Source organism: Pipistrellus hanaki, assembly GCF_964339955.1.
Source record: "Pipistrellus hanaki genome assembly, chromosome: 5".
In the NCBI taxonomy this organism is placed as follows: Eukaryota; Metazoa; Chordata; class Mammalia; order Chiroptera; family Vespertilionidae; genus Pipistrellus; species Pipistrellus hanaki.
Window position 1 is genome coordinate 25,048,068 of NC_140507.1, and position 525,998 is coordinate 25,574,065.

The 525,998-nt window shown below is 46.0% G+C and overlaps 14 protein-coding genes, 1 long non-coding RNA gene and 1 pseudogene across 44 annotated transcripts; 7 read left to right on the plus strand and 9 right to left on the minus strand.

Annotated features, from left to right (window-relative positions):
• The first annotated feature begins 113,172 nt into the window (after nucleotides 1–113,172).
• On the plus strand, nucleotides 113,173–136,479 carry ARAP3 (ArfGAP with RhoGAP domain, ankyrin repeat and PH domain 3). Its single transcript, XM_084884927.1, has 33 exons — nucleotides 113,173–113,258; nucleotides 114,842–115,394; nucleotides 115,504–115,565; nucleotides 115,669–115,780; nucleotides 119,165–119,368; nucleotides 119,502–119,571; nucleotides 119,799–119,919; nucleotides 120,008–120,192; nucleotides 120,271–120,377; nucleotides 120,623–120,822; nucleotides 120,914–120,999; nucleotides 121,394–121,576; nucleotides 121,736–121,871; nucleotides 122,433–122,549; nucleotides 122,957–123,104; nucleotides 123,203–123,305; nucleotides 126,211–126,430; nucleotides 127,099–127,162; nucleotides 127,370–127,533; nucleotides 129,395–129,607; nucleotides 129,875–129,980; nucleotides 130,878–131,025; nucleotides 131,302–131,370; nucleotides 131,900–131,974; nucleotides 132,072–132,186; nucleotides 133,663–133,791; nucleotides 133,871–134,004; nucleotides 134,234–134,316; nucleotides 134,412–134,447; nucleotides 134,552–134,615; nucleotides 134,716–134,853; nucleotides 135,051–135,089; nucleotides 135,585–136,479. Exons 2-33 carry the CDS (start codon nucleotides 114,859–114,861, stop codon nucleotides 136,059–136,061), a joined length of 4,644 nt encoding a protein of 1,547 aa, XP_084741053.1. The 5' UTR covers nucleotides 113,173–113,258; nucleotides 114,842–114,858; the 3' UTR covers nucleotides 136,062–136,479.
• A 1,556-nt stretch (nucleotides 136,480–138,035) lies between these two features.
• FCHSD1 (FCH and double SH3 domains 1) lies at nucleotides 138,036–147,928 on the plus strand. The gene is made up of 20 exons (XM_084884985.1): nucleotides 138,036–138,145; nucleotides 138,385–138,482; nucleotides 139,101–139,146; nucleotides 139,539–139,606; nucleotides 139,931–140,066; nucleotides 140,152–140,288; nucleotides 140,369–140,432; nucleotides 141,270–141,398; nucleotides 141,863–141,985; nucleotides 142,161–142,256; nucleotides 142,691–142,816; nucleotides 143,217–143,321; nucleotides 143,490–143,651; nucleotides 144,264–144,392; nucleotides 144,473–144,556; nucleotides 144,710–144,827; nucleotides 144,963–145,183; nucleotides 146,476–146,563; nucleotides 147,597–147,652; nucleotides 147,790–147,928. The coding sequence occupies exons 1-20, from the start codon at nucleotides 138,125–138,127 to the stop codon at nucleotides 147,853–147,855; spliced, it is 2,073 nt and encodes a 690-aa protein (XP_084741111.1). The 5' UTR covers nucleotides 138,036–138,124; the 3' UTR covers nucleotides 147,856–147,928.
• A 643-nt stretch (nucleotides 147,929–148,571) lies between these two features.
• On the minus strand, nucleotides 148,572–152,419 carry RELL2 (RELT like 2). Its single transcript, XM_084885015.1, has 8 exons — nucleotides 151,629–152,419; nucleotides 150,987–151,226; nucleotides 150,522–150,587; nucleotides 150,366–150,432; nucleotides 149,700–149,885; nucleotides 149,075–149,447; nucleotides 148,922–148,955; nucleotides 148,572–148,665 (listed from the first exon to the last, which is right to left on the minus strand). The coding sequence occupies exons 2-7, from the start codon at nucleotides 151,168–151,170 to the stop codon at nucleotides 148,923–148,925; spliced, it is 909 nt and encodes a 302-aa protein (XP_084741141.1). The 5' UTR covers nucleotides 151,171–151,226; nucleotides 151,629–152,419; the 3' UTR covers nucleotides 148,572–148,665; nucleotide 148,922.
• Nucleotides 152,420–152,515: 96 nt separating this feature from the next.
• Nucleotides 152,516–168,243, plus strand: HDAC3 (histone deacetylase 3). Its single transcript, XM_084885010.1, has 15 exons — nucleotides 152,516–152,665; nucleotides 152,767–152,849; nucleotides 154,090–154,232; nucleotides 159,752–159,833; nucleotides 159,959–160,015; nucleotides 160,133–160,188; nucleotides 160,586–160,719; nucleotides 161,179–161,259; nucleotides 161,650–161,723; nucleotides 161,879–161,943; nucleotides 163,380–163,469; nucleotides 163,596–163,654; nucleotides 163,898–163,977; nucleotides 164,267–164,424; nucleotides 167,589–168,243. The coding sequence occupies exons 1-15, from the start codon at nucleotides 152,611–152,613 to the stop codon at nucleotides 167,656–167,658; spliced, it is 1,287 nt and encodes a 428-aa protein (XP_084741136.1). The 5' UTR covers nucleotides 152,516–152,610; the 3' UTR covers nucleotides 167,659–168,243.
• Nucleotides 155,138–170,645, minus strand: LOC311623183. The gene is made up of 2 exons (XR_014795114.1): nucleotides 170,603–170,645; nucleotides 155,138–156,420 (listed from the first exon to the last, which is right to left on the minus strand). It is a non-coding gene; the product is annotated as an uncharacterized lncRNA (long non-coding RNA).
• On the plus strand, nucleotides 169,955–254,001 carry DIAPH1 (diaphanous related formin 1). Its single transcript, XM_084884928.1, has 27 exons — nucleotides 169,955–170,229; nucleotides 196,320–196,346; nucleotides 198,136–198,285; nucleotides 200,645–200,746; nucleotides 201,094–201,224; nucleotides 201,422–201,508; nucleotides 202,539–202,602; nucleotides 203,910–204,049; nucleotides 205,960–206,068; nucleotides 206,492–206,602; nucleotides 206,775–206,893; nucleotides 207,733–207,849; nucleotides 208,398–208,513; nucleotides 209,014–209,078; nucleotides 209,734–209,913; nucleotides 210,912–211,607; nucleotides 212,660–212,774; nucleotides 235,054–235,152; nucleotides 240,118–240,212; nucleotides 240,510–240,611; nucleotides 240,838–241,077; nucleotides 241,478–241,607; nucleotides 242,278–242,402; nucleotides 242,998–243,162; nucleotides 243,285–243,420; nucleotides 245,303–245,389; nucleotides 252,101–254,001. Exons 1-27 carry the CDS (start codon nucleotides 170,113–170,115, stop codon nucleotides 252,256–252,258), a joined length of 3,783 nt encoding a protein of 1,260 aa, XP_084741054.1. The 5' UTR covers nucleotides 169,955–170,112; the 3' UTR covers nucleotides 252,259–254,001.
• Nucleotides 254,002–256,031: 2,030 nt separating this feature from the next.
• On the minus strand, nucleotides 256,032–421,029 carry LOC311623141 (protocadherin gamma-C4). Of its 29 annotated transcripts, none has more exons than XM_084884949.1 (5): nucleotides 415,562–415,935; nucleotides 413,346–414,709; nucleotides 270,251–270,309; nucleotides 263,606–263,694; nucleotides 256,032–258,378 (listed from the first exon to the last, which is right to left on the minus strand). In XM_084884949.1, exons 1-5 carry the CDS (start codon nucleotides 415,764–415,766, stop codon nucleotides 258,152–258,154), a joined length of 1,944 nt encoding a protein of 647 aa, XP_084741075.1. In that variant the 5' UTR covers nucleotides 415,767–415,935; the 3' UTR covers nucleotides 256,032–258,151. The 29 variants fall into 29 exon arrangements, 28 of the variants coding, with proteins under 28 accessions (XP_084741075.1, XP_084741076.1, XP_084741064.1 ...); XM_084884950.1 differs by lacking the exons at nucleotides 413,346–414,709; nucleotides 415,562–415,935 and adding exons at nucleotides 355,987–357,531; nucleotides 358,203–358,281; XM_084884938.1 differs by lacking the exons at nucleotides 413,346–414,709; nucleotides 415,562–415,935 and adding an exon at nucleotides 418,463–421,029.
• On the plus strand, nucleotides 281,967–282,514 carry LOC311623173 (large ribosomal subunit protein uL23-like; annotated as a pseudogene). Its single transcript has one exon. The product of its transcript is annotated as a large ribosomal subunit protein uL23-like (transcript).
• LOC311622551 (protocadherin gamma-A8-like) lies at nucleotides 363,929–367,829 on the minus strand (the record flags this gene model as incomplete). Its single annotated transcript, XM_084883820.1, has 2 exons — nucleotides 363,929–364,223; nucleotides 364,461–367,829. One exon carries the CDS (start codon nucleotides 367,827–367,829, stop codon nucleotides 365,313–365,315), a length of 2,517 nt encoding a protein of 838 aa, XP_084739946.1. The 3' UTR covers nucleotides 363,929–364,223; nucleotides 364,461–365,312.
• Nucleotides 421,030–431,236: 10,207 nt separating the features above from the next.
• Nucleotides 431,237–434,303, minus strand: LOC311623148 (protocadherin gamma-A1-like). The gene has a single exon (XM_084884977.1). It carries the CDS (start codon nucleotides 434,130–434,132, stop codon nucleotides 431,697–431,699), a length of 2,436 nt encoding a protein of 811 aa, XP_084741103.1. The 5' UTR covers nucleotides 434,133–434,303; the 3' UTR covers nucleotides 431,237–431,696.
• Nucleotides 434,304–442,496: 8,193 nt separating this feature from the next.
• Nucleotides 442,497–445,077, plus strand: TAF7 (TATA-box binding protein associated factor 7). The gene has a single exon (XM_084885013.1). The coding sequence runs from the start codon at nucleotides 443,230–443,232 to the stop codon at nucleotides 444,301–444,303; it is 1,074 nt and encodes a 357-aa protein (XP_084741139.1). The 5' UTR covers nucleotides 442,497–443,229; the 3' UTR covers nucleotides 444,304–445,077.
• A 5,816-nt stretch (nucleotides 445,078–450,893) lies between these two features.
• Nucleotides 450,894–453,799, plus strand: LOC311623166 (mitochondrial ornithine transporter 2-like). Its single transcript, XM_084885016.1, has one exon. It carries the CDS (start codon nucleotides 451,400–451,402, stop codon nucleotides 452,303–452,305), a length of 906 nt encoding a protein of 301 aa, XP_084741142.1. The 5' UTR covers nucleotides 450,894–451,399; the 3' UTR covers nucleotides 452,306–453,799.
• Nucleotides 453,800–474,692: 20,893 nt separating this feature from the next.
• LOC311622645 (uncharacterized protein) lies at nucleotides 474,693–484,296 on the minus strand. Its single transcript, XM_084883888.1, is given in 6 exon segments — nucleotides 474,693–478,446; nucleotides 478,449–478,466; nucleotides 478,469–478,514; nucleotides 478,516–478,646; nucleotides 478,649–478,686; nucleotides 481,702–484,296. Coding segments are annotated over 6 exon segments (5,013 nt in total). The 5' UTR covers nucleotides 484,080–484,296; the 3' UTR covers nucleotides 474,693–476,044.
• A 1,442-nt stretch (nucleotides 484,297–485,738) lies between these two features.
• Nucleotides 485,739–498,217, minus strand: LOC311622646 (protocadherin beta-14-like). The gene is made up of 2 exons (XM_084883889.1): nucleotides 495,621–498,217; nucleotides 485,739–489,764 (listed from the first exon to the last, which is right to left on the minus strand). Exons 1-2 carry the CDS (start codon nucleotides 498,010–498,012, stop codon nucleotides 487,372–487,374), a joined length of 4,785 nt encoding a protein of 1,594 aa, XP_084740015.1. The 5' UTR covers nucleotides 498,013–498,217; the 3' UTR covers nucleotides 485,739–487,371.
• Nucleotides 498,218–501,011: 2,794 nt separating this feature from the next.
• Nucleotides 501,012–508,821, minus strand: LOC311622647 (uncharacterized protein). The gene is made up of 2 exons (XM_084883890.1): nucleotides 506,100–508,821; nucleotides 501,012–503,579 (listed from the first exon to the last, which is right to left on the minus strand). Exons 1-2 carry the CDS (start codon nucleotides 508,488–508,490, stop codon nucleotides 501,165–501,167), a joined length of 4,806 nt encoding a protein of 1,601 aa, XP_084740016.1. The 5' UTR covers nucleotides 508,491–508,821; the 3' UTR covers nucleotides 501,012–501,164.
• Nucleotides 508,822–512,444: 3,623 nt separating this feature from the next.
• LOC311622648 (uncharacterized protein) lies at nucleotides 512,445–522,316 on the minus strand. The gene is made up of 2 exons (XM_084883891.1): nucleotides 519,568–522,316; nucleotides 512,445–516,576 (listed from the first exon to the last, which is right to left on the minus strand). The coding sequence occupies exons 1-2, from the start codon at nucleotides 521,948–521,950 to the stop codon at nucleotides 514,097–514,099; spliced, it is 4,863 nt and encodes a 1,620-aa protein (XP_084740017.1). The 5' UTR covers nucleotides 521,951–522,316; the 3' UTR covers nucleotides 512,445–514,096.
• Nucleotides 522,317–525,998: the final 3,682 nt, after the last annotated feature.

The following is a 525,998-nucleotide window of genomic DNA, read 5'->3' on the forward strand; positions in this document are numbered from 1 at the left end:
CTGCCACCATCACGCGGATTTTATACATGGGGAACCTGAGGCTTGGAGAAGCCCAGTCCTCTGCCCAAAGTCACGGGGCTGGCTGGTGGTGACAGAGCCAGAGCCTAAACCCAGCCCTGCCTGACGCCAGAGCCCAGCCCTGCCTTTAGCCACTTTCCTGAAGAGAGAGAGACAGGCTGACTTGAAGTCAGCGACAGTGAGTCCAGCCAGGGTGAGTGGCCTGTCCGAGAACCTCATTAGGAGTGAAGTTGCCACACATGTCAAAAGCCCCGCCGCCCGCCAGCCCCACGCAGGCTTCAGCGCACAGTGTAAACATCCCCCCTAATTCACCAAACTCAATCACGCTACGGTGATGGATTTTCCCATCATTACTCCCGCGTGAGTGACAACCTGCTCAGACACTCGCCTTCCCTGCTGCCTTGAGAGAGTTCCAGAAATCAGGATGCTTTGCTCCCTAAGTTGATTTCAACTTGTCCTGAAGTCATTTTAATTGGTGAAGCATCAGAGGCAATTTGGGTAACTTTCTGAGAGCCCTTCTCACCGGCGCTGAGCCGGGGAAGGGGGTGGGAGGGTCTCACATGCCAGCCGGGCCCCCGGGTAGCACTTCCCCTCCTCTGATTGGCCGGGAGACCACACTCCGGCTCCTCGCTTTATTTTTGTGTTTCTTGCTGAGGTTCCTACTGCTGGTTCCCGAGGATAACAAGATTCATTTTCTCAATGGCTCTGACAGATAGGATTGTTATTGTTATTACACTCATATACCACCTTTCCTCTGAGGAGCTTAAGGCGCTTTACAAATTTGAAAATTATCTAATAATCTCCCAGCAACCCTGAGAGAGAGGGGGAGAAGCTGCAGCTACAGGCACTGCAGTGCAGCCGGGGCCCACATCCTCGCCCCCACCGCCAGGCTGGGTGGGCCAACGGCCACGGCTGGGCTGGGGACTCTGAGGGTGGGAGGGTGCGGGGGGTGGGGGGGCGCTGGAGGACTCAAGAGGGTCCTGCTCCCCTTGATCAATAAGGAAGAGGAAGATATCTGTGAGGGAGGAAGGAGAGAGGAAGAGAGGGAGGGAGACAGACTCAGCTCCAAAGGACAAAATCCAATGGGAGGAAACGCAGGCAAGAAGAGTTTTCTTTAAAGACTGAAGAAATGAGAGGAAGCAGAGACTCCCAGGGGCTTGCGGGGAAGAGAGCTGAAATTCAACATGGAAATCTACCAAAGCAGCAAGTAGGCCGCCAGCAAAGGACCTGGCACCAGAGCCTGGGCAGAAACATCCAGAGAGCCCACATTGCAAATCTGGTGGCTGCTTTTAGGTGGGTTCGGGAAGCCTTGGCAGACTTCTTCATTCCCCCCGCCCGCGAGCTGAGAGGTGTGGCGCTAGGCCTCTGCCAGCCTGACATCCTGTGATTCTGTCTGCCTTTAAATTTCCTCTTGCCAGAGGTGGCCACAGTAATTGCAGCACCTTTACTAAGCGTGAAGGGAAAGCTGCTATCAGAATGACGGGAGGGCTTAACTGCATTGCCATCATTTTCCTGAGACGAAGGCATGCAGATCCACCTTGTTTGAGGCTGCCCTTTGGGAATTAGAGATTTGTGACGGTTCTAGGTCTTTTGGAGACCAGCTATGGTGCTGTGGTTAGGAGCTGGGCTCTGAGATCGGACCGCGTGGTGACCTTGGCAAATGACCTAACCGCTCTGAGCCTCAGTTTCCCATCTGTCCCAGGACAAGGATAGAGACTCCTCTTTGGTGGATGCTTGAGGATGTGTGTAAAGTGCCTGGCACAGTCAGCCGTGAAAGGTGAGGATGATGAGGAGGGAATACAGATGCTGATGATATGGTGTGATATTGTGATTTATAGTAAGAAATGGATTCTCCCCCCCCCCCCCCCCCCCCCCGCCCCTTTTTGGCAAGAGCTTCGAAAACCCTTGGAATTTCGTGATTAGAACCATTAAAGTAGCTTTTTAGTTGCTGTTAATAAGGTGACTTTTAGAAAACCCTTAAGTCACCTAAGGGTGGGGGCTGGCTGCCAGGGAACTAATGGTGTGATTAGAGGGTTGGAACTTTCAGTTGTCTGCCCTCCCAGTCCCCCCTGGCTTTGGGGAGGGAAGAGGGGCTGGAGATTGATTTCAATCACCAATGGTCAATGATTTAATCAATCACACCTACGTGAGAAAACCTCCATAAAAACCTGAAAGGACAGGGTTTGGAGAGCTTCTGGGCGGGTTGCGGCGTGGAGGTGCTGGGAGAGGGGAGCCCCCTGAGAGGGCAGGAGGCGGCCCCCCCTTTTCCTTACACCCTGCCTCGGCATCGCTCCCGTCTGGCTATTCCCGAGTCATATCCTTTTATATCATACCGGCCATCTAGTAAGGAACATGTTTTTCTGAGTCCTGTGAACCTGTCTAGCAAATTAATTGAACCTGAAGAGGAGTCCCTGAGACCTCCGAAGGTGACAACCCAGACTTGCTACTGACTGGAGTGGTGGGTTGTATGTGGAGGGCAGGACAGTCTTGTAGGACTGAGCCCTTAGCCTGTGGAATCTGATGCCTCTGGGTAGGCAGTGTCAGGACGGATTTGCATCGTAGGACACTCAGCTGTGTCTGAAAACCCCCCTCCCCACATTGGAATTGGGTGATCAGAACCCTTTATATGGCTACCCTTCCTTTGAGCTTCTCCTCAAGGGCTGGGACAGCCTGGACAAGACTCAGGGGCAGTAGGCAGGTTGGGGTTTGGGTGGCGAGAGGCTAGAGACCCGGCATGATGATCTTTGAGGCATCTACTTTTCCTCCTGTCCCCCCGCCAGGCCCACCAGACCATGACTCTCCTTCTAATCCCCTTCACTGTCCTCTCCCCACGGCCCTTAGCTTCCCTGCAGCCTTAACGGATGCTGGAGGTGCCTGCCGGCTGCATGCTCCTGCTGCTCCCTGACCTGGCACCTCTCTCTGTTTCCATTGGGGCTTTTATTTTATGTTTTATCTTTTTAAAATTTTTATTGTTGGAAGTATTACGTATGTCCCCCACTGACCTCTTCTAGCCCACCCCACTCCCCCCTCCAGGCCTTCACCACCCTATTGTCTGTGTCCATGGGGTATGCATCTCTTCCCACCAACCCTTCCCCCACTTCCCTCTGAGATTCAACAGCTGTTCCATGCTTCCATGTCTTTGGATCTATTTTGTTCAACAGTTTATGTTGTTCATTAGATTCCACATTTGAGTGAGATCATGTGATATTTATCTTTCTCTGACTGGCTTATTTCACTTAGCATAATGCTCTCCAGGTCCATCCATGCTGCTGCAAATGGTAAGAGTTCTTTCTTTTTTACAGCTGTGTAGTATTCCATGGTGTAAATGTACCACAGCTTTTTTATCCACTCATCAGTTGATGGATACTTGGGCTGTTTCCAAATCTTAGCTATTATAAATTGTGCTGCTATGAACATAGGGATGCATATATTCTTTCTGATTGGTGTTTCTGATTTCTTAGTATTCACAGAAGTGGTATTACTGGGGTCAAATGGGAATTCCATTTTTTTTTTTTTTTTTTGAGGAAACTCCATACTGTTCTCCACAGAGGCTGCACCAGTCTGCATTCCCACCAGCAGTGTACTAGGCTTCTCCTTCTCCATATCCTCGCACTTGTCCTTTGTTGATTTGTTGATGACAGCCATTCTGACACGTGTGAGATGATACCCCATTGTCATTTAGATTTGATTCTCTCTGATGATCAGTGACTTTGAGCATTTTTTTAATTTGTCTCTTGGCCTTCTGTATGTACATTTTGGAGAAATATCTATTTAGGTCCTTTGCCTATTTTTAAACTGAATTGTGTGCCTTCCTTTTGTTAAGTTGTATGAGTTCCCTATATATTTCAGAGATTAACCTCCATTGGGGCTTTTATTTATTTATTTATTTATTTATTTATTTTAATTTCTTTATTGATTATGGCATCACATAATTGTCCTCATCCCCCCATTCCCATCCCAAACCCCTCCCCCCATTGGGGCTTTTAGAGAAGGCCCGGGCCCCCTCTACTTTGATCGGTGTGGGTTCTCTCCCCCAGCCCCCGAGGAACCCAAAGGAGGACATTAGGAGGTGGAAGTGATGCTGACCAGAGTCTGAAAGGCAGGATGGGAGGAAGGACAGTATAATCCAGGACAATGAGCCAGAGAGACGGCAGAGAGGCTTCTACAGGTGAAGACAAATATAAGAAGAGGAGGCCCTGTGGTTCTCTCCAAGGCTCTCCCACTGAAATGAGACATAGGACTCATACACCGGAGCTAGGATTTATGTATATGAGGGGCCTGAACCTCCGTGGGTTTGGTATCTGCAGGAACCAATCCCTCATAGATACAAAGGGACAACTCTAGGGTGGGGATGGGGTCAATGCCTCTAACCCCCTCACTGTTCAAAGGCAAACTGTCTACATGTATTTTAAATAATTAAAAAATTCCAAAACACCATGCCCTCTAAGATGTTGTGGAGTTGGTACCATCCATCCATCCATCCATTCATCCATCCATCCAATAAATACTTATTAAGCAATGACTCAGCAAAGCATGGGGGTACAAGATAAACAAAAACAGACATGGACCCTGCCCTCATGAGGCTCACTCTGAGTAGGCCCAGCACCATGAGGGCCCCCTCTGACATTCCTGGCCTCTGAGAGAGTCCCCAGTTGGAGTCCAGATTTTTTTTCTGGGTCTACCCTGCCCATCTCAGTAGAACAGAGCAGCTGTGAACACAAGCTCTGAAGTCAGACAAACTTAAATGTCAATCTCAGCCCTGCTCTTTGGAGCTGTAATGCCTTGGGTAAGTGAAACTTCTCCAAGCCTCAGTTTCCTCATCTGTAAAATGGGCATAAGTTAAATATAATGTAAATCAAATCAACTAAGATAAGACCTCAAGAATATTATTTGTTAAAACCAAAAATGCTGGCTCTGGCTAGGTGGCTCAGTTGATTGGAGCATTGTCCCAATCAAAAATTTCCAGTTAGACTGGAACATACCGGTCAGGGCACATACCTGGGTTGTGGGTTCAATCTCCAGGCAACCAATTGATGTTTCTCTTTCACACTGATGTTTCTTTCTCTCTATCTCAAATCAATAAAACATTTTCTCTGTGAGGATTTAAAAAAAAAATGCTGAACAGCAATCCTGAGAAAAAAGAACAAAGTGGGAGGGATCTCAATACCAGATATCAAGCTGTATTACAAAGCCACTGTTCTCAAAACTGCCTGGTTCTGGCACAAGAACAGACACAGAGACCAATGGAATAGAATAGAGAACCCAGAAATTGACCCAAACCACTATGCTCAATAAATATTTGGCAAAAAAGGCAAGAACATACAATGGAGTCAAGACAGTCTCTTCAATAAATGGTGTTGGGAAAATTGAACAGATACATGCAAAAAAATGCAACTAGAACACCAACTTACACCATACACAAAAATAAACTCAAAATGGATAAAGGACTTAAATATAAGACAGGGAACCATAAAAATATTAGAGGAATCCATGGGCAGCAAAATCCCAGACATATGCAGAAGCAAAATCTTCACTGATATAGCTCCTAGAGCAATGGAAACTAAAGGGAAAATAAACAAATGGGACTATATCAAAATAAAAAACTTCTGCACAGCTAAAGAAACCATCAACAAAACAACAAGAAAGCCTACTGCATGGAAGAACATATTTGCCAATGTTATCTCCGACATTTACAGGAAACTCATACAACTTAACAATAGGAAGATAAAATAAAAAAATGGGCAACGGACCTAAATAGATACTTTTTGAAAGAGGGCATAAGGAAGGCCAAGAGACATATGAAAACATGCTCAAAGTCACTGATAAGGCACCATCTCACACCTGTCAGAATGGCTATCATCAACAAATCAACAAATGACAAGTGCTAGTGAGGATATGGAGAAAAAGGAACCCTCATGCAGTGGTGGTGGGAATGCAGACTGGTGCAGCCACTGTGAAGAACAGTATGGAGTTTCCTCAAAAAACTAAAAAATGGAACTCCCATTTGACCCAGTGATCCAACTTCTAAGAATATATCCCAAGAAACTAGAAACACCAATCAGAAAGGATATATGCACCCCTATGTTCATAGCAGCACAATTTACCATAGCTAAGATTTAGAAATAGCCTAAGTGCCCATGATTTGGAATCAGTACATGAGTGGATTAAAAAATGATGGTATATATCTACATAATGGAATACTATGCTGTGGTAAAAAAAGATGGAACTCTTACCATTTGCAACAGCATGGATGGAACTGGAGAGCATTGTGCTAAGCGAAATAAACCAGTCAGAGAAAGATAAATGTCACACGATCTCACTCAAATGTGGAATCTAATGAACAACATAAATTGATGAACAAAAACAGATCCAGAGACAGAGCGACATCGTTCAGACTGTCAAACCTCAGAGGGAGCGTGGGGGTAAGGGAGAGAGATCAACCAAAGGATTTGTATGCATGCATATAAGCATAACCAATAGACACAGACACCAGGGGGATGAGGGCATGAGTGTGTGTGTGGGGAATGGGGGGATATTGACACATACGTAATACCTAATCAATAAAGAAAAAAATAAAATTTAATTTAAAAAATGCTGAACATTTAAAAATCTTTATTGTTGAATGTATTACATAGGTCCTCCTTTTGAACATTTTTAATATAGTGTTCACCAAGCTGAACTTTTAAAAAGGGCTATCGCATGGGTGAGCTCGTGTATATTCAGAGACGATACCAGAAAGCACACAAAACAACTGAGATGGTGCTTCCCTCTGGGGCGTAGGGCTGGGGCTGGAGTAGAAAGAAGAGTTAGTTTTCACTGAGTACAACTGGTGCTGCAGTTGACCCTTGAACTGCAAGGGTCCACTTCATACGCGGACATTTTTCATCTTGTAAACAGGGGGAGTAAACTTATGGTATCGATGGTGCAATACTGTAAGTGTATTTCATTGTCCTTATGATTTTAGTAATGACATTTTATTTTCTCCAGTTGACTGTATTGGCAGAATACAGTATACAATACATATACCATACAAAATATATTAACCGACTTTTAGGTTATCGATAAGGCTTCTGGTTAACAAGAGCGATTGTAACTTCTAATACAATAGAAGCGAACAGTAGGCTCTTGGTAGTTAAGTACTGGGGAGTCAACAGTTATATGTGGATTTCCAGCAGCACACGAATCAGCCCCCCCCCCAACCCCCACATTGTTCAAGGGTCAACTATACTTGAATTCTTTCCTTTATGCAGGTTCTTTCAGTTAAAAACATTTTAATGGGATTGCTAATACTTACAGGTCAACTAAATTAATACATGTAACACACTTAACACAATGCCTAACACAGAACACGTACATATTTATGGAGTATGTAGTAGTTTCAATTGGTCCCAATTTTTCACCCGCCTTACCATATCCACACCCTTGCCACAGCCACAGCACTGGCTTTGGCCAACTGGGTGCTCGCACGGTTAGATATGCTCTCTTGCATTCCCGCCTTTTGCAGAACGTGCCTCAGGTAGCAACTAGTCCAACAAGGGTAGGAGCGGGGCATGTGGAGCAGGTCAGCACCCAGTCCACAGTTCAGAACCAAGCCCAGCTGAGCCCGGTTCAGATCAACCAAAACCCAGCCAGCCTGCAGGAAGTACTTATTATTGTAGGACCCCGGTTTTTGGAGTCGTTGTTATCACAGTGTTATTATGACAAAAGCTGACTAAGACAGACTCTGTGGCAGGCCCTGTGCTAAGTACAGGGGTGAGCAAAAGCTGAGATGGTTCCTTCCCTCATGGAGCTTCTACTTCTAGTGCTGAAAGGGCCACTAGAGCATTGAATGGCAGGGAGGTGGGGAGGGCTGATCTAGGCAGAGGGTCAAAGAAGCTTCCTTGAGGAAGTGACACTTGAACTGAGAGCCTGAAGGATGAATAGTAACTAGGTAAACTGCAGACAAAGAAACAGAATGTGCAAAGGCCCTGAGGTTGCAGGGACCCGAGCTCCCACAAGGGGGTTGACAGAGGCTGGATAACAAGGGACAAATGTGAGATGATGTAGAGCACATGTGTCAAACACAAGGCCCGCGGGCCAAATCTAGCCCGCCAGGCCTTGCAATGTGGCCCGCACCGCGCTGTTATCACTGCACTCCGCTGTCAGTTTATGACATTGTCAGTTTATGACTGTTCAGTAAACCATTCGGCCCGCGATTTAGGCTGGATTTTAGATTTTGGCCCCTTCTCTGATTGAGTTCGACACCCCTAATGTAGAGGGTGCAGATCAGGCAAAGATTTTTTTTTAAAGCAATGGAAGGGTTTGGTGAAAGGAAGAGAAGGACATGATAAAATTCATTTTGGAAGAGGTCATTTGGACCGAGGTTGTATACATACTGGAAGTTATGTTCGTTGAGGCAGTATTAGCACTATTACAACATCTGTGCCTGTCTCTGTATCCTTGTGTCCTTATCCACACCGGTGTCCTTGCTCTTGTGTCCAGCCCCAGAAGCTCCAGGGCCCTGGCCCCTCCCCAGATTCCTGGGGTCCTTAAAACTGTACCGTGTGTACATACCTGGTGCATTTCCCAAACTCTTGCCCACTTTCTGGGCATCTTGGGTCTCTCCAGGCAGGACGGGGTATGCTGGCTCCAGGCTGGTATCTCTGCACCAGCAGAGGCTGAAGGCCACTCCCAGGGTTCCAGAGGCTGGGGCCGGGTGAGGAATCCTCCCAGACGGGGACAAGGAGCAGGAGGCTCTAAAGGCCTCAGCATCTACAAACCTCCCGTCAGTGCAAATCAATGCGAGATTAAAATTCATGATGGTTCCGGGGCACAACTGCAAACAATTTGTTCAGTAAACTTTGCTCTAATTGGCATTCGTAGAATTTGCTGTTAATCAGGCCCCTTGGGCTCTGTGGGGTTGGGATACTTTGTCTCCCCAAGACAGGACAGGGAGCATGTGTGGTGGGTATGAGAGGAACGGGGAGAGGTGAGGGTCACATGTGGGTATCTATAATTATGTGCCCGGGTATGTCTCGCTGTGGAGACCCAAGTGCCAGACTGGGGTGTCCACAGGTGACTTTGCACAGGGCGTCCTTCGGTTCTGTTCCAGGTAGGCCTCTGTGTGTTGGGGGCGCCAAGAAATAGTAATTGGTGATGATCAAGTTGGTTCCTAGACTCGGAGAGCCTCCTGCCTATGAGCTGTCTATCTATGCGAGCCGTCACCAAAGAGGGGCTGGGCCCAGTGGTGGCATCACACTTATACCTTCCACCAGGGCCCTCTTTCCCATCATACACCAAAGACCCAAGATCCAGGGCTGAATGGCTTTTGGAGATTCTGCTGAACAATATCAATGATCTCAAATATGAAGGGAACTCATGTGAAGAAATCGCAAGTAATGCAAGCTTAATTAGCTGTCTACGAAATATAACGTTGTGTCAACTGCAAAACTGCTCAACTCATATGGGTCTATACAAACCACATGGAACATGAGATCTGGCTGTGTTTCATTGTGTTTGATCTCATGGGCGGTGTAGCCTCCAGGGGTAAGAAGAACCAAAAAGTCTAGAGGTGGCCCTGGCCGGTCCCTGGAGCAGGAGTGCCCAGCTCTCTCCTCTCTGGTCCCCAGCTCTGCTCACTCTCACAGGGAAGCATCCTCTGGCCTTGGGCAGTGATGGGGTCACCTTGGCACATTGTCAGGTCTTGGCACACAGAGACCGGTCAGGGGGAGGGAAAGGGAGAGGTGGTGGTGGTGGTGGTGATGGTGGTGGTGTGTGTGTGTGTTTGCACGTGCTTGCCAGTTGTGGGCCTCTGAGTGCCAGGGCTGCCTGCAGCTCATTTCTCTGAATGGGTTTATACTCAAACACAGAGTAACTGCAGTGCTGGTATAATTGTGTGTAAGGGACTGTGTCTTATGCACAGATGGTTATGATGCTTCTGTGTGTATGTGTATGTGTTGGTGCATGCCCAAACAGATAACTTGCCTGAGCATGAGGGTGTTTGAGGGGGTGGGGGTGTGCTGGCTAGGGGAGGGGGCTGTGCGTGTGTCCCCCACCCCACCATCTCTCACAATCATTATCTCAGCAGGAGCAGCTCTTACCCTGGGGCCTGCCCTCACTGTTCCAAGCAGCTGCTGCTTTCCCCCGGATTAACTCCTCTGCTCCAGCTTCTCATGCTCCAGCTGGGGCTGGGCTAACGGGGAGGGGTCTCTGGAGGACAGTGCCCTCACCAGGCAAGCTGACCTTCCAAAGACCCCCACTCCCATCTCTTGTCCACAGGAGTTTCTTCTTTTTTGTTGTTGTTCATCCTCACCTGAGGATATTTTTTCATTGATTTTTTTTAGGGAGAGTTGAAGAGAGAGGGAAAGACAGAAACATCTATGTGAGAGGAGCACATCGATTGGTTGCCTCTTGCACACGCCCCGACTAGGGCCTGGGCTGGGGAGGAGCCTGCAACCGAGATATGTGCCCTTGTCTGGAATTGAACTCAGGACCCTTTGGTCCGAAGGCCGACATTCTATCCATTGAGCAAAACCAGTTAGGGCCACAAGGGTTCCTTCTTTTTGGGTCCCTGAGCTGTGGACAGTAGGGATTGTGTGACTGGTTATCAGTGTTGGCTGTATGGCTATGTTCGTGTGTGTGGGAGCAGCTGGGGCTGGTGTCTGAATGAGTCAGAAGCACTACACGGGGCCTGGCTGTGTGGGAGGGATGAGGCTGCTCTAGGTCCTAGCTTAGGGGTTAAGCTAGGACCTTTCTCAGACATGGGGAAGGGCCAGAAGAGCCTGGATCACAGGTGGCAGGGATGTGGCTTTGCCCAGTAGGGGAGTCCTGGGCCCACCCTAGGCTTATCCCAGGGAGGCTCAGTCCAGGCAGAAGGCATGTGGCCCCTCCACCTGCCAGGGGAGGCAGACCCAGGATCGCAGCAGAAGTTGCCAAGTAGAAGGGAAGCAGGGAGGCAGAGGAGAGGAGGGTAAGGAGGGAACTAATCCCAGAGCAACTCCCCGAGGCCTGGGAGGAAGGAGTGGGCTCCAGAGTCCAGGTGAGACCCAGGGAAGGTGCAGACAAGGGAACCCAGGCCTGGGGCAGCTGAATGGACAGCCCATCTCAGGATGGGTACTCCGAGCTCAAGCTTCCTGCGTGGAAGGACCCTGGGCCACAACACAAATCTGCAGACCAGGCCAGGTGGGCGCAGGGTGCTCCTCAGGTATAAGGAGCTGTGGCCACCAAAGGAGGCATGTGACCTAACCTAGGGAAGCCTGAGGGAAAGCTTTAAAGGAGGTGACATTTCAGTGCAGGCCTGACTATAATAATAATAATAACGTGAATTATTATTTGTAACAAAGTAATAAATAATAGTGATACTGAGCAACCTACCATATGACAGATACCAGCATAATACCCGTTCACCGTTTATAACTGTCCTGTGAGTTAGATACTGGAACATCCATTTGACAGATGAGGAAACTGAGGACCAGAAAGGGGAAATTCTTTGTCCAGGAACCAATAGCTAATGAGTGACAGAGCCAAGATTCCAAGCCCACCAAAACCTGAGTTCCAGGACCCTGGGCCACAGCACAAATCTGCAGACCAGGCCAGGTGGGTGCAGGGTCCCAAGCCACCTGTCCTAACTGCAGCAGCAGCAGCAGCCCCCCAGCACCCCCTCTGCCCTCGGAGGCTGGCCCGGGAGCCTGGCCCAGGCCCCAGTGGGCAGGATGCGGGCGAACCTGGGCAGGGCAGGTGCAGTCCTCCGGCCGTGTTTGCAGAGCCTGACATCCACCTGGCCCTGTTTTCATTTGCTTTTCGGTTGAGAAGGCAAGAGGCCCACGCTTTTATGACACCAGCTTGTGATTCTATTTTCCGTTTAAATTCTGGGTGAGGGAAAAAATAAGAGACATCAGAGAAACCTTCAGAATCTCATTTCGAGAGTCTGAGCTGCAGATAAATGAGCCTCCTGCAGAAACGCTACATCAAAGCGAATTTTCTCAGCTGTATTTTCTTTCTTTTAATAGGGCCATTTACCACATTAATATTCCAGGAAGTCATTTTAATTTTGTGTTTATCATCCATTGGGAAAGTTAAACGGGATCAATATGTAACCAGCGGTGGATTGGGGGATCTTGAGAGACGAGGGGCATGTTTGGAGGCTATGCGATCCCCCAGCTGGGAGTCTTTAGGAAGGAGGAGGCGGCCCGGGGAGGGAGGAGGGAGGAGGTGGGGTGGGGAAGGGACGCGTGGGGGAGTTGTAAGGTGGTAATTGTCTGAACATGGATTGAAAGAACAATTATTGAGCGTCTGCTAGCGTGGGGCACTGCTCACGCCTTACCGTTTCCATCCCCACAACAACGCAGGAGCTAGGTGTTCATAGTCCCATCCTCACACGTGGGGAAACTGAGGCCCGGGGAATCTGCCCCACGTCCGAGGTCTCATAGGAGAACTCTGACTCATGGCCTGACCCGTTCCTTCAATAAGTAAATGCCAAGCACCTGCGATGCGCCAGGCATTCTCCTAGCAGCTGGAGGCTTTAGGTCAATGAAAGTTAATTTACCAAAAGCCTCAGGCTTCTTGTCAGATCCACGGACTGTCTCCGGGTGGCTTGCCTGCTTCTCGGGAAGCAGGTGGGGCCTTGTCTTGCGGAGGTGACAGTCAGGTGGGGAGATGGGCTTTCACCAAACAATCACACGAGTCAGGATGCGCTTGCCTTTCCGATAGAGGCTAGGGCTGAAAGGGGGCTTCGGCTAGCTGGGCAGTCAGGGAGAGCTTCCTGGGGGTGGTGATGCTCCAGCAGAGATCCGAGGGGCGTGTGGGTGAGAGGGAAGGCAGGGCCAGCTTCGGGGAGCAAGGGATGGGAGCTTCAGAGGTGGAGGAGCCAGGGACCTTGAGGGGCTGCCAAGGTGAACAGCAGACGTGATGGGAACCCCTGAGCCAGGTAAGGGCTTGGGGAGCCCCAGAAGGCTGTGAGGGAGATATAGTCTCTGGGTCAGGTTTTACTAGTATGAACTGAGGGCCCACCACCCTGCCTGGCAGAACCCTGGGCAGTGGAAGATGGGAGTGGGGGGTGGAGGTGGGGGGAGGGTGAGCATAGATCTCAGGGAAAGCCCTGGGAGTGGGACAGTGTCTCGGGGGACTTGGGAGGAGGTCAGGGAGGATGGAGCTGGACCTTAAAAGGAGGGGGTGGGTGTTCAGGGACTTGAGAGACAACGAAGGCAACACCCTTGGGACCATCTGCGACTCACCTCTTTCTCTCACCCTCCCCACATTTGGTCTATCCTGTTGGCTTTACCTTTATGATACATCCAGAATCAGACCTCTTATCACCATCTTATCCCTACCTCCCCAAACTGAGCCACCGTCTACTCTCAACAGCCTCCGAACTCTTCCCTCTGCTTCTGTCCTTGACCCCCTACAGTATCCTCTCAACACCACAGTCAGAGGGATACTTTCAAAACGTACATCAGATCATGCCTGAAGCCCCTGGTGGATTCCGGTCTCGTTCAGATAAAAGCTAGTCTTTACAGAGGCCAACAAGGCCCTGGACGGTCTGCACCTCCCCCATTACTCTGTGACTCCCGTTCCACCTGGGCCCGTGCAGCTCCCCTGGCCGCGATTCCTGTAACAGGCCAGGTGTGGGCCCCCCTCAGAGCCTCTGTGCTCCACACTTACTGTTCCCGCTTCCTGGAATCCCCCAGATAGATACATGCTTGCTGCTTCTTTCACTTCTTTCAGGTCTTTTTTCTCTTTGAGGCCTCCTCTGTCCACCCTATTTTATTTATTTATTTATTTATTTATTTATTTATTTATTTATTTATGTATTTATTTATTTGTTTATTTATTTATTATATTTATTTAAAAATGTATTTTCATTGATTTCAGGCAGGAGGAGAGAGGGAGAGAGATAGAAACATCAACAATGAGAAAGAATCATTGATCGGCTGCCTCCTGCAGGCCCCACCCTGGGGATCGAGCCCACAACCCGGGCATGTGCCCTGACTGGAAATCAAACCAGGACCTCCTGGTTTATAGGTCGACACTCAACCACTGCACCACGCCAGCTGTGGGCGGTCCACCCTATGGTAATTGCGGAATATCCGTCAGCGCTCCCTCTCTTCCTTGGCTGCTTGGTTTTGTTCCAGCGCACGTCTCGTTTCTAACAGACGTTGTCATTGACTTGTTTATCTTGTTTGTGGCCGGCCTCCCCTCCCTAACGTCAGCTTCACCAGGGCAGGAGTTCTGTCCCCTTTGTTCACCGCGATGTCCCCTGTGCCTACGACAGTGCCTCCTGTCGCAGGTGCTCGGGACACCTCCTCGCTCTGGGAGGCAGGCAGCAAGGCTCCAAAGGGAACACAGTTTCGGCTTTGAGTCGTTTTTATTTATTTTTTTAATTTCCCTGACTCCTAACAACAGTGCTTCACAGTGACCAGTATTGTTGGCCCCATGTTACAGATGGGGTGACTGGGGCTCGGGGAGGGAGTGGATGCAAGCACATCTCAAGGACAGAGGCACCTGCACTGATCACCTCCAGGACCCTGGGCGAGCTTCTGTCCTCCCCGTGCCTTAGTGTCCTCATCCATAAAATGGGCACAATCATCGCACCTACCTCCGAGGGTTGTCGGGAGGCCTCCACAGTACCCTGTTTCCCCGAAAATAAGACAGTGTCTTATATTAATTTTTTCTCCCAAAGTTGTGCTAGGTCTTATTTTCAGGGGATGTCTTATCTTTCCATGCACTAGGTCTTATTTTCGGAGGATGTCTTATTTTCGGGGAAACGGTACAATACAGGCACACTCCTCAGGGTGGGCCCCGTGGAAGGCATTCGGCAACGTTAGCTATAATTACTCGTGGAGCCGTGCTCTGCTGCCTGGGGCAGGCCTCGGGGTCCTGCCCACCCCGGGGTCTCCATCCCATTTCCACGGGGAACCTCGGGTTCAGCCCAGGGCTCTGCCTCCAAATGGCGGCGGCCGGGCTTGTCCAGTCCCATTTGTTTAGGCGGAATTTAATTTCTCCCCAAGCTGAGCGCCTTCTGCCCCCGCCTGCCCTTTCTCCTGCTCTCATCAGCAGGAAAATGAGCTCCAGGAGCTTTCCTCCTGGTCCAGAAATCCAAGGTGAAGAATTTCATTAACAATCAAGAGGACATAATCAACATCCTAATAATTCCAGATCCGCGTTCCCCCTTTCCGCAGCCCCTCAGAGCGCCCCCACCCTCCCACGCCACCCATTCCCCACGCGCACAGACACGCTCACCTTGACAAAAAAAAAAATCTCATTTTCTCGCCAGCCAAATTTGCTTTGCTTTTCAATTCAGCTCCTTACCTTCTGCCCTGATGATGAGGCGATGTGCTCGGACTTCCTGGACGATTCCTGCTTCTGAAAGAGATGTGAGTGGGAACGAATGGCATCGTGAGAGGTTTGCTCCCCTTACACCTTCTGGAAGGTTCCAGGGTGCGTGGCACACTTTCACCCTAGGGACTCCAGAAGCCCTGCCCCATGGCCAGAGGAGACCTTCTCTTGGCTGGGAGAGAGAGTTCTGGCCATCTCTTCTTTAGGACGGATGAGGGCTACAGAGCTGAGAAGTAGCCTTTTCCAATTTCATTTGCATTTTACACCGAGAAAGGGCTAGCTCAAACGCCCTACTCAAGCCCTTGGGAGGATGTAGCCTGTACCACCTTCTGGCTCTATGACCTTGGCTAAATAAATCTTTGGCAATAATGCCACTCTCTCAAGGTCACGCGGGGAGGGGAATGAAATGAGATCATGCTTAGCACTGTGCCTGGTTGGAGTGGGCACACAATAAGGAGCGGAGCCGCTATGGTTATACGTGTAGAGGCAGTGACAGTATGTTTGGCATTTGAACCCCACAATGTGGTACGCACCATCCCGTCTCCCTCCTCACTCATCCTTCATCCGCTTGGGTGCACGGAGCTCGTATTGGCACAGTGGCATCTGGGCAATGAAGGACATGTCCAGCAGGAACTCACTGGCACAGTGCCGTGCGGTCCGAGCTGTGACAGGCCACGTTGTGGGGTTAGGGGAGCCCAGGCTCTGGCAGGAGCTGACTTGCGTGCTGAGACCTGAGGAATGAGGAAGGGTTTGCCCGGAGAGGAGGGGTCAGAGGGCGTGAGGGTGGGAATGGCCAGAGCAAAAGGCTTGGCGATGAGAACGCAGGAGGCAGGCAGGACAGCTCCTTCTGCGGTGGGGGGAGGAGCGGACATCGGGAGCCAGGCCAGAGAGGCTTCTCAGAGAAAGGCTGTCTGGCTGCAGGTGGGGAACAGATGGGAGAGGGGAAGGCGGGTGTGGAGAGGGGAAGGAGTGAGGAGGTAGATAGGCCTGGGCTGGGGAGGCTGAGGACCGGGAAAGTGGAATGTGCGTTCCCGGGGAGGGCCCGCACTGCCTGCGGTGAAGGGGCTGATGGCTGCTGGAGTCCGGCTTGAGCACCCAGCCCACTGGGCCTGGAAGAGGCACCGGGCGGAGGGGAGGATGGCACCCGTGTGTTTGGGCACTGAGGTGGGGCTGCATGTGGCCCAGGTCCCTGTCTGGGAAGGTGCCTTGGGTTTGGTGGAGACAGGGCGAGGAACTGGAGCCCAGGGCTCTGTGGTGAGCTCCAGGGGCAGGCGGCAGGGACCTTTAGAGACCAGAGTCAAGAAGAGGAAGGAGCCAAAACCGGTTTGGCTCAGTGGATAGAGCGTCGGTCTGCAGACTGAAAAGTCCCAGGTTCGATTCCGGTCAGAGGCATGTGCATCGGTTGCGGGCACATCCCCGGTAGGCAGCTGGTCGATGTTTCTCTCATCGATGTTTCTAGCTCTCTATCCTTCTTCCTTCCTCTCTGTAAAAAAAATCAATAAAAAATATATTTAAAAAAAAAGAAGAGGAAGGAGAAGAGATGAGGGAAGAGGGGAACTAAAGGTTGCTCTCGCTCTAGTGTCTGTGGCTCAGGCAGGGACCCCCGTAGGGGCGAGGGCAGGGCTGTTGCTGTGCTCCATGTGACCAGGAGCCGTTTCCTACAGGAGCTGCAGCCGGCAGTAAACCTCCCGACCCCCTTCCCTCCCTAGCACCCAAACCTCTGGTCACCTCCCCAACCTCTAACGTCCCCCGGGGCGATGTGTGTGTGTGTATACTATATATTATATGTGTATGTATATACTATTATATACGTGTGTGTATATATGTGTGTATATGTGTGTTTGTGTTTATACTATATATACGTGTGTGTATATATACACACTATTACATGCGCGTGTGTGTATATATATACTATATGTGTGTGTGTGTATATATATTATATAGATGTGTGTGTTTGTGTATATATATACTATATATGTGTGTATATGTATGTGTATATGTGTGTATATACTGTATATACACTATATGTGTGTGTATGTGTGTGTGTGTGTGTGTGTGTAAAAAGGAGGGGAAGAAGAAAAGTCTGGCAAAAGTCTGGCTTCCTTTTCCAGTGGGGACAGCGGGAGCTGTTCCCACACGTGGTGGAGGTGAGACAGATGGTTAGGAGCCTCCTGGAAGCTCTCCCGCCCTCACCCCTTTGGCTCCCAATCCTTCCTCCATATGGCAGCCACATTACCCTCCTGCCCCACATCTTTCTATAGCTCCTCATGCCCTCAGAATAAGTCACAACTCCCCAACAAGGCTGTCAGGCCTCCACCCGCTCCAGCCTCTACTGAGCACCCCTCCCCCCAGGCCTCTTCCTTCTGCTCTTTCCTTTACTAACCAACTGCCCCTCCCCCTGAGTCCCTTCCCCGCTCCCCCATCCCGCCTATCCTTCTTCCTCATTCTTTAGGTCTCAGAAACCCTGAGAAAGTCCTCAGACCTTTCCCTCCTTCCCCCACCCAAGCTAGAAAAGGTTTCTCCTTTGGGTACCCCAGGGCACCACTGGCCTTCCTGGCCCCACTGCAGCCTGGGAGCCCGCCCAGCTCTGATCACTCTGTCACCCTGCCTGGCCCTTTCCCTCTGGAGCCTGAGAACACCGTGAGGGCCTTTGTAGAGACCAGTGGAAGAACACCCAGGAATTACCATGGTGGTGTTATCTTTCAGACTGGAAGCTGGTCAGAGGTCCCCTCCTGTTTTTGAGGTCCAGAGAGTGGAAAGGACTTGCCCAAGGTCACAGGGAGGGAGTGGCTGAGCCGGAAAAAGAACTCAGAAGTCCAAACTCCCAGGGTCTGGTCCTTTCATGGAGGGACCCGGGGAGGAAGTGGGGGGGTGGGTAGCTGGAGGTGAAGCACATCACAAAGGATTAATGGGGTGCGGTCTTTTCCCAGAACCCCAGATGTAACAGTGAAAGAGCCAAGCTAAGGAAGCTTGAGTCCCAGCTTTTCTGCGTGGGTTTCGTTCCTCATGACGTAGAATAATAATGACGACGGGCTGTACCTGAGAGGGCTGCTGTGAAAGGTACGTGAGGAAAAGCATGCCTGGTGCTGACCCTGGCCTGACCCCCGGTCACCATGGGGAAGGTTAGGGAGGTGAGTCACACCCAAGCGCACAGGTAATCATGCTGATTGGAATCATGGAGACCGGCCAACCCCAGCGCCTCACTGTCCCGCCCCATGACCTTTAGGCGGACACTAAGCCCAGGTCTGTCCTCTGTAAGCAGACTGATAGCACCACTCAACCTTGGCCGGGGTGAGAGGAAGGGCAATAGGGAACATACACTGCCTGGAACGCAGGTTCTCCCTAAATGGCAGCTCCCCAGGATGAAGTGGGTTCACCCCCGGAGCCCCGGATCACAGCCCCAGATCTTCTGCCCCTGAGACAAGACAGCTCTGAGCTCAGGCTCTGACCTCAGTGGACCTGCCCCCTCAGTCTGAGACAAAGGTCAGCAGAGCTGGCTTCCTTCTGGGGCCTGGAGAGGGGCCACCAGGTACACCGCAGCTGGGATGAGCTGAGAACCTGCTGGGCAGGTTCCATCTTCCCAGAACTGCAGCCCCAGGCCCAGCCTCAGCCCCTGGGGTGGGGGAGGGGAGGGGAGGGGAGGGGAGGAGAGGGATAGGGCTGGGGAACCATGCTCATACTTACTGGCCTTTCCTGAGCACCTCATGTCCTCTGGTATCATCCTCACAACAACCCCCTGAGGAGGGTCCAGGGTCATTCCTACTTTACCAACGGGGAAACCGAGGTCAAAGAGAGGAAGTGCCTAGCCCAAGACTGCCTATCTCATCAGTGTTGTCGGCCCCAGGAGTCAACTCAGGATTGCCCCAGAGCCCAGGCCCTGAAGGGTCAGCCTGGCAGCTCTGAGCTTCAGGGGGAAGCTTGGTACCCGCCTGTCACACACACTCCTGCAGGACGCCTCCTGCCCCACCGGGAGGCCCGGCAGTGTTACCCGGCCCGGGACTCAGACACCGGGCACCTGGGGGAAGGCCCAGACTGAGCTCAGGCTGAGGTGGAGGTCAGTGTCCCCCCCACAAGGTCACCGGCTGGGGTGGAGGTGGCGCCTGGGGGCTGGGGAGGGCTCGGCCCCGGGCGGTGCATTGCAGCTCCTGGTCCTATCTACCTGCCCGGCCAGCCAGGTGTTTTGAGATCAGGACGTCCAGCCCCACGCCTGCTGAGGCGTGTGCTTTGGGGTAAATATAAACCTGGTTTCCCCAGGCCCTGGATGACTCAGCGCCACTGGGCCCAGGGTTTTCCTGTCCTTTTTTGGTGGAGAAGATAGACATCAGCGGCACCCAGCCCCCTGGCTTCCGGGAAGAGCTCTCCGCTCCCCAGCTCCAGCACAGGAAGGGGACGCCACCCTGCGTGTCCCCAAGGCCCAGCCGAGACGAAGACATAGCCTGATGTCAGAGCAAGTGTGTGAATGGGCAGCTGTGGGCCTGGGGTCAGACCCCAGAGCTGCTGCTTCCTGGCTGTGTGGCCTGGGTCCCCGTCTGAGAATGGAGATCATCACTTCTGCGTCTGCAAAGCTGAATAAGGAACCCCAGGGAGGAGAGCGCGGGCACGCTGCAAATGTTCGTGTCCTTTCCTCGCCGGCCCCCACGCCTCTCTGGCAAAACCCACCGCCAGCAGCAGAGCCGTCCCAGACTCTTCCCTAAAAACGCAGGGAGCGGGCGGGGAGGCAGGCCTCGTCCACCTGAGGCGAGGCACGTGGCAGCCCTGACCGCAGCTGCGGAGGGAAGCGGGATTGAGTTATAGCACCTGAGAGAGGCAGGGCTGGCGAGGACGCAGAGAGCGGCTCTGGCCTCGCTCCCTTATTTCAAAAAAGGGGGAAAGGCAGGGAGGGGAGCTTCTGGCTTCACGGCCACCCAGGGAGTCGGGGTCTGGCGGAGCCAGGCTCGAATCCAGTTTGCTTGTGGTTTTGTGTCTTTGGTGTCAGGAGAGACAGGTCCTGGGAGAGGGGCCCAGGTTACACGGAGAGGGGAGGGCCCCTGACAGAGAGGCCTGCTGCTCTTGGCCACTTTCCTAGCGCCTGGAACGGTGCCTGGCACATAGTGGGCACTTGAGTATTCATTAAATGACTGAGTAGATGAATGAATGAATGAATGAATGAGTAAATGGATGAGTGGGGTAGTAGGAAGACAAAGGGGGTGTTTCTGTGACATTACAGTCACCTTGAGAAGGAGCCCTCTTTGCCTCCTGCAGATGTCAGCTGTGGGAGGAGGGGCAGGGGGATGAGACGGGAGCAGCAGCCAGAGGGATGCGGTTAGACAGCAGGGAGTGATGTGAAGGAGACAGGGAGGCTGGTGGCTTCTCTATCAGAGCTCTGTGAGGGAGGGGTGCTCGGCCTGTGTCTGGGGCAGGAGGGGGCTTTGGGAGGGTGGGGGTCCTGGGGGAGCCCTGAGGCACGCTTGCTCAGAGCCTGGGCACCTGGGGCTCTGCAGGCAAAGCCCACTTCCGCTCCTCAGAAGCAGAGCAAGCTCAGCCTTGGCTGCTCAGGATCCTGTTGCCATGGAGATACGAAAGGCTCCTCTGAGAGCACTGGAGGCACGGGCCTGCCCTCAGCGTGGTTTGAAGCCGGTGGTGGAGATGGGGGCACAGCTGGGCAGCAGAGGGTTTTGCTAGGACCTTGTCAGGCACAACACCACAGACATAGGCAACATGGCAGCCACTGGCTTTAGAGTTCACAGACCTGGGCTCAATCCCGGTTATAAACTGATGGCCCTGGACAAGTGAGACCACATCTCCGAGCCTCAGTCCTGTCGTCTGTAAAATGGGGTGATAACACTCTTCATAGGGTTGCTGTGCCGTTCACTGGAGCCTGTACGTGGAAAGCACACAGCGCTGGGGCACAGTTACCTCCTCTGAAAGGTAACTGTTACTTCTGTCATTGCAGTTAGGATTGGGGCGCCATAGGAGTCTACCCCTCAGGCAGCAGCCCCTGCCCTCAGCCTGCTCCCTGGCACTCCGGGCGAGGCTGGAGAGAGGCCTGATTCTTTCTCCCCAGACCGGCGATCCAGAGCCGGAGTTATGTCATCCTTTGAACATGGGCCTGGAGGCTCTGCTGCAGGCACATCTGAAAAATAAATAATAACAACTTGAATAATTCACAGAATCCGTGTGAATAATTCACCATGGCTTCCCAAGCACCAGCCGATTAGTCACCACAGACCCAGACTCCTGTCCTGTCTGCCTCTAGCGGCCCCACCAGCCCTGGGGAGTGTGGCCTGGCCCCCCACCGGCCCTGGGAGTGTGGCCTGGCCGCAGGTGCGAGAGGTGGAGGTCACGTGGGAATTCTCAGAGGCACCCCGCTGAGGCTACAGGGACCGAGGGCAGCCAGGGACGTAGGTTCTACAGAGATCCAGGGCTGAGGAAGCCAAAGGGGCTGTCCTGGGCCCCTGAGCGAGGGGTCCTGCACAGGCCATCTCTGGGCTGCGGGCTGGAGACCGGGAGGAGGAGTGACCCTTGTTGTGATATTTCAGTAACTAGCACAGGCCAGTGTAGCCCATCTCCACAGGGACCCAGGCTGCCGGGTCTCTCAGCCCTGACGTCCATCCTGAGGGGCCCACGCAGGCCTCTCATGTTTCTCTGGGAGGCAGGATGAGGCGGGGTGTGGCGGGGTTAAACGCCTCTGCTCAGGACTCAGACAGACCTCGGTTCAAGCCCCCCGTTACTTACTGTGTGACTTGGCCAAATGGCTCCAGCATTTTTGGGTCTCCATGTCCTTGTCTGTAAAATGGGGATTAAAAGCACCTACTTCATAATGTTATTATTGTTCTGGAGATGAAATGATGTAATGACCATAAATTGCTTAGTGCAATGCCTGGCACAAAGTAAGTGTTAAAAAACAGGAGCTGTTATAGATACTCATTATCTTTCCAAAGATAGCATGCTGGGGACTTGGGCTAGGAACAGGGCTGCTCAGATGCTGCAGATGTTCATGTGAAACAGGATCTGCAGGCCCGAGAGATGGGCCCGGACTGCCGGCCAAGCCAGGGAGGCCTGCCCGTTAAGATCCTCCAAGTAGATGCTCCACTCAGAGCACCAGCATCCTGTTCCTTTTCTCCCCGGCACTTGCCACAGTGATTATTTTCTCAGGCACTTATTCTAGGGCCTGGGGAGAGACCGGTCCAGAACAAGGCGGGTGAGGTCTTTGTGGGACTCACTGTGTAGTGGGGAAGTGAAAGTGCCTCCCCCTCCTCCCCCTACACACACACACACACACACACACACACACACCCGCCCAGGCACCTTCACCCCCAGAAGCACTGCCACTTCCCCAACAGACAGTGAGCTCCGTGAGGACAGGGACTCATCTGCCTTGTTCTGGACCACATCTCCCCAGGCCCTAGAGTACCGCCTGGCACATAGTAGGTGATAAATTAACAGCTTCCTCAGCTGGGCAAGGCTTGAGAAGGCATGAGATTAGGAAGAGCTGCCAGAACACAGCCTCCATTGGGGGCCGGTCAGTAGGTGGGTGTGCAGTTCAGAGCAGGGAAGGTGGTTCTGGGGCTGGTCCCTGCCAGACTGGCTGCTGGGCGGGAGCAATGACCAACTCTCCCCGCCCCCCCCCCCTCCCCCCCCCCCCCCCCCCCCCCCCCCCCCCGTCCCCACCGCCTAGGTAAGCCGTCCCCAGACCAACAATACTAAGCAGGCTTAATGGTGGCCCAGGCTCGCTGTGCCTTCCCCAGTAATGATTTAATCGCTTGTTTAGAATTTCCTGTGGCATTAATGATCATTCCCCAGAACGAAGAATAATTGGCTGAGCTCTCCCTGCGAGCGAGCTCCCTGTTCGCGGGGAGCGGGGCACGTTCTTCTGTAATCTTCTCCTTTCACCTGCCTGCCACTCACTCACCGGGCGACAGAGACGGATGAGCTCATGTGTGCAGAGGGCTGGGAAGCCGCCTGGAGGCTGCAGGGCTGGCTGGGGCGAGGCGGCTGCAAGGGTGGCAGGAAGACTGAGGAAGAGAGGCACAGACTGGCGGAGACGGACAGAGAAACAGCCAGAGCCAAGGACAGTGTGAGAGAAGATGCTGCAATCTGTGTTCTCTCGGGCCGCGTATCCCTACCCTTAGCTTTTAGCTCTAGTCCTCCCCACCTGTCTCGCTCTTGCTGTTTTACAGAACCTTCCTGCATAGATGCCCACCCTCTTGTGTGTGTGCGTAGACATCGCTGGTGCTGTGGTTCTCCCAGAGTGGTGCCCGGACCAGTGTCTGGGCACTTCTTAAAATGCACATTCTCGGGCCCTGCCCCGGGCCCACCGAATCAGAAACCCGGCTGGAGGCGGAGCCTAGCACTCTAAGAAGCCTTTTAGGCAATTCTGATGCACCCAAAGGTGAGATGCCTCGCTCTAATGTGTAGCGTATGTGGAGATGTGTGGTGTGTGCATGTCTCTGTGAGCAGGGCCCCGTGTACACACACATACAGGGTGCCTGTGTGAGCATTCGGACCACTGTGCCCAGCCAGAAGCCAGAAAATGGCCAGGCAGAAATCAGGCCCCGTCAGAGGGCCCAGGCGGCTGATTGTGGAGAGGAGTTTCAGGTCCAGCTACCCACTGCCCCACCATAGCCACTGTGCTTGGGAGGCCCCAGGACCCCCCACCGGGGGAGTTTGGGGGTGTAAGAGGGACCCCCATCCCTGCCAGGGTCTCGATAAAGTAGACTTGGGTTCAGGATCAATGGAGAATTGCTGGCTCAGCCCTGACATCCCAGCATGGCTCAAAGAGGGACCATTTCCTGGCCTCCTGGGCCAGGGACTTGGAATCCTAGGGTCCTGGCCCTGCCCTGCCCCTCCAGGAGCCACTGCTGTGGGGCTTGGAGGGAGTGAGTTTTCAGAGATTAAGCTATTTATGGAGAACTATGCAGGGCGGTGAGGCGGGGTGGGGGGGGGTGGGGGGAATTACCAGCTGGGAGTTAAGAGCGCAGCACCCACCTGCAGGAGCAGCCACAGCGTGGGCCTGTGGGTGATGTTTGGGGAAGGGGGAGTGGAGGTTAGAGATGGGGTGGGGAGGGGGGGAAGGAGAATGGGTGAAGCAGAGAGCAGGAAGCTGTGGGAGGTGGCAGACTGAGAGGAGGAAGGGAGGAAGGTAAAGGGGAGGAGAAGGCAGAAGAGCAGAGGAGGGAGACACTCTGGGCGGACGAGGCAAGGGAAGAAGCTATGGGGAGGTCAACACGGCGAGTAATGAGCGTGGTACTCCCCAAGAGGAAGTCACTGGGCATGGGGATGCACCGTGGGGCAGGGGGACTCTTTGGCCCCAGGCTCACCTGAAGGAAAGGGCGTGGGCATGGAATTCACTCTGCATCTGAAACAAACGGGAATGAGCTGCTTGCTCAGGTTTATATTTAACAAGCCAGAAGAAATGGAAGGAATATGATTAATTAGAAAGTAATAAAGACCTTGCCAAAATAGCTTTTTCTCTAAAAATACAGGAGCAAAGAAAATACTCAGAAACCAGAACATATGCAAATGGCCCATCTTGGGCAGGTGCATGAGTCAGCAAGCCAAGACACCCAGCCCTTCACAGCCCAGCTGGGCCAGGGGATGCAGGGCTGGTGAGGGGAGGGGGGAGGGGAAGGCATTGGCCACCAGCCAAGTGTGTGCCAGGACATTGAGATCAGGTGCCTCCCCGTGCTTCTCTGCTAGAGCATCCGAAACCCATTTGGGGGGAGACGGTGGCCGTCCCCAGCAGTGACGCCAGCCTCCAGTGTCTGAGCCCAAAGCCCTGGCATCTCTCCCTTCCTTTAATTACCGTGGGGACCGTCATCCATTAATTTTGTGCAACCCTTTCTGAACTCCTTTCTATTTTCAGCGTGCGGGGACCCCTTGGGAGTAACAAATTCCAGAAGCTGGACAGCAGCTGTGTAGAGCAGGCCTTCCCTTCAGAAACCCTGAAGTAAGTAACTCCAGCTTCAGAGGGGACCTCCTCGCTCTGAGCTAATGTCTCCTTATCAGTAACAGGAGGTATGAGTCACCACTCTCTCCCCTCTCCCATCCCCCCACCCCAGGGCTCTAACCACTCCTTTGCTTCCACATTCCAAGTACTGTGGGTGTGGAGGTCACACAGCCTTGGGTGAGGAGTGGGCTCTGTGTCATGTCCCAGCTGTGTGACCTTTGAGCAAATCACTTACCTCTCTGTCCGCTTTGTTTCTACCTGGAAAAAAAAAAGAAAGAATTACGCTGCCTCTTGCAAAGATTGGGACGAGACGAAGTAACGTACGTAAGTCGCCTAAAACAGTTCCCAGCATGCATTGTGGCTCTGTGCCAGGTGGTGCTCCAGGCCCCGTGGGAAAAGGATGAGCCATGCAGGGAGACTGCTGCCCTCAGGGAGCTTACGTGGGGGGGCGGGGGGGGGGATGACCCCAGGCCCGGAAACAATCCTGGAGAGCGGAAGTATGAGGACAATGAAAAGGTGATCGGGAGGTGGGGGACAGAGGGCTGATCTGAGAAGACTTCTCTGTTGAAGTGAAATTTGCACGGAGAAGAAGCCAGCTACATGGACCTGGGGAGGGATGTTTGTAATTGATCTCAGGGTTTGAAAGTGATTCAGCCACCTTGGCTGTATCTTGTAGGTTTCCTAGAATTTGACCTCCAGCCTTCTTCCCACTTTCCTCCCTTCCTGGGTTTCGCCCTTCTCTGGGCTGAGAGTGGCCCTTTGTGTCAGTGGGTCCCAGGCCTGAGCAAGGTTTGGAGCAGCGGAGGGGCTCAGAGCGCTGCCTCCTCCCGCCCTCCCTGCCAAGCTGTTCCTCCCCTGGCTCTCTGCCTCACTGGTGCCCAGGGTGATGGATGCCTCCTTCCAGGCTGAGTCATGCGCTGAGTCCACGCTCCGGGTAAAGTCCCAGCCACTCCCTGCCCCTGAGGGGATGTGCACGCATTAGCGTCACTCTGGCTGAAGCTGCAGAAGGGTCACCACTCAGAGGCACTGTCTTCCATCGCAGGAGGGAACGGAGGGCTGGAGGGAGAAGGGGCTCCGAGGGTTGTGCCACCCCCTGGCTTGAGGCTGCCAGGCTCTGTCCAGGGCTCTTTTCCCGGGCACACTTGGCTGTTTGGCTACATTTAAGGCTTTGCCAGGGTCTCTCAGAGCTGGGTTTGCGCAGCCCCTTCTGAACAGCCTCCAGCTCGATGCTCTGGGCGATTAGCCGCGCGCGGGATCTGGAGCTGACCAGTAGCGACTCCTTAGAGTTCGTGGGGAGGATGTTTTGGTACATGCTGTTCCCACTGTCTGGAATATCACTCCAACCCCCGGCCTTGCTTATTGCCCAGTGAACCCCGACTTCTTTGTTAGACCTCAGGTTAGTCACCGTTTCCTCGGGGAAGCTGCCCCTGACCTCCCGGACCCGCTCAAACGCCCCGTCTGTGATCTCACAGCCCACCGAGCTTCCTCTTTGAAGTTGTTAGTACACGTGCAGTGATATATAAGTGACTATTTGGTTAACCCCTGGCTAGCCTTCCAGGCCATCAGCTCCAGGAAGGCAGGGGCCATGTATTCTGACCGAAGATTGATCTCTAAAGCCTAGCACAGTGCCTGTTATATAGTAGGGGCTCAGTGAGTATTTGTAGAAAGAGAGCAAGAAGGCAAGGTGTTCTGAATTCCCATTGGGTTTCTGTTTAAGGTTTTTCTGGAGGAGGAAGAAAGGACATGGTCAACCAGTAACCAACAATATTTATTTATTTGTTTGTTTGTTTGTTTATTTGTTTATTTATTTATTATTGATTTTTTTACAGAGAGGAAGGGATAGGGATAGGGATAGAGAGCTAGAAATATTGATGAGAGAGAAACATCGACCAGCTGCCACCTGCACACCTCCCACTGGGGATGTGCCCACAACCAAGGTATGTGCCCTTGACTGGAATGGAACCTGGGACCTTTGAGTCTGCAGGCCGATGCTCTATCCACTTAGCCAAACTGGTTTCGGGGCCCAACAATATTTATTGAGCATCTACTGCGTAGGCTCCTCTGCTGTGGATAAGAACAAGCTCTGAGGTGGCCAGTGAGAAGGGGGATTTACTGAACCCTCCCTTAGGGTTGGCACGTTGCTTTCACATACATTGCCTATCTCGTTATATTCTCACAATAGATCAGTGGTTCCTCCCAGGTGAAGAAACGGAGGCTCTGAGAGGCCAGTTGCGTTGTGTGTGAGGCCGGTGTGTGAACCCCCTTCTTCCTTCATACCTCAGAAGAGTCTGAGGGTGCCCGATGAGAGAGGGCACCGCTGTCAGGGTGGCTGACGGGAGGGACTCTGCGTGTGGGTCAGGTGATTCCAAACTGCTCATTCGCCCGTTCTACAGGCCCACAGCGGGAGGGGCTGCTTGTGCAGCAGGGAAAAGGCCACGTCCCGCCCTCGTGGAGCTTACCTTCTGCGACAGGAGACAGAGACCAAGTAAAGTATGAACCAGACATTGTCAGGCGGCTGTAAATTCTGTGGAGGAAATCCATCAGGGTAATGAGCCAGTGGGTGGCTATGGGGGATAGTTCAAGGGGAGTGTTCAAGGAAGGCCTTTCGGAGGAAGGGATGTTTGAGCAGAGGCTAAATTATGAGCAGCAGGCTCCAACCAGAACCAACTGCTCCATTAGCGACAGTAGCACCGTCTTGGGCCCATGAAGATGTTTCAGTTTCTTTTGAAGTCAGTCAAGACAATGAACTTTTAGGTTGAAGAAAATACTTTAATATATCACATTAGTATACTCATGCTCCTACCAAAGCAACCATAAAATGTAATTTGCAAAAAATATAAAACATATTTCTACGGATGAAGGAACTCACAAAAGAGGAAGTGCTTAGGGACCACGAAAATCATAATGTGGATCCAACGATGAGAACAGCCCCAGGAGAGGGAACAGCAGGTGCAAAGGCCCTGAGGTGGGAATGAGCTGGGCATGGTGGGGAAGTGGCAGGAAGGTCCCATGGCTACAGTGAGGTGGGTGGATTGAGAAGAGCAATGAGGGACAGGTTGCAGGCTCGGCTCTCCAAAGATTTGTGTGGACAGATGCAGGCCAAGGCAAGGAAGACTGATGCAAGGGGCTCACCAGTGACTGCTCTCGGCTGCTTCTCAGAGTCGGGCGGCTAGACTCAGACCTTGCCCCATGCTTCCCCTCAAGAGAGGGCAGAGTGAAACCCTGCCTGTTGCAATCACAGTCAAGATAACAGGCCCAGGCAGAGCCTGTCCCCTGGCAACTCCCAGGCCCTGAGAGAGTTCCTGGACACACACACACACACACACACACACACACACACAAGGAGAAAGTGGGCTGTGCCTCTGAGGCATAGTGATGAGCAGGTGTTGCTTGGCAGGCATTCCTGTGACTGGAGGGCGTTTCTGAGCTGGGGGAGCTAAGCCCCTCTGTCTTGGCCTCATTTCTGGGGCTCACGCAGCCCCTCCCTGGGGCAGCCAGACCTGGGGGTGGGGGTGGGGGTGGGGCTCCGGCAAGTGAGATACAGCGAGGAGCTATTTAAAGCTGCAGGCAGCTCGCCCCTTCTGTTCACGGCTCTGCCTGCCGGGTGGGAGCTGCCGTCATCACGCACCCACCGGCGCCACAGGAACACAGCAGCCCGGCACACCCACACAGAGCTGTGGGGGAGGGGCGTCTTCCGCAGCCCGCAGCCCGGCCGGGGTCCTGCGGCCTGTGGGGCAGGGCAGATGAGGCAGGAGGGGACTTTGGACAGCCTCTCACTCCACCCCCTTGTTCCCATCCACAGCCCAGGGAGACAGCCTACATTTAGGTCACCCCCACCCTGGCTACAAGTGTGACCAATTAGCGGCTTTCCGAGGGTGTGGGTGGAGGTGGGGGGATCTTCGGGCCCGTGAGGGACTGGGGGGCCATCCCAGGCCTTGGCCAGGAGCCTGGAGGACGAGGCCCCTCCTGCAGCTGGGGCTCTGGACTGAGCATGAGCACCCTCACCAGCACCACTCACGCCTCCGGGTCCCAGAGCAGCAGGAGCGTGTGGGGGCTTCGCAGGGCCTGCAGGGGTTCCAAGCACAAGCTGCGGAGGCAAAGGGGCCCAGGGATGCATCCAGGCAGCTGCCAAACCCTCCGAGCCCTTTTCTTTCAGATGAAAGTAACATCCACCTCAGAGTCGTGGTGAGGATGTGTCAATTCAGGTACGGGGCTTCCCCAGAGCCTTGCCCCCAGTAAGCTCCCGATGAGGGGTGGCTTTGCCAGCATTACTGTTATTGAGAAACTGGTCTTCTCTTCCCCAAAGCAGAGGCTGCAGTGTCCCTGTTTGGGCCTCTGCGGACACAGACACAGGCTGAAGATCCGAGGAGGGGGGTGGCGGGCAGGCTTGACCTTGAGTTGACTGTCCATGACACATGGGGGCTCCAGCAGGGCCGACGGGAATGTGCTGGAGACGCCAATGCCGGCGGAACCTGCGGCTCACAGACCCAGGCTCAGGCGTTCCCACGGGCTCCTCTGCAGGTGAGACCAGGGCTGTGGTGGGAATTGGGGCTCTCCTTTCAGGACCAGATAGATAGACAGGCAGACAGGCAGAGGGACAGATCTCTGCAGGGTCAGCCCTGAAATACAGTCTGTCACATGCAGGCCCCTTAATGGGAAGGGCTGTTCACAACCCACTCAACAGGCAGGGGGAGAAGAGGGCTGCGGAAGCCACACTCTGAGAGGCGGGAGCAGGGAGTCCTGGCCTGAGGTGCAAGTGGGGAGACAGGGGAAGGGCAAGCCAAGGGTAGGCCCCCAAGGAACCCCTTCTCATAGCCTCTCACCACACCGGTGTTTCATGGAATGCCTCCCTCTGCTCTCCCATACCCCCTTCTCCCCATTCACCATCCCTGGGACCCTCGCCCAATGTCCCGTCACTGCACTCCGAGTCTCCTCCATCCACCTCAGGTCCCCTTCATCACACCAATGCCCCTTCTCCCACCCAGCCCTTCTCTGAACCCCCTTCGTCCTACCCCCTTAGGTCCACACGGTCGCATCCTATGTGATGACCCCCACCCAACCCCTTCACTATCCCACCCAGAGTCCTCTCTGGGCAGCCCGGGTCCTCTGCCAAAGCCCAGGACTCCTCTCCAGCCCAGCTCCCTCTTCCGGGTCCCCATCACCCCATTCCATCTTCGTGTACCGAAGCCAGCCACCGGGAGCTGAATCAGAGCCACAGAGCTAACATTTTGCACACACGTCTCTCCAGATGACAGGCAAGATGGGCCTTCTGCCCTCAGCCCACACACACCCGTGCTCAGGAAGCACAGAGAGCCAGGGCCGCACCCCACATTCGGGGGTGGGGGTGGACTGGAGGAGCCTTCCCTTCTGGATAACTGGCCTGGCCCTGGCCCCTGGGACCTTGGCTCAAGGCTAGGACTCACCGTTTAAGGAGCAGAATAAATACCATGCGACACAGAGGCAGCCATGGAGCTCATACAGAGACAGGACAACTGGGAAGGACAGGCAGGGACGGGGACTGAATAGAGACGGACATGAAAGACAGGCGCAAGGAGAGACAGAAATAGGAAGAGAGACAGGGAGAAGGACCGGGGAGGGAACACAGCGCAAAGGAAGCAGAGATGAGTGAAAGGAAAGTGAGGCACTTGTGAGAGCGGGGGAGGGAGAGTGGAAGGGACGCCGAGAAGGAACAGGAGCTGTCGCCAGGAGTGAGAACTCAGGTGGGGAGAAGCTGTCAGAAGCCTGAGCAAACCCCGAGGGCAGGCCTCAGAGCCGCTCAGGGAAGAGGAACCCAGGGTTTCTGCGGAAGGACCCAGGGCTGCACCCGAGGGAGCAGGCCCCAGGGCCAGAGGGAGCTGCTGGCAGGTGAACCTGAAGAAACAGGGAGGACCACGGACCCCCGAGCTGGCAGAGCCCGGGTCCAGACTCTGGCTAGGAAGGGTTGGACTGGTCCCGGCAGAGGCCTTCTGGTGCCAGCCCGGTGCTGTTTTGCTGCAGGCATTGCTTCTGCCCAGTCGTATTCAAGCAGCCACCTTTCACTATATGCCAGGCACTTGCATCCATTCTCTCTTCCAATGCTTCACACCAGGGCCAGCCAACTTTGCAGCTGAGGAAACTGAGACTCAGAAACGTGAAGTCTAGATCTAACCTCACTGTATGAGCTATGAACTTCTGCTTTCCTTGTAGAACCAGGAAGTTTCATCTCTGCTCCAACACTGTGTGATTCTGCAGGTTCCCACACATACACACGTGTGGGCCCCAGGAGACACACACACACACACACACACACACACACACACACACGTGTTCCCAGGGGGGCTTGGTATCTGGCCTTCACCTGCCCCGTGGCTTCCCCACCCCCAGTCCCAGCCTTTCTTGCTTCCTCTCCGCAGTATCTCAGATCGCCTCCCTCCAGCTCAGCAGCTAGCTCGGGGGTGACGTCATCCCTTTTATTTAAAGAAAAGGGCTGAGCTGGAGCTTCAGGATGGGAGTCCATCTGGGAGCAGGAGGCAGGTGACTGGCCACCCCAGGTCCTGGGCCAGCCGCCCTGTGTCCCCCGCTGCCATGTGCTGAGTTGCTTCATGACCCCTGCCCCCTCTCCTGAGAGGCACCCCTGAGAGGGCTCTGCTCTGCAGGGGAGAGACCGAAGGAGGAAGCAAAGAAGGGGCCAGAGGCCTGCAGGGCTCTCTGCTTGCTAAGGGCTCTCAGGGGAGACTGAGACCCCAGGACACTCAGTCAGTCGTCCGAAGCGGTATCTATGTGTGGCATCTCAGGGAGAGGGGAGTGGGGAGGACTGAATGGGGAGCCTGCTCCCAGAATTGCTGAGTCTAAGTTCTTCCTCTTTCAGCCTCGAAGGGTCAGGGCCTAATCATGTTCCGCTCTAGAACACCTGAGGGGGCGGCGGTGAGGAAAGAGCCCCTGTCAGAAGTGGGACCCTGGGCTCCCGGGCAGCAAGACCCCTGCCCCGTTCAGGCCTCAGCCCACCCCCTTCAGGGAGGCCCCTTTTTTGAGGGGGTGGGGTATTTGTTATTACCTCATTTAAATCTAGCAACACGGCTAAGTGCTTGCTACAACTATTACCGTCCCCACGCTATAACCAAGCAACCGAGGCTTGGAAAGGGTGAGCAGCCCGCCCCAGTCACACAGCGGGGTGCGCATGCCCAGGGATGTCCATTCCGAAGCCACGATCCTCTGCTTCTCACTATTCTTCGGGGCTCTCCCTCTGCTCCCTGGAGACCCCGCACAGCCTCCCCGCATCCCCAGCCTCTAACAAGGCTGAGTCGGCGAGCTCCTCTTCTCTGCAGCCCTGTCCCCCGTCCTGTTCCCCCCCGTCTGTTCCCAGCCCCTTCCCCGGCCGTTCTCAGCGAGCCCCTGCCAGAAGCCGCGGAGATGCCTGCTCTGTGTTTTATTTAGCCACTAATTGCCTGCATTTAAAAGGCACCACAGTGCCACAGCCGTCCTCTGCTTCATGCCCTGATGCGTGTTTCTGCATGAAGGAACACTGGGGCAAGGGGAATAAGCGAGAGAGGGGCCATGGTCTCCCCGATGACAGCTTTAAAAGCCTGACCCCAGAGCTGAGTGCCCGAGGATGTCAGGCTGTCACCCTGGGAAGTGCGAGGGGGCACGCAGGGGCGGGGCCTCTGCAGAAAGGAGGAGAGAGGTCAGGGCCCTGGCAGGGGCCAGGGAGGAGTGGGAGGGGACGTTCCATGTCCCCGCTCACCCCTAGGATGAGGGTCCAGCTGATGGAGCCCTACCCAGAATGCCTTGGGTCAAACTCAGTTCTCCAGCCCAGAGGACTCGGCAGTAAAGCAGCCACTTGGCAAAGGGCACGGCGCAGGCCTCAGCCCCAGGTGCTGGGATCAGAAGGAGACGACATGGAAGGTGGTAAAGTGAGGTGGCAGGTGCAGGTGGGGGAAGCACGGGAAGGCGGAGGTAAGAGGGTGAGACAGGTGGTCGACGGCAGGTGACTGTGTGACAGCTCCAGCCGTCCTCCTTGGGTCTCCCACCTGCTCGGGAAGTGCACACGCTGCAAGGGGAAGAGAAAACTTGTTTCCCACCATTTCCCAATCACTTCCCGGTCTAACTCTGAGCCAAAGGGCAGCTCCCTCTGACCCCACCCCTCACACCAACAGCAAACCTGCACGTTAGCCACAACCCTGCTGACCCTCACCCCAACCAGAACTTTACCCCCAATCCTGTCACTGGCACCCCAAAGCCCAGCCTGAATTCTCACCCCAACAGCAATAACCTTAGTCCTATTTCAAACTCCAACCTCAACCTTACTCTCATCTCACTCTATCCCTCACTCCATCCTTATTCTCATGTCCGGGTCAGATGGACTTCCACCTCCGGCTCCCTTTCCAGTCCTTCGTTCTCGCCTGACCTGGCCCTTTCTCCAACCCAAGGTGACCTCCCAAAGGTGATCCCACAGAGCTCTTTCTTGGGGATCAGACCTGGCCCGATGCTTTCCCTTCTCTCCACACACAGCCTCAATAAGGGGACCCCTCCTGTCCTGAGCCCATGGCTGGTTTTGGGGGTGAGAACCAACTGCACCTGGTGCCAGTGCCTCGCCTGACACTGTGCCAGGCTGTGGCTTGATGCCATGACTCCTGGACTAGGCTGAAGGTGGCTCAGAGGGCTGCCACCTGAGCTAACCCACCTTGAGCTAAATCATGGGAACTTTGGCGCAGTGCCTCCCCGGTCTCAGAGCCTCACCTGCTGTGTGCAGCTCTGCAACCAGCCCAATGACCCAGGACACTGGGAGGGGTGACCGGCCCCGACCGAGGAGCCATGCTTCTCAATGGCAAGGAATGAGCGCTCTGCAGAGCAGCCCACCACTGCCACGCCTCCCACCTCGCGGGGTAATTTCTACACAGCGAGGGCTGAGCCTAATGGGCCGGGCCGCCTGCTTCCAGCCAGATGGACAATCAGGGGGAGCAGCCCCAGGGTCTCCCACAGACGGCGGGGCTCTGTGCTCCGCTGAAAGGCTGGCATTTACATCTGTGAGGAGAGAAGGGCTCTCTGAACGCGGGGACCCTGCAGCCCCCGGGAGAGAAGGGCGAGTTACAGCCGTCCTGAGCCCTGAGACGCAGGAAAACTTCCCCTCTGGGGATGGGCATAAAAGTCATCCCTGCGAGGGGCTGGAGTGCCAAGGAGCCGTCTGAGCTCAGCAAATGCCAAGTGATTAAGCCTCCATGTGCAGAGCTTTCCAAGCAGCCCCTCCAAGAGCAGCTCTTTGTACTCGCACCCTGTTCCCGGGGCCCACCGCCGTCCACCCTCCAGCCACCTGGCGATGAGCGCCAGCCGTTGCCACCGCATGGACTGGCACCCCGCCTCCCCCAGCCCCCTGTCATCACCCGCCCCTCTTCCCGGGGTCTGTCTGTCTGTCTGCTCAGATGGGGAGCTGGCTGGCCGGGCTGGCCGCCAGTTCTGCATTTCCTGCCGGGCCCACTGTGCTGTGGTTGCTCACAAAACTCTAGCTGAACATTTGCTCTAAACTTTCTCCAGCTTCATTTCCCAGCAACTTCCACTTCCTGGGAGGTGGGATGGTGACTTCCGCTCCATCCTGGGGGGGACACACGATGGCCAAGGGGTCCAGAGCTCCAGCTCTAGGGTCACACAGACATGCCTGGGCGCTAACAGCACTTCCGGCCCCACCATTTGCTAGCTGTGTGACCTCGGGCAAGGTGTCTGCGCGTCTCTGAACCTCACTGCTCTATTTTGTAAACGAAGATAATTATGGTACTTATCGCACAGAGTTGCTTTGAGAATTCAATGAAGGAGCACACAGTAAGTGTGTGTGTGTATGAAGTGTTGAGCATAGTAGCCAGCACACAGCAGGTCTGCAGTAAACACTAGCTATCCTAAGGATATGGCTACGGACACTGGTGGCCTAACTTTAAGAGATCACCTTGCATCCTTCTCTTTGATATATTTAGAGTGCTGTCTGAAGTACACTCTCTCTCTCTCTCTCTCTCTCTCTCTCTCTCTCTCTCTTAATGCTTTTATTGATTTTAGAGAGAGCGGAAGGGAGAGGGAGAGATAGACACGATGAGAGAGAAACATCAACCTCATCAACTGCCTCTTGCACGCACACAGACACATACACACACACACACACACACACCCTTTCTGGGAAATGAGCCTGCAACTTGGCATGTGCCCTGACCAGGAATTGAACCAGTGACCTGTTGGTGCATGGTGGGTGATCAACCACTGAACTACACTGGCCGGGCCCTACTCCCTTTTCTCTTCATCCCCCAAGACCTAGTCCTTTCCCCTTAAAGCTGAGGCCGGGAAATCCAATTATTCATTCAGTCAGTCACTCATTCCTAGCTTTATCTAACCAATGTTTACAGATTGACTGCTCTGGGTCAGGCTGGGAGATAAGGAAACAGGTCGAGGTCCCTCCCTCACAGAGCTCACAGCCTATGGGGAGGGAGCCCACTTGCTTGCCACACGAGGGGGCACACAGGAGGATCTCCTAGCTTAAGGGAAGGCTTCCTGAAGAGGAATTGGTCTCAGCTAACTTCTGGAGGACAGGCAGGAGTTAGCTAGGGAAAGAGGAGAAACAACGTTCCAGGCAGCAGAAACAGCTGGCCAGGAAAGAACACACAGATTTAGGATTTTAAGGGTGTTCAGCGTGGAAGGAGAGCCAAAGGCGACCACAGAGCTCTTTTTTCATGGATCGGACCTGGCCTGATGCTTTCCCTCCTCTCCACACACAGCCTCTGCCTCAACAAGGGGACCCGTCCTGTCCTGAGCCCCTGGCTGGTTGTTGGGGTGGGAACCAGGGAGAGGAGTTCACACCCTGCAAGGGCCTGAGATGGACAGAAACCAGGAGGAGGAACATTTGCAAGAGCCAGCATGACCAAAGCATGAACTTCACCTTCATGCTCCATCCTCCTAACATGACGAGAGCCTACTCTTCCTGGTTCCATTTTACAAATAAGGAAATGGAGGCACTGAGCTTCTCAGTAACACGAATGTGGCCCTGGGGTCAGTCCCCAGAGCCTGTGTTCTTCACCACCAGGCCACCTGGATGTAGGACAGTGCTGGGGGAGAGGCCAGGAACAGGAAGGCAGGGGGAATGGAGCCTTCTGGGGGGTGACGCCCCTTGGTCTCTTGACCAGCCAGTGTCCCAGACACAGACCCCCGAGCAAGTGCCTACCAGTCCCCTGGAGGACAAAGCCTCCCATTCAAGTCCTCCGATGATCTATGCTCCCAGCTGCTCAGCTCCTTGCAAAGCATTTTCTCTTAATAGCCTCCCATTCAGCAGGGCGGCTGCAGCCCACATCTGCGGAAACCAGGCCATGGCAACTCCTCCTACCAGGCCAGCAAGGCTGCCACAGACATGGTTGCCACGTCCCAAGTTACCCCTTCTCCCCAAGCTTCCCCTGTCCCTTAAGTCAGGAATCTTCCAACCTACTTCCTCCTCACCTGCAATCTCCAGGACTCGGCCTATCGTGGGGGCAGAGTTAAGAGACCCTTTCCCTCAGGCCAGTCTGTCCTAACTTTTCTCGACAAAATGTGTCTGAAAGGTGAGGCTGGGAAGCAGGAGGAAGAGAAGAGCTCCTGGGTTCTCATTTGCCTCCGATTTGCTGTGTGGCGTTGGGAAAGTCACTTCACTTCTCTGGGCCTCCTGTTTCCCCAACTGTCGAATGAGAAGGTGGCCCAACCATGGACTCAGACTGCCTAGCTCTGAACCCTGGATCCTCCACGAACAAGTCATGTGACCTTTGACATACCTCTCTGCACCCGTTTCCTCAGCTTTGTGAATGGGCTGGCTGCTCCAGCACCGATTGAGCGGTTTAAAGGAGACAATCCTTGGAAAGCACTTGCCTAGTCCCACGCTCACAGCAAACAACCAGTAAGCGCTAGCTATAATTGTTATTATTACCCTAATAGACATTTCCCAAACTTTTTAGCTGTAGATTTTTTTTTTTCCTTTTCAAACCTAGTTTTCAAATAGAAGCCGGATACTATATGTAAAAGGTAACGTGGTGGGCGAGGGTTTGTCCATCACTGCTCTGGGTTTGTCCTCCCAGCTCTGGCCCTTGGCTTTGACAAGGTAAGTCCCCTGCGTAGGTGACTGTAAGACCCTCCTGAGAGTGTTTAAAACCCATTTCCCAGGTCCCACCCCCAAGGCAGTAGGTCTTGTGAAAGATCCCGGGTGGTTCTAATGATCTCTAGGTTCGGGCTCCACGGAGGTCCTCTCTGGCCCTCAGTGACATCAATACTTTGAGCACAAAGGCTTCCTTCCCCGTCACCCTCTCTGAGACTGAAGGCCAACCCACACAGGCGCAGCAGGCTCCGATTGTTCCCATGGCCGCGCTCAGCTCCCAGCCTTCATCAGGGTTCCCTTCTGTGAGCTCTTTCTCTGCGAGCCTTGATCAAAAGGGGACGGGGAGAAAGGGCCTCGTTCCCTGCCCGGGCCCAGCCCTCAGTGACACGTTCTTGCTCCTCCGGTCCAGGCCTGCCTCTTTGGATAAAAGTGTCTAAATCGCTACTGACAGCTTACCACGTGCCAGGCCCCGTCCTAAGCTCCTTACATTTATCATTTTGCTAAATCCTCACAAAGCCCCATGCGCTATGACTTATCATCACCCCAACCTGACGGGTGAGAAAACCAAAAGCATAGAGAGGTTAGGCGACCTGATCAAAGTCACACAGCCCTAACCAGCAGAGATGAAACGCTAGCCTAGGTCTGCCTGGCCCCATCCCTCATGCGCTTAACCACTCTGCTGATGTCCTCCCTCTGGTGCCCCCACGCCTGACCTTACTCTATTAATCTCCACTCCCCGCTTCCCACATCCCCAGAGATCTGCTGGAGCCTCTCCCAGGAATGTGGCTCTGGCCACGGCTCAACGGCAGGCGAGACGCACCCCGGCGGGGCCTGCTCTGACTGGCTGGCGCCTGAGCATGCCCTGGGTTCAGAGTTGGGGGTGAGGACAGGCACTCCCTTGAGAGATCCCAGATGCACTGGTGAAGGCAGCCACCCTGCCATCCCCTCCTTAGGCAGACCCCCGTCAGATCTTCCATCTACCGTGTGACATCATCCATGCATCCGGCGATCAGGCCGGCTGCCTTTGCCAGCCCTGGTCATCTGTCAATCTTCTTTCTGACATCAGAGTCCACCAGATGGTCCTTACATGCTTCTTAGCTCAACCATCAGTCAGTCCCTCTCTACAGACCCAGGGCCTTGATATGTGAATCCCCAGGGTGGAGATCCATGACTCAGGGTCAGTAGGAACAGACCTAGCCATTGTCCCCACAGACCTTATAATTGGGCTGCCCCGCACCCGCTTCCCCCCCCCCGCCCCCCAGTCAGCATTCACCCAGCAGCCCCCCAGGTCATGATGCAGAACAGATCCCTCTTCCTGCCCCCATTACCACATCATCTCCCCTGATGCCAGCTGCCCTCATGGCTTAGGGACCTTCCCCTTTGTGACCTGTCTTGGTAATTTGGAAGGTGATTAACAGCAATCATGCTTGAGTTTGACATCCAGGCACGGCCACTAAATTGAGGCTCACAAAGCCTCCTTGACATCCAATATGTTATATGCTTTTCCCCTTAATTAGGAGCTAAAGTGGATAAATATGAAGTTGCCATGGCAACAGCCTCCCGGGTTGGTGGAGGGATGCAGCTCAGTTTCTGGTGGCTGGCTGGCTGACATGTTGGCTGACGGAGCAAGTCGGCTCCTGGGAAGGGGTGGGATAGAGCCCTCTCCCACTTTCCTGGACCCTGCCTCCCAAGCCCCAGTTCTCCTCATCCTCTCCGTCAGCTCTCACCAGATTTCACAGAGCCTGGGGATGCCCCACTGGGCCCCGAACCTCAGGTGGCCGTACCCCTCCCCGGAGCAGCTGGGGAAGGTTAGGAGGAAGCTGGCTGCCTGAGGCGTGAGCGGCAGGTGAAATCTAACGCCCAGACCCCCTGACTTTCGGACCGGAGTCCAGAGTGGTTCGTAACCAACTTGGGGTCTTAGATTCCTCGAAAAATGTGCTAACAAACAGCTCGGTCCTCTCTTGGAATACACGTTCCGGAGGTCCCTGGACCCCCTTGAGGTTTGTCTGTGTACCCCACCCAGCTGTTCCTCCAAAGTTTGACCGCCCACAGAAACTCGTGCTGAGTGTACTTGTGCAGTCAGCCTTCACGCTGTCATTTCTGCCCTCTCCCTTGATGCCCCTCAGCCTTCTCTCCCACAGCCTGTCCCTGATGGCTGAAGGGAACAACTTTCCCAGCTCTGCAGGCCCAGGGTGGCCTACATTTGCCTTTTGCCCGGGAGTCAGAGGCTTGCAGTGTTGAGGGGAGTGATGGGTGAGCAAAGTCAGTCAGATCCAAGAGGAAATCTCAGCAATGTGGGCCACAATGTTGGTTTCAGACACAAGTTAGGGCTGAGTCTGCTTTTTAAATGTCACCAACTAACAGTTTACTGGGTGCAGTTTCTCATGTTTATCTCATTTAATCCTCGGCAATCCTATGGGGCAGGAACTATCATATAATTATCCCTGCTCTACAGAGGAGGAGACAGATTCAGAGCGGGTTAGCCACGTCTTCAATGTCATGCAGCTGGCAGAGGAGTCGGGATTTGGACCCAGGTCCTTCTGACTGCAAAGTCCAAACTCTGAACTGCCACTTGAACTGCCTTTCTCTGACCTACAGCAATGACAGCAGCAGCAGCTGTGGAGTTTTAGCCTGGGCGTCTAAAAGCCTCCTGCTGGGGAGGTGGGGACACTGAAAAAGGCCTCCCTCTCTGCCCCCAGCTCTGCTGTGAGGGTGGGTGGAGGAGAGTCTGGGCTCAGGCCTCACAGGAACCTCCCACTGAGGAGGAGCCAGCCCCCAGCACCTTGGAACAGAGGGCAGGGTGTTTAAACCTTGAAAGAGGAAGCAGAGGTTCCACTCAAAGAGTTCACAGAGGAAAGCACCTCAGAGCTACCGAAGTTCTATTTTCAGGAGACCAAACTGGGTCTTTCTTCTTTTCCACCGTTTCCTTCTCTCCCGAGATCCGGTGCAGAGCTGTATGTTCAGGCAGGGAGAGGGGCAGCACCCACCCCACCCGACCGCCAACCCAGAGGATGTCCCCACATTGCCGCCATCAGGCCCACACCTGTGCGGCAGGCGGGCGGGAGGACTGTCCCGCCTTCCTGAGGAGCTGGGACCCGGGCTCCTCCTGCACCCCTGCACCATATGGTGTGGGTGCTGGCAGCAGGAGCTGGGGCTGGTGGCATGGCCCCCAAACTTCCTTTTCTTCCAGTTCTGACTAAAAATAGGCAGAGCCAGGACACAGCTTATGCTGTCAGACAGTGTGTGTGTGTGTGTGTGTGTGTGTGGTGTGGAGGGAGGGGGGAATGCCTGTGCAAACAACCTCCGCCTTTCGGCACTTGAGACCCAGCTCTCAGTTTCCCCCATATACACCCCTGCCTCCCTCAGCCTTCCTCTGCTGTAGCTGTCATTGGTCCAGGATGGGGGCAGGGGCGGGGTGGGGTGGGTGGGATTTGCTACTTTTCTCCAAAGTCTCAGGGGACATTCTCTCTCTCTCTCTCTCTCTCTCTCTCTCTCTCTCTCTCTCTCTCTCTCTCTCTCAAGTTTTTTTTTTAATATATTTTAAAAATTAAATGATTATTTTTGTACATATACCATTGCCCCCCCCTCAGGGGACATTCTCATTGGCCTCCTTCAGGAGGGTCCGGGCCAGGGCTGCCATCTAGAGGAGCCGAAGACCTGACTTCAGAGCTTTCCTCCCCTTCTTACCCCAAGTGATGAGGGAGGGGCAGGCTGCCAGCACTGGGCCCCTCATACCTTTCCATGTTGGAATAATGTCCGGAAGCCCGGGCAGCTAAGCAGAGCTGAGAAGGGTCGGGAGGGAGCATGTGCCCTCTAAGCCTGTGGTCAGCAAACTGCGGCTCGAGAGCCACATGCGGCTTTTTGGCCCCTTGAATGGGGCTCTTCCACAAAATACCACGGCCTGGGCGAGTCTATTTTGAAGAAGTGGCGTTAGAAGAAGTTTAAGTTTTTAAAAAAATTGGCTCTCAAAAGAAATTTCAATCGTTGTACTGTTGATATTTGGCTCTGTTGCCTAAGGAGTTTGCCGACCACTGTCTTACATTTCTGAGGATGACTTCAAGCCTCAGGGTCCCTCCTGCCTCAGCCTTCTTGCAGTCTCCGCCTTGGGTGATTGACAGCAACCACAGCCAACGTAGTCTCTGTTTGGTGCTTGTTTCCTGTGGGCAGCACCTCCTGGCACACCCTCAGCAGACAAGCCCAGCAGGGGGCTGTCATAGGGGTTCAGGGAAGAGCTTGGCATCCTCTACTGTGGCCTCTGCCTCCCACACCGCGCCCCCGCTGCCCAGTCTGAGCTCTGCTCAGGAAGACACACACACACACTTTTCCCGACAAGGCATGACCGTACAAGCACACACCAGGTCCTGAGGCACGAGGAGCTGGTGCTGGGCTGGAGACAGGCACACACAAAAATACTTCTACCCCAGTTCCCCGTCACCCAAGGAGATGCTTTTCACCTGAGGTCCCAGCCCAAGCCTGAGCCCTATTCTGATCCCCCACCCCCACCCCCACCGCAATCCCATCTAGGCACATGAACGGCCCCAGATCTCTGCTCAGTGGGAGAGAGGAAGCAGTTTGCTGTTGTATCCCAGTGCCTGGACAGTGTCTGGCACACAGTAGGTGCTTAGCAACATCTGTTGAATGAGAGTGCGTGAAAGAACGAATCACTGAATGAACCGGAGGCAGTCATGACTTAAGACAGGAAAGGAATCATTAAAGCCATCATTATGGCGTTCCTGCAACAGGGCTGGACTGAAACATGAGCGAGCCAGGGACAGGCTAATCATTCGGTGCCTCTTTAAACCAACACTCCTCTAATGTTTGTTCAGTGTTTATTTGGAAGAGGGGCTGCCCGGGGCCTGGGCAGGAAGGGGGGCTCCCCCGAGCCAGCTCTTAGCCTCTCCCCGTCAGCCAGAACAATTTGGCTCCGGCCCTGACCTGGCTAGTTAGTTCCACTGAGCTACACCTAAACCTTGTGGCTCCCAGGTGCCCCTCCTCCGCCAGGAGCTTAATGAACAGTTGCTGAAGCCTGAGCGCCCGTGGGGATCTCACCTCTGTGCCCAGCAGCTGATGGAAGTGTTCCCGCCACCCCCTCCCACCCGGAGGCCTGTGCCCGGTAAACACTCTTTTCTCCAACTCGTTAAGTGGCCAGTGAAGCCTTCGCGCCCTGTCCTCGGAGAGGGACGCCCCGGGCAGCTGCCTGGGGGGGCTGCCCTCCCTCAGGTCCCTTCTCTGGGGACTCTGGAGGGGAGCAGCGGGGAGGGGTCTCCTCCGTGCCCTCTCCGGCTCCTCACAACCTCCTGCCCCCTCACCCAGGAGGGACGCTCAGGGCAGGGCGGGTGGTGTGTGGAGGAGTCAGCCCCATTGTTTACAGCTCCGAGCAGCTGAGAGGAGACTGGCCGGCAGCTAGAAGGGACTCCCACTATGTCCGTGGGAGCTCCAGGGGCAGCCCCTGCTCTCTGCCCCGTTCTGCAGGCAGCGTCCCGAGCCCGGAGAGTGCCAGCAAGCCGGGGTGGGTGGCCTCAGAGCCGCGAAGTCATGCTGTCTGACTCCCCTTCCCCAGGGGCTGCCTGGGAAAACCAGATGTCTGGCCTCCGCTCTCCTTGTGCCCGCCTCCCCTGCTTTCCACATCCAGCACCCCTTCCCACCCAGCACACCTGCACCTGCACCACAGCCTCCCTGCAGCTGCCCTCCCCGCCCCCTCCCCACACCGGCTCCTCCATCTCTCAGCCCCCTGCTCCCTGAGCAGCACGAAATGAACACTGAGCACCTGTAGCAACAACATGAACACTCACTGTTTCTTGAGCTCGCGGTGTGCCAGGCACTGGGCTGGGCACTTCTGTAGGTGTATCACCCCTGTATTCCTCACAGAGACCCCGGGACATGTGCCATGCATCCCTCGGGGTGAGGCTCTGAGGTCAGAGTCCTCACGTGGTCCCTTGCCAGCTGTGTGATTGTAGGAACACCCCTTAACCTCTCGGAGCCCCTTTCCTCATCTGCAGAATGAGGTTGAGTTACTTACCACATAGGGCTGTGAGGCTATAACGGAATAAAGTGCTTAGCCGGTGCCTGGCGCACAGTCAGACTGGCTCACGCTGGTGTTACCTTTGTTATTATGCTCTTCTGAGATGAGGAAGCTAAGGGGGCTAAGTCATGTCACGTGTGGCTAGAACATGGCAGTCAGGCTTCTAACCAAGGCGTCCCAGTCTTGTCTGAGGGGCTGCCGTTTGGGGCCCGGTCAGATGTCTCTCTCTCCCCAACTCTGCCCACCCAGGATCACAGGCCCCTCTTTCACCTTGCCTGAGGGAAGGGAACTGGGACTGAAGGAGCTGGAGCCAGCCTCTGCGGCTCCCCAGTGACAGCCAGCATTCCACAATGCTCTGGGGATGTGTGCACACGCCCACCTGCGGGGCCTGGAGGAATCCAGGCTTTACACTTGAAAGGTAATTCGGTCCCCTGTGATTCCTCCCCTCCCCCACGGCGCTGGGTGTTCATGACGACACAGCCCCAGTTTCAGAGAGTGAGCCGGCAAGTGCACGAGTTCTGGCTCAGGAACCTTGCTGCATTATGGAGACAGCCCACCCAGGCTTCTCGTACCTCCTCCGGCCTTGACCATTTCCACCCTTTCTCCAGCTCGCCTGACCCAGGCTCCTTGTCCCAGGGCATGGGGAGCTGAAGAAAGGGTGACGTTCTGCCCCCCTGACTGTCCCTTTTCCTGCTCCCAGTCCCCAGGCCCAGGGTCACTTCTCACCAGAGTGGACAGGATGCCTGCTCCTGTGTATCCCCCTTCACCTGCCACCTCCCTCCCTCCTCTCCTCACCCCTGCTTCTCTCCACCCAGTGGCCTGACTCAGCCCAGGCTCAGAGCCTGGTGCCCAACGCTTGGGGCTGGGGCAGGAGGAAGCTCCTGTTTAATTAATAATGACTAATAAGTCAACATGTAATTAGAGGATGTGGCGCGTGGCTGTGCTCCGTGGACTCTGCCCTGGGGGAGTAGGCTGAGCTCCTTCCCACAAGCCCCTCCTGCCAGGTCCCCTGTCACCGCCCTCCTGGGTTCACAGGGTCCTGTGGCCAGCTCCCTGACAGGTGGTCCCCATTTATTCAGCTCTCAGGACCGTCCCCCCTCAATCCTGCGTTTTAAAAATATATACATATTTTTACTGATTTCAGAGAGGAAGGGAGAAGGAGGGATAGAAACATCAATGATGAGAGCGAATCATTGATTGGTTGCCTCCTGCACACCCCCTACTGGGGATCAAGGCTGCATGTGCCCTTGACAAGAATGGAACCCAGGACCCTTCAGTCCGTAGGCCGACGGTCTATCCAATGAGCCAAACTGGCCAGGGCATCAGTCCTGCAATTGTGGAAACCCCAAACTCTCCTAACATCAAAACTTCCTGAGGGGTCAGGCTGGTCCCCCATCTCCACCAAGGCCTGGAGTACTTGGAACAAGAAGCCCCCCAAAGGAGCCTCCTGCCTCCCCCATTGGCTCCTCCATTCTGTCTCCGCCATTGGCATTTCCCCCAGTCTGCCCACCTGCCAGGCAGGGGGCCAGCGATGCCACTACAAGGACTCTCCCCATCCCACCCACTTTCCTGTCTTCTTCCTCTCTAACACCTGAGGGGTGATAAGAAGGCAGCCTTGTCCCCTACCCCCACACCTCATTGTCCACGGAGAAGCACGCTCTCCCCCAGTGGCTGTGGCTAGCTGTGGCCTGGGAGGAAAGGGTGTCAGGCTCCTTGGAGTGTGTCAGGCCCAGTCTGTCTGGGGTGAGAGTTAGGGAGGCACTGAGAAAGGCCGGGAGCCACCAGCTTTCCCGGGAGCCTAGGTAGCGCTTAGCCCATCACTCTCATCCACCCTGTGGGCCTGCTTGATCAGGTTCATCCCTGACCCCTCCACTCTGGGCATTTTTGGTACCTTCACCTGCTCTTTAGATTTAACACACGCCCTACTCACACACTCCCACCCAGCACTGTCCAGCAAAGGGCCCGTCACAAAGTGTCAATTAACCACCAGTGACAACAAACCAGATCAGCCTTCCCGGGAGCGCGTCAGGTCCTGAGTGCTGGGCAAGGGCTTTGCAAACTTTGGCCTGCTCAGGCCTCACCGCAGCCCCGAGAGGTAAGGAAAACTGTCAACCCCATTTTACAGCCGAGGAAACAGAATCTCAGGGGAATGAGGTAATTTCCCGGCTCACCCAGCCAGCATGGCTGAGTTAGGAATCACTCTAGAGCCCAGCTCCCCATCAGGTGGCCATTGATGGAGAAGGGGGCTAGGGACCAGGGAGGGAAGTGGATCCTGCAGGTGCATGGGGAGTGAGGTGGGATGTGAGGGAGTGTCGGGAACAGGTTCCAGAAAGTGATGAGCGGAGGGGGTGTGCAGTGTGGACAAAGGGGTGAGAAGGGGAGGGGAGAAGTGTGTGAGGGGTGAAGGAGGTGAGCTGGGGAGGGGTGAGGTGTGAGGAGTGAAGCAGGGGGGGAGGGGAGTATCAGGCATGTGAGAGGGTTGATGGGGGAGTGGTATAGGACCAGAGGTATGAGTGGGATGAGGAGTGAGGACACAGTAGGAGGTGGAGGGTCAGGTGTGTGTATATGTGTGTGTGTGTGAGGTGGAGGGTGGAAGGTGTGAGGCTATAAAGAGTGAAAAAGCAGTGTGAGGACAAGTGTGGGGGTGTCAGGTGTGAAGGGGTGTAAGAGGCACAAAGTAGTTGAGGGAGAAAGTGGGGAGGCATAAAGGAGGGTGAGGATTGGGAAGGTCTCTGAGCATCCTGAGGTCCTGAGCAGAGCAGAGGAGTAGAGGAGGCGTGTGGGCAGCATTGGGAGGGGTGGGTAGATCCAAGGGACTTTGACAGTTCGGCTTTAGTCCCTGTCCACATCCCCGGCTGCCGCAGCCCCAATGAACCTGGCCTCACTGCCAGGCTCATTTCAGGGATGGGTGGAAATTTCCATTTCAGCAGAATCCATTTGTAAAGCCCTGGAGCTTTGAGCCTCACTCTGCTCTGCCTGCCTGGCTCTGCCCGCCTGGCTCTGCTTACCCAGAGCCCCATTCTCTACCCCAGGCCTCCCCTTACTCCCTCCCCAGCAGGCAGAGCCTGGGCTCGGGGCCTGGCCTCCCCCGGACCCACTACAACCCCACCCCAACAGCCTCCAGAGGGGCCACCCCTGCCGAGCACTTTGACTTCCTGGGATGCCCCAAGGGGCTCAGATGTGGAGGATTGGTCACTGTCTTGCCCTTGAGTTCCATCAGCACAGTCTGTGCCCGCTGCCCCCATGCCCAGCGCCGAGGGTGTGGTGACATCACAGGATAGCAGGAGGGGACAGGCTCTTCTCTATAATCCTAGTTAGGCCTTTTAATTTCTAGAAAAGGGACTTGCTTGTCCAGAGTGACATGACCAGCTGGTGTGCAGAGCCATCGTGACCACCCCACCTAGGGGAGGAATTGTGGGAAAACAGCTGTGCAGTCTTAGGTTCGAGTCCTGGCTCTGCTGAGGGGGCGTGCCTTCCACATGTGATTTTACTACTCCGCACCTCAGTTTGCTCCAATGGTGCTCATGACCATTGCCCCAGGCTGGTGTGAGAATAGAGATTGACCACAGCTGATGCAGCAAAGTGGGATGGGCCCTCCAGTCCATGGACAAGCAGAAGCAGACACCACCTCTAGATTCTGATCCTTCACCTTATTCCACACCTTCCCAGGAACCTCAGAAACTGCTGGAACCAGCAGGGATGACATGAGGCTCTGGAAGGTACGCTGTGGGGTTCTGGGGTAGAAGGTGAGGGGTCAGGAAGGGCCATTTCATTCAGGCCTCTGGGCAATGCCTTCCTCCCCCAGTAAGGAGGAGTGGTCCTCCAGACTCAGGGCAGGGGGTGAGTTCCTTGGGTCCAAGCCAAAGCTCTGCATGGGGAGGAAGATTGAACTCCCCACAGGGAGGGCCTGTCTTCCTCACTTCTGTATCCTGGCACAGCACGTAGCAGAGAGGGTACCCTGCCTGCCACAGTGAGAGGCAGCTCAGGACAGGTCTTAGTAGCCCATACAGGGAAAGCACCCAGGACCATCTGTCCTAGCCTGCTCCCTGCCCAAGTCCCTCATCCTGTAGCACATACCCCAACACACCCTCCTCCCTCTGCCCTCACAGGAATCCCAGGCCCCATCTGCTCCAATTCCCTGCATCTCCCCCGAACATCTGCACTGCTCCCGAAATCTGGCTTCAGGCTCCATCCAGAGGGAACAGCTGGAGGGAAGAGGAGTCTCCTGGGTCCAGTTAGACCTGAGCTGGGGCCAGGGAAGCCTCTGCCTGACCCGTCCCCCCCCCCTTCCCCCCCTGCAGCTGCCAGAATGAACAGGCCAAATAGGATCCTGGTCCCCATCTCCTACTCCCCCTGCCCTTGGGTACCCCCTCACCTGTAGAGGGTAACTGTTCCTTTCTCTCATGCACACATAACACAGCCTCCCCAACAACTGCCCAAGGGTCACTCCATTCTCTTGAAAAAAAAGGTAGAATCTGAATTTTATATCCCTGAATTGTACTCTGAAAAATGGTTCAGATGGTAAATTTTACGTTATGTGTACTTTACCACACAAAACAGCAAACCCAAACCATAATCTGCTTATGTATTTAGCTTTGAGCTCTATGTGCAAAGGTTCCCAGGGCTTCATAGCAAGAGCTGTGCTCCAGAACTACACTCCAGAGCACAGGCTGCCCCTCCGCCCCCCACTCTCCTTGGTGGCAGTAGTGGGATCCTTTGATCTAGGGAAGCAAAACTTCTGAGTCCCAGGTCAGAGTCTCAGCCTACGAGGGCTAGGGTGGAAATGACCTTTGCCTATATTTTCTTTCCCCATCACTTCTTCCCTACTACCCACTCCCTATGCTCTCCGGAGCATCCGAGTCTTCTGTTGTTTTGGGAGAGGGCCTCTCCTGGGCGGGGTGCTCTCCGTGGTCCTGAAACACCAGGTCTGGAGCAGAATCACTTCTCCCTAACCTTGAGGAATGGATCACTCACTCCTGGCCAACATCCCCAAGGCATACTGACCCAGGTAAGGAAGATGGTAGTGGGAGAGAAGTCAGTAGAGGGACAACAGAGTGTGAGACACAAAGGAATAGAGAGAAAGGGACCAACATAAGACTGCCAAGAGGAAAAAAAGTGATTTTTGTGTTTGTTCCTTCTAAGAAAAGTAATCTTCCCTCTGGGTTCTTGGGTGTGGGGTCAACGTCTCCTTCCCTACCTTATACAAATGAAACTCCATTTTATCTCTACAGCCAATTAGCAGTTCTTTCTCTCACCCTCAGTTTCTTGTCTGCCCCTCCTGTATGTTGGGGACCACTTCCAGTCCTGGCCCTAAAGACTCAGCTGTTGCTGCCTGATTCCTGAAAGCTGAGGAAGGAGAACCCTCTCTAGACTTCTCCCATCCAGTGCTTCTCCAAGAGTGGATGGGGAGAGGGGCACAGAGGCCTGTTCAGTCACCCTAAGAGCAGCATCCCCCACCCCAGCCCCTCCTGGGTGGATGGATACCTACATCTGGGGGCAGGGAGGGAGGGCACTTACAGACTGACCCAGCCTAGAATCTCCTGGGACAAACCCTGGAAGGAAGGAGCTGGGGAAACAGAAAAGAGAGGAAACCCGTTTCCCACTCAGTTATGGCTATTATTATTTATTTATTCATGTATTTTTTTATTAAGGAGGAGATGTCGGCCTAATGAGCGAGGAGCCCAGTGGCAGAGCTGGGGGTAATGAGGCCCTGTCCACACACACAGGGCCCCTCTCCAGCCACTGGGGACCCCCTCCCCAGCTCAAAGTCCTCTGCAGCCTGACCTTCCTCTGGGCCAGCTCCCCTCTCTCTTCACACTGCGTCTACGCCCAAGCCATAGGGTCTCTAGCACAGAGCCTTGCTCCCCACCACTGGGAGGGGACGGTTCTCTCTTCCCCTATCGGGTTCTGTGGACACAAAGCCAGAACTGGAGCCTCAAAGGCACCTCTCCTTATCCACGGAGAGCTCCCTTCTCACACCCTGCCTCTAACTATAGCTCCCAGCGTTGGCCAGGTAAGGGACTAGCTCAGTCCTTAACCCTTAGTCATGGGCCACTTCAGCTGTCATCAAGGACAAGATTTAGCTTCAGCTCTCAGTCAACAGCAGGCTTTAGATCTAGGACACCCCAAGTCTTAAACCCAACTCCCACAGAGGCTAGGCTTAATCTGGACTAAATCCTTGGGCCCTGGAAGTGGAGACAAGAGCCTAGTCCCAACATTAAGACTCTTCCTAGGAAGCTAGTCTCCGACCTAGATCCATACCCATCTCCTAAAGTAGGGTTAGCCCTAATCCCAGTTTGTATCTATGGAACAGCTCAGACTCAACTTCCAGCCCTGAGCCCAGCATCAGGGTTTTGGACAATGAAGAAGGTGAAATTTTTAATAAACTATGGCCAGTGAGGGTAGGGTGGTAGGGGAATGGATAAGAGGTGCAACTGGTTGTTCCCTTTGGCTGAGACACTGCAGCTTTATTCCAGTGGCAGAGGGTTGTTCCCTGCTTGTGGTAAGGACGCAACTGAAGGCACACCTCAGGGGTTCACGGAGAGAAGTGGGAGGCTCGGAGGGTCCTCTACTTATGTGAACTCAAGGCCACAAACTCCATCGTGTTTCTCTCCACATCCAACAAAAGCTGGACCAAGGGAAGCGATTTGTTCCGCAAACATCAGCAGAACCCTGCTCTGTGCCAGGAGTTGGGATAGGGAGAGCATCCCCAATAAGCCAGGTCTGTCTAAATGGAGTGGGTGAAGGTGGAACATCTCAGCAGAACCTAGCTATTGAGCATGTATCCATGCCAAGCCCTGTGCTGAACTGCATTATCTTACTGCATCATTACAGCCTCACACGGTACACACTGTTATTGTCCCCATTGTATTTATTAAGTAACACCTTATTATTACAGCAGCAATACTTGAGCATTGTGCAAAATTTTAAGAAGACAGAAAGCAAAAATATAGAAAGAGAATATCACATTCCTACCATTATTAACACCTTGATGTATATCCCTTCAGTTCTTAAGAATCTTTTTACGAAATGTGATCTCATTATACATAGGGCTTCATGATGTCCTTTTTGTCAGTTAACAATCTTGACCTTTCCATTTCAGTACATTCTCATCCCTTTTAATGCCCAGATCTTAATACACATCTCCTCAACTGACCCCCAAAACGTCCTCTATAGTTGGTTTGTCAGAACCAAATACAGGGTTACAATGGCATCTGACATCATATGCATTAAGTTGCTTAAGATAGTGCATTCCAACCCTGGCATGTGTCACTCAGTAGTTAGAGCATTGGCCCACACACCAGAGGGTCACAAGTTTGATCTCCAGGCGAGTGCAGTCAAGGGAACATATCTGAGTTGCAGGCTCAATCCCAGCCTCAGTTGGGATGCAAGCGGGAGGCAACCAACTCATGTTGTTTCTCTCTGTCTCCCTCTCTCCCTCCATCCCTTCCACTCTCTCTACAAACAAACAAACAAAAACAATGGGAAAATATCCTTGGGTGAGGATTAACTAAATAACTAAATATATAAAGATGGTGTATTCCCCCTCTCCCCCCCCCCCCCCCCCCCCGTTTTTGTTGGCCACTGACCCATGAAGCATCTACTTTTTCTACCCAATATCCCTCCTTCCAGATGCCTGGTGACTTCCTCGTGCTATTTTACTTCTTGTAAGCTAGAAGTAAGATCTAAAGACTCGAATGGTTCAAGTTAAATGTCTTTTTCCCAGAACACATGTGTGCTGATGGCATACAACTCACTTTGCTTTTACATCAGAAGACACAGAATACCAAATTCACCCACTGGGAGAAGTGCTCGGCCAGTGACAGTCCTGATTTCCTCCCCACCTTTTTCCTAGAAAACAATGTTTTGGGTTACCGAACAAATGTCGATTTCCCCTAATGGTGTGTAATGCTCATCCATAATCCTTGCCTGATTATTGATTGTTAAAGATAAGAAAACTTGAGTCCGGGGTTGAGGAAGAGAATCACTCAAGCTCACACAATCAGCAAATTAGGACTCTGACTGGGAATCAAGTTTTCTTCCTCTTCCCCACCATGCTGAGTGGGGTGCACGTTCGGTGCCTGATACACATGTACATGCACAAAAATCTGTGGGGACGGGTTTTCCCTTCTTCTGGACTAGCTGGCCGGAGGAGGAAAGGGACTGGGGAAGCCCAGTCTGCCTCCTGGGTCTGAGTGCCGATGCCACAAATCATGGCTCAGCACCTGTCAGGTGGCAGCCCATACTAAGTGTTTTACTACTTTAGCTTCTCTGATCCTCCCAACAAACCTACAAGATATGTATTATTATTACCCTTCCCTGCATTTTACAGCAGAGGAAAATGAGGCTCCGGAAGATAAAGTACTTGCCTAAGGCCACACAGCTAATGACCGACAGAGCCAAGATTAGTTCTTTTGACTCTGAATTCCAGGCTCTTTACCACCACCACCACCACCACCACCACCACCACCACCACCACCACACACACGTAGCCTCCCATGCTGGTCTCCCTCCCTGCCCTGAGGGCACAGAGTAAAACTAGCAAGAGGCTTTGGGTGCCTGCATGGGCTGGTTCGACACTGGTCCGTCAGCATCAACGGGGACATTAGAGAGTTCCCTGATCTCCTCTGCTGGCCTCTACAGTCTGAGAAATTGCCAGAATCTGACCTGGTTCCTCTGGCCTCTGTACCTAGTTAATCCCTCTAAGTTCCATCCTTCCCACCCCCACCTATCTTAGGGCTTAATGCCCCCCCCCCCCCCCATAACTAGGGCCTTTCACACTTGCACCACCACCCACAGTATATAAGGTACTTCCTTTTTCTCACATTCATGTAGTGGGAGCCCCACAACCATTCTTTGGAGGAGGCGGGGATTGTGGGCTCCATTTTACAGATGCAGACACTGGGCTTGGCCAGGAGAGCTCTGGGCCCAGAGCTGCCTCACTCTTCCCCTCGTCAGCATTGCCATGAGGGCCTGAGGGCCCTGGGCCAGGTCGGGAACAAGCCAGCACATGACACTTTGCTGCTGTTTGGAATGTGAGGCTCCTCCTGGGTGGGGCCTGTGGCCTGAGCCCGCCTGGGCCCAGAGCAGGGTCAGCCTTGCATCCTGCAGCCCTGCCTCTGAAATGTCACTAGCATGGAGGGCATCCTGGGAAATGTCAACACATGCTGATCTGGGTCCCCTGGCAGAGGGTGCAGCCAGCCTTTCTCTGCAGAGCCTCTCTCCATCTCCCTGTTCCCAGCACAGAAGGGATAGGAGCCAGAGAGCCTTAGAGCCAGCCAAGCCCAGCAGCGTTTTGATGAGGGAACTGGGACCCAGACACACAGAGTAAGCTGCTGCTGATTTTTCTCGGGAAACACTGAGGATTAGTGATGGGTTTCCCCATTCCTCACTCCTCGTACTTCCTATCTTCCTCGGAGCCCTGCAGCCTGCAGCCCCCTTGAATCAAGACGTGGATTTCCAGCGACCAAGGGGCAGGGGGGAGGGCTGAGCAAAGGCCAGGCAGGAGAGGCTACAGGAAGAACAGCTTGAGCTGGCGCCAGGTGGCCTCTGCCCTCCCCACCCCTTCACTGGGCTGACACCTGGGCCAGCTCTTCCTGCCGCCTCCACACAGAGAAGATAAAGGTCCCGGTGAGTGGCAGAACGTAGGCTGAGGCAGCAAGCAACCCAGTAGCCTCTGTGAGCTCTGGGAACCTGCTGCCCTCTCCAGGTCCTATGTGGCTGCCTCCCCACCGCCACCCCTGCCTCTCACCTTCTCTCTGTGGGAGCCCCTTGCTCCATCTTTCCTACACCCAAACCCGGGAAGGTTGCATCCTACGTCCATTCATTTTCACCTGTACTGGATGCAAAGGATCCCGACTCCGATTCCTGGACCCCCAGTTTTCAGCTGCAGAGTCTGCATCCTTCCCCCCTCAGCCTTCTCGCAGTTAGAGTATAGTGAGTGCTGAGTCCCCTCTGTGCTGTGTCTGTCTGTTTGCACTGAGAACAGGAGCCGAGTGAGGGGAGGGCCTAGCTGCCTGCTTATCCTCCATGCTGGTTGTATCGCAGGTGCACAGTGAACAGTCATCGAGGAAATAGACATTGAGCTCAGTCCTGTGCTGTACGGAATAGCCTGCCTTGACACACTTCCTGCTTGGCTTCCCCACAGACTGTGAGCTGCCTGAGGGCAGGAAGCGTGTCTTTCTGAGCAACTTCTACATCCTCAGTGATTAACCTGGTACCTGGCCCACACGAAGCCCCTAATAAATCTTCATGGAAGGGAATATGTAGATGGATGGATGGATGGATGGATGGATGGATGGATGGATGGATGATTGGGTGGATGGATGGATGGATGATTGGATGGATGGATGGATGGATGGATGGATGGATGGATGGATACATAACCAAACGAATGGTCTAGGCAGGCTATTTTTAGCCTCTTATTGAAATGGGGGAAGGATACAGAGAGGATGGGAACCTGGAAAAGGCATCCCTGGTGTTAAGTGGTGGACTTAATGCAGGGAACGTGGCCCGGGAGGCGTGGGCTTCTGGTAGGGAGCGATGACAGGGGTGGGATGGGAGTTGGATGGGGAAGTCTCTGGCTCAGGTCCAGGCGGATGGACCCTCTGCCCAAGAGGAAGGACTTTCCTGGAAACATCCCGCCTCCAGGTGGAAAAGCAGGAAAGCCTAATTGTTTTTTTCTGCTCCTGGAGCTGGGTCCATAAATCATGGCTCCCTTTAAGACACGGGTGCCCCTCTCTGGAGACCCAGGTGTGACTTGATACACATTCCCAGGGCCATGGGAGGCCTGGGCTTTCACATGCTGGTGCCGCCCTTGCCCAGAAGAGAAAGCGCCGCTCAATAGGGCCTGCCAGTCAGCGGCTGTGTGCCAGGTGTGCAGTCCCATGGGGGGGGGGGGGGACTGGGGAAGGGGCTCCAGAAAGACAGTGAGCACTGCTGGGGGGAAGTGGGGCGGAGAGGAGAGTGGGGAGTGCAGGAGGGGGGCTAAGGCCCATAGCCTTCCTTTTGTGAATGCAATCCCATTTACCATTTGTCAAGCGCCTCCCTTGTGCCAGACGCTGTGCTGGGCACTGGGGACCCTGAGATGGCTCAGAAGCAGGAGAGAGAGAGGGAGAGGCAGCTACGGAGACAATAATCACAACACGGGTGATAAGTGCTTGAGAGGGATATACAGAGTGCTCTGGGAGCTCAGAGCACCAGGCCATTAATTCTTTCCCTGGTGGAAAAGGATTTTGGAAGACTTCACTGAGGAGGAGGTGTTTCAGCTGGGTTTGGTCAGTTCGGAGGATGGAAGAGGGAGGGAAGGGCATTTCAGGCAGAGATGAGCAGTATAAAGGCTGGGGTATGAAAGCAAAACCAGAAAACCACTGCAGGGCTGGAGCAGAGGGGAGGCAGGAGGAGAACTGGACAGGGAGCCTCGGCCAGAATCTGCAGGGCCATGAATGGTCCTACTAGAGACTTTGGGCCTGATCCAGTCGTGGGCAAAGGGGAGCCATGGAAGAATTTTAAGCAGGGGTGTGACAGGACCAGATTTGTATTTTTGAAAGCCTTCTCTGGAGGAGAGGGAATGGGCCAGGACTATGGCCAAGGGGCAGAGAGAAGGGAATGGATTCTGGGGACATTTTGGAGGGAAAATGGACAGAACCTTTTCCTTCCAAAGTCATTATTCTGGACCTTCTTGCATTTCTACCCAGATTCTGAGATCCCCTGAGGATGGGGGGCTGCTCCCTCCTTTCTCTGTGTCTGGTGCACAGGCTTCTGCATTCACCGAACTGAATTACAGGATCTGATTGACTGACAAGAGCAGAGCAGCAGAACTGGATCCCCGTGGTGGGGGAACCCTGCTCTGAGAATGAGCTGGTAACTTCTCTTCAACTCAGTCCTCAGGCCCCAGAGCCAGGTGAGGCTTAGCCCAGGCCTCTGGGGACGACCCATGATGTCCTCCCCTCCCTCTTTTCCTCTCTCTCTCTCTCTCTCTCTCTCTCTCTCTCTCTCTCTCTCTCTCTCTCTCTCTCCCTCTCCCTCTCTCTCTCCTTCCCTCCTCCTCCTCCCTAGAGCCCAAGCTTTCTTGCTGGGAGGCTCTCAGAGCCAGCAGAGCTGTGGATGAAATGGTTCGGTGGCTCCAGCCCAGCTGCTGCCATGGCAACTAGGCTGCCTGCCAGACCCACAGTCAGAAGCAGATCAAGCTTTCCGCTCCAGAACTACGACTCCCAGCATGCAAAGCACTTAGGGCTCAGAGACTCATCTACCGAACTAAGGGGTGTCCAGCCAGAGCCTTCTAACTTGGAAGAGAACATATATGCCCGCCCCCTGCAGGGGAACACAGTTCAGAATGGGGGCCCACTAGACATCACAGCAGGAGGCCAACAGCTCCAGGAAGGTGCAAAGGCTGGGGATGATCACTAGTCCTGATTTTGCTGCTGGAAAACTTTCTCTTAAAAACTGTCCAATATCTCGACCTCCACCAGCCTTCATGGTCTGAGCCTGGATGGCTGCAACACCCCACTTACTGGCCTCCTCTCCTCCACTGGAGCCTCTCTCTCCCTTCTTCATGCTGGAGCCTGGGTGACCTCAGAATATAGTTCTGATTATATCACCACTGCCTCTGGCCTCCTCCCTTACCCTCCACCCCCACCGCCAGCTGTTTAAATTCTTCCGTGCATAAACCCTTTGGTCTTAGATAAATAAGTAACTCCTTACCTCACCTGATAAGGCCCTGCATGGTTTGGCTCCTGACTCCTTTCCAGCCTCCCATTTACCACCTATGGCCAGAAATTATGAACTTTTAGTTTCTTGTAGAAGCCATGCTTCCTTTCTGCCACAGGACCTTTGCACATGCTGTTCTCTCTCTCTCTCTCTCTCTCTCTCTCTCTCTCTCTCTCTCTCTCTCTCTCTCTCTCTCTCCTTTCCAGGAAACTCTTTCCTTCACTATTACTCTAAACAACCTCCTCTATCTCAGAGAAATATCATTCTCTCAGGAAACTTCCTTTCCTGACCTCCTTGGCCTGACCAAGTCCTCTTTTATGTGCTCTTGTTAACACCATGAACCCGTCACAGTTACAAATTTACAGGACTGGGCATGATTATTTGATTGCAGCCTCTGTGAGGTGGGAAGGGAAGGGGAAAAGAGTTAGTGCCATTTTGCCTGCCGCTGCATCCTCAGGGTCTAGCACCGTGCCTGACACACAGCAGATGCTCAGGAGCCAGTTACTGAAACAAATGACTCTGTCTAAGCTTCAGTCTTCCCGGCTGAGTGCCCACCTTGTGCCAGTTACTGCGGGTGGTGGTGCCAAGGATATGGCGGTGGACAAGACACACAGGTGTGGTCCCTCCTGCCGTGGAGCTCACAGCCAAGTGGGGAGATGGACACTGAATATGTAATGACAAGAGCAAGGAGTACTGCAGACAGTGAACCAAGAGCCAGAGTGTGTGGAAAGAACCACTGAGGGAGAGAGGTAGGAGTTACCAGATAAAAGGGACGGGAAAGGGTCAAAGAGCATGGCAGGCAGAGGGAACAGCATGAGCGAGGATGCTGCTGAGGCCAAAGAGAGCCTGGCATGTCGGAAGCATACAGTAAGGAGAGTTGCTGGAGCATAAAGTGGAAGGAATGCAGTGTTAGTTCCATCGGCATGCTTTGATTTGACTGGGCAGAAGTGGCATGGGTGAGGCGGTTGGCCCTTATCTTCCGTACTTCCTCCTGATCTCGGGCCTGGTGGATGCCCCACATGAATACACCAGGCTATGGCATTGCTCAGGGACACTGACCTTCACTGCTGAGCACCCACTGCTGTATTTCAGGTTTCAGGTACCCTGTGCAGCTCTGCCTGGCTGGTATGATGGGGGTGTGACATTTGGGATTTTGTGCGTGTGTGTGTGTGTGTGTGTGTGTGTGTTCGTGCGCACACGTGTGCGCGCACATGTGCGTGGTGGGGGCATGTGCTGGGATAGCAGTCAATCAATCTGGGAGCACACATGGATGACAAGCCTGTGAGAGGTCCCCTGAAGAGGCAGGGAGCTGGCCTGGGGCTTGGGGGTGGGTGCACAGCTTGCCTGGGAAATGAGGCATGACTTACCAGCTGCAGAGACTGCAATGGGTGGGGGAGCAGAGGCCCCTGGGCACTCGGCAGGGAGGGTTCCTTCTCCTCACATCTGTTGCTGTCCTCCTCTTCCTCTGGGGTCCTGGGTTGGGTGGGGGAACTACCAGTGAAGGCTGAGCCCTTCCTTGAATATGGGGGCTCTCCCATTGTATGTAGACTGAGGTGGCACCTAGTTGGAAATAATGGATTTTAGCTTCCTCATTCCATTGCACGTATTCCAACTACTACCCTTCCAACATACACACACACACACACACACACAGCTGCCTGGATCCCTGGTTCTCTTGAGATCTCCCTGGAGTAGGAATCCTCAGCTCACCCATTTCCCAGAACATTGTTCCTCAAAGTCTCAGACCCGCTGCCTCAGAATCACCCAGAATGCTTGTGGAAATGCAGGCTGCCAGGGGACTCCAATGGAGTGGTCTATGAAACACATTTTAAAAAGCTTTGTCCTGGACGCCACCCACAAACCACTGAAGCATTCCCTCCCCTAGAAAGGTCTCCCCAGCCAGTGATGTAGTCATTGACCAGCCAACCCCGGACCATGCAGCCTCCCCACACCACCAGGCCTCTGCAGAAGGGCAAGCCATTCCTGCCCCTTCAGACCTGCCAGGCCATGTGGTCAATAAGCATTTACCAAGGACCTACTAGGTGCTAGGTGCTGAAGTTCTGGGAAGAACATGGCAGCCCTAACCCCTGCCCTCACGGATCTTCTAATTTATGGGTGAGGACAAATTATAGAAGCAAATAAATAAATAAGACAATAATAGTGAATGCTATGAAGACAATAAAAAAAAAAAAAAAGTTGTCTGGCCCTAGACGATTTGGCTCAGTGGATAGAGCATCGGCCTGCAGACTGAAGGGTCCCAGGTTCGATTCTGGCCAAGGTCACATGCCTAGGTTATGGGCTTGATCCCCAGTAGGGGACGTGCAGGAGGCAGCCAATTGGTGATTCTCTCTCATCATTGATCTTTCTAGCTCTCTCTCCCTCTCCCTTCCTCACTAAAATCAATTTTTAAAAATTATATATATATTTTAAGAGTTGTCTGGTAAAATACCCAGAAGGGCCTGCTTGATTCAGGATTCAGTAAAGGAGGCTTTTTGGCCTTTGTGGAAAACAAGGTTCTGGAAATGAAAGAAAAAACCCTTCCTCTCTCTTTGCTACTGCTTTTGTCTCTCTTCCTTCTTTCTTCTCTTTGCCTTGGCTCCGCTCTCTGTTTCTCTTTATCTCATTTCTTCTCTGCTCCCCCCTTTTTCTCCCCTGCCTCCCTCTTCTCCCCACTCCAACCCCCCTCTCTGCTCCCTCCAGAGAAGTGGAAGAAACAAGATCCCTTTGGCTCTTGGGCTAGCCAGCAGTAATTGAGCCGTGGGCTTGCTCAGCAGCTGGACCTAAGAGCAGGGCTAGAGGAGGGAAGCATGGAGGTCAGAGGGGAGCAGGAGAGATGGAAGCAGGGAGGGGTCTGGGGAAGGAGAGGGCACTCAAGGGGCTAGAGGTGGTTGCTGAGCCAGGTAATCTAATCAGGGGGTGAGTCATAAAGATCACTCACTCCCATGCACAAGGCCGGCCTAGGAAATCACATTAATTTGAAGAGGGTGTAAAATCCACAGAGAATTCCCCCTCTCTCCACCATACACATGAAGATAAACTGTCTTCAGCTTCCAATATGATCTTACAACAGCTTGTCAGTGACAAAACAGCTTCAAATCCTCCCATTTATCAAATGGCCAATCCTGTTAGCAGCTTAAAAGAGACATAATTACCTGCGGCCTTTTGTGCGATTCTTTATACTAACGCCGCTTCCTTCTTCCTGGCAGCGTTCCAGAACGTGAGCTCAGAATTTGTTCCCGGTGACTGGGGAGATCATCAGAGATGTTAAAGTTGTGTGTGTGCGCACGCGTGCAGGGGGAGGGGGGCCTGGGGGTGCTGGTTGGGGTAAGAAGTTCTGCACTGTGGACCAGCCTCAGGCCAAGATGTGTGTTAGCACCATGGACAGGGACAGGGCTGGGAGCTGGGAGTGGCAGCTTGGACGGTGGGGAAAGAAGGAGGCAAGCCCAACTAGCGTAGGCAGTTGCCTGGCAGGCATCTCAAGGGCTAGGCTCCAGCTGCCTTTACCTTTTACCGAGAAAGCGGTGGAGCCCTGGCTCATGGGGCATCAGCACTGACAGTGGGAAGGGGGGGGGGGGGGCGGGAGGGCAGGGCATAGAACACAGCCTGGCCTGTAGACATGAAATTTGGGTAGAATAATCCACCTCAGGCAGAGCCAGGAGTCCCTTCTGTTGACTCCATAATGGCTGACACATTTTAGGTTTTCATGTCTTCAGACTCGGCCATGCTGCTACGAGAGAGAAGAATATTGTTCCCAGCTAACTTTTACTGAGCGCGTGTAGGGGCCAGGCCTTGTGCTAAGCACTTTATACACATGGTCTTGATTAATCTAAACCTCATGCAATCCTATGACATTATACCTCTTTATACATGAGGAACCAGAAGTGAGGCGAAGTCACATGTCACCCATGGCTGGTTCAGACTCATGGTCTGTGAGTTGGGCTGACTGCAAGGCAGGCTCTGGCCATGATGACAGATCAGGCTGTGGCTCTGGGTTGGTCTCTCTCCCTCTCTGCACTTCTTGCTATTCCCCTGGGAGCCCAATCAAGGCAGGTCTCTGCTCACACTGCTTTGGGGAGAGGGATAAGAGAACCATATGACGTGACCTTTCCTTCTATGAAAAATAGGCCATTCTGGAAACTGGCTTTTCTCTGGCCAGGGCTGCTCTACAAACTCTTACCTGTATTCCTCCAGTCCCTCCCTCTCTTTGCTGACCAGGTCCCTCTCCTCCACCCATTCCAAGAGGCCACTTCACCCCTCTCCTCCCACTTCCCACTGCCAAGGCCCTGCTTGCTGTTGGCCTTCCCCACATGCCTTCCCTTATTCCAGAAGGCCCGAAGAAATCCTCTGATGGGTGGGAACCATCAGAGTCCATTTGGAAACCGTATGAAGAGGAGACAGTGAGACAAACAGCAAGAGACAGACGAAAGACAGACTTAAAATGAATTTTGAAGCACTGCTGAGTTAATGATTGTGGTCAAATTCTGTTGAAAGAAGAGGCTAGGATTGGTTATCCAGGGCATCTCATAGAATTTCAGGAGCCCAGCTTTAACTCAGCTGACTTCCTCTGCCCACCAACCCTCCATCCTCACCCTTCTTTCCCGGGCTGCTGCCCAAATTAGTATTCTTTCCCCCCACCCCCAACCAGCCTCAGGGCATTCATCACTTGGATTAGTGATTTATCAAAGACTCCGACAGTCCCTCTTTGGCAAAAATCGATCAGTGAAGAATGGGACCAACCCAGGGCCCCCTGTTCTCCTGAGCCCCCACCATCAATCTGCCCCAAGGAATCCCATGACTCTTACATCAGCACGGCCCCACTGCCCCAGTGCCCCCCGCCCCGCCCCACCCCACCCCAGCCTTGGGTGGGTCTCTGGATTCCTACCTTTTCTTAGAAAGAAGAGTAAACAAGGAGGAGGAGGAGGAGGAGGAAATGGAAGAGGAGGAGAGAGAAGTGAGTTAGTGCCTTCTCTGAGATGTTTATTTTGTTGTTTTTAAGTGAGAAAGTCCCAGCTCTATTAAATGCAATCAATACTTGGCCCAAGAGAAGCTTCCCTTCTCTGAGACGTTTGAAATCTGGTCAAATCATTTTGCCCCAATGCAAAGTAATTTATCAATTTCAAAGCCTTTCTCATCAGCAGAGGCTGTAGAGTCCCCATTCCTGCCATCTTTTTTGCAGGGCGCTCTTTCACACACACACACACACACACACACACACACACACACACACACACAGCTGTGCACAAACTCCTCTATTCTCTCTGTAAACTCCCCTTCCTCCCTCCCACCTCCCAAGAACTGCAGGATGCCTTCCCCTCCAGGCCTGGTGCCATTCTCGGTGTCTACAGTCCATCCTACGTGCTCCTGGCCCAGAGAGGCTACAGGCCATGCAGGTCTGCAGTGCTCAGCCCAGGGGGAAGTGGAGACAGGCACCGGCCCAGCCACAGCGCACAGGGCTGGAAAGGGGCCCAAGGCCACTACAACCATCTCCTAGGACCTTGGCCCAAGTCTCCAAGGGGCAAGCAGGATCAGCTGGCTGGAGAGGAGTTTGCTGGCTGAACCTGGGGATGATGTTACAACACTCTGCCGCCTCTGAAGCTGCTATTTTTGCCCTCGAGGACAGCCTGGGCCTAAAGGGAGATTGCGACAGCAGTGAAATTACCTTGCAACTCACCCTCCTGCCCCCAGGAAGAGCAGCTAGCGCCTTCGCTGCTCCATTAGATTGTATTTTCAGCAGGTCTTTTGTGGCCGCCAGCTGCAGTGGCCAGATAGGCCACTGAACTTTGCGGGGGCACCACTCACTGAATGGCTGATTCAAACGCTCTCCCTACAATGGACTGTGCACAGTCCTCCCTCAGAGAATGACTGAGAAAAGTGACTCAGGGAGCCAGAGGCCTCCGCACGAGGGAACTCAGGAGCATGGAGAGCATAAAGCTTTCTGACACCTCCACCCACAGAACAGTCCATTTGGGGCCTTACCTTGACCTTCATGGCCCCTCCATCAGGCCTAACCTATAAACCTCCAATAGGCCTAGGAAAGCATGCCTAGTGTTCCGTAAACATGTGCTCAGCCAATGAATGGGTGGAGCTCTGCGTTGTCCTGCCCCCGCTTTGTGTCTTCTCTCCCCAAATCTACCACAGCTCCTCCAGAGCTGGGACCAAGAACTCCCCATAGTCCCTCACCCAGGGCTCTCCACGGTGTAATACTGAACTAGAGTGAGCACAGTACCCTACGGTTTGCAAGGCATTTTATTATTTACTTTCTATTCTGCAATGATGCTTGGGGCAGGTGTTATACTATTTTATACTGGGAGAACCCAAATTCAGAGAGGTGAAGGCACTTGTCCCCAATCACATAGAAACTAAGGCATAAACCTGGGAGGCCCATCCAAGTTTTCTGAATTCAAGTCCTAAAATCTTTCCACACCATTCATTCATTCATCATATAATATTGAGCATCCTTCTTATACTAAATGTTAAGCTTTCATCATAGTGATCCAAAACTAGGTGATATTATTCTCTTTCTAAAGATTAGGAAATAGAGACTTCATGGTAAAATGATTTGCCCAAGGTAACACAGTGAATAAGAGATAGAAGTAGATTCAAACCCTGGTCTTCTGATCTCAAATCTGGGGGCTTTGCCATTGTCTATGTCACACATGGTTTTTGTAGTGACATTCATGAAGGGCTTGCTATATGCTGAGCACTATCACATGTAATCTTCACAACATCCAACAAGGGTTCTATGACCACTCCCTTCTCACAGATGAAGAAACCAAAACTTTAAAAGTTCCGTGTCTAGTGGCCAAGCTCAGATTTGAACTGTTTGTATGACTCCAGAATCTGAGCTCTAGATTCTGCTGTCTTTCTGATGATAATAAAAAACACTCATTACACATCCAAATAATCAATGCGTATTGGTTGAGTGACTGATCACTGTGGATATAAGGGTCATCGCACAGCTGGGAAGAGCAGTTGTACATCCTGGGCTTCCGGGCCAGCATCTGGCCCTTGGTTCACACTGTGCCTCACAAAGCCTTCTGTACATTGTAATAACTGCCCACATTTCCTAAGTGCTCACTTCACGCCAAGTGCTTGCAGAGCCCCATATGCACTGTCTCTTTGTATCTTCACATAACCTTATGCCACAGGTATTATTTTCCTCATTTGAGGGATGTGGAAACCAAAGCTCAGAGAGATTCAGTCACTAGTCTCTAGCCACACAGCATATCAAAGAGGTATCCCTGTAAGGATGCTATCTCTCTTCTCAGTCCTGGAAACCATCTGGGGGCTCTAGTCCTCACTCCCCACCAGAATCACATGTGGGGATTGTGGACATTATTTCCCTGGACATTTGGAAAGAGCGTGGGAATATGGCACCAAGGGCCACACGGCAGCTGGAGGCGGTCCCCAGTGCTAAGTAGAGAGGCACATAGATCCTGGGTTAAAACCGCTGGGAGATAGGTGGGAACCAGGAAGAAGTTGTTGGGAGAACAGCTGCCTTCTGGGGGCAGTGCCCATTACTGGCTTGAATCCCCCAATCCCACCCCTCTAGAGTTGAGAACTGCTCAAGCCTCCTTCAGGTGCCCCCCCCAACCCCCCCCGCCCCCCCCCCCCCCCCCGCCGAAGAATGACTTCAGTATCAAGGGGCTCCAGACGTGTCCCTATTGCTTCTCATTGATGGATGAGTGTGCCTCCGCAAATTGGATAAATAACTAATGTGCTGCTCCCAGATCCTGCTGCCTGGGAGTGCAGGGGGCTCTTCTGGGTTAACCCAAGAACTGGGAGGAATCAATCCCCTGAATAACAACCCGAAGCTTCCAGCCTGGTGGGGGTGGAATTACATTTCCTACAGGGTATTCTCCGTGTCACCTCTCATCACCATAATATTTACATCAAATGCAAAAGGCCTCCTCGGAATAGAACCCTGAGGTTGTAAATGCCAAATCCAAGAATGTCAGTGAATGCAAAAGATCAGGTTCCTGGAGCAGCAGTCTCTCCCTCCCCACCACAGCGTCTGCCGTGTCTGCCACACCCCCGGTTCAGGCGGGGTGGGATCTCAGCAGCCCTGCACCTCTCCCAAGATGGGGAGTGGCTGGGGGCAGGCAGGGCGCCCATAGACACCTATCTCTGGTCCAAAGATGCCAGGAAGCCTGCCCCTTTCACCTGGCTTCACACAAAGTCCGAGGAAACGTGTCCACACACATTCCCTGTGTGGAAAGGGAGGCCAGGCCACCTCACAGACAGACGGACAGGTAGGCTCTCTTCTATGAACCCTCAATGATCAGGCCTCAATTTGGTCTGATACCCAGCAGCCACATTCTCTGCCCAGCGTGTCTCCCATGCTTTTAGCTGCCTCATTGGGGTCCTGGGAAGCTTTTCTGAGGTTGTTCATGCATTGAGCATTCAGTGAGCACTTACTTAGTGCCAGGCCCCGCAAAACCTGAAGAACTTATTCCAGAGGACAAAACACAATAAACAAGTTAACAAATAAACAACTTTGGGCACTGTTAAATGCTGAGAAGAAAAGAAATTGGGATGGAGGGAAAGAGATGGGCGGAGGAGGGTCACTGCGGCCTGGGCAGTCAAAGAAGGGCTCTGCATGGAGTTGGCATTTCACCTGAAGGATGAGAGGAGCCTCCCCATGAAGATGTTGGGGGAAGGCAGCCCAAATAGGGGGGACAGCAAATGCAAGAGCCTTGTGAAGAGAATGGGGTGTCTGCTAGAGGAGTAGAAAGGGGGACAGAGTGGGTGATGAGGAGTGGAGATGAGGTTAGAGGTGCAGGGTCTTGGAAAGGAAAAAGATTTCAAGCTGAAGACACTGGGAAGCCATGGGAGTGATTCAGGCAGGGGATGACACACTGGGGTTTGCATTTTTAAAATTTTTCTCAGATAGTAAAAGTCGTGGTCTAGGTCTGACTTTACAACTTACTCACTGTGTGATCTTGGGCCAAGTTCCTTCCTGAATTAATAAACCTTAGTTTCCTTAAGAACTTCTTGGGGAGTCGGAAGGATGACATGAGTTAACATGCATAGTGTGTCTAGTTCAGGGCTTGGTGTCAGCAGGTGCGCAATTAATGACCCACATTGTGTCTCTCCCACTCTGTCTTTCCATGGAGCCCACCTTTCCCCAGCCGTCACACACCAAGTGCACCCAGGGCCTAGCTGGGGTCCTGGCATCAGGACTAGCTGAGGTGGGCCCAGTGTTCCCTTCCACCAGTGTCCCAGCATTTATGGGCACCACCTCTTGGGATACAAGAGATCAGACTGTAGAGGGGACTCCCCAGGGGCTGGCTGTATGCTGCTCCTGGAGCGACCAGGATGCCTGGGCACATCTGCAATCAGACACTTGGCATTTCCATGCATTTGCATGTCCTTTGCTACACCAATAGGGCAGGCAGTGTCCAGGGGAAAGGTTATCATTGCCACCCAAGGCGGTGCACCTCTATGCTCATCTGCATTCCTCCCCAAGTCCTTTGTACCTGATCTTTGACCCCAGAAATTGTCTAGGGAGGATTAGAGAAAAGGGTGGAAGCAATTGGAGGGAGAAAATGATGAAGGCTTTTGTCAGACCATTTGGAAACTAAGCCAGGGATGAGAAGAGACAGGGTGACCCTCACTTCTTCCTGGGGCAGGGCTCACACTGCAGCAAGTTCAGAGTGGGGAGAGGGCGGCAGATCTGAGAGAGAACCCCCCAGCACTGCCTGAGTAGCCACATGTCCACTTGACTGTCCTCAAGGGACAAGGCACTTCTTCTCCCTCTCTCCCTCCCTGCACTGGGCTCCACAGGAGGCGATGAGGTTAATTAATTACTTGTAGAAAGTGCTTTGGCAGGAAGAGAAGGAGCAAGAGAGCCATCCGTCAGGAATCCAACGGTCCCAACACAGTGCCAGCAGTGAAGTCCTGCGGGCTCCAGAAGGGGGTGCAGAGGGCAGGGTGAGGGGCTCTGATGGCAGCAGGCAGGCTCAGGAAGGGGGTGGGAACCCACAGAAGGGAAAGTGTTGGTTGGGTAAGGGTGGCAAGGCCTAGTTGACACAGCCCAGTGCCTGAGGCAAGTGGGGGGGAAAACAACCCTAGCCACAGGCACTTCCTCCCCCTCCTCCCACTGGCTGAGTCTGAAGCCAAGAGCTCCCCCACCATGCCTCCACCCCACTCCCTGCCCCTAGTCCTTGGAGATCCTCCTCCCTCATTCTTTTGGGGGTCAGTGCACTTAGTTATTCATGAGTAGACTTCCTATGTCCATCCAGCTTCTCATAAGCTTCTGTAGTTCCAACAAGATCCCCAACTATAATCTGAACTTTTCAAGTAGGTCGGTTGTAATCCTCCACCAAACCCAGAGGATTGACATAGGCAGGCTGGGAACCCCAGAAAAAGCCCACGCACCAGGAACCCAGCGGGTACTGACCAAGGTGCTGAAGAGCACCAGTGCCTTCTGCAGAACCTTCACAATCCTCCCTGTGCACACTTCTCCCACCCCTACCCACATAGCCGCGTGGCTGCACCCCCAAGGCTTAAATGTGAACCACATAAGGGCTGATTAGTCAGGAAGCTGATCTCAAGGAGCTCCTCTAGGTTACAAGCCTCCTCCTGAAAGCCGCAGCCTCCACCCCTCCCCTCCTGTCCTTAACACTGGCTCCGTCTGTTCTACCAACCCCGTCAAGGACAGCCCCCTGCAATCTGACCAGGGCAGCAGCTGGCAGGGCCTGGGGCTGCACTTGACATCCTGATCCAACCATATTCTCAGAGAGGAAGCAGGTTAGGAGTTCCGCATGCTTGCACACACCTGCGCATACCACACACACACTCACCCTCAATGTCAGCCTAGACTGGAGAGATGGACCTTAGATCTCCTGAATCACAGACCCTCTGGCCTTGATGAAAACGAGGCCCTCTCTTTCCAGAAAAATGCACACAATTGTTTGCATGTTCTTCCAGAAAGCCCAGGGATAAGAAGGATCCTTGCCCTGATCCCTCAGCAGCAGCCCTTATTCCCTACAAAGATGTGTTCCAGAAAAGTGGAGATCCAGCCAAGTCACAGGACTGAGTTTGGGGGACTCCCCGGAGCAGTGCCAATGGGGCTGGCTAAGGGGCAAGAGGTCTCTGAACCATCTCTAAGGCTACCTTCAGCTCTCAAACTTTAAGGCTCAGCAATTCTGTCCCACACATGCCTCTGGCTAACCAATGCAGTCCATGAACAACATAATGAAACATTAAACTCCAAAAAGCTCATGAACACACAAACTATTCACATAAACACAACTACAGTTATGCATACGATATATACACACACTCTCTAACATGTAACTTCATTCCTAGGGAACATTCTGGCCCTACTGAACTTTCTGTTTCTCTCTGCTGTGTTCTCTCACTCCTCAATCTTCCCTCCTTTTCCTCACCTGACAGATACCTACACTGAGTGGCCAGATTATTATGACCTCTGAATGCATAATAATCTGGCCACTCAGTATATTCAGGCCCGGTGCATAAATTTGTGCATGGGTGGGGTCCGGCCAGCCTGGCCATGGGAAGGGGACATGGGTGTTGGCTGGCCTGCCTGCTGGTCGAACTTCTGGTCGAGGAGACAATTTGCATATTAGCCTTTTATTATATAGGATATATACTGAGTGGCCAGATTATTATGCATTCAGAGATCATAATAATCTGGCCACTCAGTGTAACTTGCCTAGTAAGCCTCTGTTTTAAGGCTGTCCTACAGCTGCCATAACAAAGTATCACAAGCTGGGTGGCTTATAACAACAGAAATATATTTTCTTAATTGTTCTGCAGGCCAGGTGCCCAAAATCAAGGTTTCAACAGGATTGGTTTCTTCTTGGGGGCTCAGAGAGAGAATCTGTTCCATAACTCTCACTTAGCTTTTGGTGGTTGCAATTCTTGGCATCCCTTGACTTGTAGACACATCACCCCAATCTCTGTCTCTGAAGTCACATGGCCTTCTTACTATGTCTCTGTCCAAATTTCCCTCTCTTATAAAGACACCAGCCTCACTGGCGTGGCTCAGAGGTTGAGCATCAACCTATGAACCAGGAGATCTCAGTTTGAGTCCTGGTCAGGGCACATACCCAAGGCTGTGGGCTTGATCCCCAGTGTGGAACATGCAGGAGGCAAGCTGATCAATGATTTTCTCTCATCATTGATGTTTCTATCTGTCCCTCTCCCTTCCTCTCTGAAATCAATAAAAATAAAGACACCAGTCGTTGAATTAGGTTCCATCCCTTATCCCATATGACCTCATTGTAACTTGATAACATCAACAAAGACTCTATTTCCAAATAAGGTCACATTCACAGGGAGTTAGGACTTGAGCATATTTTTTTTTTTGGTGGAGAGACACAATTCAACCTTCAACAGCCTCGAAGTCATAGCCAAATTTTACCTTTCTCTATGAATCCTTCCTTAGCCTGTCTCCCTAGACCGGCCAAAGTAAGTGCTCCCACCATGTGCTGCTCCATCATGACACTTAGCTCACATTATGGTTATTGCTTCTTTAATGGTCTATCTTCCCATCTCTGAGGGGCTAGAAAGTCTATTTCTTTACTCATCATTTGTAGGCCCAGCACTTGGCATAGTAGCCAGTAATGGGGTCTCAATAAATGCTTGTTGAATAAATTAAGCCATTTATATACAAGGTAAAATATGTGAATCATATTCACACACATAAACACATATATTTTACATGCATGTACAAACATGTAAATCAAACAGGCAACGAAAAGTGTACAGACATAGAAATGCCAGGCCTTGAACTCAGTCCAGCAGGTTCCAATTAGTGAACCATTAATGACTGAGTTCCAAAAAACTCAGCTCTTTCTAAGTCCCCTGGGAGAGGCATAAAGGGGTCAACTATGGTCTCCTGTCCTCAAGGGACTGACAGGCTAATTGGAAAAACAAGACTAATATATGATGAAATATACTACAGAATTTAGTTCTATTTTGTAAGCTGAGGGTTCAGTGGAAGGAGCTCTTATTTTGAACTGAGTAGTCAAAGAAGGCTCCCTGGGGAAGGTGAAAGTTGAGTTCGGCCCTTCTGTGTGGTCAGGATTTAGACAGAGGGAGAGGAGGGGAGGGGAGGTGAAGGGAGGGGGAGAAGAAGGGAGGAGAGGAGAGGGGACGGGACGGGACAGGAGGGGAGGGGAGATGACATGTGTAAAGGTTCAGGGGCCTGTTCATGGAACCAGTTTGAGGGGAGAAACCTATGATAATAGTTGGAATATGGAAAGGAGATCTAGATGCCGAGGCCTGCAATTCCAGGCTGAGGATCTACAGATTCAGGTAGTTCAAGCTCTTCCTGTCAGGTACAGGGAAAACTTTCCCCAGTCTTGTGACCCAGGCTTCATGGGGCTGGGGGTATGCTGTGGACCTCAAGCTGTGTTAACACGGGACATCCCATGGCAGGTCTCTTCTCCTCCCTCTGACTCTGGGAAGCTACATGTAGGAGGAGCAGCACCTGCTGGAAGGGCAGAGTCCAATGCAATGACTGGTCCCTCCACCCACTCCTTCCCTGGGAGAGGTAACTGACAAGCTAGCAGAAAGCTTCAAAACACCTTAGTTAGCAGCCCCTGTCAGCCCCTGACAGGGTGGGGGTGGGTGGCCAATGGGAAGAGAGGAAGCCTCTCAATGCTCCTTCCCAGCCCCCAGCCCTGACACCAAAGGTCCCCTAAAGGACCAGCCACACAGGAGTGAGTAAACACTCAGCAAGGAAGAGGGGCAGGAGTGCCTGTTCCCACCAGAGAGGATGGAGAGGTGGTAAGCTCCTTTGTTTGGAGCTTTGAGAAATGACAATTTGTCCTCTCATCCAGCAGGGACAGAGAAGGGCTGAATCTGGGGCTCCAGAAACACATCCAAGGTCTCTATCACCCTGCAGGCCCCCTCTCTAACCGTGAAATTGTCCATTTCCTAGGAATTCGGGGCAGGAAGTAGTGGTTGTCATAGGAGCTTGGAGAAGAAGAGAGTGGAGACCTCCAGGAAGAGGCGAGGGGCTGAGGATTCAAGCGTGGGAAATTTGGCCTGAGCACCTTCTTTCTGTAGACACCCCTTCCCTGTCCTATGTGGAGCTCAGAAAAGCCCCCAATGGGGAGTAGGAAAGAGTAGGACAAGCTCTGTGTATGAAAGGTTAAGTGATTTTCTTGAACCTGCAGTGATTGGGTTCTGGAAAACCATTCCCCTGGGGCAGCTGGGTGAGTCACCGAAGAGCAGCTGGGCAGGCAGGTGGAGCAGGAGACAGCCGCCAGGGAAGGGAGGAACATTCACTGACTCCAGGGCATCGTCAGCGGCTGCTCCCTCTGCAGTGACCCCGGAGGCAGCCCTCCTGCAGGAGCCCAGAGCATGGTAGGTGGTCCAGCCTGAGAGAGGGCAGGAAATGCGAGAAAAGATGCTGGAGAGAGAAGGACAAGAGGAAGGCCACAATTGGACAAAAAAAGGACAGATGGAGGGGACAATACAAAGGGGGGCAGAGGGTAGGGGAAAGGAGTTTGGGGGACAGGCAAACAGGAGGAAACTGGGACAAGCTGACAGGGGGCCATCTCTCAGGCCATGAGACTCAGCGATTGCTCAGCCATGTCCATCTGGGAGCCCAGTGACAGCCTCACAAAGGGGCCATCAGGTCTTTCTTGGCAGCCCCCCTGCCCAGCTCTTCACAGGATTCAGTCTAACTTGACAGCATTTACTCAAGTTCATCCCACCACCAGCCACTGGACATGAACAGCCAGGGAGCCTGAGGCCCATTTTCTGTGCTTTGAGGTGGAAGGGACTGCTGCACTGGACTCCCTGGATAACCCTTCTGGAGGACCTCTCCCCGTCCTCCACGAGCCCAGGGATGTCAGAGCCCACTCTGCCTTCTCCTCTCTCAAGAACCAGTCTCCTAAGCCACAGCCAAGACACTGTGAGGGTTGGGGGGTGAGAGGGAGGCAGTCCGAGATGTTGCCTTCTCTCTTCCGCCTCTGTCTGGCCCCAGAATGTCCTGCCCCTGCAGCTACTGGGCCCCATGAGTCTCTGTGAAGCCTCATTTCCTCCCCATTCAGTCCCTGCCTCAGACTCTCTGACTTCCGTCCCACATCCTGAGCCTTTCTGGGCCAGAACCTCTAGCCACCGAGATCACAGAAGCCTGCTGACCCCGCAGTTCCAAGGAGGCAGGAACGCTAATTGGCATTAACAGAAACCAGGCCAGCAGCTCACAAAAGATCCTCTCTTCCTGACCAGAGCCATGCCTGGGGCACAGCCAGCTCCTGGTGTCTGCTAGGGGGGAGGGGAAGAGAAGGGGGCCTCTCACTGGGATTTACTCTCTTCCTGGGCCTCAGATACACTCAGCAAGAGGCTGGCCCTCCTTGCAGTCTCTCAACACAACTCCTCAAGTAGCCCAGCTCACCCAGGGACTTTGTCCCCTAGAAGCCCACCACCCTCAATGCTCATTTTAACCTGATCTCACCTGGAATAGAAAGCTCTGAAGCCAGACGGCCTGCCTTGATATTTCAGCACCACACTTACCATGGATGACCTGGGACAAAAAAAAAAAAAATAGTGCCTCTGTTTTCTTATTTATGGAAAGGGTTGGCGTGAAGATTTTGGCATAGTCCCCAGCATGTGGTAAACACTCACTGAACGGTAGTTGCAGTTATATGATTATGATTGTTCTTTCCTGGACTCTGTGCTCTTTGCTGTAGGAAGTTCCCACCTCAGGACTTCACCACTGAGCATTGAGAATGGAATAGTGCAGGTACCCAGAGAAGGTTGTTGGACAGATGGGAGGAAGGGCGGGAAAGAAGGAAGGAGAAAGGAAAGTGGATATATTTGTCATGGGTAAAACCAGTTTTGTGCATTGCCCAGAAAGTTCCCATTCAATACTCCATCTAACAGATTTTCTGCCTAGAACTTCACCAATGGTCATTCATTCTTTTTAAAAAAAATTTAAAATTTACTTATTGATTTGAGAGAGATATATCAATTTATGTTCCACTTACTTATGCATTCATTGGTTGCTTCTTGTATGTGCCCTGACCAAGGATTGAACCAACAACCTTGGGATATCAGATGGATGCTCTAACCAACTGAGCTAATTTATTCCTTTCAGCAAAGCACCACCCTATTCCCATTGGTCCCAATTAAGATGCAAACAATCACACTTTAGTTTAAATAAGTTATAAGATTGACTGATGAAAAGGGGTGGTTTGAAAGCATGAGAGCCTCAGTGGGGAGGAAGGGAATTTTGACGTGGAAGGTGCCAAAGGGATCATACAATTTTGCAGGAGCTGGCTGTAAGAAAATTGAGTGCAGGATGCTGCCATTTCCCTTAGTAACAGTTCAGATGTGATTGAACCTCATATTCAAGAATGTCTTCCTTGTCTCTATCCTAAATCCTTCATGCTATGGATTATAGAACAAAACAATCATTTGATTTCTCCACGTTATGGGCCCAGCACAGAAGGTATGACTGTATTTGTTACTGAAGATTTTTTTTTTTTCTCGAGGTAGGAACTAGCCATATGCAATCGCAATCCTAAAGTGATTTTCATTTGCTGGGAAAATTTGAAGACTATCTCTTGCCAGTCTGAGGTTAAACACAGAGGAAAATCTAAATGCAATTTTCCTGTTTGAGAACAGTTACAATATTTTTAAGCAATTGAAGCTTCAACATTTCAAATTTAACATGCAGTTAGACCTCAGACACGAGAACTACAGATTTTGTGAAGTTTACAAAACTGAGGAATATCTCAGTGGCTTTCCCCCTGAGTGCTGAGCTTTTGAGTGTTTCATAAACAAAGAGGTTCTGAGAAGCTAGGTGCCGTTTCATTGTTGTGGACTCTAGATGGGGCCTTTAAAAGTATATGTTACATGGGGGGAAATAAGAGGAAAGATGTTATAACTAAGCGCCAGAGCCATGATACATTTTTAATAGCATTATTTATCAACATTTATTGGCGTTTGGAGTTAACAAACACTCCCGTCCATCCCCATTGGGCGTTAGCAGTAATTTAAAGGATTTGTCTTGCCTTTGGTACAGGGAAAATGACCCGACAAGGGTCCTCGTGCCATTTTGCAGAGGCAGACTGTTGGATGCTGGGGCAGAGCACCCAGATACAGAGACCATAGCTATTCCCGACCCTTCCCTAGTCTATCCCCCAGCCCTGGAGAACCCAGTCTGCTTTATGAGTTTCCCCCAACCTCTTTCTCACCTGCATCCTTCAGCAAGCAGACAGAGGGCTCCAAAACACTGGGATCATGCTGCCCAATCCATCAAGGCTACCAAAGGGGACCATCTTCGCAGCCAAAGCTGATCAGGTCTTTACCAGAAACCTGGTCGGGGTTCCACAGGCCAGAAACCTCTGCTGGGGGAGAACTATTGTTTGCCTGTGCAGCACTCATTTCCATTTTCCTGGTAATAGTATCTCCACATTCCTTGGAGAGCAACTCTTCCACCTGTTCCAGGCCCTGGAATTCAGGTGAGCTGATCCCAGCCCCAGATTCAGGGAGAGCCCCAATCCCAGGTCTGGCCAATCAGCAGATGTTATCCCCCGAACGCAATGATGGGTTCAGGATGGGGAATTACTGGTCTGGCTTATATAACAAAGAGACCCATATGGCAGTGACTTAAACAAGATGCAAGTTTGTTTCTGTCTCACATGAAAGCCCACGTGGCTGCAGTAGCTGTGTCCACGGAATCCTCAGGGGCCCAGGCCCTGAGAGGTGGGGTTGGTCAGCCAGCCAGGGGGCAGGGAAAAGGAAGGGGAATAGCCCAAAGTTGCACATATCACTTTTGCTTACATCCCATTAGCCAGAAATCAGTCCCAAACCATATCTACTTGCAAGGGAGGCCATATGGCCAGCCAGAAACGTCTACCATGTTGAAAGAGAGGGGAAGGGCTGTTTTGAGACAACCAGAGGCCCCTGCTATCCACCACCCTGTCGCCATGATTTCCATCTTATTTTCAAAGATGGAAATAACACAGAGGAAGGAAGAGAAGAGGGATGCAAGGACATCATTGAAGCCCACAGGTCCAGCCAGGCTGAAAGCTACTTCTACCTTTGATTTTTCAGTTATGTGAGCCAATAAATTCATTTCTGTTTTCTTTCTTCTTCCTTCCTTTATTTATTTATTTTTTTTACTTCCTCTTTCTTTTTAAAACTACATTGATTTGGATTTCTGGCACCTGAACCTCAAGAGTTTGGGCTAATTCATGGCAAGATCAGAAGGTAAAAGGCCATAAGGAACAAAGAGGGCAAAGGGACCACAAAGGGGAAGCCAACATCTTAAGGAAACAGGATCCTCAAGACCGTGAAAAGCAGAAGCCACAAGACATGGGAAAAGTCCTGCGAGTCAGCGGGTGGCGAGAGGGGAAGAGGTATACTCGAGGGGAAGCTAAGCTGCCTGAGCTACTTCGTTCTCCTACACAGGTCCCTCTAAACCTCTGAGGTTCAAATTGCCTTCTAGTTCAGTTACAACATATGGGAAGTTGTGTTATTGTTCAAAATAGTTGCTGTCCCTTCCTTGGGTGCCCTTTCTGAAGGAGGAATATAATTCCTTCCCACTGATGCCAGTCATGCTTCGGTCAATGAGATGTCAGGGGAGCCCTAGCCAGTTTGGCTCAGTGGATAGAGTGTTGGCCTGTGGACCGAAGGGCTTGTACCTTCGGTTGCAGGCTCCTCGGCCTGGGCCCTGGTCGTGGCTCGTGCAGGAGGCAACCATTGGATGTGTTTCTCTCACATCGATATTTCTCTCTGTCTTTCCCTCTCTCTTCTACTCTCTCTAAAAAGCAATGGAAAAATATCCTCAGGCGAGGATTTTTAAAAAAATGTCTGGGGAAGCTTCAAGATCCAGTGTGCTCCTCTGTTTGCCTGGGCACCAGAGTAAATAAAACATGGAGCAAATCTTCAGCTGGCCATGACAGGCATGTAACGTAAGGGAGAAATAAGTATTTGTCATAAGCCTCTGAGATCTGGGCATTGTTTGTTACTGCAGCATAACTTAAGCTGACTGCCACAGTGTCTGCACGACCCGTATTTACTATAGCTCCTGCTGAACTTGAAGTTTGATTGTTCATCTTTTCAGGCACATATTTCCTGATAGTACAATCTCTCCTGATAGCCCATAGGGAGTAGCCTTGAATAATCACCTTAATATATAGAAACTTTGGAAAGCAATATCCTCTAAGCCAGTAATGACAGGTCAACGTTTCATGACCAAGTACCCCTTATTAGCAAGTCCCTTTCCAATTCCTACTCCCCAGTACTTCCTGTAGCCCTAAGAGGATAGATCCATGTATTATAAAACCGAGTAGTTGCATACTTAAAGTACTTTCATATTTGTAAATTTTATAGAATTTCTGTAAAACAAAATCAGAAATAGGTCACTTTACAGGTGCTGACTTCTCAAACTTAAGGCAGTTTCAGGTTAGAGTACAGGCTGCACTCGTGAAGATAACGATGACGGTGACAGAAATTTGTGCAGCACGTTTATATTTCCAAAGCGTGTCACCTATTTGCTCCCTTTTAGTTCACAATAGACTGCAAACAACCCCACTTTACATACATACAGGGAGACTGAGAATGAGAAGGTGGGAGAGACTTTACCAATTACGGAGCTGGTTCTATATCTCCTGGCTCCTTGTCCTGCTTCTCCCCTTCCTGCTACATTAGTCATAGCAGGAGAACTCCTACCCCCATGACAGGAGCTGGGGAAGGGCAATCAGAGACAGCCGTGATTTGAATAAATAGCTGAATGAATGAATATATGACTCAATGAATTGATGGATGAATGATGGATAAATGGATGAGTAAATTGATGGACAGATAAATGGGTGGATGAGCACATGAAGGATGACTAGATGAATGGCTGGATGGATCTCTTTTGTATGAGTGGATGAATGAATGGGATTCATGTGGTCTGGGAAAGAGGCAGTAGTATTCTCCCAGAGTCTGGAAAGTGTTCACAGACACTCCTAATACTCTACCATCCAGAAGGCCCTAGACTAGTGGTGTCGAACTCAATCAGAGAAGGGGCCAAAATCTAAAATCCAGCCTAAATCGCGGGCCGAATGGTTTACTGAACAGTCATAAACTGACAATGTCATAAACTGACAGCGGAGTGCAGTGATAACAGCGCGGTGCGGGCCACATTGCAAGGCCTGGCGGGCTGGATTTGGCCCGCGGGCCTTGTGTTTGACACATGTGCCCTAGACAGTACTTGGCCAATGGAGGCTTAAAACACTTGACAGGATTTCACCCTGCCTGCCCAAGTATTTTAATTCTCCGTCACCCCCAGGAAGATAGAATATTTTACCCACAAGGTTGTCTAGTGCTGCTTTCCAACTTATTAGCCACGTTCACTCCACCTCTCCTTGCCTTAGTTTCCTTATTTGTAAAATGGACATGAAAACAACATCTCCACCCTAACCAGTTTGGCTCAGTGGATAGAGCGTCGGCCTGCAGACTCAAAGGTCCCAAGTTCAATTCTGGTCAAGGGTATGTACCTTGGATGCGGGCACATCCCCAGTGGGGGGGGGGGGGGGGTGCAGGAGGTAGCTGATGGATGTTTCTTTCTCATCGATGTTTCTGACTCTCTTTCCCTCTCCCATCCTCTCTGCAAAAAATCAATAAAATATATTTTTTAAAAGAAAAACAACAACATCTCCTTCATAGGGTTGTTGCAGGAATACATAACGTATAGCAATCATTTAGTAAAGTACTTAGCCCATTACAAATTCTCAATAAACAGTAACGACCAGAGTTATTATTCCCTAAAGTTCGGGCTGGTTGCCTGTGGAAATCAAGCTAAGTCCCCACTAAGCCTACCATATTGTGATTACGGTCCTCAGTCCTTTTTCATTAGTGGTTGAGTCTGCAATAATACAATAACCTTTATTTTATTACATAGCCCTTGGAAATTGAGGGTTTCATCCGTGTCAATTAATTCCTTCGCAGCCCACGTTGGCAGTGACAATCAGAATGTCAAAGTGTCTCCGAGGATGCCTGGGAAGTCGGAGGCACTTGGAGGAGCCTGCCCAGGTGAGAGACCAGCCAGAGTGAATCCTTAATGCACTCCACAGAAAGGGGGACTCTTTGGAAATGCTAATACAATCAACCTGAAAGGCAAACTTCAAGCTCCCTGCTCTGTGATCAGAGAGGTGCTCCCAGTGCAGGAGCGCTCTCCACTGAGGAGACCAGAGGCTGCTTCCTCACCACCCCGCCTGCCTGCCGGGCAGGAGCGGCCCATCCTCAGCACATTGCAGCATGCCAGCAGGGCTCACAGGTACTTCCTGTCCAAGCCAGGGTGGTGCCCAGACTATCTCTGGCCACAGGGACCCATGTCTGCTCCAAGGAGACAGCCCATTTCTGGAGGAGGCTTAGCCTAGAAATCACCCCACAGCGAGGAAGGAGATCAATGTCTGGAAGAATGAGGAAGTGTCCCCCCACCCACCCACCCATGCACCCCACCCACGTGTGCTCCTGGGACCCAGTTTGTAGCATCCGCCGATGCCTCAGTTCAAGCCCTGCTCCCCCTCTCCCTAGCTCCTAGCTGTGTGGCCTTGAGTACATTACTTAACCTTGCCTGCCTTACTTTTCTCATTTGTAGAATGCATATAATAACAATACTACCTCCTAGGATTGTGAGAGGATTTAATGATTTAATAAAGCACCGAGAACAATGCCTGCTGCATAGAAAGCACTGTATGTTCTGTTATGATTTATTCTTTCTTATATTCCTTCATTCATGCATGCATTAATTCTCCCACCCATTCATTTACTCCTGCACTCGCGCACAGATCTATCCAACATCCCCACTGAACCTCTGATGAGGTCAGGTGGAAAATGAATTATAAATATCAAGGTTAGGTCTGAGAGACAAAGAGCTACCCCAGAGAGCCTGGGAGAGGTATCCTAAACGTCCGCTTTGTGCAGGCAACATTCCACACAATCTCCAACAGCGAGCCTTTGCTCAAGTGGTTTTCTCTCTTCGGATGCTTCTGTCCCTCTTCTCCCCTCAGAAAACTCTTACTCATCCTTCAAGGCCCAGTTCAAGGATCACCTGGGTGAAACGTTCCTAACTCCCAGGTATAATTATTCTCCATCTCCTCAATGAATGTTTGCTTTAATGAGTAAATGATTGATTGGATGAATAAAGGCTCCCAGTGCTCTTTGTTCATATTAATATTATGGCCTGTATCACCTTGTATTATAATTTGTCACTTGTGCTCTTCCTTCTGCCTGGAGCATTCTTTCCTGTATAAGCAGGCCATGTTTATTTATCATTCAGGTCTTGGTTTAGAAGTCACTTCTCCCAGAAAGCTTTCTTTGACTTATCAAGTGTGGTCCTGGGACTTCTCCTGCAAGCTCTCACGGCTCCTCCCCTATCACCTCACTGGTCACACTGTGTGAGGTCATTCCGGGTTCATTGGACTGTCACTCTGATGGAACATCACCTTCCATGAGGTTAGGGACCAGATCAGTCATATATATATATATATATATATATATATATATATATATATATATATATATATATATATATATATATATATATATATATATATATATATAATATATATATATATATATATATATATATATATATATATATATTATATATATATATATATATATATATATATATATATATATATATATATATATATATATATATATATATATATATATATATATATATATATATATATATATATATATATATATATATATATAATACAGTTTCGGCCAGACCAGATCAGTCTTGCTTACTGTGGCATTCCCAGCACTCAGCACCAAGCACCCAGTAAAAGTGTCAGGTAAATGTGTCCATAGTATCATATGAGCAGTGCCCCAGAGGGTTGGGTGTTACATGACTGTGCATAGCAGCCATGCCCCAGAATGGTGCCCAACACGGAACATCTGGTGAATTCATAGACATGGCAAAGCTCATCAATCCCCAGGTGCCTGGGCCTGGTGTCTCCCATCGCTGCCCGAGGCCCCTCCTAGAGGGAACAAAGGTGTTGCTCCCTCCTCAATTGGGAGGCTCTATGTGTTTGGAAGCTGGAAGAGCACCTGGAGAGAACTGGATGGTGGAACGAAATGAATGGAGAAGGTGCCTCCTGAAGCCTAAAAAGAAGGAGGCAGCCACTCTCACCTTGGTAACTGGACACACTGAGTGCTTTCTGCAGACAATGGAGCCGACCCCACCTCCCTCCAGCTCTGACAAAGGGCCCCTAAGGCCCCTCCTTCTCCAAACATTTAGGAACCCCTGGACTGAACCCACAGAAGGCAGAATAGAGGGGTGGGTAAGAGCTGACCTCATTTCAAATTCCATCCCACCTCTTATTAGCTGTTTGGCTTTTGGCAGATTGCTCAACCTTTCTGAGCTCCACTCCCTCATCTGATTTGGAGTAGAGTTAAAGCACTTGACAGTAGGGAGTGTCTGAGGATCAAATGAAATACAAGGGAGGTCTGAGGATCAAATGAAATACACATGTCATATGCCTGCCACAGAGTAAACGCTACACAACGTTTGCTGATATTATTGTTGTTAATCATCATCTCAGAGTTGGATGGGGGCTCAGAGCTGATGTATAACATGGCGTTGATCCATCCTCACCTCAACCCAGCCCCTCACTGAGGCCCAGAGGAGAACGGGGATTTGTCAGGACCACAACCTGGCAGCAGAACCAGAACCTCCCGCTGCCCCACATCCATGTTCCCACCCTCGGTACCTGGAGGCTACATGTGGAGTGGAGGTGAGACTGGACCCTGGGCTGACATTCCGCATCTGCCTGGTCCTTCCCACCCATGTGAACTTGGTGTGCTGCTCAGCCTCTGCCAGCTTCACTTTCCTCCTCTAAAAGATGGGAGTAATAAGAATAGTTCCTGCCTTAATGTGAAGAATCAAAGAGATAATCAGGAAATGCAAGGAGAGCACTTAGTACACTCTTTGGCTCCAAGTAACAGAATAGTAACTGTTCATTATTATTTTATTTTATTAGCAAGTCTTAGGATAGATGGTTGTTGAGAGAGGCAGGATTTAAACTGTATCCTTGATGGAGGCTGTTATTCTTCCTGGAAGCCCAGGCTCTGGAGCAGATGTGGGAGCCCCCACCTCCAGGTGCCCAGAGGCCCGGGCATGGGCACGCCCTGCCCACTCCCTTCCGCACGGCACCACCCAGGCAAGCTGTGGCCTGCCTCTCCCTCCCTGATGACCCCACCAGGGGACACTCATCTCAGAGCCCTCTCTCCAGCATTCCAGGGTCTACGAATGCAGTTCTTACAATGCCTGAGGGGCCCAGGCTCTGCCTTCCACCGGCCAACAGAAACCTGCTCAGAACACAGTGAAGGCGACACGTGGCTAGATGACTTCTCTGTGCTTTGTTCTCTGTCTCTGCAGCCGGAGCCGGTGGCTGGTCCTTGGGGATGTCCAACTGACGTGGGTTTTGTTCCCAAGTTGACATCACCACCTTCAATCCAGTGTCATCTAAAGAACTGTCTGTCCCCTAGGTCCCAGAGCAGCCTGGCTCTGTGGGGGCCCCTCCAATCTGTCTTACCTGGGAGGTGGTATCCATCTGGGGGATTGGAGGGGAAGGAGGACCCTAGCCCCACCCCAGGCCCTCACATGGCCCACCAGCTTCTTTTCCAGGAGCGGATGTGGGGGACCCCCACCTCAAGGCACTCAGAGGCCTGAGGAATTGTCGGAACCGCTGAACCTGACATGCATAACTGCAGGAGACGCCAGTCGTCTCTTCCAGATGCAGGCTAAAAATACAAAGTAGCAAGGGCCCTCGGTAATGGAGACTTTAAGAGCCTGTGACATGCGGCAATGGCTGTGCGGCTGCTAATGAGCTCCAAGCCGGTCGATGCCGGAGCCCCGAGTGAGCATGTGGGCTGGGAGCAGGGACGGGGGTGTCACTCGGCATTTGTCCGTCCCCGCTCAGAAATCTGAAATGTCGGCACGGGCCAGGTGCTTGGGGACCAACTCGAGCAACCCCTTGATGTTTAGATGGGGAGATGGAGACCACGTGACAGGAGGTTGGAAGACATATCTGGGAGAAGCAGAGGCCTCCAGGGACCCTAGACAGACCCCTGTCTTGCCCCAGCCCTGTGCCCCAGAACCTGTCCTGGGAGACCCTGGCAAATGGGTGAGAAGTGACCAGCTGAATGAACAAATGAATAAGCGAATGAATCCATAGCTTCCTCGCTGCAGGGTGAGCTCCCCATGGATGGGGACTGGAGCTTAGCCACCCTGTGGCTCCAGGAGTGCCTGGCACAGGACAGGCCCTCACACCCACTTGCTGAACACATGAACCCCCGGCTTCTGGTTCCATCCCTTCCTGAGTGCGGAGACAGGGAGTCTATGAAAAGGGTGCCTGGGGTCTCTTTCCATTGGTCCCCCCACTCACAGAGCCAAGAAGGTGGTCCCACCAACCAGAGACAAACCACCACAACACTGCAGACATTTCTTAAACCCGAGGTAGGCACAGACCTAAGAATGTAGCACAGATTATCTCCTTAGTCCGCACATCAACCTTATGAATTAAGTTCAATGATTCTATCCACTGTACAGAGGAGATGGCTGAAGGGCCCAAGAGCCTGAGGAATTTGCCTGGGGTCATGCCTCTAGGAAGAGGTGGGACCAGGATTCAAGGAAGGAGAGGAGAGGAGAAGAGAGAAGAGGAGAGGAACTGTGGGCCAGCCACACATAATAGAGGCAAAAATACCTCCCGGGCCCATAAAGTGTTTGATAAATTCTAGGAGAAGAATAGGAAGAAATAATAAGCATTTGCCAGAGTCTTTTATAGCATAAGATGCTTTCCCCTGCATTCTCTCATTTGATCTTCACCACAGGCCTGGGAAGAAGGTATTATCATTACCCACATTTTATTGGTGAGGAAAGGAAGGCTGTCACACCACCCAGGCTGGCCCGGGGAAGGCTGCATCCCTGGGAGGTAAGGAGGTGGACGGTGATGCCACGACAAGAACTTGCTTCTCGTCTCCTGGAATAACCGCTCCCCACATTGTCATGGGCTACAGGGTAAATCTAGGCTTAGGTCCACCTGACATTTCTAAGCTCCCTCTCATCACAGGGGAAAGGCCAGCAGGGTGTGGAGGCCAGACCAAACGCCACTTCCTCCGAGGAGCCTGCCTGGACTCGCCGGTCTCAGGAATCTCGCTGTTCTGTGAGCTGTCCACCTCTCCCATTCCTTTGGCAGCCCCTCCCAAAGCAGGGCAGAGCTTGCTATCTCTGCATCAGCACAAAGGTATTAGCCAGCAACTGGCTGCGGGGAAGTCCACGCCGGTGCCTGTTCCGGAGCCCTGGTGGTTTGTGGTGGTGGGAAGCACAGGAAGTATGTGTGGAATGAAACCAGAGCCCCTCACCCTCTCCGGCCCCTCTGGCTTCCCAGCGTCTCTGTCAGCTCCGCGGCCATCAGAGCACGTGGCCAAGGTTGGACACAGCGTGGGTGTGGTGGCACCTTTCCTAATGCCTCCCCAGGAGGAATGTGAATTCAGACATACAGTGACAGAGGACTGGGTGGGGCTCTGGCCCAGGCCCAGGCCCAGGCCCAGTGAATAGGGGTGTCAGGAAGGGACTGCCCGTGATTCTCTGGAACTTCCTCCATTCAATGTGGGGTCTGTTGTGGACAGCGTGTCTTACCATCTTTACTTTTTGTACCAACTCAGGTGGAGGAAAAATATTGTGTGCTTTTTTCACTAACCCTGTAAAAATGAGAACCCAGACTTTATGTGATCAAAATTTGGGGTGCCCTGTTTAATGCGTACATTAAGGTCTTACAGTCCTGCAATTGCAAAGGGGGAGCCAGAGCAGGAATGGGCCCAAGTAGCATTTATGCAAGCACTCAGCAAACCCGGAGCCCCGGCTGTGTGCCAGGCACTGTGCTAGGCTTGGAGGACGCAGCGGCAAACTAGGCAAGCACTCCCTGCTGCCGAGAGTTTCCAGTCCAGCTCCAGCTGGTTTGGCTCAGTGGATAGAGTGTCCACAGGTAGGCTGAAGGGTCCTGGGTTCAATTCCTGTGAAGGACACATCATTGCAGGCTTGATCCCCAGTAGGGGGCGTGCAGGAGGCAACCAATCAATGATTTTCTCTCATCATTGATGTTTCCCTCTCTCCCTCTCTCTTCCTCTATGAAATCAATAAAACGATATATTTAAAAAAAAGAAAAGAAAGAAAGAAAGGAAGGAAGGAAGGAAGGAAGGAAGGAGGGAAGGAAGGAAGGAAAAGAAAATGAGAGTTTCCAGTCCAGCAGGGGACTGGCAAGCAAACCTCCAGGGTGGCCGGTGCTTCTAGGATGGGAGAAGGATGTTGTGCAGCACAAGGCGCCATGGAGCCCACGGGAGCTCCTGCCCAATCAAGGGAAGACGCAGCTTCCCGGAGGAGGTGGCACCTGGACTTGGTCCTAACGGATGTACAGGAAGCAGAGGGCACAGTGGTAATGACCTTCTGAGCTGGAACCTGGGTTTTGCCACTTCTGGCTGGTGACCCTTGGCAGGTCGCTTGACTGCTCTATGCCTCAGTTTCCCCATGTGCAAAAAAGGGGTAATCATGGTCACGTGCCCCAACTGGGCTTGTAAGGACTAAGCAGGTGATGCATAGAGAGCACTTAGAACAGTGCCTGGCAAATGGCGGGCATCTACCACACGTCAACTATGATTATCTTTACCTCGTACGTTGCTGTGAAGATTAAATAAGATAACATTTGGGAAGCACTTAGCACAGAGTGAGTGCTCAGTAAATGTAAGCTGCTATTATTTTTGTTTGCCAATACTAGCCAGGTGCACGGAGAGGTTTGGAGGAGAGGAATCCAAGGCAGAGACAACAGCATATGCAAAGGCCTACAGGCCAGAGAGAGCCTGGTGCAGTTGGCAAGGCTCAGAAGTTCAATTAGACTGGCGCACAGCCTGGGTCCCAGGAGTGATGCAGGATGGGGCTGCAGAGGGGGAGCCAGGGGCTGGATCTGAAGGCACTGGGAATAATGAGCCTCCTTTCCTTCACCAACAGCTCAGCGGAGCGTGCCCAGGCTGAGGAAGGCTTGCCTGGGGGCGGGGAGTAGGATGGAGGGCAGGGCAGTGTGAGGTGGGCTGCTCTGTCCCCCTCCCCCCTCCTGCCCAGTGCCACTCTGCACAGAGCCACTGGCTGTCAATTAGGCAGCCTCAGCGCAAGAGGCTCTCTTTCCTCATGTGATGCGTGTCACATCCGGGAACGATCAAAACAGCTTTTGCTTTGGCAAAACGTCTTGTGCTGCGTGTTTGTTCTTTGGTGTCTGAGTGTAACTCCTGTTGTTCCGGCGACACCTGTGATTTACTGGTCCCTGACAACCATTACCCGCTCAAAGTCTCTGCCCGCCACACAGCCCCCCTGGGGACACCCCCCGTGGCTTTCCCCGCCACCCCCAGAGCACTAACTGCCTCTCCGGACCCCAGGGGCTGAGGCTGGCGCTGAGACAGACGCAGTGGCAAGGTGGCCAATTTTAGTAATCAGCTCCACTGTTTGGCAATACCTATGACGTGCCAGGTGCTTCGGATGCCTTATTAATCTGCCCACCACCCCACAACGAGGCCTTATTATCTCTACTTAACTTAGGCACAGTAAGGCTAAGAAGTTGGCCCACGTCCACCGAGTTGATGAGAAGCCCAGGTAGGATTTGAACCCAGATCTCTTGGCTATCACCGCTTGCACACTTGCTCCCATACCAGGCTGCCTCTCTCCAGCTCACTCGCTCCACAAGCCGATGATTCTGAAGGAGGCGCTTGGGGACGGCTGTGAACACAGTCAGGGGGAAGCAGGTGAGAAGTCAGTTCACCTGACCCCAGGGGCCCCCTTGCCTGTTGCTTTCAGGTCCTGGACCCATCCTTTGGCCTCTACGACCCACCGACCAAACCTCCCTTTGAGTTCATACGTGTCAAGCTTTCAATTCAAGGTAACTGTTACTGTTTATTATTATTGTTGTAATCATAGCCCCTCATGTGAGGCTTGAGGTCCCATCCCTGTCCCTGGACCCCCCTTTCCTTCCTCTGGCACCGCTGAGAGAGTAGTAGCCGCAGAAGGTACGGCCCTCCATCCTGTGACCAGCTGCTTGAGGGCAGAGCCCTGTCTGTCTGCACCATGTCTTCCCAGCGCCTGGCGCTGCAGTAGGTTCCCACTGAGCTGCACTGAGCACTCCACTTGTGTGACCCCATTTAGTGGTGGTAGAGACCACATACTGGTAAAGGGGGTATTATTTTCCCCCAAGATGAGAAACAGAGGCTATGAAAGATGAAGTGATGTGCCATGGACCCCAGTTAGGACGTGTGGAGCGGGGAGTCAAAACTCTGGCCTGACTGGATCCAAGGTTATGTTCCTTACCACCTCCCCATACCTACACTTCCCCTTAATGTAATCAATGAATGAAGAATCAGTCAATCAATCAATGCCCTCTGCAGTCAGCTGCACCTGGCCTGACCCCTCCCACAACCATCCTGCCCCCTCCCCCGGCCACAGGCTGAGCAAGCCTCTCCTAACAGGCTTATTATCTCTAGCCTGCCTCCGTGTGAAGGCATTTCCATTCCATCTCAAGTCAAGGAAGGATTTTCACTTTGCCTCCCTGACCCCGACCACCCCCACCTACTCCTCCAACTGGCACCCATAACGCAAGATAAATCTTCTCTCAGAAATATAATAGTTGTTCTTCCTCTTCCCGCAGAAGCCTCTGCCAGGTAATTAGCATACTCTGACACCTTGATAGACGAAAAGAAAGGCATGAGATAATTCCCTTTTTCTTTAACCATTATAGTATGAAGCTGCCTTTCAATTTGCCAGTTACCCAATCCGGTATTCCTGAACGCAGCCCACCGTGTGACATGTTATTCTAGCTGATCCTACCATCTCTGGTATTCATCGCCAACCCCAGGTCACACTTGAAGGAGCAAATTCCCCCGCTTTTGCATTGACATTTCTCTGGCAGGAGGGGCCGTGGGGCTCAGATGCTCTGGAAACTGTGGGATGATGCAGTCATACTTGGTTGGGCGCCCCCAGTGGGCAGCCTGAGGCTTTGCGAAGGCCCGGGTGCCTACAGGGCTGCTTTCAAAATCCTTCCCACTTCTTTCCTCTTGAGACGACTGGCCCTCACATTTATATGATTTTTCTCCTTGTTTTTTTTTTTTGGGGGGGGGGGTGAGTGATAGGAGATTGCATCCCTCTATTTACTTTATTTCTTCATTTTACAAATAATTCATAGCGCATACATGGGCTCTGCCAGGCAGTATTCCAGGAATCGAAGAGACAGAGATGAGCAAGACAAACGAAGGTCCCAGCCTCATGGATCCAGGCCGAGGAAACATACAAGGAATGATTAACAAAGCAGTGAAAGACGTTATTTCTGTTGGTGACGTGTGCTTTTTAGGAAACAAAACAAGTGAGGTGAGAGGGAGGGGGTGGGAGGACTCTCTGAGACAGGGGGCCAGGGAGGATCTGAGATTCGAACTAATACATTGATGAAGGCAAATATGAATGAGCTGGGGGAGAAGTTCCTGAAAATAGGAACAAGTGCTCACAGCTCCTAAACCGGTTTGAGAACCTGTCCTCCTGCAGCTGGGCTGCCACTATGGAGGGGCCTGGCCCACCCTGACATAGCTTTGGCCTTCCCTAGCACGAGGGCAGGCGGGACAGGGTGGGACATGCAGCTGGCTCCTCCTTTTGGTGAAGGGGAGAAATAGCTGCCTGGCTTTCCAGTCAACCAGCCCTCCCACAGAGCTGGGAACCAGACCCCCACACCTGAGCAGAAACCAAACCCGGATAGACACCATCATCTTGCCAACAGCTGCTCTAGGAAATCTCCAGCCTCTTCTTTCCTCTCAGTTCAGCTAAGACAAGGCAAACAGGGAAGAATAAAACAGAAAGCGAAGGGGGGAAATGCAGGGGCTGGAAAAGGGGTGTGCTCAGATCTGGTACTCATGACTATAAACTAAAGGAATTCGAGCCTTGCCGTAGCTCACTCGGCCTCCACAGAACTTAAGCCACCACCACCACCACTGCCTTTGTAGCTCAAGGTGCAGAAGGCCTTGGGACATCACTCCGATTGCAAGGTGACTTGTTAGCTATTCTCACAAGTGGCCTGGGATTGGGGGTGAATGCCAGAGATGGCTGGGGGTGGGGAGGTGCATAGGCCCAGAGCTCACCTGAGCCACATGGAGACTCTCCTTTCCCTGCTTCTGTCTGCACTCCCAGCTGCCTCTGCCTTTGAGTCTGTCTCCCCACTTCACCCCGCCCCCCAATCTATTCTCTGTACATGAAAACCATTGATTTTTTAAAAATTATACATGAATCAGATTGGATTTTTATGATTTAAATCCTCCACTGAATAAATACTAAGAGAGGCCTGCAAACAGGGGTGAGCAACATGCACTGCCAAGCAGACCTCCCCAAGGGAATGGCTGGTGGCCCAGGTGCTGTGCTGTGGGCCGACAGCCACAGCGCGGAGCCCCTCCAGGGACTGGCTGGGCTGCAGAGATCTGCTTTGTCCGAGGCCCTGCTTCCTCCTGGGATCTCCACATCCAGACTGATGTGGGACATGAAGGACAAGCCATTGGCCAACCCTAAAGGGCCATTCTAGCCCCAGAGTGCCCCGTAGGGTCGGCCTTGTGCCTGTACCCAGTTCAACTTCTCCTGCCCCTGCCAACCTCCTTCCACAGGTGTTGATCCCAAGGGAACACCTTAATAAGGTCCTGCACTAAAGCAGAAACCAAAACAAAAGTTCCACTGGCTTCCCATAATATTTTCATTAAAAAAAATTTTTTTTTTTTTTTTAATGAGGGCCAACAAGGCCTTGCATGCATGCCTGCCTTTCTCTCCTTGTATTACTGAGGTCTTCCCTGGCTATCTTGTCTAAAATTTCTACTTCCCATAACCCTGAATATTTTTTCCTTGCCATATTATATATTTAAATCTATATATCTTATTTATTTTCTGTCTCCCCACTAGAATATAAGCTCTAAGAGGGCAGAGATTTTTGTCTGTCTTGTTCCTATTGTACCTCCACAGCTTAGCACAGCGTCTGGCACACAGTAGGTGCTCAATAGTTAGTTGTTCAGCCAAACAAAAAATAAATCTCTTACCCACTGCTACCGCACCCAGTGCCTGGAACATCGTAGGCCTGGAATAAATATTTATAGAACAATGAATGCAAGAAGGAAGCTGTGTCCCCCAGTGGGCCTCTCTCTAGAATCGTCTTTTTGCTCTAAGGGGGTCCTTCTGTTCCCCCAGTTTCTGAAGTTCTCTCTGGTAATGCCTCCAGGGGTCCAAGACCACAAGGGATCTGGTAACAGAACTGCGCATGCTTGTCCCTCACCACCTGTAAGCACTCGGGCACAGACTCTGACCACGGGGAGTGTGGTCTCTGGTTACAAACCAGGGCTCTGGAGCCAACCTCCCACATTCAAATCCTGGTTCCCCCACCTACCGAGTGGGTGACCTTAACATCTGTGAGCCTCTCACCTGCAAAATGCAGCGAGATGACTACTTACCTCCTGGGGTTCTGGAATGTACTTACCAAACACTTGTCTCCTACTAGACTCTGAAAGCATGGAGGGCAGAGACCAAATCCATAAGTTCACGTCTGGCTCCTCAGCATTTAGTAGGTGCTTGATAAATTGGAAAGTGAATTTCTGTGTTTCCCACTGTGAGTGGCACCCAATGGGTACATGAGCAAAACTGGTCAGGTGGCAGGCAAGGCAGAGGCAGACTCCAACTGGGCCAGTCACCCAGGATTTGCCTTCTTCTTCCTTCACCTGAGAATTCCCACTATTCTCTGTCGGTAGGTGGAGTGAGGAGGAAGAAGTCCAGTGGTGGCCATTGCCATCCATCCTAAGCCCAGGGCTCCCTGTGTACCCCCAGGTCTCCAAGTGTCCCTGTGGCCTCTCTGTTCATGGGCTTCTGCCCAAACCCCAATCTTTGCCCTTGCCCCCACCTCACTACAGAATTTAGCCAAGTGGCCCCTCCAAACAGCCTCCGTCAGTACAGGCCACAGTGTTCTCTCCCTTCCTGACCACCCACTGCCTATATTGACTGAATCGTGCTTCCTGGCATTTGCTTCCACCTGAGCTGGCATTTGATTAGGTTCTGGCACAGGACCTCATCTCACTTGCCTGTCAGATCTCTCCAAGTCAACTTTAATAATAATAATAATAATAATAATAATAATAATAATAATGCTCCCTAACATCTGAGAACCCACCGGGCACTCATACAAAGGGCTTCCATTTCTGTTATCTCTCTGTCTCCACAACCAGCTCAGCACGTAGAAAAGGGGGTGTAGAGTCCTCCCAATTCTACAAATAAGGCAACTGAGGCTCAGACAGGCTCACCACACAGACTCCTCACGCCAACCCACTCTAGTTCAGCCACGGGCACTGCTGTCCGAGACGCCCAGCTCAGAAACAAGGGCCACACCCCCATCCTTTACCTCATCCTTTCTCTCACACCCAATCAGTCCCCAAGTGCACAAGACCAAGTCTACCTGCCTCCCAGCTGTATCCACAGAGGGCAGTGCCCGGTACCTAGGCACTCAGTGATTATCTGTTGATAGGTGAATGGTACTGAGCTCAGACATTCTGCTCCTGAGAAGGATGCAATTTGTATCCACTCTCTAATAAATGCCCAGGTCTTTGCCTTCTCGTTGCCTTGCCTTCTCACAGCCTCTACACTGCTACCTTCGTAGATAATAATAATAACTAGCATTTATTGAGTACTTTTTTGTCCCCAAATTCTGCAGATGACACCTCAGTCTCTCTCCTGACCACTCACTGCCCTCCAGTTCTTCCGCGTTAGCCTCTGTGAACTGGCCACCCACTCTCCCCAGGAAGACTGCACAGATCTCCCTCCCCATTTTCACTATTCCCCATCCCACCCCATTTGATCTTGACATTGCATCAGAGTGGTCTTTCCCTGATGCATACTCATCCATTCGTTTATTCAACCAACAGTCACTGAGAGCCTACTTTGTACCATGCATTGTTCTTGATGCTGGTGGTACAGCCACGAACAAAGCAAAGTCCTTGCCCCAATGGAATTTATAGTTCAATGCGGAGATGGAGACCAGTAAGAAATATCAAATAAACATATCGTATTCAGAAAGCGATAACTATCCTGGAAAAAAAAAAAAGAGCAGAGGAGGGAAACAAGGAGTGCTCAAGCAGGAGAGGCTTGTTAGTTACAAGGTCGGGAGGGAAGCCATCCCTGAGCAGACCTCTGAAGGAAGTGAAGAGGTCCCCCTGACACCTGGGGCTGTTCCAGGCAGGTGGAACAGCAAGTGCAAAATCCTCAGGGGGGATTGTGCTTGGCGAGTTCGTGTCTGAGGAAGTGCACAGAGACCAGCCAGGCTAAGGAGCAGGAGAAGGGGAGAGATCTGGCAGGAGGCCTTGCCTCGCAGGGTGTGCAGGCCATTTTAAAGACTGGCTCTGCCTCTCGGGGGAGACGCGGAGTCAGTGGAGGGTTTGAGCAGAAGAGTGAAACGATTTGATTTACATTTTAAAAGGATCCCTCTAGCTGCTTCATGGAGAATAGGCTGTGGGGAGTGGGGGGACAAGGGTAGAATCAGAGAGACCAGTTAGGAGGCCACATCAGCAATGCTGATGGCTTGGGCCAAGATGGTGGCTGAGGAAATGATAAAAAGTGGTCAGGCGCTGGGTGATTTAGAAAGGTAGAGCTGACGATATTTGTTAATGAATTGGATGTGGAGTCAGGAATGATCTTGTCACTCCACTCGTTCCTCTTTGGTCTTACATTTGTGCCAGGCACAGTGCTAAGTACTTTACCTGCACTATTCCAGCTCATCCTTCCAAATGCATGTATGAGATAAACATGCTTAGTGCCTCCTTTTTGCAGGTGAGAAATCGGCTCTCCGAGGTTAAGTAAATTCCGCATGGTCAACATGCTTTCCTGGGATGCTACACAGATAATTGCTGAATTGGCACTGATGACATTGGCATTAACCTGTGTCTGCTGTCTCCGTGCCCGTGGCTTTCAGCACAGGCCGGGCACAGAGTGGGCACTGGCTCAACCAGTGAGCAGATCCCAATTCCAGGTTCCAATGGGAGAGGAAGGCTTCCCTCCCCCCACCCCCAGAGCTTCCCAGCCCCTTCACACCTTTAATGAAAGCCCTGAGAGTGACCGATGGCACGGTGATGGCACGGTGTGATTTCCTCGGGAGAGCAGCAGCATTTACATGGGAACATTCAAACAGGAACAGAATTCTTCCGCGAGGGCATAAGCTTCAGAAGACAGCTGTGGATGGAGAGTTGTTGGGAAGGCGGGGCGGGGGGGGGTGAGGGGGGAGGAACGATCCTTTATTTATTTATTTCCCCCTCGGAGCCTTCACCTTTCATTAAAACAGCCTCCGGATGTGGGTGCAATCAAACATTCATTAGACAAGCAAGGTACACTAAAAAAACCAACAACGCCCAGACACGCGCGCGCGCGCGCGCGCGCGCGCGTACACACACACACACACACACTCAGCAATAATCAATCCGCGAAATGAAAACGGTCCTTCAGGCGAGAAAAGCTGGCTGTGTTCCTGCACCCCGCGCTTCCCCGGCCCTGTGTCCGCCCCCTGGTGACAGCAGCTCTCTCTCCCCCTGGTTCCTGCGGGCCCCCTCGCCGGCCACCCTGAGCTCTGACTCCGGAATCTGGCAGGACCTGCACGGCCATCCATCTGCCCCGCACCCCCGCCCCCGCCCGCCAGCCTGGTGTGAGGGGTCCCTCCGTGCCCGCGGTCTCAAGCGCACAGGGTTCGAGCTGGCATCTGCTCGCACATCCTGCCTCAGGCTCAGAGCCTGGCCTGGCGGGGGGTCTGCACTGACATTTCCCCAAAGCCCGGCGGCTGCAGGGATGGGGAGGGTGGAAGACTGCGGTCTGGGATGTCCGCCCTCCTCCTCTCCTCTATCACGGCCGGCTTCCCGGAGGAGAGGACGGGGAATGGGGACGAGGAAGCGGCTCGGCAGATGGGGAGTGGGAGGTTCTTCCCGGCATATGGGGCCGCGTGGGTGGAAGGAGTCGGGCCGGGCGGGGGGGAGGGGACACAAAGGAAGCAGCCGGACCGGCGGCGGGAACGCGCGCGGAGGGAGGGTGGGCGTATGAACCGGTCTCAGAGGGGAGGAGGTAAGACCCCAAAGGCGGGGGCCGGGGAGCGGGGGCGGCCTCGGAGGCGCTCAGCCGCGAGCCTGCGGAGGGGGCAGCGCGGCACGCTGGGCGCCTTGCGCAAGGGCGCCCCCTGATGGCGCCTCCGGAGGCCGTCGCGGTTTCCATTTGCTTCTCCGTTCAATTTAATAAAATCCTTGATGGAGAGCTTCCTAGGAGCCAGGCGCTGGGCTGAGTCCTCCTTGGGAGGATAATATCGTGCCCATTTTTTAATTTTTTTCAGCAAGGGAGCGGGGACCCCCAGCGAGATCATACAGCTCGAACTGCATAGCAAGAGCCAGGACTCCAACCGATGCATTCATTCACTCAGCCGTTATTAAGAAGCCCCCGCTGTGCTGGGGACCCTGCAGTAGCAGCACCGACAAACCCCTGGCCTCCCGGGTCTTAGAATCTAGGTGAGGAGACAGCACACAAGTAAACAAATAAATGAGCAAAATCATTTCCGCGGAGGAAATAAACCGGGGTGTGCAGCTCGGCAGCGCTGTGCTCCCGGCTCCCCCCCAGCCTGCCTCCTCTTCACTGCTCCCCGGGGACTGGGGTTTGTCAGCCTTGGCTTCAAGGCAGGCAGAGAAAGAAGGTGGCTCTGGGGGTGAGGCTAAGGTGTGTGTGTGTGTGTGTGTGTGTGTGTGTGTGTGTGTGGCACAGATTCCCGAGGCCAGGAGCCGCTCCCACCCCTGGCACCCCCTCACATGTACCCACCACCAGCACCTGCAGCCCCAGGCTTTCCCTCTGTGGCCAACCGGCTGAATTATTTCCTCATCTCAGCCGGATGAGTTTTTAATCTGTCTTTATACAGAAGCCTGGCTGCCTGCGCAGGGATTATTACTGAGTTCTCTGCACATCGATCCTGACTCTCCCGGCTGCTCTGACCAGGCGAGGCTCTGAGATGGAGGCGGGAGAGGTCTGGGAAGTTTTAGGGGAGCACAGTGTGGGCTGGGGGCAGAGGGCTGCAGTATACAGGCATCAGAGGCTCAGGATTTCAGGGGCACGGCCCTGCAAGGTGGGGGTGCAGCCAGGGTGTGGGGGTGTGGGAGTGTGGGGGTGTGGGTAGGAAGGGGCAGAGCTCCCCGTGTGAGCTCAGGAGACAGGGCTGTTCCTCAGCTCCACGGGGAGAGCTGAAAGGAGGCGGGAGAGGCTGAGGGGTCTGGGACAGGGCCCAGAAGTCAGGCCGGGAGACCAGGAGAACAGGGTTCTGGTCCCAGCTCTGCTATTAGCGAGCTATGTGGCCGTGGGCAGCTGCTTCATCTCTCGCCTTCTGTACAATGGAGGTGTTTACCGAGGACAGTTAATGAGATGGTGTACCCACCGGTCTTCACGCAGCGAGCACTCGCTGTCAGCTATTGTTATTAATGTCATTATCTGTAAGAGGGAGTGGGAGTGCTGGCTTTGCTTCCTGGACAGATCTCTTGTGAAACTCAAGGGACAGAGGCACCAGGCCCATGAGAGGACTATTGTTGATCCACGGCCAGCTCACCGACGCTAATAAAGGTGTGAGGAGGAGAGAGGCGGGCACACATATTCAGTTACTCCTGCGCGGGTCAGTGACACACTGGCTGACGGCTGTTTGGACATGCAGCCCAGATACACCCTTCCCGGCCTGCATTCCTGGCCTAATAGCAACCACTGTGGGACAAAGGCGCCCACATGTGACTTTTCCTCTGTCCTGGTGCCAGTGGGTACCTGAGAGTGGCCTTTCAAATGCACAGGTCAGAGCAACTAGTTTATTGCCCTGGGTCAGGCCCCAAACGCCATTCATGGCCTGGGTGTGTCTTCGTTCCCACCTTGTCCCTCACCTCTCCTGCCTTTTGTAATCGGAGCTCCCTGTGGCTCCTTCGGAATACTGGGTCCCTCTTGCCTCTGCCTTAGCACATGCAGTTCCTTCTTACTGGGACACTTTTCCCTGGGGACAGGGACTTGGTCTACTGGTTCATCAAAAGTGGCTGATCAGTACATATTTGTTGAATCAAATCGAACCTACCCAGCCCTGGCTGGTTTGGCTCAGTGGATAGAGCATTGGCCTGCAGACTAAAGGGTCTCAGGTTTGATTCTGTTCAAAGGCACATGCCTGGGTGCGGGCTTGATCCCCTTCCCCGAGTAGGGGGTGTGCAGGAGACAGCCAATCAATGATTCTTTCTCATCATTGATGTTTCTATCTCTTTCTCCCTCTCCCTTCCTCTCTGAAATCAACAAAAAAAATGTATATTAAAAAAATAATGAACATAAAAAGAAATTGAACCCACCCACATCCCAGCTGACTAATTCCGGTCTCGGCTCAAACCTCACTTCTCAGGAAAAGCCCTCCCGCTGCGGAGGCTGGGAAGAGCCTTTAGTTTCAGCTCCTGAAGTCTGCTGCACTTCCCCTGGAAATGGGCGTGCTTGGTGTCTGCCTCCTGTGCTAGACCAAACTCCAAGGCCAGAGACAGCTCTCTCTTGTTTACTGCTCTATCTTCAGTTTCCTAGCATGGAGTCGGTGCTCAAGAAATATTGTGAACAAGTGAGTGAACACATGGATGGTACTGGGACTCCGTGTTCCTGCTTAAGTCCCTCCCACTACCCCTCCTCCCCATCTGTGGAGAAATGGCTTCTGGGATCTCCAACAGGTCTTTTCTCTGCAGCCCTCTTCCTTCTCACTCCTTCCCACATAGCCACTCACCCTCAGGCCACGCCCTGGCTCCTGGGGACCCCGCTGGCTGGGCCTTTTCAGCCTCCGTTACCCTTCCCTGATGGCAGAGTGGGGCCCCTCTGAGTTCCTGAGGGCAGGTCTGGCCCTGGGCACGCTGGATCCACCTCCTCTCCGCCTTCCAAAGAACACAGCCCTGGGCCTGCAGGCACTGAGGCCTGACACCTCTCTCCTCCGCAGTCAGCCAGGCCTAGCAAATGCCGAGTCATTGCTGGCTGCTGCTGCCTGTCTCCAGCTCCTCCAGCCTGAGGAGCTGCCAGGAGCAAACCCAGCAGAGCCGCCCCTGGCAGCATCGAAAGCACTTCACAACAGAACCCAAGGCGTTCCTGCTCCCTCTCTGCAGGCTCCCACCTCTGCAAGGACAAATGGAGGCCCTTAGCCGGGAGTAGGCCTGGGAGGAGCTACCGATGCTGTCCCATCTCCGTGCTCCCTTCCAAACTCCCTCCACTGCCCAGGGCCTCTGGACACGTGCTGACCACCCAGTCTGTTTCTCCATGGGACCCTTCCTATCCAAGGAGCTTCCAAGGGAATGTGTGCAGGGCTGCGCCAAGACCGTGGTGCCTAAAAAAGCTGACTAATAATTAAGCCCCTACAAACTGCCTGTAGATAAGCATAATCCCTTGCATTTATACAGCCCTGAACACATTCAAAAGCTTTTTCACGTATATTATCTCGTATGATCTCCCACAATAATCCGATTGGGTAGTTGCCGGGAAGGAAATGAATGTCCTTATTTTGTAGAGGAGAAAACCAAGACTCAGAGAGGGAATAATCTTGTCTGAGGCCACACAGCTTAGGGGGGCCAAAGATGGGCCTGGGACACAGGTTCCTGATAATCCACGGCTCTTAATCTTTCTCTTGCCCGGGATCCTGGGATTGGCTATACAGCATAAGCCCTGTCAGCTCTTCTGTCCAGCCCAGCAGCAACAACAAATAGTTGTGGAGCATATTTATGCAGCTTGAGTTACGTTCTCTCCTTCAGCTCCCAACACAGCCTTATGATGTTATTGGCCCCCAATTTACAGGTGAGGTGGCCACAGCTCAGAGATGTTAAGTAACTTGCCTAGAGTCACACAGGCTATTCCAGATCCAAGACAAAAGGCTGGTTTGTTTGGATCTATCTAACTTTAACCCCTATCCTCAGGGTCTCCTGGCTTCATTGAGGCTCCTTCTTAAAGTCTGAGATTATTAGACATTCTCTCTTTTCTGTGGCTAGCTGCACTGCCAAGTCACTCATTCATTTATTCATTCATTCATTCATTCATTTGACAAACATTCGCTGAAGCCTTCCTTCACACTTGGCATGTGCAATAGCCCAATCTCCTGCTCAAAAGTAGCTAGCCCAGGCTGGGGAAACCCAGGAGGTCTTCCTGGAGGAAGGAACACCCAAGGTAAATGTTGAGAGATGGATGGGGGGCAGACAGAGAAAGAAGGAGGAAAACGTTTCCAAGCACAAAGAGCCAGAGAGGGCAGTACCTGTTCAGGGGCCCTATAGGTGAGCAGTTTAGCTGGTGGAGAGAGTTGAGGTGAGGCTTGTCCTGTGTTGGAGAGGGGCGTGTGGCAGGGTAGGACCTGTCAGGTCAGTGTGAAGGGTGCTATGGAGGCTGTGTGGAGAATGGAGCTGGTACTGGGGACACTGTTCACTCCAGTGTAAGAGCTAGCCTTGCAGGCTGTGGGGATGGGGGAGGGCCGCTTTCCAGCACACTCTCCGCTGAGCTCGGGAGAGACTTTAGAGGCTGGGGGAGGGTGTGGGGAGTAGTTTACGGGTGGGGTAAGATATGAAAGCCAAAGCTTCCCTTCCGTGGTCCTCAATGAGGTACCCATCTGAGAGCAGAAGGAAGTGTATTCTAGACCAGCGTTTTTCAACCGCTGTTCCGCGGCACACTAGTGTGCCGCGAGATGTTGCCTGGTGTGCCGTAGGTGCAGACAGGACAAGAATTTTATAATTTTTCACTATTTTGTTTACTTAATATTTCATAATAAAGTAATTATAAAATACTTTCTTTGTGTTTATTTGATTCCTATTCAAGAGAATTACTTTATATATAGTCAATGTAGGCACAGAGTTAAATTTTTTAACATTTTCTAATGGTGGTGTGCCTCGTGATTTTTTTCATGAAACAAGTGTGCCTTTGCCCAAAAAAGGTTGAAAAACACTGTTCTAGACAATGGGAACAGCATCTGCAAAGGTGCAGAGGCAAAAGAGAGCAAGATCAGCTGTGGGGCTAGAGTTAAATATGGCTGAAGCCAGGGACTGAGCTGGGTGGAGCCCCTGCCATGCATGGCAATGAACTCGGGCCTTAATGGGTCAGAGTCCAGGAGCTGTGCAGATGGCCACCAAGGTTCAAATCCCAGCTCCTACTAGCTACGTGTCCTTGGGCAAATCACTTAACTTCTCTGCTTCTCAGCGTTCTCATCTGTAAAATGGGGTTATTGCAAGGATTATACAATACACTTAGCATATTACGAACCACAAATGCAACCTATATTATCATCACTAGCATTAATACTATCATTATTAACAGTTCCGCAAGGGGAGGTCTAAAGTGGAGTGCGACTTCTTAGGGAAGGAATCTCATTTTGAAAAGTAAAAACAAGTTGCAAGGTGTGCTTATCGGCAATCTCCAGATTCACAGATAGGTGTGAAATTCCATCTGCAGCTGTTTTCTCAGGGTGTCATCCCATCCCAAGCCGAATGACATCGTTGGGTGCTGGATGTTGTTAGGAGCATTACAGGAACTGACAGCAGACTCATGCGTGCGGGGGAGAGGGGGAGGGGGGGGCGCTCTCAGTCTCTGGAGGAGTGACAAGCCCCCTGAGCTGGGAGGGGGTGGGCACATCTTGTATTGGAGTGGCTCTACCTGCCCGGATAAGATGAGCGTTAGGATCAAGGTTTTCTGTGCGTAGAGTCTGGGACTAGCCCCTGCCTCCGGAAGTTTCCAATCTTCTAGAGAATTGATCTCTTAGGGTCTGAATTGTTTAGTCCTGGGGGTTAAGTTTGCAGGCGTTAACCATGAGACATGGCTCCAACAGGGTGAGACAAGTGAGCCAGCGCCCAGAGGGCGGTGCTCCAGGCAGAGGCCTGTTTGGGTGGGATCTCACCCCGGTCCTTGGCCCTGTGGGCCTCGGGCAAGCTGCTTCTCTGGGGCTTGGTTCCCTCACCTACACAACCGCACTGACATTAGACATACCCCAGAGGCTGTGTTAGGATTCAATGAAATAATGCATGTCGAGTGCTTGCCACAGAGCCTGGCACATGACCAGGGCTCAGTGGTCATTGCTGTAATGGGATGCTTCTCCTTCTGGGAAGCTTGACGACCAAGCTCACAGCTCTGGGTGGGCTGCCCATGGAGAGGGGCGGGAGGCAAGATGGGGGACAATACATGTCTCATCAACCAGCCTACTGTCCCCGTAGGTAGGGGTCCAGGCCCAGAAAGAGCCTCTTCCTGCAACAAGCTGGGCCTTGGCCTCAGGGGGAGAACAGGGAAGGAGCTCAAGCCTGCACAAGGCCCTCTGCCCAGCACTGGGGGTGGGAGCTCCCGGGAGGCTGAGGTTATACCGGGAGCAGCCGGTGCGATCTTGGTGGAGGCAGGAAGCAAGGCCAGTCATTTTCCCAGCCTTCTGAAATTCAGAAATGTGACGTTTTAAAAATCAGCACACACACAAAGAAATGTGTTTTGCAGCTGTTTGGGCATTTGGGGAGTCATTTACCAACTCCGAGTTCAACTTAATGAAGTTGGGGGTAGGCAGCTTCCATGGGAGTTCTGCTTCCCGGCAATCTGCAGCCGCCCAGCCGGCAAAGAGGGCTGAGCGGGCGCCCGGCGGGGAGCGCTCACAGTAGCACGTTGTGTATCTGTCATCGGAATGGAGCCCCCGGGCACAGGGGTAGTGCCCATTGCCGCTCAATGGTGTATTTGTCATGTGGCCACTGACACGATCAATTGACCCCCTTCCACACCGGTGTTTATTAGCCATTGTATAAATATTTCACCCCTCCCCAGCTGACACATAATCTCTTCTTTGCTGCCTCTGACAAATGAACATTTCTCTGTAGACTCTTAAATGAGTATGTGTCACAGCTATGTCACTGATTAATTTTTTTCACCACCGCGAACAACGATGCATAGAAATGTAACTTATATTCATTTCCCGGCTTGAGCCCAGCTGTCTAAAAAAAATTCCACCGGCAGCCACGACTGACAGACAGCTATCCCAGGGCTTGGGCGCGCTGACACGCGGCTGTGTGAGCGCCAGCGTGTTAATGACGGGCTTTCTCTTCCGGCCTGGCCGCGGAGTGACCGGCCACAGGGACTTTAATCACTGCTGGGGCGGGGAGGGCTCCAGGGGCCGCCTCCCCAGCCCAGCCTAACCACACACGCTTCCCCCTCCGCGTACCGGCCGCTTTGTCCTCTGGGCCTTGGTTTGGGAGTGCCCCTGAAGTCACCCCAGTCTTTTTTTTTTGTCTTTTTTTAATATATTTTATTGATATTTTACAGAGAGGAAGAGAGAGGGATAGAGAGTTAGAAACATCAGTGAGAGAGAATCATCTATCAGCTGCCTCCTGCACACTTCCTACTGGGAATGTGCCCACAACCAAGATACATGCCCTTGACCGGAATCGAATCCAGGACTTTTCAGTCAGCAGGCCGACGCTCTATCCACTGAGCCAAACCCATTTCGTCAGTCACCCCAGCCTCAGTGCCACCTTAAACTCTTCCCCCAGTGATCCGTGAGATCAGGAGGGCAGGAACTGGGTCTTATTCGTTAAGCGCAGGGTGAATGCTCCAGAAATATTTGCTGACTTTAAATCAGTGAAGGTGTAATTATTGAACAGGGCACCAGCCACTGGGCATGTGTTGTTTATTTCATTTTTTTTTTCCAGAGACTATTCTTGGAGCCCCTGCTGTGCAGGCCTGTGGACCCGTAGCCGGGGGAACGGTGAGCAGCCCTTAGACCGGGGTGGGGACTTGGCCCGTGGAGCCTGCTGAAGCCAGCGCTCCTGGGCCTCGCAGCACTGAAGGTGCTTGTGGCTGCTTACTTGGTTGCTGCTGCTGGTTGCTTGGCAGCTAGGCCAAAAGGAAGTTTAGATTCTAACGGTGGAGGACTAGAGGCTCATGGGTAGGCATTGTGTGTACCCTGGTTTGCAGCTGAGGAAACTAAAAGGTGGTTCTTGCCACTAAAGTTGGGGTTAGAATCTGTGTCATCTGACCCCAGAGCCTGCACGCCTAACCATTCTCTGTCAACTGCCCCAGCCCCACAGTCCTTTCCTTGAGCTGCCTCAGTTTCTCCTCCACTACAGCTCACCTCCCATCCTTTCCCTTCTTCTCCTTCACACTTCCCTCTTCCTGGCAGATTTTCGAGTCACCTTGGGCTTCATAGCCAACTCAGCATCCCTGCCCCCACTCCTGCCCCGACTCGTCCATATGCTGCTTCCCCCTCCCCACCCACCCACCGGCACAGGAATGAGTCTTCAGCAGGTGTCTAGGCTGCCTCCCCCACCCTCGACCTCCATGCACCTGTGTCCTGTGCACCTGTGTCCTTCGCTGATGTCATATAATCTCTGGCTGGAAGCCAAGTGCATGGCACCTGGGGACACTCTCAGTAGATTAACTAGTTCACAACAGCTCTGCCTTTGCCCTCAAGGCTCTCGAGGGACTGACCCAAGACCTAGAGACTCCTCCCCCTGCACATCCAGGGAACTGATATTCAAAACCACTGATGTGTGTGGTAAGGTAGAAAGCCTGGAATGGGACTTGGTCTGAATCCAGTTCCTCTATCTGCCCACTATGTGTCCTTGGGCACTCACTCACTTTCTTCTTGTCTTGTACATTGGGATGCTGGGACCTATTCCTCTGGACTTTCATGACTCTGTTCCATCTTGACCAATCATCTCCCAGAGAAGACAAGTCGGTTGAACCTGTCTCCCGAGACACGTGCAAGTGCCTGGTGATAGCCCAGCCCACACTGAGCCAGAGGATGGCCCTCTGTGACCCCATGAACCAGGTGGCTCTGCCTCTCTCCTTCCCTCCTGACCTGAGTGGTGTGAGGCAGCTCAGGGAATGAGATGAAACTGCTGGAGAGGGAGCTGCCCAGAGGATCTGCTCTCACCTCTAATGAGCATCATCCAAAACAATGACCACACGTGAGCCTTTGGTCCATGCACCACAGAATGAAGTGCATGTGTGTGTGCCTTGTCTCAATGGAAAGTCACAAAACCCTCTGAGTCAGGTATGACAGAGTTCAGGCTCCTGGTACAGAAATTGAAACCTGAAGAGGTTAAGGAAACTACAAAAGGTCACATAGAACCAGGACTTACTTGAACTCGGGTCTACCTCCTTCCCAATTAAGGGCTCTTAACTACCACCATATGTCACCTTCCTCAGACCTCCCTCCCAGGGGGTCCTCCAGGGAGCAGGTACCACCAGCTCTATGATGTCAGCGAGGGCCTGTGCTATGACGTCAAGGCTCCCATGGGCCTGCCCTGCCCCACCTGTGGGGATTTAGAGGCGCTGAGGGCGGGCAAGGTCGGTCGGGAGAAGGAAAAGCCCAGATGACACACAGCTGGGTGGGGACCAGTTTGACAGCAGGTGTAGGGGTGGGGGGCTGATGCAAGACAGGGGCCCGCACACTGGCCCTTCAGGTGGAGGCCTGGGCGTGCCATCCCCCATACATTTCCTTGTTGGAAACGGAGCACTGGAAATCAGGACAAAAGCACCACCCACAGCTCTGCTCTCGATGACTCAGATTCCACCTCCCACAGCCTCCTCCTGTGTGTGTTTCTGAATGCGTGTGTACCCAGGCACGCGCCCTGCCAGTCTGTGAAGGCTGTCAGCTGTGCACACATGTGTGCACATGCCTGCACAGGGATGAGTCCACATGCGTACATGCCTGAGCTATGATCATCTGCATACCTGTCTCCAAGCCTAAGCCCTCAGAATGTGATGACCATCGGGGTCAATGGTAATCATAATGCAAAGAGCCAACATGCTTCCTATGTCCAAAGGCACTGTGCTAGGCACTTCACATGTAGTATCTTTGGAAAGTTTATAAAGTAGGCCTTATGAGGGGAGCACTATCATTATTCTAATGATGAAACTGAGGCTCAGGTAAATTAAACTGTTTTTCCAAGGCCACACGCCCAGGAAATGGTGTCATTTTCAGAGGCCAACATCTGTGCCCAGTAAGACGTGCCTCAGTCCTGGCCTCCTCTAAGGAGTCTGGAGAGATGACAGGAAGCAGTCTTTGGAACCAGAAGCTAATCGGGGTCCCTGAAGGAAAAGGGGCCAGAAGTCAGAGTCTTGGGGGAAGAGGGCAAATAGCAAATAGATGCCCGAGCAGGAGGGGGTAGGGCAGTTGTCTCTCAGAACAGGTGTCAGAGAAGCTGTGACAGCCACTCAGAACCACGGTGGCAAGCTTCCTTTACATGGCTATTTGCATATATTTGCATACATTTGCATCACCAAATCTGTGGAATCGGCCTTAATGGTCCCTGCCTTTGAAGACTGGCAGGAGCTGAAAAGAGTGGGAGTGACAGGGAGGGCCCGGGGAATTCTGGAAGGGAACAGGGAGAAGGCAGTGGCAGCAATGCTGGGGAGGCAATGGGAGGTGCTGGGCCCTACTAAGAGGCAATTTCCAGGAGAAAGCAGAAAGATTCTTCTCCAGGTACCCATCCCTGAGGGCAGCAGGAAAGGGAGCCGGGAATTCGGGAATCAGGAGGGCGGAGGAGGAGGACTTGGGCCCTGGGTCAGGGGGCAGCGCTGGAGAGGAAGGCCCAGGCCCGGCCTGGTTCTGGAGCCCCCAGCGCCAGGTCCTGGGAAAGCTGGCTGGTGGAGAAGGGAGGGTCTGGCACTGCGTCTCCCGCTGGGGGGCCGCCCACTTGGTCTCCGGAGCTCAGTGGCTCGGTGTTGGTGCGCCATCTAGTGGACATACTCGGGAAAGCGATTCCTTCCTACCTGTTCTGGCGCAGCCCCTTCCTCTGTCAGCCTGCACAAAACTGGAGTCTACCTCGCCTCTGCGGAGGAAACGCGGGGGAGCCTGGTCCTGCCCCCAGCGGTCTGAATGGGTCTGGGGATTGCAGTTTTCCGGAAGATGGCCAGCAGGGAGCTGCCCACGGGGCTCAGGCCAGGCTAAGATGGGCTAAGACAGCCGAAAGATGAAGAACTTAGGCTTTCAAGTCAGAAACACATGGCTGTGCCAGTCACTGACCATGAGTCTGGCAGATTAACATCTGAATCAGTCTCCTCCTCTGTAAAATGGGAGTGGTAATATTTACTCGTGAGAATGAAAGAGCTTATTAACAGAGAAAAGCAAGTGAGGTGGCTGAGTTGCGAAATGTAAGGATTTGGGACTTGGCACAGCACTGAGTCCTCCTTAAAATTTGTGTCCTGGGTTCCTCATTCTTTTCACCCTCGTCCCGGCCCCCCTGCTTATTAGCACGTGGCCTGGCACATGAGGAGCACTGCTGATGTTATGATAGTGTTATCAGCAGGAGCTGCTGTGACGCTGTCATCCTGTTATTGCTGTGAGGATGCAATGGCCTCGGGAAGGTGGCACCCTACCCGCAAGGCCTAGAAGGAAATGGCAACCCAGCTCTCGTCTGGCCTGGGCTGGCAAGGGTGTGGAAGGAGACTGAAGGCCAAGGGGATGAGGTACCTCCTCACAGTGAGTCGGGGATAGAGAGGAAGTCACAGGCCGATGGGAGTGGAGGGGGACATTCGGTCACAAACCCTGTGTGGCTTCTCAGGTTCCCTGTGACCAACTGACAGACCAGGAAGAGATTCAGGCCTGGGCCACAGATGATCGGTGTGATAGCTGCTGAAATGGACTGTGGTCACATCACAGCCTCCGTGGGTGGCCCTAAGGGACAGCGGTGAGAGGAAGTCCAGTGTGCAAAGCTGTGAACAGTACACTTCGTTGTCAGCTTTGTGTAGAAGTAGAGGTGGCCTGAGGTGTGGACACGCCCTGATTTCTGGGAAGAGATGGATGGCATGGCTGGTCGGTCAGGAGCCTGAAGGAACAGGGGGCTAGGGGAAGGGATGTGGACAGACTCCTAGGAGCGGGCACCAAGGGTGCAAACCTCTGGGTCTCAAGTAAACACTGCAGAGCATCCACTGCCAGAAAGCTCTCAACCAGGCAGATAGGATGGTTCATTGGGTAGGCGAATCTCTTCTCTCTCCCCCCCTCCCCCCTTTTCAAATGCCTGCACAATAGCCCTTGAACAGAGAGTGGTCATGGGGCCAGGGATAGAGGTGCAAGGGCCCAACAGCATACCCCACCCCCAGTCAAGGCTGAGCTAGGTCTACCGCTCTGAGGGCTCACCTGCCTACAGCAAGACCTACGCCAAACCTCTAGTGCGACTCTCCTCCAGCCAGGCCCCTGGTGGCAGGTGGATTACACTGAACCCCTTCCTTCCACCCCCGAGGGAACCGTGTGCTTGGGATTTGGGCTTGTCTTCCTTGTCCCCTGTGCCTCCACAGAGGACCAAAATAGGGTCATCTGAGACTTTTACTTTCAGCGCTTACCTTTATGTCTTTGGTCTGTTTTGAGTTAATTTTTGTACATGGCATGAGGTAATCATGGGATGGTGGTCAACAGATTCTTTAGTCATATCAGCTGTACCTCATCGCCCAGGAGCAGTCGGCTGAGCAGTGGGCAGCCTGTTGAATTCTCAGAAGATGCCCACAGGAGCATGGCACCTATGGGCTTGGGCCCGGAACTCCTTGGCAGGATACTTATTTTGGGATTAGTACTGAGTCCCCTATACCAGTGGTCGGCAAACTGTGGCTTGCGAGCCACATGCAGCCGAGCCTCAGTTTGCCGCTCTGTTGACTAATGAGTGTGTCGACCACTGGGTAAAGCATTACCCTTACCCAGAAGTTTTAACTTCAGGTTAAAGACATTAGTACGTTATTAAAATGCTTTTTAAGTGTTTTTCCCTAAGGCAGTGGTCGGCCGTTTGCCGACCCACTGCCCTATACCTAAAAACTACAGGAATCATTGTGGAAGTAGAAGCAGCCCACCTCACTCTCTGATTTACACAGTTTTTGCTTCCTGTTCCTGAATCTTTAGGCTCTGCCAGGTAGAGTCCTAGGTCCCAGGGAGAGAGAACTTACACCAGGGCACACAGCAATGTTCCCACTGGCCTGGAAGCTGGCTGCCACCCAGCCACCTCCTCATGCCAGTGGACCAATAGCAAGAAAAGGGCATGGCTATACTGGTCAGGGTCCTTGGTCCTGATTGCCATGAACCAGGGCTGGAGAGAGAGGCATGCAGAGACAATGAAGCCGGGGAGGGAGAAGTCTGGTCCCGGCCAGAGAGTCCCTGAGCATCTCTTAGCACCTCCCGCCCAGGAGTGACTGACAGCAGATGACCTCAACAATGACAATCCCCTGACACAAGGTCATATCTCCGGGGATGAAAGTCATTCATGATCCCATCAAGCAAATGGCCAAGCGCTGCAAAGGGCCAGCTGAGGGTAAGAGTAGAGAGAGATGCTATCAACCACAGACTCAGGACCAGCTGCAGCGTGGGGACTGGGGCTTGTTTCATGAACCCTCTTGCCTTTATCTTTCCTTGACATCACATCTAACGGTATCTGGAAAAGGATTTGCTTACAGAGGACTGTCCCTCCCTTTTTGAGAGGAAAAAAAAAGGTGATGATAAGTTTGTTCTCATGGAAAAAAAAAAAAAAAAAAAAAAAAAGCAAGCAAGCAAGCAAACAAAAGGATAATAAAGGGGTCATCTGAGACTTACTTTCAGCTCTTACCTTTATGTCTTTGGTCTGTTTTGAGTTAATTTTTGTATATTGCATGGGGCAATATGTTGTGGTTTAGAAGTCAGATAAAATGGGAGGCTGTGAGTAGCACGAGGAGTGGACCAATCAAGCCTCTCTTCTCAAATGCCTTGACTACCGCCCTGCTCTCTTGGATGCTGACCCTCCACTTTCAGGCTTAGATGGGAGACCCCACACTGTGCAAAGTGGAATCTGGTTTCCCAGTGCCACAGACAAGCAACAGGAGCTTGGGGTGAACCCTGACCCTTGGGGGCAGGTTGTGGGTGGCAGCTGTGGGCTACTGCAGGTGCGCTTCCTCCTTGCAGACTTCCGGAGAAGTCCCTCCCTGAGCACACGCTGGCTGCACACGTGCAGCGTCTCGCTGTGGCCTGTGGACGTGCCGTCAGGACCCTAAGGCATTGCTCCACCTTGCCTCGCGTCTTCCCTGCCCACATTTCCCTTTCCTCACCCTCAGCCCGTGGGCTTTTCCCAGAACCCTGGCCACCAGGGCACCCAGGAAAATGGGTTTCTGAGAGCTGCCTCACCCTGCGTGGCCCACACCGTGGTCACTGCCAGAGCCTCTCTTACCATGCCAGCACTGCCAAAGAAACAGAGACCTCAGGGAGCAGGAACCAACCAAGCATTTTCCAGGCTAGGGATCAAGATGGGGGGTCGGGGGGGATGGGGAGGGTGGGAGAGACATCTGAGAGATGAAAGATGAGAGGGCAGACAGGGGCAGGGAGGGAGAGGAGTGCAGAGGGTAGAAAGTGAAGTCTCAGTGAAAGCTGTCTCCTGGAAATGGGTCGATATGGGAAATTTTCTGGGAAGGACTGGCTGTGTCTTGGAGGTCAGAGGGGAGGACGATAGTGCCTCCCCCCACTTGAGTGGACACGCCCATCAATGAAGGACTGGGGGAGAGTTCTTCTGAGTCCCCCTCCCCCCGCCCCCAGGCCTCCATATTCCTGGGTATATGGAGGTCTGGACAGTGAAGCATCAGGAGTGCTGGGGGCAGGAGGAGGCAGCACCAGGCAGAAGCTCAGAGCAGCAAACAGTAACTGCTCCCTTTTCCAGTGCAAAAAGCCCCGAGGGGCTGGGTGGGGCTGAGGGAACCCCCTCCTGGTCCAGGTCTCCCACTTCTGGCTACTGCTAACCCCCCAGCTCCTGAGCACAGCCTCACACTGCCGTGGAGATGCACGCCCCAGAGGGGACGGCCCAGGGGCAAGTTGGTGTTATGCACTGAGGCAGGGAAAGAGGAAGTTCAGCCGGAGACTGAGACCACATGTCCTTAATGTCACCCCTGCACCGCTCTGCCTTTCACCACCCCTTTCTTTAGATGTGGGGGAGTGCACGGCTGGGCAGAAGTCCGGCTTAAAACTGCTGTCTGCTAGTCTCTGGGGTCATCCCAGTCAGTCTTCTACTTTCAAGGCAGAGAGAGGGACAGAGGAGATGAAGTCCCCTCTGTGACAGAGTGAGTGGACATTTTTCTAAGTCATCAGATTCTCATCTTAAACATAAAAGTTTAAGATCTGCCTGTGCTGTTCAGTATGGGAGCCACTAGTTTTATATATATATAATATTTTATTAATTATATATATTTAAATTAATTCTAATAAAGTAAAATAAAGTAATTCGGCTCCTCTAGCTCACCAGCTGCATTTCAGTGTCTCAATGGCCACATGCTGGACAGCCCAGGTAGAGAGCATGTCCATCATTACAGGGAGTTCTCCTGGATAGCGCTTCCCATTAAGACTAAAAAAAACATTTCCAACTTTATCGAGGTATAATTGACAAGTAAAACTGTATGAATTTAAAGTATAGTGTAATGACTTGCTATACATATATATTGTGCAATGATGACCACAAATGAAATTAGGTAGCTGCACATCCGTCAGCTCACACAGTTACCATTGTGTGTATGTGTGTGTGTGGTAACATTTAAGATCTACTCTCTTAGCAAATTTCAAGTGCACAATACCACATTGTTAACTCTCGTCACCACGTGGGAATGAGATCCCCGCTCATTAACTTCAAGCCCAGGGAAACTGAGACCTAAGAGGGGTAACCTACCCCAGGCCCCAGGGGAGTCAGCGATAGCAGCAGGACTAGATAAATGCCCTTCATCAAATGCCTTGGAGTAAAAATGCATAAAAGTATCTTCTTGTAGATACAGACCACATCACCAGCCTCGGACGGAAGGAGACAGGGCTCTAGTTGTGGGGGTGGGGAGTGGGGGAAGGGAGGCCGACTGTGTTTGTCCTCCCCTCCCCCTTCCCGGGGCTACCCAGCGTCCCGGATAAAGGAGGCTTACAAGCCTCAGACTCCCTCCCCTCCCCCAAGATGACCTCATCCCCACGAAAAAATGTGAGAAGGGCCCTGGGGAGGGGCTGCAGGGAGGGCAGCAGGGGGTGGTGGGGTGTGGGTGGGGGAGATGGCACAGTCCTCTGGCCTGAGATATTGGGGGTGGGGAACGCCGGGCTGACCCGAACCAGACGCCATGCAGCCATCTTCCTAAAATCCAAGTCTTGCTCTGACTGGTTTGGCTCAGTGGATAGAGCATTGGCCTGTGGGCTGAAGGGTCCCAATTTGATTCCAATCAAAGGCACATGTCTGGGATGTTGGCATAATCCCCAGTGGGGGTCATGCAGGAGGCAGCTAATCAATGATTCTCTCTCATCATTGATATTTCTGACTCTCTCTCCTCCCTTCCTCTCTGAAATCAATCCTATATAATAAATGCCTAATATGCCAAGTGTCCAGTGGTCCAGTCAGCTGTTCAACCAATCAAAGCAGAATATGCTAATGATATGCTAAGGCCACTCAACCACTCGCTATGATGTGCACTGAGCACTAGGGGGCAGACACTCCAATTGGTAGGTTAGCTTACTGCTGCTGTCTGGCCGATCGGGACTGAGTGAGACTGGCTGGACATGCCCTAAAGCCCTCCCCGTCTGGCAAAACTCCTGCAACCCTCCACAGCCCCAATTGTGCACCAGTGGGGTTCCTCGGCCTGGCCTGCACTCTCTTGTAATCCAGGACCCCTTGGGGATATCAGAGAGCTGGTTTCAGCCCGACCCTACAGGCCAGGCTGAGGGACTCCACTGGTGCATGAATTCGTGCACCACACCTCTAGTAAATAAATAAATACACACATATATGCATAAATAAATAAATACATGCATACATACATATATAAATACATACATAAATAAACAAACAAACAATAATTAAAATTCAAGTCTTAGACTCTTTTTGGACTGGAGACAAAATCCCAATCAAGGACTACAAGGGTCTGAGTGGCCTGGCCCTGAGGGAGTCAGAGATGATTCTCCAAAACAGAAAAGGCGCTCAGCCCAGTTCACCAGCCAGGGCTGTCCCTGGAGTGAGCTCCCGGCCTGCCTGGCATGGCGTGCTTTGCTGTAGGTGGGTTCCATGAGGATGAAGGAGGTCTGAGTAAGGAGCAGGAACCCGAGATGGCCTCCGGGGGAAAAAGCGTCTCCAAGAGACCCTAGCCACCCACCCAGCCTCACCTCACTCCTATGACCTGGCTCCCCTCACACCCTGCCATTTCCCCTGCTCTCTCCTGAGATGCCGCTGCCTCTTTCAGGACATTCTGTGGCCACTCACTGTCCCAATTTCTCAGACGACAGCCCTCCCCTCATCCAAATCAGCTTAGGAAGCACACATCCTCCCAAGGAACAGTCCAAGGGAACCGTGGCTTGGTGCTTTACACCATTCTTTTCTTTTTCTTTCTTAAAATATATTTTTATTTATTTCAGAGAGGATGGAGAGGGAGGGAAAGAGATAGAAACCTCAATGATGAGAGAGAATTATCAATCGGCTACATGCCCCTCATTGGGGATCGGGCCCACAACCAGGGCATGTGCCCTTGACTGGAATCGAACCTGCAACCCTTCAGTCCGAAGGCTGATGCTCTATCCAATGAGTCAAACCAGCTAGGGCTCTATGCCATTCTTCTTCTTCTTCTTCTTTTTTTTTGGAAATTTCTTTATTGATTAAGGTGTTACATATGTATCGTTACCCCCCTCCCCCATTACCCCCTCCTCCCACTCATATCCTCACCCCCCTGTTGACGGTGTCCATTGGTTAGGCTTATATGCATGCATACAAGTCCTTTGGTTGATCAGAGAAAAGATCAACTGCAGAATGCCACCTCCCCTTCCTTGAGGCCCCTGGCCTCTCTCCTGCCCAACCATCGGGGAGCGGAGCTGACATGTGCTTCAGGTTTACTCTATGAGACCTGGTCAGTGCTCTCCCCTCATATTAGACCTGGTCAGTGCTCCCCCCTCATATTAGACCTGGTCAGTGCTCCCCCCTCATATTAGACCTGGTCAGTGCTCCCCCCCTCATATTAGACCTGGTCAGTGCTCTCCCCCTCATATTAGACCTGGTCAGTGCTCCCCCCCTCATATTAGACCTGGTCAGTGCTCCCCCCTCATATTAGACCTGGTCAGTGCTCCCCCCCTCATATTAGACCTGGTCAGTACTTCCCCCCTCATATTAGACCTGGTCAGTGCTCCCCCTCATATTAGACCTGGTCAGTGCTCCCCCCTCATATTAGACCTGGTCAGTGCTCCCCCCCTCATATTAGACCTGGTCAGTGCTCCCCCCCTCATACGAGACCTGGTCAGTGCTCTCTCCCCCTCCTCTCAGGCTTGGAGGAGGGCAAGGACAGCCTCAACACCTGATTCCTGACCTACAGCTCTGCAGAGTGAAGTGTGGGAAAGAGCCCCTAAACCCAAGTTCAGCGTCACAGGGGCTTCGGTCCTTGACTCCGGTAGACTGGGATGGCTCAACCCCTGCCTTGTGCTCACTTATCTCGGTCTTGACCGGCTTCTGCCCTTTAGGCTGCGAATGGAAAAGGGGGTGCGGGCGGAAAGACCTGTGCCTCCCTGGCCCTGGAATTGGGGAGTTCTTTTTGCTCCCCTGTGCACAGGCTCCCAGAATCCCCTGCCTCCTCAGTGACAGGTTATGGGGACACAGAGAGAGACACAGACGCAGACAGAGGTACAGAGAGACAGAGGCAGACAGAGGCAGACAGAGATAGCCAGACACTCAGAGAAAACCACAGAAAGCTTCAGTAAAGGGAAAGAAAGACAAAGAAGAAAAGAAACAGAAAGAAACACAGAAACAGAGATGGGGGTGAGGGGTGGACAGAGACAGGGACAGAGATAGAAATAAGAGAAACTGGGAAAGAGAGCCAGGCAGAGAGAGAAGGAAGATAAAAGCCCAGGACCAGAGGTTAAAGGTTAAGCAGGGAAGGTAGTATCTCAGAAATGGAGCTTGGCCCCTCTCCGCAGCTTTGCCCTGACTTTTTGGCTCAGATGTCCTCAACCCGGAGTCACTGAACTAGGACAGAGGGGGAAAATCACATTATTTTCACTAATCTCTAGCCATAAATTTAGCATTTCCTTCCATTATGACAATAGCAATAAACCAGTCATCCTAGCCACAGTTATCAAAAGAAATCACATACATTTTTTATATATTGCGGTATTACAGATATTTTGAAATAGCATTTATGCTCATCACGGCTTCAAAATTATGAGTTATCAACCTACTGCTAGATCTTATTTAAGGCTTTAATAAAGAAGCACATACATCACATTAAAACAGTTTTGTAAATGTGTTGCAATTTTGTCGGTTTCCTTTGTGATGCTACACATCCCGTTTGATGCATTCACAGACACTGTTCTGAGACCAGACCTTGGGTTTTATCAGATTGCCGAAGGGGAATGTGACAAACAAGGGTCAGAACTCTGGCCCCTGGTCCCTGACCAGGACCCCCAGCACCCATCCCCGCAGGCTCCCTGTGCCCTGCCCTGATTTCCCCAACTCCTCTCTCATGCTAAGCTACTCTGAGTGCTCCAAGAAGCAGGATAAAGCGTGCAGGGATTTGACTAAGGGAATGCCTGTGAAGAGAGGAAGGGAGCAGGGGCTGGGAGAGCTATGAAGGAGAGAGGGAAGGAGGGAAGGAGGGAAGGGGGTGAGGGGAAGAAAGCATCCTGGACCACCAACCAGGCAGTAAAGGAATGTTCAGAAGGCTATGGGGGGATTCTTGAGCCAATATCAGCAGTGGGAGGAGTCCCTGTCTCCCAGGAATGGGCCCGCCCTAGGATCTCTGCTGAGCCTGTCAGAGGCTGGGAGCAGCCCGGTGGGAAGCTGGCCTGAGAGCAGGGGCTGATGGAGCCAGAAGGAAGCAGCTGAGGCCTTTGGTCAGTGTTCACTCCTGGAGCTGGCGGTCTGTGAGGGACATTCTCCTGCCCCCACGGTTGCCCGTCCAGAGAAACGTCTCCTTTATGTGTAAAGTGGAGGTGACAGAATTCCCTATCGGAGGGGCTGTGGTGAGGATTCGCCGGAGTTTGTAAATCCATGTTTGCACGGAGCCCGGGATAACGGTCCGTTCCTAATCATGGGTAGCCATGACTATCAGCATTTTAATGATCGATTGTTGTGATCGTTGTCATCCTCAGAGGGAAGGGCCGCAGGAGATGGAAGGGGAAAGCTTCCGCTGGGAGAAGCGGGGACCACTTCCCCCCCTCCCCTCCCCACACTTCCCTGCCTCCCCCCTGATGCAGGGGTCTTCCCCTAGCTACTGACGGTTCCTGTGTCTGCTGACTCACAGCCAACTTCCTCTCCTACAAACAGGAAAACACAGACGGCCAGCCCGCCCCCCACCCCACCCCAACACCACACAACACTAAGGGCCAGCCCAGCTCTGAGGGGGAAGTGCCTCAGACTGCAGGGCAGGTTTCAAGGTTGGGGCTCCAGAATAGGTGGAGGAGGGGAGAGAAACCCTTTCTCCTCAGGCACCCCTCCCCGCCCCCGCCACCCCACAGCAACATTGGCAGCAGGAGAATGGGGGGCAAGGGGCATCTCCCGAGGATGAGAAGGCTGTCCGCTGGTAAAGGGGCTGACCCTCACATGGGTTCGGGCCAAGAAACGTGGCCCCGCTGGCCTTCATCCCTGGGGGGAAAATTGGGCCTCTGGGGAGGGAGGAGCAGACGTGGTCCCCACTCCCCCAGGTCAGATCTCTAGGCTGCTGATGGGCCCCCCAGCTTGGAAAGCTGCAACCATCCCTGACTTCTGGATGCCAGCTCCTGTACCCCCATCACTGGGTGCCAGGGTCCGGCCTCCGCACTGTGTACAGAGGTGCTCCTCTCCTCTCTCCCCTCTCCTGATAGGACAGGGCGGGGGTGCACAGCCAGCCGTCCCGCAGCAGCACTGCCCAGTTCTCTCCGGTTCTCTCCCGGTCCCCACTGTGCTGTGGTCTCTGCCCCTTTGTCCCGGCCTCCAGCGCGGTTCCGGCCCCTCTCTCGGCCCCCAGGAGGGCAGCGTGGGCCAGTCCCCAGATAAGCGCCTGGGTTGGGTAAGGAGCCCAACGCCGCAGAAGGCGGGCGCTTGCACAAGGAGCGGCCGGGGCGCCGCGGGGGGGACGGCGGGCGGCGGGCGGGGCGGGGCCGGGCCGTCGGGGGAGCGCGGGGGGAGGCGGGGCCGGCGCGGCGGGACCCTGAGCTCGGACAGCCCGCCGGGCACCGGGCAGCGGACGGCGGCCGCGCAGTGAGGTGAGCACCCCCGCGCCCCCGGCCCCCGCAGCCCAGACTCCTCCCCATCACCTCCTCGAGGGCCTTCGCGGGAATCCCAAGCCCCCGCCGCGCGGGCGGCCGTCCCCCCCCCCCCCCTCCGGGCCGCGACCCGCCCCTCCTCGCGGGCGCCCAGCTCTGCCCCCTCCCTCCCGGCCCCCTCCCTGGCCGCTGCCTGCGCAGCCCCAGCTGCCCGGCCCGCCCCCGGCGCTCCTGCCCCGCGCACCTCCTGGCTCCCCGTCCCGTGCCCTCCCGCCCGGCCTGAGTCACCGGGAAACTGGCTTCTGAGTCAGGGCCGAGGGGGCCCCCGCTTGAGGATGGGGCCCAGCCACTGAGAGGCAGACAGGGCAGCCAGAGCTGATGCTGGGGCGGAGGGAGTCCTGGTCAGGAGTCCTCTCGGTCAGGACTCCGCGTGAGAGAACCAGGGCGAGACAGAAACCTGGAGTCAGAGGTGGCCAGAGACACAGTTGCAACTAAATAGTTAACACTAGAGACTGAGGTAAGAAGAGGCTTAGAGAACAAAATGAGGAGAGGGACAGGGATTTGGAGGGAGGGTCGGAAGTGGGCCGGGTTAGAGACAGGGACAGGGCAGAGATAAAAGTCAGGGGAGTCAGAATCAGAGGTAGGTCCATAGACTAGGCCAGGGTCCAGGTGAGGCTGGAGACCTGAGCCGAGGCCACAGGCAGGGAAAAGGAAGGCTTGGAGAAAGCGGAGGTAAGGGGATGCCATCCCACACCGCGGTGCCGCCTGCAGGGTGAGTGCTGACTTGTGCGCACGCACTACGTGAACACGCTGCAGAGGAGTGGAGAGACAGAGCCTGGAGTACCCCTGGGCCCTGGCACCTCATCTCTCTGGCCCAGTTCTCCACCCCATCCCCACGCTGCCCAGGACCAGGATCCCACTTGCTGGGACTAGTTCAGGCTCTCTTGGCAGCCTGACCAAGGGAGACAGGATGTGTGGGTGGCCGGGGCTGGAGGGACAGGAAGGAAGTCTGAGCTGAGACAATAGGTGGAAGGGGAGGAACTGGGAATGACCAGGATCAGGATGGCTGAGCTGTACCTCAGCTCTGGAAACCGGTGGGACCGGGATCTGCGCTCCTGCTGGGCCCCAGCTGCCCCTGTCCCCACCTGATGCCACTGCCGGATCAGGCCACAACAGGCCCCACCCCCACCCACTCCACTCCATCCCTGCGGGTTCTAGCATCTCGTCCTGTTCTTACTCGGTTGGCTGTGCAGTCATGCAGGGGCAGAGCTTTGACCTAGCCCCGGGGTGGGCAGGAGCTTGGGGGCCAACACTTATTAACACGTACTAGTTGTGAGCCTGGGGCAAGTATCCTTCCCTCTCAGGGCCTCAGTTTCCTCACCTGCAAATGAAGGGATTCTCCTGTGATAAGAAGAAAGCCCCCTCTGACGGCCTGGGCTAGCTCTGCCTCCAGATGGCAGGCCTCTGGTTCGTTTTCTTTGGAGGAAGACTGGGGTCTGGTATCCCCATCCAGGCCTCAGCCTTTGAGAGAGGGAGGGGGAATCTCAGCCTGAGCCCTCCCTTCACCCTGCCCCTCCCCCCAGCAATGGCCTGAGCCCCCATGGCTGCCCCTCAGGACCTGGACATCGCTGTGTGGCTGGCCACGGTGCACCTGGAGCAGTATGCGGACACGTTCCGGAGGCATGGCATGGCCACGGCGGGTGCAGCCCGGGGCCTGGGCCACGAGGAGCTGAAGCAGCTGGGCATCAGCGCCACCGGGCACCGGAAACGCATCTTGCGCCTGCTGCAGACAGGCATTGCCGAGGGCTCCCAGGATCCCCAACCGGATCCCCAACCGGATAGAGCCATGGAGCCTTCCTCCAGCCCAGCTTCCGAAGCTCAGCCCTCCAAGCCTGTGCCTAAGCCCAGGACAGTATTTGGCGGGCTCAGTGGCCCCTCTACCACCCAGAGGCCTGGGTTGAGCCCAGCCCTCTTGAGACCAGAAGTGCCCAGGAGCCCAGAGTCCAGCCCAAGGTCCCTTCCTCTCCCCACCACCTCCTCTGAGCAGCCTTCAGCCGTAACTACTGTGGAGATGATGCCCAATGCCATCTACTTCGGCCTGGACTTACGAGGCGGGGCACAGACAGCTCAGGACACGTGAGTGGGTTTGGGTCCCTGTGCATTGGGTAGGGGCAGAGAGGAGCTGGGCATGAGGGCTTGTCCTTCCTTCTCTTTCCCTTAATGACCTTTAGACCTTTCCCCTCAGGGCCCCAGACAGCTCCCAGACAGCTGCCCCCACCCCTGCCCTCAGGCCCACCACAGGCACAGGTAGGTGGGTTATCATGGGCAGAGGGAGAGGGACAGTGTCCTGCAGGGCCTCAGACACCACCACCTGACCTCCTCTTTCTGCCTCCCCCTCCTCCCCTGCCAGTGCACATCATGGACCCGGGTTGCCTGTACTATGGTGTCCAGCCTGTGGGGGTTCCAGGGGCCCCCAACAGAAGAGAAGGCAGAGGTGTCTGTCAGGACAGGGCTGAACACAGGTGAGTCGTCCGCAGGGTGATGACGGCAGGAAGTGGGGAAGCTTGAGGAGCTGGTGTGGCGGCCATGTATGTGGTTATTCATGAGATGTGCATTGAATGTCCACTGTCCACAAGCCAGTGGGTCTGTGTCTGTCTCTCCAGCACAGATAGACTCCACTACAGGACGGATATAAGAGATGTAGTCCTCAATTTAGGCAGCTTGAGACTCAGTGGTGCAGACGGGAAATAAAACAAGTTGACAAATGGACATATCGTTTGAAATAGGGAGCAGTGCATGCCCTGTCTGGTGTGGCTCAGTTGGCTGGAGCATCATCCCATACACCTTCAGGACACGTGTGAGAGGCCACGTGCCCAGGGGCACGGGAGCTGAGGCCAGGCCGGCTGGGGCAGAACGGGCTAAGGAGGGAGGAGTGGGAGCAGAAGGTCTCAGAGAGGTGAAAGGGGACAGGTGGGGCAGGACCTCGTAGGGACTTTCCATTTTACTCCTAGTGAAATGGGAAGCCTCCGGAAGGGTTTGACTTTCAGAATCCCTCTGGTTGCTGTGATGGGAATGGTCTGTAGGGGGCAGGAGTGGCAATGCAGAGACCCCCTTAGGAGGTTACTGCAGTGGCCTAGTGAGATATCTCCGATGAGGCAGTGGAGGTGGAGAGAAGTGGCTGGGTTTTGGTTATAATTTGAAGGCCAACTGTCCTAGTAAACTAGGGGGTGAAAGAAAAACAGAGCTGTTAAGAATGACACGAAGGGACGAAACCGGTTTGACTCAGTGGATGGAGTATCAGCCTGCGGACTGAAGGGTCCCAGGTTCGATTCCGGTCAAGGGCATGTACCTTGGTTGCGGCCACATCCTCAGTAGGGGGTGTGCAAGAGGCAGCTGATCGATGATTCTCTCTCATTGATGTTTCTAACTCTCTATCCCTCTCTCTTCCTCTCTGTACAAAAATCAATAAAATATATTTTTTAAAAATAATAATAACTCGAAGGGTTTCAGTCTGAGCTGCACTGTCCAAGGCCACTAGCCACATGTGACTACTGACCAAATGTGGCCAGAATGGAGTGAGATGTTGTGATAGTAAATCTACTAAAATCAAAGACTTAGTACAAAAAATAAAAAAATAAATCAATAACAGACATAGGTATAAACTATTGTAATGATTTTTATACTGATGGCATACTAAAATGTTAATGTTTTGGGCATGTTGGGTTTAATAAAATGTATTATTAAAATTAATTTCACTGCAATTTTTTTTTTCAATTCTCACCCAAGAATATTTATTTCATTGATTTCTACAGAGAGAGTGAGTGGAAGGGAGGGGGGAAGACAGGGAGAGAAACATTAACATGAGAGAGACACATTGATTGGTTGCCTCCTGCGCACCCCTACTGGGCCTGGGGAACCTGCAACAGAGGTACATGCCCTTGACTAGGAATCGAACCCCAGACCCTTGGATCAGCAGACCAGTGCTCTAACCATTGAGAAAACTGGCCAGGGCTTGCCTGCTTACTTTTATTTATTTAATATGACCACTAGAAAATTTTAAATTATGTGCTTTGTGGCTTTTACATTGACTTCTGTTAGCGCTGTTCTGAGCAACCAAAAATTTTTGGAATTGCCCTGGTCTGAGATGGGGAGGACTGGAGGTTAGGTCAGGAGTTCAGCGATAGATGTGTTGAATTTGAGGTGTATATTATACACCCAAGAAAAGATGACAAACAGGTGACTGGATATGCAAGTCTGAAGTTTGAGGGAGAGGTCTGAGCTGGAGATCTGAATCTGTGAGCTGTTAGCGTTTAGATGTGTGTATGTAGCTGTACGCGAGTGTCTACAGAGCAAAGCACCGAACTCAGCATCCTGGCACACTTCAATGTCAAGAGGTTTGGGGAAAGAGGAAGAATCAGCAAAACTGAAAATAAATGGCTAGTGAAGGAGAAGAGAAAACTGGAGAGTGTGATGTAAGAGCCATGTGAAGGACATACGTGTAATGAGGAGGGAGAGAGCAGCTGTGTCAACTGCTGAGAGTCTAGTTAGTGAGATGAGGACTGAGAACTGACCTCTGGAATTGGCAACGTGGGGGTTGATCAGAGTGGACTCAAGAAAGAATGGAGGGAGTTGGAAAGGTATAGATAACATTCTTTAGGAGTTTTTCTGCAAGGAGCAGGGAGTGGGAGTGGTTGCTAACAGTGTTCTAAAGAAAGGTTTTTTTAGAGGCAGGAATGTTACGTGTGTTTTGGGTGAACAGGAACGGTCTGGTAGAGAGGGAAAATCAGTTGATGTAGGGGGAGAAAAGGGAGAAAATCTGGGGTCGTGTCCTTGTGTGGGTGAGAGGAGAAGAATCAAGGAGATAGAGGAGAGACTGGCGTTAGACGGGTTGTTTATTATGGTAACAGGAGGAAAGCTGAGTATGTGTGAAATTGGGTAGAGGAGGCCCTGAGAGTCTGGGAGTTCTTGTCTGATTGCTTCAGTTCCTCAGGAATGGAGGAAACAAATTGGTAGAGGAATGGTTTGCCACCTTAGTGGTGCGATAGCCTCGGGAACTTTGAAAACTACAGATGCCTGGGCCCCGATCTGGGGAGTTCAAGTTTAAGTGTCCGGTATAGGGCTCCTATTCCAGTATGTTTAAGTTTTCCAAGTGATTTTGTGCTGCTGAGCTTAAGAACCACTGAAAGGTGACAGAAAATAACAGAGGACTTTCTGAGAAGGTTGTATGAGCGAGGTCCTGAGGATGAGAAACGGCAGCCCAACGAAGCCCCCTCTGAGCAGAGGGAAGAACATGTGCAAAGGCTCGGAGAGAGGTGGGGGGAGGAGGGGGAGGCTTATCTGAAGTGAGCAGAGGGGAGGGTGATGCAAGATGAGGTCAGGGCAGTAGCCTTGGGTCTCAGTGTCTAAGATCTCACAGCCCAGGGTAAGGAATTTGTGCCAAATGGGAAGTGATGACAGGGTTTCATGCAGGGGAGTGAAATGATCTCATTTGTATCTTTAAAAGAGCTATCTGGTGGTGCTGGGAAAATGGATGTGGGAGGGAGGGCAGGAGTGGAAACAGGTGACCCGTTAAGCAATTACGTCACTCCGGGAGAACTGGTGGGAACTTGATTAGGGAGACAAAGTCAAGAACTTTTTGGAGAAAGAGCCTATACAATGTATTGATTAGATACAAGCAACCATGTCAGGGAGCCATCTACCAGTGGCAGAGGAGAGGGACTGAAATCTTCCCAAAGAAAAGTTCAGGTGTGCTCACGGGAGAAGGCCCATGCTAACTGGGTGCCCAGCCTCCCTATGTCCCCCTTTAAAAAGCAGATCTAGTACCTGCCAGGCGTTCTACTGGGTGCTGTGGGTGGGGGTGTCCAGGGAACGGGGCCTAATGTCCCTCTCTGTCTTGGCCCCACAAGGCTCAGCAGGCAGGATCTGGAAACACGGGAGGATGTTGGCTATGCCAGCCTTGAGCTGCCCGGGGATTCCGTCCTCTCGCTGCCCACCCTGAACACAGAGGAGACCAGCGATGACCTCATCTCACCCTATGCCAGCTTCTCCTCCACGGCAGACCGTCCCATGCCCCTGCTCAGTGGCTGGCTAGACAAGCTCTCCCCTCAGGGGTGGGACTGCTGGGAAGGGAAGGGGAGGGAGGCTGGGTGGTGGTGGGGTGGGGGTCAGGTCCCAAGTGCTCCTAGGAGCCCCGCCAGGATGCAGCTTCCACCACTCACTGATCTTGGCCCCTCCCTTCTCCAGAAACTACGTCTTCCAGAGGCGCTTCGTGCAGTTCAACGGGAGGAGTCTGATGTACTTTGGCAGTGACAAGGTGGGGCCCAGGAGATGCCGCATGGGGCCTGGGAGGTGGGAAGGGAGGGGCGGGGGGCTGAGGGAGGCTCAGGATCCGAAGGCAGTCACTACATGACCGATGCCGGCATCTAAAGGAGCCAGGTGAGCAGCTGTACTCTGCTGGTCTCATTGAAAGTTGGTGCTGGCCCCTGGCGTCAGCGCACGTGACCGAGCTCCTGCCTGTGTGTCCCTGGGCTCTCTCTCCAGGACCCCTTCCCCAAGGGCGTGATCCCTCTGTCCGCCATTGAGATGACCCGCAGCAGCAAAGACAACAAGTTCCAGGTCATCACCAGCCAGAGGGTATTTGTGTTCCGCACGGAGAGCGAGGGTGAGGGCCAGGCCCCCTGGGTCGGGGCAGGGGTGGGGAGGCCACGTGAGCACATGGCTCACCGGCCTGCTTCCCTGTCCCCCACCAGCTCAGCGGGATACCTGGTGCTCCACGCTGCAATCCTGCCTGAAAGAGCAGCGTCTGCTGGGCCACCCCCGGACCCCCCAGCTGCCCCGACCCCTCCGCACAGGCATGCTGGAGCTGCGAGGACACAAGGCCAAGGTGTTTGCGGCCTTGAGCCCCGGAGAGCTGGCGCTGTACAAGAGTGAGCAGGTGAGAAGGGCTGGCCTGGGCTGAGGGGCCTGGCTTACCCCAGAGGGAGCCTCACTGCACCTCCCTCTGACCCCCCAGGCCTTCTCCCTGGGCATCGGGATCTGCTTCATTGAACTGCAAGGGTGCAGCGTCCGGGAGACTAAGAGCCGCAGCTTCGACCTGCTCACGCCCCATCGCTGCTTCAGGTGGGGCCCAGACTGGCAGGAAGCGAGGCTGGGGGAGGGACTTTTGAGGGAGGCACCGGGGTGAAGAGGTCTGGAGGCCCCCTCGGTGGGATGTCGGTGGGGGTGCCCCGATGGGAGTCCAGAGAGCAGGGCCAAGGCTGTCGGGAGGGTCTGGGCTGACCTGTGTGGTTCCTGCAGGAATGGCCAGGGGGATGGGGCAAGTGGAGAGGGTGTCCATGCCCACAGACTGGCTGTCCACCCCTCAGCTTCACAGCCGAGTCTGGGGGGGCTCGGCAGAGCTGGGCAGCCGCTCTACAGGAAGCAGTAACCGAGACCCTGTCTGACTACGAGGTGGCCGAGAAGATCTGGTCCAATCGGGCAAACCTGCACTGTGCGGACTGTGGGGCCTCCCGCCCAGACTGGGCTGCTGTCAACCTGGGGGTCGTGATCTGCAAGCAGTGTGCAGGTGAGGCCCGGGCCTCCCGCTGAAATGGGAAGAGGCGGGGGCGGGGCGCGAGGGCTCAGGGTGCTCCTGCCACATCTCCTCACGCTAACAGGTCAGCACCGGGCTCTGGGTTCCGGGATCTCCAAGGTGCAGAGTTTGAAGCTGGACACAAGCGTCTGGAGTAATGAGATAGTGCAGGTGAGGAGTCTGAAGAGGGAGAAAATGGGGAAGGAAGGAGAGCATTTTATTTTAAAAATATATATATATTTTATTGATTTTTTACAGAGAGGAAGGGAGAGGGATAGAGAGCTAGAAACATCAATGAGAGAGAAACATTGACCAGCTGCCTCCTGCACACCCCCTACGGGGGATGTGCCCACAACCAATGCACATGCCCTTGACCGGAATTGAACCTGGGACCCCCTAACCCCCTCACCCAGTCTGCAGACCGAAGCTCTATCCACTGAGCCAAACCGGTTTCGGCAAAGGAGAATATTTTAAAAAGGCTTTGGACCCACCTTGGGGACAGGATTGGAATGTCTAGGGACCCTTGAATTCCCATCACTTGCCTCCGCCCCTTGTCGTCCTGCAGCTGTTCATTGTCTTGGGAAATGACCGTGCCAACCGCTTCTGGGCAGGGGCCCTACCCCCAGGCGAGAGGATAAACCCAGACACAGCCCCAGGCCCCCGGGGAGAGTTCATCTCCAAGAAGTACCGGCTGGGCCTCTTCCGGAAGCCCCACCCTCAGCACCCAGATCACAGCCAGCTTCTCCAGGTAGGAGGGGTGGCTTGGAGCTGATGGGGAGGGGGAAAGCAGTCTCTGAGTTGAAAGCCCTAGGCTTGGGGGGGAGGGGCTGCTCTTGGTGACCAGCAGACTGTCCCCATGGCTCTCAGATTGGGTCTTGGGGCTGACAGAACCCCTGCCCTCCTGCAGGCACTGTGTGTGGCCGTGGCAGGTCCCAACCTGCTGAAGACCATGACCCAGCTTCTCTGTGTTGAGGCCCCTGAGGGGGAGGAGCCCTGGTCTCCCTCAGCCCTTGATGGCAGCTTCCCTGGTCTCCTGTCCCCAGGTAATCCCCCCAACAATTCTCAGCCCCAACCTGTGTCTCGGTTCTTCTAGGGAGCTGCAGTGACCCCCCTCCCCCCAAGTCCATCACAACGGCCTAGCTAGAATCCTCCCGGGTCTGTTTCCTGATGTCATGAAAGGACCTCGGGTGTGGATCTGGATATTTGAAGTATTAGTGCTGCCTCCTCCTGACAGGGTTAGCCCACAGGCCAGGTCTCATCTCCCTGGGGGCAGTCCGCTCACAGAAATGGTCAGCTACAGCCGCTGGACTCCAGTGGGCAGGCCAGAGGGGCTGAGACCCTTGCCGATGATCCATGCTCTGAGGCCTCCACCAGGACTGACTGCCTGGTAGGCTGTTTAGTGAGGAGAAGGCTGATTAGCGTGCTGGGCTCATCCCACCCTCTTTTCTAATCTGAGTAGTGAGTGGTCCAGCCCAGCTGGGCTCTACTGAGCCGTCTGCCAGTGGAGTTCGGTTCCACTCTCCCTCAACTCAACCCCTTTCCTGAGGGGCTCAGACCATCCCATTGTACTGGTCTGTCCTGACCACCACTCCTTCCTCTGACAGATCCCTCCCTAGACGTGTACAACGAGGTGGTGGTGCCTGCCACTTACAGCAGCTTCCTGTACTGTGGTCCCATCAGCAACAAAGCTGGACCCCCACCCCTTCGCAGGGGCCGGGATGGTAAGCGGGGAGCCAAGGGATTGGAGGAGGAGAAACCAGGATGGGAGACAGGAAGAAGAAGGCTGGGATGGGAAAGCGGGGTCATGCCCAGGAGTGGGCTGGGTGCAGGGCGTAAGAGAGGAACTATGCCTGGTAGCAGCATTGTGCTTTGAAGTCAGATGGTCAGGTCAAATCTCAGCTCTGCTACTTCCTACCCGTGAGATGGGCCAGCTACTCAAACTCTGAGCCTCCGTTTCCCCAGCTATAAGCCAGGAGTGAATACAATACCCATCTCATAGAGTTGTTGTGAAGATTGCGTGAGAGCATACATCGCCAGAAGGCTTGGCATAGAATAAAGGTCTAGTAAAGGAATTCTGACAGTGGAGACAGGGCTCTTCTGCCTGCTGACCGTCAGCTTTCCCCCTCAGCTCCTTCCCGACTGTGGTGCGTGCTGGGAGCGGCTCTGGAAATGTTTGTGTCAGAAGGCAGCCCTGAGCCCCTCAGCCTCATCCAGCCCCAGGATGTTGTATGTTTGGGTGTGAGCCCTCCACCTGCTGACTCAGGTGACCTTGACAGGTAACAGCCCTCCATACTCACTGAGTTCCCCTTCTCCCTTCCTGATCCCATGCCTGAAGCCTCCTCCTTGGACCCCATTCTCTTCACCTTCTTTCCAGGTTCCTCTTTTCCTTTGAGCTCATCCTCACCGGGGGGAGGATCCAGCATTTTGGCACCGATGGAGCTGACAGTCTGGAGGCCTGGGTCAGCGCCGTGGGCAAGGTGAGACAGCGGAGACCCCTCCCTGACAGCTCATTGGTTTTCCTGGCCCCACTTGCCCCCATCCTGTCCTCTCTGTTCCTATAGCCACTCCTGCCTCTTCCTTTCCCAGTGAAGGTGACTGAGCACGTATTCTGTGCCAGGGCCTGGGGTGAGCACTACCCACTCAATATCTCATTTAATTTCTACAACAACCCTCGGAGGTAAGGGTTATTAATATTTCACACATAAAGGAACTGAGTCTCAGAGGTTATAGAGTCATGTGGTCGAGGTCACAGAACTAGAAGGCAGCAGAGCATCAGGCCTCTGTCCCAAAGCTCATGGCCCAAACCTCCCTGTGCTGGGTCTCTTCCCACAGAGCAGCTGCCCTTGCCTCCCACATCTTCCTGCCACTCTCCACATCTTCCTGAGGCTGCCTTCGCCTGGCTCAGCTTCTCCATTGCCAGGCAGGCCCATCAGTCTCCTTCCTGCACCCTCCCCCTGGAATTAAAAGTTCAGATTCTAGACAAATATGTGATATCTTAATCAATAAAGAAATTTAAATTAAAAAAAAAAAACACTGGGGAAAAAATATGATAGATCTATATTTTTTTCAAGTATAACCTAAATCTGCTCATTCTGATACAGTTGCTAATGGTAACTAATGTATTTTGTCTGTGTTTACCATTCTGTCATTTAAATGAAGAAAGCATACGCTTGCTGTCATTAGCCACGTTGGCAAGAATATCATTTTGATGGCTATACTGCAGGCTTTTTAATTGGAAAGAGTAACTGTCTTTAAGCAGTCTCTGAATTTATTTTTATTTTTTTAAATCAGTGGCTACAAATATTACAAAGCTGGATGGTAGCAAGGCGCTATTGACGAACTTTGGTTATGCTGGGCTTTTATTCTTGGCAAGAGGAGGAAGGCCATGCTGGGGTTCCCTTTTCTACTTCTTTTAGTTATTTATTTATTATCTTTTTCATGTAAAAATACAAACTGCAAGATTATAACAACCAAAGCCATTTCGAGTGAACACTGCTGTGATTTAATCATTGAGTTGGGGGGCTAAACATTATCAGATTGAACTACTTTTCCTATTTCCTCCATAAAATATGATGATGGAGCTTTCAGGCTTAACATTGACAGAACAAGTACATGAAACACAGTCCTGAGAATAAATTACAGGGCATGTGCACTTGGAATATTCTGTCCTATTTCCTACAAGTATTTTTCTGAGTGCCTGCTAAATAAAACAATGACGTTGAAAAAAAAAAAAAAAGAAAGAAAAAAGAAAGTTCAGATTCCGAACTGAGTCCTGGGAACAGAGCCCTCCACCTCTCAGCCCTGTGAGCTTCCCCATAAGGGTAGAGTGGGCATAAGAGGCCCACTCCCTAAGGCTAAGAATGAGAGACATGTGAGGCTCATTCTCTGTGCCCTGTTACCATTTCACCATCTATGGGTGCTGAAATAGTAATGGTGATAATGAAGATAGTCATTCCTGTCCTTATGCAGCTTTTCCCTCAGCCCTGTTCCACCTCAGCTTATCACCAACTCAAAAGCCCTGTGCCCTGTAGTTCCTCAACCCATCGCTGCCTTCCTCTTACATACTCTTCTTTTAAAAAAAACAAACAAACAAACAAACAAAAAAAACTTTTATTTTTTTTAGAGAGGAAGAGAGAGGGGTAGAGTGATGAGAAAGAATCAAAAATTGGCTGTCTCCTATCAAGCCTGCAACCCAGGCATGTGCCCTGACCAGGAATTGAACAGTGACCTCCTAGTTCATAGGTTGACACTGTACCACGTCCTGCAGGCTGGGCTGCCATTCTCTTCTAATCTGCTGCCCCCTGGGTGGCCAGTGACTTCCCTTTGTCAAGGTCCAAGGGCTTCCTCCTCGCCACCCCAGGTCCTATCTCCAGCATCTGACACTTCTCTGACCCCATTGTTCTCACACCAAGAAATTGTTCTCTGTGTCCTTTAAGGGTGCTGTCAAAGTCCTACCAGCTGAGTCCAACGCTCCTCTTATTAATATGCCACTTCCCACAAACCTAGCCCACCCCACAGGCAGTGGTACTGCCCAGCGTGTGGGCTGCAGACTGTCACTGCACCGGCCTGTGGACTCTTTGTTATGGCCCGTGACAGTACAACCACAGAACTTGAGAGTTCGCATTCATAACCATTTGACAGAGTGACTTTATGTGTGGAATTTCATTATAAAAATGGGCGGCTTATATTTTGTATGTACTTCTCTTTTCATTTCGTTTTTCCAGTAACCATTTTTATTGTTTTTTTATTCAAGTGCTTGTTAGTGACAGTTGGGAAATATTTTTTTGGTAAATTTTCTCTGCTGTTGAGAGTATTACAGATGTTCCCCTTTACCCTCCTCCACTGGGCTCGTGCCCCACCCCAGCCTTCACACTCTTGTCTGTGTCCATGGGTTATGCATCTATGGGAAATTAAAAGAAAAGAAAAGAAAAAGACTCCCTGTTCCCTCATCACAGGTCGTTTAAAAAGCACTACTTTCAGGTCCACCTCAGATAGTACTTTGTCCACAAAGCCCCTCCCAGCCCCTTTGTGCGATGGGACTTCCCAAGCCGCATGACTCTTTCCTTACAGCGTGTCGGCTCCCCATTCTTTCTTACCCTTCACCCCAGTTAAGGGCATAGGCTGTCACACAGGGATCTTCTCTGTGTTGGTTGGAACAAATTAAATTGAACTGAACTTCTTTCCTGTCTTTCTCCATCCATCTCTGCCTTCTCCTTGGGCCTTTCCTTCACTCCCTCCCCATCCCTTTTCATTACCCTCTTTCTTTTGCTTTCTCTTCATGTCTTTCTCTGTCTTTCCCTGGCCCTCTCTCTCTCACTCCCCCTCACTTCCTGTCTCTTCCCCCATCTTCCTCTCTCCCCGTGTCCTCCTCCTGCTTCACAGTGGTTCTCCCCGCTGAGCTGTCACCAGCTGCTGGGCCCGGGGCTGGTGCGGCTGGGCCGCCTGTGGCTGCGCTCCCCCTCCTACACGGCCCTGGCTCCTGGCCTCTGGCTGTCAGGGTTCGGACTTCTTCGTGGTGACCACCTCTTCCTGTGTCCAGCACCGGGCCCTGGCCCTGCAGTCCCTGAGGACATGGTGCATCTTCGGCGGCTACAGGAGATCAGTGAGCAGGGCTGGGGGCAGGGATGCATAGAGGGGGGAAGGAGTGGGCCTTTCTATGGGAAATAGCAGGACACAATGGATTCAGACACAAGCTCTGGAGTCAAACTGCCCAGAGTTAGACCCCTCACACTCTGTTAATTCCTAGCTGTGTCATCTTGGACAAGTTACTTAACTTCTCTACGACTTAGTTTCCTGATCCTTACAACAGGCACCAGAACAGCGTTGTAGTGAGTTTCAAATAAGGTGACACATGTAAAACACTAATCACAGAGCCTGGGAGGAGGCATCTCTCAAGAGTTCAATAAACGGTATATGTTATAAATGTTATTGTTATTATCATTATTTGGAGTCACTTGCTGGTTGGGGACTGGGTACTCTCACTTTCTCCTAAAAGAGGAACAGTGTCAGATAATGTTTTAAGGCTTTGGAGATAAGAGAAGTGAGTTCAGGCTTAGCTTTGCCATTTTATAGCAAGTAATCAGGGGCAGTTACTTAACCTCTCTGAGCTTTATGTGTCACCTGTAAAATGGGGATAATGTGTAACTCATAGGGTCTAATGCAACATCATTTGTAAGGCTCCTAGCCTGGCAGCTCCATGCCTTAAATGTTCCATAAATATTAGTCATGATGATGAAGACGATGATGATAATCTCCATGTTCTCCTCCCAGGTGTAGTCTCGGCAGCTGATACCCCAGACAAGAAGGAGCATTTGGTCCTGGTGGAGACAGGAAGGTAAGTGTTGCCCCTACCCTCTGCAGAGTTCAGCCCACACCCTTGGACCATCGCCCACTTCCTGAAAGTCCCTTCCCTAGTTCAGAGGCCCTGTCCGGGTCGGGGGTTGCTGCTGCTTCTGGTGACTCTAGGAAATCTGGTCCTTGTGATTCTGGGCCTCAGCGGATCCTCTGGAGATGGCACTGACCCAGGCCCCTGGGGTCTCAGGACCCTGTATCTGCAGGGAGAGGGCCGGCTGGACTTCTCAGCATGGAATGCGGCCATTGGGGGAGCAGCCGGCGGGGGCGGCACGGGGCTGCAGGAGCAGCAGATGAGCCGAGGTGACATCCCCATCATCGTGGATGCCTGCATCAGTTTTGTCACCCAGCACGGTGAGTGGGTACTGGTCAATGCTGAGCCAGCGGGGGATGGGGAACAAGGGCACAGCCAGGGGGTGGTGATCTGCCTACAAGCTTGGCCTCCAGAGCCTGACAGCCTCCGCTCACTGACCCTTGGCAAGCTGCTTTGCCTTTCTGAGCCTCCGTTCTCCATCTATAAAATGGGGTTACTAGCAGTCCTTATTTTCCAGAATTGTGGTGACAGTAAGAACACCTATAAAGCATTTAGTGCAGGACCCTGCAGGTAGTCAGTGTTCCATGGAAACTGTCTTTGGGACGTGGACATGGAGAGAGAGTGGCACTGAAGTGTGACTAGAGATGTAGAACCGTGGAGAACAAAGAGGGGGCAGCTACGGGACCAGAGCCAAGCTGCTGAGCCAAATCCTTGAAAGTCTGAACACAATTATTCTGTGTGGGAGGTTTTCCAGGCATAGAAGTTGAGCTATGCAAGTGGTTCCCAGAATTCTTTGTGAGTTTTTGGCCTCTGCTTTATTCTCCAGCCTAAGTAAGGACCTAGTAGAATCTATCTTCCGGGTGAATCCCCATTAGAAGAATGAACTCTTGAGAAGGAAAATTCGCAGAAAACAAAGTAGGGCGGTAAAAGGGGAAAAAGCACCATCCATGAACCTACAAATAGTTGTGCTTACAACCAGGACAGTGACCAGTCAGCGGCTAACGACATTCTCTATGCATTGGCCGTAGCCCCATGCAGTGACTTCCCCCACTCACAGACCCCTGTCCTCTCCTCAGCCTCCCTTCTGTTCAAAGGAGGAATTAAGTCAGAGGCCCACGAAAAAGCCCTGGGGACAGAGAGTGGGTGTTCATGCCCCCTCCTCCACAGTTCCTGCTCCGCCATTCTTTATTCAACAGACATTTGTTGAGCTTCTCCCACACGCCATGAAAATGAACAGGGAAGGCCCTATGAAGCTCAGAGTCTAGCAGGAGAGATGGGTAATGACTAAGAGAACAAATACAATCAGTTCTCATTATTCGAGGTAGTTATGTTCTATAACGTGACTGCTAACACCGAGTTAGTGCCCCAGGGGAAACACACGGCTAGGTTCCTGGGAACTTCTGGTCACATTTCCATCGACCAATCAACACATGACCTTATTATATGTGTGTTCCTGTTTAAAGACACTTAATTCCATACGTTTTGTTGATTTGTTAACATTGAACTCATGACCAACAAGCACTACAGCCCCTTCCTGAAGGAAGCTTATCTGACAAGTGTATTTTCTCCAGAAGGCACATCATAGCCTTCTTGCACTTAGGGACACTAGACAGCACATTAGCACAACAAATGGGGACCATTTTAAACAGGATTACCCCCCCATTCCCCACCCCAACACACACAAAAACAGAAGAATGCAAAAAATATGGCTCTAAATATGCCATGAGAAAGACACTTGTTTACTGTATGACACCTTAGCTGGGAATGTGTCCAACAGGCAGCTCAAATTTTTCTCTGCTCTGCGCATGTTCATAAATGACTAAAAAAGTGCCATCAGTATTGACTTGGGGGTTACACGTAACTTTTAGCAAGTAGATGAATTTGCAAATGCAGAATCTTCAAATAACTAAGACCTGTAATGTGATTGTAGGGAGTGCTGTTTAAAAATAAAAGTGATGAGGAGCTAGAGAGATGGGGCTGCTGTGTGTGATGCATGGTTAGTGAAGGACTTCCAGAGATGAGGACTGAGCAGGGCCCTGGAAAGCAAGACCACGGAGGCAGATTTCTTCCTCCGTGACCCCACCAATAGCCACTACCCACGGAGGGGGGCGCGGATGGGATGCTGGTGGATGGTGGTGGGTCTGTGGGGCAGTCGTGAGCAGAGATGCTGGCTGTTCTCAGGGCTCCGGCTGGAGGGCGTGTACCGGAAAGGGGGTGCCCGTGCCCGCAGCCTGCGGCTCCTGGCTGACTTCCGGCGGGATGCCCGGTCAGTGAAACTCCGGCCAGGGGAGCACTTCGTGGAGGACGTCACTGACACGCTCAAACGCTTCTTTCGAGAGCTCGACGACCCCGTGACCTCCGCACGGTTGTTGCCTCGATGGAGGGAGGCTGCTGGTACTTTCGAGATCCCTAAGAATTCCTCACAGGCAACCAAGGGGCAACCAGGAAGCCCACCTACCCCACCAGAATCCCTGAGGCTCTCTTGTGGGATCGAGCAGCCCACCCACCTAATCACTCCCCCCTCTGGAGGATCGCCCAGGGACTCAGCTCAGGGCAAGGTGGGAAGGGGGCGGAAACATATTGATCCTGGGTTTGCTTCTCTAAAAATACCTCCACTTTCCCTTCCCTGATCCTCTCCAACCCTCCCCTATCCCATCCCAGAGCTGCCCCAGAAGAATCAGCGCCTGGAGAAATACAAAGAAGTGATTGGCTGCCTTCCGAGGGTCAACCGCCGCACACTAGCCACCCTTATCGGGCATCTCTATCGGTCAGTATGGCAGACCCCCTGCCAGCCCCCTCACTGACCCTTTGTCACTTCTGCCCAACCCCCTAGTTTACATTCATTCATCCATCCCACAAACAATTGTTAAGCGAAGCTATTACAGCATAAAGTTTCAGTGTGAACTCTGGAGTCAGACAGACCTAAGCCTCAGTTTCCTCATTTGTAAAAGAAAGTGATGTAATGAATAATATCCACCTCGTTGGTGATTTGAGATTTAAGTAACACGATCCTTATAAAATTCTTAACTACAGCATCTGGCATGTGTGTAGTAAGTATTTGGAAATAGTAAGCAGTCAATATTATTTGGATCTATTATCCTATGCCAAGCAAAGGAATATTTGTAGGAGACAAAAAGAGTAAGATGCAGATCTATCTTTACCTGTCTATTGGGGTGACAGGTCTTTAAAATGATTCTAGGGTGAACCTCAGCTATATTGTACTAATTACATTATATCACAAGGACTGGCCAATTATGACCTGTGAGCCAAATCCAGTCCACTGCCTGTTTTGTAAACTAAGTTTTGTAAAGTGTAAGGTCATGCCCAACCATATTTTCAATGGTTCCCTTCACACAACAGCAGAGTTGAGGAGTTGTGACAGACTATATGGCCTTACAAGCCTAAAATATTTACTATTTGTTCCTTTACATGAAAAGTTTGCTGGCCCCTACTATTATATATTTATAATCATCTATTCCTTGTCTGTCTCTCCCCTAGACTGGGAGCTCCTTGAGGCCAGAATTGTATCTTACTGTTGCTCCCAAAGCTTAAACCAGGGCCTGCATACAATAGGAACTCAATAAATGTTTGCTGAATGAATAGATATGTTGGTAAATGGGTGAGCACCAACTGCATTCCTTGTGGCCCTCACGCCCCTCTGCAGGGTGCAGAAGTGTGCAGCTCTGAACCAGATGTGCACGCGGAACCTGGCCCTGCTCTTTGCACCCAGCGTGTTCCAGACGGATGGCCGTGGGGAACACGAGGTGCGGGTACTGCAGGAGCTCATCGACGGCTACGTCTCTGTCTTTGATGTAAGCTCCCTCAACCCCCGACCCACAGTCCCTCTTCCTGAACTCTGGATCCTCTCACTCCAACAAGCCCCCCGCCCTCTGAAGGTCCTCAGCATCGGAAACCATCTCCCAGAGCCCTGGGCCCCTTACACCCATAACCTTGCTCCTAACATCCTTGCCCGATTGGTTCTTACCTCTGATACAGGTTCTCTGGTCGTTCCCATCTCTCCCTGCTCCCCTCCTATCCCGGTACGTCCCCTACCCCCATCACACACACTCTCTCTGGCTCTTCCACAGATCGACTCTGACCAGGTAGCTCAGATTGACTTGGAGGTCAGTCTTATCACCGCCTGGAAGGATGTGCAGGTAACTTGTTCTGGCCTTGGCTCCCGAGTGGGCCAGGGAGGGACATCACAATAGGAAGCTGACCTTCTGCTTCTGACCACAGGGGAAGTGCAAGGAGGGGAATGTTTTGGGGAGAGGGGTTGGTTTAAGATTTGCTTCATTTATTCCTCTGTGAGGAGTCTCCATCACGAATAGTGGCAGAAGCACTCCAGTTCCACCTGTAAGAGATCCAAGAAACAATAGCTAAGTATTACTCTCACAGAAGTGAGAATAATAATAATAATAACAATAAAAAACACCATAGTAAATAGCTGAGGACTTATTCTATTCCAGGCTCATTAGCATCACAAAACTCCATGAAGTAGGTAATCCCATTTTTCGCCAAATAAAAAGGATGTGGTCCCGCCACACCTCGCCTGAGCCATGTTTGGGTGAGGGGTGGGAGGAGACTTTGGGGAGGGGGAATGTTTGTGAAGCAACATGAAGAGACCTCTGGCCTTCGTTCTTTACATCCTTTGTGTCCTCCTGACTCCTTTCCCCCTCTCCTCAGCTATCCCAGGCCGGAGACCTCATCATGGAGGTTTACATAGAACAACAGCTCCCAGACAGCTGTGTCACCCTTAAGGTCAGTCCTGAGGGAACAGGAGGGGAGATGAGAGGACGATGTGGGAGAGCGGCAATGGCCTGACCAGTAAGGGTCCTCTGCCTCTCCCTGACCCCAGGTGTCCCCAACGCTGACTGCTGAGGAGCTGACTAAGCAGGTACTGGAGATGCGGGGGACAGCAGCTGGGACTGACTTGTGGATGACATTTGAGGTTCTTGAGCATGGGGAGCTGGGTGAGTATGACCACGTGTGTGCATGTGTGTGTGGGGGTGGGGATCAAACACCAACGACTTCTATGTTCCAAATACAGGAGATACTTCTCATGCACGCGAGTGGACAATCTACACAGTTGGCCACTCCCCTTTCTCAATATTCTCTCCTCTTGGTTTCCCTGGACCCCACAAACCCTTGGTTTCCCTTCTACCTTGAAGGAGGCTTCTCTTCCTCCTTTGCCCAGATTCCAAATGTTGGAGCAACCCAGGGCTCAATCTTGGACCCTTTTCCTTTCTTTATATCGATATTTCTCTTTGGATGAGCTCATTCATCCCCTTGGCTTAAATGACATTAGTAATCTGCCCCTCCAGTTTTTTTTCTTCATACCAGACCCCTCTTCTGAGCTCCAGACTCACATGTCCAACTGTTTACTTGGCACCTCCCCTTGTACATCTCATAAGCCTCTCAAATTTAAAATGTCTTAGGACCAAACTCAATCCCCAGCTCCCTCCCCTAACAAAAAGTCTAGGCCATTTCCTAGTTTTCCCTAACCCAGTCCGTGGCACCACCATGCACTCAGTTATCAAGGCCAGACACTTGGGAGTCCTCTGGGACTCCTCCCTTTTCTTCATCTTCATACTCAACCCAACCAACTAGTTCAGTAGATTCTATTTGAATCTATCACTCCATCTCCACCATTGTCACCGCCCTGATCAAAGTCAGTATTATGTCTCTACCCAGCATTAACCACTAAAATGCACAGTCCCAGGAAGGAAATAGCTGGCTAGTATTCCATTCTTGCCTCCTGACTATCCATTTTCTGCATAGCCATCAAAGGGGCATTTCAAGCATAAGCCCATCGGATCATACCATTCCCACGGTTAAAACCTTCCAATGGGTTACCGTTGGACTTAAAAAATTCTATTGGACTTAAAATTCAAGTTCCTTATTGTGGTCCACAAGACCTCAGACCTCACCTTCCATAATTCTTCTTCTCGTCTATTCTCTTTGTCCCAGTTGCATTGGCTGTTTTGCTCCTCAGATATATCTTTCCTGACTCAGGGCTTTTGTTACTGCACTGTGTCATGTCTGAAATCTCCTTCCCTCTGATATTATTATAGCATGACTTCTTTCTGATCCTTCGGGCCTCTGAGTTTCATCTACAAATGCACCTCCAGAAAGGCCTTGCCTAATCACAGCATCTCAGTAGCTGTCCCATAACTCTCTCTTTCAGCTTCTTGTTGTTTCTTTCAAAATAATTATTTGCCTCTCATTGTTCTGTTTGCTTACCTATTTACTAGCTGTGGGTTTGTGAAGGCAGGCCATGTGTCTCATGCTCACCACTGCATCCCCAAGGCCAGCACTGTGCCTGGCATAGAGTCGGTGCTAACACAGATGTCTGTGGCTGGATGGCGGAATGGATGAATGAATGAGTTGGGGGCTCCAGGCTGTGGAGGGATATTCTGGCTGATACCCACTCCCACCTTGTCCCTTAGAACGGCCACTGCATCCCAAGGAAAGGGTCCTGGAGCAGGCCTTACAGTGGTGCCAGCTCCCAGAGCCCTGCTCAGCCTCCTTGCTCTTGAGGAAAGTCTCCCTGGCCCAGGCCAGCTGCCTCTTCACAGGTGAGCCTCCTTCTTCAGCCCAGAACCTCCAGGCTTCTCCCCCAGGACCTCCCACCTAGTACTGCCCGTTTGTACCCAGGTGTCCGGCGGGAGAGCCCAAGGGTGGGGCTCTTGCGGTGTCGAGAGGAACCACCCCGATTGCTGGGAAACCGCTTCCAGGAGAGGTTCTTTCTGGTTCGTGGTCGCTGCCTACTGCTGCTCAAGGAGAAGAAGGTGGGGCCCTGGGGCTATCGGGGAGGGGCACTGGCTGGCTGCTTGTGAGGAGCCATGACTGCACTGACCCTCTTACACCACAGCCCATAATCCCATCCATCTCACTGCGTCCCTGGCCCTTTGGCCCTGGGATCACATAACCACAGTGCTTCCGTGACTTTTCAGCCTCATGAACCGTGACCCTTCTCTCTCGCCTATCCACCTCATTGGACTCTGTTCATGTTCTCAGAGCTCTAAACCGGAACGGGAGTGGTCTTTGGAAGGTGCCAAGGTCTACCTGGGGATTCGCAAGAAGCTAAAGCCTCCAACACCGTGAGTTTTCTTCCCCAGTTTCCTTTCTAGGGCCTCCCTGCCGCCACCACCCTGGTCTTTCTGATTACCCCACACTGCTCTCCTTTGCCTCTCAGGTGGGGCTTCACATTGCTACTGGAGAAGATGCACCTGTGAGTACTGCCCAGCCTGGCTTCTCCTCTGGCCCAACCCTGTTCTCCATCCCCATAGCTGTGACCTCTTTCCTTCCCCTAAATTCCCCTCTTATCACCCTCAGCTACCTGTCCTGCACTGACGAGGATGAGATGTGGGACTGGACCACCAGCATCCTCAAAGCCCAGGTGAGGGGAAGGAGAGAGGGGAGGGCTAGGTCTGTGGCCCTAGCTCTACCCCTCTGTACTTCCCATGCCCACTTGTGCCAACCTCTCCCCCTCCCTCCAGCACGATGACCAGCAGCCAGTGGTCTTACGACGCCGTTCCTCCTCAGACCTTGCCCGTCAGAAGTTTGGCACCATGCCTTTGCTACCCATCCGTGGGGATGACAGCGGGGCCACCCTTCTCTCTGCCAATCAGACTCTGGTGAGGTCCCAGCCCCCCCTCAAGCCCTTCTTGATCCCTGCCTGTGCCCTATCCACACTGCAGGAGGGAGTGGTGCACCTGCCAGCCTGGGGTCCTCCCTTTGCCTTTCTGTGCCCCTACTCCCCACCTCCTGCTGCCAGGCCTCACTGTGTCTCCGTGTCTTTCTCTCCTCGAATCCCCACCCCACCTGTGCCCAGCGGCGACTTCACAATCGGAGGACCCTGTCCATGTTCTTTGTGAGTACTGTGCCTGCTCCAGCTGCACCTGTCAGCGCTGTGTTCCTCTGTGCTGCCTGAGCCGGTGTGCTCCCTGTATTTGTCTCTGCGGGCCATGTGTGTTTGTGTTTGTGTGTGTTTGTGTTTGTGTGTGTGTGCACGCGCGTGTGTGTAAGAGAGAAAAAGAGTAAGTGAGAGAGTGCTGGACCAGGAAAAGTAAAGAAAATGCGGGATGGTGAGGAAAGGGGGAGGTGGTTCAGGACTGAGAAACAGAAAGTTGAATGTATTTTGGAGTTAGACAGACCAGGGTTCAAGCCCCAGCTCTAACATTGGTCAGCTTAAGTCCTCTGAACCTCAGTTCATTCACCTTCAGTGTAACCCATCATACAGGGTTGTTTTGATACAATATCTGTGAAGTATTCTGCAGCATCTGGCTGAGAGCAAGAGCTCAATGAATGATAATGATAAATAACCAGTAACGCTAACTCTGCCTCCTGCCAACCCATTCCCATCTAGCCGATGAAGTCATCTCAGGGGTCTGTAGACGAGCAAGAGGAACTGGAGGAGCCTGTGTATGAGGAGCCAGTATATGAAGAAGTGGGGGACTTCCAGGAGCTGATCAAGGACACCTCCACCTCCTTCTACACCACGAGGGAGCAGACAGCCAAGTCAGAGACCCCCCTCACCAGCCAGAGACCCTCGGATCAACCCCTTCTCTCCAAGGCAGGCAGGGAGGAGAGGCCGCCGGAGCCCCCTCCCGGTCCCCCTTCAAGGAACAGCCCCCAGGCACATGCGTCCTTGGAGGAGCAGCTGCTCCAGGAGCTCAGCAGCCTCATCCTGAGGAAGGGAGAAACCACCACAGGCCTGGGCAGCCCCTCCCAGCCCTCCAGCCCCCAGCCCCCAAGCCCCAGCAACCATCCGACACAATCGCCTGGCTTCCCTACCCCACCTCCCTGCACTTCCAGTCTACCCTCCAGCCAGCCCCTCACATGACCAGCAGTCTGAGGGAGTGCCTATCCAAGAGACCCAAGCTCTCCCCTTGGCAGACTCTGTTGGGAGCTTCCTCTCAGCCTGGCTGGAAAGACTGGAATCCAGTGTGGTGCTGTGGAAATAGCACAGGAACTGAGGGCTTCAGAGGCTGTGTCCTGCCGAGAGAAGGGCAGGTCATGGCTTCCCGCTGGGCCTCTGCTCACCTGTCTGTACCATGAAGTCACTGAGAGAAGGAGAACAGCGGACATCAAACTGTTTCTCAGAGCTGTGGGCCCCACATATGTTTCCTCAACAAGGGCAACTCCTGCTTTGTATATTTGATATGTTGGGGTTCTGTGAGAGATTTGGGGTCTGAAAAGAATGGTTTTAATGCATTAAATTAAAAAAAAAAAAGATTTGGAAGCCAGAGATCTGAATGATCCTCTACGTCTGTCCTACTCCAACTTGATGTGCAACAAAATGCTGTTCTTGTGGAGGGAGCCTTTATGCCGGGTGGATGGGGAAGGCCTCTGTGAAGAGCAGAAACTTAAGGGTAAGAAGAAAGACACGTGGAGATCCGGGAGAAGCCACACTCCGGAAGGAGAGGGAAAACGGGAGGCATGAAGGCTTTTGGACTGCCGGTGGGAAAGGCCTGGGCTTGCTGGGGAACAGCAGGAAAGCTGGAGCACCCTGAGTGGGGAGTGGGGGAAGAGTACAGGCTGAAGAGGGGGAGCCGGGAAGGGGCCCAATCACACACCACCTGGTTCTGTTTCTCAGGTCCCTTTCCTCACCATCCCTCATTTTCTTTACATTTGGATTTTATGCTGAAGCAACTGAGGAGTTTTAAAGACGATAGTGATGAGACTTACTTCTTTTTTTTAAACCAATTACTATGTTTATGAACAGTGGATTGTATTATAGTTGGGGGGGGAGGGGTAGAGACTGGAAGCAAGGAGACCACATGTTAAACTAGGAGACTGATAATGAGGGCTAAGACTAGACTGGTGGTTATGAAAATTGAGGAAAGTGGATCAATAGGGAGATGTTTCTTACAAACAACCTATAGGACTTGCTGATGGATGTGGAGGCAGAAGAAAGGCACACTGACCCTGGGTTCCTGATTTTCCCAACTGGATGGAGAGTAGTGCCGTTTGCTATGTTACCTGAGGCAGGTGACTGGGGAAGACTCGGGTGGAAGGAGTAGTTACTGCCCTGGCCTATGGGGCTGAGTTGGTTGAAGCATCCCCTGTGTATCAAAAGGTTCCAGGTCAGGGCGAGCTTGAGCCCCAGCAGCCGAATCTATGATTCTCATCATTAATGTTTCTATCTCATCTCTCTATTTCCATTCCTCTCTAAAATCAATACAAATATATATATTTTAAATTTTTTTTAAAGAAAGGGTGTGTGGAGCCTCAGAAAGCTGTGTGGGGGCTGAAGGGCCGACCCTAAAGGTGACTGGGGCATTCTGGCCCATAAGGCCCCACGCTCACCTCTCAGCTCACACCCACTCCCGGGTGTCTTTTAGTTTCCCCTGGTCTTGGAGGCACCTGTCTTTTCTCCTGGGACTGGTTCCCTCCTGGCTCCGGGCATCTTTCTCACCTCAGCTCACTCTGGCTTTTCCAGTTCAGTGGGAAGTGAGAAAAGGCCTTGGGACCAGTCCTGTTTCCCTTGTCAGACAGACTTCACCCAGGCATCCAGTGACTCAGTTTCCCTGGTCGTCATCCTTCGCCCTTTAGGCCTGGGACTGGCCATCTGCCTATGTAAGTGGTTAATTAGAAATAATTACGAGCTGAGTCAGCGGCTCCACTAGAAATAGAACCCCGGCGTCTTGACTCAGAGACCTGGGGTTCCCCCTATCGCCCTGCGGACGCGGCGTCCACCCAGCGGCCCTGACGGACCCTTTTGGGGTATTGGAAGCTGCAACAGAGGTTTACTCCTCCGCGGCCCCCTAGCGTCTCGCCGCCCTACGCGCAGCCGGACCAGACGTGGGCGGGGCAGGCCGGGGCCTGTCGGGGGCGGGGCTTAGGAGTGGGCGGGGCCACCCGGAGTTCCGGAATCGAGTCGCTGCTGCCGGGGCTGGAACGGAGATGCAGCCGCCCTCCCGAAAAGTGAGCTCGGCCTGGGAACGGGGCTCGCGGCGGGCTGGGGTTGTGGTGGGGTCCAGGGGGCACCCGTCTCGCGGTGAGGGGCCAAGTAGTAGGAAGAAGGGGTCCGAGCCCGACCCAGAAGTAACCGAGGAAACAGCCGGGCCCCTCCCTCCCCGGCCCCGCCTCCTCCCCGCCACCGGCGCGGAGTGTTTTCCAGGCCCCCGCGCCAGGGGTCTGCATCTCTTTCTTACCCCCCGAAGGTGAAACCGGCCCAGGAGGTGAAACTTCGCTTCCTGGAGCAGCTGAACATCCTTCAGACTCGGCAGCAGCGGGAGGCAGATCTGCTGGAGGACATCAGGTAGCTCCTGTCCCCCCTCCGCGGAACCCCATCTTCGCGGTCGCGCTCTGGCTCTGCCTCTTCCCGGACGTACTCGGGGCTGGGGAGTGGGGTGGGGGAGAAACGGGGGGAGGGAGGGCGGGGAAAGAGCTCGCCAAACTTAGCCCATTCACAGCCCTCTCCCTAGGCCTGCCTCTCCAGATACCAGATTCCTCCCACCCCAATACATGAATAAACGCACTGGGACCCTCCCTCAACCCTCTTGATTTCACATCACTCCCCCCTCCTCCATCACTCTTAGGGCAGAAACCCCCTCCCTCTTCCAGACTTGTTGGGAGGCTGGCAGACCCAGGCCCTCCCCATCAGTCCTCACCTCCAAGTCCACAGATGGTTCTCCCAGGGTGGGGAGGACCCTGCTGAGGCGCTGAGCAATGAGATGGGTTTGACCTGTGTTCCAGCTGCCTGCGGTGATCTCAAGGACTCTCTGTAGTCTCATGGCCTCCTGGTGCACACTCTAGGCCTGGCTCCCCTCTTCCACCTGCCCTGGCTGAGCAAAGGATTGGGGGTAGAAGAAAAGGACCAAATAGTAACAATCCCTTCCCACCCTCTTCTAACCCCCCTCCCCCCAAATCTCCACAGATCCTACAGCAAGCAGAGGGCAGCCATTGAACGGGAGTATGGGCAGGTATGGGACTCCTTTCTCTAGACCCACCCGTTTGTTCTAGCCTCCTGTACACTCCACACATACTCCTGTTCTGGTCAAGAGCAAATGCCTAGAGTCCGGCAGATTTCTATCAAATCCCTTTTGTGCTATTTATTAGATGTGTGACCTTTAGACAAGTCACTTAACCTTTCTCGGCCTCGATTCCTTTCTCTGTAAAACGGGAATAACAATAATTGTTCCTTCATGTAGGGTTGTTGTAAGGGTGGACTAAGTTAGTGTCTGTAAAACACTTACAAAGTGAGAGGCACACGATACACATCTGGTGAGTGGCATTGTTCTCTTCTGACCCCATAGTCTCCCAGTTGGGGGGAGTGTTGGGAAGGGAGCTGGGTCTGTGATGACTTTTCCACCAGGCGCTCCAGAAGCTGGCTGGGCCGTTCCTGAAGAGGGAAGGGTGCCGGAGTGGGGAGATAGACAGCAGGTGGGTCCCATGGAGGGGGAGGGCAAGGGACCAAGGAGGGATGAGGGCTCGACCCCAGGAACCTGTGGGGATGAAGGCCCAGTGAGGGAGGAGGGCATGGGAGCTGACACAGCAGCGGGAGAGGAGCTGACCCAGCAAGGACACTGTAGGCGGGGGTGGAGGACATGAGTGATCCTTGTGGTGAGCTAATGGGCTGATCGATTGAGGGCTCCCAGACGAGGGGGATGGGAGAGCGCTCTGTCTCCCATGGTGCGGGGGGTGGGTGTCTTGTGAAGCTTTGTAGTGCTTCCCTCCCCAACATAGACTTTCTCTGGGGGGAGGCAGGATGGTGTTTGGTGCCTGGCGCTGTCTGCTGGATGCCACCGTGGCTGGGGGCCAAGCCCGGCTCCAGGCGTCCGACCGATACCGTGACCTGGCAGGGGGCACAGGGCGGAGTGCCAAGGAGCAGCTGCTGAGGAAGGTATGGCTCAGTAGATGGGGCGAAGGAAGGGCTGGCTCAGGGCTGTAGGTGGTCTGGGGCAGACTCTGTGTGTCCATCCCCCTAGGGGGCAGAGAACCTCCAGAGGGCGCAGGCCGAGGTGCTGCAGTCTGTCCGGGAGCTGAGCCGAAGTCAGAAGCTGTATGGGCAGCGGGAACGTGTGTGGGCATTGGCACAGGAGAAGGCGGCTGATGTCCAGAACAGGTGGGGTCATAGGGAGTTAGGAGCCTGGGGTGGGGGTGAAGGCGTGGCCTAATCTTGACTCCTCTCCCTTTTCTGCTTAGGCTGAACCGAAGTGACCATGGGCTCTTCCACACTCGGACCAGTCTCCAGAAACTCAGCGCCAAGGTTCGGAGATGCGGGCACATGTTGGGGCAGGGAAGGGGTGGGTAGAGTAGTCTAGTGGTTTGCAACCCAGGGGCATAAGTCTGAGAGCCTGGGATGCATTCAGGTTTCCCTAGTTCCTTGATGGGTGACCTTGGGTTAACTAGATTTCTTTGAGCCTCATTTTCTTCATCTGTAAAATGAAAATAGTGCCTTTCTCTTCCATTCTTTGAATATGCATTTATTGAGGACTTCTGGGTACTAAGCACCATTCTAAACACTGGGATTCAGTCGAGAACACTACCAATGGAGTTCCTGACCGCATAGCCTGGTCAGGAGAGACAGATAGTAAAAACAAAACAAAAGCCAACACAAAAAACAATCACGTTAGGTGAAAATAAAACGTGCTCTGATAAAGGATAAAAAGGGGCTGTCATTTAGAGGGATAGCCTCTCTGAACAGGTGGCCTGAATGTCAAGAAGGAGGCAGCCATGCAAAGATCACGGAAAGGTCAGAGGAGGAACATTCCAGGGAGAGCAAAGGCTCGGAGGCAGGAATAACTCTGTAGGCTCCAGGAACTCAGGGACGGCCAGTGTGGCCAGAGCACTGTGAGCGAGGGGACAGACACGGGGAGAGGTCAGGGAGGGTGCGGGGGCCAGCTCCTGCTGGACCTGGTAGACCACGATAAAGAGCGGCCAGGGTGTCATTTCAAATGTGCACAGATGCCCCTGGAGGATGTGTACATTTTTAAGAATGGTGTCCAGCATCTCAATAATGTTAGAGTCTATTCTGGAGTTGATTGGCCTTGGAAGGACCGTAAGGGTTCCTGGTTCATGTTGACACCCTGTTTTCCCCTCCTAGCTCTCCACACAATCGGCCCAGTACTCGCAGCAGCTGAAAGTGGCCCGCAATGAGTACCTGCTCAACTTGGTGTCCACCAATGCCCACCTTGAACACTACTACCGGGAGGAGCTGCCCACGCTGCTCAAGGCCAGTGCCAGCCTCGATCCCCCTGCCTCTCAGCGGGAAAGGAAGGGAGGACCTTCCCTGCTTCCTGCCAGCAGCAGGCTGGGCGGTGGTAGGGACTTAGCCTGCGCAAAGTCGGTAGAAAATATAGTATAGTTGGGTTCTGGTTCTGCTTCTGACTGGTGGCATGACATTGTGCAGGACGCTTCACCCCTCTGAACCCCAGTTTCTTCATCAGGAGTAAACCCTGCTCTGCCTCCTTTTAAGACTAATGGGGCCCAAGCGGGGAAATGGATGTGAAAATTGCTTTTTAAGTGGTTAAGTACTGGGCACACCAGGGCTTATTATTAGAAGCAATCCATAGTGTCTTATTCCTTTCCCCTTCCCCATACCTCATGTCCATCACCCATCCAAACCTGGACAGAGAGCCTGCTTTGTGGTAAAGGCCCGGGGGAAGGGTGGTGTCAGTATCTTGGGGTTCTTTCCAGGCCCTGGTCAGCGAGCTGTTGGAACACTTGAGGGACCCTCTGACCTTACTGAGCCGCACTGAGCTGGAAGCCGCAGAGATGGCGCTGGAGCACGCCCGTCGGGGAGCGCAGGCAACCTCCCAGGTGAGGGCAGTGCCCGATAGATACCCGCTCCCAGCGATGCTCTGTACTCGCTCCCGAAAGAGACCACCCACTGTGTGTCTCTCCCCCCTTCTTCTCACCTTGTCCTTTCTTCCAAGAGCGGACAGGCTTGGAGAGGGAGCCAGTTCATGGCTGACTGACTTCTTCCATTCCCCAGGTAAGCTGGGAGCAGGATCTGAGGCTCTTTCTTCAAGACCCCGAGGTGTTCTCCCCCATACCGCCGCAGAAGTTTCAGCCCGCAGGGAGTGACCAGGTGAGACCTCCCTGGCCGTTGGAACCAGGCCACATGTAAAGGGGACTGTAGTTTAGGCTCATCCCCGTTATCCTTCCGATGATATTAACTTAATAACCTAAACCGTGGAGAGGAGGTTTCAGACTCCAGTTCCCCTCTCTCCCACCAGGCACAAATGAACACACTTAATCCCACCGTTCGCTCTCTTCGCCGCGCTATCCTCCTCATTCTACATCTGTCCCTCAACTGGGATCCCATTTCTGGGACTCTCTCTGTGTCTGTGTTCACATGAACACATACCTGTGTCCACAGTCTTAGGTGTGTACCCCACCTCTGTCCCTGGAGGTCAGGACAAGAGACAAGTAAAAAGGAGAAAACGGAGGGGAGGGATGTAGAGAAGGAGCAGCATCAGGTCCTCCCCACAGCCCTCAGGCCTCCCTCCCCTCATGATTTAGGTATGTGCCTTGGAGCTGGAGGGGGTCGCTGGAGGTGTGGCTGGGGAGAGTGACCTGGAGAAAGAGGTTCAGCGCTGGACGAATCGAGCTGCCCGAGACTACAAGATCCAGAACCACGCGCTTCGGGTGAGGAGGGGGGTGCAGGTGTCACGGTGGACGAGAATATCTGAGAGGCGGAGATCCTGGGGTCACTGGGGATGTCCTAGTGCGGGCAGGAGGGGGGCGGGGGAAGGGGGTATTTTAAGCCAACTGTGTGGCAGTGTAGTCAAGAGCACAGCTTTTGGAGCGAGACCCACCTGGGTTCACATCCTGCTCTGTCGCTTCCAGGTTATGTAACCCTGACTAAGGGAGTGGCTTACTCTCTCTGGACCTGTTTCCTCATCAGTAGATCAGGACGAATACTAGCACCCACCCCACAGGGAAGATCAAATGATACAATGCATATGAAGGCACTAGCAAAGTGCCAGCTCCATAGAAGTTGTGCCCCATAGCATCTCCGTCACCCTGTCCTCTGCTCCCAATCCAGGTGCTGCAGCGGCTGGAGCAGAGGCGGCAGCAGGCTCCGGAGCGGGAGGCTCTGAGCATAGAGCAGCGGCTGCATGAAGTAAGGCAGAGCATCCTGCGGGCACAGGTGAGACACTCCGGGGTTAGGGGGCCTGAGATCCCGCCTCCTCAGCCAACACCCTCCTTCTCTCCTCCGTCTGATGGAGGAGATAAAGGGTGAACATATTTGGGGAGGCTCTGCTCACCTCCCCAACACAAGCCCAGCCATAAACCGGATCCCTCTTCCCCATGCCAGGTGAGCCAGGTGAAGGGGGCCGCCCGGCTGGCCCTGCTGCAGGAGGCTGGCCTGGATGTCCAGCACTGGCTGAAGCCAGCCATGACCCAGGCCCAGGACGAGGTGGAGCAGGAGCAGCGGCTCAGCGAGGCCCGGCTGTCCCAGAGGGACCTCTCTCCCACGGTGAGCTCCTTCCGCTCCCTGCCCGCACACACCCAGCAGGGCGAAAGTCCCTGGTGGGCGTCAGGCCCAGTAAAATGGGAATCACAGCAGTACCTACATCAAAGGGCTGTTCTGAGGCTTAAATGAAATCACTGAAGTCTAATTCTTCGCATGTTTATAGCATAGAGTCCCCAACAAACTTGTATGGAGTATAGGACTGTGGTGATGAGCCAAGGTTCTGGGGACGGACCGTAAGTGATTTGTCACTTATTACCTGTGTGATCTTGGAAAGTGACTTACCCTTTCTGAGCCTCAGTTTTCTCCTAAGTAAAATGAGGTTAATAGTTATACAAAATAGCAGTGGGTTATGATGAAGTTTAAGTAAGAGGACATACATAAGATCCTTCATTAGCTCTGTGCCTGGCACATGGTAAGCCCCCAGGACTCTAACTCTGCAGTCACCGTTAGTCTTATCCTGCCCTGTGGTGACTTTTCTTGTGATATCTGATGAACGGATGGGTGGTGCTGCCTTGGAGGAGGACCCACCGAGTTCTTCAAGGGTAGGATGGAGGAGAGGGAGATACAATGGGAACTTGACAGTGACAGTGACGTCTGTTCTCTGTTCCCCTCCAGGCGGAGGATGCTGAGCTCTCGGACTTTGAGGACTGTGAGGAGGCTGGAGAGCTCTTTGAGGAGCCCGGCCCCCCAGCCCTGGCGACCAGGCCCTTCCCCTGCCCCGCACATGTGGTGTTTGGTTATCAGGTGTGGATTCGGGGGTGGGGACCTCAGCTGGGCAGGGATGAGGGACAGCCAAGTCCTAAATCCTTCCTTGTGGGGCCCAGGCAGGACACGAGGATGAGCTGACTATCACAGAAGGCGAGTGGCTGGAGGTCATAGAGGAGGGAGATGCTGACGAATGGCTCAAGGTGGGTATGGACCCTGGGCTCTGACCTTGGGAGTTGGGGGCAGTGGAGGGACTTCCCTATGGCCCACAAGGACTCAGCCAAGCAAAGCTAGAAGCCTGAGTGGAGGAGGGTCAGGGCCATGGCTATTATCTGTTCTCATTCCTGGGTGAGCAGGCTCGGAACCAACACGGCGAAGTAGGCTTTGTTCCTGAGCGCTATCTCAACTTTCCCGACCTCTCCTTCCCTGAGAGTGGCTACGATAGCAACAATCCCTCAGGGGCAGAGCCCACAGGTAAGAAAGGAGAATTCTTGGTCAAAGGATGCTGGGTGTGGAGAAGAGTTACTGAGAAGCTGTGACCCTAAGGTGTCATGGTCCTGGGCACCACCACTCGCTCCACCCCTCACCATCTCTCCCGGGTTTCTGCAGCATTCCTGGCCCGTGCCCTGTACAGCTACATGGGACAGAGTGCAGAGGAGCTGAGCTTCCCTGAGGGGGCGCTCATCCGCCTGCTGCCCCGGGCCCAGGATGGAGTGGATGATGGCTTCTGGAGGGGAGAATTTGGGGGCCATGTTGGGGTCTTCCCTTCCCTGCTGGTGGAGGAGCTGCTTGGTCCCGTAGGGCTACCCGAGTCTTCAGACCCTGAACAGGTGAGGCACCCTGAGTTGACCTTCCCATCCCATTGAGGCCCCATATTCATCTTAACACTCCGTCCCCTCTCCAGGCTTACCTCCCATAGGGACTTGGGCCTCCCCATCTCCTACGGCTGGCTGAGAAAAAAGAAACCAAGGCAGTCTTCCTAAGAGTTTGGTGGTGCTACTTTAGTGCTAGATAGCTCTGAGTTCTGGTGCCCATTACAGTACCCAGGGCAGTTGTTTGACCTCACCGACCTCTTTCTTTATGAGTAAAAAGGCAATAATACCTATGGTAGCAAGCCCACTGTCCTGGCTGTGGATAATGGCGGTAAAGCCCTTAGCCCAGAGGCCTGCAGGAGGTGCTTTAAAATACAGTACTTGCCCTGGCTGGTTTGGCTCAATGGATAGAGCATCGGCCTGTGGATCAAAGAGTCCCAGGCTCAATTCCAGTCAAGGGCATGTACCTTGGTTGCAGGCTCCACCCCAGCCCGGGCCTTGGTCTGGGCGCATGCAGGAGGCAGCCAATCGATGTGCTTCTCTCACATCAGTCTTTCTGTATTTCCCTCCCTCTTTCACTCTTTCTAAAAGATCAATGGAGCCGAAACGGGTTTGGCTCAGTGGATAGAGCGTCGACCTGTGGACTGAAGGGTCCCAGGTTTGATTCTGGTCAAGGGCATGTACCTTAGTTGCTGGTACATCCCCAGTAGGGGGTGTACAAGAGGCAGCTGATTGATAATTCTCTCTCATCGATGTTTCTAACTCTCTATCCCTCCTTCTTCCTCTCTGTAAAAAAAAAAAAAATCAATAAAATATATTAAAATAAATAAATAAATAAATAAATAAATAAAGGATGGAAAAATATCCTCAGGTGAGGATTAACAAAAAATAAATTTAAAAAATTAAAATACAGTACTTATTATTATAATGCAGCGAGAAGAGCATAGGAGTAGAAGTCAGGAGACCCTGGCTCTAGCCAGGACTCTGCCACTAACTGGTTCTCTGATTTTGGCTAGATGGCTTAATCTGAGTCTTGCCCTTAATGCAGGATTCGTAAAGATCCCTACCTCATGGGGTGGTGGTGGGAAGTGAATGAATTGGTGCATGTGGAGTGCTAACAGAATGCCTGGGACATAGTGTCAGTACACACTGGCTGTGGAAATGAGTATCAGCTACAACCCTCATCCAGATACAAAAATTTGGCACTCTTGGTATTGGGGAGTGATAGGACAGGGACTGAAGATGGGATGAGAGAACAAGCTGGTGAGACCTTCCCACATGCCAGAACTAACTATGCCCCTCATCCTCAGATGCTGCCATCCCCTTCTCCTCCCAGCTTCTCCCCTCCTGCACCCACCTCTGCCTTGGATGGGGCCCCCGCACCTGTCCTGTCTGGGGGTAAGTAAAGGGAACTAGGGGTTTTGGGAGGGAAAGTGGCTGGAAGAAGGAGGAATCTTGGGATGCCTGGGTTATGCTTGGGAACCTCTGCCATCAGGCTCCTTGAGGCATGATGTGAGAAGAGCTTGGCTGTGGGGCCAGGCCCAGTGTTCCCACTCCACTCTATGACTGCCTAGTGTGTGATTTGGGGTGGAATGTTTAACCTGTCTGGGTCTTTACAGAGTGGAGTTGTTGCGAGTTAAAAAGATGTCTGTAGAGCCCTAGCTGGTTTGACTCAGTGGATAGAATGTCAGCCTGCGAAATGAAAGGTCCTGGGTTTGATTCTGGTCAAGGGCACATGCCCAGGTTGTGGGCTCGATCCCCAGTGGGGGGAGTGCAAGAGGCAGCTGATTAATGATTCTCTCTTATCATTGATGTTTCTATCTCCCTTTCCCTTCCTCTCTGAAATTAATAAAAATATATTTTTTAAAGATGTCTGTAAGAGTGTCCAGCATTGTGCCTGGCACATAGCAAGCATGCAAGCAATGCTGTGTTCTCATTCTTTTGAAAATTAGCCAGCTTCTTCTACAGTGCTTCCCTATACACATCCTCTGCTCTTAAGTCTTTTTTGAATGTTGCAAACACCTGGGTCTGTGTTATAATTTTCCTTCTTGGAGTGTTCACCTTTGCTAAAGTCTTCCGGTACTTACACTCTCTTCACAGAGCCTCCTTCCATAGCTCACTTGGAATGATTTAGCACGCAGTCATTCATTGTGCTTGTTGTGTTTCATTGTTAGGTTCCTGGCAACCACTGGAGGTGGGGGTGGGGGTGCTGTGGATGCCACCTCCCCTTCTCTGATACCGTGAGCAACGCTGATTGTACAGTAGATGCCCCCTAAGTGTTGAGGATGGATAGACTGATGGACTTTATGGCCAAGTTGGTGACTGTTTGTTAACTCAACAAGTATTTACAGAGTGCCACTGTCTTAAGTGCTGACGACGTAGCAATGAATAAAACAAAGTCTGAAGACTGACTTGTGATTCCTGTTCCCAGACCAAGACCTGAACTGCCCTGGACCCCTGGACATGATGGTGCCGCGACTCAGGCCGGTAAGAGCCTCTCCCTGGAGGAGACTGTGTAGGGAGGAGTCATTCCACCTTGTCCTGTTTTGTCTGTAGGGCTGAGGGAATGCCCAGGGACGTCCCCAACAGAGGCCTCTGGAGCACTGACTGTGTGTTCCCTACAGGTGCGTCCACCGCCTCCCCCGCCAGCGAAAGCCCCGGATCCTGGCCGTCCAGACCCCCTCACCTGAAGCCAGGAGTCTGCTGCCCCCGCCGAGATGCTGCTGCCGCCCTGTCTCCGTGCTGTCAGAGACCACCTTCAGTGATCCGGAGTGACACAGCCGGAAGCTGGAATCCCCCCGTTTCTGCTCTTATCTCCAGGGGTAGAAACTGCCCCTTTTCCGATTCTGAGTCTGGGACTCCTCCTTTCCCCCACATTGTCCGTCCTCTTACTGTCTCCAGGGCTTGAACTACCCCTTTCTTTTTTACCACCACTCCGGCTCTGGAGCGGTGAGATACCCTGAAACCTCTGGGGCTGGACCCCATCCCCCAAAGTCTTGAGAGGCTCTGGACAGTCTGTTTCCACCCTGCTCCGTCACCCACCCCGTTCCCGATGCCAGGGCCACGGGGGTTGGGGGCGGGCCTGTCAGAAGGAGTTGGAGCCATTATGTGAAACAACTGTAATGGTCTGAGCAGATTTATTGACAGTGAATAAAGGGCATGATGCTCAAGCCAGGGCTTGGGCCTTTTGTGCCAAGAGGGCGGGGGGGGGGGGGGGGGTCTAAGGTGCTATTGCTTTAAGGGGCCTGATCCCAGTTGCCACACTCTAGCACATGGAGCAAGGTGATGGGGAACGTGGGTCAGGCAGCCTGTTGGCAGGCAAGGAAAGGGGACTGAGGGATGGGGGTGGGTGGGTGCCTTCTCCCAGTGTCCTCCAGGCTGAGACTGATTAGGACTGGTCCCTCAGCTGGGGGCAGTGCTGTCCAGTGGAAAGTAGAGGTTTCATGGCCACCCAGCCCCTGGCTCTGCAACTGGTAGTTCTTCAGCAACAAAGAAGGAGGCTTGGGGGAGAGGAAGGGTAATAGTGTTGGCTCCTAGTCATGTTGTATTCCAGCTTTCCCCGGGGGCTGTGGTACCTTCCCTCTTCCCTGGAGGGCACGCCTGCTCCCCACCACCAAACCGAAGACTGTGTAGCAAAGGAAAAGCCTGCCGTTTACTGGGGGGGAGGGGGTGCAGGGAGCCAGCCAGTGGGCTTCAATAGTGTAAATAGGGGGTGCGAGGATGAGATTATCTGACTTGAAGCCCAGGCACACTTACCTCACACACCTTTTGCTCCCCGTGCTGGAGACACCTGAGTGAGAGGAGGGGTCAACAGTAGGAGAATAGGATCTGGGTCATATCCATGCACCCGTCCCCAGAGCAAAGGGCAGTAAGAGCTCAGCCCACCACAGCCGGGCCGTGTCTTCATACCTGGCGATCGGATGTGTCCGGTTTGCTCGGCTGTCCATTTGCCTCTTGTCTGGCCAGCCCTGGGCTGGGGCCCCTCCCTCCAGCCGCCAGCGGTGACTCTGCAGAGGCTCCAGGGCTCCCTCCAAGTGCACAAGGGTCTAGGTTGCTGTCCCTGAGTCCATTCTGCACTGCGGGGCTGGCAGGGGCCTGAGGCTGTGGCCCCTCAGGGGGCAGGCTCTCAATGGCTGGCATCCCTGTCCTGGACTGCCCTCCCCCAGACCCTTGACTGCCCCCTGGGTCCTGCCCTCCACCAGACCCCCAGCTCCTGTCTGTGGGGAAGCCATCGTGATGCTCATGCAGTCCATAGCGCCTCTCGATGTGTGTCACCCGGAACCTGGGAGGAAGGGAACACTGGTCTTAGGATCCCAACTCAGGACCTGCTTGGCCCTCCCCTCCAACCCGGGACATCTTTGGTTTGACGGCCACATCCCTGTAGCCTGGGGCAGCGGAGACCTCAGATTGCGGGGCACGTTGTATAACCTACTCCTGCTGTAGGTCACAATCCAGGAGTAGAGAGGTGGGACCCATCCTTGGAGTCAGGATCCCCCACCTCAACCTCCCTTGCCCCGCGGCACTGTGTCCCCACCTGCCCACAGAGAACACGGTGGTCTCCCCAGGCCGGGGGCGGCTCTTTCCTTCCTTGGAGCGTCCCTGACGGACCAGCGGGGGCCTCTTGTTGCGGCTGCAGTGGATGCAAGGGGCTGCAGAGCCCAGGTGCACTGTGTGGTGATGGGATGGGGCTCCATCCTGCAGGCTGGAGGTGGCCTCCACGCTGGACGGCAGAGAGGAGGGGAGCGGGGGTGACATTTCCATTCCTCGTCCTGTTCTGTTCGTTCCTGTTCTTTCAGCCTGCTCCTGAAGCCTCCAGGTGCCCACTCTCCCCAGGCCCCACCATTATTTTCTGTCTCTATCCAGTAAACTCAACATTAAGGTGGTAGTGATCACGTGTTCTCCTTCCCAGGGCTGTTTTCTAAAAAGAGGGCAGTGCTTAACCCAAAGGAGTGAACATAAAGCTTGAATGTAGTTCACAAAGGGTGAATGCAAAGCTTGATGGCATCCAGAAGGGAGGTGTGATGTGTAGGACGTGAGGTTCCTATAAAACTTCTTTCTTCCTACAGGTTAGCCAGCTTTGCCCTCCTCCCCCCTCCCCCCCCAACCCCAAACATGCAAGGAGACTGGGAGACGATTGTGCTGGAGGAGAGGGTACTCTCCAAGGCAAGCTAAGTCATGCTGGCCTTCGTCTCCAGCTCACCTGGACAGCTGCACTGTCCCTTCTCCTTCACTGTCCCCCAGCATCTCCTTCAAGGCCTCAGCATTGGCTGAGGGGAGAAGGAAAAGGAGTCAGTGGAGGTGGAGGTCAGGGCAAGAGAAAGTCAGGGGGTGGTTGCCGGGGGCAGCTTACACAAACCTTCATTTTGGATGATACAGCGAACGATCCTCTCTACTGTGTCCTCATTCATGTCATCGTCGTCAGCTAAAGGAAAAAAAAAAAAAAAAAGGTTGACAAGGAATTGGAAGCGAGTCAGCTTTGGGGGACACTATGGCTCCTGTGGCTGATGGCTCACGATAGAACCTTGTGCCTATGTGTCATCGTGCTGGGCATTAGCATTTCAGGGGCTAGGGCAGAAAAGATGAGAAAATCAATGGGAGCCCAAGGTTACCATCAGCGGGGCCCCACCCCCCCCATGCTGCCTTCTCTAGCCTTGCTTTCAGGGTGGTGTCACCCCACCTGCTGACCCAAGCAAGCATCACAAGGTCTTTTGAAGGCTTGGCTGGGACGTGGCTGGGTCTGTTGGCCAGGAAGGCAGACAGAGGTGTGGGGACAAGGGTAAGGAAAAAGGTGACTGAGACAGGTTCTAGGCTCCTCACTCACGGGGCTGGAGCTGGGTGTCATCGGGCTCCGAGCCCCTGGACGTGCGGCAGCGGTAACCTTTCTTCTTGAGCACGTGGCAGATCATGAAGCCCACGAGCCCCATGAGGAAGAAGACCAGCACAAGCAGGAAGAGCATGTACAGCCCATGTTGGGGTGGCTCCAGGTCAGGCTGTGGTTCCGCCATGAGGCCCTGGGGGGCGAGCGCGGGCCAGGACGCCTCCTGGGGTTTGGGGGCTGCGGCTAGGAAGGATTGGGGGAAGGGACAGAAATGCCATTCTCAGGATCTGAAACAGGCACGGCTCGGAGGTCCAGCCCCACCCACAAGGGAGCTGTCCGGGCCTGGAGTGCTGGTCAGGGCCAGGGGTGCTGGACCGCGGCTGTGCAAGCCCTCTCCCCCTGGTCCCGCTTTCCCGACGCCCACAGCGCTCCCCTTTCTAGTTTGTCCTGCGCTCCCGTCCCTTCCAAGGACACCACAGAGCGAGATGGGACGGAATTCTCAGGCGGTCAGCGCAAGAGTCGCGCCTGAGTCAGCGTCCGCACCGGCCTGAGCCAGGCCTCTGCATCCCCCTCACTAGTTTGTACTCCAGCATCCTCCCCGCTTTTCCGGTCCCCCCCATTCTGACCACCTGGCCCACCCAGTACCGGTGGTTTGGTTCCGGCTTCGGCTCCGACTCCTGCTCGGGTTCCGGCTCGGAGGGGGGTCCTAGTCCGGCTCAGGGCCCCCGACGCCCTCCCGGCTCTCATCCCTCGCTTCCTTCCCCTCCCCCCTTCGCCGCCTCACCGGCTCCGGGCTGCGGCTGCAGATACCGGTGCCGCGGCAGGCGGGGGGGAGGGAAGGATAGAGAGGGATGCAGCCCGGCTGGGAGCAGCGGTAGATTCCGGATAACTCCGGCCCGGAAAGGAGAAGAGAGATGGCAGATGGCGTGCGCCGCCGCCGCAGCCACCCTGGGTTCCCAATAGCCTTCGCCTGTCGCCGGCCCAGGACCAGGGGGCGGAGCGCAGGTGTGCGGGGCGGAGAGCGCGGGCCGTGCGCGCTGGTGAACGCAAATGTGGTGTGCGGCGCGTGACTGCGCCGGGCCCCCCCGGGAGTGTGCGGCGCCCAGCCTGGGTCCGGGTGGGGTGGCCAGCCAGGCAGGGGAGTGTGTCCTCTTGTCTATCCGGCACGCCTGGCGCGGCTCCCGCCCTTAGATACCCAGGCTGGGTGGACGGCCAGGAATCTCCCCAGGGGATCGGGGGGGGAGGCCGGCTTTCTGAACCGGAGACGGGGCGGCGTGGCCGGCTCTCCGGAGCCGTCTGGAGAGGTGGCCACGGCAGGCACCCGATGTAGGACAGGTGGCTGGACGGGAAGTCTCAGCTTCTCAAAGATCTGACCCCTCGCCTGGGAGGAAACGGCCCTCGCATCCTAAGACAGATGCTACCTGTCTTCTCGGCCCGAGCCCTGACGCTCACGCCCAGAACAGAGCCGCAGGGGGCGTGTCTTGGGCGTGGCCTAGAGAGGGCGGGGCCTGGGTTCCCGGTTCCGTCAGAGGCCGGCGACGTGCTGACGCAGCACGTACGTACGACGGGAGGCGGGGCCGGCGGCCGGGCGGGCGGCTGAGGCGCGGGGCCTGGTCCCGCGGGCACCATGGCCAAAACCGTGGCCTATTTCTACGACCCGGACGTGGGCAACTTCCACTACGGTGAGGGGACAAGGTGGTGGGACCCGACGGGTTCGGGGCGCGGAGGTTTCGAGACCAGGGGGTGGCCACCACCACTGACGGACTCTCTTCTCTACTCCCAGGGGCTGGGCACCCTATGAAGCCTCACCGCTTGGCACTGACCCATAGTCTGGTACTGCACTATGGCCTCTACAAGAAGATGATCGTGAGTTTCGCCGCCTCCACTGCGGGTTTGAGGGTGGGGGGCCGAGCTGCGGCCCTAAACTAGGTAGGCCGCACTGAATGCACCCAGGGAGACCCACCCGAGGGTGGGGGTGGGAGCAGGCTGGATGGAAGGAACCAGGGGCACCCCTCCCCCCATATGCAGAGTGCTGGTGAGTGCACGCACCGATTTAAGGGGAGTTACTCTTTCACCTTAGGTCAGCCACCCTTTGACCTCAGGTGGGCCAACTCTTGACGGATTAGGGTGGAGTGGGGCTGGTTTGAAGACTTGAAGATGTTTTTCTTCCTAGAATTTTAGGGTGTGGGCAGTGCTTTTAGCCTCAGAGAAGGGAAAGGGGATGTGAGGTTTACTCTCAGTTTCTATCCCTTCTCTGCAACCCGTCTCCACCAACAAGGAGCTGAAGGTCCAGGGAGGACCATAGCCCTGTGTGTAAACGTGTATGTGGAGGTATTACTTTTTAAAACTAGAATACCCCCACACAGGTAATCACTGCCCAACCCTTCATCTCCCAGGGAAACGTGCTGTCAAGTCCCTAGCTTGGAATTTGTAGCTGTGATATGCGGTTATAAACAGTTAAGCTCAGCCCTCATGCGTTGCAAGGGGAATTAGTTAACGTATGAATGAGTGTCCACGGCTTGTGCTGAGCCACAGACAGTAAATTGGTCTCAGAAGAGATTGAGGTGATGTTGGTGCATGAATCTATGAATTCCTGAAATCTTTCGCTGGCATGCACATTTTTTGGGGAGAGAAAGTCTTTTTGGTTTTGCCCAGTTTCTAAAGAAGTATGAGACACCCCCCTCCCCCACATCCCCACTCCCCGGGTACTTTGGGCTTTAGAAGATGTTCATACATCCCATATTATTTGATTCCAAAAGCACTCAGAGACAGAAAGAGGAGAACCAGAGCCCAGGGGAGGAGATGGGTATGGAGAGAATCAGGAGTAGGAGATCCAGGGAAGAGGGCAGTGGATCAAGGCTCGTAGTTGACAAGTAGGGAAGGCTAGGCTGGAGGTGGGAAGGAAAAAGGCAAGTCCGGTGGTCTTTAGGGGGCTTGATCCTAACAAACCACCCAGCCTATCAGAGCCTCTCTTCTGCCTCAGCATAACAAGGACTCGGGGTAAGGGTACTGCAGGTGTGGTTTTGGGTGATCCCCAGTGTGGGTGGTCTCAGCTCCATGACTGAGACTCACCCTGCCTGGATTCACCTTGTGTTTCTGTCCTGAGGTCTTCAAGCCATACCAGGCCTCCCAGCATGACATGTGCCGCTTCCACTCTGAGGACTACATTGACTTTCTGCAGAGAGTGAGCCCCACCAACATGCAAGGCTTCACCAAGAGCCTTAACGCCTTCAACGTGGGCGATGACTGGTGAGAAGATAGGACTTTTGGTGCCAGGCGTTTCAAGGAGAACACTTGAGTGAGGTCTTGGAGGCAGTAAGTGGGGAGATGCTGAGTCAGCGAGTCATCATGTACTCATTGGTTTATTCAACAAATATTTATTGGTCATTTATAGGCCAGGCCCTGTGCCAAATACTGGGGATGCAATGATCAACAATAGCAAAATTTTAATATTATAGTTGTGGTGAGTCCCATAAAGGAAGGGTACATGACAGCATATGAGGGTATATATGAGGGAGAATTACCCAGCTTTGGGAGTCTCGGCAGTGGAGGCTTCCTGGAGTAAGTAATAAAGATTGAGCTGAGATCTGAAAAGAAAGAGTAAGAGGTAATTAGGTAACAATGGTTGGGAGGAGAGAGGGTGAGGGGAGGAGTGTCATGGGCAGTAGGGATGACATGTGCCAGGATAGACTATGACTCATTTGAGGAACAAAAATGGCCGACCGCAGAATATGAAGAGAAGAGTGATCTGAATTGAGGCTGCAGTGATAGGCAGGGCCTTTAAAAAATAGACAGCCCTATGATGAATTGGAGTTTTTACCTCTAGAAGAGAGGCAAGCCTTCAAAGTGTTTGAAAAAGCAAGAGAGTGAGTAGTTGTAATCAGGTTTACATGATTGGACCAAGAAAATTTAGACCCTTTGGGAAAGGGAGTGGATAAGAAAAATAAGCCCTGATCCTTGCTTACATTCTAGTGTACACCCATGAAAAACAGTGACCATAAAAGCTACCATTTACTCAGTTTACTTTTAAACTTTTTATTAGGGAAAATTTCAAACATTTCTGAAAGAATAGTACAGCAAACTCCATACGTTCATCATGCAGCTGCAATACTTGTAAGCAAATTTTCATCTATATCCCCTCATCTTAGGTTATCTTTTTTTTTTTTTTTTTAAATATATTTTATTGATTTTTTACAGAGAGGAAGGGAGAGAGATAGAGAGCTAGAAACGTCAATGAGAGAGAAACATCGACCAGCTGCCTCTTGCACACCCCCTGCCGGGGATGGGCCCGCAACCAATGTACATGCCCTTGGCTGGAATCGAACCTGGGACCTTTCAGTCCGCAGACCGACGCTCTACCACTGAGCCAAACCGGTTTCGGCTGGTTATCATTTTTTTTTAAATTTATTTTTAATTGTCACCTGAGGATGTTATTTTTTACTGACTTAAGAGAGGAAGAGAGAGAGAGAAAGAGAAAGACATCGATATGATAGAGAAACATCTATCAGGAGGCAATGGCTGACCCCCTCACATGCCCTGACTGGGGATGGAACATGGGATGACACTCCAACCAACAAACACCCTGCAGGGATCACGTTAGATTTAAAACAATTCCCAGCCTGGCTGGTGTGGCTCAGTTGGGCGTCATCCTGTGCACCCAAAGGTTGCTGGTTCCATTCGAGGCAGCTGTTGGATGTTTTTCTCTCCCTCGGCCTTCCTTTCTAAGAATAAATTAAAAAGAAATTCTCAGATATCATATTCTTTTATCTGTGAATACTTTATGTATCTCTAAATGATCCTCTTTAAAAATGCACAATGTTACTACCACACCTAAAAAATTAGCAGTAATTCCTTAATATCATCAGAGTTGGCATGCAATCAGTATTCACATTTTTTCCTATTTCTTATAATTTTCCTATATTGCAATTGATTGATTTATATTAGGATTACATTTGGTTGATAATGTCTCTTAAAATTCTTAATCTATAACATTTCTTTCCCCTGAATTTAATTCTTGAAGAGACCAGGCTGTTGATCCTGTAGTATCCTACAATAGCACCATTTTTTTGAGTCCTTACTCTGCAATGCAGAGGATTGCTGCTACATCCACGTCTCACACTAACCCTGAAATGTGATAGTCCTTTTCCTGCTTTTGGGTATACTGAAGTTTGAGGAGATTTAGGTAACTTGCCTGAGTCACATAACTGGTCAGTGGAGGTGGCAGAATTCAGATCCAGAGCCCAGGTTTTAAAATAATACCGTAGGCCGAAACCGGTTTGGCTCAATGGATAGAGCTTCGGTCTGTGGACTGAAAGGTTCGGTTCCGGTCAAGGGAATGTACCTTGGTTGCAGGCACATCCCCAGTACGGGGTATGCAAGAGGCAGCTGGTCGATGATTCTCTCTCATCGATGTTTCTAGCTATCTCTCTTCCTTCCTCTGTAAAAAATCAATAAAATATATTATAAATAAATCAATAAAATACTACCCTAATCTGTTTCCCTAAAATATCCTATCAATAGAAGTAGCCTGGGCTGGAGAAACAGACACCAGCCTCTCCAAGGCCTTACCAGCCTTCACACCACCAGGGAGTTTCACACCACACAGCCTGTCTTGACCACTGCAGCCACAGAGGTCTGTCCTGCACACACCACACTGTCATTTGGTGTTCAGTCACATGTTGCCTTGGGTGGTTTCTTTTTTTTTTCTTATTGCTGCTGATGCTATTTCTGACTTCACTTTATAGGCCTGCGAATGCAGAGTCAGCCCTCAGGCCACCGCTGGGGCTGGGAAAGCCTTTGTGCGCTGAGGGAATGCTCCTGCGGGACCCTTTGTGCAGCATCCTACTGTCACACCTGTGCTTATCTGTATTTCAGATGAGAATTAGAGCTTTTCCTTTCAATTAACTTCTGACTGTTGTCAAAGCAATCTAATATAAAAGCCAAATTATACTACAAGGCTTTTAATGGGGGAGAAAAAAAACAAACAATAAACCAGTCCCAGAACCGTCCCTTCCACTTATAGATCCCTCTCTCCAATGGCAGCCACTTTTAGCTTCTTTAGCTATTTCTTCTGCCACTTATCTTTGCACTTCAAAATAATAATATTAATTTACTAGTCACTAATATGTAATATACTTAGGTAATGTCTATTGTTTGTCAGGTACTATTCTAAATGATTTGCAGTCATTAGCTCATTTAGTCTCAACTACCCCTAGGAATCAGGGTCTATGACTATCTCCTTTTTACAGATGAGAACACTTAGGCACAGAAAGCTTTATCTTGCCCAGACTCACAATCATTAGGTGTTAAACAGTCAAGGTTTGAACCTAGGTAGTTGCCTTAGAATCTAGGCTGTTAACCATGTTACTATCCTATACTGTTTCTTATAAGATGCTCATATTCATATTTCTTAATTTAGCAATGGTCTATTAAACTCTTATCATTGAAGATGAGCATTTAGTCTTATACATCACCTGGCTTCCCCTTCCCTCCTATCTTCAGAATATAGTTATATAACATTTTTTATCAAATAAGTATTCTATGTTTATATATATATATAATATTTTTTTAAAGATATATTTTATTGATTTTTTTTTACAGAGAGGAAGAGAGAGAGAGAGAGATTAGAAACATCGATGAGAGAGAGACATGGATCAGCTGCCTCTTGCACACCCCTACTGGAGATGTGCTCTCAACCAAGGTACATGCACTTGACCGGAATCGAACCCGGGACCTTTCAGTCCGCAGGCTGACTCTCTATCCACTGAGCCAAACTGGTCTTGGCCTATGTTTATATTTTTTTTAATTTTGAAAAATTAATTTACCATTGAGATAAATAGTATACTATGATTTAATAATTTTCTTATATAAGTTTTTGTTTTTCCTGGAGCTGATAATTTCCTTGTTTATTCATTTGCTTACTTGTCTAGGTGTCAATCACAAATTCTGCTCAAACTCTGAGAATCTATAAAAATCCCTATACCCAGTCGGTGTAGTTCAGTGGTTGAATGTCAACCTATGAGCCAGGAGGTCACGGTTCGATTCCTGGTCAGGGCACATGCCTAAATTGCAGGCTCAGTCCCAATAGGGAGTGTGCAGGAGGCTCTCTCATCATTGATGTTCCTTTCTCCAATCATCTCTGAAATCAATAAAAATATATATTTTAAAAAAAAACAAAACACTCCCGCCCTGGCTGGTTTGGCTCAATGGATAAAGTGTTGGCCTGTGGACAAGGTTTAATTCTAGTCAAGGGCACATGGTCGGATTGCAGGCTCAGTCCCCAGGAGGGGGTGTACAGAAGGCAGTCGATTAATGATTCACTCTCATTATTAATGTTTCTCTCTATCTCCCTCTTCTCTGAAATCAATAAAAATATATTTTAAAAAAACACTCTAGGAGAGGGTGGAGGTAAGGGGGAGAGATCAGCCAAAGGACACCTTAATCAATAAAGAAATAAAAACAAAACAAAACAATACTCCCTACAATTTTCTTTTTCACATAGTCCAATGTGTCAACTCCACTATTTCCTTGGAGACCTAAAGCGGGATATTTTTAAAGCATTTCTTTTGCTGAAGGTCAAGTTTATGAAGATATAATTTGCATACAGTAGAATTCATCCCTTTTAGGTGTACAGTTCTGAGAGTTTTGACAACAATGTCATTTATCCCCCAAAGGTTCCTCATGTTCTTTTGAAGTTAATCCCTTCTCTCTACATTAACTCTAGGCCTGTGGTCGGCAAACCGGCTCGCGAGCCACATGCGGCTCTTTTGCCCCTGGAGTGTGGCTCTTCCACAAAATACCATGTACGATTGAAACTTCGTAGCCCATTTGCAGAAGTCGGTTTTCAGCTCTCAAAAGAAATTTCAGTCGTTGTACTGTTGATATTTGGCTCGGTTGACTAATGAGTTTGCCGACCACTGCTCTAGACAACTACTGATCTGAGGTCTGTCCCTATATTTTGCCTTTTTCAGAGTGTCATTTAAATGGAGCTGCATAGTATGTAGCCATTTGTGTCTGGCTTCAAGCCTCTTTTTTTTTTTTTTTTTAATAAAAAATGAAGATGCTATTAATGATAGCTGACATTTATTAAAGGCTTACTAGGTTCCACACTGTTAAAGGCTGTGTGTTATTTCATCATTATTACTATTTTGTGTATACTATAGGAAGATAACTTTCTTTAAAATGTGATACAGAAAAGTCTTTTAAGAAAAATAGAGCTCAGTGTTCTCTTACAACTTGTTTCCTCTTTGTGTATGCTCAAGTACCTAGAAGCTGCCTGCTTCTCTCTCCAGCGAGGGTACAAACTTCCTGACAGAGTTAAATCCTTCTTTACTTCCCATCAGAGCTTGATACATGTTTTGGTCCAAAATATTTGTTGAATAGCCGAGACCGGTTTGGCTCAGTGGATAGAACGTCGGCCTGCAGACTGAAAGGTCCCGGGTTCGATTCCGGTCAAGGGCATGTACCTTGGTTGCGGGCACATCCCCAGTAGGGGGTGTGCAAGAGGCAACTGATCGATGATTCTCTCTCATCGATGTTTCTGACCCTCTATCCCTCTCTCTTCCTCTTTGTAAAAAATCAATAAAATATATATTTTTTAAAATTTATTTAAAAAAAATTGTTGAATACATTTGCAGGTAACTTGAGCATGTGGGAGCGGGAGAGCAGCTTACTAAAGAATGGAGGTTGGAGGGGTTTGGATTGGGGGAGAGGTGTGGGGAGGTCTGGACAGAGATAAAACGGCTTCAACTTTCTCCTCTTCCCCGCAGCCCAGTGTTTCCCGGACTCTTTGAGTTCTGTTCCCGTTACACGGGCGCATCTCTGCAAGGAGCAACCCAGCTGAACAACAAGGTGACCACAGCCCTGAGTCCCTTTCTCCCTTTCTGTGGCTGACGGGACTCAGGGCTTGACCCTGACCGTGAGCTCCCGTCTCTGGGGGTGGCAGGAGGACTGTGAGTTGGGTGTTTGTGTTTTAGATCTGTGACATTGCCATTAACTGGGCTGGAGGTTTGCACCACGCCAAGAAGTTTGAGGTGAGTGAGGAGGTGATGGGGAGACTATAGCTGCTCTAAGGTTGGTCAGGATGACAGTAGGGGACAGCTGGGTGGAGGAATTGTTCCGTCCTTTACAAGACCACTGTCTTGCCATAGGCTTCTGGCTTCTGCTATGTCAATGACATTGTGATTGGCATCCTGGAGCTGCTCAAGTGAGTAACCTGGGAGGCGATGGAGGGACTTAATGAGACTCTCGGCTGACGAGATCTCAGACTGTCCTGGCCCTGACCCAGATCTCCATCCCCATACTTGCTTCTCCCAATTCTTCATGCTTTGCCCAGGCTGCCTCTTCCAGTGCTCTGCTGCACATTCCCTGTTGCCTGTTTACATCTCATCCTCCTCTGCACACCCCTCTCCTGCCCCTGCATCTGGGCTGGAGCCCCAGGGTTGCCCTTAGGGAGCTGGTGGTGTTAGGTTTCAGGTGACTTTGGTGCATTTGGGCAGAAGCAGACTCTTGATAATCCCAGACCTTGTGTTTGGGAGGAGTGGCTGGGGGTTTCTTCCTGGAGTCCACCTCTGCCTCAGACCCTGTCTTTGCCCTCACCCCAGGTACCACCCTCGGGTGCTCTACATTGATATTGACATCCACCATGGTGACGGGGTCCAGGAAGCCTTCTACCTCACTGACCGGGTCATGACAGTGTCCTTCCACAAATATGGAAACTACTTCTTCCCCGGTACAGGTACGGAGTAGAAATGTCCGTCCCTTTCGCACCCCTCAGCTCTTTACCGTGACTGCTCCTTCTCAGCCTTCAGGTCTCAGCTCTGCTGCTCCTCCTCAGGGAAGCCTCTCCAACCACCCAGTTAACTACTCACCTCCTTGCCCACTACTCTCATCGAGCACTCACTGCTGTTTTGTTTTGTTTACTGTCTCCCTTACTATGTTTACTCACAAAAATATAAGCTTAGTGGTATTTCCTCCATTTCATTAATTCTCTTTATTGCTATATCCCCCATGCCTAGTAGGCCCTCAAAAAGTATTTGTTGAATGAATGCAAGTTGCAAGGGACTTAGCTCTCGGGAGTGTGTGGTGCAGTTATGCAGATGGAACGAGAGGCCCTCAGTGTTGGTTGGGTGGAAGCAGTTGTGTTGTGGATGCCTCCCATGTGTGGCTGCTAGCCCCCACCTCCCACTTCCTGTAGGTGACATGTATGAAGTTGGAGCAGAGAGTGGCCGCTACTACTGTCTCAATGTACCCCTGCGGGATGGCATTGATGACCAGAGTAAGTACTGAAGTCTTCTCCCTGCTCACTGGGCCCCTTCTTTCTCTCCTTGAGTTAACCTCTTCTGCCTGGTATTGCCTGCTGTTAGGCCAGGTATCCTTCAGGATGAATGGCCTTCAGAAGGACCATGAGCCGCCACCACCCTCCTCCCTCCTCCTGGGAACTATACAACACATTATGTGTATGTGCATTTTTCTGGGAAAAGGGTCATTCGCTTTCATCCATCACTCCCAGGGGTCTGGGACCCCTCCAGAAGTTCAGAGCCAAAGGTTTGTTTCCTTGGGTTGCCTCTTTCCTGGGCTATATGCTCTCTCAACCCCCTTTTTCCTTTTGTTCCCTGTCTCCCCATCCCCTTGGGGTGCCAGGTACCCATCTTTGGCCCTCTCCCAGGTTACAAGCACCTTTTCCAGCCGGTTATCAACCAGGTGGTGGACTTCTACCAACCCACATGCATTGTTCTTCAGGTAATACTGCCCGTGCCTGATTAGGAGGGCTCTTCCTAGGTTTGGGAGAAGCTAGCAGGAAAGAGTGGGTGGGGAAGGAGAGGGAAGAAGGGAAGCACACCTGGACATTCTGATCAGTTATCTCACCCAGCTGCCTGCGCATTTGCTTTATGCAGTGTGGAGCTGACTCCCTGGGCTGTGACCGATTGGGCTGCTTCAACCTCAGCATTCGAGGACACGGGTGAGACTTGCCCTCCTGTGACTCCCACGGGTTTTCAAGTGGCCTTGGACCTCAATACAAGAGAGGGGGTCGTGGAAAAACGGGTCTTACCTCTTCTTGAGAATCAAAAATAGTGCCAAATTGCACTTGAACCAGAAAGGTCCTTTTAAACAGGGTTTCCCCAGCTGGTTATTTATCCTCACTAGGTTTTTATTAAGCTCCTGTTATGTTCCAGACATTGTACAGGAGATGGGGACACAATGGGGAAACTCCCATGAACTTGACAGTTTAGTGTAGGAAACAGACAAACATGAGAAGCAAACCAGGTAGATTGTCATAAATCCTATGAAAGGAAAAGATAGGAAGCTGAAATACAGGATAGCAGTGGGGAACCTACTTTTGGATAGTACGATGTGGAAAGGATTTTCTGAGGAGTTGAAATTTGGATTGAGAAGCTGAAGGGTAACAGGAGCGAGCCCTAAGGAAGAGCAGAGAGAGTGCTGTCCCACGCGGTGGGCACGGCCCACGCAGAGGCTCTGAGGCCGGGAAGAGCTGGTGTGGAGAGGATGTGAAATAAAACTAGTGAGGCAAGAACACGGAGTAAGCTGGCGGTGATGTAGGCGAGGTCTGATAGGTGAGCAGTGGTGAGGCTGAATAGAGCATTTGGACCTGGTAAGGAGTCTAGATTATTATTACTGGAAAATCATTGAAATATATGAAGCAGGGAAGTGCCATGTTTTATTTTATTATTATTATTTTTTTTTTTAAATATATTTTATTGATTTTTTACAGAGAGGAAGGGAGAGAGATAGAGAGCTAGAAACATCAATGGGAGAGAAACATCAACCAGCTGCCTCTTGCACACCCCCCACCGGGGAGGCGCCCACAACCAATGTACATGCCCTTGACCGGAATCGAACCTGGTACCTTTCAGTCCACAGACTGACGCTCTACCACTGAGCCAAACCGGTTTCGGCAGAAGTGCCATGTTTTAAAGTGACTGCTGTGACTGCTGCTTGGAGAAAGGTTTGGGTTTAGGGAGACGGGAGTGGAAGGGGAAGATCAGTTAGGGAGCTATTGGTGTTGTCTAGGCTGGATATGTGGTGCTGGACTGAAGTAGAGGAGGTAGCGATGGAGAGAAGTGGATGATTTGAGTTATATTATGGCTTAGAAGTGATAGCCTTTGCTGGAGCATGGATGAGAATAGATGATTAACAGGTAGGGTGCCAGGATGGGTGTGTAGAACAGGAGTGCACTTTGTTTTAGATTTTTTTTTGAGACACAGAAATACAATAAAGTACACATATCTCAAGGATTTAACTCAATAAATTTCACTGCCTAGATCAAGATATAGAACCTATCTAGTTTCCTTGTGCCCCTTTCAGACAATACCAAGAGGTGTGTTCATTGGCTTTTCATAACTACCTTTACTTAATTCCTTTGGTTTCTTTTAATAGGGAGTGCGTCGAATATGTCAAGAGCTTCAATATTCCTCTCCTGGTGCTAGGTGGTGGTGGTTATACTGTCCGAAATGTTGCCCGGTGCTGGTAAGCACGGTCCCTCATTTTCCTTTTCCCCTTTGTCCAGTGTGAGCTGGGGGCTCCCTGAGGGACAGCAAGGTGGACCCTTGAGGCCACTTGCTCAGCCTGCCCCCGTTCTGCTGTTGGTTTCAGGACGTATGAGACATCGCTGCTGGTAGAAGAGGCTATTAGTGAGGAGCTCCCCTATAGTGGTAAGGACCACCCCATGTTACCCCGACACCAGAAAGGCTGTTCTCACAATGGCCTGGCTTGAAGGCAGAGAGGAAACTGACATTCTCAGAGCTCTATAGACTAACCCCTGAGCTCAGAACAGTGAAAAGATTAGGCAACTATAATGTAGGGATTTTGGATGGGAAGGAAAGAGATTGGGAAGTCTTGGGGCCTGATTGTCTGACTGAGCCATACTCTCTCCATCAAATCTTTTCCCTCCTAAGAATACTTTGAGTACTTTGCCCCAGATTTCACGCTCCATCCAGATGTCAGCACCCGCATCGAGAATCAGAACTCGCGCCAGGTCAGTAGCTTGGAGAAGCTGAGCACAAGGGTGGGGAGTGGTCCAGGATGTGGGAAATCAGAGAAACCATGGAAGAAAGTTATCAGCCATCACTCTCACTGATAATCAGCTAGAGGAGGATTCTAAACAGGTTACAGTAGAGGCAGTTGGGCGTGGAAGTAGGGACACTTCTCAGTTGGTGTACTCAAACTAGTACACCAACTAGGATGATGGGGTGAAAGGCAGCTGGAAGGGTGGATGCCCTCAATCACTGTGAGCTGCTCACTCTCTATTCCTTAACTCCAACCAGTATCTGGACCAGATCCGCCAGACAATCTTTGAAAACCTGAAGATGCTGAACCATGCACCTAGTGTCCAGATTCATGATGTGCCCGCAGACCTCCTGACCTATGACAGGACTGATGAGGCTGATGCAGAGGAGAGGGGTCCTGAGGAGAACTATAGCAGGTCTGGGGCAGCGATGAGAGAGGGGATTCTAGCGGGATTGTCAGGGAGGTGAAGAAGGGAAAAGTAAACTGAGACCTTAGCTTAATTTTCCCTGGCTTACTTCCTGTAGTATGCCTATTTTTCAGTCTGCTGCTATTTCACACTCTTTTATTTATTTATTTATTTTTTTAAATATATCTTATTGATTTTTTACAGAGAGGAAGGGAGAGAGAGAGAGAGAGCTAGAAACATCGATGAGAGGCACACCGGGGATGTGCCCGCAACCAACGTACATGCCCCTAACCGGAATCGAACCCGGTTAGTGGATAGAGCGTCCGCAGACCGACGCTCTATCCACTGAGCCAAACCGGTTTCGGCTCACACTTTTTTTTTTCTTTCTGTTTTTAATGACATTAGCAATATATATTATAAGTTTTAAACAGCACCAAAATATGTTAAGTTTGCATTTACAAAATCCAAACCCATTCCACAAAGTAACTGTTTGATTTGTATCTTTTCAGATAGATTTTTCTCTATAGATTAAGTATATGTACAGATAAACAAAAAATGCACATATACACTCATTCTCAAAGTTTTGTTTTTGTTTTTTTTTAATAGAAATTAGGTCATTCTTTATGGATTGCTCTACAACTTACATCTCTTACAACTGGTTCTTTCTGTTTTTTTACAAGGCAACATGTATCTTCCCATATCAATATATATATATATATATATATATATATATATATATATATCTGCTTCATTATTTTATCAGCTCTATACTATTCCATTGTGTGGATGTAGCCTCATTTAACCAAGTGCCATTGATGGACATTTACATATTTCCCATTTTTTTCATTATTTACAAAGAATGTGGCAATGGCTCCCTTTCCCCCCTTTCATGTACATCTTTGCTTGCTTATTTGAGCAGATTAGATTCCTAGAATTGTTGCTGCTCAGTCAAAGGCTATGTGTGCTAAATTGTTAAATATTTGCTGCCAAATTGCCTTCCAAAAAGTCTGTAACAGTTTATATTCTTGCCAGCATCTTAATTCCAGGTTTTGAGCTGGACAGGTCACTGCCCATATACTGCTCTCTAAGACCCTTTGATTTCTTTCCTTTATTAATTCTTTTAGGTATGATAATTGTATTGTGGTTTTTTAAAAAGCCGTTATCTTTCTGAGATAGATACTAAAACATTTACAGATGCAATGAATTAGGGGGGGGGGAAAGACTAGCATAGAATTTATTTTTAATCTCAAGTAGGCTTCTCTGAAAAATGAAGGGGAAAGACAATAGAAACCAGAAGTGCAGAAACAGATGGACTTAATGGAGAACAGATTTACTTATGTGACTGAAGGATAACCACAGCTGGACACTTGCAGGACATCTGGTCCTGGTCCATGCAGTGCTAGAGGTTTGAACTGGCTCTGCTGCAGAGTCTGATGGGCTTCTCAGTCCCTTCCAGAATCTGCTTCTCTTAGAGTTCATGCTTCCAGATGCATCCTCTGGAGCTGGGCTTCACTGCTTGGACCCTTGGGACTACTATAGCCTTCTTCCTCTGTGAATACTCCCATATTCCTGCTCTTGGTTGAGGAAGTATCTGAATCTCTGGCCTCAGGAATTCGTTTTTGACCCATCATCTCCTTCTCAACCTCTCCAGGTCATTGAGGCTTAAATTCTAGAAATTGACTTTCATTTTCTTTAAAAAAAGAACAAAACGGTAAACACCTTTGATTACGTTCTTCCTTTTGGCAAAGTGTGACCTTTTCATCTATAATTCTAGTCTGATATCTGAGCCTAGTCTCTGCATTATATCCTCCCCTCTCAACAGCTAGCAGAAGCCTCAGGCTTCTTCCTGTCGTTAAGTCCTACCTCTCTTTCAGACTGCCCACTGAGTTCCTGTTCTTTGATGTCTCCAGTTTGTGTATTATCTGCAGAATAGTGGTAATAAGAGTTACCACTTTTTGTGGTTTTGCTAAGCATCAAACTCAATACTAAGTGCTTATAGCAATTCGTATATATCATCATCCTGTTGCCATCAGACAATCCAGAGGAAGATTCTAAAGCTCAGAAAGGTTAAATAACTTTCTGAAGGTTCCACAGCTAGTTTATTATCAGGGCTGACATTCAAACCAGAGTGTCTGACTCCACAGGCTGAACCCTTGTGTGCTTAAAAGTAACTGAGACATTGCTTACTTGTCAGATAGGGCTTTTTCTGACTTAGTTGTCCAGCTTCTCTTTGATGACATTCTCCCTTTTTCCTTTTTTTTTTTTTTTTTTAATATATTTTTATTGATTTCAGAGAGGAAGGGAAAGGGAGAGAGAGAATCATCAATGATGAGAGAGAATCATTGATTGGCTGCCTCCTGCACACCCCACACTGGGGATTGGCCAACATCTGGGCATTTGCCCTGACCGGGAATTGAACCATGATCTCCTGGATCATAAGCCAATGATCAATCACTGAGTCATACCGGCTGGGCAAAAACTCCTTTTCATTGCACTTAGAGGGAAATCCAAATTTCTGACCATGCTTTTAAAAAGCCCTGCATGCTGGCCCTTTACTAACATCCTGGTCTCATCTTTTAACAGCTCTCCTTCATGCTCACTGTTCCCAGACACCCTGGTTTCCTTGCTCTTACTGGTCCTTTCACCTTTATAACTTTGGTACTTGGTGGGTATTTTTTGCAGCTCAGAATGGTCTTCCTGAGATCTTTAGCCAGTTCCTTCTCAAACTTCAGGTCTTACTTTCTTAGAACAGCCTTCCCTAATAATCCTTTGTGAAAATTTTGTTTCCTTCATCACTTTCTGTCATATCTCCCTTTATTTCATTTTATTCATGGTATTCTCCGTTATCTGGAATTATCACATTTACTTATTTACTTTGTTAGTGATTGTCAGTCTCATTTATTAGGTAAGTTTTTAGGGATTGTCAGAAATTTTGTCTGGCTTATTCTCTACTGTATTGCTAAGGCTCGTGGCAGTACTAGCACAGAGTAATCTCAATAAATGCTTACTGACTACATGAATGGAGGAATACTAGTGATCGTCTCTACTAATAGAAGGGGAGGAGTGCTTCCCTGACAAAGGGGTTTAAGACGTGGCTCCAGAGAGGGTGCCACTGTGGGAAAATACTGGAGCTTGAAGAGTGCAGCCCTCACCTCTCTCCCCTTGCTTTGCAGGCCAGAGGCACCCAATGAGTTCTATGACGGAGACCATGACAACGACAAGGAAAGCGATGTGGAGATATAAGAGCAGTTGGGCTTGCTGTGTCCCCAAGGAATTCCTTCTTACCTCTTAATTGGGTGGGAGGAAAGAGTGTGGGTCCCCTCGCTCTGTGGACCCGTTGCCTTCAGTGGTTTTACCAATGATGGGGGACTGTTCGGAGACCACATCTGGTTCTCAAACCAACTATCTCCTTTCTTCTCCCTCCTAAGACCTGACAATGGTACCTATTTGGGATTGGATGGGACAAGGATAGCTATCTGTAGAACATCTGGGGCAGTGGGCCCTGGATGCCAGTCCCAGCCCTTCTGGCCTCCTTATCCCTTCCCTGCTTCCCTCTAGCTCAGAGACTTCTAGGGATGAAGGAGTAATCAGGACTGAGGTTGCCTCTGGCTTCTTCCTCTCATGGGTTCTACTGCAAGCTTTCCTTCCAGTGCAGTGAAGAGTGAGGGGTTTTAGAGAGCCAGAGCTTATTTAACCCCTTAACCCCAGATGATGGCAAGTACAAATATGTTGCACAGGAGGATGTGAAAATGTCCTGTTCTAAGTTTTGGCTTTATGTTCATTTTACCACTGTTTTTATCCAATAAACCAAGTTGGTATTTTTTTGTACCTTTTGTCTTTCTGTGACTAGCTACCTATGTGTGAAGGCAGAGGAAGGGGGGTTATGAAGTATGTAATAAAAATCTTAGTTGACACTCACTCAGCACTTAGCTTATGTTAGGCCCTGTATATGTAATCTGCATGGACTATTTTGCTCATATATCGGGAGTTGATAGAGCCTTCTGGTTAAGAGTTAGACAAACATGGGCAGATTACTAAAGAGGGGATAGAAGAGGACTTCAGGTTTTTGAACCTGGGTGTTTGGAATGGTGATGTTAGCTGGTGAGGATGCACAGAGAGAAAAGTGCTTCCTTAGCACAGTGCCTGACAAATAGTTTCTCAGCATCCTCACTGTATGTGAAGAAACGATGCTAGTAGTCACAAACATGGACCCTTCTCTGGAGAAGTTTACAGTCCAGTAAGGAGTGAGATAAATGCAGATGTAGACAGCGTTACAAGAAAGAAGAGTATTTGCTCTTCCATGCTTTAATATTGTCTGTTTCTCAACTCTTTAACTTAGAAAGTAAAATAGCTTTTGAACTGTTTTGGACAAATTGAGTTTGAAGTGTGGGCTGGTCAGCTCTATGCAAATTTTCATCAGGCAATTAGAGAGTGGAATGTAAGAGATTTCTAAGATAGCCAGCTTTGCAGAGACCCTGTAATCTTAGTCTCTAGATTGAGCACTGGGGTCTGCAGAGTGAGAATCACTGAATCTGCTCTCAGGAACATACATTTGAAATCTTTTGCTGGCGCTGGGCAAGATAATTCAGCCCATACTTTGAGGGCCCACTGAGTGCCACATACTTTTAATTCAAGGAGCACTTGTAGCTGAGAGAATGAAACTACTGAGGAAATCAAACTAGTAGAGCAAATAACGTACTCCTGGAGAACACCTGTGATTTTCACTCTGTCAGTAGGGAATCCTGGTTAAACATAGGGCTTGGCAGTCCGACTAACATTTTTTATCAGTAATGTGTCCTTGGACAAGTCACTTTAGCTTTAAAGTCCAAATTTCCTGTTGGTATAGTGGTGAGGCTAAAGGAAACTATGACATAGCACTGTGAGGATTCAGTGAGAAGATACCTGTAGAATGTTTTATATAGTGCCTGGCATAGAGCAAGTGCAGGTAAAGGGTGACATTACTGTTCTGGCACACATTGGCTATAACTAGTTTATCTGTATTAGAAACAATTAGAAAGTAGCAAACTTTGGATTCAAAACTAGGTAGTGTAACTCCAGAGCTTGTCAAGTTCCATCTATCACTCTGTTTTTGGTACATAGCTTTTAATAAAGGGTTAACTGCCACTTTCCTCCCCCTTCTCCCCCCCCCCCCCCCATCCCCGTGCTTCATGGATATTGTGCACATGAAAACTATTATCTTGGCACTACATTTTTGCCAAGATAACAATCTCATTTGATTTCTGATTCACATAACGCCCGGGGGCTGAGGGATGAGAAGGTCCAGGCTTTACAGCCACGTGGTCTCTGCGTGGGAGTGAGTGGGGAGGCCTGCGCCGCTTCCGCCAGCAGAGGGCGACGTTCCCGGTTGCGGCCACCGAGAGGCTACACCGCCCCCTCGTCACCCCCCACGTGGGTGCGAATGGTTAGGCCCGCGGGGCAGGTAGCGAGCTTCCGCGGCTTCCCTCCACCCCCCTCCCTCCACTCATTGGTAGGGGCTGCGGGTCCGGGCGGAAGTGGGGCAGGCGGGCGGGAGCGAGGCGTCGCCGTTGTATATTCATGAGGCGCGCGCAGCCGGCATGCTAATGAGGCGGGGCGCGGCGGCCGGCTGAGCTGCTGGGCGGCGGCGGCGGCTGCGGGCTGGGCGCTGCCGGTGGGAGCGGTGTGGGCGCGGGGTGACCGGCCGGCGCGAACCTGGACATGGAGCCGCCCGGCGGGGGCCTGGGGCCCGGCCGCGGGACCCGGGACAAGAAGAAGGGCCGGAGCCCGGACGAGCTGCCCGCGGCGGGCGGCGACGGCGGCAAATCCAAGAAATTTGTGAGTGTCCTTCCCAGCCCGCTCCCTCAGCCCGGCCCGGCACCCGCCCTCCGGACCCCGAGCTTCCCCGCGGGGATCGCCGCCGGCCCGGGGACGCACGCCTGGCTTTCGGGAGCCGCCCCCGCGCCTCGCTGTCTCCTTTTCCTGGGTCCCGGGCTCCGCAGCCCGACCTCCTCCTACCCCTCCAGGACCTCGGGGAGCCCGGCGTGCCCCCCGGCCCCCGGCCCCGCGCCTCTGGCCCGGCCACCTCGGACCTCCCTCCGCCCCCGGCCCCCGCGCTCTGCCCTGCGCCCCCGGAGCCCAGGCGGAGCTCCCCATCTCTCTGCTCTCACCCCACTTCCTTTCTTCCTCCTCTGTTATTACCCCAACACACCTTCTCCGTCTGGGTCCTCGGTGCTTCTCTGAGTCCATTTTCTCCTGTTACCCTCCCCCCTGCGCCGTGTTTCTGGGTTTTATTTGCTTCTCCTAAAGGTCACTTCCTTCCCCCGGATTGGGCGCTCTCACCTGCTAACTTTCCTCCCGCCCAGCCCTCCCGCTGGGCCCTCGGCCCGGTGTCACCGAATAATCCTTCCTCTCGGGAGTGCTACCTGGCTGGGCCCCACCTGCCTTCCCTCCCCCCTGGCCGTGTGTCCCTGCGGGGGCCAGGCCCCGTGGTCCCTGGGCCCGGAGTTGGTTTTCTCGGCCGGCCTTTCTCCGGCCAGAGAGCCTGTCGCTCTACCCTGTTGCTTTATCACTTTCCAGGGAGTTGGGACTTCCCATGAGTATGCCCTTCTTGACCTTAGGCGGATGGCGATAAACTTTCCCTCCCGGGGAGGAAGTCAGGCTGCAAGTCCAAGAAGTTTGTGAGGAATGGAGTTGCTTTCCATAACGTTGCCCAGGACGACCATCTCCTCCACTCGGTGCCACCTCCTGTGCCCCCAGGCGGCTGGCGTCCCCTTTCCTACCTGTCCAAGGGGATAGCTTTCCCCAGGTGCCCATTGCTGCCAGCCGGGATCTCAGGGAATACCGATAGTCCTGGAATCCTATCTATTTCATTACCCTTGCTCCCACGGAGTCCTTTTCATTAATATCTCCAGGGAGCTAAGTGTTTGCTTTTTTTTTTTTTTTTTTTTTACTGTAAAAGCTTTGGAAATTATGGGAGACTGTCCAAGAGAGGGAAAGGGGCTTGGATCTTCGTCATTATTTGCTAGTTGTAGTTCTAGTTATTTATTCCTCTCTTCCGGGTAAATCACACCCCCTACCCCAGTATCTCTTTCTGCTAACCAGATGGGTTCTAAGTCTTTCCTCTTTCTCGTGTCTCTTACCCCAGTCCCTTAGCATTTTGACCCGGTTCCACACCTTTTTTTGGGGGGGGAGGGGTGGTGGTGGCGGTTGATAAAGTGATAGGATCAGGAAGAAAGCGTTGCTTTGGGACATGGAGGGTTGAGATGGGGAGAGTTCTAAACAGAAGTAAAATAGTGACTCAACTCTTCCTGCATATTTCTAGCAAGGCAGGTACCACTGAACTGCCCTTTCCAGTGCCTTACAGGCTGTGGGTGACTCTGGTTTTATCTGGTGAAACAGTCCCCCCCCCCCACGCCCCCTCCCAGAAATGGAGGGTTAATGGTAGTGACGACCTTCCCCTGTGGTAACTAAAGAATCATTTCTTTAGGGTAAGCATTGACCCTCTAGGGTGGAGAGCTTTCTTTCTGAGCCCATATCGCTCCTGTTTCAGTGTCTTTTTGTTTTGATTTTGTTTCCATGGCTACTGTTTGACCTTCCTCACCCAGTTTCAGCTATTCCTGCTGATTTATAAGTGACCTCTGTGGCTTGTAAATGTTTTTCAAGCCCTTAATAGAAGTTTATATGTTTTATCTAACACTGTGTTTCACAAACGTGTGGAGTCTGCTAAGTGTAAGTGGTGCTGAGAGGTGAGTCGCCTGAGGAAAGAACTTCTGTTCACCTGTTGTCGGAAGGTCCATGAGCTCTGTCTGTGCTGAGTGGATTTGGCACAAAGTTGTTGATATTTGCTTTAGAGAGGGTGGAGTTGAACCAAGTTCTCTTTTTCTTTCCGAGGTGCTGGTCTTAACCCTGAACTTGCTAAGTTTAAAATAATACGCCGCTCAGGTAGGGAGTAGAACTGCATTTACAGCTGGGGGATTGGAAAGTAGAGCCACTTAACCCCTTTATTGCCAACTGTAATATAGCTCAAGGCATCGGGATATTCTGTCTTCCTCATCGGTCGTTTTAGGAGAGCTCTGGGAGTGAGAAGCCAGAGGCATTCACTTCTCTTTGTGGCTGTGGCTGTGGGTGGGTGGAGTGGGCGAGACTGCTGGTGTGCTTTTGTTACCCATGGCTCAGTTTTCTCCAACTGCAGGCGGAAAGCAAACTCACAACTTTTGCCTCCTCCACTTTTTCTAGAGTGTGTATCCTCTGGAACTCCATTAAGAATGCACTTTATAAAACTGCACTGGTTTGTTCTTGGTGTGCCCAAAGGCTATTTGTTTGCATCCAAGGGGTTCCTAATCCCTTTAGCTCCTACATCTCTTTCCAGGCTTATGCAGGTTCTAAGTATAGATAACTGCTGAGAACACAGAGCTCCTAGATTGCCCAAGATCTGCTCTTACCCTCTGAGGCACCTTGTGTGGAAAGGACATGGAGTGTAAGTTGAAAGAGGGGTTGGGCATCTTTAAAAATGTGGTTGTGGGAGATGCTGATGTGTGGCTGAGGCCAGGCTGCCTGGTATTCCCCCTTGGTCCTTCAGGAGTCTCTCTTCTCCTGGGCCACGAAATATCCCTTCTCTGCAGTATTCTAGTTCCTCTCAGAAGTTCTTACGATGAAGGGGGAAAATTCCGCATGAACAGTTTTCTGACTTTTCAGCAGTGATGAAGGTGGGTGCTGAATAGACTGTGAAATATGAAAGGGGGGTTATAACCAGGATGTCAGGAGGCTGCGGAGTATTCCTGAATTTTATAGACTCCATGTCTTCTCACATAATCAAGAAATTGATACGTTCTAAGCAAGAGTATTGCTTCCTGATTTAGCCAGGAGCATAACTTTGTAAAAAATGAATTTCAGGGTGGGGTTAGAGAAAATAGAAGATACTTGTAAAAATCTTGTTTAATTTTGGATTCCTGTGTTGGGTTATTACCAGGTTGCAGTTTCATGCCCTTCTCAAAGTAAAGCAATAATGAAAGCATAAGTGTTTGGCTGTAGACCCCTGTCCAAAATGAGAGCAGTCAAAGCTGAAGGATGCCAGACAGGTTTTTAAGCAAACACTAGGAAAGGTAGAGAATATAAAAGAAGTGGAGTTGTTCATGCAGATTTCTGCTTTTCTTCTCTTCAAGGAGATTTTTTTTTTAATACATTTTTATTGATTTTTTTACAGAGAGGAAGAGAGAGGGATAGAGAGTTAGAAACATCGATGAGAGAGAAACATCCACCAGCTGCCTCCTGCACACCCCCTACCGACGCTCTATCCACTGAGCCAAACCAAACCGGTTTCAGCTCAAGGAGATCTTAACTAACACAAAAGGTCACAGAATACTAAGGAGTGTACATAGGGCTTTATACAAGTCATGTGGTTTTTGTGGTTTTTGAAAGATGACAAACACAGGGATTACTTTTGGAAAAAGGAAGGGGAGCCAACAGGAATGTTACTGAGCTGCTTGGGATGACAGGATGATATCTTAAATATGTCTGCCCTTCCTTCTGCCTCGTCCTTAAAGACAGCCCAAGGATCCACTTTGATAATGTCATGTGTACTTGTCTCAAAGGAAATCCTCCCTCAGGGAATGCCTCAAAATTAAAATCTCTGCCTTGGGAGACTTGGTAAATGGGATACTTTTCTAAAAAGAACTGAAAATGTTATTACCTATAAATTATGTTTATTATAAAAGCTGAGAGAATAGTAATAAGTGAGAAGTGATTTAACTTTGTTGATGGGCACATGGGTCAGAATAGAATAGACTCATTTTATTTCCTGTGTGATAGAATAACCTTTTGATATTCTCTGGGGCCCTAAGTGTATTTTATAAATGGATTACCAAGTTATCCTTGGAGAGTGTTATATTTTTATTGGAATGTAATAGAGGCTTAAAAGGTAAGGTTACGCCATCTGTGATTTAGAAGAACAGTTTAAAATCATGTTTATTAACAAGAAATAATAGGCATTATATGGCATTTCTATATGCAGGTGTGTTTCCTACCATTTTGTTTCAGTTAGCTGAAATCATTCAAGCTACAAAAGTTATCCCCATTTTGAAATAAACTTTGTAATACTTAAGTGTTTTTTATTTATTATCTTGAACCTCCTATTCCCACTCACTTTTATTTGAAAGCACTAGCAAAAACATTCACCTCTTGCCTAGCAGCAGAATGGGTGTTTGCTCCTAGTTAGGGCTAGGTGAGACGAAGCCCGCTCTCCCTCCTGGCCCAGCTGCCCACCCTTCCCTCCCTCTTTGTTTCTGTTCCCTCCCTGCTTCTGTATGGTCAGGTTTGAGTTTCATGAACAACTGGGCTTTTGAGAAATCAAGAACAGTAAAAGCTGTTGATACTAAAAATTTTTTTAAATGCCAAAGCTAAAATTGAGAAGTAGAGTATTTTAATCACTATGAACATTTTATTTTTTACCTTTTTTTTTTTTAAACAAAGTTTTTAGAATTGAGGGATTAAGGAAGTAAAAAAAATTACTGAAGGAAAAAAGAAATAATGAGACCAGTATTTTAACCAATTTTTACCACCAGTTACAGGATAACTGGGTGAGTCATTGTTCTTCCAACTCTGAGATTCTTACTTCCATTCATTATTAAAGCTTGCTATGAATGGCAATCTTAAATTTTAGAGTCCCCTAGCAGCAATCCTTACAGTTGTAGTTTGGAAACATCAGGGGGCTAAGGAATGGAAATTAGATAAATGAATGGAGGAAGAGAAGCAGAAATTTTGGATTTCCTTTAGTAAATTTCAGGATCTTGGAATAGCTAGAGTAGTAGAAAGGGATTATAGAGAAACAGCTGTGCAAGAAGCTGTGAAACTGAGACAGAAAAAATTGAAAAAAACTGGCTCTTTATGTGGAAGCATTCTTACATGGAAGATGGGAAATTCCATTCTTGGTGGTGGTTATGAGTGGTCCTTAGGCAGTAGCTACTTTGGCATTTTGTTAGGGTAGCAGATACAGCTAGAGTTCATGATGACCTGAATTATATTTCTGGATTTCTGATTATGTGACTTATTTCCTGTTCTAGACATAGGATTTGTAGTTTATTTTAAGAGTTAACATACTTTATGGATCCAACAGAGGGTGATTTATAAACCTTCTTTTATACTACATGTCACAGAAAGCCAAGGAGTATACTTTGATAGTGGGCTTACATCTCAGATATAGCTGCCTTTTGTTGTTGTTAGAACTTTAGGATCAAGTAAAAAAGGTAACTAACCCTCACTTCTTTTCTTTCTCTTTTAATTTTATTGATTTTTAGAGGAAGGGGGTGCCGAAACCGGTTTGGCTCAGTGGATAGAGCGTCGGCCTGCGGACTGAAAGGTCCCAGGTTCGATTCCGGTCAAGGGCATGTTACATTGGTTGTGGGCACATCCCCAGTAAGGGGTGTGCAGGAGGCAGCTGATCGATGTTTCTCTATCATCGATGTTTCTAACTCTCTATCCCTCTCTCTTCCTCTCTGTAAAAAAAATCAATAAAATATATATTTTTTAAAATAGAGGAAGGGGGTGAGGTGGAGAGAGAAAGAAATGTCGATTTGAGAGAAACATTGATGGACTGCCTTCCACACACGTCCTGACCAGGGATTTGAACCCATAACCTGGGTATGTGCCCTGACTGGAAACCGAACTCACCACCTTTTGGTGTACAGGATGATGTTCCAACCAACTGAGCCACACTGACCAGGGATCTCACACTTTATTCAGGGGTTTTCACCTTTTTTTGTGCCATAGAGCCTTTGCCAGCCCTTCCCCCTCCCCCCTTTTTTTCTTACAGCTTTATTGATATATAATTAACATAGAATTAGCTGCATATATTTAGTGCACAATTTGTGAAACCATTACCACAGTAAAGATAATGAATATATTCAGTACCCTCAAAAGCTTCCTCCTGCCCCTTTGTATCTTTCCTTCCCCCATTCCCCACACTGATTTGCTTTCTGTAACTATAGATTAGTTTGTATTTTTTAGAAGTTTATATAAATGGAATCATACAATATGAACCTTTTCTTCTGACTTCTTTTAGCATAATATATTGTTACACTTATGAATAGCTCATTCTTTTTATTTATTGCTGATTAATATTACATTGTATGGATTTACTATAATTTGTTTATTCATTTACCTTTCGTAGTCATGTGGGCTATTTCCAGCTTTTTTGTTTTGTTTTGTTTTTGCTGTGAACATTCATGTACAAGTTTTTATCTGGATACATGCCTTCATTTTTCTTTTGTAAATATGTATGAGTAGAATACTAAGTTATATAGTAGGACTATGTTTAACTTTTTAAAGAAATTGCATGTTTTCCAAAGTGGTTGTACTGTTTTACATTCTCACAAGCAGTATATGAGCTCCAGTTTCTTGCCTACTCTTGATCAGTCTTAAATTTTAGCCATCCAAGTGGATATACAGTTGGTATCTCAGTGTGGCTTTAAGTTGCATTCCCCTGATGATGTTGAGCCTCTTTTCATGTATTTATTTGCTATCTGTATATCTTCCTTGAAATGTCCAAAAATTTTCCCCATCCTATCCTTTCCTATCCTATATAATAAAACTCTAATATGCAAATAGACCAAACAGTAGAACAACTGGTTGCTATGATGTGCACTGACCACCAGGGGGCAGACACAACGCAGGAGCTGCCCCCTGGTGGTCAGTGAGCTCCCACGCGGGGAGCGCTGCTCTGCCAAAAGCCGGGCTTATGGCTGGCAAGCACAGTGGTGGTGGTGGGAGCCTCTCCCACCTCAGAGGCAGTCAGACATACCCCAAGGGCTCCCACACTGCAAGAGGGCGCAGGCCAGGCTGAGGAACCCCATCCCCAGTGCTCGAGACTTGTGCACCAGGCTTCTAGTTTAAAATATTTTTTATAATAAAAATACCAGTTCTTTGTTATAAATAGGTTTTGCAAATAGTCTTCCTGTGACTTGCCTTTTCATATTCATATTCTTTTTTTTCTTTTTTAAAAATTTTTTATTGCCAACACCGATTGGCTCAGTGCATAAAGTATCAGCCTGAGGACTGAGAGGTCCCAGGTTCGATTCTTTTTTTTTTTTTTTTTTTTAATATATTTTATTGATTTTTCACAGAGAGGAAGAGAGAGGGATAGAGAGTTAGAAACATCGATGAGAGAGAATCATCGATCAGCTGCCTCTTGCACACCCACTACTGGGGATGCGCCCGCAACCAAGGTACATGCCCTTGACCGGAATCGAACCCGGGACCTTTCAGTCCCCAGGCTGACGCTCTATCCACTGAGCCAAACCGGTCCCGGCCCAGGTTCGATTCTTGTCAAGGGCATGTACCTTGGTTGTGGGCACATCCCCAGTGGGGGGTGTGCAGGAGGTGGCTGATCGATGTTTCTAACTCTCCCTTCCTCTCTGTAAAAAATCAATAAAATATATTTTAAAAGAAAAGAAAAAAGTATTTCTTATTGATTTTTTTACAGACAGGAAGGGAGAGGGATAGAGAGTTAGAAACATTGATGAGAGAGAGACATCGACCAGCTGCCTCCTGCACACACCCCCTACCGGGAATGTGCCGGCAACCAAGGTACATGCTCTTGACCAGAATTGAACCTGGGATCTTTCAGTCCGCAGGCCAACGCTCTATCCACTGAGCCAAACCGGTTTTGGCGCCTTTTCATATTCTTAAGTGTATTTTAAAGATTGTAATTAAACACAAAAGTGCTTAATTTTGATGAAGTCCAATTTTTTCAGATTCTTCTGTGTTATATTTCAAAAATCTTTGCTGAAATTATGGTCACTATGATTTTCTTTTTTGCTTTTTTTCTAGATTTAGCTCTTAAATTCTATTTTCCACGGTGCAGATGTGAGTTATTTCACATATTCCTTTTGGGGTTTAATTTTCACTGTAGGCAAGACAGAACATTTCTGACACTCAGGATTGGGGACCTTTGAGATCCCATTTATTCTGGAAGCAATTTCATCTTATGTGGTATTAGAAAACTTCTGTTTTTGTTTACTCAGTGTGCTGAAGGTTGTATAATGCCTGCCTTCCTATGTATAAATATTAGTGAACAGCATTTTTATAGATTGATTCATTACAGACTAGAAGAACAGGGAGTAATAATAGCAATAACACTAACAGTAATAATAACAGTTCTTGCATATTACTGTAGCCTTAGCACTGTGCTAAAGAGCTTTAGATCCATCCCATTAATCTCTAGATCATCCTTATAAAATAGGGCACTGTTATTATTACCATTTTATAGGTGATTAAATTGAAACGCAGTGAGTTCAAGCAACTTGCTTTAGGTCATATACCTATGTCTAGCTGATTAAAAAAACCACCTATGTTCTTATTCACCACGTTGTACTGACAGTTTACACATGTCCAGTTTTTGTGCCTGTAGTATAAAAGAGTATTCACTGCTAAGAATTTCTTAGACAGTTTTGATTATCTCTTTGGAGTCCTTTGACAACTGCAGTCCATTAAAACTGGATTCTCTTCCAGTTCAACTTGTAGGAAAGAAATATTGGGTCTAGATGTACAAAGTGCAGTGGCTAATTGCCTAACCGCTTTTTGCATTAGTAATTTAGACTTTGAAACCATTGCAAGAATCTTAGTTAAACCTTTATTATCATAGTTATGAAAAAGTAGCTGTTGCAGTTCATGCAAAACCTATCTTCTGACTCATGAGTTAAGCAGTTGTCTAAACTACTGTATTTTAAAAGGTAACCTTATCTTTTTGTAAGTTAAACAGCCTGAACAGCATCACCTGCCAGGAATTTTAATTGTTTAAATTGCTGAGAGCAGCAAGTAGTGCTGACAAATAGAGTTGGGGAGGAGGAAGCTGTTGCTAGACTCTCTCTATAGGTGTCTTTTCTGTATTTTAGAATTAGCACATAGCTTTCCTAAAGACCTCTTTTTGTGGCCATGACACTTGCCTGTAAGGATTGCAAATGACCAATTTCAAGGTCTCTTCTGAGTCTGAAGACGGCAGAAGTTTGCTCTTTAGATCTTGCAGTTATTTGACTCAGGTTAATAATTAACATTACCACAGAGATCCAGGTACCTGGAACTAGGATTTTTCTGCATGACTGGCAAAGAGTAAAGAATCGTTTCTCTTTATCTGAATCTACATGGATCTATCTAGATCCAAAAGTTTCAAGATCCAGAAGTCATGTGTTTGTCTTATTAGGTTCAGACCTTGTTTTTTAAAAATTGTAATATCAGCCAGGTTTGTAGAAGAATGGGTGGGAGAAAGCTCTAAGGCCGTGAGCATAGACTTGAAAAGTTGTAGAGAAGTGAAGGTATTAAGTGGAAACATTACTGGACTGAGTCAGAGGACCTAGGCTTTAGAATCTTAGATTGCTAGAGGTGAAAAGGATGCTAAAAATTACTCAGCTTAAATCCTTAAATGTGGGCCTGGAGAAGTGATCTGCCTGAATTTACAACAAGACCTAGGACTAGCACCCCTGTCTCCCACTCCCACTGCCCTATGCTTTCCACATATTGTGCTTAGTTTGACTTTGCTACTGTTTGACCATATGAACTCTAGGCAAACTACTCCATTTTTCTTGGTCTTTTTCAGAAAAATTAGAGTTGTGGGCAAGACAACTTCATATGAGATGAGGGCTATGAAGGACATCAAAGGATTGGTAGAGAAGAGGGGGAGGGATTTCATGGGGTGGGGAGCAGTGTGAATAGAGGCTCAGAGGTATGAATGTGTGGCTATAGTAAAGTGAAATGGCCGAGTTATAGAAGTCAAGAGGATTAGTAGGAGAGAAATCATTTAAGAAAGGTGAAGTCACTTCGTCAAGATTATTTTAGTCCTAAGAAAGGCTTTTAAATTCTCTTTCTGTAGAAACCTGCAGAAAGCAGGACTGAAAATTAGCATTTTGTAGCACAGCATGATGAATGTTAGTGAAATTTTGGCCATGTGAATGTGTCATGGTGACAGTTTTCCACAAACATGAATTGATTAGTGTTAAACTTCCAACAAATCATTTTTGCTGCTTAGATGGAGTTTAGAGAGCTAAGTTTGTTTAATTTCCAGTCCTTATCAATTTTAATACCTCCCTATTTTCAGATTGTCAGAGATTAGATTTTAAAAGATGTGATTCTCTTCAGCTAGGCAAATAATGGGCTCAGGTAGGAAACCCCATTGTGCAAACAATCTGAGTCTATCTTTGGCCCTTTTTTTTCTTTAAACATTCTCTGGTACAGTGTAGTATAGGTTTTGAGTGCATGCTTACTTGAGGTGTTCTTTAGTCTTTCTTGAATGCAAAATAAGGGTCTGTTTTGGAGAGTCTAATTTATCTAGCTTGTAAAGTGTTTAAGATCAGTAGTAGTATTTAGCTCATGTTAGCAATATCCTTTATGTATTTTAGTTTTAGTTGGGAATTTTGAGATTATTTTCAAAGCTCTCTGTTTCTATGGTCTAATGTAGGAGATTGGCAGTTTTGAAAACATTAATCCTCTTACCAAGATAACTGTGAGGAAGAGAGAACCACTAATATAACCATATCCAACCAGAAGAACTCTTGAGAAAAAATTATTACCTGTCTCTGGAGATAGTATCTTGTAGTTTTGTCTTGAGTTTAATGAAGGAACATGTCTATAGGATTAAAAGTCTCTGCATTAATTTCCACAGTATAGGGCTGCCAACTTTTATCATTATAATTGACAGCAATATTTGACCCAGTGCTCTAGGAATTGCTAACATACATTTAAAGTGACTGGCTGCTAATTCTCCATATTATATGAATCTATTATTATCACAGTCTTTCATGGCTACAGAAAGGTTTACATAGAATCTATACTAATAATAGAGGAATATGCAAATTTTCCAGGATGTCATCACAGTAACAACCGAACAGCAGGCTGCATGGGGCAACCAGTCCAGCAGGGGGGTTAGTAAGGGATCACCAAACCACTGAACAGCAGGCTCTATGGGGCGACCAAGCCAGCAGGGGGAGCATTTGGGGATGACCAGGCTGGTGGGGGCAGTTAGGAGAAATCAGGTTGGCAGGCAGAAGTGGTTAGGGGTGATCAGGCTGGCAAGTGGAGGGGGGAGGGCAGTTAAAGATGATCAGGCAGGCAGGTAGGTGAGCAGTTAGGAGCTAGTGGTCCCAGATTGTGAGAGGGATATCTGACTGCCGGTTTAGGCCCGATCCCCAGGATTTGGCCTATACCAGCAGTCAGACATCCCCTGAGGAGTCCCAGATTAGAGAGGGTGCAAGATGGGCTGAGGGTACCCCCCCCCCCATGCACGAATTTTGTGCACTGGGCCTCTAGTGTGAAATAAAGAAGATAAGGATGAGTCTTTGCATTCTCAGGATTCGTCTGGATCTTCACAAAAACTTAGTGACAATAGGATAGGGGTGCCCTGTGTGTTGTTTTTTTTCTTAACCTCATATACAGCTACCCATAGCTATGGAGTTACTTCATTTGGCCATAGAAGCAAAAGTTTTGGACTGTTCCAAAATTATTTCATCATGCTTGCATAGGGACTCCAGTAATATTTTTAGTTGTGATAGTTTTTATGAAGTCTCCCCAGGCATAGAGGTTTCTAGTGATTTTATTATTATTGTATTTTAAAGAGATGGGAGTTGTCCTTAGTTGGCAGCTCTTCGCATCCGCCAGGGCTTGTTCGTTACTTCTAGGCCCATGGGTGACGTCTGTTTCCTGTGATTGAAACCACAAGAAGAAGTGGTGAGAAGCCACTGTAGGATATGCACTATCGGGCAAGCAGCAGGCATTGGGCTGCCCTAAAAAAGAGCAGCTAGTAACTAAGCACAGAGTTTTAGGGCCTTTGAAGAGACTCTGGAAATGATTTGACTAAGCCTCTTCATCTTAAAATGAGGAGGACATTGAGGCCTAGAGGTACTAAATTGCTCAAGATCATGTGAAGTAGCTTTTAGACTTCACTAACTATTCATTATTCTTTCTCACATTGCGTTGTCACCCCTAAATTTTGTAACTGTGTCCTCCCAGAATGTTTCTTAAAGCAAAGTACTGCTGGAAAAGAGTAGATGCTAGTGGGAATTTTTTAAATTATAATTTATTGGGGTGACATTGGCTGGTGTGCATTTCGAATATGAGAATTGGATGATGTTGCTTTTAGCTGCTGTACTAATAATTTATTTTTATTTTTATTGATATCAGAAAGGAAGGAAGAAGGAGAGAGAGAAACATCAATGATGAGGGAGAATCATTGATTGGCTGCCTCCTGGACGCCCCCCAGTGGAGACTGAGCCCACAAGCCAGGGCATGTGCCCTTGACTGAAATCGAACCTGGGACCCTTCAGTCCATAGGCTGACACTCTATCTATCCATTGAGCCAAACTGGTTTGGTAGTGGTTCTCAACCTTTCTAATGCTGCGATCCTTTAATACAGCTCCTCATGTTAGGCTCCACAGCAGCGGGTCTCAAGCTGTGGGTTGCGACAGGGTCGCCTAAGACCATCAGAAAACACAGATATTTACATTATGATTCATTAACAGTAGCAAAATTACAGTTATGAAGTAGCAACGAAAATGATTTTATGGTTGGGAATCGCCACAACATGAGGAGCTGTATTAAAGGGTCGCAGCATTAGAAAGGTTGAGAACCACTGGGCTAGGGTGTACTAATAATTTTTAATCCTTTTTTTTGAAAAGACACATATGTAGATTTTCAAAATAAGAGTATCTGATAATTCCCTATTTCTATTTTAATTTTACTTAGTATTTGAATATCCTAGTAATTATCTTTATGCACATATATTTTATAATATTGCAATTATAGTTTATACACTTTCTGTTTTTAAAATAATGTCATAAACATTTCCTAGCTTTCTAATCTTTGAAAATTGCTACTTTTATTTGAAATGGAAGTGTATTTTTATTATAAAAGTGATCACATTTTTTTCTAAGAAAATATAAATATGTACAAAAATATAGAAAAACAATCCCCTACCTTGTTTTCCAGAAACTATAGTTATTTTTAAATAGAACCAAAGAGAAAAATACATGAAACATGGAAATCTCTTTGGAGTCTAAGTACTTTGGCATTCTGTTCTGTATATGTTTATGTTAGACATAATTCCATACAACTATGTTTGCTAGAAGTATTAGAAGGAACTTATTTTCTTTTGTTAACATTACTGGTATTGACGGAGGAGTAATGATATTTCTCCCATGCTCTCCCACAACTGAAGATTTTCTCAAAATAAAATCTTCTAGATTTGAAAAGGTCAGAAAATGTTTACTATGGTTTCATAAGATCAAATCTGGCTTTTTGAGTAGTAATGTAATATTTGGATCAGTTAAGCTATTATCAGTAGGCTGTGACTATTTCTGTGTGTTCAGTCAGGAATAGTGTGAAGAGGTGGGGGGGGGGGGGGAGGTGTAACCATCATTTAGAAATGAAGAGCTTGAGAATGGGATTAAAACAAGGTGGCCTCCTATTTGGTTCCTGTAGGTAAAAACAGTGTCAGTGCAGGAACTTCCTGTCTACCAGGCCTTGGGTGTGTCAGACGGGTGGTCCACCCTTGAGGAAGAGTAGACGTCCTGCTACTGACATAACACCATGGGAGAAGCCAGTTGCTACAGAGATTGTGAAACAGCATTCCTGAGTCACTGTTTCCAAATGAATGGACAACACCCGTTTTTAAAGGAGCAATCACCATCTTCTCTAAACTCAGGCAGTAAAGAGAGAAGCTTAGTAAGAAAGTAAAGAACAAGTATCAGTATTTGGAGCTTGAGAAATAGCTTGAAATTTGGAAAAATAGATTACCATTAGTTATTGCTTTCTATATCTGTACTCTAAAGTTTCATCAGAACTTTAGAATGTTTGAAAGGAAGAAAGCTTTGCTTACTGTTCTTTCAACAGATGACAGATTATATATGTGCACCTCCTTCCTGGCAGCAAAGGAGATGGCATGTCTGCCACACTTTTGATTCTTGATAGGAAACTAGGACTTCCAGAATCTGAACACTTTCTCTACTGGCAGCTCGTTTGTCCAACGCATGAGTGCTTCATAGTACCAGGGGCTGGCAGCTTGTGTGGATGGGCTAGGAAGGATGCAATGTTCCCGGCCTGGTTTCCACCTGTTCTGCTGAGCTGGAATAGTGAAACCTGAGCGGACTTCCCTTCTCTAGGCTATCAGCTATCTAGGATGCAGGCTACGCCAGTCCCAGGGCGTCAAGATGAGCTAAGCCAGAGGCAAAACATTCCCGCAAGAGACTTGCCTTCTTAGACTATCAGAGGATTACTTACTATATTAAAACATTTTTTGGACCTCTCAGAGGATTGAATCCTAATAGTCAGATAGTTTTCCTCTCATTTGAATTATAGTCAGGAAATGTGGCTTATTGGAAAACAGACTCTCACAAGTAGTTTTAGACAGTTGTGTAGAAAACTGAGTTTGTTGTTTTTAATTTGTAAGGAAATTATTTCAAATCTCTAAGCAAATTATTGAAACAGGAAATGGATCAAAGTTACTTAATGCTTTTATATGGCCTTTCTAACTTGTGCTTGACATGTGTCACTGCTTGGGATTTTTCAGGGTTCCCTGGGTGTTATCAGGAAAAAGATACTGCTTCTGGAAGGCAGAGACAGACTGAACTCTTTAATAGAAGATCTTAGATTTCCCTCTGCTGTGTTCCCTTTGTTTTCTCTTGGGTGAATTCTAACCAGTTTAACGCTCCCATACTGAGTTTAGCCATGAGGATGCTGAGGCCAGGTGGAACTAAATGAATGAACGGCTAGAGTCTGACTTACTCCTTTAGCACATTGCCCTTTGTGATCATGGAGAATGTGAGTGTGCTCTCCCCATTCCTGGGGACTGCTGGGTAATCGTCAGTTTTCTTTCCCTTAAACACCCTTAACTTTATAATGTTAAGTTAGCTTTATAGGACAATATTTTAAAAAGCTTAATATAAATTAGCTTTATATTTCCTGTCATTTTGTGCTTCCCTTTTAGGCTTCCTTTCTTCCGACACACTCATTTCTTTTTTAAAGGGACTGCTTCAGTTCCACACAACTCCTATATAGGATGTTGGTACCAACAAGTAGTGATGTTAGAATTTACTTTGTTTCTCTGTGAATGGTAGATGAGATATTGACTCATTCTATGTCATTCTTGGGCTATTCCTTTAAAATGGAAGGGAATGTCTCTACATTTAAAGGTATCCACTACTTCTCTGTGGTTCTAATTGACTCCTGTACTAGTATAAGGTGTGGGAATTGAAGGGAGACTAGCAGGTTTCATTGGTTTCATCCTCATGTATTATTTGACTTTTATAAAGCACTTTGCACTACAAAGTGCTTTATATTCACTTTATTATTTATTCTCTAGTCCTAATTACACTAGTCCTATGAGACAGCATAGTCCTCAAGATAGGAAGACTAAAACTGTGGTAGATAAAAAGAAAAGCTTACCTTGCCTTTACTGTACTTTAGTAGAAATGTGGCATGCTTTGTGGCAAAGCTGGAAAAGGAATCATTGGAAACTGAATTCCAGTCCATGTTATAACCTTCTATTGCCTCCCTGCCCTAAGGGACTGAATGCCCTGTGATAGAATAAATAAATGAATCTATTTATGGGCCGAATAAACAATCTGCTCTCTGTTCTGTATGATTCTGAATGGCAGATACCTTACCTGGTGTTTCTTGGGTAGGTAGATTAGGATTTGAAGGAAAATTGTCATTGGCTGCAGTGACACTTTCCATTTTAACCATATGGAACCTATATCTTTACTAAGGATTTATTGCTCTTCAAAGGAGGTGGAAGACTCTATGTGATGTGTCTCCCCTGATTGGCTATTTTCCCCAACGACAACTAACCAATATGTCATGGGGGCTGAAACAACAACCAGGATCCCCTGCTCTCATTCATAGGGAAAGACATTACTTTTGAAGGTTTGGTCTGATAGTTTCCTGAGCTGTCTATGACAATCATACTGTACTGTCATAAACCTTGACTTGATACTTTTCCTCAATTTGAATGAAGTAATGAGTGAATGAATATATACTGTGCTTAAGATGATGCTCCTAAACGTACAGTGATGCTAATTTTAAAAATACTTATTAAATGTTGGGCATATCAAATGAACAAGACAGGGTTTTTGCCCCTGAACAACTTACAATATTGTTCACAGAAACAGTAACAATAAATGGTCTGAAGAAGGATCTGATATAAAATACTTAGAGCCTGGCTTGAGTAAGTGCTTCAGGTTTTTTTTTTTGCCAAATGATTGACTGTGGTTAAGTGTACAATTTATAGATGAGGAATAGCTTTTTTCCTAACATATTTTTGAAGTGCAGTGACAACTAGTTAAGTCACCAGGTGTGTATTTTACAAGTCTTTCTGTAGTAATAACAGCACAGCTGCCTTTACAGAATGAGATATCAACATTCCATTTTATGATCTCAAGAGGTGTGTCTGGTTTTGTTTTTTAATAAATGAATAATTAAAGTGACTAGCTCAAAATCATATCTGTAGTTTTGTAGGATGCCAGGAAAAAAACACACATACCCAAACAGGACTCATGGTCTTTTTCTGTTAGTCAGAGTTCTAGATAAATTCTAGATTTTGTCAGTTGGCTTAATGTATTAGTTTCCTCCTGTTATGTGACAAAACCAACAGCTTAAAACAAAATCCATTTATTAGTTTACAGTTCCGTTGGTCAGAGGTCCATCATGAACAGCGTGGCTGGGTTTGCAGTATCTCAGGGCTGAAATCCAGGTGTCAGCTGACCCAGTTCTCATCTGCAGGGGCTGGGGGGAAATTTGCTTCTAGGCTCATTCAGGTTGTAGGGAGGATGAAATTCCCAGAAGTCGTAAGGCTGAGGCCCCTGTTTTTTTGCTGGCTCTGAGCTCTTAGAAGCAGTCTTTGACATTTGGCCCCGTTCATACTCAAGCCAGAAGTGAGTGGAACACTGCTAATTCCTTGTGTCTCTTAACTTCTTCCCCCAAATTTAAAGGGTGCATATGATTGGGTCAGGCCACATAGATAATTTCCCCTTTCTTAAAAATCATTTGTGCCAAGTAATTACTCATAAGAGTAATATCCTATCATATTTTCAGTCTTGATAATTGTACAGGGTGAATACATCAGGCTAAGAATCTTGGGAGACATCTTAGAATTCTATTGTACCTACCACACTAAACATTTCCCTTACACTGAGTTAGCCCATGGAGCAAGGGTGGGTGTCAGAAGAGCAAGAGGTAGGAATTGAGTATTCTGAGGCAGTTACTGAATTGCATTGTGATTATCCTATATAATAAAAGCTGATATGCTAAGTGTCCTGCGTCCAGTCAGCTGTTCAACCAGTCAAAGCATAATATGCTAATGATATGCTAAGGCCGCTCAACCAACTAGGGCCATTCAGTTGACTGGTTGCCCAGTGGCTAAATGTGCACTGACCACCAGGGGGCAGATAGTACCAGTCGACCAATCACTATGATTGGCACTGACCACCAGGGGACAAATGCTCCAACCCGTAGGTTAGCTTGCTGCTGGGGTCCGGCTGATCGAGACTGAATGAGAGTTTCAGCCCAATGGCGGAACAACCGATAGCTATGATGTGCACTGACCACCAGGGGGAAGATGCTCAATACAGGATCTGCCCCCTGGTGGTCATTGTGCCCCCACAGGGGGAGTGCTGCTTAGCCAGAAGCTGGGCACAGGGCTGGTGAGCGCAGCAGCGGTGGTGGGAGCCTCTCCCGCCTCCATGGCAGCGCTAAGGATGTCTGACTGACAGCTTAGGCCCACTCTCCATGGGGATCAGCCTAAGCCGGCAGTCGGATATCCCCCGAGGGCTCCCAGACTGTGAGAAGGCGCAGGCATGAATTTCATGCACCAGGTCTCTAATAGGTATTATAAGGCACAGGGATCTGTGGACCTCCAGAATCATCAGAGTAAGGGCCAGGTGGCATTCATTCATGGTGTTCTCTTGATAAATCATCACTTAGCCAAGAGTTCAAAGTCCTGTATAAGGTCGCCTGAACATCTTAGAAATTGCTGAGATATAGGCTTATAGTTGTAGGTTTCTGTTACCCATGTGCCAGTCACATGGTTTGTGGGATTGTTGTCCACGATTAACTGTTCTTGTGGTAGGAGTTAGAAACACTTTTTTTTTTTTTTTTTTAAATTCTCCTACCAGTATTTTATTTTATTTTTTTAATATATTTTATTGATTTTGTACAGAGAGGAAGGGAAAGAGATAGAGAGTTAGAAACATCGATGAGAGAGAGTCATCGATCAGCTGCCTCTTGCACACCCCCTACTGGGGATTATGCCCGCAGCCAAGGTACATGCCCTTGACCGGAATCGAACCCGGGACCCTTCAGTCCCCAAGTCGACGCTCTATCCATTGAGCCAAACCAGTCTTGGCTAGAAACACTTTTTGCTATGTAATGTGTACTCTGTTCAGAATAATGTTTAATTATATTCTCTTATTAGATTCTTTCTAACCTCTTTGCTGCTAAGGATACTACCTAATTACCTTTGTTTGGTTACATAAATATCCTGTGCCAAGAGATCATCCTTAAATGTCTGATAATTCTGTGCCCTATTTCTGACTGGAGGGAAAAGTTAAAGATTCAGGGAATTGGGTAGAGATGAATCAGTACTGTATATTGGATGAATTTTCTTATATCCTTGAGTTTATAATAGGTCTAATTCTGTTACTTGGCAAACATAGGGAACCTCTGTTCAAAAGTCTAAGATTAGTTCCATTGGCCCACTTTTTAAATATATTTTTATTGATTTCAGAGAGGGAGAGGGAGAGAGAGATAGAAACATTAATGATAAGAGAGAATCATTGATTGGCTACCTCCTGCAGGCCCCCTAAGGCTGACTCTCTATCCACTGAACCAACTTTTTAAAAGTAGAAGTAGTAATAGATACACCACTGCAATAAATCCATTTATGGAAAGGATGATTTATAGTTCATTTGCATTTAATATGATAATTAATAAGAATGTGTTTAAAACTCATTAAGTCATTTACTTTAATTAGTTTGGCCTCATAGGGCATACCTTAGGACCTTTTGGGTTTTTAATTTTTATTTTCTTTAAGAAACCAAACTGTAAAGTATCTAGGAGGTTTCTTATTTCCTGAAGATTGGTAAGCAAAAGATTTATCTTGCCACATATTACATTAGGATGTGGTGACTGAATCAGAGCCTTGAATTACTCTAGAAGTCAAGTTAAGGGTACAGCTTTTTATTTTTATGTTGATTGATGGTCTTATTGCAGAGCAGACCCAGCCAAGTATATTTATTTTTGATGCTGTTACTTTGAGTAAATTGAAAAAATATGATTTGGTAATGCTGAGAATCTTTTGGAGAAGATGAAGCTCATTTTATTAAACTCAATTTTGTTCAGCTTTTTTCTTGTACCAGCTAATGATCTTTAGAAATTTATTTACTCATTAATTCTGTTGAATAAAAAATTTCTGTGGAATAAATCTTGCCCTACCCCTTCTATCAATATTTGTTTGCATAGAAATGAAAGATTATTATAAAAATTGAATAAATAAGCAAAAAAATCTAGACTTTTTATGTAAATGTCAATATTGGCACTATTAGATGGAGGTGCCCAGGAGAAGGTAAACTGAATACTGTCTTGGAGTCACAGTCTGACCTTAGATTTTCTGAGTGTGTTAAAAGGGTCTCTTCTGAGGATACCAGTGGGCCATATGGTTTGGACAGTCTAAGAATCTGGATCAGGCTCAGAAGGTATTGTCAGTTTCAAAAACCAGAACAAAAGTGATTGATGGTGATGACAGTCTTTGAGGGTGTGTCTGGCTCAGTCGGTACCATTTTAATTGTGTTCTTTGGCACAGAGTAGTCATCTGGAATCTTTGTCTTAGGGATTCCCTTTACTTCTTTCATGTGTTAGTTCTCCTATTTCCTCTATTTCAAGTCTTCGACTTTCTTGGGTTGATCCCTCATTTTGGTGGATCATATACCGTATTTTTCGGACCATAAGACGCACTTTTTCCCCCCCAGAAGTGGGGGGGAAAAGTCCCTGCGTCTTATGGTCCAAATATAGCCTACACATATACTGTAAAAAAAAAAGGTTTTTTACTTGCCCGGCTCTGTGTGGTCTCTGTGTGCTTGCCCGGCTCTAAAATGGTTCTAAATGCTGCTGTTTACTTTACAGGGTTGATTACATGTGTTTATGACTGTGATGTTGGGTTTTAATGCACATAAAATATTTTAGGACACTATTTGTTTCAGAATCTTTTTTTCTTCATTTCCCTTCTCTAAAAACTGGTGCGTCTTATGGTCCGGTGCGTCTTATGGTTCGAAAAATACGGTACTACAATAGCTTCCTGAGGTACATGGAGATAAATTTTTTGAAAGCTTAACTATCTAAAAATATCTGTTCTGAACTCACATTTGGTTGATAGTTTGGTTGGTTATATAGAATTCTAGGTTGGAAATTATTTTTCTTCAGATATTAAAGGCCTTGTTCCATTGCCATCTGCCTTTGGGTTTATTGTAAAAAAAATTCAAAGCTTGCCTGATTCCTTTGTATATGATTACTTTTCCTCTCTGTCGAATCTTGTAAATTTTCTTTATATTCCAAATGTTTTGAAATGTCACCGTGATATGCCTTCGTGTGATCTATTTTTGTCCTTTGTGTTAGATGCTCATCCTTCAGTACTGGGAACTATTCTTGTATTATTTCTTGATAATTTGCTCCTCTGTGTTTTTTTTTTCCTTCCTATTATTTGGATATTGTACCTCCTAAACTGATCTAATTTTCTTATCTTTTTTCTAATTTTTCCCCCCTCTACTTTTTAAGGAGATTCCTCAATTCTTTCTTCCTATCCTTTATTGAGCTGCCTCTTGAGTTTCTGTTCTCATATTTTCATCTTCTAAGGGTTCTTTTTCCTCTGAATGTTTCTTTTCTCTAATTTTTATTATTATTATTTTATTGTTTAAAGTATTACATATAGTAGTACATATATCTCCTTTTTACCCCCCCATTGTGAGTGTTTCTTTTTAAAATAGCATTGTGTTGCCCTAACCAGTTTGGCTCAGTGGATAGAGTCAGCCTGCAGACTCAAGGGTCCCAGGTTCGATTCTGGTCAAGGGCATGTACCTTGGTTGTGGGCAATATATCCGGTGGGGAGTGTGTGGGAGGCAGCTGATCGATGTTTCTCTCTCATCAATGTTTCTAACTCTATCCCTCTCCCTCTTTGTAAAAAAAAAAAAATATATATATATATATATATATATATATATTTAAAAATAAATAAACAAATAAATAAAATAGCATTGTGTTCTCTTGTGGATATTAATGCTTTTAAAGATTTTTTCTTCTTGTATAATACTTATATGATAAATTTTTTTTTTCTTTTCCCTCTTATATTAGTAGCTTTCCTCAAATGTCAGATAATCCTGAGTTTTGTCTGCTAATATTTAAAAATGAGGGACTAGCTGAAACCGGTTTGGCTCAATGGATAGAGCGTCGGCTTGGGGACTGAAGGGTACCAGGTTTGATTCCGGTCAAGGGCATGTACCTTGGTTGCGAGCATATCCCCAGTAGGGGGTGTGCAAGAGGCAGCTGATTGATGACTCTCTCTCATCGATGTTTCTAACTCTATCTCTCTCCCTTCCTTTCTGTACAAAATCAATAAAATATATTTAAAAAAATAAATAAATAAATAAATAAAATAAAAATGAGGGACTAAAGAACTGATTGGAAGATCTGGATGGCTAAGGCTTGTTTTCTTGGTGCTTTACTGTAAGACAACCTGGACCAATAGAAGTATAAAGTGAGTCACATATGTAATTACATATTTTCTAGTAGCCACAGGAAAAGGTAAAAAGAAAAAAGTGAAAAGAAACATGTGAGATTAATTTTAACAATATCATTTGTTTAATTTGATATATCTAATATATTACTTCAATATGTAGGAAATATATAAATTATTGAGATTTTTGGTTTTGTTATTCCTCACCCTAGGATATTTTCCCCTTGATTTTTAGGGTGAGTGGAAGAGAGGGAGGGAAGAATGGAAGAAGGGAGGAAGAGAGAGAAACATCAATTGGTTGCCTCCTGCATGTGCCCAGACCGGGGCCAGGGATTGAACCTCCAACCCAGATACCTGCCCTTGGCCAGGAATCAAACCAGCAACCCTTCCATGCATGGTACCTGGCTCTCTAACCACTTAGCAACACCAGCCAGGACTATTGAGATATTTTACATTCTATGTTTTATATTAAGTTATTGAATTTCAGTATTCATTTTACATTTATAGCACATCTCAATTTGGATGCTAAATTTTTGTAAAAAATACTTGATGGGCCTGGCCAGTGTGGCTCAGTGGTTCAGTGTTTACCTATGAAACTGGAGATCACGGTTTGATTCCCGATTAGGGCACATGCCTGGGTTACAGGCTCGATACTCAGAAGGAGAAGTGCAGGAAGCAGCCTATCGATGATTCTCTCTCATCGTTGATATTTCTCTCCCTCACCTTTCCTCTCTGAAATCAATTTAAAAAAATACTTGATGTGTATTTAGATTTCATAAAATTTACAAGTGAAAAGTAGATTCACATACTAAGGGTGTTCTGAATATATTAAATTTAACATTAACTTACTAGTTTTTTAATTTAAATTTTGTTTAAATCTTAAAAATTAAGAATTCCTTCCTCAGTCACACTCGCCACATTAGAAGTGCTCAGCAGTGACAGTGGCCCCTGGCTCCCCTATTGGACCGCAGAGCTCTACGGTGACTATTCAGACCATGTCAGTAGCTTTGGGTCATTTTTCAGTTCCCCAGAGAAGACTTTTCCAACCCTCTGCCTTGAGGGTAAGAGCTGGCTGTTGGGGGTTTGAGAAACTAGAAAGAGCAAAGTGCTGGGTGTCTTAGTATATAGTTTGCATAGATTAACTTATTGTTTTTTTTAAAATATAGGATCCTATCCACAACTAAGCCTGGCATCCCCCAATCTAGAGACCCTCTGTCTCTGTTTTAACCTCTTCTAAGAATAAACTTCCAGACTTCTGCTGAGGTATCATGTTGTGGAAGGGACAGGAAGATCTACAGATCTGCTTCTGAAACAGCTCTCAACCAATCTTATTTTTAACCTACTGTCCCCCCCTCCAACCCATATTTCTATAGATAACTGGTGCCGCTAATTCGTGAGCCTTTTGTGGTTTCTTAAGTATACTTTGGATTGGTTATTGGCTTTTCCTACTTCTGGTTAGGACTCATGTGGTTGTTTTTTTTTTGCTTTGTTTTTAATTCTCACCTGAAGATATATCTATTGATTTTTAGAGAGAGAGAGGAGTGGGGAAAGAGAGGGAAAAACATCAATGTAAGAGAGAAACATTGATCAGTTGCCTCCCACATGCACCGCAACTGGGGATTGAATCCACAACCTAGGTATGTGCCCTGACCAAGAATCGAGCCTGCAACCTTTTGGTGTATGGGATGATGCTTCAACTAGTCGAGTCGCTAAGCCAGGGCAGGATTCGGCTTTCTTAGGTGTAATGGGTTTACCACTAGTCCTTCCATTTATTCCCCTGCTTCAAAATTTTGTTACAATTAGGCTTTTCTTATTCTTTCCAACCTTGTAGCCTCCTTCCTTCCAGCATTGTTTTCTTTCTAAAATTTTGTATAGATTTTTAGAAGAGTTTCAAGAAGGGGAAAAATTAAATGTTTTAATTCAGTGTACCATCTTTTACCTGGAAGTTTCTATTAATCTGTTTTCATGAGCAGATTTTGATATTAAAAATTTTTATTCAGTATTTATATATCCTTTAGTCTCTATATTTGTAGTTAAAAGTTTTAGTGGAAAACTCAATAGGAGGGACAGGAAGATGAAGTATTTAGTGCAGACAGGCTAGGAGAGTTAAGGGGTTGGTTTGAAGGCAGAAGAGAATTGTTAGTCAACAAGGTCAGTTGTTAGAGTGGAAGCATTTAGAGGTAGGTTGAAATGATTAGCGTTCTTATTAAAAAGCTTTTTTTTTTTTTCAATCTTTTAAAATTGATTTTGAGAGAAAGAGAAAAGGAGAGAGAAAGAAACATCAACGTGAGAGCGAAACATTGATCCGGCTACCTCCTGCATGCCCCCAACTGGGGATCAAGCCCGAAACCTAGGCCTGTACCCTGACCAGGAATTGAACCAGCAACCTTTCAATGCCCAACCAACTGAACATACCGGCCAGGGCAGTTCTTTTTACCTTTCATAATCTAGGATCCTCTTGTTTGGTATCTCAGAGAACCCATAAAACAACTAATGATACAACTTTTTAAATCTTACTGTTTGCAACCAGTTTACATAGGATCTCTAAGGAAAACACACAATATTATATAAATAAACCCTACACCCTCAATATACTCTAGCTGAAAGTTCCATTTCGATAATTGAATAGGGCTTGCTGTTCAGGTGTTATATGGAGTTCTGAAACAGAATTTTGTGATTCTTTTTGCTGACATTTGCTGCCCTCTCTTGGACTAGTGGAGGAAATGCAGCTTCTATCCTGCATTTTTTGCTCTCCTTACTCAAACTGAGAACTAAAACATGGATACTTTTTTTAAAGAATTAAATCTGTTTTTAATGATGCACCAAGGGAAACTATTACCTTTCTTCTTTAAAAAAATATGTTTATTTTTGTATCTAAAGGCAAGAGTAGTCATTAAATGGAACAAGGCAGAAGAATTAGGGGAATACAGTGATTTGGGCTTTGGAATCTGGAGACTGGAGTTTCTACCCAGCTTGCCCCTAATCATGTGATCTCAATGATTTACTCCACCTGTCTGAGGTTCAGTTTCTTCACTGATACAGTGAAGAGGAGGAATATATTTGAGGGCTTCTCCAGGGATTGTTATTTTAGGCAAGCAGTCCCAGGTTATGTTATTTGTTCAGAGAAGATTTAATGACTAAGTCTCAGGCTCTGCCCTGAAGGAATTGAGTTTGGAAAAAGATAGAGGAGGCAGACAATCAAAAGACAGTTGTAATCCTCTACTAGTGCTGTGTGACAAACAAGTACCAATTACTGTGGAAACACAAGGAACAGTACCTGTCCAGTGAGAGGAGGGGTCATCCTGTAGGGCATCTTGGAGTTAGCCTTGAAGGCACAGTCTAGGCTGAGGGAAGCCGCAGCCTGGGGAAAGACGGTGGGGACACAGCATCATCTGTTTGGAACCTGTGGCTGGTTCAAGATGCCCAGAGAGTTTGAGGTGGAGGGTTTGTTGAGAGATGAGTCGAGGGAAAGAATCCAGAAATGTTATATGCCTTGCTAAGGAAATTGGATTTTGATGTGAGGGCAGTGGGGAGCTATTGAAGGGTTTTAAGTGGGGAATAAAATGGACAGTTTAGCATTTTAGAAATATTACTCTTGAATATATAATATGGAGAATGGAGTTGGTGTGGTGCATCCTGCTATATATGTGCAAGTTTCTACAGAGTAGATATATAAAAATCAATTTGTTGAGGTATAGTATATTAAATTTACTAGATAATGCTCATACTATTTTCCAAAGTGGCCATAGCAATTACATTGCCAACAATGTGTGAGAGCTTCCGCAGCTTTGTGACCTGACAGATATGAAATTTTTTTCCAATCTTGGTGAGTGCAAAATGATATTTCATTGTAGTTTTAGTTTGCATTTCCTTATTTATCAATAAAATTGTGCATGTTTCATAGGTTCATTGTTTATTGGATTCAGAATCCTTTCAGGTCTCTCTTTCTTTTTTCTTCAATGAGTCATATGTTAGTGATCTTAAAATTCTTTTTGCCTCTTACTTAAGAGAACGTGCTAAGGAATAGTTGGGCAGAAATCTTTTAGCTTGTGGGAAGTCACTTAGATCCTTTCCAGGAATTTTTTCTTCTTTTTTCTCCCAACTCATCTGGTATTTGGGAAGTTTCCCAGCATTTCACTGATCTCTCTTCTCCCTCCTTTTTCCCATTTCCTAGACTCTGAAGCGACTCATGGCAGATGAGGTAAGGAAATATTCAGCATGTGCATGTTCTAGCTCGTTTTCTACATTGCGATACTTACCAGTTACTATAACTTTGGTTTTCTATAACTTGTAAGTGGTATAAGTTCTGCTCTCAGAGCATCCCAGAGTGTTTTCCTAACTCTGCTCTGTGTTTGGCTCATTGCATGCGTTTCCTGGCACACTCATTGGCTTCCAAGGTTACTACTTTCTTTCATATATATATATATATGTATATATATGTATATATATGTATATGTATATGTATATGTATATATAATTATTTTTTAATTGATTTCAGGGAGTATGGGAGAGGGAGAGATAGAAGCATCAGTGACAAGAGAAATTTATCAATCAGCTGCTTCCTGCACGCCCCCTACTAGGGATGGAGCCCACAACACAGCATGTTCTCTGACCATGACCTCCTGGTTCATGGGTCCGATGCTCAACCACTGGCCCACACTGGCTGGGCTCACTTTCCTTAAACTTCAAGCAAACTTGCAGTCTGGATGCCACTCATATCACTTGAAGCTCCGTAATGTTTGCAGATACTTGCTACTATTATTTTTAAACAGGTAGAGCTGAAAAGCTGCAGCTTATCAGTGACTTTTTTATTTGAGCGGCTCTACCTGAGGTTTGAGGAATGGTTCATGAGCATCTTGTTGGCAGAAAGGTGGCATATCTACCCCTGAAGTACACTGTATTCTTTGCAAGGGGATTTTTGAAGAATATGTATTGAACTTTGCTGCCTACATAAAACAAGTACTATGGCATGTCCAGAAGAAAGGAAAAGGAATGCTCTCTGGTTTTAAGGCAGGGGTGGGGAACCTTTTTTCTGCTAAGGGCTATATGAATATTTATAACATCGTTCTCGGACCATACAAAATTATCAACTTAAAAATTAGCTGCTGTGTTTGGTCAGACATTTAATTAACTCACCCCTAATGCCTTGGCGCAGGGACAGACCAAATTATTTCGAGGGCTTTATATGGCCTGCAGGCTGAACATTCCCCACTCCTGTTTTAAGGCTTATTTATTCTCTGTGACTTACATCTATTAAAATCTATGGAGTGGTTCTCAACCTTTCTAATGCTGCGACCCTTTAATATAGTTCCTCATGTTGTGGTGACCCCACCCATAAAATTATTTTCATTGCTACTTCATAACTATAATTTGGCTACTGTTATGAATCATAATGTAAATATCTGTGTTATCTGATGGTCTTAGTCGACCTTGCTAGTGGTTCTCAACCTGTGCCTAAGACTATCAGAAAACAGATATTTACATTACAATTCATTAACAGTAGCAAAATTACAGTTATGAAGTAATTTTATGGTTGGGGGTCACCACAACATGAGAAACTGTATTAAAGGGTCACTGCATATTCTAGGGTCATGGTTACCTCTGAAAGGGAAAGATCCGCTGAGGGCTTGGCCAGATTTATTATGGGATAGCTAGAGGGAAATAAAGGGCATTTTATTGAGAGAGCTCAGTACATGAAATGCTGTTAGTTCTGTGCTACTAGACATGGCAGGGGAGCTCAAGAACAAAGTTTTCTCTTTTTAGAGAGGTTCCCAAATCTTAATACTCCAGGCCTTTTGTTATTGTAAAAGATGAGAGTACAGAGTCAGTATACTAAATTAGATATTAGATATGAAGAAGACTTTTTTTTTTTTTTTTAATATCAGAAGATTCTTGGACTAACCACAAACCAGAGGAATCGTGTGTAGAAGAGGCTATTTGATGTGTATGATGAAAATGGATCACTGCTAATACTTTTTTCTCTTTCTCAGCTGGAGAGATTTACCAGCATGAGAATCAAGAAGGACAAGGAAAAGGCCAATGCTGCTCATAGGAATTCATCGTATGGGGAAGATCCCACATCACAGTCATTGCAAAATATTCCAGATGAGCAAGTTTTAATACTTTTTGAACAGATGCTGGTAAGTTTTCCACCCCAAAATGTTGTTTCTTTTTTATAATGAATTTGGGCATAGTGGGCCTTTTTTTTGTGTGTGCACGTTCTCTCTAACTATTCCTTAATTACAAAGAATCCCAGGCTTAACAGGGAACTTCTTAATAACAGTCCCATTAATGAAGGGACTAAATATATAAGTACTACTATATAAGATTTGAATCTATGAGTTAGGCTTGGAAATGTCTGACCATTAACCACCTTGTTAATATCTTTCTGCCCTGCATCACTTTAGCCACAAAGACATAGGGGAGTGGATCAATTCATGTGGTAGTATAGAGACTTTGGGTTAGCCAGAGTAGATAAAGTGTTGAAACATTCACAGTGAATTCTGTACAAAGAAAAAACTGAGGAATGGAAAGGCATCATTAGCACAAGGCCTTCTATTTAATGGTGAATCTAGAAAGAGAATTCTGATGCTATAATCACTAAGAAGACCTTTAAAGTTGTGACTAAAGTCAGTTAAGTAATGACGTATACATGGATGTGGCTTATTTTGCTGTTCTTAGTGAGGAGCACTGAGTGGGGAGGACACTCAGTGAATGTACATTAGTGATAATTCTTGGAAAGTTTTGAGTACGTGCTTTTAAGATTTCATAAGACTTATATAATGCCAGGATATATTATCTCAGATTCAAATAGAGACTAGTGCAGGACTCACTTAATTAAAAGCATGAGCCTAAAATTCTTAAGATAGGACCTGGTAAATAGTAAATACTCAACCAGTACTATTATTATTTTTCATTGAAGTTTTTCATCTCTTAGTGATCCAAGTACATTAAGAGTCTGAGTGTGATCTGTTGAGACAGTATCCTTGCTGGATTACAAATTTAGATGTCTTTAGGGCTAGGGAAGCAGCATAAATAAGTAAAACAGGCTAGATAGAAGATGATAATGAGGACTGTGGTAAAATGAAGGAAGACTTTTGACATTTTTGTTAGTTCCTGTAGGTTTGGTAGCATTCCAGTTGGGAATACTGGTCCAGTAGTGGCAGATATTCTATTTTTTAGAAGAAGCTAGAAATTTGTAATAAAAAGCCCCCACCACAATAATTCTTTAATAGATTAAATATCATAGCTAACATCCAGAATTCCCCAATTATGTCATTTAAAAAAATACTGTTTTTTAATTCAAATCACAATTCCATATAAGGTCTATTATACCTAATATCCCCTTAAGTTTCATTTAATCTATAGGTTTTTCTATAGAAACAGTTTGGCTTGTAGAGTTTCTCCCACAATCTGAAATTTGATGATTACATCTCTTGATGCTAGAAATCCATATTTTTATTTGAAGTTTCCCAAATTTAAAATGTTGGGCTAGCCAACCAAATATACTTCAATGTGAAGGCCATTACTTGGCAACTTCTGTGTTCAATTTAGCTGTAAAATGAGGGAAAAGGCACCTGGAATTGAGTCAGAAAATGTCAAATTAATGCTGCTATTTGGGAGCAGTGACCCCCCTTCACATATACACAAACACTCCAAGAAAAAATAAATTATATCCATTGTTCCCCTGTGTTTGCCTCATTTCAGATAATATTCTGGACTTTTTAGGGTTAAACTTGTGCTCACTGAGATGCTGGGCTCAAACACATGGTTACACATGTCATAGGCTCAAGTAGAGCCTTTTCCTCATGACACACTGCAGGCTGTGTCTGCTGAGGGGCTTTTTCAGTCCAGTGGACTGTGTGAGGTAGGGATAATGAATGTTTAGGCTCTAGAGTGCTGCAGAATTGGCTGGTGTCGATTTTGCTGTTGTTTGAATGTCAGTTACTTAGTACTTCATTTTGAAGAAATGATTAAAGTCCATTCTAAGTGCAAAAAAAGTGTGCTTTTTGTTCAATATAGTACAAATATAATTTTCATTTAATATTGAATCCATTTATATTAGGAAAATGTTAAGTGTATCTATAATAATAAAAGTGTAATATGCTAATTAGACCAGACATCCTTCCAGACAACCTTTCGGGCAAAGCTAGGGCTGTGGGCCGAGGTGGCCGCTGCAGCTGGCAAGGGCTAAGGCAGAGGCAGCTTCTGCAGCACCACAGTGGCGGTGGGGGCCAAGCCCCTTGCACAAATTTTCTGCATCGGGCCTCTAGTATGTATAAAAATGTCTACAAGGATTTATACTAAAATATTAACCACATCTGTCCCTGAGGAATGTTCATCATCTGTAATGGCTGAGATCTCTAGGGATCAGGAAAATTTATTTATTCAATAAGCATTTAATGTGTTCAACTCTTCACTAAGTATACAAAATATTAAATACTGAAAACTTGTAAGGAAGTTAAGGCAATTTCGTTTTTTCCCTTTTTCCTTTACTAGGTGGATATGAACCTGAATGAGGAGAAACAGCAGCCTTTGAGAGAGAAGGACATTATTATCAAGAGGGAGATGGTGTCCCAATACATGCACACCTCCCAAGCTGTGAGTTCTGGGGCAGGTACCCCATGTCACACTTTGCCCTTATCTTGGACCTGTTTGTTTTGCCAATTTCCTAGAACATTTTATGTCTGTATCAGTTCTGTTTCTTTCTGTTATAAAAACCTACTTGTTTTTACTTTCACTTAAATTATCATTCTCACATACTTTTTGTCTGATTCAATTTTCATGAAGTGTATATGGGGAATGGGATGGGAAATTCTGTGTCTCACATAGTTTGGTGGTATGTATGATGGATATCTGTCTTGATATTATTTAAACTGTATTGACTAACACAAATCCAGTTTATGACTGGGTCCAGGGTTTACTAATCTCTCTATGCTCCTGTCTAGGGCATGAGCCAAAAGGAGAGCTCTCGGTCTCCCATGATGTACATTCAGGAGTTGAGGTCAGGCTTGCGGGATATGTCTCTGCTCAGCTGCCTGGAGTCCCTTCGTGTCTCCCTCAACAACAACCCTGTCAGGTGAGATTTTTGAGGTGGTATCAGGAGTAAGAGCTCAGGGTTAGAGTTCACGGTGGGGGCTGATGATCAATAGAGACAGGGAAGTATGAAAATGTCATAGCTAGGGAGTAAGGAGTTGCCAAAATAAACTTTGCTTTTGTACAGATGAATTTATTGATGTGATTTAATGTTGCATTGTCTATGACTGTTCCTTACAGCTGGGTGCAAACATTTGGTGCTGAGGGCCTGGCCTCCTTGCTGGACATCCTTAAACGACTCCATGATGAGAAAGAGGAGACTGCTGGGTAAGGACTTCCAAGTTTTGACATCTTCTAGGAAGAGAGTAGTAGAGGACTTGGCTATTTTCTTTAAAAGAGAAAATAGCAGTTAAATGTAAAGTTATGGACTAGGGCTGTGGTCAGCAAGCTGCAGCTTGCGAGCCACATGCGGCTCTTTGGCCCCTTGAGTGTGGCTCTTCCACAAAATGCCCCGGCCTAGGCGAGTCTATTTTGAAGAAGTGGCGTTAGAAGAAGTTTAAGTTTAAAAAATTTGACTCTCATAAGAAATTTTAGTTGTTGTGCTGTTGATATTTGGCTCTTTTGACTAATGAGTTTGCTGACCACTGGACTATGGGTATATGCTCTTAGCTGAGAATGGGTTTTATCGTAGGGGTGACTAGAAAAAGAATGATGATTATAGATACAGGAAAGGGAGGAGGAACTTAAATTTCCTGGTGAATGGCAAGGATATATACCACATAAGATTATGAGTCTCTCAGCCTAGGTTCTCATCTCATCTGGAAATAGGGTCTGATTTAGTCTAGAGCTCCCCTGTGATCTGATCTGAGTCATATCTAATCTGGAAGTCTTACAGTACACTTCATCAGTTCAGAACGAGCTTTATGACAGTCTTCAGGGTTAGAGTAATCTTGGGGATACCTTGGATTATCTTAGCTTTCCTTGAAGCCAGCCTGACCCAAAGCAACTTCTTTACTTCCTGGAATCTTTCCAAAATAAGACACAGGCCTGTACCTCCTGAATACAGACTTCAAGTAGTAATAGATGGAATATTATCCTGATAGAATTTAGTACTTAGAAGCGTAGAGGGAATTAATGGGAAGATTTTAATTTAATACTAAATCTTGGATTTCGAGAGAATTAACCAAAGGTCTTTGATTGTGGGGATCCCTCTTCAGCTACACAAAGTGCCACGGGCTAGAATTTACTCAGATACTAGTTGGGGATGTTCCTTAGATCCTTGTTTGCAAGACTGAAAAGTCAAATGGGAGAGGGTATAGAATAAGGGGACTTCAGTGATTATGCTTTCTACATGCAGGAGCTATGATAGCCGTAACAAGCATGAGATCATTCGCTGCTTGAAAGCTTTTATGAACAACAAGGTAAGATTTTTCCCCATTTGAACCCCATCATGACCCCTATTATTTCTCTTCTATTGGCAAACTCCAAAAAGGACCTAGGAATATGAAGTTCAATATTTCTAGCTTTTCCTTTTATTATTATGACTTTTTTAAAATATATTTTTTATTGATTTCAGAGAGGAAGGGAAAGGAGAGAGAGTGAGAAACGTCAGTGATGAGAGAGAATCACTGATCAGCTGCCTCCTATTCACCTGCCATTGGGGATTGAGTCCGCAACCTGGACATATGCCCTGACCGGGAATCGAACAGGTGACCTTTTGGTTCCTAGGTCGACACTCAACCACTGAGCTACACCTGGCTGGGTTATGACTTTTGATTGCCACATATATATGCTTCTTTGGGCCTTTTTCCCCCTAGTTGTAATGTGTTTCAGAGAGTAGGGTCATTTTTTTTTCTTTCTTTTTATAGTTTTCTTTTGTTAATTCTTGAATTTCCTGACATAGTTATTATTTTTTAAAGGTTTATGTTTGGGTTTGTTTCTCCAGACAGTCATACTGTTAAAATCAATATATCTCTCTCTCTTCCTTTCCCTCCCTTCCTTCCCTTCCTTTCTTTCCTTTGTTTTGTATTTAAAACCAGGGAGCCCATGGTTATTTGTTCCTGAGTACAAATCTGTCTTCCTCACTATTTAATTTTATATAACTATATAAACTTATTCCATTGGATTGAGGGGCATTAAAAAGAAACATAAAAATCCAAGATTTTAACTCTTGGAAGACATAGAAGTCTGTTGTGAATCTATTAGAAAATTACTTTGCCATGCTAATTTCTGTTTGGCTCCATTGGGGAAAGTATACTATCCCTATATTAGTTTGCTGTGACAAAGTATTACAAATGGGTGTCTTAAACAACAGAAACCTATTGTCTCACAGTTTTGGAGACTAGAAGTCCAAGATGAAGGTGTTGGCAGCGTTGGTTCCTTCTTGAAGGTTGTGAGGGAGAGTGCGTTCCCTGCCTTTCTCCTCGCTTCTCGCGGCTTCCTGGCAGTATCTGGCGTTCCTCGACTTGTAGCTGCATCTCCCCAACCTCTGCCTTCAGGGTCACAGGGCATTCTCCTTGTGTGCACGTTTATGTCCACATTTCCCTTTTTCATATGGACAAGTCATTGGATTTAGGATTCCACCCTATTCTTATATGACCTTGTTGTAACTGGGAATTAAAACTTCAATGTATGAAGTTTTGAGGGAAATACCATAATGACTCCGAAATGTGTCCTGTGTTAGATGCTGTCATCTTTAAGCCTCCCTTCTCTGTTTTTGTCCTGCCAGTTTGGAATCAAGACCATGTTAGAGACAGAAGAAGGAATCCTGCTGCTGGTCAGAGCCATGGATCCTGCTGTTCCCAACATGATGATTGATGCAGCTAAGCTGCTTTCTGCTCTTTGCATCCTACCACAGCCAGAGGACATGTATGTGACAAATTATTTGTCTTCTCCATTCTCTTTTTTACCATCTTCTGTAGTGTAGAGGAAAATTGGGTTGCTTGGGTGGCCACTTGGTTTTAAACATGTATTTTTTCTCAGACATGAACACTGTGAATCTTAATATTTAAGGAAGGTTGTTAGGTGATGCGGCTATCCTGAATGTACCACTCGTTATAGTCAGATAGCTCCCAGATCTCCATCTGTATTGTCTAGGGACAAGGGTTTCTTTTTCCATTAAAAAAGAAAAAAAATCAGGAGCAACACAATATTACTTTTTAAAGTCCAAACAACACAAATATATAAAGTGAAATTTACCAACCTTATGCCTTTGGAAAATCCAATTCTGCAGAGATAACCACTGTTAATGACTTGGTACTGTCTCATATATCTTTTCTAGCACAGAAAAATGTATTGCATTTTCTAGATTCTAAGATACACCACTCCAAAAGATGGTATTCTAGAACTAAGAAAAAATGGCTTTTGCCTACAAAACCAATTTCATGTACAATATAGATTTTGTTGTTGTTGTTGTTGTTGTTGATTTTTTTTTTTTTTTTTTTTTTTTTACAGAGAGGAATAGAGAGTTAGAAACATCTATTAGAGCAGTGTTTCCCAAACTTCTCTCATGATGAGAATCACCTGGTGGAGTTGTTAAAACACAGATTCCTGAATCCCAACTAAGAAGTGCTAAACTAGAATTTTTGGGAACATACAGGTAAAATTGTATACTTAACTAGTGCTCTAAGACAGATTTTATATACAGAGCACTAAGTTAGGTATGCAATTTTACCTATATGTTCTCAAAAATTCTAGTTTAGCACTTCTTAGTTGGGATTCAGGAATCTGTGTTTTAACAACTCCACCAGGTGATTCTCATCATGAGAGAAGTTTGGGAAACACTGTATTAGAGAGGGAATCATCAGTCAGCTGCCTCCTGCACAACCCCTTCTGGGGATGTGCCCGTAACCAAGGTACATGCCCTTGACCGGAATCGAACCTGGGACCTTTCAGTCTGCAGGCCGACGCTCTATCCACTGAGCCAAACCAGTTTCAGCTACAATATAGATTTTTATTTTTTGTGGAGATGTTTAACAAAACTAAATCATACCATTAATTTTTTTTCAGCTTGTTTCTTTTTATTTAAGAGGACATTCTAGACATTCTTTTATGTCAACATTTATTGATATCTCTCCTGGCTATTTAGCTTTCTATATTCTGTATGTTGCATAATTTATTTAAAATTTTTTCCATTTTTAAAACATACCTGGCTCTAGATGATAAGAATTTTTACTGTTGCAAATGATTCTATAATGAGCATCCTCGTACATCAGGAGTGGGGAATGTCCAGTATGGGCTGTATAAGGCCTCTGAAATCATTTAGTCTGGTGCTGCCAAGGTATTAGGGGTGAGTTAATTAAATGTTTGACCAAAATAGCAGGCTAATTTTTAAGTTGATGGTTTTGTATGGCCCGAGAATGATATTATAAATAGCCAAATGGCCCTTGGCAGAAAAAAGGTACCCCACCCCTGTTGTACATTTATTCTTTTACATTTATTCATGTTTGATTTCTACAAGTAGGGCAAATGTTATGTGCATTCAACATCGATATTAAATGCCCCTCCAAAAGTTGTACCATAGAATAGGGGTCTTAATTTGGTTTTTATAGATAGGAGTCTAGAAATGGGTTTTAAGGTGCATTTTTCTGAAGAGATCATCCTTAGCTTTCAGTAAATTCTGGCTCTTGTTCTAGATAATGAGGAGAATAATGTGGGAAATCCAGACACTGGTAATGTTCTATTTCCTAACTGATCTGTGTCTCTGCATAATCTACTTGCTATCCGTGTCTTTGTCAGAGCACCTGGGCAACTCTCTCCCTTTCTTTTCTCCTGGGCAGGAATGAAAGGGTTTTGGAAGCCATGACAGAAAGAGCTGAGATGGATGAGGTGGAACGTTTCCAGCCACTGCTGGTTGGATTAAAAAGTGAGACCTCCATTGCACTCAAGGCATGTATATCCCCTGAAACTGGGCCCAAGAGTAGAATTTAACATGGAAAAACTTAAGTTCACTTGACTTTTTAAGAGAGCACATGGAATGGATCCCAACTATATATTTTATAATTTGTTAGGAAGGGGAAATGACTATCCTTCTCTCCAAGCAGGCAAAGAAAGAACTGTCCCTCATTATGAAATGGGGAAAAGATTCACAAATTAGGCCTAGAGCAAAGTATACTATCAGATCCTTGGAATTACTTAGACCTCTGAGCTCTCCAGACCTGTGCTCAAACCAGGTCTTATTGCTCTAGCAAAAAGTCATTCTTGTAGCATTTTCTAGGTTGTATTTGGGGTCCTCAGAATGCATGTAAGAAGAATGAAATCTTTATATCTAGGAGTTAACACTGACATAGCTGCTGAATTTTTTCATTTTAGGTGGGATGTCTACAGCTAATCAACGCTCTCATCACAACAGCTGAAGAACTTGACTTCCGAGTTCACATCCGAAGTGAATTGATGCGCTTGGGGTTGCAACAAGTGTTGCAGGTGAGATGCAGCCCTTCATTACAAAGGCCGCACTGACTCCTTCCTGCTCTTACTGCCCAGTCATTCCAGGGATAACTTGGATTTTCAATTTAAAAATCAGGTTGAAAGGCTTGGGTTTTTAATCAACATAGGAACTTATGGGTTCTCTGACTTCCATTTTTGTTGTGGACAGGATCTTCGGAAGATTGAAAATGATGATATGATAGTGCAACTAGCTGTGTTTGATGAGCAAGGGGATGAAGATTCCTATGAACTGAAGGGACGGCTGGATGACATTCGAATGGAGATGGAATATCCTTTTACTGACTGGGTTCAAGACAGGAAACATTTAGTTGTAGATACTTTCATGGAATGGTGTGGGGGTGATGACATCAGCCTGAGTGTCTTCTCAGTAGATAAAGCAGGTGTCTTTGATTTCTGTTAGATTTATTTACCTCTGCATGGACCAGTAAAGTTAGGAAAGGTGCTCTGAGAGTTGTTTAGCCATGGAATCACCCCTCGGAATTAGTATAGACCTCCTAGAACTGTGATTCGTGAGCCACATGCGGCTCTTTGGCCCCTTGAGTGTGGCTCTTCCACAAAATACCATGTCCTGGGTGAGTCTATTTTGAAGAAGTGGCGTTAGAAGAAGTCTAAGTTTGAAAAATTGGGCTCTCAAAAGAAATTTCAACCGTTGCACTGTTGATATTTGACTCTGTTGACTAATAAGTTTGCCGACCACTGTCCTAGAGCATGATAAGCTTAACTTACTAAAATGTAGAGTTGGTTTTAGAGAATATGTACAAGTCAGGGGTAGGGTTATAATTTGCTTTCTTGTATGTGTTCCTGAAACTGACAGAGGGAGTACTTTGGTTACCTATTGATATTTACCACAAGTGACTTTGAGGCAAGTAATTAGTTTCTGATTGATCTTCAAGGCAAGTAATAGCAATCCTCTATCTGTATAGTACCACCAAATCATTGGTCCCTTTGCTAAAGGAAGTTTATAGAGTTTAAAGTGTCAGACAATATTTACAGGAAGAATAGCTGTTAGAATAGCAAAGCACCTTGCTACTTTTCCTGAGAGTAGGATAAGCCACCTTTCATAGTATCTAAATATATGCTTTCCTTAGCTTCTTCCTCTTTCCCACTGATTTCAATGAAGTCTTCCAGTTTCTCTTAAACACAGTGAAGGACTCAAAGGCAGAGCCACACTTCCTGTCCATTCTGCAGCACCTACTCCTGGTCCGAAATGACTACGAGGCCAGGTAAAATGGTACACCTGTGGGAAGGTTTGAATTTTAGCTTAAGTGGAAAGAGCAAAATCCTTAAATTCAAAGATTGCCTATAAAGGGAAAAGGAAAAGGCAAGAATTAGGTTTCATTTTTAGTCATAGGAACATTATCAGTGTCCATTCAGCATCTCTATGGAAGAGGTCACAGTGTCTAAGGTAAAATGCCCTTCCTTTTTTGGAAGTGTGGAGTGAATATGATAACAAAGGGAGGTAAATTTAAAGTTCTTTTAGGTTTTCTGAAAATAGAGTCTTAGAGTAGTACTGTCTATTGACAGGAAGGCTTAAGCCCAAGTTTTTAGATGAGAAAGGATTGGCACTAGAAGGCAGATGGCAAGAAGTTTGACTCTCTGAAGTAGATGGGGTACCTGATGTGGAAGAGGGGTTTCCTAGCATGGCAGCGATACTTCTGCTAATTTTATAAAAAGGTCTTTTCCCGAGCACTTATCCTCAGGTCAGTACCTTTTTTTGATCCTGAATACTTCTGAAAATTATATTGTGGTTTTCCTTTTATTTCTTCCATAGACCGCAGTACTATAGGTTGATTGAAGAATGTATTTCTCAGATAGTTTTGTTCAAGAATGGGGCTGATCCTGATTTCAAGTGCCGGCACCTCCAGATTGATATTGAGGGATTGATTGGTAAGTGTATTTATCCATCTGGTTCTTTAAAATATTGCTTCTGCCTTTCATTTTGTATCTTCCAGTGAAAATTTCAGGGAAGATAATCTTTCTGGTTCTCAGGTATTTCCATGATGGACCTTTCTTAGGTGTTAACCAACTGTGTTAAGAATATATAGGCCTTAAATTTATTTCTGCATAATTCTAAAATTTAACTGCTTCTCACACAATATCCCATCTTTTGAAGGGGCTTCAGCTATAAGTGAGGACTCTGGCTGGTTTCAGAAATTCATAAGACTTGTAGGCATTCTTCATGCCATGCAGCATGGTGGCCTTAACAGCCACACAAGAATCTTATGTTGAACTTAACTGAAGGTTCTTTATTTAGTGTAGAATGTTAAGAAGGGCAATACAAATAAATAAAAGGACCTAAGACTGTCCTGTGGTTATATCGAAGAGTTTAGGTAGTGAGAGGGAAAATGAGAATTGGCGCTTTACTTCCTGACTCTTCTTCTTTTCAGATCAAATGATTGATAAAACAAAAGTAGAGAAATCTGAAACCAAAGCTACAGAGCTGGAAAAAAAGGTGGGTGTGAGAGAAAAAAACAATTGGATGTGCCATTCTTTTTCTAAGGATTATGATATTTCTAACATGTGAAACATACCTGAGAAGTTTTGAAAGCATTCCGCACACAACAACAATTCCTACGGGAAACCTGCTGGATATGATTGTGATCATCAGGAGCTAGTTAGTGTGACTTCGCACAGTTCTTGGACCCCTGGGCAGGACAGGAAAGTCAGACAGCACTCACATAATACAGAAAGCACTCTCAGGCTTACCTGGCATCTCGGCCTCTTATCCCTGGAACAATAGGAACTGGAATATATCTGAATTCTCTCTTTCTCTTCAGTTGTTAAAGACTCCTTTTGTGGTTGATAGGTTTTGATCCTAGAGACTACTGGGATTATATGCCATGGCTGCCCTGATTAAATGTCTTTAAGATCTTAAGTGTTGGTTTTTTTTTAATCATAACTCCAAATATAGATAAACTATGGAAATGGTCTCTTGTTCCCTCTCCTTTATCCATGATTTTCAGGACAAAATCATGGTGTTCATTTTTCCCAGGCATTCCCTGGGTCAGTGAGCTCTATGGATCAAAAATTGGCACAAAACAGTAAATTATGGGGAGTAAATTCTTGCTGAGATAGCTTACTGGGAGTCTGATTCCTTTCTTCTCTAGCTGGATTTAGAGTTAACAGCCCGACATGAGCTACAGGTGGAAATGAAAAAGATGGAAAGTGACTTCGAGCAGAAGCTCCAGGATCTTCAGGGAGAAAAGGATGCATTGGGCTCTGAAAAGCAACAGATTGCCACAGAGAAACAGGACCTGGAAGCAGAGGTGTCTCAGCTCACAGGAAAGGTAATGTTGAGCAGGGAAGGCAGAGTGACCTGTAACTGCCATCAGCAGCCTCAGGATGAGTCTGTTTTAGAGCAGGAGTCATCTTACTCCCAGGGAGGGTTCAGCTACTAGTAGGTAATCTGGGTAGATAGTGAATATTTTAAAAATCTTTTATTTTGTTTGTTTGTTTTGTTTTGGAGATTATTAATACATAAGATAGAAAATTTGAAAAATACAGAACAACATAGAATAAAATAAGTCACAGTACTACTCAGAAATAGATAATACTCTTTTAATAAATTTAGGAGTAGAAACTAAATAAATTGTTATATTTGTTTATTTTCTCCTATTTGTCATCTCTGGGCAGATTGGACAGATTTATCCTTATACACTCTCTCTGCAGTTATAAATATTTGAATGATCTGTGATATCTGATAACTTGATCACTTATGTAGTTACATAATTACCTGTATAGCACATGTGCTAATTATGTAACTAGAATATTTGATTTACTTGGTCTTTGCATTTTCTAATCAAAAGGAGAATTTAACATAAAGGTTGAAGTTGCCTTTAATAAATATATATATATTATATTCAGAGAGTAAGGGAGAAGGAGAGAGAGATGGAAACATCAGTGATTAGAGAGAATCTTTGATCAACTGCCTCCTGCATGCCCATACTGGGGATTGAGCCCACAACCTGGTCATGTGCCCTGACCGGAATCAAACCATGACCACCTGGTTCATAGATCAATGCTCAACCACTGAGCCATGCGGGCCAGGCATGAAGTTGCCTTTTTAATGCAAAGCATGCTGAGCTAAGAACATGAAGACCTGAGCTTTAATTTCATCTGTCACTAAATAGCTATGTGACTTTTGGCGAATCATTTCATGTCTGACTCCTTTCACACGCTCCATGTATGAAATGAGAAGTTGGGGTTAATTTTTTAGGCCCCTTTAAACTCCAGTTATCCCTGAGGTAGAGTGAAAAGTATAGTTTCATTGATGTTGTTTTTCTAGGTTGCCAAGCTGTCCAAGGAATTGGAAGATGCCAAGAAAGAAATGGCTTCTCTCTCTGCTGCAGTTACTGCTGTACCCCCTCCCAGCAGTACTACTGTCCCCCCTGCCCCTCCTCTGCCTGGTGACTCTGGCACTGTTATTCCACCCCCACCACCTCCCCCTCCTTTACCTGGGGGTATTGCTATCCCCCCACCTCCTCCTCTGCCTGGAGGTGCCGCCATCCCCCCACCCCCTCCTCTGCCTGGGGGTGCCGCCATCCCCCCACCCCCTCCTTTACCTGGAGGTGCTGCCATCCCCCCACCCCCTCCTTTACCTGGGGGTGCTGCCATCCCCCCACCCCCTCCTTTACCTGGGGGTGCTGCCATCCCCCCACCCCCTCCTCTGCCTGGGGGTGCTGCCATCCCCCCACCCCCTCCTCTGCCTGGGGGTGCTGCCATCCCCCCACCCCCTCCTCCCTTACCTGGTGGACTAGGAGGGCCGCCTCCCCCTCCCCCTCTTCCTGGTGGTACTGGAATCCCCCCACCCCCTCCATTTCCTGGAGGCCCTGGCATTCCTCCACCGCCACCAGGAATGGGTATGCCTCCACCTCCCCCTTTTGGATTTGGAGTCCCTGCAGCCCCAGTTCTGCCATATGGATTAACTCCAAAGAAGCTTTATAAGCCAGAGGTACAGCTCCGGAGGCCAAACTGGTCCAAGGTGAGAATTTCTGTGCATTTCTTCATCATTACATCTTCAGAAACCACTTTCCTACTTTGTACTTTGTTCATGGTTGGGCTTCCCTTTCTTGTGGCTCACATCTGTCTGTCTTTAGTACCACTCATGTATATGTGTATTCAGCAGGTATTAGGTATCTCCTATATGCTAGACATTACTTTGGAGAGTTCTTTGAGCCAAAACTCTGCTACAAAACCTAAACTTAAGTTAGTATTTTTGGCCTCTGAGGATTTGAGTGCCAGGGTAACACAATTTGATAATAGTCATTTCACTAATCTAAAAGGTACTGGTAATTTTGCTGATATCAAGTCATGGATTAGTGGATACAGCCCCACCTCCACCCTCCAGTAAATGAGTTGCACAGGAGATGTTTGCACTGTTCAGTATTATTCCCACTATGTGTTTGCATTAACCCTTTTCTTCCAGAAACCAAGTTAAAATAGAGTTTAGGGATTATAAAAAGAACATATTTGGCACAGTTAGCCAAATTGATGAGAAAATATGTGATGTAGCCCTAACCGGTTTAGCTCAGTGGATAGAGCATCGGCCTGCGGAATGAAGGGTCCGAGGTTCGATTCCGGTCAAGGGCATGTACCTTGGTTGCAAGGACATCCCCAGTAGGGGGTATGCAGGAGGCAGCTGGTCAATGTTTCTCTCTCATCGGTTTCTAACTCTCTATCCCTCTCCCTTCCCCTCTCTGTAAAAAATCAATAAAATATATATTTTTAAAAATATGTGATGTAAAATAGGGGAAGATGTGAAATAATGCCCTACTGCTTCTAAAACTAGTGGATTTGAGGTTAGAAAGACGACACGTAGCATAACTTGAATAATCATCAACAAACACACTGGAAGCATCATCTCCTGATTTCATCATGAAGAGCACAGCTGTTGTCTGTATCACAGGTCCATCTGATTCTGGTATAGACAGTGCTAATAATTGGCCAGCCACCTCTTGCTTCTTAATCAGTTTTTTAGGATGGAAAGTACAGAACTCAGCTTAGTAATTCTTAACACCCTGCCTGTATCCACAGTTTGTTGCTGAGGACCTTTCCCAGAACTGCTTCTGGACTAAGGTGAAGGAGGACCGCTTTGAGAACAATGAACTTTTCGCCAAACTTACCCATGCCTTCTCTGCCCAGACCAAGAGTGAGTCCCTTCCTCTTTCATGCAGAAAGGGCCAGTGTAATATTTAGGATATGCTGTAAACAGGTTCCCATCTCTTTCCCTTCCCTGGGTGAGGGTTGAGGAGAGATGGGATTTCAATTTGCAAGAAAATAAAATGTTTTTATGTTCTGGGGATGCTGGGTTTGGGAAAGAATTGTTATATATAGGTTGCTATTTCTCCTTCTCCCCCAGTTGTTTTGCATGTAGGTATTTTAATCATTATAACTTGTGGGGATATGAGGTAAGGTGACAGCTCAGTCTGGCCCCATTTTGATGATGTTCTTGAACCAATTCTGGCACTGCTGATAAGGTACTACCTCCAGACCTGCCTACATAATTGATAAGGGTTGGGCAGAGTCTTTATAGGTCAGGTGGTTGAGCCTACTGTCTGCAATAACAACAAACCCTGTGTGATTCCTTTTTTTCTTCCATTTTTCTCCAATATCTGATGCTTTCTCCATCCTGGCCCTTTGCTCCTGCAGCATCAAAAGGTAAGAATATAGAAGGGCCTTTTAGTTGGGTATCTTTAATATTAGACAAAAAGTTAAGCAGACATAAAGGAATTACTCTTTAGAAAACTGAGACTAAAGATTGGGGTTGATTTCTCTTTTCCTAGTATTTTTTATTTTTTTTTAAGAGTACAGGAGAACCAGTAGCTGGGTTATTAACTGTCAGGGGAGGAAATTAAGACTACTATATACTTATTCTGTTTTTAGAAGTTGAGGGACAAATACATTTCTGTTGTGTTTTACAATTTCCAGTGTACTTTAACATAACTTTACCCTAATTTGACCTGCAAAGAAGCTTTATGAGACGGGTAGGATGAGAATTACTGCACTCTGTAGAATATATGAATTAAATAGGTAGCTTGCCCAAGGTTATATGGCCAGACCCAGTAGTCTTGACTTTTGATCCATTTTTTAAAATACATCTGGTTTATTTTTGTGTGTGTGTGTGTTTTTAATATAAATTCTTGCTTTTCTTCTTCACTTTCATATGTTCACCTTTATTTTAGAACTGCTGATCTTTTTTGCCCTCTTCTTTCTTCTTTCCTAATTCTTGTGGCTTTTGTGCTCCTTTAATATGCCTTGTGATAATTTTATATTTCCATCTTCTAGCTTTATTGTTTATTTAGAGGTTAATTATGACCCTAGTGATAAAAAATGCTCTAATGTTGGAGCATTTTCCCCACCCCCTGTCCAGTAAATAAGCACTTTTAATAATAATAATAATAATGATTTTTTTATGTGATCTAATGGGACAAGGCTATCCTTTGTTCTAATAAGGAGCCTATGAGATTGCTAGGTGCCTTTGGTGGCCCTTAGTTACATGTGGGTATCTAGGAGTGTGAAATCACAGTGCACAGGCCTGTCTTGTTGCCCTAGCTTTAGGGCAAAGTGGCCTTTTCTTCTAAGAGAACTGTTATCTTCCAAACCAAAGTTCAGCTCAAGGAGTTACTTCCACCCTTAGTTAAAAATGCTGTGATAATGAATGCTTATACTATTATATAGTGCATCAACAAAGATTACTTGGCAGGGAAAATCAAAACACGTGAATTGCTAATTTGTTAGTTCACAGAATCTGTCCATGTGTTGGCCTTTGGCACGAGTCCCTTTCTTGTGGCTGGGCTCTTAGTGCCACTGCAAATGTACGCTGTCTGGGCCCCTTTCCTCTCCATCCTTCTTTTATCCTGTACATTTCTATTCCTATTGATTGTAGTGGGGCTTCCTGCAGTTTAGTGGTTTTCCTTGGCATTTTATTCCTACCATGAATTGGTATATAGTGTTTTAAAATTCTCAACCAAGACCTTATTACATCTTTTGTTATTGTCAACAATGTAATCAAACTCGTTATGCCTCTTTAACTCTCAACTTTGGCCCTGGAAACTACTTTCTATTCATTGAAGGTTCTAACTTCCTAACAGCTTTAGCTTGCTTTTTTTTTAAATTAATCTCTGTATCTTAATCTGAAAAGAATAAGTATGAAATTGATAATTTAGCTTAGTTTAGTTTAGTGGCCGTATTGATTTTCATATAGTAATAATCATCACTAGATTGCTGCTGTTTTGATGAAGGAAATTTTTAACTGTCTTTGTTTTATCCTAGTTTTTAAATATCTCTTCTTCCAGTTAGGACTTTCAGCTGTTAAAATGGCACACTGTCTTAAATTACAAGTTCTAGAAACTTCAGAGGTGAGGACTCAGAGAAGCCAGATCTCATCTGTGAAAGCAAGGTTTACTTTGCTTCCTGGTGCTTTAAACATGTCTCGTATAACATTTCAGAACATTCCTCCTTAATTTTTTTTGAGTTGGTAATCAGTTGCAGTTACCAAGTCTCTTATTCATAGTCTTAATATTGATAATATAATTAAATGATAGATGAATACTCATTACTATATAAATATTCAGTCTTCAAATGAAGAAGTAGAGACATGGGTTAAAAACTTTTTCGAGGCCATTATAGTATGTGCCAGAGCCAGGGTTCACAGTGCAGACTATGGGACTCCAAGCTCTTGCTCTAGCCTTGGCTTCCCGGACATGTACATTTCTGCCCTGAGAGCTTTTGAGAATGAAGATCCAGACAAAGCTGGAAGAAGGGATATACTGGCTTCTGCAACCACTTCATTCATTTAGGCACAAATGTCCTTGAATTGACAGTGACTCTTAGGTACAAAAACGATTAAATTAGGGAAAGTGAGATACCTGACATTTAGGGTTGAAGGGGAGCCAGATTCTGATTATAGTATATTCAACTGTACCCAGATTAACCCAGGTGGAGAAATAAGACATGCTTATTTAGTTCTTGTAGAAGCCCTGCTTAGATGATTTCAGCCCAGTAGCTGCCAGCTTGATCTGAGGAAGTTATTTGGACACTAGGTTTCATAATATTGCATTATTTCCTCTCTCACTTGCTAAATGCAACTCCTCCTTTTTAAAACATGCCTGTATCTCCTTTTACTTCTACTTAAAAGTTCCCCTATACCTCCTGGCTCTTCCAGTATCAGGCATTAAAGAAAATATCTGTCTCACTCTCTACATCCGCCTCCTATAGCTAAAGGTCTTCAGCCACTGGCTTCATTAAGGTTCAAGAAGATACATACCTTTTCCTAATAGGAGAGCTTGGAGAGGGGAATGGTCCTCAAATTTATACTGTAAGTTCTCGCATTTTTCTCTCTCAAGGGTTACTCTCTTATTTCTGAACGCTTGACTTCCTATAAATAAGGAAATTACTTAGTTGATTTGTTGCCAAGAGTTCAGATTTGATAGGCAGTGCTATAAAACGTCTAGTACTTTCTTATATTCCTTATGGTGATCAGTTAGGAGTCTTTATTTTGGTCTCTTTGTTGACTCTGCTTCTTAATTCCTTGGGAATATGCTCAATAGTTAACTTTTTTTCCATCCTTACCCAGGGAGCATTTTTATCACGCGGTAGCCTTGTATTACCTTGTAGTACATACCAGATAACTAGCTTTTCATTCTGCTTTCTTCTAACTCTTTTGTTGATTACGTGATCCCATTAAAACTATTATGTTTTAAAAATAGCATGGTAAGTGATAACTGATGTTCTTTTTAGGTTTATTACTTTCTTTTAAAAATCTTTTGGGTTCTAAAGATCTACGAACTAATGTCCTTTCGTAGGTGTGAGGTGTTCAATATATAGCATTAGATGATCTCTCTCTGTTAAAATATGATGTGCATTATTGGGAACTGTGAGCATAGAACAGTTTTCCACGTGGTTAATAAGTGATTTAGAAAGAACTCTGACTAAAAAGCAAGATCTTGACCAAGAGCTGAGAATTTCATAAAAATAACAGTATTCTAGTTAGGATAGAACTGTGTGGGCCCAGATACCAATGCTTGTGCTGTTGTCTCAAGGTCAGACTGCTGACAGCTATGGCTGGGTTTACCTGTCCTGCTTTCATGGTTCAGGCTTTAAAAGGAGTCTGTGGTGGGAAAGCAAGCTCTTTCCCAAAAGGGATCCAAGGGTTTTTTCCCTTTTTCCTGTGATCCTCTTCTGTCCACTTCATGACACCCACCCAGTTGGATCTTTATCAGGAAATGTCCTAGTGTATCTTTATAGCCTCTGCAGCTTGAACTTCTAGAAACAAGATTTTGTAAGAGCTCAGCATGCTTCCCTTACTCAGTGAGTCTTTCGCAGAAAGATGTCTGTAGATCAGTTCCTTACGTCTCTCAAGTGTGTGGAATTAGAATAAGTGAACATTTGTTGGAGTTCTTGTCTTTTATCTACTAACTTCTCTTGGATATTGACATTGTGTTAGCACAGAGAAGTCGAGAGTTTCTGTAATATCAGTTAGTACTTGTAATTTATAAGTATAAATCTACTCCATCACTTGGGGTTACAAAGAGTCTGATAGGGGAAAAGCAGTATCTGCTTTAATCTGACTACTAATAAGATTGCATCAGAGATTTTTTCTTCATGCTTTGACTCTTTATCTGATCTGTAAAATGAAGTAGATGAACTTAAAGAGACCTTTAAGTTATAAAATGCTGGTTCTGTTTTATATATAATTTATTTTTCTTCTTGTAAAGGTTGTCTTTGATGTTACCTATCAAAATCTCAAATTCTTTTGTTTTGACAGCTTTCTAAAAAGCTGTTTTTTGTTAGTTGTGGTATAAGTTTCTTCTTTTTCCATGCACTGGTGGAGATTTAAGGGAGAGTGTCATCAGATAAAGATAATTAAACTTTAATTCCCTCTAAACTGGAGGAATTTGATATATCTTTCTGCAGCATGCTCTTTCTCCTTTTCACCACCAGATGGCACATGGATCTCTTCTATTTTAGATGTGTCATTGTTACGTCTGTTAGTGACGCAGTCACGTCGCAGTCACGTTAGAGAGAGGCAACCTCTGTTGTTTTCAAATACAAAGTGCTTGGTATGCTGCCCTCTACTGTCTGGAGAGTCATTTGGAGGACCGGTAGTAACATAAAGACAGGAAGTTATACTTGCTGTTTTCAAACGGATCTTGTCCTGCTCAGCTAATATATTAAATAGGAGCAATTTAGTGTTCTTTTGGGAGCCCGGAGTCTGGAGAATGTTTCTTGTTTTAGTCCAATAGTTTCATGAAAGCATAGCCTTCCTTTTAGAGTGCTTACATAGAGAACCATACTTTTTAGCTTGGTAGTTCATTACAAATGTTTATAATTCCATTATATACACATTCATTCTTCATCTCTGTCTCAGTTTCTACAAAATAGCTACTTCAAGCACATAATAGAACTATCCATTGATTATATACTGGTAATTTCTCAAAGATACTATACTGAATTTATTTCCTTCAGGGAATTCCCCTGGCCTACCCTGGGTAGAATTTGCTAGAGCAGAAAAGTTTTTACAGTCAACCCTTCTGTGACATTTGTTGGCTTCTGACTATCCCAAGATAATCTCAGTTTTAGAGCCTCTTCTAGCTATTCAAACTTGAGTGTGCCTGTATTATTATTCTAGACATACATAGACTGAAACTGTATCTTCTATACCCAAGACACCACCCACCATTACCTGCAGATTCTAGATCTGATTTCTGACAAAATGTCCTTTTTACATGGCATTGTCTGAGACTTAGATAATCTCATAGGGGATCTGTATTGCCTAAATTTCTGTCAGCTTGATGCAGTCAGTCCCTACACTTCAATCTGTTTCTACCAGTAATTTCTAACCTTTAGTGTGCATAAGGATAAGAGGAGGAGCTTGTTAAAAGTCCATAGAGTCCCAAGTTATGAGGACTGTAGACAGGTATATTTTTAACAAGCATCCCAGGTAATTTTGTTATATATTAACCTGGCTTACCCCATTGCTTCAGTTTTCACTCTTTTTTCATTTTCTGCTTGAAAATGTCTTCCCTTCCTGCCGTCGTCTAGAAGCTGCTCTCTCCTTTTTTTGTGATAACATTTTTATGTCTGTGTCAGAGTAGATAATGTACAAGTATTATCTTTTTTTTAATGGAGGACATGCCAGATCACTTTGGAAACAATTTGACATTGTCTACTAACTACTAACATTTTGGAGGCTCTACTTCAAGGGCACTTGTTTCTAGAAATGTATTTTCTTGCTATTCTCCCAGCCAGGCCTCAATAGGCATCTTTGGAGGATGTTTTGAGGAAGTTCTCTGGGGTCAGGGAAGTAGCTGGGACCCACTTAGAGATTGACTGGGCCGAAGAGGATGGATGGAGGGGGATGTTTAGAGATCTCTCAGTCTTTTACAGCAAAGATGGAATCGATGAGAAACTGGAGGAAGTTCAGATCATGATGGAGAGTGTTGTGGCTGTGCAGACATAACTCTTGTTAAGTTTGGTTATCCTCTCTCTAGGGAGACCTGGAGTTGGTAGGGATCAAGGATGTGATTAGAAAGAGGAATGGGATCTCCAGGAAATTTCAGAGCAGAGTAGGCTTTGGGATAAGCAGAAGAGGATCCAGTGCTCTTTGGCTACATACTGAAGCCCAAACTGCTGCCCCAAGAAAAAAGCACTGTTATTAGGGTCCCTTACACTCTGGGAGTTGTTGGATCTGAATTTAATTTTCTGCTGATAGGGACAAATCTCCCTCCAAACATAAAGTAGTAGCCAGACTAGTTTTCAGGGACCCCTAAGGGTATCTCAGCCACATTTTTTTTTTCCTGAGCTTTCTTTCTGTTTCTTTATTATCTGTTTTTCTGCATAGGTGATATAGGGAGTTCAGAAATCAAGATAGTTATAAAAAAGTTTCTTCCCACCCTTGTATGCATCTATCTCATCCTTACCCCACTCTCCCCTCTAGAGATTACCATTTTTATTAATTTTTAATTATCCTTTCAGTGTTTTTTAAAATGCAATTATAAGCAAATACTAATATAGATTCTTATCCTCCCTCCCTTTACCAAAAGGCAACACGCTATCTATACCGTTATATATTGTCTGTATCCTGGAAAATGTTCCTATCAATCAATAATTGAGATTTTCCTCACTTAAAAAAGTTCTAAAGCATGTATTTGATAATGAATACTATGGCAGTACAAAAATATAGTAATGAAGCAATTGGTCCTTTTTTGAAACAGTAACTGCAATGAGCCATTTGATCTGACTGCATCTTAGCATGCATGAGTCCTTTTTTTCTCTCTGTTTTCACTGAAAACCCTCTTATGTCATGACCGAACCATTCCTTTCCCACACCAATTCCATAAAAATACAGCAACTCATTCTAGAGCCTTTCAGCATTCTGGTATGAGGAAAAGAGACTTGAAAATTTGTGCTAAGGGGCCTTCCAGACCTCTAGCTAGTTTACTGGAGTGTTATACTCTAGAGCAGAGCTTTGTGTCACTGGCGTAAGGACACCACTTCATACAGGGGTATAGTCTTCAAAAAAAAGTATGACCTGCCTAATAGTTCCTTCTTAGCTTTTGTCCTGAAGGAATTGCTCTAGAACTTAGTACCTTTTAACTGTCCCGTCTTATAACTCTACAGAATCAGTTTCTGGTTTATTCAGTATTTAGGTGGGTGTGGGTGCTCACCTTTGGAGCAGCATGGACGAATGCTCATGATACAGTGCTAGGCAGGAAACAATTGTGTATAACCTTTACTGCAATCCTATTTTACAGAAGAAAAAAATACAGCAGAAGTAAAAGATTGGAAGGCTAACTCTTAGAGTTACCAGAAAACTGTAAGAGTTTTTGTTAGGGTGCTAGATTTTTTTTCCTTCTATTTTTCTATAATGTGGTCATCTTATTTTTATAATGGGAAAGACAAAGGGATGAAGAAGGAAATTTGCCCAAGGTCCAGGATGCTTGAAAAGGGGGTTTCTAGAAGTCTTGGACCTGCTAAATTAATGTGTGCAGAATAGAGAGCAGTCTTACAAAGCAGGTAATGGCATCTTTTACTTCACTCTCCATAATGATCGTAGCCTGTTGGAAAATCAGACTCCACCTGAAAAAGCTATTTGCTCTTCTCTCAACTCCCTTGGGTATGGGAACCCCTGCTAAACAACAGAAGGGCATTGGTAACCCCATGTGTGCAAGATGAAATGCAGTCATCCTTCCCTCCTTTATTCTACAGTAATCCCAGCTCTGTTCTAAGAGTCAGTGACTTTTTCTTTTGTATATATTAGATTGGAATATAAGACACTGTGTGTGTATATATTTAAATTTCCTCTTGGCAAGAAAAACTGCTAAAATTCTCTTAAGAAGAATGTCCCTCTTTTCCTGTTCTACTTGCATTTTTCTTTTCAGCCACGGGGTGTGCGCAGTTGAGCTATTTTGGCTCAGGTTCCAGATTGTGAGGTCAGAGACTGGGGATTGGAGGAGAGCATCAGGTGACTTTCAGTAACAGTGATGACGGGCCTGCCCTCATCCCCACCCTTTCCTCCCCTTCTCTTTCCCCACCCTTTCCTGGCTGCTACCTTAGGAACAAAGAAGGGAAAAATACAGCAGTGTGACGAAAACCAGCAGCTGCAGACTCAGGCTGGGGGCTGGGTGTGTTTATTCCATCTGTTCTCTTTGTTCCACTTTTACACTTTCCCCTCCCAGTCCTCTGAATAAAACGGAGGGTATTTCTAGGATCCTTTGTTACAGAGAATGACTTAGAAATCTGCAGTTTATTCAGTATTTAGGTGGGTGTGGGTGAGACAGCGGATTAGAAATGCTTCAAGCATTTAAAAAAGATGAAGGTATTTCTGCCTTCTCATTCTGTCTTATTAAAAAAATACCCATTTAATGTCAGAGACTGTGATAGGAACTTATCACCTATTATTTCTAATTATTAAAACAATGCTTCTAATATATATAACCTTCATTTTATAACTGAGACATATCAGGTACAGAATTAATGTCTTTTGCTTATTAAGATCTCATAGCAAATAAATATGAAGCCAGAATTGGACCCCAGATCTGTTGGACTCAGAATCGAGCATTTAGTGAAAGGGAGTGGTAAGGCAGGCATGTTTAGAGAAACCTGAGGTGCCTGCGTTTGGGGACTGGCATGGCACTGCTCCAGTAGGCTTTGCTTTTCACCAGAAGGCAGTGTCCTGATTTCTTCAAAAAGCAGATGTCAAGGTAAAAAATGAGATCAAGGGGAACATAGAGATTAAAATAGAATTTTTAAACATGTCAGTCAGTTGCAGTATTTGGACCTTATTTAGATCCTGATCCATTTTTTAAGAAAGGCTTTATTCCTGGTACTTTAATTTGATGCCTTTTTTTTTTTTTTTTTTTTTTTCTCTCTCTCTGCCCTCTAGCCTTCGGTTTCTTGCATAAACCTGTCTGTCCTACCCTTTTGCTGACTTGCTCAGGGCACTGTCTGTCCTTCAGTCCCTTCCCACCCAGATCTCTAAAGCTGATCTCTTAGCACTCCCTCATTGAGTCACCTTCCTGGATGTGCTGGGAAGGTGTGTGAGAAAGTCAGTGCCTGTATTGTCTGAATGAGCCATGCTTTGAGAAGTGCCTGGATTTCTAATAGTGCTTTGCCCCCATCCTTTCAGAATCCCATCGCGTCCCCCTCTTCCTGGTTCTCATTGCTTTGGAATTCTGTCTGGCTTTGTTCCCGAACTTCAGGTTTATCCATTTCTGCCATTTTGCTCCATCCCTCCTTACAGCGTGCACATCCAATGATGTAGTTCTGTGCAATTTAGCAGATGGCTATCTGTTTTGGCCAAGAGGCCAATAGTGGGAATCTGGTTACCTTTGGGCAGGGATAACAGTGTTCATTTTTGTATGTTCTCTATCTGCTTTTCCCTCCTGTAAATGGCTGTGAGGTGCTGAATTTTCTCTCTTGTATATTGCAGCTAGGAGGAATATAAAGTAGAAATCCTCCACCTGGGCAGCTTCTTACATTAGCACATGATAGCATGCTCATGTTCTGTCCTCTTCCCTGAATCAGAGAACTCAGGTAGAGCTTAACAGGCTTATTGTATGCTGGGTGGACTTGGTGATTCCAGCGCTGTGTTTCCCTCACAGAGAGTTTGTTATTTCCTGGGGACCTTGCTAAGTGTTCTACTCTTTTAGATATACGGGGGGAGATCTAGGACTTCCACAAAGACCCTCTTGTCAGCAAGAACTACAGTGGTACCATTGTCCACTCTTTTTAACTTCCTGTTTGGATTCTGTGCTCACATGTGTTACATGTACTGCAGTTATCTCCCTTCCTGGATATTCTGCTGCTTTATTTAAGGAGCAGAAACAGTGACTTGTACCCACAGCATGTTTGTGCTTTTCCAACCTTTCTCATGTGTTCTCTTTTAGTCATAAGATACTTGGCTTAGTCAAGGGAGGTGTAGCATATGATTGAACTCCCTAATGAATAGGGACAAACGCCGCAGGCTTTGTCTTGGGCAGAGCCAGTGGTGTGGTCCTGAGTAAGTGAGTGAGGATTAAGGTTAGGTGCAGTGCTTTTGTAGCTCAGCCTGAATCGTTCAGCTCGGCAGATGTAACTGGCGTTAGATACAAAGTCCCTTTTCCTCCTTACTCCCACCTGCAATTCTTAAGCACTTAGTTTTCAGGCTGTCAGACTACTCCCCCTGCCTCCTTTTCCTGTTTGTGGTCTTCATGGAGAGAAGCCTGCTACAGGAATTCCTGAGGAAGTGATGACTGTAACTGCAGGACTCCGGAGGCCCTTAGCTCATTACTGAATTTGGGGAATACTGTGCAAAGCAGGACCTCCCTTCCGTCTGTGGGCCCTACGGAACTAACTCTGTTACCAATAACAACCAAGCAATAACTGGGACCGGGCTGCTGACCAAGCCTTGACTACTCGTAGTCTTTAGAGCCTGAAGATTATTTTTCCTTCTTGTGCCTCAATTTCTATCCTTTGATTTTAGAATTCAACATGAGATCAAGATTCATGACAAAATTAGCTTGGGCTCTGTAAGAGTAATTGTTTTGACATATTAAAAAATGATAAAGAAAGCAAAATGGGGTCCCTCTGTTGGACAGCAGGGGGTGCCCTTTCCCTTTGCTTTATTGCCCGGCACTCCCTTCTGCATGCAGCCATTTTAGACAAATTGTTTTTGTTTCCAGCTAACTCCATTTTGTGTTAGTGACGCAGGAAAAAAAAGAGTGCGGCAAGGGAGGGGTGAGACCGGGAGGGAGGCACTCCACACACTCCTTTACTCAGCACTGGATCACCAGGGACTTCCCTTGCTGCAGGCTGTCTGCATCCTGAGCAATAGATGCAGCAAGTCCCTGCCAGCTGAGCAAAGAGCAAGTGGTGACTGGCTGCTGAACACCTAACAGTGACGGAGCTAGTTCCTGACAGCAGGCAGAGCACCGCCTGTCTCGCTGAGAATCTAAACCCGGGTCTAGGTGGTTTTTATTACATGGATGTTTAGGATGGTATTCTCAATTATAGGATCCGCTAAGAAGAAAAGGCCTTTTAAATTATTTTATTTTATTTATTTTATTGTTTCCATCATCATTTATCCCCCTGTACCCTCTTTCACCTCCACCCACCCCCTCTCTCCAGCCCAAGAAAAGTCCTTTTCACTTAGTTGTTTGAGAAGAGTTAGATGCTAGGAAAACAATCATTTAAAAAAGTTTTTATTTTGAAAATTTAAAAAAACAAACAGCCCTGGCCAGTTTGGCTCAGCATTTAGAGCATCGACCTTTGGACCAAAGGGTTGTTGGTTTGATTCCTAGCAAAGGGCATGTACCTCGGTTGCAGGTTCGCCCCCCAGCCCCTGTCGGAGCACATATAGCAGGCAACCAATTGATGTTTCTCTCTTCCCTTGTTCTCCCCCTCTTCCCCTCTCTAAAAAAAAAAAATCAATGGAAAAATATACCTTGGGGTGAGGATTAAAAACAAATATATATACAATATCTATATAGATAAAAACCTAAGTGACCTTTACTACCAGTCAACGGAATGACTGGTCAGCCGGTCAGTATGATGCGCACTGACCACCAGGGGGCAGATGCCCAATGCAGGAGCTACACCTTGGTGGTCAGTGCACTCCCACATCCAACCTCCCTTGGCTGGCTAACCTCCCACAAGACAAATTGCTGGCCAGGCCGAGGGACCCCACCCATGCATGAATTCGTGCACTGGGCCTCTAGTATACATATAAAGGGCATCGTGTGAATATCTGTGCTTCCATCACCCAGTTTAGAAATTAATCGGTCCGCAGGCCGATGCTCTATCCGCTGAGCCAAACCAGCTAGGGTGAAAGTGGCTTATTTCTCCTGACATGGAGGCCTGTTGCCCAAAGTCTTTAGGAAATTTCTCAGACTTTTGTTAATAGAGAACATGGTTGAAATGGACCATGGTCTTTCCTAGGAATAAAAGACTTGTTAAGCTTTGGGACACTGGATTTACAAGCTGTGTAATAGCTGCATCCTTAGGGTGACATCTTAAAAAAATGTACACATAATTACACTGACTCACTACGTTTAACAGATCTATTTGTCCATGTTCCCTTTACTAATACTGTATATGTATAATAGTATTTATATTATAATCAAAATCGTGTGTGTATTTTTCTTCCTCAGCTTGGTCTTCCCACCACTGTCTCCCTGATCAGACCTAATGAGTTAGCACTTCAAAGACTGTTTTATAAAAAGAAAAAAAAAAATACAATTTTGGGGGTGGGTATGTTTGAAAAATTTTCCATGGCTTCAGCATTATAACATCCAAACTCTTCCTCATGACCTTTTTGGAGATTACCCCCGAGTTTGACTTATATACACACGATGAGTTGAAAGCTCTTGCTTGATGCTCAATTCTCCCCTTCCCGTAATGGGTCAGTGACTCTGACTTTTAGCAGTCACAACAGCAGTCTGTTCCCTTGCTCCTGGGGAGGGCATAGGTTACAGAAGGGAAGTGGCAGGGTCTGACCTCTTGGCAAGGCTGGTAGGGCACTTGTGGTCCTTAGAGACTAGATTGGCTGTGTGCCAGTTTGGAAGCCGTAGTTCCCATTAGCAGAAGTGCTTTGAATCTGCTGAAGTGGTCAGGATTGCAGCAGCTAGAAACGTGCTAGCAACCCTGTCACTAACTCACCTTTTTACCAAAGAATCAACTGAGTGGTAAGGGTCTCTTTTCTGTATTTTCAGCAGAGAGTCACAGACATATGCAGATAGGATTCTCCTCCTTTCCTCTGTGCTAAGAAGCTGTCTGTACCTACTTCTGCATCCTTGCTCTGGCAAAATGAGGGCTGAAAACCAAGCATTGATAGGTTGTATGTTAAAGGCTATAAAATTGTATGATGAATTAATACACCATTCCTCTAACAAGGCTGAGACAGCTGCTAATGGGAGTATGGGTTCTACATTTGACTCTATTGCTGGTTGTCCTTGGGGTCCCTCCCTCCCCCAACCCAGTGTGAAAGCGTAAGCACAGCCAGCTGTCTAAGGATATGAAACTGTTATAGGTGGTATCCAGACCCATGCCTGTTTTCTCGTTCTCAGTTCCCTGGTGGGTGACATCTTAAAAAAATGTGCACATAATTACACTGACTCACTACCTTTAACAGATCTATTTGTCCATGTTCCCTTGTAGTCTTTACTAATACTGTATATGTAGTATTTATATTATTATCAAAATCGTGTGTGTATTTTTCTTCCTTATTTCAAGTTGAAGTGTACAAATCATAGTGTACAAGTCAATGAATTCTCACAAAATTAAAAATGAAATTTATATTCATGCAATCAACGCCCAGATCAAGAAGCAGAACATTACTAAGAACTGGAAACTCCTTGAGTCCACTTCCAGTTACAACTGATGACTTAATCCTCCCGCCCCTGACCTAGAGTAACCACTCTCTTGACTTAACACCATGGTTTGCTTTTACCTGGCTCCTGTTATGCATAACATATTTACTTGTTTGCTTGCTCTTACATTAATTCCTTCAGTATTGTTGACTCATACCACTTTGAAACAAATCTACTAAACTAAATTCAATATTTGTCTACGCTAAGCCTGTTTGATTTTTATGAGACAATTCTCAAATCCATCTATTTCTGTCTGTCTTCAGCCTTGCTCTAACCTTGTCATTCCCCAATCTCTTACCTGGAATGCTAACCCCTTCTTTAAAAAAAAAAGTTTTTATCAGTCTCAGTGACAGTCATTCTCTGTTGTATAGTAATACTTTAAAAAATAATATACTTTTGCCTATTTATCTTGACTTGTAAATGGAAGATTTTTTTTATCAATAGCCTCCCTGCTGGAAAAGTGAGGATGATACTTCTCTTACTACCCTTACTTTTTCTCCTCCAAATTTTAATTATCTAATTTTTAGGTCATCTTCTTTTTTTAAAATACATTTTTATTGAATTTTGGAGAGAGAGAGAGAGAAACATCAGTGAGAGAGGAACATTGATTGGCCACCTCCTGCATGCCCCCTACTTGGGATCGAGCCCACAACCCAGGCGTGTGACCTCTTGGTACATGGGTTGACCCAAGCACTGAGCCACACCTGTTGGGCTAGGTATTCTTTTAATGTTTAAACTTTTTATTGTTAAGTATAATAATAATACAGAAAGCTACATGGAGCCAGTTATGCAACTTTGAATTATTACAAGGTTGAAAACCCTTATAAATGCCAACTGTCAGGAGATAGAAAACCTAGGAACCCTCATTCTTTTTCCCCCTCTAAGAAATCACTGTCCTGATTAGCAATCAATTCTTTATTTTTTATCACCCAAGTTTATATTACTGAACACTATAATTTAGTTTTGCTTGTATTTTTAAATTTCATTTTGTGTCTCTTATCCTATAGGTTCTTCTTAAAAATTCATTTGTATAAACACTATATCACTTGTCCCATGGAGTTTCCCATAATATGGATTTTGTAATTGTATTCCCGTAGTGTAGTTTCTGTGTCCTTTATTTACTGTAAACTGTTAATTGAATCTAGAGGTTCAGTCAGAATCAGACTCTATTTGTCTTTTTGCCAAGACTTCATAATAGGAATTAGGTTTCTCTTCAGAGGGCACATAATGACTGGTTGTCCCTTCTGTGATGTTAGCAGCTATTGATTTTCAGTGCATTATTAGGGTTGCAAATGGTGATATTCCAAACAAAAGGCATTTTTTTCTATATTCTAGATATTGTTTGTCACTTTAGAAGTGTATCACAAACATCTTCTCTGACTCTGTAGCTTGTCTTTTCACCTTTTTTTTTTTTTTTTTAGTGTCTTGATAAACAAATTTTTTATGAAAAAGTGCTTAGATTTATCAATCTTTTCCATTAAGACTAATACATATTGTGTCTTGTTTAAGAAATCTTTTTAGTCACTAAGATAATTAATCTTATAGTTTTGCCTTTCACATTAAGGTTTTTAATTGATTTCTTTGCTTTTGGATGCAATTTCTTTTTCCCCCCCTCATCTGGACACTTAGTTCCAGGTCCATTTGTTGGGAAGTATGTTCTTTTCCCAGTCATTTGACATGTTCAGTCTGCTATATCATTTTCAAATGAATATTATTTCTTCCTTTCTGATTCTTAGAATTTGTGTTTCTTTTCCTTGCCTTATTGCACTGGCTCAGACCTCCAACCAATGCTGTTTAATGAAGTGGTGACATTGAATATTTTTTTCTTGCTCTTCATCTCAGAGGGAAGGTTTTTGATCTTTTGGTATGTTACAAACTGATAAATAACTCTTTATCCTTTGGTGTGCATTTCACAATAACAGGTCCGTAACCACAGTATAATTATCAAAATTAGGATATATTTAGACTTAGAATTATTATATCTTATGGATTGACCCTTTATCATTATGAGTTGTGTCTTTTCAAAGCACTAGCATTATTAGAGATGAAATCTTTATCTGATTATTATTGTAGTATAGCTACATAAGGTTTCTTTTGGTTAACATATCTTTTTCTACTATTTTACCTTTTACATTTATGTGGCATTATTAAGGTGGGTCTTTTGCAAGCAGAAAATATTTAGTGTGTATATTCAGAAGACATACGGTCTATCCAGTCTAATTTTCATATTACCCTTTTATTAGTATAGATATTTTACAAAAATGTGCACATATTGGTATTTAATATATGCATTTTGATGAGTTTGGACTAATGCATACATCTATGATACCATCACCACAATGAAGGTGATAAACTATCCATTACCTCCAAAAGATTTCTTATATCCCCTTGTTTCTGTTTTTTGTTTTTATGTTTGTGTGTGTGTGTGTGTGTGTGTGTGTGTGCTAAGAACACTTAATCTGAGACCTACCCTCTTAACAAATTTTTACATGCATACTACAGTATTGTTAACTGCTTCTGTCTAATTCTTTCTGGGCGGGCCTCCAATTACTCATATGTTGGTCCTTTTCACATGTTGCTTACACTCTTTTGTTGCTTTTCAAATTTTATCCCTGTGCTTTAGTTTGTATTTTTTTTTAACCTGTCTTCCAATTCACTAATACCTACTGTATCTTCTGTTAAACCCAGTTATCAAGCTCTTAATTTCAGTTATAATAGTCTTTAATTCTAGAATGTCCATTGATTTAGTTTTTAAATAAATTTTATTTATCTGGTGAACTTCTCCATCTTCATCTATTTTTCCCTCTATATACTTAAACATGTTAACTATATCTACTTTAAAATCCTTATGGGCTGGCTCCAATGTCTGGATCATTCCTTGGTCTGTTTCCATTTGGCTTTTCCTCTCTAAACAGATGAGTGTGGGAGCTGATCACCTTAATCCAGTCAGTGAGTGAGCTGTGCCGGGGTTTGTGGTTTGGGAAAGGCTTGCTCTCTCTCTGGCTCCCTGTGTTCTAGAATGTAGGCTTTCTAGGGCTTCCAACTGTAAGCCTATTGTGTTCACTTTTACTCTGAGGGTGTAGCCTTTTGGGTTCTTAGCTAACGATGAGGGAGTCTTATGTGAGAGTCTCCACATTAAACAGAAACTGGACCTTGACCCCTGTCCATCCTTAGTGCACGAAACCACCAAACTGGCATTGGGACAGTGCTCCAGTGCTTTGCTTCTCTCTTTGGCAATAGTTCATCACCATCTTGTCAGCTCTTCCATGCTTTTAGAGTGATTTTTTAAAATATTACACCAGCATTTTAAAATGTGTTTCACAGGAGAATTGACCCCATTGCTAGAAATGGAAATTCTCATTTCTTTCATATTTTCTATGATGATTTTCACAACATTGAACAATTAAAATGTCATGTAATCAGTCTGTCTTTTACTTTGTACCATCTTGATTTTGTGTTTATTCTTAGGGAATTTTTCATTTTTTCAGAATTATACTTCTATTTTTAACATTTAGATGTTTAATATATCTGGAATTTATTTTTATGAATAGCATAAAGTTAATATCTAATTATTTTTCTTCAAAATGGAGAGTCAGTTTTTCCAATACTATTGGTTAGACTCTGAGTCAGCAAACTATGGCCACCCCATTTTTGTTAATAAAATTTTATTGGAACACAGCCATGCCCATTTGATTATATATTGTCTATGACTTCTTTCATACTACACCAGCAGAGTTGAATAGTTCCACCTTAAACAGTACAGTCCACAAAACCTAAAATATTTATTTTCTGGTCTTTACCAACCCTGGATTAGACCATCCTTTTTTCATTGATCTAAATTTCTACTTTAGCATGTACTAAATGTTTTGTATTTATTTTTGGAATCTCGCTACTTTATTATTCATTATTAAGAAGTTCACATGTTCTATCAACATCACTCTCATAATTATAGTAGACCTATTTATTGTATTTTATTGACTTGAAGATACAATATGTTTAGTCAGGTTTATTAAAGTATAATTTGCATATAGTAAAATTTACCCTTTTTTATATGTGCAGTTACATGATTTTTTGACATGTATACAGCCATATAACTATCACAAGCATGATAGAGAACATTTTGATCACTCTAAAAAGTTCTCTTCTGCCTATTTGTTCATTCTCTGTCCTGACCACCAGACCTGGAAACCACTAATCTGTTTTCTGTTCCTAGAGTTTTGTCTTTTCCAGAATGACATATAAATGGAGTCATACACTAAGTAGCCTTTTGAGGGTGTATTCTTTAACCTATCTTAATGTATTTGAGATTTGTCCATGATGTGGTATGCATGTTCATTCCTTTTTACTGTTGAGTATTATATCTATTTGCTAGTTGTTGGACATTTGGGTTGGATCTAGTTTTTGGCAATTATGAGTAAAGCCAATAGAAACATTTGCATATGAGATTTTGTAGTGACATATTTGTTTTCAGGTTTCATGGGAAAATACATAGGAATGGGATTGTTAGGTCATATGATATAATAAATGTATATTTGATTGTATAAGAAACTGGCAAACTGCTTTCCAAAGTAGCTGTACTATTTTTTTTGTTTTTATGTACTGTTTTGTGTGGGGTTTTTTTCTTTCTTTTTTTTCTTTTTTTTCTTTTCTATTAGCAGTGTGTGAGAGTTGCAGGTATTTTGCATCCAGCACTTAGCATCATCAGTTTTGCTTTTTAATTTTAGTGATTCTAATAGGTTAGGGCTGTTTTAATTCCTAATACAATGATGTAGAGCATCCTTTCTTGTGCTTATTTACAGTCTATGTCTTCTTTGGTGAAGTGTTTGCCCAAATCTTTTGCCTGTTTTTAAAAATTGGTTTTATTTTCTTATGGTTGGGTCATGAAAATTTTTTATATGTTTTGGGTACGAGTCCTTTACCAAACATGTTTTGCAAGCATTTTTCCCCAGGCTATGGCTTGTTTGCTCATTTCTTAATAGTGTCTTTCAAAGAAAAGATTTTAATTGTGATGAAATTCAGTTTGTCAAATTTTTTAATGTCTTTCATTATTTTCTACTAGAGGCTCGGTGCACGAAATTCATGCACTTAGGGGGTCCTTCAGCCCAGACTATTCCCTCTCACAGTCCGAGAGCCCTCAGGGAACATCTGACTGACAGCTTAGGCCCGATCCCTGAGTCAGACATTTTTAGCTCTGCCGTGGAGGTAGCAGAGGCTTCCGCCACCACCATTGTGCTTGCCAGCCATGAGCCTGGCTTCTGGCTGAGCAACGCTCCCCCTGTGGGAGCGCACTGACCATCAGGGGGCAGGTCCTGCATTGAGTGTCTGCCCCCTGGTGATCAGTGCGCATCATAGCGACCCATTGTTCCGCCCTTCAGTTGATTTGCATATTAGCCTTTTATTATATAGGATTGCTGTGTAACAAATTATCACAAGGAGTCGTTTAAAACAACATAAATTTATTATCTCACAGTTTCCATGGGTCTGGAATCCAAGTTAGCTGAATCCTTTGCTGAAGGTCACACCAAACTGAAATCAAGGTTCTGGCTGGGCCACATTGCTTCTAGGAGCTCAGTGTCCTCTTCCAAACTCATGTGTTGGTTGAATCCAGTTCCTTATGATTGTAGGACATAGATTCCTGTTTTCTTGTTGGTCATCAGGTAGGGGCTGTTCTCAGCTCTTAGAGGCTTCTCACTATGCCCTGCCATATGGCCTTCTCCACAGCATGGCATGTTGCTTCTCCAAGAACAGCAGGAGAGTGTCTGCTGGAGCTTTGACTCTCTCTGACTTCTCTGATCTCTAAACCCTTGTTTAAAAGGGCTAACCAGAGTAGGTCAGGCCCACTCACACTCAAGGAGAAGGGCTATATACAGGGTATGTGCATTAGGAGGAGGGAAACTTGGGGGCCAACTTAAGATTCTTCCTACCTTTTGGTTTGTACTTTTTGTTTCTTAAGAACTCTTTTCCTACCCCAATGCTACAATACATTTTCCAAATTCTTTTAAGTTAATAGTTTTACTTTTTCCATTTCAATCTCTGATCCATTGTGTGTGTGTGTGTGCATGCACGCGTGCATTTATTTGAGATATAATTCACATATAAAATTCACCCTTAAAAGTGTATGACCTGACCAGTTTTGCTCAGTGGATAGAGCATCGGCCTGCAGAATGAAAAGTCCCAAGTTCGATTCTGATCAAAGGCATGTACCTCAGTTGCAGGCACATCCCCAGTAGGGGGTGTGCAGGAGGCAGCTGATCAATGTTTCTAGCTCTCTATCCCTCTCTGTAAAAAACTCAACAAAATATATATATATATATATATATATTTAAAAGTGTATGATTCTAACCCTAGCCAGTTGCTTAGTGGTTAGAGCATTGGCCCACAGACTGAAATGAAAGGTCATGGGTTTGATTCTGGTCAAGGGCACATACCTCAGTTGCAGGCTCAATCCTCAGTCCCAGTGTGGGGTAAGGGGGTGCGGAAGGCAGCCAGTCAATGTGTCTCTCTCACATCAATGTTTTTCTCTCTCTGTCTCCCACTCCCTTCTATTCTCTCTAAAATTCAATGGAAAATAACATCCTCCGGTGAGTCTTAACAAAAAGCAAATAAACAAAAAAAAAGTATACAATTCCATAGTTTTTATACAGTATAAAGTGGTGCAACCACTGCCACTCTGCAATTCTAGAACATTCTCATAAAACACAAAAGAAACCCTGAATCCATTAAGCTGTCACTCCCATTTTCACTTTCCCTATTTGGCAACCACTAATCTATTTTCTGTCTCTATGGATTTGCCGATCCTGGACATTTTCTATCAAAGTAATCATACATTGTGCGCTCTTTTGTATCTGGCATCTTCACTAAGCATATTTGCATTGTTCATCCATGTTGTCACATGTATCAACACTCCATTTTTCTTTTTATGGCTGAATAATATCTCATTGTATAGATATACCACGTTTTATTTGTCTATTTATCAGTTGATGGACACTGGGTTGTTTACACGTTTTGGCCATTATGAATAATGCTGCTATGAACATTTCCTTTTTATTTCTTTTTAAAATTTAAATAATATTTTTCAATTACAGTTTACATTCAGGATCATATTGTATTAGTTTCAGTTGCATTGCATAGTGAGTAGATAATTATATTTTACTAAATATACCCCTGGATATTTCCAATACCCACCTGGCATCATACATATTTATTACAATATTATTGACTATATTTCCTTACTGTATTCTTTTATTTATTTTTAACTGAACTGTTTAAGATAAGTACTGACATCATGGCCTTTTATCCTTAAATTCTTCACTATGCCTTTCCCAAATACAAGGACATTCTTTTCCATAACCACAGTTCAGTTATCACATTTAGAAAATTTATTGTTGATATATTACTGTCATCTAATATAAATCCATATTCAAATTTCACTGGTTTAATTCATGATTTTAATATCTTAAACAATTACCAATTATTTTATTGAGGTGAAATTCACAAAAAATTAACTGTTTAAAGTTAATAATTCAATGGCATTCATAAAATGAAGTGGGAAGTGTTCCCTTCTTTTCTGTTTTCTGGGAAAGATTGTGTAAAATTGGCATTAATTTTCTTTAAATGTTTGGTAGAATTCTCGAGTGGAATCTTCTTGGCCAAGAGATTTCCTTCTGAAGAACCTTTTTAAATTATGAATTCAGTTTTTTAAGTGGTTTCAAGTAGTGTTTGAGTTATCTATTTCATCTTGGTTGACTTTTGGTAGCTTTTGTTTTTTGAGGAATTGGTTCACTTCTTGTAAGTTGTCCAATTTACGAGTACAAAGTTGTTTGTAGTTTTCCCTTATTATCCTTTTCATGGCTTCAGAACCTGAAGTGATATTCCATTTCATTTCTGTCTTCTCTCTTTTTATCTTCGTCAGTCTTCCTAGATGTTTATCTATTTTATTGATTTTTATGGCACAGATATAGTCTTTCTTGGAATGTGAGCATTTGAAAAAAATGTTTATTCTGTTTTTTGGTGAAATGTTTCCTCTCATATATTACATACACAGAGGTTTACAGTTGTAGGTTTACAGTTCATATGGAAAATAATACAATAATTAATAAATAATAATACAAGAATAAGCTCTGAGTTTGTGTACACGGGTTGTCAAACTATAGCCCTTGAGCTGACTACCTGTTTTTTGTGAATAAAGTTTTATTGGAACACAACCATATTGTGTATGTATCGTCTATGAGTGCTTTCATGCTATAGTGGCAGAGCTGAGACATATGGTCTGCAAAACCTAAAATATTTACCAAATTGGTCCTTTACAGAAGGTTTGTTGCTCCCTACAAGTAGATAAGATGTAGGTAGGAAAGCATTGATAACTATTAAAAATGAAAATGAGATTTTTATTTTTTTTTTATAGTTGGAGGGTGAAGTCAGTAATGAAGGGTGGGTGGTTAAAGAGGAGGTTTGCCTTGAAGGAATATAATAGATCATTGTTAATAGAGAAGGTGAGAGGGGCCTTTCCAGGAACACGAGTTCATTAAGGCACAGATGTGGTTTGTCCTTAATGTTGCTTTTCTAATCTTTCCTTTCTAGCCAAGAAAGATCAGGAAGGTGGAGAAGAAAAGAAATCTGTGCAAAAGAAAAAAGTAAAAGAGTTAAAGGTGTTGGATTCAAAAACGGCCCAGAATCTCTGTAAGTAACTCTATGATCTGAACTACCTGAAATGTGAAGGATTTCTTCTAAGAGCTTAATTCTGGGTCCCTGATATGAAATTTCCATTTGTTGAGTCCCTACTGTGTGCCAGCCATTGCATAGTGAATTTTCGATCTTGTATAAAATTGTTAATATATAGTTTTAGGGCAAGGAAATAGAAGCTAAGATTATTAAGAATTTGCCTAGTCATGTAGCTAGGAAGATTTGAACCTTGGATTTTTTTATTTCAAAGCCCTTACTGTTTCCATTGTACCCACAGACAATCTACCACAAATGTTCCAGCTACTGTACACTTTCTTCTTTCTTCCTTTCTTTTAAGTATTTCTTCTTAAATGCAGGTGTTGGCTTGACTTCAATTAAATCTAAAATAACTTTGTGGTTTAGGATAAATAATGTAAATCCTGGACTTCTCAGAGTCGGATCAATAATTCCAAAGAGTTCTGTTCTGAACTTGCTACTTACACCCGTAACTCTGATTGGTGGCAGAATTTCAGGCCAGAGACTCCTCTGCTAAGTTGATACAGATAGTACTTATTTGATGATCAGAATATATGTTCATTTTTTGTTAAACTGTTGATCTCCCAAAAAACATAGATTTAAATATTTGCTCAACAAATATTTGAAGATCTGCCATGTTGCAGGCTCTATTAGGCATATACGAGCCATGTGTTCCAGAGATGAAAGGGTATTAGTCCATAAAACACACTCACAATCATGCGATATAGTTGTCGTCCCCATTTTTCCAAATGAGAATCTAAAGTTGAGCTATTGTGACTTGGCAAAGGTCACACAAATAATGAATACACATACCCATAAGTGAAGTCAGCGATACAGTGAGAGCAGTAAGCCTTTACATTATTCTTGGCTATGTAATCTTACATCATTGTGAACAAATCGCACTAAATAGTCTGTGGGTAAGTCCTTTTATGGAGACTAAAGTAATGTGACACAATTTCTTCTCCCAAGGTTTATCTCTGGGAACAAAATATGAGTAATTGTTGTTTTAGAAAATGATACAAGATGGTGGGGTAGGTAGTGCAGTATTACTTCCAATTGAGTGACACTGATATGGAAAACAGAATTCAGGAAGAGGATTGAAGTTAGTTTAAAGTAGGATGGTCTAGGACAGGGGTCTTCAAACTTTTTAAAGTGGGGGCCAGATCACGGTCCCTCAGAGAGCTGGAGGGCCGGACTATATGAACTACTAATTCCTACTGTAACATCTTGGCTGCGCTCACTGCCCAAAAAACCTGGCGGGCAGGATCAGACTCCCCTGGGGGCTGCATGTGGCCTGCGGGCCGTAGTTTGAAGACCCCTGGTCTAGGAGATATAATTTAGTGATTCAAGAATTATTACTAAGTGTTTTTTATGTGTCGGGGATACAAAACTGAGTGAGACATAGTTCCTATTCATGAGCCACACTTTGGATGGAGTTATAAAAGTAAATAATGCTAATAGCACAGAGTGATAAGTGCTGTGATGGAGGGGTACTAGGGTGCTTGTGAGAGCTCTAGGAAAAGGGTCATCTAAATCAAGTGGCGGGGGTGGGGTGGGGTGGGGGGAGGGGTGTGCTAGAGATCATTCTAAAGGTGTACTGCTTAATTTGAGTTGAAAACACTGTTTAACAGTGAAGCATGAGGCCTGGCTTGTTCGGGCAGAACCGTCAGTATTTCTGAAGCACAGAGGCATGAGATAACATTGTGCAATTTAGGAACTACAAAAAGAGTCTGGCCAAAACCGGTTTGGCTCAGTGGTAGAGTGTCGGTCTGCGGACTGAAAGGTCCCAGGTTCATTTCCGTTCAGGGGCATGTACATTGGTTGCGGGCACATCCCCAGTAGGGGGTGTGCAAGAGGCAGCTCGTCGATGATTCTCTGTCATCAACGTTTCTAGCTCTCTATCTCTCCCTTCCTCTCTGCAAAAAATCAATAAAATATATTTATTAAAAAAAAAAAAGAGAGAGAGAGAGAGTCTGGTAGGCTTAGCCCTAGCTGTTGTGCTCAGTGGTTAAAGCATTAGTCCTCACACCAAAGGGTCTCGGGTTTGATTCCTGGTCAAGGGCATGTACCTGGTTTCAGGTTGATCCCTGGCCTAATAGGGGCTCATGCGGGCAGCAACCAATTGTGTTTCTCTCACATTAGTTTTCCTCCCTCTCTTTCTCCCCACCTCCCTCCCTCCTTCTCATTCTCTAAAAATCAGTGGAAAATATATCCTCCAGTGAGGACTGACAACAACAAAATTGTGGTAGGCTTAGGCTAAGAAGTATGTATTTCATCCTGAAAGTTATGGAAGTTACTGAAGGGATTTTAATCAGTAAAGTGAGTGATACAACTCTTTGTGATTTTTGAAAAGGCTACTCCAGCAGTGATTTTGAGGTGACCTTTCCTGCCCTAGCATATCACTGGTCATGTGGTTTGGACCCCCTGACCATAGAGATGACATCTAGGCCTCAGTTGTATTTCAGCTCCAGGCCCAGAAAAGCAGCAGAACCAGACAAGGAGCACCAAGGTTGATCTCAAGACCAGCTACATTGAATAATGACCCCCTACCTAGTGATAACCAATCAATCAGTGGAGACCCTGACCCTGAAAGGACACACCTGGAAAGCTGCTGAATATTATATTGAGATCATCCCCTGGGACTTCCCCTAAAATCTCCATTCTTAGAACCCTCAGGAAGCTCTCCCTCCTGGGAGCACACCCATACCATCCCTCTCCTTTTCTTCCTCCCTCTCCCCCCAGGCATGTCACCTTGAGCTTCCTAAGCTCCAAGAGTCCTTCCTTTGCTCTGTAACTTGTTTCCTAAGCCCATTTCTTCTATGAATTACTTCTACCTCAGTGATTTTATAAATAAATGTTATAGTTTGAAGGAAAAAAAAAAAAAAAAATATATATATATATATATATATATATATATATATATATATATATATATATATTTAAGGGGCAAATCATAAAAGGTGGAAGCCTCAAAGAAAAATGGCTAGCAAGGAGCAGCAAGAAAAATTGTATGAAATAGTCTTAAGTGGGAGTAGTCCACATGTCAGATAAAGACAGGAGTCAAGTAAAATCAGGACTGGACAAGTATCTTTTGCATCTGGCCTTAGGAAAGTCAGTAGCCAAGGTAAGAATAAGAGTTAAGATTAGAGGCTCTGGAATCTAATTGTATTTAAATTCTGGCTCTAACACTTACTAGTACAGTGGGACTTTGGATAGGTAGCTTAACTTCTTGAAGTATTATTTTCCTTTTTGGTCAAATGGGGCTAAGAATACAAATTTAGCCGAAACCAGTTTGGCTCAGTGGATAGAGCGTCAGCCTGCAGACTGAAGGGTCCCAGGTTCGATTCTGGTCAGGGGCATGTACATTGGTTGCGGGCACATCCCTGGTCCGGGGGGGTGTGCAGGAGGCAGCTGGTTGATGTTTCGCTCTCATCAATGTTTCTGGCTCTCTATCCCTCTCCCTTCCTCTCTATAAAAAAAAAATATATAATAATTTAAAAAAAGAATAAAAATTTAAAGGGATATTAGGAATGGGGTTAAATGAGATCATGTATATAGATTGTGTTTAAGGTACTGTTTCTCACATGGAGTGAACATTCATTAAGTGATTGTCATCTTTTCATTGACTGTGGGGACAGGACAATAATTGAGAGCTGTGGAAGTGGGAGACAATATACATATTTTTAGAATGTTGTAAAGGAAAGAAAGAAGTTGATAATTAGAGAGAGGTTTTGGGTCAGGGAGGGTTTTGATTTTGTTTGTTTTTAAAGATAGGAGAAACTCGAGTATGTATGTAAGCTGATGGAAAAGATCATTAGGACCTCCTGCTCTAGTGAAACATACCGAAAGGATGAGTACATGGGAAGAGTTGCTGATAAGCTTACAGAAGTTTTGGCATAGTTTTTTTCTAGATGATTCCAAAGTCCTTACCCAAGCCTTTTATTGTCTGGCTCCATCTGAGGGTCCCTAATGCTAGTTTGCAAGTGGCATAAGAGAAAGCTGAGCAAGTAATTTCTCCAGTGGCTTCAATTTTTCAGTTAAGAGAAGCTAGGTCTTCTTAGAACTAATGTGGAAGGGGTGGGACAGTTGGAGGATGGGAACATTTTAGTGGAGCTACAAAGACAGCCACTATGGACTAGGAACACTAGAAGGATTACTAGGCAGCTTGTGGCTTCAGCTATCCTTGATGCCATCACAAATTCCTAGATTCTGACCTGTAGTGTTTACTAACATTCATGTCCATCAGCCCAGTATAAGGATAGAAAAATCAGAAGCTAGATTAACAGGGACTGGAAGGAGAAGGAAACAAGTGAACAGAAATCGGGGTATTAGAAATGAGAATAATAATAAAGAGTGAAGTGATAGACTATCAAGGGAATTGATACATTCAGAGAAAATGGAATGATCAGCTCTCTTCAGAGAGAGAATGGGAGAGAGAGGGAGGGAAGGAGGAATACAGAAAGGGCAGGCTCTTCCATTTAGAGATTAGTGAGTGAGAGAGCTAGAAGGATAGGAAGTGTTTGTTAGGAAATGGGATATGGCAGTTAAATTAAGAATCAGAGCATTTCTAGGCTTTGAGGATGGAGTCATGAGAGTGTGGAACTAAAATAGATGGGGCGAACGTCTTTGATGTATATAGAGGAGATCAAAGGCTTCCTGGGAGCAAAGCAAAGAGTCACAGAGTTTGTAGAATGCGGTGCTTGGAACAGTGCGGCTCGTATGTGACATCAATGCAGGGATTAATGAGAGAAAGTTGGGAGGTGGGAACCTTAAACACTGGATGGACTCAGGAGATCAGGAACTACGTAAGCAGTGGAGCTGGTGGAGATTTCTGATGGTGACTTCAAAAAACACTGACTGGTAGGAAAATTGTCCAGCAAAGGCTTGTAGGATGAGCTGGAAGGGGGACGAGATGATAACATGTCTTTGTATCTCATTTTCTGGCAGCTATCTTTCTGGGTTCCTTCCGCATGCCCTATCAAGAGATTAAGAATGTCATCCTGGAGGTGAATGAGGCTGTTCTGACTGAGTCTATGATCCAGGTAAGGAGCAAGCTCTTTGCATCACTGGGCACGAGCCTCGTCTCCTCTGCTCAGAGGATGAGGCTCCTCCTCTGACACTGTTGGCTGAAAGAATGCTTTGCATAAGCTTCCGTCTCTGCAGGTCAGGCTGTTTCTGGTCTACTTCTCAGAAGTCCTACCACCTCTTTAGCTGCCTCTGCCCCCACCCCACAGGCTCATGTTAGCCTTCTTAGTGGTCCTTGGACAGAGAGAAGGCCTGACAGAAGGCTCATGTCATCTTATCTCCCTCACACTAAGACAGTCCCTTCTCCCTTTCAGAACCTTATTAAGCAGATGCCAGAGCCAGAGCAGTTGAAGATGCTTTCCGAAATGAAGGACGAATATGATGATCTGGCAGAGTCGGAGCAGTTTGGCGTGGTGGTGAGTGAGGCCTGCGGCGACAGGCTCTTGTCTGACCCCCTTACTCCCTCCTGAGAGCAGCTGGGGCACTTGCTCCTTGCTCCTTGCCTCCTGTCTGTTTTGAATTATCTTTCTCTCTCTCCTCCCTGCTCTGGAACTCTTATCCTCCCCTAGGTGACTCAAGCCTGTCATGTTTTCTTACTTTTCTGTCTTTACTGGCCCTAACGAAGCTGCTGTCTTCCCCCAGATGGGCACTGTGCCCCGCCTGCGGCCTCGCCTCAATGCCATCCTCTTCAAGCTGCTGTTCAATGAGCAGGTAGAGAACATAAAGCCGGAGATTGTTTCCGTGACTGCCGCATGCGAGGAGGTGCGGAAGAGCGAGAGCTTCTCCAGCCTCCTGGAGATTACCCTGCTTGTCGGCAACTTTATGAACGCTGGTTCCAGGAATGCCGGCGCTTTCGGCTTCAACATCAGCTTCCTCTGCAAGGTGAGCCAGAGGGCTAGGCAGGTGGCAGAAGGGAAAACTGCTAGCCTCTGTGAGCCCAGTGTGACAATTACTGTTGGCCTGAGGTGATCTTGGACTACATTTCTTGGACTAACGTTGTCAGGACCGTATTAGTTTCTTCTATTCCCACAGAAACCGGTTTGGCTCACTGGATAGAGCGTCGGCCTGCGGACTGAAAGGTCCCAGGTTCGATTTTGGTCAAGGGCATGTACCAAATCCCCAGTGGGGGGTGTGCAGGAGGCAGCTGATCGATGTTTCTCTCTCGTTGATGTTTCTGGTTCTCTATCCCTCTTCCTTCCTCTCTGTAAAGAAATCAATAAAATATATATATTTTTAAAAAGAATATTAAAGTTTTTTTAAAAAAATTCTTCTCTTCCCCAAGCTTCGAGACACCAAATCCACAGATCAGAAGATGACATTGTTGCATTTTTTGGCTGAGTTATGTGAGAATGACTATCCTGATGTCCTCAAGTTTCCAGATGAGCTTGCCCATGTGGAGAAAGCCAGCCGAGGTGAGCAGGTTGCATGAAACTAGAAGGCACTGCCAAGCCCCACCAATCTCTGCGGGGGGGGGGGGGGGGGGGGGAATAAGAGTGTATATTTTAGATGATTTTCAGTGCAGGCTGTTTTAGGTGGGAATAGGCATGGTGAGTAAGTCATAAGGGAGGAGTATCAGGCACAGGAGATTGTCCTTGTGTACAGAAGTGGGAAGCACTCTTAGCCTTCCTAGGGAAACACCAACCACAGCTGGAAGAAAGGCAGGTTTTTTAGTTTAGAACGATGGTTATTCTCATTCAGAAAACATAGACTGGATTAGATTAACAAAAACTAGGTCTCACCATCCTGAAATTAGATAAACAAAAAATAGCATTCAGTAGAATGGGAACAGAATTCTCTTTTTGTATATGTCTCCTTCCTGCAAACCCTGTTCTCTAAAATAAATGAAAGCAGGACTCCAGGGGATGTCACAGATTTTTGTTGAATTAAATGAAGCTTAGACTCAATCATCAAATAACTTACAGTTTTATTGGGAAAAAGTGAGGAACAACTAGACAGTACATAAGAGAACTAAAATAATTAAATACCAGCTCTCTGTGAGAGCTGTGCCCTGAAGGGCAGAGGCTGAAGGTCTTAAGACATGGGTTAGTAAGCTCTTCCTGTCTGTTTTTGTGTTTCCTTTAGTTTCTGCTGAAAACTTGCAAAAGAATCTAGATCAGATGAAGAAACAAATTTCTGATGTGGAACGTGATGTTCAAAATTTCCCAGCTGCCACAGATGAGAAAGACAAGTTTGTTGAAAAAATGACTATATCCTTTCTTGAAAGGAAGGAGTTGCCCCCTAGCAAGGGATAGAACTTGGGGGAAGCGGGGGGAGCAATAGTATATATCTGGTGATACACAATTTTTCACTCTTAAAAACTTTATTTTCATTAAAACAGAGTTTTTGAAAGCATTCCATTATTATGGTAGGGGAAGCCAACCACGCAGATGAGCTAAAAGTCCCCCTTGAACCCTTGCCCTCTGCCCATCTCCACCACACACACACACAGACACACACACGTGCACACGTAGGTGTTCCCTCCCCACTCCCCAGAAGTATCCTCCTGCCACTCTTTTTGATTTGCATCTCATGAATTTATTTGATGCAAAAATTGCATTGTGTGCATTGTAGTGCTTTTTGTCCACAATCTGTCTTAGCCCTGTTTCCACAGCGCTGCATCCAGAACAGACTCTCTTTAACTTCCACCTCCTATTCTATAAGCGATATAACATAACCCCTTTGTGGATATATAGATTGCTTCTGGCTTTTGCCTCGAGAAAAATAGTGTTGTATTGAACATCCTCGAGCATGCTTCGAAGTAGGTCTGCTTCTTGGCATTGGTCCTTGACTCCGTAGCTGCACAACTTTGTGAAGGATGCGCAGGAGCAGTATAACAAGCTGCGGATGATGCACTCTAACATGGAGAACCTCTACAAGGAGCTGGGCGAATACTTCCTCTTTGACCCCAAGAAGGTGTCTGTGGAAGAATTCTTCATGGATCTCCACAACTTTAAGAATATGTTTGTGGTGAGCACGGAATGCCTGCTGACTGAGTCTTGGGAACATTTTTCACTTTCTGGTTGGTTGCTAGTGGGTGTGCGATTGGGTGAGTGCATGCATACCCATGTGTTCATTTGTTTCCTCCACAGCAAGCCGTCAAGGAGAACCAGAAGCGGCGGGAGACCGAGGAAAAGATGCGGCGGGCAAAACTAGCCAAGGAGAAGGCAGAGAAGGAGCGGCTGGAGAAGCAGCAGAAGAGAGAGCAACTCATAGACATGAATGCAGGTAAGAAGTGAGGAGAAGGCCTGATGGGCTGAGATAGGAACATTTGGAAGGCTTCTCTGTCTAGAATCTGGAGGCCAGAGAGAACAGCTCATGTCTGAGCTCAGCTCCTGGCAAGAGATAGTTGGCAGCCTTCTCCCTCCAAGACCCCGATGCTGGACTTTCACCCTGACTCAGTGGCATGCACAGCCAGTTCTCCAGGCTCAAATCCTCTTCTCTCCTCTGCTGGTTTCTGCATTGTCTCATCTCCCCAGTGATTTTAGGATTGCTGTAACTCGTACTCTTTCCTTCTGCCTGTCCAAAGTGCCTCTGGCCTACTTTCATACCCTCTGCTAAATCTTTTGTTCTTTTCCCCACAATGTTTTCCTGGCTCTGCTTCTGTCTGTTCATGGTGGCTTTCCCTCCCTTTCTGCATATTTCACTAACTACTGTGTCCCAAGTACTTCAGCACAATCATGTACCCTTTCAGATTGTAAACGGATTGAACTTCTGGAAAGGGGGCAGGGGACCTGGCCACCCTCTTCTTTCTCCAACAGAATCTCTGTTTTACTACCAGAAGCATGGCTTTGTTGAAACATATGGCCTCAATTACTGGCCCTCTGTTTCCTGTCTCCGCTTCTTTCCTGCTGCTGATTCCCTGCCCCCCTCTGGCTGCTCCAGCGGAAATTGTGCTCGGCACTGAGCTGATGCCACCCTTCTTGAACCTGAGAGGCTGCGAGCCATCTGAGTGAAGGAGTTCCAGGGCTGCCGGGTTTGGCAAGAATGAGAGTGTTTGCCGAGCACAAGAGGCAAGGGCTGCTCTAATACCTCTTACTCCAGGGGCTTTCTTTGGCATTTCCTGTTGTGGTAATATCAGGGACCTGAAGCAGCAAGAACATTTCATCTTTTCTTCATACTTTTCTGGGAAGCAATTCTCTGCCCGTATCCCAGTTGTGTATAAGCCACAAACTATTCTAGTAATGCTATTTAAGCCCACAGCAAATACTGACCTTCCCCCATTTTCCTCAGGCACCTAGGGTTTGCCCCCAGGTACTGTCTAGGACGTAATAGGGAAATGTACAGCTCAGCTGTCCAGGTATGAGGGCTGTACCCAGTCATCAGATGACATCTGACCTTGTCCAGGCCCTGGGATGCCCAGGGCAAGCAAATGAGGTTGAAATGTAGGTCAGCTGCATTGGTGATGTTCAGCCAGCAGGTGGCGCTTGGAGCAGTGAGCCTAGCCTTGTAGCTGGCAGCCTGGGGCTCATTGGGATTTCGCAGTTTCAGATTTCACCATCCTGAGCTGTTACCATGGAAACAGAGCCAGGCTGGAAAGAGGATTCTACATTAACTCTTTGTATTCCAGTCAGGATGTTTCTCTTAAATACCTAGCTGGCTTTGGGACGATGCAGCCACTGGGGGCAGTACTTCAGTGAAATGTACTCTTGGTCTGTTCTCTCATCTTTTCTCCGCCCTGCTCTGAAACTGGAACCAGGTGCTGCATGAAAGGTTTATGTAAATTGGAGTAAATACTTTGGAGTAAATAGAGAATTATATAGTTCCTTGCTAATTTCATAATCCCAGTCTCAGTCTGTATCCTGGTCTTGGAGTTGGGCAGTTCTGCAATCCCCTGTGTTTGTCCTGATTGGGATAGGAAGGAAAGGGTACTGCAGGAAAATGTCCCGAGGTTTGCAGTGGTTAGTAGGCAATGAAACCTCTTGTTTGAACCATTTCAGGCAGACACAAGCAAGTATAGGCTGAGGCTTGGGGTTGAGCCCTCTGTGCGGAGTCCCTGGCTATTGTGGGTGAGGGGAAGCCAAGCAGACGCCATGCATTTTGTGTGGGGCTCAGCACATGCATGTTGCTTGGGCTGAAGAGCTTACATCTCCATTTTTGTTCATAACAGAAGGTGATGAAACAGGTGTGATGGACAGTCTCCTGGAAGCCCTGCAGTCAGGTGCAGCATTCCGACGGAAGAGAGGACCCCGTCAGGGTAAGTAAGCAAATGGAGCCTTCCCCCTGGTGAAAGGGGTGGGCCTCTCTACTCCTGGTCCTGCTTGTCTTGGCTGAAGAGCGGCGGGTAACCATGCTCTAGGGTTTAGAAACTTTCCCGGGATAGTTTCTGCATCTGAAGTGGATTGTGTAGTTCTCTTCCTCCTATGTTAGAAAGTACTGATTTAGAGAACTAGGGCTTTTGAGGTACTGTCCGCAGATCACTTACATTTGACTATTCTTGCATTTCTCCCATCCGTTAAGTTGTTACCTGGAGCACGCTAACCATGGTGCAGGTCACAGAGATTTAGGAGGGCTTTGGAGTGTATGAACAAAGTTGACCCAAATACAAAACTATATTAGGAAACACAAAGAAAAAATAAGCAAGGAGTCTTATTACTCTCAACTTCACAAGCAAAAGAGATAGAGACTAATAAAAAGTATGAAATCCTATAGAGAAGGTTGGACATCGTTTTCCCCAGATATAAAGGAGCATCTCACGGGCAGCAGTGTGCTGTGTCTGAGAACTGCCTTCTCCTTGGGTGCAGTCAGCCTCTAATGCACTTGCCCTTCCACAGTGACTCCCCTGCAATCTCCTCTCCCCTCCTTTAGAAGGTTTAAGTGGATTACGCTGAGCCATTAGAATTCTAAGAAGAATTATGGAGGTAGGAGAACAAATGATCTAGGCATTAGTATGAGGAAGGATCAGCGGGTAAGTTCCTTTGAAGGAAGTGTACAGAGGCCTGCAGACTAGTCCAGAAGATATAGCCTAGGCTACCCCTCGGGGGGTATTGACCTGCAGCATTTGGGACTAGGAATGATGGCTTCTTTTCTAGGTTGAAGGGTGGAAATTACAGAAAAGGAATCATTAAGGATTTCTACTTCTAAGGGAATTGGAGCTATGTTCTTATTCCCTGTCTGGTACATTTGTGGGCCTGTCTGATATGACCTTTACTTTAAGGTTATTGTAAAGAGGAGGAGTTGTGCAGTTTGCTGTGGCCAGCGCTTAGCTATTGACACAGTGGTATCTGTAGGGCATATAGTACCTGTCAGAGCCTGGAGAGGAAGCCGAGGATCAGGGTATAGAGAATGCTAACTCATGTAAACTCCGTGTCCTGGCCCAAGTGTTGTAGGTCACTGTGAGTTTCATCTGTAATGACCAACTGCCTGTTTCTACCCATACTGGGAATATCCAGAGGGAAATTCCGGAACTCTAATTATGCCTCTTACCCCTGTTCTGGCATCCTCTGGGTCCAGGCTCTCTAGAGGGAGGAGAGGGGGATAGGGTGGGACAGAGCATTTAGTCCATAGATCAGTGTTTGGTAGAGAAGGAAGCTGGTAGTATTGTTTTTGTGTTTAGTCTTTGAGCTTCTGTGACATGGTTTCCCAATCACCATATAAGGTGATGTGGCCTTCCATTAAGCATTTCTAGCCAAACAAAAGCACATTGCATCTCACTGTTTTTCCTGTATCCTCTCAGCTAAGCACCAGCCTGTATCAGACTTTTGATGGGGAATTCCCTTTTAAGCCTCTTCCTGTGGAACTGCTAGAATCCCAGATGCTTCCTGTCCACAGACAGCCAGACAGCTTCCCTCGGCTGGGGAGGCCCATGCGCCACTCTTCCCAGTGGGAGACCAGGACTCCCAGGCAGAGGAAGTGGGTTTTCAGCAGAGGATCTGAATCGGTTAGAGCACTGTTTCCAGGGTAAGAAGGACTAGAGCTGCGGATGATGAGACTTATAATAGGAGATGATGCAAAAACCAGTTGAAAATGAGAACTACGTACTTCTTAAATTGGCTCCATCCTATAGCCTTATTTTTCTGGGCTCTGGGTTCACTGAACACACCTGAACATATCAGGGAGTATCTCTCAGGGGAGACATTTCTAGTTACTCTGGTAAGCTGTTTAGACCTGGGTGCATTCACATCATATAAAGTGATGTGACCTTACATTAAATGTAAATAGAAGGTTAGGCATCAAAGTAGAGTGCAAAGAGCATAGAACAAGGATCGAAGGCCCCAGGTCAAGTCTGGTTACCTTACACAAGTTTCTGGGGATCAGTTTTTTCATGTATAAAATGAGAGTTGGACTGAAATGGCCTCTGGGGTCCTTTCCAGCTTATTATCTTTTAATACAGTGACATAGGATTCTCGAACTATAAAGACTCTGGTGGCTATGGTTTCCCTGGTGGCTGCTGGACTTAACTGGTGCTTGGTGGTGTCTGACTGTTCCTCCTGGCCAATTGCTTGGATCAAAAAAACAGCACTATCACGCGGATCTGCCTCACAGCCTCCTCCGTCTCAGAGAGGCAGCTGTCCCCATTCAAAGACACTAGCCTTCTCCCTAGAATTTAAAGGAATGTTACCAAAAAATATTTGGCCTCTGGAGACCTGAGGGAGTGACCAGTATACAAAGACGCATTGAGGGGTTGGAAGAGGAGAGTTACTATCAGGGCTGGCTCATTAAAAGTGACATGTAAACTGCTGGGCTCTGCAGGGTGTGGGAAAACAATGGTTTGAGTGTCAAGGGGAAGAATCCATGTGATTGTATTGCTGCTACTCTTCCAGGCTGATGATTGAGTCTCTTGTGGTTTAATGACTCAACTTTATCTCCATGTCTGAATGGCAGCCTCTTATACAGGCCATCTGCACATGGGATAAAAGTCAAGGGAAGAAAGAAATTCATCTCCCTTTCCTTTCCTCTGCCACTTCCCTGCTTCCCTGAGGACCCCACCTACACTCACAGAGACTTAGAGTTGGGGAAGACGCTAAAGCCCTCTAGAGATTAGCACCTAACCTCTTCATCGGTAAAAGAATTAACACCCAGATAAGACCTTGCCCAGGTCCACAGGGCTGGCTAATGATAGAGCCAGAACTGTAGCAACTTTTGCGAAGCCAAGTCCACTACTTCCACTAAGCCTACGTGATTGGACAACAGATGACAGCAGCCCTTCTGTGTAGACAGAAATATTCTTTCATACTTTCCAGCAAGGAGAGCCCTGCACATGGTGAAATTGCTTCAGGGAGTTTTCTGATGGCCACCTGTCTGGAGAAGGTTAAGAGTATTCCTATACTCCTCCGATTCTCCCTCCACTTCGGTAAAATTAGGACAGGAATTATAATTAGGAGACTTGAGACAGTAATGAGTTCTTTAGGATGGTAATGATCGCCCCGTCTGTCCTAGTTTCCTCTTCCCTGAGGAAGCTTATTAACAAGAGCACTTCCTCTTCAGTAGTGGTTCCTAGCCTGTGTTTCATAAATGTCTTTCCACGCCATCAGCCTTCTTCTGATTCATCTGTTCTAGTGTTATATGGTGGGTTTTGCTGGTGTTTTTATCCTAGCCCACCCCTGGCTTCCGGGAATCTGACCTCAGCTTTGACTAACGTCTCAAGATTGTTCCCTTTTCCCCATACTCTGTTCTCTTATGACTTAATAATACTCCCTGATCCCATGAGTCAAAATGCTCATGTGCTCTGTGGCTACTTTTCAGTATTCCTAGCACAAGTACCTGAGTTAGGGAGGGGCAGGGAGAGGTCAGTGTTTCTGGGTTGTAAAAGCTATTCAGCTTGACTGTGGCCCGGAAGGCACAGTGGAAGCCAGGATTCCTCTATTCTGTTCCTCGTTCCTACAAGAGTTCTCATTTCTTTTTTTCCTTTTTTAAAATATGTTTTCATTAATTTCAGAGAGATGAAGGGGGAGAGAGAGAGATAGAAACATCAAGAGAGAAAGAAAAGAACCGTACATTGGCTGCCAGGATCCTGCAAACCCCCCCTACTGGGACCAAGCCCACAACCTGGACATGTGCCCTGACCGGGAATCAAACTGTGACCTCCTGGTTCATGGGTCCATGCTTAACCTCTGAGTCACTCCAGCCGGGCAAGAGCTCTCATTTCTTTTTCTTTTTCTTTTTCTTTTTTTTTTTTTTTTAAAAAAAATATTTTATTGATTTTTTACAGAGAGGAAGAGAGATAGAAACATCGATTAGGGAGAATCATCAATCAGCTGCCTCTTGCACACCCCCTACTGGGGATGTGCCCGCAACCAAGGTACATGCCCTTGACCAGAATCAAACCTGGGACCTTTCAGTCCACAGGGCGATACTCTATCCACTGAGCCAAACCTGTTTCGGCGAGCTCTCATTTCTTCTGTTAACCTTAGGCCACATGTGCCCCTCCCTAGAGTATCTCTGCTCTAGGCTTAAAAGGGAGGTTTTGGTCTTCTCTCCACCTATCATCGACTCCTAATTTTTATAAAGTCGATAACCAGAAACTTTTTTAATTTAGAAAAATCTGGAAACACTGCTTGATTTTAGTATCTTCTTAGTTTAGAGGAAGAAATCAAAGAGAGAAGAGGCTTGAGACATATGCCACTTGAACTCCAACATCTACACATACACAAACACTTGCAGGTTTTCTTAACTGCTGGAGAGTAACTTCAGAGGAGCAGTAAAGTGATATTACTGCTTTTCCAGACATGGGAAATAGGGATGATAGGCGAGTATTTCAGAGAAGAGTGGAAACTAAGTGGATCTGAGGAAGAATTTGCTCGAGAGACAGAAGGAAGACGGGAGAAGCATATACATAGAGACGATGCTAGTCACACTCCAGTACACGTCTTTCCCTCCCCTGTCGATGAAGCAATGGTTCGTGGGAAAGCCCCGGAGTCTAGGTCATACACCTTCTACCTGTAACCAGATGGGCCTTGTGTCTATCAGGGCCTTCACTCTGCTTTTTCCTCTTAATAGACAACCCCCTGTGCCCCTGGGAGGAGGAGGAGGAGGAGGAGGAAGAGTCCTATAAGTTGGTAACTGTGGGCATGCTGTGTGCTCCCTGCTGACCTGTAGGTAGCCTTTGCTGTGTGAACATAGCGGTCACGTTCCTGCAGAGAAGCTAACAGCCCTGGTGATGACATGGGCCTCTAACCCTGCTAGGCTTCTGCGTTCCCTAGAGCTTCTTGCTGGTCTAAAGAAGGCAGAGCTGTCTGGGTGTTTTGTTCACTGCTCTTCTGGACCCCTTCCCTCGGGCTGGACGCAGCTGCCTGCAGTTAGGAATGCAGTCAGGAATGAAGCCTGCATTTAGGAGAGCCAGGCTTCCTCTGTCCTGCCCCCTTAAAATGCAGGCGCTGCTTTCTCCACTCAGCTTTCCCATGACCCAGCCAGCTCTTTCCTTTTTTTTTTTTTTATTGAGATATAAACCACATGCCTAAAATACACCCTTTTAAAGTATACAATTCAGTGTTTTTTAGTATGCTCCCAAGGTTGTGCAACCATCACCACTATCTTAATTCCAAAACATATTCATCACCCCAAAAGGAAACACCATACCCATTAGCAGTGGCTCCTCATTCTCCCCAGCCCCAGCCCCTGGCAACAGCTAACGTACTTTCCACCTCTATGAATTTGCCCATTTCAGACATTTTGTAGAAATGGAATTATAGCCGAAACCGGTGTGGCTCAATGGATAGAGCATCAGTCTGCGGACTGAAAGGTCCTAGGTTCGATTCCGGACAAGGGCATGTACATTGGTTGCGGGCACATCCCTGGTAGAGGGTGTGCAAGAGGCAGCTGATCGATGTCTCTCTCTCATCCATGTTTCTAGCTCTCTATCCCTCTCCCTTCCTCTCTATAAAAAATCAATAAAATATATTAAAAAAAGAAAAGAAATGGAATTATAATGTCTTTGCTTCTGTCACCACAGGCAGGCAGGTCTTTGTGTGCATGTGGTGTCCACGCTGCCCCTGGGACCTGGGAAGAGGCAGAGAGCGGAGATGGGCATGGTCCCAAGGAACTGCCTCTTGCTGAGGGTACTGGGGCCGTAAATCTGGATTCCGTTAATGAATATGAGAGTCTGGGATTGGCTACCAGCAGTTTCTGGTTAGTCCAGAAACTCAAGGATTGATTGGTTCTTCTCTTCCTGTTTAGGATGACAACTGGAGCCTCATAGAACCTTAGCCCATGGGGCCGAGATTTCTTTGTAGGGTCCCCTCCCTTGCCCCTAGCTCTGCTTTCCCTGACTTACCTTTCCTTACCTTATTACCCACCCCAACACACACACACACCATGCGGGGCCCTTGGCATTCATACCCTTGAGGTGGGAGAGAGCTAGGGTGGGGGCATGTGGGGAGAGAGGGAGGAAGTGTGGGGGACACGTGTGAGTGTGACATGCATGTGATGTCAGCTCGCGGCTGCTGCTCCTCTTTGCAGGAGTCCCCTGGCCGACTACTGAAGGCCCCCCTCTGCTTGGGACCGGGGCTCCCCCCCCCCCCCCCCAGGGCTGACTCAAAGTGGTTTTGGCCTAGGAACTTCCTGGGAACTGCCAACAAAACAGGAATAATACTGTTTACTAAGCTTGAGGCTATTTCATTCCAACGACATTACGATGAGAAAATCGATTTTGAGTACTTATCTCTCTTAAGTTAAACAGCCAACACTTGAACCCTGTTCTATCTGTCTAGCTGTATTCAAACCTTTGTACTATTTTCACAAAGGAAAGCAAGAGCACAGCTTGCTCTCCTGCCGGTACCACACTCACTTATGTTCTCTGCACCCCGCCCAAGGGTATATTCCCCACTTCTTAGATCTCGGCCCCTCCTTCAAATAAGGGCCTCTGTGAACCGGACAGGGCAGCCACGTTTGCATGGCGTCTGGCTAAATGTCTACCCCAGAGTTCAGAGGGGCCTTCTGTGCACAAACTCTCTCACGTCTTCTCTTGCAGCCAACAGGAAAGCCGGGTGTGCAGTCACATCTCTGCTGGCCTCGGAGCTGACCAAGGATGATGCCATGACTGCTGTTGCCTCCAAGGTGCCCAAGATCAGTGATGGGGTCCCCACAATCCTTGAGGAAACCAAGGAGTTGGTTGGCCGTGCAAGCTAATCTGGGTCCTGTGGCCGAAGCTCCTCCTCAGTGGAGCCCCAGACTGTCCTGCCTGCAGCCTGTGCCTAAAGGGTCATGGAGATATCCCTGTGGGGTGGCCACTCCCATCGCCCTGACCCTGCCCTCTCTGGCCTGCTGCTCTCTGTCTGTCACACAGCTTCAGCTGCCTGGGGGCCAGCAGGAGAGGGCGGTAGGGGGAGGCCTGAGCCCAACCCAGCCAGCCCTGGCTGTTGCATTACCAAAGCAGGCTCTGTGTTCGCTGCCTTAACCCCAAGTGTCTCCTCTCTGTTACTCCGAGGCCTGGCTCAGACAGAGTCCCACCTGCTTTCTCAGCCCCTGGCTTTCCAGTGGGCTTCCCATAGGTCAATCTTGCTGGGTTTGTGCTTTAATTTTGTGGTTTCTCTGGCCCTGAGAACAGCATGGGGCTTGTGAACCTTTGGGCTATATCCCACCTCCCATTGCGGTCCCCTCTGCTCTGCTCTTTCTTCTCCTGGCTGTTATTTATTACTAGTGGTGTGGCATTGGGAGCTACTTCTAAGGAAGTGGTGAGAAATCCCACCCTTACTCCTCCTTCCTGAGAAAGGCCTCCCAGAACAAAAAGGACCTGGACCTCCTTTATGGCCCCATGGGGCTGAGGCCAGAGCCGTGGACAGCCGGGCATAGAGACGTGAGACCGCCCCAGCCTGCTGCCATGCTTTGTGCCCTTGCCTCTCTGGACCCTCTGCACCACCCCAGGCTCCTGAGCCATGTCCTTCCTGCCCTCCCCAGAGCTTCGGTGCATCTCATCTGGAGTATTGTGACCATCCCAACAACTCACCCTCTGTCTCCAAGGAAATGGGAGGTGGAGCCTCCTGGCTGAGAAATTGTTTTGCAAATGGATCTATTTTTGTATGAGATTTTTTTTTTTTTTTTTTAAGAAAAATAACTTCCTTTCCCCTTTCTCCTCCATAATGTAAGAAGCTTTGATGGCAGGTTCCAGAGTCCTTGGGATTTCTCCCCCACAGGCCTCTGCCGGGACCCTGGGCCTCCACCTCAGCCCTCAAGCTCTGGGCCCCGGATGCCAGTGTGGATTCTCTCTCCCAGTATCCGGTTCTGGTGGAGGAGGAGGCTCTTCTCTGGTTGAGCTGAGCCAGGCCTAAGAGCAGTGGGAGCTCTGAGACCAGAGTTTTTATAAATTTAATATATTTATCAAGCCAAATGTGCAGATGCTAACTGGACACTCTGGGGATGTGGGCACAGGAGTGCTCCCACACTTTGTACTCCTGCTCCCTTCTGAACAGTGGGCAGGCCAAACTGTTCAGTGGCCCCAGCCACAGGAAGCTCAGACCGGCTCAAGGTGACACTTGTGCCACCTGGGCAGGGAGAGAGCACCGTTAAGGCTTGGCCCACATGCGGTTGTTAGTGCAGGGGGAGCGAAGGGGAGACTAGGGCACTCGGGGTCAGGAGGAAGGTTCTGGTTGCTAGAGCCTGTGTGAGGGCCAACAGCAGTTCTTGGAGCTGTCCCGGGAAGACTGGTACGAGGGCCCTGCCGCTCCCTAGGTCTCCTTCCTCCCTGCTGACATCTGGGGCTTTGACCCTTTCTTTTTTAATCTACTTTTGCTAAGATGCATTTAATAAAAAATGAATATTTAAAAAAGGGACAAAATGCAGACCTATTTCCCTTGCCTCTTGGGCTTCTGGGATGTCCATCACCTCCAGTTTGTTGGTTTCGTTTCCAACTGTTAATAAAGCATTGAAACAGTACTGTGTACAGGCTCCGTGTGAGTTTCTGAGCTAGTTCTTTTCCCTCTCATCCAGGCACCTCCATCTTGACTGACAAATCATTGTAAAATAGTCCCAGGTGTCCATCATGTGCCAGAAACTGGTTGAGGCCTAGAGATGATTAATACATGGTGGCTTCTGCCCCACCATTTGCCCTCCATAAAGGCCCCAGTTCAAGACCCCAACCCTTCCTAATTGCTGCCTTTGGCCTGGAACCCTGTTTAAATTCAGTTCTAGGTCCCACCTCTCCATGCCCCAGATGTCAGTTCCCTGGTAGTACCTGTGCCTCTTGCTGAGGGAAACACGATTCCCCCACCCCCCGCTTCCATCTCCCCTGCCTCCTCTGTCTGCCACAGACCACATTCCAGACTAGAGGGGGTGCCGTGGGTGGAAACCTGAGCCTGTCCAGCAGAGGTCAGAAGCCAGAGGCCATGCTCCAGATGACTTGCTGCTCACAGCCGTACTTGTTTGAGCACTTTGTGTGTGACCTGCACAAAGAAACCTTACAATCTCAGAGCAGGCCCAGAATAGGGCGGGAGGGGCCTGGAGAGGACCACAAACCCATTTGGGCAGGCTCTGGAACTGGAAATAAAAGCCTTTTAAATAGCTCTGGAGCCTGGGCAGCTGCCTCCCCAGTAGGTCTGGGGGTGTGGGGGTGGGCTGCCTGCTTCCTCCCCCCCCCCCCCCCAGAGGCCAGGCGTTTCTGACTCAGAGCTACATGGGCACACATGCCAATTAAGGGACCAACCACAGCTGCTCACACTGCTCTGAGAGTCGGAGCCTAGAATAGAACCCAGGCGCCCGGCTGCCCGCCTTCTGCAGCCCGGCTCTCAGAAACCAAATCCCGCTTCCATCTCAGCGACCGCGCGCACCACCCTCCCTCCCACGCAGGAAAGTCGCCCCCCAGAAGCTTAGTTGGAAGGCTTCGTTTCCATGACAACAGACTTGAGCTGGCAGAGCGCACAGCCCGGCTCCAAGAGGCTCCGTGCAGAGGAAGCCCAGAGACGGCCTCCTCCCTCCCGGCGGTTGGTCATTCCCTCGCTGACCCTCTGGATAGCAGTGGGCCAGCCTTTCTGTCCTTCCGCCCCTCCCTGTCTCCCCTCCCCCTCCCTCCTGCGGCTCCTCCGGCTGCCGCAACCTCCGAGTCCCACTGCGGTTCCCAGAGCGGGCGGAAGAGGCGGGGAGGCGGGCAAGCCGACTAGTGAATGGAAAGGCGGGAGGGAGGGAGGAGGGCAATATGGGGGTGGGGGGCCGCTATCTCCTTGCCCTCTCAGCCTAGACCACCCTCACCCACCCCCGGGCAAGAAAGCGATGCGCCCTTCCTGTTTCCTTGGCTTTGCTGAGGAGAGACAGTGGGAAGGTGAATCCCAAGTAGGGAAACTGAGGCCCGGGATACAGACTCGGCCTTCCGAGAATCGCCCCCGGCATTCCCTCCCACCCCCGCGGCGTTCCCAAACACCCCGGCGGAGCGGGAGGAGGGGAGCAGGCAGAGTCCCCGCCGCCTCAGCGAAGCCCGCTAGGGCTGGGGGAGGGGGTGTGATTTCAGGGGAGAAGGGGGGGGCGCTCAGGAGCCGCTCCCCGCCCCTCTCCTGCGCCGTTTGCAGCCGCCAACCCGCTCCCGCCCCCGCGCGGGGCTCCTCTTCTGCCTGGAGACTGCAGCTCAGAACCGCCACCGAGACCGCTGCTCCTGCAATTGCGCGCTGACACGCCGCGTTCACATACCCCCTCCCCCAGAATGGACCCGCAGGCCGACTGCACCCACGGCGTACGATCAGATTTACAGCCAACCGCACACCATCACATGCGGTACGCACAGCGGTGCTGCAAGCATAAACAGCCACGCTTGACAGTCCACAGACTCGTGGAAAGGACACAAAACCAAGATGCAAACACCGTAATCGCCCCCCCACCCTCACCCCCACCCCAGCCTCCTTCCAGCGTGCACCCCGCAGTGCAATCCCTTCATCCAAACTTGTCAGGAGCCTCCAGCGCTTACACAGACACGTTCACCCTTTCAGAAGAAACCTTTTTATTATTTTTTTTCCAAGAAAAAAAAAAGCCATATAAATATTAGAGTATAAAACTTGCGTGAGACACAGGAAAAGGGGCGGGGAGCTACGTGACTATGCAGAGAAGCGCTTATAGGGGTCAGTACCGGGGAGGGGGTCGCCGCAGTGCGTGGACACAGCACAAAACACAGCACGGGCCACCGCAGGCAGGTTCAAGGACAGACGGCTGCGCGGAGCCCGCCGCCCGCTGCCCACTCGCCATCACGGAGAAGCACACCGCACTACACTATTGGCTATTCTACACCAGCCAAAGAGGGGGCAGGGGGTCGCTACACTACTGTAAGGGCGAGGGAGGGGTTCTAGCACAGCCCCGCCAGAGGAACGGGACTGGGGAGGGGGAGGGGGAGGCAGAAGTGGGTGGGCGCGGGAAGGTTTATGCACAAGGAGGCACTGGGGACTTGAACCAGGCTCTGGCCACTAGGGGGTGGGCTGAGGGCCTGGGGGGGCAGTGGCCTTCACACAGAAGAAATGGCACCTGGCAAGGTGAAGGACCAAGGCTTGGGGAATGCAGGGGCCCCGTGGAGAAGCCTGATCCTGGGCTGAGAATTTCTGTCCACTTGGTCCCTACTCTAATCCCTTGCCTCCTCAACCCAGGGAACAAGAATGGCCTAGCTGGCCCTCCCTCCCTGCTGGGATGGGAGGGAGGGGACACACTGATTGTTCCACGAGGGGTACCTCTGCAGTACCCAGCACCCACAGAGCCCCCTGACCTCTCCAAGGAACCCGGTCCCAAACCTGCTCAGACCTTCCTTGGACTGTAATGCCAGTTTGAATCCATTGGCGCTGGTAGCTCCGCCCAAAGCTGGCTGCTTGGGCGGAGCCTTGTATGTATGTGGTAGGTGAAGGCTCAGCCTGGTGCTTGGTTTATGGCTGGAATTTGGGGATCTGGTCAGTACCCTGGGAACATACTGAGCCTCCTGCAAGACCCTGTTAACGAATGGGTCAAGATTTATCCACCCCCCCATCCACATACATACCCTTCCCTCTTTATCTTACCACCATATACGGTCTTGGAACATGCAATGGAGTCTCCTGTTTGGGGAGGGAGCAGTCACAGCATGCAGTGGAAACATCAAACAATGAAAAACAAAACAAAACAAAACAACTGGTCCCTAGAGCATTGGGAAGAGGCATGGTAGCAAAATGCCCTCCCTAAACCCAGCAAGCATCAATTCCGTGGAATGGTGACCATTTCTCCCAAAACTTGAGCTTGGGCTCGGGCTCCGGAAGGAGGTGAAGGGACTGGCACCAAACCATGCTTTGGGGGAAGTTTGAGAATTGAAGGAGAGGCCAAGAGGTCAACTCTTCAGAATTATGAGCCTCTTTAGGTCACCAGGTACCTCAACACCCCAACCACCTCACTCAGGAAAGAAGCTTTTATAGGAGTGGGGTGGGGTGGCATGGGTAGGAGTTTGGACGGTTGGGCCTGATTGGATTTGGAAGATGGAGGAGTTCAGCTGTAACTAAAGCAGGTGTGATCAATGATGTCCACACTAACCCCACCACCACGTTCTAGAGGCGGGATGGTTGGGGCTGATTGAATTTGAAGATGGAGTTCAGCTGTAACTAAAGCAGGTGTGATCAATGATGTCCACACTAACCCCACCACCACGTTCTAGAGGCGGGATGGTTGGGGCTGATTGAATTTGAAGATGGAGTTCAGCTGTAACTAAAGCAGGTGTGATCAATGATGTCCACACTAACCCCACCACCACGTTCTGGAGGCAGGACAGTTGGGCCTGATTGAATTTGGAAGGTGGAGGAGTCCAGCTGTAACTAAAGCAGGTGTGATCAATGATGTCCACACTAACCCCACCTCCCCCATGGGCACAGCGATTGATTGGATGGGGGTTCCCAGCAGAACTCCCTTTGCATATTCAACCCCCTGGGGACAGAAAGGGTGGTGTTGACTGGGCACTTGTTTCTGTTTCCCAAGGGAAGCATGGCCTGGGCCCCACCAGGAGCCTGGGGGTGAGCCCTGAAAACCCCAGTCCGGGCCCAGGCAGGGAGAGGCTGGGCTGGTTGGGGGAGGCGGCCCTGTGGCTCCAGGCCCGGCCTCCACGTTACTTCTTCTCCTTCTTGCCAGACTTCTTCTTGTTGCCGTTGCCACCCGCCGGGGCCTTGCCATCCCGCTTGCCCGCGGCGTTGGTCAGCGTGGCGTTGCTGCCGGGGATGTAGACGTTCTGGCGGTAGTCGGGCACGTGCTGCAGGGTGAACTGGGGCCCATAGCGGGCGCTAAGGCCCATGGTGCCAGCGCCTGCTCCCAGGGTGGAGCTCCCATCAGCGGCTTCTGCAGAGACAGGAGAGTCAGAGGCTGAACTGTGGGTCGAAACTGCCACTCTTTTTTTTATTATTATTATTGGTTTTTTTGTGTGTTTTTTTACAGAGTGGAAGAGAGAGGGATAGAGAGTTAGAAACATCCATCAGCTGCCTCCTGCACACCCCCTCCTGGGGATGTGCCCACAACCAAGGTACATGCCCCCAGACCAGAATCGAACCTGGGACCCTTCAGTCCGCAGGCCGACGCTCTATCCACTGAGCCAAACCGGTTTTTCAGCGCAACTGCCACTCTTCACAAACAGCTACAAATGAATGCCTGCAAAGCACGCAGCCCCGGCTACACGGAGCACTGGGAAGGCCATCTCTGTCACACAGGGTAGAGAAAAGGGGCTCTGGACTCACAGCCTCAGTTTAGGTCTGAGCTCTTTTAACCTATTCCCTTACGGTAAGGGCTTAGGATACGCCAGCTGTTCTTCCTCTCAGGGCCCAGACGGCTCTCAAATCCTTTCCCGGCCCTTCTCAAGGGAGCCTCTCTGTTCCACACTAGACTCTGGGCTCCTGGGGGCCTTCAGCTATGGTTTGTGCATCCTTCCCTTCTCCAACCAGGGCCGGGCACAGAGCAGGCACTGAGTAGTTCCGTTATCAGTCAGGAGGGGGTGCTCTGCCAGGCATTCATTTCCGAATAGAGGCCTACTCTGTGCCAAGCGCTTTGCTCGATGGTACACATGCATGATGGCTTCTGACCTCAGCGCGGCAAGCCAGTGAGTCACACAGTCACACAGACTCACGTGTGTGGCGTTATCCCTACTTCACAGATCAGGTGAGCAAGGCTCAGAGAAGGTAAGAGACGAGGCCACGGCTGCCCCAGCCGGCACAGGTTAGAGCAGGGTGAGGCCCGTGTGTGTGTGTGTGTGTGTGTGTGTGTGTGTAAGTGCATGCAGAGTGTCAGCAGCAGCAGTGCGGCCCTCCAAACTCCTCGCAGAGTGAAGGGCAGAAGATGGGTGTGAGCAGCTTCCATGAGGCTGAGTAGATAGATGATCCCGGGGCCAGACAGGCTCATGGTGTCAGACCGAGCGCCTGCCCACCGCCCCGCTGCACAGGAGACACCGGCCTGCAGGGAAGTCCACATTCTGGCCCGGCTCAGCACCACCCGGGAGCTTGTCAGAAAGGCAGACTCTCATGCCCAGCCAGCATGGCTCAGTGGTTGAGCATCGACCTATGAACCAGGAGGTCGTGGTTCCATTCCCAGTCAGGGCGCATGCTCAGGTTGTGGGCTCGATCCCCAGCGTAGAGTGTGCAGGAAGCAGCCAATCAATGATTCTCTCTCATCATTGACGTTTCTATTTCTCTAATCCTCGCCCTTCCTCTCTAACCTTCCTCTTTGAAATCAATAAAAATACAAAAAGAAAAAGAAATGCATGCTCTCTGAATCTGCATTTTAACAAGATCTCCAGGTGATGTGTATTCACGCTAAAGGTGGGGAAGTGGGCTTTTGTGAGGCTTAAAGGAGACAGTGCTCATCCAGTGCCCAGGCACCCGGGAAGTGTGCAGTGTTAGCTGCTGTCACCGTCACACAGTGTGAGTGCTGTGTGCGTGCGCGCGTGCACGTGTGTGTGTGTGTGTGTGTGTGTGTGTGTGTGTGTGTAAGGGGGAAGGAGCCAGGCGTTCTGATGGCTGAGTTCACAAGGGAATTGGAGTGCCCTGGCAGTGGGCACGTTAAAGCCCTCGGAATGCCTGGCCCAGCCCCAGCCAGGCTGATGAGAGCTTTCCTCTCCGCCTCCCTCGGCCCCCACCCCGGACCCAGGGCGAAGTGGACAGAGTGACTAAAGCTGGAGAAGCTGAGTAATCCTGGGACACCAACCAGGGATTGAGAAATAGAGAGAAATATTTTATAAGAACGGCATAGGAGGGGGGAGGGGCGTAAGAGCAGGAAGGAGGGATGAGCCTGGGTCTTCCCGCCTCCTCACTCCAGCGCTCGGGTTTCTACAGCCTCCAATTCCAGTCCCCAATCCCCGGATGAGAGGGCCTTCCGGGGGCGGGGAGGCCGGGCTGGGAGGGAGGGAGCAGCTGCCCACTTCCCGTTCCCTCCCCCAGCCCTTTCATTGTGCTCACATTTCTGGTTTCCCCTAATTGACTCCAGGAGGGTGCTGGGACCTTGACTGCCGGCCCCTCCCCTCCCACGTGCCCTCTTCCAGCCTGGGAACAGAGGGGATGGGGGGAGGGGGCCAGATCCGGCTTTAAGAGCCAGGATTCAAGAGTGATTTAAGGGCCAGAGGGAGACTTCGGAATGAGAGAGAGAGAGAGAGAGAGAGAGAGAGAGAGAGAGAGAGACAGGACTTGGGAGAAACAAAGGGAAGAGAGGGAGAAACAGAAATAAAGGGGAGGCTTGACTGGGTGACTGGAAGCCAGGCCACCCACACCCTACGTGCACCCAAGACCTCTGAGGAGCACCAGAGTGCAAACAACGAAGCCAGCCCCTGCCACCGCTGCCCAGAGGCACAGGCCTGATGCTGGCCCAGGCCCTGTGGCTGCAGAGGAGGTGAACTGGGCCAGAAGGGAGAGAATGTTCCTAGAAAGAGGCTGCCACTTCAGTTCTGCCTGTCCTCTCTGCCACCGAGGAGCTGTGTGACCCTGACCAGGCCCTGCCTGAGCCAGGCCCCCGTTTCCCTGCGGGTAAATCCGAGGGGAAGAAGTTGGGGGGCCGGCTCTGACCTGTGGAATGAGTTCTCCAATGGCCCCTCTCTCTAGCCCTCAAGAGCCACACTGGGCAGGGACCAGCATCTTCCCTCACCCGGGAGAAACACTGAAGAGCAGCAAGAAGAACCTGGCGTCCTCTGGTTTGGAGGCAGTGGACGAGGTGCTGGCATCCCTCTAGTGCCAGCCCGGCCTGGGGAAACAGCTCCAGGCACCGTAACCTCCCCTCGCCCCGGCCCCCCACCCCATGGCCGGGGCAGCAACCCTCGGGCAGCCCAGGAGGCCTGGTCAGCTGCAGACCGCAGGCTCCTTGAGAGCACACCTCCTCCCTGAGATGTTTATTTAATAAGTCTCCCCAGTGTACTCGCTCTCTCCCTCTCGCTCCCCCTCAGCGGCCCCACGGGCCTGGCCGGGCTGGCCTCCAGGAACCTCTCTGGCCCCGGCCTGGAAGTGGGTGTGAAAGTGAGAGTAGGGCCTGACCCTGCCACCTCCACCCTCAGGCCTGTTCCCCAGAGCCCAGGCTTACGCTCAGGTCAGGCCCCGTGTGGCCAGAGGCGGGAGCCCTAAGAGGGACCCCCTCCACCCCGCCGCCTGCCAGGACCCAGGGGACCTTCTCAGAGGGTTTGAGGCCATAAATACTCCATTTCTGTTTTTAAAAATGTGGATTTAGGCTAAAAAGCCTGCTTCCTGGCCTGAGGGCTCAAGGCCACAAGAGCTAAATATACCTGACTGCCTGTTTACTTCCCTCAAGAACCGACTTGGCGTCTCCCCAGGCCCAGCTGCCTCCCTCCTTCAAACGCAGCATCTGGCCTCTCTGGGCTCCACTCCATCCGTCCGTTCGTCCGGAAGGCCGGCCGCCTTTGCCACTTCGCCCCTGACCGCAGCCCTGGCCCCACGCGGCCTCGCGGGCATCTGGGGGAAGCTTGCCAGACGTCGCAAATAAAAACGCAGGGCGCCCAGTTCACACGAATGTCAGGTCAACAACAAGCAGTTTTTTTAGTGCTGTACGTCCCACTGCTCACGTTTGGGACCCACTTACCGCTAAAATGATATCAGTTGTTTATCTGAAGTTAAAATTTACCGGATTGATCATCTTGTATTTCACCTGGCAACCCTAATCTGGGAGAACAATGCAGGGCAGTGAGCGTTCAGCCCCTACATTTACTCAGCTAAACGGGAAGCAGGCTGGATCTCAAGGCAGACAGGGTCACTGTAGCAGAGAGAACGTCAGCTCGGGAGTCGGGCCGGGTTAGCTGGCAGGAGACTTCTCTGCCAGGCGGAAGTGATCACACCTGCCTCGCAGAGCTGCTGAGAGGGTTCACGGCCATGAGGCCCATAGAGTGTGTCTGGCATGTGCCTGGCACAGGGGCATGGTAATGGTGATTATTGTCCTGATTTTACCTGCTTCTTTACCCACCAGCCCTCCGTGCTGGAGGGCAGGGCTCTCGGTCGGTGGTCACTACGTAAGGCCAGTGCCTTCAGCCCCCAGCCACCTCCACAGAAGCCCAGGTGTGCTTCTCCCGAAGCTAGTCCTTATTCCTGGGCACTATTCTAATTGGCCTTCTGTCCACTCCCGTGGATCAATGAAGATAATCACTAACCAGTCTTGGCCACTCTGTACTGTGTGCTTACTCTCTGTTAATTCTGTGCTGAGGTCTTCTATTAGGTCCTCTATAGCACCATGAGAGCTGTTATTACTGTGCCCCTTTTAGAGTCAGTGAAACTGAGGCCCAGAGGGGCTTAGTAACCTGCCCGAGGACTCGCAGTCACACAGGGGTGCCAGAATTTGGATCCATGTTGACCTGCCTCCAAAGCCTGTGCTCTTCCGTAGTAATGATATTATTCTACTTCCCCCGTTCAGGACCCTTCTCGGGGACAATAACCACCAACAGACTCTCTACTGCATGTGAAGTTCTCTGTTAGCCTTAGCCGCATGGGAAAACCAAAATCCTGTCTGAGGGTGGGTAAGCAAATAAGAGAAGGGGTCTCACCTCTCCTGAGTCTGTTCTCTCTGCTGGGAACACCCCTCCCCGACACCCATGGATGGAGGGCCTATGTGCCAGACCTGGTATTTGGTGCTTTGTGGTATCATCTCATTTAGTCCTCAGGACAGCCCTCTGAGGTCGCTGCCCCCTTTTCTTGGCTGAGGAAACTGAAGTGTAGATATATTAAGGAAATCAGTCAAAGTCACAGAGGTGGTAAGTGGCAGAGCTGGGATCAGATGGATGCTGTTCCCTTCCAGAGGCAGACTCTCAAGCACCACTCCCCACGTCTCCTCCAGGGACCTTTCCTTGTTCACTCCCCTCTGGCAGCCCAGGACCCAACCCCTCAGCTGTTCCTCAGTGTGGCTCAATGTTCTGGGGTGATGAGTCCCTCAGAACCGGCAGAAAGACCCAGAGGAATCCTGTGGGGTGATAGCCAGTGTCCAGGCAAGTGGCTGTGGGATGCCCAGAACCCCAGATCTCCCATCCCATCCTAACACTAACACACACACACAAACACACACACACACACACACACACACACACACACACACAGCTCACCGCTGGCGGAGGCCAGGATCATGGCTTGCAGCATCTCCGTGTCGAACTGGTTGTTGGGCCAGGTGCCGGTTTCATCGCCATTTTGGGAGCTGGAGAGAGAGTGGGATGGTGAGCTCAGTGTCCCAGGCCAGCCTAGCTCATGCCCTTCCTGTCCTCTTCCAGGGCTCCCAAATCCAGGACCCTATCCCCCCTACATCCAAGACCCTCTCCCTTTCAGCAAGGTAGCAGGTACTTTCTATAATCCTTCAGAAGCCAGACCTCTCCCCCAGCCCCATTTGTCAGTCCCCCAAACAGCTCTCCACTGTCTCAGGCAAGTCTCAGACACTGGGCCCTTAGACAGGATCAACTGTGGCTTACTTCTCCGCCCCTTTGCCTCCCCCCCACCCAAACACACGCCCCCCCCCCCCTTGCTCCCTGCCATGAGAGAGCAGTGCTTACTGTCACCTGTCACCGTGAGGGAGATGGGCCTTTCCCCAGGGCAGTGACGGTAAGATGGAGCAGGAGAAAAGGGTGAGGACCCAGGAGAAGGGGATGGGGAGGGAGAGCTCAGGGAGCAGGGAGGCTTACTAAACCCTCGGGATAAAATCCGGGGCACATAAGGACACGCCCCTCCTATTTTTAAGAACGCCCAGCCCCTCCCGGATATTCCGCTATCACTTTTTCCAAGGAGGCACTTCCCTAGTCCTCCAGCTCTCTCACAGCGAAGCCTGGGAAGGCACTGTCCTCTGGGACGCCAGTCCCCAGCCTCCGCCTCCGCAAAACAAACACATTGTCAGGGGATCCCTAAGCCCCCAGCTCCAGCTCCGAGTGCAAGGCTGCCTCCTGCCTCCCACTGCAGCACCTAGTTAAGACCTTCAGATGCTCCAAGTGCTGAGAAAAGCAAGGAGTGATTCACAACTGTTAAAAATGCCAACCCATAAAAGAGCCCCAAGGAATTCCAACCCAACTTGGGTTTTTCCATAAGTGACTATTTCCATGCTTTTTGGAATTTTCAAGGATTAAATCATTTCCATTTTTGAGGAAAGGGGGGGATCACTCTGACACATACACACATATTAGGGGACCGTTGGCATATTAACAAGGCAAGCAGAGCAAGGACATTTATAAGAATTTCCAAAGAGCATTTTGGCAGCATTGTATTAATTTGAACAATTGCAAAAAAACATTTTTACTGAGTTAAGCAGTTTAGCCTTTTCTCTGAAATTTTAATTGGATATGTTTGCATTAAAAAATAATAATAACCTTAAAATAGTAACAAATAATGAATCTAGGTAAAAAGAGTATTCAGGTGTTCATCATACTATTCTTTCGACTTTTCGATAGGTTTGAAACATTTCAAAGTAAAAAATTGAGAGGTCAAATTAAGTTATCTAAGGAGAAGGTGTGGTGTTGTGGAGACAGCTTTCCGGGCCGAGGGAGTGACATCCCTGAGATGGGAAAAGCTTGGGGGCCAGTTTATTTTATTTTTAAAATATTTTATTTAATTTTTTTACAGAGAGAAAGGGAGAGGGATAGAGTTAGTAACTTCAATGGGAGAGAAACATCAATCAGCTGCCTCCTGCACACCTCCCAGTGAGGATGTGCCTGCAACCAAGGTACATGCCCTTGACTGGCATCGAACCCCCGAAACCCTTCAGTCTGCAAGCCTACGTTCTATCCACTGAGCCAAAGCAGTTAGGTTAGGGCTTGGCGGCGAGTTTAAAGGACTAAAGGAAAGCCAGTGTGGCCCCGGCCAGGGGAGGTGTATCAGGGGCTGGGCCTGCAGAGCAGACACTAAAGATTTTGGTCCCATCCCAACAGCTCTGGGAAGTCCCTGAGGGCTTAAAAGGGGGCTGACATGATGGGATATAAGTACTTAAAGAGCACTCTGGCTCCTGAGAGAGGACTGAGGTTTGGGTTACCTCTGGGAGGACAAGAGCCCGTGATGGGGCCTCAGCCACCTCTGCCTCCAGAAGTCCTACTCAAGCCTGACAGCTGCTGTGGGCCTGCGGAGGGCGCAGGGTTGGGGCTGGCGGGCTCAGGCCTGTGTGAAGGGCTAATGGGGACAGAGTGGGGACAGCAGACATGGGGACAGGCAGGAGAAGAGCTTTGGGGCTGTGAGGTAGACAATAGGGTCAGATCCCAGGTTAGGAGGATGCCCTATGGAGGTGGGTAGTGGTGTTGAGGGAAGAAAGGTGAGTGGAAGGAGGGTGGGTGGGCTGGAAGAGTTTAGGGAAACCTTGAAGGTTGGAGGCCAAGCACCTGGGCAGGCTGCCCGCTCTTTACAGCTGGTAGGAGAGACTGCTTTCTGAACCATTTGCTGAGAGATTCCTATTTCTGGACACTGGGCTGACTAGTGATATATATATTATCTATTTCAGCCTCAGAACCACGTGCAGTAAGAGTTATGATTATCGCTCTTTTCCAGCAGATGAAATCAGGGCTCTGAGAAGTTGAGAAACTTTCCCAAAGTCACACAGCTGGTAACTGTCAGAGCTGCAACTAAAATAGTCCTAAGGTGGCTCCAAAGCCAATGATCTTATACCCAACACCACACCGGGCTTCAAAAGGGAGGGCCTGGGCCTCCAGCAGTAGGTAGAGGGGACTCTTCCAGAATCTGGAAAACAGTGAACAGTAAAAGTGCAGGAGAAAGACGATGTCTAATTGATCATTTTCCAAGCACCCACTATGTGTCAGTGCCTCTGACAGGCCCTGGGACTTAAGCGGTGATAGATACAGTGCTTGCCCTACGGAGCTTGCATCCGGGGTGCTGGGTGTGTGGTGGGGAGCAGCCCAGAGGCTGGGCTTTGAGAAGATGCTTCCTGAATCAGGCTCTAAAAAAGGAGAAACCTGGGGCAGTCACTCCTGACAACAGCTTGGATTTAAATGATAAAATAGAAATGCATATATGTTTTTTCAGTGCAGTAAAAACCTATCAGCATTTAAAAATATACATATACAAGATTGGGAAAAAGCAGGTTTATAGTTGTCCCTATGGAAAAAATACAATAACTAATAAATAATAATATAAGAGTAGACTCTGTGTTTCATATACTCACAACTATAAACCCGTTTTCCCTGCCCTATATATATCTGGGGCTATTATGCAACAATTAAATGACTTTTCAAGATTTTTTATAGACTTTGGGGAATTTTTGTTATATATTGCAAAGACACCCCCCAAAATAAATAAATAAACAAACAAACAAACAAACAGTATGACTTTAATTACTATAAAGAAAAAAAAATGGTGAGAATATACCAGGTACTGGAAACACAAGTTCTCAGTATTCTGTGAACAAATTCATAAACAACTCATTTTATTATCCTCTCTATTTTTGTATAGATTTAAAATTTTTCATATTAAAAAGTGTTAGTGGTGTTTCCCCTGGGTTGTGAAATTATGAGTACTTTTTCTTGGAAATTTTGTTCCGTGTTTCTCATGTTTCCATAATGAGCAGGAATTATTTTAAAAGCAGCTGCAAATTTGTTGAGTGAGAGCAGGGATGGGTAGGAGAGGCGGGTGGGCAGGAGGAAAGGGTAGTGGGAAACCATCGAAGAGAACAGAGCGGGACAGGGGAAGCTGAGGGGGACTGTCTCCTCTGTGCAGAGGTTGGGAACAGCTGCGCGGCGGGGCGTGGCTACAGCCTGAGAAGGGGAACTGGCTGTGGGGATTCAGACTGGAGACAACAGCTGCTGGGGTCAGAGCCGGAAGGATGACTTGAGAAGGGACAGTGGTGGAGAGGAGGAGCACCTGGCAAGCAGGAGCTTCAGAACTTGGATCTTTCCCTCTTTGTCTGGGCAGTGAGACCCAGCTGCTTGAACTTTAACCAGGTTACTGAAGAACTCAACACTAGCCTATTTTCAACCTGGTGAGCCAGTAGCCAGGGTGGTGGGGAAGGGAATGGGGCAGGAAAGCAGTGGAGGGCTGGAACCAGGGTTAGGCTGAATAAGAAATCTCCCCTCATTGTGCCTCACTCCAGTTTACTCAGCAGGATGGCCACACAGAAAACACCCCGTCATTCTGTTGATCCTGAGATGCCTCACCACAGGGCCTTCGCACATGCTCTCCCCTGTACCTGGAATGCTCTTAACTCTTTCCTTCAGCTGGCTAATTCATATTCATCTTTCAGATCCTTTCCTCCTGGATATCCTCCTGCTCACTGACCAGGTCAAATCCCTATTTTATGTTCTCACTAGAAGACACTGTTCTTGATAGCATTTATAACTGCAAATATATATATTTGTGTGTGTGATTATTTCATTAGTATTTGTCTCCCTCAATACTGTAAACTCCTGCAAACATGGAGTGTATCTTTTTATACCTAGAACACTACCTGGCCTACAGTCGGCCTTACTGTTTATTGAATGAAGAAGGGAGTTGCAGTTGCTGGACTGGGCCGCTAACACTTATTTCACCTGGGCCATTTGGAGCTGGATCAGCACTGCTTGTCCCATCCCCATCCGGCTCAAGTTAAGGCTGGGGGAGCTCCTGAGCCTTCTCCATCTCCCCAGAGCTCCCACATGTAGGTCAGGCCGCCCAGTCTCTCATTTGACGAAAAGGGACTTGAGACAGGGGTAAGGAGCACAACCCAGAGCAATGGGTGGGGCCTCAGGTTCAGCAATGACTTCTGCCCTGGCCAGTACATGTCCTGAGGGGGTGGGGGTGGGGTGGGGAAAGGGGACACAAAATGCTCTGTACTTCTTTCTGATCCCCTCAGCTCAAATGTCACTTCCTCCTGGAGGCCTTCTCCACCCGCTCCATCACTACACTCACATTACCCACTTCTTTTCAGAACTTGCTATGACTTGAAACTAGACATTTTTGGGTGTGACTTGCTATCAATCGTCTGTCTTCTCTGCTGGCATGAAAGCCTCTGAGTTCAAGAACCATGTCTGCTTGTTCACTATTACAGGCCAGTGTTTAGCACGGGGACTGGCTCATGGTAGATGCTCAATAAATACTTTTTGAATGAAAACATGAATGACCTAATGGATGAGAAGGCTGGCAAGGGGAGGAAGGAGACAGTTGGGTTTGGGACAGGACAAGGGCGGTCCAAAGGACCAGGTTTGTTGCCTTCTGGGGGCCTTCTAGGAAGTGCCTTGAGGTCCTAACACCAGTGACAGGTCTGCACTTGCCCAGGAGCCGGAGACTCCATCCTACACCCAGGCTCCTGGTTCCTGTGGCAGTGAGGGCTCAGTGTCTGTGCATCTGGGGAGCTGTGGGCAGCAAGAGTCTGACCAGCAAGGAGGCAGGAAGGCAGACTAAGCTGTGCCCCCCCCCCCTCTCCAGGGATCCTTGGACTCCTCCAGGCTCCTGGCTTCTAACAGGGAGGCCTGGCCCAGAGCCCACCCACTCCCCTCAGACCAACTGAAGGTCTTTCTGCTGAGATTTCCCTCCTCCCCCACCAACAGGGGTTCCTGTCTCAGCAGGAATTCATACCAGATTGAAATGAGCAGCTGGGGCAGCCTAGATGGGAGGGTGTGTTGGGAAGCACTGATCAAAGGCTCTGTGTGTGAGGGGCTTGGGGAGGGAGAGAGGTGGGGACGATGTGTGTGCTGGCTTGCCCACAAGTCCAAAGAAATGAGAGACAGGCAGAGACACCCAGCAAAAGACAGGATAAAATAGAGACACAGAGAGAGATAAATAAAGAGAAACAGAAAGAGACTCAGTGAGGCAGAAAGGGACAGACAACAGTTACCAGACGTGTAGAGAGACAGAGACACAGAATAAAGAGGACAGCAGAAGTAGTGAGGGATGGAGGAACAAAAACTGGAGAGAGAGGAACACAAGGACACTAGCTACGGATGAAAGAGGGAGAGACAGAACAGAGATTAAGGATGGAGACGGGGAAGTAGAGACAGAGAGAAAAGGAGACACTGACAGACTAGGGAGTCACATGGATTCATTGATTCACATTTATTGAGCACCTAGCCTGGCAGGCGTGGTGTGAGGCACAGATCAACGCAAGTGGATACAAAGGTAGGAACGGAGAGGCAGCAATAAAGACAGAAACGGAGATAGAGACCAAGAAAAAGGGAGGGGCCGAGAATGTAAACTGAGATAGAGACTGAGGGGCGGGTGCAGAGATAAGACAGTGGCAGAGACAAAAGGCCTGCCGACTGAGAGGGTAGAACCGGTGGGGGGCCTCCCAGGTGGCCGGGAGGAGGGTCAGGGCCAGGAAGACCTGCCCTAGAGCTCTCCCTCCTCAGCCCCACCTCCAGCTGCGCTGCCTCCCTTCCCCCACAGCTGCCGGCCCTCCCTCCCCCCTCTGTTCTTTCCTGCAGGTTCCTCCTCTCCTCCTCCTCCCTAGGTTTCTTGGCTTGAACCCCAGCTCCATCCAGAGTGGGGGATGTAGGCAGTCTATGGGTTAATAAGCTTCCCCCACCCCCACCCAGAGACCACCTTAAAACCACCCAGTGGTCCCACGGAGCCCCCAGGAGAGAGGACAGGTTTCCTGTGGCGGGAGAAGAGAGAGGATGAGCGCATCACTTGAGCTTCCACAATAGCCTCTTCCCTCTGGGGTCTGTGTAAGAGCCTCCCTGAAATCTGGGACTGAGGGAAGAAGCCATTCGTAGCACACGCTGAGCCCTCCCCCACCCCCTCACGTGATCGCTGAGAAAATGCCGCAGAGAAGGGGGTGGGCTGGAGAGGCAGTCACCTACCCGCTGGTGCCGGGTCTCTGGGCCTGAGAGAAACGCCAGTCCGTGTTGGGCGGGGCTTGCTGTGGAGAAAGCAGAGGGGAAAGGGCTGAGTACCCCGAAGTCTGAACGTTACGGACCCTCAGGGGTGGGCCGGGAGGGGAGAGGGGAGCGCACACTGAGAAGAAACTGGTGTCAGATGGGGGTGGGGGGTGGACTCATCTTCAAAGACAAAATATGCCTCTGGTTTCAGAAGGGAGGGAGACAAAGAGATGAAAACATTTATGTGACCACAGTGAGCAGACCCGGATCCGGATCTCTTCGCTAAAGAAACTGCCCTTCCTCCCTGGCCCCCAGACTCAGACTTCTGAGCTGAGATTCCAGGGCCAAAGGGTCTTCTGCAGAACCCAGAGCCGAGGGGAGGGGTGCAGAGGAGGCCCCCAAATGTGGCCGCTGAGAACCCTGCAGCCCCAGAAAGAACGCATTCATCTCCTCAGCTGGGAACAAAGCTTCCGCTGCAGCAAGATGGCTGCGGCCCTGGGTAACCCTTTTGGTGCCAGGTTGTGCCGTAACACACTCAGAGGGACGCCTCCTCCAGGCCCTTGGCAATCAAGGATCCCTTCCCACAGCTAAATACATTATTAATTTAGGAGTCACGCCAGCCGGGGCCTTTGCAGGGCATCCAAGCCCCAGGACACCTCTCACCCACCCAGAACTCGGTGCCAGACAATGACCGTGTCTAAGGAGGAGAGAACAAGGCTCCTCTGTCTAGGGCAGAAACTTCTGGAAGGAGCCCAGCAGAGATCAAGCTCCCACAGCCTCCGGGCAGAGCCAACCAAGTCTCCAGGGCTCCCGGGGGCTGGTGGGGAGCCATCCCCCACCTGGACGAAGTGTGGGACTCTGGCCAGTCCTCCCCGCCTCTCCCCCAGGGTGTGTTGTCCCATCACACACTCAGGGAGCACTCCTGAGCGTTCTCCTCCCCCGTCCTGGGGGGTGCCAGGAATTAATTCTCACACTCACTCCCAGGAGCAGGGAAGGACGTGTGAGCATCTCAGTGACCCTGGGGAGAAGGGAGACCCATGGCTGCCAAATGACTCACTCGGAGCCGCACAGGTGGCAGTGAGTGAGCAGAACCCAGCAACATAGCGGCCCAGGTGCAACAGGAGCTGCCAGCACGGCTCTGGGGCTGCGGTGGGGAAGGGCACCAGGATGTCCTTCCTCAGCCGCCGTATTTGTAGCTATAGCAGACTCTACACGGAGACACAGGTACCCTGACAGATCCGAGGAGAGGAACTGGCAAAATTCAAAACCTGCAAAAAGGACGCGGGTCCACGTTTGTTCCTAGGGCTGCCCCCGAAGACCTTTCTCCACTTGGGAGACCCACCGCTGCCCATCCCGGCAGATGCAAACACCCCTGCTGTCCTCCGGCGATCCAGCGTCCTAGCTCTGCTGGTATCAGGAGACCCAGCTTAGGCCTTCCTCTCTCACTGACCAGGAGAACCTGAACAAGTCACTGGCCTCAGTGAGACTGGCATGAGGTGGGGGTGCTGGTACCTCCTCAACGGAAGTGCTGGAGGAGCAGCTGAGATGTGGCTCTCAGGGGAGGTGTGTAGTGAGTCTCCGTCAGCTATCAGAACCTCATGGGGGTGTTGTTTCAAAATAGAATTCTAATTCCGTGGGGGCAGGGTGAGGCACAGATAGATTCTGAATAAAAGCTCCTGGCGTTGTGGCACCTTATGCTTTGTTACTATTACAGTTTCTCCATAGATGAGGGCACCCTGGCACCTGGCTCTCCATCAGCCAGAGAAGGGAGGATGGGCCCAAGTCTCAGATACTCTGGTCACCCCCAAAGCCCAGGTCTGAGATCTCTGGACACATTGTGGTCACGACGGAGCCAAAAACCGATCTCTGCGCGTCCAGAGCCGGTGCGCCAGGCTCCCACTTCCCGCGAGAGGACGAGGCTGCAGCAGCTGGCTCGCTCCCGGGCCGGAACCTGCCGCCCCTTGGACCCCAGGGCACCTGGGACCACCTGGCCGAGGCTTCTGGGCTGGAGGCCCGGCCGGATAGAGACCCAGCCACCGCTCCCAGAGCGCCCGGACCCGCTCCGGCGCTCTGGACGCCCCAGTTCACCCGGAGGCGGCCAGGTCCGGCCCGGGACAGCCCCGGCGTGACCTGGGACTGTCACCAGGCTGCGCAGTCAGCGGTGAGAACCTCGGAGATACTCTGCGGGTCTGATGGAAGCTGTGAGGGGCTCGGACCGCCGGTGGTGTGACCCGCAGCTGGCGCGAGTGCCAGTCCCAGGGCGAGGGCGTGCGGGCGGGTGCGGCGTAGCGGGAACCCTGCCCCGCGCCCCTGTCCGATCTGCAAACGCGTGTTTGGATGGGGGAGTAAGGAAGGTTGAGAATAACAGCGAAGTCCCAGATTTGGGCGGGGGGGGGGGGGTGTTTGGGAGAAACTTAAGAAGAAACTTGGAGCAGCAGAGCCCGGGAGGCTGGCTGTGGGCGTGGGCCTGTGACTGCCGCCACCTTGGACCCCCGGCCCCCACGGAAGTCGCCGGCAAGATCGCCGGGCCCCAGCCCTTTCTGAGCTGTGGGAGCGGGGGCGGTCCTATCACCCTGGGATGCAATCGCCCCACACCTCGCGGCGCTCAGAGCACCTCACCCCTATTTGGCCACCCCTGTGGCCCCGCGCAACCAGTCCAAACGGCAGCCGAGCCCGCGGGGGAGGGGTGGGTGCGGGTTCAAAGCCCCTGAGCCCTGGACGGGCAGCTGCTCCTCGCGGCGCGGGGGTGGCGGGCGCCGAGCCCCTCACCTGGCTCCGCTCCTGCAGCGTGCTAGAGGGGGACCGGAAGGCGTCGGGCTCCAGCGCCAGGCCCGGGGGCTGCTGGACGCCCAGGGGCCTTAGAAAAGTGAAGTCACTGCCGTCGGAGGCTGGTGAAAAGCACGTCCTGTAGCAATGGCTCTGCGAGTCGGCGGGCCGTAGCGTCACCTCCATGTACTTGAGCGTGCCGTCCGAGCTCACCTGCAGGTTGGGGCCGGACTGCTTGTAGTAGTCCCGGGAGGGCGAGTCCTGGCGCCCGCAGCACTGGCCCCCACCCCCATCCCCATCCGCGCGTCCCCGGAGGCACCTGGCCGACAGGAAGGTGAAGGTGACTAAGGACAACAGGCTGACGGCTGCGAGGGCCACAATGAGGTAGAGGGTGAGGTCGGACCGCTCGGGAGGGTGCGTGAAGAAGTCGCTGGACTTGGGCGTCTCCTCGGGGGCCTCCTCCTCCAGGACCAGCAGCACCGTGGCCGTGGAGGAGAGCGCAGGGTCCCCGTGGTCCCGCACCAGGACCACCACCTGCTGGGTGTCCGAGTCATCCTCCAGCAAGGCCCGGGCCGTGCGCACCTCCCCGGTGTGTGCGGACACCAGGAACAGCCCCGGGGCCGTGGACTGTGGCAGCAGAGAGTAAGAGAGCCATGCGTTGTGGCCTGCATCAGCATCCACAGCCGTCACCTTGGTGACCAGGGAGCCGGGAGGCACCGAGCGAGGGAGCCGCTGGGGGGCTGGGAGCTCCCAGCCGGGCCTGGGGTGCAGCACGGCCGGGGCATTGTCGTTCTGGTCCAGGACAAACACGTGCAGGGATGTGTTGGCATGCAGCGGGGGAGAGCCGGCGTCCTGCACCCCCACCACGACCTGCAGCATCTGCAGCAGTTCATAGTCAAAGGTGCGCTGGGCAAAGACCCGCCCGTCCTCCGGGTTGACGTACACGAAGGAGGAGGCTGGGGCTCCCTGAACCTGACTCCCTAGGATGGAGTAGGTGAGGCGGGCGTTATCCCCCGTGTCCGGGTCCGAGGCAGCCACGGTGCAGAGGAGGGAGCCGGGGGGCCGGTTCTCTGGGATGTAAGCGGTGTAGAGCTGCTGGGTGAAGGAGGGGACGTTGTCATTGACATCGGAAATGTTGAGCCTGACGGTGAGATGAGCGTGCAGGGGAGGAGAGCCTGCGTCGCTGGCCAGCAGCTCAATGACATAGTGGGATGTGGCCTCCCGGTCCAAGGGCTGGCTGGTTAGCAGGGAGTAGTGGTTCTCAGAGGGCTTAATCTGAAAAGGCAGGTCTGGAGAGATAGCAAGGCTCACCTCACCGTTTCTCCCCGAGTCTCTGTCCCGCACGTTAAACAGCCCCACGACTGTGCCCACCGGTGTGCTCTCCAGGACAGGGTTGACCAAAGAGGCCAGGAGTACCTCCGGGGCATTGTCATTGGCATCCCCCACGTCCACTTGGATCACACAGTGGCCTTCCATGGCTGGCTGTCCCTGATCACGGGCCCTGGCGTGAATTTCATAGAGACGTGACTCCTCAAAGTCTATGGGACCCAGCACACGGATGGCTCCACTGCTAGGATCTAGGCCAAAGAGACGCTGCACTGCCTCGGACGTATGGTCTCCGAAAGAGTAGTCTAGTTGGCCATTGGTGCCTTCGTCCGGATCAGTGGCATTGAGGCGGAGCAGCAGTGTACCCATGGGTGCGTTCTCTGTGAGTCCCACACGAAGGACCGAGGACTGGAAGGTTGGAGCATTGTCGTTGATGTCCAGCACAGTGATCGCGATGAGGGTGGTCCCTGAGCGGGCTGGGACACCCCCATCCACAGCAGTGAGCACCAACTGATGTTTCGCCTGAGCTTCACGGTCCAGCTGCTGCTCTAGCACCAGCTCTGGGAACAGCTTCCCATCTTTTAGGGTCTTCACGTTCAGAGAGAAGTGGTTGTTGGGGCTCAGAGTGTAGAAGCTCACAGCATTGGTGCCCACATCTGGATCCTGGGCACTATCTAGTGGGAATCGTGCCCCCAACGCAGCTGATTCTGAGATGCGTATCTCTCGCTCGGGGATGGCAAAGCTGGGAGAGTTGTCATTGAGATCCAGGATCTCTACCTCGACACGGATTAGTTCCAGTGGGTGTTCGGTCACCACCTGGACTGGCAACAGGCAGCTGGTACTGGCTCCACACAGGCTCTCTCGGTCAATCTTTTGATTTACTGCCAGACCACCACTCATCAAGCTCAGGGAAAAATAGTGCCCCTTTTCCTCGGAGCCCAACCGCAGTCCACGGCTCATCAGATCTGTCACCTTTAAGCCTAGATCCTGAGCAACATTTCCCACCAGCGTCCCCGGCTCAGACTCCTCCACCACTGAGTAACGAAGCTGCCCAGACACCCAGCCCCAGCAGCACAAGGACAACATGCACAGCACTTGCCATTTCCCAGCGAGCTGTGGGGGTATCTTGGGCCCCATGACCCAGAAGTCCCTCCTGGACACTGACTCTGGGCTGTCCTGTCTCCAAGGTAGACCCAGGGCTTGGAATGTAGCAGCTGAAACCTCCTGTGTCTCCTTCCAGCCTCTCAAAAACTGCTCTGAGGTTTGACTGCCTGCAGCAGTTCCTCTTAGTCACCGAATGGCGGGGGTGGGTTGGGGGGGAAGGGGGAATTAAATCTGAGTGGAGCTGGGGAGCTGGGGGAGGAGAGGCGGGCAGGAAGAGCAGATCCCCCACCTCGGCTCTCAGTCTGATTGGCCAAAAAGTCTGTCCGCTCTCAACCAATTGTAAAGTCTCCCCAGTCCTGGAAACCTTAGGAACGGGCTGCAAATCTGTGTCACAGAAGCCTCCTACTTCCCCACTTGTTTCGTGCTGCACGTTGATTCGGCCCCCTTTGGCAGCAAAATTTGACAGCTCAGATGGTGCTCAACGGGGAAGACAAAGTGGTACAAAACTTCCCCGTGTTCTGTCCCAGCAACTTCCTGCACGATTTCAGAAGCTCCCACTACTTGCTTGAACCAACAAAAGTTTGTCTTTATTGAGGAGGCAAATCCCCCTCTCACCCCCATTCTGCTAACCACTGCTAAGATGAGAAGAGAGATGTATTAGGATCATATAGAGTCTTGCTCTGACTTTCTAGCAATGCTTTAAGGAATCTCAATGTCAGCTGATGACTATAGCACTCAGCTTTCCTGAGATCCAGACTTGAGTTAATGACAGCTTATGGGTAGGGGAAATATTTCTGGGACTGATTCAGGTCACCAGAAGGGTGACTAGAAACTAGGCATGGCCTCTAGGCTTTATGGTTTCACCAATTCAGAAGTACTCTACTTAGACCCTCAGAATAGCTATCTCTATGGATGCCTCATGTGTAAACAGATTTCTGACATTAAGTGATTTCACTCTATGCTTTCCCCCCAAAGAGGTAAGTAATGCTTCCCCTGCCCCAGTCTACTGCATCTAGCTCAAACCCCAGTGGGGACTTGATTGGGAGTCCCGAAGATGCCTCTACTCGCTTGACTCTTTCCTCTTCGTGCTCTCTAGATTTCAAGCAGGGGCTTCCCTTCACAGTGGGTTAGGGAATACTTAATACATTGGGGAATGGTAATCTAGAGTCAAGGTAGTCCAGAATCTGGCCCCCTCATTCCGGAAGAGTAGAGAACGCAGCCATCTGGGTTTAGGTGACGGTCCAGTGCAGTGGTCGGCAAACTCACTAGTCAACATAGTCAAATATCAACAGTACAACGATTGAAATTTCTCTTGAGAGCTGAAAACCAACTTCTGTGCATGGGCCACGAAGTTTCAATCACACTGTACATGAGTGCTCGCACGTGGTATTTTGTGGTAGAGCCACACTCAAGGGGCCAAAGAGCCGCATGTGACTCACGAGCCGCAGTTTGCCGACCACTGGTCCAGTGTAACCTACCCTTGTGTGCTATAGGTTTCTATGCTCCCACATTCTTACAGCATGCTTCCCTGGCTCTTGAACACTTACTTTCATTTCTTACTCTCAGGTAAGGTCATAACCCAAACCCAAGCATTAACCTTCGACAACGCCCTGGTTAATTCACAAAACACTACTAAAGCACAGCATCTACCACGCAGTTACCATTCACAAAAAAGGTGACATCACTACGGGCTCTTACAGAGAGGCCAATGCTCTCTGGGACACGGCCCAACCACATGTCTGGGTCGGAATAACCCCCAAGCATTGTCTGAGCCTGCAAAGATCTCACCTCTAGCCCATAGAGAAGATCAGAGGGTGGGCAGCTTGGGCGAACAGGCTCCCCTGCCATAGGCGCACTGGGCGACTTCACCATCATGAAGCTATCACTCCGAGTGGGTGCAGAAGCCAAGGGTGTACAGCCATGAGAGTGACCGCCCACATCAACAAACTTGATAGGATCGTCTGACCCTAGCTGGATGCGGAGGATCCCATTGGAAGGAGGAAGCCCCTCCCTCCTTCGAGAGCGGGTGAGACATGCACAGGTGCCAGCAGGAAAGCAGGTCCCTCCGCAGGCAGCCCCACGAAGACACTTAGAGAGGAGTGCCACGAATGAGCCAAAGGACACAAAGCAAATTGCCACGAGTGATACGGCCAAGTAGAGGGTCAGGCGGGATTCTCCTTCCCTCGGAGCTGAAGATTCTCGGAGATCAGGGACAACCGGGTGAGCGTCCTCCTCCAAGGACACTAGGAGAGTAACGGAGGTAGAGAGCGGAGGGGTGCCGCTATCCTTGACCACAATGACCAGCTTCTGCGGTGGGAGATCAGCGGGAATGGGAACAGCCGTCCGCACCTCCCCGGCATAGCGAGAGACCGCAAACAGGCTGGGGTCGGGGGCCTCCAGGAGCTGATAGGAAACCCAGGCATTGTAACCCGAATCCAAGTCCACAGCAGTCACCTTTGTGACCAGGTGGCCAGCACCCACGGATGGAGGCAGTGCTTGGGGACATAAGGAACCAGGCCGGGCCCTCGGGCGGAGCACGGCGGGCGCATTGTCATTGAGGTCCAGCACGAATAGACGCACTGTCACGGTGCTACTAAGGGGTGGGTTGCCCCGATCCCGGGCCTGCACCTCAAACTGTAGTGTCTGCGTTTGCTCATAGTCAAAGGATCGAGTAGCATGAACTGCTCCCGTCTGGGGGTTCAGAGAGATGAAGGAGGAAGCCGACACGTCTCGGTTTCTGGGCTCTAGGAGAGAGTAGGAGATGAGGGAATTCAAGCCCGAGTCTGGATCAGAGGCTGCGAGGGAGCAGAGCAGGTCCCCAGGGCGGTTGTTCTCAGGAACAAACACCTCGTGTGACCTCTGGAAGAAAGAAGGCGGGTTATCGTTCACGTCTGAGATGTTGAGGAAAATAGTCCTTTGGGTGCTCAGAGGAGGGTTGCCAGCGTCGGAAGCAGTGACCATGATGTCATAGCTGGACTTGGCCTCTCTGTCCAAGGGCCCCGCAGTCACCAGCGAGAACTGGTTCCTGAAGGCGGACTTGAGGGCAAAGGGCAAGTGGTCAGGAATCCGGAGGCTCACGTCTCCGTTGGACCCGGAGTCGGGGTCCTGCACACTGATGAGGGCCACCACGGTGCCAGGCTCTGCGCTCTCCGGGAGCGTCCCGAGCTCTGAGGTCACCGTGATGTGGGGGGCGTTGTCGTTCACGTCCAGGAGATCCACGCGAAGGCTGCAATGCTGCTCCATGGCCGGAGAACCCCCGTCGCGAGCCCGGACGTCAAATTCATAGTAATTCTCATTCTCAAAGTCGAGGGGGCCCTGGAGGGTAAGCTTTCCAGTGGTGGGGTGCAGGCTGAAGAGGCTCCTCACACGGTCAGGGGTGTGGCCACTGAAAGAAAAGGTGACGTTACCACTGGGACCCAGGTCCGGGTCCGAGGCGTTGAGCTGGATGAGCAGCATGCCGGCGGGCGCGCTCTCCAGCACGCTGATCCTGTAGCTGGATTGCTGGAAGGCTGGGGCGTTGTCGTTCACGTCCAGCACCGACACCCGGAGCTCCGCGGTGCCGGATCTGGGCGGGTTACCTCCATCCACAGCCGTCAGCACCAGGCGGTAGTCGGATTGCTTCTCCCGGTCCAGAGGCTTCTCCAGGAGCAGCTCTGGGACCAGGCTGCCGTCGCTGCGCTTCTTTACATCCAGCGCGAAGTGTTCGTTGGAGCTCAGTCTGTAGCTGCTGATGGAGTTGCTCCCCACATCTGCATCCTGAGCCTTTTCCAAGGGGAAACGCTGTCCTGGAGGGGCCGCCTCCCCAATTTCCAAGTCCAGCTGCTGCCGAGGAAACCGGGGGGCGTGATCATTCACATCCACGATTTCTACCTCCGCCCGGTACATCTCCAAAGGCCCCTCGGTCACAAACTCCAGGGGCACGATGCAGCTGGCGCTGAGCCCACACAGTGCCTCCCGATCAATTGGGTTCTTGATGAGCAGGGCTCCGCTGTCCAGATCCACACGGAAGTGTCTTTGGTTCACCTCGCCCGCGACCTGCAGCCTCCGAGCTGACAGGCTCTCCGTATCCAGCAGGAAATCTTGGGCGACATTCCCTACAAAAGTCCCCTCCTGGGACTCCTCTGGGACCGGGTAGCGGATCTGCCCACCAACGTAACCCAGGTAGCAACAGAGGAACAAAAGGGTAGCCCCAGGGCAGATGTCTACCCAGCTCCTCACCTCGCGGAGCATCGCTGCCGCCCGCTAGCTCTCCACCTGGTCCCGAGAAGCACAAGGCGCCGACCCGCCCCAAACAGCCACAGCAGCTGGAGACACCTATCTCCCTTTGCCCGCGCCAGTTCTGGCGCGGCTCGGCCGGCGCCGCAAGGGTTACGCGCCGTTTTTTGCTGGTGGCGGGGTAGATTTGTCTGCCTTCCACCTCGCGATTGGCGGACCGCGGCTCCTGGGCTCAGCCAATAGGCTGAGCAGAGAACATCCCAATAGCGGCAGGGTTAATGCGTCGCAGCATTGGAGAAAAAGCACACACACACACCAAAACAAAAAACACCTATCTTTTCACCTTTCTCCCGCTCAACAGCATCTCTTTTCACGGGTTACTATTGCCTCTATGGAGAGACAGTCAACATATATGTGTCGTGTGTGTGTGTTTTTTTTCTCGAACACACCAATCTTCCCCGCCCCTTTTCCGCGGGGAAAACAGCCAGAGCCTTAGCAACCTGCAGCCCTGAGAGGAGTAGCCATTTGAGACTGGTCACTTGGTCCAAGCCAGTGTTGTCATCCACCAATATTCTAAATGAGCAGCTTCTGCTCAGTCCTATTGTATCAGAGCAACAGCTAATGAGAAGCACCGCCATGTACACAGCACCCAGCCCCTCTCCGATTATTCAGAAATGTATCCACCTCTTTGCGGAAAAGGCTTACACATTAATGTAGCCAATTAAATGTATGCAGCACACATTTTTGTTGTAAAGGGAGGCGCGGCGGAAACCAAAACTCTTTTATTCAGACGCTTGCTAGTGATATGCTAAATTACCATTCATCAGTTTCAAGGACAGCTTGGGAGGCGAGGAAGCAGAGCAGAGGAAGCCAGGAAAGGGAGATGCTCCCAGTTAGTAAAGAATTCAGTTGTGGGAGGTGCTAAGGGCTAGACCTCACTACCTGGCAGAAAGCTAATGTTCACAGATTTAATAGCTCCCTGTGAATGATGAGATCAAGCTACCGACAGCACTGTGCCTACAAATCCCCTTTATTTGGCACCATGGTATGCCCGAAATGTTGTTAATTACCAACAGAGGCGGTTTCAAAAGACCAAGCTTTTCACTTAGCCCCGGGGGGGCCCCTTGGAGCTGGAGACTCGGTGTCACTCCACCGGATCCTGATCCAGACCCTTCCAGGAGCCTGGCTACCGCCTTGCACAAACGAAGAAACAGCTCCTTTCACACTGCAGTTACCTGCAAACTCTAACCCGCGTGGCAAACACACCAGAGCACAAAGAGGACATTTCAGCCTGATCTGGACATATTTCTGGACTCATTCAAATCCTCACCTAGGTTACCAGTGGATGCCAAAACCAGTGGCAAAACCTGGGCTTCTTAACCTCCTTATTTTTCCAAACCCTTGACCCTCAAGAATATCCTCTGACTGTGGTGATGCCAGCAACCAACATTCTGGTCTCAAAGGGAGGGATCTGCTTTCTATGTTCTTTTACAAAAACACCTAAACCTCCTCTCCTGGGAATGATGGAGGTGTAAGTCAGGCTAACCACTAGGTGTTTATGCCAGGATTCTCTTCAGCGAGTGACACATCATCCACCCAGACCCCTCAGTTGGAGCAGGTGCGGTCATCCTTGACTCATTCCTCTTCCTGACTACCTGTATGTCAATCAACAAGTCCTGATGTTTTACTATGACACTTCCCTCCATTTATTCTGCCACTGGAATGGTTCAAGCATTCACCAATCTTTTCCTCAAATGTCATCATAGCCTTCCAACTGTTCTCTTTGTTTCCAGTATCAATATCCCCAATCCATCTCACTAATGGCTACTAGAATAATCCCTCTAAAACAAACAAACAAACAAACTCGTGATGACATCATACATATGTCAGTTCAAAATTCTACAATGACTATCACTGATACAGAATAAAATGAAATAAAACTCCCCACCCTAGCAGGCTTGGCTCAGTGGATAGAGTGTAGGTCTGTGGACTGAAGGGTTGTGGGTTCAATTCTGGTCAAAGGCATATGCCTGGGTTGTGGGCTCGATTTCCAGCAGGGGGTGTGCAGGAGGCAGCCGATCAATGATTCTCTCTCATCATTGATGTTTCTATCTCTCTCTCTCCCCCTCTCCCTTCCTCTCTGAAATCAATTTAAAAAATATTAAAATAAATAAGGAAGTAAATAAATAAATAAATCCTTGGCCTGGTCTAAAGGTAATTCAAGATCTAATTCCTGCCTATTGCTTCACTTTATCTCCTGCAAAGACTGTCTATTTTAAAAACATGCTTTACCCTTTTCACGAAGATGGCGCTGAAAGCGAAGAAGGAAGCCCCTGCCCCTCCCAAAGCCGAAGCCAAAGCAAAGGCTTTGAAGGCAAAGAAAGCAGCGTTGAAAGGCGTCCACAGCCACAAAAAAAAGATCTGCACATCACCCACCTTCCGGCAGCCAAAGACACTAAGGCTCCGGGGCAGCCTAAATATCCTCGGAGAGCACCCAGGAGAAACAAGCTTGACCACTATGCCATCATCAAGTTCCCCCTGACTACCGAGTTAGCCATGAAGAAGACAGAAGACAATAATACACTTGTGTTCACTGTGGATGTCAAGGCCAACGAGCACCAGATCAAACAGGCTGTGAAGAAGCTCTATGACATTGATGTGGCCAAGGTCAACACCCTGATCAGGCCTGATGGCGAGAAGAAGGCATATGTTCGACTGGCACCTGACTATGATGCTTTGGATGTTGCCAACAAAATTGGAATCATCTAAACTGAGTCCAGCTGCCTAATTCTAAATATAAAAATTTTACACTGTAAAAAAATAAATAAATAAAAACATGCTTTAAACTTCAGCAATAATGTAATATCATTATTCTTCAGCATGGAATTTTCTGCAAGACCCTCTATCTTTCCCCTTTACTATTTAACAAATTACTACTCAATCTTTAGTTCTCAGCTCAACCATCACCACTTCTATGAAGTCTTCCTGATTTCCCCCAATTGGCTTTGGTGCTTCTATCCCTCTGCTCCCATTACTTTTTGAATATCATTTTTTTTTGCATGTCTGTCCCCTATGGTACTTTGTGTAGCACAAGCATGCCAAACTTATGGTCAGCCGAGAGTTTGACATGCTTGTGGCACGGCTGTATCTTTTCACCTTTTATAGTATCTGGCACAGTGGATTCTCAATAAATGGTGAATTATTGATATTACCATTTATTAGTTTAACAAATATTTATTGGGTACTTGTGCTTTGTATGAGTACTTTAAGTTGAGTAAAGACACTTTGTATACTTAAGTTTTCAATCTCAATAAATTAGAAAGTAATATTTTTATTTTATAGATGAGAACACTGGAATTCAGAGAGGTTAAGAGACTCAACCTTCCACTCCCACCCCTGGTTTGTCTGAAAAGAAATAAACCCTAATTCTATAACATCTTACATGATTTTTCTGTGAGTTTGTCATCTCTATAACCATAAACTGGACCTTTAGTGATACTTTTAATATCCAAGAACTAGACCTCTTTTAGGTCTCCATCCCTTATATTTGCAAGTCCACACCAAAACAAACATGCATACCATCAGTATTACTAGAATTGGAGCATTAGAAAGCCTTAATGCTACATATCCTTGACTTGACCTTTTTTATGCCAGGTATGTAATTCTCCCAACTCTAGATTTTTAAAACAGCTTTGTTGAACTATAATTCACATACTATGCAGCTCATCCATTTAAAGTGTGCAAATTATTGTGTGTGTTTTGGGTATAATCACATATACTAAAACAATGCAATCATCACCACATTCTAATTATAGAACATTTTTGTGATCCTCAAAAAAAGATCCCAGGGGAGGGAGGGTTTGTATGGGAGGGGGGAGCAATGTTAAAATATGTACACAGATAATAATTTAATAAAAAAAAGAATTAAAAAAAAAGATCCCTTACCAATTGCTCAGATGTAGATTTTTAAAGATTAGTTGCCTGGTTACTAGTGATTTAGGAAGACTGTCTCTTTAAATGATTAAAATATCATCTTATATCTCCCCTACAATGTTCTTCTGGAGCTATTCTATGTAATGCTTTAAACTTGGGAAATGACATCACATACTTTTTTAAAGTTATACCTGGCCCAGTAAGGCTGGCCCCTGGTTCTGTAAACATCAGAATAACACTTTGCTTCATAAATATGCTACTTGATCGACTGGCAGATTCCAGGGCAGTGGTTTTCAAACTTTTATGCACATTGGAATTACTTAGGGATCTTCAAAACATACTGAGCCCTATGTCCCACCCCCAGAGATTGTGTTTTGATTGGTCAGGGATGTGGCCTGGGCTTCAGACTTTTTTAAAGGTCCCTAGATAATTCTAGTGTGTAACCAAGTTTGAGGTATTGTCCTAGGAAAAGTGCCAGTTGTTTTCCAGCGTGACTGGAAGAATAGCAGCTGCTTCTCTCTGGCTTTCATCATTCCTTAGCCTTTCCATATATGCCTCTACTTTGTCATTTTGACTATCTCCAGATTTGCTCATTTCCAAGGTGTGTTTAAGATTTGGGCTGGGTGCCCTGGCCAGATAGCTTCGTTATTTAAAGCATCATCCCAATAAGCCAAGATTTTGGGTTTGATTCAGGGTCAGGGCACATATAAGAATCACCCATGAATGCATAAATAAGTGAAACAACAAATGGATATTTTCCTCTCTCTTCTTCTCTCTCAAATCAATAAATGAAACATTAAAAATATTTTTTAAAGAAAATATTTGGGGTGGGTCAAGATGAATAAAAGTAATCATAGTAATAGCTAAGAATTTGCTAACACAATACACCAGGCAGAGTGCATACATTATATCATGTGCTAATCTTATAAGACCCTTGCTGTTTCCTTTTTGGATGTGGGAAACAGGCTTACAAAGATTAACTTGGCCAAGGACTCCTAGTTGGTAAGTGACGGAGCCTCATTTGTCTAACTGCCAGATCCAAGGTTGATAACAATTACTATACACTTATTAGTAACAAAACTGTGGCTCTCTCACCATTAGAAGTGTAAGTTTCACTCCAAGACAAATCCCTTACAGTCATCTACACATCATCCTGAATAAATGAAAGCCTTGCCTTCCTCAGGATATGAATTTACCGACTGTTCACATTATGTGTATATCTAAGAAAATAGTGTTGGAAGGATGGGGAATTACAGGGGGGTATAGAAAAACTTTAATTTTGTACTTTATGGTGTCTTGGACCATCTGGATTTCTTTTCAAAGTAAATGATTACTTTTACTTTTATAATTAACTAGAGGCCCGGTGCACGAAATTTGTGCATTGGAGGGGGGTTGTTCCTCAGCCCAGCCTGCACCCTCTCCAATCTGGAACCCCTCAGGGGATGTCCGACTGCCAGTTTAGGCCCAATCCCCTAAACCAGTAGTCAGACATCCCTCTCACAATCTGGGACTATTGGCTCCTAACCGCTCGCCTGCCTGCCTGTCGGATTGCCCCTAACTGCTTCTGCCTGCCAGCCTGATTGACACCTAACTGCTCCCCTGCCAGCCCCATTGCCCCTAACTGCCCTCCCCTGCAGGCCTGATCTCCCACAACTGCCCTCCCCTGCCAGCCATCTTGTGGCAGCCATCTTATGATGACATGGGGTGGCCATCTTGTGATGACATGAGGGTGAGATGCCACCTAGGCTTTATTAGTATAGATGGTGATCACCCTGGGATTTGGGGATTACAGTTAGTTTTAATTTTTCTTTATAAACTTCTCTATTTTCCAAAATTTCTATAAGACACATGGATCACTATTATAACAAAAATAGGTTATAAGTAATGTGCACATCATTTTTAGGAATGTGCTTGAAGTAAAATGTAAAGGATGCCTAGAATTTTATTACTTTCATAGAAAATTATCTAAGAATGAGACGGGATCTGTTTAGGAAAAGGAAAATTACCAGCAAACTATTAGCTGTAATGCAGATGTGGCAATCACTTGAAAGATGGCAAAATGAGGACGTTTTTATATTCCTACCTGCCACCACTGATTAGAGGTATACAGTAGCTTGTTCCCAGTGCGAATGGCACCAAGCGAAACTCTGAGTGCTGAGATCTTGGGTTATAGTTTAGCAAGACTAGTTAGTTGTTATGGCAAGCAAGTGCTAAGGGTGTGAGTTGGGTCCACAGGTGAGTCCATTAACTCCACACTGTGAGTGACCACAAACCACACTCTGGCCAGGCCTGATTCCCTTCGCAAGGACATAACGCTTCATCTTGGAGGGCCCAGGTGAAAATGTGGATGCATCATTAGGAAGACATCTTCATCACTAAAAACAAACCCCAGAATACCTCCATGGCCTTTCTGAACACGACGGGGCGGTGCAGGAATCAAAAAGCATGAGTATTGGTTCAGGTTGAGTTGCTAGAGTTGCTAACCCTTACCTGTCCGGGAGGGGCGCTCTCTGCGCCCAGCACCTGCCTATAGAACACTGGGTCGCAGCTCCGCAGCGTGTTCTGGCAGCTGGCCAGAGGGCTGGCCGCGCCGGGCTTCTGGAGCAGCGGGTCGCCAAGGCGGCGGGAGTCCGTGGTGAGGTACACCTGGTGGTACAGGTGCGGCGGCGGCACCAGGCCGCCCCGTACAGCGTCCGCGTGCAGAGAGGGCCCTGGCGTTCGGTACAGGGAGCTCACCGGAGCTCGGTACAGGTCCCTGGACTGTTTCCACTTGTAAACTTTGAATATTATCACTCCCAGCACCGTGACCGCGAACCCCACGGAGACCAGGATGAGAGAGAGGAGCAGGTAGAAGGTGAGGTTTTTGTTCGGCTCCCCAGGGGCGGAGCCCGAGGGGAACTCGGCCCGGGCCTCGGGGGACTCCTCGGTGACAGACACAGTCAGGGTGGCGGTGGTGGACAGCGAGGGCTCCCCGTTATCCTGGATCAGGACCATGAGCGTCTGCCTGGGCAGGTCCGTGTCCTGGACGGGACGGGCGGTGCTGACCTGGCCTGTGTGGAGCCCCACAGCGAAGAGGCTCTGGTTGGGGGCCCCCACCAGGCTGTAGGAGAGCCAGGCGTTGTTGCCCGCGTCCGGGTCCCAGCCCACCACCCGGGTGACCACGTGGCCGGCCGCGGCGCCCCGGGCCAGCATCTCCACGGAGCTGCGGCCGGGCCGCGGGTACAGGACCTGGGGCGCGTTGTCGTTGCGGTCCGTGACGAACACGTTGACGCTGATGTTGGTGGCCAGGGCGGGGGTGCCCCCGTCGCTGACGTGAGCCGTCAGCTCGAACTCGCGCCGGTCCTCGTAGTCCAGGGGCACCAGGGTGGACACCACGCCGCTGTCGCGATGGATGGCGAAAAAGCGGCCCACGAGCCCGGCGCCCGCCCCCCGCTCCAGGAGCGAGAAGGAAAGGCGGGCGTTCTGCGGGGCGTCGGGGTCCCAGACACTTAGGTTTAGAATGGGGACCCCAGGGAGGTTATTCTCCTCCACGTAAACGTCGTAGGAAGGCTGAGCCGACTGCGGGGGGTTGTCGTTGACGTCGGACACCTGCACTCGGACGGTGGTGAGGGCGGAGAGGGCAGGGGCCCCTGCGTCCCGGGCCGTGATGCTGAGGTTGTACTCGGGCACCGCCTCCCGGTCCAGGGCCCCGCTGGTTTTCAGAGTGAAGTAGTTCTTGAGGGAAGAGGTGAGGCTGAAGGGAAGCCCTGGGGGAATCTCGCAGGTCACCAGCCCGTTGTCCCCGGCATCCAGGTCGGTCACGCTGAGCAAGGCGATGACCGTCCCCAGGGGGGCGTCCTCGGGCACGGGGCTGTACACGGAGGTGACGGTGATCTCCGGGGCGTTGTCGTTCACGTCCACCACCTCGACCAGCACTTTGCAGTGTGTCCCCTCGGGGTTGGCGCCCTTGTCTCTGGCCTGGATGTAGATCTCGTGGAGTTTCGTGTCTTCGAAGTCCAGGCGGCCCCTGATGGTCAGCACCCCGGTCACCGGGTCCAAGGAGAAGAGTTCCCGCGCGCCGGCGCGGTTGTGGCTGCCGAAGGAGTACACGATCTCCCCGTTGGGGCCTTCGTCCAGGTCGGTGGCCCGGACCTGCACCACGCGGGTCCCCGGGGGCGCGTCCTCCGGGACCCGCGCCCGGTACAGGGACTGGTTGAAGGAGGGCGCGTTGTCGTTGGCGTCCAGCACGGCGACGCGGATGGGGAGGCTGGCGGAGCGGGCCGGGCTGCCGCCGTCCACCGCCGTGAGCACCAGCTGGAGGCCGGGCTCGCGCTCCCGGTCCAGGGCGCGCTCCAGCACCAGCTCCGCGTACTTGGTGCCGTCCTCCCGCGTCTGCACGCGGAGCGCAAAGTACTCGTTCCGGCTCAGCTCGTAGGTCTGCAGAGAGTTGCTCCCCACATCGGGGTCGTGCGCGCTCTCCAGCGGAAAGCGCGTGCCCGGCGCCACGGCCTCGCTGATCTCCAATTTCATCTCCCGGGTCGGGAACGCGGGGTTGTTGTCGTTGATGTCCTGGATCACCACTTCCGCGCTGAACAGCTCCAGCGGAGAGTCCACCACCAGCTCCAGAGTTACGGTGCAGGAGGGCAGGGTCCCGCAGAGCTCCTCCCGGTCCAGGCGGTCGTTCACGAACATCTCCCCGCTCTCCCGGTTCACCTCAAAGAACCTCCGGCTGGCTCCGGACACCACCCGGAGCCTGCGAGCCGACAGGCTGCCGAGATCCAGGCCAAGGTCCGCGACCACGTTGCCCACCGCAAAGCCTTTCTCTCTTTCCTCCAGGATCTCATAGCGAATGACGGCGGAAGCCCCGGGCCAGACACCCAGCAGAAGCAGAACTCCCACCACGCTCCCGGCGCTTACCAGTCCGCTCCTCCGGGCCTCTGGGACCATCTCACTCAAAGGCAGTTCTCTCCGCGGGGTCCAGGCCGTCCCGGCGTTTTTCGCTGAGAAACTTTCAGCGGGTTAGCGCTCGAGCGCTGGGCGCCGAGTCTGACATGGCTCTCTGGATGCCTTTGATTTGCTCGCCGGCTGTTCAGTCTCTGCCTCATCCCGGGGCGCCGAGAGGGGACGGGCCGGGGCCAGATCTCCGGCGTCTCCATTGGCCGACAGCGGCGCGCAGAGTCCCAGCCAATAACTGCACGAAGAATGCGCTAGCGCGGGGCGCTCCGAGCGGGACGCGCGCTCAGCGCCAGGAACTTCACTTTCCTCTGGCTCGCTTCCAGAGTTTACGGCCAGGGCGCCTTGGCAGCATCCGCACATCGGAAACCTAACTGAGCCTGGAAAGCCCATTGCAGGGCGACGAAGCTGGCCCTTCTGCAAGTCTCCAAGCCAAACCCAGGTCTATTAAACATTTTAATGGCTGTCTTTAATCGCAAGAAGGGCGGCGGGGGATGGGGAGGGGCGAATCAAACCAACCAACCAACCAAACAAACAAACAAACAAAAAACCACGATACAATGCTGTCTGGAGAAACACCAACACATTTGGTTTGTTGGAGGTCGCGTAAAACCTATTTATTTATTATTTATTATTTATTTTAAATATATATTTTATTGATTGTTTACAGAGAAGAAGGAAGAGGGGTAGAAAGCTAGAAACATCGATCAGCTGCCTCCTGCACAACCCCCACTGGGGATGTGCCAGCAACCATGGTACATGCCCATGATTAGAATCGAATCTGGGACCTAACAGTCTGCAGGCTGATGCTCTATCCACTGAGCCAAATCAGTCAGGGCGAGTGAAACCTATTTAGCCGGACTCTATTAGTAAGGAGTAATTTAGCATTTCTATGGAGATGCAAATAATTGCAGTTTTATCTGTTACCAAATGAGACGTTAGAATTCCCTGTCACTTCCTCAGTAAAGCAAGACAGGACCTGCTGCTTTCAGTTGGTTTTACTCGGTTTTATGGAATTTTAAAACTCAGTGCGGATTTCTTTTAAAACTAGATATTGTTTAGCTCTCATTTCCTAAGAACCAGGGAGCAATGTGAAATGTCCTACCTTTTCCCCCAATGAGCATAATCTCAACCATAGAGCATCATCTCGAATATTTCCCTTTACCTGATAAATGTGTTTCCCAAGAACTTGGGCTCGTAAGCCACAGAGAGAAGTTCATTGCTAATAAAGGATAACACCTCTCCCCACAAAGAGGGGCAGACTTCTTTACCGCTTGAGACATTTATAAAATGATTGTGATATGGATACAAAGCTCCACAAAGTCTTTAGAGAAACACAAAGCCTTTACCCACAGAATAAAGAGCCTCGAGTTTTCCATACTTAAGACGGTAGTTACTAAACAAACAAAATAGCAACGATTAGGATAATGAATAAGAGTCAGGTATGAATCAGTCAGAGCTGAGTTGTCTATCTTTGGACAATAAATTACCCTCTAAGAGTTCCCGAGTTCCTACCTACTGAAAGAATGAGGCAGGTAAAATGACTGGGACTGAGTCAGCTTCAATTTATGATGCAAATCACCCCATTAGAGGTAACATTTTAGAGCCTCACATACCATTCTATTGTTTTTGATTGCACAAAGTTCTTGCTGAAGTGTAACTGAACCTTGAGGCAGAGAGGTAGGGAGACAGGTTAGATAGGTAGATAGGAAATAAGTATATATATAGAATATTTATTGGAGAGATGAAAGGCCATATTTGACCAGTTTCTCTAAGTCCTGAATACTTTAATTCATCTCCTAAAACCCCCAGTTTTGAATACTCAAGTTTGACAATTGGCTAGATCACAAGAAGGCCAAGAGGTATCAAAAGATAAAATGTATTCTATAGGATATATTTAGAATTGAGAATGTAGTCCTGTCATTTGCTACTCAAAGTGTGAGTCAAGGACCAATGGCATAGGCATCATCTGGGAGTTTCTTAGAAATACAGAAACGCCCCACTTCAGACCGACAGAAGCAGAATTTGAATTTAACAAACTACCTGGGTGATATGAGTGTACATTAAAGTTTGAGAAGCACTGATCTAGTGGGCTATTCAGAGATAAACTGATTTATCCATCATTTTTTCCATTCATTATCACTTAATTGACAACATGTCTTTTTTAAAATATATTTTATTGATTTTTTACGAGAGGAATTCAGAGGGATAGAGAGTTAGAAACATCGATGAGAGAGAATCATCGATCAGCTGCCTCCTGTACACCTCCCACTGGGGATGTGCCCACAACCAAGGTACATGCCCTTGACCGGAATCAAATCTGGGGCCCTTCAGTCTGCAGGCCGACGCTCTATCCACTGAGCCAAACCGGTTTCGGCGACAACATGCCTTTTTAAAACTAGTTTAAAAGGTTGAAGTTGTTTTCCCATTCATGAGGCACACAGTTTTCCTAAGACCTCTTCAGAAGTCAGCAGCACTCTCTGGGATCTGTTCTTCACAGGAGCCAGAATGATCTTAACATTTTAATTGGATCAAGAGTCTTCAACCCAAAAATCCTCAGGAGCATCTCACTGCTCTTGAAATAAAATACCAAACCATTCGCATTGTATCCAAGTGTTATGTCCTCTTTGGTATTTCTAGCTCTGCTTTCAGTGTGGGCATCAGCCAAGCTCGTTAGTGCCCCAGCGCCTTCACACAGACTAGTCCTCGCCTAAGAAGCTTCTTTCCCTTCCCTCCCTTTGCTTTGTTAATTTCTACAAGTCTTTCAGGTCTCAATGTTATTTCCTAACAGAGGTTGTTCCTTAGACCCATTTAAAACCGGAATCCTTTGTCAGAGCACCTTATATTTTCCATTGTTGAATCTAGCACAATTAAAAATTTTATAATTACTTTTTTTTGTTTTAGCATTTGTCTATCTCTTTGGCTAAGAAAAACTTTTTTTTAAAGCTGCAGGAAGGCAGAGACCATGGCTGTTTTGATGATCACTTGTATCCCTGGTGTCTAATACAGTGGACACTTAATACTCCCCCATCCTAGCTTTATTAAAGTATAGCTGACAAATAAAATTGTATAAATTTAAGGTATATGAGTGATGATTTAATATATATAATGAAATGATTATAATATAGTTAACACATTCATCATCTCACTTAGTTACCATTCTCTTTGGGAAATCATGCTGCTGCACCCCTCATCCAGCAAGGAAAACACTACCTGGTTTTTTTGCTCACATACCCCATGGCTCCTCCTACTATTAGGCCCACTGGTATTTTACTCTTTTTTTTAAATATATATTTTTATTAATTTTTTACAGAGAGAAAGGGAGGGAAGGATAGAGAGCTAGAAACATTGATGAGAGAGAAACATCGACCAGCTGCCTCCTGCACATCCCGGGGATGTGCCCGCAACCAATGTACATGCCCCTGACCGGAATCGGACCTGAACCTTTCAGTCCGCAGACCGACGCTCTATCACTGAGCCAAACTGGCTTCGGCATTATACTCTTAATTTTGCTCTTTAGCTCCCTGTCTCATGTGCTGTTTCACTAGTCTTCTGCAGAACAGAATGCAGGTGTTCGCCAACCAGAAGGTGGGAGAGATCTATCTGGCATTGAATTCAGAACCTAACACCAGAATCCTTGAGACCCCGGTTAGACACTCCGCTCAGCCGGAAGTAGCTACGGAAGATAGACCTTCACCTCCTGACCTTGCGCGGACTCTCAATTTAATATATATATATATATATATATATATATATATATATATATATATATATATATATATATATATATTACCAGAAGCCTGGAATGATAGATCCTCCTTTCCCCCAACTGATGGATGGAGAATGACGTAAACTCCACCTGCAGTATGAACATTCCAGAACACCTAACCAGGCAGCTTATATGGACTGTACATGGAACCACCAATCAGCACCTGCCAAATACCCTAAGCCCCCAATTCCTAAGTCCCTAATCATGTGCCTTATATGAAACCACCAATCAGTGTGTGCCAAGTACCTAATCCCATCCCTTCGCTTTCCTCCCCTCAAAAGGGTGTTCACTCCGCACATGTGCTCTTTCTCCTCTGGAAGGCAGCCCAGCAGGGGTCTTCTCCTCCAATAAAGCCTGTGTCCTGGTTCTCCGGCCCTCTGTTTCATCTTTCAGTGTGCATGTGTTAAGAACACTTAAGATCTGTTCTCCCAGCAAATTTCAAGCATATAATACAGTACTGTTAACTATAGTTACCATACTATACATTAGATTCCCAAAACTTATTCATCTTATAACTGAGAGTTTGTACTCTTTGACCAACATTTCCCTGTACTTATTAGTAATGGTTATTAATATGGCAATCATCATGCTAATGGCATAGCAATAAAATGTACCAAGGAATATATATATATTCATTTATGTGCACCTATAAACATTTTTGGAAGATACAGCTACTCTTTTAAGCTACCAGATGGCCTAATGAAACTATTTTTTAACATAATAATTTGAAAGAGAAAACATAGTTTGCCAAAGAACCAAAGGGAGGTGTGCTAACATCACTCGCTGGAGAGAAATAAAGATGGCATAACTCGCTGTGTCACCTATACCCAGGGGAAACGGAAGCACCAGCATGCAGGACCAATACAGTTTTCCGGTCTCTAGCTTCTTTTCTCTTTGTCTTAGGATTTTAAGAGAGCCTTCGATCAATGAGATACACAAACATAATATAACTTTTAAATAGAAAGTAAATTAATGTATTACAGTGATCAAGAGCGAGACTGTAGTGTCCAAAAGACTTGAGTTCCAATACTGGATATTACACTTAGTAGCTATGTAACCATGGATGTTTTATTTTTTATTTTATTTTTTAAAAATATATTTTATTGATTTTTTTACAGAGAGGAAGGGAGAGAAGGATAGAGAGCTAGAAACATCGATGAGAGAGAAACATCGACCAGCTGCCTCTTGCACACCCCCCACCGGGGATGTGCCCGTTACCAAGGTACATGCCCTTGACCAGAATCGAACCTGGGATCTTTCAGTCCACAGACCAACGCTCTACCACTGAGCCAAACCAGTTTCAGAGTATGTTTTATTTTTAACTTCTCTTTTGTTTTATTGATCTGTAAAATGGAAATAATAATAGTACTCCTTGACATAGCCACAGGCATCTTAATCTTTAATTTTAATCTTTTAACAGCTTTATACTTTCCATAGAGGTAACCTAGACAATCAATGATTTTTGATAAATGTATATAGCTATGCAACCAATACCACAATCCAGTTTTAGAATACTCCTGTCATTCCCAAAAGTTTCCTTATGCCTGTCTGCTGTCAATCCCCCAGCCTCAGGCAGCCACTTATCTACTTTCTATGTAGTGTTGCCTTTTCTGGAAGTTTCATAAAAATTGAATTACAAAATATATAGTCTTCTGAATCTGGCTCCTTTCACTTAGCTTAATGTCCAACCCAATTCTTAACTACAACCTCAAACCTGTGCTTTCTTGGACCCTTTTTGTCTAATAAGGGGCCCTTCTAGCCCAGTCAAAAATTCCTAAGTCATTCTTAACATCTTTTCCCACATCCCCATTTCTAGTTCTATCGTTACTAGTTCATGCCAATGCTTACTACCTCCAAAACATATTTGAATATATCAATTACTCTCCCTCTACAACCACTTCGTGAGTCAAAACTACCTCAAATACTGACATAGCTTCCTCTCTGGTCTTATTTCCTCTTTTGTTTTCCCTAAATTCTATTTCACATGCAGAAATCTGAGGGATCTTGCAAAAAAAATGTAAGTTAAATTATATACTCTCCTTGATAAACATAGTGTTTGGCACCAGGACTGGCTACATAATTTGTGGAATTAATGCAAAATGAAAACAGGCTCCTTCTTTAAAAATTAAGAATTTCAAGATGGTGACAGTAGAGCATTAGCCCAAGTGCAGGGCCCTTCTAAGTATGGGCCAGTGTGACTGCACAATTCACATGCTCATGACCCTGGCCTTGCCTAGCACAGGGGAAGCTCTCCACAAATATCACCTAATATTGATGCCAGAAGATCAGTCATATCAGAAAAGCCTACTCATGATACTCTTAAATTACTGCATTCAAGAAAAAAAATATGTATTATCCCCTTAAAATCCTAAATATCATCTAATAATCTTTCAACATAATCTAATTTGCTTATTTAAGGAACATCCTAAAGTCAAAGTAAGGGATCATTTTAGGAGAAATGGCATAAAAACAGATCAACTAATAAATCAATCAAACATGTATCACAATTTAGACAGGTGAGAGATTCAAGGGTTTGGTGAAGAAGCTGGATGATTTAGTCTTAATGTATATCTGAAGTTTGTGTGTGAAGTTTTTTTGTATGTTAGGATTTTTAAAAATGAGCTATGATATTAAGAATAAAATTTTAAGACCCATTTTATCTACCCTTAGGACAAGAAAAAATTATAAAATATTTTTGCCGAAAACCAATCATTGTCTCACTAATAGAAAGAGGCTGGTCAACCTTGAAGCTCTGAAAGGTCAGAGCTAACCACACCCTATCTAATTGAGACAATAGTAACTGAGGCAACTTCCCCATCTTGTAATCATGTAAATCCTTACTGATATGATAATCCGCTTATTACCTGCCTAAGGGCTATGGGAGTTTCCCAAAGCTGCTTAAAGGTACTGGGTGTTTCCCAAAGCTGCTTAAGGGTACTGGGTGTATCCCATAGCAGCCTCAATAAAAGGGATAGCAAGGCCAGATCCTAGAGAATTCCCACTAGAGGTTGACTCCCGCCTGGCTCCCCATTTGTCCCGAATTAACTCTTTTCTAGTCTCTCTCTTCATTTTAGTGTGTGGCCTCCTCCAGAAACCGGACCCTGAGTGGTGTTACGAAGCGAGTCCCCAAGAGATGGACCACCGGAGCCAATTTGATTGAGCATTCTAGAATTTATTATTCGAATCCAGACTCAAACCATGGCTGACGCAGCAGCCGGCAAAACACCCAGGTAAGAGCCCCGATGGAGGGGCAGTCCCTCCAGAGCGCTCACACAAAAACACAGACAAACACACACCTACCGCGGCCAGTCAGGCTCTCCGGACCGGGGTCCCTCATGGTCCTGGCTGGGGATACCAGACGAATTCATGATCCCCAAGGACCACCAGGGAGCCGAGTCCGATGCAATAAACAAAAGAGCCTTTTCCATGCTAGCATGGGCTCAGTCCACTCACGCCGGCAGCATGGCGGAAGAGAGCGAATTTCGCCCAGTCCGGGGCTTTTACTCAGGTCGATGTCACTGCCTGATTGGCCCCTCAGGACAAAGAACTGGCCGTCCTGATCTGTTCCTAAACCCTAAAGACTAAATTTTAAAGACTGGGGACAGCCCCCAGGGTTGGTTCCCAGTCACACCCTGCTGAACATTGGAATGTGGCCCTATCTTGCCCATAATACAAAAGCAGAACTAAAGGTTATCTATAGTTTCTACCCCTGAAGCTACTGAGTCAGTGGGAGTCAATCTCCTGTAATTACCCTATTGTTTAAGCAAGTAATTGAAGGTCGAAGTCAGATAGCAAGGTTAAAATTCAAACAGCAGTTTTTACCCAAGTATGATTGCTACCATATTTCAAGTGGGCCCTAATCACGCGGGTTGTGTTAAGGGTTCCCACATATTTTGGAAGTACAGTCAATGATTGTAGAGGTCAAAAGTTTAAGACAAAAATGTTTGCTTCTCCCATGTGAGTGCTATTCTTTTTAATCTTGATCACTTTAGTACTTCCTTGTTGCTTATTATATTATAGAGCTTAGGTATGCTAGGAAACTACCTACAAAAGACTACTAAATTTGTCCACATGAAAATCTCCCAAGAGACCTAAATTCTCCTTAGAGAGATAGAATTTGTTCAATCTTTCCCAAGCATGCTGTTATTTTATTGTTATCTAAATTATGATCAGGTCTCCTCAAATGGATAGCCTTGTATGGCTAAATTTGTTTGTTTATTTTTTTATAAATTAAGTACTTCATATAAATACATAATGATAACTTTGAGTCAGAAAGAAGTATAGCTTTCTGATCATTAAAACCTTCTGGCAATACAGAAGTTTGGTATATGATAAAGATGCTATTTCAAATCACTGGGGAAAGATGAAGTTTTTAATAAATGGTATTGGAACAACTGGATAACCACAAAGAAAAAAAAGATAAAATTAGTTCTAACCTCAACACACATAAGGATAAAGTTCATGTAGTTCAAGAATCTAGAAGTAAAGACCAAAAAAAACATGCAAGTCCTAGACAAAAATTGATAAAAGTTTTCTAGATCCTAAATGTATAACAAGGCTTTCTAACTTTGACTCTAAACCTAAATGCAATACAAGAAAAGACTGATTCATTTGATTACATAAAAATAAAAGTGAAAAAGGGGTGCACTGCAAAGAATGCCATAAACAAAGGTGAAAGGCAAATGAATACAAAAAATACTTGCAACTTGTATCTTGGACAAAAAGCTAATATTTCTACCTAAATCACTTAACATTTTAGGATGAAACACAAAAATATGATAGAAAAATAAACATAAGACAGGAATAGACAAAATTTAAAAGGAGATAAACTGGCCACAACTGGTTTGGCTCAGTGGATAGAGTGTCAGCCTGCGGACTCAAGGGTCCCAGGTTTGATTCCTGTCAAGGGCCTATACCTTGGTTGCAGGCACATCCCCAGTAGGGGATGTTCAGGAGGCAGCTGATCAATGTTTCTCTCTCATTGATGTTTCTAACTCTCTATCCTTCTACATTCCTCTCTGTAAAAACTCAATAAAATATATTTTAAAAAATAAATAAAAGGAGATAAACTGACTTTTAAACATATGAAAAGGTATCTAATGTCAATCATAATGAAAAAAATTCTAATTAAAATTATTTTTAGGTTTTTTACTGATCAGATTGGCAAAAATGTAAAAGCTTGACACATAGTCAATCTGTAGACAATGATTTTGGAAAAATATCATTCTCACCTATTTGTTAGAATGCAAAATGTTACAATCTAAATGGAAGGAAATAGCTATATCTGATATTTAGCCTATGACCTAACAATCACAGTTTTAGGAATTTACCCAAATATATACCATAGAACTATTAAAATACATTGGTTGAATAGACTGTGATATGTATGTGGTTGAATAGACTATGATATGTATGCATACAATGGAGTTTTATAAAGCTACATACCGTATTTTTTGGACCATAAGACGCACCGGACCATAAGACGCACCAGTTTTTAGAGAAGGGAAATGAAGAAAAAAAGATTCTGAAACAAATAGTGTCCTAAAATATTTTATGTGCATTAAAACCCAACATCACAGTCATAAACACATGTAATCAACCCTGTAAAGTAAACAGCATTTAGAACCATTTTAGAGCTGGGCAAGCACACAGAGACCACACAGAGCCGAGCAAGTAAAAAAACTTTTTTTTTACAGTATATGTGTAGGCTATATTTGGACCATAAGACTCAGGGACTTTTCCCCCCCACTTCTGGGGGGAAAAAAGTGCGTCTTATGGTCCGAAAAATACGGTATTTAAAAAAAGAACAACAAAGATATCTATAAATTGATATAGAAGATTTCCAAGACATATTGTTAGTGCAAAAAACAAAGTGAAGATTTTTGCTTTTGACCACATGGCATTAGCCATACTCTATAAATAACTAGAAGATTGATGAAAATATGAAAAAAAAATGTTTTTAGACATTTGCTCAAAAAGAATACAAAGCTGAGTGAAGTGAAGCAAATATGGCGAGTTCTAGGATCTGTTATTTTGTTTTGCTGGAGATAATTTTCAGACAATGGGACAGGAAAGGAAAAATCCAAGAATAACAGTGGTCTTGCTAAATTGGGGGGTAGAAATTAGAATTTGGAGAAACTAAGGCATCCAGAATTTGTGGGACAGAACACAGAGAGAATGGAGCTACACAAAGAACTCCAGATATTTGGATAAGGAATCCCTTGAGTCTTTGGATGAATGATAATCTGAGCGTACATAGACTGACATTCTTTTGGAGCTGAGCAAAGACCAACTGTCAAGGGAGCTATTAGCTGAAGAATTCCTGGAACTCTCACAGGGATGGGAAATATTTGAATTCTATTTAGCTAGAATACAGAGACCCTGCTGAACACTCCAAGAAATAAATTTTTTAAAAAAGTCACAACTTAGCAGCAGGTCTAAACTAGCTCAAGGCAAAAGGGTTTATAAACCTGTCCTAACAAAGCTTACAAATAAGCCTTTAAAAGATCAACCTGATCTGCAAATAACTTAAAAACCTTCCATACTTCTTACAGAAAGACAACAAAATACAAAGATTTAACAATGTAACATTTACAATGTCTGCCATCCAAATAAACAAAAAACCATCTACATTACTAGACATGCAAATAAACAGAAAATTATGACCTAAAACCAGGAAGAAAATCAGGACTAGAAATGGTAGAGTTGATGAAATTAGCAGACAAGGACTTTAAAGCAGCTACTATAAATGTTTAAAACAGCTATTTTAAAGGAAAACATGATAGATAATGAGAAAAATGGAATGAAATGAAAGAACTAAATTGAACTTCTAGAGGTGCACAATATTGAAATGAAAACTTCACTAGACAGGAATAGCAGTAAACTGAACAGTGTGAAAGAAAAGATCACTGAACTTTCAGAAATAACAACAGAGACTATCCAGATTGAAATAAGTTTTAAGAAACAGCTTCAGCAACCTGTGGGAAAATATCAAGTGGTCTTATATATATATATGAAATTGAGTATCATAATTGTATATGAGTGTGATAAATAATATTTGAATAAATATAGCCCAAAAATTCCTAAGCTAAAGAAAATTATGGACCTACAGAATCAAGAAGGTCTATAAATCCCAAGTAGGATAAACATAAAGGAAAACATACTAAAGTCCCATCATAATTAAATTTTTGAAAACCACTGATAAAGAGAAAATTTTATAAGTAGTTGGAATTAAAAAAGCATTAAGTAATGGGGGAACAAAGGTAAGAAATATTATAGACTTCTAATCAGAAACAATGTAGGACAGAAGAGAGAGAGAACTAGAGAACATCATGCTGAGTGAAATAAGCCAGTCAATGAAAGAGAAATACCACATGGCCTCACTCATTTATGGATATTAAACAACATTATAAACTGACAAACCAAAAGTCAGATATAAAGACAGTAAAGCAACAATCAGACTGTAAAATTACAGTGGGGAGAGTAGGGAGATCTGGGGGAGATAAGAGATCAACCGAAGGACTTGTATACATGCATATAAGTACAACCAATGGACACAAAACTCTGGGGAGGGAGGGTATGAATTGGGGGGGGGAGGCAATGTTAAAATATGTACACAGATAATAATTTAATAAAAAAAAAAAGTGAAAATAAATAAATAAATAAATAAATAAATAAAAACGTATCTTCAAGATACATGTGAATCCATGCTAAAAAAAAAAAAAAGAAGAAGAAGAAGAGGAACAATATCTTTAAAGTGCTGAAAGAAAAAACTTGTCAGCCTAGAATTTTATAGCCAGCAAAAGTATCTCTCAAAAATAAGGTAAAATAAAGATTTTTTTTTTTTTTTTTAGACAAACAAAAACAAAGAAAATTTGCAACCAGCAGATTTATATTATAAGAAACATTAAAAGAAGTTCTTTAAACTGAAGGAAAATGACATCAGATAGAAATTTGGATCTAAGTAAATAAATTAGTGATTGAAATAATAAAAATGTAGGTTACATATTAAAGACCTTTCTTCTCACTTTTGAATTTCTTTAAAAGATAATTAATCAGTTAAAGCAAAATAATATATTGTGGAGCTTAAAATATATGCAGAAGTAAAATGTGTGACAATAGCATACAAAAACAGAGAAGAGAAATGTTAAAGAATATACCTTATGTAAATTATTTATATTATTGTGAGAAGTTAGAAGTGCAAAGGGTAAACCCTAGAACAACTACTGTAAAATGGAAGAGGATATCTAATAAACTAATATCAGAGATAAATTAAATATGAAACAATACTCAATCTAAATAAGATGGAAAAATATGAAAGAAAAAAACCTGATGGGACAAGGAGAAAACAAAGCAAGATGATTGACATAATCAATATTAGATTAAATATAAGTGGTCTGAACATTCCAACTAAAAGTAACAGATGAATAAAAAGTAAGACCCAACTGAATCCTGTCTACAGAAAATATATTTTATATATAAAGGAAAATATATATAAACACTAATTATAAGAAAATTGAGTGGCTATGTTAATATCATATAAAGTAGACCTTCAGACAAGATATATTAGCAGAGAAAAAGAAAGAGATTTCAAAATTACAAAAAGGTCAATTAATACCAAGTATTAAGATTAAATGCCTATTTATCCAAAGAAAATTATCAGGGACAAAGAGGGATATTATGCAGTGATAAAAGGGCTGATCCACCAGGAAGACATAGCCATCTTAAAAATGTATATACCAAACAACAGAACTTCAAAATACATGAAAAAAACCTGATATAACTGAAAGGCGAAATAGATAAATTCAGTATTGAAGTTGGAGACTTCAACAACTTGACAATGATTAACAGAACTACTAACAAGTATATAGAGTGAATAGTGACTGACAAAACTCTTCACCAACAACAATATTCAACAAGAATATTGAAATGAACAACACCATTAACTAATAGGACCTAATTGACACATAGAGCATCCCACCCAACAACAGGCCATATTATAATCAAATCCAGAGTCAGAAAACACATCTCAACAAATTCAAAAGAATGAAAATCACACAGAATATATGCCTTAACCATCCTGGAATTAAAATAAAAAGCATAAAGATAACAGGAAAATCTCCAAACACTTACAAATAAAACAACACATTTCTAAATAATCCATGGTTCAAAGAGTAAGTCTCTAAGGAAATTGAAAAATACACTGAACTGAAAATACAACTTATCAAAATTTATGGAATACAACTAAATCAGTCCTGAGGGGTAAGTGTATAACACTAACAATAAAAGAAAAAGTCTCAAATGAATAAATCATATACATCTCAAGAAACTATGAAAAGAGGAGCAAAATAAGCCCAAAGCAAGCATAGGCAAAGAAATAATAAATACAAGCGTAGAAACCAATGAAATTGAGCTCCTAGGTATATACCCAAGAGAAATGAAAACATATGTCCATAAAAAGACTTGTAGCGAATGTTCATAGCAACATTTTTTCAATAGCCCCAGATTGGAACCAACCCAAATGTCCATCAATGGATTAATAGATAAAATATGGTAGAAGAATAGAAATAGTAAAACTGAGAGTGGAAATTAATGAAATGGACAAATAGGGAAAAATCAACGAAACCAAAAGCTGTTACTCTAATAACAAAATGAGACAAAGAAATTATAGGGAAAGTAAACTACAGACCAACATCCTTCATAAACATACATGCAAAAATATTTTACATAGTATTAGCATACTGAATCCAATGATATAAAAAGGTTGAAAAAAATAAAAAGGCTGAAATATGATGACCAAGTAGGGTATATTTAAAAATTGCAAAGTTGATGAAACATTTAAAATTCAACCTGTGTAATTTATCATATTAACAAGTAAAATTGAAAAGATACATGGTAATTTCAATAAATGCAAAAAATCATTTGACTAAATTTATCACTCATTAATGACAAAAATTATCAACAAACCAGAAATAAAGGAAACTTCCTCAATTTGCTAAAATGTATTTATGGAAACTTAATGGTGACTAGAAACACGGCAAGAATGTCCACTCTCACCATTTCTATTTGATTTTGTTCAGAAAATTCTAACTAATGCAACAAGGTAAATAAAAGAGAAAAGGCATACACATTGGAAAGGAAGAAAAAAAACAGTATTTTTTGTGTGGGCAGAAAACATGTTTGTTGTGCATGTAAATAATCCTAAAGGATCTACAAAACAAAACAAAAAAAACCCCAAAACCTTACTATTAGTACTCATAAATCAATTTATTAAGGACCCATTAAAGAAGATCAATATAACCAAGGTTACCTCAATAAATTAAATTAAAAATAAATTGTATTTTTATATATTTGCAATGATCAATTAGAAAATGAAAAATTTTGATTCCATTCAGAATAGTAGAAAACATTAAATAATTAAGTGGTGAACTTATCAAAACATACAGAAAACCTGCACATTGAAAAACACAAAACATTGCTTAGAGAAATGAAAGTGCTTATGTAAATGAAGATATATACCATGTTCATGGATTGAAAAATTCAATAATATCATTAGTTTTTCTAAGTTGAAGTTATAAAATCAATGCAACTCTTTTGTTTTTTTAAATATATATTTCATTGATTTTTATAGAGAGAAAGGGAGAGGGAGAGAGAGTTAGAAACATTGATGAGAGAGAAACATTGATCAGCTGCCTCCTGCACACTCCCCACTGGGGATGTGCCCACAATCAAGGTACAGAACCTGGGACCCTTCAGTCCGCAGGTTGACGCTCTATCCACTGGGCCAAACCGGTTAGGGCACAACCTTTTGTTCTTAAAGAAAATGATAGCATGATACCAAAATTTACATGAAAATTAAAGGAGCTAGAAAACCAAACAATTTTGGAAAAGGAAAACAATGTTGGATAACTAACACTACCTGACTTTAAGACTGTTATAATGCTACAGATATAAAGGTGTTAGAATATAGATTCCAAAAAAAGACACATATTTTTGAGTTAGGTGCCAAGTAATTTTAATAATGGGGAAGAATAATCTTCTCAGCAAATTTTCCAAAGGCATAGCTTGATATTCCTTTGGAAATATAGGAACCTTCATATCATACACAAGCATCAACTCAAAATGGTTCATATACCAAATTATAAGTAGTATAACTATAAAAATTCTAGAAAATAAGGAGAAAATCAACAGAACTTACAACAGGCAAAGACTTATTAAATAGGGTATAAGAAATAAAAACTATAAAGGAAAAAAATGAATAAATTGAGCTTTATCAAAATCACAATTTCTATTCTTCAAAAGACATTAATAAGAAAAGAAAAAGTCAGCTCTAGCTGGCTTGGCTCAGTGGATAGAGGGTCGGCCTGCGGGCTGAAGTCAGGTTCGATTCCGGCCAAGGGCACATGCTTGAGTTGTGGGCTTGATCCCCAGTAGGGGGTGTGCAAAAGGCAGCTGATCAATGATTCTCTCTCATCATTGATGTTCCTATCTCTCTCTCCTTCCTTCCTCTCTGAAATCAATAAAGGAATATATTTTTTAAAAAAAGAAAAGGAAAAGTCAAACATCTTTAAGATAAGCCATAATATCCACAAAACACATATGTGACAAAGAATTCATATCCAGAATGTATTTTTTAAAACTCTCATAACTTAATTTTAATATAATAAATAACTCAAAAATGGATAAAAGATCTTAACAGACTTCAAGAAAAAGATATAAAAATAGCCAATAAGCACATGAAAAGATGTTCAATATATTTAGTCAACAAGAAAACACAAATTAAACCCCAATGAGAGTTCCTAGAATGATTAAAATTAAAAAGTTTGGCAACAGAAAGCATTGGGGAGATGTGGATCAAATGAAACTCTCATGCACTGCTGATGGAAATGTAAAGTGATATCATCACTTTAAAAAATAGTTTTGCAGCTTCTTATAAAGCTAAATATATACTTCCCATACTATATGACCCAGAAATTATGCTTTTAGATACTTATTTAAGAACTAAAAAAACTATTCCCACAAAAGACTTGTACATAATATTCATATCATCTTAATTCAGAATAACACCAAACTGGGAACAATCCAAATATCTACTAACAGGTGAATACTACACAAATGGTGATATATCTGTACAGTGCAATACCTGCAATACCTCTCAGCAATAAAAAGGAACAAATTACTAATACATACAATAATGTGAATGAATTTCAAAAATATGTTGAGCAAAAGAAGCAAACGCAAAAAGAGCACATGTTTTAAGATTCCATTTAGATGAAATTCTGGAAGAGGCAAAACTAATTTATAGTGACAGGAAGCAAACCAGTAGTTTCCTGGAGCCAGAGATGTGGGGAATTGATTGTGATTGAACATGAGAGAACTTTTAAAAGTTATAGAAAGGGTCTATATTTTAATTGTAGTGGTGGTTACACAGGTGCAAATATTTGTCAAATTCATTGAGCTGTATAATTTTTATAGGTACATTTTATTATATATAAATTATACTGCAATAAAACTGATTAATTTTTTTTAAAAAAGCAAAGTGCAAAATAGGCATTTCTCTCTTTTCATGATAGTGCAGACTGTAAACATGATTGTGCAAGCTGAAACTGTAAAGTGATCTTAATTGTGGGGGAAATTATGATTGTTGCATGGCCTTTAAAAATTTCTATGAAAACATGAAAATCTCTCTTATAGGGAAGTAAAATATAATAAAATACTTATTTAGTACATTATAATCTAAAATATTAGAACCCCTGAGTATTAAAGGGTTTTATTTCTTTGTAAGAAACTTATTAAGAAGAAGATTTAACTTCTTCTTATCCTATAATTTACAATATGGAACAAGCATTCTTTCTATACCTTGGCAAATTGTCATACTCCTTTATAAGTTTGGATCAACTTCCAATAGCATGAAACATTTCTGAGTTACAATTTTGTGCATTTTGATGTTGCCATTTTTTCTATGATGTCTTCATCCTCTTCATCACAACCACTTTCCTCACCCATGTTATTAAGTTCACCTTTACTAAGCTCCTTTGGCTGCATGGCTAGAGACTCTTAAAGGGCAGCGTCAACATTCCATAATCAGCTTTTACTTGATAACTCCACTTATGTTTAATTCAAATTTCACTGACAGCATTATCACTTTTGTTTCTTGACTGCACTTCCTTTGTTGTTGCTCAAATCCCCTATACATTTTGACAAAACCTCATGTGGGTTTATCACTGGGGGACAAGAAGTCAATATAACTACATGCTCTTCTGTTTGTGCATGAACTTAGTATCAGATGCAAACTGAAAACACTAACAGACTGAAAGAAGCCCTTTATTTGCAAAGTAATCTGTGGACTGAAGGGCTAACAATGAAATTTGTACTTTATGCCATTAGTCAGTTTATATACCACAATAACTGAAGTCTGAACTATTTTTAGGAGACTGGTATTATTTAAACCGTGGTAACTGAAATTTGTACATACTGTAACTATTCAAAGCCAGAGCTGCTTGGATAGTATGTTACCTTTTGTAAGAAAGAAGAAGAAAGAAGAATATATAAATATATGTGATTTTATTCTTGCAAAAAAGAAACACAAGTTGGTCCGAAGGTTGTGGGTTATTGTTAAGCTGATTAAAAAAGATACACAAGGAGGATAAACCAGAAAGTAATGAAATAGGTTATCTATAGTGGATGCTATGAATAAGGCAGAGGAGATAGGGAAGGAGTGACAGTTTTCTGAATATACTTTAAGATTGTTTAACTTTAACTATGTTAATGCTTTATATATTCAAGAAAGAATACTAATCAAAACTCTAGTTAATTTTAGGGTGTAGAAAAACTCTAAAAATTTCATATAATAGAAACTAAGAACCTCAAATGATAACATAATACTGCAAATAACTTTGAACAAAACACTTAAACTATATACACTCAGTTTAAAAGATAATGGCAAGCAAATCTTGAAATCACCTTGTTATGGGTCTAGCAATTCTTGAAACTACTTTCTGTGTATTTTAGGACTAAGTAAATATATTCATAATGTTGGGAGCTAGAGTCCTCACTGCTAGAAAGGAAAATACAAAGATGGAAAGGGGAGAGGTTAGGAAGGTATTAATGTGAATCCATGCTTTTGAAGGTGTGAATGTATAGATACAGATGGTATGCATTTGTATGTGTGTGTTCCCCATTCTGTCTGCTGAAAAGGCCTAGATATAGTCACAGCCCATTAGCCATGCATACACCTAGCAACCAGAGCTAAGTTTCTAAGTTTCTACTATTCCCTACTGAAAAGGAGCAAGGTTTATGGATAAATGGTTCATTTCATGAGTGGCACAGGGAATGAGTAAGAAAGTAATAAAGTCCTCAATAAAATGATAGAGGTATAACAAAAAGACACAGGAACCAGCTTAAAGAGGTTCTTACTGGCAAAACCAGTTTAGTATAAAATCAATCTAAATCTAAAATAAAATATATCTACAATAACTTGGCATGAAAACAAATAGTGGCAATAATGAAAAATAATTCATTGGGGAAAAACACACATACGTGAGCCATAAAATGAATGTATAAAAAATAAGAGAAAGCTCTTCCTTACAGTATAATGCTAACTAATAAATGTAGAATAAAATGTTATAAGTGGAGTTAGAAAATTATCCCCCCTTAAGGGTGGGCTGAATCAAGTAGAACTGAATATAGCAAAAGTAACATTATGTCACTTTCTAAATTGTTTACAAAAAGAATGGGCTTCTATCTTGTTTCCTCTCTGACTATCTCCCTTACTTTCTCTGATAGAAACCAGATGCTATATTTTGAGCTGCCATGGAGAGCTCCACATGGCAAAGAACTGAGGTAGGTCTTCAGCTAACAGCCTGCAAGAAATTAGAGCCCTGCCCAGCCAATGAGGCTCAGTGTTTGAGAGTCGACCTATGACCAGAAAGTCACAGTTTGATTCTTGAACAGAACACATACCTAGGTTGTAGGCTCAAGATCCCTAGTATAGGGCATGCACGAGGCAGCCAATCAATGATTCCCTCTCATCATTGATGTTTCTGTCTCTCTCTCTCCCTCTCCCTTCCTCTCTGAAATCAATAAAAAAAAAATTATTAAAAAAAATAAACTAGGGCCTTCATTTCAACCATGAAGAACTGAATCTCACCAATAACTATGTAAGAGCTTAGAAGTAGCTCCTCCCTCAGTCGAGCCTTCAGATAAGACAACAGCCCTAGCAGACACCTTGATTATAGCCTTGTGAGAAACTTTGAGGCAGAGGCATCCAGATTACTGACTCACAAAACCTATGAGATAATAAATTGTTGGTTTAAGCTATAGCCATATTCCTGACCCACAAAACAAATGAGATGATTGTTGTTTTAAGCCACCAAGTTTTAGGGTAATTTGTTACACAATAATGGGTAATTTATATGCTACTAAAAATGCCTAGTTTAAATATAATCACAAAGAAGCATAAAACAAACTAGAATTAAGGGCATCTTGAAAAATAAATGGCTTATAGTCTTTTTAAAAATATCAGTTTCATAAAAGACAAAGCAAGGCTGAAGAACTGTTTTTAGATTAAAGTTACCTAAAGAGACATGACAACTAAATACAATGTATGATCCTAAACTTGAAAGAATATCCTTGTTCTTAAGAAATTCACAATAACCTTGGCTGCGGGCACATCCCCAGTAGGGGGTGTGCAAGAGGCAGCTGATCGATGATTCTCTCTCATCGATGTTTCTAATTCTCTATCCCTCTCTCTTCCTCTCTGTGAAAAATCAATAAAATATATTTTTTTTAAAAATTCACAATAAAGTGTTTAGGATTAGAGACATCATGCTTACAACTTACTCTCAAATCCTATATAATAAAACCCTAATATGCAAATTAACCAAACAATGGAATGACTAGTCACTATGAACTGATCACCAGGCGGCAGACACTCAATTCAGGAGCTGCCCCTTGGTGGTCAGTGCGCTCCACAGGAAGCTCCACTCAGCCAGAAGCCGGTTCACGGCTAGCCAGTGCAGGAGTCTTTGCAGCAGCACTAAGGAACAGTGAGCAAAGTTGTAGAGAGCAGCAAGCAGGTGGATGGTAAGGAGCGAGGGGTCCTTGACTGTGAGAGGGATGTCTGCCTGCCAGCTTGGGCCCTAAGCTGGCAGGTGGACATCCCCTGAACTGCAAGAGGGCACAGGCCAGGCTGACGGACCCTTCCCCATCCACTGCATGAATTTTGTGCACGGGGCCTCTAGTGGTTTATAAAAAATAACAACATGTGTACACACACAGAAATACTTATACACATGTGTAAACACACAAATATATATGAAAATTATAAAGAGAATGAAAAAGAGGGATTATAAAGGTAATATAACAAAGTACAAAATATTAACAATAGTTGTATCTGGGTGAAGGATATATTGTTCTTTGCACAATTCTTGCAACCCTTCTGTAAATTTTAAATATTTTCAAAAAGGAAAGTTAAAAATAGAACTTGCTATGAGACACATATCAAAATTACAAACCTATTTACTCTTTGACTCAGAAATTTTACTTCTGGGAATTCATCCCACAGATATAATGCATATATGTAATATAATGCAGGTACAAAGCTATTGAATGCATTTGATTGGAATAATCAATGATTGGAAACAAACCAAATATCAATTTACTAATCAGGAGACCGATTAATATCACATTGGAATTCTAAGTGGCTTTTAAAAAAATAGCTTTCTTATGTATTACAATGGAAATGTTTTTAAAGTATATATTGTAGAGTGAAGAAAGCAAGATATAGGACAGTGTATAGTATGCTATCTTTTTTATAAGAAAAGTGAGGAAATAAAAAGTATATCTATATTTGCCCATATTTGCATAAAGAAATGCTGAAAAAATAAGAAATTAATAAAATGTTTACATAGGAGGCAGAAGGAAACAGAGGCAAAAAGAAGTTAGACAGGAATGAGAATGAGATAATATATATCTATTATATTGTTTTGATTTTCATATCATGTAAATGTGTTTCCTATCCTAAAGGAAATTACTAAGATTGAGGTAGATGGCAGACCTATAAAGATGCAAATGAAAAGATGTCCCTAAGATATTATTAACTGGGAAAAGCAAGTTGCAGAACAATATATGGGGTGTCCCAAAAAATGCAGACACATACTTTAAATAATTATAAAGGCAGTGTTTATTACGATATATTTCATTTTCAAAAATGAGCTATCAGCTATTAATGTGTGTATACATTCTGGGGGACATTCTGTATATACTATAAAATGATCCCTAGTGTGCAAAAAAAAAAACAACCACCTACTTTTATATATACAAAAATGCTTATAATAATCAGATATTAATAGTAGTGACTTCTTGGGGGTGATTCTGGAGGCAATATGAGGATGTAGAGGGAATTTGATGTTTTATTTTTTTTAATTGCAGTATTGTTTACATATAGTGAACTCAATGTGTTTTGGCAAATATATGCATCTATTGTATATTATCCACATCTTTATCAAAATATGGAAAATTTCTGTCCCCCCTAAGGGAAAAGAAGTTCTGCCATTATTTGGTAGGTATGTTAGAAGTTCTACCACACTACTGGTTTAAACCTAAATTAATTACTGAGTTAATTAATTCAAGAAATATTTAGAACTTAATAATATCAAGCACTGTTCTAGGCCTTAAAATATAGTATGAAAAAAAAAATTTGGCCATCAAGGAGTTTATAATCTTTTTTAAAATATATTTTATTGATTTTTTACAGAGAGGAAGAGAGAGGGACAGAGAGTTAGAAGCATCAATGAGAGAGAATCATCGATCAGCTGCCTCTTGCACACTCCCCACTGGGGATGTGCCCTCAACCAAGGCACATGCTCTTGACCAGAATCAAACCTGGGATCTTTTAGTCCACAGGCTGACGCTCTCTATCCACTGAGCCAAACCGTTTTTGGCAAGGAGTTTATATTCTTGTTGGGGAAACAGAGTGAACACATTGATGAAGAAACAAATATATATCAGAATAAAGTCATAGAACAAACAGTAGTATATTTTTAATATGATTACTGAGGAGTCTATGTTTAAGGTGTGCATTGGTATACAATCTTCCAACAATTTTATTATTATTACTATGCATTTTTATCCTAAACATTTCTTATCTAAAATGTTATTGTTTGTAAGTCAAAAATAGATGGTGAAGAGAAACTGAGCTTAAATATTTCCATGGAAAACATACAAACAAGTAAAAGAAAATTAAATGATAACAAATTAAAAAGCCTGATAAGTTTTAACCCAAACAGAATTCCAGAGGCAGAAAGGAACCAGGACCAGTCTGAAGAGTGTGGTGAGCATGAATTAGAAACAGTGAGATTCTGCAGGTGCTGGATGTGTTTTATTTTTTTAAATATGTTTTTATTGATTTCAAAGAGGGGAAGAGAGGGATAGAAACATCTATGATGAGAGAGAATCGTTGATTGGATGCCTCCTGCATGCCCCACACTGGGGACCAAGCCCACAACCCTGACATGTGCTCTGATTGGGGAATCTAACCTTGACCTCTTGGTTCATAGGTTGATGCTCAACCACTGAGCCACACCAGCCAGGTTGGATGTTTTTAATAGGAGATCAGGAAGAAAAATAAAACATGGGTAGTTATGCCATGATCCCCAAAACACCAGTGTAGAGCTATTAGGAATATTATCATGCTCATTCTAGTAAGTATCTACCTATCTGAAGGGATTTTCACAATGGAAGAAATCAGAGTAAAAGAATGCTAACCATATATCCAACCATACCCTTAATATCTGTACTTGGATGTTTCTCAGGATTTCAGACTTAACATGTTTACAACTCAACTCTTGATGTCTCTGAAATCTACCCTTCATTAGTCTTTCACTTTTTATGAAATGGTACATTTGTCCATCCAGTTCCTAAATTCAGAAACCTGGAAATGACTCAATCCCTCTTCTCTTTCATCTATGGTATTTATTCAGTCAATGATATTTTATTGAGGATTTACCACTTGCCAGGCAATGATCTTGCCAGACACTGGGGACTATAATAACCAAAGTATTCCCTGCCCTCATGGAGTTTACATTCCAGCCATTCCATTATTGGCTTGTTGAACCGATTTCTCCATTCCATCCATTTATTTCTATATTCACTGCTTTCCTTTCAATCCGTTCCAACTCTGTTTCTTACCAGGAATGTTTCATAGTCTCCCATCTGTTCTCCCTACTTCCACTTATAACCCTCATAAATCAAGTCACCTCACAGCAGACAGGGTAATGTTTTAAAAATTCAAGTCATATATTGCCACTGTATTATTTAAAACCTTTCAATAGTTTCTCAGTTCAAGCATACTTAGAATAAAACCCAAGATATTTCATATAGTTTACACGGCTCTACTTATTTTCCATTTCTAGCCTCCCTAACCCTTTGCAATTGATCACCTTTTCATTTCTTTATGACCTTTCCATATGCTATTCCCTCTGCCTGACATTTTCCTCTTTAATCTCCTTGTTACCTAGCTAACTTCTACTCATCCATCCTTTAGGTCTCACTCTAAATATCTCTTCCTGAAAGAAACCTTCCCTGACTCTTTGGACTGTGGTAAGCCTCCCTATTACAAACTCTCCTAGCACCCTTGTTTTTCTCTGAGGTGGCATTTATTAGACTTATAAAGGACCATATCTTAGAATGGTGGCCCATTAAGGCAGGAATCATACCTGCCTTGGTCACTGCTGCACCCTTGGCACCTAGAACAGTGCCTTACATAAAGCAAGCAGTTAATAAATTCATGCAAGAACCACTCACTACTAGACGTGGGACAGGCTCTTGTTTTTGGGTGGGCTCTTCGGAACCTATACACTGCAGAGAATGGGAGCCTGGACTTATGCAGAGGTGGTTTAAATTTATGCTATCTCCTCTCACATGTGGGTCTCATACAGCATAAGAATAGAGCACCCTGTACCTCTTGTTCTTTAAAAGCATATGGAATATACAAAAATATATCATTTTTTTCTGTCATCTAGCAATGAGCAATCAGAAAATAATACAGTAATATTCAAAACCATCAGGTATATACAATAGGAATAAGTTAATGAAAGACATTCAAGATATCTACACTGAAAATGATAAAACATTGTTGAGAGAAGTTAAAGAAAACCTAAGTAACTAGAAATATATACTACTCTCATGGATTGGATGCCTCAATATTGTTAGGATGATCCCTCCCCTAATGAATGAATAGATTCAATGTAACCTCATTCAAAATCATTGCAGGCTTTCCCCCTCTGGAAAGTGACAGATTATTTTAATTTCTTTGGAAAGACAAAAACCCAAGAATAGTCAAAACAATGTTGAAAAAGAATAAAGTTGGAAGACTTACCTACCTGACTTCAAGACTTACTATAAAGCGACAATAGTCAAGACAAGAAGATAGACCAATAGACCAATGGCACATGGTAGAGAGTCTAGAAATAGACCCACCTATAGCAAATGATTTTCTTTTCAAAATATTTTTATTGATTTCAGAGAGGAAGGGAGAGGAAGAGATAGAAACATCAATGATGAGAGAGAATCATTAATTAGTTGCCTCCTGCACGCCCCCTACTGGGGTCAAGCCCACAACCTGGGCATGTACCCTTGACTGGAATCGAACCCGGAATGCAGACCTATGCTCTATCCACTGAGCCAAATCAGCTAGGGCTCAATCAAATGATTTTCAAAAAGTTTACCAAAGCTATTCAATAGGAAAAGAAAAATATTTTCAAAATATGCTGCTGTAAAAACTGGGCATCCATATGGAAAAATAGAACCTCAACCCTTACCTTATTGAATTGCTACCTCATACCACATATAAAAGTCAATTTTAAATAAGGTAAATAGAAGAGTCAATAGTTATCATCTACGTGCCTTTTGCTCACCAAGAATATTCACTGCTCCCTCTAAAATACTGCTGAGCAAGTATTACACAAGATAAAGCCAATACATCCAAGTGACATATTGGTGGAGATGCTTGCCTATTCTTGGTTTCCAAGCTTTAGCCAAGTCTTTAGGTGAGCATCAGAATCCACATTGAAGATGCCAAACTATCTGATTTGCTGAATTCCTTTTAGAGACCAACATCCAGGTAGCATTTATAATAAAAAATGACATTGCATAATGGACAATAATATGGAACACTACTATGACTAATCAGACACACTTTTATGCATCTTACTACTAACATTATCTTTCTCTTATCTTACCAGTAATACTCCTTCCACTCTTTTCAATTCCCATATTATTCACTTTAACTAATTTCACTTTCCAAAAGTTACTCTTTTCTTTCCTTTTCTTTTTTGTTTGTTATAGTTTAGACTTCAAGCTTCTAAATCACTGACAGTGACATATAAAGGGGAATTTTATATGTGAATGTTATTCTATAATTTTTGAAGTGTTTGTAAACTGCAAGTTCAGTGAAAAGCTATGCTAACATTACTTGGATCCACTATATAATCACCTGATTACAAGGAACAGTCCATATCCAGCATTCTGCTAGTTCAAATTCACTTTAAGCATTTGAATTAGCCACAGTGGAGGAGGAGATATGGCTGGCAGGTCCCATGTTGGAATCTGAGGTGCAGAATTAGGCAACCGAGGCACCAGGAGGGTTGTTCTCAACCACATGGACCACATAGGCAGCCTGGTGGAAAGCTGGCACATTGTTGTTGATGTCACCAGTGTAAGGTGATGCTTCTGCTGGAGGAGACGGGTAGCTTGCTTCTGTTAGTGGTCATGTCTGTGACATTGTACTCCAGGGTTTACCCCAGATCCAGGGCCCCATCTGTTAAAAGCTTGTAGTAATTATTCATGGAAGATTAAATTCTGAAAGGTGCATTTTCTTGTATCTCTCCATTTTCTCCCAAATCTGGATCCTGTGTTTTAAACAGAGCAATTACTGGATAAGGTGCAAAATCTTTAAGAGTACCTGTGGAAATAGAAGTAAAAATCACCTCTGGGACTTTGTCATTATCATCTAGAATTTTGATCTCAACTGCAATGGACAACCAGTTCCCCTCTGCTCCTTGCTTCTGAAACCATGGAATATTTTTTAATCTCTTCGTAGTCCAATGTACTTAAAGTGTTTATTCCTCCACTATGGTGATCAAAGCCAAACTGGATATGGGTACTCTGGGCTGCAAAGGCATAACTGATTTTCACTTTGAGGCCCTCGTCCAGGTCAGCAGCCCTCACCCTCACCCTGGCTGCTGGGAAATGGCTTCTCGAAGACTGACCCTGTGTACCTTCTGGCTAAAATGAGGGGTGGGGGTGCTATAGTTGTGTTGCTTCCAGGTAATCCTCACCATCTAACGCTGCGGGGCTAAGTGATGTGAGCTTTGCTTTTCCAGGTCCAGTAGCTTCGTTAACACAAGTTCAGTATGTTTGTTTCCATTGTTGTTTTCTTTTACTTGAAGACAAATATAGAGTTACTGTGAAGGCGGTAATTTTGTAAAGGAATTGCTTCCAACACCAGGATCTTCTGTAGATTCTATTGTGAATTTTGCTCCAGGCTGGGTCAACTCACATATGTAACTAAAAATACTCCTCCTGAACTAGGGGATCATTTACATATTGAATATTTATATTAATGTGAAAAATAATTAAGGGACTTTCAACTACTGTTTCTAAACACATGATACAAACTCGAGCATGTTGTCATATTCACTCCACGTCCATCTTGTTACAAGTAAGTCTCTGTTTTCTTCACTTGGAGTGAAGTATCCATTTTCTTAATTAACCCATAGCTTCTGAGTGGATAAGCCTTGGACAGAAAGCCCAGGTCTTTGGCTTAGGAAAGACATCCAATTTCCTTATGGAAACTCCTCATTTATCATTGTTTTCACATCGGCTGGTAGCAGTGCTCTGAGTCCTTACTCTAGAATTGTAGCCTGAAGAAATCAGAGTTTGAGGTTCTGAAGAGTTGAGAGCAATGAGAAACCGATGTTTCTCACTGGAACTTGCAAGTTGAAAGGCAGTAGTACAGTCTATTCATGTGATTAAGTATTCCTGGGAATTTATATCTTCAGTAATTCCAGTATATGAAGTCAAAGCAATGACTTATTTTTACATCCTCCTGATGTTTAAGAGTATTTTTTAGGCTGAGTCTCTCTTGGGGGTGAATTATTTTCATATAACACAGTCTCAGGATAAACTATTGGCCGAATCTTCAGTTGCAAACATATAGAAAGCTTCTAAGAAGTGTCACTACATGGAAATCTCATGGACTTAAAAATTTTGACAAATCCCCAGTTCTTTAGCTTTGTACAGATAGGTCAGAGAGCTTATTTGGAATCCAATATAGAGGGAAATCACATGTAAAATAATTGGATAGACCACTTTTAATCATTTTTTCCCCAGATACCACTTTCTAATCATTGAACTCAAGCCTTTTATTGAATATTAAGAAGGTGTGTGTAAACCACTGTGTGAAATGCTTAAGACTTAAAGATAGGCCCACAGAGCTATTAGTACCACCACCCATCATGCCGTCTTCATGACATCATGCTCCAGTTCCTGGTTGGATTTACTTTTGGAAACCTGGTTGGAATACATCTGGCCCAAAATTAGGACATGCCAAACCTGGCTAAAAAACTTGAAGAAATTAAAAAGGACATGAATGCCAAGAAGAAACCCCCTAGTTTATGAGGCCAACTCCAGCACTGGCTCCAGGAAATCCTGACTCTGCTCTTCGCCAGGGCCTCCTTTACATCAGAACCAAAGCTTCTGTCTTCTGTTCAGTCTCAGCATTTGCTTCGAACACAAATGGGGCCACAAGTTAAGAACTGTGCTTACTTTCTCAACATCCTCACCTCTTCCCTTCCTCCTTCTAGCACTTTGAAAGGTCCTAAGACTGGAATTATGGTGCTAGATTAGTAAACATGACCTTTAAAAAAGATAAATTAATATTGTCCTCAATATATACTACAGGGTAGGTCTTTAAAAACTATTTTTTTATTTCAAAGAGGAAGGGAGAGGGAGAGAAACATCAATGATGAGAGAGAATCATAGATCAGCTTTCTCCTGCATGACCTCCACCAGAGATTGAGCCTGAAACCCAGGTATATAGCCTGACCAGAATTGAACCATGTCCTCCTGGTTTATAAGTAGACATTCAACCACTGAGCCACACGGGCCACACCAGAGTAGATCTTTTAATGACTTCTCTATGAGAAAGTTTGAAGGTACTGATTCCTTTGCATATATAATAGATAAATTATTTTATTTGAGTCTATGGTCTATCTGATGGCAATTTCTTCACATTTTCTATACCAGAGCTCTTCCCATTGGGTATACAGAAAACTCATCCTCTATCCTTTGATATAATTTCATTGCTGGAACCAGAGAAATTATCAACAAATATCCTAAAGCTAGGGTTAATATTCTGCACAGCCATTAGCTTAAACTCACACAGTCCAAATAAAATCAACTCCAACTTTCAGGGTTGCTAATCCATTTTCCAGTTAAGTCATCCTAGCAATCCTAGTGGGGTAAATCGGCCATTTGAATAATATGTTCCATGTGTAGGTTACACTATGGTTCAGATAGAGAAAAATTAGCACTCATAAAATTGTCCCACCCAGTAAAATATTTCCCCTGTCTTTTATGACCACAAACAGGGGCTTTTCCATCAACAATGTTTCTAGGCATTAAGATTTTGAATTAGCTTTCATAATAATTTTAGAACAGTTTTACTTCCACCATAGACTATCCCTTTGTACCATGTGTAGAAGCACACACATGATTATTACTTTTCCCAACAGAATGTTAAGTGTACTGACATTAAAAGCACGACTCCTTTTATTAACAATGTAAAAAATAGCTACTGCTAATTAAGTACATCCTTGTTTCCCCGAAAATAAGACAGTGTCTTCTATTAATTCTTTCTCCCAAAGTTGCGCTAGGTCTTATTTTCAGGGGATGTCTTATCTTTCCATGCGCTAGGTCTTATTTTCGGAGGATGTCTTATTTTCGGGGAAACACGGTATTTATTATGTATGAAGCATGTTATGAATCAATGATATGTTATCATTAATCCTCACCACAGTTTTACAAATTATATATTGTAATCCCCATTATGTTGAAACTGAGATTAAATAACTTGTCAAAGATGATATCGTTAGGAGTTACCTTGTTGCAGAGCTGCTATTTTTCCATCAGACTACATTTTAGAATACTGATATCAGGTAATCCCCAGAGTGCATACATTTGTTCATTCATTCACTCAACAACCATTTAATGAAGCCCATTTAGCTCAAACTGGAAGCATAGTTAAGATTACCGATACTTGAGATATAGCCTACGGGTCATGATTAACCATTGCTCTTACTCTTAAGGATTATCACTAAATCTGGTAAAATGAACAGAAGCCAGCATATTTGTTTTTTGTTGTTGTTGTTTGTTTGTTTTTAAATATATTTTATTGATTTTGTACAGAGAGGAAGGGAGAGAGATAGAGAGTCAGAAACATCGTTGAGAGAGAGGCATCGATCAGCTGCCTCTTGCACACCCCCTACTGGGGATATGCCCAGAAGCCAGCATATTTGGACAATACTAGTTAGCCTCCCAAATAATTTCTGTTGTGTGCTCCATCTTTCCTTCAGAATTGACCACCATATGAAAACTGGCACTGTGATAAAAAAAATTTGATAGCTTTTACAAAACCTCAGGTGTGACATTGCCCTCTATTCTCCTCAAAATTACTTAGAAAGCTATTTAAATTCCATCTGTAAGTTAATGTTTATACAAAGCTTGCATATTCAGGTATACTCAAAACTCCCTTTTAAAAAATCATACACAAATAGAACCACACTGTATTTCTGGATTATTTTTTTTTTGTCTTGGTTGTCAAGAAGCATAAAGTTGTATGTGAATCTTAGTAACAGTCTCATTCTAGGGCCATTTGATTTTCTTTCTTTCTCTAAATATATATATTTTATTGATTTTTTTACAGAGAGGAAGAGAGAGGGATAGAGAGTTAGAAACATCAGTGAGAGAGAATCATGGATCTGCTACCTCTTGCACACCCCCTACTGGGGATATGCCCGCAACCAAGGTACATGCCCTTGACCCTAATCAAACCTGGGACCCTTCAGTCGGCAGGCCGACACTCAGCCAAACCGGTTTTGGCTCTAAATGTTTTTCAATCTCTTTTATAAGTCTAGGGTTTAATTAACGATTGTGTTTTTTAAAGTAGATAGGCAACAAATTAAAAAAAAGAAAAAAATAAGGAAGTTATTCCCTGCATTATTCCAAACTAACCAAAATAAACCAGGCTTCTCACAGGTTCCAGAAATGTTTTCTTATGAATAAGTATGTTAGTATTCAATTTCTGTTCAACATTCTACAATAAGAATACACTTGTTTTTTTTTTTTCAGGAAACATTTAGAATCTGTGCATGCCCCAGAAAATATTCCGTGAGTGTGAACGTTGTGGGAAATTTAACATCATAAGAAAAGAGAATTACTGCAAATCCAACAAAGTGCCGAAAAATGTGCTCAAAACACAATTTTTAAACTCTCAGTGTCCACAAAGTCATCATTAAAATAATCAGGGTAGGTAAAATGGGCAAAAGAAATATCTAAACTGGAAACACATACAGACATTATATTCCTGAAATCTATAATGGGGGTGAAAAAAACCATCTCTTTAGTTTTTCCTCATGAGAACACTTATGCATTTGCTTATTTCAGTGAGAAAGTTGTAAGAAATAAATTCACCATATTTGGAAGCTCAAGAATGATTTGAAACCATGAAATAACTTAACACACTGAGAAAGTATAAATGTTTGTGTCTCTAATGACCAGAAGAAACTAAATGCACTTTATGAATTTGTCATTTAAGGTGTAGTTGAAGTCAGTCAATTTATAAATGTATTTAAAATATCATTTATCACTTTCATCAAATTAGATTTACTTCCTCGAGAAGAATTTGCGTTCTTATCAGATAAATTGGCATCACATGTTCAATATAAAACTCTTGCATGGCCAATGGGAAATAAGACCAATTAAAAGCAGGAAGAATTTTGTAGTTTGTTAATTAAATTAGTGAAACTAGTCAGTTTCTTAACAAGTATTTTATAAAGTGGATACAGCCCGGCACACATGTCTGGATTGCAGGCTTGATCCCCAATGCGGGGTGTGCAGGAGGCAGCCGATCAGTGATTCTCTCTCATCATTGATGCTTCTATCTCTCTCTACCTCTCCCTTCCTCTCTGAAATCAATAAAAAATGTTTTAAAAAATAAAGTAGAATAATATATTCATTTTTATTTATTTATTTTTTAAATAAATACATTTTATTGATTTTTTTACAGAGAGGAAGGGAGAGGAATAGAGAATTAGAAACGTCAATGAGAGAGAATCATCGACAAGCTATCTCCTGCACACCCCCCACCGGGGATGTGCCCTTGACTGGAATCGAACCCGGGACCTTTCAGTCTGCAGGCCGACACTCTATCCATTGAGCCAAACCGGTTTCGGCGATATATTCATTTTCAATATAACATACACAAGTAAATGAAAATTTGTTATAAATAAGGTGTGAGGGAAGGCCTGAGGGAAAGCGGAGGGGTTGTCATTGGTGTCTGCCATGTACACATAACTTTATTAGTATCTGCTTTATAAATTCCCAATACATACTCATCACCTATAGTAAGAGATATTTTGCTCAAAGCTCAGAGAAGAGTATTTGATATGGACTCACCTGAATTAATGCATGATTATCTCTAGAAAACACTGAATCACCTGACGGCAAAAGAGGCTCGCTTTTCCCACAGCTCTCCTGGCTGATGAGCGTGTCCGCGTAGTTGGGCTGAGGGAAGATCAGGTGACTCTTCCCAGAGTCCGCGGTGAGGGAGACCTCATGGGAATAGGTCTGCAGGAAAGCCTGCACCCCGTCCACGCCCACAAAGTGGGAAGCGGGCACGCCTGCAAACCCGCTTCCCGGAGCCTGGAGCAGGCGCAATTTGTGCCAGCGCCTCAGCCTGAGCGCCAGCAGCATGATGACAAAGGCGAGAAAGACACAAGAGACTGCAGCCACTGCCACTACCAGGTAGAGTGTAAGGCCAGAGTCCTCAGGGTTGGCGGGAGACTCAAGGCTACTTAGGTCGGCCAAGACATCTGGGATGCTGTCAGCCACGGCCACAGTGAGGGTGACAGTTGCGGAGAGAGGGGGCTGGCCATGGTCCTGAACAGCCACCACCAGGCTCTGCTTGAGCGCATCTCTGTCCAGCAGGGCCCGCGCAGTGCGCACCTCTCCCGTGTGCAGCCCCACCGTGAAGAGCCCTGGCTCGCTGGCCTTGAGCAGGCGGTAGGACAGCCAGGCGTTCTGGCCCGAGTCTCTGTCCACTGCCACCACTTTGGTCACCAGATAGCCAGGCTCTGCAGAGCGGGGTGCCAGCTCTACACCAGTAGAACCATCAGTGGGGAGGGTAGGGTATAGGATCTCTGGTGTGTTGTCATTCTGATCCAGTACAAACAGGCTCAGGGACGCGTTGCTGCTGAGTGGAGGGTCCCCGCTGTCCTGTGCCATCACTTGTAGCTGCAGGTCTCGGAACTGCTCATAGTCGAAGGAGCACAGCGCGTACAGGACGCCAGTGTCTGAGTTAATGGAGATGTAAGAGGACAGGGGAGCTCCCTGGACAGTGTCTTCTACCAGAGAGTACGTGACCTGGGCGTTCTCTCCATAGTCGGGGTCGTAGGCGGTCACGGAGACTACAGAGGCTCCTCTGGGGTTGTTCTCTGGGATATAGGCGGTGTAGAAGGCATGAGAGAAGGCGGGTGGGTTGTCGTTGGTGTCTGCGACATTCAGGAAGATGTGAATTTTCGTGGACAGGGGTGGGCGTCCTCTGTCAGTGGCAGTCACCGTGATATTGTAGCTAGCGACCAGTTCTCGGTCTAGGAGCGTGTCTGTCACTAAACTATAGTAAGTTCCATAAGACTTTTCTAATTTAAAGGGCAGGTTCTCTTGGATAAAACAGACCACCTGTCCATTTTCCCCAGAGTCTTGGTCGTTTACATTTAAGAGGGCGACTAATGTCCCTTTCGGAGAGTTTTCCACAATGGAGCTGGAGAGAGAGGTGACAAGCACTTCAGGGGCATTGTCATTCACATCCAAAACTGTAATCAAGACTTTGGCTCCCGCGGAATAGCCCGCGTTATCCGTTGCTTGCACTTCCATCTCATAGAATCCCGATTCCTCGTGGTCCAGCTCCCCCTTTGTGGAAATTGCCCCTGAATTGCAATCCAGCTCGAAAAGCTGGGCCGCCTTGTCGTCCACATAGCGGAAGGAATACGTCACTTCCGCGTTGGCGCCTTCGTCGGGGTCGGTGGCGTTCACCAGCAGCAGCGTGGTGCCCACGGCCGCGCTCTCGGGGACGCTCGCGCGGTACTCGGGCTGCGCGAACGCCGGGGCGTTGTCGTTCGCGTCCAGGACCGTCACGCGGATGCGCGCGCTGCCAGTGCGCACCGGGTCGCCGCCGTCGGAGGCCCAGAGAACCAGGTGGTGAACCGCCTTCTCCTCGCGGTCCAGGGCGCGCTCCAGCACCAGCTCAGGGTACTTGTTCCCATCCGCTCCGCTTTGGACCGCCAGGGAGAAGTGAGTATTGTTACTGAGCTCGTAGCTCTGGAGAGCGTTTCTCCCGATATCCGGGTCCCAAGCGTGGGGAAGGGGGAACCGCATCCCAGTGGCTGCGTGTTCGCTCACTTTGATTTCTAACTCACCTTCCCGGAAGGAGGGGGCGTTATCATTGATGTCCCTCACTTCTACCACCACCCCGTATATTTTCACTTTATCCTCCATCAAGATCTCCAGGTTTAGCTGACACTGTATGGCCCCCATACAGAGCTCCTCCCGGTCTATCCTGCCCGCCGTGACCAAGCTGCCGCTGCGGGGATTCAGAGCGAAAAGTTGCGTCCTACCTCCGGAGACGATGCGGACTCCGCGCTCCTGCAGTTCCCGGGCCTCCAGCCCCAGGTCCCTGGCGATGTTGCCCACCTTAGAGCCCCTTTCCAGCTCCTCAGGAACCGAATAATGGATTTGGGTGCATCCAGGTCCCCACAGAATCCCCAAGAGAAGTCCCAGCAGGACCAGCCCTCTGCAGTCCTGGTGCAGTGGCACAGGAATCATGGTCACTTTCCTGGGGAACTATTCCCAGTTCTTCCCTTGACCGCCGATGTCGATGTCAGGATCGCTAGGTCCGTCCCTGGAATCCGGCAGCTGGGGGACCAGAGCCCCTCCGCTCAGTTTCCTCACGGTCCAGGGGGGGGGGTGGTTAGTTCTGTCGGTGCTTTGTGCTTCAGGAGCGTGCACAGCGGCAGGAAGGATCCCTCTGCTTTTCTCTCCCTGATTGGTGAACAGCGGCGCTCAGAGTCCTAACCAATTACTGCACAATCTTGAACTCCGAGAAAAGATTTTTGGTTTTCAGACCTCAAATAGCTCCACCTACTGTTCTTCAAATAGGGAGGCAGGGGAGCCGATTAAAATGACATTTTTGTTTGTTTGTTTTAATAGAAACTTCAGGGAGCTTCTTTTTATTTCCCCATCAAAACTTTTCACACAGGGCCACTCTCCTAAGACTATTTTCTGTAGCTGTAGGCATATTCTGGTATTCCAACAAGCTTTTAGATGTTGAAATTTCTATACACAGTAATTTTTTCCTTCATTTTAGTGCACCTGCATTGACATCACCAATACCCCCCACAACATTCCTACTATGGGACACCTCCCTAGGACTTTTCCATGTTGAGAAATCATATGATAGAATAGTTTAAAATTCCTCACGCAGCTATAAGTTGGGGCAAAATTTTTCATGGATTCTTAAATTTTTATAAATGAAAGAACTGCTTAAACAGGGTGTTGACATTTAAATTTAAAAACCAAGCTTTCATGATAATATGGAAACGTAAAAATTAGAAATGTGATTGTACACATTATGGAAATCACTTGAAGTTTATAGAAGACACATTACCATTTAACATTTTTAGAACAAAAATTGAAGCATTCCAACTTGCAATTACTAGAAATAAGGGTAGTACTCTATAACCTACTAAACCATGCTATTTCAAAAGAATGTGCAGGAAAATTAGTAATCCAAAGAATAATATACACATACCTCTTTCTGGTTAACAAACCTAATTCCAATTACTGATAATTATTAGCAATACATTTGGAAGCCCATTATAATGTAAGAAAAATTCTCACTGTTGTGCCTTCATGAATGTAAATATTATATTCCGAGGGTAGGCACGTTTGACAGGCTGACCATCAAATAATATTTTTTTTTAATTGGGAAGAAATATACAGGTGGATTTGAGAAAAGAAAGGGCATAAAATTGACCTACTCACTGGGATTCAAAGAATCCCTAGCAAGAGTACTGGAATATTATAAAATCATTCCTAAGTCCCTTTTAAAAGGCTTTTCTCATGCATTCTCCTCTTTGTAGTTAATAAAGAAAATTAAAGTAAACTATTTGCAGATGAAAGGCATTCATTGAAAACTCCTGTGAGTAGAAGCAACAGAGTTAGAGCTTAACTTATTATTCTCCTCAGGGACACTTACTATCAAGGATGCTTCATTAGAAAGATCTTGTGGCAGGACCATTTCTGGCGGCATAGAGAGAAAATTAAACATTGCTTTTTGAGAATCCGAGGCATCATGTAGATTGTAGGAATAAGGCAAGGTTCCCTCACTGTAGTTGGGAGAAACCCCTGGTTCAGTCTTAGTACAAAGACTGTGCTGAAAGCAGCGCCAGGTAGCCAGGCTAGAGGAGCGTCTCAGGCTCACAGCAATGGCCAGAATCACCGCGAGGAGGAAGAGCACTGAGATCAAGGCCAAGGCCACCACCAGATAGAACTGCAGCTCAGCCTGGGGATCAGAGGGCTCAGAACTTTTGCTAAGATCCGGAAGGGCCTCTTGTAGGCTGTCAGCAAAGACCAGCAGCAGAGTGGCAGTGGCTGATAGGGGTGGCTGTCCCCCGTCCCGCACGGCCACCAGGAGGCGCTGGCGGGCCGCGTCCCTGTCGCCCAGAGCCCTGGCGGTGCGCACCTCGCCCGTGCGCAGCCCCAGGCTGAAGAGCCCGGGCTCGCTGGCCTGCAGCACGTGGTAGGACAGCCAGGCATTGTGTCCCGAGTCGGCGTCCACCGCCACCACCTTGGTGACCAGGTAGCCCGGCTGCGCGGCGCGCGGCACCGTGTCGAAGAGCGCGGAGCCGTCGGGCCCCAGCGCCGGGTACAGCACCCTGGGCGCGTTGTCGTTGCGGTCGCCCACCAGCACGCGCAGGCTCACGTTGGCGCCCAGCGGGGGCGAGCCCTGGTCGCGCGCCTGCAGCGTCAGCTCAAAGGCGCGCAGCTGCTCGTGGTCGAAGGCGCGCTGCGCGAACACCACCCCGCTGTGCGCGCTCACGGACACGTAGGACGACAGCGCCCGCGGCTCCAGGTCGCTGGCCACGATGGAGTAGGACACCTGGCCATTGGGTCCCAGGTCGGGGTCCGAGGCGCTGACCTGCGCTATGGAGGCCCCTGGCGGGTTGTTTTCTGGCACGTGAACCAGGTAGGCTGACTGCTGGAAAACCGGGGCGTTGTCGTTGACGTCCCTGATGTATAGGGTGACACTTCTGCTGGAGGAGAGGGGCGGCTTGCCTCTGTCGATGGCTGTGATGGTGACATTGTACTCCGGAGTCAGTTCCCGATCCAGGGCCCCATCTGTCACCAGCTTGTAGTAATTGTTGGCGGAAGATTGAATTCTAAAAGGAACTTCCTCTTTTATGAGGCATATGACCTCCCCGTTTTCTCCAGAATCTTTATCGTGTGTTTTGAACAAAGCAATCACCGTTCCGCGCTCCGCATCCTCAGTTATGGAACTAGACACCGAAGTGAACACCACCTCTGGGGCGTTATCATTCTCATCTAGAATTTCGAGTATAATTTTACATTTGGTGGCCATGCCTCCGCCATCCTTGGCTTCCATGATTATGGTATAACTGCTACTGACTTCGAAGTCTATAGGGTTTTTGGATTTAATTTCTCCACTTTGATGGTCTAGCATAAACATATTTTCAACATCTCCTAGTATTTTGAAGGAGTACGTGATCTCCGCATTGATGCCCTCATCCTGGTCGGTGGCTGTCACCGTTAGCACAGAGGTGCCCGAGGGCAAGTTCTCTCGAAGGCTAACTCTGTACACATCCTGACTGAACACTGGGGCGTTATCATTGGCGTCAGTGACCTCAATCCTAATTTGAGTGGTGCCGGTTCTGACCGGGTCACCTCCATCTGCCGCTGTTAGGACCAGGAGATGGGAGCTCTGTTGTTCCCGGTCCAGGGGCCTTTCTAACACTAATTCCGGGGCATTCTTGCCTTCAGATTTATCCTTGACCATCAGAGAAAAGTGCTCATTATAGCTGAGTTGGTAACTCTGGAGAGAATGAGGCCCTACATCTGCATCTATAGCAGATTCCAAGTCAAACCGAGTTCCTGGACTTGCAAATTCATTGATTTGTAAAACAGTGCTATTTTGGGGGAAATGAGGTGGATTGTCATTGATATCTTCTATCATCACGTTTATGTGAAAAAGATTTAGAGGATTCTCTGCTACAATCTCTAAGGGCACGACACACAAAGGGTTTTGAGGGCAGAGCGATTCCCGATCTATTCTGTCACTCACAAGTAAGTTCCCATTCTCCGCGTTTATGGCAAAGTATTGTTTCTCTGCACTAACTCTGAGGTTGCGGGTCGATAAATCCCGTACCCGCAGCCCCAGGTCCTTAGCAAGATTCCCCACTTCAGAGCCCCTGGCCATTTCTTCTGGAATAGAGTAGCGGATCGGATCGGAGAGCGCCCCGCAGAACAAAGACAGCAGGAAGAGAAAGAGTACTTGCCACCGCCGCGGGGTCCTGCTCCTCCGCTTCGCCCTCGTTCCCATCCTTCTGAGCCCTGCTGCAGCCTCTGGCATTGAGAAGATGCTTTCTTTACAAGTTGTGCTTAAATGTCTACTTCCACCGCGGAGAAAACTCAAGGCTCCCAGTTTGCAGGCATCCCAGTCGGTATTCCGGAATCAGATTTGCCGAACAGTGAGCCGGAGTCCGGGGCCCCTCTCCTTTCTACTTGCTTCTGTGACTACACAGAAAACACCCGGTGGATCCTGGGCTCCAGCTCTTGCAGCACGTTGGCCAACAGCGGCGCTCAGAGTCTGCTTAGAAAACTGCAGGCAGAAGCCTGGCAAATAATGGGAATTGGTGTACCAACAGCTGTGTTGGACTGATGTCTAGGAAAGGAGGCAATTGGTGAGTTTTGGAAGTGCCTGTTTCCCAGTGTTTGCTTCAAAATAAAGTTCCCTAGAGATGGGATCCCATAGAAGAGCCATAAAACCACCATTGAGAAAAGTTTGTCTTTTTCAAATCAGAGGCAGTGCAGATATTGGAAGGACAAAGCAAAGTCTTCTGACTTAGAACAAAGACCACGTGAGAAAATAGCTCCCCCAAGTGGTACGGGGGAATTTTGACAGCCATGAAATGACACCTAGTATTAGATTCAATCTTATGTGCAGGTTAATTTCCCTCCTCCATTTGTCAGGAAACTGGAGGAGAGTGTAAAGCTATATAGGTTGTACTAAGGATAAGGATGGCTAATGACACCAAGTCTTCCTTATTACTTATAAAAAAAGATTTGTGAAAGGGATTGTTAAGTATTTTACACTTACATAATAAACAATATAAAAGTATACCCTAGTAGGTTACCATAGGAATTTAATGTCATGAAATGTGAGGGCTTTTTATTTGTCCTTTTATTTAAATGGACCATATGTTGCATTTTATTACTACCTCTGAGTCAAAATAACCTTCTTAATCTCAAGTTTCAAAACCAACTTTTTCTTTTCCAAGATCTTAGTTGCTAGCTCCTAACTAGTTTCAACTACATTTTTAAAAACATATTTTTATTGATTTTAGAGAGAGGGAGAGGAAAAGAGAGAAACATCAGTGTGAAAGAGAAACATAGATCAGCTCCCTCAGAATGCTCCCCACTGGGGATCCAGAAACCCAGGCATGTGCCCAGACCGGAATGGAATCTGCAACATTTTGGTGCAGGGGACGACGCCTAACCAACTGAGCCACACTGGCTAGGGCTAGCCTACATTTTAAAAAATATGGAACATCCCCCTCTTCCAGCAAAATACCTCATATCCTGTTTATGAATCTAATTTCAGTTCAAGTAAAATGTGCTAAATCTTTTTTTCTCAGTTTGGAATTCCACAGCATAATTCTATCCTAGATGCTTGAAACACACTAACATTTTCTTGACTTCAAGACAAATTGAGGCATTTGTTGTAAGACTTTCCTTTCCTACAGTAGAAATTCTTTTCACCCAAACATTAGATACTCTATGGAGAGTTAGTTACTAAGGCCAACTCCAAAATGAGAAAGGAAAACTGAAAAGGGAACATGAATATGCTAGTAATTTGGACAGAATATCTAGAAGTAGTGGTGTGAGGGTGAGAAGCTGTAGTGATTATGGAGATGATTCCTGTGGCCTAATACCCTAAATAGGTCTCCTCTCCTGGATTTTCTTAGACCTTGCTTCAGATAACACATGTGTTAGTAGGTAACTCCTAGGGCTTCAATAACAAGTTGGTTATAAATATCAGAACTGAGTATAGTTAGATATAATACAAAATGAGTTTATGAAGGAAATAAAGAGGGAGTCCACGATTTGCTGGTATATTGAAAACAAACAAAAATATCTAGAGGAATACCCACTCCATCTCTTATATTCAAAACTATTCCATATGAATAAATCTGAAAAATATAGGCATGTTTAACAGATTTGAAAATAACTTTCTGAGGAGCACTGGATCAACATCAAGCATTTCTGTGTCTTCACCCTTAACTAAAATCTATAACGCACACTAAAGTACAAGTAAAAGAATAAAAGGAAATAGCGCCAGTTCAACAATTCAATTATTTCTTCAGAACTCTCTAATGCACTAATTGTAGAAATAGAAAGATGTCTAGAACTTAAGAAAAAAAAGTGTGTTCTACATTTCCTCTCACAAGGGAGTCTAGTAATTAAAAGGCAATCAAAAGAAGAAGAAGAAGAAGAAGAAGAAGAAGAAGAAGAAGAAGAAGAAGAAGAAAAGGCAGTCAACATGTCTGTTTTGTTGGGATCAATTAATGAGACAAAGTTGAAATAATCAACAGGATCTAAACATATTACCAGCCATCAAAAATGAAAATATAACTTTTTTTTTGTGCTCAGAGAAAAGTTTATGTGTAAATGTGGACATATGTGTGACTGAATATATAGATAGATAAGAAAAAGAACTAGAGAGTATGCTTTTGAATCAATAGGGTCAAATCTGATCACTAGAAGTAAAGGAAATAATGATAGGATATAATTATAATCATGGAGGCAATGCAAAGTTAAAATAGGGAAATAAATAGAAAGTGTTTGCAAATCATAACCAGTGTACATTGATAGCCACACACAGTGATAGAAAAATATTACTAAAATTCAATCTACTATAAAGCAAGCCATAATAGCAAAACTGGACCCTTGGACTCAAAAGAAAATATGCCAAGCTAAAAAAATGACTTTCACAAAACCTTTTTGAAAATAATGGTAGTTTGAATAAAGGTAAAATATACAAAGTCACGTGTATTGTTCAAACTTTCTATGAACTGAATCCCCCCCCCCCCAACAGTTTTCATAATAGGCTTACCAAAAGAGCCACCTAACAGACTTGTGCAGAGACACTAATAATTGGAAGGCAGGAAAAAAATCTCACCTGATTACTTGTAGGATTACATTTGCCTATACCAGCAACTGAATCTTCAACTACCAAGAGAGGCTCGCTTTTCCCACAGCTCTCCTGGCTGATGAGCGTGTCCGCATAGTTGGGTTGTGGGAAGATCAGATGACTCTTCCCAGAGTCTGCAGTGAGAGAGACCTCGTGCGAATACGTCTGCAGGAATGCCTGCACCCCGTCCACGCCCACGAAGTGGGAAGCAGGCATGCCTGCAAACCCGCCTCCAGAAGCCTGGAGCAAACGCGATGTGTGCCAGCGCCTCAGCCTGAGCGCCAGCAGCACGATGACAAAGGCGAGAAAGACGCAGGAGACCACGGCCACCGCCATCACTAGGTACAGAGTGAGGCCTGAATCATCAGGGTTGGTGGGAGACTCAAGACTGCCCAAGTCAGCCAACACATCTGGGATACTGTCCGCTATAGCCACAGTGACTGTTACGGTGGCGGAGAGTGGGGGTTGACCATGGTCTTGGACCACCACCACCAGGCTCTGCTTGAGCGCATCTCTGTCCAGCAGGGCCCGCGCAGTGCGCACTTCTCCCGTGTGCAGCCCCACCGTGAAGAGCCCGGGCTCACTGGCCTTGAGCAGGCGGTAGGACAGCCAGGCGTTCTGGCCTGAGTCTCTGTCCACTGCTACCACTTTGGTCACCAGATAACCGGGCTCTGCAGAGCGGGGTGCCAGCTCCACACCAGTGGAGCCATCAGTGGGGAGGGCAGGGTATAGGATCTCTGGTGTGTTGTCATTCTGGTCCAGCACAAATATGTTCAGGGACACGTTGCTGCTGAGTGGAGGGTCCCCACTGTCCTGTGCCATCACTTGTAGCTGCAAGTCTCGGAACTGCTCATAGTCGAAGGAGCACAGCGCGTACAGAACGCCAGTGTCAGAGTTGATAGAGATGTAGGAGGACAGGGGAGCTCCCTGGATGGTGTCCTGGACCAGGGAGTAAGTGACCTGGGCATTTTCTCTGCTGTCCAAATCAAGGGCAGTCACCGAGAAGAAGGAGGCTCCTCGGGGGTTGTTTTCAGGAATGTAGGCGGAATAAGAGGAGTGAGCAAAAGTGGGTGGGTTATCGTTGTCATCTGCTACATTCAAGGAAATCTGAGTTTTTGTAGACAAGGGTGGACTTCCATGATCTGTAGCTGTCAATGTTATATTGTAGCTCTGGACCTGCTCTCTGTCCAGCGCTCTGTTTGTTATCAACTTGTAATACTTTCCATAAGTCTTTTCTAAATTGAAAGGCAGATTGTTAGGAATGAAACAAGAAACTTGGCCATTTTCTCCGGAGTCTTGATCTTGCACGTTTAGAAGAGCAATTACTGTACCTGGCGGAGAGTTTTCCAGCACTGAGTCAGAAGAAGACGTGATAGTTATTTCTGGAGCATTATCGTTCACATCCACAACAGTGATCAACATCTTAGCAGTGGTCCAGAGACCTCCACCATCTTGGCCTTGAATTTCCATCTCATAGAACCTATATTTCTCAAAATCCAGAGGCCCCTGTATTGAGACTTCTCCAGTTCGAGAATCCAACTGGAATATTTCAGAAGCTTTGCTTTCCATGTCCCGGAATGAATACACCACTTCCCCGTTGATTCCCTCATCTGGATCAGTTGCGTTTACCACCAGCACCCGAGATCCAGAGCTGAGGTTCTCTGGAACACTCACTCGATACACTGATTGTGTAAACTTTGGGGTATGGTCATTGACATCAGCGACCACCACACGAATGGGGACAGTGCCCTGGCGGATGGGGTCTCCTCCATCTAAGGCTGTGAGGAGGAGGAGGTGGGCAGCCTCTTTCTCCCGGTCCAGGGTCCCCTCCAGCACTAGCTCTGGATTCTTGGCCCCATCAGTTATGCCTCCAACTTGCAAGGAAAAGTAACTATTAGGATTGAGCTGGTAGCGCTGAAGGGAGTTCATTCCTACATCTGGATCCCTGGCGTTAGGAAGGGGAAATCGCGACCCTGGAGTTGCGTGCTCATTGACTTTTATCTCTACTTCCTCCTCCCGGAAACTGGGGGCGTTATCATTAATATCCATTATCTCCACTTCCACTCCGTAAATCTTCAGGGTATCTTCCACAAGTATCTCCATATTTAAAAAACAGGAGGACGCTGTCTCACAGAGCTCCTCCCGGTCTATCCTACCTGCGGTGACCAAGCTGCCACTCCGCGGATGCAGAGCGAAAAGCTGCGTCCTACCTCTGGAGACGATGCGAACGCGGCGCTCCGCCAGCTCCCGGGGCTCCAGCCCCAGGTCCTTGGAAATATTGCCCACGAAGAAGCCTTTGTCTGTCTCCTCTGGCACCGAGTATCGGATCTGCCCGGCCCCAAACTCCTGCAGCGTCCCCAGGAAAATGTACAGTAGCGCCAGCCCGCTGCGGTCCAGGCGTAATAGCTGATTCGCCATGGCAGTGGCTGAGCCGATATTCCGAGGTTTCTTGAGCCGGTCTGTCCTGACTCAGCCTATGTATCTCCAAAGTCCCGGGCCGACTGCATCCAAATATATCAGAGAGCGAAGCAAAGTCCGTACTTTAAGTTTCCAGCATCAGGATCTGTGAGTATCCATCTCCGCTTTGTGCTATAGAGGTAGGGGAGGGAGTGACTTTGTAGCTCGCAGCTTCCCATCCCCTGGTTGGTGAACAGCGGCGCCTAGAGCCCAAACTTATTATTGCAACGAGTAAGAAAACCCAAGGAATGTGCCTGTTTCTGTAAGTTAATACACTCACCTTTTGGAGAATCATTCGTACAGCATATTTAAAGCTTAAATTTCAGACAAAAGTTATATGATGTGATATTACGAGTTTACCAAGAGCACTTTTGGAAAGACTAATTTAATTTTTTAAAATTTTAATTTAATTTTAAATTTTAACAAATTTTAATTGTTTTAATTTTTTAAAAAACGTTTTCAAATATTACTGAAACTGAACACTTGCAGGTTAGATATGGCTCCTATTAATTTTTACCAACTGAAGAGAATAGCATTTGTTGATGTGGAACTAGCACAGTCCTGACAAAATCATCAGATAGGATGCATGGCGATAATTTTTAAAATATATATATTTTATTGATTTTTCACAGAGAGAAAGTGAGAGAAATAGATAGCTAAAAACATCAATGAGAGAGAAACATCAACCAGCCGCCTCTTGCACACCCCCTACCGGGGTTGTACATGGCGATAATTCTTACTAATGGTTCTTTATTGAGAAAAATAAAGATGAAACATTTGAGAAAGTTTGTATGGCATTAGGGTTATTTAAAATACCATTGTATAAAATATAATATACCTGCATTTCATATCATTAATTAAAGGGTATTGTATTTCATGAAAATTTCATGAGATTTCTCTATATACTCACCTTAGAATGCATTTGAATATTAGAAGGATAGCAGCATTGTAAACTTGAGTCTTAACAGTGATACTCATAGGTCTGACCAAGGATTTATTTTAGAAACTCTATCAAAAGATTGAAATAGGATCTTGAAATAAAAGCTCTATATTGGTATATACTGGCATATTGGAATATTAAAAAAACATTATTATAACTACTTACCTGTTTTAAAGTCTTCTTATTTGCTTCAACACTAGGAGTTAGAATGCCAGCCAATAGCGCTAAAGAGCTATCTTTGTTGAGAGTATCTTGTGTGGCTGGACAATGATCGGCAGATGTGAGAAAATTTAATTCCGGGTTAGTTTGATCCCCAGGCACACAAAGATTATAGGCATAAGGCAACGTTCCCTCACTGTAGTTGGGGGGAATCTCTGGTCCAGACTTAGAGCAGAGAACAGACCCGAAGCAGCCCCCAGTGGCGGCGTTGTAAGAGCTCCGAAGGCGCAGAGCAATGGCTAGAATCACCGCCAGGAGGAAAAGCACGGAGATCAAGGCCAAAGCTACCACCAGATAGAACTGCAGCTCAGCCTGGGGGTCAGAGGGCGTGGGGTGGTCGCTGAGGTCTGGCAGCGCTTCTTGTAGGCTGTCAGCGAAGACCAGCAGCAGAGTGGCAGTGGCAGATAAGGGCGGGTGTCCCCCATCACGCACAGCGACCAGGAGGCGCTGGCGGGCCGCGTCCCTGTCGCCCAAAGCTCTGGCGGTGCGCACCTCGCCCGTGCGCAGCCCCAGGCTGAAGAGCCCGGGCTCGCTGGCCTGCAGCACGTGGTAGGACAGCCAGGCATTGTGTCCCGAGTCGGCGTCCACCGCCACCACCTTGGTGACCAGGTAGCCCGGCTGCGCGGCGCGCGGCACCGTGTCGAAGAGCGCGGAGCCGTCGGGCCCCAGCGCCGGGTACAGCACCCTGGGCGCGTTGTCGTTGCGGTCGCCCACCAGCACGCGCAGGCTCACGTTGGCGCCCAGCGGGGGCGAGCCCTGGTCGCGCGCCTGCAGCGTCAGCTCAAAGGCGCGCAGCTGCTCGTGGTCGAAGGCGCGCTGCGCGAACACCACCCCGCTGTGCGCGCTCACGGACACGTAGGACGACAGCGCCCGCGGCTCCAGGTCGCTGGCCACGATGGAGTAGGACACCTGGCCATTGGGTCCCAGGTCGGGGTCCGAGGCGCTGACCTGCGCTATGGAGGCCCCTGGCGGGTTGTTTTCTGGCACGTGGACCAGGTAGGCTGACTGCTGGAAAACCGGGGCGTTGTCGTTGATGTCTGTGATGTGCAGGGTGATGGTGGTGCTGGAGGAGAGGGGCGGCTTGCCCCTGTCTGTGGCTGTGATGGTGACATTGTACTTCGGGGTCATTTCTCGGTCCAGGGCCCCATCTGTCACCAGCTTGTAGTAATTATTAGAAGAAGAATGAATCTTGAATGGAACGTTTCTACTTAAATTACACGTGACTTTTCCATTTTCACCGGAATCCCTGTCCCTTGTTTTGAAGAGGGCCACAACCATTCCTGGATGGGAATCTTCCAAAATCTGATCAGAGAGAGACGTGATGATTATCTCCGGGCTGTTGTCGTTTTCATCTAAAACTTCTATAATTACTTTACACCGTGTAGAGAGAGATCCTCTGTCCTTTGCTTCTACATCCATTACATATCTTTCTACTTCTTCAAAATCCAAGGGCTGGTGAGTTACAATGTTTCCTGTTGCAGAATCCAGAGAGAACACGTGCTGGGCTTTACCAGCCACACCAAGGAAGGAGTAGGTGACCTCTGCGTTGGAACCTTCGTCTTGGTCAGTGGCGCTCACCTTCAGCACACAGGTGCCTGGGGGCACATCTTCCGGGATGCTGACCCTGTACACACTCTGGCTGAACACAGGGGGGTTATCATTGGCATCCACTACCAGGATTCGGATCTGAGCAGTGCCGCTTTGGGGCGGATTCCCACCATCTAAGGCTGTTAGTACCAAGTGGTGTGAGCTCTGCGTTTCTCGGTCCATGGTCTTCTTCAGTATTAATTCTGGATATTTGCCACCATCGGGATTGTCTTTCACCACCAATGAGAAATATTCATTAGGACTTAGTTGGTATTTGCTCAGTGAATTCATATTAATGTCAGGATCTTCTGCAGAGTCAAGAATTGTTCCCGTTCCTGGGCTGACAGATTCACTGATTTCTAAGTTTATTTCATCTTTTTGGAATTGAGGGGCATGGTCATTAATATCCTCAACAACCACAGTGATATGAAAAATGTTTAAGGGATTTTCCACCACGGCTTCCAACTGCAACTCACAGCTTCTTCTCTCTTTGCAAATCTGCTCGCGATCTATTCGGTCCTTCACCAGTAAGTCCCCGCTCTCCCTGTCTATACTGAAAAGCAGCTTCTCCGCGCTCACTCGCAGCTTCCTAGAGGACACATCCAAGACACTGAGCCCTAGGTCCTTGGCGAGATTCCCCACCACCGAGCCCTTGGCCAGCTCCTCAGGAATCGAGTAGCGGATCGGCTCGCAGAACGCGCGGTAGAACAAAGGCAGCAGGAAGGGAAACAGTACCTGCAGCCGGCCAGCTCCGCGTCTCTGTGCGCAGCTCCCTCCCATCGTGCGATCTAGTTCTCGCTGGGTTCCAATCTTTCCAGTTGGAGAAAGTGCACACTATCACGCTGGAAAACCATTCAGCCCAGGACAGGCGGAGTCCCCAGTCTTGGGGCTGGGAATCCGCTTGTGCCGGAAGATTTCTGCACAACCCGGAGCCCTAGTGTATGAGCGGGTTTCCTTCTGTGTTGTTGGTGGCTGCGCAGGAAATCCTAGACTAGAGGCTGAGGATTCCCGAGCGTCGGCGCTTGCCCTGCACTGGCCGACAGCGGCGCCCAGAGGCCCCGCGTGGAACCGCAGCCTAAGTTTTCTCCATTTCAGGAAATCATTTTCTTTGAATATTAAGAACTAAAATATTTGACTCTTTTTCCTCAGTGATTCCGTTTTCATTATGAAACATGCTTTTCCCATAATCAAAACTATATATTTTATATTTTAAAATTTTATATAAATGTGAAAAGATAAAAGTATTTCTTTCAAAAGTCAACGAGGCACAAAAGATTGTAAAGTGAAAAGTAGGTCTCTATCTCATGCTCTACTATTAATACTCTCCAGTTCTTCCACCCAGAGGCAGTCATTGTTTTCCCTTTTAAGAGTAATTATTTACAAAGGAAAATTCTGAAGATAAGCAGGAAAACCACATTTTTTTTGTCTTCGATCGTAGTTTATATTTGGCTAGAAAGTATTAATCCATCCCCCCCATATTTAGTAACTAGTATGCAAACATTGCCATATTTATTACAATAATATAAAGTGTCTTGTGTTGCTTTTAAGTAATTATATTTAAAACATTTGCTTACAATAGTTACCATGTCAAAGTAGCTATTTTAAAAAACAGTATTTTTTCAAGATAAAAGAATTATTTGAGGTGGCTGTGTAATAATTTTGACTTTCTTGGACAGAAATTTTAAGTGACAGTTTCAATGATTTAAAAGTTAATAACTATGACTCAAAGGGTGAGTTTTCCTTCCATACACCTATCATTAAACAAATGTTGAATGACATGAAAAAATATTCTCATAAGTATGTTGACACACATTAGGACACTCTTTGCCTTTATGCTATCATATTAATTTAGAAGAATATTAGCAATAAAAGTAAGAGATCAAACCAACACATAACTATCTTCAATAACCCAAATGGGTTCATCAGTAACTCCACTGATAATTTGCTTAGAATAATTTTGTGTGCTTCTCTGCTTATTTTTGGATCAGATATCCTACAGAAACAACATTTTTTCTTGACTTTAAATTTGTTTTGACTCAATTTCAGAGTTTCAGGTGGGTATTTCCTCCACTACATTAAGGAGCTACTGAAATACTCTTGGCACACAACCCTTGACTCTGTTCTTGGGAACATGTACAAACCCATCTGCCTCCCCAATATACATATTTTTCAGCCTTAGAGATTGAAGAATTTAACAAAAAATGAAAAATAAACAGAGAGAGAACTTAAATTTTGCATAATTTAACCTTCTATATGTTTTCTAGAAACCTGATTGAGCAAGAAAAGCCAAATTAAAATGCTATGTCTTCCACAGTACAGTATTAAATTAGAATCACAGGCAAAAAAAAAAAAGGTATTATAGTGTTACTAGATATGATTGCACTTGGAAAAATCTAAGCACACATTGTTATGACTTCTTATAAAATACTGATGAAAAATCTAAGTCTCTAGGAAGTAAATTGAATAGTGATTGTCATTACAAGGTATAGTTTAAAGAATATAACCACAAAGGTGTACTTCTGCCCTTCTCCTGGGGAAGGACAACACTGAGTGGCCTTGTGTTTGAGTTACGTTTCCAGTGATGTCAATGCATTTGTTTCTGACATTTACCTATGTTTACCACACTCACCTTCAAAATCAGAGCTAGGATTTCAGCATCTGACCAAAGGACAGGGCACAAAACTATAAAAGATAAGGCTCTGCAAAACTAATCGGAACAATCTTACGACAATAGATCTTCATTGCCATTATATAAATGTTTACCAGAACACAAAGCCATAGTCTTAATAAAGTTCTACTCTGGAATATTTTAGCAAGAAGCAAATTGAAACAGGGAAAATATGAAAGAGTAAAGATTAAAGATTCCCATCAACAAGCTGCAAACCTAAAAACAAAACCAATCATAATCTTTTTAAATGAAAGGAATGGAGTAAAAATAGAACTCACTGGAACCAAAGGGGTATCTTCTATAGGAAACTTCGAATCATCTAACAAAGACAAAGGATCCTTTTTCTCGCAGCTCTCCTGGCTGATGAGTGTGTCGGCATAGTTGGGCTGGGGGAAGATCAGATGGCTCTTCCGAGAGTCAGCAGTAAGGGAGACCTCATGGGAATAGGTTTGCAGGAAAGCCCTCACTCCATCCACACCCACAAATTGCGAGGCTGACATGCCCTCCAACCTGCCTCTTGAAGCCTGGAGTAGACGAGATGTGTGCCAGCGGCGGAGTCTGAGCGCCAGCAACATGATGACAAAGGCAAGGAAGACACAGGAGACCGCAGCCACTGCCACCACCAGGTACAGTGTGAGGCTGGAGTCATCAGGGCTGTTGGAAGGTTCAAGACTTTCCAGGTCGGCCAGGACATCTGGGATGCTGTCAGCCACGGCCACAGTGAGGGTGACAGTTGCAGAGAGAGGGGGCTGGCCATGGTCCTGAACTGCCACCACCAGGTTCTGCTTGAGCGCATCTCTGTCCAGCAGGGCCCGCGCAGTGCGCACCTCACCACTGTGCAACCCCACTGTGAAGAGCCCGGGCTCACTGGCCTTGAGCAGACGGTAGGACAGCCAGGCGTTCTGGCCCGAGTCTCTGTCCACTGCCACCACCTTGGTCACCAGATAACCAGGCTCTGCAGAGCGGGGTGCCAGTTCCACACCAGTGGAACCATCAGTGGGAAGAGATGGGTACAGGATCTCTGGAGCATTGTCATTCTGGTCCAGCACAAAAAGGCTTAGTGACACATTGCTGCTGAGTGGCGGGTTACCACTGTCTGTGGCAGTTACCTGCATCTGTAGGTCACGAAACTGCTCATAGTCGAAGGAGCGAAGTGCGTAGAGGACTCCTGAATCAGAGTTGATGGAGATATAGGAAGATAGAGGTGCCCCCTGGATAGTGTCTTCAGTCAGAGAGTAAACAATCTGAGCATTCTCTTTGCTGTCGGGGTCCAGTGCAGTCACTGAGAAGATGGAGGCACCCCGTGGGTTGTTCTCTGGGATATAGGTAACGTAGGATGTGTGAGAGAAGGTGGGTGGATTGTCATTGATGTCTGCCACTTGCAGGGTGAAGTGAGTTTCCATCGACAGGGGTGGACTTCCTCCATCTGTGGCTGTTACAGTAATGTTGTAAGAGGATACTTGCTCCCTGTCAAGAGCTCCATGTGTCACCAATCTATAGTAACTGTCAATGGACTTTTCTAACTTAAACGGTAGATTTCCCGCTATGGAGCAGGTGACCTGTCCATTCTGCCCAGAGTCTAGATCGTGCACGTTTAACAGAGCTATAACGGTCCCTGGAGGTGAATCTTCCTTCAGGGGACTAAACAGAGATGTGATAGTCACCTCTGGACTGTTGTCATTTACATCTTCTACTGTAACCAACACTTTTGCAGTTGCAAGATATGCTCCTCCATCTTCTGCCTGTATTTCTATTTCATAGAAGCCTGTTTCTTCATAATCTAGATTTTCTGATATTTTTATTTCTCCAGTATTTTTGTTTAGTTGGAATTTCAGTAATTGTGTATCGGGTAATTGTCGGAATGAATATGTCACTTCTCCATTGGCGCCTTCATCCCTGTCGGTAGCAGTGACTGTCAGCAGCTGTGTGCCCACAGGCAAGTTCTCGGGAACACTCACTCGGTATTCAGGCAAAGTGAAGACAGGTGCGTTGTCATTTGCATCGAAGACAGTGACACTGATGAGGACAGTGCCAGATCGCAGAGGGTCACCCCCATCGGAGGCAGTGAGGACCAGATGGTGCTGTGCCTCTTCCTCCCGATCCAGGGCGCGCTCCAACACCAGCTCCGGGTACTTGACACCATTGGCCCGGCTCTGAACTGCTAGAGAGAAGTGCCTACTAGGGCTGAGCTGATAGCTCTGTAGGGAGTTCACGCCCACATCCGGATCAACAGCTTCCGGCAGAGGAAAACGCATCCCTGGAGCGACATTTTCATTGATCTTTACGTCTAGATTTTCCGCTTGGAATTTGGGGGCATTATCGTTGATGTCAGTTACTTCTATTTCAATCCCGAAAAGTTTCACCCTATCTTCCACAAGGATGTTAAAACTCACCAGACACCGCGCGCTCTGGGCGCAGAGCTCCTCCCGGTCTATCCTGCCCGCCGTGACCAAGCTGCCACTCCGCGGATTCAGAGCAAAAAGCTGCGTCCTACCTCTGGAGACGATGCGGACTCCGCGCTCCGCCAGCTCCCGGGGCTCCAGTCCCAGGTCCTTGGAGATGTTGCCCACGAAGGAGCCTTTGTCCAGCTCCTCAGGCACCGAGTAGCGGATCTGCCGGGCATCAGACTCCCACGGCGCACCGAGGAAAAGGAAGAGCAGAACCAGCGCGCTGCAGCCGGAGCTATTCCTTTGAGCGGCCATTGTTGTCACAGAATGTCCTCACTAGACACGTTGCGTGTTTTGGCCGGCCCCTCTCTCTTTCTCTGGCTGCAAGGAGTCTCTGTAGGTGGAGCACCTTAAATTCTAAGGTGAGTGTCGCTGCAGCCAGGAGCCGGTTTGTAGGAACTGCGGAGCTTTTGTGTAGTTGGAGTCCTGAGAATCCGGATGGAGCGCTGGCTGTGATTCTTTCCTAGTGGGTGAACAGCGACGCCCAGAGTCCTCAGAAGTTACTGCACCCACTATGTATATCATAGAAAACAAACGCTACTCTTTGTTGGAGATTTTATTTTATTTTACATTACGTACTTCTTTGATTTCTCGGCTGATATCATTAAATAAACTATTAGTAGGTTTATTTACTGGATGGAATAAATTGGAATGAAAGTACTATACAATGCTAAATGAAAATAGTTCGTGAAATATGTATCTCAACACTTATTTTTTCAACAGAAACATATCCAGAGGTAAGAAATGCTTATTTTATTTCCTATGAGCTTCTAAATATATTCAGAAGTTTTACAATTTTATTTTAAATTTAGATATAAACGATCCAATTATGTCTAGACATTCAGATAGAAACTCTGAGATATGCCCCTAACAATTTACTTAAAATATTTTTATTTCAGATTTAATTAACTAATTAAGCTTGTTTACTGTTAAGATTGTATAAAAGGTTTTCAAAATATTGTTTTCTAAAGTAGTTTTATTGAGCCTCAATTAATCTTTTTAATGTTTCTTATTTGGGATATATATTATTAGAAGTTGGTTTGACCTATTTAAATAAATTGAGAAGGTAATAACAAACTAGAGGGATATGTCTCATGTATTGTAATTGTAATTGGAGGAGATATATGTACAGGAGTTTCAAGTGCTACAATTTTAAAAAACAAACTTAGAAATAGTGATGTAGGTTTTTTTAAAAAATAAGTGTTTATGTCAAATGGCCTGTTTTCATCAGGGCACTAATGCCAATTTAAATATTCTCTTCTTTTAACACTTTGTACGGGAGCCCAAAGTAAAGTGCTACACATACCTTCACTTGTATGTGCCCATCAACCCAGCAGCAGTTCTCCCTCCAAAGATGAAGGGCTTAGAGGTTCACTTCTTTCATACAGAGAACACATGTCCAAAGTGTTTATGTCACTATGTCCCACATATGTAACTCTTTATAGATTTTATCTTTAGTTTTCAAAGATTTGTATACCAGACAATCCAAGACAGAGACTGAACACAAAAGGCAAGAACATTTCATTAGCTTTTTTTTGAAATTCTTGATCTTGCAATGGAGAGGAAAGAAGATTGGAAGAGTACAACTTGAGCTCCAAAAAAAGACAAGTAAATATAAGAAGAAAGCCAGAAGGACCAAAGTTGAAGAAAACAATTCAGCCAGAGTAGTTAGTATTAAGTTTTGGGGGCCAGCCGAAACCGGTTTGGCTCAGTGGATAGTGCGTCAGCCTGCGGACTGAAGGGTCCGGGGTTCGATTCTGGTCAAGGGAATGTATCTTGGTTGCAGGCACAACCCCAGAAGGGGGTGTGCAAGAGGCAGCTGGTTGATGATTCTCTCTCATTGATGTTTCTAACTCTCTATCCCTTTCTCTTCCTCTCTGTAAAAAATCAATAAAAATATATTTTAAAAAAAGTTTGGGGACCATAGAAACTGTGGCAATAGAAACAAAATTTTGACACCTTTCCCAAGAACAATACATCATACATCTATAACTTCGCATATAATCTCAGGAATTCATGGATCTTCTCACTTTACCTCTCAAATGCTTACAGTTTTATAAATTATTAAAATAGTGAAAAAAGAAATCTAAAAACACCTATAAGATTGTATGCAATAAAGGTTCTTTTGGAAGGAGCATATGCTTTGATATATAACTAATGCCTGAATATTATTAAACTTTAAGAACATATAAATAGGATATAGAAATTTTATCTTAAATCTTAGCAAACTTAGATAGATTATTATGTATTTATTTGGTAAGAAGCCAAGACCACTGCCTCTGTTTTGCTAATCTCAGCTTGAAAAGATATCTCTAATTGAGTAACATTCTTTTTAAATTATAGAGCAACTTCTGAACCAAGTAAAATATCTTGAAAAATATAATCAGCTAAAGTGAACACCGAGAAGACAAGATGGTGATTACTAATGGATTTTCTAAAAATTATTCTAGATATAAAAATGAAGTAGTACACCTGAAATATGAGAAACTAGTAGAATATTACTGACGACACAAAAATGAAACTCACCGGTGTTAGGGTCTCAGGATGAGAAGTCAAATCATTCCCACTCTGAAGTGAAATTAAGGCCCCAGAAGAATCACCGCAAACTATGTCTTGAGTGGAATGCAAGGGTTCACTGCATTTTAAGAAATTAAACTCTGTCTTTCCAGCTTGGGCAACACACAGATTGTAGGAATAGGGCAATGTTCCCTCACTGTAGTTGGGGGGAACCCCAATTCCAGACTTGGAGCAGAGACCAGGTTGAAAGCAGCCCCAAACAGAGGGACTAGAAGGGCGTCGAAGGCGCAGGGCCACCGCCAGAATCACCGCGAGGAGGAAGAGCACTGATATCAAGGCCAAGGCCACCACCAGATAGAACTGCAGCTCAGCCTGGGGGTCAGAGGGCTCAGGACTTTCGCTGAGGTCTGGCAGAGCCTCTTGTAGGCTGTCAGCAAAGACCAGCAGCAGAGTGGCAGTGGCTGACAGGGGTGGCTGTCCCCCGTCCCGCACGGCCACCAGGAGGCGCTGGCGGGCCGCGTCCCTGTCGCCCAAAGCCCTGGCTGTGCGCACCTCGCCCGTGCGCAGCCCCAGGCTGAAGAGCCCGGGCTCGCTGGCCTGCAGCACGTGGTAGGACAGCCAGGCATTGTGTCCCGAGTCGGCGTCCACCGCCACCACCTTGGTGACCAGGTAGCCCGGCTGCGCGGCGCGCGGCACCGTGTCGAAGAGCGCGGAGCCGTCGGGCCCCAGCGCCGGGTACAGCACCCTGGGCGCGTTGTCGTTGCGGTCGCCCACCAGCACGCGCAGGCTCACGTTGGCGCCCAGCGGGGGCGAGCCCTGGTCGCGCGCCTGCAGCGTCAGCTCAAAGGCGCGCAGCTGCTCGTGGTCGAAGGCGCGCTGCGCGAACACCACCCCGCTGTGCGCGCTCACGGACACGTAGGACGACAGCGCCCGCGGCTCCAGGTCGCTGGCCACGATGGAGTAGGACACCTGGCCATTGGGTCCCAGGTCGGGGTCCGAGGCGCTGACCTGCGCTATGGAGGCCCCTGGCGGGTTGTTTTCTGGCACGTGGACCAGGTAGGCTGACTGCTGGAAGACCGGGGCGTTGTCATTGATGTCTGTGATGTGCAGGGTGATGGTGGTGCTGGAGGAGAGGGGCGGCTTGCCCCTGTCTGTGGCTGTGATGGTGACATTGTACTCCGGAGTCCGTTCTCGGTCCAGGGCCCCATCTGTCACCAGCTTGTAGTAATTATTGGAAGAGGAGTAAATCTTGAAAGGAACGTCTCTTTCTATATTACACATGACTTCGCCATTTCCTCCGAAATCCCTGTCCCGCGTTTTGAAGAGGGCCACGACCGTCCCTGGTTGGGAATCCTCCAAAATCTCATCCGAGAGAGAAGTGATGATTATCTCCGGGCTGTTGTCATTTTCATCCAGGATTTCTATTATTACTTTACATTGGGCGGAGAGACCACCTCCGTCCTTTGCTTCCACTTCCATGGTGTATCTTTCCATATCCTCAAAATCCAATGACTGGTTATTCTTAATCATGCCCGTTTTCTCGTCTAATGAGAACGTGTGCCTTGTACTGTGAGCGGTGCTCCTGAAGTAGTAGCTTATTTCGGCATTGGCGCCCTCGTCCTGATCAGTGGCTGTCACCTGCAGCACGGAGGACCCGGGGGGCAGATTTTCACTTACACTGACTCTGTATTCATCCTTGCTAAACACCGGGGGGTTATCATTGGTGTCCCTGACAACAATTTCTATTCTAACGGTGGCACTTCGTGGTGGGTCCCCTCCGTCCAAGGCCGTCAGTATCAGGCGATGAGACCGCTGCACCTCCCGGTCTAGGGGTTTCTCCAAAGACAACTCTGGGTATTTGCCGCCATCAGAATTCACTCTAACCATTAACTTGAAGTAAGAGTTAGGACTTATATGATAATCTTTAACTGAGTTCATGTTTATGTCGGGATCAGTGGCAGGGTCAAGGGATATTCGTGCACCTGAGGATGCAGATTCAAAAATTTCTAAATGTATGTCCTTTTTATGGAATTGAGGGGCATGGTCATTAATATCCTCAACAGCCACAATGACATGAAAAATGTTTAAGGGATTTTCCACCACGGCTTCCAACTGCAACTCACAGCTTCTTCTCTCTTTGCAAATCTGCTCGCGGTCTATTCGGTCCTTCACCAGTAAGTCCCCGCTCTCCCTGTCTATACTGAAAAGCAGCTTCTCCGCGCTCACTCGCAGCTTCCGAGCTGACACTTCCAGGACACTGAGCCCTAGGTCCTTGGCGAGATTCCCCACCACCGAGCCCTTGGCCAGCTCCTCAGGAATTGAGTAGCGGATCGGCTCGCAGAACGCGCGGTAGAACAAAAGCAGCAGGAAGGGAAAGAGTACCTGCGGCCGGCCGGCCCCGCCTCTGAGCGCGCAGCTCCCTCCCATCGCGAGCTCCAGTTCTCGTTGGGTCCTAGTCTTTCTGGAAAGCCAAGAAACGCAAGCCACAGAGTCACTGGAAGAGCATTCGTCCTAGGACAGATAGCTGGGAATCCGTTCGTGCAGAAGAGAGTCTGAGCGGCTAGAAGCCTCACTGTGGTAGCGGGTTTCCTTCTTTCTGTGTCGGTGGCTGCGCAGGAAATCCTAAGCTAGCGGCGGAAGAATGCCGGCCGTCAGCGCTCGCCCTGCACTGGCCGACAGCGGCGCCCAGAGGCTTCATGTGGAACTGCAGTCTGGCATTTTAGTCTTGAATCCAGTTTATCTCCAGAAGATATATCTCTCTTCAAAAGTGCAGTTATATAATAGCCCCCAATTTTTGTTTACATAGGATGCCTATATATTTAGTGTTTTCACGAAATTTATTATGGAATACTTCAAATTTATACTAAAGCAGAGAGCATTATTATTGAATCTTCATATACCCATTACACAAATGCAACAATGATTAACAAAAGCCATCTTTGTTTAATATATATTTCCTTCTCTCATAATTTGAAGCAAATCCAAGATATTTTAAATATTTTTAAAGGTATTACTTTCTCAATTCTTTTTCTTTATTTTATTTTATTGATTTTGTACAGAGAGGAAGGGAGAGAGATAGAGAGTTAGAAACATTGATGAGAGAGCGTCATCTATCAGCTGCCTCCTGCACACCCCCTCCTGGGGATATGCCCGCAACCAAGGCACATGCCCCCGACCGGAACCGAACCCGGGACCTTTCAGTCGCCAAGCCAACGCTCTATCCATTGAGCCAAACCGGTTTTGGCAAATCCAAGATATTTTAATTAACTTCTCTTAAGATGAGACATTGAGGTGATAATACTTTTACCTTTTAAAAAAGATTTTTTAAAAATCTTTAATCATATTGTCACCTATGCAAAAGTCCTACCTAGTTTAAGAAAACTATAATTTAACATTTTCCACACTCTGCCCAGTCATTCCTCCAGTGATACTTGTGTTCTTCTTTAAAGGAAGTGACTTTTTCCACCCCTAAAGAATACTAGTTACCTACCATGACACAGAAACCTTCATCAATAGCATTTTTCAAATTAATATTTATTTTAATATTGGTAAATACTAAGTAATAAAGATTATTCCCCAGGGCAGAAGCTTTAACCAAAAGTTTCCTTACTGCATGGTTAAAAATATGACTACAGATGATGGTTTATTTTTTTCCTACTACCTTAGGAATAGAGAATATTTAAAATGATTATAATGTCTGCATGTCATAATAGATTCCCAGACATATAAGCCTTTGTATCCAGCATGTGTAGTATAGCATTGTGAATCTACTGCAAAGCCTCCTAGAGTGTCATTTATTATTGGAACTGAGAGTATGTGTAAAATCAAATTATTATTATATTCTTGATAGCTAAAGCAGTAAAGTATTGTTTGAACCTTCTTAGCAGTTCCTGAAAATATTATTCTAAATCATTTCCCATAACCAGATTTATTTCTAGCCTCAAAAGTTGAAGAACTCAGCCACAAATAACCTAATCAAAGGGTACTTTTTATTTCCCTTGCTTTCACCTCTCAGAGTGTTAAGTCTCAGAAACCCCTCTTGAGCAAGCATAAAGTATAGGAAATAAGAGTTTAAATTCAAACAATCTCTACACACATTAGACTGAAAAAGTCACCTCAAAAATGTTGTCCTGACATAGAAACAGAAAAGCAGAAGCAGTAAACCTGGGCCTTCAGTTGTTTCTCTGAGAGAATGCAGTTGCCTTCTCCTTAATTTACCCTTACAAGATAGTATTGACTATAGTAATTTTTTTATATAAGAATTCCACAATGTAGCCATTGGAGATAACAATAAGTTTCAGGAATGAAAAACCAGCCTTAAAATTAGTAGTGAACCAGGATAACTAATAAAGCAACCTCATAACAAAACTCATGTTAACCCCAGCTCATGAAAGCAGTCCCAAAAGGAAGGTTTCATTGACCCAATTAATTATTATGAGAAAATATAAATTATATCAGTGATGCAACCAATAAATGCATTCTATAGATATTAGAACAAAAAATTGACCCAGGAAAAACTTAAATGGTGAAAAATATGTTATCAACAACATATCTTACCTTAAGTACAAACACTTGGAAAGAAAAGCAATTATAATAGAAAGAAAGAAAAAATGGAACTCACTGGAACCAAAGGAGTGTCTTCTATAGGAAATTTTGAATCATCTGAAAGACACAAAGGATCCTTTTTCTCACAGCTCTCTTGGCTGATGAGTGTATCTGCATAGTTGGGCTGAGGGAAGATCAGGTGACTCCTCCTAGAATCAGCAGTGAGGGAGACCTCATGGGAATAGGTCTGCAGGAAAGCCTGGACCCCATCCATGCCCACAAAGTGAGAAGCCTGCATGCCGGCCAATCCATCTCCTGAAGCCTGGAGCAGACGTGATGTGTGCCAACGCCTCAGCCTGAGTGCCAGCAGGATGATAACAAAGGCAAGGAAGACACAGGAGACTGCAGCCACTGCCACCACCAGGTACAGAGTGAGGTCTGAGGCCTCCGGGGTCGAATGGATCTCAAGACTACTCAAGTCAGTCAACACATCTGGGATGCTGTCAGCCACAGCCACAGTGAGGGTGACAGTGGCTGACAGAGGGGGCTGGCCATGGTCCTGAACTGCCACCACCAGGCTCTGCTTGAGCGCATCTCTGTCCAGCAGGGCCCTCGCGGTCCGCACCTCTCCCGTGTGCAGCCCAATCACGAAGAGCCCCGGCTCACTGGCCTTGAGCAGGCGGTAGGACAGCCAGGCGTTCTGGCCTGAGTCTCTGTCCACCGCCACCACCTTGGTCACCAGGTAGCCCGGCTCTGCAGAGCGGGGTGCCAGCTCCACACCAGTGGAACCATCGGTGGGGATGGCGGGGTACAGGATCTCTGGCACATTGTCATTCTGGTCCAGCACGAACAAGTTCAGTGACACGCTGTTGCTGAGGGGTGGGTTTCCACTATCATTTGCCCTAACCTGCATTTGAAGGTCTCGAAACTGCTCATAGTCGAAGGAACAAAGCGCATAAATCACACCAGTATCTGCATTGATGGAGACATAGGAGGAGAGAGGCACCCCTTGAATGGTGTCTTCCTCCAAGGAATAAATAATTCGGGCATTCTCATTGCTGTCAGGGTCATGGGCTGTCACAGAGAAGATGGAGGTTCCTCTAAGGTTGTTCTCTAGGAGATAGGCCGAGTAGGAGGTTTGAGAGAAGGAGGGTGGATTATCATTGATGTCAGCCACATGCAGAGTGATGTGAATTTCTGTGGACAGGGGTGGTGTTCCTTTGTCTGTCGCAGTCACTGTGATATTATATTCAGAGATTTTTTCTCGGTCAAGAATTTGGGATGTCAACACCCTATAGTAATCTTCTATTGACTTCTCTAATCGAAAAGGTAGGGTCTCCTGGATGGAACAAACAACTTGACCATTCTTCCCAGAGTCTTGGTCATGAGCATTGAAAAGAACGATGACTGTTCCTTGAGGAGCATCTTCCCTAACTGGACTGAACAGAGATGTAACGATCACTTCCGGTCTATTGTCATTTACATCTTCCACCGAAATGAGCACTTTTGTCCATGCCTTCAACCCTCCACTGTCTTCAGCTTGTATTCCCATTTCATAAGATGCACATTCTTCATAATCTAGACTCTTTGCTGTCGATAGTTCCCCAGTTTTCTCGCTGAGCTGAAATAACAGAGATTGTTTTTCACTAATTTTCCAGAATTTATATGCCACTTCCCCGTTGGCTCCCTCATCCGGGTCGCTAGCTCTTACAGTAAGCAGCTGGGTGCCAGGGGGCACGTTCTCTGGGACTGTCACTCGGTAAATTGGTTGAGCAAACACCGGAGCATTATCATTCATATCCAACACTGTCACTAGGATGTGCACTGAGCTGGAGCGAGGAGGCTCGCCTCCATCGGAGGCGATGAGGACCAGGTGGTGAGCAGCCTCTTCCTCTCTGTCCAAGGTGCGCTCCAGCACCAGCCCTGGGTTTAAAGTCCCGTCTTCTCCAGTTTGCACGTCCAGGGAGAAATGGTGATTGGGGCTGAGTTGGTAGCTCTGCAGGGAATTCAAGCCCACATCCGGGTCAACAGCCTCTGGGAGTGGATAACGTGTGCCAGGTGCAGCAATTTCGTTAATATTTATTTCCAGATTTTCTGCCTGGAATTTTGGGGCATTGTCGTTCATATCAGTGACTTCTATTTCTATCCCATAAAGTTGCACTCTGTCTTCAACCAGAACTTTAAAGTTAAACAGACACCGTGGGCTCTGGGCGCAGAGCTCCTCCCGGTCTATCCTGCCCGCGGTGACCAAGCTACCGCTGCGCGGGTTGAGAGAGAAAAGCTGCGTCCTACCTCTGGAGACGATGCGGACTCCGCGCTCCGCCAGCTCCTGCGGCTCCAGCCCCAGATCTTTGGAGATGTTGCCCACAACATAGCCTTTTACCGTCTCTTCAGGCACGGAGTAGCGGATCTGGCTGGCCCGGATCTCCCACAACCTTCCCAGGAAAAGCCAGAGGAGGACCAATCCTCTGCAATGCCGGCTATTCATCGGAGCCGCCATTGTTGCTTCGGTCCGGATATTTCCCCCTTCAGACTGCTTTTTGCCCACGCTGACTCCTTAGGTTCTTTTCTCCTCCTGCAAATTATGGTCGTCTTTTTCCTCAGGAGAAACCCGGAGTGCCCCAAGTGAGGAGGCTGGGTTTTGTTGCCTCCTGGGGTTGGTAAGTGGAGTCTGCGGGGGCTTTGTGTAGCTGGCAGATTCTAATATCCGGATGGAGCGCTGATTTTTTCCTTGAGTTGGTGAACAGCGGCGCTCAGAGTCCTAAGCAGTTACTACACTCACAGATATGCAATACAGCACTTTTATCACAGATGATTGAGGAAAAACACCACTCTCTTCTAGTTATGATTTTAGATTTCTCTATTTCTTACGTTCACATTTCAAAAGCAATCATCTTTGTGGATGTCTTAGTGGAATGAAGTGGAATGAAATTTCTATTAAGTGTATTATTAAATCACCAGTTTTCTTAATATCAAATTAACTTTAATTTTGGGTACAGTTTGGCTTTCTCTCTATTTTATTTTATTTTATTTTAAATATATTTTTTATTGATTTTTCACAGAGAGGAAGAGAGAGGGATAGAGAGTTAGAAACATCAATGAGAGAGAATCATCGATCAGCTGCCTCTTGCACAGCCCCTACTGGGGACGTGCCCGCAACTAAGGTACATGCCCTTGCCCGGAATCGAACTCAGGACCTTTCAGTCCGCAGGCTGACGCTCTATCCACTGAGCCAAACCGGTCCCGGCGGCTTTCTCTCTATTTTAAATTTTAGACATATATGTACCTTACAAAATTTATATTGAATGAATATATATGGATGGATTTTTTTCACTTTGAAATTATGTTATAAGGTTAATTACTTTTAGAGTAAAATTCATTGAGTAAGGTTTCCTTAAAATTTTATTTCCAAAGTAATTTAAATTAAGCAATATATGTAAACTTTCTCACCTAATATTACTAAATTTAAAAAGCTTTGGTTTTTAAATTTTACATATTTGTGATTGTAAAATTTATGCTATTTTTAAATGTTTTGGTTTCTATGTGAATACATAATGCATTTGGAAGATTCAATGAACATACTGAAAAGCAGGTTTTTCATTTCAATCCTTCCATGAAGAAATCATGCAATTTTAAAATAGTCTTAAACTTCTTATTCTAAGAGTCACTGAAACTTATGTGATAACTCTCGGAAAAAAAAGAATACAAGATATAGACAAATGGTTACCACTAGAAAGGAAAAAGCAAGTGCCTTTATAATAAATTTCTTCCAGCAGTGTGTACAGACACCATTTACTGAAGCAGCTCCTAAAGGAAACCAACAGAAGACTGGTCCTTATTTAATGGCAACTTTATATATGCATGGAATTAGAAGTTTGTGTCTTTAAAGTGAAAACGTTATCATTCACTTTTCTTCCTACAGATACAATGATGATGACAGAATTTCTAGTTACTAATGTTTCAGGCCTCAAATAATAACACAAATCTAGTGTGTTCCCCCTTTGTTTTTTTTAAAAAAAATAGAGGTCAGAGATGAAAATAAGTGTTAGAGGCAGTCGCATTTCCTTTTCTTTTATCAAGTCTCTCCTGATAACTATACAGTAAAAGGTAGAGGAAGATTTTGCAGACAAGAAAACCTGAAGGAACTTAGAAAATGATTTGGATCTTTTTTTGAGTTAATTGAGTCCCCCCCTCCTCTCTCACACACAACACAGATTATTTTTTTCTTACAACTTTAAGGGATTCAAAGGTTTATGAGTAGGTAGATATATGGAATAAGGCATGAAGAAAAAAACAAAAAAAGGGAGAGAAACAGTGCCAGTGAAATCAGTGAAGAAAAATACCTGGTAGTTTCTTTGCTCTAAGATTAATTAAATGATTGCCTACTTTAATGTTTACTTATAATAAAATATTCAACATGTTAAATGAGGAATGAGACAATTAGTGGTTAAATGAGGAATGAGACAATTTCAATAGCTTTGAAAAAAAGGTAAGAAATTGGTACAATAATGTTGCTGTGAAAAAAGAACACACTCTCATCACTTTGAAAATCCAAACTTGGTAAGATAACTCTATTTTATGGTACATAACTACTCCCAATTCAACACTCCCCTAGGGGAATGGAAGGTCAGCTTTCTGACAGGCATAATATCCCCAAAACAACTCACTAGACTTGGAAGTGTAATGTGTTTTCCTACAAATGTAGAAAATTGGTGCAGGTTAGCACCTCCCACCCCGACCTGGGAAAAATGATGAAAAGGAGTAGACACTTAAATGGAACTCACCGATGTTAGTGTCTCAGGATGGGAAGTCGACTCAGTGGAATTACAAAGTGGAAATAAGGCCCCAGATGAATCACCACAAAGTATGTCTTGTCCTGAACTCAACTGCTCATTACATTTCAGAAAATTAAACTCTGTCTTTCCAGCTTGGGCCACGCACAGATTGTAGGAATAAGGTAAAGTGCCTTCACTGTAGATGGGGGGAACCACAGGTGCAGACTTGACACAGAGACCAGGTTGAAAGCAGCCCCAGGTGGTGGGGCTAGAGGGGCGTCCAAGGCGCAGGGCGACCGCCAGAATCACCGCGAGGAGGAAGAGCACTGAGATCAAGGCCAAGGCCACCACCAGATAGAAATGCAGCTCAGCCTGGGGGTCAGAGGGCTCAGGACTTTCGCTGAGGTCTGGCAGAGCCTCTTGCAGGCTGTCAGCAAAGACCAGCAGCAGAGTGGCAGTGGCTGACAGGGGTGGCTGTCCCCCGTCCCGCACGGCCACCAGGAGGCGCTGGCGGGCCGCGTCCCTGTCGCCCAAAGCCCTGGCCGTGCGCACCTCGCCCGTGCGCAGCCCCAGGCTGAAGAGCCCGGGCTCGCTGGCCTGCAGCACGTGGTAGGACAGCCAGGCATTGTGTCCCGAGTCGGCGTCCACCGCCACCACCTTGGTGACCAGGTAGCCCGGCTGCGCGGCGCGCGGCACCGTGTCGAAGAGCGCGGAGCCGTCGGGCCCCAGCGCCGGGTACAGCACCCTGGGCGCGTTGTCGTTGCGGTCGCCCACCAGCACGCGCAGGCTCACGTTGGCGCCCAGCGGGGGCGAGCCCTGGTCGCGCGCCTGCAGCGTCAGCTCAAAGGCGCGCAGCTGCTCGTGGTCGAAGGCGCGCTGCGCGAACACCACCCCGCTGTGCGCGCTCACGGACACGTAGGACGACAGCGCCCGCGGCTCCAGGTCGCTGGCCACGATGGAGTAGGACACCTGGCCATTGGGTCCCAGGTCGGGGTCCGAGGCGCTGACCTGCGCTATGGAGGCCCCTGGCGGGTTGTTTTCTGGCACGTGGACCAGGTAGGCTGACTGCTGGAAAACCGGGGCGTTGTCATTGACGTCTGTGATGTGCAGGGTGATGGTGGTGCTAGAGGAAAGGGGCGGCTTGCCCCTGTCTGTGGCTGTGATGGTGACATTGTATTCCGGGGTCCGTTCTCGGTCCAGGGTCCTCTCTGTCACCAGTTTATATGAACTTTTGGATGAAGAGATTATCTGAAAGGGGACTTTACCTTCTAATTGACAATTAACCTCCCCATTCTCCCCAGAATCACGGTCATGTATTTTGATGAAAGCAATTAGAGTTCCTGGTGCTGCGTTTTCCAGAATCCTTTCCACCAGAGAATGGAATGTAATTTCAGGGCTGTTGTCATTTTCATCTTGAATGTTAATTTCAACTGTACATTGTGCAACCAGTCCTCCACCATCCCTTCCTTCCACTACCAGAGAATATTCCTTGATTTCTTCGTAATCCAGTGTCCGTAAAGTGGTGATTTCCCCGCTCTTTGAATTCAAATGGAACTCTTTCCCTGTCCTGTACAAAGAATAAGTTATTTCTGAGTTTAGACCCTCATCCAGGTCGGTGGCTGACACCTGCAGCACAGTGGTGCCCGGTGGCACGTTTTCCGAAAGCCTGACTCTGTACACGTCCTGCTTGAACACAGGAGGGTTATCATTGGCATCAGTGACCTGGATCTGGAGCTCAATGGTGCCGCTTAGGGGTGGATCTCCACTGTCCAAGGCAGAGAGGACTAATCGATGATAGTTCTGTTGTTCTCGATCCAAGGGTTTCTCCAATATCAGTTCTGGGTATTTACTACCATCTGGCTTCTCCTTGTTTGTCAAGGAGAAACTAGGACTTAGAGAGAGTTTGTAATTCAGCAGAGAGTTTAGGCCAGTATCTCCATCTTCCGCTACGTCTAATAAAAATCGAGTGCCTGGCGGTGTTGACTCACTTATTTGCAGCTCAAAGGAATTTTGCATGAATTTGGGAGGGTGATCATTAATATCCTCGATCTCCACGTTCACGTGGTAAAAGTTCAATGGCTTTTCAGCAACAGCCTCAAATTCCAGAGCACATACTGGCTTCTTCCCACATATCTGCTCCCGGTCCAGCCTGCTGCTCACAAGTAACTCCCCGCGCTCTGCGCTCACAGTGAAGTAAGGCTTCTCAGAGCTGACGCGCAGTTTCCGAGTGGGTAACTCGCGGACACTGAGTCCCAGGTCCTTGGCCAGGTTCCCCACCACCGAGCCCTGGGGCATTTCCTCGGGAATCCGGTAGCTGAGCGGCTCAGACAGCGCCGCCGGGCACAACAAAGACAGCAGGAAGGGAAAGAGCACTGGCCGCCGCTCAGCCCAGCCCCTGTCCCCAGAGCCGCTCCCCATCCCTCTTGCTCCCCTCAGCGCGCTCACCGGCCTGAAGACGCCGGATGACCAGTGATCTCTGTGTGGTGGATGTCCAGAGCTCCGAACAGCCTTTAGTTCCTGCGTGAGGCTCAGGGATTCTTCTCTTCCAGAGGAGGGAGCGGTGGAAAGGCTAGCTCTGGCGAGTGAGCCCAGGAAAGCGAGCTGCGGCTGCGCGAGGCGATCACCAGCGCAGAGCTCTCCACGCTGGCCAACAGCGGCGCCCAGAGTTCTCACTGTGAAACTGCAGCCTCTGCAGCTCCAGGCAAACCCGCTACAGTAATTATAAGCGAGCATTGGACCAAACAAGCCTTTTTTGTTGTTACTATATTTATATATTAAATTATAAGACCTTCTTTAAGGTATCTGTACCCTTGTTTTCAAATTATTAGACATATCGCATTGGGTTTTTATACAAACCTACACTTATTAATCCTCAAACACCTCTTCCTTCTGATAATATAAATACTGTTTATAAAATTAATATTTTATTACTCTTATGACTATCTCAGGAAATATTCATTCCATAAACATTGTTCCTATGGTGTAGCAAATCCATGATTTACCTTCTTCATATCTCAGAATTATTTGGCTTATGTCATACCCCATGGAGTATGTAAAAGTTACTGGGGAAATGTTTATCTATTCTTTAATATAAACTCACAAAGGGACATTCCATTAGACTGCATTACTTCTTTATTTGTGTACCTATGTTGTACTGAAGTAATGACTTTGAAATGGAGGAGCTGAGCTCATGCTAAGTTTACTTAAATACATTTACTGAATATAGAAACATTTGCTCTATTTATTTTACTTCATTAATATATATATATATATATATATATATATATATATATATATATATATATATATATATATATATATTTACAATTAGTGAACTTTTTGACCAAGGGGAAATTTTTCTTTGTTATCAGGACAACATTCCACATACCTTTTAAAATTTCAAAGTATCAATAATATATTTGTCCCCTCAAAAACCTATGCATTCAAACACCACAGAAAATATAAAGTTAACTCCCATCCCCTGTATATGCAAAATAGGAGGGAACACGGCACTATCCTTGGGAAATGTCCTTTTTTATTACTAACAAATATTTTGTTGTATTTCCTACTTACATTTGATGACAAACCAAGGGTTAGCTTCATTAAAATGCTATAACAAGCCCTGGCTGGCTTGGCTTAGTGGATAGAGCATCAGCCTATAGACTGAAGAGTCTCAGGTTCGATATTGGTCAAGGGTACACGTCCAGGTTGCGGGCTCAATCCCCAGTGTGGGGCATGCAGAAGGCAGCTAATGAATGATTCTCTTTCATCAATGATGTTTCTATCTCTTTCTCCCTCTCCCTTCCTCTATGAAATCAATAAAAAATATATTTTTTAAAATAAAATGCTATAACAAGGAATACAGAAGTCATAAACATAGTCCAGATGGAATCAATTTTAGTTAACTTGTTTAGAATTTGTGTCCATGAAACTTCTATTCTTTAAACTAACATTCTCAAACTCTCTTACCATGAGTACATAATTCACATGGCTACACCATGAAAACAATTCATTAGAACTCTACTGAAACATGGGATCCTGTATTTTACAAAAGTCTCTTTCAACAGTTTAAAATGACATTTAATTTTAGGCTTGATTTTGTTGTTTTGTATTTTTTTTTGGGGGGGGGGAAGAAATGTCTATTTTAAGGCAAATGTCCTGCAAAGTTTTGAAGGGTACTAATGCAGACACAGGGTTAAGAAAATAGATTTAAAAAGAAGGAATCTTTCAGAGCTTAGTTTTAGGTTCAAACTGTAAACACATGCTAAAATTCTGTCATGTGTTTTATTTCTACTAAGATAATCCAAGGATTTAGGAGTCTCAATAATTTTCTCTCAGTCCTAATTTAGGAATTAATATTCTTACATAAAAAACAAATTTAACTTCTGTGTTTGGGCAACTACTTCTTAAGTGAATGAAAGGTAAGTGATAATTATAATTGCATTAAAATATGGAAGGCTTTAAAGGGTTGAGAGTTCACATTTAAACAATCATGTCCAATCCTTGGGAAAGCAAATAAAACAAACTATGATAACTAGAGCTCAATTTTGTAGTATCGCCACTAAAATAACTCCCATATTTAGGATATACCTTAAAAATATTTTAAACCTTCTGCATAATACATGTTTCAAAACACATAGAGTTATAAAGAAAATAGTGCATCTGAGAAATAATGTAAACAAAAACTAAACTCACCTGAACTGAAGCAGCTTCATCCTTACCTTCTTGAAAATCTATGGGTGTTAACAAGGAACCATTTTTTTCACAGCTCTCATGGCTTATGAGTGTATGTGCATAGTTGGGCTGAGGGAAGATCAGGTGACTCTTCCCTGAGTCTGCAGTGAGGGAGACCTCATGGGAATAGGTCTGAAGGAATGCCTGTACTCCTTCCACACCCAGAAAGCTTGAGGCAGGCAAGCCCACCAACCCTCTGCCCGAAGCCTGGAGTATACGAGACTTATGCCATCGCCATAGTCTGAGCGCCAGCAGAACAACCACAAAAGCAAGGAAGACACAGGAGATAATGGCCACAGCCACCACCAGGTACAACGTGAGATCTGAGTCTTCAGAGTTGTCAGGGTTCTTGATGTCATCCAGGCCAGCCAGGACATCTGGGATACTGTTAGCCACAGCCACAGTGAGGGTGACTGTGGCAGAGAGAGGGGGCTGGCCATGGTCCTGGACCACCACCACCAGGCTCTGCTTGAGCATGTCTCTGTCCAGCAGGGCCCTCACAGTGCGCACCTCTCCCGTGTGCAGTCCCACTGCGAAGAGCCCTGGCTCACTGGCCTTGAGCAGGCGGTAGGACAGCCAGGCATTCTGGCCTGAGTCTCTGTCCACTGCCACCACCTTGGTCACCAGGTAGCCGGGCTCTGCGGAGCGGGGTGCTAGCTCCACACCAGTGGATCCATCATTGGGGAGCGAGGGGTAGAGAACTTCAGGTGAGTTGTCATTCTGGTCCAGAATGAACAGACTCATTGAAACATTGCTGCTGAGTGGAGTGTCCCCGCTGTCCCTGGCAGTCACCAGTAGCTGCAGGTCTCGGATCTGCTCATAGTCGAAGGAACAAATCGCATACAGCACACCGGTGTCAGAGTTGATGGAGACATAAGAAGAAAGAGGTGCCCCCATGATGGTGTCCTCAGTCAGAGAGTAAGTGACTTGGGCGTTCTTGCCACTGTCAGGGTCATGGGCGGTCACAGAGAAGATGGAGGCTCCTCTGGGGTTGTTCTCTGGGATATGGGCTGAGTAGGAGGCTTGAGAAAAAGTGGGTGGATTGTCATTGGTGTCTGCCACATGCAGGGAGATATGAGTTTCAGTAGATAAAGGTGGGGTTCCTAGATCTGAGGCCATCACTGTGATATTGTACATGGATGTCTTTTCTCGGTCCAAATGTTTCCATGTCACTAATCTATAATAATTATCTATTGACTTTTCTAATTGAAAAGGTAAATTATCATGTATGTAACAAACAACTTGACCATTCTTTCCGGAGTCCCGGTCATGAACATTCAAGAAGGCAATTACTGTTCCAGGAAGAGTATTTTCCAAGACTGGGCTAAATAAAGATGTAACCATCACTTCCGGTCTATTGTCATTTACATCTTCCACAGAAATGAGCACTTTGGTCCTCCCCATGAGAGCCCCCACATCCTCAGCTTGTATTTCAATTTCATAAAATGCACTTTCTTCATAGTCTAGACTCTTTGCTGTTGATAGTTCCCCAGTTTTCTCATTGAGCTGAAATAATGGAGATTGTTTTTCACTAATTTTCCAGAATTTATATGCCACTTTCCCATTGGTTCCCTCATCCGGGTCGCTAGCTCTTACAGTAAGCAGCTGGGTGCCAGGGGGCACATTCTCTGGGACTGTCACTCGGTAAATTAGTTGAGCAAACACCGGGGCGTTATCATTTACATCCAACACTGTCACTAGGATGTGCACGGAACTGGAGCGAGGAGGCTCGCCTCCATCGGAGGCGATGAGGACCAGGTGGTGAGCAGCCTCTTCCTCTCTGTCCAAGGCCCGCTCCAGCACCAGCTCAGGGTTTAAAGTTCCGCCTTCTCCAGTTTGGACATCCAGGGAGAAATGGTGATTGGGGCTGAGCTGGTAGCTCTGCAGGGAATTTAAGCCCACATCCGGGTCAACAGCCTCTGGGAGTGGATAACGTGTGCCAGGCGCCGTGATTTCATTAATTTTTACTTCCAGATTTTCGCTCTGGAATTTCGGATTATTATCATTGATATCAGTGATTTCTACTTCTATACCAAAAATTTTCCCTCTATCCTCAACGAGGATGTTGATATTTACAAGACACCGCGCGCTCTGAGCGCAGAGCTCCTCCCTGTCTATCCTGCCCGCCGTGACCAAGCTGCCGCTTCTCGGGTTTAGAGCAAAAAGCTGTGTCCTACCTCTGGAGACGATGCGGACTCCGTGCTTCGCCAGCTCTTGAGACTCCAGCCCCAGGTCCTTGGAGATGTTACCCACGAAGGAGCCTTTGTCGCTCTCTTCTGGCACCGAGTAGCGGATCTGTCCCCTTCCCACCTCCCACAGCGCACTCAGGAGCGCGCACAGCAGGATGAGCTCCCTGAGTCCTCCGTAATTCTTCCGAGCGGCCATTGTTCTTCCGCAGTGGAATCCACCCGGAATCTTCATTGGGCATAAGTGTCCTGTTCACCTTTATGCTGCAGGCTCGGAGATCATCCCCTCGGAAAGCCAGATTGTCCCAAATGTAGGAAGGAGTTTCGCTTCAGCCCTGCGGTTGATTTGTGGGATTTGCTGGTCTTAGTGAGGTGAGAGCCCAGAGTATCCGGATGGCTTTTGGTTACATTTACTTCCAAGATAGGTGAACAGCGGCGCTTAGAGCCCTAAACAGTTACTGCACCCACTTAAAATTGCAATAGATTACAGAGGGGGAAAATACTTCTTGCTTCCTATAATTTGCTTTGCATTTATTTAATTTGTCCCTGAATTTATATTTTAAAAGTAATTGCCAGGAAGTATGAAATGAAGTAGGGTTTAAGTCTTACAAATTATTATAAAATGATCAGATTTACGAGTGAGCATCACATTAAATTACTCCCATTTCTGGGAGACATTTACTTTTTAGAAAATAAATTATTAAATTTTATTTACTATGCTTTAGGGTTCATCTAAATGAAGCAAATGTCTTCAATATCTATTATCAAATAAGTAAAAGCTCCAGTTGTCACTGACAATTAATTCACTCAGACTAAAATAGACCTATTGAGATGATTGACTCAAACGTTGTTTTATTTTGTTTAAACTAATTAATCATTATAGTAAGATTTTTCTAGGCATTTGCTTCTTAATTTTCTTTTTTAAATGCTATGTTAAACTACACATTGGTAATGTTTCAAATTCATATTGTAAAATGTTAACAGTTTAAGTTCTACTTTCAAGTTTTATCAGAGGTCATACTAATTTGCTTCTTTATTTAAATTATTTGTACTTTTTCTATTTGAAAACGCTTGAAAGGTACTAACGAATTTACAATAAAAAGTAAATGTCCATCCATTTTTCACCAGTGAGAGAGTATTTGAAGCAGACTATTAAATTCTTAAAGTAGACAAATATTCTAAAATTACTTTTATGAGTATATTGGTCAAAAGAACCACACAAAGTAAGAAACACACAATTATCAAAAATGCCAATACAAACAAATGTCTCCTCAATGCTTGTAAAATGCTTGTAAAATTGCTAACGGAAATCTAGCAAAAGGCTGAAACAATGTGTTATCATCTTGAGTATATACTTGTTTACACATCAGGTAAACAATTCTGTCTTAAACTTTAAGAATTCAACTCTACATTTTTCCTAGAGATAATAGAATAACTAGGAGATATCTAGCTTTATTAGTTTAAGGTTGCAAAAAATAAAGTTAAAAACACGATCTTTTCTTGAATGGAAGAGCCTATAGAATGAGCTTCAATACAGATTAATTCTGAAAAGCAAGTAGGAAGAATATACTTTTATCTTCTGATGAGTATAGTAGACCTACTTCTAAGTCAAAAGATTTTTACACACACACACACACACACACACAACAGTACATTGCATAGAGTTACAATGGGCCCATCTACCAAAAAACAAAAACAAAAACAAAAACAAAATAAAACAAAACAAAACCGCAGGTTTCATGGTGCTTTGGAAACAAAAGGGGAATAGAGACGAAATAGCAGATTAGTATGAGAATCATAACAGTTAAATTCTTTTTAAAAATATCTAATTTTAATGGTTTTGTTTGTTTGCTATAAAGGTTTATTTAAATGACTACCTACTTTTAAAAATATATTTTATCAATTTTTTACAGAGAGGAAGGGAGTGAGATAGAGAGCTAGAAACATCGATGAGAGAGAAACATCGACCAGCTGCCTCATGCACACCCCCTACTGGGGATGTGCCCGCATCTCAAGTACATGCTCTTGACCAGAATCGAACCTGGTACCTTTCAGTCCACAGACCTAAGCTCTACCACTGAGTCAAACCGGTTTCGGCATGACTACCTACTTTTACATTTATAGTATGGCAAGGTTGAATTAGTAATAGGAAGAAAAAATTATGGGAAAATCTCAAGCTTTTACAAGAGAGCCTATAGCTTTCTGTAATGTTTCCGTTTGTAGGTAAACCCACACCCTCAATCCATCCTAAATCCGAGCCTGGAAAAATATCCCTAAAAGATATTTACGTGCTCCTATTTCAACCTCCCTTGAAGAATGGTATTACAATTTTTGACTAGCTGCAACTTTCCTAAGACAACCTTCATATTTGAAACAGTACATTTCCCTGTGAACAGGGAGAACTGGGTAGACCAAAAGAAGCAGGTTATGCATAAAGGACACTCACCGGCTGGGAAGTCGACTCAGTGGAATTACAAAGTGGAAATAAGGCCCCAGATGCATCACCACAAAGTATGTCTTGTCCTGAACTCAACTGCTCATTACATTTCAGAAAATTAAACTCTGTCTTTCCAGCTTGGGCCACGCACAGATTGTAGGAATAAGGTAAAGTGCCTTCACTGTAGATGGGGGGAACCACAGGTGCAGACTTGACACAGAGACCAGGTTGAAAGCAGCCCCAGGTGGTGGGGCTAGAGGGGCGTCCAAGGCGCAGGGCGACCGCCAGAATCACCGCGAGGAGGAAGAGCACTGAGATCAAGGCCAAGGCCACCACCAGATAGAACTGCAGCTCAGCCTGGGGGTCAGAGGGCTCAGGACTTTCGCTGAGGTCTGGCAGAGCCTCTTGCAGGCTGTCAGCAAAGACCAGCAGCAGAGTGGCAGTGGCTGACAGGGGTGGCTGTCCCCCGTCCCGCACGGCCACCAGGAGGCGCTGGCGGGCCGCGTCCCTGTCGCCCAAAGCCCTGGCCGTGCGCACCTCGCCCGTGCGCAGCCCCAGGCTGAAGAGCCCGGGCTCGCTGGCCTGCAGCACGTGGTAGGACAGCCAGGCATTGTGTCCCGAGTCGGCGTCCACCGCCACCACCTTGGTGACCAGGTAGCCCGGCTGCGCGGCGCGCGGCACCGTGTCGAAGAGCGCGGAGCCGTCGGGCCCCAGCGCCGGGTACAGCACCCTGGGCGCGTTGTCGTTGCGGTCGCCCACCAGCACGCGCAGGCTCACGTTGGCGCCCAGCGGGGGCGAGCCCTGGTCGCGCGCCTGCAGCGTCAGCTCAAAGGCGCGCAGCTGCTCGTGGTCGAAGGCGCGCTGCGCGAACACCACCCCGCTGTGCGCGCTCACGGACACGTAGGACGACAGCGCCCGCGGCTCCAGGTCGCTGGCCACGATGGAGTAGGACACCTGGCCATTGGGTCCCAGGTCGGGGTCCGAGGCGCTGACCTGCGCTATGGAGGCCCCTGGCGGGTTGTTTTCTGGCACGTGGACCAGGTAGGCTGACTGCTGGAAGACCGGGGCGTTGTCGTTGATGTCTGTGATGTGCAGGGTGATGGTGGTGCTGGAGGAGAGGGGCGGCTTGCCTCTGTCAGTGGCTGTGATGGTGACATTGTACTCCGGGGTCTGTTCTCGGTCCAGGGTCCCCTCTGTCACCAGTTTATATGAACTTTTGGATGAAGAGATTATCTGAAAGGGGACTTTACCTTCTAATAGACAATTAACCTCCCCATTCTCCCCAGAATCACGGTCATGTATTTTGATGAAAGCAATTAGAGTTCCTGGCACTGAGTTTTCCAGAATCCTTTCCACCAGAGAATGGAATGTAATTTCTGGACTGTTGTCATTTTCATCTTGAATGTTAATTTCAACTGTACATTGTGCAGCCAGTCCTCCACCATCCCTTCCTTCCACTACCAGAGAATATTCCTTGATTTCTTCGTAATCCAGTGTCCGTAAAGTGGTGATTTCCCCGCTCTTTGAATTCAGATGGAACTCTTGTTCCATCCTGGACAAAGAATAGGTTATTTCTGAGTTTAGACCCTCATCCAGGTCGGTGGCTGACACCTGCAGCGCAGTGGTGCCCGGTGGCACGTTTTCTGAAAGCCTGACTCTGTACACGTCCTGCTTGAACACAGGAGGGTTATCATTGGCATCAGTGACCTGGATCTGGAGTTCAGTGGTGCCACTTAGGGGTGGATCTCCGCCGTCCAAGGCAGAGAGAACTAATCGATGATAGTTCTGTTGTTCTCGATCTAAAGGTTTCTCCAATATCAGTTCTGGGTATTTACTACCATCTGGCTTCTCCTTGTTTGTCAAGGAGAAACTAGGACTTAGAGAGAGTTTGTAATTCAGCAGAGAGTTTAGGCCAGTATCTCCATCTTTCGCTACTTCTAATATAAATCGAGTGCCTGGCAGGGTAGACTCGCTTATTTGCAGCTCAAAGGAATTTTGCATGAATTTGGGAGGGTGATCATTAATATCCTCGATCTCCACGTTCACGTGGTAAAAGTTCAATGGCTTTTCAGCAACAGCCTCAAATTCCAAGGCACATACTGGCTTCTTCCCACATATCTGCTCCCGGTCCAGCCTGCTGCTCACAAGTAACTCCCCGCGCTCTGCGCTCACAGTGAAGTAAGGCTTCTCAGAGCTGACGCGCAGTTTCCGAGTGGGTAACTCGCGGACACTGAGTCCCAGGTCCTTGGCCAGGTTCCCCACCACCGAGCCCTGGGGCATTTCCTCGGGAATCCGGTAGCTGAGCGGCTCAGACAGCGCCGCCGGGCACAACAAAGACAGCAGGAAGGGAAAGAGCACTGGCCGCCGCTCAGCCCAGCCCCTGTCCCCAGAGCCGCTCCCCATCCCTCTTGCTCCCCTCAGCGCGCTCACCGGCCTGAAGACGCCGGATGACCAGTGATCTCTGTGTGGCGGATGTCCAGAGCTCCGAACAGCCTTTAGTTGCTGCGTGGGGGTCAGGGTTTCTTCTCTTCCAGAGGAGGGAGCGGTGGAAAGCCTAGCTCTAGCAAGTGAGCTGAGGAAGCGAGCTGCGGCTGCGCGAGGCTATCACCAGCGCAGAGCTCTCCACTCTGGCCAACAGCGGCCCCCAGAGTCCACACTGTGAAACTGCAGCCTCTGCTGCTCCAGGCTAACCAGCTACAGTAATTATGAGCATGCACTGGACTAAACAAGCCTTTTTTGTTACTATATTTACATATTAAACTATAAGACCTTTAAGGTATCTGTACTCTTCTTTTCAAATTATTAGACATATCGCATTGGGTTTTTATACAAACCTACACTTACTAATCCTCAAAAACTTCTTTCTGATAATATAAAAACTGTTTATAAAATTAATATTTTGTTACTGTTATGACTATCTCAGGAAATATTCATTCCATAAATACTGTCCCTATGATGTAGCCAATCCATGGTTTACCTTCTTCTTCATATCTCAGAACTACTTGGCTTATGTCATACCGCATGGAGTATGTAAAAGTTACTGGGGAAATGTTTATCTATTCTTTAATATAAACTCACAAAGGGATATTCCAGTAGAATGCATTACTTCCTTATCTATGCACCTATGTTGTACTGACCTAATGACTGTGAAATGGAAGGAGCTGAGCTCATGCTAAGTTTACTTAAATACCTTTACTGAATATAGAGATATTTGTTCTATTAATCTTACTTCATTAATTTTTTTTTTTTTTTTTTTTTTTTTTTTTTTTTTTTACAATTGGTGAATGACTTGACCAAGAGAAAGAATTTTATTTTTTATCAGGGCAACTTCCCACATACTTTTTAAATTTGTAAAGTATCAGTATTATAATTGTCCCCTCAAAAAACTATGCATCCAAACACTACAGAAAATATAAAGTTAACTCCCATCCACTGTATATGCAAAATAGGAGGGAACACTGCACTATCCTTGGGAAATGTCTTTTTTATTACTAACAAATATTTTATTGTATTTTCTACTTACACTTGATGACAAGCCAGAGTTAACTTCATTAAAATGCTATAACAAGCCCTGGCTGGTTTGGCTCAGTGGATACAGCATCAACCTGTAGATTGAAGGGTTCCCAGGTTTGATTCTGGTTAAGGGCACATGCCCAGGTTGCAGGCTCAATCCCCAATGTGGGGCATGCATGAGGCAGCAAATCAACGATTCTCTCTCATCAATTATGTTTCTATCTTTCTCTCCCTCTCTCTTCCTCTATGAAATCAATAAAAATATATTTTAAAAAATAAAATGCTATAACAAGGAATACAGAAACCATAAATATAGTCCAGATGGAATCAATTTTAGTTGTTTAACTTGTTTAGAATTTGTGTGCATGAAACTTCTATTCTTTAAACTAACATTCTCAAACTCTCTTACCATGAGTACACATTTCACATGGCTGCACCATGAAAACAATTCATTAGAACTCTACTGAAACATGGGATCCTGTATTTTACAAAAGTCTCTTTCAACAGTTTAAAATGACATTTTATTTTAGGCTTGATTTTGTTGTTTTGTATTTTTTGGGGGTGTGGGGAAAGGAGCAATGTCTATTTTGGACTTTAGATTCCATGTCTCCATTTGTGTGAGCCTGGGTGAACATTGACACACAAAAAAACATTAGGGAGAGTCAAACCATTTAAAATGTGTTTACATTTTGAAATATAAGAAGCCTTAAAGTTGTGAAGGGTAAAGTTGTGAATGCAGACAGTGTTAAGAAAATAGATTTAAAAAGAAGGAATCTTTCAGAGCTTAGTTTTAGGTTCAAACTGTAAACACATGCTAAAATTCTGTCGTGTGTTTTATTTCTACTAAGATAATCCAAGGATTTAGGAGTCTCAACAATTTTCTCTCAGTCATAATTTAGGAATTGATATTCTTATATAGAAAACAAATTTAACTTCTGTGTTTGGGCAACTACTTCTTAAGTGAATGAGTGGTAAGTGATAATTATAATTGCAGTAGAATATGGAAGGCTTTTAAAGGTTGAGAATTCACATTTAAACAATCATGTCCAATCCTTGTGAAAGCAAATAAATCAAACTCTGATAACTAGAACTCAATTTTGTAGCATCACCACTAAAATAACTTCCATATTTAGGGTATACTTTAAAATATTTTAAACTTTCTGCATAATACATGTTTCAAAACACATAGAGTTATAAAGAAAATAGTGCATCTGAGAAATAATGTAAACAAAAACTGAACTCACCTGAACCGAAGCAGCTTCATCCTTACCTTCTTGAAAATCTATGGGTGTTAACAAGGAACTATTTTTTTCACAGCTCTCATGGCTTATGAGTGTATGTGCATAGTTGGGCTGAGGGAAGATCAGGTGACTCTTCCCTGAGTCTGCAGTGAGGGAGACCTCATGGGAATAGGTCTGAAGGAATGCCTGTACTCCTTCCACACCCAGAAAGCTTGAGGCAGGCAAGCCCACCAACCCTCTGCCCGAAGCCTGGAGTATACGAGACTTATGCCATCGCCATAGTCTGAGCGCCAGCAGAACAACCACAAAAGCAAGGAAGACACAGGAGATAATGGCCACAGCCACCACCAGGTACAACGTGAGATCTGAGTCTTCAGAGTTGTCAGGGTTCTTGATGTCATCCAGGCCAGCCAGGACATCTGGGATACTGTCAGCCACAGCCAGAGTGATGGTGACAGTGGCAGAGAGAGGGGGCTGGCCATGGTCCTGGACCACCACCACCAGGCTCTGCCTGAGCGCATCTCGGTCCAGCAGGGCCCTCGCAGTGCGCACCTCTCCTGTGTGCAGTCCCACCGCGAAGAGCCCTGGCTCACTGGCCTTGAGCAGGCGGTAGGACAGCCAGGCATTCTGGCCTGAGTCTCTGTCCACTGCCACCACCTTGGTCACCAGGTAGCCGGGCTCTGCAGAGCGGGGTGCCAGCTCCACACCAGTGGATCCATCATTGGGGAGCGAGGGGTAGAGAACTTCAGGTGAGTTGTCATTCTGGTCCAGAATGAACAGACTCATTGAAACATTGCTGCTGAGTGGAGTGTCCCCGCTGTCCCTGGCAGTCACCCATAGCTGCAGGTCTCGGATCTGCTCATAGTCGAAGGAACAAATCGCATACAGCACACCAGTGTCAGAGTTGATGGAGACATAAGAAGAAAGAGGTGCCCCCATGATGGTGTCCTCAGTGAGAGAGTAAGTGACTTGGGCGTTCTTGCCACTGTCAGGGTCATTGGCGGTGACAGAGAAGACGGAGGCTCCTCTGGGGTTGTTCTCTGGGATATGGGCTGAGTAGGAGGCTTGAGAAAAAGTGGGTGGATTGTCATTGGTGTCTGCCACATGCAGGGAGATATGAGTTTCAGTAGATAAAGGTGGGGTTCCTAGATCTGAGGCCATCACTGTGATATTGTACATGGATGTTTTTTCTCGGTCCAAATGTTTCCATGTCACTAATCTATAATAATTATCTATTGACTTTTCTAATTGAAAAGGTAAATTATCATGTATGTAACAAACAACTTGACCATTCTTTCCGGAGTCCCGGTCATGAACATTCAGGAAAGCAATTACTGTTCCAGGAAGAGTATTTTCCAAGACTGGACTAAACAAAGATGTAACCATCACTTCCGGTCTATTGTCATTTACGTCTTCCACAGAAATGAGCACTTTGGTCGTCCCCACGAGAGCCCCCACATCCTCAGCTTGTATTTCAATTTCATAAAATGCACTTTCTTCATAGTCTAGACTCTTTGCTGTTGATAGTTCCCCAGTTTTCTCATTGAGCTGAAATAATGAAGATTGCTTTTCACTAATTTTCCAGAATTTATATGCCACTTCCCCGTTGGTTCCCTCATCGGGATCACTAGCTCTTACAGTAAGCAGCTGGGTGCCAGGGGGCACGTTCTCTGGGACTGTCACTCGGTAAATTGGTTGAGCAAACACTGGGGCGTTGTCATTTATATCCAACACTGTCACTAGGATGTGCACTGAGCTGGAGCGAGGAGGCTCGCCTCCATCGGAGGCGATGAGGACCAGGTGGTGAGCAGCCTCTTCCTCTCTGTCCAAGGAGCGCTCCAGCACCAACCCCGGGTTTAAAGTCCCGTCATCTCTAGTTTGCAGGTCCAAGGAGAAATGGTGATTGGGGCTGAGCTGGTAGCTCTGCAGGGAATTCAAGCCCACATCCGGGTCAACAGCCTCTGGGAGTGAATAACGTGTGCCAGGCACCGTGATTTCATTAATTTTTACTTCCAGATTTTCGCTCTGGAATTTCGGATTATTATCATTGATATCAGTAATTTCTATTTCTATCCCCAAAATTTTCCCTCTATCCTCAACGAGGATGTTGATATTTACAAGACACCGCGCGCTCTGAGCGCAGAGCTCCTCCCTGTCTATCCTGCCCGCCGTGACCAAGCTGCCTCTTTGAGTATTCAGAGCAAAAAGCTGTGTCCTACCTCTGGAGACGATGCGGACTCCGTGCTTCGCCAGCTCTTGAGACTCCAGCCCCAGGTCCTTGGAGATGTTACCCACGAAGGAGCCTTTGTCGCTCTCTTCTGGCACCGAGTAGCGGATCTGTCCCCTCCCGACCTCCCACAGCGCACTCAGGAGCGCGCACAGCAGGATGAGCTCCCTGAGTCCTCCGTAATTCTTCCGAGCGGCCATTGTTCTTCCGCTGTGGAATCCACTCGGAATCTTCATTGGGTATAAGTGTCCTGTTCACCTTTATGCTGCAGGCTCGGAGATCATCCCCTCGGAAAGCCAGATTGTCCCAAATGTAGGAAGGAGTTTCGCTGCAGCCCTGCGGTTGATTTGTGGGATTTGCAGGTCTTGTGAGGTGAGAGCCCAGAGAATCCGGATGGCTTTTGGTTACATTTACTTCCAAGATAGGTGAACAGCGGCGCTTAGAGCCCTAAACAGTTACTACACCCACTTAAAATTGCAATATGGTTTGCTAGATTACAGAGGGGGAAAATACTTCTTGCTTCCTATAATTTGCTTTGCATTTATTTAATTTGTCCCTGAATTTATATTTTAAAAGTAATTGCCAGGAAGTATGAAATGAAGTAGGGTTTAAGTCTTATAAAGTATTATAAAATGATCAGATTTATGGGTGAGTATCACATTAAATTATTCCCATTTCTGGAAGACATTTACTTTTTTAAAAAAAATAAATTATTAAATAATTTTTGCTTTAAGGTTTATTGCAAATGTCTTCAATATCTATTATCAAATTAGAAGCTCCAGTTGTCACTGACAACCAATTCACTCAAACTAAAATAGATCTATTAAAATGATTGACTCCGAAGTTGTTTTGTTTTGTTTAAACTAATTAATTATTATAGTAAGATTTTTGTAGGCATTTGTTTCTTAATTTTCTTTTTAAAATGCTGTGTTAACTTACACATTGATAATGTTTCAAATTAATATTGTAAAATATTAATAGTTTAAGTTCTACTTTAAAGTTTTATCAGAGGTTATACTAATTTGCTTCTTTATTTAATTTATTTGTACTTTTTCCATTTGAAAACGCTTGAAAGGTACAAATGAATTTACAATAAAAAGTAAATGTCCATCCCATTTTTCACCAATGAGAGAGTATTTAAAGCAAACAATTAAATTCTTAAAGTAGACAAATATTCTAAAATTACGTTTACTTTCATGAGAATTTTGGTTAAAAGAACCACATAAAGTAAGAAACACACATAATTATCAAAAATGCCAATACAAACAAATGTCTCTTCAATGCTTTGTAAAATGGCCATTAATTGAAGCAATTGCTAAGGGAAATCTAGCAAAAGGCTGAAACAATGTGTTCTCATCTTGAGTATATACTTGTTTACACATCAGGTAAGCAATTTTGTCTTACATTTTAAGAATTCAACTCTACATTTTCCCTAGAGACAGTAGAATAACTAGGAGATATCTAGCTTTATTAGTTTAAGGTTGCAAAAAAAAGTTAAAAACATGAACTTTTCTTGAATGGAAGAGCCTATAGAATGAGCTTCAATACATATTTATTCTGAAAAGTAAGTAGGAAGAACATACTTTTATCTTCTGATGAGCATAGTAGACCTACTACTAAGTCAAAAGATTTTTGCGCGCGCACGCGCACACACACACACACACACACACACACACACACACACCAGCACATTGCATAGAGTTATAATGGGTCCATCTACAAAAACAAAACAAAACAAAACAAAACCACAGGTTTCTAGGTGCTTTTGAAACAAAAGGGGAATAGAGACAAAATAGCAGATTAGTATGAGAATCATAACAGTTAAATCCGTTAAGAAAAATATCTAATTTTAACTGTTTTGTTTGTTTGCTTGCTTTAAAGGTTTATTTAAATGACTACCTACTTTTACATTTATAGTATGGCAAGATTGAATTAGTAATAGAAAGAAAAATTTAGGGGAAAATCTCAAGCTTTTACAAGAGAGCCTATAGCCTTCTGTAATGTTTCCGTTTGTAGGTAAACCCACACCCTCAATCCATCCTAAATCCGAGCCTGGAAAGATATCCCTAAAACACATGTGTCAAACACAAGGCCCTCGGGCCAAATCCAGCCCGCCAGGCCTTGCAATGTGGCCCGAACCGGGCTGTCAACACTGCACTCCGCTGTCAGTTTATGACATTGTCAGTTTATGACTGTTCAGTAAACCATTCGGCCCGCGATTTAGGCTGGATTTTAGATTTTGGCCCCTTCTCTGATTGAGTTCGACACCCCTACCCTAAAAGATACATAAGTGCTCCTACTATGACAGTTGTTTTACTAGCAACAACTTTCCTAAGACAACCTTCATATTTGAAACAGTACGTTTCCTGTGAACAGGGAGAACTGGGTAGACCAAAAGAAGCAGGTTATGCATAAAGGACACTCACCGGCTGGGAAGTCGACTCAGTGGAATTACAAAGTGGAAATAAGGCCCCAGATGCATCACCACAAAGTATGTCTTGTCCTGAACTCAACTGCTCATTACATTTCAGAAAATTAAACTCTGTCTTTCCAGCTTGGGCCACGCACAGATTGTAGGAATAAGGTAAAGTGCCTTCACTGTAGATGGGGGGAACCACAGGTGCAGACTTGACACAGAGACCAGGTTGAAAGCAGCCCCAGGTGGTGGGGCTAGAGGGGCGTCCAAGGCGCAGGGCGACCGCCAGAATCACCGCGAGGAGGAAGAGCACTGAGATCAAGGCCAAGGCCACCACCAGATAGAACTGTAGCTCAGCCTGGGGGTCAGAGGGCTCAGGACTTTCGCTGAGGTCTGGCAGAGCCTCTTGTAGGCTGTCAGCAAAGACCAGCAGCAGAGTGGCAGTGGCTGACAGGGGTGGCTGTCCCCCGTCCCGCACGGCCACCAGGAGGCGCTGGCGGGCCGCGTCCCTGTCGCCCAAAGCCCTGGCCGTGCGCACCTCGCCCGTGCGCAGCCCCAGGCTGAAGAGCCCGGGCTCGCTGGCCTGCAGCACGTGGTAGGACAGCCAGGCATTGTGTCCCGAGTCGGCGTCCACCGCCACCACCTTGGTGACCAGGTAGCCCGGCTGCGCGGCGCGCGGCACCGTGTCGAAGAGCGCGGAGCCGTCGGGCCCCAGCGCCGGGTACAGCACCCTGGGCGCGTTGTCGTTGCGGTCGCCCACCAGCACGCGCAGGCTCACGTTGGCGCCCAGCGGGGGCGAGCCCTGGTCGCGCGCCTGCAGCGTCAGCTCAAAGGCGCGCAGCTGCTCGTGGTCGAAGGCGCGCTGGGCGAACACCACCCCGCTGTGCGCGCTCACGGACACGTAGGACGACAGCGCCCGCGGCTCCAGGTCGCTGGCCACGATGGAGTAGGACACCTGGCCATTGGGTCCCAGGTCGGGGTCCGAGGCGCTGACCTGCGCTATGGAGGCCCCTGGCGGGTTGTTTTCTGGCACGTGGACCAGGTAGGCTGACTGCTGGAAGACCGGGGCGTTGTCATTGATGTCTGTGATGTGCAGGGTGATGGTGGTGCTGGAGGAGAGGGGCGGCTTGCCCCTGTCAGTGGCTGTGATAGAGACATTGTACTCTGGCGTTTGCTCTCGGTCTAGAACTCCGTCTGTCACTAATTTATACGTGTTTCTCGAATAAGTTAGCAATTTAAACGGAACCTCACCCTCTAATTTACAAGTAACTTCTCCATTGTCTCCAGAATCCTTGTCACGAACTTTAAGTAAAGCAATGTAGGTTCCTAGCCTGGTGTCTTCTGTAATCAGATCTGTGAGAGACTGAAATATTACTTCTGGGATATTATCATTTACGTCTAGGACTTCTATCTCCACAGTACATTGGGCAATCATTCCTCCACCATCCCTTGCTTCCAAAACTATGGAATATTCTCCGACTTCCTCAAAATCTAGCGTCTTTCGAGTAGTAATTTCCCCAGTAGTAGAATTCAGGTCAAACTGGGTGATCTGGCCTGCTTCAGTGAAAGAGAAGGTGATCTCCGCATTGACGCCCTCATCCTGGTCGGTGGCCATCACTCTAAGCACAGTGGTGCCTGGGAACACGTTCTCCAGGAGGCCCACCCTGTACAGCTCTTGGCTGAACACCGGAGGGTTATCATTGGCATCGGTCACGAGGACTTGTATCTGAGCAGTGCTGCTCAGGGGTGGATCCCCGCAGTCCAAGGCAGTCAAGGTCAGGTGGTAAGACTTCTGCTCCTCCCGATCTAAAGGCACCTTCAATACCAGCTCGGGGTATTTGCTACCATCTAATTTCTCCTTATTCACGAGTAAGAAATGATCATTGGGACTGAGCTGATAATTCTGTAATGAGTTGGTCCCAATATCTGCGTCATGGGCAGACCCTAAGATAAATCGTGCCTCAGGCTTTGTGGACTCACTTATTTGCAGCTCAAAGGAATTTTGCATGAATTTGGGAGGGTGATCATTAATATCTTCGATCTCCACGTTCACGTGGTAAAAGTTTAATGGCTTTTCAGCAACAGCTTCAAATTCCAGAGCACATACTGGCTTCTTCCCACATATCTGCTCCCGGTCCAGCCTGCTGCTCACAAGTAACTCCCCGCGCTCTGCGCTCACAGTGAAGTAAGGCTTCTCAGAGCTGACGCGCAGTTTCCGAGTGGGTAACTCGCGGACACTGAGTCCCAGGTCCCTGGCCAGGTTCCCCACCACCGAGCCCTGGGGCATTTCCTCGGGAATCCGGTAGCTGAGCGGCTCAGACAGCGCCGCCGGGCACAACAAAGACAGCAGGAAGGGAAAGAGCACTGGCCGCCGCTCAGCCCAGCCCCTGTCCCCAGCGCCGCTCCCCATCCCTCTTGCTCCCCTCAGCGCGCTCACCGGCCTGAAGACGCCGGATGGCCAGTGATCTCTGTGTGGCGGATGTCCAGAGCTCCGAACAGCCTTTAGTTGCTGCGTGGGGGTCAGGGATTCTTCTCTTCCAGAGGAGGGAGAGGTGGAAAAGCTAGCTCTGGCGAGTGAGCCGAGGAAAGCGAGCTGCGGCTGCGCGAGGCGATCACCAGCGCAGAGCTCTCCTCTCTGGCCAACAGCGGCGCCCAGAGTCCTCACTGTGAAATTGCAGCCTCTGCTGCTTCAGGCTAACCTGCTACAGAAATTATAATCGTTTGCTGGGCTGGACAATTTTTATGTCTATGTATTTATTAATGTTCAATTTGTACCATTATCCCATTTCCAGGTTTTAAGGAAATCACATAGATTTAATACATAAACTCTGTTTGTTAACATAATTATTCCCCAGTCTTCAAATCCGCACTAGTAATAGAAAGATGACTATAACAGACTTGGTCTAAATGGTCTCGGAGTACAGAGATTTTGAATACTTATTAATTACCAATACATTGGATAAAGTTCTGTACTTCTTCCTTTGTTTCCTTTTTTCCTTGTTTTTACATTTTGGGTACCTCCATGTTCATTCCCTTGAATTTTTTTTTCAGAGAGCATCAGTAATTTTTTTTTTAAAAGGGCACAATTTATACTCATCTCAAAATTCCTCTCTTCTTCCAAAATTGTTTCCGTGATTTAGTTATAGTAATATTACCTGGTTTTAAATTCTAGTATCTCAGTCAATGACATAATGTAGCAAGAAAAGAGTTAGCATATCCCTCTCCTTCCCATTACACAATTATTTTCCTAGTTATGAAATGTAACATCACTCCTCAAAGTTACCAATGGAATAATATTTTACCTTGCAACACAAAGTGACTAATTATGGTCTATTATGCTGGGTCATAGTTCTCACTTCTATTCTTATATAACATCCCATGATGAATTCAAATAAAGATAGTTCCTAGAAAGTTTATTTGCAATAGCTCATGAGTTTAGTGACAATTTCTCCCCTTTGTTTAAAAAATGTTAAGCATGTAATAAATAGGATAGGGTAATTTTCTTTTTCAATATGCCTGATAATCATATTTCTGTCTCACAGAATGTTAGTAACATTGACTGTTCCGGAAGTGACTGTACATCTGAACACTGCAAAATATGTAAAACATACTCACAGTATTACACGTTTTCTTTATATGGAAAACATTAGCAAACACAACACTGCTAGAAAAGCTGTTTAAGTTAACAATCAAAAGGTGGCAGCAAATAAGATTACCTTGTCATCAACCCCTTCCAGATGCTAATCAATTGGCGTTTTGAAATTTTATACTTAGATCAGTGATTTTCTTTTTAAAAATATATATTTTATTGATTTTTTTACAGAGAGAAAGGGAAAGGGATAGAGAGTTAGAAACATCGATGAGAGAGAAACATCAATCAGCTGCCTCCTGGGCATGTGCCCACAACCAAGATACATGCCCTTGACCGGAATTGAACCTGGGACCTTTCAGTCTGCAGGCCAGGGCTGACGCTCTATCCACTGAGCCAAACCGGTTTTGGCAGAGCAGCGATTTTCAACCAGTGTGCTCATGCAGGCACACTGGTGTGCCTCAAGAATTTTTAAAACATATAATACCTGATTATTTAGTCAGGGGCACTGACCTCTTTTCCTTTGGATTGTCAAATAAAAAAGTGACAACAGCCAACACTACTATGGGCAGCTGGTGCAAATGAATCAAAATTATACCTATATTTTTGTCAAATCAGCAAAAAATATTTTTTTCAGTGTGCCACAGAATTTTAGTAACTAGTTTATGTGTGCCATGAGATGGAAAAGGTTGAAAACTTAGACTATAAAAGTAGTTAGTCACATATTAGATTATTTCTGATGAATTTTTTAGCATAACCAAAAGTAAAGCCAACTACTGGTCTAGGATGAATATGTGAGATGTTTGTTTCATAAAACCAGCATCACCAATATCCTACTTGGAGAGCCCACAGTCACACTAAAACTGTACACACGAATTTTGTGGTGAAACATGTAACTGCCTATTTCACAAATGCCACTTACAATACTTGAAAAGACATTTTATTTGACATAGTATTTTATTGCTTTTGAACAATGACCTTCAGTGTGGCATTAGACTCTATGCTTATCATTGATATAGAATTATTGAAACACACATTGATATAGTGAAGCTTGAAACACACATTTTTTTCTTTAGGCATTTTCCCAGCCTCCCACCAGGACCCAACTTTAATAGATCCATATGCTTTTAAATAGGTCAGGAAGCAAGTGAGATTTTTCAAAGACACCAAGTTGAGGCAGAAGCCAGACACAGAAAATAAATTCAGACTGAAACAATCTGCAAGAGCCTTTTGTACATCTGACCTACAGAGAATCCTGAGCAGTCCCTTCATTCTCATTGACAAACTACATGAATGAAGAGCATCAAATGGAAAACGGTGGAAGGTATACAAATGTGACAGTCCACTTATTCATAATCTCATCCATAGGCATCCACTATAGAAATGATACCAAATCTTATGTTAATAAGTGTTCTATGCTAAAATATCACACTGGAATAAACCACTTAACATGCTTTAGCTTTTAAAAGTTTTTTTTCCACCACATCTTCAAATCACTGCCTTCACCAAACAATAAATATATTTACACAAAGTATTGTATAAAACCTCGAGAATATAAATATAAATGTACTCACCTGAATACTTTGAGCTTCATCCTTACATTCATGAAAATCTATGGGTGCTAAAAAGGGATCTTTCTTCTCACAGCTGTCATCACTGATGAGCGTGTCCGCATAGTTGGGCTGCGGGAAGATCAGGTGACTCTTTCCGGAGTCCGCGGTGAGGGAGACCTCCTGGGAATACGTCTGCAGGAAAGCCTGCACCCCGTCCACGCCCACAAAGTGCGAAGCTGGCACCCCAGTGAACCCGCCTTCTGAAGCTTGGAGCAGGTGCGATTTGTGCCAGCGCCTCAGCCTGAGTGCCAGCAGGATGATGACAAAGGCAAGAAAGACGCAGGAGACCACGGCCACTGCCACCACCAGGTACAGAGTGAGGCCTGAGGCTTCGGAGTCATGAGGGATCTCCAGGCTGCCCAGGTCAGCCAGAACATCTGGGATACTGTCAGCAATGGCTACCGTGAGCGTGACAGTGGCCGAGAGAGGGAGCTGGCCATGGTCCTGAACTGCCACCACCAGGCTCTGCTTGAGCGCATCTCTGTCCAGCAGGGCCCTTGCAGTGCGCACCTCTCCCGTGTGCAGCCCCACCATGAAGAGTCCTGGCTCACTGGCCTTAAGCAGGCGGTAGGACAGCCAGGCGTTCTGGCCTGAGTCTCTGTCCACTGCCACCACCTTGGTCACCAGGTAGCCGGGTTCTGCAGAGCGGGGGGCCAGTTCCACACCAGTGGAACCATCAGTGGGAATGGCAGGGTACAGTATTTCAGGTGCATTGTCATTCTGGTCCAGCACAAACAGACTCAGGGACATGTTGCTGCTGAGTGGTGGGTCCCCGCTGTCATGTGCAGTCACTCTCAATTGCAAGTCACGGAACTGCTCATAGTCGAAGGAGTGCAATGCATACAGGACACCAGTGTCAGAGTTGATGGAGACATAGGAGGATAGAGGCACACCCTGGATGGTGTCTTCATCCAGGGAGTAAGTGACTCTGGCATTCTTGTCACTGTCAGGGTCGTGTGCAGTCACAGTGAAGATGGAAGCCCCTCTGGGGTTGTTCTCAGGGAGATAGACAGAGTAGGAGGCGTGGGGAAAGGAAGGTGGGTTGTCGTTGGTGTCTGACACCTTTATGGAGATGTGAGTTTCTGTGGACAAGGGCGGGGTTCCACCATCTGTGGTTTTCAGTGTGATATTGTACATAGAGAGTATTTCTCGGTCTAGATTTTTTGCTGTCACCAATCTATAATAATTGTCTATTGATCTTTCTAACTTGAAAGGTAGATCTTCTGAAATAGTGCAGGTCACCTCACCATTCTTCCCGGAATCTCGGTCTTGAAAGTAGAAAAGAGCAATTACTGTTCCAGGAGGAGTATCTTCAGGGATTGAGCTGCTTACAGATGTTATTGTCACTTCTGGGGCGTTGTCATTCACATCTAAAATGGTGACCCGTACTTTAGCCCTTGTCATACTACCAGGACCGTCCTGAGCCTGAACTTCCATTTCATAGTAGCTGGATTCTTCATAATCTAGGCCTTCTAAAGTTGATAGTTCTCCTGTGTGGGAGTTCAGTTGGAATAGCTGCAGAATTTTGGGAGTTATTTTCCAAAAAGAGTATGTCACTTCCCCATTGACTCCCTCATCTAGGTCGATAGCATTTACCGTGAGCAGTCTTGTGCCCACCGGCACATTCTCAGGGACAGTGACTTGGTACTGGGGCAAAGAGAAGACTGGCGCATGATCATTCACGTCCACCACTGCCACTTGGATGCGGGCGGTGCCAGATAAGGGTGGGTCACCACCATCAGAGGCTGTGAGGAGGAGGTGGTGAATCGCCTCTTCCTCCCGGTCCAGCCCCCGCTCCAGCACTAACTCCGGATATTTAGTTCCGTCCTCTCCAGTTTGCACAAGCAGGGAGAAGTGGCGATTGGGGCTGAGCTGGTAGCTCTGGAGGGAGTTGGTGCCCACATCCGGATCCCTAGCCTCTTTTAACGGAAACCGCACCCCAGGAGCTGTATTCTCCATTATTTTTACATTCATTTCTTCCGTCAAGAACTTAGGAGCATTGTCATTAACATCCATTATTTCCACTTCTATAGGGTAAAGATTCATCTTATCTTCTATCAAGATGTTAAAACTCACCAGACACCGCGCGCTCTGAGCGCACAGCTCCTCTCGGTCTATCCTGCCCGCCGTGACCAAGCTGCCAGTTCTCTTATTCAGAGCGAAAAGCTGCGTCCTACCTCTGGAGACGATGCGGACTCCGCGCTCCGCCAGCTCCTGGGCCTCCAGCCCCAGATTCTTGGCGATATTACCCACAAAAGACCCACTGTCTGTCTCCTCCGGCACGGAATAGAGAATGTGTCCTGCCCAAGCTTCGCTCCGGGTCCCCAGGAGGATGGACAGCAGGATGAATCCTCTGTAATCCGGGCCCCTCTCCGGAGCCGCCATTGTCCTGCAGATCATTCGCCCCTGGGCTGCCTCCTGCTGTGTTTCCGGAGGCTGGTGTGTCCCCTGGAACGCTCTGTGTTCGGAAAAGGAGCCCCAAATCCAGTAGAATATAGGTCTGAGTTTGATGTCTCTTGGAAAAGAGTTTGTCTCGATCTGGCGTTTCTTTGTGCTGGAAAAGCTCCGTAGTTCCGGCGGATCTTTCTCCTGGTTGGTGAACAGCGGCGCTCAGAGTCCTTACTATGTTACTGCACCATTTTGAAGGCAAAATAATTGCTTTTTCAGAAAACTTGTTTTAGCCTTCAAAATTCTTCCGTTTATATTTCTTTAATCCAAAAACATGAATTTTAAGAAACTGTGAATTGATGCAACAGTGTTCATGGATGAATGTTTATTAGTCCCTAATGACTTTTGAAAATGCCTTGATTTGTTTTTCAACTTTGAAATGACTCTTGGATACTGCTTCACATTTTATTTATTACACATAGATAAAACCAGCCATTGCAGGTGAAAAAATGATTTGTTTTAAGAAGGTGTGTGTATACATAAGAAATATGTTATGTAGTAACTGTTTACATCAGAGTAAAACAACTTTTTATTATTTTTTAAAAAATATATTTTATTGATTTTTTTTTTTTCAAAGAGGAATGGAGAGGGTCAGAGAGCTAGAAACATTGATGAGAGAGAATCATCGACCAGCTGCCTCCTGCACACTCCCCACCGGGGATGTGCTTGCAACCAAGGTACATGCCCTTAACCGGAATCGAACCCAGGACCTTTCAGTCCGCAGGCCAACGCTCTATCCACTGAGCCAAACCAGTTTCGGCAAATTTTTTATTTTTTAAAATAATTTTTTTGCTTTTTAATCCTCACTGGAGGATATATTTTTACTGGTTTTATTTTATTTTTATGTTTCAATATTTTTATTGATTTAAGAGAGGCAGAGAGATAGAAACATCAATGATGAGAGAGAATCATTGATTGCCACCTCCTGCCTGCTACACACTGGGAATCAAGCCCACAACACAGGTATATGCCTCCTCTGGGGTTGAACTGTGACCTCCTGGTTCCACTGAGCCATGCTGGCTAAGCAAAATAAATTTAAATTAATTAAATACTATTGAACACACACTATGCTCTAGAAACCACCATGTAAAACTCAAGAGAGTCAAATTTGTCTTTAAATTATGAAGAGGTAGTTTAATAAAGCTTTTGATTTTGTTAAACTTTGGAGATGGTTTAGTCCAATACCTTCATTTTAATTATTTGAAAAATCAGAGGGAATTGCCTTTGTCTTGGACTGTGCAGTAGTAGCACCTGTTGAAATATAGATATCCTCACTCCCATTCTTTTGAGGGGGGAAAAGAGGAATAATTGTTGGCCTTAACTTATGCTTTATGCTCAAAAAGTGCCATTAGAGAAGAGAAACTTAAGCAGTAACAATCACTTATAGAAGCAACTTATTTGTGACAGAAGGCCAAAGTAAGCCAGAGGTTCTACTGGTTGTGGATTCATAAGGAAATATGTGTTGGCTTGACTGCTTCTTTTCATTCTGCGATTCAAATAATCATTCTATCCTATTCCAGAATAGTTGAGGAAAGGTGGATCTCTAGGCAGAGAGCCTTTGAGCATGCATGCAGGACTGCCTGAAAAGTTCCTTAGAGGTTCTCATTTCCCCACCTATGTTTAATGAAACAAAACACAATTGTTGATGGATCTGAGGTTAACTGAGCTGGTAGAAATAAAACACAGTCCCTTCCACATAGTTTCAGCAGAAAAGAGAGTACCCAGTTTTGAAATGAAGATCTAGCAAGACATAGCCTTGCTTTGTAAATTATCTTAATCCCCTATGGTAGTAGCTAGCATCACCAGGAGGAGGAACCAGCGATAACATCGAAAATGCTTAGCTTATTTGGTGTTCTCTGATGGCATTGCTCCAAGATATAGGTAATACTTTGAATGAATACTGTTTCAATTTATCAAAAATAATCCAGTCATATTTGTTTTTTACCAAGCAGATAAAATAACTTATATTCAAAGGAACCAATATGATTAATTTCAAAAACAGGAGTTAAATACTTATTGTTTAGTAGTAATTTTGAACTTCTTGCTCATGTAAGCAAAGCATATACTTATAAAAAGTCATGAGTGCTTGCAGACATGTGCAAACACAGCTTTCATGTCTGGATATTATGGCTCCCAATGCCATAATGTGAAATTACATTTAAAGACCGAGAAATACTCTCTATGTACAACATCACACTGAAAACTACAGACGGTGGAAACCCGCCCTTGCCCACAGAAACTCACTTCTCCATAAAGGTGTCAGACACCATCGACAACCCACTTTCCTTCCCCATGCCTCCTCCTCTGTCTATGTTCCTGAGAACAACCCCAGAAGTGCTTCCATCTTCACTGCAAAATTTAATATTTCAAAACTCAGTGTCATCTCATATGTGTCTCTTGTTCTACTATTTCATAAAAGTCTCAATTAACTTTATTTCTGGGCAACTTTTTTTGAGTTAAATAAATAATATTTAGACAAATAAGATTATGCACATACTCTGAAAATAAAGCATACATTTGAAATTAAATGGCTGTATCATCTCTAGTATCAAGTTTTCTAAGTTATTTTACAACATAAAATTAAATATTAAGAATGTCTACTAGAGTACCACAATATGTTTAAATATAACATAAGCCTACAAAAAAAATAACATAAGCCTACAATATAAAGTCAAAAGAATTCTTTAGTTTTAAAGAGAGTATATTATTATTGATGTAGTTTTGGTGCAGAATCTTGACCTTCATTTGTTTACTTGCATTAAAAATTATATGGAAAGTCTACTTGACTTTCCAGTCATTGAGTTATCTTCTCCCCTTTCTTTGTGAAATGTTTTTAAAAATTGAAGAACCATTTGTTTGGACTTCTGTTTAGGTTGTCATTTCCAGGCAAAGATACAGGTATTTTCCAATGATTCTAAGATTTTACTGCTTCCCCTTTAATAACTGCCACTTCAACAAAAGTTTGATCAGAAACTGGCATTTTCCACAGATGATGAAATAACCCAATGGTTTGGTACATTTTTCTTAATGTTTCAAAATTTAGTACATGCTCAAAGTCTCAGACTGTTTATCTTATTCATAATAATCTACATGGAGTGTAGGTCAAAGAGCCTTATTTAGGCAGAACTTAGCAAATTCCATGGTTGCCAGGATTGAACATTTGGTCAGCCCACATGAATGAGTTATTGTTGTAAGAGTATAATTTGATAACTTTTCTGTCAGTAAAATATTGTATTTAAATAAAATGGTCACAGGTGACTCAGATAAGAGAATAAAATAAGCTAGATACTGCCCTGGCTGAATAGCTCAGTTGGTTAGAGAATCCTCCCAATACACCAAGGTTGCAAGTTCAATCCCTGTTCAGGGCACATATAAGAATCAACCAATTAATGCATAAATAAGTACAAAAACAAATCTATCTATCTATCTCTCATATGTAAATAAAAATTTAAAATAAACTAGCCTACTATCCCAGTTATTGAGCAAAGAAGAGAATAAAATAAATCATTGTACTACTATTAATAAAACCACCTAGTGGAGAAACCGGTTTGGCTCAGTGGTAGAGCGTCGGTCTGCGGACTGAAGGGTCCCAGGTTCGATTCCGGTCAGGGCCATGTTCAGGGCCATGTACGTTGGTTGCGGGCACATCCCCGATGGGGGGTGTGCAGGAGGCAGCTGGTCGATGTCTCTCTCTCATCGACATTTCTAGCTCTCTATCTCTCTCCCTTCCTCTCTGTAAAAAAATCAATAAAATATATTTTAAAATAAATAAATAAATAAAACCACCTAGTGAGCTTATAACAATGAAGGTTTAAGATGTAGTTTAAATTATCCAGAATTGGTGATATAATAAAATAACATTTAAAGAGTGTATGAAACAAATTGTAATATTCATATAAGATATCATCTGACTCCCTTGATCAATATCAAAGATTTAAGGAAAATAAAATTGTTATTTACTATTAAATTTGGATAAAACCATCAAAGAATTACATAAAAAATGTCCAAGCAAATCAGATTTAAAAGTGTGAAATCTCTTGGTTAGTTATATACATTTGGAATCTTAAAATAAATAATTCTACAATTGCTGAAGTATAATTACCACAAAACTGATTTAGAAAAACACGTATTACCCTTAGCAGCTAATTTAAAGACATCAACTCAATCAGATTTTATTTATTTATTTTTAAAATATATATTTTATTGATTTTTCACAGAGAGGAAGGGAGAGGGATAGAGAGCTAAAAACATCAATGAGAGAGAAACATCGACCAGCTGCCCCCTGCACACCCCCCACCGGGGATGCACCAGCAACCAATGTATACATGCCCTTGACCAGAATCGAACCTGGGACCCCTCAATCTGCAGACTGATGCTGCATCCACTGAGCCAAACCAGTTTCAGCTCAATCAGATTTTAATGACTGAAAATTTCAGGTTACAAAAGAAGTTCTCATTCATTATCAAAGTATCTTCTCAATTGTTTATTTTACTCGTGCAATTGTTTGTTTTAGATGCAGAAGTAACCAATCTACTCTTTATCAGATCATAGACTAGTCCAGCTCAGAACTGGAATAGAACTTGACTATCATGTAGTTCAATGACTTATCAAAATATATTACCTCAGTGTTCTATTAATTCCATGGCCATCAACTTACTTTTTAAGAATCTCCTATACTCCTTAGCAGTCCATTTTCTGATTAAACAACTTTGACATATCAGAACTTTTATTTTCTTTTTTTAAAATGTATTTTTATTCATTTCAAAGAGGAAGGGAGAGGGAGAGAGATTAAAAGATCAGTGATGAGAGGAAATCATTGATTGGCTGCCTCCTGCGGGGAGATAGAGCCTGTAACTCTCAACCCCAATATGTGCCCTGATGGGGAATCAAACTGTGATCTCCTGTTTCACAGGTTGGTGCTCAACCACTGAACCCCACTGGCCAGACTGCTTTTCTTTTTTCTACTCATCAAGCCATAGTTTCAATCACATCTTTGGGCCACAGTGAATTAGACTAATTATTCTTTCAAATGACAAACCTCTGTTCCTTAAATATTTGAATAGAGTTCCTACATAACAGAGTCTTATTTTATCTGGGTTACATTTGCTAATTATTTAAATTCTTAGTTGAACATTATTAAGTCTTTATTCTCCCATTCATTAGTCACTCCTCTATTTTTAGAGTTGTATCCTGTGACACTAATGAGCATATTTTAACATTCATTTTCTCTTAAAAATTATTTAGAGAGAGAGGAAGGAAAGGAAAACATGGGTTGTTGTTCCACTTATTTATTCATTGGTTGATTCTTATATGTGTCCTGACCAAGGATTGAAACCACAACATTGGCTATGGGGACGATGTTCTAACCAACTGACCTGCCAAGCCAGGGCTAATTTTCATTTATTTATTTACTTAAATATATTTTTTAAAAATTGTTGATAGTATTACAGACATCTCTCATTCCCCATTTTTATTTTTAAATATTTCCCCAGAACTTCTGTGAAGTACATAAGACAAGTCTTTTTAATTTAAATTTTACTTCGATGACTATAGATATTGTGACTGGCCCAAAATGAATAACAATTCCAAAGATATTCAGGTAGTTCCAAGGATATTCAGATAATTCCAAGGATAATCAGGTCTTCAAACACCAAAGATCTGGTCTTCTTAATTACTTTAATCTTTTATATAAATAACTTTTTAAAATATATTTTATTGATTTTGTACAGAGAGGAAGGGAGAGAGAGATAGAGAGTTTTTAGAAACATCGATGAGAGAGAGTCATTGATCAGCTGCCTCCTGCACACCCCCTACTGAGGATGTGCCCGCAACCAAGGTACATGCCCTTGACCGGAATCAAACCCGGGACCTTTCAGTCCCCAAGCCGACGCTCTATCCATTGAGCCAAACCGGTTTCGGCTTATATAAATAACTTTTTATTACTAAGTAGTAAAGGGAGGAAATCTCTCACAGATCTCCATAATTTTAGAAAATACTATTAATTAAAACAGAGAAAAAACCAAGATGTTGATCTTTAAAAACAAAACAAAACACACAACTCTGCAATTTGGCTTTCACATTAGAACAAGAATCTCATTGGAAAGAAATATCTAAGAAATGAAATGTATGTAACCAAAGGCACAAAGAGCTTGCCAAGAGGAGAAAAGTAAAAGAAAATCCGGGTCACACATTATTAAGATTATTTTGGTAAAATTTGAGAAAACTAAGATAGAGCTCTATCAACAAAGAAAAATATTTTATAAAATTATATTATTCACTACAAAATACTAAAAAAATAAAATTTTTAAATTTTCTGTTCAAATAAAACCAATAAAAGCAATAATCTCACCTGAACAAGGGAGCCTTCCTCTTTACAAAAACCTGAATCTTCCTGAAGCAAAAGAGGATCGCTTTTCTCACAGCTCTCCTGGCTGATGAGCGTGTCTGCATAGTTGGGCTGAGGGAAGATTAGGTGACTCTTCCGAGAATCTGAGGTGAGTGAAACCTCGTGGGAATAGGTCTGCAGGAAAGCCCGCACCCCATTCACGTCCACAAAGTGCGAGGCAGGTACGCCCACCAACCCACCTCCAGAACCCTGCAGATGGCGTGACGTGTGCCAGCGTCTCAGCCTGAGTGCCAGCAGGATGATGACAAAGGCGAGAAAGACACAGGAGACCACGGCCACTGCCACCACCAGGTACAGAGTGAGGCCTGAGGCTTCGGAGTCATGAGGGATCTCCAGGCTGCCCAGGTCAGCCAGAACATCTGGGATACTGTCAGCAATGGCTACCGTGAGCGTGACAGTGGCCGAGAGAGGGAGCTGGCCATGGTCCTGAACTGCCACCACCAGGCTCTGCTTGAGCGCATCTCTGTCCAGCAGGGCCCTCGCAGTGCGCACCTCTCCCGTGTGCAGCCCCACCATGAAGAGTCCTGGCTCACTGGCCTTAAGCAGGCGGTAGGACAGCCAGGCGTTCTGGCCAGAGTCTCTGTCCACTGCCACCACCTTGGTCACCAGGTAGCCGGGTTCTGCAGAGCGGGGTGCCAGCTCCACACCAGTGGAACCGTCAGTGGGGATGGCAGGGTACAGTATTTTGGGTGCATTGTCATTCTGGTCCAGCACAAACAGACTCAGGGACACGTTGCTGCTGAGCGGTGGGTCCCCGCTGTCATGTGCAGTCACTCTCAGTTGCAAGTCACGGAACTGCTCATAGTCGAAGGAGTGCAATGCATACAGGACACCAGTGTCAGAGTTGATGGAGACATAGGAGGATAGAGGCACACCCTGGATGGTGTCTTCATCCAGGGAGTAAGTGACTCTGGCATTCTCATCACTGTCAGGGTCGTGTGCAGTCACAGTGAAGATGGAAGTGCCTCTGGGGTTGTTCTCAGGGACATAGACAGAGTAGGAGGCGTGGGGAAAGGAAGGTGGGTTGTCGTTGATGTCTGCCACATGTAGAGAGATCAAAGTTTCTGTAGACAGAGGTGGCACCCCTTTGTCTGTGGCCATCACAGTGATATTGTACAGGGATACCTGTTCTCGATCTAGAACTGTATTGGTCACTAATCGATAATAATTGTCTACTGACTTTTCCAGCTCAAATGGCAGACTTTTTGAGATGGAACATGTTACCAGGCCATTCATTCCAGAGTCACGGTCAAATACTTGAAAAAGAGCAATCACTGTCCCTGGAGGAGTACTTTCCACAATTGACTTGCCTCCGGATGTGACTACTATTTCTGGTACGTTATCATTCACGTCTAAGACAGTTATTAAGACTTTTGCTCTGCCTTGTAGACCTGGCTGATCCCGAGCTTCAACCTCCAGCTCATAGAGGCTGGAGTCCTCATAGTCTAGATTTGCAGAAATTGATATTTCTCCAGTGAAAACATTCAAGCAGAAAAGCTTTGAGATCTTTTCCGTTATTCTCACAAAAGAGTACGTTACTTCTGCGTGGACCCCTTCATCCTGGTCGGTGGCATTTACTGACAACAGTGGTGTACCTACTGGCAGGTTTTCAGGAACACTCACAAGGTAGACAGGCCGAGTAAACACTGGAGGATTATCATTCGCATCTAGGACAGTTACCAGAATTCTCGCGATGCCTGAACGGACAGGGTCACCTCCATCCATGGCAGTAAGTACCAAGTGGTGAATAGACTGTCCCTCCCGGTCCAGAGTGTGCTCCAGCACCAGCTCCGGGTATTTGGGCCCATCAGTTGCCCCTGACACGTCCACCGAGAAGTGATTACTCCCGCTGAGCTTGAAGCTCTGAAGAGAGTTCACCCCCACATCCCGGTCAGAGACCTCCACTAGTGGAAAACGAGAGGATGGGGCTGCGTTTTCATGAATTTTCACTTCCAATTCTTCCCTTAAGAATTGGGGTGTATTGTCATTAATGTCCACTATTTCCACCTCTACGGGATAAAGATTTAGTTTGTCCTCAATGAGGAAGTTAAAAGTCACTAAACATCGCGGGTTCTGAGCGCAGAGCTCCTCCCTGTCTATCCTGCCCGCCGTGACCAAGCTGCCTCTTTGAGTATTCAGAGCAAAAAGCTGCGTCCTACCTCTGGAGACGATGCGAACTCCGCGCTCCGCCAGCTCCTGGGGCGCCAGCCGGAGGTCTTTGGCGATGTTGCCCACGAAGGAGCCTTGGTCCAGTTCCTCAGGAATGGAGTAACGGATTGGCCCAGCCGGGACCCTAGCCCCCCACAGCGTTCCCAGGAGCATATAAATCAGGACAAACCTGCTGTGGTGCCAGCGCCTTTGCAGAGCCGCCATTACTGGCTCCTTGTGGTCTTCCCCGGAGTTATGCGCAGGGGGAACAAGTTCGCTTTGCTCTTGGGCTCCTCAGAATTAGAGTTCAAGATCCATAAACAAGCAGAGCTCCGATGCGAAGCGTTTTAGGTCAGAATTTTTGCGCAGCTGCTGAGCTTTTGTATCTGATCTGCTTTGTGCTTTGCGGATATAACTGGAGATCTCATTGCTTTCCTTACCCGGGTTAGTGAACAGCGACACTTAGAGTCCTAACTTAATACTGCATCGTATTTGTGAAAAGATCCTAGAGAGGATCTGAATTCGGCTAAACCTGCATAGATAGCACTCATAAAATTTCTCTCCCCAAGAGTGAGAAGCATTTGGACAAATAAAAGAGCCTATTTTTAAATAATTTTAAATGCTCCCTGGAACTTGCTATCATTTTTGTGGTGATATCTCTTATGGCCTTGGAGAAGAGAAATATACACTTTTCTATAAAGCTTTAATTATCACACCCCACCGCAATTTATATTTGTCCCGTTTTCAATAAGGGAACCAACAACCACAAACATATTTGAACCAATCCACGTAGTGACAGTTAAGTGTTGTCATTTAAAATTTTTCATTATTTTAAATTAACAAGTAAATTAAGCCCTAATTTAGCCAATATCTGTGTATACTTTTTAAAACATGCAAACGAAGTGAAAATACATGAAAATATTACATATTATATTGTATATAGTACCTAGTATATGTACTATATATGTACTATATACTATATACTATGTACTATGTACTATATACTATATAGTATATATAAACCACAATTTAGGACTGACTGCATTGAAACTAAGAAAAACACTTAATTATCTGGATTTATGTTTAATTATATATAGCTAATGTGTCTCACAATGAGAGTGCGAGGTACAAATGTATTAAAAATGTTTCAGGATATATTGTTTTCAGATTAACAAAAATTTTAAGACCATCACAAGGTGACTTTATATGAAAGAACAATTGCAACACAGATAAACGAAGAATTTCCAGCACCCCCACTGTATGCCCTCCAAATCAATAAAACACAAAATCAAGATATGTTTAGCCTGTATACTTCTTACCTCTAAAATAATGAATTGAAACCTAATTTTACTTACGGGAGGAGAGGGTTTTGAAGTAACTCACCTGTTGCAACTTGACTGGATCAGATGTCATTTGCGGATTATCATTACTGGTACTCTCAAACCAAGAGGCTTCGTTGCATAGAAGATCTTGTGGTGGAGCATTTTCAGGGTTTATATTGACAAATTTAAACTCTGTCTTTGAGGAGTGTGAGGCAGCGCATAAATTGTAGGAATAGGGCAAAGTCCCCTCGCAGTATTTGGGGAAAACCCCAGGCCCAGTCTTGGAGCAGACACCACCAGTCTGAAAGCAACTCCAGGCAGCGGGGCTGGGGGAGCGTCGCAGGGTCAGGGCGACCGCCAGAATCACCGCCAGGAGAAAGAGCACTGAGATCAAGGCCAAGGCCACCACCAGATAGAACTGAAGTTCAGCCTGAGGGTCAGAGGATGCTGGTTGGTCACTGAGGTCTGGCAGTACATCTTGCAGGCTGTCAGCAAAGACCAGGTGCAGCGTGACTGTGGCTGACAGGGGTGGCTGTCCCCCATCACGCACAGCAACCAGCAACCGCTGGCGGGCCGCGTCCCTGTCGCCCAAAGGTCTGGCTGTGCGCACCTCGCCCGTGCGCAGCCCCAGGCTGAAGAGCCCGGGCTCGCTGGCCTGCAGCACGTGGTAGGACAGCCAGGCATTGTGTCCCGAGTCGGCGTCCACCGCCACCACCTTGGTGACCAGGTAGCCCGGCTGCGCGGCGCGCGGCACCGTGTCGAAGAGCGCGGAGCCGTCGGGCCCCAGCGCCGGGTACAGCACCCTGGGCGCGTTGTCGTTGCGGTCGCCCACCAGCACGCGCAGGCTCACGTTGGCGCCCAGCGGGGGCGAGCCCTGGTCGCGCGCCTGCAGCGTCAGCTCAAAGGCGCGCAGCTGCTCGTGGTCGAAGGCGCGCTGCGCGAACACCACCCCGCTGTGCGCGCTCACGGACACGTAGGACGACAGCGCCCGCGGCTCCAGGTCGCTGGCCACGATGGAGTAGGACACCTGGCCATTGGGTCCCAGGTCGGGGTCCGAGGCGCTGACCTGCGCTATGGAGGCACCCGGTGGGTTATTTTCTGCCACGCGGATCAGATAAGAGGCCTGGTGGAAAACAGGAGCATTGTCGTTGACATCATCGATGTTTAAGGTGACACTTGTTTTGGAGGAGAGGGGAGGTTTGCCCTTGTCGGTGGCTGTGATGGTGATGTTGTATTCCGCAGTCTGCTCTCGATCTAGGGCTCCATCTGTCACCAACTTGTATGTATTTTTTGTATCTTGAACTATTTTAAACGGGGAGTTTCCATTTAGTTGGCATAGGATTTCCCCATTAAAGCCGGAATCCAGATCATGCGTTTTGATCAGGGCAACAACAGTCCCCAACTCTACATCTTCTGGTATGTGTTTAGATTCAGAATCCAAGGTTATCTCAGGAGCATTATCATTTTCATCCAAAATATCTATCTGTATTTTAGAATGTGCTGTGTGATGTCCACCATCCTTTGCTTCTACCCCAATTGTGTAGCGCTCTCTCTCTTCAAAGTCCAGTCCTCCACCAGTGGATACTTCCCCTGTTTGACTGTTCAGCTTGAACAGCTGTCTCACTGCCTTACCTACGTTGATGAAAGTGTAGGTGATCTCAGCATTGATGCCCTCATCCAAGTCAGTGGCCATCACTCTTAGCACAGAGGAGCCAACTGGCAGGCTCTCTGGAACACTGACCCTGTACATGTCCTGGGTGAACACTGGGTGGTTATCATTTACATCTGCTACAATCACCCTGATCTGGGTAGTGCAGCTTCTGGCAGGCTCTCCCCCATCCACAGCAGTGAGGACCAGGTGGTGGTAGGACTGCTCTTCTCTGTCCAGGGGAGCCTTCAGTACCAGTTCTGGGTACCTAATGCCATCAGGGTTCTCTTTCTGGGTCAGAGAGAAGTGTGGGTTGGGGCTGAGGGAATACTGCTGCAGGGAATTCACCCCTACATCAGAGTCTTGTGCGGATTCCAAGGCGAAAGTTGCTCCAGTTAGGGCCAGTTCACTGATTTTCAGTTCAGTGATATTTTGGCTGAAGGTCGGTGGGTTGTCGTTGACATCCTGAATCACCACAGCTATATGAAAAAAGTTCAAAGGCTTTTCAGCAACCACTTCGAACTCCAGAACGCACGTTGACTTCTTGCCACAAATCTGCTCTCGGTCTATACGGTCGCCCACAAGTAAGTCCCCGTTCTCGGTGTTCACTGTAAAGAATTTCTTCTTGGCACTAATCCGCAGGTTCTGAGCAGGCAAATCTCGCCCACCAAGCCCCAGGTCCTTGGCGAGGTTCCCCACCAGCGAGCCCCGGGCCAGCTCCTCAGGAATAGTGTAGCGGATATGCTCGGAGAGCGCCGAGCAGAACAAAGGCAGCAGGAGGAGAAGGGGCATTCGCCTCCGCCCAGCCTGGCCCTGCGGTCCCCAGCGGTTTCCCATCCCGCTTTCTGAGCGTTTTCCTTACTGATTCCGAAGAGCAGCGGTCGATCCCTAAATAACTTCAAGAATTCTCTGAGCAGGAGCGGTTCCTTGATTTGTCTTGGAAGACAGATTCTCTGATCGCTAGCTTCTCTGCGGAGAGCCGGAGAGCGCACAGTTCTTCCCGATTCCTCCGTCTGATGGCGATTCCTTTTTCGTCAAGAGCCTACACTTCGCTCAGTACTAGCCGACAGCGGCACCCCGCGTCTGGGCTGCAGAACTGCAGTAGTGGTTACTAAATCAGCTCCAAATCCCAGCCGCCTAGAAGACAATTCCTCTGTGTCCTGATGCAGACACTTTTCTTCCCATTTTACAAGGATATAATATTTTAAATATTCATTATATCTTTAGTCCGGTTGTCATTTATTTAAATGTGAACTGTACTCATCCAAATTAAGCGAGTTTTAGAGAGCAGAAGTACCTTGCTGAAGATACTTATTGGCATAGTTGTGCTTTTAGTTTTCATTGCCATAAAGTGGTCATAACAATATATTCCCTGCTTACCTTAGTAGAGTTGAGGGCAAAATAAAATAATATATAGAAAGTAATACAAATGAAATACAGTGTGGGTGGTGGCAGATGGTGTAATATGTAAATTCTTAAAATAATAATTTGCATTGTTATTCCACTCTATTTTCTTTTCCTGTCACTTATAAAATTAACAAATCTTATAGCTTTTAGTTTTATCCTATGCCTCACTTTCTTCTCTTATCTTTATCATCTTCTTCCCAAAGTAATTAATAGATATCAAGGAGATTGGTAGTCTTTACAAAATAGAAGTATGGTAAGAAGCAAGATGCTCTATTTTCCTTAGTTTCCAAGTGTCTACTGCCAATTAAATTATTGTGATTTAAAAATTATACTATTCATTTTATTTTTCCTCAATACATTACTATCATTGTTAATTGCATTGTTTCTTCTCAAGTATCTTTTAAAATTTATTTTTATTTATTTTCTTTTTTGTTTCTTCTCAAGTATCTTTTAAAAAATATATTTTATTTATTTATTACAGAGAGGAAGGGAAAGGGATAGAGTTAGAAACATCGATAAGAGAGAAACATCAATCAGCTGCTTTCTGCACACTCCCTACTGGGTATGTGCCCTCAATCAAGGTACCTGCCCTTGACTGGAATCAAACCTGGGACCCTTGAGTCTGCAGGTCAACGCTCTATCCACTGAGCCAAACTGGTTAGGGCTTTTCAAGTATCTTAACAGTGGTGAGTTATTTGGATTATGGGGGTGAAGTATGAGTCCTAATGATTATATATCCCAGTGAGTAATCTATTTTGTCCACTTTTCTTTGGGCCCCAGGTCATATTCTGATAATTATTGATACTCTCTTTGTCAATAAGCATGCCAATTTCAATGTTTCTGATAGATGTATTACAGTTTCCATTTCATTTCCAAACTAGAAATATTCATAAAGAAATAGTTTTAAACCTACATAATATATTGACATTCTAAAATTTGGCAGGTGTGTAGCAATGTTGAACTCATAGTGGAAGACTATTAGAGCATCTTAAACTGCTCGTTGTATTTAGTATTCTAGACAGAAACTCATTGGCATCTCTATACAAACATAAAACACATTACTAACTCAAGACTGTTCCAAAACATGACTGAGCAAGTGCCGTTCCACCACATCTGAACACAATTAGTACAGGAAAGTTATTTTTTCAGAACACATATGAAACTGAAGATTTAAACATTTTAAGAGTATGTGGCATAGAGTCTATGCACATGCAGAGTGTGTGAATCAAGCATTTTATTATGTAAAGTATACTTATAATATACTCATAAAATTTAAGACACATAGACCTGGATTTTATTAAGAAAAATCTATTAATTTAAGATAAGTACAGTCCCTGATGAATGAGTTTTAAACACTGAAACCATTTTAAAGTTTAATTGATTTTCCAAACACAAATGTGAAGTTTATTCAAGTTTATAAAGTCTATAGAGGTTTAAAAGACATTTCTCCATTGCATGAAAAAGTTAACTCAGGACATATACCCAACTCTATAACCTTTTTTAAAAAAAATGCAAAAGTGAGTTTTTATGTAGAAATGAATGATATCGGTATCTATCATACAGGTTCTCTTGTTATTCTTTGGATACACTCACTATTCAGTGAGTCTGTACATTTTACATTGAGGTCAGAATTGTCTATATATAAACATAATTGGATCCCCTTCAAATAAATGTTTAAAAAGTATTTAAAATAAAAACCAAGTGGTCTTATGTTCTCAAATGTATCAACAAACCTTTGATATGGTTGATTAATATAGCCTATTATCCCATTAATATTTTATTTCCATTTCCTCCCATTTATTAATACTTTATAGCTGATGCTCAAACTATTGAAAGCACAAAATTTCGAAGACAGAAAAATCTTTTGAAAATCATCTCTAGTAGACCAGATGCCAACAGTGAATAGGGTAGTTCTTCCATGACATGTACTCATACTCATAAAATGTACTCATAAAATGTGAGACCCAGAGACCTGCCTTTTATTAAGAAAAATCTTAATTTAAGTTAAACATAGCCCTGAGAAATTAGTTTTAAAACTTAAAACCATTTAAAATTTGAATTGACTTTCCAAACACAAATCTTAGACTCATAATAAAGCAGAATTGTATGCAAATATTCAGGTAGATATTGATTCTGAAAAGTGAAAGGGTTACCTATCACCAGACGGTGCCAGGTGTGTGGCCTATTTGAATTTAATGAATGTAGCGATATCTAAACCTTTGGAGATTTTAAAATGCATCACAGAATAAAGCAGAATTGTAAGGCCCCTCACTGATTTTTTTCTCTCAACTAATACACACATCTGATAATTTCATAGTTTAACCCAAACTTTCCAGATTTCAGAATGCCACAGACATTATCATCAATATAAATTTAATCTTTTTTTTCTGACATTTCCCATGCAGAATTTCCCCTGTATTTGGCCAGTTGCTTATTCAAATATGTAAATTATTTTTATGCTAAACCACAATATCCTTTCTAAAACATATTCACAATTGGTCTTTAGGCAAATATTCAAAAGAAAATATTATCAAACAGTTTGGACTAATCAAACAAGACAATAAGTTCTGACATAAGAAAGTTTTTGGGTAAAGTGATGTTTAACCATTTCTAAAGTACTTGTTTAAAAAATAATAAAGTACTCATTTCATTTAAGTGTATGGATATCAGCTAGATTTTCTAAAATATCCACATATCAAAAAAATAAGATATATACCTAAAATATAATTTTAATTATCAAATTACACTAAGCTAATTTCTAAATAAAGCAAATAATGATTCACTATTTATATAATTAACCTATTTTAATGCTGGAGAAAAATAACTGAGGAAACAAATGAACAAAATGTTCTAAGCTTCCCTATTAAGAAAGAAAACTCACCTGAACAACTTCTAGTCCTTCGTTTACATTTATCTTCTCTGATATCAGAAGAGGCTCGCTTTTCTCACAGCTCTCCTGGCTGATGAGTGTGTCAGCATAGTTGGGCTGGGGGAAGATCAGGTGACTCTTCCCCGAGTCAGCAGTGAGGCAGACCTCATGGGAATAGGTCTGCAGGAAAGCCTGCACCCCATCCACGCCCACAAAATGTGAGGTGGGCACACCTGCCAATCCACTTCCTGAAGCCTGGAGCAGACGTGATGTGTGCCAGCGCCTCAGCCTGAGTGCCAGCAGGATGATAACAAAGGCAAGGAAGACACAGGAGACCACAGCCACTGCCACCACCAGGTACAGAGTGAGGCTGGAGTCATCAGGGTCAGCGGAGGGCTCCAGATTGCCCAGGTCGGCCAGGACATCTGGGATGCTGTCAGCCACAGCCACTGTGAGGGTGACAGTGGCAGAGAGAGGGGGCTGGCCATGGTCCTGAACTGCCACCACCAGGCTCTGCTTGAGGGCATCTCTGTCCAGCAGGGCCCGCGCAGTGCGCACCTCTCCCGTGTGCAGCCCCACCATGAAGAGCCCTGGCTCGCTGGCCTTGAGTAGGCGGTAGGACAGCCAGGCATTCTGGCCTGAGTCTCTGTCCACCGCCACAACCTTGGTCACCAGGTAGCCAAGCTCCGCGGAACGTGGTGCCAGCTCCACACCGGTGGAACCATCAGTGGGAAGTGTGGGGTAGAGGATTTCAGGAGTGTTGTCATTCTGATCCAACACAAACAGGCTCAGGGACACATTACTGCTAAGTGGAGGGTCTCCATTGTCACTGGCTGTCACCCATAGTTGCAGGTCTCTAACCTGCTCGTAGTCAAAAGAGCTCAGTGCATACAGAACACCGGTGTCAGAGTTTATGGAGACGAAGGAGGAAAGAGGCATTCCCTGAAATGTGTCCTTGGCTAGAGAATAAGTGACCTGAGCATTGTTGCCACTGTCAGGGTCATTGGCCGTCACAGAGAAGATCGAGATGCCTCTGGGATTGTTTTCTGGAATATAGGTAGAGTACGAAGTGTGAGGAAAGATGGGAGGATTGTCATTGACGTCTGCCACTTTCAGTGAGATGTGGTTTTTTGTAGACAGGGGTGGGTTTCCACGGTCAATGACAGTTATTGTGATGTTATACTCTGAGATCTCTTCTCTGTCCAGGGTACTAGTTGTCAATAAGTGATAGTAATTATCAACTGACTTTTCCAATTTAAAGGGCAAGTTCCCAGAGATAGAACATGTAATCTCCCCATTCTCTCCAGAATCACCATCATGTACACTAAACAATGCAATTACAGTTCCAGGAAGACAATCTTCAGAGACGGAACTGGCGAGAGAGGTGAGGATCATTTCCGGGACGTTGTCATTCACATCCTGTACTGTGACCACCACCGTAGCGCTGGCAAGGAGAGCGCCTTCATCCTGAGCTACCACTTCCATGAGGTAGAATCTGGACTCTTCATAATCCAGTGACTGCACTGTTGAAATTTCACCCAGGTTGGAATCAAGTTGAAAAGTCTGTGAAATTTTGTCTTCTTCGTTGCGAAAAGAGTAGGTCAATTTTCCATTTATTCCCTCATCTGGATCCGTGGCGGTTAGCGTGAGCAGCCGAGTGCCCACAGGTATGTTCTCTGGAACACTCACCCTGTACTCCGGTCGAGTGAACTGGGGCGCGTTATCGTTTGCGTCAAGGACCATCACGCGGATGTGCGTGGTGCTGGAGAGTACGGGGTCTCCGCCATCTAAAGCTGTGAGGAGGAGGTCGTGAACAGCCGCTTTCTCCCGGTCCAAGGGCTGTTCTAGTACCAGCTCAGGATATTTTTGTCCATCACTTCCACTTTTCTCACCCAGAGAGAAGTGCATATTGGAGCTGAGCTGGTAACTCTGGAGGGAATTCACACCCACATCCGCATCTCGGGCAAAGGGAAGCACTAACCGTGTCCCTGTAGCAGCATTCTCACTAACTTTTACTTTTATTTCCTCATCGCGGAAACGTGGGAAGTTATCATTAATGTCGATTATGTCTACTTCTATGCCATAGATTTTCATTTTGTTCTCAACCAAGATGTTAAAATTCACCAGACACCGCGCGCTCTGAGCGCAGAGCTCCTCCCGGTCTATCCTGCCCGCCGTGACCAAGCTGCCACTTCCTGGGTTCAGAGCAAAAAGCTGCGTCCTACCTCTGGAGACGATGCGGACTCCTCGCTCCGCCAGTTCCTGAGGCTCCAGCCCGAGATCCTTGGCGATGTTTCCCACGAAGGAGCCTTTGTCCAGTTCCTCCTGCACTGAGTAGCGGATCTGCCCGGCCCTGGCTCCCCGCTGCATCCCCAAGAGCAGCAAGAGCAGGAGCAGCTCTCGGCAGCCCCAGCCCCTCCGAGCATCCGCCATTGCCTTCTTTCCGACCAGTTTTCTCTTAGTTCTGGTCCCAGCCTGCTGTCTCCTTACTTCTTAAAAGCCAAAGGGTACAAATTCCTTGTTGGAAATGGGAGAGAGGCGCGGGTAGAAGGCTTTTTCCAGGAGCTTATCCGTCCTGTGTGTGTTTAGTGCGGAAGAAGCTGCGAGTCGGATCGCTTCTAGCAGCAGCTTCTTTCCCACTTTGGTGAACAGCGACGCCCAGAGTCCTAACCAGTTACTACACCAATTTTTATATCCTGTTTTACTTCATTTTTAATAATTTTGCAGGTTCCTTTACGTATTGCTGCATGACATTGCTTATATTTAATTAAGGTTTAATTTTGAAATAGCAAGACACATAAGCCCTCAATATAATATTTCTATTATTTTTACTCTAGAAAAGTTTTAATGAATGTACCATTGAGCCTATGTTCTTTACTTACTTTTTACCTATATTGATGTCAATAAATTAGAACATTGTAATTCTTACTTCTGTAGGTTTTAAGATTTCATCGTTATATTAAGATATATTTATGAAAACATGCCCATTTGTACATTAAGAGTGCCAAGGAAGTAAGTCTAGCTGTCAACGAACCTTTGCAAAAAGGTCTACTGATTCATGCAAATTGTATTAATTGTCATATGCAGAAAGAAATGAGAGTTCATTTTGTTACATGTGAGGTCTTTGAGAAAGTTTCCAGTTTTTCCACACTAGAAATAAAGCAGTTACACTATATTAGACTGAGAGTTTGAATTGGGTTAGCTATGCATTACGCATATTTTCCTATTACCATGTCTAAACTGGAGTTAGACATCATACAGTGACAGACTCTTGGGGGGAGGGAATCTATATAGTGATTGTAAAGCAAATGGCTTTAGTTAATCATCCATGCAGAAAATATGTCTATAACTTAACAGTGAGCAGGCAGCCACTGGACTCTCTATGTTGAGAAAGATGTTTAAAGTTATCACCTTTATGTGGTAGCAAAATCTCATGATTTAAAAAATGAACATTTTGGGGAGTCCATTATGTGAGAGAAGCAATTTTTACTTGATGATACCTTCATAGGGAAATGAAAAATTAAGATATTCTATATCTATAAATAAAAAATTCAGAGAATCAAGTTTTAAATACAGACTGTGAGTATAGGTTACAAAATTTTTCTCAATGTACAATTTTCACAAGAGCAATTTGTTACTATACATGAGAGAAAAATATTTCTTCCATCATTAAGCACACTGTTAGTAGCAGATACCACAGACTTCAAAAGTTGCCCATCCTTTTAAAATAGATCTGGAATCCCAGACACTTAGCTTGTAAAGACACTTAGATTGCTGGTGTGTTCAAGTTAGTCTACCCATATTCAGTTGTTGACAAGCCATGACACTGGGGGCAATTCTTCCTTTCTTTAATATATTTTAATTGATTTTTTTTAGAGAGGAAGGGAGAGGGATAGAGAGTTAGAAACATGGATTAGAGAGAAACATCAACTAGCTGCCTCCTGCACATCCCCCGGTGGGGATGTGCCCGCAACCAAGGTACATGCCCTTAACCGGAATCGAAACTGGGACCCCTCAGTCCACAGGCTGACACTCTAACCACTGTTCCCTCAGTCCACAGGTTGACACTCTATCCACTGAGCCAGACCAGTCAGGCTCTTCCTTTCTTTAGTTCCAAGTTTTCCCAAACTAATAAGATTGGAAGCTCTCTTTACTCTGAAGTACTATAATTTAAAAAGGAAGTGAAACTAAAATTTGAGTAATAAAAGCCCTGAATATGAAATAAATAGTTTAAGATGCCAATAGTATTAAATCTTCAGAGGCAAGGATTGTAAAGATGAGGAAGAAAGAGAAGTACCTCATGTGGTAAAACCTTGTAATTCTGAACAAATAACTCTCACATACTAACTAGAAAACCACATCAAGATTTGGATAGATAAAACTAAGGTAAGTAGAAGCAGAAAATTGCCTAAATTCAATCCACACAACAATTAAATATGAAATGGAGACTCCTATCCCAGATAGGTGACTTACTAATAAACATTAGAAGCCAAAGTGAAAATAAGTTAAAACTCACCTTTAACATAGTGTCTGAGGCAAATGAGCCTTCAGTAACTCCAGGATTTGTACTTGGTACCCAAGAAGCATCTTCGCAGAGGAGATCCTGAGCGGGAGCCACTTCCGGGGTTATGTTGAGAAAATTAAATTCCGTCTTAGCTGACTGTGAGGCAACACACAGATTGTAAGAATAGGGCAAAGTCCCCTCACTGTAATTGGGGAGAACCCCAGGTCCGGACTTAGTATTAAGACCAGGCTGAAAGCAGCCCCAAGTGGCGTCACTGGAGGAGCGTCGCAAGCGCAGGGCGACCGCCAGAATCACCGCGAGGAGGAAGAGCACTGAGATCAAGGCCAAGGCCACCACCAGATAGAACTGCAGCTCAGCCTGGGGGTCAGGAGGCGTAGGACGTTCGCTGAGATCCGGAAGGGCCTCTTGTAGGCTGTCAGCAAAGACCAGCAGCAGAGTGGCAGTGGCTGACAGGGGTGGCTGTCCCCCGTCCCGCACGGCCACCAGGAGGCGCTGGCGGGCCGCGTCCCTGTCGCCCAAAGCCCTGGCTGTGCGCACCTCGCCCGTGCGCAGCCCCAGGCTGAAGAGCCCGGGCTCGCTGGCCTGCAGCACGTGGTAGGACAGCCAGGCATTGTGTCCCGAGTCGGCGTCCACCGCCACCACCTTGGTGACCAGGTAGCCCGGCTGCGCGGCGCGCGGCACCGTGTCGAAGAGCGCGGAGCCGTCGGGCCCCAGCGCCGGGTACAGCACCCTGGGCGCGTTGTCGTTGCGGTCGCCCACCAGCACGCGCAGGCTCACGTTGGCGCCCAGCGGGGGCGAGCCCTGGTCGCGCGCCTGCAGCGTCAGCTCAAAGGCGCGCAGCTGCTCGTGGTCGAAGGCGCGCTGCGCGAACACCACCCCGCTGTGCGCGCTCACGGACACGTAGGACGACAGCGCCCGCGGCTCCAGGTCGCTGGCCACGATGGAGTAGGACACCTGGCCATTGGGTCCCAGGTCGGGGTCCGAGGCGCTGACCTGCGCTATGGAGGCCCCTGGCGGGTTGTTTTCTGGCACGTGGACCAGGTAGGCTGACTGCTGGAAGACCGGGGCGTTGTCATTGATGTCTGTGATGTGCAGGGTGATGGTGGTGCTGGAGGAGAGGGGCGGCTTGCCCCTGTCTGTGGCTGTGATGGTGACATTGTACTCCGGGGTCCGTTCTCGGTCCAGGGTCCCCTCTGTCACCAGCTTGTAATAGTTCTTTGAGTAAGATTTCAATGTAAACTCCGTCTTTCCCAGTATGCCGCAGTAAACCTCTCCGTTTTCTCCAGAGTCTCTATCTCTTGTTTTTATCAATGCGATCACCGTTCCTGGCGGTGAATCCTCTGGAAGAGGAGTGAACACGGAGGCCACAATCACCTCAGGGGCACAATCATTCTCATCCAAGATTTCGACTTGGATACTGCAGTGGGCTGCTAGATCCCCAGGATCTTTCGCTTCTATACTGAGGGTATAACTGTTAGCCATTTCGAAATCAAAATGATCCTTCGTCGTGATTAATCCTGTTGTTTCATCTAAGTTAAAAAATTGTTCCACTTGTTCATCCACATTACGAAAGGAGTAGGTGACCTCCGCGTTAATGCCCTCGTCCTGGTCTGTGGCCATCACTTGAAGCACAGGGAAGCCTGGGGGCACGCCCTCCTTCAGGCTGACCCTGTACACCTCCTGGCTGAACACCGGGGCGTTATCATTGGCATCCGTGACTTGGATTTGGATCTGGGTGGTGCCGCTTTTCGGTGGGTCTCCACCGTCCACAGCTGTGAGGACCAGCTGATGGAACTTCTGCTCTTCTCTGTCCAGAGAATGCTTCAGGATCAACTCAGGATACTTAAGTCCATCTGGAGCCTGTTTCTCCGTGAGATCAAAGTAGTCATTGTCACTGAGGTGGTATCTTTGCAGTGAATTAGGACCAGCATCCCTATCCAGGGCCGGGTCTAGAGGAAATGTTTTACCTGGCTTAGAGGATTCTACTATTTTTAAATCAATCTTGCTCTGTTTGAATATGGGCATATTGTCATTTATATCCTGCACCACTACTGCTACATGGAAAATATTTAGTGGCTTTTCAGCGACCGCATCAAAATCCAGAATACACAGAGGCTTCTTCCCGCAAATCTGCTCTCGGTCTATTCTGTCGCTCACAAGTAAGTCCCCGCTGTCAGGATCCACAGTGAAATATTCCTTCTCCGCGCTAACCCGCAGCTTCCGGGCCGGCAGATCAGGGACCCTGAGCCCCAGATCCTTGGCGAGGTTTCCTACCACCGAGTTCTTAGCCAGCTCCTCGGGGATTGAGTAGCGGATTTGGTCCGGGAGAGCCCCGCGGAACAAAGAAAGCAGAAAGGGCAACAATACCTGCCGCCACCGCCCCGCGCTGCTCCTCTCCGCGCTCGGCCTCATCCTCCGTCTCCCTCGGCTGCTGCTCTGCTCCTTGGCCGGAGGGAGGAATAAGCTCTCCGTGAAGGGCAAAAATCCGGGGTAGGGGTAATTCCCCTGCGTTGTTTTTATAACCCAGTCTGTACTGGCCTCCTCCGTGTGGCTGGTTTGAGCAGGAAGTTACCTTCCGAGAGGCTCCCGAAAGCGTCTCAGACATCTTCTTGCTCTTCTTTTGACCTACAGCGACGCCCAGGGGTTTTTCCGTGAAACTGCTCCGATGGCTTGTAAATGTTTTTGCAAAGAACTTGTTTGCTCTTGCCTATTTTTAGAGTATTTATTTGCTTAAATAGGTATATATTCATATAGTGCCAAAGGTATATTCAGCATATTCTATAGACTCTCCCTCTTTGCTTTCAACAGCACATTTGTTGGAATGAATGAGTGTTCCTTTTTGTGTGTGTACTATTCCAGAGAAATGTCTTGTATAGTGAAGCAGAATTTTATAAACGCCCCCCTGCTTTCATACATGTATGAAAGTATACAATATACCATGTTTTGCAGCTTGCTTTGTTTACTCATCATATCTTGGAGGTCATTTCATATCAATACATAAAGAGGTTTTCCATTTATTTCTTATAGCTATGTAGTAGCCCACCATATGGTTGTACAATAATCTATTTAAGCAGAAATAGTATTTTCTAAAAGAAAATCAGTACCCATTCAAGCAAAAAAATATTTTCCGTATGTTATTCTGTTATAAATTCTCTACTGCTGCTCTCTTAATCATTTAAAATATGTACCATCCTGATTCTGGAATATATTCTAATATCACCATCCAAGTATGTTTGACACAGTTAGAGACAATTAATATTTCCAAATTATATTTTAAGGCTCTAGTATTGTAAATAATCTCCCCTCGGATATGATTTATTGCTCAATATTCATTTGTTACTTCCTTTTTCCTCTCCATGCCAGTTGGTTGTATCATATCACATTCTTATTTATTATATTGTATTGCACCCCAACTTCCGACAGAGACAAAAAAATCTAGAAACTGAAACTCTCCTTAAGTTAATTGAAGCATAGTCCACAATCTATTGATACAATTTCCAGATATCCAAACACCACTAACTTGTGTAGTCCTAGATATTCATAAATTCCAAACCATGGGAACTAAAGGAAGTCTTGAGGAACATAAGTTGCATAGTCCTTGCATACAAAATATTTCCCCTTATAACAGATCATTGAAGAGCCACAGAGCTACCTGAGGGCAATTTTGCAGGAATAGGGATAAAGCTTACTTACATCAGTTCTGAAATTGAGTTATCTGACCTTTATAAGGGGATCCCATGATGAAAAAAAGAAAGATTTTTCAAAGTTATGTTTCCTTAGAAATAGAGAAGGGTCTCATAGTGATGCCATAACAGGTAATTTAGATACTATTAAAATGAAATGATTAGAATAAATGGACAATATTTTTGGAAGTCACAGAAGTGCATAGAAGGAGTCACGCATAGTCACTGCTAGTGCTTCTCAGAAACTGCAACCACAAAATATTTACAATATACCAGTCCAATTGAGAAGCGATCACTGTTAAAGGTATATCTAAATGTTAAAAATTTCCCCCAGTATTTATAAACTGCCATCATTCAATTATAATGGAAAATACCCTTTCAAGTAAAAAAAAGTAAATTTCAAGCCAAAACTGGTTTGGCTCAGTGGATAGAGCATGGCCTTCAGACTGAAAGGTACCGGTTCGATTCCGGTCAAGGGCATGTACCTAGGTTGCCCACACATCCCCAGTAGGGGGTGTGCAGGAGGCAGCTGATCAATGATTCTCTCTCATCGATGTTTCTGACTCTATCCCTCTCTCTTCCTTTCTGTAAAAATCAATAAAAATATATATTTTTAAAAAATAAATTTCAAGAAAAATATGCTGGGGTTTAAAAAGAGAAAAATTTTAATTAGTCCAGATTCAACAATAGGTTCATAAGAGAGAATGTTTTAATGTGAATTTTCACAATTGCCTTCTATTTCACATTTTGATACTTTCAAAAAGACTTAAAGAAAAATGGCTTTCGCCGGGACCGGTTTGGCTCAATGGATAGAGCGTCGGCTTGGGGACTGAAGGGTCCCGGGTTCGATTCCGGTCAAGGGCATGTACCTTGGTTGAGGGCATATCCCCGGTGGGGGGTGTGCAAGAGGCAGCTGATCGATGACTCTCTCATCGATGTTTCTAACTCTCTATCTCTCTGTCTTCCTCTCTGTATAAAATCAATAAAATATATTTAAAAAAAAGAAGAAAAAAAGAAAAATGGCTTTGAAGAACTGAGGTAGTTAGAAATATATAGAGAGGAAGAGAGAGGGATAGAGAGTTAGAAACATCAATGAGAGAGAATCATCGATCAGCTGCCTCTTGCATACCCCTTTCTGGGGATGTGCCCGCATCAAGGTACATACATGCCCTTGACCAGAATTGAACCTGGGACTTCAGTCCGAAGGCCAACCTGGCTCTATCCACTGAGCCAAACCAGTTTCGGCGGTAGTTAGAAATATAAAATTAAGAAATTGTTGCTGAAACTATTACTGGATGCAGACTACAAAGAATAAGTAAAAAAAAAAAAAAAAAAAAAAAAACCTTTTAGGTACAGTAACCATTATTAATCATTATTGAAGGATCACCTGCCCCTCCCTTTTAAAATAATAGAATACTAAAAAGAAGTATCTTATGTGATTTGGAACACATCTTATACAATCAGAGCTTATAAAATTAAAGACACAGCTATCTGCCTATGGGTGGCAAGATTGACTTACCTGATGAAGAATGGGGTCTCCTTTTGTTTCAGGTAAATCCTGAGTTATCAAAAGAGGCTCGCTTTTCTCACAGCTCTCCTGGCTGATGAGTGTGTCAGCATAGTTGGGCTGCGGGAAGATCAGGTGACTCTTCCCCGAGTCAGCAGTGAGGCAGACCTCATGGGAATAGGTTTGCAGGAAAGCTTGCACCCCGTCCACGCCCACAAAGTGCGAGGCAGGCAGGCCCTCCAACCTGCCTCCTGAAGCCTGGAGCAGACGTGATGTGTGCCAGCGCCTCAGCCTGAGTGCCAGCAGGATGATAACAAAGGCAAGGAAGACACACGAGACCACAGCCACTGCCACCACCAGGTACAGAGTGAGGTCTGAGGCCTCTGGAGTCGAAGGGATTTCAAGACTGCCCAAGTCAGCCAACACATCTGGGATGTTGTTAGCCACGGCCACAGTGAGGGTGATAGTGGCAGAGAGAGGGGGCTGGCCATGGTCCTGAACTGCCACCACCAGGCTCTGCTTGAGCGCATCTCTGTCCAGCAGGGCCCGCGCAGTGCGCACCTCTCCCGTGTGCAGCCCCACCACGAAGAGCCCTGGCTCACTGGCCTTGAGCAGGCGGTAGGACAGCCAGGCGTTCTGGCCTGAGTCTCTGTCCACCGCCACCACCTTGGTCACCAGGTATCCGGGCTCTGCAGAGCGGGGTGCCAGCTCCACACCAGTGGAACCATCAGTGGGGAAAGAGGGGTACAGTATTTCGGGTGCATTGTCATTCTGATCCAGAACAAACAGGGTTAGAGACACGTTGCTGCTAAGAGGAGGGTCCCCGCTGTCACTGGCTGTCACCAGTAGTTGCAGGTCTCTAACTTGCTCATAGTCAAATGAGCGCAGAGCATAGAGGACTCCTGTGTCAGAGTTGATAGAGACATAGGAAGAGAGAGGCTTCCCCTGGAGCGTGCCCTCAGCCAGGGAGTAAGTGACTCTGGCGTTCTCAATGCTGTCAGGATCCTGGGCGGTTATAGATAAAAAGGAGGCTCCTCTGGGGTTGTTTTCAGGAAGGTAGGCAGAGTAAGAAGCCTGAGGGAAAGCAGGTGGGTTGTCATTGATGTCTGCTACCTTCAGTGAGATGTGAGTTTCTGTAGACAGCGGTGGAGTTCCATGGTCAGTGGCCACTACTGTGATGTTATAGTCTGAGACTTCTTCCCTATCCAGAGCTCTGTGTGTCAGCAGTCGATAATAATTTCCGTAGGTCTTTTCAAGTGTGAATGGCAGATTATTTGGAATAGAGCATGTGACTAGGCCATTCTCTCCTGAATCACTATCATGCACATTGAAAAGTGCAATTACTGTGCCCGGGGAAGAGTTTTCTTGGATAGAGCTGGAGAGAGATGTAACCGTCACTTCTGGAGCATTGTCATTTACATCCAGCACTGTCACCAGCACCTTGCTTCTGGCTCGGAGACCAGGGCCATCGTGAGCCTCTACATCTATATCATAGAATCCAGAGTCCTCATAATCCAGGTCCTCCAGTATTGTTATGTCCCCAGTCACAGGATTCAACTGGAATAGCTGGGATATTTTATCTCTTACTTTCCGGAAAGAATATGTCACTTCTCCGTTGACTCCTTCATCTGGATCAGTGGCTTTTACAGTGAGAATCCGCGAGCCCACGGGCACATTCTCCCGAACACTCACATGGTACTCGGGCTGAGTGAATAGGGGGGCATTGTCGTTTGTATCCACAAGTGTTACGTGAATTCTGGTAGTGCCAGAGCGAACCAGCTCGCCTCCATCGAAGGCGGTGAGAACCAGATGGTGAACTGCCTCTTCCTCGCGGTCCAGGGCGCGCTCCAGCACCAGCTCAGGGTACTTTATCCCATCAGCTCCGCTTTGCACGTCCAAGGAGAAGTAAGCATTTGAGCTGAGCTGGTATCCCTGCAGAGAGTTTACCCCTACATCCGGATCAAAAGCTTCAGGAAGAGGGAATCTTGTCCCAGGACTTTCATTTTCAACGACTTTTATTTCCCTTTGCTCTGTCCCAAAGTTGGGCGCGTTATCATTAACATCGATTATTTCCACTTCTACTCCAAAAATCTTTACTTTGTCCTCTAGGAGAATCTCCAGGCTTACTGCACACTTTGGAGATCTATCACAGAGCTCCTCCCGGTCTATCCTGCCCGCAGTGACCAAGCTACCGCTTCGCGGGTTCAGAGCAAAAAGCTGCGTCCTACCTCTGGAGACGATGCGGACTCCGCGCTCCGCCAGCTCCGGGGGCTCCAGGCCCAGGTCCTTGGCGATGTTACCCACGAAGGAGCCTTTCTCCAGCTCCTCAGGCACCGAGTAGCGGATCTGTTCGGCCCGAATTTCCCACAGGGCCCCCAGGAGAAGGCAAATCCCAACTAACCGGCTCCAGACTGGAGGATAAAGCGCCGCCGCGGAGAAGCTTGCGCTTGGCTTTTCCCTCGGTGGAGGCCTAAGGAGTCCCAGGATCTGCGCGGTCCAAGATAGTGTAGTTTCACCGTAGGCTGTGGGAGTTCTGGGAATCCAGTTAGAAGCTTTTGTAAAGCCCCAGGGTCAGTGCTTTGTGATGCAGAAATTTTGTGGTTCGGATTAAATTACTGGTTGTTTTTTCCCCGTCGGTGAACAGCGACACCCAGAGTCCTAGCCTGTTATTGCAATCTAGTTTTGGTAAAGCATCCCCTGTGTACACCATTTATTTTCCGTATCCTATCTCCCCCAAAAGAATAAAAGTCGAAGTTGAACTCCTATTATTTTATTTGCAATGAAAATAAACAATCAAAATCTTTCTGTACAAAAAGCCCTATAAAGTAATTAATTTTCCAGAGAAATATGATATTGCTTTTTGCTAAGATTTTTCCACCTTTTTTACGTTTTTGCATTGTTTGTTTTCCTAGCCCATTTTCAGGACAGTGTATTGTGTAAGAGACACATTTATCTATCCTGGGAACAGGATGGACTTGAAGAATGGAAAAACAGGTAAAAAGCCAGTGTCTGGGGAGTTGCAAATCTGGGCTCTAGTCCCAACCTATGCAGAAACAAGTTTCCTCATATGAGTGGATTTTCTAGACTGGAAATCTTTTAGTTCCCTTGTAAGAAAATATCCACTGTTCAAGAGCTAGTCTTATGCCTGTATCAATGTGGTTAGAAAATATAGGGATATGTTTGGGAAGAGAATTTGCTCATTAAGTTCCTAGGCCAAGGGCTACATCTGTGACTATCATACCAGAGTTCATATTCACACTTTAGAGCACCACTTTTCATAGAGTATGCAGCAAACAGTTTGTCAGTGTTTAATAAATGAGTTACTAATGCAACTGCAAAATCTAAAACAATGGGTAAATAACTCTGATCTTAAAAGTAGAAACCAAAGATTAGAAGGCAGAAAAGTTGAAATTAAGCACTATAAACAGCAGACAATGTTTCAGTGATCTTTTTCACATAAGGACACATCGGGAAGACACTACTTTATCACTGTTTCTTTCTTTTTTAAAATATATTTTATTGATTTTTGTACAGAGAGGAAGGGAGAGAGATAGAGAGTTAGAAACATCGATGAGAGAGTCATCGATCAGCTGCCTCTTGCACACTCCCTATTGGGGATATGCCCACAACCAAGGTACATGCCCTTGACAGGAATAGAGTCCCCAAGCTGACGCTCTATTCACTGAGCCAAACCGGTTTTGGCCACTTTATCACTGTTTCTAAGTTTACTTTAGCTTTGATTTTAGAAATAATCAGTAAAAGGAAACATTTTAGTATATATAGTCATTGCACGTTTCATAGTTTTCTTATTTAAGTAATTTGCTAATTTGAGAAAACTTGAGATACAGCAGCAAGTACCCAGTTCTTTAGAGTATTCCTCACATAATAAATAACATCTAGAAATTACTCATGATTTTTAACCAGACACAAAAGTCCATTAACTACTCAGAGTTTTTAAATTTTCAGAATTTGTAGAGTAGGTTAAAGGTATTTTTCACAGTTCCCAAAGGACCCACAAATTTCTGGGGACTGGGAGGAAAATAAGATGTTTTGAAAAAACTGATCCTTTTCTCAGAAACCTGTACTAGAAAACAAAACATAGGAAAGGCTTTATAAAAATGTCTATTATGTTTATTATAACTGTGATAAAGTAGAATAAAATAAATTATGAAAGAAGGTTTAAGAAAATTATTCCTGAATGAGATTATGAAGCGGGATAAAGTTGACCCAAAGGTAATGATTCAAATGTAAGATTTGACAGTCTTTGCTACATGTGATAAGTGATAAGAAACTTAGTGATTAGAAAACTATATTAAAAATACACGTTATAGCCCTGACCAGTGTGGCTTAGTTGGTTGAGTGTCCTTCCCTACACCAAAAGGTCTGTTTGGGTTCCAGGTCAGGGAACATGCCCAGGTTTCAGGTTCAATCCCAGGTGAGAGTTGGGGTGCCTATGGGAGGCGACCAATAGATGTTTCTCTTTCCCCGTCTCCCTTCTTCTCTCTCCAAAGTCAATAAAAACATCTAAAAATAAAAATACACATTGCAGCAAGAAATATAACAACTAGGGTGTATTTGATGAGCTGAAATAAAATTTAACTTAAGGAGAAATAACTGCCAGTACCTTTAGAGTAAAGTGCTTGAAAATAACAGTATCACACATCAACTAAGAAAGAATAGTGCTATTACTAAAAGCAGCGACAACCAAGAACAGCTCTCTTTAAGAAGATTTGCTGACCACACAGAAATGCCAATGGTGCCGATTGAGAAGTAGTAGTTAGGTAATTGCCAAGAGCACTGAGCAATCAAGAGATCCATTTCCACCCATCCAATACACCTCTGCTCCCACTACCACTACTAGAACAATGGACAAAGACCAAAACTAATTATGCACCCTGAGAATAAAATACAATATATAAAATTCAAGTAGGTTTAAAGAAACTCACGTGTGAGGGAAGAGGAGAGTCATAAGCGATTTGGGGGTCTTCATCACTGGCACCTACATCCACAGAAGGATCCTCGCACAGGAGATCCCGAGGGGGAGCCATTTCCGGGGTCAGGTTAGAAAAATTTAACCTGGTCATTGCTGGATTCGAGGCAACGCACAGATTGTAGGAATAGGGCAAAGTCCCTTCACAGTAGTTGGCGGAAACCACTGGGCCAGACTTAGAGCAAACATCAGGCTGAAAGCAGCCCCAGGTGGGGAGGTTAGAGGAGCGTCGAAGGCGCAGGGCAACAGCCAGAATCACCGCCAGGAGGAAGAGCACTGAGATCAAGGCCAAGGCCACCACCAGATAGAACTGCAGCTCAGCCTGGGGGTCAGAGGGCGAAGGGAGGTCGCTAAGGTCTGGCAGTACCTCTTGTACGCTATCCGCAAATACCAGGAGCAGCGTGGCGGTGGCTGATAGGGGTGGCTGTCCCCCATCACGCACAGCAACCAGCAGCCGCTGGCGAGCCGCGTCCCTGTCGCCCAAAGCCCTGGCCGTGCGCACCTCGCCCGTGCGCAGCCCCAGGCTGAAGAGCCCGGGCTCGCTGGCCTGCAGCACGTGGTAGGACAGCCAGGCATTGTGTCCCGAGTCGGCGTCCACCGCCACCACCTTGGTGACCAGGTAGCCCGGCTGCGCGGCGCGCGGCACCGTGTCGAAGAGCGCGGAGCCGTCGGGCCCCAGCGCCGGGTACAGCACCCTGGGCGCGTTGTCGTTGCGGTCGCCCACCAGCACGCGCAGGCTCACGTTGGCGCCCAGCGGGGGCGAGCCCTGGTCGCGCGCCTGCAGCGTCAGCTCAAAGGCGCGCAGCTGCTCGTGGTCGAAGGCGCGCTGCGCGAACACCACCCCGCTGTGCGCGCTCACGGACACGTAGGACGACAGCTCCCGCGGCTCCAGGTCGCTGGCCACGATGGAGTAGGACACCTGGCCATTGGGTCCCAGGTCGGGGTCCGAGGCGCTGACCTGCGCTATGGAGGCCCCTGGCGGGTTGTTTTCTGGCACGTGGACCAGGTAGGCTGACTGCTGGAAAACCGGGGCGTTGTCGTTGATGTCACCAATGTGTAGGGTGATGCTTGTACTGGAGGATAGGGCCGGCTTGCCCTTGTCAGTGGCTGTGACAGTGACATTGTACTCTGCTATCTGTTCCCGGTCTAGAGCACCGTCAATCACCAGCTTGTAATAATTCTTGGAGGTGGATTCTAATCTGAAAGGAACTTCTTTCTGAATATAGCATGCCACCAGACCGTTTTGCCCAGAATCCTGGTCTTGCACTTTAATGAGGGCTATTACAGTTCCAAGGTCTGAATCCTCAGGAATTTTGTTAGAAAAGGACATGAATGTCACCTCTGGGGCATTGTCATTCTCATCGACAATTTCAATATGAACACTGCAGTGAGCTGTGTGTACACCTCCATCCTTGGCTTCTACAGCCAACATATACACACTTGTCTCCTCAAAGTCCACTGTTCCATTGGTTGTGATGTCACCAGTATTTGGGTTGAGGTTGAAGAGAAGGTTGGTGCTTGCGGGGGCATTGAGGAAGGCGTAGGTGATCTGTGCATTAGCACCCTCATCCTGGTCCGTTGCCTTCACGCGCAGCACAGAGGTTCCCCAGGGCACATTTTCTTGGAGTCTAACTCTGTACGTGTCCTGGCTGAACACTGGAGCATTATCGTTGGCATCGGTGACCAGGATCTGGATCTGGGTGGTGCCACTTTGAGGAGGGTCCCCGCCATCCATGGCAGTCAGGATTAAGCGGTGGGAGCTCTGCTGTTCTCTGTCCAGAGGCTTTTCCAGCAGTAATTCTGGGTATTTACTGCCATCAGGACTTTCCTTCGTTGCCAGAGAGAAGTGGTCATTGGGGTTGATGGTGTAAACTTTCAGTGAGTTACTTCCTACATCTGCATCTTGCGCAGAATCAAGTGGGAATTTTACCCCTGGTACGGCTGACTCACAGATTTCTAAGTCAATGCCTTTTGAAATGAAATGCGGTGCATTGTCATTAATATCTTGGATTGCAACAGTCACATGGAACACATTCATTGGGTTTTCAGCGACCATTTCAAATTCCAGTGCACACTCAGATTTTCTCCCACAAATCTTCTCTCTATCGATCCTACCGCTCACTAACAAATCCCCATTCTCCGCACTCACGTTGAAAAATTCCTCTGCACTAACCCGCAGTTTTCGAGCTGGCAAGTCCTGGACACTGAGCCTCAGATCCTTGGCGAGGTTCCCCACCCTTGATCCCTTGGCCAGCTCCTCTGGAATTACGTACTGGATCTGCTGGGAGATGGCCCCGCACAACAAAGACAGCAAGAAGAGAAACCATACCTGACTTTTCATCGTTTCAGCTTGCCTGAAGCTCCTTTGCATTTCTTGAACTCAGTGGGGAAGCTGCTTCTCCAGAAGTCTCTGGGATGTTTAAAAAATCAACGACAGCCCTCTGGACATTTGTGATCTGAGTATAGGACTTGTTACCCGCTTCCAAGTGCACAGGAGTCGGTCCGTTTCTGCTGTGCGCAGGACAAAGATAGAAAGCACTCTACCGGAAGCTCTGGCGAACCGAGAACCCCTTTCTTCCCTTTGGTCAATAGCGGCACCCGGAGGTCATCTGGGAAAACTACATGTTGCGTAGCTATCCTTAAAATATAAGATCTTGAATCTATGCACTTTGCCTTTTATTTGTTTGAAAGAACAAATAAAGTTTCCCCTTTAAATGATACATCTTCTGTTTTGTTCATCTCATAAACCTTGCCACCATTTAACATCTTTTGTTTTCATTAAAATATCTCATACGGCATACAGGCTTGTTTTTCAGTTTGGTGGCAAAAATATCTTCAGTAATTTCATTGTATTTATAAAATTGGTTTTACTAGTATGGATGTAACAAAGTAAGTTACTGGCTTTTATACTCATTTTAGTGGATTATGATCCTTACTATTTTGTAATTCATAACTTCCCTTATTTAGTATTTTAACTCCCTCCATATATACTTCATCAATTCCATACATACTTTTCAAAGATATAGTTTTTGCAAAAAAGAGTGAGTCAAGTTCCTAGGTTTATTTTAATGTATTGCTTATCTTTTTAAAGCATAATCTTCCTGTAATGTACAGCAGAGCTTGATGTGTTGTTAAAGAGACCAATTTAGAATTTGGGTACACATACATGGATTTATAAAGCTGAACCTTTTGTAAGCCATATTTATTTAATTATTTTTATTTTTAAATATTTTTATTGATTTCAGAGAGAAAAGGAGGGGGAGAGAGAAACATCAATAGTAAGAGAGAATCATCGATCGGCTGCCTCCTGCACACCCTTACTGGGGATTGAGCCTACAACATTGAGCCCTTGACCAGAACTGAACCTGGGACCCATCACTTCGCAGGCTGATTCTCTATCCAGTGAGCCAAACCAGCCAGGGCAGCCATATTTATCTTTATGAAACCAATGCTTCTTTATTATATGAACATGTATGCAATACTCCATAATGTTAATTTTCAGCTCCAGCCAATGTATACTATTAATAAATGAAATGAGTTTGACTTGATCACTAGTTTTAATCTTGGAGAAGCAGTGAGAATATTTACACATTCCATTTTAGAACTTACCTGTAATTCTTGGACTTATCTTGAGTAACAAAAACAAACAAATGCACCACCAAATAGATATCAACCCAACAATTTGTTCTACAACTTGCAGTACTGAACCATACTCATATTACACTTTAGTCAAAACAGACCTGTTTTCCTAAGACATCTTTTCTTTTGTTTTCCCTACTTCATGCCTTTATACTTTTTCTTTCATTCATTAGAATTTTCTTCCCTTCTCTTATAATGAATTCTTGCCCATCCTTTAAAATATACTTTTTAGTGAAAAAAGGATGTCTGAAACCTTTTGTTATCTATACACATAGATGGAAATTGCACTGCCTTTGTGTTCTCTCTGCATCTTCACAAAATCTATGTAGGTTATGTTTTATATGGGATTCTTAGAAAATTCTCTTTGAACATCTAAAGTTTTCCTGACATTAGCCATTTAATATATTTTTTCTCCTTACAAGGAAAGTGATATTGATATTACACAGATTTTTCCTAAAAAAAGATATTACAAAGGTTATGTGCCTTTTTCCTGTGTGTATTTGCATGTTTGAGTGAGAATACACCATTCTCTGCTTTCAGTTATTTTGTTCAGGCCCTGTTGTCACACACTTTGGAATGTAACTCTTCCTAATATATTGAGGGAGATAGCTGTTCCTTTGTTTGAGCTGTAATGAAATATATTTTGGTCTAACTTTGGATGACTCTCTGATGTGACTTTATGGGTGAAAATAATTTTATAAATTGGCCAGCAATTTCTGGCCAAAGAAAGTTGTGGACTCCTATTTCATTATTGCAGCATATAGCCTGGAAATCTTCAAAAGACCAAGACATATCTCTTTGTATTTTATCCTTCTCAAAGGACAAGTAATACCACTCCAAAGCTCATAACAGTTTAGGCAATTGAACATCTTCAGGAAAACAGTTTCACTCAATATGAATACACCACTTGTTTTCAGCATACATATAGGGACTACAGGCCAAGTAAAACAATGTGACCAACTACATTTTTTTATCCTACAATTTTTATGTCATTGAGATAAGGAGTGTGGTCTTGCTTGAAAAAAGTTAAGCATCATTTTATGGGAGCCTAAACTAACTAACTAAATTTATATATTTAGTAGTTGGTATCAGTCAGGTTAGGCTAAGTAGGCTGGAGTGATAAACTTCAAACCACAAGGATTTTAAATGAAAAATGTCTATTTATCACAGGTATAGGTCAATGTTGGATAACCACAGGACTCATCCCTCATCTAACCAAAGACTCAGATAGAAGGAGCAATCACAATTTCAAAGAATATCTTAGAGATCTGGAAATTCCCACAATGGCAATTAGAGTTCCCTCCAAGTAGAGACACACCTTCCACTTACAAGGTCTTGGCCAGAACTAGTTCCTCTCAGTTACACTAAGCAATGACATGTAGTCTTACCATATGTCCAGAAGGAGAGAAAAACAAATGTTAAAACAATAGGACTTAGCTTATATAAGGTTTATAATAACCACAGTAGCATAATAGTTCTCTATAATAAAGAAAGAAAGAAACTCACCTGATGTAGCTTGGGGTCTCCTTTTGCTTCGAGTAAATCTTGAGTTACCAAAAGAGGCTCGCTTTTCTCACAGCTCTCCTGGCTGATGAGTGTGTCAGCATAGTTGGGCTGGGGGAAGATCAGGTGACTCTTCCCTGAGTCAGCAGTGAGGCAGACCTCATGGGAATAGGTTTGCAGGAAAGCCTGCACCCCATCCACGCCCACAAAGTGTGAGGTGGGCACACCTGCCAACCCACCTCCTGAAGCCTGGAGCAGACGTGATGTGTGCCAGCGCCTCAGCCTGAGTGCCAGCAGGATGATAACAAAGGCAAGGAAGACACAGGAGACCACTGCCACTGCCACCACCAGGTACAGAGTGAGGTCTGAGGCCTCTGGAGTCGAAGGGATCTCAAGACTGCCCAAGTCAGCCAACACATCTGGGATACTGTTAGCCACAGCCACGGTGAGAGTGACAGTGGCTGACAGAGGGGGCTGGCCATGATCCTGAACTGCCACCACCAGGCTCTGCTTGAGCGCATCTCTGTCCAGCAGGGCCCTCGCAGTGCGCACCTCGCCTGTGTGCAGCCCCACCATGAAGAGCCCTGGCTCGCTGGCCTTAAGCAGGCGGTAGGACAGCCAGGCGTTCTGGCCTGAGTCTCTGTCCACTGCCACCACCTTAGTTACCAGGTAGCCGGGCTCTGCAGAGCGGGGTGCCAGTTCCACACCCGTGGAGCCATCTGTGGGGAGGACAGGGTAGAGGATTTCAGGTGCATTGTCATTCTGATCCAGAACAAACAGGGTTAGAGACACGTTGCTGCTGAGAGGAGGGTCCCCGCTGTCACTGGCTGTCACCAGTACTTTCAGGTCTCTAACCTGTTCATAGTCAAAGGATCGAAGAGCGTAGAGGACTCCAGTGTCAGAGTTGATGGAGATATAAGTGGAGAGAGGCGCCCCCTGAATGGTATCCTCAGCCAGTGCATAAGTGATGTGGGCATTCTCGATGCTGTCAGGGTCCTGGGCGGTCACAGCGAAGATGGAGGCTCCCCTGGGGTTGTTTTCTGGAACATAGGCAGAGTAGGAGGCATGAGTGAAGGCAGGTGGGTTGTCATTGATGTCTGCCACGTGTAGCAGGATGTGAGTGTCTGTAGACAGTGGTGGACTTCCTCCATCTGTTGCTCTTAGAGTGATGTTATATTCAGAAACCTGTTCCCGGTCCAGGGATCTGGCTGTCACTAGGCGGTAATATTGGTCTATTGATTTTTCCAAGTTAAATGGCATATTTCCCAGGACAAAAACCGTGACTTGCCCATTTTGACCAGAATCCCGGTCATGCACATTGACAAGGGCAACTTCTCTTCCTGCAGTAGCATCTTCTGAAACTGATCCTGCGAAAGAAGTGATTGTAATTTCTGGGGCATTGTCATTCACATCCAGAACTGTAACTAGAATCTTGGCTCCTGAGAGGAGACCCGGTCCATCTTGTGCTTCAATTTTAATCTCATAGAATATTGCATCCTCGTAATCTAGACTTTTTAATATGGATATATCTCCAGTCACTGAGTTGAGATGAAAAATCTGAGCAATTTTCCCAGGCATTTTATCTAGTAGGTAGGACACCTGAGCATTGAATCCCTCATCAGGGTCAGTGGCATTCACAGTGAGCAGCCGGGTGCCCACTGGCAAGTTCTCCCGAACACTTACTCGATACTCAGGCTGGGTAAATACTGGTGGGTTGTCATTCGCATCCAGAACTATCACTTGGATGTACAAGTTGCCAGAGTGTACAGGGTCCCCACCATCAGAAGCAATGAGGACAAGCTCGTGAACTTTCTTTTCCTCGCGGTCCAGAGCCTGCTCCAGCACCAGCTCTGGGTACTTGGCTCCATCAGAGACAATCTTCACAGCCAGGGAGAAGTAGTCATTGGGGCTGAGCTGGTAGTTTTGCAGAGAGTTTATGCCCACATCTGGGTCAAATGCAGTCTTCAATGGAAATTGAGTTCCAGGAGCTGTTAGTTCACCAATTTTTATTTCCAATTCCTTCATTAGAAAATCAGGAGCATTATCATTAATGTCTTTAATTTCTATTTCTACTTCAAAAATTTTCAGTTTGTCTTCAACCAGGATGTTAAATTTTACTAGGCAACGCGTGCTTTGAGCACAGAGCTCCTCCCTGTCTATCCTGCCCGCCGTGACCAAGCTGCCACTTCGAGGGTTCAGAGCAAAGAGCTGCGTCTTACCTTTGGAGACGATGCGGACTCCGCGCTCTGCCAGCTCCGGAGGCTTCAGCCCCAGGTCCTTGGAGATGTTGCCCACGAAGGAACCTTTGTCCAGCTCCTCCAGCACTGAGTACCGGATTTGCCCCGATCCAGCCTTGCATAGCGTCCCCAGGAGCGCGCACAGCAGGGTCAGTCCTGCGCTGTTTCCGATCAGATAATTGGTCATTTCCTTTTTCGTGAATTTTTTTCTGTATCCAGTTCCAACTTCCCACGATGGAATCCACTCTTATTTTCTCAATTAAATAAGCCCTTCATAGGGCCTAATTCATAAGTCACAGAGCTGGTTGACCGATAGGTGAGCGTAGCAGTCCTGGATCTTCTGAGTCTGATTTGCTGACTCCTTTTGCTTTTTAGAAACAAGGAAATGGTGGACTAGCTTTCCTGTCGCATTTTCCTTCTTGAGTGGTCAACAGCGACGCTAAGAGGCCTAACCGTTTATTGCACCCTCTAGTCAAACTCAAATTTGTATTTAAAATATATATATATTTTTATTGTTGACAAATTTGTATTTTTAAAGTTCCCCAACACCCCAAATAATTTTTATAAGAGGTAGCAGTATTGGTGTTTGTTTCACATAATTGAAATGCTTTATGTTAAAGCATGTGACTTCAAGGTATTTCCTCTGGAAGCCATGAACTAACCTTAATGTCATCAAAATTGCTCCAAATATGCTGAAGTTATTGTTTCAAGATATTCAAAGTTTAAGGACCACACAGAAACATCACCCATATTTGTAAATTATGCCTCTTGAAGTTTGTCCTTAATAGCCTAACATCTTAGTTTTAATATTTTTATATAACCAGTTCATTAAACAAACATATAATTGGGTGTCAGACAATATCTAGGGATTTCAGATGAACAATATGGACAAATCACTTCCTTCACAGATATTATGAATATATAAAAGCAAACAATAAATGACAGTGCACTCTCTTTCTAGCCTTGGAGTTTAGCAAAGGCTTTCCCAAAAAACATGAGAGGAGTGGATTAGGGGGAAAGCCTGGAATGAGAGAACAGCATGGCAGGACTTAGATATGAGTGAGAAATCACAAAACTCCTGGGTACTAAAAGTAGTTCACTTTGCTCAAAACTAGAGTGTGAGGAGGATTTAAAGACCCACCTAGGGGAGAAAAACTTTTATGTTCCAGAAAACCCCCTTTTTTTCCTGTGTGTTTTCCTTTCCAAGCACAAAATAAGAATACAATATAGTTGTCATTTCAATTATGATGCATCATATACCCAGGTTTAAGGCATTCTTATGAAGTTACTATACACACTAAAAGAAACTGTTTAATTTTCCTCAGTTAACTTATTAATTACCTACAAGATGTTATATTATTCCACAAAGTTACAATTTTATCTCATAACACAATGGAATACATTGTCTCAGATCAATTTTCCAAAGATGCCCTTAAGTATAATAATCACAGAACCTTAAAAGATGATGATACCATTAAATACAAGACTCAGTTAGTACATTATTACTTCCAAATAAAAATAAAAATAATGCCAGTTACATAGAATATTAGTGCATTCTTTATTTCACGATTGAATATGTGATAACATACTAAAAGCCAACACGGAAAAAGGACTGGGGAAGGAAGCCATGGTTTCTGAGAGGGACGGAGGAGCCATCCATGGCAGGATTGGGAATGTATTAAATAGCAGCTATAAATAGAAAAGTTTGAAAAGAGAGATTTATAAGGAGAATTTTAAGGGTAATTATGGACATAATCTCCAAGTCCCTTGAGGATATATATTATTTTTAAAGATAAAAGGCCATCCTATATAATAAAAGGCTAATATGCAAATAGACCAAATTGTGGAATGACCTGTCCCTATGATGCACAATGACCACCAGGAGGCAGATGCTCAATGCAGGATCTGCTCCCTGGTGGTCAGTGCACTCCCACAGGGAGAGCGCTGCTCAGCCAGAAGCCAGGTTCACTGCTGGTGAGCACAGAGGTGGTGGGAGGAGCGTCTCTCACCTGTGTGGCAATACTAAGGACCCCTGGGTCATTAGCTGTCAGGGTCCCAGTCTGTGAGAGGGCACAGGCTGGGCTGAGGGACCTCCCTCCCAGTGCATGAATATTGTGCACTGCATGATTATAAGATATGAGAAAAATAAAAACATCAAAGAGAATTGTGCTTACTATTATACTACCTATTTATTATAGAACAAACAATAATTCAATCACTTCTTCAAGAGACACCTAGTTAATCTAGAGATGAATGAGAATTTTAACTAAGCAGAAATACCATGACATATCTTCCTGAAACATGATAAGCATTTATATTTCTAAATTTCTATCTTTTAAATAGGGAAGACCATGCAAATCAAATCAAATAAAGAACCTCATTGCCAAACTGAAGGAAAAATAAGATTGAGTGAGAAGAAACTAACCAAATAAAGTGTTTCATTATTCATAAAGTAATCCAAATATAAAAGCCTTAATTTTTAAAGCACTTGAATAAAGATAAAAATTAATCTTCATATTGTTGAGAGAAAGAATTATTAACCCAGGTTGATGAGGTGATTTACCCAAAGATGGGAAAGAATGTATAAGAATCCAGTAGCCCCAATTCCCAATGTTCTTTTGAGAACTTACATATCATCTTCACCTACTAATCCCGAGTTATACTTATGACACTATGATTTTAGCCCCTCTTCCCCTTACAGAGTGTGAAAGCTTAGAAGTAGGGAGAAATAATTCACCAGGACTCATATCCTAAAAATTGAATATATTATCAAGGAAATATGTGAAATAGAAGAAATACAGTAAATAGTAGAGGAAGCTAAGCAAATAGGCAATTTTATTTATTTTAGCGATAGCTCATAAGCATATTATGAAGAAGGTTTACCTGAGGAAATGTTTCTTCTCCTTTATCTTCAAGTGAAGACTGAGGTGCAGATAGAAAATCCTTTTTCTCACAGCTCTCCTGGCTGATGAGCGTGTCCGCATAGTTGGGCTGCGGGAAGATCAGGTGACTCTTCCCCGAGTCCGCGGTGAGGGAGACCTCGTGGGAATAGGTCTGCAGGAAAGCCTGCACCCCGTCCACGCCCACAAAGTGCGAGGCAGGCAGGCCCTCCAACCCGCCTCCTGAAGCCTGGAGCAGACATGATGTGTGCCAGCGCCTCAGCCTGAGCGCCAGCAACACGATGACAAAGGCTAGAAAGACGCAGGAGACCACAGCCACTGCCACCACCAGGTACAGAGTGAGGTCCGAGGCATCAGGGTCCGCGGAAGGTTCAAGGCTGCCCAGATCCGCCAGGACATCTGGGATGCTGTCAGCCACGGCTACAGTGAGGGTGACAGTGGCAGAGAGAGGGGGCTGGCCATGGTCCTGAACTGCCACCACCAGGCTCTGCTTGAGCGCGTCTCTGTCCAGCAGGGCCCGCGCAGTGCGCACCTCTCCCGTGTGCAGCCCCACCATGAAGAGCCCTGGCTCACTGGCCTTGAGCAGGCGGTAGGACAGCCAGGCGTTCTGGCCTGAGTCTCTGTCCACCGCCACCACCTTGGTCACCAGATAGCCGGTTTCTGCAGAGCGAGGCGCCAGTTCCATGCCGGTGGAACCATCGGTGGGGAGTGCAGGATACAGAATCTCTGGTGTGTTGTCATTCTGATCCAGAATAAACAGGTCTAGAGACACGTTGCTACTGAGCGGAGGGTCCCCGCTGTCCTGTGCTGTCACCCACAGCTGAAGTTCTCGGAACTGCTCGTAGTCAAAGGAGCGCAGCGCATAGAGGACACCGGTGTCAGAGTGGATGGAGATGTAGGATGACAGGGGCGTCCCCTGAAGGGTGTACTCAGTCAGGGAATAAGTTACCTGGGCATTGTGGTCGCTGTCGGGGTCATTAGCTGTCAAAGAAATGATGGAGGCGCCTCGGGGGTTGTTTTCAGGAATGTAGGCAGAGTAGGAAGTGTGAAGGAAGGTGGGCGGGTTGTCATTGATATCTGCCACCTGCAGCAAAACGTGAGCGTCCGTAGACAGAGATGGGTTGCCTCCATCTCTAGCGGTCACAGTGATGTTGTAAGAGGGAAACTGTTCTCTGTCAAGGGCTCTGGTTGTAACCAGCCGGTAGTAATTGTCCACTGACCTTTCTAACTTGAAAGGAAGGTTCTCTGGGAGTAAACACGTGACAAATGCATTCTGCCCAGAGTCTCTGTCATCCACATTGAAGAGTGCAATTATGGTTCCCGGAGGAGAGTCTTCAGAGACTGAGCTGGTAGCAGTGGTCATGTAAAATTCTGGGGCATTGTCGTTCACGTCCAGAACTGTGACAATGACCTTCGTTCTGGTCAGAAGGCCCGGACCATCCTGAGCTTCAATATCAATTTCATGGAATTTGGCATCCTCATAATCTAGACTTTTTATAATCGTTATATCTCCAGATGCTGCCTTAAGCTCAAATACCTCTGAGGATTTTCCAAGATTTTTCTCTTGAAAATATGCCACTTGTGCGTTGTATCCCTCATCTGCGTCAGTGGCGGTCACTGTGAGTATCCGCGTGCCCACGGGCATATTCTCTGGAACACTTACATGGTACTCGGGCTGTGTAAAGACAGGCGCGTTGTCGTTCGCATCCAGGACCATTACGCGGATACGGGAGGTGCCAGATCGGACCGGGTCGCCCCCGTCCAAAGCCATGAGAACCAGGTGGTGAACAGCCTCTTCCTCGAGGTCCAGGGCGCGCTCCAGCACCAGCTCAGGGTACTTGTTCCCATCCGCCCCGTTCCGCACGTCCAGGGAGAAGTGGTCATTTGGGTTAAGTTCGTACTTTTGGAGGGTGTTCTCTCCTATGTCCGCATCATGAGCACTCTTTAGAGGAATTCGGAATCCCGGAGAAGTTGTTTCACTGATTTTTAGCTCCAGTTCCTCTGCTCCAAAGCGAGGGGCATTATCATTTATATCCGTTATTTCCACCTCTACTGAATAAATACTCAATTTATCTTCCACAAGAATGTTAAAATTCACCAGACACCGCGCGCTCTGAGCGCAGAGCTCCTCGCGGTCTATCCTGCCCGCCGTGACCAAGCTGCCGCTTCGCGGATTGAGAGCAAAGAGCTGCGTCCTACCTTTGGAGACGATGCGGACTCCGCGCTCCGCCAGTGCCGGGGGCTCCAAACCCAAGTCCTTGGCGATGTTGCCCACAAAGGAGCCTTTGTCGACCTCTTCTGGCACAGAGTAATGCATCTGCCCCACTGCAGCCACCCCCAGGGCCGCCGAAAGGAGACCCAGCAGGATCAGCCTCCTGCGTTGTGGCAACTTTTGCAGAATCGCCATTTCTTCCGCTGCAATCTTTTCTCCGAGGCAACTTCCAGCATCCAGTGCGGGATTCCAATCTTTCCTCCTCGAGGTCTGGGGAATGGAAGCAGCACTCACGGGACCCAGCTCACAGTGGAGAGAACAAGAGGGCGGCTGGACCGAATTTCTTAGCCGCCCGGAAGCTTGGGGGCCAAATGCCCAGCCCTCTGTGTTGTAGCAGGGGGAGTGTAGGATCGAGTGGCTAGCGGGCTTTTACTTCTTGGGTGGTCAACAGCGACGCTCAGAGGCCTAAGTAATATCTGCACTCTATCCGGCACTCTTGATGTTTCTGTTAGTTTTGTGATTTTCAAGTTTCTTGGAAGAATCTTACAGTTCCAAGATACCTTAGAAGGAACTCGTTCAAGTCAGAAGTCTTTCTCTCAGAATTAATAAGAATGGTGTAAACGAATGTGACCTTGATAATAGTTGCTAGTAGGGTATTATTGAAGTTCAAGGCATTGATCAAGGTTGCCTCTGCCCTTGCTCTAAACATCATCAACCTCTCATTTTATATTCAGAGGCAATAAGATTAATTTGAAAGCATTAGCTATATTATCTTCTAAGGTTGTATATTTTGAATTTCTGTGCTTGATGGCTTAGCACTTAACTTGAAGAGCTGTATTTAAAATACTGAATTATTCGACACTTAATTGGGTGACTATCATGTGCCTGACACATTTTCTGATTGATGCTGGAGATATAAATGGTGAATCTGATGAACACAGTCCTTGTTCTCCAGAAGTTTACAGGACAGTGAGGACCAAGAAAAATGAAGAGAGTATGACTGCTGTGATGGTGGGGAACACTGGGCAATGAGGATACTAGTACATAGGAAGGGTAACCAGCTTAGATTTGGGGGTCCTTTTCCAGGACATAATTCAGGCTGAATCCTAAAGGGTAAGATGGGATCAAGAAAGAGGCTGGAGTAAGTGTTCTACAATAGAACCTCAGCACAGATGCTCCAAGGTGAAAGGCAGCATGGAACATTAAAGAAACAAGGAAGGTGTTTTGTCACATGGAGAATAAGTCACTCAAAGTTGTTAGAGCTTGCTGAGCTACCCCCCCCCCCATGTTTAGTGTTTTATGTTGAACACAAAATACAATGTAGTGGATGTCTTTTTTACTCCTGCTTTATTTTTATGTATTTATGAATAATGCATTTGTTAATTCTGAAATATTTCAAACACATAGGCAGGCATAGAAAATAATGTAATGGAAGTCTGTGTACATACCACTTAAGATTGATCAAATCTAAACATTTCACCATATTTGAGATCAGTTCTTAAACATTTTGTTTTTTAATAATTTCAGACTTATAAAAAGGTTACAAAAATAGAACAAAAGTTCCTATATACTTGTTATCCCAAATGTTAACATTTTTATTTCATGCTCTGTCTCTCTTTCTCTCTCTCTCAATCTCTCTGAGCTATTTCAGAGTATGTTGCCCATCAGATACTTCTTTACCTCTTAAGTACTTGAGTGTGTAGTCCTTAAACTAAATAGCATCCCCTCAGTAAATTGGCCCTGATATAGTTCCATTATCTTACCTACAAATGTTAGCCAAATTTTGCCAGTTGCCACAATAATGCCTTTTTATAGGAAAGAGAGGAAAATCTGGTCTGTGATCAAATCCAGGACCAAACATTATATTCAATGAATTTCCCTTTAATTACACTTAATCTGAGACAGTTCATCAGCCTTTTATTTTTATTTCATTGCTGTATTCTTCTGAAGAGTAGTGGTTAGTTATTTAGTAGAATATCCATCATTAGGGTTTGTCTCATATTCCCCTGCCCCCATGATTAGATTCAGATTATGTGGTTTGGGTCAGGAATACTACAGAAATGTTGTAGTTTCTCAGTACATCTTACCAGGAGGTAGGTGACATTTTTTAAAATATTTTTTATTACTACTAATGTTAACATTGATCATTTGGTTAAGAAAAACTTCTATTAATAATATCTCTAGTAAAATTACTGTTTTCCCTGTATTTTAATTAGTATATTATAGAGAGATGCTTTAATACTATGTAAATGTTATGTTTCTAAATGAGTTTTCACCCATTGACGATTCTTACCTGAAACAATTATTATAATGGTGGTTGGAAATCAATTTTTAAGAAACAAACACACAGAAAGATTCACATCCCTCCAGTATCCTTCCTTCGAAACACCCCCTAATTCTCCCTCCATTGAAGTGATCACCATCCAAATAGAGCAATTATTATTCCCATGTACTTTTTACTGCATCTGGATGCATCCATAAACATTTTTATTTCAAATTCATACAAATAGTAGCATGCTATACTTATTCTGCAGTGCACTTTTCTAAACATTCCACTTTGTTACCAAGTATTGTATGATTTATTTGATATTAGATATCCAAGAAGGGGCAATCTACAAGAAATTTCAAAAATAGATTAATAGTTGCCTGGCTGAAAATTCCACTTTTGATATTTATGTATGTTGATAATGTTCAGTTTAACTAATGTATAATATTCTATTATGTAAAGAATGTTAAAATTTTATCTGTAAGAGGATATTAGGTTATTTTTTTCCATTTTACTCCTCCCTCTCCCTTCCTTACTCTATTTCTTTCCTCTTCTCCCTCCTTCTCTACTTCCCTCCCCTTCCTTCTTTACTACTGCAGACAATAAGACAATTAACCTTACTGGACATGTCTCCTCATGTACACATCTTTTTAGGACTAGGATATTAACTTTAAAAATAGGATTTCTGGGTCATATTATATGCACATCACTTTAGTTATCATGGAGTATAACACTAGTTATACTCCATGATAACTAAAGTGTCTTAAATGACATGATTTTATTTGTTCATTAATTTCCAATCTGAGCTCAGATGATCTATCTCAATTCTTTCTTCTGCTGGTCTTGCTGGTGGTTACCCATGCAGCAGCATAGGGGGACTATGCTCAGCTGGTGTGCTAACACATCAGTGACTTTCTATGTAGTCTCACGGCCTCTCCCTTTCCGCATGGCTTTTCTGTGTGTGCTTTTTTTTTTTTTTTTTAATGATCTTCAGAGCAGATTAACTGGACTTCTTTTTTAAAAAATTGTGGTGCCCTGGCCAATACTGCATCAGCCTGTGCACCAGTGTGTGTGTGTCTCTCCCTCCCCCTCCCCCTTCTTTCCTCCCACTCTCTAAAAATCAATGAAAAATCATCCTTGAGTGAGGATAAACAACAACAAAAATTGTGATAAAATATACATAACATAAAATTGACCATTTTAACCATTTCAAGTGTATAGTTCTGTAGCATTAAGAAAGTACACATTGATCTCCATAACTTTTTCATCTTCCCTATTTGAAATTCTGTACTCATTAAACACTACTTCCCCATTCCTCTCTCCTCCTATCTATTCATCTGTCAATGGACACATGGCTTGCTTCAACTTTTTTGGCTATTGTGAACAGTACTGCTATAAATATGGGTATATACATATCTGCCTAAGTCCCTGCTCTTGTTTTGTTTTTTGTTTTTTTTGAGTATATGTCCAGAAGTAGAATTACTGAATCATATGATAATTCTATTTGTTTTAAGGAATCCTCATACCTTTTCCATAGCACTAGCAGCAGCATTTTACATTCCCAGGAGCAAAGCAGGAATGTTTCAATACTTCATATGATCATTTCTTATTTTATTTTTTATTTCTAATAATGGCCATCCTTAGTAGGTATGAAGTGGTATCTCATTATGATTTTGATTTTTATTTCCCTAATGTGTAGTGATATAGAACATCTTTTCATATGCTTATTGGCCATTTGTATATCTTATTTGGGGAAATGTCTATTCAAGTTCATTATTCATTTTAAAATCTAGTTGTTTGGTTTTTGTTGCAAGTAATAGTAGTTCCTTATACTAGTATATTCCAGGTAGCAGTTCTTATCAGATATTTCCTCCCATTCTGTGAGTTGACTTTTCATTCCATACATATTGTCCTTTGATGCACAAGAGGTTTTAATTTTGATCAAGTCCAATTTATCTATTTTTCTTTTGTTACCTGGGTTTTTAGTGTCACATTGAAGTAACCATTGCCAAGTCCAACCTCATGAAGATTTTTCACTATATTTTCTTCTAGGAGTTTTATCATTTTAGCTCTTGTGTTTAGGTCTTTGATTAATCTTGAGTAAATTTTTTATATGGTGTAAGGTAAAGGCCCAATTTCATTCTTTTTGCATGTGCATATCCAGTTTTCTCAAAACCATTTGTTGAAAAGATTGCCCTTTTCTCATTGAACAGTCTTGGAACACTTGTTGAAAATCATTTGATCATATATGTGACAGTTCATTTTTGGACTCTATTCTATTCCATCAGTCTATATATCTTTCTTTATGCTAGTACCATATTGTTCTGATTATTGTACCTTTGAATAAGTTTTGAAATCAGATAGTGTGAGATCCCCAACTTTGTTTTTCTTTTACAAGATTGTTTTAGTTATTTGAGGTCCCTTGATCCTCCATATAAAATTTAGGATGGAGATTTTTTCCCCCTATTTCTGCAAAAAAAAAAAAAAAAAAAAAATCATTTGGATTTTGAAAGAGATTGAATTGATTCTGTAGATTGCTTTGTGTAGATAATAAGTTTTTAATAGATATTGTTTATCAGTTTAAGAACGTTTCCTTCAATTTCTAGTTTACAAAAAGATTTTAATCATTCATTGAATGTTCTCAAGAACTTTATTATGCATATATCAAAATAAATATGTGGCTGTTTACCTTTAATCTCTTAATATAGAGTTTTACATTATTAGATAAATTCATATTATAGAAATATATTTGTATCCCTGAAATAAACTTTTTAAATATTCTTTTTAAAATAATAGCTATAATATTATTTTAAAATATTGAGTGAACAAGATTTAATGTATCTTAATTGAGATTTTTAAATTTTTTATTTCATTGATTTTTTATAGAGAGGAAGGGAGAGGGATAGAGAGTTAGAAACATCAATGAGAGAAACACTGATCACCTGCCTCCTGCACACTCCCTATTGGGTATGTGCCCGCAACCAAGGTACATGCCCTTGACCAGAATTGAACCTTGGATCCTTGAGTCCGCAGGCCGATGTTCTATCCACTGAGCCAAATTGGGTTGTGGGCTTGATTGAGATTTTTTAAATATATTTTTATTTTATTTCAGAGAGGAAGGGAGAGGGAGATAGAAACATCAATGATGAAAGAGTACATTGGGGTTCAAGCCCACAACCCAGACATGTGCGCTGACCATCGAACCGTGACCTCCCAGTTCATAGATTGACACTCAACCATGAGCCATGCTGGCCAGGCTCTTAATTGAGATTCGAATCAACATGACTAAGGAAGATTAGCCATTTCTAATCTCACTTAAGTTTCTTTGCCTTTTGGCTTCTTCCCTGTTGAACTTTTTTTTTCTCTTCATTTTTACTTTTATCCAATCCTCCGAGAACACTGGTGAAATATTTATTGGAAACAATTTATATCAACTTACCATACTTTCTAGCAGAGCCTCTAGTTAGTTTTAAAAACCTTTCCATCAACAATTGTGTTGATGCTTTGAGTCTCAAAATAATTACTCAATATCCTTTATTGCAATTTTCTAAAGATTTCTTTCTTTCTTTGTCTTTGACAATATCTGGTTTTACTCAGTACATTATTTTCCATTCATGCTTCTTGATTCATATCAAGTTATTTTTCTCCCAGACTCTCTTGCTTTTCCTTCTCTTCTCCTTTTCCAGGTCTTTGTTTTTTGTTTTGTTTTTATCAGAAAGTTGAGTCTTTTTAGGATGTTTAAAAAGAATTTTAGTCATGGCATCTGCCTAGCCTATGTTAGCCCTAACTTGAAATTGACAGAATTTTCACTTTCTCCCCACTGGCATAACCTTTATTGTCTGCTTCTATTGTTTCATCATCAGAATTCTCCTTTGTTTGCATTTCAATAACTTATACTTCTATCTATGTTTTTTTCTTTTTTTTTTTTTTTTTTTTTTATTTATTTTTTTTTTTTTTAATAAGTTTTTATTTTTCATATTATTACAAATGTTCCTTCCCCCCCCCCACCATTGCTCTCCTCCACCAGGTTCCCACCCCACCCTCTGCCCTTTCCCCTCTCCCCATTGTCCTCATCCATAGGTGCACAGTTTATGTTCAGTCTCTTCCCACGCCCCCCTCTCCCCTTTTCCCCAAGAATCGTCAGTTCACTCCCCTTCCATACCTCTGATTCTATTATATTCAACAGTTAATATTGTTCATCAGATTTTTTTAATTTCCTTGGTTTTTAGATTCACTTGTTGATAATTACGTATTTGTTGTTCATAATTTTTATCTTTGTTTACTTTCTCTTCTGAAAGAACCCCCTTCAGCAATTCATATAATTCTGGTTTGGTGGTGATGAACTCCTTTAGCTTTTTTTTATTAGTGAAGCTCTTTATCTGGCCTTCGATTCTGAGTGATAGCTTTGCTGGGTAGCTTATTTTTGGCTGTAGGTTCTTGCTATTCATCACCTTGAATATTTCTTGCCATTCCCTTCTGGCCTGCATGGTTTCTGTTGAGAAGTCAGCTGACAATCGTATAGGTGCTCCTTTATAAGTTACTACCTTCTTTGCTCTTGCTTCTTTTAGTATTCTCTCTTTATCTTTTGCTCTTGGAATTTTAATAATGATGTGTCTCGGTGTGGTCCTCTTTGGATTCCTTTTGTTTGGAGTTCTGTGCGCTTCCTGGACTTGTAAGTCAAATTCTTTCACCAGGTAGGGGAAGTTTTCTGTCACTATTTCTTTCAGTATGTTTTCGATATCTTGCTCTCTCTCATCTTCTGGAACCCCCATAATTCTGATGTTGGTTCGCTTGAAGTTGTCCCAGAGGTTTCTAACATTATCTTCAATTTTCTGGATTCTCTTGCCTTCTAGCTTCTGGGGAGGAGTGTCTTCTGGCTCTTTATGTTCCAAATCTTTGACTTGATTCTTGCGATCTTCCCTTCTGTTTTTAGGACTCTGTAGAATATTTTTTATTTCAGACAATGTATTCTTTATTTCTTGTTGATCCCTTATCATTTCTTGTTGACTCCTTATTAATTCTAGTTGATCTCTTTTCATATCCTCATAGGCCTTATCCATCTTTTCTAGGAAATTCTTGAAAAACCTTATAAGCGTAGATTTGAACTCTATATCCAGACGCTTTTTGTCCTCCATTTCTTTCGTTTGTGATCTATTTTGTTGTCGCATTTCGCAGTTACAGATGGGACGGGGTTTCAGGGTGGAGCCTGCAGCTTTGGCTTCCGTCAGCCCCGCCCTATGCGGGTCCTTCAGTGCTCGCTGCCGGCGCCTCTGAGAGAAAGGTGCCCTCGATTTTCGCCTGCTGCCAAACAGTCTATGCTCTCCCACAATGAGCCCGGTATTGGGGTTCAGTTCAGTTGGAAGTGGAGTTGGAGGTGGCGTTCACAGCAGTCTGGAGCCCCAGTCTCCTTCCCGTCAGGGCAATCCCGCGGCACAGTCGGCCGTCCCTTCTCTGCGCGCTGTGTGCGCGCCTCCGGGACCTCCTTTCTCCGCTACCCCGGGGTTCCGACTTACAGCCCAGCTCCCTATGGCTGAGCCTGAGTCCCCGGGGTCTGGCCCAGAACTGGGGTTCAGAGCAGTTGGGGGCCCAGCACAGTCGGAGTTTTATCTCCTTTCCGCTAGGGAACGCCCGCCAGGCACTCGGCCTCCCTCCTCTCCGGCTCCGTCCTCTTCTCGCGCGCCGCGTGTCTCCGTACCTTAGGCTTTTACAGCTCCTCCGCGCTTCCTTCTGGTTTTCTCCTTGCTTCTTGTTGTAGGATTTCCAGTCAGTCGACTTTCCTGTAGTTCTGGGTAATGTCCATTTTATATTTTAGTTGTATTTTATTAAAATTGTTGTGTGCGGCTGCGGCTAGTTGCCTACCCGAGCAGCCATCTTGGATTCCTGTCCTATCTATGTTTTTTTCTACCATTTTCTTATGTTGCTATGATTTTTGTTTTGTTTCTTAAGTGGCAAGCTAAATTCATTTATTTTAAATCATTTGTTATTTTTAATATTGCATTTGTCTGTACATTTACCACTAAATACTATCTTGGCTACATTCCACAATTTTTAATAATAATATTTTAATTTTTTTATTTCTAAATAGTTTTCATTTCCACTGTGATTTTTTTAAAACTGAGAGTAATTTAGGTGCAGATTTAAATACCCAAACTTTCTTGTTTCCTTTTACTATTTTGAAATATTTTATTTCTTATTTTTTTAAGCTTTATTGAGGTACAATTGACAAATCAATTGGTAAGATTTGAAGTGTACAATGTGATGATTTGATAATGGATATATTGTGAAAAGATTCCTCCTGAGTTAAGTAACACATCAATCACCTCAGTTATCTTTTTTATGGGACCATTTAATTCTACTCTCTTAGCAAATTTTAATTATACAATACAGTGTCATCAACTATAGTCTCTACTATGTTATACATTAGCTCTCAGACCTTATTAATCTTATAACGGAAAGTTTATACCTTTTTACAAACCTCTTCCTATTTCCCCCACATGTCAGCTTTGTGATTTAAGTACAAGTTATAAGGTATGTATATTATAAGTATTTGGAAACTTGCCGTCCCTTTTTTATGATAACTATGCAATAAATTGTTGTAGATTTTCCATATGTTCATGTAAAAAATGGCTACTCTGTTGTGTGTGTGTAGAGTTCTATACAGACCTATTGGGTCACTCTCATAGATTCTGTTGTTCAAATTTTCTGTATGCTTAGTGACTTTCTGCCTGTGGGGTATACTGTTTCTTATGGAATTGGGTTTAAGTCTAGTATTATTTCTAAAGCTATATTGTTCAGTAATAGGACCTTATAATTTTTATAACCTTTTGTCTGTCTGTTCTTTTTATAATTATGATAGTTCATTTATAAAACCACTACTAACATTGTTGCCTAAATACCACTTTGCTGTTAAATATTGACCTGACTGCTTTGTTTTGTCAGTGTGAGTGAATTATACTTAAATATTGAAAATAAAATGTATATAATATATATATTTGTTTTAAGCATATATCTTCTCAGCAGAATATAGGTGGATTTTTAAAAACATCCAACTTGATAATCTATTTATTTTAATAGGTAAACTTAGCTCATTTACATACACAGAAGCATGATGTTTTAAGAACTGAGAAAAGTTTAAATTACAAGTTATGTTATTGAGAGTATGCCCTCGGTACCAAACAGAAAATCAAAATCCACACTTAGACATTCAGTAGGAATGAGAAAAATTGTTTTAAAGTTATAAGAGAGAATATAGACATTTCCTAAAAAAAAATAATGACAACCTGTTGACAGAAAATTTATCTTAGCAACAATAAATTCCAAAAGACAACATGTTTCAATATTTTGGCTTGTACACTTATTTTAAGTGGAAAAGCCCTCCACCTCACTTCCTCCCCCCCCCTCCTGGGTTTAGTATTTTGGTATCACAGCTCACACCTGAGATATTTTCCGTGTTCATTTTCTGAAACCAGTCATCTCTATCCACCATTCTCCCTTGGTTTTAGGCTTGCAATTTATAACCAAAATGCTGATTTGGTAGGCAGCATTTTAATGCAATTTCCCCCTTTTAACTAGCTTAGGGGCCTAATTGCTTATTTTGCATTCAAGTAGTAAGCCTGGCTCAGGCTTGTTTAGCCTGAAGCACTTTTGTCTCCATTCCACTGCTGAAACAATTTCCTGACCTTCACTGCCTTCATCTAAATCCAAGATTAGAACTCCCACAGCTTTAATCTGACTCACCTCTTTCTTTTTCACTTTTCATCCATTTAAATATGTATCTTTTATTTGTGCCTTACTATGCTTTTGCTGTCCTCTTTTTATATTGTATATATCTCTGTAATTTATTGGAGCATAGTAAGTAAATCAAAGCAAGGACTTACTCCCCTATGATACATTTTTGTGAAGAACTAACACACTCATTAAAATTATAGTCCTGGCCTGCGTGGCTCAGTGTTAGAGCATTGGCCTGAGCTTGATTCCAAGTCAAGGGTGTTTACTCGGGTGCAGGTTCGATCCCACAGGGGAAGCAACCAATGTTTCTATCTCTCCCTCCCTCCCTTCCCTCCTCCCTCCCTCCTTCCCTCCCTCCTACTTTCTCTAAAAAAATCAATAGAAAAAATATCCTCTGGTGAGGATAAACAAACAATTAAAAAAACTAATTCTCAAATTGCATAGTCAATTTTCTATCATTCATTTTATTATTTCATTTTATAAGTAACAAACATTTTATGTATCATAATTTTATACTAACACAATTAAGTTACTATTTTAGAAAAGCTTTACTTCTTTAAATGTCCCCCAAATAAAATAGCACCCTGACACCTGACAGATGACCTCTACATTATACTTAGGAGTTGTTTGTAATGTAAAAAAAAAAATTGGAAACACTATTAGTAACATAAATATTGGTGTGCCTTTGCTAGTCAAAGCCTATCCTTGCCAGATAAGGCAATGTGAACCAAGAAAAAACATTATTTGGTGAGAGGGAAGCAAAATGATGTTAGAAGGCAGCGCTCCTTCACCACTAAAGTGGCCCTTCACACATGCTCTCCACCCAATCACCTACAGTCTCCTTGTCAATGAAAGCACAGTTATAAATATGCTGGATGCAAACAATTAATAATGATTCCCCAGGATTTGCCAATAAAAACCTACAAAGATATAAGGGAAATAAAACTGCTAGCAGTAAAGAGGAAAAGCACATAAGCAAACTAAGGGATTCTTTTTATCTAGGTAAATTTACTACAAAAAGTTTACCTGTGAAAATATTTCCTTTTTGTCTTCAAGTGAAGACTGAGGTGCAGATAGAAAATCCTTTTTCTCACAGCTCTCCTGGCTGATGAGCGTGTCCGCATAGTTGGGCTGCGGGAAGATCAGGTGACTCTTTCCCGAGTCCGCGGTGAGGGAGACCTCGTGGGAATAGGTCTGCAGGAAAGCCTGCACCCCGTCCACGCCCACAAAGTGCGAGGCAGGCAGGCCCTCCAACCTGCCTCCTGAAGCCTGGAGCAGACGTGATGTGTGCCAACGCCTCAGCCTGAGCGCCAGCAACACGATGACAAAGGCTAGAAAGACACAGGAGACCACAGCCACTGCTATGACCAGGTACAGCGTGAGGCTGGAGTCATCAGGGTCAGCGGAGGGTTCCAGATTGCCCAGGTCGGCCAGGACATCTGGGATGCTGTCAGCCACAGCCACAGTGAGGGTGACAGTGGCAGAGAGAGGGGGCTGGCCATGGTCCTGAACTGCCACCACCAGGCTCTGCTTGAGGGCATCTCTGTCCAGCAGGGCCCGCGCAGTGCGCACCTCTCCCGTGTGCAGCCCCACCGTGAAGAGCCCGGGCTCACTGGCCTTGAGCAGGCGGTAGGACAGCCAGGCGTTCTGGCCTGAGTCTCTGTCCACCGCTACCACCTTGGTCACCAGGTAGCCGGGTTCTGCGGAACGGGGTGCCAGCTCCACACCAGTGGAACCATCGGTGGGGAGAGTGGGGTACAGGATTTTGGGCGCGTTGTCGTTTTGGTCCAGCAAAAATATGGTCAGGGAGGCGTTGCTGTTAAGCGGAGGGTCCCCGCTGTCATGCGCAGTCACTCTCAGTTGCAGTTCCTGAAACTGCTCATAGTCAAAGGATCGCAACGCGTACAGGACGCCGGTGTCTGCGTTAATGGAAACATAGGAGGACAGAGGTGCCCCCTGGATGGTGTCCTCTGCCAGGGAGTAGGTAACTTGTGCATTCTCATCGCTGTCAGTGTCATGGGCTGTCACGGAGAAGATGGAGGCTCCTCTGGGGTTGTTTTCCGCTATGTATGTGGAGTAAGAGTCCTGGCTGAAGGCTGGGGGGTTGTCGTTGATATCTGTCACTTGCAATGAAATGCTCATTTCAGTAGATAGTGTTGGAGTTCCCTGATCCGTTGCTGTTACCGTGATGTCGTACCTGGAGGTAAGTTCTCTGTCCAGTGTTCCTTCTGTCACTAACCGGTAATAACTATCATCTAGCCTTTCCAATTTAAAGGGTAGATTTCCAGGAATGGAGCATGTGGTATGACCATTATCTCCCGAGTCCTGATCATGCACACTGATAAGAGCAATTATGGTTCCAGGAGGAAAGTTCTCTGGGACCACAGTGGTGACAGAGGTGATGGTCACTTCTGGGGCATTATCATTTACGTCCAGAACTTTGATCAGCGCCTTAGCTCGAGACATAAGACCTGCACCATCCTGAGCTTGAATTTCCATTGGATACATTTTGTATTCTTCAAAATCCAAGGGTTCTTTATTTGATATTTCTCCTGTATAAGAATCCAATTGAAATATCTGGGCTACTCTCTGGTCTGTGTTATGAAAGGAGTATGTTACTTCCCCGTTGGCTCCTTCATCTGGGTCGGTGGCTTTCACCGTGAGCAGCCGAGTGCCCGGGGGCACGTTCTCCGGGACACTCACGTGGTACTGTGCTTGAGTAAATGCTGGAGGGTTGTCATTGGCATCCACTACCTGAACACGGATCCGGAGGGTTCCGGAGAGGACCGGGCTGCCCCCATCAGAGGCTGTGAGAAGGAGGTGGTGCACAGCTTCTTCTTCCCTGTCCAGGGGACTCTGCAGCACCATCTCCGGGGGTTGGGACCCGCCAGCTCCCTGCTGCACATCCAGGGAGAAATGAGGATTGGGGCTGAGCTGGTAGCTCTGGAGTGAATTAATACCCACATCAAGGTCTTGCCCAAAAGGCAGAGGAATCCTTGTGCCTGGAGCGGTTAGTTCATTCATTTTAAATTCCACTTCCTCTAACTGGAATTGGGGACTGTTATCATTAATATCAATTATTTCCACTTCAACAGGGAAAAGCTTCATTTTATCCTCTACCAAGATGTTAAAACTCACCAGACACCGCGCGCTCTGAGCGCAGAGCTCCTCGCGGTCTATCCTGCCCGCCGTGACCAAGCTGCCGCTTCCAGTATTCAAAGCAAAAAGCTGCGTCCTACCTCTGGAGACGATGCGGACTCCTCGCTCCGCCAGCTCCTGGGGTTGTAGCCCTATGTCTTTGACGATGTTGCCCACGAAGAAACCTTCATCTGTCTCTTCTGGCACCGAGTAGCGGATCTTTCCAGCCCGGGCTTTCAACAACGGCCCCAGAAAAAGGAACAGCAGGACCAGCCCGCTATAGCCGGGCAGCTTCACCCAAATCGCCATTGCTTCCTCGCTTCAGTTTTCTCCCAGGCCGGTACCAATGGTATTGTTCCTCTGCCCTTCTGAGCCTAAATTAACTGAATTTTCAGGAGAATCCAGAGCAGAAAGTGGAACAGGAACAGGGTCTGAGCAGCCTCAGGGAGACTGTTTTCAATCTGGCGGCGATGGAGGTTCTAAAAGGCTTTTTTTTTGGGGGGGGGGGGGTGAATGCGCGCGCGCCTGCTGTCTGTACCTCCCAGACTGGTGAACAGCGGCGCCTAGAGTCATAACCAGTTACTGCACCCTTTTGTAATAAATATTCTCATTAACCTTATCGATCAAGTCTTAGTTTATTTGTCAAGGAAATAGTTAAGCATTGTACAATATATGTGTGAAAAGGAGAAACCATTTTCATTTATTTAATCATATCTAAACATTGCTAAATTGCAGCATTCAATAGAAACTCAGTGTTCCCAAGATATCTGTTTTCCCCATTTGCTGTTCAGAGGGAATACCACAAAGGGGACAAAATCACCCCTCCACTCTGTGGTACAGTATATTTTGACCACTTGATAACTTATCAGGCCACAGAGATGATCCATTGACCTGTGAGGATGAAAAATCAAATGGGAAAATGAACCTCTAGAATATAAGCTAGACTTTTAAAAAATTGGACTGTCCCATTTACTCTCCATTGTGCTTTGAATATTTATCAGAAACCTTAGCATTTTTGAAGGATATGTTTTTACCTAACCTCATTTTTTGTCTTTTTTCTGAATTGCTTATGTATTATGTGGATTTAAAAAGATCTCTATTGTGAGTGTTTTAAAAGACATTTAGTTCATCAAGAGGTAATATATTTTGAAAAAGATAACATTGGGCTCTTGGAATTACACTGGGAAAATGTCATATGAATTTCAAATTTAGACTTTGAGTTTAAGAGATAGAAGAGGTAGTGATATTATTCTTCAAAACTTAAAAAGGCTGCATCTTTATTTTTAGAAATGCTATTAAGGATAATATGCATTCTCCTTTATATTATTGCACACTCAATAATTTCTCCAAGAGAATTTGGTGTACTTAAATAGCAGGATTTTTAGACTACATTGTCTTCCTTCTCTTACATTTTGCAAAATTAATAAAAATGTCTCAAGCTTAGAGTGATGCATTTATCTTTACCAAAATTTAGGGAAGAATGTTTTCTGCATTCCAGAGTTTGACATTTTCAGAAACAAATTGGGCCAGATGTTGGCAGCCAACCCTTGGACACCATAACTCAGGGGAGTCTAGAAAATGAGGAAACAATCAAAGATCACAAGAAATTTCTTGGAAGGAGAATTTTTGGTCCTGTATAACAAAATCTACAGTTTCTCAGCTTCTCAAAGGCAAGTATATGGAGCTCAAGGGCAGAGTCTTAAAGGTACAGTGAACCTTCTTCAATATTTCAAGGAAAGAACTCTTTAACAGGAAACACAATTTTTCAGAACATACATTAATAGGCACAAATCTTTCCCCAAATGAATTGTTCAAGTTAAGGAGGCAAAAATAAAATATATAAAGACTAGCAAGTAAACTTGTATAGCTCCCCTCATTCACCAACAAGCAAAAAACAAGCAGAATTTATTTATAACAGGATGATATTTATGAAATAAAAGTGTTAAAACTCACATGTTTACATTTGAATCCAATATAATATTTTAGGCTTCATTGCTGGCACTACCGAGACTGTCCAATTGAAGGATATTTCCTGAGTTAACTTGAAATTAAGATTTTGCAATATCTGAAGCCACACATAGATTGCAGGAACAGGACAAATTGCTCTCGCTGAAGTGAGAACAACTCTAAATCCAGTCTTGGACCAGAGACCAGGTTGAAAGCAGGGCTGGAGGAGCTTTGCAGATGCAGGACAATGGCCAATGGAGGAGAGAGTGCACCAAGATCACGCCAAGCCAGGTAAATCTGTAGCTCTGCCTGAGGTCTGGCAGCAATGCCTGCAAAGTGTAAGCAAAGACCAGGTGCAGCATGCTACCGCCATTGTGTAGGGGCAACCTGGAAAGCAGCATCTCTGCCACCCTTAGAGCCACAATGCACATTCTCTCTTGTGCATCCTGAGGATGAAGAGTTGGAATTGGTGGCCTGAAACATGTGATAGTACAGCCAGGCATCGTGCCCAAGTCAGTGTCCTCGTTGGTGACCAGATAACCAGGCCACACAGCCTGCAGTGAAGATGGCTGTGACTTCTAACTGCAGCTCCTGGCATAGCGTTCTCTGAGCATTTTCACCATTGGTCCACCAGTTCAGACAGGCTCCGGATGACACTGAACCCAGCTAAACCCTGATCATGAGCCTGTAGAGTCAGCTCAAAGGTAGGCTGCAGTGAATTCCATTGTGTTCTCTGCTCACCTACAGGTCAGATAACAGTACCAACAGGGCTGCTGATGGGTGGCTGTTCTGGAAGAAATAGGAGGCACTTAGGGCCCCAAATCTGAGTTGTGAGCACTAACATGTGTGATGCAGGCTCTGAGTGGGTGTTCCCAGTCTCTTGAATCATATTGGAGACCTACTGGAAAACCAGAGTGTTTTTGTTGATGTTGGTTATATGCAAGTTGACATTTGTGCTGGAGGACAGCTTGTCCTTGTCTATGAGTCTGTTGGTGACATTGTACTTCAGCGTCTGCTCCCAGTTTAGAATTCCCTCTGCCAGTAGCTCACAAAGAATTACACAGTAACTTTTAGAGGTGAATTGTTTGCCATGTATTTGTTACAGTATTTTTTTTTTCAAATTTAATAAATCTTTATTTCGCTACAGTATCTTTCACTTCTCTAGTTAAGCAAGGTCTCAGAGTCCTGCATTTTTGGTTAGGGCAACGACACTTCTTGCCTCTAATATAACGAGACACCCAGCTGAAAGTCACCTGCCCTGCATTACAGTTCTCAACTTCTATTTCAGACAGGTTTCTGAAATGGCTCCTTAAACTGCTGCCAGTCTTCTCTTCTACCCTATGATCTAGCTGTCGCTCTTTAAAGTCAAAGATAGTGTTGTCACTATTGAACACTAGACATATTCTGTATGCCCTTTGAGGCTGTGTGGAAAGTGTAGGAGAACTCTACCTTATGGGTGTCATCTAGGTCAGCAGGGATCACCTGAAGAATACAGAGAGGTGGAGGGCAGGTTCTCCTGTAGGCGGACACTGCTGTACTCCTTGTGGGAGGACTGGCATTGGCACCTAAGACCCACATTTTGCTATGAGCTGTTCTGTCTCCCCACCACCACCACCACTACCACCACCACTAAGTGCTGGCAGCTCTGCTCTTCTGATCCATATTTCTCCAATCATCAACCAGAATATTTACTGCTTTAATGCTTTCTTTTACTTCTAGGAGCGGGGAGGTAGTTATTGAAACTGATCTGACTAATTCAGAGAGAATGACTTGCAGCATCCAAATCTATTGTATTATAGTTTAGGAGTAAGCTTTGCTTCCATTAAGATATTTTCTCGGCTTTTCAAAACAAAACGTCGGCCCTAAAAGCCATATTTATATCCAGGATGAATATGTTTCTATGAAAAGCATATTCATGGGGTTTCCAGTGAAGGTTGGAGATTCAAAGGGCTTGGGGACTTCCTTTGGTCTATGCTGTCATTCTCAATTTCCTCCCTGCTCTCTTCCTTGGCGGTAAAAGAAAGGCTTCTCAGCACTCACCATGGCTATGGCCACTGAGACGCAGATCTTTGGCGAGATTCCCCAGTTTTAAACCTTTGGCCATTGCTTCCAGGTCTCCTAGTGGATCTGCTGCGTAGTAATTCAGTAGGCTGAACAAAGACAGCAGGAAAGGAAACAGCGCTTCCTGCACTCCCTGCGCTTTCTCTGCGGGGGGACTTCTGTCTTCTCAATGCTGCTTCTCAGATCCGAATACATCACCACGGTTGCTCCAGATTACAAAAGGTGTGCTAGAAAGAAAAACCAGGATGATTAAACGCTCCTTACCCAGATATTTGGAACAGATTGCAGGAAAGATGGCACGCAGAGTTCGCTCCGGATGTGTTTCTCCAGGCTGCCGGGATCCTGCGTCAGAGTCGCCAGTGGATTGCTTTGCTTCACTCCACCCACGGACTGGCCGACAGCGGCACCCAGAGGCCCAGACCTGTATCTATTTTCATTTCTAAAAGTCCTAGCAGGATACTACATTCGCTTTATTTCCAGGACTTATTTGTGGTTTAGTACAAAGGCTGCAAGTCATCATTTCTTCTTGACAAAATATCAATAATATGATCTTTCCACAAAATTTAAATCAAATATTTTCTTATTAAAATGCACAGCGACTTAAAATAAGAATTCTTACAGAATTTTCCCTCTTGACATTTCCATTTAAAGATGATATACCATTGAAGCATCTTTTCCTTAAAAAAAACCTTTTTACTCGAGAAATTATCCATTGTGAAAAGAATTTTACATTGCAAAAAATAGAATTTTCACTGTAAATTCTATAATAAAAATAAATTTTCACTATAAAAAGTAGGAAATACTGATAAAAATGTAAAATCACCAGCAACTGCATTATATTATTTATGATTTAAAGAATTTGTATTCTATGCCTGTTCATACTTTAAATATAGTATATATGCATACTTTTTTTTTCTTTTTTATTGTGGTAAAATATACCTGACTTAAAATTTACCATTGTAACCATTTTAAGTGTACATTTAAATGGTATTAAATAGCCCAAACGGGTTTGGCTCAGCGGTAGAGCATCGGTCTGCGGACTGAAAGGTCCCAGGTTTGATTCTGGCCAAGGGCATGTATATTGGTTGCGGGCACATCCCCAGTGGAGGGTGTTGGTCGATGTTTCTCTCTCATCAATGTTTCTAGCTCTCTATCTCTCTCCCTTCCTCTCTGTAAGAAAATCAATAAAATATATTTTAAAAAATAAATGGCATTAAATACATTCATAATGTTGTGCAACCATCACTACCTTCCATTTCCATAATTATTTTCATCATATAAAACTGAAACCTACACCCATTAAATGATACCTCTTTATTCTCCCTTCTCTCCATCCCCAGGCAAACACCATTCTATTTTCTGTCTTAGTGATTTTGATCACTAAAAATACCTAATATAAGTGGAATCATACAGCATTCTTTTTGTGACTGGTTTATTTTACATAGCTGGTATCCTCAAGGTTCATCCATGTTGGAGCATATGTCAGAATTTCCTTCCTTTTTAAGGTTGAATAATATTCCATTGTATGTAAATACATTTTGCTTATTTATTCATCTGTCGATAGACATTTGTGTTACTTAAAACTTTTAGCTATTGTGAATAATGCTGCTAAGAATATGGCTGTACAAATATCTCTTCAAGACTCTGCTTTCAATTCTATTGGAAATTGCTGGCTCATATGGTAATTCTATTTTTAAGTTTTTGAGGAACCACCACCCTGTTTTCCACAGTGGCTATACCATTTTACATTCCCACCAACAGGACACAAGGATTCCAATTTCTCCACACCCCTGTCAACATTTGTTACTTTGTTTTTCAATAGTAGCCACCCTAATGGGCATGAGATGTTGTTTTATTGTTGTTTTGATTTGCATTTCCCCAAATGATTAGTGATGTTGAGGGAGATCTTTTCATGTGCTTATTGGTCGTTTATAATACTTTTGGAATTATATATATACTATTATAATCCTCCAAGTAATTTGTTCTTTCATGGATATAATTGGTTGCTTCTGTAGACTGAATATCCATGTGTCCACCCCCTCCAATTATATGTTGAAACCTAATATCCAATGTGATATGTGTATTTGAAGGTAAAACTTTTGGGAAGTGATTAGGTCATGAGGGTGGAGTCCTCAAGAATAGTATGAATGCCCTTGTAAAAGAGGTTGCAGCCAAAACCAGTTTGGCTCAGTGGATAGAGCGTCGATCTGCAGACAAAAAGGTCTCTGGTTCGATTTTGGTCAAGGGCATATACCTTGGTTGTGGGCACATCCCCAGTAGGGAGTATGCAGGAGGCAGCTGATCGATGTTTCTAACTCTCTCTCTCTCTTCCTCTCTGTAAAAAATCAATAAAACATATATATTTTTAAAAAGAGGTTGCAGAGAGCCTCCGTACAACTTCCACCATATAAGGTTACAGTGAAAAGACTGCTGTCTAGGAATATGTAAGCCTGTCCTCACCAGACACCAAATCTGCCAGTGTCTTTATCTTGGACTTCTCAGACTCCAGAACTGGGAAATAGATTTCTGTTATTTGCAAGCCACTTGATTTATGGTATTTTATAGCAGCCCAAAGGGACTAAGAGAGTTGTCCATGCCCACTCCTTTCTCCTAACACTTTATTTATAGTTTAGGGGGCCCAGACTCTGAATACCGAGTGTGAAGCTGAAACTGTTTATAGCTGCAGTAGGTTCTGAGAGATCCAAGCCAATAATGGTAATGTCACTCTATTTGTCAATGTTTAGTCAGTAATATGGGCTTAAAATAAAAGCTTAGGGCAAGGTTTCTCAGCCTTATTATGATTTTGAGACAGATAACTCTGTTGTGGGGGATAAATGTACTGTATGTTGTAGAATATATAGCAGCGTTCCCAGCCTCTACCCTCTAGATTCCAGTAGACTCCACCCATAGTTGTAACAATCAAAAAATTTCTTCAAACATTACCAAATATCACCTTTGACCCACTATATTATAAAACACATTATAGAGCAAAGAGAACAAATGTAGAATTATCTTAAAGAGCATAATTTCAACTTCAAACTTAACATTAAAAAACCAAATTGGTGTCAGGCCATTTTAATTCCTTCCCATGATATACAGTCTTCCTAAAACAAAGAGGACATATTCACACACATTATTAATAAACTTCTCTGCTCATAACAATTAGCACTGTCCTTGACTAGAGAGGAAATGTATATGAAATGACTCTATCTCATTTTAAAATAACAAAAAAAATATTTTCTCTCACAAATTATCATAGGAGTTAGACTATATTTGTGTTCCTTCTAGATGGATGTATTGGTTCATTTAATTAGCAAATATTTTCTGTATATCTCCCATGTTTTGGTGCTAGGTTTTGGGACATGATGAGCAAGACAGAAGACTTCTGATTATCATGGAGTTTCCATTATGGGGTAAGAGAAGCAATAAAAACACAGAAATAAAGTGAATTTTTGAAATGTTAATCACATTCTAAAAAATCCTTACCCAAGAATATTTTTCCCCCAACAACTTTAGAGAGTGGAAGGGAGGAAGAAGGAGGAGAAAGGGACATCATGTGAGAGAGATGCATTGATTGGTTGCTTCCTGCATGCACCAGACAGGGGCAAGGATAGAACCTGCAACCCAGATAAGTGCCCTTGACTGGGAATGGAACCTGCCACCTTTAGTGCATGGGCTGCCACTCTAACCACTTAGCAACACCAGCCAGGACTATTAATCACATTTTTAAGAGCATTCTCTTAAAATTAGATGTAGTGGTTAATATTTTACAGGATAGAAATAAAATTTTTAATGACCTTGATGGTCTACAAAACTGATCCCATTAAAAAATAAATGGAAATGAGTAGAAATAAGTGCAAAGTGTTACATAATGTGGCTTAAATATTATACATGTTAATGTACCTAATTACATACAGAAGAGACAAGTAGAAAACAGTTATCAAAATAGTAGAAGTGGAATGAACAAAAATCCTTACTAATTTAAAAATTATTGGCGAGTGGCAGGGAATAATACTTCAATTATATTCTACTTCAATCAGACCATTTGTGTGTCAGAAAACTCTGTCTAAAATGAACACGTGCCCGAAGGACACTTACTTGTTTACATTTGTATCTACCTCAAACATTAAAAAGAGGAATCACCCGTGTTTCCGTGGGATCCTTCCAAACAGACCCTTGAGGCATGGGTCCACTGCATTCATTTTCATAATCAATGTTATGACAGAATTATATAGTGAGCAGCATGTTGTCTTCACTCCACTGATTTGCATACTTTGAAATGCACTGCATAGTCATGAATTCTTCTCTCAGCTCCCAGGTGGATATATGCCCTGCAGAACATCCGAGATGTTTCTGAGAGCAAAGACGCTTTCCACATGGATGCCCTGTATCCGACAATCACCCGGAAGCCTAGGAGATACCCGGCCCCACGGCGATCCGACAAAAGTCCTGGCTTAGCGGCGGAGCGAGGGCGGGTGTGGGAGGATCTGTGTCTTTTTAGGAACGGTGTCTAAATGTAAACAAACTCCGTTATTCCCTTCCTAGAAAGCCAACTTCTCGCGAGAAGACAGTATTTACGCCAGCTAGCATAGTCGCGCCTGCGCGCTCTGAGGCAGCCCGCACTTCCGCCCGAATCGCGCTGTCACTCACAGCGGCCTCCCGCCCCGCGCGGTGACGTAGCGCTTCCTTCTCCTCTTGTCTGCAGCACCGGACGGAGGTCTGCGGAGCTGCAGAGCCGCGGCGTTGCCGAGCCTGGCGCTCAGAGCGGCGCATCCCAGCGAGATTTCGCGCTGCCCTCCCTGGACCATTCACCGGTAATCGGTACCGCGTCGCTTTGCCAAGAGTCCGGAGGAACTAAGGAATCAGGAGATACGATCGGCTCCCAGTTGCTTGCTCCTAGCGGCTTCCCCTTCCGCTCGCTCCGAACCGGAGAAGCTGGGTTTATAATCGTCGCTGGATTGTAAGTATCCGAGGCGAAGAGAACTCACTGTGCCCGGCTTTTTGACTAGCTTTGTTCCGGGCAAGTGTGGATTGGGAGTGTCGCTGGGGCCGTAACTTTCCGTGCTGCAAAACATTCTGCAGAAGCCACCATTTGCTTTCCTGCTCGCCAGCTTTCTGCATTGTCCGGCAGCGGCATCTAGCGGTAGAAACGTGGAACTGCAGCTAATATATTTAAATGGACCTAACTGAATAAGCCAGTGTCAGTAACAACTTATTCAGTCACAGCATATTTAAAAAGACTTGGTGCTTAATTTAAAATTAAGAAAATAGACGCTTAGCTGCTGTAATACTTAAATATTTCAACTCATAACAAACTGGTCTTTCTAACTGTTGCAATAGCTGGAACTTTTTAGTGCAACGAGCGGCTATTAGAGAAGTGAGTCACAAAGAAAGAAAGATGAGTAAGAGCAAAGAGGATGCTCCTCACGAACTAGAGAGCCAGTTTATCTTACGTCTACCTCCAGAGTATGCCTCTACTGTGAGGCGGGCAGTACAGTCTGGCCATGTCAATCTGAAGGACAGACTGACAATCGAGTTACATCCGGACGGGCGCCATGGAATTGTCAGAGTGGACCGGGTCCCACTGGCCTCAAAATTGGTAGATCTGCCTTGTATCATGGAAAGTTTGAAAACCATTGACAAAAAAACCTTTTACAAGACAGCTGATATCTGTCAGATGCTTGTATCCACAGTTGATGGTGATCTCTATCCTCCAGTGGAGGAACCAGTTGCAGCTGCTGCAACTGCTGCAGCTGCTGCTGCTGACCCCAAAGCAAGCAAAAAAAAGGATAAGGACAAAGAGAAAAAGTTTATATGGAACCATGGAATCACTCTGCCTCTAAAAAATGTCAGAAAGAGAAGGTTCCGGAAGACAGCAAAGAAGAAATATATTGAATCTCCAGATGTGGAAAAGGAAGTGAAGCGTTTGCTGAGTACAGATGCTGAAGCTGTCAGTACTCGTTGGGAAATAATTGCTGAAGATGAAACGAAAGAAACCGAAAATCAAGGCCTTGATATCTCTTCTCCAGGGATGTCAGGCCACAGGCAAGGCCATGACTCATTAGAACATGATGAGCTTCGGGAGATTTTCAATGACCTCAGCAGCAGCAGTGAAGATGAAGATGAGACACAGCATCAAGATGAGGAAGACATAAACATCATTGACACCGAAGAAGATCTGGAAAGACAGCTACAGGACAAACTAAATGCATCAGATGAACAGCACCAAGAAAATGAGGGGACCAATCAGCTGGTTATGGGAATTCAGAAACAGATTGATAACATAAAAGGCAAGCTCCAAGAGACCCAGGAGAGGGCAAAAAGACAGGAAGACCTCATCATGAAAGTGGAAAACCTGGCCCTCAAGAACAGGTTTCAGGCTGTGCTGGATGAACTCAAACAAAAGGAAGATCGAGAAAAGGAGCAGCTCATCTCTTTGCAAGAAGAGCTAGAATCACTCCTAGAAAAGTAAGAAGAGTTTTGATACTTAATGTCATTCTGTAGAGTGGTCAGCATTGGGAGATTAATGTTGGCTTCATCACCTGGACTAAATATAACTTTGCAGTAATTCCCAGTTTCTCTGCTGCCTTCTATTGAATTTGTCTCACAGACAACTATAAATGTGAATTTCTATTTCACTTGTCTCTCAGAACGTGGCTATGTGTTTATCCTGTAGAAAGTAATAATGTGTGACAGATAAATGTAGAAAAGTTGTAAGAATAGTGGAATGAACCGTTCAACTTGAGTAATCACAACTTCACTGCTGGTCTTGGCTGCTGTTTCTCCATTTGCCAGAAGCTGCTATTGCTAGTTTGTGAAGCCATCTGAGATCAAGAAAAAAAGTAGTCTAAATGCAGTGAAGCTAATTTGTATGTTTTCCCATGCAATAGTTATTTTTTATATGTAGAGTTGCAAATCATTTTATAAAGTTTAACACAATAAATACTAGTTTTCATCTGATAATGTGTCTTGTTCTTTTAGGGGTAGTTGGTGTCAGATCCTCTTGTGAAATGGTCTGTTGGTGGGGGTTTAATGTCTGAGCAATTTGATCCTGTTTTGTAGGGAAAGAAGCGATTATATTGGGTTTTTAAGAAAAAAATTAATTACAGTAGATGCAAACAAATTGGGAAATGTCATCTTTGTATTTTGTTAAACTTCTAATTCACCTGCTTCATTTGAAGGTTAAGAAATACTAGGTACAGAACCTTCCTAAATTACCCTAATTTTTGTACATGAAGGTCTTTTTTAGTGTTTTTGTGTGTTTAAAGCACTACAATCACCTGCTTAATATATTAGGAACAAAACAAAGTGAGGTCTTACTGTTGAAAGAATGATTCCATTGAGTTGGATTAAAATTATATTTCTAAATATTTTCTATTTAACTTCTGTAATTATTTAATAGTTGTTTTTTTTTAAATATATTTTTATTGATTTTTTTTACAGAGAGGAAGGGAGAGAGATAGAGAGCTAGAAACATCGATGAGAGAGAAACACCCACCAGCTGCCTCCTGCACACCCCCCACCGGGGATGTGCCCGCAACCAACGTACATGCCCCTGACCGGAATTGAACCTGGGACCTTTCAGTCCGCAGACCAACGCTCTACCACTGAACCAAACTGGTTTCGGCTAATTATTTAATATTCTGACACCCAAGGTGATTTGTTCATGTCAGTTCATCAAAATTATTCATAAAGTCAGTACATAGTCTGATATTTCAAAATTTCTTAAACATAACTTTTATATTTTTTACATCTTTGACTACTCCCCCTTATACCGAATCTACTTTCTACAAAACTCACCAGTCACTCTACTTCATCCCCACCGCTATGTTCTAGGATAAGCCGTTATCATCTTTGGCCTAGCAAATGGCAGTAGCTTCCTAACTGTGTGTGTTTATATAAACTCACCATCCAACTTAGTATTTTGACTAGGGCACCAAAATGATCTTTCCAAGAGACATCTGATTATGTCACTTCCATTCTTAAAACCATTCAGTGGTACATCATTATTTTAAGATTGTTTATATCTTTTCAAAACATAGGATTATGAGTGCTCTAATTACCTTTTCAGCCTCATCTCACCACATCGTCTCACTGTTTTCAACCCATACTTAGCTTCTTTACCTTTCCCCAAGGAGTTTAATTACTCCTCTTCCTCTTCTGGGCCTTACAGCCTTTTAACAAGCTGTTCACTCAACCTAGAAGACTCTTCCCTTTATCTTACTCATTCTAAATATCACTGACTCCAGCAAGTCTTTCCTGATCTCTATCTAGGTTAAGCAATTACATTATCACTTTGCCCAAGCTCTGTGTTTTCCTGTTATTCAACAAATATTTATTGTGCCAAGCAGCACCAGGCACTTTATATGAAATCCCGAATTAAACATTTAATGTCTAATCTCTTGCACTCTATATTAGTATTCTGGGATAATGATCTGTTATGCATTTATCAAATTAAAATATAAATTTCCTGTTGCTCATATCCCAACTAGGCTGTAAATTCCCTGAGTAGGCACTTTGGCTTGTTAGTCACTAAACTTACTAAATAGTAAAGAGGTTAAAATCTCAGGGTCAGGAGATGTAGTGCCTGGGTCTCTATCCTAGTTCAGTGACCTACTGTGTTATCTTGGGCAAGTAATAATCTGTGTGCTTCAATTTTTTCATCCCTAATATGGAGGTGATAATATTACCTGCCTCAGGGCTGTTGAGTTTTGGCTGTTGGCTATTGAGTTGATACATATAAAGGACTATGCCTGGAATATAGTAAACAATAAAATGCCTGGAATATAGTAAACAATAAACAAGCAAACTTATTGCCTATTTACTAAGGCCTGAACATAATGGGTATTAAATAATTAGTTGAATTAAAGAGTTAACAAAGTAGTAGAAAAATGTATAAATAGCTGCTTAAAATGTGATTGACTGATTTCAAATTAAGGATCCTAAGTCAAAGTTTATAAGTTAGAGCAGAAACAGGGTTTGTTTCAAATATATCTGCAGCATAAATATATCAACTCAACTTACTTCTGTGACTTTATTTTTTATTTGATTGATTTATGGCTTGGCTTTGCATTAAAATTAAAAACTCCACAATGAAGAGTAATTATCTGTTACATAAACTTCCAAAAAGAAAGAGTTAACTAAAGAAGATTGGGATCCATTTCCCTTCAAATCCAGAGTTGTAAAAACAAACACCACTTTTCTCACAGCTCCATTGGCTAATGAATGTGAGTGTGTTTGGGCTCCAGTTTTCAATATTTCTGGGTTCATGAACAAAAGTTATGAAGAAATCTTTAAAGAATTATGTTTTAAAATATTACAGAAATAAAAAATAACTCCCTGAAAACATTTAAACAATGCAGAAACTTTACAAAATTTTAGTTTTTACAAAACTAAAAAGTTTTTTTTACCCAACTTTCTAGGGTAAACTTAACATTTTTGGTAGGTATCATTCCAGGTCTTTATTTGGTATACAAATAATTGTATACATATATGTAGCTCTATAAAGCAAAATAAAAGTATGATTTTGTTGGAGACATGATTCTAAAACTCTTCTTATTACAATAGCTTATATAGACTTGCTTTTTTTTTTTTTTCATGATATAGATATTTTCTTAATTTTATCCACTCCCCGATTGCTGGTCATTTAGGTGTTTCACTTTAAATTTGCTATTACATAGAATGCCACAATAAACCTGCCAATATGGCCTCTGTTTGTATCATATCTATAGATTAGGTAAATGGTATCAGTATTCCATTTTAAATGTCTTAAGCCTAATATTTCAAATCTAGAGATCAAATGTTTGAGATGAAAAATTCAGGTAAATTATAACAATTCATGTGTCTCAAGGACTCTATCTTAAACTCTGATTTTTGTTTTATTACCCAGTAATAAATAATTCTATGTGAAAACGTAGACCAGAAAGACTGCTCACCGCTTAGCAGCCTTACTGGCCTTCATTTAGCATTTACAGTTCCCCTTTCCTGGAACAGTCTCCAGGTATATATTTCCATGGCCTGCTTTTTGTCTTTCAGGCTTCAGCTCAAACCTCACTTTCTCTGGTAATCCTATCTGGCCATTCAGTCTAATTGCCAGGGGGCATGTGACTTGGATGTTCTCACTTTTTCAAGAATCTTTACTGAAAGGTTGGGAGTTCCTTTCCCATTATTTTCTGGTTTGTATGTGTGGAAGGACATGTGTTTAAATTTGAAACAGGAGCATCATCATTTTGGTTAGTTAGAAAAAGGAAAAAATTGCTTTCGAGATTGCTTGTTGTCTTGGGCAATGTTTAATATATGCTGGGGCCCGTTCTCTCCAAGTCCAGCTGTTTAATGGGACTTCATTTCCTTCTCTACTATTTGTCAGCAGCTATATTTGCCAATACAGACCATTTCCTTATTAATACCACTGTGCCTGGCCTTTACTAATTTGGTTTCTCCAAAAACATACATGACTTAATGCAAAAGCAATTGATGATTTATTGCAGTAGCCTGCATCTCTTATGTTTGTAAAAACTCAATTAAAAGCAATGAACCAGGTGTAATTAATTGAAAATCAGTGGCTATTAAAATATTGAATGCACTTCTAGATAATTTGATAGGGCCTCCACAATAATTATTAAAATATACTTTTTTCTCCCTGTCTTTTCTGAGGGTCATGTCAAAACATTAAAATATCTCTCAAATATCACATGAAGGATTTAAAAATATTTTTAGTCTAAAATGGCAGATTTGTCTCACATCTCTCTTCTCTATTTAAAAAAATCCTGCCGCAGAAGCCGGTTTGGCTCAGTGGATAGAGCATCAGTCTGCGGACTGAAAGGTCCCAGGTTTGATTTCTGGTCAAGGGCATGTACATTGGTTGCGGACACATCCCCGGTAGGAGGTGTGCAAGAGGCAGCTGGTCGATGTTTCTCTCTTATTGATGTTTCTATCTATCTCTCTCTCTTCCTCCTCTCTGTGAAATATCAATAAAATATATTAAAAAATCCTGCCAAAATAACTAATCCCCAAGGTTATGAGAATAAGAGGTGAGACAACATTAAATGATAGATGTCAAGCCATTTTCAGAAGGCCAAAGCAGATGAATATATGATAAATTAATTCAGAGATGAGAGAAAGTTACACAGTAAATGTCTGTAATGGGGTATACCAAAGAGAAACAAACCCACTTGGTAGAGAACTTGTGTGAGGCTCATTTTTTTCAGGCAGAAGTCTCCAAGGAAGGGGGAAAGGTGGAACCTGGGATTCGTTAAAGTCTGTGTTCAGAGCTGTTGGATAGCCAAGATCCTTAACCCACCCTAGGACTCTGGATCTAGATGACTCTTACTTCCCCGTCCCACAGATATAAAGTTTATTTTCTTTCATTTTAATTTATGTATTTATTTTGGAAAGTTTTTTTCCCTAGGTAAATTAAAGCAAAGTCTCAAAGTCAGAGAAACGCACAGATGAAGGCTGGGGTGCATAGCATCAAACAGGGAATTATGTGAAAATCTTTGTCCATTGCTGCAGGAATGCCACCCCTACTCCCCCATCTTGGCCTCATTAAATCAGTATCAAGGATACTCCCTCCCCTTCAACACACAACGGGTCCACACCCACACATGGAGTCAACCAGAAGATTGTTCTCTGAAGAAACCACGTGGTTCCTGAGAAAAGAAATCCAAATACTGACCTCTGGGCATTCTCCAAGAAAAGGCCCGGCCACACTATCTAGGGGACAAGAAATCTATTTGTTGACAAACTACCCATACACAACCCACTTTTCAGTGCCTCACTTTTACATATTGACAGCCCAAGATAATCAGACAAGGAAAACTTTCTAAACGAAGGAGGAAATCATTTCACTATACTTCCTGCCCTTCCCCCCATTTTGTTTTTTAACTCCCAAAGTAAAATCCCACTACGCCTTGGAATGTAAATCGTAAGAGAATATATTCTAACATTGGGATCATGAGCATCTGAGAAGAAAAAGTGTGTCCTAACAGCGGTACCCTCATATGTCCCAAACCTCATCTTTCCTTTGGAGCAAGTGTGCTATTTGTATCCTGAATTTATGTGGCTGCACAAAACTCCATCGCTCCTCAAGAACCTTGAAACTTAGCAGAGACAGCTGGAACCATACAGCTTTTAAGTATCAAGTTTCTTTTTTTCTTTTTAAAAAAATACATTTTATTGAAGGGAGAGAGAGTGTTAGAAACATTGTGCCCGCAGCCAAGGTACATGCCCTTGACTGGAATCGAACCTGGGACCACTCAGTCCGCAGGCCCACGCTCTATCCACTGAACCAAACCGGTTCTGGCTAATGATCACCTTTCTTAGCAATTAAATAAATACCTTTTTTTCCCGGAGCCGATTGTAAAAGGCCTTCTCCTATCAAGAAATGTTGAGATCTCGGTCCCACCAGCTCCCAGGAACTCTAGCTCCACGTCCCCCGCGATAACGCCACGAAATAGCCCTTCTCGCGCTCCGCAGGCCCTGAGTAGCGCCCCCGCCCGCCTGGGGGCCCCTCCTGCGTCCCCGGGACCACGGAGGCCCAGCGAGGCCGAGGCCCGCAGAGCTGCCCTCCTCCTCCTCCCAGAGGCAGATCAAGGCTTCCCGGGCCCAAGCAGCGGCCGACTGTCATGTAAACCACCTCCCGCCCCCGCCCCCGCGGTTTGTTGGTCTTTCCCGGTCTGTTTGCGGAGAGAGACCCTGGGCTCCCGCTGGTTCTCGCCCGGCCCCTAGGGCAGTGTTTCCCAAACTTCTCTCATGATGGGAATCACCTGGTGGAGCTGTTAAACTACAGATTCCCGAATCCCAACTAAGAAGTGCTAACCTAGAATTTTTGGGAACATATAGGTAAAACTGTATACTTAACTAGTGCTCTAAGAGAGAGAATGTTACCTATATGTTCCCAAAAATTCTAGGTTAGCACTTCTTAGTTGGGATTCGGGAATCTGTAGTTTAACAGCTCCACCAGGTGATTCCCAGCATGAGAGAAGTTTGGGAAACACTGCCCTTGGGTATTCAGCATGTAAACTGAAATTTCTTTTGAGAGCCAAATTTTTTTTAATATATTTTATTGATTTTTTACAGAGAGGAAGGGAGAGATATAGAGAGCTAGAAACGTCGATGAGAGAGAAACATCGACCAGCTGCCTCTTGCACACCCCCTACTGGGGATGTGCCCGCAACTCAGGTACATGCCCTTGACCGGAATCGAACCTAGGATCTTTCAGTCCGCAGACCCACGCTCTACCACTGAGCCAAACCGGTTTCGGCTTGAGAGCCAAATTTTTAAAACTATTGTTTTTTACTCCACCGACTCACCGCTCCGCCCGGTGCTTCTCCCCGCAGGGGTTACGTCTTCAGGCCGAGGCCGCGCGCGCCGGGCCGGGATGGCGGTTGCGGGGCCGGGGCCGCAGGGCGAGCCTCGCGCGGGGCCGCGGGAGCCGAGGGACCCGGGGCTGGAGGCGGCGCCCGGCCCGGGGCTGCGCGGCTTCTCCCGCCGCCGAGCCGAGCCGTCGTCTCCGAGGACCCCCTCGCAGCCCCTGAGGGTCGCCTTTCCGCCCAGACCGGCGCGCGAACATGAGCCTCAACCCCGCCATCCAGGCGGCCATCGACCTCACGTCGGGGGCGCTCGGGGGCATCGCGTGTGTGCTGACCGGGCAGCCCTTCGACACGGTGAAGGTGAAGATGCAGACGTTCCCTGGCCTGTACCGGGGCTTCTCCGACTGCTGGCGCCAGACCTACGCGCAGGTGGGCCTGCGCGGCTTCTACCGGGGCACCGGGCCCGCGCTCATGGCCTACGTGGCCGAGAACTCGGTCCTCTTCATGTGCTACGGCTTCTGCCAGCAGCTGGTGAAGGCGGCGGCGGGGCTGGACCAGCAGGACCAGCTGAGCGACCTGCAGCGGGCTACCGCTGGCTCCATGGCGTCCGCCTTCGCCGCGCTGGCCCTGTGCCCCACCGAGCTGGTCAAGTGCCGGCTGCAGGCCATGCACGAGATGGAGAAGTCGGGCAAGATCATCCAGAGCCACGACACCGTGTGGTCCGTCGTGAAGGGCATCCTCAGGAAGGACGGCCCCTGGGGGTTCTTTCACGGCTTCTCCAGCACCCTCCTGCAAGAAGTGCCAGGCTACTTCTTCTTCTTCGGTGGCTACGAAGTGACCCGAACGCTTTTGGCCTCGGGGAGATCCAAAGACGAACTAGGCCCTGTCCATTTGATGTTAAGTGGCGGGATTGCCGGCATTTGCCTCTGGCTTGTCGTGTTCCCGGTGGACTGCATCAAATCCAGAATTCAGGTCCTTTCCATGCATGGGAAACAGGCAGGGTTTGTCGGAACTCTTGTTACTATTGTGCAAAGTGAGGGGGTAGCGGCCTTGTATTCTGGACTGTCGGCTACTATGATTCGAGCGTTACCTGCCAATGGGTCACTGTTTTTGGTTTATGAATACAGCAGGAAGACGCTGATGAGACAGGTGGAAGCATTCTGAAGTGTCTTGGTGAACCTGGATTCAAATACACACCGTTGAGGGCTATAGTTTATCTCATGAGGGTTTCATGGAATACTGGACTAAAGTAAGATTATTTTTTACTTCACGAGAATTTTGTCTTTATCTTCTTCTACCCTATACCTTCAACTTTGTGGAAGCGCCTCTGTTTTTCATCATATAATTTCTGCCCATAGTTGTAACGAAATAGAAAAGTTGTTGCTTTTGTGTTTTGTGGGATATACAGAGTGAGTGGGAGGTCCTATCTACCTAATCTGAAAGGCTAAAGATAGTTGTATCTCAGCTTTTTCATAAACCTATAAATGTACATACAGTTTAGTTGGTTGTATGTTGTGAGTGAAACACAGTTTGGTTCCCTGTTTAATTTGATAGCACCAGAAAAACCGAGGTAACTATGTTTCATGAAGATGGTTATAAATGATTAACTTATTTAAGATGTAGGTTCTCTTTAAAACTGTACACTGTACTAGGCAATTAAAGCTTTTAAAAAGTTTTTGTGTGGTAATTGAAAACCAAAATACACATCTAGATTTTTAAGAAGAGGATATACTTCTGTGTGTTCCACATTCTTGAGTTAAAGTTTCAGAGTTGGCATTCTGGATTTTTCTAACACACTCTCTACTCTTAAAATAGTGTCAACCATTTTCAAAATGGGATCATATTCCACACACTTAGCTGTGGCCTATGGCAGTGGTCAGCAAACTCATTAGTCAACAGAGCCAAATACCAACAGTACAATGATTGAAATTTCTTTTGAGAGACAAATTTTTTAAACTTAAACTTCTTCTAATGTCCCTTCTTCAAAATTGACTCGCCCAGGCCTTGGTATTTTGTGAAAGAGCCACACTCAAGGGGCCAAAGAGACACATGTGGCTCACGTGTCGCAGTTGCCGACCACAGCCCTAGAAGTCAGACCTTTGAGAAGTAGCATAGCCTTCATCTATAACTACTTTCCTTCTTCTCTCCCAAAGAGCTCCTCGTCTATGGCGCTTTAGATCGAGGAAGGACTTGTACTGCTAAGCTTTGATGAAGACCAATGTAGCTAACAACAGTTCTTAGCTTCTAGTTTCTGGGTCTAGGATTCCAGGTGTGTTATCTGGGCCCATTTACGGGTTGTTGATCCACATGAATTATTCACTCTCTGCCTCCACCAGTCAGAAACCCTTCCAGGGGACAGAGTGCCAAAGCCACGAAAAGCTTCTGTTCCCTGTTTTGTGTTCAAACGATAATACTTGTGGATGGAGTCCTCTCCTCTCTGGCAGAACTAGACAGAATTTAGTGTTTGCACTCCACAGTGAGGAATATTAAGGCTGACCCATCTTGAAGTTTACCTCAAGGTCTATAACTCCTTGTCATGCTTATATAGTGTTGGAATCTTCTAAATTTGGTACTGACCATCAGTGAATTTTAATGAAAACACTATATGGAGTGTGACTTTAGAAAGCAATGAAACATAAGAAATGCAATTTTATTAAATTACTACTATTAAACAATTTTTTGCTGGTGCACAAAATTCATGCAGGAGGTGGGGAAGGGTTCCCTCAGCCCACCCTGCACCCTCTCTAGTTCGGGATCCCTCTCACAATCCTGGACCTTGGACTCCTAATCACTCACCTGCCTGCCTGGTCACCCCTAACTGCCCCCCTTCCCCCCCGCCAGTCTGGTCACCCCTCACGGACCCCTGCCAGCCTGGTCACCCCATGCAGCCTGCTGTTCAGTCGTTTGGTAGTCCCTCACTAACCCCCTACCAGCATGGTCATAGACAGCCATCTTGTGAGGGTGTGAGGGTCAATTTGCGTATTACCTCTTTATTATATAAGATACTACATATATGTATATATGCACACACAAAAACCATAGTTCATCTGATTCTAGAAACTTGGTAATGTGTACCATATGGCTGCATGGTAAGATAGTTATTCTTGTCAACATTAAAATAAGACTTATAATTCCTTGCTGCTCCAAGAATCTATATATATAAAAGGCTAATATGTAGTGTCCCCACAGGAATTCAACTGGGAGAACAGTTCTATTGTTCTCTATGATGTCAGCTGACCACCAGGGAATGGCACAGAATGAAGGAAGGCCTAACCGGCAGCCAGCAACCCCCGATCGGCCCTGATTGCTGGCCAGGCCTAGGGATCCTACCCATGCACAAATTTCATGCACCAGGCCTCTAGTCTTCAATAAGAAGTGTTCTTAAGCAGCATGTAAAACTAAAAGCCAGCAGGCTACCAGTCTTAATAATAGTCCATACCATGTATGTGTATCACTGTCAGTAGACTATAAATCTTTGTAATATCTCTAGTTTAATTTAAAATTTTCTATCAGTGAAGCCTCTGTTAAATTCATGGTTTGATATTTGGGTACCATTTGTACCATTTCAGACCTGTATTCATGAAAGATAGTAATTAGAAATATTGTGTTTAAAGAAATTTGAGTGTTCTATCATTAAATTATTTACCTAAGCAAAAATGTTTATTTAATTCACACCATTTAAAATGTACTGTATTGACCTCTAGGTATTTAGACATTAATGATATCTGCATTCTGTGCTCAAAAGTAATTTTTTTTTTCTAATAATTCCCCTGCCACACCCTCCTGCCTGTAAAAACCTTCCATTTTTTTCACCCCTCTGGGCATCCTTCTAGTTGCTAGATGGGATGCTGCCCTATACATGAATTGCTTAATAAAGCCAATTAGATCTTCAAATTTACTCAGTTGAATTTTGTGTTTTTAACATACCAGATCCATCACCTTTTTTTTTTTAATTGAGTTATAATTGTCATATAATATCCATTTATTTGTTATTTTGGGTGATGAGATCATATATTTATTTCTAAGATTTAAATTGTTCAAATCCATTTTTTTCTGATGCCTAGCCTTAAATTTCACTTCATTTCCACATAGCATAATTTACCCCTCAACTTTGACTTAGAGTGAAAGGGAGGGGAAGAGACACAGAGAGAAACATCACATCGGTTGGTTGCGGCGCCCCCCACACACACACACACTAGGGCTGGTGATAGAGCCTGCAACCCCAGATACCGTGCTTTTGACTGGAATTGAACCTGGGACCCTTTAGTCAGCAAGCCAATGCTTCATCTACTGAGCCAAACTAGAATGCAGAGACATTATGGCAAAAAACCTTTTCTGATTTTTACTCCATTATTTGGTCTACAATCAGGGCCAGATGGTCTGCAAGCTACAGTAAAAATGTAACTAGAAATTCTTTCTCTGTCCTAGCTTTCATAGGATACCAAGCTTTAGCAGTTGTTAAGTATATGTGATATCTCAGAAAGATCAAACCTGGCAATGTACTATCAAACCTGTTATTTTCTTTAATTGTACAAGAAAATAGCTTCAAGTTGCTGAACTTGGAAGAAAAGGAGGTCCTTTTTCTTCTGTCCCAAAGCCCTAAGGAGGAGTGATAATTATTTATAGGAAACTGTTGTGTACATAAAATAGTCACAGGAATTTTTTTTACTCAAGGCCGGGAAGTAGCCTTCTGTCCAGAGGTTGTATTTCCAACTTGAGTACCATCTGAGCTTTGAAATCTCTATATTCAAGGCCTGTAACTCTCTGGTCTTTCTGATTTCATCCAGATGCATGTGGAATGGCCCAGAAGTATTCTCTGAGAATACTTTTTACAAAGTAAATTATTTCAATATTTGAACTATCTGGGACCTTCCTTGTAAAATTCACCATCCAAGGTGTTCTCAGCTCCCTTCTAATGCCAGCAATTAAATACTGGTTCCTTGTCAATGGACTAGTATCTTCCACCACCCAGTCTCTTTAAGGTTGGTAGTGATCATCAGCACTGATTCTCTGTTTATTAAACCAGGCTTAATGGCTTTTTCCTTTTAAAAAAAATAAGTTTTATTGAGTTTTTACAGAGAGGAAGAGAGAGGGATAGAGAGTTAGAAACATCGATGAGAAAGAAACATTGATCAGCTGCCTCCTGCACATCCCCTACTGGAGATGTGCCCACAACCAAGTTACATGCCCTTGACTGGAATCAAACCAGGGACCTTTCAGTCCGCAGGCCGACGCTCTGTCCACTGAGCCAAACAGGTTTAGGCTTAATGACTTTTTTCAAAACCCATTCAAAACATTGGTATTAGTAGTTTTACTCTGCACCTAGAGATGGAAAATTTCACAGGTGGGTAAGAAGTTTTATAGAAAATTGACCTCCCTTTCCTCCTACACATTCTGTGGGTGGAAAAAAAAAATGTCCCCAGGAAGGATATTAGTTCCTCCAGATAATTGTCTACCTAGTGAATATTTCTACTCCAGCCTAAAGAGGTTTCACTGGGTCCTCCTCAGCAACCTGGACTCTCAGCAGACATTAACTAGGGCATCTTTCCATATACATTGCTTGCTGATTCATATACAAATGGCTGTTATTTTTTTTTTAATGTTTTTATTTATTTCAGAGAGAAGAAAGGAGAGAGAAACATTGATGTAGGAGAGAAACATCAATTGGTTGCTTCCTGCACACAACCTGGCTGGGGATCAAACCAAAACCTGGGTAAGTGCCTTGACCCAGAATGGAACCAGCAACCTTTTGGTGCATGGGATGATGTTCAACCACTGAGCCACACCGGCTGGGCACCTTTTCCAAATCTTTAAGATGTCTATTGATGAGTCAAAGTCCTTGATTTTAATGCAGTCAAATTTTTATTATTTATTAATCTTCTATTCGATGGTCAGTGTCTATTTAACGAAGTTATTTCTTCACTGAAGATCTAAACTTTATTTACCTATATTTTTCACTAAGAGCTTTAAAGGGTTTGTTTCTGTTTGGGGGTGATTTTTTTTTAGGGAGTGTTCTCCTTTTTTCTCTATCCTATGGAAGTGTTTGGGTAAGATTGGAATTATTTTTTTCTTGAATTTTTGATAGTACTTCTTGGCCAGATGATCCTGAAATTTAACTTATTTAACAATTATCATTGCTTCAGTTTACCTAATCTTGATGAGTCAGTTTGATTATATTTCTAGTAATTTGTTTTCTAATTAAATTTTTTAGCTTCTTGACATAGATTTGGGTATAATATTTTATTTTACCTTTTTACTGTGTCTACAATATTTGAGTTGCTATTCCCCTTTCAGTTTCTGCTGTTAGTTATTTATACTTTCCTGATAGTTTTCTTGTACATTGCCAGGTATTTGTCAAATTATATTAATATTTTAAAGAGTCAACTTTTGGGTATTCGGGTTATCTTTTTTAGATACTTGTTTACTATTTCATTAATTTCTTCTCTTAATTATTTTTTTCCTTGTCTTCTTTTGCGTCCATTGTCTCTTCTTTTTCTCATTCTTAAGAAGGATAGTTAATGCATTAATCCTTAGTCTTTCCCTTTTTCTAATATAGCCAAGGCTATTAAATTTTCTCTAAATACTACTTAATTGAATCCTACTTGTTTTGTTAAGATATATCAAAATAGTCCAGTTCAAAATAGCTTCTAATTTTAGTGTGATGCTTTCTTTAACTTACAAGTTATTAAACTTAATTTTTAAATTTCCAAACATATGGGATATTCTCATTATCTTTTTGTTATTGATTTCTAGCTTAGTTTCATTATGATAAAACTAGGGGTCTAGCCAAAACTGGTTTGGCTCAGTGGATAGAGCATCAGCCTGCAGACTAAAAGGTCCCAGGTTTGATTCTGGTCAAGGGCATGTACCTTGGTTGCAGGCACATCGCCAGTGGGGGGTGTGCAAGAGGCAGCTGATTGATGATTCTCTCTCATCAATGTTTCTAACTCTCTATCCCTCTCTCTTCCTCTCTATAAAAAAAATCAATAAAATAAATAAATAAATAAATAAATAAATAAATAAATAAATAAATAAAAATTGCTAGCTCCTAAGGGCCAGGAGGATCATATCTACAATTTATTCTGTAACCTCACAGTTTTATACTGAAGTAAATATTCTTCACTGACTTTGGCACACACACACACACACACAAACACACACACACACACACACACAAAAACAAAACAAAGAAAAACAACCCTAGGGAGGTCCAGTGCATGAAGTTGTGCACCTTGAAAGGAACTGTGGGCTGCAAGGTTGCAGTGGACACAGGGGCGGGTCTTGGCCCATCCTCCACATCCCTGCCTGGCCCCTCCCCCAGTTCCCAACAGCCCTGCTCCCACCACCACTACTCCCATGTGCTGACTGCTTTTACACGTGCTTACAGCACAGAGCAATTGGGGCTGGCACCAGCAGTGGGTGCAAGCAGGGCTGGCCATCAGTGGGTACAAATGGTGGCTGCTTCCTCAATCACCCCTCAGGAATAGGGGGAGGTTGAGAAGCCCTCAGAAGTGATCAGGGCCAGCAGCTACCACTTGCACATGTTGGGGATGGTGCTAGGTGTGGCAGCAGGTGCAAGCTGGCCAACACTGGCAGCAGGTGCGAGTGCCTGACAGGACCGCAGGACACAGGAGCACAGAATTTTCAGTAACCACCAGAGGCTCACAACCGGCACCCCGTCTTGATCTGGCATTCCCGCTCACTTGCTCTACCATCCTGCCACAGTCAATGCCCACCATGTTCCGCACTCTGCCACCGGCTGCTGATGCCCTCCATGTTCTGTGCATGCCCCCTGGTGGTCAGTGCACATCATAGCAACTGGTTGTTCAGTTGTTCCGCTGTTCAGTCTATTTGCATATTAGGGCTTTATATATATAGATAATATTCTCATATTTTCATCTTTAGCTATTTGTTGAAACTTTTTTTAATAAACAATATAGTCATTTTTATAAATTATGAAGAAAATAATATTTGTTCTATACTTGCTGAGTTTGATGTTCTACATGTTTATTAAGTCATTCTTGTATCTAATGTAATTGTGTTTCTTTCAGATGCTAAACCAACCAGCCAATTCATTTGTCACTATTTATATGTATATATTCATACCTTAGGCCACTTCTCTTTCCATAAGAAATGGATGACAAGTGTACTGCTTACAACCCTGCTTACTTAAAAGATTTCCCTGCATCACTGTCTTTTAGGATCACCCTAGAGCAGTGTTTCCCAACCTTCTCTCATGATGAGAATCACCTGGTGGAGTTGTTAAAACACAGATTCCTGAATCCCAACTAAGAAGTGCTAAACTAGAATTTTTGAGAACATATAGGTAAAATTGCATACCTAACTTAGTGCTCTGTATATAACATCTGTGTTAGAGCACTAGTTAAGTATACAATTTTACCTATATGTTCCCAAAAATTCTAGTTTAGCACTTCTTAGCTGGGATTCAGGAATCTGTGTTTTAACAACTCCACCAGGTGATTCTCATCATGAGAGAAGGTTGGGAAACACTGCCCTAGAATACGCCTACAATTCATTAGTTAAACATTGTAGGCTTGCCATTGGTGAACTTGGTTTAAATCTTTTCTCCTCTGCAATTGGTCATAGAGAATCTTCCTGTGAAGTGGTAGGTGTAAATTGGGAGAAACTTTGGTGCAATAGAAGTAGGTGAAATAAGAGTTCAGATCATCTGTTCATTAAATTTCTTCTGAACCTGCTTAAAGACAATTCTGAACTCATTATTTCTGTTACATAAATGTAGGGAATGGCTATAGGGGTAAGCCTTGGATTGACCTGTAGCTGAGCCCTCTTAGCATAATTAAGCTTAACCTTATGACCGCTATCTATCAATAGATCCTTTCTGGGTAGCTAATGAGATGTGGGAGATGCAGCAAGTGCTACCAAAACAAGTGAAACTCCTAAGAACATTGTAACTAGGTTGACCACTACCTTCTTTTTCTCTGACTATAAAAGCCTCAGTTTGGAGGCTGGATTATTCTCTGTGGCCTCATCCAGGCACAGGAGATCCACCAAGCCCCAGCTATGTTCCCTTTGTCTGTCTTTTCGTTAATTCTTTATCGGCCCCCCTCAAGTTCACTAAGCCCTTGGCTGTGCTGGCATGGCACATGTGGTGCCCAACATGGGACTTGAGTATGGGGCAAGGTGAAAGGACTACAATTGCAAGGTGAAATGACACTCCAGTGAAGCATGTGCAGAAAGCAAAAAGGGAGGAAGGAGCACAGTTTAGTAATAGCTAGGTGTAAATTAGCTCTGATGGGAAATTCAGGATCACAGGAAAAGAATTTTTATGTATACATGCTTAAAGCTATGCTCCAAGCATGGAGCTGTTCTGTGAGGTATCAACAGCTTTTCGATTTGTTGGATTTTGTAAGTAAAACCTGCCCATGGTTTCCTGAGGAAGGAAAGGTAAATGTAGAGATATGGGGAAAGGTAGAAAACAAGTTAGAGACCATTATATAGTTGAAGGTCCAGGAAAAATTCTTCTCTCTACTTTCAGTCTGTGGACCCTGATTCGGGACTGCCTAGAACCCACTCCCAAAAGGGAATGGATAAATGTGGCAGAGGAACTAAGACAGATAGTGGAAGGTTACCAGAGGCTTAATATTGTTGCAAAGGCTTGTCTCTCACCTGGAAACTACTTATTATGGGAGTATTTTATTCATGTTTGTGCTGACATTGGACCAGCCTACATTCAAGAAGCAGTATTAGCTGCCTCATTAAAGGAGATGTTTCTTGCTGGTCAGCAGAAAAAGAAAAGGGGATGTTTTAACTGTGGTAAACTAGGGGATTTTGCTAAAGACTGTAATGCTAGAAATGGAAGTACAGGAAGTGGAAACAAGCAACCTGGATTATGTCCAAGATGCAGGAGAGGACAGCTTTGGGTAAATGAATGCTACTCCAAGACTGATGTTGATGACAATTTAATGCCCCCTAGGCAGGGAAACTTCAAGCAGGACCAGCCCTGGCCCCACCAAACAGTAGAGGTCTTATCCTTAACCCCACTGCAGCCTTTCCAGCTGGCTCAGTAAACTTTTATCATGCCACTCCAGGAAGCACAGGATTGGCAAGTTCTCCCTGGGATGATAGATCAGAACTCAGGCAATAGTGGAAAGAACCAATCCTACTCTTAAAATGCAACTATAAAAACAAAAAAAGGGGAGAAGAATGTTATGTGTTAAATTCAGGAATTATATGGGTCAGAGGTTGTGTTTGTATTTTTCCAGAAGGAGCAGTGCATTCAATTTGGGTGCCAGAGTGTTACGTGCATCACCACAATGGACCCAGAGAAGCTCCTTGTCCCTTTGTTCAAAAGATTAAGAGTTGCCCCCAAAACAGCAAAGTGGAAGAAGAAGAAAATGAGGCTACACAAGGGACCGAGGTTCCAACATGGGGTCAGCTAAAGAAGTTAAAGACTGAAGCCCAGCAGATGGTAGAAAATAAAGATGTGGAAGCTACTCCCTCAACCATGTTTCTGTCTATGTTAGCATTGGTTAGCTGCTAGTCTTCTGTAAAGTCTTGTACAGCCAAATCTGAGGACTCTGAGTAAATATACACCAGCAGGGAAAAAAAATTCATTTAGTAGCTAAAAATGTTAATATATCTGTAGTTTGATTTCTCTCTCATTGCTGTGTTGCATTGGCATTGTTTTGTTATTGTTTTAATAGTCAGAGCTTTGTTCTTGATGTTTAAGTTTTACTTTTATTATAGTAGCTTAAAAACAAAAGAAGGGGGAGGTGTAGGGAGTGGATATAGGGGTAAGCCTTGGATTGACCTGTGTCAGAGCTACAAACAAGTCCCAGCTTAGAGGGCAAAGCCTTTTTAGCATAATTAAGCTTGACCTTATGACCGCTATGTAGATCCTTCCTGGATAGCTAATGAGATGTGGGAGATGCAGCAAGTGCTACCAAAACAAGTGAAACTCCTAAGAACATTTTAACTATGTTGACCATTACCTTGTTTTTCTCTGATTATGAAATAAAGTCTCAGCTTGGTGGCTGGATCCTGCTCTGTGGCCTCATTCAGGCACAGGAAATCCACCGAGCTCCAGCTATATTCTCTTTGTCTTTTCTTTAATCATTCACTGCCCCTCCTCAGGCTCACTGAACCCTTGGCTGTGCTGGAACAGCACACATAATGATTTCTCTAACCTTACATAACAGAAACGATGATGGCGTGATAATTTGGTGTCCCATAGAGGCCACTCAGTCTCTACTAGGGCTCAGGAGCATGATAGAATCTGTTCATAAACAGAGAAATTATCTGTTTTGGAAGGCATGGGTCTGCCCTGCAAGATTTGCACTGTAATTCTCCCATTGTGGCTTGCCAGAAACTCCACACAGCATCCTTATCTGCTATTGGCATTGCAGACAACATCAGATTGGCTAGATCATGTTAGATTAGCTAGTTTTGAAGCCTGAATCTTCTGCCTCTCTTACTCTTACTCCAGGTCCTGCTCAAACCTGGAGGAATTTTGCATTCCAAAAAGGGTACATGCTGCTTTTAAAATATAAAGACAGTGCCTCTTTCTTAGTGGCAAGAAATGCAAAAGATAATTTGTATTTAACCTGAGACCCTAGAATCATCACGAACCTTCTTAGGTCTAACCTCTTGCACTTTGACATGCATGTAGGCCATCCAGGGTTCTTGTCATATACTGCTCACTAGGTCCAATTTTCATGATGTTACCAATATTGTGGTCTAGCATTATGTTTTGCAGAATGTTCACTGTTAAGGTCTTTATGGAATATGTTACAAAAGAAAGCCAAAATTTAACATAGCTCTGGAGCAAGATAGTGAATGTGTTGTTGCCTTGTCATGAGAAGAGGAGCTTAAAACCTGAAATACCCAAAACATCTATGGTGATGTTGGAGAAATGCTCTAATGGAGATGCCAGTGCCCAGAAAAGTGCCATAATAAAATGAAGTGTTTATACAGGGTCATGCTGCCTGGGGAATGCAGGAAGGAGATATTCACAAGTTGGGGGCTCTTTTTCCCCCCTAGGACTTACTCTGGTACTGTGTGGGCAGTTTCTGGCATCTATTGTCACATTGGCAGTGTCCTATATAGAGCCCTCACTGACTGACAAAGAACTGCTTTGTTTGTGGGTGACAGTTCCAAGGTAAATGGACAGGATCCTTTTTGAAAGGCTGCCAGTCAGATGGAAGGAGGTAAAAACAAATCAGCTCAGTGGATTGAATTGCATGATGTTTTCCTAGCAGTTATGAAATAATTGAACAGTGGAAAACGCCTTTCTGTTTGGCTTTTTGCTGGCCATTTGATTATACAGGATGACAATGGAAATCTCGCCTATTAGAGGGATGTCCAAATGAGGCACAGCCCTATGGAAATTTAAGTGTGCATTAAAGTAGGACATGTTGGTGTCCATTAGAATAACTCCCTTGCAGGTTTAGAAGGTAATTGGAGTCAACAAGCAGATGTATTTCCATGTGCTCACTTGAGGTGGCCACCTGGGTCCATGAAATAAGTGGACAATGAGGGTCTGCATCAATGCAGAAATGGGCTGCATTTAGACATATGTCTTGTGCACTCTCTGAGGCACAAAATTCCAGTTAGAACTGTTCCGTCTACCAACAAAAGAGACAGAGACTGCAGATAAACATCTGGAAGACTTCCTGGTCTGAAGGCCCTGAACACAGCTGGCAAGTCAGGCTGATGTTGGTAGATCTGAGGGACTACAAATGGGTCCCCACAGGAATAGACACCAATTCTGGACTGGTCTTAGGTTACCTGGTGGTAGATGCAGATGCTCACAAAATAAGGAAACCCAGAACAGAAGAAAAAGGATTGGTTTATATGGCTAGTCCTAGAAACTTACTGATAGTCCTAGAAACTTACTTTATGGCCCTCATATAATGTCCAACAATGATCAGACAGATATCCTCCTCAGCTAATAGTTTGATAGAGAATTGGACTGGGAAATTAAAACATTGGTTGTCAAAACCAGAAGAAAATAAAAACACAAAAGGTTGGCTTACATACCTTTAAGAATGTGTTTGCACATTCAACATGAACATGAGTGGGGCTAAAAGAATCTTTCCACTGGATAGATTTGTCTGTATTTCTGGTGGATTGGGGGAAGGGGTTTGGGAAAGGTGATAGTATACTTTTTATCCACTGCCCCTCAACTTTTTTTCTTCCTCCCTGATTCAGTGGACATAGGACCAGGGCTGTAACTACAATATAAGTGATGAAAGCATTGGTGATTCCTAAGCACAAACTGTACTGATGTTTTTAACTTTTTTGTTAGAATTCTTAAGGGCCTTACTGGGTAGTTTGTGCCTCCACCCCATCTGGTAAAATTGGGATTAAAAGTACAGCATATTGCATGGTGGTAAAGGTAGTCCATTAGTTCTGTACTTGTGTAACAGAAGTGGACTGAAAGGGAGGCACTTGCTAGACTCATATTGCTGCCTTCAGTCTAGACAAGCTTAGGGTTGAACCTAATGTTCTTTCCAAAGGAGGAAACATTTGGGATTAAATGTAGAGAAGAAAAAAAAATAGTTATGGGTAAAGGAATGAACGGTTATGTAATAAGGGAAATCCAATGTTAGATTAACATCTGGAAAGAGTCTCAGACCAAGAGATGATACTCAAACTTTCTTGTTATCAGCCCTCCAATCTCATTATTTTTTATTCCAAGACATAAGGGCCAAACCATTAGCCACTACTCATGAATAAATGTTATTTTAGGATGAGTTGTGTCCTCCCTGAAAAAGCTACATTGGCATCCTAACCCCAGTACCTCAGAATGTAACCTTATTTGGAGAGAGGGACTTACCAGAGGTAACCAAGGTAAGATGCGGTCATTCAGATGGATCTTAATCCAATATGGCTTATATCCTTATGGAAAGGGGAAATTCAGACACAAAGACAGACACACATAGAGGGAAGACTATGTGAATAGACACAGGCAGAACATAGCCACCTACAAGCCAAGGAAAGAGGCCTGGAACAGATTCTCCCAATCTTCACCAGGAACCAACCCTGTTAGCATCTTGATATCATATATCTAGCCTTCAAAACTGTGACAAGATAAATTTCTATTATTTGAGCCACCCAGTTATGGTACTTTGTTATGGCATCCCTATAAAATGAATACAAATGCAAATCCATACCTTTGGCCATCTTTCTTTCCAGGAAAAGTGAACAGTCAGATGTATCGCTTGAAGTTCTTTTTTATCGGGAAGAGTTTCCCTCCAAGTCAGTCCTGTAGGATCTGATATTCTAGCAGTCTCCTTATGGCTTGTGCAAGACTTCTGTGTGGAAATATTTCTAAATTAGGCCCAAATTTCCCCCTCTTTATCAGAATCACATGTTATCAGTAATCTAATCACAGGGAACTACCAATGAGACCATAGATTGAAAGAGAGGAGGTAATTTAGGAGCAGTGAGTGCATTGTCAGTGTAAATCATCCACTCATGAAATATACTTATGATCTTCAGACTTGCTCATGTATGATCATGTACTACTACTGCCACTTGAAGATGGAGTGTTGCTATTCATTAAACCTATTTTATGGATTAGGTAACATCTAGTAAATTAGAGACATCTCATATCACATGTTTGTTTAGTGTCCCACAGTCAGGGGTTCAGTCTCTACCAAAGACCAATAGCAAATGAAAAGCTATCTATGTTACCAAGTTGGGATCTCTAGGAAGCAGACTCTGAGATAGAGTGTAAGGTGTTTGCTATTGAGTTATTTGGGATTAGTACCTATGAAATTGAGGCAATGTAGAAAGGATTCAGCAGTAGTGACTCACAATGCAATGGTGACAAAGTTTCTCATTTGTTAAGTTGTTTTGGATATAACATTGTATAATTTAGAAAAACAGTTGCTAGAAGTATTGAGAACTGTGTGTTCACTATAGAAATTAGACCTTTCACATATGTGGGGAAGAGGGCATCAGAGGATTGGAGAAAAGATATAGTCATTATATCCTAAAACAGCAGTATGAATGGGCAGATTTGAGTTTGAAATGAAATTCAAACAGCTATGCATGTCTAGCAAAAAGGTGGGACCATGAAGAGTGAGCTCATGGAGATGTTTGTGGAAGGTGCCATTTCTGAGGGAAAGTGAAATGCTTGGTGATTGACTCAGGGCTAATGTTTGGAATTTAAAAACAGATCTGGATCTTTTTGTTAACCTGCTATCTTCATATACTGTTGAGAGTAAGGGATTCTTAATTTCTGCATTCCAAATCTTATGCAGGTTCCTCTTTTGTCCAATTTTATCTTATAACCACAAAGTAAAGATAATTCTGGAAAATGTAGTTCTAAGCTTCATGTAACACAGTGCAGCACATTAATCAGCATCTTTAGCTTTCCTCCTCATGGCTGCAAGATATCTTTTTTCAGCTTGCAGTATTGTGTTCAAACTGAAGAAGGAGCAAAGTACAAAGGATACATTACCTTCTGATAAAAACATTTTTTTTATAACTTTGCACATTTTTATTTTGTTATAACTTTGTACATTTTTATTTATGTCAATTTCTTTTTTTAAAAAAATATATTTGCTATTGATTTTAAATTTTAGAGAGAAAGAAAGAGGGAGAGAGAGAGAGACAGAAACACCAATGAGAGAAACATCATCAATTGGCTGCCTTCAGCATGCTCCCCACTGGGGTTTGAGCCCACATCCTGGGTATGTGCCTTGACCAGGAATCAAACAGCAAACTCTTGGTGCATGTGTCAACACTCAACCACTGAGCCACACTGGCTGGGCATATATAAACTTCTTATTTATCAAGACAATTAGTTGTAGACTACACTAGCTACAAAAATAAACTGAGGATACATCTCTCAACAGTAAAGATTAATAATCTGAAAATGTCTAAGCTCTTTTTAGTAAGAAAGACAGAATAGATATCAAGTAGGCAAATTCCAGGTTCTGCCACAGTATGCCTGAAAGAAAATTTCAGAAAGTACCAAAGTCAATGATTATACACATTGCATGTACAGGAAATTCATTAGAAACAATAACAAAATTAAGTTCAAATGCACTTACTTGCATATTAAAAATACATTTTACTTCAGTCCAAGGAAACTTCACAATAGAAACGAGACAATATATACATAAGTGAACCACAATGAAAATTATATATATCAAAAATTGTGTGCTATGGGTAAAAGGGTACTGGGAGCAATAATCATCACTGCAGAGGTTTTATATTATAAATTATAAATTATGAGCTAGGGATCACTTCAAAGATGAGACACTGATAAAGCAATTCCATATTACAGCATTTTAAAGATTTTTCCTCCAATATAAATTTCTTCATGTTTGTAAAGGAAGAAATGCACATGAAGGCATCCCCACATTGATTACATTCATTGGGTTTCTCTCCAATATGAGCTTTCATATTTTTTTAAGAAGAAAACGCAAAAATTTTTCACATTCCTTACATTTATGTCTCTCAGTATGAGTTCTCATTTTCTGACTAAGGAATGAGAAAGACTTGAAGGCTTTCCCACATTCTTAAAATTTATGTGGTTTCTATCCAGTATGTGTTCTCACATGTACACTCAAGTGTTAGGAATTATACTTTCCAACATTTTATTTTTCCCTTTTTAATATATTTTTATTGATTTCAGAGAAGAAAGGAGAGGGAGTGAAAGAGAAACATCAACGAGAGAGAATCATTAAGCGTCTGCCTCCTACATGTCTCCTAATAGGGATCGAACCCACAACACAGGCATATACCCTTTATCAGAATTGAACCCAGGCCCTTTAGTCTGCAGACTGATACTCTAGCTGCTGAAGTCAAACTGGCTAGGGCTTTCCCACATTTCTTACACTTATGTGGTTTCTCTCCAATGTGAATTTTCACATGACTGAAAAAAAATTTAAATATGAGTTAAGATTTTCCTATACTTCAAATATTAATGAAATTTCTTTCTAGTGTGAGTTATATGTTTTCTAAGGGATAATGAATAGCTGAAGACATTTAATATATTCACAGTGTGTCTCTACAATGTGCGTTATTGCAAATACAGTGAAACCTGAAAAATAAAAGAAATATTTGTCTCGTTTTACAATTATAGAATCTCTCTCAAGTGTTTGTACACATGTGGTTATTAAAGAAGAAATGTATACTTTTTCATATTTCTTACATGTCTATAGCTCTTTTCTAGTATGTTTTCTCACTTGTAGAGTAAGCTTTGAGAAATAAATGAAGATTTTCCCACATTCCTTCTATAAAGCTGCTCTTCTATGTGAGTTCTTAGAGATATAAAATAATGTGAGAAAGCCTTTATCTCTTTTACATCTGTGGGGTATGTTTTCAATGTTATTTCTCACATGGGCACTAAAGAATGAGGACCAATTGATTCTCACACACTATTTTTATGCATATAATTTCCCTCCAGTGAGAATTTTTGCATTTTCTAAGAAATGAAAGCAAATGGAAGATTTTTTCATATTTTTCCACATTATATTAATATAATTATTATCTCTCCCATGAGTTCTTACATGTAAAGCAATAGATGAAGAATGCATTAAAATGAGCATACTACATTTTGTATATTCATAATTTTTTCACCACAGTGAATTATTACATGAATCCTAAGATACAAAGAACAGCTGAAGCGTTCTCTACATTCCTTTCATTGATATGGTTTGTGTCCATTATCTTTTCCCATATCTGAATTAATAAGTGAATAATTAATGAAGGTTTTCATGCATCCAATGAATTTATAGATGTTCTCTTCAGTATGAATTCTCTAGTGCAAAATTAAATTTGGAATCTGGCTGAAGGCTTTTCCACACTAGTTACTATCATTATCTCTCTCTCATATGGAATATCTTATAGACAGTAGATATTAGAGTCTTTCTGAAATATATTCCAGTTTGATTATAGTCACCACCATATGACTTCTCCACCATGTGATTTCTTAAAATTCTCCTGAGTCTTACACTAATTTTTTTGTGCCATGGCAAAAAGTATGAGAATTACATAATAGGTAATTGTTGTGTGTGTGTGTGTTTTTACATTGTAGGTGAAGTAGCATAATACTAATTTAAGGTATATTGTTAAGTAAAGGCTATATGTTCTTATCCCAGAGGGAATACCCCCAAAAATGTTGTAAGTAAAAGTCCCTTTAGGAAATAAAATGGAATAGCAAAATATACACAAATAATTCAAAAGAAAAAAGAAAATGTGAAACAAAGGAATGAATAAAATACAATAGATACAATTATATAATTATATTAAATATACATGAGTTCTCCAATTAAAAGACAGAAATAAAAATGCAATAGATACAATTATGTAATTATATTAAATATACATGAGTTCTCCAATTAAAAGGCTGAGTTTTTTTTTTTAAAAAATCAAGATTCAACTCTTTATAGCTTACAAAAGATGCACCTAAAATATAAAGAAAAGATTAAAAATTAAATATAATAAACTCTAAGTGTAAGAAATATGGGCTGAATATTAATATCAGTTTGAAAGAATTATTAGAGACTAAAAGGGATGTTTCATAATTCTGTCAATTCATCAAGAAGATAAACTATTCCTATCTATGTGTATATCAAATAACAGAATTTTAAAATACATGAGGTTTTTTTAAATGCTAGAAATAAAAGGAGAAATACAGAAAGTCACAATCAGAGTTGAAAATTTTAACATTTTTCTTTTAATAGTTGATAAAATATGTAGGAAAATAGCAAGAATAAAAAAAAAAACTTAAACAACATTATCAAGCAACTTGGTTTGAAATTTATAGAACATTACACACATTTATTTCAATTACAAAAGGAAACTCACCAAGGTAACCCATATGTTAGATAACAACAACACAACAGAACTCAATAATTTCAAAAGACTTAAATCATATGGATTATGTTCTCAGACCAAAACAATTATTTTATATGTTAAAAATTATATCTCTGGGATATTTGAAAATCAAATAACATACTTCCAGTTAACCAATGGGTTAAAGAAGAAGTCAACAGGAAAATTACAGAGAAATTCAAACTGAATAGTAATTTAACCACAGTACCAAAATTATGAAATGCAGCTTAAATAATCCATAGGGGAAAAAGTGTATAGATTTAATTTATATTTTCATATGTTTAATCTATATCAGAAAAGAAAGGCTCAGAGTCAATTATCTAAACTCTCAGAGAAGCTTCAAAAATAAGAGAAAACTAAAACCAAACTTGGTATAAGGAAAGAAATAAAAATATAAGAGTGGAAATAAAGGAAATGGAAAAGAGTCAATAGGAAAATAACAAAGACAAGTGTTGGTTTTTTAAAAAAGTTTAATAAGATTGTTATGGCAATATTTGATAAAGACAAAAGGAGAGAACATATTTGACCAATATCTGGAAGAGAGAGGGGCATAATATAAATATGTAGAAAAGATGATAAAGGAAATGTTATCAATAACTTCAGGCCAATAACTTTAACACCATGCCACCAACTACATAAGAGAAAATTGGAATTTTAGCATACCTTGGTCATTAAGTTTGCAATTCAAAATCTTCCTACAAAAAAGTGTTAATCATAGATGGATTCTGTGACAAATTTTATGTAGATAAAGAAGAAATAATATCTTATACAAACTTTTTCATCAAAGAGAAAAAGGAGGAAACAACTGCCAACTCATTTTATGAGACCTCTATAAACCTGAAACTAAAACCTGACAATGGCATAATATGAAAAATTACAGACCTCTCACAAACACGCATGCAAAAATTCTTAACAATGTAGTAGCAAATCAACTTTACCTAATATATAATATTTTTCACACTAATGCATGCCACCTGGAAGAAAAATACATAAACAATTTGCCTGGCCAATCACAATCATGCAAGTGCTCTTCCAATTCCAGTCTGTAGGACTCCAGTTCCTTAGATCTGCTTGGATATCTTTGTATTCTTCCACAGTTGCTGCTGCTATCCCGTATTCACAATGGAGAGGAACTTGATTCATATTTTCCTGCTCAGATTCCAGTTGTAACCACCATCACTAGTGCTGTGATGCTCATTTGAATTTGAAAGTTGAAGACAACCAACAGGACCATGACTTGAGCAAGGCAAATGTCTCAGAAGAAAAATTAATGGGTCCCTCAAAAACTTGGTGGTAAAGACAGACATTAGTCTAAAAAAATCAAACTAAATGAAAAAAATCCATTATGAACAGAATTTCAATAATTGATTAAAGACATGATGCTGCCGAAACCGGTTTGGCTCAGTGGTAGAGCGTCGGTCTGCGGACTGAAGGGTCCCGGGTTCAATTCCGGTCAAGGGCATGTACATTGGTTGCGGGCGCATCTTCGGGGGGTGTGTGTGTGTGTGTGTGTGTGCAAGAGGCAGCTGGTTGATGTTTCTCTCTCATCGACGTTTCTGGCTCTCTATCTCTCTCCCTTCCTCTCTGTAAAAAAAAAAAAAAAAAATCAATAAAATATATATATATAAAAAAAATAAAGACATGATCCTATCCTACACAACTTGGCCTCACCCTAATTCCTGCCATGTCACATCCTGATGTCAACTTTATTGTTTCCTGATCTCATTGGGAGATAAAAGGCCATATATGTTTCACTTCTCTCTTCTGGGTTGCTCCTTCAAGGTCAAGAGGGCTACCAAACTTCTAGATCAAATAATGCTGCATTGTTACATTTACAAGAAGAAAAATCCTTTAACTTGCAAAAATTATCTCTTCTAGATTATATTACTAATGCCTATTTTATTACATACTTTTATGCATTAAAGGAACATATGTTTACAATATGGAAAGAAATGGAAAAGTAATGTTACTCTATTATATATATTTGTATATGCAGTGCAGCTCTACCATCTACTTAAGCCACTCCCTTAGACACACACATGCTCAAATGCACACATGTACACAAACACACACATAGACAAACACTCTGGGTGCAGCTGTGAAGTTCAAAACTTGTTTGAGGTATTACCATTCATGTGTAGTGATAGATTCCTATTGATGTTTCATGATTACGCTGATAAACTTTAATGATCTTTTTAAGGTATTCAGATCAATCCTTGAAGAACAAATATTAATCCTTTGGAGATAGCTTTCATTCTACACTTTATCAATAAAGTATTTGTAAAGACAGGAAAGGAGTAGTGGTTACTGACACATTGTGGTCTCTGGGCCTGTTTTGAAACATACACCTCTTTATTATGAAAATTCTGACCCTCCCACAGAGCATGTTCTACCAAAACACATAAATTGCTGCTATGTTTATGACAATTTTCAACTCATATTTAATCCATTTATTTTACTAAGTAAAAATGCTTTGGCCCTGATATTTTCCTGTCTGAAAAAGAAACCAGTGTACTGGATTGCTCTATAAACATTGTAGTCATTTTGTAAGGATACCACTAATCCAGGTTTAAGCATATAACTGGCATTTATCAGCTTACCTTCTTGTTCTATTCCTCAAATGGTTTGGGTTGCTACTATCCATGAATATTTTTTGAAAGTTCAATTATCTGTGTATGTTTGTAATAGCAAAATTGCGTGAAGATATGAATTCAGCCACAGTAGCTCAGAGTACTGTCCTTGGATAACACTTAAAGGGAAGCAAAACTGCTTTTCTGACAAGCATCTCAAACTTCCTAAATAGACAGCCTGAGACACAGACAACTGTGTAAATCAACCTGACTCACGAGGAAGAGAGATGTGCCCATTTGGAACGCATCTATCTGAAAATCCAATTACAGTTGCTTAATCACATACGGTTTTATTCATATTCAAGCTGTGAGAAGGTATCGCAGAGTTGTTGCAGCAGTTTAATAATGCTGTGAAAAACTCGGGGGCTTTCCATCTTATCATACTTAGTATATAAACCTTTTATTTATGGCACTTATGGTTGCAAGTTGATTGCTTCTACTCAAGGCTTCCTCCTCAATACCCATGCTGGTTAAGAAAAGAGAAAATGGGCCCTAGCCGGTTTGGCTCAGTGGACAGAGTGTTGGCCTGCAGACTAAAGGGTTCCCAGGTTCAATTCTGGTCAAGGGCACATACCTTGGCTAGTACCTTGGTTGCAGGCTCCTCCCTAACCTTGGTCCTGATCAGGGCTCATGCAGGAGGCAACCAATCTGTTTTTCTCACATTAATGTTTCTCTCTGTCTTTCCCTCTCTCTTCCACTCTCCCTAAAAACCAATGGAAAATTATCCTCAGGTGAGGATTAATAAGTAATAAAAGAAAGAAAAGAAAATTGGTAAAGATATAAGGAACATGCCACCTAAGACTAGACTTTTCAAAAATATTTCCTCCCTTAAGCCCAATCCCTCAACGATACTTTTAAATTGTCAGCAATAACTTAAGTTATATGATACACCTACCTGCAAAGAATTATGGGAACATGAATATTTTGACCCAAAAAGGAAAGAAAAATGGTCTTGGAAATGGACTTTTTTGTTAGAAACATGTTTTCATTTCCTATTGCTGATGTAACAAATTACCACGAATTTAGTGCTTAAAAACATAAATTTGTTATCTTACAGTTCTAGAGCTCAACAGCCCTCCCTTGCTAAAGTTAAAGGAGGGCTGCATTCCTTTCTGGAGTCTCTAAGTAAAAAGACTTTCCTTACCTTTTCGAGCTTCTAGAGGCTGCCTGCACACTCCCACGTGTGGCTCCCTTCCGTCTTCCAAGTCAGTAATGGCTGATTCCGTCTTCTGCATATAATGTCACTCTGATACTCACTCTCTTCCTGCTTCCTACTTCCATTTCTTATAAAGAGCTCTTGTGATTACATTGGAACCACCTGGATAATTTAGGACAATCTCCCAATTTAAAGGCCAGCTGATTATCACAACCTTAATTCCATTGGCAGTTTATTCCCCTTTGCCAAACAGCATCCTTGATTTTCTCTCCAGAACATGCTTTCCTGATAACGAATCTCCTAATTTTAGCATTTTTTTACAATTTGAACAGGCTGCAAATATTAAATTCTGGTTTCTTTTGGCTTAACAGTTCTTCCCTCAATCTATCTCATTCCTCTCACATTTTACTAAAATCTGAAAGAAGAAAACAGGCTGCAGCTTCCACTCAGCCTGGAAATCTTCTCAGCTGAATATCCAAGTTCACTGTTTACCAGTCCTTCTCTCCACATTCCCACTGCAGGACACCCGATTCACCTAAGGTTTCTGCCAGTACATAACAAGGATTTCCTTCCCTCCAGTTTCCAAAATCATTTTTCTCATTTCCTTTCCTCTGGTTTCCAATATCATTTTCCTAATTCATATTCTACCAACAGTCCCTTTTCCATGATTTAGGTATATGTTTTCTCCACCATGCTCATCACTTTCTTCTGTGTCTTTGCTATCAGAGTTATTATACATATTTCAACTAACACTCTGTCCAAAACAACCTAGCCTTTAAAAAATCATGCTCTTTAAAATTCTTCCAGCCTCAGCCTAATGCCCAATTCCAAAGCAATTTCTACATTTTTTAGTTATTCGTTTTAGCAGCACTCCACTTCCAACTCTGTATCAGTCAGGGTTCAACCAGAAAAAAAACAGAACCAGCAGTAGATATAAAGAGATTTATTACAAGGAAGAGATAAGTGATTGATTCAATTGTGGGAGCTGGCTAGGCAAATAAAATATCAGAAGGGCTATCCAGCAAGTCAAAAATCCAAAAAGACAGGCTGCCGCTCTGGAACCAGCTGAAGCTGCTGCCCACAGTCTTCTTCATCTCAGGGAACACTCAGCTCTGCTTGAAGGCCTTTCAGCTGATTGAGTCAGGCCCCTCCAGATCATTTAGGATATTCCCCTGATTACAAGATTAATTGATTGGCAACCTTAATCCATCTGAACCGTAAGCCCCCTTTGCAATATAACATAACATAGTCACAGGTTCCAGGGAATAGGAGTCAGATGTCTTAAGGAGGGCGTTATTCTGTCTACCACACCACCCTGTAGTATCTGCAAAGTTAAGAGGCTCCTGACCATAGAGCTGATTATTTCTTCAAATCATTCATCACCTTCATTAACATATCCTTTTATCTGTTTTCTTTAATATTGATTCTACAGTGTATTTTTCCAGATTCCTCTAGGTCCAGAATTTGGAGCTCACTTGAGAATTTCTCTGCAATAGCTAGAGACAATCTCAGGCAATGTATTACTTGGTGCTAGAGTCTATTGATCTTTAGAGTTTATAGGAACAAGTTAAACACAGCCAATCTGGGTATTCAGTAAAACAGCACAGAACTCTTATCAGGATCATAAATTTCAGTTAAATATAGGGAAGAACCCATGATTGTTCTCAACATTAGATGAGAAATATATATTTTCATAAGATAACATATATTTTAGAAAGTCTAATTACAATTGTGATTTTGATATAAACGGCATGAAATTATACATGTTGTTGCCTATTGATAAAACAAAAAATACAGAGTTTGAAAGAAATTGGATATAGGTGAATACAAATTGATTCTACCCAAAACAGAAAATGTGTTATAAAAAAGTGATAGCTGTGTCTTTGCTATCAGAGTTATTATCCATATTTATAAATAAATATTAAATAACACCTCTGACAATTTACAAATGAAGTAGGTAGAAAGGAATCAGATATTCTTATGTAGTGTCAAAATACTTTTAAATTTACAATTCCATTTATTCCAAGAGTTTAACTTTCATATTATCCTTAAGAAAAGAGTACTAAAATTTTAGTCAGAAATATGAAATTTCTTGGTATTTTTTTTTTTACTAATAATATAGTAATTGAAAAAATAATTACAGGACATCAAAACAAAGAATAACTACTAAGGAAGATAGTACAGAAAAAGAAAAACAAATAGAACTACCGGCTATTACTGGACTTTAAAAAATGAAGGAAAGATAAAGGAGACAACAATTAATGGTGCAAGTGGGAAGTTTCAGATACCTAAATTATTATGGAATGTTGGATTTCCCTCTGCCTTCCTCTCAGTCTCCTGACCTAGAATATTGGGGAAGACAGGCTTCAAGAATTTGAACTCATTACTCCCAGAGTCTCCCGTCAGACACACCTCATACTGGTAGCTCTGGGACAGGGTCCCAGTACCGCTCACGTCCACCAGGTGGCCAGCAAGGTGGCCCTCAGGCACCGAGCAGCCACCCGCCCAGGCCGCCCTGCTCCGCCTGCACAGCCGCACCGCCACCAACGCCAGCACCGAGAACAGGAACAGCGACGACACCGCCGCCAGCGCCACCACCAGGTACACGGTCAGCGGATCCGCCCGCGCCTGCTCGGCCGCCGCTTCGGGCAGCGGCAGGTAGGGCTGCGAGAAGCCGTCCACCAGCAGCACGTGCAGCGTGACGCTGGCGGACAGCGCGGGCTCGCCATGGTCCCTGACCAGCACCACCAGCCTGTGCCTGGCCGCGTCGCGCTCGCCCAGCGGCCGCGCCGTGCGCACCTCGCCATTGTGCGCCCACACGCCGAACAGCCCGGGCTCCGTGGCCCTGAGCAGCTGGAACGACAGCCAGGCGTTCTGGCCCGAGTCGGCGTCCACCGCCACCACCTTGCTCACCAGGTAGCCCGGCTCGGCCGCCCTGGGCACCAGCTCGGTGCAGGGCGCGGAGCCGTTGTGCGGCGGGTACAGCACGGAGGGCGCGTTGTCGTTGGCGTCCAGCACCTGCACGCGCACCAGCGCCTGGCTGCTCAGCGCGGGCGCCCCGCGGTCCGTGGCGCCCACGCCGAACTCGAACGCCCGCAGCGCCTCGAAGTCCAGCGCCCGCAGCGCGAACAGCTGGCCGGTGTCGGCGTTGATGGCCACCAGCGAGGCCAGGGGCAGGCGCGGGTCCCGGGGCGGCAGCAGGGAGTAGGTGAGCTGGGCGTTGGCGCCCGCATCCCTGTCTGTGGCGCTGACGCTGCCGATGTGCAGGGCGGGGCTGTTGTTCTCGCGGAGGGACAGGCTGTAGGAGGGCTGGGTGAAGGCGGGGGCGTTGTCGTTGACATCGGAGACCAGCAGGGTGATGTTGTGCTGGGTTTTCAGCCTGGGGGTCCCCAAGTCGGTGACGGTAATAGTGACATTATACTGGGCTCTGGTCTCCCTGTCCAGGGCCCCATTTGTTACCAGGGTGTAGAAATTCTCTTCAGTTGGTTTCAGGAGAAAGGGAAGATCATCTTGGATGGAGCAAGCCATCTTCCCATTATCCCCCGAGTCTCGGTCTCGAATCTGAAACAGGGCCACTTCTGTCTCGGGGGAGTTTTCGGGAATGGGGCTGGTAAGTGATGAAATAGTTAGTTCTGGGGCGTTATCGTTAACATCCACCACCTCAATGGAGACAGAACATTTTCCTGAAAGTCCCCCGCCATCAGAGGCATCTATATCCAGCTCATATGAGGATATTGTCTCAAAATCTAGTTTTTTGATTAGCCGAACTTCTCCTGAAAGGCTGTTTACTTCAAAAGTTTTGCTTATCTCCCGAGAACTATAGGAAAGGGCGTATGATATCTCTCCGTTTGTCCCAGTGTCTAAATCTCTAGCAGAAACTTTGACAACTAGGGAGCCTACAGGGCTGTTCTCAGGGACCTGCACTTGGTAGAGTCTCTGTGCAAACTCAGGCGCGTTGTCATTGGCATCCAAGACCAAGATGTGGACCTGGGCGGTGCCAGACAGGGGTGGAGAGCCGCCATCCTGAGCTGTGAGGGTTAACCTGAGCTGGGCCTGCTCCTCGCGATCCAGCTCCTTGTCCAGCACCAGCTCGGGGTATTTCCTGCCATCTCCCAGGTCGTGGGTGGTAACATGGAAATGGGAGTTGGGACTGATGCTGTAGCTTTGGATGTTGTTTCTGCCCACGTCCAAATCCTGGGCTTTTTTCAGAGGAAACACGGTCCCAGGAAGACTAGTCTCTGGGATTTTCAGCGTCATTTCTCTTTCAGGAAACTCAGGAGAATGATCATTTATGTCTCTCACCAGTAGCTCAGCTCGAAATACTCCCAATGGTTTTTTCAGTAACACTTGGAAACGCATCACACACGGGTCCGTGAAGCCACACATCTCCTCCCGGTCCAGTTTCTCATTTAATATCAAGTCCCCGGTCTGCAGATCAAGCTGCAGTCGGGGTTCCTTATCTTCAGTGACCACCCGCGCTCCCCGCGCAGCTAGCTCTCCCGCTCCCAGCCCCAGGTCCTTGGCCACGTTAGCCACAAAGGAGCCGCTCTCCGTTTCTTCCATCACGGAATAGCGACGGGATTCCCATCCTGCCAGAGCCGCTCCCACCAAAAGAAAAAGAAGCAGGACTTGCCTTTGTTTAGGAAAGCGCTCCCCTCCGACCTCCATCTTTATTTCACAAACACCTTTCCAGGAACCGGCCCAGCTCTACCTTAGGGAGCGATGGGACTGCGATAAGGATGGATCTCTCAGTTGGTAATCTGTCCGGAAATGTTGCTGAGTAGCATTCTCTGGTCTTCAGCTCCCTTACAGGCTGTTTCTCCTCCTCCAGCGATCTGAGATTGAATTAGTTGAATTTCCTGGGCTCGTTTTTTTTCTTTTCCTTTTTCTTCTCCTTAGCCTGCAGCGCCACCATGCGTTGTCTTCGAAAAAATAGCTACAATCGCATTCTCTATTTGTATGTGCCTATCTATAGTAATCTAGTAATCCCAATCATCTATCTATCTAGTAATACCAGTTAATTATTGGGAGTTTTGGAAATTTTTTGGAATATGATGTAACCAGAAAACCATGCAATTAAAATTATTCATTCAGTCAAAGACATATTATTGATATAATGTATTAGGTTCTGAACTACATTAGTAAACAACCCAGACATGGTTTTTATCTTCCAGAACCTGTAGTCTTGGGGGGATGTTCCGGAGAACTGAGAGGTGAAAGAAGACTTATTAGTGATCAGTCATCTTGTAAAAATAAGAGTCAAGTTATATGGTTCCTTAAAATTCTCTCAGCAAAAATGAATGAATTCCTCTAGATTTTCTTTCAGATTCTAGACATCCTATATGCCAGAATTGTGGTTCTTATTGGTTAATCACATCACAGAAAAAGCTACTAGTTCGTTGCAGTTTACATATTCTTTCTACATAAAATCAGAGAGTTATGATATTTTAAACTTTTAAACTACAAAAGAATGCATATGACAACACTGCTTTAACTCTGAGTATACTTCATTGATAACATGCTAACTTATTTCTTTTCTGTGTCATTCTTGAGTCCCAGAACTTTTTTGTTATTTTGATATCCTTCAATAGCTAGTTCCAGGCACATGGCAGATGCTCAATAAATATTTGTTAAATAGATCAATGAAGAAATCACAATGTAAAAATTTTGACAGATGGATTCTCCTCCTACTGTAAAAGCCCATTTTACTGTAATATTAATTTATTGTATGAGAAACCATACTCCTAAGTAGCTATTCTCTTTTGAATAGTAATTTAATATAACTCAGAATGATCTAAAATGTTCATTAAATGACAAAATACCCTTGCTCATCCCTGAAAACAAGGATACATTATAAAAAAGAAAAAACAAAACAATCAGGCTACAATGATTCTACAAATAGGGTATACATTTCTTTAAAACATTTTTACATTATCAGTGTTATTTCACACTAATGATATTAACTATTTCTTATATAGAATTTTCTAAGAATTTCTATATAAAGTGTACAATTTGGAAATATCCATCAATTCTCAAAATTAGGCAGTTAACATTAACAAATGTTTGCGCTTGTCCCTTACAGATTACTAATATTCCACCATCTTTTGACCCAACTATTGTTAAATTAATATGATAATCACAATTTTTTAAAAACTCACCTGAGAATATTTTCCCATTGATATTTTTAGGAAAATGGAAGGGAGGCGGGAAAAGAAAAAGAAAGAAGAGGAAGAGAGAGAGAAGCATCTGTGAAAAGAGACTCCTGGATTGGTTGTCTCCCCCTTGCATCTCAGGTACTTGCCTTTGACCAGGAATTCAACCCTGATATCCTTTAGTTCAAAGGCCCATGCTCTACCACTGGTTGACTTTAGAGAGAAAGAGAAGCATCATTTTGTTGTTCCACTCATTCATGCATTCATTGGTTGATCCTTGTATGTGCCCAGAGGGGGATTGAACCCACAGGTTTGGTGTATCAGGATGACTAACCAATTGAGCAACCCAGCCAGGGAGACAACCACATTTTTTATGTTCCAGATTAATAGTAAGTTTTAATACATACAAGAATATGTAAACATGCTTTTGACAAGTGAGGAAAAAAAAACACCTGTCTTAATTAGAAGGAAATTTATTAAAAGAGCATTTATTTCCAAAAACCCAAAGGAGAAAGCAAACTTGGGAGAAAATGGAAAATATACAATTAGGTTATTCTTTAGACATCTGCTTCCTTCTTGTTTCTAAGTGGATTGATTTTCTGTACTTCTTTCTATGTATTCAGCTAGCATAATATTATATTCTTATTAAATTCCTAACAAAGAGATTATTTTATATCTGGTTTCCAAAGCAATATTTTTAAACACAGAGAGAATTAGATTGGCACAGCTTGGATCAGCAATGTCTACCACTTTGTCTGTCTGAAATCACAAAAAAGGGTGATTAACATAAACATGACTGCAACAGTAGACATCTACTGAAGATAGAAGTTTCCAGAAAGAGATGTGCTAGAATCCGTTATTTAAATATTTGGAAAGAAACTAATCTTTCACTATGGTGATGGAAGATGATTTGACTTTGGGTGTTGGGCACACAAAGCAATATACAGCTCATGCATCATAGAAATGTACATTTGAAACCTATATAATCTTATTAACCATTGCCATCCCAATAAATTTAATTAAATAGTAACACTCATATATATCATATACTGAATGCTGATATAAAGGGGTGAAAACCAAGTATGGGAGAAATCATTCTTTTTCTATTTAATACTACTGTGAAACAAAAACATGCACTTTTTGCAGACAGTTATCCATTTAAAATTTCTAGACAGGTAGACATAATACTATATTAAACTGAAAATATCTTAATAACTCATTAGATTTGTATCATGCCTGTCTCCTAAGAAACCACAATATTAATTTTTAAAAAATGTTTCTGGACAACATTGAAACAGAAAATGGTCCTGGGGTTATCTTCAAATCAATTGTGGTTGATGAAGAGTTGATAAATTGAACAAATATTGTACTTTTTAGTAGAAAGTGCAAGTTCTTTGTCCTAGTCAAATAGAAATGATAAAAAGAGAGTAAACAAGCCCTAGCCCTGTTGGCTCTGTGAATAGAGCCTCTACCTGCAAATTAAAGGGTTCAATTCCATGCCCTGCCTGAAGGATGTGTTCTCACACCAATGCTTCTCTCTGTCTCTCATCCTCCTTTCCACACTCTTTATCTAAAAAAAACAACAAAAAAATAAATGGGAAAAATTATTGGGTAAGAATTAACTAAGAGAGAGAGAACATGAGTATACACTTAAAGTTTCTAATCTCCTTAACTGGGAAAATAAAATCAATGACTATCTGTATCTACCAAAATCGATAAGGAAGATATATTTTAAAAGAACTCATCTTCATCTGCAATGATCTGAAAATTTTAACATATTCCTAATTGAATCCAAAACCATTTACAAAATTTGAGTTTTCCTCCACACCATTCACAGACCCAGGATGGTTGAAGGCAACAGATTTTAGGAACTTAAACTCGCTGGTATTTCCTGAGCCTCCGTTCAGACACACCTCATACTGGTAGCTCCGGGACAGGGTGCCAGTACCGCTCATGTCCACCAGGTGGCCAGCAAGGTGGCCCTCAGGCATCGAGCAGCCACCCGCCCAGGCCGCCCTGCTCCGCCTGCACAGCCGCACCGCCACCAACGCCAGCACCGAGAACAGGAACAGCGACGACACCGCCGCCAGCGCCACCACCAGGTACACGGTCAGCGGATCCGCCCGCGCCTGCTCGGCCGCCGCTTCGGGCAGCGGCAGGTAGGGCTGCGAGAAGCCGTCCACCAGCAGCACGTGCAGCGTGACGCTGGCGGACAGCGCGGGCTCGCCATGGTCCCTGACCAGCACCACCAGCCTGTGCCTGGCTGCGTCGCGCTCGCCCAGCGGCCGCGCCGTGCGCACCTCGCCATTGTGCGCCCACACGCCGAACAGCCCGGGCTCCGTGGCCCTGAGCAGCTGGAACGACAGCCAGGCGTTCTGGCCCGAGTCGGCGTCCACCGCCACCACCTTGCTCACCAGGTAACCCGGCTCGGCCGCCCTGGGCACCAGCTCGGTGCAGGGCGCGGAGCCGTTGTGCGGCGGGTACAGCACGGAGGGCGCGTTGTCGTTGGCGTCCAGCACCTGCACGCGCACCAGCGCCTGGCTGCTCAGCGCGGGCGCCCCGCGGTCCGTGGCGCCCACGCCGAACTCGAACGCACGCAGCGCCTCGAAGTCCAGCGCCCGCAGCGCGAACAGCTGGCCGGTGTCGGCGTTGATGGCCACCAGCGAGGCCAGGGGCAGGCGCGGGTCCCGGGGCGGCAGCAGCGAGTAGGTGAGCTGGGCGTTGGCGCCCGCGTCCCTGTCTGTGGCGCTGACGCTGCCGATGTGCAGGGCGGGGCTGTTGTTCTCGCGGAGGAACAGGCTGTAGGAGGGCTGGGTGAAGGCGGGGGCGTTGTCGTTGACGTCGGAGACCAGCAGGGTGATGTTGTGCTGGGTTTTCAGCCTGGGGGTGCCCAAGTCGGTAACGGTGATGGTGATGTTGTATTCGGCCTGCTTCTCTCTGTCTAGAGGGCCCTCTGTCACCAGCTTGTAGAAATTCTCAACGGAATGTTTCAGCGTGAAAGGGAGGTCTTCCTGGATGGAACACACCATCCTTCCATTCTCCCCAGAGTCTGGGTCTTGAACACTGAAAAGAGCTATGGTAGTTTCCGGAGAGTTTTCTGGAATGGAGCTTGTAAATGAAACCACCTTCAGTTCCGGGTCGTTGTCGTTTATATCCACCACCTGTATTATGACAGTGCATTTTCCAGAAACACCTGCCCCATCAGACGCCTTAATGTCCACCTCATAGGAAACAGTTTTCTCAAAATCTAGGTTCCTAATGATTGTCATCTCACCTGTGCGTTCACTGAGTGCAAATGTCCTGGTAATCTCTTCATCGCCATAAAAGAAGGAGTAGGACACTTCCCCGTTTATTCCCGCGTCTAAATCCCTAGCGGAAACAGTGACAACCAGGGACCCCAGGGGACTGTTTTCCGGGATCTGCACCCTATAAAGTGGCTGCACAAACTCAGGGGCGTTGTCATTGGTGTCCAAAACCTCAATGAGGACCAGGGCGGTGCCAGATTTGGGAGGAGCTCCGCCGTCCACTGCGGTGAGCGTTAACCTCAGCTCGGGCTGCTCCTCGCGATCTAGAGCTTTGTCCAGAACCAGCACCGGGTACCTCCTGCCCTCACTGCCATTTCTGGTGAGAACGTGGAAGTGGGAGTTGGGGTGGATGGTATAGTTTTGAACATTATTGATGCCCACATCCAAATCTTGTGCGTTTTTCAGGGGAAACACAGTCCCTGGAGGAGTACTTTCCATGATTTTCAAAATCATTTCTGCTTTTGGGAACACAGGCGAATTGTCGTTTATGTCACAGACCAAAAGCTTAAACCTATATACTTCCAAAGGCTCTTCCAGTAACACCTGGAACTGCAGCACACAAGGCTCAGTGGGACCACACAACTCTTCCCGGTCCAGTTTCTCATTGACTTGTAAATCCCCAGTCTGCAGGTTCAGCTGTAAATGCTTTTTGTTGTTGTTAAAAATGACACGAGCCCTGCGCCCAGACAGCTCCCTCACCTCCAGCCCTATGTCCTTAGCTAGATTGGCCACAAAAGAACCACCCTCTGTTTCTTCAGCGACACTATAACCTTTCTGCTCTGCGCTAGTCTGAGCCAGGAAAACAAAGAGAAGCAGGACTTGCCTTAGTGTAGGAAAGCGCTCCTCTTCAGCCTCCATTGTTTTCAGCGCCAGAAGTCTTTGGGGTGGGCGGGCTGTTGGGTCTGCGGGAGGTCTGCCCCCAGGAATCAATCGTAGCTGCAGAGTAATTCCGTTAAGGATCCTCTTCTCTTCCTTTGAGCTGTGTAATGACTATCAGAACAGGAACCCTCCCCTCCGCAGGTCTGTTTTTCGAAGTCTTAGCTTACAGCGCCACCATGTGTTGCACTTAAACCTAGTTTGCTGGAAATGCTACAAAAACGCTTTCCACTGGATTTATGCACACACATACACAACCACCACCACGGGTTATACATAGGGTGGTTTATAAATAAAATTGTAACTTTATTTTTCTGTGAGATTGTGAATTTGGAAATGGTGCCAGCAACTTTGGGAATGATGCAAGAACAAAGCTAACTGTTTATTTGTTTATTCAACAAATCTTTTTGATTTCATATTATATGTCAGTTAGTATACTAAATGGTGGGAATACACATACCGTCTTTGTTGTTCTGGAGCTTACAATATAATGTCTGCTATACTATCTGTATTCTAGGGGAATTGAGTAGAAAAATATGGTAATTATCAGTCTATTCCTAAAGAAATCAAACTCTTAACACACTGCCAGCAAGGTAGATGAAGAGATTCATTTACATACTTCAAGAGTATAAACTTAAATGACAGACCAGCTAGAACTGGTTCATTATGCAAACAAAATAAATAGCTTAAATGTTTGTGGGTAACTTATTTGTAAATATTGTCTACAGATAATATCTCAGTATCACTGTAAGCACTGATGTATTGACTGTTAGATTATCTAAAACAATTTGTAAAAAGCATCTACCTCTATTACTAAAATAAGATAAATATATGTCAAAGTTAACATTCACTGGTATCTTGAAAAGTAGAAAGTCAAGATTATAAAGATAAAGAGCTGAAGTTACAGTAAAAACTGAAGTGCAGAAGAAAATAAGTTAGGTTCATTTGAAACAGCAGGTTAAACTTATTCCCAAGAAGGAAAGATTACGATCTACTTTTAGCAAGCAACTCCATATCTCTTAAGGATAGCTGGAGATTCTGTCACCCTAGCATAAAGTATTTATTCCTAAGGATGGAAAAAATATCTTGGAGTAAGGAACTGGAGTCTATCCAGTTGCACCAAATTTTAAACAATACTTTAATATTGTTTAAATAACCAACAGTATCACATAGTCTGGCACTTCAATTACCTGGGTAACTGGGTAAACAGCTCGGGCCTAGTGTAAAACATTGTGTTGAATATTGATTTAATTCTATTGAGGTACACATCATTCTATTTTAGAATGTTTTTCTCTAATAGTGAAACAAATTTAAATAAACCTTCAAAATATGAGAACATGCTGGTTACAGTTATATCTGATAATTTTCCTCATAGATCTGGATTATGAATCCAACCTCTTTACTATGAAATTAAATAGGCAATAAAATTTGCCCTTAATATTCATGCATAAAAAAATAACAAGTAGAAGCTGGTATCCATGTAAGTGAGCAAATGCATCAAAATTAGTTTTTCATTCCCATCTATCATTTCTCAGAGAAATTTTCTCCTTATTTTTCCTCTTCTAATGAGAAAATTTTAAGCTTGTAGACTTGGCAGGAAACTTAAAATTTTTATGAGCCTTTCTAATAATAGAGTATGTGTCAATCAAACACTGAATTACTCTTAATAAAATCATGATTCAACTCATATAATCCATAAATTACATTATTTGTAGAGTCTGAAGATTTTACATTAAATGACAAAATAATTATGTTCACATGTGTGATGATCCTGAGAAAAAGTATAGACACCCAAACAATAACAATCTAAGTGTTACTTTTAAAAACTAGTCCTGGGGCCCATAAAATAATGGAGGGAAACTTGTTAGAAAGGCATTCCATAAAACCCTTTGTAGCATTTTTTTTTCTGTTGAAAGATTTTGCCAATTATTTATGAAATTAAGTTTTATATAACAAAATTCTCTAGTATAGATTAATTAATTAGCTCAAAGTTTGTATATTTTTTATTCCATTCATTGGCTAAGTTAATATTAGAAGCATGTAACAAAAGACCTTGGCTTGCTGTGATGTAGGCTAATTGAGAACTCAAGATTGCACATATCTTTCTTGTCTCTTTTGGTTTCCAGTAATCCCCCCATGGGTTAAATAAAAAAAAATATATTAATTAGGAAACTGGAGTCTTATTGTAGAACACAAATACAACAAGACTTTGGGGATTTGGAGACACAGGAATGAGAAACTGATAGGTCTAGAACCAAGTGCGTAGCTTGCCTTAGTCTCTACGGTTTCTTAGGTTTCTGTTTCCTCCACTTCCTTATTCATTCTCACCTTAACTCTTCCCTTCCTTCTTCCCCTTTCCTTCTTTCCTCCCCTTTCCAAACATGGCTACCCCAGCCTATGTTTAACATTTATTTCCTAGATACAAGCAATCAAGAAAAAATAGGTGAACTACCTCTTAATTGCCAACTTAAGGGCTTGGAGAATATGACTATTTCTGCTTTAATCAGGAGTCTGATGCTGAGCCCATCGAAATAGTCAGGAAAAGTTAAGACAATTATCTAAATAGTGTTTATCTTTCTTGGATCATACTGGGAAGCTCTCAGACAAGACCTGTGGCTGAATATCTGCCTTAATCTAAACAAGATTAGAATTTATTTTAATATACCACCTATCAGCAATATAGAAAAATATTTATACAGAAACATACCTAAATGGAGAAAAAAAATCTCTGAAATGTTTGGCAGAAGAGAATAGAAAGATTTATTATACTTTAGAAGACTTCTGAAAGGTAACATTAAAAATCAACCTAAGCAGATGACAAAGCAATTATGTTTTGACTCATAGCATGCATTTCTTCTATCATAATACTATCAAACATTTAAAAAAAAAATGGTTTTGGTGAGACCATGTAGAGCCCAGAACACCCAGAGACCATGACTGAGCTGAGTGTGCAATTAACCTAGAAGGGAAAATGCTGTATTCAGGGTGGGGCAAAGTAGGCTCACAATTGTTAACACGTGAAACACAATTTGTTCTTGTATCATTTTCCATATGAATAACTGTAAACCTTTATTAGAGGTTGCATTTTGGAAGAAAGACTAAACAAATTCAAGCTCCCTCAGTTTTTTCACCAGTTAATATAAACAGCAGAAAGTAGACATTGATATTTCTGAGCTCTTAGTGAGGTTACTCTAAAGAAATAACTTTACATTACAATGAACACATTTTACAAAGAAATAGCACTTTCTAAAAGTTTTGCATAATAATGGAATTCCTAATTGAACTCAAAGCCATTCAGAAAGGTGTGGCTTTCCTCCTTTTCAGGATTTTGGGGCGGGAGGCTGGGGATAACTGGTTTAAGGAACTTGAATTCACTGGTCCCAGAGCCTCCCACCAGACACACCTCATACTGGTAGCTCTGGGACAGGGTCCCAGTACCGCTCACGTCCACCAGGTGGCCAGCAAGGTGGCCCTCAGGCACAGAGCAGCCACCCGCCCAGGCCGCCCGGCTCCGCCTGCACAGCCGCACCGCCACCAACGCCAGCACCGAGAACAGGAACAGCGACGACACCGCCGCCAGCGCCACCACCAGGTACACGGTCAGCGGATCCGCCCGCGCCTGCTCGGCCGCCGCTTCGGGCAGCGGCAGGTAGGGCTGCGAGAAGCCGTCCACCAGCAGTACGTGCAGCGTGACGCTGGCGGACAGCGCGGGCTCGCCATGGTCCCTGACCAGCACCACCAGCCTGTGCCTGGCCGCGTCGCGCTCGCCCAGCGGCCGCGCCGTGCGCACCTCGCCATTGTGCGCCCACACGCCGAACAGCCCGGGCTCCGTGGCCCTGAGCAGCTGGAACGACAGCCAGGCGTTCTGGCCCGAGTCGGCGTCCACCGCCACCACCTTGCTCACCAGGTAGCCCGGCTCGGCCGCCCTGGGCACCAGCTCGGTGCAGGGCGCGGAGCCGTTGTGCGGCGGGTACAGCACGGAGGGCGCGTTGTCGTTGGCGTCCAGCACCTGCACGCGCACCAGCGCCTGGCTGCTCAGCGCGGGCGCCCCGCGGTCCGTAGCGCCCACGCCGAACTCGAACGCCCGCAGCGCCTCGAAGTCCAGCGCCCGCAGCGCGAACAGCTGGCCGGTGTCGGCGTTGATGGCCACCAGCGAGGCCAGGGGCAGGCGCGGGTCCCGGGGCGGCAGCAGCGAGTAGGTGAGCTGGGCGTTGGCGCCCGCGTCCCTGTCTGTGGCGCTGACGCTGCCGATGTGCAGGGCGGGGCTGTTGTTCTCGCGGAGGAACAGGCTGTAGGAGGGCTGGGTGAAGGCGGGGGCGTTGTCGTTGACGTCGGATACCAGCAGGGTGATGTTGTGCTGGGTTTTCAGCCTGGGGGTCCCCAAGTCGGTGACCGTGATGGTGATGTTGTACTCAGGACTAGTCTCTCGGTCCAGTGGCCGTTCTGTTACCAGGGTGTAGAAGTTCTTAAAAGTAGGCTTCAAGAGAAAGGGAAGATGGTCCTGAATTGAGCAAACCATCTTCCCGTTATCTCCAGAGTCTGGGTCTCGTAAGCTAAACACAGCGACCACCATTTCAGGCGAGGAATTTTCTGGTATGGGGCTGTTAAGGGACGTTATGACTATTTCCGGTGGGTTGTCATTCACATCTACAACCCGAACCAAAATTGCTGATTTTCCTGAGAGACTCCCACCGTCAATGGCCTGGATGTTTATTGTATAAGACTGAACTAACTCAAAATCCAGAAGCGCTTTTAAGTGGACTTCGCCAGAAATTGGATGGATTTCAAATGTTCTCCGTGTGTCTTTGGAGACGTGGGAAAATGAATAAGTTAGTTCTCCATTTATTCCTGCGTCTAAATCTGTAGCAGACACCTTGATGACTAAGGAGTCCAGAGGGCTGTTTTCTGGTACCTGAACCTCATAGACAGGCCTCTCAAACTCCGGTGCATTGTCATTGATATCTAAAACCAAAACACGAACCACTGCAGTTCCAGACCTGGGCGGAGTCCCACCATCCAAGGCTGTTAGCGTTAATCTGATCTCAGGCTCCTTTTCTCGATCCAGAGATTGGTCCAGTACCAGCTCCGGGTATTTTCTGCCCTCATCACCGTGTTGTAACTTAAGGTGGAAATGAGGATTGGGACTTAATGTGTAGTTTTGGACACCATTCTTTCCTACATCCAAATCCTGAGCATCCCCCATTTGGAATGCGGTTCCTGGAGCAGTGCCTTCTGAGATTTTCAGAAGTATATCTTTATCTAGGAATGTGGGAGCATGATCATTTATGTCTTTAACCCAAAGCTCAGCCTGAAAAAATTGCAAAGGATTTTCCAGTAACACCTGGAAATGCAATATGCATGGCTCCGTGAGATCGCAGAGTGCCTCCCGGTCCAATTTCTCATTTAAAAGCAAGTTGCCAGTCTGCGGATCCAACCACAAGTATGATTTATAATCGTCAAAGATGACTCTGGCCCCCCGCACAGCCAGGTCTTCCACACCTGAACCTATGTCTTTCACCACGTTGGCTATAAAGGATCCGGTCTCCGTTTCCTCTGCCACAGAATAGCGCCTGGTCTCTGAACACACCAAAGACCCTCCCAGGAAAACAAAGAAAAGCAGCACTTGCCTTACATGCTGAGGGCTCTCCTCTCCCAGCTCCATGGCTCCTTAGCCAAACGCCTTTCTTTGGAAATGTTTCAGCTCAATCTCAAACAGCTCCAGGAGTTGCTCCTCTCTATCAGCCTGGACTTTTGGCGATCTATAGATTTATAATCCTGTGGTGAGGCTGTTGTTGGCTGCCTAGCTTTCTTTTGAAAGCCTGTTTTCCCCTCCCCGCTTCTTTAGCGCTCTCAGCTCCACTGGTTAATGGAAGCCAGTGGCTTCTGATGTAACAAAAATTACCCTATCTTATCCTGCAGCGCCACCAAGTGACTCTACAGATTCTCAGGTTTTAAACAAAATCAAGCAAGTTGAGACAGAAGATTAATTTACTTTGTGTGTTTATTGATGGATTTAAATTATATTCCCTCCTAAAATCCTATTTTCTTTTCTAAGTTGCATTCTTTGTGATATGTGATACTGTTGCTGTTCATTCCTCAACACAGTAAACCACAATTGGCAAGAACTGTGGTGGCTACAAAAAGCATATATTGAAGATACAGCCCCAACTTCAAATAAGTTATGCTCTCTCATCTTCAATAAGTTATGAAAGCAATATATAAAACAATTAAAAATAGTTAGGACAACTCTTTTATGTAATAGACTTAGTGGGCAAGAGGTTTCCAGGAAACTAGAGGTCTTAGTTGTCCCTAGCTGTCAACAATTACTCTAAGACACTAAGAATAAGGTTCACTGGAAACTACACCTGGTATATGCAAATAGTTGTTTGGGGGAGGCTGACATTTGGTAAATGGTACCATTCAGATTTGGTAAATGGTACCATTTATTTAGGGATACTCCACAGGAGACATATTTGGCAGCAATAAAAAGTAAATAAATACTCAACAGTAATGAATAAAATAGGTATAGTTTCTGAACATTAAAAAAAAAGTTGAACAAATTAGACCCCAATTTAGACTGAGTTTCACTTTGCAGATCCAAGTCTTCCAAAAGCATCCATTCAACAATTTGTTCAGCAAATATTAATTAAGCATATATTTTTTACTAGGCCTGGTGATACATGTTAGGAATAGAATAGTAAATAGACATAGTTTCTGTTCTGAAATGTGGAGGCAGAGAAGCGATCACACATTAAAAATAGACCATACAGAATGGCATGATAGCAAAAGTGTATGCAACTATAAGAGAAAAGATGAGGGTTATCTAACTAGAATTTGAAAGTACAGGAAAGACTTCTCTGGGAAAAGGAGACTCTAAATTGATACATAGAAGATGAGTATGAGTAATCCAAACAAAAATTCAGTGTGGGGTGAAATTTTCAGGAAGCTAAAAACATGATATCCAGAATGAAAGACATGTTTTGGAAGAACTGAAATAGGATCAATATGGTTGAGCAATAGAGCAAAAGGAAAAAACTAAGGGAGTTGAGACTGAAAATATAAGCAAATATTTTGTGTCATGCCATTCGACCTCTACATCAATGCAAGATTATGAAAGGGCTTTAAATAGAAAACGACATGGCCATATTTTTACTTTTCAAAAGATCATCCTATTTCAGAGTTAAGAATAAATTAGAAAGGAGTAAGACTTGAGGCAGAAGACTGATTAGAAGTTGTTGCAATAATACAGGTAAGAAATGAGATTGGCTTCATCTAGAAATTCAGTGATTAAAATAATCAAGATAAAATATATTGGATGTGGTGATAGATTAGATATAGAGGCACTGGAATAAGAAGGGCCTGTGGCTTAGGGAACTGAGTATTAACTGATAAAGTAAATACAAGAAGGGGAGATAAGAAAAATGGGTATAGAGCTGGAGAAGATGTTTCTTTTTTAGGAAGGGAAATTTTTAACTTAAAACATGTTGAGTTTGAGGTATCCACAGAGCATCCATTTAAATATATACATAAATGAGCTTCCATTATATAAATGCAAGTGAGAAAAGAGGTTTGGGCTGCATAGACAAATTTAGAATTTATTGGTATTAGTGGTGATTGGAGCCCTTCAAGGAAGAATATAAGTTGTAGATTAAGAGAAGTATCTTTGAATATGTGATTTTGTTTCTTCGAGACTATAATCTTCAGAAAGTGGCCATACTCATAGATGACTCGACTAGACTAAAAATGGATGTTACTAGAGATGAAGAAGGCTAGAAACTCCTTAATTCAGAATTTTGGTAAGACATGGACAGAGGGAAACTATAAGAAGTTGTATATTTGAGAGTAAAATGTTTTTATAGCAATTCTCTCTTATGATCTTGATTCATTTAAAACCAAACTGATATCCAGTTGATTTGATTCTCTCATTTGATGATTCCTTTTTGTTGTTGTTAATCCTCACTAGAGGACAATTTTCCATTTATGTATAGAGAGAGTAGGAGGGAGGGGAGAGATAAAAAAAAAAATCCATGTGAGAGAGACACTTGGCATCTTGACTATGCCCTTGACTAAGAATCAAACCACTGAGCAAAACCAGCCAGGGCTCTCATTTGATGACTCTTATGTACAAAAACATTTAGGTAGGGCAGTTTGCTAATTTATTTCAACACATTTGTATATATATTTATTGATTTTAGAGAGAGAGGAAGGGAGAGGGATAGGTAGAAAACAGTGATGAGAGAGAAACATCTATAGGCTGCCTCTTGCACAACCCCTACTGGGGATAGAGCCTGCATCTGGGGCCTGTGACCAGTAATCCAATGGGGGACCTCTAGGTTCATGGATCAACACTCAACTACTGAGCATTTCAGCACATTGAAGGTATCTTATTTTCTTTTAGTTTCCATTGCTACTGTTGAGAAATTGTCAACATGGAACATAGCTGTCACTCTAATAGTCTTGTGTTTAAAGGTTAAATGCTTTTCCCAGTGGTTTTTACTTTTTTTAAAAAAAGATTTCTTTGTCTTTGTCTTCTGAAATTTCACAATTATGTTTCTAAGTATGAACATCTTTTTAAAAAATATGGAACGCTTCATAAATTTGCATGTCATCCTTGTGCAGAGGCTATGCTAATCTTCTCTGTATCCCAATTTTAGTGTATGTGCTGCCAAAGCAAGCACAGTATGAATGTCTTTTATTTATCCTGCTAGGTTTATTTGGATCTCTTGAAACTACATTGGTGTTTTCATCAATTCTGGAAATTCCCAGCAATTATCTTTTTCAAATAATTGATCCTTCTGTTATTCTGGTTAAATACATGTTAAACCTTTTTATTCTGACCTATGTTTCTAACCATCTTCTTTGTGTCTTTTATCTTCTTAACTCTCTGAGCTGCATGCTGGATAAATTATATTCTGACTTCTTTCACTCCATGAATTCTTTATTTGGGTATATCTATTTTCTACTAAAACTTTTTATTCAGTATTAAATTTTGATTATAATATTTTTCAGTTCTAAGAGTTGTATTCTGTTGTCTTCTAATTTTTCAGATTTATTGTCCATACATCTTTAAGTATAACTTTATTTCAATTAAAGTGATTAGCATATTATGGACTATGTCTAATAATTAAGATATTTGAAGTGTTTGCAAATTTATTTCAGCATTCTTTTCCCCCTCCTGCTGGCTCTCACTTAGATGTCATGTTTCTTTATGTATGCAGTTATTTTCGTGTTAAAGTTAAGCAAAAATATTTATATAATAGTTCTAGGCTTAGAATGAATAAGCCTTCTTCATAGAAGGTTTCCATTTGGTTCTATTAGGATCTGTCACCTTAAATCAAAATTCAAGTTCAAAGCTGTTATTCCACATGAAGGCTTACCCTCCTAGTGGTGAAGATATAGTTCTTAGGAATTCATATTTATTATTGTGAGGTTCTTCTATAAATTTCTTAATTTGTTTTTTTGTTTTGTTTTGTTTTGTTTTTAAATATATTTTTATTGATTTTGTACAGAGAGGAAGGGAGAGAGACAGAGAGTTAGAAACATCGATGAGAGAGAGTCATCGATCAGCTGCCTCCTGCACACCCCCCACCGGGGATATGCCCGCAACCAAGGTACATGCCTTTGACCGGAATCGAACCCGGGACCCTTAAGTCCCCAAGCCGACGCTCTATCCATTGAGCCAAACCGGTCTCGGCTATAAATTTCTTAATTTGTTATGCTTCTCCCTTATTATAGAGGCTCACAATTCCCAGGATTTCAAGTGTTCCCAGGGAAAAGAGTGGATATGGGTCTCATTTATCTCTTAAGGTTACTTTTATTTTTTTTATTTTTTTAAAAATATATTTTATTGATTTTGTACAGAGAGGAAGAGAGAGAGATAGAGAGTTAGAAACATTGTTGAGAGAGATACATCGATCAGCTGCCTCCTGCACACCCCCCACCGGAGATGTGTCCACAACCAGGGTACATGCCCTTGACCGGAATCGAACCTGGGTCCTTTCAGTCCCCAAGCCGACGCTCTATCCATTGAGCTAAACCGGTTTCGGCTTAAGGTTACTTTTAAATTGTAACTGTGACCTGACAATATATGTGCCTTTTTAGGTCATTATTTTTGGTGGAAGTGTTGGTCTACATAATCTATACCATGCTAATTAAAAATGTAAAGTATCACTTGATTTTTCTCAAAATTACAAGTAAATTCTTAGGTTTCATTGGGTACAGGAGATTGATCTTCTCAAGAGCATAGAGAAATAACATCTATTTTTAGCAACTGATCACTACTAAATCAACTTCATAAGGCTGCACTCAATTTAAACAATCTCTTAGAAGAGACAGTTTCTGTTATGGACATTAGTATTGTTCTCACTTTTCACTGTATCCTAATCCTCCTACATATAAACACATGTATTCTTTCCTACATCTGTTCTTTCTTCTCTCCTTCCATTATTTTTATTTATATATTTCTATTTTCTACAAATATGGCATTATATGGGTATATGGCACTGTACTATAAATTCAATGTCTTTGTTCTTTATTTCATTAAGAGTTTGAATTTTCATTTCAATTTCTTAAGAAAATTTTCACTGTACTCTTCTGCTGAAGAATTGTTTACTCAAGGTAATACCATAAACTACATTCTAGTTAAGTAATACACAATATGAAATAATACAAATTTAAACTAGCAAATGGCATATTTACAGAAAACAACAGGAATATAAAGTATCAGAACTTTATAAGACTCTTCTTCCAAAACAACATTAGCATCAACAACAATTAAAAAAACAGTTACTTAAGAAATCAATAATTTCCAATGTGGTCACTTTTATTTTGTCAAAAAGGAAAATCTTGAAAAGCACTTTATTATAAACTAACAAAAAAGGTACTCTAGTACTGAATACGGTAAATTAGCATTTTAATGTTTATGATGAAAAATTTTCAAGGAGAATAATATGATAAAATCCAATATATTTTTCACCCAGATTCAGCAGTATTTGAAATCTTTGCTTTAGCTACACTTCAACGAAATGTCTAGAAGTAAATTACATATATTGTGGAATTCACTCTTAAAACATTAGACTGCGTTCCAAATAAACAACATTGTTTTGCATAACAACACGATTACCACAAAAAATGAGCAACAACTTCATTAATATGCCATTTTTCAACTTTTAAAATTGACTTGAGAAACATCAAGTTGTTGTTCTACTTATTTATGCATTCATTGGTTGATACTTGCATGAGTCCTGAAAAGAAATTGAACTCGCAACCTTGGTCTTCCAGAATGACTATAAGCAAATGAACAACCTGGCCAGCCCAATATGCCATTTTTGACAAAAAAAAAAAAAAAAGTAAACACACACACAGAAAACAGACAAACTAATAAAGATTTGTAAAGCAGATGCAAGAGCGTCAGGAATAATACATGCAACTACTGTACAACTGAAATCCAGTATAAACTGGCAAAGTATTTCTCAGTTTGCCAAGAATAATGAAAGAGTAAATGTTTAAAATAAAAATTTCATTGGATGTTGAATCCAAAGCTATTCCTAAAATTCTCATTTTGCTCTACATTCCTACCAGTGTCCTGGACTGGAAGATTGGGAATAATTGGCTTCAGAAATTTAAACTCATCTGTCCCAGTACCTCCCATCAGACACACCTCATACTGGTAGCTCTGGGACAGGGTCCCAGTACCACTTACATCCACCAGGTGGCCAGGAAGGTGGCCCTCAGGCACCGAGCAGCCACCCGCCCAGGCCGCCCTGCTCCGCCTGCACAGCCGCACCGCCACCAACGCCAGCACCGAGAACAGGAACAGCGACGACACCGCCGCCAGCGCCACCACCAGGTACACGGTCAGCGGCTCCGCCCGCGCTTGCTCGGCCGCCGCTTCGGGCAGCGGCAGGTAGGGCTGCGAGAAGCCGTCCACCAGCAGCACGTGCAGCGTGACGCTGGCAGACAGCGCGGGCTCGCCATGGTCCCTGACCAGCACCACCAGCCTGTGCCTGGCCGCGTCGCGCTCGCCCAGCGGCCGCGCCGTGCGCACCTCGCCATTGTGCGCCCACACGCCGAACAGCCCGGGCTCCGTGGCCCTGAGCAGCTGGAACGACAGCCAGGCGTTCTGGCCCGAGTCGGCGTCCACCGCCACCACCTTGCTCACCAGGTAGCCCGGCTCGGCCGCCCTGGGCACCAGCTCGGTGCAGGGCGCGGAGCCGTTGTGCGGCGGGTACAGCACGGAGGGCGCGTTGTCGTTGGCGTCCAGCACCTGCACGCGCACCAGCGCCTGGCTGCTCAGCGCGGGCGCCCCGCGGTCCGTAGCGCCCACGCCGAACTCGAACGCCCGCAGCGCCTCGAAGTCCAGCGCCCGCAGCGCGAACAGCTGGCCGGTGTCGGCGTTGATGGCCACCAGCGAGGCGAGCGGCAGGCGCGGGTCCCGGGGCGACAGCAGCGAGTAGGTGAGCTGGGCGTTGGCGCCCGCGTCCATGTCTGTGGCGCTGACGCTGCCGATGTGCAGGGCGGGGCTGTTGTTCTCGCGGAGGGACAGGGTATAGGAGGGCTGGGTGAAGGCGGGGGCGTTGTCGTTGACGTCGGACACCAGCAGGGTGATGTTGTGCTGGGTTTTCAGCCTGGGGGTCCCCAAGTCGGTGACGGTGATGGTGATGCTATACTCCTCTCTCATCTCTCTGTCCAGTGCTTTTTCAGTAACCAGAGTGAAAATATTCTTAAATGTTGGTTTCAGGATAAAAGGGACATCATCTTGAATAGAGCAAACCATCCTTCCATTGTCCCCAGAGTCTTGGTCTCGAATACTAAAAACAGCAACTAAGGTCTGTGGCTCGTTTTCTGGAATTCTGTTTGTAATTGATGACATGGTCACTTCTGGTGCATTATCATTTATATCCATTACTTTAATCAGAAGAGTGCACTTTTCTGAAAGCCCTCCACCATCTGTTGCCTGAATATTTATAGTGTAAGACTGTATGACTTCAAAATCCAAGCTAGATATCAAACGAACTTCACCAGATGCTGGGTTGATTTCAAATGTCTTACGAATATCTTCAGATGCATGGAAAAATATGTAAGATATTTCCCCATAATGTCCTGCATCCAAATCCTTGGCAGAGACTGTGGTTATCCAGGAGCCAATCGCTGTGTCCTCTGGGACCTGCACCTCATAGAGCCTCTGCGAAAACTCAGGGGAGTTGTCATTGATGTCCAAGACCTCGATGAGGACCACTGTTGTCCCCGACCTGGGTGGAGATCCACCATCCAGTGCTACAAGGGTTAATCTGAGCTCAGGCTCCTTTTCGTGATCTAACATCCTGTCCAGGACCAGTTCTGGGTATATCTTTCCATCACCGCTGTCTTGAATTTTAATGTAGAAATGAGAATTGGGGCTGATTGTATAGTTTTGGAGACTGTTGCTTCCTATGTCCAAATCTTGGGCACTCTCCATTGGGAATGTAGTTCCAAGAGTGGTACCCTCTGAGATTTTCAATAGTATTTCCTTGTCCAGGAACGTAGGGGAGTGATCATTTATATCTTTGATGTGCAGCTCAGCCCGAAAAAAATGTAAAGGGTTTTGCAGTAACACCTGAAAATGCAACACACAGGGCTCCGCGGAGCCGCACAGCTCCTCTCGGTCCAGTCTCTCATTTAGGAGCAAATCCCCCGTCAATAAATTGAGATGCAAATGCCTTCCATTATCATCAGAAATTATCCGGGGCTCTCGGGAGGACAGCTCCTCTACCCTAAGCCCCAGATCCCCTGCCAGATTGGCCACAAAAAAGCCAATATCGGCTTCCTCCGCCACAGAATAGCGCACAGATTCAGGACCCGCCTCAGACAATCCCAGCAAAACAAAAAGAATGGCAACTTGCCTTTTCCGGAAAGTGAGCGCTCCTCTGATCTCCATGGTTCCTTCAAGCAATCTCCTTTGTGGAAAAAATTAAGTTTAGCCCTAATTTTGGAAGCCAGAGCGCTGATTTTTCAGAATAAGTAAACCCCGGAGGGTGTAGAGCTCTCTGGCAGCTCTGAAAGTGAAGCTCTTGAATGGGTTGACTGTTCTCTGTTCCCTTGAATAATGGAGTCCACAGTGTGGTCCATGCACTGTTTTCATCTTATCCTGCAGCGCCACCATGTGTCTCTTATGGATTTTTTTTTCAGTAAAAATTGTTTTTTCTTTGAAGAAGTAATTCATGGATACATCTGGAATATTTTAAAGCAAATCCCAGACATCATAGTTTTACCTCTAAATACTTCATTAAGTATCTGTAATAGGTAAGGACTTAAAAAATATAACTACTATACCACTATCAAAATCAACCCATTTAGCAATAATTCCTTGATATAACTTATTCTCAGTTGATGCTTGGTTTCCCAGTTTTTCCAACAATGTTTTTAATTGTTGGTTTGTTTCCAATGAGATCCAAACTCCGCCTATGTAGTGCATTTAATTATCACTGGTTTGAATACCTGACAAGAAAAATCTGTAAAAATGTCTTGAACTGAAGAAATGATATTTTATTCAGGCCATCTCTTGACTAATTGCAAATATACTTCCTTCTCAACTCTTGTAAATACTTGAGTTCAGTCAATTATAGTTAGTAACATTGCTTTTTCATTTATGTATTTTTTTAAAATACACATATAAGGATATGGCATATAAGATGCAGATAACCCTTGTCTTTATGGAGCTCACAGACTAGAAGATTTGGCAGTAGGCAATTAAAATATGTCACAATAAATAACAACATAGAAAGACCTAGAAGGGACATCTTAGGCCTCAAGAGGCAACACAGTATAGTGATTACAAACATGGATTTTAAAACAACAATGTCTAATTAGAATTCTAATCTGCCACTTACTATCTGCCATCTTGAACAATTTACGTACCTCTGTTTCCTGACGTGTAAAATAGGGGTAATGATAGTATTTAGCTCCTAGGATTATTATCACCTGGCATGGTAGGAAGCTGTAATACATTATATCTCTTTAAGCTAGGGGTCCTGCCGAGGCCGGTTTGGCTCAATGGATAGAGCGTCGGCTTGGGGACTGAAGGGTCCCGGGTTCGATTCCGGTTAAGGGCATGTACCTTGGTTGTGGGCATATCCCCAGTAGGGGGTGTGCAAGAGGCAGCTGATCTATGACTCTCTCTCATTGATGTTTCTGACTCTCTATCTCTCTCCCTTCCTCTCTGTACAAAATCAATAAAATATATATATATAAAAAATAAGCTAGTGGTCCTCCATCATTTCCCCACTAAGTACGGTAAAAACAGGAAGTAATCTTAATACTTAACATTTATTAATGTTGTATGGCTTTGGTTGCAGCTTTCATTTAGAGGGGAAAAGAACTTGCTCTTAGCTCCACTTCCAAAAGTGGAAAATTAGAATGTAATTTGTTCCCTCCATTTGTCTTGAATTCAAAGAATAAATAATCAGCCCACAAAGTTAAAAAGCAGTGGTAATGAAATCTTAGCTTTCAAGAAGTTTAAACAGATTGATTTGGACATAGTAGAGCAAGAGATTGTGTTTCCTGGCAATATTAACTGACTAATACCCAGACCCTCTATAATGTTAAGATAAAGTTTAAAAATATCCTCAGGATGTTCATTCTGGCATTCCTTATAGTCTGCAGCACTAGAAGCACTAGACGCAAGCATTTTACTCATTCTCACTCATCTCTTTCCAATGCATTCTCTCTCTCTCCCTCTCACTCTCTCCCTCTCTTTTCCCGCTATACCTGACACATTTTGTTCAACTACACTTTATTTCCACAACATATAGGCTTTAGATTTTTGATGAAATTTATTGGAAAACTCATACTCAAAATGGTTCTATACTGTAGTCAATTTAAACTTGGGATTGCTACCCATTAGTAGGTCACTAAATCAATTTATGATGACCACATTTGAAAATGAAATAATACAGGCAATTTGAGATTGCATCAACAAGAAATCTGTTATTGAAAAACATTTCTTTGTATCAATATATTACAAAGAAATTATGTTATATACATGATATTATTCTATTGGCTATAATTGTTTGAAAATCAGTGCCCACTGTGTGTGTGTGTGTGTGTGTGTGTGTGTGTACACAGGAGACAAAATATTATACACAGTAGCACCCAAACCCAATTTATGCTATACAAAATATTATTCAGGTGCCAGTTTTCAACTGGATTGCATTATAGCTTTGGAACATTCATGAGACATCTGAAAGATTATAATTTTTATTCCAAGATTCTGTGAATGGTCACAATATCAACATGCCTTCTAAACCATGCTTCAGAAAGAATAATGAAACGATGCTGAAAAAATTGACCTTTATAAAAAGTTGACTACACTCATGCTTGTATCATAGGACATGAATTTTCAGGTATATTTTCAACAGTAATAAACCTTTTTAAATGTTAACTAAAATGCAGTGAATTTTTAAGGAAAGAAAAGTGGCATTTCTGAATACAACCATGATTAAACCACAAGAAAAAGCAAAAAGGAAGAAATGCTTGAACACATAAAATACTTTGAAAGTGGTCTGCATTATTTTACTATAAGCCTAATTGTGGGTGAAAGTTCAATTGCAGAGAGGGTCAGGAACAAACAGTGACTTGGTATTGTTATTTAAGGAGGCAAATTAATTACAAATTAAGACCTTCTGGGTTAGAGAATAAATCACCACCTTATTACAACCACAAATAATGATAAACATTCACTAAAAAGTAAAGGTGGTAGAACATGCAAAAATATAAAACTAAGATCAATGCAATTTTAAATACCCACATGTTGAGTCTGGGCGGTGAGGCTCAGTTGATTGAGCATCTTCCCATGCACTGAGAGGTCACCTGCTAGATTCCCAGTCTGGGCACATCTCCAGGTTGCAGCTCAATCTCCAGTAGGGGGGCCATGCAAGAGTCAGCCTATCAGTGTTTTTCTCCCTCTCCCTTCCCCTCTCTCTAAAGTCTATTTTAAGACATATTTAAAATATCCACAAATTGGGAAAGAAATCACTGGTATGGAAGTGGCACAAAATAAAAATACATATGGGGTATAAAAGGTAATGATGGTCACTTAATATTGAATCCAAAGCTATTGTGGAAGGTAGAATTTTCCACCATTTCTTTCCCAGAGCTCTGAGTCTGGAGGTTAGGGCTAATTGGCTTCAGAAATTTAAACTCATCTGTCCCTGAGCCTCCCATCAGACACACCTCATACTGGTAGCTCTGGGACAGGGTCCCAGTACCGCTCACGTCCACCAGGTGGCCAGGAAGGTGGCCCTCAGGCACAGAGCAGCCACCCGCCCAGGCCGCCCTGCTCCGCCTGCACAGCCGCACCGCCACCAACGCCAGCACCGAGAACAGGAACAGCGACGACACCGCCGCCAGCGCCACCACCAGGTACACGGTCAGCGGATCCGCCCGCGCCTGCTCGGCCGCCGCTTCGGGCAGCGGCAGGTAGGGCTGCGAGAAGCCGTCCACCAGCAGCACGTGCAGCGTGACGCTGGCGGACAGCGCGGGCTCGCCATGGTCCCTGACCAGCACCACCAGCCTGTGCCTGGCCGCGTCGCGCTCGCCCAGCGGCCGCGCCGTGCGCACCTCGCCATTGTGCGCCCACACGCCGAACAGCCCGGGCTCCGTGGCCCTGAGCAGCTGGAACGACAGCCAGGCGTTCTGGCCCGAGTCGGCGTCCACCGCCACCACCTTGCTCACCAGGTAGCCCGGCTCGGCCGCCCTGGGCACCAGCTCGGTGCAGGGCGCGGAGCCGTTGTGCGGCGGGTACAGCACGGAGGGCGCGTTGTCGTTGGCGTCCAGCACCTGCACGCGCACCAGCGCCTGGCTGCTCAGCGCGGGCGCCCCGCGGTCCGTGGCGCCCACGCCGAACTCGAACGCCCGCAGCGCCTCGAAGTCCAGCGCCCGCAGCGCGAACAGCTGGCCGGTGTCGGCGTTGATGGCCACCAGCGAGGCCAGGGGCAGGCGCGGGTCCCGGGGCGGCAGCAGCGAGTAGGTGATCTGGGCGTTGGCGCCCGCGTCCCTGTCTGTGGCGCTGACACTGCCGATGTGCAGGGCGGGGCTGTTGTTCTCGCGGAGGGACAGGGTGTAGGAGGGCTGGGTGAAGGCGGGGGCGTTGTCGTTGACGTCGGAGACCAGCAGGGTGATGTTGTGCTGGGTTTTCAGCCTGGGGGTCCCCATGTCGGTGACGGTGATGGTGATATTGTACTCTGCTTGGCTTTCTCTGTCCAGAGCTCCTTCTGTCATTAGAATGTAAAAATTCTCCACAGAGGGTTTCAGAAGGAATGGCAGGTTATCTTGAATGTAGCAAATCATTTTCCCATTTTCTCCAGAGTCTCTGTCTTTAATCCTAAAAACGGCCAATATCATCTCAGGAGAGTTCTCAGGAACATGGTTGGAAAGTGATGACATGATCAGCTCAGGGGGGTTGTCATTGGTGTCTAATACCTCAACCAAAACCGTACACCTTGCAGAAAGGCCGCCACCGTCGACTGCCTGTATATTTATTTTGTAAGACTTTACTAGCTCATAATCAAGCAACACTCTGAGAACGATTTCCCCAGAAACGGGATTGATTTGAAAGGTTGAGTGAATATCTTCAGAAGCATCAAAAAATGTGTAGGCTATGTCTGCATAGATCCCAGAGTCTGCATCTGCTGCAGAGACTGTAGCAATAATGGAACCCACTGGGCTGTTCTCTGGAGCCTGGGCCCGGTAGATTGCCTGAGAAAACTGTGGGGCATTGTCATTGACATCCAGGATCACAATGCGTATAGTGGAGGTCCCAGACCTGGGTGGAGACCCGCCATCAAGTGCTGTGAGTGTTAAACTGAGCTCTTGCTGCTTCTCCCTGTCCAGCGCCTTGACCAACATTAGCTCCGGATATATCATGCCTTCATCACTGTCACCAATTTTAATATGGAAAAAAGAGTTGGGACTGATGGTGTAGTTTTGGATACCGTTAAGTCCTCCATCTGAATCCTGTGCTCTTTCTAGTCGAAATGTTGTCCCTTCAGCTGTATTTTCTAATATTTTTAAGACTGTCTCTTTGTTCTGAAACACTGGTGAGTGATCATTTATGTCCCTGACCCTCAGCTCAGCCCGGTAAATCTGAAAGGGATTATCCATTAAAATTTGGAAATACAGCATACAGGGTTCCGTGGATCCACACAGCTTCTCCCGATCCAGTATCTCATTTGTGAACAAATCCCCAGTATGAGAGTCCAGGAGCAAGTGTTGTTTGTTATCATCAAAGACCACCCGGGCTCCCCGTGCAACCAGCTCCCGATCCCCTAGCCCCAGATCCTTTGCCAGATTGACCACAAACGATCCTTTCTCTATTTCCTCTGTCACTGAATATCGTCCAAACACAGATCCTGCCAAGGATACCCTCCAAAACAGAAAGAGAAATAGGACTTGCCTTTGTCTGAAGCAGCACAACCCTCCAGCCTCCGTAGCTTCTTCTGAACACATCTTTTGTCAATATCGGTCACAATTACAGCTCCCAGCATAAAGAAACAGCAGTTTCAAACCCCAGACCTACACCATGTAGTGGCAGAGGTCTAGAATTTTGTTTTCTTTTCACAGTCTTAAACAGCTATGGCTTTTCTCCCAGCCTGCCTGCTGCGTTCTTCTTTTTTTTTGTCAGTGACTTCCGCAGCATTCTTAGTTCAATTCTTTATTCTGACTCTTTAGCCTGCAGCGCCACCTCCTGGCTTCCAACAGACTCAAATGGCTGCACCCAAAGTGTGTGCATATATATTTATACATTTCTTCCTGAGTGGATCGTTTAACTAATCCATTTTTCTTGTGTTTGTTTGGTAAAATATAATGTTGAGATAGAAAACTGTTCAAGTTTGTTGAGATGGTTCATTGTTTCATGAGGAAACTAAAAAGAACAGTTGCAAAAAGAATGTTTCTAGCAGTTACCTCGGTGCACCTCATTGTACTATATTTAGCTATGTATGGGGCCTTCCACTTTTGAAACTACCCCCATGCAATGTCAGGAACCAAAGGGAAAATTGTAGTGACTTCTGAGATTACCAAAATAATAGGTTTTCCTTTTTCAGAAACATCATGGATAGGAACATCAAGAACTGACCAAAGAAACTTGTTTCACAGTTTCAACAAATTTCATCAAAACATAATTACTCTGCCTAAATAGAGTCATCACTCTATAATCTAGAAGAGAGCATTTAAGTTGTCCTTTCTCTGTGCTACCATAAAATCTTGTATAACTCTCCTGTACATATTATCGTTTCCTGTTTCATACCAATCTGTCCCTACTTAGTCTTGGTTATCTTTCATTGGCAAATCAGACACTCACTAAATGCTTGCTGTATACAGGCATGCATAAATGAGTCCTTGTGTAGGATAAACACAATTTTAGTGTCTCTAAATCCTTGCTGTTTAAAAATTGTATTCCTTCACTTATTCTTTTGCAATTTTGTTCCCTTTATTTACTGTCTTTGTTTTTTCTTACATTGGCTTTAAGGTTATTTGAAGAATTAAAGAAGGGACTCATCTATATTTTAATCACACCCTTAATAAAAATATAATGGGATTTAATTTCTCTTCACCAAAGAAAGGAAGGCAAAGAGTAGACCACACAAATGCCTGTTTTTATACCACTGAAAGTAAGAACAGCATTGTAACACCTGCCTCATATAGACTTTTATTAAAAAGCCCAATATCTAGACAGAAACTCTATTTTTCTGATAGTAAATAAGAAACACAGAATAAATGAGGTATGTTATACAGGGAAAAGGCTAACTATTGCCAAAAACTCTCTGATTGTTGAACATGAAAGCCACACTATAGAAACATCTGCTTGCTGATTTCTACTGTTTTCTTTTCAAGTGAATAGGACTGTATTGTTAGTCATTAAAAAGTTAATAAGGATCTTTAATTTTTTTCATATAGAATTAAAAGCAAAAAATTATTAAATATTTCTATATGGGCTGTAAAATGCCTAAACTTCTCTTTTTTGGTCTCCAAACTTTAAACACATGTACACACATTTGATATCTTGCAATGTTATTTCTTCATATTTTTAGATAAAGCTGATTAGACATTTATTTATCATATCATAACAGGAATAGTATATATTAAATAGGCAGATACTAATTCAGGGGAAATAAAACTGTTTTAAAAAGCAACATAGTTTCAGAAAATTGGTATAATAAAAACTGAGATGACAAACTAGCAAATATATCAATTTTAAAAGGAAAATAGCCCTGGCCCATCTGCTAAGTGGTTACAACATTGGCCCCTTCACTGAAAGGTCACTGGTTCAATACCCAGTCTTGTAGGTTCTATCCCTAGTCCTTGGGGCTATTGGTGGGGCCCATGTACAATATCAATATTTCACTTTCTCTCCTTCCACTCTCTCTAATAACCAATGGAAAAATATGCTTGGGTGAGAATTAACAAAATAATAATAAGTAAAAGGAAAATAGAAGTATTGGAAAATAAATGTACAGATCACAAGCAGCAGATTATATTAATAATTGAAGTTCTAGAAAAGAACTAAAATAAAAATGTAAGTTAAAAGTCAATAACAACATTTATAGGGTAGAAAAACTGAATGACATCCATTTTAAAATAAACTCTATTTCATTCATTGAAATTCTATTGAAAAATACTTCACTGAGTTAAAGAATAAGGAAAAGAAAACTTCTGAAGTTAAGCATAAAATTGGTAATTGAGGGTGAAATAGAGAATATTAAATAACACCTTATTGGTGGTGGGCAAAACTAATCTAGCTATTTACAAAATATGTTAGAAGCTAATGTCTTTATTAACTAGGTTCCTATCAATAATTAATTCCCAACGTTAGTCCAAAAGAAGGGATTTCCTACCACTTACCCCACTGCTCTGGGATTTGAGTTCGGGGATAACTGGTTTTAGCAACTTTAACTGGTTCCAGAACCTCCCCTCTGACATACCGAGAATATTCTGAGAATAATAAATGAAAAATTTAAAAAATTATTGAATATTGAGTCCAAAGCTATTCCTAAAGTTCTCATTTTCTTCTACATTCTTACCAGTGTCATGGACTGGAAGATTGGGAATAATTGGCTTCAGAAATTTAAACTCATCTGTCCCAGTACCTCCCATCAGACACACCTCATACTGGTAGCTCTGGGACAGGGTCCCAGTACCGCTCACGTCCACCAGGTGGCCCGGAAGGTGGCCCTCAGGCACCGAGCAGCCACCCGCCCAGGCCGCCCTGCTCCGCCTGCACAGCCGCACCGCCACCAACGCCAGCACCGAGAACAGGAACAGCGACGACACCGCCGCCAGCGCCACCACCAGGTACACGGTCAGCGGATCCGCCCGCGCCTGCTCGGCCGCCGCTTCGGGCAGCGGCAGGTAGGGCTGCGAGAAGCCGTCCACCAGCAGCACGTGCAGCGTGACGCTGGCGGACAGCGCGGGCTCGCCATGGTCCCTGACCAGCACCACCAGCCTGTGCCTGGCCGCGTCGCGCTCGCCCAGCGGCCGCGCCGTGCGCACCTCGCCATTGTGCGCCCACACGCCAAACAGCCCGGGCTCCGTGGCCCTGAGCAGCTGGAACGACAGCCAGGCGTTCTGGCCCGAGTCGGCGTCCACCGCCACCACCTTGCTCACCAGGTAGCCCGGCTCGGCCGCCCTGGGCACCAGCTCGGTGCAGGGCGCGGAGCCGTTGTGCGGCGGGTACAGCACGGAGGGCGCGTTGTCGTTGGCGTCCAGCACCTGCACGCGCACCAGCGCCTGGCTGCTCAGCGCGGGCGCCCCGCGGTCCGTGGCGCCCACGCCGAACTCGAACGCCCGCAGCGCCTCGAAGTCCAGCGCCCGTAGCGCGAACAGCTGGCCGGTGTCGGCGTTGATGGCCACCAGCGAGGCCAGGGGCAGGCGCGGTTCCCGGGGCGGCAGCAGCGAGTAGGTGATCTGGGCGTTGGCGCCCGCGTCCCTGTCTGTGGCGCTGACGCTGCCGATGTGCAGGGCGGGGCTGTTGTTCTCGCGGAGGAACAGGCTGTAGGAGGGCTGGGTGAAGGCGGGGGCGTTGTCGTTGACGTCAGAGACCAGTAGGGTGATGTTGTGCTGGGTTTTCAGCCTGGGGGTCCCCAAGTCGGTGACGGTGATGGTGATGTTGTACTCAGCTCTTTCTTCTCTGTCCAGCGCTCTCTTCGTTACCAGTGTGTAAAAATTCTTGACAGAAGGTTTTAGAAGGAAAGGAAGCTCTTCCTGGATGGTGGAAACAGTCTTCCCATTGTCTCCAGAGTCAGGATCTGAAACACTGAAAACAGCAACTACAGTCTCAGGCGAGTTCTCTGGGATGGGGCTGGTCAGAGCAGACACCGTCACTTCCGGGGCGTTGTCATTGACATCCACCACCTGCAGGAGGAGAGTGCATTTTCCCGATAGACCTCCCCCATCAGTGGCCTTGATGTCCACTTCATAAGACCGAACTGTTTCATAATCCACTTGTCTTCTCAGTCGAATTTCTCCTGTCGTAGGATTTACCTCCAAAGTTTTGCTAATATCTCCTGAGGGCTGAAAGAGTGAGTATACTATTTTTCCATTGACTCCGCTGTCTATATCTCTGGCAGAGAGAGTGACGACCAGGGAGCCTACATTACTGTTCTCAGGAATATGCACCTGGTAGAGTGGCTGCCCAAACTCAGGAGCATTATCATTGATGTCCACCACTTCAATGCGCACCTGGGCGGTCCCATACCGAGGCGGAGAGCCGCCATCCAGCGCGGTCAGGGTTAAAGCGATTTCAGGCTCCTCCTCCCGATCCAGCTCTCTGTCCAACACCAGCTCCGGATATTTTCTGCCATCGCTGAGATTGAGGGTTAAAACTTGAAAATGGGGGTTGGGAGTGATTTTATAGTTCTGAACACTGTTGCTTCCTACGTCCAAGTCCAGAGCATTGCTCAGAGGGAATGCCGCGCCTAGAGGACTGTTTTCTGGTATTTTTAGAATAATTTCTCTTTCAGCGAACACCGGAGAATGGTCATTTATGTCTTCCACCCTTAGTTCAGCCTGAAAAATCTCTAAGGGATTCTCCATTAGCACTTGGAAATGGAGGACACAAGGCTCGGTGGAACCGCATAGCTCCTCTCGGTCTACTTTCTCATTGATGAGCAAATCCCCAGTCTGAACCTTGAGCTGCAAATGCTCTTTGTGCCCCTGAGAAATGATCCGGGCCCCGCGGCTGGACATCTCCGTCAACCCCAATCCCAGATCTTTCCCTAGATTTCCCACAAAGAATCCTCTCTCTGTTTCTTCCGTTACTGAATAGGGCCCTAAATCGGCGCACACCCCAGGCATGCTCAGCAAAACAAAGAAAACAAGGACTTGCCTTTGTCTCCGAGTGCGCATCCATCCAATCGCCATTGCTCTTTTCTGAAAATTTTGCTCACAGGAGCTTCGTGTGTGCACGCCCAAGATCCTGGCAGCCCGTTCCCACAGTCCAGAACGGCGAAATGATGGCGGAAATAGTTTTTAAGAGGTTTCACACTCACTTTTGCTCTGGCTGAGAAGGCTATTCTTCAGCTTCCCGGCAGTGAGAAACTGTTTGGCTGGGTAGCCGAGCTGCGCAGGCGATTCCATTTTCCATCATTTAACCTGCAGCGCCACCATGCGTTCTCACTAAGTCTTACACTTTCTGGTTTAACATTGGATACAAAAATCTCCTAATATATAAAACAAATTGTGTTCTGTAACATTAAACATTGAGTTTTATCTTCGTGTGGTTTTTGTGTGCTAATATATAACTTCTTATATGTTTTTGTGTGTTCAGATAGAATTCTGAACACACAGGGAGGAATATAAAGCTGTTGAGGAATGATGATTAAATAAAATAACATTTAAACTGAAAATGATACATTTAGGAGAACTTTTTTCCAAATAACATTGGAACAGTTTCACAAGTACATGTTTTCATGGTACATATTGTAGAATTACAAATGAGTGTCCACTGCAAAATTGCAACCAGTAATGGTTCTAACGTGTTTAACCCAATACCTTACTAAAGAATCAATCACTTATTTTTTTCCAACATTTAAGCCTGAAAACTGTGAGCTGCTGCAATTTTCAAATTATTGGACAATTATTCCCCAAAGAGGAAGGTATCAAGGTTATACCTTACCAAGCTTCATGATTCCTTTTTTTTTAATAATCACGACACAAATAATTTATATTCTTTTTTATTGTTGTTATGCTTTTATTTTTATTGTGTTGAATTACAAACTTTCTTCTACCTCTTTTTGTTGTAATGTCTTTTTTCCCCCTAGGAAACAACTATTTCCCCCTCAATGTCTACTTTATATTTTCTTGTTAAAGCCTAAGATTTATATGATGGACATTAACATTTTCAATGAAGTGTTCAAAAGATATAGGCTGTGTTTGTGCATGTATTTGTGTGTGCATACATATACACACATATGTAGCATTAGTAATGACTAAAAAGTCTTTTCTAGAGCTTTTAGAAAAAGTGGCTTGGAACAGAAATATTAAAATATATTTCTTTGAAAGAATTTTAAAACTGAAATTAAAAGCACCACCAACTCTCTGATTTAGTCTTTATATTTGTTATGAATTGTAAGCAGGATTAGTTTTAAATATGTAAACCTTTCAAACTTCTGATAATATGAATATAATATAAAAGTTTTAATGAGATATATATAATTCACATTCCATAAAATTTACAGTGTGTAATTCAGTGGCTTTTAGAGAATTCACAGAGCAATGGATTCTTTACCAGAGTCAATTTTATAACATTTTCATTGCCTCAAAAACACCATAAATTTCAGCTATCACTTCCCTATTCCTTCATCCTTCTGTCCCAACCCCTAATCAACTATTAATTTACTTTCTGACTTTCCTATTCTGGACTTTCATATGAATGCAATAAAACAATATTTGGTCCTTTGTGACTGGCTTCTTTCACTTAGCATGTTTTCAAGGTTCATCCAAGTTGTAGCGTGTGTCAGTACTTTGTTCATTTTTGCAGCACAATAGTATATCTTTGTGTAGAAACATCACATTTTTACTATCCATTCCTCTGTTGATGGACATTTGAGTTGTTTCTACTTTTTAAAATATTATACAATTTATTTTTGCACGTGGTTTGTATCACTATGGCTAATGCTGCTGTAAACATTCATATATCAGTGTTTGTGGTGACGCATTTTTTCATTTCTCTAGGAATAGACTTGCTGGGTCATATAACTTATCAATGTTTAATTGAAGATCTGCTAGATTATTTTCCAAAGCAGCGGTACCATTTTACATTCCCACCATCAGTGCACCAACATTCCAATTTTTCCACATCTTCCCAACACTTGTTATTATCTGACATTTTGATTCCAGCCATCCTAGTGGATGTGAAGTTGTATCTCAGGATTTTGATTTTCATTACTCTGATGAGTAATGATGTTAAACATCTTTTCATGTGCTTGTTGGCCATTTGTATATCTTCCTTGGATGAATGTCTATTCAGATCTTCATCCATTTTTAAACCTGGTTATTTGTCTTTTTATAATTGAGTTTTAAGAGTTCTTTACATGTCTAGATACAAGTCCCTTATCAGATTTGTACTACTGTCCCATTTTTCCATTTCTAATATTTGAACTAAATTTCAGCAAAGATTTGTGATATCTTTATCCATTCAGAATTTTTGTAAGTAATTTTCAGAAGTTTGTTAATTATCTTGTCTGGGGTTAAAGCATCTAATCAATGAGGCCTAAGCTCTTGGTATAAAAACCTTAATTTGAACACAAATGGTACTACTAGACTGGGTAATTTTCTCCCAAGCAGCCATCTGTAATGGGCAATATAATGGCCACCCACCCAAAGAGGTCCACAGCCAAATTCTCAAAATTTGTAAATCTGTTATATTTCACAACAAAAGAGACTTCACAAATGCAAATAAGTTGAGGAACTTGTAAAGGGAAAACCATCCTGGATTATCTGGGTGGGACAGAACCTTTCCTGGTTATGGTCAAAGGGAGGTGTGATTACAAAAGAGGAAGGTGTGATTACAAAGAATAGACAAGGAGCTACAAAGCTCTTGGCTTTAAAGAAGAAATAATGGGGTCATGGGTCAAGTAATGTAGGCAGCCCAGAAGCTAGGAAAGACAAAGAAATTGATTATCCTCTAGAGCCATAGGAAAGAAATATATTTCTGCTAACACTTGATTTTAGCCAAGAAAAACCCATATTTGAGATCTGATCTATAGAACTATAAGGTAATACATTTTTATTGTTTAAAGCAACTACATTTGTGGTATTTTTTATAGCAACAGTGGAAACCTAGTACATAATACAAGCATAGATTTTTCATGCATGTAGTAGCTGAGTCAACAAAAATGTATCAGTCTACAAGAATAATATTATCACAGAAAATGCTGAAGAATGTCTGATTCAGTTCTGGTAAACCAGTCTTTCAGAATAAAGGTGTTATATTCCCCGCCCCCACCCCCCCAGAAAACTTTTAAGAGAAGTTGACAAAGATATACGGTTAATGTTAACAGAAAATAATTGGAACCTAACAGACTTTCCCTATTAAATTTCCAGAATTTCTAAATTATTTAGAAATAAAAATTCCTCCACAACATTGCCTATACTTTTCTAAAATTATTTTATTTAGGATTAATACCAGAATACAACTGCTTTAAAATAAATGGTATGCTAAAATGAATATACTATATTTAGTTTAAATAAGGGACTGACAAATATATACAATAAAGCAAATTTGAGTTTTCCAAAGGAAATGAAAAATATATTTTAGGGATGACAGGAAAAGACTGAAGGGATAGTACAAAAAATACAACCATAGGACACTTCTAGTCTCTATGTAGGGCATTCATCTCTGCAATAATAAATGTGACATGTTGAGAATGTACAGGAAGGCTGATTCAATTATGATGAAGATCAATTGTGCTGTCTGACCTAGCCTAGATAGGTCAGTGCTTCCATAAGAACATTGAGTTTATTGGTCCAGAGCAGTGTGGCATTGAAACACATTCAAACTATGCCAAGACCGGTTTGGCTCAATGGATAGAGAGTCGGCTTGGGGACTGAAGGGTCCCAGGTTCGATTCCGGTCAAGGGCATGTACCTTGGTTGCGGGCATATCCCCAGTAGGGGGTGTGCAAGAGGCAGCTGATCGATGATACTGGCATATCCCCAGTAGGGGGTGTGCAAGAGGCAGCTGATCGATGATTCTCTCTCATCGATGTTTCTAACTCTCTATCTCTCTCCCTTCCTCTCTGTAAAAAAATCAATAAAATACATTTTTTTAAAATAGAAAAAGAAAAAGAAACACATTCGAACTATGAACCAAAAGTTACATTTCTACATAGGAGTTCAGTTCATGGAATAGATGAATTTCACTTTCTTAGGAAGACAATGCTACCAGTTAACACCTGCCATTATATATAACACATGGGTTAAAAACTGGGGCATTCAATTCAAGTAGACTTAGAATAGATTTCAGATTTTTTTCTTTTATCATTCAGACTTGTGAGCAAGTTACTTAACTTTTCTTGATGTCAGCTTCTCATATGTAAAAGAGGGGACTATATGCCAACTGCCTTAAGGTTTGGCAGAAGATTCAAAATATAATTTGTGTAAAGCACTCTATACACTACTTTTAATTAAATTAGAATTCAAAATTAAGAACTTACAACAGATCAGTTAGCTCAGACTATATAGTTAAGATCTGTGCATTTCACTTATTATATACTGTTTTAATGAAAAATCTTAAATGTTAAAGTATTAGGATTGGATTTCAGTGGAGATACCACAAAACTAAAATGATGATGGTAGCTTAAATGAGATAGAAGTTCATTAATTACTCAAGTAAAAAACAAAAAAGTTCAGAAGCAGGCAATCCAAGGATGACATGATGGCTCTGTGATCATCAGGGACCCTCATCTCCTTAAAGTTTATTCTATACTGATTGTCTTCATCCATTATTTCCATTCTTAATGTTGCTTTATGGTCCAACATGGATGACTGTGTTCCAACCATGACTTACACTTTCTAAGAAGCAAGGACTAAAAAGGGACAAAAGGAACTCCTTCCCAAATGACTCATCTTCCTTTAAACAGCTTACTTAGAAGTCTTCTACAACATCTGTATATACATCTCATTGACTAAAACCTAGTCAAATACTCCATTGTAGCTGCCATGGAGGTTGGCAAAATGCATTCTTTTGAATAAGCAAACTAACGCCCTATGTGGAATTTGGGATCTGTTAGAGTCTAGACAGTAGAAAAATGAATGGATATTGGTTGGCTAATGTATTTTTTGTCATGGCTACTCAATGTTTCTCAAATGGGAAAAGCCAAATTTGCTGCTTTGCTATTTCATCTCACTGGATAAACACTGTGTAGCTTTCCTTTGAACATCAATGAAAAATAATTAAAATAATGAAATTAAAACTAACAGGTATAGTAATGAAAGGAACCATAATAAATATAACATTTTAAGATGAATACCATCAAAGATAGTACTAGGAGAGAAGAATAAAATGAGCCAAATTCTCATGGTGCCAGTTCTCTTTCCTTCCTTGTTAGGCATACTTCCCTCTGAGTGTTAGTGCATTCCTCTCTTAAATAACCAATAGCTAAAAACTAATAAAAAATGAAAAATCTCAAGAAAACAGTCATATATATATATATATATATATATATATATATATATATATATAATAAACTTTTCACTGCTTTTTCCTAATACATTCTAAAGCTATTCCAGAACAAGGATTCGTACAATTATTAATTCATCAGTCTTTTGAGAGGCAAGTTTTAGGACCACTCATCCATTATAGTAATGAAGAAATGATAAGATACCATTATTTAAAAGAAAGAAATAATGTAAGAAATTTTGCAAGAAAGCTTAGTATAATTTAAAATTTCACAACAGGTGCCAAAAATAAATCATCGCCTTGAATTTACCAATTTGAAGTAGCTGAAATAAGATAAACAATTATGGTCACTGAATACTAAAATTAAAGTCATTCTTGAAGTCACGGTTTTCTTCTACTTCTGTCCCAGGGTAATGGTGCTGGGAATTGGGCACAATAGGCTTCAGAAACTTGAATTCGCTGGTCCCAGAGCCTCCCATCAGACACACCTCATACTGGTAGCTCTGGGACAGGGTCCCAGTACCGCTCACGTCCACCAGGTGGCCAGGAAGGTGGCCCTCAGGCACCGAGCAGCCACCCGCCCAGGCCGCCCTGCTCCGCCTGCACAGCCGCACCGCCACCAACGCCAGCACCGAGAACAGGAACAGCGACGACACCGCCGCCAGCGCCACCACCAGGTACACGGTCAGCGGATCCGCCCGCGCCTGCTCGGCCGCCGCTTCGGGCAGCGGCAGGTAGGGCTGCGAGAAGCCGTCCACCAGCAGCACGTGCAGCGTGACGCTGGCGGACAGCGCGGGCTCGCCATGGTCCCTGACCAGCACCACCAGCCTGTGCCTGGCCGCGTCGCGCTCGCCCAGCGGCCGCGCCGTGCGCACCTCGCCATTGTGCGCCCACACGCCGAACAGCCCGGGCTCCGTGGCCCTGAGCAGCTGGAACGACAGCCAGGCGTTCTGGCCCGAGTCGGCGTCCACCGCCACCACCTTGCTCACCAGGTAGCCCGGCTCGGCCGCCCTGGGCACCAGCTCGGTGCAGGGCGCGGAGCCGTTGTGCGGCGGGTACAGCACGGAGGGCGCGTTGTCGTTGGCGTCCAGCACCTGCACGCGCACCAGCGCCTGGCTGCTCAGCGCAGGCGCCCCGCGGTCCGTGGCGCCCACGCCGAACTCGAACGCCCGCAGCGCCTCGAAGTCCAGCGCCCGCAGCGCGAACAGCTGGCCGGTGTCGGCGTTGATGGCCACCAGCGAGGCCAGGGGCAGGCGCGGGTCCCGGGGCGGCAGCAGCGAGTAGGTGAGCTGGGCGTTGGCGCCCGCGTCCCTGTCTGTGGCGCTGACGCTGCCGATGTGCAGGGCGGGGCTGTTGTTCTCGCGGAGGAACAGGCTGTAGGAGGGCTGGGTGAAGGTGGGGGCGTTGTCGTTGACGTCGGAGACCAGCAGGGTGATGTTGTGCTGGGTTTTCAGCCTGGGGGTGCCCATGTCGGTGACGGTGATGGTGATGTTGTACTCGGCCTGCTTCTCTCTGTCCAGCGGTCCCTCTGTTACCAAGGTGTAAAAGTTTTCCGAGGAAGATTTTAGGAGAAAGGGTAGATTGTCCTGAAGGGAGCAACTTACTTTCCCGTTTTCTTCCGAATCAAGATCAGAAACACTGAAAAGGGCAACCACCGTCTCAGGCGAATTCTCAGGGATCTGCCTGGTAAGTGCGGACATGGTGACTTCTGGGGCGTTGTCGTTCACATCCTGGACTTGAGTCAGAACGGTGCATTTTCCAGACAAGCTTCCGGCATCTTTAGCCTCAATAATGACCTCATAGGACTGAACTGCTTCGAAATCAAGTTGCCTTTTCAGTCGAATATCTCCCGTCAGGGGATTGAGCTCAAAGGTTTCCCTAATCTCTTCTGGAGCTTGGCAGAGTGAATAGGAAATCTCTCCATTGACTCCTATGTCTACATCCGTAGCAGAGACCTTGACAATCAGGAAACCTATGGGGCTGTCCTCGGGGATCTGTACTCTATAGAAAGGCTGCTCAAATTCAGGGGTGTTATCATTGATGTCCACGACTTCAATGTAGACCTGCGCGGTGCCAGACCGCGGCGGAGAGCCACCATCCAGCGCTGTGAGGGTTAACCTGAGCTCAGGCTCCTCCTCTCGATCCAAAGCTCTGTCCAGCACCAGCTCGGGATATTTCCTTCCATCACTTAGTTCTCGGGTGAGGACCCGGAAATGGGAGTTGGGATTGATTACATAGTTCTCAATGTTATTTCGGCCTACATCTTCATCCTGAGCGTTCTTCAGAGGAAACGCAGTTCCAGGAGCACTGCTCTCTGATATTTTAAGGACCATATCTCTTTCCACAAACACAGGAGCGTGGTCATTCGTGTCTATCACTTGCAGCTCAGCTTGAAAAAACTCTAAGGGATTCGCTAGCAACACCTGGAAACGCAGCACACAGGGCTCTGTGTGACCGCACAGCTCCTCGCGGTCCAGTTTCTCATTTACCAACAAATCCCCGGTGGCCTGATCCAGCTGCAGATGCAGTTTGTTCCCTTTGGAGATGACCCGAGCCCCCCGCCGAGAGAGTTCCCTCTGCCCCAGACCCAGGTCCTTTGCTAAATTGGTTACAAAAGAGCCCCCCTCAGTCTCCTCCACTACAGAATAGCGCCTGGGTTCCGTGCCCGCCTGCGATAAGCCCAAGAAGAGAAAAATGAAAAGGACTTGCCTTTGTCTGCCAATGAGCTTCCTGCCGGCCTGCATTGTTCTTGCTTGGTACCGGCTCTGGCGAGGCTGGCTCCGCGGAGCTGTGAAGAACTCAGTATCTGAGGCTGGATACTGAGATACTGTACAGGACGCCTCGGAAACAGTCTAGTGAGCCGTCCTTTTTAGAGGACCCAGTCCTTCTTCTGCGGCGCCCTGGCTTCCCGGTGAGCTTCCAGGCTCTGATGGTGAAGTTTTGTCCGTTAATGAAGCTGCAGCTGCAGTTCCGGTTTGTACCTTCTTATCCTGCAGCGCCACCACGCGTCCTCATAGGATATTACATTTTCTGGGATTAGAATGGATGCACTACAGTATTTCTAACTCTTGCCTGTATTGTACAAGTTACAACACTAACTCTACTATAGCTGGAACTTACGGTGCAGACAATAGTCTGAGGACCATATAAGGGTAATGACATCAGTAGAGACTTTTTACCTTTAATAATGTTGAGTTTGGAGCAAAAAAGAAAATTGTTTTATATCAGTCTGGCTGAGAAGACAGAATATATGCAGGAAAATTCTTTAAATATATAATTGGGGTAACATAGGAAACTTTCAGAATATTCTTTTTTTCCAGGGACTATGGGACTATGAATCTTGGACAAATTATTTAATTTCTACCTTAGTTTTCTCATCTGTAGGTGGAAATTATAATATAATGTTACCTATTATTTAGGGTTGCTGTGAGTTCTCCCCACACAGATGAGAAAACGAGGTAGAGACAAAACCTCACACACACACACACACACACACACACACACACACACAAACCAGGCATGTAATTTGATGCCACCAGGTAGCTGAGCTTACATGAGTCCATTGCCATGACTAGAAAAACACCCCATATTCAAGTGGCAGAAGAATGCTTGAGCAAAATGAGCTCAGATAGAAGTTATTATGTTAAATGATGATACAATGAAAGGCTGCAGAGTTTGTCTAATAGCGATATGATCTGTGAGAGCAGCAGTGATTCTGTATTCAGAAAAAAATGTCCTATTTTTGTAAACTCCACTTTTCTTCTTACAGTCCCAATTTTTTTTTTAAAAAAATAACCTTTATTTTGAAAAACTTCAAAACCATAGGAAGGAGAATAATATGAGGGACCTCCACATACTCATAATTAGCTTCAACAATTACAAATATTTTGTCATAATTATTTATTTCCCTAACATTCTCACATCCCAAACTACATTCTCACCCACAAATACTTCATCATATACAACTATAATGCTATATCCTGCCTAAGAAATTAGGTTAATATTATTTAATATGCATCTATATTCACATTTTCGACAATTCATACACAGTTCCTTGAATCAAATGCCAAACAACATTCACCACACATTACATTTATTTCATTGTTGAAAATTCCCTCCTCCCCTTTTCCATATCATTGATTTGTTAGAAGAAAAAAACTGGATAATTTCATCTTGACACTATGAAAACAATTTAGAATTTGAATGCTGTGAACGTTTTTTGTCCTAAGACTATATTCCATTAGTAATATATAGTAAGAGTACTATTTTAAGAGTTAGTGGCACTAATTTATAACATATTCAGAAGAAAACCATGCAAAAATTATCTGGACATAGTTCAAGAAAGAGCAATTACAGATTATTATAACAAAGGTACTCCTTAACTCCCCAGCATCTCTAAATAATTTAATTGTAATTTGTTTCTTTTTATTATTACATATTTAAAATGAATCTTTTTCATATACTTTCCGAATTCAGCACTGTAAGCCTCTCTAACAAAATCCTCTCTAATAAAAGAGAAACATGCAAAATGACCGTACCTTCGCCAAACCCACAAACCAGGCCCACCAGCAAATCAGGGTGAGTATGCAAATTAACCCAACCAAGATGGCGGTTAATTTGCATATCCAGGCCAGAGCCAAGACTGAAGGCAGCATAGAAAGAAGCCAAGGGCTGCAGAAGGGAGTGGAGCTACTGAGAAGCAAGCAAGCCGGGGGCAGAGGAGGAAGGGAAGCAGACAGGGCAGTGGAGATTGCAGCAGGAAGCCCTATTGCAAAAATCTTTCTGCAAGAGGCCTCTAGTATATTGAATAAGAAGCTTAAAAAATAAACTTTCAAATTAAAGGACAAAAATGTGTTTTAAAAGGTAGGTAAAGGCCACCGTATAAATATTAATTATACGGAGAAAATTAATAAACTATTGAAGAAATCAAAATTATGTAATATTTCCACTCAGAGTCATTAATCTGCGAAATGAAGATCATATATTGGGATAACAAGAAAAAAAGCAAAAAGTGATTTTTCCATTTTTTTTACTTAAGATTTGGTTAGATCAATGCTTTAATAATAATAATTAAATAATTTGGTAAAGCTGGATTATTAGTTTGTAAGAAAATAAAACCACAAGCCAATATATGTACTATTAATTCTAATTATAGAAAAGTCTGAACAGGAATACGAGTAAGAAAGTATTCCTTCTCCTTAATTATGGAGAAACTTGCAATGTGATAACTAATGCCAGAAAAGAGTATAGCATCATAGCAAGGTCCAAGTGGCAGAAAGACTTAGGAAAGATACTCAATTCTGCCATTTATTAATTGGTGATTTTACTGAATTCATTGAATTTCTAAGAGTATCTACTTGCCCATTTCAAAAATACCTCTCCTCATAAGTTTACTTCTAAGATTAAAAGTGTTTTATGTATACTAAGTACTTTCTTTAAAACTTCAAAAGTACAATCTGTGCTTCTAAAACTTAAGGCAAGTATATATCTACAGCTCTGAAATCAACTCAGAAAATAAAAAAGCAATAAAGTTTGAAGACAGTGAAATTAATTTACAGCATCCCAAACAACATTTATCATTACTTAATAGACTACACACAATGCATAACTGGTAGAGATCAAATAGACACATCAATTCCATGCTTTGTGGGGGTTCTTGGGGCTAACGTTGGATCCTTTTCTGTGTAACGAGACTTATTCTGTGGTTTTAAAAATGCTTAAAATAATGTGAAAGCCCTCTTCCAAAGGTTCCTACATTTCTTAGGAACGTATTCACAGACTCAACACTCCCATTCATTCTCCATTCTTTATCAGAAACCCAAATCATTTCGAAAGGCAGGATATTCTTCCACATCCCTCCCTGTGCCCTGGGACTGCAGATTGGAAATAATGGGCTTCAGGAACTTAAACTCGCTAGAGGTCCCTGAGCCTCCCCTCAGACACACCTCATACTGGTAGCTCTGGGACAGGGTCCCAGTACCGCTCACGTCCACCAGGTGGCCAGCAAGGTGGCCCTCAGGCACCGAGCAGCCACCCGCCCAGGCCGCCCTGCTCCGCCTGCACAGCCGCACCGCCACCAACGCCAGCACCGAGAACAGGAACAGCGACGACACCGCCGCCAGCGCCACCACCAGGTACACGGTCAGCGGATCCGCCCGCGCCTGCTCGGCCGCCGCTTCGGGCAGCGGCAGGTAGGGCTGCGAGAAGCCGTCCACCAGCAGCACGTGCAGCGTGACGCTGGCGGACAGCGCGGGCTCGCCATGGTCCCTGACCAGCACCACCAGGCTGTGCCTGGCCGCGTCGCGCTCGCCCAGCGGCCGCGCCGTGCGCACCTCGCCATTGTGCGCCCACACGCCGAACAGCCCGGGCTCCGTGGCCCTGAGCAGCTGGAACGACAGCCAGGCGTTCTGGCCTGAGTCGGCGTCCACCGCCACCACCTTGCTCACCAGGTAGCCCGGCTCGGCCGCCCTGGGCACCAGCTCGGTGCAGGGCGCGGAGCCGTTGTGCGGCGGGTACAGCACGGAGGGCGCGTTGTCGTTGGCGTCCAGCACCTGCACGCGCACCAGCGCCTGGCTGCTCAGCGCGGGCGCCCCGCGGTCCGTGGCGCCCACGCCGAACTCGAACGCCCGCAGCGCCTCGAAGTCCAGCGCCCGCAGCGCGAACAGCTGGCCGGTGTCGGCGTTGATGGCCACCAGCGAGGCCAGGGGCAGGCGCGGGTCCTGGGGCGGCAGCAGCGAGTAGGTGAGCTGGGCGTTGGCGCCCGCGTCCCTGTCTGTGGCGCTGACGCTGCCGAAGTGCAGGGCGGGGCTGTTGTTCTCGCGGAGGGACAGGCTGTAGGAGGGCTGGGTGAAGGTGGGGGCGTTGTCGTTGACGTCGGACACCAGCAGGGTGATGTTGTGCTGGGTTTTCAGCCTGGGGGTCCCCATGTCGGTGACGGTGATGGTGATGTTGTATTCGGCTTGAGTCTCTCTGTCCAGCGGTCTCTCAGTTACCAAGGTGTAGAAATTTTCTACTGATGGCTTCAGGACAAAGGGCAAATCATCTTGGATGGAGCACACCATCTTTGCATTGTTACCTGAATCTTTGTCTCTAATCCTAAAAACAGCCACAATAGTCTCGGCTGAGTTTTCTGCAACTGAGCTTGTAAGTGATGACATGAGTAGTTCCGGGGGGTTATCATTGACATCGGTTACGTGGACCACCACGGTACATTTCCCAGAAAGCCCTCCACCATCCGTGGCCTGGATAGTTAGTGTGTAGGTTTGCATTTCCTCATAGTTTAATTCGGCTTTCAGATGAATATTGCCAGATGTTGAATTGATTTGAAACGTTTTGAGAATTCTTTCAGTGGCATAAAAAAATGCATAGACTATTTCCCCATTACTTCCGGCGTCTAAATCTCTAGCTAATACGGAGACAATCAGGGAGCCAACAGGGCTGTTCTCTGGCACCTGCACCTTGTAGAGCGACTGTACAAACTCAGGGACGTTGTCATTTATGTCCACAACCTGGATGCGCACGAGGGCGGTCCCGGATCTGGGCGGAGAGCCGCCATCCCAGGCGGTGAGGGTTAAACGGAGCTCAGGCACCTCCTCTCGATCTAGCACTCGGTCCAGTACTAGTTCCGGATAGATAGTCCCCTCCTCATTATCATGCACATTGACATGGAAATAGGCATTGGCGCTGATGGTGTAGTTTCTCAAGTTGTTGGTTCCAACATCTGAATCCTGCGCCCTTTCTAGGAGAAATGCCGCCCCTGGAGTGGTGAGCTCTGATATTTTCAAAGGAATCTCTCTACCTAGAAACACTGGAGAGTGGTCGTTGATGTCTCTGACCCAAAGCTCAGCACGGAAAATCTGCAAAGGCTTTTCCAGTAACAGCTGGAAAGGAAGCGCGCAGGGCTCCGTGGAGCCGCACAGTTCCTCTCGGTCTAATTTTTCATTTAGAAGTAAATCACCAGTAAGCGGATTGAGCAGTAAAAATTGCATATTCTGATCTGAAACGATCCTAGATCCCCGAGCTGAAAGTTCCCCCACCCCCAGCCCCAGGTCGTTTGCTAGGTTGGCCAGAAAGGTGCCTCTCTCGGTTTCCTCCGCCACAAAATACCTGAGCTGCTCAGCACCAGCCCAAGACACTCCCAGAAACACACAAAGAAGTAGGACTTGCCTTTTCTGCACCGCACACTCCAGTCTGGCCGCCATTCTTCTTTTAATCAGTCTTTCAGAGCCTCTGTCCCTCAGCCCCGCGCAGCTCACAGAACTGGCAGCAACGGAATCCTTAGAAATGAGCTTCTCAAAGCAATGCTTGTGGGGAAGGATCCCTACTTCCCCCAACTCCTGTTACCACGGTGTCCTTTCCTCCACCTCTCTGGCTGGCCAGGTTTTCTATTAACAGTGGAATCTGCAATATCCTGATTGCGAGTATTTTCCCCTCTGTCTCTCTTTAGCCTGCAGCGCCACCTTGCGTTTTGTGGACGTTATTCCCGTTTTCAAGAATAGAACAAAAAGATGGCGGATTAAAAGACCAGCAGGAGTATGTTCCCAAGGGTTTTTGCTGTTTCGTTCCATCTTTTTCCTCAAACGGTCACGGTAATGCTAGTAAGTGCTAAATCGTCCTCCCCTCTTATCTGAATTCATAGGAAAAAAAATAAATAAATGTTGTTTTCCTTAATTGGGGGGCATGAAATTAAACTTTGAATTCTCATCAGGAGATCTTTAAAACAAACAAACAAACAAACAAAAAAACCCTTCTCCTGCTTTTAAAACTGATAGTAAAGATTATATATAAAAATGAAGAATTCATAAAAAAATAATATTTGTTAACTGCTTAATGGTGATGCTGTTCATGCTGCAGAGTAATAGGCCTTTTTTTCCAGTTTTGTTTGTTTTGTTTTAGTGTGTGTGTGTGTGTGTGTGTGTGTGTGAATTCAATAATCCTTTTTGGTTTCAAGGTCTTCACTCTTTTACCCAGGATATTTTCTGGAACACATTCTGTACCCCAACATTCACCCTTCATCCACTGTAATAATATAATTTAAATTATTGTTCACATATAATTTCAATAGCCAGCATCTCCAATGGTATGCAATGAATACTCTTCAAGTTAACAATAGCAAGTAGTTCATTCTTACTTTTGTGAAAGCGCTCCTATGATTTCAACTTTAGCTATGACGGTTGATCTCACCCTGGGGTAAATGCTTCTTTTTCTATCAAGAAAATTTACTTCTTTTTCTTTACGCTTTCATATTTTAAAGTAATTTTTGACATGTGTTAAAATTGTACCTTTATTCTTTAGCTTTTTAATTCTCAAGTTCTTGATATAAAGACAGTTATCCATGATGTATTATTGCTTTAGTGCAAAGATGAATTTGATGTGTCAACAATGTTTCAGGATTTTTCTGGCCCATGTTGTTCTGTGTACGCATGAGTGTGTGTTTAACATCTGTGGTTTTGGTGTTAAAATATCCAGCCTCATAGAATGGGTATGGAAGATTTCCCTCCATTTTTTTTGCAACATTAGTTTTTATATTCATACCATCTGTTTCTACATGCTTAATTACAACTTGCCCTTAACTGGTCTGGGTTTGGTGGGTTCACTCACAGTAAATCTGACTCTTCCATTTTTCTTTGGTTATTACTCTATACATGCTTTGTTTTCTTTGAAAGTAATTTGTATCTTATTTTAAAAACCATTCATTTATAAACCACTTAAATTTATTATGCCTTCATTTTACCTTTAGATATATCCCTATTCTTATTAGTAATATTTAGTATTTTATCTCCCTTTTATTCATAGGGAGAGTTGCAAGGTATCTATTTTACGTATCTTTTAAAACTCACTTCTTCAAAATACTACATAATCTTGGTTCAAAAATCTAATAGTACTAAGAGGCTTGTATTAAAATACAATAGTTTTCTACCCCTTTCCTCGTCACTTTCCTAGTTCTGTTTCTAATAGGCAGCCAGTTTTAACTCTCTTAGTTATTTCTTGTCCTACTAATCTGTATTTTGCTATATTTTGATAAATTCATTTTAAACTATCAGTTGACTCTATTATGTTGGGTTCTGTCTTAGTTTCATTCAAGAAACTTTAATGTCTTCTTTCACTCTCGATATCATAAGAGCATTGCTGTGTCTTAATTATATTTTTTTCTCACTTTTTTCTTGAGGTTATAAATTGCTTTGCTTTTTCATTTACTTGGCTTTCTTTATATATATAATGCATTCTTCCCACACTTCTAACTGCTTCTCAGTACAATTTTGCACATGGTCATTCCAATATCTCCCAATATATATTGACTTTTCCTTAAATTGGGTGGGTGGTATCTACATCTGCTGCACAACTATCACTCTGGGATTTCCCTTTGTTATCATTCTTGGAATTATTTTTTGCCTTTTATTCTGGTTGGATCGCCTTTTTCTAGGATTTTATTTCTTCTTTTTTTGTTTGTTTGTTTATTTGGTAGCTTTAAGAGATCACATCATCCAATAGTTTCATCCAATTACTATGTGCCAGGGGACTTGATGATGATATCCTTCAAAATGCCTGTTTCATACAGCTCCAACCTGGACTAGTCTATATTTGATACACAACTGTCATCTTGGGATCATCCTTCAGCATCACCTAGAGATTCATTTCCCCTCTATTCTGTTTTTGATCTTCTTCTGTTTCTTCAGACTTCCTCTCTTAGATTACCCTTTCATTTTAATATCTTCCAGTAGTTTCCAGGGAATGGTAGATGAGACTTAAATTATTTTGTGACCTTAAGTGTATTAAATTATTTTAACTTTACCCTCAAACTTGATTGGAAGTTTGACTGATTATAGAGTTTTAGGTTAGAAATAATTTTCATAATTTAAAAATATTTTGTCAATGAGCCCTTTAAATCAATGTGTTTATTATGAAGTCAAAAGTGAATGGTATTTTATATCTTCTATATGTGTCCTGTATTTTTATTTCTTGTAGTATGTTGTCATTGTCCAAAACATTTTAAATTTAACACTGAAGTGTCTTGATTTGAGCTCATTTTCATCTATTGTATTGGAAAATTGGTAAACTCTTTCAGCTAGGAAACTAATTTCCTTCAGCCTTAGACATTTTCTTGAATTACTTCATTGGAATTCTTCTGCTCTTTCTTTTTTTAATTACTACAATTCAGATGTTGGACCTCTGCTATGGTCTCTAATTTCTTTTTCTCTCTCTCCTGTTTGATATTTTTAAAAACTTTTGCAATATTACCTGGGATATTTTCTTAATTCTGTCTCCAAGCCCTTCTATTAAAACTTCCATTTATTACATTCATACTTTCCAAGGGCCCTCTTTCTGTACTTATTTCTTAGATGCAATAACTTCTCTTCTCACCTGTTATAATAGCAGGTAGTTTATTCTTAAATCTTTAGTTGTTTGCTTTGCCTGTTTTCAATAAACCTTGATTTCTAAAATATGCATGTAAGTCTCACAATTTTTCTATTCATTCTTTAGTTATTTGCTTAATATTAAAAGTTTACTGTATCAGCTAGAATTACATTCCATATAATTTCTTTTTTTATATATTTTATTGATTTTTTACAGAGAGGAAGAGAGAGGGATAGAGAGTTAGAAACATCGATGAGAGAGAATCATCGATCAGCTGCCTCTTGCACACCCCCTACTGGGGATGTGCCCGCAACCAAGGTACATGCCCTTGACCGAAATCGAACCCGGGACCTTTTAATCCGCAGGCTGACGCTCTATCCACTGAGCCAAACCAGTTTCGGCGACATTCTATATAATTTCTATATATAAATATGTTCTATATAATTTCAGCCTGAAGTTATAGACAAGCCCATAACAACAATAGCTTACACAAAATAGAATTTTATCTTTCTCTCATAAAAGAAAACTGGTGGCTGGATTGCGCTCCATGATATCTGGGACCCAGTCTTGATTCATCTTGTTGCTTTACCATCTTTGGGACATGGCCTTCACCTCATATTTCAAGATAGCTGTCTAATACCCAGCAATTACATTTCTATTCAGACTAACAAATAGGAGAAAGAAAAGACTGCACCTGCCTTTTTAAAGACTACTTTCATGAAGTATTCCATGGCACTAGGGCTTAGTACCTCTCTCTGGCTGTAACTTAGCTACAAGACCACTCCCAGTCACAGCAGTGGTTGGGAAATATAATTTATAACACGCATAACCACATAGGCAGCTAAAACATCGGAGGTATATTAGTAATGAATAAGAGGAGGAGACATAACTTTG

Bases quoted from the DNA above. Each gene is read 5' to 3' on its own strand.
- ARAP3 (XM_084884927.1), top strand. From the start codon at position 114,859: ATGGCTGCCCCTCAGGACCTGGACATCGCTGTGTGGCTGGCCACGGTG. The intron at 115,781-119,164 runs GTGAGTCGTCCG...TGGCCCCACAAG, and splicing joins CAGGACAGGGCTGAACACAG to GCTCAGCAGGCAGGATCTGG. The intron at 119,920-120,007 runs GTGAGGGCCAGG...GTCCCCCACCAG, and splicing joins GTTCCGCACGGAGAGCGAGG to CTCAGCGGGATACCTGGTGC.
- FCHSD1 (XM_084884985.1), top strand. From the start codon at position 138,125: ATGCAGCCGCCCTCCCGAAAA. The intron at 139,607-139,930 runs GTGGGTCCCATG...GGGGGGAGGCAG, and splicing joins AGTGGGGAGATAGACAGCAG to GATGGTGTTTGGTGCCTGGC. The intron at 142,257-142,690 runs GTGAGACCTCCC...CTCATGATTTAG, and splicing joins AGCCCGCAGGGAGTGACCAG to GTATGTGCCTTGGAGCTGGA.
- RELL2 (XM_084885015.1), bottom strand. From the start codon at position 151,170: ATGGCGGAACCACAGCCTGACCTGGAGCCACCCCAACATGGGCTGTAC. The intron at 150,433-150,521 runs GTTTGTGTAAGC...TTCTCCCCTCAG, and splicing joins CTGTATCATCCAAAATGAAG to CCAATGCTGAGGCCTTGAAG. The intron at 148,956-149,074 runs GTATGAAGACAC...CCTCTCACTCAG, and splicing joins CGGACACATCCGATCGCCAG to GTGTCTCCAGCACGGGGAGC.
- HDAC3 (XM_084885010.1), top strand. From the start codon at position 152,611: ATGGCCAAAACCGTGGCCTATTTCTACGACCCGGACGTGGGCAACTTC. The intron at 160,189-160,585 runs GTGAGTAACCTG...CCCTCACCCCAG, and splicing joins GGCATCCTGGAGCTGCTCAA to GTACCACCCTCGGGTGCTCT. The intron at 163,655-163,897 runs GTAAGGACCACC...TTCCCTCCTAAG, and splicing joins TGAGGAGCTCCCCTATAGTG to AATACTTTGAGTACTTTGCC.
- DIAPH1 (XM_084884928.1), top strand. From the start codon at position 170,113: ATGGAGCCGCCCGGCGGGGGCCTGGGGCCCGGCCGCGGGACCCGGGAC. The intron at 208,514-209,013 runs GTAAGTGTATTT...TCTTCTTTTCAG, and splicing joins TGATATTGAGGGATTGATTG to ATCAAATGATTGATAAAACA. The intron at 242,403-242,997 runs ATATCCTTTCTT...CCGTAGCTGCAC, and splicing joins AGTTTGTTGAAAAAATGACT to AACTTTGTGAAGGATGCGCA.
- LOC311623141 (XM_084884935.1), bottom strand. From the start codon at position 358,446: ATGAAGATTCCGGGTGGATTCCACTGCGGAAGAACAATGGCCGCTCGG. The intron at 270,310-355,986 runs GTGAGTTTAGTT...CTTTCTCCACAG, and splicing joins ATGAAGCTGCTTCAGTTCAG to CAAGCCCCGCCCAACACGGA. The intron at 258,379-263,605 runs GTGAGCTGTGTG...CTGTCTCTGCAG, and splicing joins GATCCTGGCCTCCGCCAGCG to AAGCCGCTGATGGGAGCTCC.
- LOC311623148 (XM_084884977.1), bottom strand. From the start codon at position 434,132: ATGGCGATTTGGGTGAAGCTGCCCGGCTATAGCGGGCTGGTCCTGCTG.
- TAF7 (XM_084885013.1), top strand. From the start codon at position 443,230: ATGAGTAAGAGCAAAGAGGATGCTCCTCACGAACTAGAGAGCCAGTTT.
- LOC311623166 (XM_084885016.1), top strand. From the start codon at position 451,400: ATGAGCCTCAACCCCGCCATCCAGGCGGCCATCGACCTCACGTCGGGG.
- LOC311622646 (XM_084883889.1), bottom strand. From the start codon at position 498,012: ATGGAGATCAGAGGAGCGCTCACTTTCCGGAAAAGGCAAGTTGCCATT. The intron at 489,765-495,620 runs AATGAAATTTTT...CGTTTGGCTAAG, and splicing joins TAGCTTTGGATTCAACATCC to GAGCCATGGAGCTGGGAGAG.
- LOC311622647 (XM_084883890.1), bottom strand. From the start codon at position 508,490: ATGGCGATTGGATGGATGCGCACTCGGAGACAAAGGCAAGTCCTTGTT. The intron at 503,580-506,099 runs CAATAATTTTTT...TATTGACAAAAG, and splicing joins ATAGCTTTGGACTCAATATT to ATGTGTTCAGAAGAAGCTAC.
- LOC311622648 (XM_084883891.1), bottom strand. From the start codon at position 521,950: ATGGCGGCCAGACTGGAGTGTGCGGTGCAGAAAAGGCAAGTCCTACTT. The intron at 516,577-519,567 runs GTTTCTGATAAA...CGTCCTGTACAG, and splicing joins TGCCTTTCGAAATGATTTGG to TATCTCAGTATCCAGCCTCA.